At 43.3% G+C, this 576,716-nt stretch overlaps 2 protein-coding genes and 2 long non-coding RNA genes across 7 annotated transcripts; all 4 read left to right on the forward strand.

The window, feature by feature from the left end:
- Positions 1-9,944: 9,944 nt before the first annotated feature.
- COL5A1 (collagen type V alpha 1 chain) lies at positions 9,945-251,223 on the forward strand. 2 transcript variants are annotated; one of them, XM_038374435.2, is made up of 66 exons: positions 9,945-10,629; positions 68,428-68,595; positions 78,072-78,285; positions 78,980-79,142; positions 114,515-114,646; positions 117,317-117,463; positions 118,648-118,896; positions 124,796-124,960; positions 125,872-125,928; positions 132,442-132,483; positions 132,692-132,754; positions 144,281-144,355; positions 146,928-147,020; positions 151,066-151,122; positions 151,639-151,692; positions 153,128-153,181; positions 154,163-154,216; positions 156,577-156,630; positions 158,351-158,404; positions 160,110-160,154; positions 163,735-163,788; positions 166,149-166,193; positions 167,289-167,342; positions 168,818-168,862; positions 170,055-170,108; positions 173,313-173,357; positions 176,789-176,842; positions 181,967-182,011; positions 183,722-183,775; positions 185,930-186,037; positions 186,882-186,935; positions 189,426-189,479; positions 198,977-199,021; positions 200,061-200,114; positions 201,632-201,676; positions 202,864-202,917; positions 203,554-203,607; positions 208,147-208,200; positions 210,746-210,853; positions 211,706-211,795; positions 211,921-211,974; positions 213,531-213,638; positions 216,308-216,415; positions 217,061-217,114; positions 218,577-218,630; positions 218,794-218,901; positions 219,001-219,054; positions 219,157-219,264; positions 220,166-220,219; positions 221,003-221,110; positions 222,493-222,546; positions 222,661-222,714; positions 223,258-223,311; positions 224,235-224,288; positions 225,235-225,342; positions 226,226-226,279; positions 226,383-226,436; positions 229,032-229,139; positions 229,803-229,856; positions 230,397-230,432; positions 231,336-231,389; positions 231,933-232,191; positions 233,115-233,227; positions 235,632-235,700; positions 241,563-241,796; positions 248,416-251,223. In XM_038374435.2, exons 1-66 carry the CDS (start codon positions 10,536-10,538, stop codon positions 248,560-248,562), a joined length of 5,520 nt encoding a protein of 1,839 aa, XP_038230363.1. In that variant the 5' UTR covers positions 9,945-10,535; the 3' UTR covers positions 248,563-251,223. The 2 variants fall into 2 exon arrangements, with proteins under 2 accessions (XP_038230363.1, XP_038230361.1); XM_038374433.2 differs by lacking the exon at positions 235,632-235,700 and adding an exon at positions 235,508-235,576 and having other exon boundaries at positions 9,946-10,629.
- Positions 38,525-63,450, forward strand: LOC122456931. The gene is made up of 4 exons (XR_006276109.1): positions 38,525-38,659; positions 51,361-51,367; positions 53,494-53,498; positions 63,437-63,450. It is a non-coding gene; the product is annotated as an uncharacterized LOC122456931 (long non-coding RNA).
- A 62,771-nt stretch (positions 251,224-313,994) lies between the features above and the next one.
- Positions 313,995-322,565, forward strand: LOC122456932. Its single transcript, XR_006276110.1, has 3 exons — positions 313,995-314,006; positions 315,220-315,222; positions 322,350-322,565. It is a non-coding gene; the product is annotated as an uncharacterized LOC122456932 (long non-coding RNA).
- Positions 322,566-370,118: 47,553 nt separating this feature from the next.
- Positions 370,119-418,361, forward strand: OLFM1 (olfactomedin 1). Of its 3 annotated transcripts, none has more exons than XM_038374949.2 (6): positions 370,119-370,671; positions 390,778-390,927; positions 396,147-396,302; positions 399,118-399,337; positions 411,334-411,440; positions 417,658-418,361. In XM_038374949.2, the coding sequence occupies exons 1-6, from the start codon at positions 370,576-370,578 to the stop codon at positions 418,330-418,332; spliced, it is 1,404 nt and encodes a 467-aa protein (XP_038230877.1). In that variant the 5' UTR covers positions 370,119-370,575; the 3' UTR covers positions 418,333-418,361. The 3 variants fall into 3 exon arrangements, with proteins under 3 accessions (XP_038230877.1, XP_038230875.1, XP_043355000.1); XM_038374947.2 differs by lacking the exon at positions 370,119-370,671 and adding an exon at positions 386,996-387,522; XM_043499065.1 differs by lacking the exon at positions 370,119-370,671 and adding an exon at positions 389,535-389,674.
- The last annotated feature ends 158,355 nt before the right edge of the window (positions 418,362-576,716 follow it).

The raw sequence follows: 576,716 nt of genomic DNA on the forward strand, positions 1-576,716 counted from the left end.
ATTATCTTCCTGGAAGATGGACTTGAGTCTTCCAACATTAGAAACCTATTAATTCAGTTATATGTTTTCTACATCCTGAGTCTGCGTGCCATTTTGTACATCACCAGTTGGCTTAAAACTGGCCTGGATTCTCGCAACTTTTTAAACTATTCAGTTCAATACCATATTTTACTACAGTAATACAACTAGGCCACTCTAGGGGAACATGGGCCTGATTCACTGATGCCCTGCACCTTGTGTAGTTCTATAAATCAGTGCAAAATGGGTGTTAACTGCTACTGAATTAAACCAGTGGTGTTTTACACTCACTTTGCTCAGACATAAATGGACTGTACAAAGTACAGTGTGACCGAGAATTAAGCTCTGCTTTGAACAGCATCTAGCATGTTTTCAGTACTACTACAAGGGGCCCTATTCTACCACTCTTTACTCAAGTTGCATAGTATTTAAGTCCGTGAGTAGTCCTGTTGAAATCAATTGAGTAAGTTACTACACGGTGTTAGTTACTACATGGTGTAAGTTACTAATTGGTGTGAGTAAGTGTAGCAGGAGGAGGCCCAGTATTAATAATAACTACACCTCTTGCTTCACCTAAAGTTTGTGGAAATTCAGATTAAGATGGGAAGCTGGATAAAACAGCTATTATATTTATCAATGATAATGTCTAACTGATTAATAAAGAAAATTAAATCCACATGACAAATGGGATTTCATTCATTCCAAAGGTTCTCTGCAACACCATAGCATAGGGCCAAGTCATTCTAATTCATTTCTATCAGTTTTCAATGTGTTTTGATCTCCCTGATTTGTAATACCCTCTTGGCAGCTTAAACAACAATGGCTTTGCCAGCTGATTTTTTATCATTTTACATTTGGCAGATGTGGATTTTTCCCCCCATTGTTTTCAGGGGAACTGGAGTTAATGTTGTTTTTGTGTAACAACCACCTCAGCTGGATGCCAAGCAGACATCTTTCTTTGTACATCAGGAGCCCATGTGAGGCCAGTGCAGATGTGGCAATGCTGATTGATGGTAAAATGGCTCTGCACAGCCAGCAGGGGGACCACAAAGCACTATGATTTTTGTAAGCCCTAAAAAATAGGGATTTTTGTTTTTGTTTTCCAGAGATGGAGAGGTAACTTTTGAGAGGGAAAGTCGCTTCACATCTCTGTGTCTGGACTGACCATTCTGTAAAATGGGGCTAATACTTTCTTCATTGGGAAAGGGATTTTAATGCTTAATTAATCAATGTTTGTAAAATGCTTTGAATGAAAGGCAATTATAGAAGCAAACTTTCTTTCTAGCCTGGAATCTGCAGACCTCTTACTAATGAGATTAGAACACAAATTTGGGACCTGAAGTCTTGTACATCTCCCTTTCAATAGCATACTTGTCATCAAGGGAACTAATTTTATGTCAATTGGAATGCCTTGATACAAGTACAATGCCCAGGATCTGCATCTGAGCTCATCGGCAGTTTTGCACCATTGGCTTTTGTGGAGTTACTCCTCATTTACACTGCTGTGAGAGGAGAATCAGGTCTACATTCTGTGTGGTCATATGCATGCATGGGAAGAAAATATATTTTAAAAGAAACTATATTAATGTCACGCAGAACCAGAGGCAAAACAGCATAGGCAAAACTATCCAACATCATCAGGAAAGGTCTAGGAATGTTTTTTCCATCAATGTAATCTTTTTTAGACTCCTGGTTACATTATAATGGCAGTCGTGTTAGGTTTACGATTTTCCGGTTCAGTGTATCTCAGACTTTCCTAAAGTACTTTCAGTGTCATAGTATAGACAAGAAATCAGAGCTAGCAAAATTAAAAATCAAGTGATTAATGGATCAATTAAGATTAATTATAAAAAAAATGCACATATGCATGCGCATACCCCTCCCCCCGAAATTGGGTAAAGAATCCTTGTTCTGATCTGAATATTGCTTTTCTCCCCTTCTCTAGTTCATAGATTCATCAGATTTTTGGCACTAGAGGGGAACTGTTAATCCTTTACAAATTGTGTTTAAAGTCACAGATCCCTTTGCAGTGACAGCCGTGTGTTATTTATATAGTTATCACTATTGCTAATAATCCACAAGGTTTATACATAAACAGCCACATTTTCTCCATCATCTTCTCCAGCCTAATCCAGCAATCCAGTCCTATGTCTGAATTGTTGTTCACATCACATAAAACCATCGTCACAGCTGACACTACTTGGCAGCGTCGACAGAGGCCAAGGAATGAAGGGGGCCATGGACACTGAACTCCCCTCCAAACCGCAGAGGTGGTCCCTCCAGGAGATGGTTGAGATCTTCTGTGGTTATATGGAGGGCTTTAATTTCCAAGGCTCTTAATCTGAGGCCTTTCAACAGCACTAAATTCACATCATTTTTTTCTTTAAAGTCATAAAGCTGAATTTATGAAAGCAATCACTTCCGTGGCAACAAGGTATGAGGTCATAATTCAGGATGATGACTTCACTGCTGGACAATGCCTAAAGAAGAGCTTGGACTAGTTCACATATATTCAGGTGCTAGCAATGAAACCAAAAAAAAGGCATATAATTGCAAAGAAAGGGGGCAAAAACAGTGCTTGGCTATTTCGCTGTGATATTTATTACAATAATGCCTATCTGAATAATTCCTGAATGGATTTATTATTCCTAATAATTCACCAAATAGCTCAGAAGACAATTGTCAGCATATGGGATGTGCTTAAAGTATTCGCAGCAGCTGTTTGCAGCGTGCAGTTGGTTACCTAAGTCACATAGCATTGTTTCTGCTACCTGATTGGCTGAGTATAACTTTTCAACCTACAGAATAATACAACCGTGCAACATTTCATTACATGAGTGGGGTTTGCAAATGTTTTGGCCAATACCTAATGGTTTTTCCAAATGCTACTAAATAAAGTGACCCCCATGAATAACAGTGAACTGAACTCAGTGCTGTTATATGTGCAAATATTTGGCCGATAAAGATTTTTTTAAACAATGTCAATATTTGACCATCTCTAATCAATATTCTCTTTTGCTATTCTACGTTACCCAGTTTGACCCTGGGCCAGCTCCCGAGCTGCTGTAAATCAGCACAGATCCCCTGACTTCAATGAAGCTCCATCAGTTCGCACCAGCTGACAGTCCGGTTCATTCAATCTCAAAGGTTTGGCTCTTTAATCTTGGCACATTCACTTTGGAATTTTCCAGTGTGCCACTGCAAGCCTAAATTCTGTATCTCTCCATTCCTGTTTAGGAGGAGCAAACAGGTCTGCACAAGAACTTAAATCACCTGGAAAACTGTGCTCATCTGAAATCGGGCTGGTAACTACAGCTCCCACTGTTCAGCAAGATCTGTCAGGCCCAGATCCTCACATGGTGTAAATCAGCACGTCTTCACTGAACTCAAAGGAGCTACTCAGATTTACACCAGCTGAGGATGTAGCTTGGTTTGATCCCTTGGTTTCCTAATCCAACAGTCAAATTCCTTGGAATGCTGGGTAAGTTTCACTGTTGCACCATTCTAAGTGTGCCTCTTCTTTCATTCCCCTGTGATGTGTTCTTAAACATACTTAAGAAAATATTTTTTCTTCCCCTGGCTGTGTGCCATTGAAATTGCATGGATTTTCAACACAATTGTTAAAGAGACTATTAAAGCCCTAATGGGACTTTCATTTGCAGCTGGAGTAAAACAGAAAAGGTCTCGTTTCAAAACAATGAGCTGTTTGTATGATTAGAAATGCCAACCACATCTGGGACAAGAGAACTAATTAGATTCCGGCAATCAAGTAACTGAGAGACCAAAGTCAGACAGCACCTGTAGCATCATTCAAACTAGCAATGGTTTGAAGGGTTTGCTGGGGCCTCTACTAAACAACTATCCAGACATTGCTTCTACCATGGATCAAAAAGAAAAGGAGTACTTGTGGCACCTTAGAGACTGCCACAAGTACTCCTTTTCTTTTTGCGAATACAGACTAACACGGCTGCTACTCTGAAACCATGGATCACGTTATTGTTTTGTTTTATTATTATGGTAAAAGGGGTTACTGGAAAGGAGGATCCTGCTGTAGGAGGCTCTTTGCAACCACAGGGGTCGCTGACCCTTCTAAGTGTCCTACTTACATAGAGAATGCCCTTGTTTTCTTCTTCTCACTATCACTATGTGATGAGCTGGGGGGAAGTGAACCCTGCTCATACTGTTGTGGAGTGTTGCTGTGAGCGGTGAAATGGCTCCTGAGCTCTACCCCAGGGACAGCTGCAAATCAGCAGTGAGGAAAGGTAATTCCTGTATAGGATGTCTGTCATTTCTAAAGCACTTTCCCTCAGAAGGAAAGGAGCAATATAAACATAAAAATATAAACATACAAACATTATTGCTGCTGCAGCACAAGTATGCTGAATGCTCTGAAAGCCCCCAGGATTTTTAAGGATGTAGATGTAACACCTCTCCTGAAATACAAACAGCTCCAGGTGCCCATTAGGTACCTGAACAGTATTCTCTTAATTTGTCCAGTCAGCACCTACTCATTAACTAAGGGGTTTGCATCTGAATAATTTTGGAAGGAGTATCACTGGCATCTTATCAAACCTACACCTGGCTCCATCCACAGCATTTCTCACTCTTTTGAGCTAATGCATCAAGGGATTTCAGCTAATGCACGTTTCACCTAATCCTTCTTTCAAGTCAGAGGCTACTTTGTCCCCAGTGTCCAGTTTCTCAGGTAGCTTGTAAGCTGGCAACTCCAGTTTGATTGGGGCAAGGGGGGTTAGAATGTAGGGAAAACCTAGTCCAGCAGGTCATCAGCAACGAAGGACAGGGGCCAACCATCACCCTGATCATAGAATCATAGAATCATAGAATATCAGGGTTGGAAGGGACCCCAGAAGGTCATCTAGTCCAACCCCCTGCTCAAAGCAGGACCAAGTCCCAGTTAAATCATCCTAGCCAGGGCTTTGTCAAGCCTGACCTTAAAAACCTCTAAGGAAGGAGATTCTACCACCTCCCTAGGTAACGCATTCCAGTGTTTCACCACCCTCTTAGTGAAAAAGTTTTTCCTAATATCCAATCTAAACCTCCCCCATTGCAACTTGAGACCATTACTCCTCGTTCTGTCATCTGCTACCATTGAGAACAGTCTAGAGCCATCCTCTTTGAAACCCCCTTTCAGGTAGTTGAAAGCAGCTATCAAATCCCCCCTCATTCTTCTCTTCTGCAGACTAAACAATCCCATCTCCCTCAGCCTCTCCTCATAAGTCATGTGCTCTAGACCCCTAATCATTTTTGTTGCCCTTCGCTGTACTCTTTCCAATTTATCCACATCCTTCTTGTAGTGTGGGGCCCAAAACTGGACACAGTACTCCAGATGAGGCCTCACCAGTGTCGAATAGAGGGGAACGATCACGTCCCTCGATCTGCTCGCTATGCCCCTACTTATACATCCCAAAATGCCATTGGCCTTCTTGGCAACAAGGGCACACTGCTGACTCATATCCAGCTTCTCGTCCACTGTCACCCCTAGGTCCTTTTCCGCAGAACTGCTGCCGAGCCATTCGGTCCCTAGTCTGTAGCGGTGCATTGGATTCTTCCATCCTAAGTGCAGGACCCTGCACTTATCCTTATTGAACCTCATTAGATTTCTTTTGGCCCAATCTTCCAATTTGTCTAGGTCCTTCTGTATCCTATCCCTCCCCTCCAGCGTATCTACCACTCCTCCCAGTTTAGTATCATCCCCAAATTTGCTGAGAGTGCAATCCACACCATCCTCCAGATCATTTATGAAGATATTGAACAAAACGGGCCCCAGGACCGACCCCTGGGGCACTCCACTTGACACCGGCTGCCAACTAGACATGGAACCATTGATCACTACCCGTTGAGCCCGACAATCTAGCCAGCTTTCTACCCACCTTATAGTGCATTCATCCAGCCCATACTTCCTTAACTTGCTGACAAGAATGCTGTGGGAGACCGTGTCAAAAGCTTTGCTAAAGTCAAGAAACAATACATCCACTGCTTTCCCTTCATCCACAGAACCAGTAATCTCATCATAAAAGGCGATTAGATTAGTCAGGCATGACCTTCCCTTGGTGAATCCATGCTGACTGTTCCTGATCACTTTCCTCTCCTCTAAGTGCTTCAGGATTGATTCTTTGAGGACCTGCTCCATGATTTTTCCAGGGACTGAGGTGAGGCTGACCGGCCTGTAGTTCCCAGGATCCTCCTTCTTCCCTTTTTTAAAGATGGGCACTACATCAACCTGCTTCTATGGCTACATCTACACTATGCACGAGGGGTGTGAGTCCCCGGCTCGTGTACATACTTGTGCCAGCTCCCATCCAGCTAGTGCGAGTATAAATAACAGAGTGGCTGCTTGGTAGCATGGGGAGCAGCCGTGGAGGGATGGCTGAGCTGTGCCAAGAACAAACCAGCTTGAAACGGACACATACGTCCTTGGCACAGTTCAGCTGTGCCTCCACTGCTGTTGTACCATGAGAACTAGCAGGAGTACGTGTACATGAGGAATCACACCCCTAGCTTGTACTATAGATGTGGCTCTGTTGCATCCTTTTGTCCGGCTTGTTAGACTGTAAGCTGTTTGGGATACGTACAGCACCTATCACAATAGCACCCAGTGTTGATGGGCGCCTCTTGTCACGACTATAATAAGAATGACCCCACTGGGTCAGATCAATGGTTCACCTCGCCCAGTATCCTGTCTTCCGACAGCAGCCAGTGCCAGGTGCTTCAGAGGGAATGATCAGAACAGGGCAATTATTGCCCTGTCGTCCAGTCCCAGCTTCTGGCAACCAGAGGGACATGCCCAGCAAGTGGTTACTACTGCCAGTAATAGCTGCTGTAAATGACTTGTGTCCATTTTTATGTTAAAGGGGGCAGGAGGTACTCTGACCTACTGAATACTCTAGGGCATCAACACTAACTCCCAGTGTTTCAGAAAAAGCTCGGTGTCAAACTCATTCTCAGCCTTGATGCTTTCTTTCACAGGAAGCTAGGTCATAAGACAGGAAGGAACCTGCAGGGTCAGGCAGGCCAGTCCCGTGCTATCACAGGCAAGCCCATCAGATTGTCCCATTCATAAATGTATCATGCCCTTTTTTAAAATTAGGTTATTTGGCCCCACTCTTCCTACTGGGAGGCTGTCCCAGAACCTCACTGCTCTAGTGGCTAAAAATCTTTTGGGAGAGTAATAAGATCTTAAGTATCTCTCAAAGGAGGCAGTGTGGTCTAATCAACACTCTGATCATTAGGGCCAGAGGACTGCAGGCCAGAAGTATCCCACCCCCTAATCTGGAATGAGCCATTGACTCTCTTAGCGACCTCAGGCAAGTCACTTGACCTTCTTGTGCTTCGAGTCAAGCCAGCTGTAACACAGGCTAAAAACAGACATCAATTGACAAACAGCTGCTGTGGGTGTCTAAATTAAGCTTTAACCTGGCCAAATATATTATAACCCCCTCAACCACCACAAAAGAAAAACAACCCAGATGCTAGAACCTTTATGTAACTCCTGGTATGGGCTAGAGGTAATCATTCTGAAATAGAAAAATCTGGCATATTTTCTATCAGTGTAATAATGGTGGGCCATCTCACCTTCTACACAGGGTTTCTCCTAATTAGGGGACAAGAGAAAGTGCTGATTCCTTTAGGTGCATAGGATTATGCTCCCTAAACCATGAGATCCCACAAACTGCACATGATCTTAGGGGATGTGTGCACAAGTCCTGCCTCCCTTCACTGGTTCTAGTTCTCATAGGAACCCTATAGCCCCTGGACAGTATGTTGCCTGTGGGTCACACTGGCAGTTCCTCCTCTGAAGCTTCCTTAGGGAGGGGTCACTTGTAGAAAGGGAAAGCAGCCATATGAATGCTGACATGATCCATTTGTGTTTGGTAGTGAAAGAAAATACCTTAGAGAGTTGCTATCTTACCAACCTCACTACCTGCCAGCCCTTTCCCACTGATCCAGCCTGTGCAGAGGCACCTTCTCCAAGGTGTGTGTAGGGAGGAATCACTGCTTTCACATTCCTTACTCCTGTAGATTTGGTGGGTTTTCTACCTGTGACACTGAAGGGGACCATCTGGCCCAGGGGTGGCCAACCTGAGCCTGAGAAGGAGCCAGAATTTACCAATGAACATTGCCAAAGAGTCACAGTAATATGTCAGCAGCCCCCCCATCACCCACCCCCCTCCAGCCCCGAGCGCCTCCCGCCCACCGGCAGCCCCGCCAATCAGCACCTCCCCCTCCCTCCCCACGCCTCCTGCCTTGAGGGAAGAGGTGGAGTGGTGGCAGGACGTGGGGCAGAGCAGGGGGTTGAGCAGTGAGCAACCCACAGCACATTGGAAAGTTAGCATCTGTAGCTATCTGTCGCCTATGCAAGGAGCCACATATTAACCTCCAAAGAGCCGCATACAGCTCCGGAGCTACAGGTTGGCCACCCCGGTCTGGCCCATTAATAATACTTGGCACTGCCCAGCCCCTTTTATGCCAGAAAGAGCTTTTTACAAACAGTAAGTAGCTAAACCTCTCAATATGCCTTCATTATTCTAGGCTTTGTCCCATGGGTAAACTGAGGCATGGAGGTTAAGTGACATGTCCATGAACATATGAATCTGGAACAGATCCTACAAGCCCAGGCTCCCAGCACAGTGCTCTAAAATGCATAAACTACACTACCAACAGCAAAATTACCACAGAGTTGACCAGTTCTGACTATAAACTGCAGGTCAGCAAAACAGCATTGCATAATTACTGCAGAGTCAGGGATCATATCAATACCTAGACAGAGAAGCAAGATCTGAGTCTAATACAGAAGGGACCACTCCCCAAGCCAGCAAATCAATGGGAGGCTTGCCAGAGGACGATAGTGGTGAGTTCATGGAGACAAAGGGTGAGATCTCCAAACAGGTCAGTCCCAAGGTCTGTGGGTGAAATCCTGGCCCCACTAAAGTCAATGGGAGTTTGGCCATTTACTTCAGCGGAGCCAGTATTGTACCCAGGGGGCATAGACACAACCTAGGTGTACTGTAGAGCAGGGAGTCCCAGCAGCAGTGGGAGTGGAGAAGCCCTGTACCGGATACAGTGGCAACCTGGAATAAGTGCAGCCCTACGGGCATGTAAAAGCTTTAATGCCTTTAACGGTTTTTCAAAGTTTTCTTTCCTCCTCAGTCCATTTGCCAACGAGGGTCAGGCCACACTGAACTTGGTGGCTGAGGTTTCACATGCTCAGTTAGCTGTACGGCTCATAACTGCAATGGGTTGGCAAAAACCATTTCCCCATTTGTTGTTTGCAGGGTTGTTGATTCCCTGTTGGACCCAGGATATTACAGAGACAAGGTGGACCAGGTCACATCTTTTACTGGGCCAACTTCTGTTGGCAGCAGTCAAGCTTACCCAGCGCTCCGTGTGAACTCCAAAGCGTGTCTCTTCCACCAACAGAAATTGGTCCAATAAAAGATATTACCTCTGCCAACTTCTCCCTCTAATTCCTCCATTTAACATCCCCATTCACCTTCCACCCACTTCTCTGTTAACTTGTGGCAAACCAATCTTTTACAACTGATCTAAAAATATTGCTTTTTATTATGCCTTTGCAACTTTGTTTCTTTTTGCTCTGACACTGTTTATCTCTTGTCCCAAGAAGCACAAAGAATCAAGAAACACTGAACCCAGAATTAAAAAATCTTTAGGCTTCTTGTAAGTCCTTTGGACTCCTGGTGCCGGGGATGAAAAACAAACCAACCAACCCTGCAACATCTCCAATGCACTGACTGCGAACTCCTTGAATTCAAATGACTAACTTAGCAAAAGAGCCCAGGACAGCAGCAACTTTGTTTGCAACAGCTCGATTTCCTGTCTCTGGCTGCATTCAAACTTGCCGCTGGGACCTGCCTCCTTGCAGCTCTCGGATCTGGTTGGAGACAGACTGGGAAAGAAATCAAGGCTGCCAGAGGAAGGGAGGAAGAAAAATCTCCCTATGCCACACAGTCAATTTTTTTCTCTCTCCCTTTTAAAAACTTCTTTCCCTCTTCCCACCCCCCGTTTCTCCTGGACTCCAATTGAAGGGGGCAGAGCTCCGCAGCCTCCTAAACTCTGATTTGCTGCATGGGATCTCGATTGACAATCTCTCGCATCTGCTTTAAAAGAAGAAGGGAAGAAAAAAAAGTTTCCACTCCTCGATTAGTCAGGGGAAGGGGGACATCATTTGAGAGGGGAGCCCGAGAAGAATCAGACCAAGAGGAGGAGGAGAGACAGAAAGGAAGCGAAGAAGGACCTGCTTTACCAAGAAAGCAAGACAAGCCAAAACAAAAATACAGTAACAGAGAAAGTTCAGACCCTCATCCTAGTTAATACCAATCAAACACAAACATCCAGCTCATGGCTTTATAAAAGTTGCTTCTTCTGGGGGGCGGGGGGTCTGAGCCTTTTCCTTTGATTTTTCTACCCCAGACCTAAGGTTGTGTGAGCATTTGCTCAACCCCCCCCCCCGCAAGCTGATCCCCCTTTTATTGTGGACCATGGATACACACACAAGGTGGAAAAGAAGAAGTTGGATAAGGACCAAAACTATAGCAATATTTCTACTCTATGCAATTTCTCAAAGCAGAGCAGGTAAGGCACTTTTGTTTATATGGTTCTTTGTGTCCTTAATAAATAGTTTGCCTTCAGGCTACAGAAACAGCTCTCTCTCTCTCTCTCCCTTATTTAACTTAGCCTTGTTAAAACATGATTGCTGTTGACTAATGTTCATGTCATCTATGTCTGGAGCAAATATATGGGTGAGCTGATGGAAGGCTTTAGAAAACTTGTAACAAAAAAGAAAAGCTTGCTTTCTATTGTGCTTTGCAAAACATTTGTCTTTTCTTACCCAATGCATTCCAAAAAAAAAAAAAAGTTCTAGCTGCCTAAGTCCTGTGAATGCCATTTGTCAGGGGGCCCATACAAGGGAGAAAACTTAAAACACAATCTCCCCCCCCCCCCCCAAAAAAAAACCCAGATCTGCCAGTTACCTACCAGGCACATTTTTTTAAAAAAACCAAAATGTATTTTTAGTGACTTTTGTTGTTTCCCTATACAGATATTTTGAATTAATTGTAAACGTCTCTTCTTTGCATAGTTTCTGCTGGAAGAGAGCAAACTTTTGTCAAGAAATAATCGGTTCTCTTCTCTCTCGGATCAAAGCAAGAGATCTTGGTGCAAAAAGCTTTTGCAAACTTTGCTTTTAGAAACTTTTACGCCCTCTGTTGTACGCTGCCTGTACTTTTGTTAATTCAATTTTGCATCTCTCCCCCCCACCCCCCAAATCACTGTTGCTGGGTTTGGTAAAGGAGAAACTACAAAACGCAACTGGTGGGGCAAAAACAACAGCTCCAAGAGTCACCTTTTTGGCATTCTAGAAAGCGAGGACTGAGTGCTTGATTTTGTTACTTACTTTTTGAGAAGCTTTTTTTGTTAATTTTAATATTGACTTTCACAATTATTAACTCTGGAATGCATAGGCAGGATAGAGGAATACTGATGAATCTACCTTGAAAGTTCTTTGAATTTACAATAGTTTAACTCTACTGAGGCTCTAAAGGGCACCTGCAGATGTTTGTGGTCGGCAAATACTAAAGAGCAATATTTATTTCTGATTTCCTTTTACAGTACTGTAGGATGAAGAATACGAGGAGGTTGGGGGCAAAGCCACTTTGATGATTTTAAAAGGGGAGATAGCAAACATGATGGAATTTTGCAGGAGAGTTGGGGCCAACTGAATGGGTGGCAGCTAATGTCAAACTGAGATTCCAATGTTACTGACTAGTAAAAGCATTTAATACAGCCTGTCTGAGCTTCAGCCTTAATTCAGAAGTTTGCATAAGTTCTTTTGGAAGCCCAACCCCTATTTGGCAGATTGTGTGTTACCAAGACAAGTCGTGGGGGATTCAGACCATAACCGAATAATTATCAATTATTGTCATTTCAAGGTTCTTCATTCTAACCCAAGAGGACCTATTTATAAAAAGAAGGGAAGCGACTTGTCAAAAATTGCAAGAAAAAGTTCTTAGGTGAGATAGAAAATATTTTTTTTATTGAAAGATAAATATCTATAGATAGAACCTCAGTGGAGGAGCAATAATTATCACCTCAGAGCTACTCCCAGATGTTCTATTGCATTGAAAATCTATTGGATTATGACCTGGAGCAATTGTCTTTGGCTGGATAAGGACCGGATCTGATGTCCATCTTCATATTTAGATAGAGGAAAGAATATTTTCTGGGACCATCCTCTTTTAAAGCAGTCAGCTCCTCAGATCGTACTTCAGTGGCTATTGTACTACTTTCTTTTGCCATTTGTAGACTGCTAAATCCTTGTCAATTTCAGAAATTTAAATGGAAAGAATACAAAGTTTTTTGCAGTTTTGTTGCAGTACAATTAGCCAGGGATGTATTTCAGTAGTGTCATAGCAGCTTAGACATACTATCAGTCTCTATATTCTTTGCAGTGCTTTTAGGGAGACTACCCATTGGCTTCAGGGAGATTTGGATCAGGAGTGTGGAGGTATGTCCATCTAAAACTCATTATGGACCAGGAGATTCCATGCATCTATAACTGTCAGTGTATAGAAATCTTGCTGTTCTGAGTAGCATCTCTCTTTGAAGAGAAAGGTATTGAATTTTTCCAGTGAGCTTCCTAGTATGATATTGGATTACTCAAATGTGGGAGGAGCCAGATTTGTTCGTTTAAAGGCAATGTCTAATGTTCTTTTATCTGGTTAACTTCCCCTTAACCGCAGTTAAATTCTCTTTAGTCTTTTATTTAATCCCAGTTTCTTAAAAGGACTAAAATAAAACTGAAATAAAATGCAATGAAGTGAAAACTCAGTTCTCCTTTGTCCTGCTCAGGAGCAAATACACCTCTGCTATTCAAGGGGGAAAAGAAACCTAACGAAAAGAAAATTATTTGCAGACGTTGTCTTATTCTAGAGGCTATGCCATAAGTGACATGAGCTGGGCTGTCTCAGTGATTCCTTTCCAAGCCACAGTAACCCCTGTTCTTTTACAAGTGGTGTTACATTAAATTTAACTGACAAAGTTGGAGTCTCTCTTTATTTTTACAGATCCTCATAAATGTGAATCAGGTTTCTGGGTGAATATTTTTGGGAACAGCCATTTCCTTTAGTGGTGGAGAATAATAAGAATAAGTAATAAGAATGCACAGCATGACCTTTAAAAAGAAATAAAAATTCTGGAAATTATGAAGTATTTTGTTACCATCTGTTGCTTCTCCCCTTGGATGTTTACAGTAGTCTTGAATGAGCTAAGAATATAATATTCTTAGTCTCTGGCCAGTTAGGACAGTTTAATATTTTTACAGTTGAAAAGGATAGGAGTGGCTATTCCAGGAGAAATATGACCCTGTTAGACTGGAATGGATGTCAGGTGACAGTTCTGTTGTCCAATGGAAAACATGCATTGTGGTCTCATTGTTTGTGACATGTTGGTTGAGAACATGGAGAATTATACCACCTTGGAACAGAACTTTATGGATAATTTGTTTTTTTAATAAGCTACAGTAATAAATGACCCATTCAGAAGTTGACAGGGATGCATCTGTCAGTTGACTAGCATTCAGTGAAACCATGTATTTTCCAAAGGCAGGATGCAGACTCTTCTCAAACCACTCTCCCTTCCCTATAGTAGTCTCTTCCCCATTGTCACGTAGAATGGCAAGTGGCCTGAAATACAGTGTCAATGCCATAGCCAAAGGGCCAATTCTGCCAGCTACCAAGTGGCTTCAGCGTCCAACAAAGTCAATGGACATTGAGCACACTCTGTATTTGGCGTTATTAGGCGCCAGCATCGTTATTTTTGCCTTGGCCCTAAATGACCATGGATAAACCGTCGACATGGGATTGGAGAAAGCCCCTTTCATAACTGGTTTTCAATGCATTGCTCCTTCTCCAATAAATGTACTTAGGAATTGTCGGTTTTGTGCTGCAAGCAGGCCTGTTAATCAGGGCCTTTTAGTCACCAGTACTGGACTCTTTACGCTTTCGAGCTGATTTCTGCTCCTCGTGGTTTGAAGGCTGATGAGTCATTTGGGGTATAATTATCCTAGATCTGCAACACTGATTCCTACCAGATGAAAAGCCCTTTAATAATAAGGTTAATCCTATAAACAAAAGTATTTTGCCCTTACACCTAGGGCATGCAGAAATAATGGCTCTGTTAGGACCAACAGAAGGGAACTGCAAAGGGAATATGAATCTTTACTATGGAAAAAAGGCCCAAACCTTCTTGTTTAAAGGGACAAAAACTCTCCCTTAGCGGTTTTCTTTTTCACACACCAAGCAATCAAAGCTAATCATTAGATTGGCATGGTGCCTCCTGGTTACTCTGACAGGTCGCAGTATAGCGATAGTCTGTTTGCTGCAGACATCTGTCAGTTAAAAGTCTTGGCATGAATCGATAATGTGGTTCCCATTTTCTGACTTTTCATACCTTTGTGCTATGTGCCAGGGATCCAGATGTGAGAGATGAAAGGATAAGAGTGGGTGTGTGCACTAACAAAGGAAGCCATGGAGGTGAGCTTAGATTCCCAGTTTGTGGCATTGGTATGAAGATTAACAGCTTTGAGGATAAAGAGAGTTCTTTCAGCCACCACAAAAAAGTGCTTTTTGTAGAGGAATCATGTGGCTTGTTGGAAAGTCCTGAAGATGGCATAAAAAGTTTCTATCCTGGGGCTGGTCAGAATCAAATTTGCCTTATTAACCAGGTATAACCCACTGCTTGAAACTTCATAGGATGTGTTGTGGGTGGTATTTCTCTCTCTGTATGGTGCATATAAACATCTGTACTATACCTGGCATTCCATGTAAAACTCTGTAGTTACTGTGTCTGGATTTATCTTTTTTCCTGTGGATCTTGAAATATATGTTAAGAAAGGAAATTTTGGTATGTCTGGTGAAGTCTGAAGTCCTGTAAATAAACGAAAGTGGAGTTAGCCCTTTGTCATGTGATAATGACAAGGAATCACAGAACTAAATGATTTCCACCAAAACTCCATAAGGAGTTTTATTAAGATAAGGAAATCAGCATTATCCCTAAGCTATCCCTTTCTCCTCTTCCTTGTAGAGTGCCTGCCTCAAAACTTCCTCACCCTGCATGTCTTCCGGCTATAGATTTAAAGAAACAGTACATATGATCCTCACAGCCTCTTTGAATTTTTTTTTCAGAGGGAGGCACGGGCATAAATACAGATGTGAATAAGCAAAATACACATGTGGCATATTTACTCCAATACCTCTGCATTAGTGAAAGTACCCATTTATAGACACATGGTTTAAATAATCCAAGGTTTCTGTCTGGATTTGAGAAACAAATCTGTAAGAGCAGACTTTCCAGGAAACGGCTCTTGGGTCTGTTTTTAAAAATAGGAGATTTGGCAATTTATTTCCTACATCTGTCTCTCTCTCCCTCTCCCTGCCCTGTCACCTCACTTTCATCTTTGTCCAAAGTTTAAGTATACTTCCTGGAGCAGAAGTTTAATGTTAGTGATAGGAACATCCGTTCTCAGAGAGCCTGATGCAGCTTCCATTAAAGTCAGTGGATAGATTCTCTTTGATTTCAGTGTGTTCTGGTCCATAAAGCATAACATATATCAGTAAATATTTGTGAGTGTTGAGTTTGTTTTAAGATTTCAGGTAGTCTGAGTAATAACAGTGAATAAATAAATAAATAAATCACTTATGATACCCATTCCTTCTTGTTGGATGGGACACCTGCTGGCACTTCTAACAGATTTGTCTTTAGACAGCATGAACTTTTCTGTGCATAGATTGTTAGGCACAGATTTTTCCAAAGCCACTTAGGAAATATGACTGCACTGTACCTATTCATTTCAAGGGTGCACTGTGTGTCTAAATCTCCTAGGTGGCTATGAAAATCTCAGCCATAGATTTTTAAGACCAGCAGGGATAACTACTCTGACCTCCTGCATCACACAGGGCTTAGAATTTCACCCAGTGATTCCTGCAAGGGAGGGAATTGTTTTTCCCTGCTACATTATTGACTGCTCTGGAACGCTATAGTTGTTTAATTCATTGTACGTGTTTGCATGTATACTGTAGACAAGTATCAAATGCAGGAATAATTTAAGAACAGTGCCAACAAGTGCCCTGTGTTGCTGATGATTGGAGAGTGGGCAGAACAGTGTCCTGTAGAGAAGGAATGGTAGAGTGGGCATACAGAGGATCGGACTGGGAGTCAGGATTCCATTTCCGAGTCTGCCATTGATTTGCTATGTGGCCACGTCATCCCAACTGGGATTTCCAAAGTGTCCTAAGAGGTTTAGACACCTGTCTCCCATTGAATTTCAAAATCCCAGTCTCAGTTCCTGAGTGCTCCCTTTTATCCATTTGCAAAATGTCTGGGATGATGCTGTTTGTTTTTTAACTTCCTAGCAAGTCATGTTGGAAGGAATGTGGGAGCTGAGTAATCCAGAGATCCCCAGGCCAGAAGGGACCATTGTGATCATCTAGTCTGACCTCTGGTATAACACAGGCCAGAGACCTTCCCCCAAATAGTTCCTAAAGCAGATCTTTTTGGAAACACGTTGAATCTTGATTTAAAAATTGCCAGTGACAGAGAATCCACCATGCCCCTTGGTAAAATGGTGCCAGTTGATAATTACCCTCGCCATTAAAAACTTACACTTAATCAATGTTTGTGAAGTGCTTTGTGATCCACAAATGGAAGGAGAGTGATGCAGGTTCTATTATCATTCTTGTAACTGCTGCTAGTTAAAAGATCTAGCAACCATCTTTTGGGGTGAAAAAAAATCTCAATATTTTGTGGTCTAGGTTGGGGTCCATTGCCAGGGTGAGACCCATCAAGTGGCAGAGGCCAGTGACCTCTGACATCTTCGTTCTCTCCTCTCGTTATGCACCATAGTGTGACTCCACTGACTTCAGTGATTGACAATGATTTTAAGTGCGAGGGCAGTGAGGTCCTTTGATGGGCAGCTTTCCAACCACACAGCTGCTGAAACAAGCTCTGCTCTGGGTGTTGAGCCCCAAGGCAGAGGAAGGAAAAAAACCCACAAGTGTCCTAACCTAAGAGCCTTGCAGACAAGAGAAACATCCTTCCAGGGACATGAGATCCTTGTTCCATTTGGTGCAACTTGCAGACATGATGGCTTTGTACTTGAACAGCCTCATTTGCCCACAGGATGGTTGTTAGGAGTAATCATTAGTACAGCCCCATAAATTCCCAAGACACATTCCTTACCCTGAACAGTTTTTACAACCTAAAACAGGAAAATGGGGACAAAGGTAAGGGAGGGCATGGGGAGAGTTTTGAGAATCGCCTTGGAGGAATAAATTAGATCTCTTAACTAAAAATGAAATTAAGGCATTTAAGCTTAATATTAATTTGGGATGGTATGGGGCATGTTTAATTCCTCCAGATATTAATTATTATTTGTAGTGAGCCAACAATATTCTAGGTAGATGGATATGAAGACAAGGGACCTGATTCAGGTCTCGCTTGCAATGGTTTTCCATTGCCATAGACCATTGACATCAAGGGAGTTACTACCAGTTTGTTTCAGTGCAAGTGAAATCAGAATGGAGAAGATGATTTCCACTACAGTGCTTATAGTCTAGCTAAACATTGTGCAACTAGGTATATGGGGGTGAAAAACCCACTGAAGAGGAATGATGCAAGTGGGGTGAATGAATGCTGAAGTTAGGCAGCATCTCTTTAATTCCAGGATTTAGCTGTGTGTGTGTGTGTGTGTGTGTGTGTGTGTGTGTGTGCACACGCACCTGGAGAATGGGGGAGGCGAGGTGAGGGGTAGGAGGAAAGTTGGGGTAGGGATTGTCAGCCCTTCTGAATAAATCTGTTTGCAGGAAGCTCTTAAAGGAGGAAAGATTCCACAATGTATTTTCCTTCGCAAAATATCCAGAGTGGTCAGCTCTCTAGTTCTGTTTGTGGTGTATGTGGGTTGCAAGCACGCAGCATTAAAGGTTAGATTTGGTATCCTAACTGCTGAGTGAATACCATAGCCTCATGGCGCAGTTGTTTGTTGTCCCGGTTGTTGTGAACATCAAAGGAAGAATAAGGGATTGTCTACCTAGGGCATTATTCCAGACTCGGTACTCCAAGTGGATGAAGCTAAACCAGAAAAGGCACTCTTCTTCCGGAATATGAGTGTCCACAGATGGCGTTATCCCAGAATAGCTATTGTGATTTTAATTCACATGCTACCTTAATCCGAATTGCCTTTTGAAGTATAGACAAGCCCTAAAAAGGGGGAAACCCTGTTGTGTGTCTGATATGCATGCACTCAGACACAGCCACAAGTTTGTCCCTGCGTATACGTTTACAAACACACCGTTTTCTTCTAGCTTTTGGGATACCGGGTCTCCCCTGTTCTATCTTGCATTACCAGGAGCTCCTTTATTCAAACCACTGGGACTCAGTGCTGAACTGTGCAATCTGAGCGTTACCAATCATGGCTGCACTGCATCGGTAAACACAGGGCATGGATGAAAGGCCCAAAGCCCCGTCTTGGCCTGCACTTGGCGTAAAACGTGGGATGGAGTCTCTTGAGGTGAGGAGCAGTCTATCCTGTGGCTGTTCCAAACTCCAGGACAGAACTCTAGAGGGAATTCCCCCTATGGCATCGTATCCCACATGGTACATCCCATGGCTCTTTCATAAAAGGGAAATGATCATTCCTAGTCAAGGGCAGTGACTCATCCTATGAGTCATGCAGAAAGAATCCAGCTGTGTCTGGGGTCCTCTGAAGGAGGATTTCCTCATTGGCTCATTGTTGACCTGCTGTTGAGGGAGTCCCTAGGGATGCTCCCATATAATAAAGAGGGATCTCTTTTTCCCTTTATTTCATTCAGAGCTGTGTCACTGAGCATAAATGACAGTGCTTTCAAACTCTTTACTATTTCGCTAAGTCCCAGGGTAGAGCCGCTGTTGCCCTTTGAGCTGTTTGAATTACTACGGCTTTTTATTTTTAATTTTTTTAGATCGGAATTTCTCTCCAACGTAACCCATCTAGGCGGTAGCTGGAAAACTGGCAAGAATAGCAAATTGGAAGGCACTAAACCATCTTTTGTCCTGGTGGTGTGGGTGTGGGAGTGGTTTGGAAAGCTTTTGGCACATATGGGCCCTTTAAAAGGTCTTAATTCATGAGCTTGTCGGAAGATCTTCAACTCTTGGTTGGGAACTTTGCTAAACACTTGGAGTCAGTAGGGGTGACATTCAGTCCTGTGCAGAGAGCCTTAACAAGGCCTATCTGCCACTGAAACCCTCATTTGGGGAGACTGTATTGATACATAGGCCCCCTGCTGTCTCCCTGCATGGGGGTGAATTCCACCTGAAGTCCAGCAGAAGATCATGTGGCACAGATGGAGACGCTTTTAGCTGTTAAAAAATCCTGCTGAAGATCTGTGGCCGTAGGGGTCTGTATCCAGGCATGGGGGTATATGCTAAGTGGACATGTGCACTCTGGATTGTCTTCTGACCTAGAAAAGGCCTTTGGAAGATCTGGACTGTTTTATCTTTATCAGCTCTTCCTCCCAGCATGCTGCTGATAGCCTCCCTACATCACACCTGGTAGAAGGAGGCTATCGCTGGTAATTCAGCGCACTGGGGCAGAGCTGGAGAAAGAGGCTCATCACACTTCAAGAGTTTCCATAGTTTTTCAGTGGGCTTCAGGCGAGAGGAGTATTCTGAGGGCTGAGTATTCCTGCTGTAACATATGCGGGCCCCTCATTCTCTGTGCCACACGGGGGTCCGAGCATGAACATGAGGAACAGAGCTAGTGCCAACTAATAGCCCAACCCTGCAATCATCTACTCATGAAGCCCACACCAGCTTGGAGTGGTTCTCTGTTACCCTCTGGGATTGATGAGCCTGCTACAGCCTTGGGGCGGAGAGCTGGGTTTTGTAGCTCAGGCAGTAAAGTCTCTTGAATTCAGATCCAGAAGTCTCAAGTTCAGTGCCCCCTGCAGATGACCCACCCAGAGGTGTGGCATTATACTCTGGATTTCTTTGGGGGTAAACAAGGACTAAGAATCTGATCCAGCAGACACTGACATCAATGGCAATATAGCCACTGATGGCAGAGTAAGATAGATGAGGAACAGCTTGCAAGACGAGGCTTTTAAATAGGATTGCATTGAGGCTTGATGCAAAGCCCACTGGAGTCTAATGGAGAAATGCATGTTAACTGTAGAAGGATTTGGATCAGACCCTGGGTACTTTAAGGACCCAATCTTACAAGATTCTGAGCAACTTCTGGAGGTACCAAGTGTCCTCAGTTCCCATTGACTTGACTGGGAGCTGTGAGTGCCCAGTGTTCCCAGGCATTGCTTACACCTTGCAGGATTGATCCCTTAGCTGCTGTAGTGGCTTAGAAGTTTTGGTTAGGATTCAGCAAGGTGTTTTTAGGAGAGAGAGAAAAATGCCCAGAACCACAATGAATAAACGAAAGCATTTCTATTGCAGTTCTTCTCCTGCTCTCATCACTGTGGTATCTGAGCACCTTCCAGTTGGGCATTAAGCCATGGGACTAACATCTGCCACAAGTGGCTTGTTCTCTCTCACACACTTTCCGCAGGTGGAGAATTGTGTATGCAGTGGAGAGTTTTGATTGGGTAGGGTTTTGTTTTGGGTGGATTTGTTGTTTTTAGATATCCATGCTGCTCTGTGCTTTACATGAGAGAGGGCCGATCAGAGAAGCGTAGCTGGCACTGGGAGCAGAAGGTGGTGTGATTGTGATGGTCCTTAGGTCCTGTGGGAATTTGTTCCACAGTCTGGGATTGCTTGAGAAAGCTCCATCTCCTGCACAGATGAGCTTTTTCCTGATGGTCGGAAGCTCCATTGTGCCAGAGGAGCAGAGTTGTTGACCATAGTCCTCATCTCTGAGATTTAGGCCCTTTTAGAGATGCTGGGCCCAGGTCACCGAGCACCTTGAAGATAAGGATGAGCTCTCAGACTTGCCTGGGTATTCTGCATGGAACCACACAGAGAGCGGAGGATGGGTGTGATATGTGTGCCGTTGGCCATGCTGCTGAGGAGATGCACTGCAGGGTTGTGTGCTTGCTGGAGGTTCCTAAGAGCTGAAGAGTTCATGCTCAGGTCTTTCGTATTGCTGTTGTCCGGACAAGAGGTGACAAAAGTGTCCACCAGGAGGGGATGGAGTGTCCTAGGCAACCGGAGGTGCGGCTACGTGAGAGCTCCGCATCAGCGAGGAATGTAGGAGCCATCCTAAACTATGGACTATATTGAGTATGTGCCTTCAACCAAAGGAGACCGCTGCATCATAGCTGCAAATGCTTCAAAGTCCTTTCCTCTGCTCACTGGGTCCTGCTCAAGTTCAGCTTCAGTTATTTGGTAGTTGCATTTTTCCATGCAAAATGTTAACCCTCTCCCTCACCTTGCAACCTCCGCTTGCTGCAGAGAGTGTCTTGGAGACTGCATTCTCCAATTGCCTCACTCTACATAAAAGCTTTGATTCTTACTGGAGTCAAATTCACTTGGCTATGTGCTGAGTCTGCAAGCTGGCAGTTTTTTTTTTAAACTGTCAATGGAGACCTTTGAATGGAAAAAGAGACAAATGTGGGAAGAGCAAGTGAAAGCGGCAGGCAAGGACAAGGAAAAAAAAGAAAGGGATGGATGGAAAAAGTCGTTAAAATACAAAGACGATATATGGAAAAAATTGGGGTTGGCAGCATGCTGAAATCAGCCACTTCGTCGTTGTTCATCAGTTTCAGGTACTTGAAACAGAGCTGAGCATTGAACATGCAGTTAAAATGATGTTGTGGTTTCCCTGCGGACATGCCTGGAACCTCAACAGAACAAGCAATAAAAAAATAGAGGAACTGCACAATGGGCATTTTTTAGTTTAGTTTTTCTGAGTTGCTATTTCTTTTAGAAGCAAGAAGCTCCTAGCATTGCTTGGGAGTCTTCAGGCTTTTCAAAGATCACAGAATCAGAGAAGTGTAGGGCTGCAAGGGACCTGGAGAAGTCACCAAGCTGAGCCCCCTGCACTGAGGTGGAACCAAGTAAACCTAGACTATCTGTGACAGATGTTTGTCCAATCTGTTCTTAAAAACCTCCAATGATGGAGTGTCCAGAACCTCCCTTGGAAGCCTGTTACTGAGTTTTGCAGATGAAGACCATCACTTCTTGTCCTACCTTCTGTGGACACAGAGAACAATTGGTCACCGTCCTCTTTAGAACAGCCCTTAACATATTTGAAGATTGTTACCAGGTCCTCCCCTTAGTCATCTTTTCTCAAGACTAAACCTGCTCAGTTTTTTTAACCTTTCCTCTTAGGTCAGGTTTTCTAAAGATGTAGTTTTATGAAACACAAATCTATCATGGGTTTTATATATTTACGGGGCTGGAGTTTTCCTAGTAGTTTAGGCAGTAAACTGCATGGGGAAAGGATGGTCTGAGAGTTAAGGCACTGAAATGAGACTCAGGAGAGTTCATTTCTCAGCTGTGGGCAGACTTCCCATATGACGTAGACTAAGTCACTTAATTTCTCCGTGCTTCAGTTCCCCATCTTTAAAATGGGTATAATACTCCTTCTCTCTTGCTCTTTGTCTTATCTGTTTGGGCCAGAAACTCTTTGGGGACAGGGACCATCTTACTCTGGGACAGATCCTCGTCTGGTGTAAATTGTCAAAATCTCCATTGACCTTGGTGGAACTATGGCAAATTTACAGCCTGCTGAGGATCTGCCCTTTTTGGCTGTTCAGTGCCTAGAACAACAAAGGCCTGATTTCTGGGGCAGGCGCTGAGAGAATACAAATAATAATACTGAGCACTGAATTGGCCTGTTTATGGCCTATTGGTATGACTCATGTGGGCAGTGCTAGAAATTCAAATCCCAGGAGAATCCTGGCTGTGGGAGTGAAAATTATGGCAGCTACCCAGCAGGCCAGACTAGACAATCCCACGCCTTCTATTTTATGTCACCAATTCATAGATTATATCTTTTTTTTTAAAAAGTGAAACATAAAACTTTTTTTTTTCTTATCCCCAACCCCGCTGTGTTAAGTAGCTGGTTATATTTGAAGAGGTTGAAGGTTGTTCCTTTGTTGTAGGAACAAAAACATAGCGTGCTCTTCTGTTAACCTGTCTCTACAGGTTGTGTCCCCAAGGGGAACTTCTTTGATTTGTCCATGTCATTTTACAGCTTTTCTCTGTGCGTCTGGTGTAAACAATATATGAGAGCATGGTGCATCGTGCTGTTAAAGAAAAGGCACTATTCTTAGGGCAAATTGAACCACTATATGTGACCAAGTAATTGAAAACAGGTAAGGGATTTCCTGAACAGCATGGTAGATACCCTCAGCTTGCTGGGGAAAAAAAAACTCAGCAAGCTAGAGTATGTGCATGTGTTGCAAATGGAAATTGGGGTACTGGATACTGAAGCATCCTCGCATGCAAAGCCCAGTGGGGATATCCTAACACTGGACAGCTATAAGCCAGGAAAAGAAGGCAAGGAAAGATGATCCCAGTATGTCTTTTAGGCAGTTTTTAGTTAGTAACATCCAACTATTTTTACAAGTATAAGAAGGTTGGGAAAATGTCGCCAAGGCATTTTGCTTTGTTTCCATCTACTCTTTTTGGTAATGTGGATGGCCGTAGGAATGCATCCACGCACCTGGCGATAGCCCTGATTTGTCTGAAAGGGCTCAGCTCCCATGTTTTATGTTGCAGTAGGACCTAGAAGCCTTACTGTAGCAGGTATGGTACAACCGTTGAACAGAAAGACAGTCCCTGCCCCGCAAAAGTTTACAATCTAAGGGTGAACTCCTGGCCCCACTGAAGTGGATGGGAGTTTTGCCCTTGACTTCAATAGAATCGGGATTTCACCCTAAAACACCTAACTTGAAAATCGAATCATGTCAAAGTGCTCAGAGCAACTGTTGTTCTGAATGTCTGGGGGGCGGGGGAGGGATTCTCCATTGTCCTCAGTGGGAGCAGCAGGGTGCCGAACCTTCTTGACAGTCTGGCCACATGACTATATTTAGATCTCCGCCTTAGCTCAGGATGATCCTGAACTGTATGCCTGGGTTGGGCACTACATTTGCAGCCACAGGGACAGAGAGAGAGATGCTAATGTTCTCAGGATAACCAAAGCCATAAAGTTCCTTTCCTGGCTCAGTCTGGAAGTGAAACATTCTCTCTGCAAAAAGAAAAGGAGTACTTGTGGCACCTTAGAGACTAACAAATTTATTAGAGCATAAGCTTTCGTGAGCTACAGCTCACTTCATTGGATGCATTTGGTGGAAAATGCATCCGATGAAGTGAGCTGTAGCTCATGAAAGCTTATGCTCTAATAAATTTGTTAGTCTCTAAGGTGCCACAAGTACTCCTTTTCTTTTTGCGAATACAGACTAACACGGCTGCTACTCTGAAACCTGTCATTCTCTCTGCAGCGTTCTCTGACCTCTTCTTTCCTGCAAGGTGTGGTTAGTGCTCCCAGGGAGTAGCATGGTCGGTTCCTGCTATGCTGGAGAAAACTGGATTTGAGTTTCTGGGGAGAAAACGAGACATAGGGAGAGATGCGAGGTCAGCAAGGGCGCTGCTGGAGTGTTTGACTGAAGGGATTGTCCTACAGTTCAGTTGCCAGCGACTGATTTAGAGTTTCATTTACGTGTCAGCTGGAGCTGCTATTATTTGAATGTGTCCATACAGGAAACGTATCAGTCCTTTGGCCGAGCCGCATAGTGGAGCCTTGCAGAGCAGCTTACTGTTGTGTTTTGTTTTTAAAGACAATGCTACAGTAAGAATTCCAGGCAGCCAGAGTTTTGGTATCAGATCCCTGTAACCCCTAGGATGCATTGCAATGTGCATCTTATGCAGGGATTCTGGCAGTAGGGGATGCAAGACAGATCTATGCGGTTGCACCCTTCAGACTCTGAATGGGAAGCAGTGAGTTTGAGCATGCAGATGTGGGTCCTTGGGGACCCATCCCCAAGGTGTCCAGTGATGGAATAGTAACGTGTCTGCCACATGCTTCGTTTTAGAATTACAACCCTCCAGCTTCATAATACATCCATCATATGTATACCTCTTTTTGTAACCCGCACTGTTAAAAGGTGACTAGAAAAGCCCTGTGTGATGAGTCACTGTGAATACAAGTGGAGAGCTCTGCGGGAGGAATAGAAAAAGTGATTTATGAGGTGGGATCCTCAGCTGGTAGCAATCAACGATTGTTCAGCTGACTTCAGGGGAGCTGCACCAATTGACACGAGGTTAGCAAGGGTCCGAGAGGGAAGTCTGCTGATGTAGCCACCTTGATCTCCCTATCTTTAAACTAGGATAGTGCTAGATTGAGGGAAGCGCACAAGCGGTAAATAGAGGCCACCATTTCAAAGGAGTGCAAAACTTTAAAACATAACAGCAAAGCATTAGTAAGCCCTGTCTTGCCCCTTGTTCCCTCCACCAAACACCCCCACCCCCAAAGAAAGAGCTCTGTAGCATGAAAGCTTGTCTCTGTCTTCTCCACCAACAGAAGTTGGTACAATCAAAGCTGTTATCTCACCCACCTTGTTTCTCCCTCTCAGACTTCCCAACATGCTTGTTTGTAGATGGTTACATTGCCCTGATCTTTCAAGATTGTGGAGATAAAAGTCTAGCTCCCCCATTGTCCCCTGATTTTTTTTCCCATTGAAAAACAGTTTTGATTGGAAATTTTCAACCAGCCCTTGTAAAGGCCCATCTGTCTTCTCTGCCCAGTACAGGGTTGTTCCCGATAGCCCATCTCATGTCCTCTTCCCCGCACAGTGTTGATCAGAGGTGTTCCTAAGAGATGCATCTTCTTCCTGAGATACCAGGAAGACAGGTGGGCAGAGCGGGTCAGATCAGGAGGATCCCATGCTGGGCAGACATCATAGCCAATTAAATATTGGCAGGCCCACAAAAGATTAATCCGCAGGGGCTCCTGCCCTCAGAAGGGTCCTAGCATGCTCAGCCACCGTAAGGGCCTCCCTTGAACGCTGTAGGAAAGGCCTGAGCGTTGTGACATGCTAGGTCTTAACTGAGGGATGAAGACCTTTGGCAACACCGGTGAGCCAGCAAAATTCCAGGAAGCAGCAGCACTGATCCTTGTGTCCGCCGCCCACAGCTCACCCCCATCCCCTCCCTGGCTCTGTAAAGTTGTAAATTAAACTTTTACATTTCCTGCCCGAAAGCTTCGTTTTGCATGCCCTGGGCAAATGGTTTAACCACGTGGTAAGAGCCCTAAAAAGAGAAATGTCCCTAACTGCGTAGCGTCTGATTAAAGGGGATTAGCGAGTTGTGGATGGGTGAGTGCCAAGTGTCTGGGGGGATGGGATGGGGACCTGGCCAGGGTTTTTCTTTAATTGATGTTGCTGAGGTGACTTTAATAAAGCAGTTGAAGGGGCCCATGATGCCAGCTCATAGAATCCCAGTCTGGACTTTTTCACATTTTCTTCTTAAGGGACTAGTCTGGCTTTAAATCACAGACACCTCTTGTACCATAAGTGTTCCCTTTCATGTGGCTGAGGGATCTCCAGGGATCTCTGGCATCTAATTAATTGCTTTCACTATCAAGGAGGGAGGTACAGGGAGCTATATGGCTGTTCCTGCCTGTGGCTCAGTACAGTTGATCCAGCAGGGCAATGTGGATGAGAGACTCAGGACCACTGGCTTATCTAACTTATGTCATGTCCGCATGTTCAGATCCATTAGTGATGGACTCTGAAAAGGAGACTCCCATAAAATCATAGGAGCAGGAAAGGAGAAAGGCTAGAGGTGGTCAGGAAATTTTTTTTTTCATGTTTGTCAATGTTTTCTGCAGGGAGAAAAAAAATTCTCAGTTTTTCCATGGAAGACTTTGATTTATTGTTCTTGGTGGAGATCTGAATATTGAACAGTTGTAGCCAAAACCAGAAATATTTCATTTTTTCAACAACAAAAATCCAAATTTTCCCATGGAAAGCAGACAGCTTTGATATAAATTTCATTTAATTAAAAACCTGATTTTTCTTTTCCCCTATCGAAAAAGAGTTTGGATGGAAAATTTGCAACTAGTTCTCAAAAAGACCCATCTGTCTTGTCTGTCTAGTGCTGGATTGTTCCCAATAGCCCATTTCATGTCCAGCACAGTTTTGATCAGAGGTGGTCCTAAATTGGAACACCAGCTCCATCCGACTCCAGAAGACTCTGAACCTGGCCTCTGTCTTCAGTGAAGACAATGAAGTTACCAGCCAAGAGTGGAGTAGAGTCACAGAGTTGCCAGAAGGGACCACCAGCTATCTAGCCTGCCCTCCTGTAATACAGCAGTGAACCAAGTCCTAAGGATATAAGATTGATTTGGCTCACACATTAGAGGGAACAGGGCCCATTTTGCAGATATGCTCCTTACCCTGTATTGTGAGCTCTGTTGTGGCTTTCGCCACAGCTCATGGGATGTATGGGGTTTCAGACACACATCCTTCAAGATGTGCTTAGCAACAAGGGGATTCCCCTCCCTACTGCTTTCTGTTGGTGGAAAGAGAAGCGCATCAGGAATGAAGTTGAGGAGGAATTGCATAGAGCCTGCCCATACTGTACTATGCAGTGGGATGGCACATGTGGAGGAAGGGTATTGGGGTGCTGCTCTGTGGAGTTCAGCATAAGAGAACCTAGCTGGAACAGAAACATCACAGCAGTTGCCATGTAGGATTAGACCACTGGTCCAGCTCATGTGACACCCATTCTATGACTGTGGTTGGCGTAGTGTCTGCTTTTGTTGATCAGCTTGTTGCCTGGAGCATAAGGAACAATACCCATTATACCCATATCCTATGGAAGTGGAACCACAGATGCTGTTCTTAAGGATGTCCATGTTATCTTCTTAGAGGTTTTTGTTTGTTTTTGTAAAGGGCAGTCAGGTCACTTAGGATCTCTGTCTCTCTCAGTCACAAATGATATGGGGGTGGACAGAAATGGCATTTCTTCTTGTGTGTCAAAATGATAGCAATCTGATCAATTTCATATCAGAAAACTCCTTGAAATGTTCCCTCCCAAGGGTTGGTAGGCAGCAGGAGAAGCATATTATCATGTCCTTTGTTTTTCTGTCTCTCTCTCAAGAGTTTAAATGAAAACAATCTGTCTTCTTGCAACAGTTGGAACCCTTCCCTCTTGACCCCAAGAGCTGGGATTGAAAGGAGGAGCAAACAGCCCCTGGTGCTTAAATCTGGCTCTGTTTTTTGAATTCCAGTCCTGATTCTCAGCAGGATGCAAAACAAAAGATAATAAGAGTCATATTTGACAATATCAATGATTCCAGTGCTGCATAATAATAATAAAAAAAAAAGGCTATCAGGAAAAAGGGTGGTCTTCCAAGGCAAAGATTTCCATTCTGCACTCTGGTGGCTATTGTCCCATAAGGGATATGTATAAAAACAGCTCAGTGGGTGCACATAATGACATTCAGACGATCCATGAGTCCTCTCAAACTTTGCACATCAAACCTAACCAAACCACTTCAGTCTCCAAAACTGGGGTGGAACAAGCCTTCTCATGAGATTTCTGCAGTTCTGCAGAAAAGGAGTTACAGTGGATGAGAAGATGGTTATGAGTCAACAGTGTGCCCTTGTTGCCAAGAAGGCTAACAACATTTTGGGCTGTATAAGTAGGAGCATTGCTAGCAGACCGAGGGACATGATCATTCCCCTCTATTCGGCATTGGTGAGGCCTCATCTGGGGTACTGCCTCCAGTTTTGGGCCCCCCGCTACAGAAAGGATGTGGAAAAATTGCAGAGTCCAGTTGAGGGCAACAGAAATGGTTAGGGGGCTGGAGCACATGACTTATGAGGAGAGGCTGAGGGAACTGGGATTATTTAGTCTGCGGAAGAGAAGAATGAGGGGGGATTTGATAGCTGCTTTCAACTACCTGAAAGGGGGTTCCAAAGAAGATGGATCTAGGCTCTTCTCAGTGGTAGCAGATGACAGAACAAGTAGTAATGGTCTCAAGTTGCAGTGGGGGAGGTTTAGGTTGGATATTAGGAAAAACTTTTTCACTAGGAGGGTGGTGAAGGACTGGAATGGATTACCTAGGGAGGTGGTGGAATCTTCTTCCTTAGAGATTTTTAAGGTCAGGCTTGACAAAGCCCTGGCTGGGATGATTTAGTTGGGGATTGGTCCTGCTTTGAGCAGAGGGTTGGACTAGATGACCTCTTGAGGTCTCTTACAACCCTGGTATGCTATGATTCTATGATACTAACAGATTATAGATGGGGTGGAAATATTAAGAGAATAACCTTTCTTGGAGTATTTCAATAAACCTTTGCCCAATCCCTACCAGCCTCGGAAAATGCTGTGCTGGGTGAAAATGAAAAACAGGAAATGAAAGTTATCCATCGATATAAAGATAATTTTTATTATTTACTAGAGAGCGAGGTCCTCTATTGTCTATTTCTGCACAGAACAGGGGTGACCATGGGTCACTGTATTGGAAGCTTTTGAACACACTTTTGCCAATGTGCCTCAACCTTGGCTTGGAGGGGTCTCCTGTATGGTGGAAAAGAGAGACCACTCCATCCCTGACAGCAGGATTGTCTGGCTATGTAGACTCCCTCCTCAGGCCCTACGTTACCAGCACTCCCAGCTATCTTCGAGACACCACTGACTTCCTGAGGAAACTACAGTCCATTGGTGATCTTCCTAAAAACACCATCCTAGCCACTATGGATGTAGAAGCCTCTACACCAACATTCCACACAAAGATGGACTACAAACCGTCAGAAACAGTATCCCCGATAATGTCACGGCTAACCTGGTGGCTGAACTTTGTGACTTTGTCCTCACCCATAACTATTTCACATTTGGGGACAATGTATACCTTCAAATCAGCGGCACTGCGATGGGTACCCGCATGGCCCCACAGTATGCCAACATTTTTATGGCTGACTTAGAACAACGCTTCCTCAGCTCTTGTCTCCTAATGCCCCTACTCTACTTGCGCTACATTGATGATATCTTCATCATCTGGACCCATGGAAAAGAAGCTCTTGAGGAATTCCACCATGATTTCGACAATTTCCATCCCACCATCAACCTCAGCCTGGACCAGTCCACACAAGAGATCCACTTCCTGGACACTACGGTGCTAATAAGTGATGGTCACATAAACACCACCCTATATCGGAAACCTACTGACCGCTATTCCTACCTACATGCCTCTAGCTTTCATCCAGATCATACCACACGATCCATTGTCTACAGCCAAGCTCTACGATAAAACCGCATTTGCTCCAACCCCTCAGACAGAGACACACACCTACAAGATCTCTATCATGCATTCCTACAACTACAATACCCACCTGCTGAAGTGAAGAAACAGATTGACAGAGCCAGAAGAGTACCCAGAAGTCACCTACTACAGGACAGGCCCAACAAAGAAAATAACAGAATGCCACTAGCCATCACCTTCAGCCCCCAACTAAAACCTCTCCAACGCATCATCAAGGATCTACAACCTATCCCGAAGGACGACCCATCACTCTCACAGATCTTGGGAGATAGGCCAGTCCTTGCTTACAGACAGCCCCCAATCTGAAGCAAATACTCACCAGCAACCATACACCACACAACAGAACCACTAACCAAGGAACCTATCCTTGCAACAAAGCCCGTTGCCAACTCTGTCCACATATCTATTTAGGGGACACCATCATAGGGCCTAATCACATCAGCCACACTATCAGAGGCTCGTTCACCTGCGCATCTACCAATGTGACATATGCCATCATGTGCCAGCAATGCCCCTCTGCCATGTACATTGGTCAAACTGGACAGTCTCTACGTAAAAGAATTAATGGACACAAATCAGACGTCAAGATTCAAAAACATTCAAAAACCAGTTGGAGAACACTTCAATCTCTCTGGTCACTCCATTACAGACCTGAGAGTGGCTATCCTTCAACAAAAAAGCTTCAAAAACAGACTCCAATGAGAGACTGCTGAATTGGAATTAATTTGCAAACTGGATACAATTAACTTAGGCTTGAATAGAGACTGGGAATGGATGAGTCATTTCACAAAGTAAAACTATTTCCCCATGTTATTTCTCCCCCCCACCGCATCCCCCACTGTTCCTCAGATATTCTTGTTAACTGCTGGAAATAGCCTACCTGCTTGTCACCATGAAAGATTTTCCTCCTTCCCCCCCCACCCTGCTGCTGGTGATGGCTTATCTTAAGTGATCACTCTCCTTACAGTGTGTCTGATAAACCCATTGTTTCATGTTCTCTGTGTGTGTATATCAATCTCCCCTCTGTATTTTCCACCAAATGCATCCGATGAAGTGAGCTGTAGCTCACGAAAGCTTATGCTCTAATAAATGTGTTAGTCTCTAAGGTGCCACAAGTACTCCTTTTCTTTTTGCGAATACAGACTAACTTGGCTGCTACTCTGAAACACTCCATCCTGGACAGTCTGAGCAGAAGGTACCAAAGTTGGCAAGCAATGCTAGTTGTAATAATAAATTGTGCCCTGTGGACACTTCTTCACTGGGAAAAACTGAGACCCTCTTTCACTTCCCTGACTTACGATGGTTTTGAATCCAGAATTTCCTATGTTTTCACATTTCCAAATATACGTGTGGCTAGGTTTAGATGGAAGTTTGGGTCAGTTCTTATTTTATCCAAATGGGTCCACTAAACTGCAATAGCAGAAGAACATACATTTTCATCATCATGGTGCCTGGAAAGGGGAAGGCACCAGCATATGCCTGGAGAGATGTGGGGTCACTGTTTTAAACCCTGATTAAAAGGGGAGAATCGCAACTGGTGAATCTCCAACATCCTTGTGTGCTGCACTCACTCAAGTGTTAGCTGGAGAGGCTCTCACCTGAGTACCAACCTAGCCAATATATGCTTAGTGGACAAGGTCTGACGATATTGCAGCACAAAGCTGTATGGCTGCAGATAGTTAGTGGCTGTAGATGGAACTGCAGTCTTTTGGTCCACAGGACAGTTCTTCCACTTTATGTACAGTCTAAATAGCACAGTTCTTGCCATAGCATGATGTGGTTGATGGGACTCCATTATCTGAGTCTTGCTTTTTAGATCTTTCTTTAGAGAGATTGCAATGGCCCGCTTGTCTTCAGAAGCTTATTTCTCATTCTCAGCTGCTTTTCCTAGAGCCCAATCGATGTACAGGCTAGAGACAGCACTCACAAGCCAGTGTTGCCCTTGCCCAGACGAAAGTTGGCAACACAGGCTCACTCAAGACCATTCACAGCCTAGTCATGGTGCATGTCCTGGTCAGAGGGGGTTAGGAGGGGGACATTTATAATACATTTCATGGGCTGTTGACTGTACTTAGTTGGGGAAAGAGAGCTCATAAAACAAATCCTAACCAAATACCAGCTCGGTCCCCTTGGGAGAGATCAGATAACCGTCAGATGTTAAACGGTGGAGATCGGACTAGAGATAAATTTTATTCTGCATGAGACCCAAGACACCAGATTTTTAGTTTCTTTCAACCGTAGCCATTTCCCACAATTAGGGCCTGATCCTCTGAGGTGTTCAACTCCGACTTGCCGCAATGAGAGTTGAGAGCCCAGCACCTAGCAGGATCTGTCCCTGAACGGGTGACAACAGATAGGGTTGGAAATTTTCCATCAACGCTTTTTGTCCCCAACAGAAAAGAGTGGTTTTGAATACATGAGAACGTTCTGCAGAAAATGTTGTCTTCCCTTGAAAATTTTAGATTTTTTTTCTATTGGAAAACTGAACAACTGAAAATCATTTTGTTTTTACTCAACATTTTTTTAAAATCAAAAGTCAAAATTTTCCATGGAGAAAATAACCCCGTTTTCTGACCTGCTCCAATAATAAGCATCACTCAGGAGCCGGGACCATTCTAAATGCATCTGGACAGGGCTGGGAGGCACCATCCTGCATAGCAGCAATAGAGCTGTGCACAGAGCTGATTTTTGGTTCATTGGCTGGGGGTGGGAGGAGGGGGAAATGTGATTTGGTTCGAATGAAACATTTGGTTTTGGTTTTCAGTTTTTAAAACTCTTTTAAATAGAAATCAAGCTAAAAAGAGAAATGAAAAATCAAAATGTTTCATATTGAAAATGACTAACTACAATTTTTGATTTTCCCCCCTCTCCCCCGACTTAAACAATTTGGCTAGTTCAAGAATTCACAAAACATTTTGGTTGCCCAGAATCTGCTTTTTTTTTTTTTTAAACTGGAAAAAATGATTCATCTGAAAAATGTCACCCCGCTGTAAGTAGAAGTGGCTGGAATTGTCGGCTAACCTGTTGCAAAGAGAGTGAGATCCTGCTCCCTGTAAACAAAGGACTAGATCTCCATGTTCTCTCAGCTCCGACACAGCCCTGCCCACTGGCCAAGGCATTCTTGCAGCTTTGATCCTTGTATCCTCTGCCTTGCCCACCCCAGCCAAGTCCCTCCCTACCTTGGGGGCAATCATTCCAAATTCAGAACAGCTGCTGTGCTAAAATGAGCACGATTCACGAGGTCCCAGAAATAGCTTTGAGCAGGCTGCCTGAGCAGGGCTGTTTACTGGGGTGGTACATTTTATGGAGTTGAAGGCAAATCAACCTCAGATTTCACTGAGGCTGAAATCTGACCCACCCTGGTCCTCTTCTTGCAGACTAGCTACAGAGAATGGGTAGGATTTTGGCCTGATTTGTCTGCCCTTTTCACTGCAGCCGAGGAAACTGGATTAGTAATTTTTCTAATATTCATTAAGTGTGCCGTCATGGAACGTCTGTATTACTCCAGGGAAGGATCTCAGAGATGGGGTTTTATAAAGGTGCAGAACTGTTGATGTCATTGCCCTAAAAAAATAAATCCGATGCCACAAAGTTCTGGGTCTGTCTTGCAATATATATGCGACCCCTCATCCCATCCTAGAGGGGCCTTCACATCCTAAAAGATATCACTTTCATATTCTTCTGGCTTTGAACAGGGATCGCTGCAGCCACCTCTCTGCGGAACATGGCAGTGGTTTAACTGTGCAAAGTGTAACAGGTTAGGACATGAAGCGCTGAATGATACGGCATCCAGTTCATCTATTGTTAGGCATGGGCTGGGGCTGATCGACTTCCTCATCCCAGTGGCTGCGTAGATCACTCTTAGTTATGGCTGAGCGGTGGGTGGTAATGGGATGGGATTGAGGAGGAGGAGGAGAATGTTATGTGTCTTGTGCTGGTTCTCCTGAGAGCCCACCACTCATCCCCCATTGTTTGAGGGAAAGGATTCCATGCACCACACTTGGAAACCTTTCCTTTGTACAGGACATAGATTTAGGCTCAGATATCCAGCAGAGGAGTAGAGATCCCTCACTCCTATTGACTTTCCTTGGGATTTGAGTGCCTGACTCCCTCAGGCTTGCTGGAGAATCCCATCTTTCAAGGTTGGAGGGCTGGGTTCTCCGGGTTAGGCACAAACATCCCATTTTTGTTAGGGCGACAGATCTGGTCTGAGTCATTCTTTCCATTTTAGTGAGCTGCCAGTGATAGCACGGGGATTAATGCAGCCAGGTAACACATGTCTGGTTCGTGTCAGTCGACACATGATTAAATAAGGCACGTGGAACATTCTGCTATGAAGCAAAACATAATAAGGAAGAAGAGGCCTGGAACTCGGGAGGTAAAAGAACCCCTTCCAGGCAAACCGCAATCATCCTTGGTGCCAAAAGAATGCGGTTTACTAGTTTGAAGACATCTTGCATCTTTAAGATAGCAGTCCGACATAGTTGCTCTCAAAAATGACTTATAGCGTATAAAGAAAAGGAGGACTTATGGCACCTTAGAGACGAACAAATTTATTTGAGCATAAGCTTTCGTGAGCTACAGCTCCAGTGTGGGTGAGGTACGGTGACTGGAATGGATACACTGCTGTTAGCCAACATATGGGCTCATGGAGCCACGCCCCCTGGAACATAGGGGGAAGGAGGTTTTTGCCAATAGAAGGCCTAATGCAAAATGTTTTGGGGCTGCTATGCCTGACGAGTTAATGTCCCAGGAATGTTTTCCCTTCTGCTGAATGTTTTGATTTGTTTTTTGTATGTTGGTTGAAAAAGCAATGGAATAGTATTTTTAAAACAAAATAAAAAACCCGAGAGCAAAGAAGAGATGTAATTGAAAAGACATGTTATATGTAAGCAAAGGCTTGAAGGAGCAGCAGATGGTCGTCTTGTATATGTTTAATCAATGGTAATATTTATGTATAAATTATGCTCTTGATGTTTTTGCACCACTCCGGCAATGCAAAGCAGCCACAGCATTGAGTTAACTCTTACGCTTGTTTTGGGGCCACATTGCATTTTGTGTCACAAAAGTAGTCACAAAATTGGCCCATATACTCGGTTTTGTAATAAAGTTATTTTATCTGCGCTGTCATCTGGGTAGAGACTTAGAAGAATCCATGGAGCGGCTACCTGTTTATCATGTCTGGTTTGGACTGACATGGACAGCAAGAGATGAGGCGTGAATGTGTGTGTTTTGGAGAAGGAAGGGAATCTGCCAATCTTGGGCAGATTGTGATTCCTATAATGCTACCGTTGTGGACAGTTTTCTTGCTCAGAATTTATCTTTCTTAAATGAAAATGAATGTCTCCTTCTTAAAAGAAAGGAGATCTCAGGAGCTGCTTTTAAAAAGATGTCTGTTAAAGGGAAGAGAGGACATACTGTAAGTGACCCCTTTACACGTTTGTAGTAATAAAATGCATTTTCTTGCAGCTGTGACAAGCTGCTCTCCATCTGGTATATTAAATGACACTGGATTCAACATATACCTAACACCCGTAAGCTACTGTATATACTCCAGTGTAGGGTAATCCACAGATAGCTGATTTAAGGGACAGTGAAATTGGCAGACATGAGTGAACTTTGTATATAAATTGATCTCACTAAAACATGCTGAAAACTCCTCTCACTTTCTCTTGTCTCCAGTTTCCCAATGCTTGTGTGACCTCATATGGCTTTTCCCCAACTCCACTGCTCAACTCTACTTCTCTCACTTACATGATGGAGTGGTATCTGGAGTATCATAATTATTTGAATAGACTGAGCCATGCAAAAGCAACACCCGCCCACACCCCATGCATACACACATGTATGGTGTGAAATGTTGGTGTACATTTCTCAAGTTTACACAATTGTGTTTCTGCCTCCACGTCTTAAAAGACAAACTCAGTGAAATTAACTGCTGTTGGATTTTCATGGAATTAGTTGAGTGAGTCTCCTCTGTGTTACACTAGTCTAGAACTGGAGTAGCTCTGCTTGAGTACATGGAATTCCACTCAGTGGTGTAAAGCGGTGGAGTATCAGCTCTGAGAGCGTGAGCAAACAAGGACTATGTTTGCTGAGGGAACTCAACACAATCTACACTAAAGAGAAATGCTGCCCATTATTAAGCGGCAGTGATACTCACACCTTCCAGGTGAAATCCTGACCCCATTGAAGTCATAGGAGCTTGGCCATTGGCTTCAGGAGGCCAGGATTTTACCTGTTGTGTTTTGGCTGGAGAAGGGATGGTGGTCGTTTTATTCGACTCCTGCTGGAGTGTGGCAAATGGTCTCACTCAGATACTTAACTCAATCATTTAAGGAGCTGCATGGTCAGCAGAAGGCAGTTACGACTGGACACACCCAAACGTCTGGTTGATTTCAGTCAAGGTCGTCTTATTGATTTCAGTCAAGGTACTCTAGGAGAGAAAGCAATAACATAACAACTTGGGAGCTTAGTATACATGTAAATGTCTGGATCTTGGCTTTGTCGTGGTCAAGAAGATCTTGGCATGTCATAAGTTTGGAGAATAAAACTTTGTCTCTGTGCCAGGGCTGGGCAAACCCCGTCTCTTTCCCGCACTGTAACACTTAGGAGGAAACTATAAACAGGATTTTCTACTAAAGTGGCATTATATACACTGGTATTAAAAATGAGCAAGGGGTGGAGAGATAAAAAAGCAAATAAACTCTCCAGTGCTTGGCCTGGTCACCAACAGGCATTCATTAAACCATCCCAACTAACCTTATGAAAGCATTCAGGTCCATGAAAGCTCTCCAAGCATCAGGCTTAGCTGTAGCCCTGTGTTCTCCTGTAGTCTTTTTGGTATCCTGGATGGTGCAATCCCTACAAGCTCAAGTCAGCTACTGTACTGCTTCAGAACTTCGATCCGTTGAAAGGCGGGGGAAGCAAAAAGAAAGTTAAGTTGGGCAGGGAACATATTCCAGCTAAACGGTAGGAGAAGGGGACAAGGTTGCCCTCTGAATTCCCCCACTCTGGATAGTGCATTAGCATTCAGTGCTCCTACTGCCCCCTGTTATGTAAGCAAGGATTGAAAATGTAGGGGAAATTAAATGGAAGAAACCAACACTCCACAAAAACTACAACAGGAGCTGCTGGCAGGCTGGAAGTGCTGCAGCAAAATGGAATGCCTGGGCAGTAGTTCATTCGCCACCAGGACGTGTAACTTGAGTCCTGATCGTACATATACTATTGCTGCATCCAGTCTGGTTGCTGCAGAAGACATGGGGGCTTCCAACACTTCTTTGGGGGTATGATTCACATGCAAAGACATCCCACGCTGAGAAAGCTGGGCCTGATACTCAGATTGAGTTCCCTTTCTTACCTCCCTCCCAACAATCCCTATGCCATCCTGAGAAACTTCATTCCTCCTGTTAGTGGACATCCTTCAGATGCTTAGACTCCTAAACCATTAGGTTTTTGCCACTCACTTTTGGGAAATGGACTCTGTTATCGGAGGTTTTCCCATAATGGCCATGCAGGATTCACTCATTTCTAACCCCATGTCTTTTAAAGCATCTTGGGGCTGTGTTATCTGGGCCTGATACTCTGTCTCTCTTAACAGTGTTCAGTTTTTTCCACAAGCACTCTCAATGCTATATACACATTGACTCCCTAGCCTATCACAGCAGGAAAAATAAATAACCCCTCTCCCCTGGCTCCCCATTCCCTCCCTCCCTTCCTCGCTAAAGGCACAAGAGCTGCTGAGTTCATCTGCTCATTCCTTTTCCCCATTCTCCTTTTACGTTTTCTCTCTTACTTTCTGATTGCTGGGATTCCGTGAATACATACCAGGTTCCCTTCGTTCTTCATGCAGATATCCTCTCCATTTCTATAGTTGTTTATTTTTGCTCCTTTAATTGGATTCGCTCCTGCTTATTTTTGTTAGACCTCCTGATCCTTCTCTTTACCCCACCATGTATATTTTGAAAAGCCCTGCTGCTCCTTCGCTATGTGACTTTTTCTGTTGGTCTGTCTTCAACCAAGTTGGCCCATGCTACGCTTTTTCCTCTTTGGATTGAGGCAGGAGGATTTTTAATGGCAAGAGCCCAACTGTTCTCAAATATTTCCCACTTTGCTACAGTAAAATTCTTCTGTTGTGGTGGGATCACACACCGGGCACTTCGTATCACCATGCAGTCTGCTTTTCTAAAGCTGGTTGCTATTTGTGTGGCTCACAGAATCATAGAAGATGAGGGTTGGAAGAGACCTCAGGAGGTCATCTAGTCCAACCCCTTGCTCAAAGCAGGACCAATCCCCAACTAAATCATCCCAGCCAGGGCTTTGTCAAACCAGGCCTGAAAAACCTCTACGGATGTAGATTACACTACCTCTCTAGGTAACCCATTCCAGTGCTTCACCACCCTCTTAGTGAAATAGTTTTTCCTAATATCCAACCTAGACCTCCCCCACTGCAACTTGAGACCATTGCGCCTTGCTCTGTCATCTGCCACCACTGAGAACAGCTGAGCTCCATCCTCTTTGGAACCCCCTTTCAGGTAGTTGAAGGCTGCTATAAAATTCTCCCGCACTCCTCTCTTCTGCAGACTAAATAAGCCCAGTTCCCTCAGCCTCTCCTTGTAAGTCACGTGCCCCAGCCCCCTAATCATTTTCGTTGCCCTCCGCTGGACTCTCTCCAATTTGTCCACATCCCTTCTGTAGAGGGGGGCACAAAACTGGATGCAATACTCCAGGTGTGGCCTATAGGGGGGAATAATCACTTCCTCAATCTGCTGGCAATGCTCCTACTTATACAGCCCAGTATGCCATTAGCCTTCTTGGCACAAGGGCACGCTGTTGACTCATATCCAACCTCTTGTTCACTGTAATCCCCAGGTCCTTTTCTGCAGAACTGCTGCTTAGCCAGTTGGTCCCCAGCCTGTAGCAGTGCATGGGATTCTTCCATCCTAAGTGCAGGACTCTGCACTTGTCCTTGTTAAACCTCATCAGATTTCTTTTAGCCCAATCCTTCAATTTGTTTAGATCACTCTGGATCCTATCCCTACCCTCCAGCATATCTACCTTTTCCCCCAACTTAGTGTCATCCGTGAACTTGCTGAGAGTGCAATCCATCCCATCATCCAGATCATTAATGAAGATGTTGAACAAAACCGGCCCCAGGACTGACCCCTGGGGCACTCCACTTGATACCAGCTGCCAATTAGATCACTACCTGTTGAGCCCGATGATCTAGCCAACTTTCTATCCGCTTTATAGTCCATTCATCCAATCCATATTTCTTTAACTTGCTGGCAAGAATATTGTATAGACCATATCAAAAGCTTTGCTAAAGTCAAGGGATATCACATCCACTGCTTTTCCCATATCGACAGAGCCAGTTATCTCATCATAGAAGGCAATTGGGTTGGTCAGGCATGACTTGCCCTTGGTGAATCCATGTTGACTGTTCCTGATCATCTTCCTCTCCTACAAGTGCTTCAAAATGGTTTCCTTTAGGACCTGTTCCATGGTTTTTCCAGGGACTAGGTGAGGCTGACTGGTCTGTAGTTCCCCAGATTCTCCTTCTTCCCTTTTTTAACACTATATGGGCACTATATTTGCCTTTTTCCAATTGTCCGGGATCTCCCCCGATCAGAGAACATCAGCCAACTTCCTCAGCACCCTCGGATACATTGCATCTGGCCCCATGGGCTTGTGCATGCCCAGCTTTTCTAAATAGTCCTTAACCTGTTCTTTCACCATCGAGGGCTGCTCACCTCTTCCCCGTACTGTGCTGCCTAGTGCAGCAGTCTGGGAGCTGACCTCGTCTGTGAACACTGACGCAAAAAAAGCATCGAGTACTTCAGCTTTTTCCACATCATCTGTCACTAGGTTGCCTACCCCATTCAGTAAGGGTCCCACCCTTTCCCTGACTACTTCTTGTTGTTAACATACCTGTAGAAACCCTTCTTCTTAGCCTTCACATCGCTTGCTAGCCGCAACTCCAATTGTGCCTTGGCCTTTCTGATTACACCCCTGCATGCTTGAGCAATATCTTTATATTCCTCCCTAGTCATCTGTCCAAGTTTCCACTTCTTGTAAGCTTCCTTTTTGTGTTTAAACTCACTGAAGATTTCTGTATTAAGCCAAGCTGGTTACCTGCCATATGTGCTATTCTTTCTTCTCATCAGGATGGTTTGTTCCTGCGCCCTCAATAAGGCTTCTTTAAAATACAGCCAGCTCTCCTGGACTCCTTTCCCCCTCATATTAGCCTCCTAGGCGATCCTGCTCATCAGTTCACTGAGGGAGTCAAAGTCTGCTTTTCTGAAGTCCAGCTCCCTCTAATCCTTGCCCTCATGAGTGTTTTTATTCTTTTGGCACTGTCATCTTTGGATCCTAAAAACTCCCATTCAACTGTATCTTTGAAAAGTAGCCAAATGAGATCATGTCCAGACTTGAGGTTGTGAACTTTGGAAGAAAACAATCCTGTCTTCTCCCCAGGAATATGGAGATAGATGCCTACCTGGAGTCACTTGCAGTAGTTTAGTTGATTTTAGTTGAGCTATACTGATTGACACAAGCTGAGGATCTGGCCCATGGTGGTCTTCTATCAGCCAAGCTGCTTCCCATCTAGTCAATATCCCATTAGTCAAAAATCTCCCCCCTCCTAATGATCAAAGATCTGGCCTTCTTACAAAAACAGTCTTATTTGTGAAAACACTTCTGGGTCTGGTTATACCACCTACTATAGATGTCTAGAGTGCTGCAGCATCCCCAAATCACCTGACTGCCTTTATTGTCCTTAGCTCCTATTCATACCGTCTCTTGCCCTGTCAGCTAAAATATTTCTATCATATCTTTCATTTCATTTTCATCCCTTGCCAACATTGCCCTCTCCTCTTCCTTGCTGCTTACTTTAACTTCTTTGTAGACTCAGGGCTGCTGTTTTAAATTCATAGCTATGTTCATGGTGACAGCCGTGATATGTCGGGATCAGTTATTCTAATAATTGCACTGAAGTTATCCTGCAAGGAGAATTAGCTCTTCCTTACTGTTCTCTTGATGTATGTTCTCTTGATTTGTATACAGAACTGTTTTCTGTCTCAGTCTCCTCTGGATAGCTGTGATCAGCTCTTCTTTGCTTCTGGCTAGCTGTCCTTTTGCTTATTACTTTCTGAGTGTGAGGGTGGGGCAAAGAAGCTCTTTATTGTGTTCTCCCCAAGCTCTTTGGGTAAATTACATAACAATCTCCTTCCTGATGTAAAGTGAACTGCAATCTCTACAGGATAAGTAAGTGCCAGAAGAAAGGATATTCTGCCAGTGGCAGGCTCCCCGTGTTGTGAACGCATTATGTCAGGGATAGCTACAAAGTTCATGGGCTATGTAGGGCCCCCTAACGTGGCCCAGCTCACTGGGGTAGCAATTTTCCTGCAGAGAGGACGCTCCTAAGTCAGGTGAAGTGATAGCAATAGCAGCAGGATGCAGAAGATGGGTTAAAAATTGCAATGGTCAAAAACTGTCCCATGGCACATCCCTGTGAAAAGGGAGTGTGGATCTCCTGAGATACTGTGGCTGTAGAGACTGGAAACAAACAAAACATGCACATCCAGGTCTGCATGCATGTGGGAATTAATCTTGACTGTACAGTGCCGCACAGCTGGGGTGGTTGGGCCGCATGCATTGCTTTTGGTATCTAAGAGCTGCTCTTTATAGACAATGCATGCCAGCACATTCCTGCTCGATGACCTGATGTGTTTGAAGCAGCCAGGGATCTTGTTAAAAATGGTTAAAAGAGCAAAACAGTGTGTTCATCATACTCCTGATCAATAGATGCCTGACACATCAGTACCTCGGTGAGTTGTTTGCTGAATGACTGGTGAGTTAAGACAGATTAAATTTTAATTTTTTAGTATAGATTTGGGACTGTTTAGAAGTAGCTTGCAATGTGAATGCTTAATTAGGGTCTGATTGCTATCAATGTAACTGATTAATGGGGAGAAAGTCATTTTTATTTTAAAGCAATATGTTCTAATGGTAAGGCAGGGGACTGGGAGTTACGTTACTTGGTTCTGTGCCTAACTCTGCCACTGACCACTCCTGTGACCTTAGACAAGTCACTTTCTTTTCATGTCAGTGTACCTATCTTTAAAATGGGGTTAAGCATCCCTATCTGCCTCACTCATACCATATGAGTGGTATCTTACTAAGCAAGTTGCCCCCCAGAAATAATTTAAGCCACAGTGTCAAGCTAAATGTAATATACTGTGTGAACATCCCTACACATGTTTTTAATAATCTACTGTGGTATTAGTACTTGAATTACTTTCCACTATTTATGCTCCCTTTACTTTCTGCATTTCTCTCTTGTTGCAGAATGAACATATACTAGTCAGTTTCGTTTGTTGTTGTTTCTAGTCAGTTTCTTTACACTTTCCCATTCTCAAGCTATAGCACAAAGCTGCACTATTTTGGTTAGTCAGTGGTGGGGAATATTTATTTGTTTTTGTAAAATTGATATAATGTTTTTTAAATCAGAAAAATATTTCTGTTCATCTTAGATTGTGTTCGAAACAACTCTTTTTGCACAAGCAACATTTGGTGCTTTGGATTTCCTCTTTGTGAAGCGATTCCTGTAGGACAAGGGAAGTGGAAAGGTTAAAATGTTCACCTATAGACCTGCTCCAGTCCCCATGGCGGGGCGAAGGGGAAGAGACTTATTGGGTATGTCTACGCCGGAATCTGAAGGCGTGATTGCAGCACATGCAGGCACACCTGAGCTAGCTTTGATTGATTTAGCTCACTAAAAACAGCAGCTTAGTGGGGGCGGTGGCACATGATAGTTGCCCGAATACAATCCCACGGCCTGTGCTGCTGTTATTGAATCAAGGCGAGCTTGTGCATGCCTACATCTGATGCTCTGTTTGCCGTGCAGACATACTCATTGTGTCCTCTCTTCCCTCTTGCCCTCTGTGCCATGCTAAGCACCAGCACCCCTTGCATCAATCTTACATGAAGAATTGCACGAATTGCATTTTTGTTAACTAATCATTTTGGGCCTGCTTCTGCCACTCTTACCCCTAGGAATGGTATCTTACTAAGCAAGTTGCCCCCAGAAATAAATAGGATGACTTGCAAAGCAAGGTACTACTCAGTTAATCAGTGTGAGTAAGGGCTGACAGAATGGTGTAGGCATGTATGTTAGGATTCCTAATGGAACAGGCTAGCTCTGTTAAATCCGGCCTTGTAACGCTGGAATTGCCCATCACGACCCTGTGAGGACTTCAGTCCTAATTTGAGGCAATGTTATTCTGCAGCACAAACAAAAACTAATCTTCAGCGGTTAGCATGTTGAGGCCTCTGCTCCACTAGACTTAGTTTGCTCTCGTTGTAGCTGTTCAGTTAGATGTTTGTTTAATTGTCTGAGATTGGGTCCTTGTCGCCAGAGGTGAAAGTAAGCCGGTCTGGTCTGATACGGCAGACCCGGACCGGCTTCCCGGCTGAAGGGAAAAAATAGTTCTGGGAATATTCAGATGCAAAGTGAATTTTAATTCAGACACCTTGCGATGTGAACAGAACTCAGGAGTTTCAATATGCTGCTCCCTAATCTAACCATAGAACGGACTATTTCAGCCCTGTGGTGGGATGTGAAAGCTGATCTGCTGTAGCTGCAGTATCTGACTTTGTTAACAGTTAGTGATCAGCAGTTTAGATGGGATCTATCCAAAGAAACTTCATGTATATATTTATATTTATTTTCAGTGATAAGCAAATGCTGTTATTTTTTTGAGGACATCACTGACAGATCAGGTGTGGAGTTTCAAATATAGTGTAATACATGCAAAAGTGGCTGAGTCAAAAGGCTTTATTGGTGCCTTGGTTCATGGGTAGGTTACACAATGTTTATCATCCTTCACTTTACCAGGAAGGATCATTGAATGCTTTTTGCTTGAGTTGAATAAGCTCTCACTAAGTCTATTTCGCCGTGTGTATGTGGACACAGAGAGGGACCTTCTCCACCACTCATTCAAGAAGTGCCCAGTGCAAAGAGTGTGTCACTCTACAAACTCAAAAATAAGAAGGTAGAGGGTTCTTCTAGTGTCTTCTTGTCAAGATAAATATTTTCCAAATAAAACAGTTCCTGGCTAGCAAATCCAAGGGCTTTTCTGTCTTAACCTCTGACACAGAGGTGGAAAGATCAGTAGGGGTGGGAACAGAGGTCCCTTATTATATCTCCAACTTAGCTTTATGGCCAGATATAACTTCATTTCTGTTTTTCCTCCAGAGAGCTCTGCTGCACTACCGCACTAGCAGTCATCTGAATCCCAGCTCTGGAAGCTGTGAGAAAAGAAAGGGAAAAGATAGCCAAGAAATGATTAGGTTCTGAGACATCCATTGCCAGATATCAGCTAGCAGTCTGATGTGGCAGTGTGTGGTGTGTGTGTGTGGGGAAATCAAATATTCATTTGTGCTGCATGTATACTGTGATAGCATGTCAAAAGGCAGATTGTTCATTGTCCCCTCCCTATGCAGCTGCGGTGGGACCTTAACTAGGATATTGTGTTTTGTTCTCACCACCTTGATATTGCTTGAAAGATGTAGCCAAGTTGGAAGGAGCCGTCCAAAGGGCTGGGAGGCTGGATCTGCAAGGATTGATTCAAACAACTCAGTATGATTAGCTTAGTATAATGTGAGTAAAGGAGGGGCTGAAAAAAGGTCAATAAGTGCCTGAAGGGTGTGAACACGGGACAGAGGTAAGCCCAGATCCTCAAAGGTATTTAGGCTCCTAACAACTATCGAGATCAATGGGAGTTAGTTTATGTCTACACTGGAGAGTTCACAACAGCACAGCTGTACCAACACAGCTGTGCTGCTGTAAGATGTCTTGTATAGCTGCTCTATGATGACGGGAGAGAGCTCTCCCATCAGCGTAATTAAACTGCCCCCAACGAGCAGCTGTCGGCAGGAGAAGCTCTGTGCACGCTGCCACTTATGCTGGCGTACCTTATGTTGCTCAGGGGGGTGTTTTTTCACACCCCTGAGTGACTACGTTTTGCCGACATAAGTAGACATGGCCTTAGACACTCAAATGCCTTTGTGGATCTGGCTGGAGTGTTTAGCGTGAGGCAGCAGGATAGAATGCTATCGCTAAGGTGCCCGTGGACCTTTGGGTGGCGAGAGAGGGAATTGAGAGCTGTGGAGAAAAGATGTGCTGTCACTGGGATTTGTAGAGAAGTGGTGGAAGACCTGCCATTTGAGACATTTAAAACTAGTGGACAAAATACAAAAGACTAAACTGTTGGAAACAGCTTTGCACCAGCTGGGGAATAAACTGGATCACCTGACAGATTCCTTTCGTTTTAGGCTGCTTGGGATCTGCGGATGCTCAGGGTATGTCTACTCTGCACAGGAAGGGTACGTCTACACTGCAAAAAACCCCTCCTGCAGCAGTGAGTCTCGGAGCCCGGTTTGCTTGCAGAACTCCTGCTACAGTACTAAAAATAGCAGTGTAGATGTTCCCACTTGAATCGAGCTCTGGAACCTGATCATGTTGGGGGTGGGTCTCAGAGCACGAGATCCAGCCTGAGTGTGAATGTCTGTGCCGCTATTTTTAGCGCCATAACAGGAGCCAGAGTCTCTAGACCTGGGCTCTGGGGCGACCCGCCGTGGGCTTTTTTTTTTCTCTCATATAGATGTGCCCTGAGCCCAGGCTCTGTCGCAGCTTTGAGCCCAAGACCCCCTTTCGCCTACACACACATCAGTCTGACTCAGGCCTGGTTCCTAGGACCCGGCTAGGCATGTGGGTCAGAGCCCAACTCCTGCTGCGACTCGGGTCCAAGTCCTGTCATTTTGCAGTGTGGATGCTGCTCAAACGGCAGACCCGAGTGAGAAGGTCCCAGTGTGGTTGTGTTAGCACGGCTCTGAGACATGGATCCAGCAATTGTAAGCCTCGGTTTACAGCGCAGTGTGGATGCTGAAGCATGGGCTGGCAACAATGAGTCCGCAAGCCTGGGTCCCATAGAGCTGGGTTTACAATGCAGTGTAGACATACTCTTACTCCTCTGGCTCAAGTAACTTTTTTTTAATTCTAAGGGGGTCCATCGGGGTATGCGATGAGTTTGCAGGTGGGTGGGGGTTTCTGCCTGGTTCAGGTTCATCATTTCGTTTCCATCAGGGAAATGGTAGAAAAGGGGGCAGGGTTTACACCCTTCGAGTACTGAGAAAGTTCTGATGCCGCTAACTTTTGCGGTGAGGCTCCAATATGTTGTCTTCATCTGGAAAGCAGAGACAGAAGAAGTGGCTCAGAGTTGACTTTTCAGTTGTTTCCTACCCCTGTGCCAAACAGTGATCATTCTTATCTTGCACGTCATCATTTATACTTGAAACCTTGCCCTACACTTGGGTTGGGCATGTTCTCATTAAAAAGAGCTGTCGCTACATCAGCGCACACTTCTTTCCTCCACTTCCCATGCTAAGGGGGTGACTTCGAACCATCCTTATTCACTGTGGTATTACACTAATGCTTGGAGATCTCAGTCGGGGCTGGATACAGTGCAAAAACATAGAAGGAGACAGACAGGGCCCCAGAGAGTTAATAGATAAGACAGACCAGGGTGGGCAGGGGAACAGAGAGGTGAGATGACTTGCCCAACGTCACCTAGGAGGACAGTGTTAGAGCCTGGACTAGAACCTGGTCTCCTGAACACCATGCTAACGCTCCATCCACTAGACAACCTTGCCTCTCCAGCTCCTTCTCTCTCTGATGAGACTGGAGGATTGCAAAGCAGTTGTTACGTGCTGCAGGTTGTGAAAGACACCACTATGCCATTCCATCCTGACCCGTCCCTCAATTAATCTCTCTCTCTCCGCCTCTCAAGGGACTGGTAATAAGGGCTGTCCACCACCCATCAGTGATGTCCCAGTCTCCTTGGCAAGTGTAATGCCAGGGAGCATAGCCAATCAGTAGCCACCAGTGCTAAGTTAGGGCACTGACTTAGCAGAGCTTCTGGGGTTTATAGCAGGCATGGACACATTGACTTTTGTTTGTTTGTTTTTTACTGGGAAGAGCAGTTCTAGCGAACGCTATCCACCGATACCTGACTGGACACATCTCCAGTATTCTAGGAGCTGGCTTGTAGCCAGTCTTTAGAGGATACTGACAGCTCCATTGCTGCTGACGAGGAATGAAGCCCTCAGTTTTTCCCTGTAAATGTGTCTGGAGGATTTGTAGCAAAATTTAAAAAGCTGCCTTTGGCCCTTTTGAGGTGGTTGATGCCAAAATTATGACAATAAAAGGATCTTTATTTAAAACAAATCCGTGTGAGTAATCACACAGAGATTTGGCTGGGCCAGCCTTAGTTCAGTCCCTGGGAATGGGTATTTTGGCTTTTGGATGGGCGTCTGTTTATTAGCTGGTTTAGAAGCAGAATTCGACGTGGGGAACGAAGTTGTCATAGGGCTGAATTTCTCTACTTCTTCCATAACACAAGGCAGGCAGTGGCATTTCACGGATTAATTGCTGCAGCTAGAGCATTGGCAAGAGGAGCCTGGGTAAGAACTACATTACAACTAATTAATGGAAACTTTAGGATGAAAAACAATGGTCTTGTGGTAAAGGCACTGAACAGAGATTTGGGCTCGGTTCCTGGCTCTGCCAGACTCCCTGTGTGGCAATGGGCAAGTCACTCAATCTCTGTGCTGTGGTTCTTCCCTATTTATAACACAGGGATAATGGTAATCATGGGTATTGTGAGAATAAGTCCATAAGTAAATGGGAAGTGCTTTGAAACTCCCAGTGATGGGGAGCCACAGAAATGCTTACCTAGAGAGAGGGGCCAGTAGTACAGATCTTCATTTCAAGGACGCTAAAGAGTACATGGTTGTTCTTTGCTGGTAGTGTGATGGGGTCAGTGGCATGATGTGCATTAATTGTTATATATTGATGACCTTGTTTTCAGTTCACGGTTCGCATGGTTAATAGGGACATCAGCCTTAGCACTGTAAGGGGAGGAGTGGGTTAATAAGCTAGCTTTTCTCCTCTGGAGCCCAAGGGTCAGAGATCACAGAGGTCACTCGCAGTCAAACAAGAGTGTCTTGGTATTGCCCTAATCCCTAGCCGACATTCGCTTGGATAATTAAAAACCTGTCACACAATTCATTGCTATTGGCAGTGTCTGCTCAGGGCTGTGGGCCTGATCCAAAGCCCATTGATGGCAATGGAAGGAGGAATGTTACAGGTCCAGATTGGTGACTGGAAAAAAGAGAGAAGGTATTGTTAACATGAAAGCCCCTTTCTGCAAAACCTTGCCGTGTGTCGCTTAGTCATTTGGGTAGCAGGGCAATACGCTATGTATTCCTGATTTGTTTACAGGGAGATTTGAAATTGGAAAGGGACAGAAGATGGATTGTTGTATTTGGACGAGCGTGCCTTTTCCTGAATGTTTGGATGTCGGCAGATTATATATTATTGCAGCTGGTCCAGGAAAAACTGTGAAATGGCCTGAAATAAAATAATGTTCTTTCCTTACTGCTTGTAACAATGGAACCCATTTAAACCCTTTGTGAGGGATGAGATCTGCTAAATAAATATCAGAGTCAAGAAAATAATTTACGAATAATAATTGATTCACAGAACTTTTCCTCTCTTTCTGCTTGTGAGCTGCCCATGAGCGCATCCCAGTTCCCTCTAACTTATTCCACTCCCATTTATGTGACCAGTAGTTTCACTGCAATGTGTTCATTGTGATTGTTCCTGAGTCACTTGGGCAGTTTTGAAAAGTCCTACCTTTTACAGCTTGTTTTCTGGGAGTTCTAGCATGCAGGGTTTTGAAATCTGCTTTCTTCCAACCTTTGCGGCAGTAAAACACAGTCGCTCAGATGGAGGCGTAAAGTGAATGTGAAAGTCGTGTGGAAGCTCATTCATTTACACACATGACTGGAAATGTTTTGTCTGTAATTCACCTCCATTCCAACATATGCAGATACATGGCAATGCTAGAGATGCAAAGAAAGATTGCCTGGCAGATCTAAGGTAAAATGTTCAAAAGCGACTATATGACGTAAGGACCAGATCTTCAAATCTAGTGAGGGGCCTAACTTCCCATGGGGGTTAGGCCTTTAACACCTTTGTGGAGCTGGGCCCACTTTTGAAAATGGCACTTAGACTCCCAAATAATTTAGGTGCTTTTTACCTCTAATCTGTCTCTAATGCGGTATAGGATAGATCTGTACAGGAGTGGTTCTCAAAGCCGCTTGTGCGGGGAAAGCCCCTGGTGGGCCAGAACGGTTTGTTTACCTGCCACGTCTGCAGGTTCGGCCGATTGTGGCTCCCACTGGCCGCGGTTCACTGCTCCAGGCCAATGGGGGCTGCGGGAAGGGCAGCCAGCACGTCCCTTGGCCCGCGCTGCTTCCCGCGGCCCCCATTGGCATGGAGCGGTGAACCAAGGCCAGTGGGAGCTGCGATGGACTGAACCTGTGGACACGGCAGGTAAACAAACTGGCCCGGCCTGCCAGGGGCTTTCCCTGAACAAGCAATGAACTGGCTTTGAGAACCACTGATCTACAAGATATTCTCTAGGGATTCTTTTTATTCCAATTTTTAAGCGCCTACTAAAGTGTTAGGTTCCAATGATGTCTTTTTAGCTGACAAATGAACTTCAGTGCAATGCTAACCCTGGTGGAAATCATCATAATCCCGTGGGCACTGGCATTAATGCACTGAATTAACCTGATAGCTGCGTAATTTAACTGGCAGCTGCACAACAGAAGTAAAGGGGGTGGGGTTAGGTGAAGGCTTCCCAGAACCCGGGTTTATTTTCAAGTTGCGATGGAGAAAGCATGCGGTTCGGTGGTGACGATGGTGCGACAAACTCTCAACTCAATAACGCCCCCCCCCTTCAGTGTCTCTTCGTGTTCTCAGCACAGAGCCTTGTGAAGCACTGAATGTTTACAGGCAGCTGATAATGCAGTTTCTTTTTTCCCCCCGGGAGGCGATGAGAGGGAGCAGCTTATTGTCTCTCTAGTGATATGAACTTCACAGCAGCAAAATCTCATGTTAAGAACTGGAGTGATGGTGGTCTCATTTCACTCAGCACAGAATGTTCTGTGTACAAAGGATTCAGGGGCCTGATTGACTCACCCCATTAAGCCTTTCTCCATCTGTTTTTCTAACCTCGAAGACTCAAGGAAGGACATGGCTGTGGCCAAATATTGCACAGATGTGGGCCAGTTGTACACATTCCTGCTCTGCTAACTCCTCTGCCAGTCAAAAGCAGGAGGGGGAAAAAAGACCCCCAGAAAATTGCTTATTTTATTCTGTAGCACAATGACAGATTCTCAGAAATCACAGCTTTTAAACACATGTGGATTAGCTGATTGTTTCCATATGTCCTTTATGCATGGAGGACATGATGTAGTTATGGCTCAGAACTGAGAATCTGTCCTGGCTTTTGTTTCCAGCTCTGTCCCTGACTTTCTGTGTGACTTTGGGCAAGTCGCTTATGTATCTCAGAGAGCCGTTGTGAACCTTAAGTAACTACACTTGCTGATCCTTAGATGGAAGGTGCTGTGGAAGGACATGAATGTATGTCTGCATCTAGAAATGCCCATGTACAACGCCCTCCTCCTGCCACTAATGCAAATGATCACCATTCAGCAAGGTCTTAAAGCATGCGAGTTCTACTGATTTCAGTGGGACCATGCCAAAAGTTTTGCACGTGTGTCAGTACTTTGCTAAATAGGGACCCATGTGTGCAAAATTTCATTGCTTCAGGAAAAAAATTAAACAGTAGAAAGGATACAAACTTCCACCCTCCCCCCACCCTGTTTTGGGTAAGATTTTGAGGAGTGCTGATGGGATGAGGTCATGGAGAGTGGACATTGCTCTGATGACCTGAAAAAGCTCCTTCCCCTCGCTTGTCTTTATGTACTGCTCGCTTTTGTGTGGTGCTTCCATTATTTCTGTTCTCCTCATTTGATTTGGTGCCAAGCATTTTGAATACCAACTGGAATGCATGTGATATGCCTTGTGGTGCTGGGGGTTACTCTCCAAAGCATAGACGGAGCAGTTATCAAAGCCAGAGGGAGGTAGTGGTGGTCCAGGCAGTGTGAGCTAGCTATTTAGAAAAGGGGACTGAGAGTCAGGACTCCTGGGTTCTCTTTCTGACTGTAAGTCGCTGTCATGTCACCTGGTTTTGATTCTGGAAGCTGGAAAATGCCTAGTAACTTACATGGTGGGTTTCTGCTGTTGAAAAGGGAATGGAAAAGGCTTTGCTCAGATTGAATAATATAGGTTTACATACATGTGTAACTCCTGATATCATTTGCATGTACTCCCGAGGGAAGAATACAGCCATAAGCCTGAAAGGCACAGAAATGAGGGCCAAGGTTTTTCAAAAGTGACTAGCCATTTTGGATGTGTTTTTTGTGTGTGCACAACTTGGGAGCCCTTTAACGGGGCCTGTATTTCAGAAAATCAACCCCCCTTTAAGCTTCTCACTTGGGCACCCAAAAATGGAGGCACCCCAAATGACTAGTCACTGTTGAAAATCTTGGCTGATGAGTAAGTTTGCAGAGCTTAATAAAGAGAAGTGTTTAAGCCTCCCAATGTAGGTTTTATTTTGTTTCTAAAAAATTTACTTTACATAACAAATGTTCCCTGGACTGTTTCCTGAAATGTTTTAAAAGCAATTGCATTTATAACCTATTGTCTTGGGGGAACACTGAAATCCTGTAGTGTTTTTAAACCCAAATACAAGCAGTGCCTGAGAACCAGAAAATCAAACCAACCAGAAAACAGTCAAGTCTAGTTTCAGGGTCACAAAAACAAATTAAACAAACACCATAAATGGTGAAAAGCAAATCAGATGCATCTCATTCGGTATGGTGCTCTGTCCCCCTCTAATGGTGGCAGGGCCACAGATAGTTTATTGGGCTTGCTATATTCTTGGCTGACAAGATCGGTGAGGTAATATCTGTTATTGGACCAACTTCTGTTGGTGTGAGACAAGCTTTTGAGCTACGCAGTGTAGCTTGAAATCTTGATTCTTTCACCAACAGAAGTTGGTCCAACACCTATGGTTGAGGATGACCTACCTAGGGGTATGGTGTTAAACGGATTTTAACATCCTTTCAGTTTTAATAATCTCAGGTTCTATGAGTAACAGTTAAGGAAAAACAACCATATTTAAAATACTTGAATTTTATCCTCACTGTCTTTCTTTAAGGCAAGGAGGTGACTGTCATTTTAAATTTCCCTTTGTATCTACAAATCACACCCAAATCTACCTCCAAACACCAGTACTCCCTCAAAATTTTTTTGAAATCCTAAATGGGCTCAGGAGCCATCTGAGATGAGAACCCCAGCTCCGTCTAAACTGGGCCTTTAACCAAGTGAACTGAACCGTTTTAAAAGTTGGTTTAAACATGTTTGTTTCCCCCCCCCCAATTCATTTTAAACACCATTCAGCCAGCTTGAATGGTGTTTAAAAAGAGTTCAGAAACTGAATGCCAGAGTCTCAGCTGGTTGAAATCCCCCTAAGTCCTTTGAAGTCAAAGGAGAGATGCTAATTTACACCAGTCGAGAATCTGGCCCCATGTCCTGGCCTACAACATACCATAGCTGGTTACATACTGCTTGGTCAAATTGTATTTAAGCCAAGTTTTAGAGGTCCATTGTAGAGTAAGCCGGAGAGAGATCCACCACCTAAATACCTAAGCTAGCTGTACGGGGAAGCAGCATTGTCCCAGCAACTCTAAACTGCATTGAGACGTGCCAGTGTTGGAAGCCAGCTAGAGCCATAAATGTCATGCTGATCCAGGCGTGCACGATCCAAATGGCTGGGAAATAAAAAAAGACACCAGTGGGGAAAGAAAAACAAATTGGTCCCCCAATCTTGGCTTGTTGAATAGTACACCAGGCAGTAATTTTAGACAGCTTGGCTTTCCATTCAAAGCAGAGCTAGGCCAGGCCGTGGGCAGAATGGTATGCGAAGCGTCTCCTCCAGTGCTGTGGAGACGATCAGAAGAAGCAAAGACGGGGATTGCAAAGCTGTTGATTCACCTTGTTCTTTTGACCTTGCTGACAGAACATGGCCCCAGATGGAATCCCTTACCACTGACCAGTGTCCCTAGGGCATGTTCTGGGAGACAGTGAGCCAGAGACAGGGCGGGGGTATGTACAGCTGGGAAAGCTTGCTACAGTCCTGTCTTAAAAGGGCTTGTGTTTCCCTGTGCCTTCGCCAAACGGATGTGGTTTTGTCAGGAGTCTGGCTGAAAGCAAAAAGCCATGTTAGGGCCCCATCCTCTGAGCACCCAGGGAAGTCGGTGGCAAAAGTCTAGTTGATAGCAGTGGGAGCAGGCTCGAGTAGGTAATGAGCAATAGGGGAAGGATGTTGGTTGTGTGATTATTGTGACCTCGTATCTTCGTTGATGCTCACTTGTGTGATTCTCTGTCTCTGCAATGTTCCTGGGAAGGGATGTGCATGGCCCCTGAGGGAGGTATCTCAATGTGGAATGTGCTCCAGCCCTTGCTCAGGGCTCAGATGCTCTGCTTGTGTGTCCTTTGCCCCTTCCCATGGGATTGGGCCTGTGAGAGCAGGGACAGGAAGCATGTTTGGGATGATGCAGGCGATCCTTCAAGCTTGACTTGTTGTATACTGAATTGCTTTGTTCACAGGGGGTATATTTGGGATTTTTAAAAATCCCACAAGATGATATGACTCAGTGGAGAAACATTTGGTCCAGCTGACATAAATCAGCATAGCACTGTTGAAGTCAATGGAGCTGAGCTGATTTGCATGAGCTGAGGATCTGGCCCTTCAGAGCTTGGGGTTGTTATATGGCTTCCCAGGAGGGTAGAGTATTTAAGTGTCTTGATAACAGGGTGCAAAACTCCCCAGCTTTACTGAGTCCCCCTTTTATTTGGCTAAATGGATCACCGAGTTCATCCAGCTGGTGGAATGCAGAGTAATTCCAAATGGCTCCTGCAATAACTCATACCATGGTCCACCCGAGGGCAGTCTTACTGTCTTACAAAGATAAGGGTACAGTTGCAGTCTGTTGAGAAGCTTATTTATTTATTTTCTCTATTGTGATTTAGCAGCTTCTGTCACCTCATTTGGTTGACCTTGAAATTGGAATTTATTGAAGAAACATGGTTCAGAATCAGGCTGGGGTGCTGAGTTGTTTAACTAGTTGCTTGAGAACGAGTGGATATTGCAATCCCATGGGTATGAATGAGTCTACAGGCTCCAGATAGCCAAATTCAACCTTGGTGCAAGGAGAAGCATTTACATTCAATGGGAGTTGTATCCAAAACCACCAGGCTTGCATTTGTCTCTCTGTCTGCTTAGGTACTTAGGTGGATCTCAGAACTGTGATATCTGGCTAGTGATCATGGGATTTAAGTCATTTCCCCTCCAATCTAAGGCATCTGTTTAAACACATAGGCATTTAGCTAGAGAGTGCCAAATCCAAGCCTGGCATAGAAGAGTAATGAATTCAAATGCTCCTGCTTACTCCAGGTCTGGATTTGGTCCTATCCCTTTGAATCATGGTAATAATGGAGGCAGTGAACTACATCTGCGAATGTGAGGAAAGAATTTGGTGTTTATTAACTCAGTGCTAAACAGACAAGCTTTTAAAAGTAATCCCCCCTTAAAAATAAAATAAAAAAAAAATAAGGGAAAAAGAAAGAAAGGGAGAGGGGCAAGGGAGTCCATTCCTCTGACATTGCTCTGGCTGTTTGATTTCTTTAGCCGGTTTCCGTGCAGAGCTGTAAGGCATTCAGCATGTTGCCCTGACAGTAGCTTTGTCAGTGAACAGGAATTTTAGCTTGAATCTTCCCCTGCAGGGGAACAGGCATCCAGATCTCTCCTTTTCTTAAAAAAAAAACAACCACCTGGTGGATTGACCTCATCTGATCAGGCCAGTACTTCAAAGAGAATTCCATTATGGGGGAGATTCCAACTCTTCCCCCCTCCCTTGTGACTGACAGCCCATTGGGCTGTAGGTGTGGGAGATTCCCTTTCTGAGGGTACATGCCCCTGCTGATGTGTACCAGATTTGGAGGAGAATGCTGAGTGCCAGCTGGCTGGTCCTGTATCTTGACCCGCTGTATTGTCGCACTACAAGCAGTCTTGTCTGGACAATTTTTAAGCACTTTTTCCTTTTTAAAATAAATAAAAACACCTCTTTCATCTGTCCACATGAAGAAATTCTCCCTCTGCATTCAGACTGAACTGTGGCCCCCTTCCCGTCTGCTTGAAGAAACACTAAAGCAAAACTGAACTGTACAGTGCCTAATGTCTTTCATGCAGAATAAAAACTTTGCAGAATAAAAGTGAATAATAATACTTTGCACCTGTCATCGGAGGACCTCAAAGGGCCTCACAAATATTAATAAAGTAGCAGTCACAACACTCCTGGGGGGAGGGGGCGGTATCCTTTTAATTTTAAAGATGAATGAATTGAGAAATAGACACATTATAGCTGCTGAGGATGTGGCTCTTAACCGGGTATAGCTCCACTGAAGTAAGAGGAGCTGCATCCGTGTATATTAGCTGAATACCTGGCTCTAAGTGACTTGTATAAAGTCACGTAGTGAATCAGTAGCAAAGCCATGTCTTGGAGCCATATCTCTTATGGCTGAATTCTGAACTCAGTGCTGATGAAAATCTGGAGCAACATCATTGAAATCAAAGGACTTTGAATTTTTACTGATGAAACTGGGGTCATAATCTGGCCCTTCATTTCCTGTTTCCTCCCAAGTCCCTATTTTAAATGACACATGCAAAAAGTTAATTTCTCTGTCCCACAGCTTTTTGTTATGATTTAGGAGGCATCTGCAAAGGAGAAAAGACGTCTCTCCAAATAAGATCTACAATGAGATGGAGAGCTGCTGAGGCAGAGAGACAGAGGAAGGCTGTTCCAGATGATACAAATATGAGTATATGCTTCCAAGCATAGCAACATCCACTTAGCAAACCGTTGGAACAGTGGGCTGGGAGACCTAGATTATTTTCCTTACTCTGCCACTGACTCACTAAGTAACCTTGGGCAAGTCACTTAACCTCTCTGTACTTGTTCTCCCTATCTGTAAAATGGGAGTAATGATGCTTAGCCATCTTTCTAAAGATTGAAACACTTGGATTGAAGGAGCTGTATAAGTTCAAAGTAATTCTTCTTTCTTCTTCTTTACTATCATTTATTATTATTTATGATGATAAAGGTCAGTTCCAGAGACATTTTTTTGCATATCCTGCAGCTGTTGAAAAGTAAAGGATGCCTTGGTCTAGGCTGAGCATTGTTTCTCAATCTCTACAGTTTGGTGACCCGTTATTTGAAAACAACATTCTTCACGACCCCTCGACATTTACTGTAAAAAGTAAGAGTGAAAAATGTCTTGACGCTAAGCCTATGTAATTGTTTTGGGTGTGTTTTTTGAGGGGCTGACAGCATACTTGACCTTGAAAGGTAAAGATGTGCGGGGAATGATGGCGAGGTGATATGATCTTTTTTAGATTATAATAAAATTTTCAATGCCCCATGACTCCGGCGTCTCTCCGATTGCCTTTAATGACCCTCCCCCTTGGGATCATAACCCACTGGCTGAGAAATCAGTTGTCTGGAACTTTCAGGCAAGGATTCAGGTTGGAACAGACCAGAACTCCACCCTCTCATGCCTCTGTGGGTTTCTTTTTAACTGTTTGGAAAAACAAAGCTCTGTTTCATTCTTTGGTTGACATGAGTTTAAAATGCACAAGTTAGTCCTGGAAATAACCCACGCTAGATGCCATCAAACGGTGCAGAATGAGCGATCTGCATACATTAGAATCAGAATGGTATTAAACGAGAGATAAGAATTTTAGGAAGGCCAAGATTTCATGTATGTTCCCAATGGACTCCCTCTCTCTTCCAAAAAAAAAAACCCCAACCAAAACCCAACAACAAACTATAGTTGGCATTAATTGGCAACGTGGCTGGCAAACTCAGCTGAAAGACTGGGACAGGAAGACTGAACTGTCCCATGAACCAGACAGATAGTCCTTCCAGGCCAGCCCTGAAGGTAGGCAGCAGGGCACTGCAAACTTGTCCTGTTGCTCTCATTACTGCAGATGTTTTTAAACAGATGGCTTTGATCTCCCAGAATGTCAAGCCAGCACCTTTCACAATCAATGAAATGAACTCGACAGTTTATAAGTGCACACTGGGATAGGTTTTCCAGATGTGTCCTTTTAAAAAAAAAAAAAACAACAAAAAACCAAAAACAGAAAAATACACCCCGTGTACCCTGTTTGTAAGCAGCTAGCATATCAGTGTGGGTAAACTGCTAGTAGCTGTGAGTACTCAGGGAATTTCAATGAGAATCTCAGCTCTTCTCTGTTGCTAAATGGGCACTGTTTTATTTCAGAAATTAATCTAGCCTGAAATTATTTTAAGAGTTCCTTATAGAACTGAGACTGTTTAGATGCAGGTCATCATTGTGGTATTGCCAGCTCTTGTGATTGTATCCTGAGTCTCATGACATTTGGTGTTTTTTCTTAAAGCCCCTGATCCTGGAGTCATGTGCTCATCTCAGCTTTCATTAAAAAAGAAAAAGTAACTTTCTAGCCCTCGTGGATGGAGAAAAGTTTGAAAATGTGACCCTTAAAGGTTCAAGGAGGCAAATAAAACCCCCAAAATGTATTACTATGATCTTAAAAATCCTGGGATTTAAAAATAATCTCAGAATTGTTTGGGGGATTCATGATTTTTGAGCACCTGGGGTTGGCCTTACTGGTATTGTATGCTGCTGTAGCACAGTTTATACAGGAAAACTGATTCATAGGGGTGACTACATGGAGGGTTTGAGTGGAAAACAAGGAAAAGGAAAAAGCCAATGCCAGTAAATGGCACCATGTAAAGCAATGAAAAAGCAACTGGAAATTATGTCAATCAGTAGCATCTCAGAGCGACAATAATTTAAGTGTTAAATTCAGTCATGAGTCTCACATATAATTGCTTTCCTTGGGGGATAGGCATCTGGGAGCATTATGCATCTGAATTCAATGCCTAGAAAAATAAAGGGAGAGAGAATTGTATAGTGATTTGTTACTGGTAGATTTGTCATTTTTCAGACAGTGGACTCAGCTTCCTACAAGTAGTTTATAAGTGATTTATGTATTCTAGCACTTGGTAAAAAGGCCCATCAAAGTTCATAGCTTTAAGTAATAACATTGAATATTACAGGTAAAATATTGTTTGCTGGGAGTTTCAAAGGGCTCTAGGGCCCATCTCTCACTGAATTTCAAAAGAGTTTAACTCCCTTAGTATCCTGTGAAAGTTACATTTACCTCTGTTTCCAAACTGATTTTGATTTGCATAATCTCACTTCCTCCAGCTATTCGCTACAGGCACTGCAGTGTTGATAGTCAGAGACACAAAAAGAACTGGGAAATGTCCATGCAAATTTGGGCTTGATGGGATGACATTTCTTAGTGGATACACCAGTTTTAGAGAGCATACAAATGCCAAAAAATGCCACACAGTTTCCTCAAATGCAGTGAGAAGAGGGATTATTACAAGCGAAATGGGGCATAAGATAAGATGCTTCTGCAAATAAAGACATAAATTGGACAGTCCGGTTCTGATCTCAGTTACACTAACATAAATCAGGAGAGGCTCCACTGAAGTCAATCCTGTTTCACCGATGTATGGGAGATCAGGACCATGCCTAGAGAGAGCTGTGTCTAGCTGAGATGGATGGATGAAATTAGAGTCTGTGGGATCATTCAGCTTCCCCCCGAACTTGAACTGAACCTGTTTTGAGAACCAACATGCATTTCAATGACAATTTACCCCTATTATTTTTCAGGTACACAAATGGCCATTGTGCTTCTAGGCTGTGTCTGGGCCCAAAAAGTTTGGTGGAAGAGGGGAAACTATAAAGGTGTCCTAGGATTAGGAAGGTCTTTCCTCTCAAGATTTCCAGCATAGATTTGCAGAGACCCAAGAGAGCTGGGTAGATTGGATCAGCATCCAGACTCTATGGTCACTCGCCAAACCTAGACTGCAGATCACTAGCGTCTATGTCTCTCGCGATAAATGAGCAGCGTTGAAAGCCATTGGATCAAATCTTGAAGTCCTAACACAGCTTTTCCTCAGTTCTTACTTTGGCAAAGCTCCCACTGACTTCAAATCTAAATGTACTGATTTTTAGATTGTAAACTGCCTGGGGCAGGAACTGTCTTTTTGTTCTGTGTTTGTACAGCGTCTGGCACAAAGAAGATTGGGGCTCCTAAGTGTTACTGCAATAGAAATAAATAATAATAATTTCTTAGGTTCAGGCTCAGAGTAGAATCATCAGCATTTAATTTATTGTTAATATCTTACTCCTTGTCCCCTTGTTACATGCACAGGCCTGCATTTATCTGAGCACAGCTAGGTGTATGCAGCTAACTGAATGGCATTCACTGTCATAGCTAAACCAGGGTTCTGTTAGAGTTTTAGTCTATATTTTGTTCCTTGACTTCCAATGTGTAATGCCCAATGAAAAAATCCCTTGTTATTGCATACGTCCAGAAGGATCAGAATTACATTTTCCCTGTCTAAAATTATATTTACAGTACAGTCAAGGAGGGGGAAAGGTTGGTATTAACAATCCAAATGTGTTGGGTATGGTGTTTACATCCAGTCGTGTGAATTCATAATGTTCCAGTTTTCACCTTCAGACTTCTAATGATACTTTGGTTTCCTTTATAGTTCATTATAGGCTCTTTTGTGATCAGCCTTGAAGTACCGCTACCAAGTCGCATCTGGTGGTTTTGCAGTATTACAGGGGATTACTATCCACCAGGGGTGGGGCAGGTAATGCAAACCGCTTGCATTTTGGCTGGAGTCTGTGTTCCAGCCACCAGCCCAGAAGTCAAAGGACTCTTTTCCAATAATGTTTGGCATCAGCACTGCTTGATTTTCTTAAATAATCTTGTTAAAAAGGGCATTGTGTGCATTTGTGTGTCTGCAGCCCAAAGAATGGAGTTAACAAATTTAATAGTAGCTCCTTCTAACCCCAGTTTTAGCAGGTAATTAACCAATTAGGGGCCTAATTAACTCAGAAAGATTGGCCTTGTGGTTAAGGCCCTGACCTGGGACCCGGGAAACTTGTTTTATTCCTACCTCTGTCACAGTGTGAACTTGGGCAAGTCTCGCAGTCTCTCTTTGCCTGATTTCCCCACAGGTAAAAATAGGGAAATAATACTTCCTTTGTCTGCCCCCTCTAGAAGCTCTTTGGTGCAGGACTGTCTCTACAGCATCTTGTACAATGGGTCCCTTATCTCAGCTGGACCCTGAAAGACGCTACCATAATACAAAATAATAATCATAACAGTGATTCTTCTCTCATTCTCGCCTGTTTTTAAACCAAAGCCAGTGTAACTCCCTCAGCATTCAGTCGAGTTACTCCTGATTTACACTGATTTAAGAGAGCAAAGAAGCTGGATACATTTCTGCTCTTTGCATCCTCTTGCCTGATCTGGGTATGTTTACTGCCCTTTTAAAGTACTTATGAAAACGGGTAGATTTTAGGGCCAAAGCTTGGTTGTCAGTTTTGTTGGCCAGTCTTGCTGCATCTTGATGGAAAGGATGATCTTGTGTTTAATGTTTAATGTTGCATAGTAATGTTATTCATGAAAAAGCAAGCAAAAAAAAAAGAGACCGTTTAGAAGACAGTAGCTAATTCACTTCGAAAATCAAGGCCAATCTCAGTGCCACAAACATAAGAAATACACTATCAAGTCAGTTTTGATTCAGTCCAGTCACTATCCTTCTGCCTCTGGTTCCATTGCAGATTTTGCCACGCTTCTGGGTTTCTCAATTTTGTTTACAGTGGGCCCCAAAAGCCCAGTGAAATAAAATTATTGGTTCGCTGATGTTGAAGGATGCTGGGTCTGGGTGAAAATCACCCCTGTGCAGAGAGGTAGCATTAGGCTTATATATCACTTAAGCCTTATTTCAAGGGATTGAGAGACATGCAAGTGGTCCATAGGCCCTTGTGCTGCCCCTCAGCCTGGCATGAATTTCGTCCTCCGTTTGCTGCTTTCAGATATTAAAACCAAGAACAAAGAGAACTGCAACAGAATTGCATTGAGTGATATGGTTCCAGTCACCATACATCTCTGGACCCTGGTGTAACTATTGGAGTCAGTGGAATTACACCAAAGATGATTTTGTTCCATTATTTTTAGTCACACCATGTACTTTGAACCTGAAAATACAATTGGTAACTTTTTTTTCTCTTTTCACTGACTCCTTCCGCATGGTGCAAAACACATGCTGTAATATAGAGGAAGCCCTAACGCTGTTGTTTGTAATAAAAAGACAAGATATTAAAAAATAAAATAAATCAGTTTGTTTCTAAGAGCGGAGAAGTGCTATCCTAGGAATAGTTCTGACCTTTCATATTTAATATTGCTCAGTCTTGCCCCTTTAATATTTTTTTAACTCCTATGGAGAGACAGTATCTTCATTACAGGAACCTAGTTCCTGACATTCAGTGGAAATCCACATGGAAGGTCCCTGCTGGACAAGACAGATTTTAAAAGGGAAGGACAGTATATTGACTAACCTGTTCTTTCAGAGATTCAGGCTGGTCATCACACTGCTGACATCAGTAAGGATTTTCATTAACTGCTGTTACCAGTCACTGGACTCCAGTCCTTCCCTCCGTTCCTTTGGAACCCAATCCCCCAAAACGCCAAAGCATGTGTTGAATATCCCATGCTGGATTTGTGCATTGAACATGGAAACATCCTTTAATCTTTCAGTGGGGTCTCCGTGGGTTTGTTACAGGGTGGCATATTAAATCTCATTTGTAAAGCAGCACTGATTGCCGGCAGCATATAATACAAGGCTGTCATTCTATGCTGAAGAGCTTAAAATGGTGGTGCTCTTCAGAGCTCTTGGCTAGAATGCACTCCTGAGGATCAACAGTGAGGTGCCGCCATCCTTGAAAACAGCATCCTCCCACAGCTGCTTAGGCCTTTGTGAAGGACCAAGAGTTTTTTTCCCACTACCCAATGCGCTGGATAAGATCACAGATCTCTGGCCCATCAGCAGGGATCCCAGATCTGGCACCAAAATGATTTCCCCTGGTGCCCACATGAATTGTGAAGGATCCACCTCTCCCCTATGGCCAGTAATTCCACATAGTAACTCAGACCCCCAAACTAATAAGGTTTCACCAGAAATAGAAGATCATAGGTGCCCATTATGGGTTCTGCTGCCTCTCTTACATAGTAACCTAGGGAACAAAGATAGTGTACAGTGACATCCTTAGGAAGCTACCTAGGATGTTAGATGGTACTGTAGGCTTTATGGGTACAAGGAGAGGCATGTTTAAACCATACAGTAATTCTTGTAAGAGTCTTGGTCCGACTAAAAGATCATGGGCTTTATTTTACCTTTGGTGTTGGTGCAGGTACTCTCTGTCGCTCAATTTATATACAGCACCTAGCACAATGGAGGTCTTCATCTTGGTTGGAGTCTTACTTCTGTAACACACATAATAACAGAATAATGTAGAGCTCATAAACTATTGGGGGACTTTGATGTTCTCATCGAATGATGAACAGATGTCTGTGCATAGTTAATTCATCCCAAAATGGTGGTATTCAACGATCAGTCAAAGGGAATTTTCATGGTCCCTGTTTCAAAGGAAATCCATTTTTGATCAGCATGTTAAAGGCACATGTCGTGTTTAACTTCAGACGGTGCCCATTGCCTTGCTTTCTTGTTATATTTAATTTTATCTAGTAATGGTCCAGATATCCTTGAATGCCTTCCAGGTCATGAAAAATCATGTCGGTGCATGCACTCCTAGCAAATAGGCAGCAAGCATGAACTTTTGATGAAAGCAATCATGATGGCTGGTTATAGAACCTTTAGTTTACTCCAGACACCGCTTCTTGTTGGTAGCATCATTTTTAAAGGCAATTGAAAGGAAGGATGGTCTTATGGTTAAAGCTCTGGACTGGGAGATCTGAGTGCTAAAGACTCCTTGTACAACCTTGGCAAGTCACTTCATTTTCCACATCTGTCCTCCAACTGTGAAGTGGACTTAATCCTGCCTTTTTCTCACCCTTGGTCTGTCTTGTCTACTTTGACTGGAATCTTTTTGAGGAGGGTCTGCTTCTCCCTATGGGTCTGTACCGTGCCTGGCGCATTGCAGCCACTGGAAGCTCCTTTAACAACCCATAGCATTAGCAAGAATGATTGGTGCGATGTTCTCTGGCATAGCAAGTCTCTTTCACAATTTATATGAATAATGATTGGCACTTAGGACCTTGCAAACAAATGATTTGAGCCTCACAACAGCCTTTTGAGGCAGGTAAGTTTTAGCATCTACATTTTACAGATGAGGATAGAAAAGTAGATATTCATCTGAGCCAATTATCTTTTTGTGCACACTGGAGAACCTGATACGCTATATTCAAACCCTGGGATTGCCACATAGGAGTCTCTTTAAAAATGTACACAGCGGGGAAAAGGTGTTAATTGTCAGTTTGCACTTTCCATTTGTCGTAATATTCTAGTTACCAAACTGGCTGATATATCACGGAAATCTGTGTTACTTGAAACGTTGGCTGCTGTTTGATTAAGAAATGACTGCAGACAGAATTGTTCCTAGCAGGAAACCAATAAACTTAGGCCAGGGGATTAATTAAGAAATCACAGTGGAAACATCCTGTCTCCAGTTCGGCTCCTGGAGATGACTTGCTCTCACTGGAGGTAATGGCACCTTTTAAAGATACTTACACTTGCTCCAGATGGCCTTTTAGAGTATCCATTATTTTGCAGCCATTTCATATCTGTTGCTGATGATATATCAGCCCCTCTGCTGCTGACTTTTCTGGGCAGCGCAGCACACAAATTGTTTTTCCTAGTCAGTCTGGGAAGTTAGTAAAGAAGCAGAAAGAGCCACAGGGTATGTCTGGGTGCCCAGCAGCCTCAAAAAACAATCCACTTTGTATTCATTACAGCCAAGTGCTATCTCTTCTCTACTACAAAGAACATTACACAGGGTAGATGTGCTTTTCTGTGGTGGGTTTTTTTTTTAAGGCTCTTCTCTTTTACATCCTCAAAAATACCAGGAACTCATGGATAGTTCAAAATATTTCTGGGCTTAATGAAGATGGTCCCCTAATGGTAAATGTCTGTATTCTGAAACAGTGTAAGTACCTCCCGCCATTGCTCATCCCTTGGTCTAATTTAGGCATTTGTTGAGTACTCCTCAGAGTTTTATCTAGATGCTTTCATGGCATTCCAGGCTTGGATACAGCAGAAACTGGTGGAATAATAGTTTCAGGTGGTGAAACCCTGAAAAGGATTTTTTTCTAGTATACTGTACATTAAGGGTCTATTTGTCAATAGTTTTATACAGAATTAATAAATGATTACTAGATATTAACAAGCATACTACAGGCAGGAGTAGGATGTGTTATACAGATGGGTATAAAGAAAAGCAGTACTTGTGGCACCTTAGAGACTAAAAAATTTATTAGAGCATAAGCTTTCGTGAGCTACAGCTCACTTCATCGGATGCATTTGGTGGAAAAAAGATGGGTATAGGAGCATCAGTAGAGAAGGTATTATAGACTGGTAGATAAAGTTGGTGTTATAGGCTACCTATATGTTATAAGCAACTGGTTGGACACTATAAATAATCTATAACTGTTGATAAAATGATTTTTGCAAATGTAATCATGCATTAACCCTTTATAAATGACTTATAAATGTAAGCTTCAAATAATATATGATTTCCACCCAACCCCCTGTAATTTATTTATTTCTGAAAGGAGGAAGAGGGTGTGGGGGTTTTCTATTTATTTGTCATTTTCATCTTGTATACTACTCTGAAGCATGGACATAATTTATATGTATAACCTCTGATACCAGAAACATGGGGTCTAATTTCTGTCTGGGAATGAAAAAATTATGTAACAATTTATGTAGTCTGTAAGTATTAGCTTATTTTATTCATTCATAACTGGTATATGTTCCATTTAGAAGACTTATTTGTCAATCTCTTATCTTTTATCTGTGTATTTATTTTGTTCAAATTCTCAAAGTGGTAACCACAGATTATAAAATAGGCTTGATCTTGATATAAGGTGTGTTTCTCTCTCTCTCTCTCTCTCCCCCCCCCCCTTGAAAGGATTTCCCTTACTTTATTTCTCCGTGTCTCTAATGTTGGGAGATCTGTCCTCTTCCAGAAAAGGAGCTATCACACATCAGGCTACTGGTAGTAATTGTATTATCATTAGATCGTTCCCTGAGCTAATAACAAGTTGGCACTCTTAGCCACATATATCACACTGCAATACTATTTCAAAATGTCTGTGAATGCTGGGTGCCAGTTTGCTAGAGATCATTGCTTAGGATGTCAATATCAAGCGAGCTAGCTGATATTTGGTTGCATCTTTGAGGGTTGAATAAAATATTTCCTCTGGGAAAATAATTTGCTATGAGAATAAAATTGAAATATACTGTCTTGGCAAGGCTAAATAAGGCTGGCAAGCAGAGATTGCTCTGGGTATTGCCAAATCTTTGCTGAGTTGGGTGGTTCATCTTTTTGACAGCTCTTTGCTCAGAGTATTGGGTCAAAATTCACGATAATTTCTTGTAAATGTTTATGGTCTGTTTTGGTTAATCCAATTTGCTTTGGAAATGCCATCTCTGCTGCTGATATGAAAAATGCCGGATTAGCCAGTTCATGGTATGCACCAGGTATGCTATGTCACTGGTGTTTTAGAGATTTAACGTCTGGATGCAAATTAACCCCCAATTAGCGAGGACTGATAGCTCTGAGAGTAATATAGAATCCTTCCATTAGCGATTTTTTTCAAGATTTTTAGCTAAAGCAAACGCTAAGAAGGATGTGATCCTAATGAGATATGGTAAAAAGGCCCACCGGAGCATTACACCTTTTGCTTCATGTTAGTAGGAATGATTCCATTGCTTATTCTGATGCATTATTGCACACAAGACTATAGGCAGTGAATTCCACTGAAGATCATGCTCCAGACTGTTTTATATTGAAATGAGAAAGCCTTTCTCCCACTATCATTTATGCTTTTTGTGCGGTATGCGCACCTGCTGCAGTCTGCCTTCTCTGCCAGCACAGGTGCCTGAACTGCATAGTTTTCTCTGAATTCACAATTGAAGTGGCAGGCTCCATGCTGGGGGAGAGAAGCAAGAAATGAGCTTTTCCAGCATAGACAGTAATTGGACATTTCTTGTCTTGTAATGCTCAGATCCTTTCTATTAATTACAATAATTGTATAATAGTAGCCAGAGGGGATTGATGTGCAGAGGTCAGGGCATGTCGTTACTGTAGGGCCTGTGGTGAGACCTGATTAAGAGAGCGAATTTTATGATGTGCTTGACTTAAGTGTGTGGTCAGACACAAGGCTGAAATTCCATTGCCTTCAGACATTGAAAATGTACACTATTGCTACTACTACTCAAAACCCACTGTCTGAAGTTTCCTTTGGAGCTGTACAAAGCATGGGGCAGGATTTTCAAGAGAACTCAGCATTCGCCTAACTGCTCTCATTGAAAGCAATGAGAGTCATGCCATTGACTTCAGCTGGAGTGGAAGTAGGCCGGTGTTGTGCACATTTGAAATTTCCACTCATTGTGCTTTCAGTTTGCATTGCTTTCTGCAAGCCTTTTTTTACTTAGCAAGATTTACACCCCTGAGTTTCACTTTGAACCAAAGCTTGCAGTACATTTATACACATAGAGGATTTTTATTAGTTTATAACAAAGAATCAAGAACCTGAGATTTGCTGCTGACGATTCAGCATGTCTTTTTCCCCTATAAAATCCAGATACACCCAACTCCTGGGTAAGGATTCAGGGTAATGTAGTCCAACAAGCATTTCTTGTACTATACTTAAAAAGACCACTAAAAGGTTGTCAAAACTCTGTGTACACATATTTCAGTTTTACAAAAGTTAACCAAAAACTTCATCTGAAACCAAGTTTTGCCTGACCTAACTCAAAACCAAAAGCTTTGCAGGTCTGGACAAACCTGGCTTGAGTTTCAGGTTTCTTAACCTAATCTAAAACTCCATGAGTTTTGCCTGGTTTAAATTGTTACAGAAATGTGCACAGCTCCAGTGTTACAGTTCTTGCTAAATGAACATGATTGTGCTCAGTACGGTAGCACTTGTAGATGTTTTCAGGCTACATTTGCAAGACTATAACAGGGTTCAAAAATAACTAGATAACTTCATGGAGGATAGGCCAATCAATGGCTATTAGCCAGGATGGGCAGGGATGGTGTCCCTAGCCTCTGTTTGCCAGAAGCTGGGAATGAGCGACCAGGAAAGGATCACTTGATGATGACCTGTTCTGTTCATTCCTTCTGGGGCACCTGGCATTAGCTACTGTCGGAAGACATGATACTGGCTACGTGGATCTAGTATGGCCATTCTTATGCTGGTTTTGTTGGGTGCTAAGTCATAGCAGTGGGAAGACAAGTACATCATTCTAGGAGAGAGAATGATGGCTGGAACCTCTGGGGGTCCCTGTGCTCTGTCACTGGAGGGGAGGGTGGAAGTTTTGGCAAGGAGAGAGGTGAACCAGAGAGGAGTTAACCCTGGAGGGATGAGTCACTGAGTTGGACCAAGGCTGTGGAGACCACTCCAGCCATTTGGCATCCAGCTTCAAGCTGACATTGGGAGCGGTCTGTCTCCAGATTTGAAGATGCACAGAAAATGCATCCGAGTGATACCACAGATGTACAGTGCAGTCAGCTCTTTAGGTTCTATAGTACCTGACCGGAACTCTTTGCTACTGCGACCAATTAATACCCTGAAGCCTGATTATTGATAAGCCCATTATCCTAACTAGCGTGAATGTAGATGTTATTTTTACATATGCATAAGTGCCTAAATTATTCCTCTCTGCAGTGAATTAGCATCTCAAACCAGCAGCTTGTTGTTCTAATTTTGCAAATAGCATTAGCAATGTATTTGCTATACATTTATTAGAAAAAAATCTGTTGTGGTTTAAAACGATTATTGATGATTAGTATTATTATAATTGATCTTTGCAAACACTGATACTTTTGCCTGCTAATTCTGGTTTCTCCTCTTTTCTTGCAGCTGAACCTGCAGATCTCTTGAAGGTATTAGATTTTCATAATTTACCTGATGGTATCACTAAAACAACAGGTTTTTGCACAAGCAGAAGAGCTTCAAAAGGTGCAGATGTTGCTTTTCGAGTAACAAAAGATGCTCAACTCAGTGCACCAACAAAGCAGTTATATCCTGGTAAGTGTAACCTTTTGATTTGGGACTGCCTACGAAACTATCTGATCTTTCCCCCCATGTTCTGGAATTGCACTTGAAACACTGCATGTTTTTTCATTTTGTGTGTGTTTGGAAGGGAAATAGTCTACTATTTTGGGGAGATACAGACTGTCTAATCATCTAATAATGTTAAAATAACTACAGTCATTTTTTCCTCACTTCATCTGAACAGGGGTGGTACATTATCCAGCGAACATGCAAACACTGGCTAATTACATCTGTTCCCATCTCCGTTAAGAAGCTGGTGTTTCTCATTATCTCAGAGTGGTATCCAGTTGTGATGGAGACTTGGAAGGTGCAAACATTAAATCGGAACACCCCCCATGAGTCCCAGTTCTTATTGGAAGAAATGTTTAAATTTTAATCAGAATCTTCTTATAGAAAGAAAATAGCATTACCCCCTATAAATCCAGTGAGTAGCAGGGTGCTTATTAAAAACCAGCTACACTACGGACACATTTTAAATTTTGCATTAGGTGATGAAGTATTCATTACATTTAAAAAACAAAAATTTCTGTAATCTGAGAGCATGTGGTCTTTGATTTAAAGAAAAATGGGCTAATGAATTAGGACCAAAACTGTCTAGCTAAAGTACTTATATGGCCCAATTTACTGTAGTATCTGAGTGCCTCACAGCCGTGAGTGTATTTATCCCCACAACACCCACACAAGTGAGGGAAGTGCTAGTATCCACATTCTACACATGGGAAATGGAGGCACAGAGAGAGCAAGTGCCTAAAACTTCTTAAGTAAATATAGGAAGTCTGTGATGGATCAGGGAATTGAACTCATGTCTCCTGTGTCCGGGATGTGCATGGTACGCACACTGGTTGGAGCAGGAGTCATGCCTGATGGTCAGAGCAAAAGCTGGTAGCCAGGAGTTGGAGCCCAGGGTCAGAAGTGGAGTCAGAGGCCAGTTGTCAGAACCAAGGTGCCAAAGGGCCAAAGTCAGCGGTCAGAAATTGGAGCTCAGGGTCAGAACTGGGTTATGTGGAGTGACAAGGCAGGAGCAGGACTGGAACAAAGCTGGGAACAAGCAGGCACAGGAGTTATCACAGCCATGGGCAGATGCTTTGAGCAGCTGCTGAACTGGTGCTGGGCTTGAGAGTTGGTCTGCTGCCTTCTCCAACAAGTCAGGTGGGGTAGCCAATCGGGCAGCCTATTACAGGCCAGCTGTGCTCCTCAGATTGCCCAGAGACTGGCTCTGCTTTAGGTCCTGATTCCTGACATCCTGATCCCTAGGCTAGCAGCCTAACTGCTGAGTCAGTTGTCTTCTGTATAGTGAAGCCTTTTCTCCAGTTTTACTGAGTCCTTACTCTGACCAAATTCTCATTCATGTCAGAGGTTGAATCTGGAATTGCCAGGGATCAATTTAGCCCACTGTGTTTATCTTGGCTTGTACATAGGGTGTCATGTGGATGTCAGCGGCAGATGGGATAAATAGCAGCATGAACATTAACACAATCATCCACTGAGAAATACATCTTCCTTGCATAAGGCCTAACAACGAGTAGGAGGGAAAGTGTGTCTGTGTGGGAGCATGCACATATGCAATGGAATCCTTAATCCAAGGAGACTGATACAGACATCCTTCAAAAAGTTTGTAAAAGATTTGGGATGCCACTACCAGTCCTTTTAAATGAAGATGCTATTTCTATCATACCCAATATTTCACTGGTCTAAATGCAAGCCAGTCCTATTGGTGTGACTGTCACTCATGTCCTGTAGAGCTGGATTTGCTTGATAGCAAACTCTAAAATGATATTGTGAGTTCTGTTGTTATTCTCATATGACAGAATGCAGGGCTCACTGGTGAATAAGGGATTAACTGAAGTTTAACTTCCACCTTGTCTTGCACAAGAACTGGGGAGCAAAGAGTGGCTGGGTACCAGACAGAGAGTAGAGGATGCCTTTTAGGGGTTGGAGTCTACACCCAGGGTCAGCAATGGGGAGCTGTTCTGTTTACCTAAGGTCTGATCCAAAGCCCATTGTACTCAGTGGATCATATCCTTATTGCTTCTATTAACCTCTTGTTAAAAGACAAACGCTATCCATTGAGGAAAAGACCTTGCTGACTGCATCTGAGTTATTCCCCTTCGAACCTCACTGTAATCATTCCATCCGCTCATGCCTCTGTACTCCTGTCTCCATAACAATATTGTGGTGAATGGCTGAATGTGGGGATATTGGCCTTGCCCTCTTTAATTGCTGTGGAACATATCCAGAAGTCCTTCACTCAATTGCTACTTAGCTGTTACTCATGGAAAGTCCCACTGAAGTCAGTGGAATGTTTTCCTGAATAAGGAATGAATAAAAGCTAAAGAAGGGCTCTATGGATATTTTGGGCTTATCAGAATTTGATTTTTTTTTAAGAATAATTTTGGTGGATGTTTATTTTAAAGCATTTTTTCCAATTTGTATTGATTTAAATTTTCAGAGTTGTAGGGCCAATGGGGAGAGGGGACGGGGAGGTCAGACCATAAATTATTTAATGAGAGTAGACATTGAAATTAAAAAAGTTAAAGCTGTATAACCATTAAAACACAATGTCAAAATATACAAAGTAATGTCCTTAAATCAAACCCTCATAAGTTTTCAAGCAGTATTTTTGTTACTTTGCCTATCTGTAAATTTTGATTATTGATGGAAATACTTTTTCATCGGTTTGCATGTGTATGGTGGAATGGATGTTTATCAACATTTACTGATTAAAATCTAATTCTTTCAAGCCTAAATATTTTCAAGCCAAGAAATGCAATGTCATTGCCAGTCTGGAATAATGTAAAATGTTTTCCCTAGCTGTGGACATTGTATCCAAGAGCCACATTCAAAGGACACTTTTCTAGTGTGCATAATAGCCTGCTCTAACCCTTGCACAATGGGTTTTGGCTTTCATAGGTTTCCATGCTGTGCAATTCAAGTGGCACTTTCAGAGACTCTGGGGTTAAGCAGGTGGACGGGATCTTCTGGGCAGTGAATGCACATGGCCAATGCAGCAAAGGGATTGAATAATGCAGTTTCTGGCTTGGTAATACAATTTTCTCTTGTCCTAAGGAGAGATTTTGATATCCTGGTGGAGTCCTTTATATTTCCCCACCATACTATAATCCTTTTCACCTACCCTCCTCTCATTCTTGTTTTTCATCCGCCATCCTTCTTAGCTGATAAGACCTGGATGGTATTTCCTTGGCATCCACCAATGCAGCTCTTCAGTCACTTGAAGGGCTGGCTCCCACTCAAGGACATACTAACGTCCCCATCTCTCTCTCCAAAGGCTTCCTTTTGTCTGTTGCGGGGACGAGAGATTAAGAACTGGGTCTCCTGGATACTGTTCCAGAGCACCATGACTCCATGCCAGCATCTTCCCTCTGATCTAGGTGTTGTCTCAATACAGCCCCATAACTAGATGTGATTTTAGGTGCCCCCTGCAAATGAGTGAGAGGAAATATAAAGATAATGAAGTAACTGTAGAGCAATTTACCATGGGAAATGTGGTGTTTGTGATTTCATGTTACTAAATGGGTGGGTGTGGGTAAAAACCTTTAAAACATAGCTTTCCCCTTCCGCTATAAAGGGCTCTAGGCAAACATGTAATCTTTTGTGCTAATTAGAAGTTTGTGTTTTTTTTAAGCCGGTAATTTTATGGGCTTTCCATTCTGTATCTGTAGTTACAGCCAACAAAGCAGATTTATTTTTTAAAGTGCATTTGTGTTTTTAAACCCACGAGAGCGAGGAAATCTGCTGAGGTGATCTTTCCCCAGCTCCCTAAATAAATTCTTCAACTTCCTTGCAAAACCATTTTCTTCCAACCTCATGCAAGGGCAAGAAAGACAGAGGGAGACATATAATCTTTCAACAGCAGCAACAAAAATGCAGTAATTTGCATTCCTGTTCCAAACTTAATATTCTCTGCATTATTTATGCATGTATATTTAAGGATGAAACATCCTAGATGATAGCCAGGACATTTCCTCTAGTTGGAAAATGAACCACACCAGAAAAATCAGGGTCCCCTCAGACGCACTAATAGCAAAGGATTAAATTGGGCCTTTAAAGAACCATTCTACTCTGAAAGGTGACTATACAAATGGTATCTTCTTACGCAACAGATCTGGTTCTTGGGGGTATCCAGAGTTGGATCTGCTGATTTTGGCGACACAGAATAAGTTCGGACTGCTTTTTAATCTGATAAAGCCCACAAAACCAGCATGGCTAAGAGAAAGTGAGCATGTTTTCCTTCCTTCCTGGTTAATTAGCAGAGTTCTTTACTAGGCTCCAGTTAGTTACACCTGAGTAGGCGTCATAGAATTTCAGGGTTGGAAGGAACCTCAGGAGGTCATCTAGTCTAACCCCCTGCTCAAAGCAGGACCAATCCCCAATTTTTGCCCCAGATCCCTAAATGACCCCCTCAAGGATTGAACTCACAACCCTGGGTTTAGCAGGCCAATGCTCAAACCACTAAGCTATCCCTCCCCCTCTGCAAATTCCTTGGGGAACTTCCCAGGTATCACCGAGGCTATATTTAGAAGACTATGAGATTGAACAGGTGTCACTTAAAGGTCCACTTTGGCCTTAATTACTGACCATGACTTTTGAGAAGGAAAGAACCCAGTCCAACTCCACAGGCTTGAGTCTGGTGGTTGTAAAAAGATGTGTTTTTTCATTATCAGACTGCATTTGACACAGATATCATGAGGGAGAGGGAGGGGAAGAAAGGAAGGAATCTCCAGTGTTTAGTGTTTACAGCCACTCGGTCTCTTTTCAGTGCTCATGCACCAGTGTTAAGGGACAGCCATATGGGATCAGGGGACATGTATGTTAGATGGAGGCAAAGTACCCTAACAGGCATTCACAGACCTATTATGCCTTGTTCCAAAAGCCAAGCTGCCGTGGTGGAATGTGGATCTGTTCTGGTCCCGGAAAGTGAAATGCCAGAGCATGCCGAAGAGGCTGTCGCCGAGCTACTCGCTTGCAGCTAATTGTTCCATCCCGGAGATGGCTGAGTGCAGAGGAACAATCTGTGCCTCATTTGTGCCCATCCCCCACTCCTTCCCCCTTCAATGGCCTTTGAAAAGAGCTGCTGAAGATCAGGGATATTTCAATGGACATTGCCCCATCTGTAAAACAGTTCATTCTCATGCTGTTGCTTGCTACCACATGCTGTGTGCATCCCGAGCATGTTCTGTCCTGTGCCAAATCCGGCACGTTATGAGGGAAGGTGCCTATGAGGGATAGGTGTCTGTTGATGCGGTCCAGCCATTGGGTTTTAGGTCTTTTGGGGCTGAGGGACGTTCATTTTTCCATCCTGCTTTCATTGGGTCAATGATTCTCACAGGGCAGTTGATGGGCAGTTGAGTCAGGTGACCGTATCACCTAAGGGCGGTTGGACAATAATTTGAGAGAGTGGGACCTTTTTAGTTAGAAAACGGTTACCTTCGTTTGCCTTGGGTGGTATGAAATCTGTAAAATGGGGACATTAATACTTAGTTTTGGCTTGCTGCCAAAAGCAATTTATAATGGTTTGAGCTAGAGTGGCACTCAGCCTTGAGGGGATATTGATACAATGGGCAAAATTAATTACTGGTGTAATTCCCTTTATTGGAGAGATGGGTGCTCAACGCCTTTCAGCATGAGCATTGCTGAAAATGTAGAATGGTGTATAAAGGCGTGTCCCAAAGCCTATTGAAGTCAAGGGGCGTCTTTCCATTTATTGCAATAGAATTTGGATCATGTCCTATGTGTTATTTTATTATTAGTTTTATTGCATTCTGAACGTAACCCCCTCCACATATCATTGGGTAGCCTGGATCATTTCTAACCATGACAGTAGATGCATTGTTACTTTGCCAGGGTAACAGAGCAATAACAGAGTTATGTCAACCATAATTTATCAATGATGGTTATTTGAACTGAGGAACCCACATTGCCATGGAGACATTTAATAATAATAATACAAAATAAATTAAAAGCAGCTTTTTAATGAGTTGGCAAGTCATTGAGGTTGAAAAGTTCTGTATGGAGGGTTCATAATGAAATTCTCCATTTTTATGGATCATTTTGGATGTGACATATTTTACATAAAAGAGCCCAAATAGTTCTCCATAATTGTAAGCAGGAACATGTCTGCATTTGATTTGAAACAGCAGTGATAGGAGTATACAGGCGGAAGGAAAGGGACAGCATAAGTCATCCTAGGGAAGGGACAGTTATCACATACCTTCATTTCTGGGACCATGTCTTAGCTAACGTAAGTGTGGGAACAAGGATCAAGCACTGGGCTTGGTTCTCCACTCTGTAACAGTGGTTTTACACTAGTGTAATTTCACTAAAGTCAGTGGGGTTAGGCTGGCATAAAACAAGAGTAACAGTGCAGGGAAACAACTTCCTTACTACATCTAGGTACTTTTAGGGAAAACTGTCTCCTGGTCCATATCCACAGCTGGTGTAATTTGGGTGCAACACCTTTGATTTCTATGCCGCTGCACCCCTTTACATTAGGTGAGGATCTGGCCCCATATTCTTTGTTGAGTTACTTTTCAAAATTCTGATCAGTGGTATCCACTTGCAGACGGTATTACCAAAAGGATTGATGTTCCTGAGCTGAGCCAGATCCTCAGCTGAAATAAACTGCCCTTGTTCCAGTGAAGTCACCAGCTGGGTGGACTTGGTGACACTCCTGTGCTGAACAGGACCATTTAAGTGAAGGGGGCAGTCCTCTGCCTGGGGGCTGAATTTCATTTCACACTTTGCAGGACAGTAATTGTTTTCCTTTGTTACAGGCTGTTCTGTGTGGATTTGGTGGCTTTCTACTTTCTCTTTTTACTCTGATTATGGCTGAGCACCTAGAGTGGGGGTTAGGTGCTAAAGGAAATGAAAATGAATGAATGAAAGGAGTTTGATGCAAAGGAACTAGCAGATCCAAATTCCCCAGGACAGTGGAGAAAATTATCTGAGTGTCTCTTTCTCTTATGACAGGTTTCAAAGAGGTAGCCGTGTTAGTCTGTATCAGCAAAAAGAACGAGGAGTACTTGTGGCACCTTTAACACATTTATGCTCAAATAAATTTGTTAGTCTCCAAGGTGCCACAAGTACTCCTCGTTCTTTTCTCTTATGACTTCCTTGCCTCTGTGTTCAACAAACCCTGCTGTGGTCTGATACACTCCCCACACTTTGAATACGGCTGACTGTAGGCTAACTAGGTCAAATCCCTCATTCAGCCCTGGGGCATCCTTTAAGAAAAGCCTACAGTGGGGAGGGAAACTTGTGTGAAGCTGCTGGACACTTAGGATAACATTTTTTGTGATTTATATGGCTGTGAATTTACAGCTTAAAAAATTAGCCACAGGGCTATTACTTCCCCAGACACTGCCAGGCACCACACAGAGATATTCACATTGCACACAGGACACATCACAGCAACACCCTGTTCCATTCTGGCACTCCTTCGCTTAAGATTTCCTCAGTGGATAGGAGCAAGAGGACAATTACGTCCTTCTTTGAAGGCGTTAGCCCGAGGGACAGATGCCCTTGCAAGTGTTCGCAAAAAGAAAAGGAGTACTTGTGGCTTAGAGACTAACACATTTATTTGAGCATAAGCTCACGAAAACTTATGCTCAAATAAATTTGTTAGTCTCTAAAGTGCCGCAAGTACTCCTCTTCTTTTTGCGAATACAGACTAACACAGCTGCTACTCTGAAACCTTGCAAGTGTTGTTATATTGTTAGAATACAACATATTAAGATGACAGAAATATACACATTTCAGCAGCCCCTATCTCGATAATAATCGGAAGAGTGCCCCAACCCCTCCTTCAGTTAGCACCACTCCCTACATATTGGAGGAACTAATTTTCAGAGGTGGACGTGGGTTTTGCAATTTGGATTCATCTCTAGAATCTGCAGTGCTGCTGACGGAGGGAGAGGCAGGAAACCAAACCAACTGGGATTTCAGATGCCATGAGGCGTATACACCTCTGGCAGTTAGAAAACTCCCATGTGCTGCTTTGAAGCCTTGGGTTAAATTGATCTGCAGTCTCTGAGGATGGAATGCACCCCTGTCCAAATGACTGGATCTAGTCTATGTACCACTCCAATCCCACGGAAGTCCCATTTCCAGGGCTTAATTACAACATGGGATTTGCAAGAATAAAGATGGGATCCCACAATATCATTGTGCTCGCTTTCCTGCCTGTAATCACACTTTAATCCCCATGTGCAGGAGGACATGGGCCACGGTATCTCTGTGGACAATCGGCATGAAAAGCCGTCTTTGCCACTCGCTTTTCAAAGCTCAGTCAAACCAAAGTCTCCATTTTATTGTTGGATTTATTTTTGCTTTTAAATTTTTGCTGCCCATGCTAATGCAGTGAGCCAAAGCCACAGAATGCTCTGTTCTTGCCTAAATAGACAAAATAGACAAAAACTGTTTTAAAAAGCCCCAGCAAAACAACAAAGCATCTAATACATTGCATGTGTCTACTTAACAGGGGACATTTTATAAAAATAATCCCTGAGTTTCCAGCATCTCTAGACAACCTCTGGATCCTATGGCACAGCATATCTTCTCTCCTACGAAGTTCCAGGGCATACCATGGAACTAAGTGGCATAAAAGCTACAGATTTACACCCATCACTTGCAGCAGGAACACCTTAGTGTCCCACTGGAGGTCTCCCATCCAACAACGTTGAGGCCCTCCTCTGATTAGCATGGGAGTTGGAATGTGGCGTGGCTGTAGTGTGAATGATAGAGGCCAAAAAGGGCTCATTGATCATTAATGAATGATCCCTAGTAAGATAGACTGCTGAACTGAAAGACTGACTGAGCCCTTAGAATAGATGACGCTTTTCCATGGGAGCTGCTTTTCACCAAATTGTCTTTTCCCTGGACTTAATCTAAGGGGACCAGATGTCCCGATTTTATAGGGACAGTCCCGGTATTTGGGGCTTTGTCTTATATAGGCGCCTATTACTCCCGTCCCGATTTTTCACACTTGCTGTCTGGTCACCCTAGCTTAATCACATAAGGGCTCCTAATCACAACGAGCTGTGTGATTGGGTGGAGCAGTTGAGCCTTCAGACACATCCCCCCCTCCCCCCCGCGCAAGGAACTTTGTAGCTCCATGTTATCTGAAGCCATCGTACTCCTCCATTATCGAGTTAGAATCCTGGTGGTATCCATACACAACACTTTGCCATTTATTTAAGTGTCCTATTAGTGTAATGGAGGCTGCAGGTCACATTTCTATAGGATGCATTGTCCCCATCCACAGGTAGCACTGACATACCTCTCTGCCATGGGGATTGCTAATATGGACAAATCTGGAAGGAGGAGCAATCGCTGGTAGTTTCTCCTCTGTTCACCAGGTTGCAGGGTGTATGAATTGTGTGCACACCATCACATCCAAAAGAACAACTAACCCCTTTGCCTTTCCACTTCAGCTTCGGCCTTTCCTGAGGACTTCTCCATTCTGTCCACTGTAAAAGCCAAGAAAGGAGGTCAGTCCTTCTTGATCTCTATTTACAATGAGCAAGGGATCCAGCAGATCGGCATGGAGATGGGTAGATCTCCCGTATTCCTGTACGAAGACCATACCGGGAAGCCAGGCCCAGAAGACTATCCTCTCTTTCGAGGCATTAACCTATCAGATGGCAAGTAAGTGCAGTGTTGTGTATTGAGAATGTGGAGTGCACGATAAAAGCAATCATCGGTCCATATGAGTACGTATATGAACACCTAAGTGTGTATAAGATGTGTGTACTATATATATGTATATATATTTTACCAGTGCTCTGTCTCCGCTAACTGAGCTCTTCCGTTCTGCCATATAAATAACAGGTGTGCAAAAAAACCCTTGAACATTGGTGAAATATTAAGCACTTCAAGTCAGTGGGGACTTGTGGCTATAGGGATGACTTTCCCCCTGTGCAAAGGGCTTAAACAAACCTGTGTGACACTTAAGATCCATGTAAATCACCCAGTGTTGGGCTTAAGGAGGATAGAAGAGGGGGACGAGGGGAAAATTGGGGCTCCATCAGGGCCACTTCTCCCCCCAATGCGCTCCACAACTGTGCAAGGGAGATTCCCACTCTGATGGATTAGGAGCCATGTGGTCCTACCTGTTGCCCTAGCCATGTGAATTCCTGTCTTTTGGGGATTTAAGTGATGCATGGGCCTTTTACTGGCCCTCTGCCCATCAGTGAATTTCACCCTGATTGGGGACAATGATTGGCCCGTAGTTTTAAATCAACATCCTTTCATGATCAAACTAGTTGATATAAACCGTTGGCTCATTTAATGAAAGCTGAAGGCTCTGTATAATTAGCTCGCGGGCTGTGTTATTTTACAGGTGGCACAGAATAGCCATCAGTGTACAGAAGAAAAACGTCACTTTGATTTTGGACTGTAAAAAGAAGGTAACTAAGTTCTTGGACCGAAGCGACCACCCCATCATTGACGTCAACGGCATTATTGTGTTTGGAACCAGGATACTGGATGAGGAAGTCTTTGAGGTAAGACATGGATGTAAACAGTAGCCCGGGGGTGAGAGGGAGATGCTGTACAAAGCCTTTGAGCTGCTATTCTGGTTGATGAATGGTTTATAAAGCTCATTGATGGGACTAATCATGTTGGATGTTTTTTTTTGTTTGTTTTTTTGAAGCCTTATTGTTAAATAATGTCCTACTCTGGATTTATTGGATGTAATGTCTATTTTAAGAGTGATCAGAATTGTGGGCCAGATCCTCAGCTGGGTAAATTAGCTGATTCCAACAGAACGACACTGATAAATCTGGCCCGTAGAGGGTATTTTTTTTTTAATTAAGCTGCCTCTGAATCTGGCTTTCACATTCATATGATCCTGTGGAAGGTAAAATCAGGATTTAACTGGCACTGGAGGATCTTTCTCAAGCATTGCATGCATTTGAAACTCAGCAGCTAGGCTGAATGCAATATTTAAGCAGAGTTCAGTAATGTAAAGCCTACAAACTGGCTGTATGGGCCAGTTGATCGAGTGGGTTCTCTTAAAACCAGAATCCTCTGAAAGCCATAAGGCCTGGCGAGGGAGAGGTGCTACCTCTTCCATGTGCATGGCATTGATCCCTGATCTCGTGCCCTAAGACGCAACAAAGCTGTCTCATTGCCAGACTGAATGGGTGCCTCCCTTCCCATCCACAGCTGTTGCATAGGAAAAAGCTAAGTAAAGCTGGGTGAATAATTCATGAAGAATTTCAACAAAGTGCAACCTCTTTTTCCAGTCACAAACTGTCCACAATCAGAGAGCGGTTTCTCTTAGTAGTATTAGAAGTTTGAAATGATTGGCCCAGTAGTTTCTGTAAACAGTTCTTTGTCTGTGGAATATACCTCTGAGCATTTGCTATTCCGGGTTGTGACAGAGACAGACAGGTACAGGAGTTTAGTCAGATATGGGGGAGATGGAGATCTGTGGTTCTTTCCATAGTTCAGCAGCTGGATTGAGAAGTGAACGTCACAATAAACCTCAGTCAAGCTGCAATTTCAGAGATCCTGTCTACTCTTTTGCCTGTATGTGTCCAGGAACATTGGATTCTCATTTGTGCAAGAAACTAAATATATAAAATATAAATATAAATCAAGAATAACACTACTGAAGTCACTGGAGCAAAGCTGTTGTAGGTGGATGCAGAATTAGGCCCATTAAGTTTTGCAGCTCATCCTTCATTAGTTTATTGCATTTGTTTGGAGCTGGAGTTGAGTGCGCCTCATAGAACAAATTGAGCATTACATGCAAGGTTTCTGCAACAATATGAATAATTATGGTTCAGTGAAGTCAGTTCTAGTCAACACTGTGCTATCTGTGACTTGGAAAGAAAGTCCTAGGGCTGTTTAATGTTACTTACATTTGGAAGGTCTTCTGCTGTAAACATTACAAAAATGTATTGACCCAACATCACTAGAACTCAGCTACAAGAGGGTTATGACTGTATCTCTAACTGCATTAAATTAATAGACATTGCCTGGGAAGATTAACAATTAAAGAGGAAAGTAAAAGCTGGCTTTAATGGGCATTGAAGTTGTTGTTCCAAAGTGTTGGATGAGCTTCCAAAAAAGGTCAGTAACCAGACTGAATGCTGCATTTCAGCAGATTTGTTATGTAAAGCAGAGAACTTTGCTGGAGATCTGGCCCTGTGCACATAGTAGATCCTCTTAAAGAAATCAGAGTCTTAGCCAAGCTAGGTAAGAAGCTCGCATTTTTATTGATCTTTTTTTAGCCATTTGAAAAGGCATAGCCGCCATTGTTATAAAACAAAACCAAACCACTCCTAAAAACCAACAGAAAACCCACCTATGAAGTAGCCTGGCAAAAAGGGCTCCTGGATCGAATTGCATATTCTGCTCCTCTGCATTCTGCATTTCTCATTAAACTGTAATGGGATCCTCCGTGGTAGTCAATTTATGGGCTTTCTGCTGTTGATATGAAACTATGCAAACCAGAAGATGAATAGTACTGAAGTCCTGAGGTTTTCTTTACTGTCCCGAAAGCTTGACATATCTCCAAACAGGCTGGCTTTAATTGTCAGCTGGAAACGAGACTTCACAGCCACCCTACTAAACAACAAGAGCGTACATTTTTGCAGCTGGCAAAGCTTTGCCAATTCCACTATCAGCCTTTCACAGGTGATCAGGCATTAGTGCCATCACTTGTAATGAAGTGGCCTTGATTAGAGCAGATTCTTGGGACAAACAGACCCAGTGCTCCTCTTAGCCAACAGCTAAGGAGGCTGTTTCCATGGTGCCGACACTGATTGCAATATACATGTGCTAGATGATTGCAGACACAGAGAAGCCCAGAACAATTATTATAGCAGAAGAGGACAATTTATCAGAATACAAAAGCCTCCCCTTCAAAATATGCTTTTAGTTTATTTTTCCTTTTTTACCTTCTTTGCCTAGCAAGCAAGATATTTCAACATGCACACACAAAAACATCAAGATGCCAATAGCTATAAATTGAATGTAATTAAAAGGTTTCATGAAGGCAGCAGACTGTAACCTAATTTCCTTCATTTCTCAGTAACCTAATTTCCTTCAGTTTCCCCTTCCCCCCCGCAATCTGCAGCTCTAAGCTGAAAGTATGTATGAAGACAACCTTGGTTTGGGACTATGGGAAAGAGACTTGAATCATTAAAAAAAGCACATATTTCTAGAAAGTTTCTAATTTCTGGGCCCTGCATCCAGTTACAATGAGACTGAAGCTTCTGTAGCTCCTATAGGTAACAGTTTTGCAAACCTCAAGGAACTAATAGTACGTTTTAGGTGTTTTCTACTGCCGTGGAGTTTTGTGGCTGTTACAAGTTTGTAGTTTGTGCTGGGAACTTGGAATGACCCAGTTTACTGGGAATGGCAGTGTTTGGAGGGGTTAGGGCCTACGCTGTCTTTGTTTCAACATGGTTCAGTGGGAGCTGAAAGTTAAGGGAGTTCATATCGTGTGCTTGTCTGAAACTTCATCAGGACAAACCAAACTTGAATAGATTTTTGTTTTGGAAGCTGAAATTACTTAACTCAGAGGTGGACAGGAGTCACAAGCAAAGTGGAGCATGAGCGGCATCTTATGAAAAGGGTGGCTTCCCATCGCATACTGTGTCACAGGAATTGATTTAGGGGAGTTTTGAAATATTTCTCTAGCACAGCATTCTTCCAGGGGAAAAATGATTTCCTCTCATTAAAATTCAATTCGTTCCGAAGCTGTGTGTATCTCTCTGTAAAGCCCTCTGAATGCTGGGTAGGCTTGACAAAGGGCCAAGCCCACAGCCAGGTTACACAAGTTAAGTTTTGTGCTGCAATGTTGTTCAAAACAGATGTTTACAAATGCTCAGAAATGTCAGGACAGGCTGTCACGCTGGGGTTGGAAAGTGGCGGCTGGCCTCATGCTGTGAATGAGAGGACCATGTTATGAGACAGCAAAGAACCTTGCATATGAGAGAGAGAGAAAGAAATATCATATGCAGCAAGATAAATTCTTCTATTTTCCTTCCGGGACCATAGTAACCAATGTTCCTATAAGCAAAAAGAAAAGGAGTACTTGTGGCACCTTAGAGACTAACAAATTTATTAGAGCATTAGTCTCTAAGGTGCCACAAGCACTCCTTTTCTTTTTGCGAATACAGACTAACACGGCTGCTACTCTGAAAAATGTTCCTATAGAGTCAGTAATTCTGAAAGATAGAAGCCACGTTGCCTGTACCTCCCCGGTGTTTTGTTTGCTAGGGAGAATTTTTTTACATATGTTATAAATGCTATGCTCCTTTTTTATTAGATGCAAATCCCTCTGTGAGCCACAGGTTAAGAGCAGAGCTTATTGGAATTCACCCTTTCACCCCAGCCCATAGACATTTTTGACTTTTTTGTGAAAAATCAATTTTTTGGGCTGAAAACCAAACATTTTGATTCAGAAATGCTGCTGCACATCCTCACTATAGTTCAGATTCCTCATGTTCAGATTCCTGTCAATGGAATGGGCTTCCTGGCCAAACCACACTGCCCATGATGCAATATGATCCAAAGTAGGTTAACCGTCCCTGGAGGCCCACACTTGGGCTGGCCTTTTTCCAGAATTTCCTGAGGTTCAAGATGTCTCCTGAGAATCATCTGCCATGTGAAGCTTTCTAAAACGGTAAGTTTACTGGTTTCATGAAGTTAAACTTCATCCTTCAAGACTACTTCTGATCACCAAACGGATTCTAAGACTTGGGCAGCAAAATCCTGTATGTTTACTCCTGACATTTGCCTGGCAGAATTCTGCATTTGAACACTGGCTGTTGGCAAAAGATAACATCAGCAGGCAAATATAATCAACATTATATTTGATGGATAACATTAGCTGTAGAATCGTTATTCTTTCAGCCTACAGTTTCATTTGTAATCCACTTTGTCCTGTTAATAATGAGAGAGAGAGAGAGAGAGAGAGAGAGAGGGTTTAGTTTGTTCCATGGAAATTATGAGATGCAGGATTCTGATCTTCAGCCCAGATGGGATGATGTAATGTTGGAAACCTGTCCCTTTGCAATGACATCATGCCAAGGTTTACAGTGGAGTTTCTGATCTGTATGTCCCTGAGGAGGAGGAGAAGGCAAAAGGGGCTCCCTGGGTGGAAGAGGTACTGCAAAGTGATCTGATGTATTAAAATAACACTGAAGAAGAGTGCAGTTAGAGTATGTTTGGGGTTTTGGAGAGGTCGCTTTTCTCAGTTGAAACAAGGGGGAAAGCCAAAAGCTCTTGCTGTTGGAATGAGGTTTCCAGCTGAAACTTATTGGCAGCATCACAACATGATACTTAAAAGCTATTATTGAGAGTAACAACAGAGATACCATTACTTTAGCTGTAGGGTCAGTGTGTGTTTCCCATGTTTGCTAATTTGGGTACCTCGTGCTCTGCAGGAGGTCTTCATAAATTACTTTTATTTGCATTAAATAGAATTTCTGGAGCATAAGCCCATTCATTGGAGATACGCCCCCTTTTTCCTTACATCTGAAGAAGTGGATGGACCCCTTTAGTGTACTCAAATTGCTGTGCCTACTCTAAGCATCTGCTACAATCTCCCATGAGCTAATTGTGGGGGGGTTGGCAAGAGGAAAAAACAAAGATGAAACGGAGAGTTGGGAAATGAAGGATAATTTACGCAAGCTCAGTCCAGCTATGCAGCAGTGCTTAGGCTGACATTTCTATGGGGGTTTTAGTCCAGGGCTCAGATTTTGCAGTGTCGTGCTGAGGGCTTGGTCCTGCAGTATTTGTGCATACAAAACCCTTTGTTGATTTTAAGTGAAAGCCTCCCAGAAGGAGCCCTGGGGGTTCTCCCCATTTCAGGCAGTGGTGGATGGAACAGTAGCTCTGGCACTGAACATCAGGAAGGCTCATTGTGATGCCAAAATAGTACAGGCTGGTAACTTATCATTGTTGGGCCACATCCTGAGGTATTCCCTCAGCGCTAGGTTGTGGTGATGAGAGGACAGCATGGAGCTGCATTGCCCCAGAAGAAGTACTGAGGTTTTTTTGGTCTCAGTTCTTCTCCTTGCACACAATGGATGTGTAGTGTGGCCCATTAGACTGTCTCTTGTTCACCTGTCCCATGCCCCAGACTAGTGCACAAGGGACCCCTCCTTGCCATGTTCCACAGTAGAAAGAGGATTGTGGGGAGCATGAATCAGCCCCCCAGAGTGCAGAGCCTGCTGCTGTGGGAGAGGCCCTTTTGCATCCATGCATGTGGGGGTAGGGGTATCTTTTACATGGCCACGTACACGATGGCTTACTTTGTCTGCAAAGAAACTCCCATTGACTTTAAAAGAAGTTTGCCCTTTGTAAAGACTGAGTAAGCATTGTGGGCCCGATTCTCACCTGCCTTGCCCCAGCATTGAATTCATTTATACCAGTGAAAGTGGGTATAAGATGCACCCCTTCTGATCGGCCAGGATTTCATACCTGTGATGCACAGCTGTAAATGAATTCCCAAGGGACATAGCAGGGAAGAATCAGGGCCTGGATGAATACCTCAGAATTTAGACTACTGTTGGCTTAAATCCTACACTTATGTATTGAGCTCTGTTGGTTCGTTCTAGTGTAAGGCTTCTTGAAGGTATTAATTACCTTGTAACAGCATTCACTGTATGTGATGAGGAAGGGTGCACACAGTGAGTTAACCAGCAGTTTCTTATCAAAGACATTTGATCATAACAATACACATGGAGTGAAATCCTGTCTCCTTTCTCACTGGATCCTGAGTAATAACCTCCCACTGAAACAAGGACTGAGTAAAGACATCAAGATTTGACCCAACATAAATAAGCTGTGCTTTGTAAGAGCCTCTGTTAATTGACAGCGTTCTGCCCACTCCCCATGCATTTTGGTATGAACAGATGAAACACATGTTCATTCCACATGGTGGGTTGTTTTTTTTAAGCAGTCTGGGCTCCTTGCCAAAACGCAAAGGAAAATCATCAACCACTCCAGACATCCCTAGCTGGCAGATGTAGTACTTACTCCTAATGGAGACAGTCAGAATCGAATGTATATGTTTGCAACAAGCACACCACCCCAGGGATGGGAGCTGGAAGGGGATATTCCTAATGAGTTGTGCAGAATATTGGAAGGAGCTTGTTGGGGGTTTTGTTGTGTGCATGTGTTTTCTGAATCAGTCACCTCCAAGAACATGGAAAACATGGCTCTAGCTGAGCTTGTTGTTTTCAAAGTGTAGCCACATACTGGTCATGGATGAGGAGGTTCATGGCTGCTGCAGTGAAACATACATAGAGATGAGAGAATAACTGGTGGTGAATAATATATTTGCTGAATCTTGCCCTTTTCTCCACTTGGAATGTCTGCAAACAGCAATATTTTCCCTGGAGTTTATGCATTATTTGAGCAAATTTTTTTCTGCAGATGTTGATGACTCGTTATCCCTTGTTGTTCTGTATATTGAGAACGGAGCTGTGTTGCTTAGCTATGATTCACCACATAAGTTACGTGCCAATATTTATGTTGGATGTCACTTTTATAACCAGATTTGTGATGTAAATTTACCAAAGTAATTTTCTTGAGTTTTCAAGCCTTCAAACTAAAAATGCTCTTTTTGGAGGAGATTCACCATGTGTAGAAAAGTGTATGCATTGCTTAAGCCCTGTTCTCACTGGTATCTCAGTATCTAAACAGGATTAGATGTTTAGCCAGGGGGATATCTGTTGATATGTGCAGGGCTGAACATTGCCAAGTTTAAATGGGACTTAAGGAATGTTTGGGTCTTGATGCAAGCCCACTGTACAGGGATGAATTTCTCCCTCAGTGGATATTACTGCTACTGAAACTTGATTGAATGAATATTTGTGAACACCCCAAATGGAAATCATTTAAAAATCCAAATGAATATTTCTGGAACCTCCTTGTCCCCTCCCTTGTGTTAACTCAGCTGTAAATATAAACTCCTATCTCTGTCTGCTGGAAAGTGCTGGCCAAACTTGCACAAATAGTTGAAATCATAGCAGCATCTCCTCTGTTGGTGGCCATAGCAGATGATCTGTGATAAGCTCTCTGTAGTTAGGTGATAAACCCCTAGGTTCCCTGCCAATATGCTACAGAAGAAAATTCCTTCCTGACCAGAACTTTTGCAATACATTCAGCTCTGAGCATGTGAAGAGAGAGATCCCCATGGCTAAGCATCTAATCCTCTTTATATCCCGAGATAACTTTGGGAGCCAATTCCCCTCCCCCCACCTTTAATCCGTGAAACTGGATTCTGTCCTTTTCTCCTGGCGCAGAAAATTCAGAACGCTGATTAAAAGCCTCTGTGTAGATTTAGAGCTTGATCCCGTGCATGCATAAACTCAAGGTAACAAGTGATGATCAAGCCAGGAAGCTCAGGGGAAGCCCATCCAGCAGAGATGAGTGTGCTGCTGTATAGCTTCCGAATTACTCCTGTCATAGCAGGATTCAGGCCGCAAAGGGGAGCCAGTAGCTAAATGCCTCATTAGTGTGATGAAGACCTCACTCAAGCCCACATCGCCTGAGACAGGCCCTTTCCCTACCCCTTTATAACCTGGCGTTCATGAATGCAAGGGGCCAGGCTAGAGGCACACAAAGAACGTTGCCTAGTGCTTAACCATATCTGCCCCCTCGCATAGCTGGTGCTCATGCTTGCACTTGGGGTGCAACGACCTTGTTCTCTCGGCTATGTGCCATGCAAGGAGTTGAAGGACCAGTGCTCTAGTGTTTAAATGTATATGCATCAACAGGTAGCCTTTGCTGATGCTTGTGGTGCAGTGTAAAACCCTTGCACTCCCAACTGTGCACCACATAAACACTTGTACAACCTAAGCCCTTAATATCACTCCTCCCTATCCCAACCGCCCCCCCCCAAACACCCACCAGATAGTGATTTTAGGGTTGGGAGGGAAGGAATAAGTGAGCAAGGTCTAGCATGCTGCCAGCATTATGGATCCACCATTTGCAAAGTGGCTACAGGCCCAGACACTGGGGAGTTTGAGGCTTTCCAAAAGCAACCACTGGCTTCAGACCTGTCTGAGAACTTGGCTGGATTTTAATATTGCCCTGTGGGAAGTTTTAAAGTCTTTGAAAAAAATCAAACCATTCGGCTCCATCCGTAGCTTATAGCATGGGCGCTACTGACACATTCGCCGCGAAGTATTCTCTATTGCCCAAGAAGTGAGCTCTGACCACCACGGAAACATACCAAGATGTTTTCTAGCAGTCTTGGGTGGGTTTTTTCCCCCCCGCACACACAACCCACCTCAGCGTTTGTGTGACTCATTGTAGAAGACTGTCCAAACAAGTGGAGGGATTTTAATTTGATTTGTTTTGGCTAATGGGAACCTAGGAAACTGGGAATCAGATGCCATGGAGCAGTCACATTTGTGTTGAAATTCAGGCCTGAAACAACCTGTTGTGCTAGGGAGAAAAATTCTCCCATTGCCTGGTAGGTTGTTTTTTTTAACTGTGTGGTAAATGGATGACAGGGGACTGGAGGACTTGTATTGAGCAGTGTTAGTTGGGGGTTTTGGTGACTAAACTTAGCTGACTGCGAAATTAACATGCCTTAACTGGTTGTGATGGATGAGAACATACTAGGTGAAATCCATGTTTTTAAACTGTTTGTGACAGACGCTGTCTACTCTGTTTGAAAATGTTTTTTTGCAATAAACCATTGTCGCAGCATTCATCCCGGACAAGCATCGGTCAGGGTGGTTGTTTGCAACACCTGAGAGGAGGTCTTTAGCTCAGGTCCAGCTGAACAGTCATGGGAGCTGTAGTCTATGATCGTTTTCCCCTAGTATGGACACCATCTGCATCAGTGTTGCTGGTCCTCCTAGCTTCATTCCCCAATGCTGTGCCTTGTCTTTGGCATCAGCACTAGTACTATGCGTTATGGGACAGCTCCAGGAATCCCAGAATGCTGTGCTATACCCATAGTTACAAGGCAAGCTGTATGCGAATGCACCAAAATGGTTCTGTGAAAAAAAAAGAGGATTGCAGTGAGCAACACTGCCAGAAGAAGTGAGACAACAACCCATCTCAAGCAGTCAGTGTCCCTTTAGTATAGAGACACTGGTGGAGGGGTAGATTCCTTATTAAAGAACAGATAAAGAGGGAGCATGATGGGAGGTGGAGGTAGGAAGCTAGGGCCTGATTCTGATCTCTCACTGGTTTTACAGCTGTATGATTCTACAGGCTTCAGTGGGGTTACACCTAATTTACACCAGTCCAATCAGATCAAGCCCTGTCACTGGAACACAGTTTTGTAAAATGGACTAAATGCTACCCCCAGAAGCTGTGGCAGAACCATGATTAGATCTTGGGACTTTCTGACTCCCAAACTTGTGTTCATTCTTCCGGAGCACACCGCAAGCTTTGGTGTAAGGAGTGGTGTAACAAGGCAGTAATACCTGTGTGAAACTGGAGTAATGCAGCGCTGAATTATGCAATATTGTTGAGGTTCATATAGCTGGTGGTGAATAACTACTCTCTGGTCTCTCACTGGCCTCTCTTGTCTGGTTTTGAGGTGACAGGGATATTACACCTTTCCACTAGCTATGGCAGTGATGGGTCTGTGAGTCTTTTCCTCCTCCAAACATCCTTGCTTTTCCTTATTTTTTTCCTTTTGAGCTCTCACCCTAGCCCCTTCATTAGCCTTTCACCTTGATATTTCACATCTGCACAGTGAAGCACACCTCACGTGCAAATATGTTAGCTAGCATTAGGCCATATCCTGCGGTCCTTTCTCGGCCCTTATGCAAAGACTCTGAGCAGCTTTTGTTCTACGGATTCAATTCACACACCATAGAAAGTCCGAATTCCCTCCTTTCCTGGAGCTGGTCTTTGTGCACCAAGAAAACAATAAGATAACATATATATTAGTCTTCTCTTCAGGACCGACTGCTCCTATGGCTCTTCTCTCAAGATTGCTTAGCCCACACCCTAGTTCCTTTCTCCTTCTTAGCTATTCCCAATGTCTCTTATATCCAGGTGGGGTGGTGATCTGCTTCTTGAGTCAGCAGAATCCATTTAATCCTTTCCTAGCAGGTCAAAACTCCTCACAGGTTGGGGTATTTCAGGCAACCACTGCTACCCTGTTACCTAGGTCTGAGTTAAAACTGAGTGATGACCTCCGCTTTGGCCCCTGTAAAGCATCAGCAGATCTTCAAACCCATAACTTATCCCAACATCATCTTTTTTATTACATACTAGCCACTGTGTAAGAGTCCCACTTACAGCAACCTCCCATATTCAGCTTTGTGTGGATAGTGTCATTAGCAGAATATGATCTTCTCCCTATTTTTCTTAAACTAAAGGAAAATAAATCAGTGTAAAACTGAGGCCAGAAAATGCAAGCAGTCAGAATGGAGCTAGAGGATACATGTTGTTGACAGTACTGCCTGCGACAACATGTGTGGTAGTTTGTAACAAGCAAGATTTTGCTTCCCAAATTGTCCTTCCCTTATAATTTACATGCATGTAATGTTCATGCCATAATTGGGAAATAAAATCTATAGGTTACTAGACGCTTATTTGACTTGGATACTAAGTAATCAGCATTCAGCCCAAGACTCGCTGTAGACCAGTAACATAAAGTGATTAATGGAATGGTAAAGAAAATATAGAACTTGAGTATGTGGTCAGGCACTGCAGGACCACAAGAAGCAATTTAAAGCTGGGCAGCCTTTGGCAGCAGTGGTCTCTGTAATTTGGGCTCATTTGGAGTTTTCAGAGGCTGCCTGCTCCCTCAAGGTTGCATCTCCTCTCCAATGAAAACTTTGCAATTTCCTTAGTTCATAATAGAAAAGTAGTCTGGATAAAATCTCATTATCCAGAAAGACTGAACTGATTCCCTCAGCAAAACACCGCAGACAGCAGGGTGCCAACTACAACATCCAGCTCGTTGAGTCAGAGCGAGCTTTTTCCTGCTCCCATGAGCCCGACCAGTGGAAAGGGAGGTAGTATGCTTGGGGAGCACCAGAGATGGTGGAGTGCAATGAGTTACAGGTAACCCTTAGGTAAGGCTTTGGTGGACTGATCAAGGGCTTGCGCTCCCAGGCCCCAGGCAACGCCGACGTTTAAACTAATCCATTTTTGGAGGTTGGAAAATGTTTTGGACCATTTTGCTTCATTACTTTTCACTTAGTGACATTCCTCAGGGTTTGCTAGCTCCATTCAGGCCAGAGTCAGGAATGGAAGTGCCTTGAGAAGTGTCACTTATGTAGTATTTTCAGTCCAGTCAGACGCAGAAGCTAGGAAAAAGTTGGAGACTTTGTTCACATGGGATGCTCAGCCGAGTCTTTCAGACTCAAGGGTTCTGATAACTGGAATCTCTTTGGGGCTCTTTGTTTGGTATCTGGACAGCCCTGAGCACAAGGGGGTCCCGGTCCGCGACTAGGGTTCTCGGGTGCTACCGCACTACAAATAATATGAAATAATCACGCAGGCTTTTGGATGCTCATCCAAGTAAAGTTTGAATCAGAGTTGCAAATTTGTAGAAGTTCAGCTGTCACTAACTGGCATAAGTACAAGCTACAACATTCAGTTTGTGAGCAAGGGCCAAACTTCCCCAGTTTGGACAGGACCCTGAATCACAACATTCAGATGTTGATCTGGGTCTTCAGAAAGTTCCAGGAGCTTTGGACCAGGAATTCCAGTTTTCATTCTCTCTTTCTTTAGGTCCATGAGTGGCTCTCATCACTGCAGGAGCAGACAGGTGGACAACCCTCTTTATAAAGATGGATCTGAACAGCAAATTCAGAACCGGATCTGAACTTCCCCAAAGTTGGAGCTGTTCAAGTTCAAGCTCATCTTTGGTGTAGTGCCTTTCTCTCCTGGGCTGTTGCCCCATGGCTCAGAGAAACAAAACAGTAACACATTGAAGAGTTTGACAGTCAGGGGTTACTGATTGAGTTGGCTTTACATGCTAACCCATATAATCCATTTGAGGGCTAGATTGTGGGAAATGAGGAGATGACAGTGCAGCACCCAAGAATATTCCTCCACCTACAAAGCCCTAATACAATAGCAGTCCCTATGAGCAGAAATAGGCCCCAAAAGAGGTGGGCAATAATTTGCTAAAGGATGGCGCTAGATGCCACTACTCCCATATGCACCAAGAAGTCCCATGTGAGATTGTTTCCTGACAAACTGTGTTTCGCAGTCCTCCTCCCCAAGTGGCATCATGGATCTGCCTCTGCCACCACAAGGCTTTGTATAAATTACACAATCTAGCTCCTAGCTGGTCAGATGTCAGGGGTGAAGCTTTTCCATTACAGTGCCCAAGCTTCCACACTACATAGATTCATGCAGGATAGGTCCATCAATGGCTACTAGCCAGGATGGGCAGGAGTGGTGTCCCTAGCCTCTGTTTGCCAGAAGCTGGGATTGGGTGACAGGGCATGGATCACTTGATGATAATCTATCTGCGCATTCCCGTTGGGGCACCTGCCATTGTCCATTGTCAGAGGACAGGATACTGGGCTTGATGGACATTTGGTCTGACTCAGTATGGCTGTTTTTATGTTCTAAACAAATTCTCTGGTTTGAAAGGCTAAGAATGTCCCTGGATGACAGTGCAGCTGCAAATCTCTTTGTTTTCCTCATTGGTATATTTAGGGTACCATTATACAGGCCTGATTCTTGTTTACACTAAGGCTGTGTTGCATGGCTCTAGCAGTGCAAAGGGGCCTTACCAGGGGTGTAAATAGAACTGGAATGAATTCTGACTGATGGAATAAATTTGACTGATTGTACCTCCGCCCCGCCCTTCCCCCCATCCAGCTGCCACACCCTCTATTCAAAGGGAGGAAGAAAAAAAGAGGTAATGGGAGGACTTCCACGTTCTAGCAACTGATACCATGGGATTCCCAGACAGCTAGATTCATGTCTTTCTCTCTGCTTCCTGCAGTCCACCAGTCTCTTCCTCGTGGATAGTCCTGTATTTCTTGATGGGAATAAAAAGCCTACTGAGTCACCCTCTTAGAGACCCTGCTGAGCATTGGATATAAAACCCAGGTCATAGCCACTTGCATTGGTTAAAGATCTTGTGGCACAATCAATGAGCGTACAGAAAGCTGAGGAGAATATTATAGTTCAGAGCAACACTCCCCTCTCACAAACTAGGCATCAAATTTGCCTACCTAAAATGTATCCAGAAAGCCATGTGCCAGCCTTGGAATAAGGTCAGCCTTCACTTATAAATAGTGAGCCCCGAGAGGTCTAAGGGTTCTTTTTAACAGCATATAACCTTGAAAGATCAGGTGCTGGTAACATGCTGCTGTTCTCCATCTGTTGTTAGCTTGCATTTTTGCTAATGTATTTTAAAAGACACGTTCAGTCTGAGGCATAATGCCACAGACTCGCAAGACTTCAGAGTTGACTCAGCCCAGTTGTCCCTGGGCATCTGAGTTTAGTGGATCACAAAATATTGAAGAGGTGGATGGCACTGTGGTGACATAAGCTCACTGTAAGTGTCAGCGCAAAGGGCTCTTCTCAGATAGATTGTGACATTAGCATGAGGAAGGTGCAAGGTTAGTATTAGGAGTGGGTAAATGGATCTGGGAAGATGTGGGGCTGGATTTGCAAGGGCTCAGCACCCAAAATTTGGGCCAGATTTACAAAAGAGATTGGCCCTTATTTCGGTGCCTTATTTCGGAACTAGACTTTCTAGGGTTTAGCAGCCAGCAGCTCCCATTGTGACCCTTGTGACTGCATTTTTCCCCTTTTAGATACGGTCATTCATTAGGGCACTGGTTGGATCTATGCAGAAAGAACCATGAAGTGGGGAGGGTCGGGGATGAAGTAATGCAAGCCAGCACTGAGTTAAGGACAATTATTTCTTAATGAAGTTAAGTTAAGGGTGGAGTCCCTGTTGCCCAGAGTCTTTACCTAGAGATCAGATGTCTTTTTTTTTTTTTTAAAAAGGTATCTGTAATTCACCCACATGTTGTTGGTCTGGATGAAGGAGTTTCTAGGTGGAATCCTCTGGCCTGTGTTATGCAGCAGGTCTGATGAGACGATTCCACCAATCTCTTCTGGCCTTTAGATGGATACGTGAAATAATGTAAATGTTGACAATCCAGCGTTAGTGTGGGATAAAATTAACATAGGAAGGAGGTGTGTGTGTGTGTGTGTGTGTGTGTGTGTGTGTGTGTGTGGAGGGATACTTCTTCTACATCCGAAGAAACATTTACGAATGAAAACCAACTGATACAAACCTTTAATCAGTGAGCTGTAGATTGATATTATCTGTGCTAGACATGAAACAAGGATGTCATTTTAGCGTTGTCCATTGTTCCATCTTTTCCTCTTTCCCTCTCGTCCCCTTGGCTCTGTTAAACGCCTGCTAAAGTACGGACAGATCATAACAGACAATGACGCCCATTCATTTTGTGCCATTTATTTCTCAGAGGCCTTTTGTTTTTTTTTTGTTTTTTTCTTAGTTAGAAGTTGGACAGCAAAAGGTCAAACGGAGACTGTCCTCCTTTTATGTAAACGTCTGCCACCAATGTGCAGACTGTCAGTTAACTTCTCTTCAACCATCGTTAATGCACGTTTTTGTAGGTAAACCCGCCCATGCAGCCGTTGCCCTGACAACACTGACTTGCATCTAGTCCAGGGGGAGGTTGGGCTCATTGCAAGAACAAAGCAATTAGCAGCTGATCTGGGATGTCAGGGCTGGAGTTGCTGCGCTACAGAGCTCTTATCGCTGCTTCATGTGTGTGCTGCCTTGGGGTGCCTGTTTCCTGATGAGTGGCAGGCTCCCTCTTGTTTTCCATGCCCCTCCTGGAGAGGAAAATTAAAATCCCGCATTTCTGACGGCAGTAAGTAACCCTTTGCCCTTATGTAGTAACATTGTTTCTCATTGTGGTAATATTGTGGTAGTGAAAACGATCACAAAGGCACTGTCGCCCTAGAGAGCACACGCAGTCTAGGATTTGGACAGTACACAACAGGTGAATATATGGATAAAAGAGGAGGGTAGGGGGAAAAATAGTTTGGAGGAGAAGCTAATGCTAGTGATGAATGCATTTGCATAGTACTTTAGTAATCACAGTGGTCGCAGTAGTCACCATTGATCATGGGCCTAGCCAGTGGTTAATGTAACCATTTCTTATTTGAGAATAAGAATGGCCAGACTGGATCGGACCAAAGGTCTGTCTAGCCCAGTAACCTGTCTTCTCAGATGCTTCAGAGGGAATGAACAGACCAGGCAATCGTCAAGTGATCTTTCCTCTGTCAAAGAATCCCAGAGTACTTTGGCAAGATGAATAAAATGCATTAATCCCTTTTTTGTGGATTTGGAAACTGAGGCACAGGAGAGGTGATGGGGTGTACTTTTAAAAAAACCTGCCTCCTTTTCACAAGGACTGACATCCCATTAATTTTCAAGCTCCCATTGGGAGTGGGTACAGAAACGCCCAGATGCCATCAGAAAGGTTGGTTTCCTCATGGGATTTTTCACCTTGACCAGAAGCAGCGGGTACTAGAAAATCTCATCCGACAACTAGCCTGTGAGATTTCCTATCCAGTTTTGGAGACCCAGAGGCTCGGGGAGTTTTCAGAAATGTGAACCCTGAAAAGTACATGTGTGGGTTGTGGCAGTGGCTGGAGAAGAACACGCTCCACTTCGGATATGAAGGCATTGCCTTCTCTGCCCCCAAAAGGTGTGTCTTTACAGTAAGATGACTCAATCTAGCGATCTCACTATAAAATCGTAGAGGAGACCAGGCTGTGTAATTTTTACTGCAGAGTAGCTATGCGAGATCAATCTAGGAGGGTGAGGGGGAGTTGAGACCTCACTTAGTTACAGTGTGGTGAAAACTACCTGTGCCTTGTATCCACTGGGATATTACTATGCATTAATGTACATTACCTACGTCACTGTAAAAAACACCTTCTTTGGCAGGGAAGACTTGGCAGAGAAGAACGCAGAGGGGCAATGAAGCTTGCCAATGCCCTTGCTGGAGCAGCACTGATGTCTGGGTTGTTTTCGTTGCTCATTTTTTCTCTATCTTAAATCAGTCTGAGGGTCCCTTTGGTTCAATGTGGCAGAAGTTCTGTGCTTACGAAGCAAAGATTTATACTCTGGTTTATTACATATTTATGAGCTTCATGAAATCCTAAGAAATCGTCCGTGATTATGATTTTGAATGTTTTCCCTTGCTGCCTGTAATAGTATTAATGCCCTTCCTGTGTTCATTTTCTATGAATGTTCTCATAAACAAGCTGAAATGTTTGTGGAAACAGTGATCTTTTGGCAACTAGTGCAGAATATAGTTGGAGGGAAAACATTCAAATTCGTTACTTGCAAATATTTGTAACGGTAATCTGACTGGATAATCTGTCAGGGAACAGTAACTTACCATTTGAATATACATCCAATCAAAACAGCTCAGAATATCAAATATTTACAAAGAACTGCTTGCAAGCAAGCTACTACTGGACAATAATTATTCACATAGATTATTTTGCAATTAAATCATTTTGAATAGCTAATAACTTAAAAAAAGAAAACCGTGACCTAACGGTGCATAAACTGCCAAGAGAGATCTTGAATTCCTTAAATAAATGATTTGTTATAAATTGTTACTCATATCTAGTTCTATAAATACCTAGATGGATTGTGTTTGTTAAGCTTTCTGTGAACTCCAAAATGCAGTTTCAAAGCATCTTTAAAGATTCATTTAGAAGGTTCGCTCCAGATTTATATTGTTACAGAATAAACATTTACAACCTATCCAGAGAAATATATGTGGTGGTGTCAAAAGGTTATGTCGAGGCCAGAGCTTAAGACAACGACGGTGGAACATAGTGACTGTGAGGCCACTATTTATAGAGGCAAAAAGATGCATTATTGATGCACAAGCTGTAATTTGTCTATGTGGAATATGACATAATAGAAGCCTTTTGATTTGAAGTCACAAAATGAAAAGCTTGAGGGCAAAAATCACAGTGCTACAAACTGCTGTGCGGTCTTTTAGAAAAACTGACTTCAAAGATTTGATCCGAGCATGGTGGTTGGAAAGTCAAGGACGACTAGAAGTCTATTGTGATGGGTTAGATAATTCATTCTCTCTGATAAACAAAGGCTAGTTTGAGGTCACCTGGATGCTGCTGCTGGCCATGAAGATGGCTGATGCTGACGGGCTAGAAGAGATAGATTATGTACAGTTGTACAAAGAAGTGCATGTATGTTAGTGATATGGTTGCATGTCATGCCGTGTACTGCGAATTTCCTATGAGATTGTGTGACCTGTGAGGGACAAATCTCTGAGCATTTGGTTGATGATGCACATAGACGTCTGGATGTTTATCCAATCCTCTCAGGCCTGGAAAACTCTAGAGAACAGAGGGTTAAGGCTGAGCTGCCATGAGAACCACCCATCTCATGGTATTTCCTCTCTTCCTCTTCAGACTGTTGTGGGAATGAGAAGCTGCCAAGGCACTCGTGAAATGAAAAATACTTTTAAAAATGTATCTTTGTCCTGATAGGTTGCACTAGAGGATGCTTCTTCCTCTGTCACAGTGTTAAACACCTCCAGTAAAGAACCCCTCTTGTTTTTTTTCTGGTGTGCACAGACTGTGTAAAAACTTGGGTGCTGATAGTGTGATATTATATGTATCTGGCTGGGATTCTGAATTGCTTCTTTGGTGACGTTTCCCCTTGAACTTCCTTGCAATGCAAAAACCAGGTAGCTGTTCTAAAGGTGTGTGTGGTGACAGGGCACCTCACAGCAAAGAGATGCTGTGTCATACCAGTTTTGTTACTGCTACCCATACTGGCAAAAGGTCAAGGATTGATGATAGATGGATGATCCAAGGCATGAAAGGGTCAATTAATTAGTCAAGATTTGATGCAAAGAACATAAAAATATCAGGCCTATAAAGTACTTAGTCTGTTTATGACTCTTGCATCTTGCATATTCCAGATGACCTGGCATCAGGCATACCCATGTGCTTGCAGTTTTGCCCATCTGGCCCTGTCTGCAGGGTCTGATCACTTGTCATCCCAGCTCTTTTCAGAACCAGGCTTCCTGCTTTTCAGTCATAACAGAAAATAAAGCTTCTGAACAGCCAGGTTCTATGTCATGTTTGTGGGAGGTTTGGTACAGCCAGAGAAAACTCAGAATCACTTATGGAAGGGTTTCCTTCAGCCAGGTTTTTTTCCCCAGAAATAGAAAGAAGAGCTTTTCCAAGCCTGCTGCTTGAAAATCGACCAGGAAAGGAGCTGGTTCTTCCAGCCAGGTCTGCGTTCTGGGACAGTCTACATCAGGTTTCCCATCCCATACCAGAGCCCCATGGGGCTTCGGTAACTCATGCTAGATGAAGTGAGGCACAGTTCCCTCCTGGGCAGGTTTTCTGGCCATTTCTGCATTGAAGAGAGACAGTTAAGCCATTTTCTTTTCTCGGGGAAAGTGTTAATCACGGATGGAGATTTGCACGCTCCCTTATGAACAGGTGGGCATCACCTGGGGATGGATCCCAGCTGGTCAGAGGAGATGGGAATGGATCTGTGTGGATCTTGGAAAGGGACTGGATTCTCCCTGGAGTTTGGCTATTGCCTTTGATTGGGTGGATGTTGTCCCTTGCCCAGAGGCTCTCACTATAACCAAAATACAAGCGGATTTGGTTCAATGCATTGTGGGGATGGAGGGAGCTGCAATACCAGAAGCAGATTTTTTGATTTGGCATTGTGCCAGCAATAGTGAGCCAAATCTCACATGGAAAATTAAAACGTGGTTTGGGAGACGGGTGAAGGGACAGGTAAGCGTTTCTCCTCTAAGTAGGTTTACCTCTGGCCTTTTTCAGTATGGACTGAAAGTTATTACCCCCTGAAGCATGTTTGGCAGCCCGTGTGAAAGTAGCTTTGTAGTATCAGTCCAGTGCCCAGTCAGCAGGTGGACATCAAACCATCACAACCAGCCCTGACTGTTGTCACCGTTGCTGGCTATCCTAGCAGAGAGGGCAAGGAGTGAATGCAATGGGACGCCATCAGATAGTCGTGGGACATCTACATAGAACACATCACTGGACATTGGTAATACCAGGAGGGATGAGCTGGAGTGCTGATGAGAAGTGCAGTAAGGAAAGTAACTGAAAGATTTCCCTGATAGATTGTATTTCCTAAATGGACAACCTACCCTCATTCTCAATTACCAAGGGACAATCTCCACTCATTGATATATTTTGCTTTCCATAACCAAATCTCTGTACAGCTTCTCATGAGTGTTGTACCCGAAAACTTGGATGCTAATATCTAAACTGTATTCTTAAATGTATTCACCTAAATTTGGATTATTGGTGATTATGTATACTCTATGTATCATATGACTTTTTAAAAATAAACTCTGTAGTTGTGGATAATCTAACTATACCCAGATGTTCAGACACTCTCTTCTCAAGCTATGTATTACATACTTTTTGTTTAATATTAGCTTTAATAAAATTTTTAAATATGGAAATGGAATTATTCTCTCACTTTTGCAGGGGTTTCCTCCAGATCAGAGGTGAGGCAGCATGCTCTCCAGTTGTGTCTGTTGTGCATATTTCCCTTGTGGTTAGCTTGAGGAGTCCAATCCTCGGGGTATCAATCTGATGCACATGAGACAGCATCTGTGCCTGAGAGTTGCAAGACAGCAGGATGGTGCTTCATCCATTCCCTAGATACCACAGTGCCTGCAGCAAGCAATTCACAATGCATGTTAGGGAAGAGTCTGGCAAAGGATATTTGCAACCTCAGACATGGATCGGATGAAGTGGGGAATCCAACCTGCCAAGGCTGTGGAACTGAACTTGATGCTGGCAGCCCATCTTGCCAACATGAAACTGTTAGAGGGGTCCAGCATTCCAGGCAAAGGATCCGGGCAGGGTCGGAGCGCTGTCATCCTGTCCTGTGAAAGCACTTGCTGTAACTATACTCAAGCGAGATTAGGTTCAGTCTTCTTGGACATTAAGTACCCTTGACGTTCCAGTGGGAAACTTGTACCCTGCTCTAGGGAAAATGTGCTAATGCTCTGTAAACACACTGAGATAGCTACATTTGACAGGTGGTGGCCTCCACAGGAAGAGATAAGGCGTGAGATAAGGCTTAAGACCTTGGTTCAGGAAAGCATTTAAGCCTGTGGTGAACCATATGCACCCTTCTTGAATAGGGATGCTTTCCTGGGTTAGGAACCTAAATGATTAGGGACTAGGAATCTCTAAATTCTCCAGTTTGTGTTTTGCTTCCCATTTCCACCCCACATCCGGTTGCTTTTCTGAATGATGGTAACTCTCTAAGCTTTGTTTCCCTGCCCTGGTACCATGTCTATAACAGGAGTAGCTTCAGTTCTACTCAAGGAAAAGGTTGCCCTGGCAGCCAGTGAAGGTCCCTTGACTAGGATGTGAGGTTTGGAAATCAGTAGAGCCACATCATGCTTTCAAGGGGCCTGAGGGTTTGGAGTCAAATCCTTTCTTTAAAAATGGTCGTGCAAATGACAGAGTCCTCGTGGGAGTCTAGTCTAGAGTTTCCTTACCATATTTTGGAAATCTTTGCTGTTGCTCCTATGTCACATGTTGTGACACTGCCAGTGTTTTCCCTTTTGCAGTTCAAGTCCCTCTTAGGTCTGAGGTTGAACCAGAACCAGTGCTCTGTGATAGGATTATCTATCCATTTCCACTGGGCTGTCAAGTAAGTTCTGCACAACTCACACTATTGTTTTGTTTTTGGCTACATTTAAAGGGGAGTTTCTGAAAGTACTTTACCCAAAAACAACCCTCCCACCCTCGGTCTATAAGTTCTCAGCTGGTTATAACTGATATCTGCTTTCTTGCTGTAATCTCATCTGTAGTATGCACATTGTTTTGTGCTATGCAGTTCTCTTCTGCACACATTGACTTGTTGTAGGTTTGGTCCTGAGAACTCAAAGGTTCTGTGTTGCATATGCTAGTTTGTTTTTGTAGAGTTTCTTCTGTCTGATGGGCTGCTATGCACGGGTTTGTTTGTTGTGGTAGGGTTGCTGGCTGATGCACACTGGTTGCTTGTTGTACAGTTGTTCCTGGCTGACATTGATTTTCTTTTTTAATTGTGAGCTTAAAATAAAAAAAGCTGAAAACCACTGGTTTTGAGAAAAACCTCACAAATAATTTGTTAAAAATATAACTTAAAATGCAAGTGTGAGCTCTTCAGAGATGGTCTTGACTTTCTCTTTTTTTTGTGAGTTTCTGGGATTCTGGAGCACAGTGATCCATTTCCAAGAGAATCAAGAAAGATTTCCACAGGTAGTCACTCTTTTTAAAAACTTGCCAGTTGCTGTAGATAACTAAGTAATGTTCCTGCAAGACTTGCAGAATTCTAGTTAGAATCTACAAACTAGCCACTCTGAGTAAAGGGCAGCATGTAGCAGACCTGGGACCAGCTTGCCTCCTTGCTCTGTAATCTGTGCCAGCCCCAGATGCAACCGCAGGCTCACAGGTTGTAATGGGAATAGTTAAGGCTCTTCTCTCTCCCTGTCTGCCCAGCTGCATGGATATGGGGAGAAGTAGCTCTGCTAAAGTTGTAGTTGCCTTGCTGCTGTGATCCATGACATGGGTAACCTAAGCATAAGAGGGCACTGCATGGATGTGTAACACAGGGCACAGTTGTGCCCTAAGGCAAGTATAGAGAATGCTCTAAGTACTGAGGCAGTTGTATTGATTTTTTTGCAGCAAAACTGACAACAGTCTTAAGGGTGTCTCCGACTGATGGGAGTAAACGCCTGTATAATTCATTTCCACCTGTGACCTTGGTCTCTACTGTGAAAGATTTATGCACTGTTCCTCCGCTGCACAAGCACTCTTGGTTAGCTGTCGTTACTTGGATTGACTTTCTTGTCAGCTGCAGAGCACTATTACAGAACTGGCCACTGAGGGTTTTCTTGCACCTTCATCTAAAGCATTCTGGGGCTTCTGTCTGTTGCATGCAGAATACGGTACAAGATGGACCATTGGTCTGATCCACTCTGGCAGTTCTATGTTACTATTCTGTGTACATACCTTTGTATGTAACTATGGGCCTGAATCCTGCAATGCATATAACAGCTCTTGCAAAACTCCGGAGCATCCTCAGAATTCACTGGATTCATGTACCAGATCCTCAGCTGGTAAAACCCAGCATAATTCTGTATCTCTAGCTACGTATATTATGCACACGTGAAATATCTATGGTAAAAGGACATTAAGGTGGCACATTCAAGCACTAAAAAGTTAGGAAATGGCAGAATTAAGGTTGCCAGTGGAACTCTAATTTGGCCTGCTGGTGCAGTCTTTCATGACATGAACACATACAATTTTTTCCATATTCTGGCCACATGTAAGAACTGTGAGGGGATGAAGCACGCTCAGTCACAAGGTGGAGTCTCCAAAAAACCAATAACTTGAGGCAGACACTTGGCATGGAAAATTTCAGCCCAAATGGTTAAAGTTTGATAAAGTTATAAGCAACAGAAAACAGGTCCTTATAATGGGAAGTGTTGAGTAACCTTAATAATAAGTTCTACCTGCTGTACCTGTGACATTGCTAACCATATCCCACTAGAAATTTTCTTGTGTGTACTTGCATATCACGCTCTCACATCTCTCTGTCTCTCTCTCCGACACAGACACTCACAAATATCTCTTAACAGTCTCTTGAGGCTAACATAAAGTAACATTGTCAGTTGAAGAAAAAAATATTTACTTACATTTCATGAAATTTGAACTAAAAATCATGCCTCTTCATAAAAACCTGGGGTTTGGATTCTGTGTTCTTCCCATATGTTTCTAATCTCTTGGGGTTTTCAGATATGTGCCCAGAACACAGAACTCCTGACAAATGCTTTCAAAATGCTGAATTTGCAGATGTAAAGAGATTTTGCAATAGGAAAAATGAAATTTGAGAGTAAAATCCTTCCTTTAATGGGACAGAGGGCGGTGGAGTCTTAGATTTATTTTTTTTTTAAAGCAGAGCTATGAGCCATTAATTTTTTCCTCTAGGTGAAATAGCTATAGAGAAACCACTTGTATTTTTCTTTGCCTGTTTTACCACAGCCATTGGCCCAGTGATGGAGAACTAAGGGAATACAAAGCAGCTTTTTGTCAAGCTTAGTAATGCAGTCCTGGCCGCTGATGATCTTACCTTACACTGTAGAGCTGTGAGTTGAAGTCGTTGATGGAAACATACCTCTTAACCCATTGTTTACATAAAAGTCCAGAAAATGGATTATGGGTTGTTTAAAATAAATATATAAAAATTGCCATGGGAATGAGGTGTCTGAGCACATTGTGCAGTGCTGGTTGTTGATTTAAGGTGCTCTCTCTTTCTCTCTCTCTCTTTCGGGTATTTTAATAATCATTTTTGATTGCTTTACATCTTCATGTTGGGCTGGCTTTTCATTTTAGCAGCCCTTTCTACTTTGGCTGCTGTGTTCTGGGAACAAAGTCCTATTCCAGCAAGAGGGTTATAATGTTTATACTTGCACAAAAGCTCAAGAATGCAGGCAAGTCCATATTAAAGTGTTTGCACTTAAGAAGGCTTAGGTTTACATGCAAGCTAGGTTAGAAGTGGAGCATGGAGCTTGAAATAGAAGGGATCTTATGGAAAAAGAACTTCAAATTTTTCACTATTATTCCAAAGTGCTACAGCATACACTAGTGATATTGTAACGTTTCAGCTATTGCTGTAATTTTGTGTGTGTGTATGTGTAAATATATAAAATATGTGCATTTCCCCTTCTTTGTATCAATAAACCACATGCCCCTCAGACTGGGCATTATGTGAACAGCTGATGGAGTTAATTTAAAGCATGGCATTCATCCCATGTAGTATTATATTTGTTAGTTGCATGGAGGGCATGGAATTGCTTTTCCTAGACTGTCCTACTGGGGTCTTTTTACCCTTTTTAGACTCTGTTGACATTGCTGTTAAAATAATTCCCAGTTTAGTAAGCTGGGTCATTTGATAAGCAGACAGTGTTCTCTATCGATGCATAGAGAACACTGATTTAGTTGGGGATTGGTCCTACATTGAGCAGGGGTTGGACTAGATGACCTCCTGAGGTCCCTTCCAACCCTGATAGTCTATGATTCTATGATAGTACCATGCTTGTGGGAGCTGGGAGGAGAATGACTGCTCTAACATGGTCAGTGCTCCCAGTCATGTTGCTTTTGGAGGTGTTTGTGTTACTTGCTGGGGAGTATTTTGTGTCACCCTCTCTGATGATCCACAGAGAATATAAGCAAAAACAACAAGGAGTCCTTGTGGCACCTTAGAGACTAACAAATTTATTTGGGCATAAACTTTCATGGGCTAGAACCCACTTCACTGGATGCATGGAGAATATCAGCTGTTCCAGACACCAAATGCAGCTCCTTACCTCAACCTCTAGTAGATTATGCTTTTAATTCTGAAGATCTGCTGTGTTGGCTGAGCTGATGGGCATCATATCTACACTAAGCTGTATTGTAGCCAAACGTTTCCCATAGTTGTTACCCACATGTCAACCCCATTAGAAGTAGCAGTGATGGGGCCACTGCTGTAGGCAGGCCTCCAGATTTTATTCAGCATTTTAAACATCACGTTCACTCACTTGTTCAGATCAGGACTATGAGTAGACTTGGATGGATTAAATTTTCATTGGTAAATGTTGGTAAACATCGATTTCACCATACACACACAAACCCACGAAAAACTATTTCCATCAATAGTAATTGAAATTTACAGATAGGCAAAGTAAGAAAAATGTTACTTGGGAACTTATGAGTATGATTTAAGGACATTAACTTTGTCTGTTTTGACACATGATGTTGACAATTTGTGTTTTAATGTTTACAAAGCTTTCATTTTTTGAATCTCAACATCTGCTGTCATTAAATAATTGTCTGATTCCCCTCATTCTTTCCCAGAACAGTGAAAATTTAAATCAATACAAATAAAAAATGCTTAAAAATAAATATTGATACTATCCATCAAAGTTTTATTTTTAAAAAATTGAATTCTGCCATGCCTAACTATAAGACACAGCACCTAATACATCAGCGGATGCCAGTATTTTGTCTACATCAGCCCTTCCACCAGTGAAGCTGAACCATTGGGGAATCATAGGAAAATTGATTTAGCATAGATAAGGCCAGAGAGAAATGTTGACTGTCTGGCACAGCAGAGAAACGAGATGCCCCTTGTAGTCCTGCCAGAACGACCTGTCTTCTAAGCAGCATGTTTCTTAAGGACTTTTTTCTCCACTCTGCTCTCCTTTAAATTCCTGAATCTTAATCAAGCAGTAGCTTGTTAATCTGCATCACCTGGGTTCTTCCACTGGTTTGGTAAATTTCTGAACAAAAAATGTCCTCCCAGCCCTAGACACTGTTTGTTGACCTGGAAAGACAAGTTGCCCACTTGTAAGTAATGTTTATTAATGTATGATAATGACAGCCACTGATTAAACATAATACACATAACCTTGCATCTAAACACTGCATCCCTTCAACAGCCAGTGAAGTTCAGGGTCAAACAAGGTAAAGTACCATTGACTCAATACTTAAAACAACCCCAGAGCTTTTCAGGGTCTTTAAACTGGTGATTAGACGACTCTTCTTGAAATGATGAAAGTTTCAGTTAGGCAAAGTGCCTGGGGGATAAATCAGCTTTGGCATCAGAGGAAGCTTAAGTTTCTTGGATCCAAAAGGAGAACCAGAGCAAGGAAGATGGAGATCAATTATCATTTTTAAAATACCCTAAATAGTCTGAGGATTTGAAAAGATGTTTCACTGTTGACACAGGACTTGGGAAAACGAAAGCATTTTATTATGTGCCATATCTCACCCCTTCTACTTTGTTGCTTCCAAGGATGCTATTGGACTTCTTGTTGTCAAGAAAAGCAGATGCATGTAACAAGCCAGCCTCTTTGAGGCTGAGCTCAGTTAACTTGGAAAGAGCATAGCTTGGTGGCATTGTCATCCAGTGGATGGGGTACTGGATTGGGAACTGGGAGACTTGTTTAATTCTTGGCTCTGCCAATGACTTGCTGTTTGAACTCAATCAAGTCATTTCATCTTTCTAGGCCTCTGTAAAATGAGGATACTTCCTTTGTTTTCTAAAGTGATTTGAGCTCTATAGATGTAAAGCTCTGTAGATTAGCTGAGTATTGTCATGGGATGATGGTTAGGTGGTGGAAAACAGAGTGGAGGGATGATTGAAAAGTTTGGATAGGGGCATTGCCTGTGGTTAGAGGAGGATTTTGGCTCTGTGGAGCTAGGATTTTATTAGGAACTCAGGAAAGGAATTGGGAATGATGAATGGGTTTGACAAACTCAACTGTTTGGAAAGGCAACCAATTTTTCATCCAAACTTTTTTGGAGAGGTGGATGGGTCCTTTAAGAGTCTGCAGAGCACCATTGTATAAATAATCCATAATGTAGATGAATACTCTGGATACTATGCTTGGAATAGGTGCTTGGAATGAACTCTGCTGTGCTGTTTAAATCAAGCCCTCACCTTAAACTCTGACTTCAGATTAAAGCTTCTTCAAGTTCTGAGGCTGTCCAGAACTGAGGCTTTGGCTTGATCCAACTGTTGATTGTACATTATTCACGGTCGGTCAAAAATGTTGTTATGAAAGTTGAGATTGCAGAAAATTCTGCTTAGCTTGAAGAGGGAGGGATAGCTCCATGGTTTAAGCATTGGCCTGCTAAACCCAGGGTTGTGAGTTCAATCCTTGAGGGGGCTATTTAGGGATCTGGGGTAAAAATTGGGGATTGGTCCTGCTTTGAGCAGGGGGTGGACTAGATGACCTCCTGAGGTCCCTTCCAACCCTGATATTCTATGAAATTAGCCCCATGTCAATCTGCATGGTTGCTGTACTAATTATTTCCTTCTGTCCCTCATCTTGAGTCCGTATTCCACATTAGGCTCTTGGCAGGAAGAGAGGTTTCCTAAGAGGAGATTACCAGAGACAGAACAAGCCTCTTCCTCTCAGAAAAGAGTTGCTTGTCCTTTGATGCCAATAAACCAGTCCTTTGCTATTATGATTATAATTTGTGTTATAGTATCACAAAGAGGCCCCAACTGGAATCAAGGCCCTAACATGCTGAGCATTGCACAAACATGTAAGAAGACACAGACCCTGTCCTGAAGAGCTGTCTAGGGTGACAAATGGGTCATGACGGGTGGGAGGAGAGGGATACCATCCAATGCTTACAGCAGCTATCAATAGACCAAGTTCCAAGTATTGTCATCTGCCCCTCCAGTTTAACTGGCCTAAATTGGCTGTTTTCTTATAGGCCTCACAGAAGAGTTGGGTCTTGAGGAGTGATTTGAATGAGGGGAGGGTAGAGGCCTGGAGGATGAGGCAGGACATTCTACGCATAAGGAACAGCATGGAGGAGGGCATGAAGATATTGGTGTGAGATGCTGACCAATGAGCAGATGAGGCTGGCATGGTTGGTGGAGGAGAGTGGTGATGTGAGACAAGCAGACAGGTATGGAGGGGTGGAGTCATGAAGAATCCAAACATCTTGCACAAAAATAAGAGCAACTCCACCTCCAGGCTTGGGGAAACTTTGGCAGGAAGAGGAGGCTGCTTATGATGCAACTGGGGTTTTGTAGCTGGCAAGGTGGAGAAAAATCTATGAGATGGGGGGGACCATCTTCTATGGGAGGGGAAAAGATGGGTTTCCCCCTTCTGCTGCAGACTCAAGAACCGCAATCCAAAGTAGCAAGGAATTAATAGATCCCACTGCCATAGGCCAGTGGGCTGTTCTCTAGGATTACAAAATAGGAAGGAAGAAAAGAACCTGGGAGTCAAAGAATGTGTAGTTTACTTATCGTTTAGGGGATCTTTGTTTGACCAGGTCATAACAGTGCTAATGTAAGGCAAGGCTAGGGTCAAAGCTAATGGGGGAGGGGTTGGTTCAAAATAGGGATACAAAAATAGGTTGGAAATCTAATGAGGACTGGGTTTCACCTGGTTTTTCCCCTTCTATGTCCAGCTGCAGCTCGACGCTGTAGAGGCAATGGGAAGAAAGGATAGGTGTTTAAATTAGAGCTATCCCCACCATTTACAGACTTCAGAGAAAGGTTCCATTTGATGCCATTGTGGTTTTAGTCAAAGTAGCCCATGCATCCCCATTGGAAATGCCTTGATATGGTTCCTACAAGAGAAGAAGGGCGGAGAATAGTTCCTTATTTTAGTGCCAAAAGGTCAGAATGGAGGCCATTTTTGTGGTACACCCAGCCATCTGGAAAAGGGGGAATAAACGAGATCTCAAGATAAAGCCGTTTCATCCAGTTTGTTCAGATAAGCATGCAAGCATCTGGGTTCTATTTATCCAAACCTCTGAGCTTTTTGAAGTTCAGTCATGGCTGCTTCTGACTCATCAAGTTTTCAGGGCCGATTTTTCATACACTGGCTTCCGTGTCTGTACTCTCATTGATCTGTGGCTCAGTTTAGGTTATTTAGATGACATTGCAGCATAGGAATTTCCACAGAGTGGCAAATGGCTCATCTACCTGCCTCCAGCAATTGCCAGTAGCAGCTGATTTGAAGAAAGATGCAAGAAATCCTGAGGAAGGCAGTTACGGAATATCCTGCCCACAGGAATTGTTTCTTCCTAATCCCATTAATTAGAGTTTTGTTTATGGCCTGGAACTGGAAGATTGGCACCTTACTGCACCTACAAATCAGGTGTTTAGACATCAAAATTCCCACAGAATTTCAGCTTGATAAAAGGAGACTGGACTGAGATCATGCTGAGCAACTGGCTCCCGGTTTCCTTCCCCATTGACTTGTTGGATGTCAATTTAACTCTGATGGGAGTAACACTTGTAACCACTCACAGCCCTTGAATTATCACAGCTGTTAGTTCCCAGGCAGAGGCGATCTCTATCCATAAGCCTGTGCTAATGACACGTTTTATCAAGTGGAACATCGGAGGGCTGGCAGAGAATCCTTGAGACATGGATTAGGTCTTAAAGAGAATCTCCAGTGGCTGGGTTTTCAAAGCATTCACTTAATCATGGAAACACATTGATCCACAGCCAGTCAGTAGCCATCTGACTTGGGCTGCATTTATAGAACTAATATGTCTTCCTATAATGATGATAATTAATAAAAAATCAACAAAATCTAAAATCCTTCTAATTCCTTTTCAGATTATTTTAAAAAAAGTCATTATGCTTCTTAGCTCTGTGGTTATTCAGAGACACTTAACTTAAATGTGGGAACCTAAAAAACCACTTCAAGCAATATTTTTTATTGACCTTAGAGTCACTAAAACTGTTGTGGTAATGCACTAAAACAACAGTCCAGTTAATTACTAATAAATTGAGTGAGAGTCCCAAAGAGGAGCAATATTTATGACATGGGCAGTGATGCCAAATGAAGTCACTCCTGTTATTCTCTCCAGCTGTTTTTGTTGAACCAAGGTGCTGGTGTTGATGTCATTGGGAGTGATGTGACATTTCTGCACACATGTAGAAAACGATCCAAAAAAGCTGTTTTAACATTTTCCAGCACTGTCTGGGAGCTGCATGATGGGAACTAATCCATATATGAGTCACCCAAGCATACATGAGTATTATACAATAAATGTCAACCAGATCCATATTGGTCAGACCATCAGTGCAAGTAGCACGGGTGGGACTCTGGTAGGGTAAGTTTTTAAAATATATATATAATTTTCAAAGTGCTTTTTTAATTGAAATTCTGTTCTACTTTTTTGATGAACTTGAAATTTCTATGAAAATATCATCAACATTTTGATTTTCTTCCAACCAGTTCTTCAGCTGGTTGGAAAATGGGACTTGCAGTTGACTCTTTTTTCTTTAAATTCAAAATTTTGTCAAAATTGTGAAATGTAATGTCTTTGACCATGACTGCTATTGAGTCATCAGTTTGGTGGAGTCAATCCATTTTGTAGCAAAGAAGAAACCACACCAGAAAAGACACAGCTGCAGTTGGCACTAACTGGCATCCTTGTTGGGAATCTCATCAAAGACCAAAAGCTGAAGGAACCCTAGAGACCCATTTACCTTTATACCCCTAAAACTAGCCTTCCTTTCAGGACATCGAGGGGGTGGTATGAGCACTGCTGCTACCAATGCTGTCCCTGTTTGGTGCAGAAATAAAGAATGCCAGTGGTGCCAGGTGGCACTTTTCACTGCTATATTTAGCATTTACTTCACTGTTGTGATCAGATTGGATTTTTCACGTTACTGCTCTCGGATGCAACTTTCAAAATCACCTAAATCATTTAGGACCTATTCTTGTGACTTAGGGCCAGATTTTCAAAGGTTTTCAGGTGCCTAAAGATGCAGGTAGGTGCCTTATAGGATTTACAAAAGTACCCTTGGCTTTCAATGGGAATAAGGTGTCTAATCTGCTTAGAGGCTTTTGATAATCCTAGTAGCACCTATCTCCATCTTTAGGGGCCTGAATACTTTTGTAAATATAACCCAGAAGGGCCTAAGTCTCACTGACTTTCACTGAGATTTTGGCTGCTATGTGCCTAAGTCACTTTTGAAAATAGCACTTTGGCTCCTAAGTCACTTTTTATTTTTATTTTATTTTTTTTACCCATCATTACCCCATCAGCAGCATTCCAGCACAAATGTAAGTTACACATCCTACAAAAGAGGTAGAAAGCTTTAGGCTACAGCAGACAAAGTTAACCTGTGGCATCTTCTTTATCACTGCTCCTGTTGAAGAAAGCTGATACTGACATGAAAAGAGAAGAGGTTTGGCTATTCTGTGCAACTGTAACAGTCAAACAAATTGACTCTTCAGAGCAACAAGAGGAATGGGAGCAGAGCCGGCTTGCTGCTTAGCCCACAATAAGGCGGGGGAAGCAGCTGTTGGTCTGCTTGTATTTATTAGCGGCACCTCACTTGAGAGGACACAAAGGGCCTCTGAGCTTCCCAGCACAGCTTGCTCCAGTTAAAGTCAGCTTCTTAAATCAAAGAAACAGGGCTCCCAACAGCTGAGCTGTGTGCATCTTTTGTGAAACCCAGATCCTTCATTTTTATTATAGGCTAAATTAGCCCATTTTATTGTTTGGCACTGAGGGATGAGGTCAATTGACTGGGATTCCTGCTAACAAGGTTTTAGTTCTGTCTGCCTTTTATGAGTGTGAATGTGGGGGGCTCCATTAAAGCCTTGCAGTTGTCACTTGCAAAGCAGAGGGAAAGATGAGATACCTTGGAACTCTCTCCCCTTCCCCACAATTGAACTGTTCAGCCCATCCTGGTGCACCTGAAGTCTGGTTAGTTTCCCAGCACTCTGATGCCTCCCGGAATATTGTCACATGGAATTTCCCGCTGGCTTCACACAGTTGAACACTACTGCTATTGGACCGAAAAATAAGGTCACGGAGGAGAGGTCAGCAGAGCTGGGAGCAAGATCTGGTACCAACAACAAGGGGAAAGTGAGAAGATTAGGCAGAGATGATTGGGTTTGAGAAGGACGTTAGAAAGGAACGGACACAGTGAATTGTAGAGGAGTTTAGGTTGGCAAAGCTGACACCTCCTTCTGGCCCCTTCAGCGTGTTAATTACACCAGTCTAGACTCAGAGATTCCCTTAGACTCTGAACCTGAGTCTGACTTCAGAGGAGTCTGATCTGGTATGCATTATGTGCTGAGGGGACTCGAAGAAGGTGCAAGTTACATCAGCTTAGATTCATTTCTGACCTCGGCCCATTAATGCATCTACAGGAAAACTGTCAGCAGATCCCCTTGATTCGTCAGATTAAAGAAATGACTTTAAACCTCCCTTTGGCTGTGGAAAAACAGCTAAGGATATTAACCAGGGTTCCTCTCCATACTTCGCTCAGCATTCCTATGCCACTCAGACTAAAAGCAGAGTGAGCCTTAACAAACTCTGCTCTGATTAACCTACTGGTCTGTACTTAGCTGGCAAACCCTGCTGAGGTTACCTCCTTTGCGTTATCTGTCTCTAGCGGAAGGAGAATTTAGCCTGTATTCTATAAGTGGCTTGAACTGTCAGCCCCCCTTGAGGTGTAAATCCATGCTTATCAGAAAGGAATAGCTTTCAACTTTCCTTCTCTGCCTCTTGTAGAAGAACATCAAGTCTGGATTTTGTTGCTGTTTACTATTAATAACAATCAATAATTTAGTTATATAAACTTTCCTGGGCAATGCTAGAAGCCCAAACCCAAAGCCTTATGGCAGTGCATGGGAACCAGTGGTAACAGCCAAGCTGAATGAAGTGCAAAAGGGTTAAAAAAATAAATAAATGGTCATTTATGGGCCTGATTCAGCTGGGTGTGTGTGTGTGTGTGTGGAGGGGGCTTTCCCAGATTCTGCTGTCACTGAGAAGGGAGGCAGGGACGGAGGGTTTTGTGGTTAAGGCACTGGAGTGGGAAGCAGGAGATGTGGCTTCTGTTCTTGGCTCTGCTGCTGATTCCCTGTGTAACCTTAGACAACCGACTTTGCTCATTCAGTGCCTCATTTCCCCATCAGTAAAATGGGGGTAATAGTCCCTGCCTGACAGTAATGTTATGAGTAGAGCTGGTTGAAAACTGGTAACAATGTTTGCGTCTGAAAAAGGAGGGCAAAACAAACCCCAACATTCTGGCAAAATAACAGAACACTTAAAACATTTATTCACCAAAGTAGAAAGGGGGGGAGGAGGATAAGATGGGGGTGAGTGAGTGGGGGAAAAAAATTTAAAAAATTCACTTTGGAAAACCGTATGTATATTTTCTCATTGAAAATTCAGGAAATGTTGTTGATAAACAAAAATGTTCATTTTTTTAAAGAAAAGGTTTGATCAGAAAGAAAGTTACAAATGATGAAAAATTTAAACGAGCACTAGTTATGAGGATACGTGTGTGAGTGTTTCAGAGCGGCTCGCATACCCCTGTGAGGTGTGACACGGAAATGAATATGTTCCCCCTTTGCTGGAAGGCCTTAAACTGCCTGGGGCAATGTCAAATTAGGGCAGGGTGGAGCTTGACCAGCCAGCGGATGCATAGAATCAGCATATCTCCCAGAGAGCTCTCTGTTGGCTCATCTCCAATGGAACCCTGCCAGAAATTTAAGCTGTGTCCTTCTGGAGGAGCCCATGGTTGCTGCAGAGCGTGCGTGCGTGCGCTTGTCACCACCTGTGTTTCCTCTGCGGATTTGCATTCCTCCTCTGGCACAGCTGCTCCTGTGAATGAAGAGGGTTCAGGCTGCATTCACAAAGGCAGATCTGGCCCCCGGTGTTTAAAAGCATGTTCCAGTTTTCCTAGGGGTTTTCAGACATCCTGGCTAGACTCCATCCTTGGCTTCTGGTTCCCATTACAGGACCACATCATCCGCCCAGGTTGGGGTTTTTTTTGTTTTGTTTTTTTTGGTAAGGTTCTCTTTTTCTGCAGCTTTAACAATGTTTTCTGCTATTAAATAAACCCTCTTTCCCTAATTTTAAAAAAATCAGTTCTAATCATCTGAGTAGCAAAGCATCTGTCTATTGATTAAACTCTTGCTCTGTGTTTCAAAGTAAAATGGTGGTTCGCTATAAAAGTAAGTCATATGTTTTGAGCTCATTTTTAGGCTACGGATATTGTGTGCCTGGTTCACTATGGGCTAAATGGTCCTTAAAGCAGGCATGATTCCTAACAAACCTGCAAGGTGCCTGATTTCAAACAGGCCATATCTAACTTGTGAAGTTTTTTTGGATGTCAGTGTTTCTGTTCCTAGTGGAGTGGTGATAGTGTAGAAATAGACTGGAAATAAATGTCAGTCTGTTTAGAAATCCCTGGATGACTCACAAATCCAGCTGGATGAGCGATGTGATTAGATCCAGACTGAGTTGCGAAGGAGATCATTTACCTAGGACACTCCTCATCCAAAGCACAGGGAGCCCTTTGACAGGGAAGCTTGCATGCCCCTTGTCTGTATGGTACCTGTCTTGTGAATGTCATTGTCAAGGGCTGTCAGCAGCACCAAACTAGCAGGGAAAGGGATGAGGCTGTCCAGGAGATGCCGAGGTGGTGACCTCTCTCTAGATGCAATATCTTCTTGTGATAATGCACCTGGGAATGACAAGCAAAGCACAGTCACTTCACACCCTTGTAAGCAGCAAGGGCTAAAGCAGATACTCGATGTGCACCCAAGGATAAGGGTTTTGCTGGCTGGCCTGTCTCAGACCAAGTTCCTGAACAATCCTACCTTACTTGAGTTGTGGAGACTAGGTAGCCTAATAGGACTCTTCCTTCTCTAATTTCTTGGTCCATCATTGGATCTTTTGTCTGCATAAGGACTGAGTACAGACTTCAGTCTTTGGGCCTGTGGTACTATGACTACATGTGTCTTTGTTGTCTCATGCTTCGGGCTTCAGCTGGTCACCTTTAGGGGTCAAGAAGGGATTTTTTCCCCCTCTGTGTATTCTAAGGTTTTCTGTCTCCTTCATCGGAAACATCAGAGATGGCCACGACTGAAGATGGGGCACTGGATGGGAATTCTCTTCCTCGGGTGCCTGGCTGGTGGGCCTTGCTCACACGCTCAGGGTCTATCTGGTCACCTTATTCAGGGTTGAGAAGGAATTTTCCTCCTGCTCAGATTGGCTTGGCTGTATTGTTTTTTGACTTCCTCTGCCACATGGGGGCGGGTTACTTGCTAGGATTATTTGGGTATATCTCACGTAATTCCCTGCCACTGCAAGGGCCCTCCTGTTCTCTGCCCGTGGAACACAGTAGTTTAGCCTCCTTAGGGCTGTAATAGGTCAGTGTAATTTCGGTTGTTGGGTTACTGTGTGGGTGGTGGCGGTGGCCTGTATTATACAGGAGGTCAGACTAGTTGATCCAATAGCCCCTTCCAGTCTTAAACTCTGACTCTTTGACTTATGTAGGACTTCTTTCTTGTTTTTATTCCCCCAGGGGGACATCCAGCAGCTCCTGGTCGTGGCAGACCCCAGGGCAGCCTATGATTATTGTGAACACTACAGCCCTGACTGCGACACAGCCATTCCCGACACCCCCCAGTCTCAGGACCCTAACCAAGATGAATACGTAAGTAGAAAGGAAGAACCTCCACTTGTGCATGCATGAAACCTTTGGGGTAACTGCTTAATGCTATCACGAGGTATCCCGCCTAGAAGGGACATCCAGGATGGGTACCAATGCATCACGCTCTGTAGGGGGAGTTTGTTCAGGAGAGGAAGAAGGAACACAAGCCAATAGTGGTCAGGGCAGAAGCAGTCATGATCAAAGAGACGATAAGGAAACCAGGAAATGTAAGAATAATGAAAAGCAAGCAAGGGTTTCCAGGGACAACTGCAAGGGAAATAAATAATATTAATTGGGGAGCAGACTAGCCGTAAATAAGCAGATGCACTGTTGCTATGAACTGAGATAGCACGTGTGCACTGTTTCATATTTAACTTCCGTTTAGTTTTACTGTGAGTCTCTCAATAAGTCACTGGCCTGTCTTGGATTGCTTTCCCCACCCCCTCTGGTTGCAAAAATCTGTTGCCTAATAAAACAGTGGAAGGGATCCTGGAGCATGGAAGATGAAACCCTGCCAAGGTAGGTCAACATTTTGGTCTTGTAACCTTGAGAATTTTTTTCTTTAAGAGCTTGAATCCAGTTTACAAGACCGGGCACCCAATGCTACATGTGAGTGCTTGGAACAACCTCTGAAACTTCATGGTCAGCATGGCTTAGTGGATAGGGTACAGGGCTACATCTCAGGAATTATAGGTTCTAATCCCAGCTTTGTTGCTGATTTGCTTGTTGCTGTGTGACTTTTGGTGTATCGCTTCATTTTTCTGCTCCTTGTTTTCCCAGAGTGTGAAATGAGGGCTTGTCTACATGGTGATATAGTGCGTGGCAAGCCATGGTGTGAATCTACAATGCATTAGCTTGTCGCATTATGCTACCATGCACTAAAAGCTTGTATGCTGTAGATTTACACCCTGGCTTACTGCGCACTAAATTGTCATGTAGACAAACCCTGAGCATTTGAGTGCTCAGGTGCCCATAGGAAGCAAAATGGGTTACCCTATGTGTAGCAGCCCAAGTTTGAAAATTGGGCCCTCACTAACTATTGCAACCAAATATAATAATATACATATATCACTTTCTAAATGCCAACAGATGTTTCAGGTCAACAGTTTTTGAAATGTCAGCTATTAGGGGTGGTTAAAAACCATGGGGAAAAAAATCTCAATTTTGTTTTTTGTTTTTGGTTGAAATTTCATTTTGACCAAAATGTTCCAAGCAGACCTATAATTATCCCATGAGTTCTTGGATAAACACTCAGCTGTGCCTAGTTAGGAGAATCACTAGAAAGGGTTAGACCAGGAGTGGGCAAACTTTTTGGCCTGAGGGCCACATCTGAGTATGGAAATTGTATGGCGGGCCATGAACGCTTATAAAATTGGGGGTAGGGGTGCGGGAGGGAGTGAGGGCTCTGGCTAGGGCTCTGGGCTCTGGGGTGGGGCTGGGGATGAAGGTTTGGCGGTGCAGGAGAATGCTCCAGGCTGGGACTGAGGGGTTGGGGTGCAGGAGGGGGTTAGGGGTGCAAGCTCCAGGCGGCACTTATCTCAAGCAGCTCCCAGAAGCAGCAGCACGTTCCCCCCTCCAGTTCGTATGTGGAGGCGTGGCCAGACAGCTCTGTGCGCTGCCCTGTTCCCAGGTGCTGCCTTTGCAGCTCCCATTGTCCATGGTTCCTGGCCAATGGGAGCTGCGAGGGTGGCACTTGGGACAGGGGCAACATGTGGAGCCCCTTGGCTGCCCCATGTGTAGGAGCCGGAGGCGGGACATGCCACTGCTTCTGGGAGCTGCACTGAGCGGGGCAAGACTGTGACCCCACTCCACAGCTAGAGCTCTAGTGCCAGATTAAAACGTCTGGGGGGCCAGATGCGGCCCCTGGGCCGTTGTTTGCCCACCCTGGGTTAGACCAAGCTTTTCAATAGTGACTGGTGACTATGGATTCCTCTTATGTTCTTTTTTTTTGGCGGGGGGGCGGGGGTTGTCTTGAGACATCTTAAAGGGGCTGATTTCCAGATACTGCTGACACCTACCCTCTGAAAATTAGGCTCTTTGAAGGTGTCTCAAGTTTGGCACCCAGAATCATTTTTGAAAATCTCAGCCACACTGATGCTTACATGCATGTACAAAACCCTTGGTTTAGTCATATACCTATGTCTGATCCAACTCACATTAAAGCCAAAAGTCTTTCCATTGACTTCCCTGGACATTAGATCACCCTCAGTGCCCTACTTCTGTCTAGAGAAACATAAAGGCTCATTTCTTTTTTTACATTTAATGTGCTCTAAAGAAGTGGAAACAATAAATAAATACAAGCACATAGGCTGCACTGTGGTTAAAATCTGGTGGGGATGGTAGGGAAATAAACCTATTTTTGGACTCAGTTGCTCACCAATCAAAACTATTGAAGTGTGTTAGTGGCTTAAAAATCATTCCTTCCCCCCAGTTCTTTTGTGGAAATTTGGATGCAGTCTTTCATCAAATCTCAGATTTCCGTAAACTTCAGCCTTCTTTATTCATGACCCTTTTGTGTTCATTTTCCCTGTGCTTCACTGTTGCAGATGCCAGTGGAAAGAGTGTCACTCTACATTTGAATATAAAATTCACATGGCCTACCAACAGCTGGCAAGGAACTTACTTAAGGAGTTGTCTGCCTTCACCTTTTTTCTTGCTGTGGTTCCTTTGCAGTACACTGAGGGGGATGGAGAAGGTGACACCTATTATTATGAATATCCCTACTATGAGGACACCGATGACACAGGAAAGGCAGAAGCACCCACTGCCAAGCCTATTGATGCTGAAGAAGCTGCTAGAGAGGTGACTGAAATTAAAGAGGTAGGTGACTGGGGGGGAGGTGGCAAGCTCCTGTTTTGTTTCATCTTGTACTTTATTTAAAAGCTTGCCATTCTGAATTTTTATAGACCCATAAATGGCATGTGGGTGAAAGGCTGGAGACTTAAAATGGAAGAAACTACTGTAGATATCTCTGCATTTGTGCTTTGTGCATGCAGTGTGAGGTTTCCATAGTAATGTGATGCCTGTACTTTGAGCTGAATAAGGATGGGTAACAAGCTTGGTGGTTTATGACACCTTGTCTCTCCAGCAGAGCTAGAAGAACGCGGCTGTGATCTTGCAATCAGAGCATGATTAGCCATGGTCTGCACCTGAAAATATACTTAAAGCAAGGTCTTGCATATGTATCTAGAGGGAAGGTTAACTTTGTGCACTAAGAATGTGTCTACGCTGCAAGTGAACATGTGATTGTAGCACAGGTCGGCATATCTGTGCTAGCTTTAATCTAGCTAGCACAGCTAACAATACTAGTGTAAAAAGGAAATGAGTAGTTGTGGCACCTTAGAGACTAACAAATTTATTTGAGCATAAGCTTTCGTGAGCTACAGCTCGCTTCATCAGATACTAGTGTAGACATGGCAGCACAAGTTCAGCAGAATATATACCCAGGGTCCCTGGTGGGCTTGAACTCTGATTGCTGGCCTATAGTGCCACATCTACACTCGTATTTTAACCTATGCTAGCTGGAATAAAGCTAGAATGAATGTCACCCCATGCTACAGTCACACCTTCAGTTACAGTGTAGGCAAACCCTACATCACTTCCACCATGGTAGCTGCTTTTGCCTTCGGAGCCTTTTCTATTGTGCATTTTGAATCCCTGAATCTCAAGGCCTAAATTTTCAGAAGTGTCCATCAGCTTTGGGGCACCCACTCAGGCTGGATTTTCAGAGCTGCTGAGCACCCCCAGGCCCTGTTGCCATCAGTTGCTCTGAACACCTGGCCCGTAGGTCTCACACTAGGCACCCAAAATTAGTAATCACTGCTGATAGCATAGTTCTGAATCCTTACAGCTTTTCACTGAGCTATCAATTAGCTGCCTGCTTGGTTTTAAGAGCCTTCCTATTTTAGACAAGAAAGGAATTTTCAAACCCACATCTTAGCTGGTAAGAGAGCCAGAACATCCTCTACTTTCTCTAACCGGGCATTGTTTGTGTTTTGCAATAGGAGCTCACCCCTCTGCCCACACAAGCACCTACAGTGGTGGAAAACATGGAGGAGACGAAAGAGGATGAGAAGGTGGATGACCCCATCGTGGACGAATATAATTATGAAACCATTAACGAGGAGTACTACACTCCCCTCCCTTATGAGGATCTCAACTATGAGGATCTAGACACTCAGGATATCCTTACTGAAGAAGCTGTTGAAGCAGAAGTCCCCGCCAGCACAGTCATCACCCCCACCGCAACCAATGTAATTTCCTCCAAGGAGTCTATGATTTGTCCTTTTCTTTGTTACTTTTAAGTCTTGACAGCAAAGGATCTAACGTGATAGTCGTTATGGAAAAACTTGAAGTGTCCAAGGCACTTGTAGAGAAAAAGGGCTCCCTGAAAACTGTAATCCTCCTGCATTTTCCCTGTGTGAACACAGCACTGCTGCATAGAACTGGTTGAAATTTTTCTCATGAAAAAAGATTTCCTGTCAGAAAATCTGGGTTTAGTCAAAATCGATGTTTTGTTCAGGAAAATATTGGTTTTGACTATTTTTTTTATTTCCAGTCGGGACAATCAAAACATCCAATGAAGTGAGCTTTAGCTCACGAAAGCTTATGCTCTAATAAATTTGTTAGTCTCTAAGGTGCCACAAGTACTCCTTTTCTTTTTGCGAATATAGACTAACACGGCTGCTACTCTGAAAACAAAACAATTGTTTCAAGTCAGAATTGTCAGTTAAATTTTTAAAAAATTGTTGATTTGATCGAAAATGTCAATTTTTTTCATTTGGACATTTCCTGTTCAATTCTGAGAAATTTTTCAATATTTCAAATTTTTGATCCCATTTGGAACGGAAGCTCATTTTGAAATGTCAGAATTTTCATGGTTATGGACGTTACATTTTCCTAACAGCTCTACTAATAGTCAGGTGAGATTCAAGCTTCCACAGTGAACGTGATATGGAGTGATTACATTTTCTGGTGACCCTCTCTCTACACGTTTTGGATGAAATGTATTGCACTCCCTACAAGTTAGTTAATATTCAAGCAGGTCTATTCCCCTTCCCCTCCCAAATTCTACAGTTTCAGCCCATTTATTCTTTGTGAAAAATTGTCACCATTTTTTTGGCCAGTTTCTGTTAAATATACAGGTATGGGGAAATTCTTACAACATTCCCCAAAATAAATTAACTGAGATATGGAGGGAAACCTTCATCCCAGAAGTTCAACAAAACCCTGCTGCAGAGCAACCCAATGACAAATATCTAAAGCTGGTAGAAATTTGAAAAATTTGAAATTAAATTTTTTTTAAAAAATCCCTCTTCGTTCTGCAGCTAGCTGTGTCACTGTTTGAAATATCTGAATCTTAAAAATTTCTAATTTTAAAGGGTGGTAATATATTTTTTTCCAAAATTGTTTCCTTTTTGTCCTGACCTGCTCTAGCAATAACTAGCTGAGTTACTGGGCAGGTCTTGATAGACATGTAGGTAATGTAGACAATCAGTTTTGTGCTGTCTCATTTTGTGGCACCTGTTATCTCAGAGGGGTCTGTCTGTCACCTTTTGTCCAAGAAAGGTTGGCTGTAAGCTTGAACACAGCTGCTTTCTGGAGCTCTTTGGGTTGTTTCCTGATAGCACCTGTGAATATTCCATATTTAACATGTGTCCTGCCCTTACCATCTAATATTGATGTTGAGATGGGTCCCTATTGATGTTGTCATCAATTGAGTCTAGAAGTGTCATGTCTGTGCCTACCAAATTTCTCTCCCAACCAGGAAATAACCCTCTTCTGGACTTCTTCTCTGCTCAGAAGCCTTGACAACAAATATCAGTAGTGGGATAATATTTCCCAGGAGAACTGGTAGAGATTTTGGTTGCTTCTTGAATAGAGAGGGAGAATTTAGTTGTCATACTGACAAAAAAAAATACACCTATCTGGGAAGCAGCAAAAGGTGTCAAAGATGCAGCAAAGGCTGGCCAAGAGAATTAAAGTTTGGAATAGATGTTTAAAGTTTGAAAGGTGTCATGGAAGCTGGCCAAATGGAGATCCAAGCAGCTGTAGCAAGACAGGAGAGGAGCCAGCAACAGATGAAGGAAAATCTCAAGGCAGAGATCAAATCCAATCAATTGGGAATAAAAAATACAGTGGAGGAGGAGAGTGACGCTGTATGAAAAGATACAATGGCCTGGGAAAATGTGTTGAAGAACTGAGCACCAGTCTTGAACAAACAAATAGATGAGAAAGTTTCCCAGGAAATATAAAACAGCCAGAATTCTTTGGCCAAACTGGAACTCTCTAGGAGAGAAGCTAGAAATGGGATTTGATGACTTTGGATGAGGAAATGAGAGGCTTAAAGATCAATTGAGTTGTTAGGATATGGAATCAGAAAAGAAACAAGTTTCAGGTAAGGAAATGTTAAGACTTTGTGCCTAAGCTTTAACGCCAGGATGCTCTGCAGGGCACATGGAACAGTGGCCAGTCTGTGCTCATAATATGGAAGCATTCAGTGTTAGAAGGGAAAAAACAGGTTCTGGAGAGGTTTATTTTTCCCAATTTAACATCTTGATGCAAATGAATTGTTGACAAAATGAACAGGTAGTCAGCAGGCTTCGCAGTTAGCTTGAACTAATCAGACTGAATGATGCAGCTGGAATTAGCCCCAGAAAAGAGAATGAGTTACCTTGACCTGATGAATGCCCTTAATGTGAGGTTCAGGCTATCTCTCTATCTGAGTTGATCCAAGTTTGTTTAAAGCCAAGGAAGAAAGAACAAGGAAAATCCATCAGAGCAAGTAGAGGACTTTCGTAGGTTAATGTGTCTAGCATATCTTCAGACCAAGGTAGGCATGCCAAATAAATGGGCAACAGGCCAGTTTATTGGTGACCAAGAGGATCACTTGAAATTTAAAATCAGTGGGTGGAAGCCATAGGCCCTAAATGCCACTGTGGACTTGGAAGGATTTGAATTTCCATTGCAATGCAGCAGCACACCAAAGTGCTCATGGGAGAGGTGGAAATGGGGCCCTGCAATCTTGAAGCCTAAATCTGTGTCTAATTTTTGTGAGGAGAAATGGAATTCAGGTTGGAGACAAGGAACAGTTGGGAGGTTTGAAAACACATCATGCTCAGTTTGACACACAGAATGTCAGCAGCAGCACAAAGACTAGGGGAGACACTTTTCTCGCAAGCCCTGATCCTATGAACGAATTGTCAGACCTTCAGTCTAGCCTTGCCATCACTCGTGATGTAGAGATCACTCTTCATCCAGTTCAAGAAACAGAATGGCACTCCGTCCCAGGGGCAAACCATGGAGTTACTTGGAGTAGCTACACAGTTTTTGTTTACAGCCAGTGGTGGCTGGATTGGTCTTGTCAACAACAGAAAAGGGCAGTTTGCCAGCTGTTGAATACAGAAGTAAAAAGTTGAACTAATATGGGAATTGGGGAGAGTGGACAATAAATCCCACAACCTACTGGAAGTTTCTTTTCCTGAGGCAGATGGTACTGGCCCCTGTTGGAAACAGGATACTGGTCTGAATCCAGTGTGGCAATTCCTAAATTCCCATCACAGCCCTTTAATAAGATCAGGAAATTCCTGCGGGAAGGAATTTTCCTCCAGGGCAGATTGGAGAGGCCCTGGAGGTTTTTCGCCTTCCTCTGTAGCATGGGGCATGGTTGACTTGAGGGAGGCTTCTCTGCTCCTTGAAGTCTTTAAACCATGATTTAAGGACTTCAATAGCTCAGATATGGGTGAGGTTTTTCATAGGAGTGGGTGGGTGAGATTCTGTGGCCTGCGCTGTGCAGGAGGTCAGACTAGATGATCAGAATGGTCCCTTCTGACCTTAGTATCTATGAATCTATGTGTGCTGTGAACATTAGATCAGGCCTGTTAATAATGCTGGGGGATAGGTATTCTGAAATTGGACTCAGATGGAAACTGTGATTGGAGAACTAGCAGCAGTTCACAAATTGGGTAACTTGGGTTTATAAGAATGAAAGAATGAGTCTGAGCCTGGGCTTTTGGAAGCAGATTTAGTCAATGAACTCACATTGGGTTTAGATTTCATTGTGGCTAATAACTATGTGATAACTGCCAGTAAAGCAATTCTGAATATTCAGTATGGAGAAATACGCCTGTGAAAGATGGGAACTAGGTAAAAATATGCTTTGTTCGATGACTGCTCTGCAGGGAGCAAGCTGTTCTCCTCCTCCGGAGGCAGGTGTCACAGTTTCAAATTCGTATCTGCATAATTTTCCAGCAAAGGGATTGGTGGAAAATCTGGTTTGAATGAGGCTCTTTGAAAGTGACAAAAGAAATTGATTAACTTTTGGGTGATTTTTTCAGGCCAGCTTGTGACCCAGATTATTTGAGTGGGGTTTTCCTCAAAATTTCACCAAAATTTTCATTTTTCACACTGAACCCCCTCCTCTGTCAAAAAATTCAAAATAATGTTGCTTCTTTTTCAAGCAAATTGATTTTTTTAATGGAAAAAAATATGAAGACTTCAATGTTCGAGTTTATAGCATTTTACATTTCAGACAAGAAGGTCTTCCAGTTAGGATGTTACGTGTTTATGGCAAGTAACAGATTCTAATGTTTGAAGAATTACAGTTAAACTGAATCTAGTGAAATGTGAACTCTTGCTAAGAGAATGCTCCGGTCAGCTGATCAGTGAGAAAGAAATTTCCACTGGGTGAAGGAGGGGAAGAGGTGGTGTAGAAGTGGCTAAATTCCTTCTGGCTCACAGACACATAGAGTTTTCTAGGACTCTGTTTTCATTTCTGGGTTTGCCAACATAGCAGAATGTGCATATGTTAAGTGAGAAAAGAAAACCCGAGAGTGGAAGCTAAACTGTGATTTCATTGGCCAATACTTGGCCTTTGCAGAGTTAAAAAAGGCACTTCACTGTGTCAGTATTAGCTTACCCATGTTTAAAACCCCTTTCAGATTAGACACAGATGCTCATGCTTATGGAATATGAGCAGTTTAGGCCCAAGAACAAAGATTGGAACTGATGGTGGCACATTACAGCAGCTCCAAATTCTTCCTTTCTGGAGGTGAAATAACTTCTCTCTGAACTGTTGGAAGTAATTAAGCCATGGACCATAAAAAGAAAAGGAGTACTTGTGGCACCTTAGAGACTAACAAATTTATTAGAGCAACCATGTTCATTATTACCTGCATGGGAGAAAATCTGTGCTCAGAACAGACATAATTCTTTACAATGCTCTTTAGCTTCCAGAGTGCTATGGGACAGTTGGCCTGGAGGTTACAGAAATTACAGGACTATGATATCATTGTTGCACACAGGCTTGGCCAGAAGCAAGGAAATTCTGATGCTTTGTCTAGATGTCCTCGTTTGCTGAACCCTTGCATACATTTCCTCTTAAGAATTAGAAGAGGGTGTTATTTGGGTAGGGAGAAATGTGTGCAAATGAATGAATAGTACCCTCTCAGATGCCTAAGTGCAAATGTTCAAAGTTCTGTTTTTGGAACAAGCCTAACTGTAAGATTGGATCCCAGAACAGTTCGGGAGTGAACAAATGGAAGATCCTGGTATAAGAAAACTATGATTTTCCAAAAAATTTGGGAGGGTCTCTGTAAAATCTGGGATTCATTATGATAAATTTCAGTTTCAGTATGAATTTTAGTTATGGGCCAGATGTACATTTCTGTATGCTTGTTAACCTGGAGATTTGGCTATCTGGGGTTTGGAATGACCTGGGGTTTGAGTACTTAGTCTCATGCCTCTTACTGTGGAGTGTCTGAAACTTTTTGTCATGTGTTATTGCTCATACTCTGCGTGGTTTCTCACACATGGTATTTTACACATGTAATACATTTCATGAAGCATATAGGAAATCTGGAGGACAGCATATTGAGATCTATATGGGTGTAGCATTTTATATCTGTAATCCTGCTGGCAAGTCCCCTTGAAGGAGTCTATTGGTCGTCCCTTGAAGCCTTTAGATGCTTCTTTACTAAACATTCTTTTATTATTGCTTTGTATTTGTATTTACTTGTGCCATTATCGTAAAGCTTATTCAGCCCTGCTCCTCTTTATTTGGGAGATACACTAGACTCCTCCCCTTAGTTTTTAGAGCGTGTGTTCGGTTAGGGGCATCTTTTGTCTGACACAAGCTGCTGTTCTTGTTTTCAGGCCGAGGTGGAAACGGGTCAAGAGGGAGATGACCAAGATAAAGACTTTACTGAAGAGACAATAAAAGAGTATGATGGGAATTACTATGATACCTACTATGACCGAACTGTCTCTCCTGATATTGGGCCAGGAATGCCTGCTAACCAAGAAACAGAGTATGAAGGGGTAATGGAACACTTTCTGACTCCAGACCCTTTTTGAATGTCTTTCCATCTGCTTTCTTAGCCCAGTTTTTTAGCTTTTGGAAGGGTAGGAAACCTCGACTACTTCCTCGATCCCTTTCACTTCCCCCAGGTAATATGTAGGAGTTATAAAAGGAAAAGGCCTATTAGATTCCTAGTTCTTGTGTACATGGGAGCACTCAGAAAAATTAATCTGAATTAACTAAAGTTATGAATTTTAAATAAATTAAACTGCATTAACCCTCTGTATGGATGCTGTCATTCAGAATTAAAGTGCCTTACTTCTGTTTAGTTTAATTCACTTCCAGAATGAATTAAACAAAATCAAATTAAGGCCACTTAAATTCTGAAGAAGTGTGTCCACATAGAAATGTAACCCATTTTAAAAGATAATTTTTGGATTAATTTTCCTGAATGTTTCTGTGTAGACAAACTCGTCGATTCCAAGGCCAGAAGGGACCATTGTGATCATCTAATCTGACCTCCACTGTAACACCGGCCATAGAACTTCCCCCAAATAATTCCTGTTTGAACTAGAGCATTTTATTTAAAAAAAAAGATCAAAACTTGATTGAAAAGTTGCCATCAATTAGGTCGCCCTAATTTATCCTGCTGCATATGGAAGCAATAATTCCCTACAAATACCTGACCTCTGAAATTGCTGTGCACTAGAGAGATGGAACAGAACCTTAGATAGTAACAAAATGAGTCTTTGCTCCTTTTTTAATATGTGTCTTCTGCACCCATCTGCACCAAGATCAGTCCTTGGGTGGCGTGGGTTCTGCTGACTGCATCTTGATCATGTTAGTGGTTCCCAGTCTGAATCCAATTGAGACAGCAAGTTTATATCCTCTTTGTTTAACTCATTGCCTGTGTTTCTCTTGTGTGTTACAGATTGGTGGCCCACGAGGTGAGAAAGGACAGAAGGGAGAGCCTGCAATAATTGAACCGGTAAGGGTGTCCTTCATCTACAAAGATTTCTTCTTCAGGGGGTGGGCATGTGTATATGGAATTGTATGGTACTGAAGCAGAGTTCTGTGTAGCTTGAAAGCTTGTCTCTTTCACCAACAGAACTTGGTCCAATAAAAGTATTACTTCCCCCACCTTGTCTATGAAATTGAAAAGCAGTTGTAGGTCTGTATGTTTGGTAGTCACTTCTCATGCTTCCAGCTGCAGCTCATAGGGAAATGGTCAGTATTTTCCATGAAATAATTTCAAAAGAAATTGAAAATTTTTCATTTTATGAAAAAAAAAATCTGTTAGAAATTTTCTGGATTTTTTAAAATAAAAATTGAAAATGCTTAGGGGGCATTTATTTTAATAAACAGGGATAATTTGGAAATAAATTAACATTTTCCATTTGTTCCTTTTCTCCCCTCCCACACCCCAAAAAGCTATTTTTGTTTGAAACAATTTTTTGGCCAAATTTCTTTTTACCAGTGTTTTGTACAAGTGAAATGGCAAGAGCCTGTCTTAGGACTCCAATGGCTTTTACTTAGTCGTCGGTTTGAATTACAGCACTCTCATCTGACTCCCTGCAGTTCTGGGAGAGCATAGATCCAGGTCTGAACTTTACAGCTCAAGCCCATCCTTAATTTTATAACTGAGGAGCACACCTCTGTGGCAAGGAAAGGGTTCTCCCAGCGCACAGCTGTGGAAGCTGAGAATGATTTTTTCCTCTTCGATGTCCATTCTCTCCTTTAGGCCTCCATGTTGGTAAGGACCTTGAAACTGCTCTTGTATGATTGTTCAGGAACCAGAATCCTATATTCTCTACTTCTCTGTTTTGCCTGCACTGAGAGCAAGGGTTTCCTCAGCCCAGGTTTGAGGCACTTTTTGGTTTTAAAGTGCAGTTGTAAAATCAATTGAACTCACTTTATCAGTCAAAGGAATTTTCCAGCTACCCTACTGGGGTCTGAGAATCAAGCAGGGTTCTTTCTGTTTTTACAGCATCACCATTGATAAAGTCTCTTGGCCTTATTTTCCAAGCTTCTGAGAACCTGCAGCTTCACTTGGCTTTAAGGAGAGATGTCTGTGCTCAACGCCTTTTGAAAATCCAGTCCCTGTGTGATCAGAGTTTAGCTGACAATTTAACTGATGGCACATGAAATGGACTGGAATTCAGCTGTCCTGCCCACAGGGTGTCTTGCCTTGGTGGGATTAACTGGAGGAACAACTGGTTGTTGTGAGCTCTGATTGAAAGGTTCACAGGGAACGGAACTATTATTACATAGCCCCTTTTCCATCCATAAATACACTTTAAGATCTCAACTTGCCTCCATGTCTGCATCCCTCTCCTCACCGCCAGGAGAGACCCATATATATTTGGATCCTTTCAATTACCCCCATTCATCTTGCGCCTGAGTCTCCGAAAGTCCAAGCACATACTCATTGCAGACCAGTAACTCAATTAACCTCATTTTTCATTGGCAGAATGCCAACACAGTACCAGAAGGAAGGACAACACTTCCTATCTGTTGGAGTCTGTTTTTTTCTGCCCTTTCTCTGTTTCTCTCCTGCGTGACCCTTTTTCAGAGAGTCGGGGGGAGGTTTGACACCAGAACCAGTGCTTTTAAAAAGCATTCCCGACCTTCCAAGTCAATTCCTTCCTTTCTGGGCCCTTCATTCTGCGGACAAAGGGAACAAAATGGATAGTTTGTCTAACTGAGGTGTGGAAAGCGCTGTTAAAATACGGGGGAGAGGGGGAACCTGCTTAAACTCAGGCTGCCCCGTCCAATCTGAAATGTTAAAGAGTGAACAAAATAGTTAAGTGTAATCATCCAGAAAGAATTTGGCTGCCTTGGCTGTTTCAAAATACTGGAGCATATATAGCCATTGCCAGAAAATAAACAAGACCAAATGCTGGCTTTCCTCTCTTCCTTCGGTTCCCTTTTAGCTGAGAGAAATGCAGATTCGTTGTGCTCTTTATCTTTAGCAAAGGCACTTTCTTCAGATCGGAGCTGCTGGATTGTGGGGGTGCAGGATGTGGGGGAGGAGGAGGAAGGATTCCTCGGAACTTTCCTTCCTTTCTTTCAGTCCATCTGTCTTTCAATCCTTACTCGGTACTGACGCTTGCTGGAGGCAGCAGGATAGCACAGTCTTGAGTCTAATAGTTTCTGTGATGGGAAAGGCAGCATTAACGCTCAAGAGCTTCAGGAGGTGCGTGAGAGCAGGGATCTGGGAGTCAGGACTGCTGGATTCTGTTGTTCATTGTTGTACAGCTTTAGAGCAAAGGAAAACACGAGAGACTCACTCTGTCACCTTGGGCAAGTCTCTCTTCCTCTCTGAACTGTGACTACGGGCATGTCTACACTTAAAACATGAGCAGCACAGCTGCACGATTGTAGTGCTTCAGTGTAGACACTACCTCCACTTACGGGAGGGGTTCTCCCGTCTCCATAGGTATCCCTCTCTTAGCTGCTGTCTGCATGGGGACTTAAGTTGGTTTAACGAGGCCACGCCAAGGGTGTGAATTTTTCACACCCCAACCAACTTAGTTAAACACACCTAATTTTCTAGTGAAAACAAGGCCTAAGATGCCACATTATCGTAACTGATGGTAAATGTTGACACTTAGGATAACATCTGACCTTTCCCTCCCCCGGTCTATCAAACAGGCAGAGGTTAGAATACCTATATTAAAATGCTTGGGCTCTTCAGATGGAAGCAAGTAAATTTAAAACAGCATAGTTTTATTTTTATCCCTTCAGATTAACTTGAGGAGCTCCCCATGTCTGGGTCCTTTTACGAATGGCATTGCAAATGCCTTTGCTATGAGACTGCCCAGAAGGGATGGCTGCTGACACAGATGCAAAATTGGGAAGCTGCTAGTGATACCCTTCATCTTTTAAAAAAAGAAAAGTAGTACTTGTGGCACCTTAGAGACTAGCAAATTTATTAGAGCATAAGCTTTCGTGAGCTACAGCTCACTTCATCGGATGCATGAAGTGAGCTGTAGCTCACAAAAGCTTATGCTCTAATAAATTTGTTAGTCTCTAAGGTGCCACAAGTACTCCTTTTCTTTTTGCGAATACAGACTAACACGGCTGCTACTCTGAAACCTTCATCTTTTAGCCATGGAAGGGTGCAGCGAAAGAAGGGTGCCTTTGAGATGAGGAGGGAGTTGAGACAGAGACATGGAATGACTTCATACAAATGGTGAAAACAAATTAGGAACAACTTTCTCACAGCACTTTGCCATCTTATGAAGCCAAGCCATGGGGCAGAACCCTGTCCCCACTGAAGCCAACAGGAGCTTTGGCACTGAATTCAGTCAGAGCAGAATGGAGTTCCCAAATCTGTGGTTCTCGCTCCACAAGCCAGAGTTTTTATTCCATCCGATGCTCCCTCCTCTTCCCCTGCATGTCCCTCCCTGGCCCCTCCTGTCACACAGCCTGTCTCCTGCTCCCCTGCCTTGTCGCCTTGCACGGATAATGGAAACTGTTGGAATTTCTCGCTGAGGAGATTTTCCAGATGTCCCGACAGCCAGAGCCCAACATAAACAAACGGATAAATGTGGGAGGATGCCCAGGCTGTCTGTATCAGGAATAGGTTAATTAGGCCTTCCTCTCCCGTCCTCTCTGAGGGGCCTCCTTTGCTTTGGTGATTGGCTGTGGGAAGCAGAGCTCTCGGCACCGTAGCCATTGAGGAGACAGTTTCAAGTATTTCCCACATAACTCTGGCACCCGGCAGCTCTTGATGGTCGTGGGGCTCCTTATATGGGCAATGACTCTCTGCGGAGCTGAGGGGAGTTTATCAGCACTGAGCGGAGGTGGAGGTCTGGGGACGGTGCTAGTCTCTGGAGCTGCCACGCAGGCAGATGGGTGGTGCCTTAATTAGTCCAGTTTTTCAAAGGAAATGGACCCAGGTGGGGGGGAGAAGAGGGTGCAGTTAGGGGCTCCTATGAGCCCACCGCTTTGCAAGGTTTTTGGATTTATAACTTACAACCACCCTTCCCTTCTTTGCAAAACTAGCCAGCGCTTTCTGCCCATCGTTTCCCGAGAGCAGGAAATCTTAAACCTCCACCCTAACCGGTCCCTTGTCAGCAGTCTCAGCAGAGAACGGCCAATAGTAACATGGGCCATAAAGACTGAATTGTCCTCTCCCTCCTCAGGTCAGGACTGGGGAGCCTTGGTTAGAGCAATGTGAAGAGATTGGCTCAATGGGGGCCTGTATGCTGGGCATATTCCATCTTCCTCCTACTCACTTCACTTATTGCCCCGGGTTCATCTGAACTAAGGGAAAACAGAGTGTGTCCAGAGCTAGATCATGTTGGTGGCATCACTGCACGCTAGCCAGATATACCCTTTAGCCTGTAGACCATGGCCACTTGAAGCTCAGGTGCACTGAATGGAAGCCAGGTCACACTCGAAGGGTCTCTCCGGAGCTTCAGGTAAAGAGCTTGTACTCAGGCCTCTGCTCCTTGTCCAGAAAGGAAGAGATTTCCTAAGGCCTCTATTCTCCCAGCACATCTGGATTCAGCCCTTGTTAGCAGTAATGCTGCTTCCATATAAATTGTTCATCAGTCCAAATTCCACCACCAAAGCCCCTTGCTTCCATTTGTCACACCGAGGCAAAGTGTTTCAAACCTGCATTGCTTCACCCAGGACAGATCAGAGGCAAGGAAGAGCTCCCCCCTCCTTGCACACCAGGAAAGAGTGGGCAAGGAATGTATGGTCTTGGTAGGTTTGTACCCTGCTCACTCATCCTGGGTACTGGGGCTATTTTCTCCTTCCACCTCCCTCCATCCCTTGGCAGGTCATTCCATTGCCCAGGCTGCTCTTAGAGTCACTAGCCTTGTCCCAGTATTTAACCTCTGTTTTATTTTTCTGCACCTCACCCGTTGCCATGAAACACATGAGCACATCTCTTGAAAAGCCTGCGGCAGCATGTCCTCCAGATTCTGCAGCTGTGCTAATCAGTTTCATACAGCTCAGCTATTCCACACCGCCACACACTTATCCTTCCATCCAGGGGGAAAATCTCACTGTCCTAACCCAGGACAAATGAGTGCCATGCATGAGTCTCTTCTCACACTCATGTAAATCAGGAGTAACTCTACTGCAGTCAGTGGAAAGATAGTGTTAAACTGTTGTAGGATAAGGTCCATGAACCAAATTCTCCACTAATGTAAATCCGCATGACTGCATTGATTTCACTGGAGTTTTCCCTATTAAATCAACAGAGAATTGGCTCCCCGTATAACCAAACAATCCAGAAACCAGCCCTTAAATCAGCTAGGAATGGGTATCAGTAGTAGTAAAAAATCCTTGTGCTAGCCAAGGGATATGGCTGCAGAGGGTATGTGTACATGCCGATATCCCACTGGGGGTGCCATCATGGTATTTGGCAATATAGAGTGACCTGTTTTCTCTCCTGGGGGTGGGTGGGCTGAAGAAATGCAGATGTTGGGGCAGGACTCCCTGTTTGCTGCATGTACCCTGACTGCTTCAGATTCACTCCACTCAGCCCTTTCCACTGTGCAGGACGTAGGCAGCTGCGGTGACGTCAGCCCACACTTTCACCGGCTCTGCTCCACCAACTGGCCTTAGCTTCAACCCTGACCTGGGGAGACTACCCTCCTTCGAGGGGAAGGTGTAACTCGATCACTGGGCTGGCTCCTTCCCAGGCTTCTCCTGACTGAGTCAATTTGACATTTGCTGACTTTTATGGGCTGATTTTATCCTGTAGGAGAATGACTCTGCTGGCTACCTATTAGCCGGCGAGAGCTGAAATGGGCTGCTTGGAATATGGACACCTTGTTGGATGACTTTGAACTTGGTCAGCAGTCCAGTGATGGAAGTCCCCCCTCCCCCATTAATCGCCCCCCCCCACTCCACTGAGTACAACATACCCATGATTTAAAGGAATAGCAAAATATTTAATTTTTTAAACAATGAGATAACATTACCCTGACATGGTGCCCACACAATGATCTTATAGGTTCACTCAGTAAATCACTGCATAAAGTCTGCTAGGGAAAGATATTTAAAGACCACTGGAAATGCCTTAGAATTTGATTGGAACTAGAGACAGCATTCTGAGCATCGGCTGCAAGACTCACTCCAGCAGAGCTTGGTTTTCTGGCATACCAGACACACTGCAAGGCTTTTCATTTGCTTGACCTTGGACTAAGATGAGAGAGGATTCCGCTCTCACACAGTGTGATTCTGGGATGGTTGTTAGGGGCAAGACGTTTATTCATGCCGAGCCTGGGCTGAACTGGTCGACATTTTGCTTTTCAGTGTACAGGATGTAGTGTGCCAATCGCAATGGACCCAGACTCCCCTGAAACAATGTGGAAGCTGCTCAGCACCAGGGTGCACTAACATCTGTTGGGCTTGTGAGCAGCAAAAGACTGGATGAGCTGAGAACAGACATGACTGCTTGACTTTTGAGCTCCATTGCGGACGTTGCGTTGGGGATATGTAATGCTAATCACCAGTCTCTCTTACTGTTTTCTAGGGCATGCTCATCGAAGGGCCATCCGGTCCTGAAGGCCCAGCTGTAAGTCAATTTTTTTTAATACTTCTCTGGGCTCTATGGCTTCCATTGGCCATACCTGGATATCAGAGCAGTTCACAGTCAATTTTACTCTGCTAAAATAAACAGGCAGTTCCAGTTCTGTTTCTTTCCTTTGTGCATGCACGCTCAAACAAATAACAGTACATTTTCCTTTATGACCTAATGTTTTGTCCTGTCTTTTCCATACTAGGGTCTTCCAGGACCTCCGGGAACTACTGGGCCTGTCGGTCCAATGGGTGACCCTGGAGAGAGAGTAAGTATAATGGATTTGTATTATTTGGCTATGGCCGCAGTTCATTCTTGCTGTGTACTGTGAAGCTTTACTGTGACCTGGGGTGTGAAACATAACTGGTCTTAGTGGTGCTTGAAAACAACCACCTCTTGCACGTTAGCTCTTCTGCCTCAAAATGGGGAGAAGTTGTAAGCCTAGCAGAACTCGGCCTGGGGTAAAGGACAGATGTATGAACTTGGAACAAACATTCGGGAAGTGTCCACACTAGCCTTTACAAATGTGTCAAACACCTCAAGTTACTTGGCAACCAATTAACTCAAGATTTTTAAAAAGAAGCTTAGTGTAAAGAAACTCTTTGACATCTCTCCACATCCTTTATTCCTACATGACAGGTAATTACGCTGTGTCTCAGTAATAGTCGGAGGGCAAGTGTGGCATGTGTCTGAGAGTTATTCAGTGGGTAAGTGCAGTCTGTCTGAGATATTAGATGGCGGGCAATGTTTTCTGCATTATGGTAGGGTCTGCTGGCTCAGAAAGTTTTGCAGTGCTATAAATACAGAATTAAGGTTTCACTGCAGGATTCAGAAGATGCAGGAGCTGGACTGTTGGTGTGAAAAACTTTCATTCAAACACACACAAGTCTTCTAGCATAGGAAAAGTATAAATTAAGTTCAGACTTGGAGCCTTAATTAAGCAATCCACTGGGTAGGAGCAAAAAATATCCACCCCTCCTGCAATGGATGGTGTTTTTCTCACGGGAGCTCCATGGTTTCAGTGGATATCACTCTGTAGCCTATAACTTGCCCCACAGGAATGTGCTTTTCATCTTGTATAATGGTTTTGTTTTCTTTCAAATTACCTCCAATATGAAGATCCTTCTCCTACAACACTGTGTCTTTCCATTAGGAGAAGCTTTTGCCTTACCGACAGGCACGAGCAACTGACCTGCATTCTCTGTCAATGGGGTTGTTAGGTGGTTTCCTTTTTTTTTATTATTATTATTAATTATTATTATTATTATTTTATTTTATTTTGTTTAAATTCGTTGCTGGGCAAAATACCCTACCCGCCCCCGATACATTTTATTCGTGTTTTCAAGGCTCCTGGATTTTGGCGTCCAACTTGTGACACCTACAGCCTCATTTTCAGAAAGTGCTGAGCACCCACAATGCCAGCTGAGATCCAGGATGTCTGCAGGTGGTCAGCACCTCTGAAAATCAGGCCCCCGGTTTCTGATTAGGGCCGCCTGAAATTGAGGCTCCCAAACGGCCACCATGCAAATGTATTCTCTTCATTTCTGCTTTGTTTTCTTTGCTTCTGAATCACGCAACCCCAGTTAAATGCTAGTTTTCTCCCAGTAGGAAGAAATTAAACAGCAGAGAAGTAACATGTGCAGTTACTGTGCTGAAACAAACTCCTGCTTCAGCCTACAACATGCAACCGACCGTGTCTGTAGAGTTAATTTAGGCCTGACACCTAGTGGAGGATTTGGAGTACTGCTGTTTGCTTTGGTTTCGCTGAAGGCCTGAAATGGGGTCACTAGACCCTAACTACTGTAGCAGTCAGCCTAAAGTGGCTGGAATTAGAACAGCCTCTCGGCAGGAATCTGATTTCATAGGCCGGAGTAAATAAATCACTGCATTTCCAAGCTGAAAGCTTTTAGGAGGGAAAAAATGAATATCATTAGGAAATGTTTCTTTTGGGTTGTTTTTTTTTCCCATTGAAGAACTGGAAGCGATACTTTAATTTTAGACTGTTAGGCTTATAGAGGGACTTTTTCTGAATGGAGCAGAAGAGGAAAAGTAGTAATCTCCTAACACAGTGCATTAAAATCTAGACTGTTTCTCTTGGTTGGCCTGCACGTGCAGACAAAGGTGTAAAGCTGATGGACTCCCTCACCAGCCCAGGAAATACTCAGTGTGATGCCCAGAGTCTTTTCAAACCCTTCCTTTAGGGCACAGTTTATTCTTCAAACACAATAAAATAATTCAGCATAAGTTCCACATATAAGCCTTGTCTTTCCCTCTCACCCATGGTCTTCTGCAGGGCCCAGGGGCCTTTCATCCTGCCAAACTCTCTCCTTCCTCAATGGAGCTACGTTTTTTGGCTTTTATAATCAGTTGAGCAGTCTCAGCTGGGACATGGCTGATCAGCATGCTGGGTCCAACGCCCCTTAGCGTTACCCCGCCCTGCAACAGGCAGACAATGCATTCAGTAAGAATTAGGGAGAGAACCCTTGGCTCTGAACCTTAAAAACCCAGTCTCCTGACACATGAGCGATAGTAGGGTCTGCATGACCTGCACCGTAATTAAGACTTACAGCCCCAGTATGCTGCAGCCACGGGTGGGTGACAGATGTTGGCTGTGCATGCTTAAGCACGTTTGGCACCAGGGACAAGCGGGCAGGTTCCGCTTTGCTACCTTACTCGCGCCCTGTCGATTTCAGCAGCCTGCATGTGAGTGAGGCGAGCAGAACTTGGCCCTGTGCCAGCACTGGGCATGCCCGTACAACAGAGGTATTTTTAAATTAGTTGAGTGTACTTCTGCAATATTGCTGAGTGTGCTGCTATTTCACAAAGTCCCGGGGACCTCTGGGATAGGGATGGGGGTCGCAGACAGTTTAGGGACATCCGGGATAACCGAAGGGAGAGCTTCCCAACAGGAGGTCTGACTCATCCCCTCGCTAGCGAGGAAGAAGGCGGCTGGAGTGCTACTTGTGCTATGAGAGAGGGAGCCATAATTAAGTTAGGGGCTGAAGACGGGGAGGTAGCCAAGGAAGGACAGGGGGATTGTCTCTCTTTGAACCAATATGAACCTACAGACATTGGGCTTGGATGAAGTTTTGGCCCAATCTGAATCTCTTGGCCCATCTCCAGTCCAAACCTGGCTTCACTCACCACTGTTCTCATCTTAGTCAAGTATGGCCATTTCTCCACACTCACCTCCTCCTCCTACACAGCAGCTCACAGCTCTCCACACTAAGTAGAGACTTGAGGGTGAAACAGTGTGGAGAGCTGCGTCTCATTGACAAAACATTAGAGTTCAGGGAAGGCAGAGCTGGGCCCCATCTAGATGTCTTTCCTGAGGTGCATTGTCAGCATAGTGTGCAGGACCCTCTCCAGAGCTGCGCAGAGTGCATTCCAGGTCAGGAGAGGGGTAGATTGGCACAGCGCTCCTGGGGAAGATGGCCATTGGCTCAGCAGAGGGCTATTGTGGGCAAACTCGATGAGTGCCAAAAGTTCACCCAAAAATAAAAACAGCGCTAACAACAGGCTCTGCCTGTATCTCGTTGTTGTGGTCGAAGTCATGGCAAGGATCCTTTTCAACCTCAAAGAGCGACAAAAAAAAAATCTTGGAATCTGCCAAGAAACAAAAGGAGAAGAGTCTAGTTAATGCTCTGTTTTCCCCAAGTCTGTTCTGTAACTCTAAAGGAGAGATGAATGGCAGTGACAATACGCCATGGAAGAGCTCAAGAATATCTAATGCCTCTGTTCCCCCCAGCACTGTTATCCAGTGAATACCAAATACCGACATGAGGACAGGAACGCTTAGCAGAAGACGTTCCCTCAGTCTCCTCGTTAGGATCTTGAACGCATTTTTCTGGCGGGTCATTCGGTCTGATTTCTAAAGCGGGCACTGGTGCAGAACGACCTCAGCTGACTTAGCAGAGCTGTGTAATTGGGTCCCCTTTCCTGCAAGGACATATTGTGCAGTCACTTCCACCTGGGAAGGAGCGGGAGAGGGGGAAGACCCATCCCCATAGGTCCTGGCCCTCTGCTTTTGCAGTGTTCTATATGAGCACTTGCCTCTGGGCAAAAAAAGTTGGCATCTGGCTTCAGTATATATTCTTAATGGGTGGCTGTGGAGTTACACCCGTGGTGTAAATGGGATTAGAATCAGGCTTAATATCAGGGTGGTCTAAAGGGCCACAGACAAAACACTCAAGTGCAAAGTTGTATATCCATTGCACACTAAGGCTACAAAACAAATAGGGGTCAGCTAGCCATCATAGCCAAACCTGTTCCCCACCTCCCTGTGGTATTTGTGTCTCCACCAGCATCAGATGTTGGCCATATGTTTGCCTGCCAGCTTCCCCCGTCTCACGAACACAGCTGGCTGCTTCATTCCTTGAGACTGCTTCAGCACAGGTGCACGTATCTTGTTAGCTGTCTTCACGCCAAACTATGGGCTGTTCAATTCTAGCTGGACAAGCCAAGAAAGGTTGCAGACCGAGCTAAGACAAAAAGATCTGGCTAGATAAAACCAAGGGAAGGGGCATAGGTTTCCTTTAGTGTCTTTCCTTAGGCTTTGTGCTAGTTAATAGATTCCAACACTTAAGTTCCTTCTGAGCTTTTGGTTATTAGGGCTCTGGTTCTTGAAATTTGTTGTTTGTTTAATGCCTCAAAATTTGAAAAAACAGATTAAATTGGATATATGCGACGGGTGAAATTCACTTGTTTGCAGAGAGCCAGCACAAAGTCTGTGCACCACCTAAGTCTCACTTAAACCCTATTTTAAAGGCTTAAGTAGTACATGAGCTTTGTGCTGGCTCCTTTGCTCAGTAGTGAATTTCACCCTAGGAGCTCAGACCAGTGCAAAACATGGCCAACTGTTCTTTCATCCAAATCCTTTCCCTTTAATTACTACTTCTTGCCTGGCTCCAGGCACCAGAACGCCAACTGGAAATGACTACACACATGTTTACAAACGAGAACACAAGAAGAAATATATCAAGATATGAGGAACAGCCATCAGGAAGATATGGCTAAATTTTTTTCACTGGCATGACTCTTTTTGGATTTGATCTCATGCATGGATACAGAGGAAAGCCTGAGCCAGACAGTTCCTTTGTTTGCACGCTTTTATAGTGAACTCCCATGAGCCTTCTCTTAGGCCTATGTTGCAATTCTGTCCTCATGCACAGTGTTCAAAATCCCTCCTCGGATACGCTTGATCCTCCAGTTTCTTGCTGCAAGCTTTTGGGATCAATCAGAAGAAACAATCTCGTGTGTCCCCCTGTTGCACCCTGTGATGATGTGGCTCTTCTCCAAAGTTGGGTGACTTCCACATTCTCTCTTCAGCGAGTGCCATCCAAATGCTCTCTTCTCCTTGGCTTCTTCCTGTAGCATGTGATTGAGAGGAGTTTTTGAATGCAAGATGGTTGCCTGGCTGCCTTCCATTGAGACAGACTCTGAGCTTGAAGGCACCAGTATAACAGAGGTTGCATTCTCAGGTTTCCTGCCAACTGGGAAATGCAGTAACCATTAGGCTGCAGATCTTCAGTATCAACTTCACAGCCTTCCGATCTGCACATGCAAAATTCAGCCAGGGAGAGCTGAAAGGAAGGGTCTGTGCTGTGTTTTAAAATGGATTTAAATGGATTATTGGGTATCAGGGCATTCTAGTTGTGATGACACTAATTTGGACACTTTTTTGAAAATTAAGGCTCTTTATCACAGACTCTCAGGGGATCTGGCTGGTATTTCCTGGACACTGCACTCCCCTAACCTCCCCAGTTAAGGCTCCCCCTCACTTAAACTCCTGGTATATTATTTTTTTGATGGAACAATAATAGTGTTTCTCGTAGTTGTGACATGATTGAGAATGAAAGGGCTGGCTGTGCCAGATCGATCCATGTCTTGGAATGCGCAGAATGTCGATATACAGCCACTCATCTCAACCCTAATGCATGCACCCTGCCTCCGCCAGGAACTTGCCTGAGAGTTGTTAAGTTAACCCTTTAGATACGTTGGTCACAATTCATCCCTGAGCCAGTGTGCAGAGCCCAGCATGGTGACTGAGATTGTGGGAGGAGGCACAATCCTGGGGCTGACAGGGGCCTTTTGCTGGATAAGGTCAGAACAGCCCTCTTACGTCAAAGTGCCCATGTCCCCTGCAGCTTGCAGCAGTCAAGGAATAATCAGGGCATCAAACTGTTTTGCCAATCCCAGCTGGTCCCTATCCACCGCTGGCTTGCCCTGAAATTCCCTCGGCAGGGAAGGAATTCTGCCCCTGGGGCAATTCCCCAAGCAAGGGAGCTGTGCAGCTGCAGGGCAGCCATGAATTGTGCCTTGCTTATCATCTATAGCTACTTCTTTAATCACCTCTCCATGTACGGTGACCTCCTCTACTCCTAAGAATTCATTTGTATGGCAGGCTGGAAGGTGGGGCGGGTGGCCCTTATTTCTGCTGTTCTTCCGTATGATTGCCAGCATGCTCTCCATCCTGCCTTTGAATGGCCATGCCAAGCCAGCAGGCATGACATCCCTGACCCTTTTCACTGCACACCCAGGAGTGAAAGGCAGCATCTGCGTTCAGGAGCAGACCACACATTCCGCTTGTTTATAAATATTCTGTGCAGAACAAAATGTAACCAAACAGTATGTAACATATTGGGCATAGAAAAGTGATGAATTAATAGAGCCAGGCAACTTGAATCCTTTCCACAAGTTAGACCAGATCGTCTTTAATTCGTCTATTATTAGCATTATTATTGTTGTATACAACTCATGTGTGGAACTTTACGGATGTAGCATAAGACATGTGGAAACAAAAAAGATTTTAGAGACTGGCCAAGTACATCAAACGAATGCGCCAATGATACTCAGCTATATCAACATAAGTCAACCGTGCTGTTTAGTATATTGGTATTACTTTATTCATCAGTCTGGTTTGCTCATTCAGCACTACATTGCCTGCCTGTGACAAGGTCTATCAGGCTTTTTCTGCCCTCTGCTGGAGGCATCTGTGGCCTGATGCTCCCCGTCCGAGGAAAATCTGTGCAGACCAGGTGACAAACAAGACAGTCCTCCAGAGGCCTAGAAGGACCAGGAGAAAAAATGACCAATCATCAACCAGCAGGCCAGTTAAGAAGACTTGCCTGCTTTTAGTCAGAGAAAGAGCTTGGTGGGACTCGGACAGGGGAATAGTTCCCCGGGGCTCACCCAGAACTTGGGCCCTGGTCAGGGCTTTACCTTCAGTGCCGCAACAAAGTGTTTGCATTTGAAGGGTTTTTTTTCTCTTCGTTTAAGAGTTGCTGTTTTGTTACTTAAGTGTGTAGAGACTGGCACCAAGCTTACGGCACAGACTGCCCTGCTCCAAGCTGGAGGCCAAACCTTCTAGACTAAAGGGGGTGGCGGGGTGGGGAGTGAAATGGCTGCAATACATGGCCCTGAAGGAAGCGCTACAGAGCAGCTCTGCCAGTCGCATGGCCCCAAACCATGGGGAGTTCCAGCTGTGGGAGGGAGCCGTGGAGCAACCAGTGAGGAGATCCCCTTAAGGAAGGATTTAAGGAAAAGAGGCACTTGGGAGGTGGCTTCATGTATATCCCAATATTCCCAAGAAACTCTGAACTGGAATGAGCTGATGGAGAAAGGAAACTCCTTTGGACAATGTGACTTTAGCAAATGGAGCAAGGAAGGGCTCTTCCACATATCCAAGGTATAAATTCACCTGTCATCAGGAAGACCTGGTGTTCTTACCACCACTGGGACATTGCACCAGTCTGCCTTGGGCTCTGGACAAGGAATAACAGCCGTCTCTTGGCATCCACGTGTTAGACGTGTTCAGAAACTTTGTTCAGGCTGATAGACAGTCCTTCCCCTGGTTTTATGCCGGGCATTGATCATGCCTCTTTCTGCAGATTCCTTTGTTTCTCAGAACGTGTGTTTCCCGAGCGCTTGGCCCTAGGGTGCGAACAGTTTCTTTCTGTCATTGTGTCTTTACAAGTGGATGATTAAAGAACGACACGCCGCGTGAATGAATGTAGCCAAATGGCAGGGGGACGGCAGTGATTTATTGAGTGTCACAGGCCATCCAAACTGAATTCCAAAGCACTCACGAAGAGAATACAAGCACCAACTCCAGAAAACATCCTTCCCGCCATTCAGCAGAGAAACGTATCATGATCCCTGCCTCAGGAGAGCTCCATGGATTTCTCCAGATCGCTCTGCTCCTTGTGAGGCAAATACACAGCCATTTTCTTTTGTCTTTCTCCTTTGAGAACATGTTAATTAGTCGGATAACACCCTGGATGCTTCTGTCCTTTTACACACTGTGCCATGCAATGCAGAACAAAATAGAATAATAGGCCAGATCCATAGCTAGCATATTTCCCCAAGTGCCACTGAAGCAGATGGAGCTACACTGATTTACATCAGTTGAGGATCTGGCCCTGAGACTGTGCACCTATGCACCTCTTTTAGGGCAGCATTGAGGCCAATGCTAAAACTTCCATTGGCTTCGCAAGCACGGCATCTGGCTCTCAGACCTTTGCTATGGTTCTGACATGCTTGTCGGAAGGTCTTGGAGGCCCTTTTCCTTCTAGGTTTCAGGTGGAACCTGGTTCAGAGGTGCTGAAATTCCAGGAGAACGGCTTTTCTCACGGACATTTGGGCCAGCAATGGACGTGTCAGAAATCTAATCCTTTAAGAGATTTCTGGCCCAAATTTGGAGGCCCAAAAAATTGGGCTAGAAACCTGATCAGCGTCCATATTGCCTTAGCATTTGCAAGCCGTGTGAAGCTTGGCAGCACTCCTTAGCTATTGTGGAGCAGCAGAGCAGCATTGACTTCGTTGGAGCCTCCCCAATTTGCACTTGCATGCAACAGGTTTCTTTTAAAGTTACTCAAAGGCCTTTGGAAAACTGACCTGATTTAAATTTGAGGTATTTTGAAAATACCCGCGGACAAACATGCTTGTGTAAAAACATTTTATCAACACTCGTTTGACAGAATACTCAAAGATAGATAAACAAACCCAGAGCTGATCAATCATACATCAGGACCGTGGGGACGGGGTGGGGAGAAAGAGTTATTATATAAGATAAGTTTGGCCTAAATTATTTATTGTGCTTTTAATCCAACAGATGGGACTGCTCTGTATACCTATCAACTTCTCATCATCTGAGTCAGGGACTGTTCTGTCGAAATGGCTAATTAAACAAAGTGGAAGTAACATCATGAGCTAGTCTTGAAAAATGGACAGGTGGATTAGATATGCAGCCTGCCTCCAGCAGCAGAGGGGACTGCTTGTGTTTTCTGCTGATAAATCACTGGCTGGAGTGGCCGTTTACTGCAGGTTTTCAAGCTGTGTTATTATTCTGGGTCAGTTGGAGGGTGACGCAAACCCTGCATTCTTCATCTGTAATGTTATCCAGTGCCTCTAATTATGGGGTGCCGTGTATATAAATAGTCTAGCTGGTGTGTGTGTAGTTCAGGGTAGGGTTGGGCAATGTTGTTTTCCCTAATTGTGGACTCACTAATTATAGGCTTGAAAATTCAACTGGCATGGTATTGGGTGCCCTTTTAAGAAAGAGAAAGGGGGGGGGGAGAGAGCGAGAGAGCGCACAGGAGGTGAGAGGGGAAAAAAATCCAAGGAAACAGCGTGAACAGAGTTTAAAAAAAAAACAAAAACGCCACACACAAAGCAGAGAGAATGTGAAAAGGGAGGGAGGGAGGAGACGCGTATTCAAATATAAAAATAGATAAAAGTGCATAGACCATGAAAGGAGGCAGGGTAGCCTGGTGCTTAAAGCACAGAACTAAGATCAGGACACCTGGGTTCAGTTCCCAGTTCTGCCACAGACTCACTGAGTGACCCTAGGCAAATCACTTAGGATCTGTTTTTCAAAGCACCTAACTGACTTAGGAGCCTCAGGGTGTGTCTACCCTGCGATAAACAAAACCCAGGGCACTGAGACCGAGAGCTCGGGTCAGCTGACTTGGACACATGGAGCTCAGGAGGCGGGGCTATAAAATAGCAGTGTAGATGTTTGGGTGTGGGCTGGAGCCTGGGCTCTGAGACTCTTGCTCCTCAAATGTCTACACTGGTGTTTTATAACCCCACAGCCTGCATCTCACGAACCCAAGTCCGCTAACTTAGACCTGCCACGGTCATGCTGTGGGCCTTTCATTGCCGTGTAGATATACCCTAAGTCTTGTTTTCAAAAGTGACTTAGGTCAGGTAGGAGCCTAAGTCTGATTGAAAGTCAATGGGAGCTAGGTGCCTAAATACCTTTAAAAATCTGGCCCTGCGCCACTTTCAAAACTTGAAAATTTTACTCTTCGTTTCTCTGGGCCTCTCTCTCTCCCCCAGCCATTACCACCCTCCCTTTGCCTTGTCTGTTTACATCGTAAGCTCTTTGTAGCAGAGACCATCTCTTATGACGTGTATCCACAGCACCTGAATTCTAGGCACTTCACTAACAAGAAAGGCGACTCATTTGTGCCAGGGGGGTGGTGTCATAGTTTTGGTATGTGCCTGGGGTGAGGGTGACTGTGTTTACAGATTTGAAAATTAGAATGAGCAAGACTCCAGTCTGTGGTTCTTGTCTATCCATTCAGCAGCTCCTGAAGAGCCTAGGCAAACAATATCATCCATGACATGCAAATCAGGCAAATGCAAAAAAAAAAAAAAAAAGGCAACTCTTTGCACATACTCAGAGAGACAGTATTTTTAAGGGCTCAGAATGGCTGGTGCAGTGCACCTAGCCTGCTCCAGAGAACTTCCCAAGGAGGATTTATGCCACTTTCATTGAAGAAGAGGGGAAATGTAAAATGATTATGGGACCTTATTAAGTAACTGCAGGAAGATGGTGAATTACACCTGAGACTAGAAATGTTCCTCAGATAGTACCCTATCCTGCCATCATTGAAACGAATGGCAAGACTCCTATTGACTTCATAGGATGGGATCAAGTCTACAACGCCCACAGCTTTGCATGCTAATGTGAAAATTGGAATTATGCATGCACCTTGCGTAGTTAGATGTCGTCCTCATTTGCATGCTGTATTGCTCGATGTCTGTTCAAATTTGGACTTTTTTGCAGGCACAGAATTGTGAGTGCAAATAATCTGGAGGCTGTTTTAGGAAAGTTGAATCTATGTTGATCTTTAGAGTTTCATCTGTAGAACATTTAATGCGTAGGTTGTTCCTACAGAGTGAGATCAAGATACTCGACTGATGTATCAGAGGAGCTTTGCTGATTTACACCAGCTGATGGTTTGGCCCAAGGCAGATGGAAATATTTTTGTAGGAACAAAAAACCACCAAAAAACAATGAAAGGAAAGAAATGAACCAGGCAATTAAACATGTGGAAGAATAAATACATTTTAATGCATCTCTGCTTCACTGCTCTGAGTTATATTTTAAACAAGGTTTTATATACGGTTTTAATAGGGCTTAATATACTCAACTAAACATTGATACCATTGATCTGGAACATTGCAAAGGCTTTTATTGTTCATCTGAAAATTGCTCATGGCAGACTTGAAACTATGGAGGGAAGGGAGCAGGGGGATGGAATTACTAAGAAATACCATATGTGTTTAAGCAACACATACAGGCTGCTGTAAATATCTTTGTGCTGCCAGTCTTACCATTGATATGGATACCATGAAAATGTATAGTATATCTGATTATAGTTGGTTTTGCCAAGGCTAACGAGAAGCAAGGCCCTTCCAGCCACAGCAAACTATGGGTAAGATTGAATTAAATAATATATACACACATGCTCTAGTGATTTCTCTTTATTTCTTCCCTTTGTAGGGACCTCCTGGCCGGCCAGGTCTTCCAGGAGCAGATGGGTTACCCGGACCACCAGGGACAATGCTCATGCTGCCTGTAAGTACAATTGTAACAAAAGGGCATGGTTAATAGAGAAGACTGGGGGTCAGGAGTCCTGCACTTTGCTACTGACACACTATCTGTCCTTGGGACAGTTACTTCACCTCATTGTGACTCTCTTTCCCCTTTTGTGGAATAGAGACACAACACACAACCTCTGGAACTCATTGGCAGGGCATGTTGTGAAGGCCAAAACTATAACTGGGTTCAAAAAAGAATTTGCTAAGTTCATGGAAGGTAGGTCCATCAATGGATATTAGCCAAGATGGTCAGGGATGCAACCCCATACTCTGTGAGTCCCTAAACCTCTGACTGCCAGATGCTGGGTCTGGACAACAGGGGATGGATCACTTCATAGTTGCCTTGTTCTGTTCATTTCCTTAGAAACATCTGACCACTGTCGGAAGACAGGAGACTGGGCTAGATGGACCATTGGTCTGACCCAGTATGGCTGCTCTTATGTAAATTGTTACCCACTTTTTGTAAAATGCTGGGAGCTCCTCACATGGGAAAAGAAATGGGTACGTAGGCTAACATTTTCAAAATTGACCCATGATTTCAAACACCTCAATTCTGCTGGACCCAACTTGAGACACCTCAGATGGGCTCAATTTTCAGAAAGTGCTGAACACCTGTCTGAAATTGTGAAAGTGCTGAAATTCAGGGCCATTTAAGGGGTCTCAAATTGGACATCCAATATTGTAGGCGACTAAATGAATAGTCACTTCTGAAGATTGTGGCACTATTCTTTCTGGATGCCAGTCGAGCCAGCATTGAGTCAGCCCTCTTGGTCCTGGGACACCAAAGGAATGATGATGAGTGTATTTTGTCTCTGCTTTGATGTGACAGAACCCAAAGGAGCCTAGCGGCCGGAAAATAAGCAGTTGCGTACTAAGACAAGAGTCTTAAATAATAACCACTGTGCACTTGTAGAGGTGCCAAATAGCAGAGTAATGCATGTGTAGGTTACTGGCAGAGAGCCTAGCGCTGCTAAGGCCAACTGCACAACGTCGTTACAATGCTTAGCTGGCCATTACAATACCTCTTCTGGCCCATAAAGTAACCAGCCCTGGGCCCGTAAATTGTGGGCTTCGGTTCAGTTGGCCAAGTTCATGGTGGAACCTGGTTTCATTGCTTCTCACTATGCAACAGGACGCCGAGGTGAAACCCAGGTGAAGCAGTGTTACCAACTAGAACCTACAGTCTGCAGTTTCCCTCTTGGAATGCTCTAAAGACATTGATAATTAGGTCAGTAACAGGGTATTGCTATAGGAACGTAGGTTCAGAGATGTCAGAAGTGGGAAGAACCTCACTCCTCCTGAAGTTGAGGAAAATAATCTCCCAGCGGAGGACATGTCCAATATCAACAGCTTACATTTTCGAGTGCTTTCCATGCCAAAGGATCCCGAAACACTTTATAAACTGTGGGCTGAATTCTACTCCTTGAAGCATACCTCAGCACTGGATAAAATCTAGGACGCTGTCTTTCTCCCTGCTATAAAATAGATAAAAAAACCCATGCATCCTCCCCTCCCCCCACTGTAGCCAAGTTTTTAACTTGTGTTTGGAAAACGCTCTGAGATCCCTCAGAGGGAACGCACCACGCTAAGCTGCAGAGCACAGCGAATGTGTCCAGGAATGGGCTTTTCTGCCTGCATACTGCTGGCCTGGTGTTGTTGTTATCTCCCCATAGTCCGCTGCAGATTGGACTAATCCAAGCTCAAATGTTTACCTGTTTGGATTGTGTCCTATTTTCCAAGCAAACATCAGGTGTCCTGGCATGGGGAGCTAGTATCTCAGGAATAGCTTTTAAAACACACAAGCCCAAACCTATAGCCCTTGTGTTAGAAACGTAGGCTATGTACTCTAGTAAACTGGAGACTAAAGCCAAGTGATTCGTTCCCATTCTCATGCAATCACATCTGCAGGGTTTTCCTGGCCAAGAGCAGCTGGGAGGAGAGCATCAGACCTATGAATGTTCTGGCTTTAAAGGTTTGAGTTGATGATGAGTCCTTAAGGTTTTAAAGCATATATCGTGATCTCATGCATTTTATCCATAGATTGTTTTGAGCTTCAATGATTTAACTTGCAGGTGTTCACTTGGGAAGAAAGAAAAGGAGTACTTGTGGCACCTTAGAGACTAACAAATTTATTTGAGCATAAGCTTTCGTGAGCTTCCGATGCATCCGATGAAGTGAGCTGTAGCTCACGAAAGGTTATGCTCAAATAAATTTGTTAGTCTCTAAGGTTCCACAAGTTCTCCTTTTCTTTTTGCGAATACAGACTAACACGGCTGCTACTCTGAAACTTGGGAAGAAAGTGGCTTGTGCCATACATAAGTAAGATCATCTGTCTGGTTTTCCCATCAGAAACGAATGTCACAGGGCTCGGAGAGAAGGTGCTAAACGAGTGTGGCAGTTAGTAAGTTTGTTAGAGACCAGCAGGGGAGTGACTGAGCTGAGCTTGCCAATCCAGCGAGGCTGAATAGAAATGGTGTAGGAAGTCAGGCTGGGGGAGAGGGAATAGAGAGCTACACAGTCACACACATCTTGCATCTTCTTCCTTGCAGTTCCGCTTTAGTGGGGGAGGAGATGGTGGCTCAAAAGGGCCTCTCGTTTCAGCACAAGAATCCCAAGCTCAAGCCATACTGCAACAAGCCAGGGTAAGTGGGGACATCTCTTTTCTCTAGTGCCGTTGGAAGAAATTTACCCAGATGATGTTTCTCAACGTTGGCCGTGATTTAGTACCTGGCATGGTAATGTGACCCCTTAGCATACTTTGGCCTATCCATAACAGCTAGAGATGGGCCAATCCAAAACTATGGTTCAAAATTCCCCCACACCTTTTGGACCAAATCCTCCGCTGATGTAAATAGGCATAGGCTTATGGGCTTCAGTGGAGTTCTGCTATTTACAAGACTTGGTTCTTTGTGCTCAACAAAAGTTTTGTATGTTTTTGTTTTTTGGGTAAATCACTCTCAATAAATAAATGAATGTCACAGATGTAAGTTGTTTCTCAGTTCCATGAATCTTAGCCTGGAGATCACACTTTCTGTTAATGTGTTCATTGGAAAGTATGCCATGAGTATCCTTGCAAATATGTTTTTATATATATTTAATCCTGTGGAATGATTGGTAAAAACTTCCCCATCCGGGTTTGTTATTCGAGCTGTGTTGGTTATCTGTGATTAGTCACACATGTCCCGCAGTATTATATCTGCTCCCTGATTGGATGAACACGCAGGCCCTTAAGGCCCAAATGTTCACACGTTCAATGCCTACTTAGTGCCAGCGTTAGGGCTAGTTTAAAAACTTTTAGTTAAAACTTGTTTTGATGGGAAATTGGCTTGTTTGACTTAATTAATTTTTTTGTTGAAAATGTCTGCTTTTCTGTGAAACTTTTTTGATTATTTTTTTCTTTTTGACAGAAAACCAAAAACTGAAAAAGGACATTTTTTCCTCTCTCCCCAGGGAATATTTCAACTGTTCTTTGAAAAACCATAAACTCCCCAACTGATTTTTTTTCATTCAGTTTTTAGCCAAACTTTTTCAATTATCAGTTGGTGAAAATAGGGGAAAGGGGGGAACAAGCACACCGTTTTTGGGTTTATGGTTTTTAGATGGAAAGTTAAAAGTTTCCACAAGAGGGGAAAAAACCCAGCTGTACCCTGCGTACAGACCCTGTCATTTGAACTGGGATCATTAATAAGAAAATTGAGATCAAAGCCTCTGTGGTGAAGGCTGAAAGGATTTTCGGGAGGCTGAGAGAGGAAAGGGACTCCTGAGATGGGTAGATTTTTCTTCTCCTGTTTTGGGTTAATTACATTATTAAAGTGATATATTCCTCTGAAATTTGATTCTTGGTAAAGAGGCCAAATGTTATCCCAGCTGGCAGTATTTCAGAGCAGCTCCTTTTTAATGGGCAGTGGTACAAAAAATAAAAGTTATAAATAATCTAACATATTTATTTCATTACAAGTGCAGGCACAGGTAGATTTTGATTATCGGAGCACGGATATAATTAGCAGTCTTTTAAAGTATTGAATTACTGCAATGGAACAAATTGTCCAAGTGGTATTATAAAGTGTGGACAGTCCCATTACCTGCTGTGAAAATTATTGACTTGGTGCTGGCTATATGACTTTTTAATTACTGGGTTTAAAAACAATTGAAATTGAATTGCTGTTCTATTATGGGATTATTAAATAGCAAAAAATTTGTAAATTGAACTGTCAGGATAGGCCTATTACTCAATGAGGGGGGAAAATAATATCAGAAAATGTGGAAATGGCAGAGGTGCTTAATTACTTCTTTGTTTCGGTTTTCACCAAGAAGGTTGGTGGTGATTGGACATCTAACATAGTGAATGCCAATGAAAATGAGGTAGGATCAGAAGAGGCTAAAATAGGGAAAGAACAAGTTAAAAATTACTTGGACAAATTAGATGTCTTCAAGTCACCAGGTCCTGATGAAATGCATCCAAGAATACTCAAGGAGCTGTCTGAGGAGATATCTGAGCCATTAGCGATTATCTTTGAAAAGTCATGGAAGATTCCAGAAGACTGGAAAAACGCAAATATAGTGCCAATCTATAAATAGGGAAATAAGGACAACCTGGAGAATTACAGACCAATCAACTTAACTTCTATACCTGGAAAGATAATGGAGCAAATAATTAAGCAATCAGTTTGCAAACATCTAGAAGATAATAAGGTGATAAGTAACAGTCAGCATGGATTTTTCAAAAACAAATAGTGTCAAACCAGCCTGATGGCTTTCTTTGACAGGGTAACAAGCCTTGTGGGTGGGGGGAAATGGTAGACGTGGTATATCTTGACTTTAGCAAAGCTTTTAATACTGTCTCGCATGACCTTCTCATAAACAAACTAGGGAAATGCAACCTAAATTAAGATATTATGAGGTGGGTGCAAAACTGGTTGGAAAACTGTTTCCAGAGAGTAGTTATCAGTGGTTCACAGTCATGCTGGAAGGGCATAACAAGTGGGGTCCCGGAGGGATCAGTTCTGGGACTGGTTCTATTCAATATCTTCATCAATGATTTAGATAATGGCATATAGATTACACTTATAATGGTTGCGGATGATACCAAGCTGGGAGGGGTTGCAAGTGCTTTGGAGCATAGGATTAAAATTCAAAGTGATCTGGAGAAATGGTTTGAAGTAAATAGGATGAAATTCAAAGGACAAATGCAAAGTACTCCATTCAGGAAGGAACAATCAGTTGCACACATACAAAATGACTGCCTAGGAAGGAGTGCTGCGGAAAGGGATCTGGGGGTCATAGTGGATCGCAAGCTAAATATAAGTCAACAGTGTAACGCTGTTGCAAAAAAATGAACATCATTCTGGGATCTATTAGCAGGAGTGTTGTAAGCAAGATATGAGACGTAATTCTTCTGCTCTACTCCGCGCTGATTAGGCCTCAACTGGAGTATTGTGTCCAGTTCTGGGTGCCACATTTCAGGGAGGATGTGGATAAATTGGAGAGAGTCCGGAAAAGAGCAACAAAAATGATAAAATGTCTAGAAAACATGAGCTATAAGAGAAGATTGAAAAAATGGGGTTTGTTTAGTCTGGAAAAGAGAAGACGGAGAGGGGACGTGATAACAGTTTTCAAGTCCATAAAAGGTTGTTAACAAGGAGGAGGGAGAAAAATTGTTCTTCTTAACTTCTGCGAATAGGACATGAAGCAATAGGTTTAAATTGCAGCAAGGGAGGTTTAGGTTGGACATTGGGAAAAAATTCCTAACTGTCAGTGGTTAATCACTGGAATAAATTGCCTAGGGAGGTTGTGGAATCTCCATCATTGGAGATTTTTAAGAGCAAGTTGGACAAACACCTGTCAGGGATGGTCTAGATAATACTTAGTCCTGCCATGAGTGCAGGGGACTGGACTAGATGACCTCTCGAAGTCCCTTCCAGGCCTATGATCTGATTATATGAATAACGAAAGTATGGGAAGAATGCTCCTGTAGTCTAGGCATATATAGATTGACAGTGTGCCTTCAGCCCTCTGTAGAGAGAGCCTTATTAATCTTTCTCTTGGCTATACACCAGCGTAAGTGAGTGGAGGCTCAAACCTGTAGAGCCAGATCCTCAGACGGTGTAAATCAACACAGCTCCGCGGATGTCAAACCTCAGCTAAGAAACAGGCTGTTAGTGTTCCTGTGTGTATGTGCACATTTATCTATCAAGACAGGTTATAGTCTCTACATAAGAGACAGTCTTCCCTACATAAGGTACATTCACTGTACTATATATAACAAAGTAAACATACATTTTCTCCAAAAATAGTTATACACTTATGCTGGAAACAATGTACATTCTATTCAATAGGATCATATAGGGGAGAGTTAACACTCCATATCTGTACTAGGCTGTCTGGGGCACCTTCATTCCTGGTGTAACTGCATGGAAGTCAAGGAAGTTGTTTCAGCGATGTATTTGGGTCTCTTTGCGTGCTTTGGACACATGGTTTGTTTTATGCACACTGGGCCAAAGCCCATTGGCTTTAATGATGTTGTACCAGCATCTGCTACTAGTGTTTTTGGTCCACTGTGCAAGATTTCTGGTCCCAATAGTGTAGAGCTTTTGCTGGTGACAGCACAAGGTGTGGGTCGTGCTGGCTTTGGTTGAGTCTGGCAGTAGGATGTAGAAGAAACTGGATGATTTTCTCTTTCTGTTGCAGTTGGCGTTGAGAGGACCTGCTGGCCCTATGGGTCTTACTGGAAGACCAGGCCCTGTGGTAAGTAAGTAGCCAAACACTAAGGACAAGAAGGCAAAGCTGACACCAGGGCATTGCCTTGGAATTGGATCTCTGATATTATTGGTGCCCTGATTGTCAGAAAGCCTTCATTTTGCTGACACACTCATTTATGCATCTGCTCTCTGACCTCTGCTCACTGTCCCCTGCCCCTGTGTCGGGATTTGGATGTGCACACTGCTTTGGGGCAAACAATCTTGTCACAGCTTCCCTGTGCTCCCCCACATCAACCAACGTCCCTGTCATCGTCTATGAATGAAGCCTTGTGGCAAACAGAGGTATTACCCCCGAACATGGCCACACACTCCTGGAAAAGTGCTTGTTTCAGCACTCGGGCTCTAATTGCTGGAGCAGCTGTTATTCTAATCCTGTTGCATTTGGTGCTGTGGGTTCCCAGCCAACTCTCGTGGTCCCGGGGGTTAACGCGTCCTTCTTGACATCGTTCAAGTCTTGACCATGGCAAAGCCAGCCTAACCTAACTGTATTGTGCATTCATAGGGACCCCCAGGCAATGGAGGACCAAAAGGTGAACCAGGAGACCTGGGGCCTCAGGTGCGTATGAGAAAATCACGTAATTTTCAAAAGGGGGTGGAGGTGGGATCTTGTCTAAAGCTACTAAGCCTGTAACCATGGCTTTTATAGTGACCCATCTGGAGGAAGAACTCAGGCTTTCTAAAGGGTGAATAAGATTGGACAGACATGAAAATATGTTCTGCACCTATGTGAGCATTTGAGTATCCAATTACAGAGCTCAGAGATTCTGAGACAGTGGAATATTCCACATTGCCAGCCTTCTGAAGAGCAGGCCAGTACTGATGATCCAGGACATCAAATCCTGAAAGCCCTTACTTCCTTCTTAATCTTTTCCCAGGCAAACCTACAGTTCAGCACACAGAGAATTTTGCTCCCCGTTTAAGTCCTGTAAGATTCTGGGACGGGCTGACCAGGTTCAGTGGTGTGGATGGAGAATCATGCCCTCGGCGTGCCACGCTGCTCCACCTGGGAAAAGAGAGGAAAATAGTGCTTTTGTCTATTTTGGCTACCAGCACCTCTGAACCTGTATCAGCCTAAACCTCATGATTTTATCTTCATATTGAACAGTGCTTCCACTGGAAACAGTCTATCCACACAGCCTGGGCAAACACTGAATACAAGGTGCAACAGGATTCTTGGAGGTCCCACTTTCATAACGCAGGCAATAGTTCCAGTTTAGAAATCCTGAAGGCCCCTAATTAGTTTGTAGCTCACACTCAGGCAAAATTCCCATTCTCTACAGTGCGAAGCCTGAGTAAGGACTGAAGGATTTGCCTCCAGAACATGGAGTCACCGACAAGTGGGGAACGGTTCACATGATTAAGATATCCCTTTGGGGACACACCAATCAGTCCTCATGACACAGTGGGAGTTTCCCATCCTCATCCCCTGCACAATGGACCTATCCTGTATTTGATGTACAGAGGACTCTGTCCATTGAGATTAATGTCACATGTTCTGTGATCCCTGCAACCTTTGCTAGTAGCATTGCCTTAGCTGGTACATTACTCATCTCCTTCTCTGGTTTCCACCCTTGTTCTTTTATCTCCACTGAACCACCCGAGAAACGAATGGATCTGCCTTTGTACATTTGCTACTTTGGGCCAGGTTTACAAAGGGGTTTAGGCACCTAAACGTGCAGATAGTGGCTTACCTTAAGTAGGTAAGGTGACGAACTTCAATGGACTTTCAGTGGGGGCTAGACACCTAATTCACTTCAGCACTTTTGAAAATCCCACTGGGTACCTATATGCATCTCTAGGCACCTAAATATATTTGTAAATCTGCCCAGTTGAAAAGATATGACAAGATGGGACTTAACCCTTCTTTTAGCTGCACGGGACAGGCCTGGCTAGAGTGGGCCCGCGTCTTGGTCTTGTCCTCTCGAGAATGTGCATACGTTGTATCATCATCTGCTTTGTTTTTTCTCTCCACTCTCTTCGACCTATTGCAGGGTCCACGAGGCACTCAAGGCCCCCCAGGCCCATCAGGGAAACCAGGCCGTAGGGTAGGTGCCCTCAGAATCTCTTTGACGTATTTGAAATCGGCTTCCTGCTGCTGCCTAGCAACTGCTGAGGGAGAGGGGGCCATGAGAGTGTCATTGAGAAGGTGATACATTGCGGGTGACTAGCTGCCCCATGTCACAGTCCTACTCAGGGGCCAGACTATGTTGGCTTCTGCGCATGGCAGATGTTTGTAACAGGGAGGCCTCCCAGTACCTCTAAACTTATATACATATAATGGGGAGGCCTAATGGCCCTAAGGCATAAAGAGAGGGATGATGGGGTGAGGTGCATTTCCCATTCTATTCCACGCTTCCCATCTTCTCCTATACGGTTGCTCCTCAGTGGTCCAAAATATACCTGCATGCATACATTGGGCCTGATTCTCTCTCACTGCTTTTGCTGTAACTCCATTGGCTTCACTGGGTTACTCCGGATTCTCATTAGGGTGAGCGGAGGATCAGACCCACGGGATACATACAGGAGATCGTGTACATCGTACTCGCATCCTGTGCATGCATCTCCACAGGTGCACGTTAAGAGGTTGAGCTTAAATGCCATGTTGCTTCTGCATGCTAGAGCGTCGGCTCCACTTGCTGGCGGGAGAATTAAGAAACTATTTTGAATGACCCACTCCTGGGTTACTAATAAGTTTTTAACTCGTTACAATCTATGAACACCATAATTATCATATCTTGCAATGTGCCGATTGATATTTTATTCATGTCTTCTCTTTTAAATCAATGACCATGTCCAGGTATCCAGGGTCCCTACCATTTTATATTGTACCCTTGGTTAGAAAGCCAGGCAAAGATAGGGCTGCTGCTGTCACAAAAACAGACTGTCATTTTCTTCCCACAAGGGAACAGTCCCACTGCCAGTGGGTTCTGACTTATATAAAACTTCATTCAGCCACAAGCCAAAGAGCAGATGTCCCTGTGGTCTTGCTCAGCTTTTGATCTTGATTTGCCTTTCCTCTCTTTCAGGGACGTGCTGGCAGCGACGGTGCCCGGGGAATGCCAGGGCAGACAGGACCAAAGGTAGCTTTACGCATTTGTATGCTCTTTGCATTCACATCTGCTCTCACAAACACAAACCAAATGGACCCTAGACAGAAGGAATTCAGTCCACTAGGAAGGGAAAGATCCAGCAGTGTCTATATAATCATGGGCTCGAAACATTAGAGGTGGAAATGAGTCACCAGGGTCAGACAACAATAATGAGAGATTTTTGGTACAAGGTTTGTTAAACCAAAAAATTCCTTTGAGTAAGAAATATGCTCCCTCTGTGTGTGTGGTTGAAGAGCAAAGACTTTGGAATCCCAATTATGAAAAACACACAATGAGCAGTTGAAAACGTCATGAAATCAAACTACAGAAAAATACCAATTAACTGGGTAAGGAAACTTACAAAGTGTGTCATGGAATTTTAATATCATATATGAGATGAAATCCCATACTTCCCTGTGATCTTGTGCTATTAGGAAGTAAGAAAGGAGCTGTTTCACCAAACTGAATGCAGAGAAAATTTACCCAAGGAATCGTATATTAGAAGTGTTAAGTAGTTTATTATGTAGATACTTAAAACTGGAATAGATGGGAGTTTCTTGATACAGAAAAAGGAGTCTGCAAACCATTTATCCAGTAAAGTGTGCATTAACAAGTGTTGTCTGTTCGCAGAGGAGTGAATGCCAGGGAGACATGAAAACCAGAATAATGAATAGTAGCCGAGATGGTGACTAATTCTATTGTGGGCGGACTTCAAGGGGCACTCTAGAACTTGACAAAAAAAATAGCCATCTTGTTACCGCTCATGTATCTTGTGTAGGCAACTTCAATTGCTTGCCAGGTGGATTTATTCTTCAATTGCTCTGGCATTACAGACTATTCCTACTTATAAAGTATAGGGATGGAGAACAGGAGGAGAGGTGTGCAACTATAATTCCATTATAAGTTAAATTAGCATGAGAGCGTGTTTAGTGGCTGGCAGAGCAGAATGGGACACAGGATTTCTGGATTCCCAACTTTGTTAGTTTACTATGTGGCCAGGGACAAGTAACTTCAGCACTTACACAGGGATAGCAAAACCTACTTTATGGGTGAGGAGTGCCAAGTCCAGCATCCTAGATGGAAGCACCCAAAATCTGTACTCCCTTTTTGTTTTCCTCTCAAATTCTAATCCTGGTGTGATTTGCCCATGGATGCTCAAGCAATTTATTGTTGCTTTTTAAGCATAAGGCCCTCCTTCCTCCCTGCTTGTATTTGTCTAGCAGGTTGTGGGCAAGAGGGTGGATTGCAAGGAGTTAGCTGCTGAGTGCATGGTGCACTATAGAGTACATTACGGTGACAGATGACTAAGCCACAGAGTGTGATGCCCACTAATGATTTTCCTTGGTGAGGTGACTGGTTACTTATATGCTCTGCTTTGCAGACCCCAGGGGCTCATTCCAGCATAGCCAAGTCTCTGCTGAACTGATCCATGGGAATGTCTCTGTGGTCTCTCTTAGCTCAGTGGTGCAATTCCTAACTTTAGTCCTACACACAACTTCTTCCTATCAATTAAAATATCAATGGATAAGTGCTGCTGTGAGAGATCCTCCAACAGGCTCTGTTTGCACAGAATAAATCCTACCAGCTTTGCATGATGAACCTCTGCAGGGCAGAGGCTACCCAGGGTGCTGAATAATAGATGGATAGGAGTTTTATGATGTGCATTTTCTTTCCACTTGGTTCACAGGTAAGACCAGAAACCTCAGTCTCTTTATTGAAAGGAACTCCAAAGTGAAGTCATCAGATTTAACATCCATCTATTTTCCTTCTTAGGTCATAAACTTTCTTGTCTTTGATCTTAATTTTATTAACTCAGTTTCCTGTTTCGTTTCCTTTTTTCCCCTTGAGTCCCTAGCAGGATTACAGGGAAAGCTTTGGCCAGAAAGGTGGGATGCTTTCTGAGGGGGCTTAGAGATTGAATTTGAAGAGGTGCTGATGGACATGGGAAAGTTGGTATTTAGGTTGCTACCCAGGGGTTATGATTTGTAATGGCATGAAATTTAGACAGTGAAAATGTGGACTGAATACTTCAAAAACTTTCCAAAAGGGGGATGTGTTCAGCAGTAGAATACTGTCCCAGGAGAATTGGTGAAAGCCACATTGCTTGAGAAATAAAGATAGGCTGGAAAAATCATTACATGTACAATGGCAGTAATCAGTGAGATGGGTAAGATGGCATCATGGAACTTTTTCATCTCTAATTCTGAAGTCCTTGGGGCTGTGATAAGAAGCTGAAACACTGTCCAATGCCTGTGGATAAAATGGATCCCTCCTTGGCCCAGAGACTAATCGAAGTGGAAAGGGTTACAACAGTGAACAGAAATCTGGACTGACCTTGTGTTTTCTTGTAGGGTGACCGAGGTTTTGATGGGTTGGCTGGTTTGCCTGGTGAGAAGGGGCACAGGGTAAGTTCTCGTTTCCACGGCATCCTGGCAACAATCTTAAAAAGAGAAAAAAACAAACAAAATGACCGTGGAACATTATAAAGGGTTATTGAGCTCCCAAATGGACTAGTAGGGGAGTGATACGGTGTTCTGAGTCTGTTGGGAGTTGTGTGAAGTGTGGTTAGAACTAAGAGGGAGACATCATGGGCTGGCCGTTGTAAGAGGATGACAGATCTCTGTAGGAGTGGATAGGATATGTCATAAAAACACATCCAACTACAGTGCCCGCATGGCGGGAAGTCATTGAAAGCTTCTGAAGGCACATGGGAGGGGAAAAAAAAACCCAGCAGACTTTTTGTAGGAGGTAACAAACCCCAGAAAAGTAGAAAAGAAGCAAGAAACAAAACCTGCTTTTATGGTGCTGTTGTTGATGGAAAGGCAGCCCCCAAAAATGTGATTCTTCTGTGTGCTTTGCAATTAAGCAAGAAGCCAACTCTTTTGGCAGGCAACCCGCCACCCCCACCCAAGAATGTAACCATTACTTTATAAAGCAAGGGGGGAGTGTTTTTAGCAGTGGAGGAGATTACATGGTGATTACATGCTATGGTGGGGCGGAAAGGTAGCGCATAAGGGCAATGTTTAACCAGCTAGAAAATGCTGTGATATGTTTGGGTTGGAATGGGAACTAGGCAGCAAAGCCAAGGTCCCTGTTCTCCGAGCAGCTGCTATGCGTACCTTCGACACCCTGGCTGGTTTTCGTACCCATTATGAGATGTCATGGGGAAGGTATGTGATGGATTGTGCTAGTCCAGTGAAGCAGACCCTGTGAGTTCTGAGGCTGCTGTTATACTGTAGAAAGGACCCTGAGATTAAGCTCTAGCCCTGGATGATAGAAAATGTGTCAGTCACAAGGCATTTCCCATACATCCAACAGGATCCCCCCCTCCCAAAACCCCAAGTTAATTCAAGTTACAGGGATGTTCAGATAACACGATATCCCTGTTTGGTGGGGGAACAGGCAGCTGTTCTTTGGGCAGGGATGGTTTCCTTCTTGCCAGTTTCACATCAGGGAGGGGCAGCTCAGGAGGCATGGTCATTATTAGTGAAACTGATCATGGAGGACAGGGCTGGCCCTAGGTTTTGTGAAGTGTCACACGCAGACCACCATCTAGCACTCTTCTAGCTACGACCAGTGTCCCCACCTTTGCATACTCATAATACAACCCAGTTCCTGGTGGCCTCCAGAGGCTATGGTGACATTTCTCCCTCCCCGCACCCGCCACCTACATGTCATACACAATCTGCTCCTCCATTCCTGAAGCCCTGTGATCTCCCCTACATGGACTGGGAAGATAGGAGGTTGAGAAGAAGCACAACTATCTCAGCAAGAAGTGTGGGACTGGAGAGGCAAGTGTGGGACACAGTCTCTCACTGTTCCATGGCAAAAGGGGACCACGGATGTTGGTTGAGGATGTTCCTGTGCCTGATGGATCACATGTGTGCACATGATAAATAGTGTCCTATATGGCTACAGAGTAGTGGCCATAATTCTAACGGGGTTTTGAGTGTACTCGCACATGGGGAATAACTGAGCACCTGGTCCCACGAAGGTTGGGGAGCAAAGCGGTGGTGCCTGATGCTGCTCTCCCTCACACCTGCTTTACATCATGAGGGAGAAGAGAATCAGCTTGGCTTCTCTGGGGATTTCCTGAAGTGGCTGATTCTAATCTTACATTCCTAGGGTGATCCAGGCCCATCGGGTCCACCAGGAGCACCTGGAGATGACGGGGAGAGGGTAAGTTTATCTCTGAATGCAGCTTTCTTTTGAATTCAGAACTATGCCTTGTAAACAAGAAGCAGGTGTGATATCAGACATTTAATGAAAACAAAGAGCAAGCAAGCGCTGGCATGTTATTCAATGCAAAATGCTGATCATCTTAAATGAAGGGAGAGCATCTGTAGGTCTTGAGGTAGACTGGAATTCTGCATCCATGCAACATTAATACATATACTCATGATTCAGCCTGCATTACAATAGTTCTGATCGTGTTCTCTGTTTGGCACTTGTTTTAACTGGTTAATTCCAGCTGGCACTAGCAATGGCACTGAACGGGGCTCACGATGAAGTAGAACTGGTTGAAATTTTTCATATGAAACCTATTTTGGTGTCTCCCATCCCCCCACCCGAATGAAGATTTTTGTGGAAAATTTTTTGATTTTTCAGTGTTTCCCATTTCTTTTTACTAGTATTGAAAACCTGAACAATGTTGAGTTTTTTCCCCACCTTTCTCTTGCATTTTTCCTTTTATCTCCCTTTTTTGGTGGGAAAAGAAAAAGAGATTTATTATTGGGGAGGAAGGGCGAGAGAAGAGATAAAAATAAAAACTGAAAAATGTTTTCCAAAAGGTTTTCTTTTTTTGCCAGAAAAATTGACAGGTTTTAAGAAAAAAATCACAAAAAAATATTAGAATGATTTTTTTTCTTTGTGAAATACTTACCTACTTACCTTTCTTCAGTAAGCTCTAGTAAAATGCAAGAAGGGCTCAGGGACAGGAGTTCCAGACTGCACTGGGGACTAAATATTAAAATGGTTTCTAATCCCACCCCTGGAATGGTTCATGTTAGCTTTAGACAAGTGACTTGTTTGTTTCCTCTGTAAAACAGGCATAACACCTACCTTTCTCATTGATAGCTTGTGAGGATTAATTAGTTAAGCATAAAGTGTTTTGGAGTTGAAAAGACCTAAGTATTATTATTGTCCGTCAGCTGAACAATATGTAAGGAGATACAGTAACTCTCTCTGAGTATGTGATCAGTCTTAAATCCCAAGAGGGAAGAGGAATTGTTTGGGAAGGGAATAATGGGATGAATTTTATTAAAAGAGGAATTAAAATGAATATCAATATTGATTTCCTAAGAGTGATATCCATCAGATTGTGAAATAGTCTCCCAGGTGAACTGGAGGGAGCCCCATTGTTTGAATAATTTAAAAAAGAATCGGACAAAGCAATGAAGAATATTCTATAGGGAGCAATGATGCATTGGTAGTGATGGAGTAGATGAACTAAAAATCACCCCATCTTTAATTTCTCTAATCTAAGGAGCCAACAGGTTAATTCGGCTAAATTTAATTGCCAGGCTGGCTTTTCTGTATTGGCTCCTCCATTCAGTTAGTTACTAAATCTGCTGCTTATTGACCCACAAGCCTTGAAGTGTTCCTACAATATCTCATCTGTTAACAAAATCCATCTTTACAAACAGAGATGAATTATGAAACATCCTTATAGGATTTATAATCTTCAGTAAATTCTGCACACATGATATTAGTCTCCAGGCTTATGAGGTCTTTCTTATGCACGATTACCATTTTATTACTCCATGGAAGTTGGTTTTCTATGTGATTATTATTTAACAAGGGTGAATCACCTACAATGTGACTGAAATGTAGCTGATTTTCTCTCTCTCTCTCTCTCTCTCTTTTCCCCTCCACGGCCAAATAGGGTGATGATGGAGAAGTTGGACCCAGAGGTCTACCTGGAGAACCTGTAAGTACTTGCTAGTTCAAAATGTGGACATCTCATTCTGCAGTACCTCAGAAATTCTGTAGTCCAGGGCTCCTATGTCTAATGCTGTGCTTTGCAGGGATAGTGGCGTATAGTCACATAGTGCTACACAGTGTGTTAGATTAAATCTTCAAGGCAGTGAAGAGACATTGGACTCTAGCTGTCACTTGCAGATCTGTTCTGTCTCTCCTGTTTACAACCATTTAAAAAATCAAGACACATTTCCTCCAATTTATTTATTCTTCAACCATTTTCAGCTAAACTTCTCAGTAGTTTTGTTTCCTCAGTGGCCCCCTCATCAAAATTTAAAGTCCAGAATTTGAGCTGTGTTGCTTAGCAGTGGTTGGTCAAGTAGGATGAGTAGAACTCCTCTAGCCTGGCTGTGGAGCGAATGGTTCATGGAAAGTGTATGTAAGCTTTGGTTTCAATGAGTATTCAAGCACACACAGGCTAAGCATTTGTTTTTCCAGGGCATTCATGCCGGAAAAATTTTGATCACATGAGTATTTGGGGAAAATGAACACTTGGGCCTTGTCTGGGTTGTTGAGACTACAAATACAAATTGGCTGTTAGACATCACTGTATCATCTAACCCTGCTCAGAGTAGGGCCAAACCGCATGGTGCTTAAAATGCTAATGGCACTTCCCAACCCACCTCCACTAAAACCATGATACTGCAAAGGCTTGCACAGATACTTAACATGATGCCCTGTGAATTGGAGTCACGTGATGAAATCCTGGTCCCATTGTGAGTTTTGTCATTGACTTCAGCGGGATTCCACCCACAGGGCATAAAAGAAAGTACATCTGCAAATCTTTGCAGGATAAAGGCCTAAGGCTCCTGACGTTGCTAACTTGGAAGTTGCTGAACCGGGGTTAGCAATGGAAGAAATTCCCTATTGTAGACAAGGCCAAAAGGGGATGCTAATGTGACCAAAGCAAATGCAGAGTAGAAGTTCAAACCAATATTGCTAGAGAATGTTTTGCGATATTCACTCAGCTCTCCCAAGAATTAATTTCTGCCCATTTGAGAGGTCCAAAAGCACAGTTGCTCCTAGCACCAAATAATCCTGACTTCATTGGCAACAACAAAAACTTTTTCTGACAATATGGAGATGCCTCTGTGCAATGAAATTGTCCTTTCATTAAAATCAGCTTATTCTTGTGTCCAAAACATATTTTCTTTGTATTAAAAGGGATGTGAATTACCCATCGTATGCCATCAGTTTTGCTTTTATGATGTCTTGTTGTGTTGTTGTAAATACCAGATTAGTGATACCAGAGTAACTGACGACAAATGTTGGGAACGTAGGAAAGGAGAGGGTTGGCATTTACAGACTCATTGGGACTAAATTATATATGAGATGTCTGATTAACTTCTGGAAAGATTCATCAACCTAGCTATCTCCTTAATACATGTCTAAAGCACGCATGGAAACTATTTTTAAACGAGTAGTAGAAAAAACGTGGCTGAGGGCCCAGTCAGGAGTAAGTTAGAAATTATAATATAAGAAACTTCGGCTGATAAATATACTTCCCCAATCTGCATGAACATCTCATAATGCCATCAGCCAAATCCTGGTCCCATCAAAACCAGTGCCAATTTTGTTGGTAGGGTATGACCCTTTATGTTTTACTGGTGGCATCTTAGAATTTGTTCCTGTAGGCATCTAATTCCATTCTGCTGTCGTTTGTTAAAATCCCTGAAGCCAATTCAGTCAAGGGAGTTGTTTTTGGGAGGCCCAGGCATGCAAAGATTTAATCACATGGGTATTTTCCAGCTCTGCCAAGGTATGCAGATTATCAATGGTAACTTTAGTGACCAGTTGTGCTTAAGCGCAAGTCTTTCCAGACTCAGGCCCGTGTGTTCTGTTTTAATGTTAAAAACTATCGTGTTTTATCTTTTATTTAACTCTTCTGTTCTGTCCATCAATTAAACATAGTTTTCGTCCATGACAATGAACGAACACCGGTATTGAAGGCTACATCTAGACAGCAATAAAACCCCCATGGCAGTGAGTCCCAGAGCCTGGTCAGCTGACGGGCTCGAGCTGCGGATTTAAAAATACCAGTATAGATATTCAGGCTTATGGGCTCTGAGACCCTCCCCACTTGTGGGGTTTCAGAGCCTGAGCTCCAGCTTGAACAGAAACATCTGCACTGCTATTTTATAGCTCGCAGCCTGAGCCCTGGGAGCCCAAGTCACTTCCCCCCGAGAGTGGTGGCTTTTATTTCTGGGTAGTTGTACCTACGCCTAATGTAACAAAAGGCGTAGGTTTAAAAATGTGGCTTTCCACAGACCCACATGCCCAGTCTGTCTACCTAGGGATCTGTCTGAGAGCTGAGCTTAGGTGCCTCGCTTTGAAAACTAGCTTCCAAAGATGGGCTTTTCAACAATGCCCAAGTGCTTTAGGAGCACAAGTATCACCCCAGTGGTCCTTGTGGGCCTAAATCACTTAGGCCCCTTTGGAAATTCCACCCCTGGTAATTTACCTGTTAAATACAAGACTCAAACGCAATAACTCCCTGAAGTTCCCACTATCCCTCCCATCGTGAAAAGTCAGAAATGTGAGGTAAACACCACGAGTCATTTATTACCTCTGACTAGAATGGCTTGCCTTTTGGAAATACAAGTGAAACATAAAATTGAGGCTGAATCCTTTTTTTCCAGCCCTGCCAAGGCCGATAGAGTTTCAGTGGCACAAATTAAATCCAGTGAGATTTGAAACACCCACCCCAGTGATGCCTGAGCGGTGTGAGTTTATTTCACACAGTACTGTCCACCTAGCAGTATTTGCTCTGCAGTATTTTGTAGGTCATTGCTTCCACAGCAGGAGAGTGCAGGAACAGGAGTGATTTAATTTGAAAGTTGGGTAAAGTGGGTCCTGTTCGAATATGAAAAATAAATGTCTTCATCTCTGATGGCTATCCTTTTTTGAAAAAGCATCCCAGACACACAAACCCTTTCTCTCTCTCTTTCAGTGGTCCCCAAACCTTTTACCTCGTGCCCCCCCTTCCCCATCCATGCTGCCCCACAGAGTTGGGGCCGGGAGGGGGGATGCGGACAGGGGTAAAGGGGCTGAGGCTGTGGCCACAGCTGGGGCTGGGAGCAGGGTGGCGCTCCCTCCCCCCACCCCTGTGGGGGATGGCCTGGATCCCAGATGCGTGCCCCTGAATGTTCCTTGATGCCCCCTAAGAGGGGCACACCTCACAAATTGGGAACCTCTGCTCTATTTTATGGCAACATCGTTTATAAAATAAGATATGGAACATGTATTATTGTGGAATGTGCTTTAAAATGTGTGATCCAGCAAGGTGCTGAGTAACATCAACCTTCACTGATTTCAGTGGAAGCAGAGGGTGCTCAGAACCACTCAAGAACAGATCCTAAGGAAGGTGCTTTAAAGGGTTTGGCTGGGCAATATTTTTTTCCCCCGATTCTCTTAAAGGCCTGAGCCAAAGCCCATTGAAGTCAATGGGAGCCTTTCCATCGACCTCAGAAAGGCTTTGGGTTAGGTTCTTCATAATTGGCGCTTCTAAGCATATTTGTTTCCACCTGCAGGGACCCCGAGGTTTGCTGGGACCAAAAGGGCCACCAGGTCCCTCAGGACCACCGGTAAGTTGCACAGACTTGCTGTTTCTGCTGTTCTGCTCAATAAGTTCTGCTGAGTTCTCCAGTCAGAGCTAGCATGTCCCACTGAGGCAGTCAGGCAGATAATCCAAGTGGATGATTTTATGCATCTGTGTTGTGAAAGCAGGAGGTGTAAAGAGAGAATTAAAACTCTAGGGCCATATTCAGCCCTGCTTTGAGCCCAGCTTCAGTGGAGTCACACCCATGCATACCAAGGTGGAATTTGTCCCATAGAGTAAATTAAACATCTAGCCCAAAGTTAAAAGAAAGAACATAACTTATTACCACTGTGGCTTTTCTATTAACTCGTGCCTGAGTCTTTTGAAGCCTGGTTTACTACAGTTTTTTTCACGTTTTTCAAGCTAAATCCAAGGAAAGAGCATGCAGCTTTTCAGTCAGGCCTTTTAAGGAGACAGCGCTTAGTCACTTCGTCTGTCTTAGGCTCCTTGTTCCATGAAGTGCTGGTGTAAGGACCAGCTCTAGAGATAATCATGGGTGATTGATCCCCAAGACTTCGCAAAAAGAAAAGGAGTACTTGTGGCACCTTAGAGACTAACAAATTTATTAGAGCATAAGCTTTCGTGAGCTACAGCTCACTTCATCGGATGCATTTGGTGGAAAAAACAGAGGAGAGATTTATATACACACACACAGAGAACATGAAACAATGGGTTTATCATACACACTGTAAGGAGAGTGATCACTTAAGATAAGCCATCACCAACAGCAGGGGGGGGAAGGAGGAAAACCTTTCATGGTGACAAGCAGGTAGGCTAATTCCAGCAGTTAACAAGAATATCAGAGGAACAGTGGGGGGTGGGGTGGGAGGGAGAAATACCATCAGACGTCAAGAATTATAACATTCAAAAACCAGTTGGAGAACACTTCAATCTCTCTGGTCACTCGATCACAGATCTTAGAGTGGCTATACTTCAACAAAAAAGCTTCAAAAACAGACTCCAACGAGAGACTGCTGAATTGGAATTAATTTGCAAACTGGATACAATTAACTTAGGCTTGAATAGAGACTGGGAATGGATGAGTCATTACACAAAGTAAAACTATTTCCCCATGGTATTTCTCCCTCCCACCCCACCCCCCACTGTTCCTCTGATATTCTTGTTAACTGCTGGAATTAGCCTACCTGCTTGTCACCATGAAAGGTTTTCCTCCTCCCCCCCCCTGCTGTTGGTGATGGCTTATCTTAAGTGATCACTCTCCTTACAGTGTGTATGATAAACCCATTGTTTCATGTTCTCTGTGTGTGTGTATATAAATCTCTCCTCTGTTTTTTCCACCAAATGCATCCGATGAAGTGAGCTGTAGCTCACGAAAGCTTATGCTCTAATAAATTTGTTAGTCTCTAAGGTGCCACAAGTACTCCTTTTCTTTTTGCGAATACAGACTAACACGGCTGCTACTCTGAACCCCAAGACTTCAACACCCAATGCCTCCAGCTGTTACTTCCTTCACTGGCAACAGTCATCGATAATTATTCCCTTCATGGACCAGCCACTATAAGAGGACATGACACCTTAGTCAGTGAGTTCAGACGCCTTCAACTTCCATTGAAACTTGAAGGGAGTTGAGGATCTGGTCCTTAAAGTGGCTTATTTAGTAAGAGTGCACAATAAAAACTGATCGCTGGTCCTGTGCAAGAATCAACCTGTATAATGCTGGACCCCCAGCTGGTGCTTTCTGATTGGCTGTGAGCCGTGATGCCATAGACTTACCTATGATACTCTGTGAATGTATGAAACTGAATTTTTTTTCCTGGTTTCCATATATAAATTCCTTTCATTGTTGATGGAAAAGGCTGCATTTTCTAAAGGACTGCAGCATCTCAACTAGCCTTCAGCAATAACATCATCAAAACAGAGTGGGTCAAATCCTCATCTTGTGCAAATTAACATAGCTTCTGCCTACTTCATCCATTGTCTTCTAATGTGCTATCTTTTGGCCCACCATTTCTATAAATCTGTCCACTGTTCAGAAATAATCTTCTTACAGTCAATATACAGTATTTGCACAATGGTGCTGATTTTTCTCTGCAGGCAAGTAAAACTGATGGAAAAAATGTTGAAATGGCCTTTGGAAAAAAACCCCCAAAACCAAATAACCAAACAAAACAAAATAATCCAACAACCTGACATGAATTCTTGGTACTAGCTGCTTTGCCAGGCACCTTTAGAAAAACATTCTGTTTCCACTCAGCTGTTCCTTTTAGACTAGAGGGCCAAAGAGTCTTTGATTCATTTTTACTGCATCTTTCTGCTATTTTTGGCTCAAAATAGCCAGATGTTTTCTCAATTCAATGCTGTTTATTTTTTTTAATCCCTACTCAGGGTGTGACTGGTATGGATGGACAAACAGGCCCAAAGGGGAATGTGGTAAGTCTTCACTATTTCTATCTATCCCCATACACTCACTCTCTCTCTCTCTCTCTCTCTCTCTCTCTCGGTATAGTCAATCTTACATTAGATTTGTAATCACCGTTTAGTCTCTGTTGATTTCAAAACCAGTAGAGGCCACAGAAAATATCTTCCATGGTAAATGGATGTTAATTTATTATAGTTTGCAATGAAATTACATATTACATCCCTATGAAGATCAAACATTTTCATCATGATTTATGTTGTTCCACCAAACAGCAAAATATAGTCATTAAATCAAGAAAGAAACTATATATGTTGTAGACTTTGTAGTTACATGAGTCAAATTCACCTCTATGCAGAGGAGCCAGTACAAAGCCTAAGCATGGTTTAAATTGGACTTGATTATTGTATAGGCTGGTCCTCTACAATGGTCCTTCACCCATCAATAATGCCTCCCTGAGAAGACTACCATGGGAGGGGAAGAGAGGAAGTGTTGTCTAGTTGTGAGACCAGGACACTGGCAATCAGAACTCCTGGGTTCTTTTCCTGGCCTTGCCAAACACAGCCTGTGGGATCTTGTTCTCATCACTTTGCTGTGGCATCTAAAGTGAATACAGTGATCGTGATTCAAAACAGGGCTGTGAGGATTAATTATTTGATTTGTCAAATCCTTGATTGAAAGGTTACATACTTTTACACAAATACATACAGGTGTATGTGTGTAAGAGCAAAGTATGTTTTGATTATGGTTGTGATTTAAATACATTTACCTTCCATGTCAGCATGCACAGATAAAATCTAAGACAAAATGGTTTCTGTGGCTAAATAACTGAACTCAATAGCATTTGGTAGCTGGTGTATTCTGTTTCCAGCAGTGGCCACTAGCAGTGCTTTGGAGATAGGCAGTCACAGCCCTCCACAATTGAGAGTGAAGAATCCCTTCTGGACCCCTGCAATAATAGTCAGTTTACACCTAATCGCACGAGAATTCATTTCCCCTGCTTTAGCATGAATTGATGGGTATATAATTGTTGGCCATAACACTATGGATGGACATTATTACTGCTATGGTTTTGAGCTCCTTTCAGCTCTTGCTTTGCTTCCTGGCAGGGTCCTCAAGGTGAGCCAGGACCGCCAGGACAACAGGGTAATCCAGGTGCTCAGGTAAGGCAAGAAACAGCTCTTCTCCTTGATAGGAAAGAGTTGGGTTTACAGTTCTGTATGCGCTTTGCCTTGACCTGCAGAGTGGTTCAGATGGGACATCGCACAAAGTATTGTCTAGCAATAAATACATTTCCTAAAGGTGGACCCTGGGCTCTAAATCTAAGCAACCTCCAGGGCTTGAAGAGTGAATCTGAACTTCATTCTGGATCCACATTTTCCAGCTGACTTCTGCTGCTGTAATGGACCAAAGCCAGATCCAAGCATCTCCTTGACTGAGGGAGTCAGTGATCTGGTTCTCAATCCAAATTTGCTGCGCAGTGTCATCTCCGATTTTTAATGTGCTCATTATGGAAGCAGTGGGATCCAGTGGCTATTGGACTAGGAGTCAGGAGACCTGGGGACATATTCTTCAGTGCTGTTGTTGAACTTCGCCGTAACCTTGGGCAAGTCAGATCCCTTTCTGGTGCCTCAAGTTTCCCATCTTGAAAACAATTCTTATCATAGAATCATAGGACTGGAAGGAACCATGAAAGGTCATTTAGTCCAGTCCCCTGCACTCATGGCAGGATTAAATATTATCTAGACCATCCCTGTCAGGTGTTTGTCTAACCTGGTCTTAAAAATCTCCAATGATGGAGATTCCACAACCTCCCTAGGCAATTTATTCCAGTGATTATCCACCCTGATAGTTAGGAAGTTTTTCCCAATGTCCAACCTAAACCTCCCTTGCTGCAATTTAAGTCTATTGCATCTTGTCCTATTCTCAGAGGTTAAAAGAACAATTCCCCCCCCCCTTGTTAACAACCTTTTATGTACTTGAAAACTATTCTCAGGTCCCCTCTCCGTCTTCTCTTCTCCAGACTAAACAAACCCCATTTTTTCAATCTTCCCTCATAGCTCATGTTTTCTAGACATTTTATCATTTTGGTTGCTCTTCTCTGGACTTTCTCCAATTTATCCACATCCTTCCTGAAATGTTGTGCCCAGAACTGGACACAATACTTCAGTTGAGGCCTAATCAGCGCGGAGTAGAGCAGAAGAATTACGTCTCATATCTTGCTTACAACACTCCTGCTAATAGGGCCCAGAATGATGTTCACTTTTTTTGCAACAGTGTTACACTGTTGACTCATATTTAGCTTGTGATCCACTATGACCCCCAGATCTTTTTCTGCAATACTCCTTCCTAGGCAATCATTTCCCATTTTGTATGTGTGCAACTGACTGTTCCTTCCTAAGTGAAGTACTTTGCATTTGTTCTTATTCAATTTCATCCTAATTATCCTCATTAGTTCTATGGATGAAATAGGCTATCTAAAAATGAAGTATTAGCATCTTCTATGAGACATTTCGATAACTATTGGAAATACCAAGTCATTGAAAGTGTTAGAAGGCTGTTACACTGAGGTGTTGCAAAATAAATTTGGAATGATTAATTTGTTTCTTAACCCCCCTACCTTTTTTTCTTTTCACAGGGTCTTCCAGGTCCACAGGGTGCAATTGGTCCACCGGGCAATAAAGTATGTTAATACACTGCAGCTGTGACATAAGTCAGCTGTTGCCATTAATATGCATTTGTCTCCTCAGATACTCCTGTTTGCCTCATGCAACATCTGTTTACAGCTGTATGCCTGAAAGTTTAATATGTCTGCTCCAAACAGGGTAGAGAGGAGGAAACAGAGTTTGTCTCTAATTCAAAATATTTGTATTCACGTCCCATTTTAAGAGAAACATTTTGAAGACAGTCTGTGTAAAATGTTAGGAGTTGACTTTAAATTGTCTGTTTCTGAGGCTAAATATGCAGAGATGTATAAAGGGACAACATTTGTAAGGGCATGGGGATTCAGATAATTTAATGAGGACCTTCCCCCAGGGAGATGGGCCAAGTTACACCGAGTTTCCATTTTGGCTTAATGTACTGTTCTCACTGGGCAAATTCTACCCTCCCACCCATGCAGCACCATGGACTTTAAATCAGGCAAAATGTTGCCCACTGAAAAGACGAGACTAATTCATGCTCCCGAGTGCATTTGCATAATTCCCACTCCACTGACTTCCTTGGCGTGTATCATTTACCCGAACACGAGAATTCCCCTTATTGTATAGTAGTATGGGATCATTGACCAAAAGCTGTCCAGGAGAAAAATGAACAGAAGGGATTATCAATTTAAGGGATAAAGGCATTTCTTGTTTAATTGCAGAGTCACACACTCAAGTTGTGTCAGTACAGCCACTCCTTGACATGCTCAAGGGATCAGGATTCCTTTTATTAAAGTAGAGTAACATAACTGTATTTAAACAAGAAGGTGAGGCAGATAGGGCAGCCCACCCCCCATTCTTTCCATTTGTCATAATGATTTGTTTTTCTATTATATGATTTTATGCTCTGTGGGCCCAGTTTTCCAGCACCTTGTGTGGCCATTTACATCAGTGCAAAATGCTGCCCAGTCAGGATGGTAGTGCTTTGCACCAGCCTTGTGCTCAGTTTGCACTGGTGTGAAAGGCAGGGCAGGATCAGGCCCTGCGTGTTGAGACATTGCATCTTTTCTAAAGGATCTACCTGTACATACAACATTTGCGAGACCAGGTTCAGACAAAGCAAAAGATGTACCTGTAACATGGTGCCCTTTGTTCTCTGACTGTCAGTGTTTAATAACTTCATGGGGACACTTGTTGCTGCAGTGATTCTGATTGTTTCTGGGTATTTTTTAGGGACCTCTGGGTAAACCTGGTCTTCCTGGCATGCCCGGTGCAGACGGCCCTCCGGTAAGTAGTCTGTTCCTAAGGTACCCCACCCCACTTATCCACTAGGAACCTGATGCTGCATCACTATTGCACCCAGCCTCCTTGGGAGCTCAGTAGGAACTTGAGCGTTCAAGGTTTACAAGATCAGGCCTCAATCAGAATTTACACAGACGTATCTGCCATGTTGCAGTGTTTGGTTCCCCTCTAGCCCCACATTACCAGTCTGGTTCTTCTGTGTGTTGCGCACCTACTTCAATTCCCATCGATTCTAGCCGGAGTGGAGAGTGCTCAGGAGCTCTCAGGATTGCCCCAGTAATAATCATTTTCAGTAAACAATGTTGTTAGTAAGGAATGGGCATCATTTTAACATATACTATGGATCCTGCTAAATCCCAGTAGCTCAGCTGAAATGCATGCTTAAGTGTATTGGACGGAGCAATAGCACTATGAGTGCATCTCAAGCCAGTCTCTGTAAAGGGGGCGATGCATGTTGTGAATAAAAATGAACCCTTTTACCTGGACCATAGGGTTGAATTCAGTTGCTGTCTCAATCCCCACCTGTAGTGCTTAGAACACCAAGGATATGTCTACACTGCAATTAAAAACCCATGACTGGCCCATGCTAGCTGACTCAGGCTTGCATGGCTTGAGCTGTGAGCCTCTTTAAATGTGGGATAGACATTCGGGCTTGGGCCCTACACCACAATTAAACAACCCTTTAGCCTGAGTCTGAGTTAGCTGGTCTGGGCCAGCCACGGGCATCTGATTGCAGTGTAGACAAACCCTAAGTGCTTCTGCAATGCAGCTAGTAAGAGCCACCTGAATTTCACATGAGAGTTCTCTTCTAGCAGCCTCATGATAATCCTACTTTAAACATTATCCATTTTTGGAAGCTGGTGTTGAAAATCTCTGGCCTTTAAACTAGATCTAATTTTTTACAGTCTAAGGAAACATCCGATTTTAAAAGCAACAAACATTAAATGGCTACATTCCCTAACGTAAATGCAGAACATTTTTCTATCTGGGAATTATCCTTCCCACTCAGGGAATTTAACATCTCATAAAAATGTTAGCTGCGTCAACAGAACAGAATATCTTTAAGGCTGTTGCTCTCAGTGTGAAATTCTCAGAGCAGCCTCCGTTGGAGCTTCTCAGTTATAAAATCTGTCAGGTCCAGTTTTTATGTAGACTAAGGGTCATATCCTCTTCAGTGTGCACACACGGCTCCATTTGTTCTCACTGGGAACGATGTAACCTGAAGATAGTCTAGGGAAGGTTTTAAGTATGAGCATTAAGGAATAACAAGATGCCCAGATGCTCTATAGTAATTGGACTCCAAAGATATGTGGCATTTACTAAATTCCTTTTAAAAATCCCCAAAATCATATGGCATCTTGCTGCAAGACCCAACGAAGTCCCTTGTCAGTTATTGATCACAGGGCTGGTAATGAAGCTGCACTTTTTGAAACGGGAGATGATATTATATACAGTGCAGATTTAGACCTCAGCCTGGACTTCCATTGACACCCACCACTGCACTGATAGATCTAGAAATGAGCAAATCGGTGCAGGCACAATTTTGTGCCCGCAGATGTGTATGGGTGCTGTTGATGTCCTTTAGATATCTGGCTACATCAGGGCACCTTCAGATATCAAAGTACCAGCATTATATTTGTGAGTATATAAAGGGAGGGTTTTTTTTTGTTTTTGTTTTTAAAAATCAGATCCTTTTAGGGGAGGGATAGCTCAGTGGTTTGAGCATTGGCCTGCTAAACCCAGGGTTGTGAGTTCAATCCTTGAGAGGGGCCATTTAGGGATCTGGGGCAAAAATTGGGGATTGGTCCTGCTTTGAGCAGGGGATTGGTCTCGATGACCTCCTGAGGTCCCTTCCAACCCTGATATTCCGTGATTCTATGAAATCCTGCTGGTCTGACGTTCTCCTTTATGCAGGGTGATCTTGGGAAATGGTTTATGGTTCTGCTTGTTAAGTGATTGCAAGAAGGTCATGGGCATGTTCAGACAGGAGCTCGCTGATGAAAAACCTACTTACTGCAGAATGGCAGTAGCAGCCATGTTAGTCTGTATTCTCAAAAAGAAAAGCTGTGCTGTAGCTCACGAAAGCTTATGCTCAAATAAATTTGTTAGTCTCTAAGGTGCCACAAGTACTCCTTTTCTTTCTACTTACGGCAGAGGTACTTAGGGCTTTGAGAGCCTGTGGTGTGGTCTGGGTGCCCTTGTGTTCCTTTCAAAGGAAAAGATTATGAATGTGCATTAGGTGCCACAGCTAAAGGTTAATGTCTTTGTGCTGACACTGCAAACCCCAGAGGGATGTTTTGCCTTGGCAGTGTGTTTGGTCTGTTAGTAAGCAAATCCATTGCAAAGGCACTCGCTGGCTCTTCACAATGCTTCACTAGTGCACTGTGCTTGATTAGCAGCAATTTTTCAGGATGGAAAATGGTACTTTTGTTTTGTACCGATAGAAATCTCAACCAAAGGCTTCTAAAGACACTGAATAAGAATGTGTTGGAAGCTACAGGATGTTGGGTTATTCAGCTCCCAAGCCCAAGAGGAAAGCCGACCAGTGTCCAGACCGTCAGCATGCAGTGGGGATGCAGGTTAACTGAGTGCTTATCATCAGATCATGCAGCTGATTCCAGTAACTAGCAAATGATTGCAGTGTGGAGATCTGACCATCACAGCCTTCCCAACATACTCTCCAGTACTGTACAACTGGATTTTTTTCTGATCACCAACCTAATGACAGCAAATATCAGGAACAAAAGTGGCCTAGTGATTAAAACACGGGAGTGGAATCCAGAACTTCTGAGTTTTATTCCTGACTCTGCCATGGACTTGTTGCATGGCCTTCGGTGTGACATTTAGCCGCATTGTGCCACAGTTCCCTCTTCGCAAAATAGATACACTGCTAGTTGCCCAACTCGCAGAGGTGTTGCGAAATGTTATTGATATTTGCAAAATACCTTGTGCTGCGCAGATGCAAGGTGATGTAGCAGCATAAAGTAGAATTCCACTGCAGTCCCCTTATGTTGGTGAGCACTCATGCAAGTAAATCAGTTGACCTCAACAGGACCACTCGCATGAGTAAGTGCTCACTAATGTGTAAGGATTCCCTTAGAAATAGATCAAAACTGATGGTCAGTTTCCAAAGCAGTGATCTGATTATTAATCTCCTCTCTCTGTTTTGTCTATTTGTTTTATTAATAGGGTCATCCTGGCAAAGAAGGTCCTCCTGGTGAGAAGGGGAGTCAGGTATGTGTTAACCAGACCCTCATCATTCTTATTTAGTGTCACTGAACATGGAGGAAGAAACTAATCCCCATGCAATGTTAGACGTTGAGCAGATGACTTCATTGCTTTGGAGGCATTAAAGTGCTCTGGTCAGTTCTGAAGGAGAGAGGCCTTGTCTACACTGGGAAGGATTTGCTTAGACAGTTATACCTGCAAACCAGTACTGTACCAGCAGAGCTATACCGGCAAACCCTCCAAGTGGAGATGCAGCTCATAGCAGCAAGAGTTCTTTTGCCAACATAACTTATACCTGTTCCCCAAATGAAATAAGCTAGACTGGCAAAAGGACTTTTTTGCTGGTATAACTGCATCTATGTTAGGGCTTTTGCCCGCATAGTTATGTCAGATAAGGAGTGGGGGGGGGCTTGAGGGGTGTTTCACACTTCTAATGGACATAGCTGTGCTTGCAAAACTTTTGTTAAACATGTGCCGGGAAACGGTCACATGACTTGGCTGGACTGCTTTTTGAAACACCAGTGAGACCCACCAACCCTGCTCTTAAACCAAGTCCAATTCAACTGTCTGTGTGCTTCTTTGAATGTTCTTTCTACTTCTTCCACTTTCTGGCTTTGTCTAGAAACAAACGAACAGAAATATTAGCCCCACCTCCCACTCTCTGTTTGGAAATGCCCCAGGAATGGTGATCTTGTGAGATTTGCAGCTCATTTAGAAATCTAGATAAATTTGGACGTTTTTCCTTCCTTAACCTTCAGAATCTAAGATGCATTTTGGTTGTTTTTCTCACTTGTGACTTTGGCCACAGGGGATGAGGAGGAAGGAATCATGGGACAATTTCAGCTTGTCTATAAATGTGTAGTTGCACCAGAGATCTGTTAGCAGCATTGTCCACCCTAGCTTTTCTGGCAAGCCGCACTGAAAAGCTTCCCAAACATGCAAACAGAACCCTGTGAAGGGGAAAGCTGTTAATCAGACACAAATAAATATCCTCAGTGCTGCAGAAGGAATGCAGAAAATTACTTTTTTAAAAAATAATGTTCTTTTCTTTCTAGTTTGCCCCCATGTCAAAATCCCTCTTTAACAATATTTTAGAAAACATTGCTCAGAGTCCTTGAATGATATGATTGTTAGTTTGTCTGGGAGATTTACCATCTGTGTTCCTGCTGTGTCCCATTCAGCTGAAAAACGTTACATTATCAAAAGTCTTTTATTAGAGTACAGTCCAGTTTGATTGAAGCTCACCCTACCATTGCATGGGTACTCTGTAGAGCAGGAAAACGATGCCTGCCACCTTGACGGCGGCCATTCCTCAAGCTGGCATCACATGAGGCTAGGAATTCAAATGTTCATGTCTGTAGAATATTAAAACCCAATAAACCGCCCTGCGCTCACTTGCTGTGCTGGGAGACATTTAGCAAATATCCGGAAGTCAGTAGGTGTCAGGGTAAAAGTCCAGATCCAGACTATAACTTTCTCCATGAGTTATTACTTAAGCAATTACGATCTCAGAGCAGTGTTTGTGCTGCTAGATTTGTTCCAACTGACACTAGCATGAGCTCTGAGACTCCAACTGACCCCAAGAAGCATAGATCCTTCAGCTCAGTCTGGCTGTCAGGCAGGGAAAAATTATCCAGAACTCTCTTAAAGAAATGGAAGAGTATTTTTTCAGTTTTAGTTGAGCAAAAGAAAACAATTCAGTTGAAAATGTGATTGATGTACCGAGTCATAGTACAGCACTCTAGCTATGGTGCAAGGTACTTACAAAGTTACCATGAAGTCTGTCCATCCAGATTTGGCAATAACTACAATTCAGCCCTTGGAGTCAGTGATGACTAGATAGATTCATAGCTCTGAATGCTAGAAGGGACCATTATGATCATCTTAGTCTGCCCTCCGGCAAAATCCAGGCCAAAGAATCTCACCCGAAAATGTCTGTATCAAGCCCATAACTTCTGTTTGAGCTACGTCTTATCTTTTAAAAAGACATCCAATCTTGACTTAAAGATTCCAAGTGATGGAGAATGCATCACATGCCCAAGTAAGTTGTTAATGACCCTCCCTGTTCAAATTTGCATCTTATTTTTAGTCTACATTTGTCTAGCTTCAGCTTCCAACCAGTTTATTAGAGCATAAGCTTTTGTGAGCTAAAGATCACTTCATCGGATGTGAAGTGAGCTGTAGCTCATGAAAGCTTATGCTCTAATAAATTTGTTAGTCTCTAAGGTGCCACAAGTACTCCTTTTCTTTTTACGGATACAGAGTAACATGGCTGCTACTCTGAAAGCTTCCAATCAGTGGATCTTATAATGATGGCTCTATTCATAACAGTCCTAGAAATCAGAGACAAGCTAGACTTGTGATGGCATCCAATGCATCTCCTTGTACATGAAGGATTGGTCCCCGTTGCACATGTGCTAATGTTTCGTGCAATTTAGGTTCACATGTGCCACATGATGGGGTTTCCGCTGCTTCCCTTGGGAGTTTATTCCACATATTCTAGAAAAGATCTCATTGTCTGTAGTTTTCTGGATCTAGGGATCATAGGCTCATAAGTCCCATTTTCAAAAGTGATGCAGGAACTTACAAGTCTAAATCTCATCGAAACTCCAATCTCATTGGACTTAGGCCCCTAAGTTCCTTAGGCATTTTTGAACGTTTTTCCCATTCTACATTTTCACTTTTAATTTTATTCCATTGCTCCATAGGTGCTGGAACTAGAGGTGCTGCGGGTGCTGCAGCATGCCCTGGCTTGAAATGATTTCCGTTACATACAGGGCTACAGTTTGGGTCAATGGCTGTCAGCACCCCCACTATACAAATTGTTGCAGCACCCTGCATTGCTCCTATTTTATTACTCTTGAAGCTAGAACTAGTTGAGGGGGAAAAGGGAAATTAAAATTTTCTGCAAATATTTCCCCCCCTTTTTTTCCAAAACGTTGGCAGTCTAGGGTTTTCAAATTTGACAATGTTACACCTTGAATTTTGAAAAATGTGGACCGATTCTACAGTTGGTTAGAAAAAGGCAAGAAAATAATTGCGAACATTTCAACGATTTTTTTCTTTTTAAAAATTTCATCATGACTTTGAAATTCAACTTCAACCTGCTCTACCTGAAACTAAGCGGTGAAGTCACTTTTGCCATTGCAAATCATTAGTGGATCCTGAGTATAAAACCTTTTCTTTGTAGCTAATTATTACAGCCGTCACACAGCCGGTGTCTCCTCTCTCTGTCTTCTGTCTTGTGCTTAGATCACAGACCACATGATCTCAAAGTTAGGTTTCCATAGCCTCTTCTAACACAGCCGACCTCCCAAATGCATTCTGTTCAGCCAGCCATGCGTTTTCCTGTGCAGTTCAGGACAGACAGTTTATCAAAAAGTTCCACCATTGCTGTATCTTAATGTTGTTTTGTTATTGTTGTTTTTAAATCACAGGGTCCAACTGGACCTCAGGGCCCACTTGGATATCCAGGACCTCGTGGAGTCAAGGTAAGGAAGATGGGAAGACAGGAACACACACCTATGTCTTTATTTCTGAGCTGAATTTTCTGAGCTGTGTTTTGTGTTAGAGGTAGAGGAGGCCATCTTGGATCTCAATGAGTTTGACAGCAGCCCCTAAGAAGGAATTTCATCTACTTACTCTTAGCAAATCTTTCTCTGGCTTAAAAAGGGTTAGCAACTCTGGTTCTATGTAAATGGAACTAGGGAATGGTCATATGGAAGGGGTAGTGCTGCAACAGTAGTGGAAGAAATCTAGAAGAATAGGTGTTGAATCAGTTAGTTGGGCAGAAACCTATAGGTATTACAGATGAGTCTAAAGGATATTCATCAGATTTACCACTAAATATGGATGTGATACCTATGGTAGATGTGTTATCAGTGAGCCTAGAAGAAACTTCGATGTCTCACTGGGGAGTGTAGCAGAAACACTGAGGCACGAGTATTCAGTCATACTTACCATTTTATCAATTCCTTTGGCCTGACCTGTCAGCTCAGGCCTAGTAGAAATATAAACTCTGCTGCTTTCTAGAAGAGCTTCAGATGGATTTTTATTCCCACGGAACATGGCACAGTTCCATCACTAGTTGGAAAACAAAACAAATCTCAGCCTGTACATGAAGATTTTAACAGGCTGTGACTGTTAATGAAACAAAATAGTCCAATATTAAAACAAAACACAGTGTGTCTGTGCGCTCAGAGTACTCTGGAATTGTGTTATTTGAAGCTGAGATTTCTCTGTCATGATATTTAAACTCATATCCCATTCTCTTTCACTGAATTGAATTGCAGTTCTTCAGCTCGCTCCTGATATCTGCAATATGTGTACATTGATAAGAAGGTAGTGGGTATTTTCCCCCTGCCACTCTGATTCTTAATCCTGCATCAAAATCTGTTAACTCTGCCCCTGATCTATACAATGCTTCCCACACTCCTGTAAAACTGCTGGGGTCCATGCTCGTGGATATAGATACTGGAGCAGAGAATAAAGATGAAGTGAAAACCAATTCAAACCCTCCATACATTTTTCCAGCAGCACAAAGCCACTCACTCTTACATTTCCAAAAATTTAACTAGATTTATTTAACCAAAGCATGTTTTCATCTCATGTCTTGCAGCACAGCAGATTGAGACTTAGTGGTCCATTAAGGAATGGTTTTCCATTATGCTTACTGCTAAAGTGGAACTGTTCCTCATTACAGTGATATAGAGAAAGTGTGTTGTCTGCACAATCTTTAGTGTTTACCAAAAATGTTTCGGTTCCCTCAATCAGCGTGCTATTAATTGAATAAAGCTTCATTTCTCAGAATCAAAAAACAGTGTCTCTCCTTGGACTTGCCATCATAAATCATTACATCTTGTCCATCTGATCAGAATTCTCTCCTGCTGTATGAATTCACTGCACTTGAAATTCATTTGTATTTTTTGCAGGCAGGAGGGGTTGGGGGAGGACATTAAATACATCTTGGGTAAAATTCAATTTATTTTTAAAGAACTCTTTTTGTTGGTATAAGAGTTACATTGCATAGTATAGCTACGAGATGTGTGTTCCCTGTGGTGAAATTCTGGCCTGCTTTTCCTGAGGGAAAATCAGTATGGAGGAAGCTTCTTACTTTTTGCCCCAAGCAAGGCAAGACATGGGCCTAGCAATGCTTTGAATGACAGACAAAGGGACTCGGTCACGCCTTTGACACCCTCGGGTACTATCAGCTGCAAGCACTAGGGGATGCAGCAGTAAGGCACACTGCTGAGTCTCCCACCTTCCATTCCTTAAACCATTCTGCCTTGACCTGCCATTGAGTCCCTGATACCCTGCTTCTCGCTTTCCAAGTGAGCCTCATGTGCTTAAGAGCAGAATGTGGTTCACAAAGTCTTCAAAACTCAGAATAGAACTTGCAGCCCCCAAGCCGCAAGAAACCACAGCAGCCAATTGAGAATTAGATCACAAAATCCGTATTAATACTCTCCAGTCTCTTGACAGACACACACAACATGATCAATCCACTGCAGCTCAGTGATTATGCCAGACCAAAGGTGAAATCACAGTAATGATTTGCAGCTGCATATGGCCAGGCTTCCAGATTTCCTTATTGTCCAAGGGCATCTCCTCCTATGTCCTTCGGCCATCAGTGTATGAGCAGTTAGACTCTGGCAGCTCTAAGCAGCCAAAGATCAAATAGACAGAGGAGCGTGAAGCAGTTGCACCAGCTAGATCTAGGTGTAATGCAGGCAAGCACTGTGTAAACTTCCCATACACACTGCCATAGCATCTTAGGGTCTGTGCCCCATGTCACAACCACTAAAATAATCTGTTAAGTAGCTAAAATAATTTATTAAAAATTAAGGGCAAAATTCCACCTTCTGATGCATGTGCAGGACAGTGAGAGGAAGGGGAGCAGGGTGGGTGCATCCACAGCAGAACTCTTCAATAAGGTTGCAACGTGAACCAAAAAGTGCACAGGCTAAATTCTCAGTTCATGCTTGTCTCTGTTGTGCCACATACGTAGTGTGCAAGATCACATGCTTAACTCAGGCATCAGGGTAGGAGGGACAAGTAAAAGATGTACTTGAAACCCCCTCAATTAGATACTTAGATTGTAAGCTCCTTGGTGCAGAGACCATCTTTTTGGTTCTCTGTTTGTACAGCGCCTAGCACAGTGGGTCTTGGTCCATGACCAGGGCTTTTAAGTGCTATAATCAAACGATTAATAATAATACGTCATGTTCCTGACGTGTATACTTTGGACTCACTTTTCATTCTTTGCCTTTCCTTTCCATTCTGTTCAATGCCCTAGTGTTGATTGATTTAAATATCCATTCATAAATAAATCCAAAAAGTTTGGCAGGGTAAGAGATCCTGCTTCAAGGCATAAACCAACTTCTCTAAGTGATAGAGGTTAGGAAGAAATGTTCCTCAGGAGCAGGTTATTCCTTAACTGCCTATTTCAGGGTTTCCTTCACCAGCTTGTGAAGTAACTGGTACCGGCCGCTGTTGGACACGTGATACAGGCTAGATGGACTACAGCTCTGATCCAGTATGACAGCTTCCTATTGTCCAGTTTTCCTGTGCATGCTTCCTAGACAGTAGCCCCTCTCCCAGATGATCAGTCATCTCATTGCATAGTGCTGTTCAGCTTACCTCTGCTTACTCAGTAGAGGACCAGTGATTCAGAAAATGGGAGAGTTGCCTTGCATTCATATAATTTAGTGACTGTGGTACTGCATTAATAACGGACAGGTATTCCCAGGCTTCATGCTTTCACATGCTGATTTTAGCTTTATATTCACTGCACCTTTTTCCCCGATCTCTTCCCCCCCACTTTCCAGACTCTGTCGTGGATCTTGGTGTCAGCAGTGTTTCGATTAGATATAATGGCTGGGGGACTGAGTAGAGGATAATAGCAAACAATGAGACAAGTCATAGAATCATAGAATATCAGGGTTGGAAGGGACCTCAGGAGGTCATCTAGTCCAACTCCCTGCTCAAAGCAGGACCAATCCCAACTAAATCAATCAACAAGTCAACTCCAGGGGAAGGAGCATAGTACTAGATAATACTTGACTGTGTCTCTTGAATCCCGAGACTAGTACTATCGTCAAGAAAATTACATCTTCTTCACCCTGTCCATTTAGTGCTAAGGATCTCAGCTGTTGGAGGCCGCCTGAAGTAGCAGAGTGCTCAGGAGTGTCCATTTGGTATCATTTCACACAGAGGCAATCATAGGTTACACATTATGCTGCTTCAGATCCTAGTTGCGCTCAAGATTTATCCTGGTTTCAAAGCTGGCTGGGCTGTGGAGGGATGACTGCTATGCTGAGTTATTCTATCAGGAGGGGAGCATAATGTGTTTTTACCACAAGAGGGCACTTGGCAAGCTGAGTCTCAGTCGAGAGCCCGCCGGCTGTAGCCCCTTGTAATGTCTTTTTTCAGAATCGTGACTATCCATAAACAGTCTGAACGTTAAGCATGAGTTAGAATGCTTCTGATCTGCCCTTCCCAGACATATACAGATGAATAGGTGGTTTAATAATGGTCCTGAACATTTTCATTTGACTGCCGTGGGGTTATGTCCGTTCATACTTAGCTGAGGATCTGGCCCTCGGAAAATAATCGCCGCTGTTTAGTTTGAAGTCCCACCTCAAGCGGTGGATCAGAACGAAAGGGTGGAATTCTGGCCCCATTGAAATAAATTAGTATTTTTCCGTTGACTTTCAAGGGTATGTCTGCACTGCAGCTGAGAGCCTGCTTTCCAGTGCAGATAGACAGACGTGCTAGCTCTGCTCAATAATAATAACTGCTAATAGTAGCAGTGTAGCCAGGCATCGCATGAGTGGTGGCTTGGGCTAGCCACCCAAGTATGCTGGAAGGCGTTGTATTCAGACAGTTAGCCCAAGCTGCTGCCTGTACTACCCCTGGCTACACCGCTATTTTTAGTGCACTAGCTTGAGTGGAGCTAATGTGTGTCTGTCTACCCATGCTCGTAAGTGCGTTTCCAGCTGCCATGTAGATGTTTCTTTGGGTGAAATTCATTCACCCCTACAGCCAATGCACAACAGAGGCAAGCGTCGCACTGAAAAGGAGCCAGAAATCTGCAGACTCTTTGCGGGGTGAATGCTACAAAGTAATAAAGGAAGACGTTGGGAATGTGTGTTCACTATTTTTTCAAATGAATTCACTTCAGCAGTGTCTGTACCCCTTTTGCACTTAGCTAAGATTTTGGTGAAAGTTGCTTATTTTAAAGAGAATTTTTGGAAACCCTTTTCAGAAAGCAGACTTCCAATCATGAATGTTCTCTCTGGAAACTTGATTTTGACTCTTACATTCATCTTATTGAGAAATGGACGCATATCACATGTTCCTTCTATCCAATCAAATCAGCTAAAATTTTGAGTAGCAAATATTCACAAATAAGCAACAGACCAAAAACCCATTCAGCAAATAATTTTAATCCACCAGTACATTTAGGAAAATCACAACCTGCACAAGAACAATTTGGCAGCAAAGAGAGTGAGGCAAAATTCACTGTTGTTAATTATTCGCCCAGCTCTAGCTGTGTGTATGCTTTACCTTGTGCAGGTGTAACATTGTAATGTGCCTCTGTATTTTTTCCTAAGGGGGCAGATGGAGTTCGTGGCTTGAAGGGCACTAAGGGTGAAAAGGTGAGTTACCCCAGTCCGTTGGAGAAAGGTTGCGTGTGTGTGCAGTTTTGCAGACTTGCTTTGCCAATGTAGGATCCAGTCCCGTGAGACATACATATATGAATATTTCCGCTGGTGAATGGAGCTGGACTGAAAGTCCTAGAAACAGCTGCTCTCTATTTATTCACAGAGCAGGCTTAGCATAGACATCCTCCACAGTGCTCAGCCAGCGTGTCTCAGCTCTGAGGTGGGAGTAACAGAGTCTCCATGACCTACTCAATCTTTGGCCTAACTCCTCAGGCCAGCCATTATTATTATAATTTAAATACCTTAGAAGGGAGGGGAGTCAGGTTTCATGTTGGATTTCCCCCTTACACTGGTAACTGAAGCACAATGCTTCCTAACTAATAGGAAACAAAAATCATTTCAATGAACATTTTAGCAGAAGTTCTTTGCCCAGGAGAAGCCTTCTGGTTTTTATTGTTAGCCAGGGGAAAATCCACTGACATAAATGGAATTCTTTGTAATTTACATCTGGGTAAGAAAGATCTGAATCTGGCCCAGGGAATTCAGTGTATGGAATACTCTGCCAAGACCAGCCATTGGAGCAGCTTGTAAAATCTGTTTTACAAAGGAATTTGACAAAGTAGAATGTGCGTAGAAAAAATATAGATTATATTTCAGTGATACAGCTGTGGTCTCCCAAAGCAATATCAGGAGATGGAGATTTGCTCTGCTGTTCCAGTCCTCAGTATCCCCATGTTCCTTTTTCATATCTGATAGTCCATCAGCAGCAGAGCTGGCAATTAGAGGCAAGGAGTTAGCCACAGGGACCTTCCAGAATCCAAAGTTGTTTCTGGTTACAGTGTCTGTGTTTTAGTCTTTTCCTGGGTTTGCTCTAGGAGTTGATACAGTATCGATTTGAGGTCTGCAGTTAAACCGTCTTGGCTGAAAGAAATATTACTATTGTCCTTGAGGTTTCATGGAAGGATGATGTAAAATGATCTCCATAAAAATAAAACCCTGTTATTCTTCAAAATAATTTGTTGCCAGTACCAGTAAATTGCTGGTATTTATACCATCTGAGAGGATGCGCTCTACTGGGAGTCAAGGTGTGATTGGTTGGAGAATGCATCTTTGTAATTCCAGTGGGATTATAGTTGTCTGTTGATATGATACTCCCAAAGGTAAGCTCTTGAGCACTTACAGCTTGGCTGAGTTGCATGGATATGTTGTTCTCACCGTGAATCATTCTTACATTTTTATGAGTGCATTGAAGACCTCTAGAGCCCTCAGGAGGGCACAGGTGATGTGCAATGTGCGGGGAGGGGGGGAGTTAATGGGCCCATCTTGCCCTCCCCCAGGTACAGAGATGCCCTGATGCCACAGAAATACACAAACATTGTGCACCCCCAGTTCAGAGTTTCACAGAGGCTGCCTTCGTGCTGCAGTGGAGGGAGAGGAAGGCAGTGACATGGTGGCCAAGGGAAGGAGTGTTTCTGCCACTGCATGGATTCACTGGCCATTGCCCCTGCTGTGGAAGAGTGCATAAGCTGACAGTTCTGCTGCAGCTGCTGAACGGGGGGCTGAAATTGGTTCTTTCCCTCCCTCAGGACCCTGTTCAGCACTCAGTACTCTTCTCCAAAGGTGCAGAATGTCACAGCTTATATTTGACCTGTGTTCCAGTGTCCCCTTTGGACAATCAGCTGGTTTTCTCCTCCTGTTATTCAGGGTGAAGATGGCTTCCCTGGCTTCAAAGGTGACATGGGCATCAAGGGAGACCGGGTGAGTATTTGCTGATCTGGTGAGGTAGGCTGAATGCATCTTCCTCAGAGAGAGCAGATTTGGGAAAGGGTCCTTCACGTTGGCTCCGGCTGAAATCAGTCTCATGTAATAAAGATGGTTCTTCAGGCATGTTAGCATTCAGTGATGCCCTTCAATAAACAAGTGAGCATAATAATAAGGGGCAGGGCTTTGAAAGTTCCTCATAAGCACTAAATAACTGTGCTGTTGTGCGGTCATGAAATGCAGTTCTCTCTGGGTTGGAACACGATGGTTGTTCTATTGCAGCTTCAAGGGAGAGCGAGAAGGTTTTTCTTGTTGATGTTTTCCTGACAAGTGTCTGGTATATAAAGATTCTGTCCCAGGCTGGAATACGTCAGAATTCATTTCATACCAGTATTCTGGAAAGGAGTGTCCTGCAGGCAGCAAACTCTTGCATCATTTTTGTAATGCTTACTCCTGTGTTCATTCATGAGATCTGCTCAGTGGAGAGCAGAAAGTTAGACTGGGTCTTGATGAGACTCTGTTCCCATTCTGTACATTCAGCTGCTATATAGGAACCCTGGCATCTCAGACTTGCTGGAATCAAGGAGGTTCTAATCTCTCAATTCTTTATTCCCATATCAGAAGTAAAATTAAAGCTAGTAGTAACATAGAACCCAGTCTTGGAGCCCTGATGTCTGCACATCCTGCAGGATCATTTATTTATTTCCAGTATCTCTTCTCCCCCCCCCCCCCCCCCGCCCCACATAATGTTACATCCTCTTTATTTGCTAAGCCGGATGTTGTTCTGTAGCACCGGAACAAAGTCTAAAGTCACCAGGCATGCACTTCAGTCGAAGTGAGAACAGGGCTATGAAAACCACCAAGTGTGCATTTTCATACTAGACACATATCTTTAGCAGCAGGGCACATTGCCTGGCATCAAAAGCTTTTCAAATCATCGGCCCTAACGAACACGGAGATTCAGACAGCAGCTGCATAGCACACCTGTGCAGGGATCTGCCAGCTATGAAATGGTTTTGTCAACATGCCACCCTCGGCATTGTATGGATGGAGACATTCTTGCCATGCCTTTCTGAGCAATAAAGCACATCTTAGCTAGGTGTTTCATTAATAGATGTTAGGCACTGGGTGAGAAGACCCAAGGGAGTGATAGACAACCGTAATTTGTGACATATTTAAAAAAAAACCCTTTTTGTTTGATGACTTGTAAAAAATGCAAAGCAAATCCACCATTGCTCCTGGCATGTAAGAATACCTTGGAGCCATACCAAGGGCCCCATTCTGAACATCATCTCAAAGTCACTCTCCATTGATCACTTGAAAGCTTTTCCGGCCCCATTTCCTTCTTTTCGAAGATGAAATTAACCTGGCGGCAGACCACGCTAAAAGGTTTGTATCTCACGATGATTATGCATACCCTTGCCAACAGGTACCCGCCTGAGCCGTTCTCACCAAACATACAATCCTTGCTGCTTGCTAGCAAGGTCCTTTGTTTGTTTTTTATGATAAATACCAAGCTGCTTGAAGATAAGGGCTACCTGAGAATTTTGCAGGCAAATAGGATGCCATCACAGTTACTTGTGAGCAAAATATCAGGCTGCCTGTGTGTTTCCACTGTGAAAACTTCTATTGTAACCATGCACAATGCTAACTGCAAGCCAGTTCCTTCGCCTAATTTCCCAGTGATTTTCAGGCTGAGGCTTTCATACCAGTCTTTCTTCTGCAGTTTTTCAGATCGGCCCTAAATTATAATATCTCCCAGGAGTTGCATGCATATAAACCATGGTTTGGAGATCAGAAAGCGGAAACAAGGGTTCATAGGAGCCAGAGCTAACGAAAGCTATTTTAGTGGAGGGGAGCTGGTATTAGAGAGGATAATTGGAGTGTATGGAAAGACTGCTGTGCTGGGAAATAATAGCCAGGCTATGTGAGTGAAAGCAGCATGTCTGTTCTAATAACACTCTAATTTACTGCACAACAATCTCGTCTGAGCAGTGACTGGCTAAAGGTTTAACTTCTCCCCAAGTTGTTTTAGTGATGCCAGGGCGAGACGGAACATAGCTGTGTGTACGTTCCTGCCAGCCTCAGGTGATTTGCACTGGAACATGAGATTGCATGAGTGCCATCTTCATCATCCCTTTTGATTAACAGGGTGAAATTGGTCCTCCCGGCCCACGGGGTGAAGATGGGCCTGAAGGTCCTAAAGGTCGCGGAGGTCCTAATGGAGATCCAGGTCCTCTTGGTCCGTCGGGGGAAAAGGTAACAGTGCTAAAGCTGGAACTGTCCTTCAATGCCCAGTCAAAGCAGACAAGAATAGCCAGGGCCAGCCCAGTTTTACAGTGTGCTGCAACAACCTGTTACCCCAGGATATTCTCTGGTGGATGGCGGGAGGGTTGATGATGAGGTAGTCTGGAGGTTGAGATGAGACTTTTTTTTGGGAGGGGAAGTGAGGTGGATTTTTGGGGTGATCTATATTTTGTTTGAAGACATTGGGGTGTGGCGCTGTTTGATATCTCTGATACACACAGAAGCACTTGACCCAGAGGATACAGCCATGCTGCATTGGATAGACTCGGGCATGTTCAGATGTCACCAGCTCTAGAGTCACTGCTTTAATTCAACACCATCAGAGTGGAGCTGGTTACAAGCTTTTGTCCAAAACATGGGATTTTGTTGCAAACAAAACTGGTTTTAGAAGAAAACGTTGAGTTTTTGGTTGAAATCCCCCAGGTTTGAAAATTTTAAGGGTTATGGCAGGTATTCTGTGTAAAACCCTTTTTTTATTTTGTTGCAATTTTTTCACATGAAGAAAAAAAAAAGATTTCCTGACCTGCTCGTATGTGAGAGAGAGAACTCAAACAGAAGGCTTCTCCTAGAAGAGAAGGGGCTTTTGACAGTGCCACTGCTTCTTAAGTATCTTCGGCTTCATGGTATTCATGTGGTCTGATCTCATGTCTGAACTACTATGAAGCTTAGTGTGTTTCCTTTTGCATAATGCAAACCTTTATTGAATCTACATATACAATCCAGATTACCATTGAAGATGGTGTGGTGAAACAGTCACAAAATACACACTACATTCTGTTTTTTAATTATATTACAGGGAAAACTCGGAGTTCCAGGACTCCCAGGTTATCCAGGAAGGCAAGGTCCGAAGGTAATTTTTTATTTTATTGTTTTTAAACTCATCTCCAGGAAGCATGGCAGATATTGTCCATGAGAAGTTGCGGGAAATGGGCTGAACTCGGCTTTCTGTTTTATCACTATAAACCTACAAGGCCAAATTTTTAGCTGGTGTATCAGTATAGCACCATTGATTCAACCAGTGGAGGATGTCATCCATTCTCACCTGGTGTAGCTTACATTATTGATTCTGATGTTTCTTTAGTCTCGGTTAATGTAGGGGACAAAGCATTTGGGAGAGAGGATTGGAAAATGAAAAGATTGTGGGCCATCACCCTGTAGGGCTCTGCAGGAACCCTTTGATATATAGAAATCAACAAAGTGCATGTGCACTTTTAGGCTTGTAATAATAAAAAAACTTAGCCCCCCATGTTATGCTTAAACCTTCAAAGTTCTGAACTACTGTTAACTAATTAATTAAGGAGAATAACTAATGAGGTGAAGTCTCCTTGAAATTAAAATAAAAGTGCCATTTGCAGAATTGCAGGCATCCTCTGTATCTCATCTACACGCCCACCTTCATTTGGGCTGGTGTCAAATGGTCTTTTTAAAATTAAAACCAAGAGTTCTGTTACATAGAATAAAAGCTGCAGCCTGGTTTTATCATCCCCGGAGGATTTGGGAACTTACGTTTTTGTTAACATTAATTTTTCCCCAAGAATCATATTTTATTATTCATGTTAATTGCTTGAAAAACCAGGCTTGCTTGACACTGGAGACATAATTAACAACAAAAGATAGTTTCCTGTTTTTGTTTTTTAATTTGCAGTTTGTGTTTGTTTGTGGGGGTTTTTTTGTTTGTTTGTTTGATTTTTGCATGTTAGTTAATATATATTTGAAAACTAGCAACAACAGCTACTCTCTATACAGTTGCATTGGGAAAAAAAAAGATTAGAGGTAACATTTTTCAGTGAGCCTCAGACCTATTTTCAAAAGTGATGTAGGCAAGTAGAGACAAATTTTTGGTTGTATTGACAAAAAGAAAAGGAGTACTTGTGGCACCTTAGAGACTAACAAATTTATTTGAGCATAAGCTTTCATGAGCTACAGCTCATTTCATCGGATGCAACCGATGTAGCTCACGAAAGCTTATGCTCAAATAAATTTGTTAGTCTCTAAGGTACCACAAGTACTCCTTTTCTTTTGCGAATACAGACTAACACGGCTGCTACTCTGAAACCTGGTTGTATTGAGGCACTTAAAGATACAGATAGATGCCTTGTGAGATTTTCAAACCTGAGTCAGCAGGTTAGGTACCCATTGGAAGTTTGGCATCTAAGCACCTTAGGTGCTTTTGAAAATCCCACTAGGCATCTCTCTGTATATTGAGACACGTAAATACCTTTGAAAATTGGCCCTTCAGAACGCAAGTCCTGCTGGCTTTGAATCAGATGTAGGCTCCTAAATGCCTGAGTCACTTTTGAAAATGGGGTTTAGGCTCGCAAGTCACTGAAGTGCTTTAAAAATGGTTGACCTAGGTGATCGCTATTGTTGTACCCTGCAATGGTGTCATTCTGGGTAAGGAACATTGGACCAACTCATTAGAAAACATGCTCCACTTCTTAACCATATTAAGCCAATGTGCAGTATTGTCCCCTATCCATGCCCCTTCTTTATATACTGAGGGCCACATTCTGGCTGGCTTGTAAGCACAAGAACGTATCCGTAAACCCACAGGGGGCTGAGGGAGGAGTATGGATATGAGCTTTCCTACCAGAGGCATGGTCTCAAGTGGGTGGCCCAGCCATTTGTCACTCAAGCCCAGCTGAATCTGAGCCTGTGTAACTGCAGAAGCCCATGTCCATGTGGTTGTGGATCAGGAGCTCGTGGCTGAAGAACCGGTAACTCTTGGCCTGTCTGTGGAATGCCATGGCTGGCAAGGAGCAGAGCAGTCTTGCCGGCCCCACCGCTGCCTCTACTCAGCACCACAAATTTCTCTTGGCCCCAGGCAATTTTAGCGACAGTTAAGCCCCATGCAGGTGCCAGCCAGCCCCTTTGCCCTGGCTTAACCCATTCCTTCCTAGGTCTGTGGGGATCACCTCCTGCACTGCCCAGCCAGCCCCCAGGTACCACTTCCCACAGCTCCCATTGGCCGGGAACGGCAAATCACGGCCACTGGGAGCTGCGGGCGGCCATGCCTGCGGACGGTCAATGTAAACAAACTTTGTTAGTGGGGTTGCCCACCACTGGTCTAACCCCAATGTAAACACAGTTACTGATCATACAGGGCCCAATCTGAACCCCACTGAATAAGTGGAACTCCCATTAATATCAATGGACTTTGGATCAGGATGGAGTGCAAGCTACCGAGGGCCACATGCTTATCTGGCATAAATCTGCATAGTCCCATGGTAATCAATGGAGCTACACCAGATTACACCAGACAGTGATCTGGCCCTCATTCTAAAATAGTAGACCAGAACAGTGCCAATTTCAGCACATTCTCTCATTTATTTCCCCCCAGGGTTCAATCGGATTCCCAGGATTCCCAGGAGCCAATGGAGAGAAGGGTGGAAGGGTAAGAGCCAGTTTGTCTGGCTGCTTTGCTGATTTTCACACAAAACGCAATGAACTTAGAGATTAAACCCTTGAAGAGATTATTCCAATCAACAATGCTATAGAGCAAAGAGCATGAGAAAATACAGTATCCGTGAATGAGCTCACAGGATCAGAGGTGGAGGATGAGCAGAAAATGAAATCCGGATATCTGCTAAATAATGTAGCATCGAAAAGGTCTAAAGTCATTAATGAAAGCCAGATTAATCTTTGTCAGCTCAGACGGAGCCATTGCATTACCCAGTTTGGGAGTCTTCAATAAGAAAAGAAAAGAAAAGACTCCAGTCTCTCAGCCACCCAACGACCTCAGACATAATCCCCTTTCATTCCATTTCCATGCCACTAATAGGACTTGTCTGGCACCACAAACCAGCTGCCTAGGAAATTTACAGGGTCTAAATGTTAAGCAAGATCATTCCTTACATATTCACATGCATTAACCCAGTCCAGTGCAGTCAGAGCCTTCTCTGTCTCATGCCCCCTCAATCCTGGCAATGAAGTCCCCTTTGGTCACAATTGATCATAAATGTGATGTCATAGCAGGACAAATCCTGGGCTAAATTCAGTGCTGCTGTAATTCCATGGACTCCAGGGGAGTTGTGCCTGCTTTCACCAGGGCTGACTTTAGCCTATACTATGCTCCATCGTGAAAGGCTTGTACCATTCAGAATCTCCAGGCTCACCTGGTAGAAATGTCTGGCAAGTGAAAACTGGCCCTTCTGAATGGACTTTGTTGTTATTCACGTAGCTGAAGTTGAATAACTTAGATGGATTCCCCACCCCCACCCCCCCTACGTAGACCAGGGCCAAAAGACCTGCATGTACACAGGAAAATAGTATCACACTGAAAGCTGATCAATTTATGTGAAGAGGAGGTTACCCTCTCTGTAGTCACAAGAAGCTCACCTGTCCATGAAAACCCTCTTCTCTCTCACCTGTTCAGTCTAACGGATGGAAGCCCCTATGAAGACATCAAAATTGACTCTGGGAACATCAAGCTCTGAAAGTAGAGAAAGGATCTTGAGTTCAGCTATTGAGAGAGATGGATTCCAGTAACAGGGCAACTAACAGTGCAGACAGCAGCTTGTCAATTAAATGCTGGATATTTCTCCCTCAGGATAGTCCAAGACCTTTTTCTGAATCTTGATCCTTCCCACACCATGAAATGCTGCTTTGGGCATGAGGAACTTTTTAGTTAACAGTAATGATTAGAGATGGGTGAATCTGTTCCAATGTAGTATGGACCACCAAGAGCCTAACTTTAGGTTCAAAATTCAGAGCTGAAAGGTTTTGTTAAATATATTTTTAATTTTCCAGTGCCTCTGCACTTCCTGATTCCTGTGTAGGAGCTGGTGTTATTACTTATCATTTATATTTTCATAAAGCCCAAAGGCATTGATCCCGGCTAGAACCCCCTTGTGTTAGGTGCGGTACAAATGCTTACACTCTTATTTGTAAACAGAAATGCCACATGGCCCAAACAGAAATGGGAAGCACTGGAAAACTGATCAAGGAGCCCATTTCTCAATCTGATTATGCAGAGGAGGTGTTCAATGGTTCAGATAAGCTTCTGGAGCTAGATCAGTTAGATTGGCTTGAATCTGGAGCAACTCTAATAAAATCTTCCCTTTACTCAATGGACCTATCTCAGATTTACAACTCAGCAAATGAGCTCAAAATCAGATCCTTAAAATGTGGGTGTCTCACCTGCAAGCCTAGATTTCTAAGCCTGTAGATATTTGCCCATCACTTGTAATGAAGAACTATCAGGGCACTGGCCAGCTAACATAAAGGGACTGTTTCATGCAAAACAAACTTGGGTTAGATGATTCAGAGAACAAGTAGAAAGTCATTCTGTGCACCGGATCTGTCACAGTGAAGACGGGCAGGGTGGGGGAGAGGGGGCGTTTAGGAAAGTGAGTAGCATTACTTTCCTTTTTATTCTCATTTAAATACAAATTACTTTTAACAGGCATGTTGGATGGGAGTGCAGAGAATATAAATTACTTTGCACAGCATTAATATTGTGCTACCTAATTTTAGTTTATATCTTTGAGGATTTTTTTATTCTTTTCTTCCACTGAGTAATGTTCGTCTTCTCATTGCGAACTACAAATATGTCTCCTTTTCTCTCCCACCCCTCTTTGGTAGGGACTCAGTTGCTGAGCTACTCGGCTGCACTGGGATGGCGTGAATAAGGTAGCTCTCATGACAGGCGAGAAGTCGGCGTGGCCCTGTAATTACCAAGCCACCTATCTGAAATGCAAAAAGAAAATCCCAGGGCCAGAATCCTGTCCTGGTGTAAACTGACACACCAGCACTTTAGTTGCGGGAAGCCAAGCCTGTTTACACCAGCTGAGGATCTGAGCGTCCTTAGTTTCATTTGCTAATTTAATTCCATCAGGAGTTACAATGGGACTGCTGGGTTCACAAACCTTTTGATGTCACTTTTCATGCAATGTGGAGTTGGACCAAGCAGGCAGTGCAATCACCACCCAATTATCTCCAGCACTCTGATAATTCTTTCAGTTTAGACAGAGCTGAAGGGTTTTTTTTTCTCAGTGCTCCAGAAATGATCATAGAATCATAGAATATCAGGGTTGGAAAGGACTTCAGGAGGTCATCTAGTCCAACCCCCTGCTCAAAGCAGGACCAATCCCTAACTAAATCATCCCAGCCAGGGCTTTGTCAAGCCTAACCTTTAAAACTCCTAAGGAAGGAGATTCCACACCTCCATAGGTAACCCATTCCAGTGCTTCACCACCCTCCTAGTGAAAAAGTTTTTCCTAATATCCAACCTAAACCTCCCCCACTGCAACTTGAGACCATTACTCCTCATTCTATAATTTGCTACCACTGAGAACAGCCTAGCTCCATCCTCTTTGGAACCCCCTTTCAGGTAGTTGAAGGCTACTATCAAATCCCCCCTCATTCTTCTCTTCTGCAGACTAAATAATCCCAGTTCCTTCAGCCTCTCCTCATAAGTCATGTGCTCCAGCCCCATAATCATTTTTGTTGCCTTCCGCTGGACTCTTTCCAATTTTTCCACATCCTCCTTGTAGTGTGGGGCCCAAAACTGGACACAGTACTCCAGATGAGGCCTCACCAATGCCAAATAGAGGGGAATGATGATGTCCCTCAATCTGCTGGCAATGCTCCTATTTATTCAGTCCAAAATGCTGTTAGCCTTCTTGGCAACAAGGGCACACTATTGACTCATATCCAGCTTCTTGTCCACTGTAACCCCTAGGTCCTTTTCTGCAGAACTGCTGCCTAGCCACTCGGTCCCTAGTCTGTAGCTGTGCATGGAATTCTTCCATCCTAAATTCAGGACTCTGCATTTGTCCTTGAATCTCATCAGATTTCTTTTGGCCCAATCCTCTAATTTGTCTAGGTCCCTCTGTATCCTATCCCTACCCTCCAGCATATCTACCACTCCTCCCAGTTTAGTGTCATCTGCAAACTTGCTGAGGGTGCAATCCATGCCATCCTCCAGATCATTAATGAAGATATTGAACAAAACCGGCCCCAGGACCGACCCTTGGGGCACTCTGCTTGATACTGGCTGCCCTAGACATGGAGCCATTGATCACTACCCACTAAGGCCAACGATCTAGCCAGCTTTCTATCCTCCTTATCATCCATTCATCCAGCCCATACTTCTTTAACTTACTGGCAAGAATACTGTGGGAGACCGTATCGAAAGCTTTGGTAAAGTCAAGGAATAACACATCCACTCCTCTCCCCTCATCCACAGAGCTCCACGATGATATCCAGCTCCGCCATTTTTGCATTACTGTCAAATTGGATGAGCTCTTTCAAAAGGCAGAAGGACATATGATGGTTCAGGTTGAAATCTGACCATATAAACACTGAAAGGGCCAAGGAAGGAGTGCCCAGGAGGGGAGAGCTAAACTCTTCTGACTCATTGTCCATGAAAAAGAACAAATTAATGTGCAAAACTGAGACATGTTTAAAAAAAGGTGGTGGTTTCTGCTCTGAAAAGTGATTATTTCCCAATGATATTGTGCAACTCCTTGTTTATTGTCCCAGCAAGTCCAGATCTAATCTGTTCAATTTACATGTTAAAAAAATAGATGGCTTCTGTAGTTGAAACTCCACCTGGCATGGGAAAGTTAAGCTACAATCAACCCATAATAAGATTTTGCGCTTGAAACTTCGCTAGCAAATCTGATATTGATATCTTTCCCTGGCTAGTTGGCTCTATGGGGCAGACAGCAGTAAAAAGTGTAGCTAGGACTCTGAAGAGAGAAGGGGTGAATACTATATGTAGGAAAGCCAGCCCAAGGCCTATGCCCACATAAGCCTTCAAGAAGCATTTAAATGGAACTTAAATGGTTTGTAGGCTTCATACTGGGATGAATTCCACTTACTGGGATCAACAGTTAAATAAGAAGATGCTGTTTTTACATGCTCACTTTTTTGGCTATATGACCACTCCATCTATTTGCCCTGCATGCCGTTTGTCCTTTTAAACCATCGGTTTACAAAACCAACCGTTTACGTTTAAACCAACCGTTTACGGTTACAAACTGTTCAGCAGGTAAAGCTAGTTCTACCCCTTAGCGTGTGTATGTATTGGGAGGAGTGCAGCACTTGTTGACAAATTTGTTCTTAATTTGAAGCAGCCTAATGTACATCCAGAACGGCTGGGTTCCTCAAAATTACAGCTGGAAGCAATTGTGAAACACTGATGAAAATTTTCACGGGTTTTGGTGTTTTTCAATCAGTTTGACTAAAAATAATCCGCTCCCAAGGAAGATGTTGGTTTATGGATTAAAATAACAACAGAACATGGTGTACATGAAATCAAACCTGGGAACACTGCTCTAATAAAGCATCTTTGGTAAAATATATTCAGTCTTTTCTGGGCTCAATGATGATATTATAGCTTCCCTGAACCCTGTGTGGTTGAAGAAAGAGTCCCAGCACCAATGACAAGGGAATATCAGTGTAAATGACAGATTTCCTTTCCTATTAGGTCATTGTGTTTGGGTGTAGCTCACAAGTAAATTGGAATAAATCCAAATTGAATTTGTATTTGATTTTCATGATTTGCTATTTATTATTTGCATTTCCCTCTGGCAACTATCTATGGTATTTTCATCATCCCAGGGACTGAACTAGTCTTTCCAACACTCATTATTTAAGCTACCCAAAGGCTCCTTGAGTCATTTAAAAAAAAAAAAAAGCACGTGAAACATATAAGCACCAACGACAGAACCTGTATACCTCTCTGACCTCCATTGCGGACCGCTGAATTCTAATGCTGTTGAAAACATACAGATATGTGAATGCTTTCAACCCTTGAGAGACCTCTCCTAACTGTTTAAACTATACAACAGTACCATGGAACTTCAGAAAAAAGGACCTTTGGCGTCTTATGAATTTCTTTAGCTCTAGCATGTTGAATATATTGATAGTTTTGACAAGTGCATATAGCAGGCAGCACACTCATTAGACAGTAGCTTCATCTAAGTTCTGTTTTGTATGGCAGATACATTTCCTTTGAGCTTCAGTAAGAAGCAATGTTTCAGAGAGGTCTAGGTCAAACCCACTGAATAATGATGTGCAATTGCACTACTAATCAGTTTAGCAAACGGGGCCTAAATCCATCTCTTTTGGGAAAGACCTTGAGCTGATTTTAGTAAAGGGAGGCTGCCTCATTATTCAAGAAGAAAGACTGGCATTTCAAAGAGAGCAAGCACAGGGACTAAAACATACACAGTAGCATTTATTTGTATATCCGTCCTTCCCAATGGACCAAACAGATTTGGAACCAAGCGCACTCAGAACAAATGAAAAATCATCAATGCCTCTTAAGAAAAAAAGTCACTTTAGTCAACGGGTCCATGTGCTCCACCAGTCATTCAGCCTGGAAACCCCAGGTGTTCCTTTCTGGTACTCCCCTCTCTGCAGTTTCCTCTCTGCTGTTCCCTGACTCTGCTATTCCTCTGACAGCATCCCCCCACCCCGCCCCCACCACTCTCATTCAAATCACTGCTTCCTTGGTATCCAAAAGAAACGAGTTTAGAATAATCACAACGGACAATACCTGGATTTCTCAGGGTAGCCTGGTTTCTAGCCTTGAGTTAGAGACTATTTCAGCCAGTATTGAGAAAAAAACTGGCTTTTGTGGTTTGGGAGATCTGGGTTCGATACCTGTCTCTGCCACAGACTTCCTCTGTGACATTGGGCAAGTCATTTTTAAATTCTTCATGCCTCATTTTCCCCATCCATAAAATGAGAATAATAATGCTGCCTTTTCCCCCAGCCTTGTCTGTTTGGATTGTAATCTCACTGGGGCCGTGAATGTCTCTGACTCTGTGCATATACAGCATCTAGCACAATCTCGGCTGTAGATTTTAGGGGATACCACAAATCATAAATACTAATAACACACAGATTGGAAGTGCTTGGGGCTGGTGCAGTCTTTATTACTGTTCAGGTACAGCCAGGTCCTGTGTTCACTCCTGTACTAAACAAATTATAAATGGTACAAATAAATACATTTATTAATATCTTGATTGGTGTGGAGAGAAGCATATATGTTTCAACAAGGGCTTGTTTCTACAAATGTGCTCTAGTTTGGATTTCAGTTTTCTTGGTGGCTGCAAACTTCTATTCACATGATGCATCCTGACTCAGGATTAGACTCATTGTTCCAACTTGGCCACCAAAGGGTGGTATTTTTCATAAGCACTTAAAACAGTTGTCTCCTACTCCCATTGAAAGCCAGTAGAAGTTGATTCACTGACTTCCTTAGACAGTGTGAAAATCTCACCATAAATCCATATTTAGACACCAACTAAGTGGCTTGATTTATAGGGCTGGCTAGAAAACAACAATTCTGTTTGTGCAGAACATGTTGAGGTTTTTGGATTTGTTTTTGTTTTCATGTAGAATGAAATTAAGACAGTTTAAAGTATTTTGCAAGAAAGATGTGCTCCAGGATAGCTAATAGCTTAGTGGTTAGAGTAGTCACTTGCGAGGTAGGAGATCTGTGGTTCAAACTCCTATTTGCTTGATTTGGAGCAGGGACTTAATTCTGTGTCTTTCACCTGCCGACTGAGTTCCCTAACCACCAGGCTATTGTGGTCTCTCTCTTGGACCAGAAATTCCATCCTGGACCTGAGAAATCTTCTCAATGAAAGTTCACTTGAAACTGTTATGTTTCTGGGAAAAGTTTCGGTTTCAACAAAAAAAAGTTTAATCGAAAAATTTTCATCCACCTTTGCTGATTTTCATTCAGTGAGTTCCCACAACGCTCAGTAGGAGAACAAGAAGTCCTAGCAGATTATTCTCATCCAATGGGTGCTGTAGGTCCTCAGCACTTCTGAAACCCATGTCGAAAGGTGCCTAAATAATAATCTTGTCCTAGGTGGATTGCTTTGGTAACTATTAGTAATAGCAATAGCAATACACAGTGCTGTATAAATGATTAGCAATAGTGAAAAGCAGTGAAAAAATTGTTTATAACTTCAACAGTTTTAACAAAGGATCATATGGGATAGGCGGCAATGGGGATATATGTATCCACTTACACCATGTCTGAATTTAGCCCACTATATTTAAAGAGAAGCCAGACAGGAAATTTCTTCATTTTTGTTGTTGTTGTTGAAGTGTTACTGTGATGATCATTCCAGGAAAAGTGAATTCATGACAAGCAGAATACGACATGGCTCATTTTAGTAGACTTAAAAACAAACGGACTCCAAACATGCTCTAGCACCTGTTTTGATGGTTAATAAATCCAAATAAGTGAAGTCAAGACGGTGGAATTTGAGCTGAAAACCTCAAGTAGTAATTTAAGCACCTATAATGCCACCATGGGAAAAATGTCACTCATTCTCTTCCTTCTGAATCTTATGCCCAGATATAATATTGGACCACTGGTCCAAAATAAGAACATTCAGCCCACTGCTGTTTTGTTGATACCTTGACATTAGTCAGAACATTGATTTCAGAGAGAAAGAACAAGATCACCAGTTTTCTTCTAGGCACATGGTAATGGAGTTTAATATGATGTTAGATTTAGGACCCAGCCATCTCTGTCTTTTTCCTGTTAGATTTAATCATAGTTTCCTGTTGCAGGAAACTGAGTTCATCTGTCAGATCTCATAACCCTGCTGTTGTGTCACTGCTGCCAAAACAGTGTCTTAAATGACTTATTTAGCACCAAGTCTGCAAAGATGAAGAAAGGCGTGTAAACATGTGGGGTAGCTTAATTGGCTTGTGTTGCATAAAATAATTGCCTAGATCAGGGTTCCAGCACTACAGCTGTCATTTCTAAATATTTAACTATGCAAGTCTTATCAACATGCACTTAAATCAACCTGTAGTCTTCATGCATCTATACAATCCAGCCCACCATTTTTTAGTATTGCCTCGCGGAACTACAAGCTTTCTAGGGGCAATGCAGTAGATGCTAAGGGAAAAGAGGAGATCAGCAAAACAGTGAAATAGCTGTTGTAAGTCATTGTTTATTCTTTAACTTTGTTTATTTGCTATTTCATGAAAGGGACTGGCTGGTGCAAGAACCTGGTAATAGGATACTGTATTTTTCACTGCTAGGTCACCTATTCATATCTAGTCCAACAGTTATTTCCACCTGGTGACTATTCACTGGAGCAAGATGCATTGGTGGACAGAAGTCAGTCCTTCTTGGACAGTGACTGCAGCTGGTACTAACTGGCATTGTAGTTTTTTCATCAACAATGTTACCTAAGTGTGTTAGAAATGTTTTGATTGGTAGATTTAAAAAGTTTTATAACTATTTTGATAACATTTGCAATATTTAAAAACAAAAAGAAGCAAAAAATTGATGAAAAGCAAATTTTGAAAATTCCAATTGGAACCTTTGAAACAATCCTAAATCAACCCATTTCAAATGCTTTGAAATGAAAACAGCTTTCAGATGTCAACATGTTTTTGTAGAAATAGGTTTACATTTCTTTGACCAGCTCTAGAAATAGCTATTCCCCTGGATTTACCTGTTTGTTATGTCATTGTAAACATGTGAAGAGAGACTCTTGTGCAGGAGAAATTTTTTTTTAAAATCCTGTATCCTTCTGTGAAAAATAATAGCCCCCTGTGCAGAGAGGAGAAAAACAGATGTTCTACCCGCCAGTTCCAATTATCATGTCAAGTTTCATCAGAGCATTCACATTACAATCTAGCCTGTTCAAACATCACAAAAGGCAAATAAATGTAATTTGAGGTTTCAGTCTGTGTGACTCTTTTTTTTCTTTTATCCAAAAACAAAAATCAGAAGGAAAGTGTGTCTTAGAAGCTGCTGGGGCCCATCTTCTGCTTGTTTCCTGTTCAGTGAACCCCACAGGTGTGTTCACTCCATGCAAGCTCAGCCATTGAATGAATGCTGCGGCACAGCCATAAATGTTGTGTAGTTGGTTACAGACTTCTTCTCTTTGATTCCAGGGTACATCTGGCAAACCAGGTCCAAGGGGGCAACGAGGTCCAACGGTAATCATGCATTTTTCCTAAAAATACCTTTCCACGGCATGTTTCTAAGACTATAAATGTGGATGGAAGAATTAGGTAGGTGCCCTAATCCTAGTGAAAACCATTAGGAGTTAGGCATCTTTTGTGTCTAGAAATCTCCCCATAGTGGAAGACCCAAGCCAAAACCTGCAACTGGGGGTGTTAGAAATAGAGATCTAGATCTGAATTTTGCAAACTGCTTCCAGTCCATAGGAAAGGCCAACCAAAACCAAACCCTTAGATTTTAGGAAAGTTTGAAACGCAGGTATCCAAATGTGGCTCATCTCCACTTAAAAATATGAAACATACACTGTGACTAGATCCTGAACTGATGTTAATCAGCGGGTAAAATCTTGGCTCTATGGGAGTTTTGCCATTTACTTCAATGGAATCAGCCTTTCATCCATTGTCTTCAGTGGATGATTGTATAGGCTGAGGATATGAACGAGCCTAATTCCTGCCTTGATTTTTCTAGGATGTCTGTCAAATGGAGATGGACCAGAACTGCAATATTTTTAGCCTAATTCCTCTCTTTTTCCTTTCCCTCACCTCCCATGAACATTGATGGTTTGGGCAGAATGGAACCCAGATCCAAACCATTATAGCAATTGTATATAACTGAAATCTTCTGACCCAAACCCTGCATTTTTTACACATGTGAGTCATTTCATTGAAGTCTGTAGAACTATATCTGTGAATAAAGTGAGCAGGATTTGGCTCTTTAGTTGATTTTGATGGTTTGTGGGTAATGGAACCTAGAGCCTGACTTTTGCTTTGGTAAATTGACTACTGAGATTTTACCAAAGTCAAATCTGGTTTCCTTGGCCCATGCTAAGGTTTCTATCTAGCAAAGTATTTGAACTCATGAGTCATCCCATTGATTTCAGTGGGACTACTCATTGTCTTAAAGTTACTCATGTGCTTAAATTCTATGCTAGATCAAGGCCTGAGAATCAAAATAGCACTTGTGCAGCAGGAGTGCTGGAACGTTTGATGACTTGTTCATTTGTGTCTTTTTAAGGGTCCACGTGGTGAAAGGGGTCCGAGGGGCAGCACTGGAAAGCCTGGCCCTAAGGTAGGTTTTAGGAGCCTTTGAGTGTAATTGAAAATATAATTGTGTTTTAAGAAGTAGCTGTGTGTAAAATTTCTGGTCCCATACTATCCATATTCCTTTCCTCCTGTGAAAATGTTCCACTATGAAAGCCTAGAGTAACTAACAATCATTACCCAACCAAATGTCTCCTGGTTAGAGACTATGAGCCAGGAATCCTGGGTTCTATTCCCAGCACTGCCACTGACCCAAAAATGTGACCTTGGACAAGTCACGTAAATTGCCTTCATTTCTCCATCTGTAAATTGGATGATCATACTCACCTGCCTCACAAGGTTATAGGAAGACTTAATTAATTTGTGTTATTAACTCATGTTGAAATTATTTGAGAGAAGGCTAAATAGAAGTGCTATGTATTATTATTACTTAATGCTTCTTTTCGTAATAAGCAGAATTTGTCAGCTATTCACTTCGTTATTATCTGATAAACATTCTTTAAAAAACAACACACCAGCATTCTTATTTTGCAGTCTTGAGGTGGGCAATAACACTCCTTAACAACAAAATCAGGCTTCTGATTGTTAGTCCGGACCCCAGACTTCAGCTGGTCTTAAATGCTCGTCTGGAGGGATGTTGACACCTTACCCGACACACAACTGTAAAATGGGTGTAAGGTATCTTGATAGTTACACTCCTGAAAATGTTACTGGCTCACATTGTGGTGGGGGAAGAGTGTGTGCCCTTAGTGCATGAACTCAGTTCCTTCATGAGCTTTTATTCCCCCACGGTGAGATTCACCCCCATGCTGAAAACCAGCCCAAATCCTACTTAAGCCTTTCTGTGAGGACTTAAGTAGAACTTCAGGTGATGCATAGACCTTTTACTGGCCCCTCTAGAAAGGAGCAAATTTCACCTTAGGGTAACAGGAACCACTTCAGATGACCACAACAGTGCTGTTTATGAAGATTGATGGTCTCTGATTGTCTGGCATACGCAATACACATTGTTCTCTAAGCCAACCAGGAGTCAGAGAATCAATTACACCATGGGCAAGCCACTCTGCTGTGCCAGAATCCACTAGATAAACTGATTAAGTGAATATCAATCTCTTGGCATAATGGAAATAAAGCCTTTGTAATGAAACATTGTCACAGCAGCACTGGCTGCTTTAAAAATAAAAATGTCTTGGCTTCGTGTCAACATTAATTTTTGATAAGTACCTCGGCTTTGCCGCAGCATTTATCTCACAGAATGAGACTATTATCTGGTAGAAATCTCCTAAGCCCACTGGCATTATCTATTCTATATTTGTATTCAGAAATGCGAGGGTTCGGAGGGGGCCAGCCGGGGGGAGGTGAATCAGTCTGTTGCTCATTTGTTATAGGCCATTGTTTCCGATACAGTTTTATAATAAACGGGTGGGAGGGGGAGGATCATGGACAGAAGCTGAGTGATGGCCCCATTTACCTGGTGCCATTTAGGATCTTTGTGTGAAGTGGCTGAAATGATGGTTAATACCATGTTTTATTTATTCTTAAAAGGGCAACTCTGGTGGTGATGGGCCCCCTGGTCCTCCTGGCGAAAGGGTAAGATAATCCAGATGTGGATACAGCAGAAACAACTGAAATGGCTGTTCCTTTAGCAAAGAAGAAAAAGTATGCCTAGAACAGGCAGTCTTTAACCACAAAACTGATCTTGAGTCCTGCCAGTACCTACCTGAAACTGGGATCTGTGGACATCTCACCAAAAGTCATTCAAAAATGTGGAATTCTGGCTAAAAATAATTCAACCCTATGCAGGCAGCCAACACAAAGCCTAGGTACCACTTAAATCCCACTTGTTCCTTCAAGACAGGGCTAAAGTGAGACTTCAGTGGCGTATAGGCAGGGTGCCAGACTCTGTGAAGGGATGAAGGTCATCCATTGTGAAAAGGAAAAGGGAGGAAGACCTATCCACATTCGTCCATTAACCAAGTTGGGCTCTAGTTCTGTGGAGGCATAGCACCTTTAGAATTCCTGTGTCCCTTTTCCGGGTGATCACTACAAAGTATAGCTTGAGAACAGTCCAATCAATAGGGGAGTCTTGTTTTTTTTCCTTTGTTTCTATGTTCCTGCCTGTAAATTTTCTATTTGCCAAGGGCAAAAACAAAATTGCGATCATCTTCCTCACATAAAACAATGTCTATATTCTTTAGTTACATACCCCCAAATTTGATATTGTGTGTGAGTGAGTGGGGCAGGGAGAGAATTGTTGATGACAAGAAAAAAAGTCAAGAGCCAAACTGAAACCTGTAAACATGCTGAATTACTAGAGCTTAGAAGATATTCTATACTCCCCAGTTAAACTGTTGCAGAGAGAAATAGCCCTAAAGTCACAATACCAATTTGTCTTAGTAAGTCTTTTCATAACATGTTTGAGATACAGATTTTGGTGACTCCTATCTACCTTCCACATCAATCATGGTGGGAAAAGATCTCATTGCAGAAATGCGGGGAGGTAATCAATAGGCCTAAAGAGCCACTTATCATTTACAGCCCCTTTTCCAGTTAGACCTAAGGCTTTGGTACTTTTGCCCAGAGGTATTTATTCATTCATGCACTCCCTTTAAGGGACAAGTTTACTCAGTTACTGCATGCGTATTATTGATACTTCTTTGGTTGCAGGGCAAATGCTACATGTCTCTTGTCTATTTGCTTTTCAAACTCCTGAAATAGTTCACAATAAAATGTGTGTTACATCTAATGCACTTTTACTGGATTATTTTGCATCCCAGGGACCGCCAGGACCTCAAGGACCAACTGGATTTCCTGGACCAAAAGGCCCCCCTGTAAGTAACACTCCTTCCAGAATGAGCAAAGAAATGTGCTGGGTGTTTTCCATCCAGCTGCTATCGCCTTCACGAACTCAGTCTTAGCTTCTTCACTGACAAGTGGTTACATACCCAACAAAAGGCATTTGAGAGGCACCTGTGTTAATAGTGCAGCAGTTTCGGATTTTAACTAACCAAACAAGGTGCTGCTAGTAATATACAATCCACTCCCTAAGGACTCAATAGCATTTAAAAACCATCAGCCCTCTCTTTGCATCGCCTTTACTCCTACAACAGCGATGTGCCCAGAGAAGCTCTTTTGGGAGTTGATTTCCTTGCTTCTAGTGGAGTCAGGACTATTCTCCACCCTTTAATCTAAAGGAAGACTCTCCATTGGATTCGCCATCTTTGGAGGGTCTGTGAAAAAGGGCCAGTTCTTGCAAGGCTCTGAATGAGGCCACATCCCATTGAAACAAATGGGAGTTGAGGGTATTCAGCATTTTGGAGGACTGGGTCCAAACACATGAGCAGATCTGATTCCATCCAGTGGAGAGCGTTGGTACCGCTATACACACACCAACCAGCATGGTACAATTTAACAGGGTACTATTGGAAACCTGTTCAAATTCCTTGACGTTCTTTTTTCTTCTTTAGGGTCCACCAGGGAAGGATGGATTGCCCGGTCACCCCGGACAGAGAGGTGAAACTGTAAGTAGCTGGAAACCTTGGGTAGATCATTAGTCCTGAGTCTGTCTTGCTGGTTGGTTCATCTAAACCCTTCTGTGTAGCTGAGGAGATGTTGCCACATGTTTTATTCCAATGGTTTGTGTTTCTTCAACTACATGGGAAGATCTATGGGAATCAACACCTTTTTGAGCAGGACAGATCAGTCTAATGATGATTTGCATGAAGGCCACGCATTCTGCTTCTTTCTCTCTCTTTCTCCCTCCACTCCCCCTATCACCCTTTGTCATGCATAGAGAAGACACCAGCAAACAGATACACTTGCATAACTTGCACTTAAATCAATGGGAAATTTGCATGTGTAAGAGCTGCAAGATCAGGTAAGTGGGTATTGACTTCTGATTAGGACATTTCAACTTCCACTCTAGAGTGGTAAAAATTTATTGAGGTCATCCTTGTATCAACAGAATAACACAAGTAAGAAATTATCATATTGTTGGCACTTGCTTTTATAGTATAGGAAAATGGAGAAAAAGATGCAAAGTTGCACCAGTTGGTTTCCATGCAGTTCCAATGGTCATACTCCCTCTGTAATTCCAGTGATCTACAGTTCTGATCTTGCCTTTGCCACTTAAGAGGGGAAAGATAGTCTATTTCTATGGACAGCTCTTTGCTGGACTTTTATGAGAAATTGTCCATGTTCTCTCTCTCTCTCATTACTTCTCAAATTTTAAAAATGTCTGTGCTCTGATTACATTGTAAAGCTATTCCAGATCTGTGATATCAGATGTTTTAATTTGAATGGGATTCATCCTTTACGTCAGAGGAAAATATTTAACACTACAGTTGATTAGGTCAGTGGTCAGTTTTCTAAGCACTTTTATCTGTTCTCCCACCTAGAACGCTGAGAATAAATTCTACTTTTCCTTCTTAGTACATCACACTACCAGTATGAAGAACAATAAGGAATTCCAGCACAGTTTTGGTGTATGCATATCTGGAGGAAGGCTACTCGTGGCCAAAATTATTGGCTGTTTTGTTTGCTCATTTTAATCAGGAAGGTGAAATCCTGGCATCATTGAAGTCAATGGGAATTTGGGAACTCAATAAGAAGTTTGTTTTCTGTACATGCCCATGTATGCAGCACACTCATATCTACCAGCTTTAGCGGACTAGTAAGAATGGCATCCCCACTGATGCTTCCCTTTTATCTAAAGCAACTCAAGGGGACCAGGCAAAGTTTTGCCCAAGCCCTCAAGATAACCATATGCTAAATGTGGCTGTGACTCAAGCAGTGGCTCCTGGCTGTCTAGTTACCCTGTTGTGTATTCTCTCTCTTTATATGCATACTGCTTTATCAATTTTAAAGGATTTTATTGTGCAGATGTAAGCATTGTTTTTCACCAAAGGAGAATGATGAGGCATGAAGAAGGTATGAATATATGGCTCCGTTTTCTTTGTCCTTTGGGAAAGTTTGCATAAAGGATGTTCTGCAACAAAAATGTATATTCTTCCAATGTAAATTTTTGGATGCACTAATTCATATCTTTCTGTTTTGCCTCTTCTGGGTGCCTTTTTTCAGCTGGTGATGATCCAACTCATTTGCTACTGTTATAATTATGCTTTCATCAACATTGCATGCTGCATGCTAGCAGATAGACAGCTGTGTTTGGTATTTCATTTACGGGAGAAATAAAAGCTCTCTACTGAGCTTTGCATTTTTCTTCACTGCCCCTCTTGGCAGATAAGCTTTAAAAAGGCTTTGCATATTATGCATTTTCCCCCCGACTTATCACAGAAAAGTTTAATTAATTTGCCTGGCATTTGGATAAGAACAGCAATGCAAATACTGTTCCGTGCAACACTATACATTTATGTACAGTCCTTAAGAGTGGCTTTGTAGTGACACAAATGGTACTTTAGATCACTAAAGCTATATTCTCAGATTAATTTAAAGGTGAACTGAAAGGTTTTGAGGGATAGCTCAGTGGGGGGAGGGATAGCTCAGTGGTTTGAGCATTGGCCTGCTAAACCCAGGGTTGTGAGTTCAGTCTTTGAGGGGGCCATTTAGGGATCTGGGGCAAAACTTGGGGATTGGTCCTACTTTGAGGATTAGACGTCCTCCTGAGGTCCCTTCCAACCCTGATATTCTATGACTTTATGACCTGCTGAGGTCAGAAGGTGGCATTTAGTTTCCCTGACATCATCAGTAATTCCAGGAGGGACACCTGAATTCAAGTAAAAGCTGCAGTCTTTACTCTGCTTGCGTCTGATGTCATCAGCTGTTGTAGAAAAAAAACAGCAGAGCGTCACACTCCAAGCTTGGCATGTAAATGAAGGAAGAATTGGCTTTCAACTAACTTGTTCAAAAACTTATTTATCTGTAGTTTTCTTCATCTTATTCTGCTGATGATTTGCCTATACTAGGCAATTACTTTCAGAAAAAAAGTTTCAATTCACCTTTGACTGGAACAAGCCCTTCAGGTTTAATGTTCATTGTGTACTCTGCTAGGGGATCAACCATACACGTCATGCAAGGGCCAGTTTGCAGAAGGAACCTCCAATGTTGTGCCTGGAATTGTACAAGCCCAAAGACTTGCAGGCCCATTTTTATAACGCATGCACCAGCTCTTGCTGCCATTCAGTATATTCTGTACACTAACCTGGCAAGTACAGTGCTTGAATTCTCAGTATTACTGCACTTGACCAAATCCATATCATTAAACTAATTCAGGTAACTTTTTTTCATTGTTGATCTGTTTCCTTATGCCATGATGAGAAAGGGATGGGAAGTAGGAGGGGGCGAACAGAAAAGCAGATGAAATAATGGTTCCAAACTGGTAGCTGTGTTGGAGCAATCTATAGCTGCATGCAAGAGATCCCAGTTAGGGTCCGTATTCCACTTCCCTTTCAGTCCAGCATGCATTAGTGATGCTGAAGCATCTTTGGATACTTGGTCATGATGTCAGGTTTAAAATTTGAGGTGTATAAAATGGGGAGAATCATGGGGATCGTTGCTCAAGCTTCAGTCAAGGACCTGGAGAAAACCCTTCTTCCGCCTCAAAAAGAAAAAATGTATTGTAGAGATGGCTGAAATATTTTGCATTTTCCAAAATTTGCTGATTTTTATTTTTTGTGGGAAGTGCTCACCATTTTCCCATCAATTGCAACACACATTCTGTGGTCTGCAAGCATCTAGAGTTGTGCTCAGTAGCTTTCTAGCATGTCAGAGTAGTGATGGTTTAAAACATATTTATCCATCTCCTGTGGCAGAAGGAAGCTCCATCTAAGACCCTTAAAAATAATGTGGGTTAATCATAAATGCAGGCTACAGAATGAATATCAGTAGTGCATCCTCTGAAGAATTACCAAGGTACCTTGTTACCTAGGAAATCTCAGAAATGGTCTTGATGGCTAAAGTACATGGAATGTAGTTGCACCTTAAAGAACAACTTAAATCATTTGCTCCTAGTGTGAATAACTTGCGTTGAGGTCAGTGAAGTTATTTGTATCATATACTCCGTCCTGTGTCAATAGAAGTTACTTGCATACACATGCAACACATGGCAATGTGGATTAGGAGTTTTTTTAAGCATGCTTGAGAGCTGAGCTGTATTAATTTTGCTGAACAAGGGCCTTCAAAGTTTGTGAATTTGGTACTGCTCACCTGTGGAGCCCACAAGAGAGTAAGTGTCCAGGAATACCTCTGCATCAATGAAAGGAGAGAAGAATGTTTTTGCCATTTTTCAAGGGACTGCATTAAACAGCTTCAACTGGCAGCTGCCAAGATTTCCAAATATAATTTCAGAAAGACACAAAGAGAAATGTATTTATGGTTAGTTGGCAACAAATGTTGATTAAAAAAAAAGCAAATAGCATTTGGAAACTCAAACACAACATCCTTGTGCTACCCCGTTAGAACCAGGAAGTGAAACTGACTGTAAGCGGAAAGCGAAAGGCAGCAGTCCAGTCTCAAAGCTGGGATTGAGTGAAGCACAAAACAGAAACCAACAGCATAAGAAATAGGAATAAAGGGAATTAGAATTTTAAAATTCCTTCAATTTTAATAATCTCACATGTTATTACTAAGACCGATAAAGATTTCTTTTTTAATATCTCCTCCAGGTTCACAAATTCTGGGGAAAGTGTTTTACATATATAAAAGTGCTTACATATATATGTAAGGCCAGATCCTCAGATGGGGTAAATCAGCATAGTGCCATTGAAATAATAAAGCTCTGCTGATTTATGCCCACTCTGGGTCTGCCCTGTATATTATAAACAACTAGTTCCTTTAATGAATGTTTCCCCTAGGAATCACAGCCATAGTTGAAAGGCTTTGATAATTTCTTTTTCTTGTTTTGCCCCGTGAATAAATAGAAAGATATTTCCCATCTCCTGTTTGATTTCCTCCTTTTATTGTCTTTTGGGATTTCCATTCTTTTGTAGTCGATAGTAAGTTTTACCAGAGCATGCTGAGCTTGATACTCTCAAGTAGCATGCTGAGATTCTTGTATTACTATGTCTTGTGGCTAATCATGATTGATTTCTCTTTTAAAACAGGGTTTCCAAGGCAAGACAGGTCCTCCAGGCCCTCCAGGTGTTGTTGGCCCGCAGGTAAGAAATGAACCCAGCATTCACAGAGGTCCTGCCCTGCTCACACCTGTTGACAAACCACATCAGATTATAGACACTCTTGTTTATCTTAGCTAATAGGACAATGAATAGAGTATACAGACCCGAGGCTGGGATTTTCAAAGGGGGGCTATGGAACAGCGATAGGTATTTGGCATCCTTATGTTCCTGGTCAGACATGATTGTGAACACCCAAACCTCTCTTTTTTTTCCATTGTGTGTGAAATTTAACTCTGAAATTTTCACCCACCCAGCCCAATCTGTCAAGGCATTAGGTATCTCTCAGAATAGAGCTTTTAGGAAAAACTTCCCTCAAAGTCCTGGAAAGTCGTCATGCTCTCATTCTGCTCAGTGAAGTGATCAGATTTGCATCTGTATAACTGAGAGTAAAAGTCCCGGCTCTGATCTCTCTAACGCTGATGTAAATCAGGTAATGACAATGAAATTAGTAGAATTATACAGGTTTAAAAATTGGTGTAAGATCACAATCAGGCCCAAAATTGGCCCATTTGCCATCCTGCTTCTGGTTATAATAGACACTTGCATAGAACCGTATTGCAAGTAGCAAAGCTTTAAAAGCGATATTGAATGGCTACACAAAATATGGCCACGTTGGTACATTTCATGGTAATACAACATTTCTGTTAAATGTCATCATAAGGAAATGCATCACTATTTAATGTATTCTTAAAACACTGCCCGAGTCTGCAAAACCCTTTCAGCCCTAGTGAAGTCAGTATGGCTACCTACTTGAATAAGTGTGTGCCGGATCAGTCTCTATAATATCATTTGTATTGCTAAGGTTTTAGAATGACTGGGGACTGATTATATACAAATTCTCCTTGCTTTGATTATATGGGAAGGTGTTCACTGTTTAATTACATAGTAATTAACATGTCCTCTCAGATAAATAGCAAAGTTCAATATTAAAGGGCAAGTATATGATTATCTCCATCTTCTAAAACATAAATCAGATTGCGTGGCAATTGCACTTGGATCTACTAAGTAGAATTAGTGTAATATGCAGGACTGTGGCATCACTGTTTATCATTCAACCTATAGTAAGTGTCACCCTGCAATTTATCAAGACACACAGAATCCCCTTACAATTACCATTCAAAGTAAATACATGATTCTATGTGAATCATATGTTATCAAATACCATAATTAAAAGATTAATTACCACCAAGTAACATTTTTTTCATATCAGAATCTACCTTATGACAGAAATTGCAGGATAATTACTGTGTTGTGTTCTATTCTATATCAGTTGTTTATTCCATGCTCATTACCATTAGACCCCAGGTGTAGTACTTAGGTGATCAATAATTATCTCATGTAGTCATAAAGTTAATCAATTATTGATGCCCAGTATAAGAAAGACATGGCAGGTTATAGTGCACTTTGGAAACTTTCCAATAAAACCTTAAGCATAATAATAATGTTGCACATTTACACAGCTACTTTCATTCTAAAGGATCCTACCACACCTAACAAATGGATATACAAACTTCATAGAGATGCAGTTTTATCCAGCACTGGAATGAAGACCCTTCCGAAGTAAAACTGAGTGTCTTATTAACGGTGCACAGTGACACTGTTAGGACAAAGACGTGAAGAAAATGCTGTATCCAGCTGAAACTTCAAGGAGAATGTAGATAGAACGAAATTGCCTTATTTGGATAACAATGCAAAACATGTAATTGAAAATAAGACAAATGACAGCTGTCCATTGTGGTCAATAAAAATACTACAACTGAGCAAAACCAAGTAGGAGCTATATGAGCCTTCCTGGTGTTTCATTTCTAATATTGGTGCTTGAGTAATAAGATGTTGATCTGGTGTGGCCCCTCTGACCTAGTTTAGGTGATCTCTAAGAGGAATGCTCCATGCATTTGATATGATGGTTTTCAGTTTTTGGGTGGTAAAAGTGCCCTGAATGAATATGGTGACCTTTCAACGTGCTTGTTGTTTCAATGTTATAGGCCCAGGTAATGGAAATGCTGCCTTAGAGAATTAAAAGTGGCAGCTGTGGTGGGAGAACAAAAGACACACACAACGAACGACATGCTTCATCTGACTGTGTTTATTGAAGAACTCCAAAAATTAGCCTTTCATTCACATTGCCTTCCCAAAGACTGCACTAGCATCCCCCTAAAACATCACTGGTGGAAGAAAAGGAGAGTCTGAAATAGGGTCCACGTTTTTACAGAGATGAGCCGTGCTTGGGCACTGGCATCTGCAGCTTTTCAGTCATCAGTGAGGGTTGCCAGATTTAACTGGAGCCGTCCTAAGAGTCACTGGAGTTGCTGGAGACTGGCCTCACTCACAGTGCCAGTGAGCTTGACAGCATGTCAGTCCTAGCACCTCTGGGGGTGGGTATTAGCAGGTAGGCAGGAAAGGGCTATCCATTAAAGGGGGTGAATGGGTACAGCTGTGAATGGCATTCACTGATCGACAGACTTTTCTCGTTCTTTGTCTCTCGAGTATTGAACTCTTCCCTGTGTATCTTTCGGTCTTCTCTTAGGGTCCTACTGGAGAGACAGGTCCAATGGGTGAGCGTGGGCATCCAGGTCCACCGGGTCCACCAGGTGAGCAAGGTCTACCTGGCCTGGCTGGAAAGGAAGGAACCAAGGTACATTGTTGGTACATTTGATCTGACTCATATTTCATTTAGAGCTCAGGCATGCATTAGAGCATGATGTTAAGGCAACAGGGATGGAGGAGATGACCAGTCCTGGTTAGAATCAGGCTCATTCATTCTGTCTGAGTAATAAGTGACCCCTAGGGGTCTGACTGGATAACAGTGAGAGGTTAATTTTAGAAGTACTGGCTTCTTTTTTTCAGCTATCATTTGTATCTGCCATTGTGCTGGGTATGCAAGTCTAAACACATACTTCTCTAGCGACCTGGCTGCAGGTGCAGGCTAGGTCATGAGAGCTGAAAGGGCTGAGATTTGCATTACAGTGCTCTTTGGCATGAGCTGATCTGAGAACATCCCCTTTTGTGAGCAAACCGTATCGGGTTACATTTCTATTTGTATGAAGTTGGGATGGTCCTGGACATGAACCTGGATCAGAATTTCACTATGAACACCTCTCTTGAGAATGAGCTGAACCAGAATGAGGGACCTGAACATCCCCTGAACATTAGGAGCACAGACCTTCAAAATACACATTCCACATCCAAACCTGGATCTGAACTCTGCAGCCCCATCCCTGTCCGTGGCTTCTGTAGACAATTAGTAGGTGCTTCAGTTATTCATGTTTAACAAGAGGACAGTATGACATGCTGCTGATCAGTTGATCCTGGAGTCAGGAAGAATGTAGATAGATCCTAGGCTGGATGGATGAAGAGATCAGATTCAGAGCAGACACTTTAGTGTTCCAGATCCTAACAAGAGTTCGTATATCATTAAATCCTGGCCAAAGGAGCCAGGCTCTTACTGATTCCAAATATTCTAAACTATTAACCTTTCCCATTACAGGGTGACCCGGGACCTGCCGGCCTTCCAGGAAAAGATGGCCCTCCTGGCTTAAGAGGCTTCCCTGGTGAAAGAGGTCTCCCTGGCCCAGTTGTAAGTAAAAGCTCCTCTTGTCCTTCCCACTGGAGTGATGCAATAGATAGTGTTATGTGATGCAATATACAGTACATCATATTTTCCAATGAATGATGCTGTTTCTTCTCTCTTTTTGGTTGCAGGGAGCTCTTGGGCTGAAAGGCAGTGAAGGTCCCCCTGGTCCACCAGGCCCAGCCGTAAGTATTGACTCTTTGTCATTTATCGGCACTACCTAACACATTACAGGCCTAATAAGTAACTAATGAGGCCTAATCGCTGTTCACAAGCAGTTACCCATTTTCCCTTTTGGTATTAACTAATCAATATTTGGGTATCCCTTTATTTTATGAGACACATGTATGATAACTTAGTCACTGCCCTATAACTCTGTTGACCATACATGGTGTGCTGAGGGGATGAGATGGCTCAGGGCATTGGCAACATGGAGACTGAGCCTTTAGTTCTTCTTTGAGTGCTTGCTCACGTCCATTTCATATTAGGTGCATGTGCTCGCCACATGCACCGGTGCCGGAAGTTTTTCTGTCAGCAATATCCGTAGGGGAGCAGCTCTGGCACCCTCTGGAGTGGCGCCTACATGGCGCGGTAGAAGGGGCACCGCTTGCTCTTCCCACTCTCAGTTCCTTTTTGCCCCAGTGATGGTTCACAGAATGTTCGCTGCTCTTACTAGCGTTGCTTTGGCTTCGTTCGTACGAACTAGAGTTCTTGTAAAGTTAGTGTACATAGTTAGTAGTTGAGTTAGTTAGCCCTTAACAGTAGTTAGAGTTTAGTTAGTTCTGTCGGGGACTTAACCTGGGAATAGTGCATGCCCCAGTCCCCAGGCTTTAAGCCCTGCAATCGCTGCAAACAGCCCATGCCCATGAGCGATCCACATAGTAGCTATCTCAGGTGCCTGGGTGAATGGCACATAAGTGAATCTGCAAGTCCTTTAAACCTAGGACCAAGAAAGAGTGCGAGATCAGACTCAAAGCGCTCCTGATGGAGTCCGGCCCCGGAGCAGAGGTCCAACTCGGCACACAGCACCCCAGCATTGGTGCGTGGTGCCCCGCCGGCAACAAGCTGGCACCGATCCCAATCCACACCCCCAGCAAGAAGTCAAAGAAGGCCGGTAGGGGACAGTCCCCTACTCCCTGCAAGGGGAAGGACAGGGCTGGGGGCAAGCTAAGACCTGCACCGGTCGGCTCATCTCCCCCATCAGGAAGTCAGGCCTCAGCTCATGTCAAGCGATGCAGCCCAACCCCATTCCTTGCCTGGAAGCTTGGACACAGAGGCGGGCCTTCTCAGTGTTGCCAGTGTAGACTAGCCCTTAGTCACCAGCTTGAAGCCCACCCAGGTTTTTGCCCATTGAAAGCTGTCCCAGCTGAGATTCCCTGTTCAGAGCAGCCCTTCCAGAAGAGAATATTCATCATTAAACCCTTATTGCTCTGCTATATTAGCAGTAAAATGGCTTGTGCTCTTGTTCCAAGCTCTGATAATGTTTACCCATTAACTGAGCTCCAGTGCCATCCAGAGAAGAACCCAGCCATTCCAGTGATGTTAACTAAAATTAAAATACGTAGGATCCCTTGGATTTATAGTGCAGGATCATTGCATGGCAGTTGCACCATCACACTCGCTCTTTTACCCCCTGAGTTTTGCACTTAATACATTTTCTACATCCTAATTTTTCTCCCTCTGTTATTTTTAATACATGTGATGCCTAATGACTGTTTCTGTTCTCCTCCCCTGCCAACAGGGTTCTCCTGGTGAGAGAGGTCCGGCTGGGTCAGCTGGCCCAATTGGTTTACCAGGAAGACCCGGACCCCAAGGACCTCCAGGACCTGCTGGTGAAAAGGGTGCCCCAGTAAGTATGGTATCCAAGTTCGAATGGGTGAAATATGCCTCATTGTGTGTGTGTGTGTGTGTGTCTGTCTGTCTGTCTCTCTCTCTCTCTCTGTGCCCATGCGCCCCTGTGAAAACTCCATGGCAGGCACAGTTTGGACAAATTCTCTGATTCTCTGTTTTTCACGTCTTCTATGAGCCACTTATCCCCTCTACTAAAACCCCAGGCACATTTAGCTTTCCTGAAGGCAGCAAACATGTTTCAATCTGTAGCAGTTGTAGAGTCTGTAGCACTTATAGAAAAGAAAATCAAACCAACCTATTCAACTGCTTCCCAATTCTGTACCAAGGAGGGATTTCTCTAAGGTTGTATTCTAGGAGAGTTAGTAGGTGCTAACTGGTTCTTTTGCTATTTTCTCAAAACTAGTGCAAGCAGGAGGGTAGGCCTGTGTATAGTAAATCCTGGATGACTCAGTGCTAGGTGAAAGTCAAGTTGTTTTCTTCTGTCCACAGCCTTGCCAGCTTTTCAAATCAAAATCCTGCTGCGTGGGTGTTGGCAGATTTTGCCATTGTAAGCCCAGGCACTGGAACTGCCACTGTCTGTGCTGTGCGTAAAAATAAACAAGTGAGGCAAGCACAGGCAGAAGAGAAAGGCAGACGCATTCCCCTCAGAGCAAGTTGCTTTAGGGAACCATCTTTAATGATTGTTTTCATTCAACTGGAGATGTAGGGCTCTGTTGAATTTGATGGGAGTTTTGTCATTGACGTCTAGGAGAACAAAGCTATGCAAGCAGTGACTGCTTTTGAAAATCTCACCTGTACTGTAGTACTTGTGGCACCTTAGAGACTAACAAATTTATTTGAGCATAAGCTTTCATGAGCTACAGGTCGCCATCCTCAACTGCCTTATGGTGCCCTGAGAGCCAGAGCCTGCATACTGGTGTGCTGCCCAGAATGTATCTCCATATGGGGGCTGAGGGTTTGGACACCTGCAGCAGTGAGCTGATGGTGCTTGGTGCTAACACTTCACCAAGCTAAACCGTGCTTGAACAACTGTCTGCTACTTCCATATAGCATGTTCACCACAAAACTATGCTAAAGCTAGTCCAGAAGAACCAACTGGGATTATCATGTTCATCGTTGAAAGGACAATGCCTCCTTGCACCATAGGGGCTACTAAAATCCATTTCTGGAAGGAATAACTATCCTCTTCCAGATATCCCGGCAATAGTTCGTCCACTGTCCCCGCCTGAAAAGCTTAGTCCATATGTATGTGAAGTGGGATCCCAAATCCAGTTGGGGTCTTTGGGTGCTGCTACATTATAAATATATGAAATCATAGTAATGGTGGGTTGTTTAAAACAGTCCACTTTGATGTCAAATGTTGAGTTGTGAGTCAAAAATTGCACTTTTTCTATGGAGTGAGGAGGGAGGAATGCTCAGGAATAGCTATTTGCTTAGATCCTACACTACAGCACTGGGCCTCAGTATAAGAGTCTACCTGATAGATGGGTGGGAAAGTAAATACATAGATAGAGACCTGAAGTGGACTTGGGCTGTGCTCCTGCAATATGTTACTTTGTGCATCCACAGGCCTGAGAAAACCAGCAGCTCTTTCATTCTGTAGGAATATGTCGTATCATTCCATCTGAGAACTGGATAGTGTGTAGTTCATTATTTAAAAGCGCAGAAGAAGGCTATTTGCCTATTTCATGCCACGCCTAAGCTGCTGTGAGGATGTATATCACTGACTGTTTGCTTTTGAATCATGGTCATCACAGTCAGCCTCACATCCAGGGAAATGGCCAAATGCTAGCCTCAAAGATTTCAGACAGAAGTAGGACATTTGTGTTGATTTATTTGTGTTATTCAAGGTGATATTTTTCCCACTGATTCCTGCATTTGATGGTTTATTGAAAGCTTTAGCAGCTAGACCTGCTGCAAGAATTTCCTCTTGAAATAGCTTTCTGAACATCTATGCTGCAAAGTATATGTATAACGTGTTATTGGAGAGATGAATATGCAATTTATCTGGCATCTAATCATTTACAGCGGGATTCAGACACAATTAAATTTTGTGCTAGGGACGTGGAGAACATCAGCTCTTCAGCTCATATAAACAAAAGTGAATTCAATTGATGACTCCCTCTGAAGGATACAAAAAAGTAAATATTTAAGCAAGAAGCCAGCAGTGGTTGCCTTATTCACTTAAAGTATTTTTCAGTAGTTCATAAAACACAGGCGAGAATAGGTCAATGGCTCTGGTACTGAAGAAAGAAGGAACTCTGTCTATTCCATATGTAGAACTAGCATTTACTCTTCATTAATTAGAGTGGGAGTTGGTATCAATAAGATTTGGTTCTTGGAAATGACAAATGGTTGAAGAAGTTTTGTTCATCACTCAGAGAAAGAGACGGGATAGAAAAGATAAAATGTTAAGATACCATTAAAGTAGCAAAACCTTTGTATTCACAGTCAGATACGCTTTTTCCTTTCTTTATCTTTTGAGATGGAAATTATGGCTTGCTTATGACCATGCGCCTTATCAACCTATAAAATGTCTATTATATACATGCAAACACAAGGAAAGGTTGCTGGCTGATGAAAAGCAGTGAAGTGGATGGGATTTTATGCTTGAATCAGAGGATGGAAGAGAGCATTGTTTAACATGCCTGTTCACGGTACCTCCAGGGTGAGAAAGGCCCGCAAGGCCCAGCCGGTCGTGATGGTATTCAGGGCCCCGTTGGACTCCCAGGCCCAGCAGGCCCCGTTGGCCCCCCGGGAGAAGACGGGGATAAGGTAAGAAAAATCTCCTCTTAAGTACAGTTTGACCCCAAGAAGCACCCATGCAAAATAGCCCCTTCCCATTTGGCAGACCTGTTGCTTCCATGTATTCGGACTCAGATCTCTTCCATTTAGTGATATAATTACATTTTTACTGCTTTTTCCGTCGTGCTCACCCTGCAGAGTCAGTATAGCTGAGACAGCATTGGCTGGATTCTATTCCTCATCCACAAAACTATGTACTAAGTTCCAGTCAGTTACCTCCTGTCAGCCTGTTCTACTTGGCTTTGCTCCAGTTTGCTATCTTCTCCAAAATTAATTACATTTCCCCAACACCTACAATAAGCTCCTTTGGACAGCAGGATATTCAGAGATGGTTAGCACGGAAATATGCCTCTCGCTTTCTCTTTCTCCACCAACAAGTTTAGCATAATAAAATGTTTGTTATCTATCAGCAGGTGAGAAAAGATTTCAAAAGTTTCAAAAAACTGATTGCACCCTGGGGGCCTGATCCTGCCTCCCTCCCATAACTCCCCTGAGAAGTTCTCCAGGATCAGGCCGCAGTCATGCTAGAATGTAGGGGGAAATGTCATCTGACTATGTAGATACACAAGTAGTTACTGAGCTCTGGACAGATCTGTACACATTTGTGTCCAACAGGGTGAGATTGGAGAACCAGGCCAGAAAGGAAGCAAGGGTGACAAAGGAGAACAGGTAAGCTGGAACTTTGTTATAAAAAAAGATGAGCCTTTTTGTATTTCGCAGTCCTTTCTGTCCTTCACGTGTCCTAGACAATGTCTTTGGCAGCAGCTAGTCTGATGGGACCTCTGCAAGATGGGGATTTTCCATTATTTGATGGAAATATAAAACTAAGTATTTAATTATAATTTCCTCTGGTATTTACCATTTTTTTACACATATTATAATGTGAAAAGGAAAAAGTAAAGGTTAAAAGGTAGAGTGTATAAAACTGTAATTTTACCCAAATTAATGTATGGAACAGAGACTTGGCCAGCTACAAGAAAGGAAATCAGTGAGCTCTCCACCATGGAAATGAAGATGTTGAGGTGGTCAGATGATTGGACACTCCATGACAGGAAATGTAATGAGGTTGTAATGGGCCTAAAGTTGAGGGAGGCTAGGCTACGTTGCTATGGGCAATGTCCAGAAGAGATCTAAGAGCTTGCAATGATTGGGGATGAAAGATGACAACGAGGGAGATGAGGGCTCAGTACATGGACAGGATATCAGTGAACCCCAGAGAGACCTATCTGCATGACAGCCTGGCAAACGATCACGTGTTATGGAAGAAGGCTATAAAAGTCACCAACCCCAAATCAGGGAGTGGCAAGAAAGAAGAAGACTGGAATGTAAAAAGAAAAATACAATGGAGAGTCTTCCAGTGGAATACATTTAAATGGGCCTCATATAATGCCCCCTTATTTTAACATTGCAGAAACAGCCCCATCATTACTACAGCAGGAGTAGCCCCTATAGTTGAAGTTGAATATTCATTAGGACCCCTCTTTTCAGTTGCTCATAGCATTCCAAGACTTTCCCCTATCAGTTAAAATTTCCAGGAGTGGAAAAGATGCTGCACATGAGTAGTTAAGCTTGTAAAAAAAATTAGATGGCATTATTTTACATTATTGAAGAAATATCATATGATCATAGAGTTAAAACCATATTATAGCACATATATGCTGAGGGGCAGAGGTAAGACGCTGAGAGCAACCTTAGCTTTGGCATTTACTGTCCCTTGAGCATTTACCTCTGCTACCTTAATTTTCTATTCATACAGTTTTCTGAGGTAGTGTTATAACTATTGGCCACGTATTATATTACACAGTAATATATAACTTTGTTCCTCGCTTTCCAGAAAGATTTCTGTCCCCTAATTATTTTGCACTATATAGTAAAAGTTCTGTTAGGGTGTGATTCTGTTCACACTCATCCTAGATTGCAGTGGTGTGATTCCATAGATATCAAACTAATTGACACTGGTGCATGTGAGAGCCCAATTAGGTCCTTTCACTTTTATTTGTTTTCAACACTTCAGAATTTTGGTGAGTTGATTCTTAGATTGTGCACATTTGTGTGCTCCATACCTGACGATTACTGGAGTTTTTTAGTCTGTATTGCTAACTGTACCATTGAACATCTTTTTTCTAAACAGGGTCCACCGGGTCCTACTGGACCACAAGGTCCACTTGGTCAACCAGGTCCAGCTGTGAGTATTATTACTATTATTAATAACTACCGTAATTATTGACCCAGCTTGCTCCCATTGAGAAAAGTGGGAGCTTTGCCATTGAGTACAATGGAAGATGGGGATGAGGGCCCAGATATAATATGTATTTATAATTAAACAATGCTAATCTCTTTCCCTCTAGGGAGCTGATGGGGAGCCAGGTCCAAGAGGACAACAAGGCCTCTTTGGTCAGAAAGGTGATGAAGGTCCAAGAGGTTTCCCTGGTCCCCCAGGCCCAGTGGGCTTGCAGGTAATTTCCAATTACATGTGATATTTGGGGTTATAAGTCCCTATGTTGCTCTTGTGATGTAACCCACTAAAAATATCCCATATAATCATATTTCCATAGGGTTTGCCTGGACCACCTGGTGAGAAGGGAGAAACGGGTGATGTTGGACAAATGGTAAGTGAGATCCAATTCCTCAGCAGTTTCATAATTAATATGAGCATCTGCTACCAAAGTTTTATTGTGTCACCAATTACTTATGCATCTCCTTTCTTGTAGGGCCCACCAGGTCCCCCTGGGCCCAGGGGTCCATCCGGACCACCAGGAGCGGATGGTCCACAGGGTCCTCCGGGTGGAATAGGAAATCCTGGAGCTGTAGGAGAAAAGGTAAAGCATGCTGAGCCGGGCCTGATTCTACTTCCATTGAAATCAGTGGGAGCCTTGCCATGGACATCAATAGAAACATCCAATGAAGTGAGCTGTAGCTCACGAAAGCTTATGCTCAAATAAATTTGTTAGTCTCTAAGGGGCCACAAGTCCTCCTTTTCTTTTTGCGGATACAGACTAACACGGTTGCTACTCTGAAACAGGCCTGCAACTTGAGCTGTGGTACTCATGTTGCACATGGGCCTTGTTAACTAGGAAGTTCTCCATTAAGCTACCAGCAACTGTTTAAAATGGAGAGGGGATGTAGAAAGCTCTGTCCATTGGTAATGAATATAGACCAGGTGTTCCAAACTTCTTCTTCAAATCCAGCCCAGCTCGGTAGTGACTGAAAGTTTTACCATCTAAGGACTGTCCTGATTACAAAACAAATATTGATGGGGGTCTCTCTAGTTCCTATTGGACAGGTGTCCAAGAACTGCCATCACAATGGGACTTAATTAACACTTTTGCTGATGGTCTCATTAGAGAATCCAAGGATGTAATTGTCATGGAGATTGAAGTGTCCTTTCAGATAACACCATGCAGTTAGGGTTAAGAAATATTATGACAGGGCGAAAATGCAGTCAATGATGGGTCCATACAGGCCTGCTAGGAATATTAATTCTAAAGAACATTTTAACAAGAGCTGGTTGGAAATTTTTGAGCAATAACCCCACAAATGACTAGTTCCCCAGAATTTCCAGGAATTTACTTTCCCATTTACTGACCAGCTCTGTTTTTCTCACTGCTGGACATGGGTGCATGCTTTGAGTTGAAGAGGAACTTTCTACACACCCCATCATGGTGTGCTATCAGTAGCAATCTGTGACCTTGTGATTTTCCCCCTTGCCCCAATCTATAGGGTGAACCTGGTGAATCTGGTGAGCCTGGTCTTCCTGGAGAGGTTGGTCCCCCGGTAAGTGGTACATTTATATGTATAGCTTGATTTTAACTGAAATTGAATAGGATTAGTGCTTTAGAGAGCAGTTGCAAGGCAGGGTAAACAATATGACGATCCCTCTCATTATGGTGAGTTTGGCCTCACATGTGTGAATTGCCTTGAAAGCTCAGCAGATCTCCTTTGTTTACCAAAGCATGGCATTTTTGTTTTACAATGGACTTCTCAGGCAAGTGGTCAGACTTAGCAGAAATATTAAGAGAATCAGGATCGTGCATCTGAATGTAGAAGGTTTCCTGTCTCTCTGGAGCCTTTCTGAAACATGTATAAAGGCTAGTGGACAATGGAATTCATTCTCCCCCCAGTGCTCCCTGAAAGTCTAAGGTTTTTAAGGCCTGTCTTTCCCCAGGCTTTGCCTTGAGGGGTTGGAGATTCAGGTTTCTGTAGAGTGCTGTGTGGAATAATGGTCATTGATGGGTAAGGATGCAGAGACTGAACTCATCCTCCATTTTGGAAGGAAGGATTGCGAATGGCAGGGGGCAGAACAGACTGTGACTGGTTGCAGCTTACAGCAGGTTGGCCTTAACATGCTATGGTATGTTTAACCAAAAAGAACAGTTGTGAAATAAAAGTTCTCCAGGCCTTAATAAGAACAACACAGGGACCATCTAATTATTCAGAACAGGAGGTATTTATAATAAATAATGTCCAGGTGTTCTGGGAGTTGTAATTGAACATATAAAACAAATAAGTAAATACCAGCTTTTCTCTACCTAATGGAAAATCCTGTTTTCCCTACAGGGTCCAAAAGGAGAAAGAGGTGAAAAGGGAGAAGCAGGCCCCTCCGGTGCTGCTGGTCCTCCTGGCCCTAAAGGTCCACCAGGTGATGATGGACCTAAAGGTAGCCCTGTAAGTAGCCCATCGTATAGGAAGAGTGTTAAACGGAGAGTTCCTTTTTGAAAACTGTGTTCCAAAGATGCTCAGGAAAGTTGAGATGGCTTAACAGTCAAGTGAACCATACTTCTAGTGGTGCCCAATTTCAAACCAATTCCATTGGGATTTTAAGGATAAATAGTCCTAGTTTATAGTATATTCAGGTAACACCAGAATGATCAGTCCTTTTCTCACAGATGACCACCTCGAGCTCTATGTCCTGCTCACTTCTCATGTAAAATCCTATCGTAAGGTCTAAGTGGAGCATAGGCTTTCTGCACAAGAGCACACTTTGCAAAACAGTATACGTGCGATTTAAAAGGCGATGTAAGTTTTGTTTAGTAAATGACTGTATTTCCTCATTTGGGATTTGCACCTCTAGGGCCAGATCCTCAGCTGATGTAAATCATCCTAGCTCTATTGACATCAGTAGAGCGAACCAGTTTACACCAGCTGAGAATGGCATGGTGTTTTTCTTGCCTCTTGCTTTGATGCTCACTGGCTGAAGAACTATAGTATGTGATAAGCAAGGATGGCATGGAATACTAGAGGAGGTGGTGGAGTTATTAACATGTCTTAACGGATGGGTCTTAGGCTTTTACCAATAACGTGAGATTCCAATTGTCTGAACATCATTCCAGAAGTCATTTAACGTATTCTCTAGGCATTGTACTGGGAAGTATGGCAGCATGTTTGAGCCATTAAATGCTTTGTGATGCTCCCTGTGTGAAAGATGCTCTACAGAATGGGCCAGATCCTCAGCTGGCGTAAATACAGGTTGCACTATTGGCTTCAGTAGAACACTGTTGATTTACAGCAGCTGAGGAGCTGGTCCAATGGAATTAAATTCTAGTGATATTTATGTTTTTAAACAGCCTGGCAGTTCAGTTTTATCACTTTCTATCTTCACATTCTAAGCTGCTGCTAGAGGCCTGTCCCAAACTTCCAGGTATCACCCCACCCCCGCCTTTCCTGAGACTCCCCCAACTTCATTCATATCTGGATCCAAACTTCAATGATGACCCTTAATTAATCTAAACAAAACCTCCAGATCCAAACAGTCTCAAAGTTTGGAAAAGTTTTTATGACTTGCCCCATGTTTATAATGGGCTAACCCGAACATTGTTTATTAACACCCCTGAACTTTTCAAAAGTTTGGATCCCAATCTGAACTTCACAGCTCATCTCCATGTATGATGGCATGATCCAAAACTCAGGATCCTTTCAGCTTTGGGGATCTGGACATGTCAGAGCTGTGAGGCTCAAGACTTTGCTGTGTATAGTAGCTAGATGCTTTAGAGTTCTCCGGAAACTGTCCCGCAGCTGACCTTGGGATATCTTTCTCCTTCCTTTTGCAGGGTCCAGTTGGTTTTCCTGGTGATCCTGGTCCCCCTGGAGAACCTGGCCCAGCTGTAAGTGCCAATCATTCAGAAATGATCTCAGTGAGGCAGTCAGAATGAACTGCTTTCACACTAGACTAGAGAAGTTCTTAGTACTATATATAAAATTAATTTTTCTCCTCCTAGGGTCAAGATGGTCCCACCGGTGACAAAGGTGATGATGGTGAACCTGGTCAGACTGTAAGTACATTCTGGCATACAAGGTCTGTTAGGTATTAGGAGTATTGTATTCACATTCTGCTGCTCCTTGTTCCTAGGTCTAACTTTCGCCCAAATCACTAGAAATGTAGGAACGTAGGGAGAGATTTCCAAAGGGACAAATGGTAGTTACGCACCCAACTCCCATTGACTTCTACTGGGAGCTAAGTACCTGACTTCCATTTGTGCTGTGAAAATCCCGCCGTCTCTTCTAAGTCTAGCTGTCCAGTATTTTACTGGACCCCAGCAGTGGACTCTGTAGCTTGAGTATATTATGTGTTTCCTTTTATTCATTTTAAGATGCCTATTATATTTCAAGTCACCCTTTTGTTCTTGCATCATAAAATGGGGTAAAATGAGATACCAGCTTTCTGATTAGCAGTCAGACCTCATATTGTCTGCCTCTCCTTAATTCTTAATTGTAATGCAAGCTAGAATTGCTCAAGTCGCATGTAAGACAACTGGTCTGTTTCTTTTACTTGTCATGTTACAATTATGAGCTTTCTTCTTCTACTTTTAACCTAGGGATCTCCTGGCCCAACTGGAGAACCAGGCCCATCAGGTCCCCCAGGGAAGAGGGTAAGTTAATTTGTTAGAATGTTGTTTCATGTACATTTTAATGAGATTTCTGAAATTAGTATCATCATAATGCTTTAATTCTAACAGGCCTTATCCAATCAGTTCATTTAGTAGAGTTCTTAAAGTTCTGATCAAATGGTAAATATCTGCTTTGCATGGCAACACTTGTCATTTCAATATCAACCGTGCAATATTTTCATATTGATGCATAGAAATATGGGGCCAGAGCCTCCACTGGTGCAAATGCACAAAAGTCAATGGAGCTGTGCCTTTTAATACCAGCTGGAGTTCTGGCCCATGTGCAAAATGGTCAGTAAAAATAATATACACTGAAAACATTGATCTGCATTTGCCTGTCTGTTTATGGTCTGATCCTGCAAACACCAACAGGCAAAAAGTTCACTGCTCTTGGAGTCCACAAGACAGTGGAATTTGGCACCAGCTCTCCCAAAGATGTGTGCATGTGCATCCCGTGTGTATACACGTGTGAGCACCCCCCCAAAAACTGAATCAGTAACACAGAATAATTTATTTTCTGAAACTAAGAACAAAATGTGAGAAAATTCACATACTGAAATGCAATAGTTTGTTGGCAGTGTTTAAAGATGGTTAGAGGTCAGTCCAAAGCCGATGGAAGTTAATGGAAAGGTGCCGATTGAATTCTATGGGCTTTAGATCTGGTTATTGGTATCCAAAATAAAATGAGATAAAACATTTGGCTCTCCCATCCTATTTCAGGATTTCTCTGCCAAATGTTCATCTGAGGGTTAATTTATTAGGGTGTTAATTTTGAAGGCCATTGGCAGATAGCCAACTTGATGTTATTTTCCTCCTTGTTTACAGTATCTCTGTAAATACCACCACAGCCATTCCAGACGAGCTGTGGTCTAAGATGCTAATGCTCTGTTTCATGTTCTCACTAGGGTCCTCCTGGTCCAGCAGGTCCTGAAGGAAGACAAGGAGAGAAAGGAGCCAAGGTAAGGGATGAACATATATTGATAAAATCAGGATCTTCAGCTGTGCCCTCTGCAACCCTTTGTATGCAACACCTCATAAAATCTTGTGTGGGAATAACAGAATGTCATTTCACTTTGTATTTCAACAAACCATAAAACCTGGAATTTGGAGCTATCAACTTCAAAAGAAGACTTATCTTCTAAGTGTTTGTTTTGCCATTTAACAAATTCCACTGGATATTTATGGAACTGTAAAGGGAATATGTTTGGAATATGTTTTTGGTATCGAAAGTGGCATTTACTGTTTTGCAAAAAGAAAAGGAGTACTTGTGGCACCTTAGAGACTAACACATTTATTTGAGAATAAGCTTTCGTGAGCTACAGCTCACTTCATCGGATGCATCCACAAGTACTCCTTTTCTTTTTGCGAATACAGACTAACACGGCTGCTACTCTGATTTACTGATTTGTAAATAGTACTGTGTATACAGGACTATATAATGTCATAAAGCAAACATGATATTCGCAAACAGTGATTATCTCAATAACAATGTTGAGCCAAAATTAGAATAGTGTTGTAAATGATATTGTAAGTTACATTATTACTATTATTAGTTATGATGTACATTGTGATGGCACTCAGGAGCTCTAGTTGCACGCTATTGCGTTAGGTGCTGTACAAACACAGAACAAAAAGATGGTAGGCTTACAGTCTAAGCAATACTACTGCAAGTTGGTCAGTGAACAGGTGGAAATGGAAAAAAGTACTACAACTCCAGGATTTGGCTTTCAGTGGGTGCACTAAAGAGCAGGAAGCAGTGTGGCAGGAAGAGCAGATCATTGGAAGGTATAAAAGTAGGGAGGGAGTTGCATGCATCACACTAGGTCTGATCAACTGTAATTAGACTATTTAAAGAACAATTTGGTGCTCAATTGAAAACTGAATCACTTTGTCGCCTGCCACCAGGGTGAATCTGGCCTGGAAGGACCTCCTGGAAAGACAGGTCCTGTTGGTCCCCAGGGAGCTCCAGGGAAACCTGGTCCCGATGGCCTTCGAGGAATTCCTGGCCCAGTGGTGAGTATTTAAAAACTGACGATAGCCCCAGCAAGCTTTAGAACAGGAGTAATGACCAGGCCTTACAATAAAGCATCTCTCTTAGAGGCCACAGAAGCGAACAGTCTCCAGACTTGAATGCCTGATGTCTGGTGGGTAGGTGATTTTAGTAGTGGGGCCATGGCTCTAGAATTCACTCCCCCAGCCCCCAGTGGTGCAATAGAGGCCAAGTCTGCTGACTTTTAAAGCATGATGGTATATCTGTTCTATTCCATGGCTTTTGGCTGAGTTTTGGGGTGGGAAGGATGGGGCGGGTTGGTATTTATTTTACTTATGGTGTGGACAAGGAAGTCAAGGGAAACGGTGTTTGTTTGGTTTTCATTTTTTATTAAAGGTTGAAGAAGCTCTAGGGTAAAATTTTCCAAAGTGCCTACGTCCCATTTTCAAAAGAGACTTAGGCACTCGGGAGCCAAAGTCCTATTAACTTCAGTTTCTTTGGTGCACTCAGGCAAAACTCTCATTGCCACTTAGGAGTAAAGGAGGACTTCAAGATTGGGCCTTGTGTTTTGCTTTTTTGTTTATTTATTTTAATTTCAGAAGACTTGATCCAAAGCTCCTTAAAGTTGCTAGAAAGACTCCTAACTTCAGTGGCCTTTGCATCAGGCCCAGACCATGTGTGTGCTCCTGGAGCGTTTCTCATTGGGTGTTAAAATTAACATGAATTAAGATTAAAATATATAAATGTAATAATGGTTATAGAATGAATCATTTTTTCTAGAGATGGGCCCAACCCACAGAGTTCACATATGGAGGGGTAAAGTTTGGGGTGCCCAGATCTAGAATTTCACCACTGGACAACCTCTACTATAAATGCCTAATCTGAGTGGATTGCATTGTTTTACAGGGTGAACAAGGGCTCCCCGGTTCTCCAGGCCCCGATGGTCCTCCAGGCCCACTGGTATGTCTTTATAATCCCAGTTGTTTGGTTATTTATATACAGAATCTTGCATTCGGTGTGTATTATTTTTATCTGAGTTTCCTCTTCCTTTATTTTTTTTAAGGGTCCACCTGGTTTACCTGGTCTTAAGGGAGATTCAGGTCCTAAAGGTGAAAAGGTGAGACTGCTACATAAAACATGTTCAAATACTTTTATTTTCAAATTCATTGATTCCCCCGCCCCCACAACTCTAAGGACAGTACATAGCAGATGTCTATAGTGATGCTATGGTGATGACATATATATTATAACAGATTCTATAGCTTTCGGGGTGAAATCCACCCCCGTGAAGTAAGATGCACAAGGTCTCGGCAGTGCTTAAGTCAAGTATAAACACTATTTTATAGTGTTTTATAGTGGAGCAGGTACAGAGAAGGGTTACTAGGATGATCCGAGGAATGGAAAACTTGTCTTATGAAAGGAGACTTAAGGAGCTTGGCTTGTTTAGCCTAACTAAAAGAAGGTTGAGGGGAGATATGATTGCTCTCTATAAATATATCAGAGGGATAAATACAGGAGAGGGAGAGGAATTATTTCAGCTCAGCACCAATGTGGACACAAGAAAAAATGGGTATAAACTGGCCACCAGGAAGTTTAGACTTGAAATCAGACGAAGGTTTTTAACCATCAGAAGAGTGAAGTTTTGGAATAGCCTTCCAAGGGAAGCAGTGGGGGCAAAAGATCTATCTGGTTTTAAGATTCTACTTGATAAGTTTATGGAAGAGATGGTATGATGGGATAATGGGATTTTGGTAAGTAATTGATCTTTAAATATTCAGGGTAAATAGGACTAATCCCCTGAGGTGGGATATTAGATGGATGGGATCTGAGTTACCCAGGAAAGAATTTTCTGTAGTATGTGGCTGGTGAATCTTGCCCATATGCTCAGGGTTTAGCTGATTGCCATATTTGGGGTCGGGAAGGAATTTTCCTCCAGGGCAGATTGGAGAGGCCCTGGAGGTTTTTCGCCTTCCTCTGTAGCATGGGGCATGGTTGACTTGAGGGAGGCTTCTCTGCTCCTTGAAATCTTTAAACCATGATTTAAGGACTTCAATAGCTCAGACATGGGTGAGGTTTTTCATAGGAGTGGGTGGGTGAGATTCTGTGGCCTGCGCTGTGCAGGAGGTCGGACTAGATGATCAGAATGGTCCCTTCTGACCTTAGTATCTATGAATCTATTTTGAAGTCTTAAATGAGACTGAAGTGGTGCATAGGCCTTGTGCAGTCTCTCTGCATGGGAATGAATTTATCCCTCTATGCATAGTACACAGTAAGATTCCACATCGGTCCAGAATTCACTGTTTTCACCACAGGACGTGCTAAAACAGAAAGAGGGACTGTTGAGGATATCATAACATCAGGATATAATAGTGTCAGGCAGTTCTTTAGAGCAGGCCTCGAGCATACAAGACGTGTCTGTCATGACAACTACCTCAGTTATGAATCTTCGGGGTATATATGTTGAGTATCAGATGGGTTCATTGACTAGGAAGACCTGTAACTGAGTCAGGAATAAATTTCTCCCCATAGTTCAGTGTGTAGCATAAGGGTGGGCAAACCTTTTGGCCCGAGGGCCACATCAGGGTGCGAAACTGTATGGAGGGCTGGGTAGGGAAGGCTGTGCCCCCGCCCCCACCCCCTATTAGCCCCCTCCCACTTTCCGCCCCCTGACTGTCCCCCTCAGAACCGCCGACCCATCAACCTCCCCTGCTCCTTGTCCCCTGAATGTGCCCTCCTGGGACCCCCCTCCCCAAACTGCTCCACCCCCCTGGGATCCCACCTCCTATCCAACCCCCCCTGCTCCCTGTCCCCTGAGTGCCCCGACTTATCCACACCCTTGCCCCATGACAGGCCCCCTGAGACTCCCACGCCCTATGCAACCCCCCCTGTTCCCTGACCGCCCCAGAACCTCTGCCCTATCCAACCGCCCACTGCTCCCTGTCCCCTGACTGCCCCCCGGGATCCCCTACCCAACTCCCCATTTCCATGCCATCTCTTTTCCATGCTGCTCAGAGCAGCAGAAGCTCACACCCCATTGCGGGGAAGGGGCCAGCAGCGAGCCTCCTGGGCTAGGAGCTCAGGGGCCAGGCAGGACGGTCCCGCAGCCCAGATGAGGCCCGCGGGCGGTAGTTTGCCCACCTCTGGTGTAGCATTACACGTTGGAATCCATTGCTAATGTGTTATACCTTCCTGGGAGTTACCTGGCATTGATACATTACACAGGAAACTAAAGTGATCCATTCTGTTATGCTTTTGTCCCTATGCAATCTCTAGTTATCAATGCTGTGTAGCACACCCAGTTAGCAAGAGGCAAAGAGGCAGTAATTTGGTAGACATGCTTGCTTGAGGTAATGGTTCTGAACCTTATTTGTAGAAATTAACATAACATATGCCAATGTATGAAAAGAACAGACTCCAGAGTACATCAGTGCCACTTCAGTTATTATATTTACAGCATTTCTTTAGCAAAAAACTAGTTTTTTTCATTACACTCGGAGTTGTGGGCATTTTTGGCTGCTTTTCATGCTCAGCTACAAACACTTTCCTTGTGCCTGCCCATCCCCAGATTCCCAAAAGGTACAAACGCTTTCCTTCCACTTGTTTAGTTTCTTTCTTTTATAGATGGGTCTTCTGGAGGAGTTTCTGGTGCTCAACACCTTCCAGAGTATGACACAGCTGATCTTAATTAACCTCTGCTATTTATTTTCTCTAGGGTCATCCAGGTTTAATTGGCCTCATTGGGCCCCCTGGTGAGCAGGGAGAAAAGGGTGACAGAGGTCTCCCAGGACCCCAAGGTTCGTCCGGACCTAAAGGAGAGCAGGTAGGTGTTTTTAGGGGCACTTTGGAGACATTTGTGAGACTTTCATTAAATGTGCCTGGGAAGCGATGCTGAGCCTTCATATGGGCTTAAAGGATTAAAACCTTGTTAATTTCATCAGGTGGCTTTTTAATAGTGGAGTTGGCCTTCTCTGGTCAGAGGCATCATCTCAGCATGACACACGGTACTTTTGCTCACTTTTTAATGACATTTCCTATACAAATATACTATATGGTACCTATAGAAGCTACAGATGGACACCAGCTAGAAGTTATTCAGCTTAAAGGAATTCAATTTAAGGGAAGTTCTGCTCCAGATCCAAAACTGGTTTTGGTCTTAGTGATTTGGGCCTATCCTTCTAAAGAGACGCTGAATCCCTGTGTTCTGAAAGGTCAGGGAAGTGGGCAACTGGGGCCTATCTCTAATGGAAAAAAGTGAGACCTGGAAATGAAGTGGCTCTTTTAAAGAGTCAGGCCCTGGGACAGTACACTGATCTCTATGTGTAGACCCTCACACCTGCATGGATAAGTCTGCAGGATGGGGGCTTTATTCCATACTTAGTCATCAGTCACTAAGCACCCAAATTTGAAATCTGAGCTCATGGTACGTAGATGATGACCAACATGAATACATTGAAATAAACTTTGTTTTGCCTTTACTTTTTAGGGTATCACTGGTCCTTCTGGTCCAATTGGACCTCCAGGTCCACCAGGATTACCGGTATGTAGCTGAAATCAAAAAGCCATTTGGTCAAACAGCAAAAGCACAGAACTGCAAGTCAAACAATCTGGGGTCTACTTCTGGCTCTGTCACTGATGCAATGTGTGACCTTTGACAAGTCACGTAAACGCTTTGTACCTCAGCTTCCATGAAATATGGATAATCGTGTGATACACACCTCCCCGGGATATTGTGCAGCTAAGTTCATCAATATTTGTGTAGCACTTTGAAGTGCTTTGTTATTATTAATAATACATTTCTGATGTTCACTAATAGACACTTTGAAGTGCTTTGTTATTATTAATAATACATTTCTGATGTTCACTAATAGGCACTTTGAAGTGCTTTGTTATTATTAATAATACATTTCTGATGTTCACTAATAGGCAAGTAAAGTCAAACTCTTCAAATGTCCGCAGAAAATGAAAACAGGCACAAACGTGGCTGAAGTGAATTCATTGAAAAATTCAAATGACTATGAAATGATTTCACATTTTTTGCCCAGTGTTAATGATATATTTTTCTCTTTCCTCTGTTCAGGGTCCCCCTGGTCCAAAGGGTGCTAAAGGGTCATCAGTAAGTATAGACAATACAAAATTAAAAGGCTGAGGAATTTTTATTAGGTGCATAACCTACTGTCACCATTACAAATCAGTAGAGTCAAGGCAATTTGCTAAAGATTATATTCGCAAATAAGTCCTTTCAGGCTGTTTAAAATGAAAAATTATAATTGGAAATGTTTCTTTTAAGCACATTGTACTTTCTGCCACATCACTGTTGAGAAGATCAGAAATATGAAAAGAGTAGAAAGTAAGAAGAAAACCTATTGCTGTAAAGATGGAGACCTTAAAAATGGGCAGTGAGAGAGGGAGGGAAAAGTGGTAGGTATGACACAGCGTGAAGAAATGGGTGGAATACACCCAGTTAAGTTAGTTTAATGTCACCAGTTCCTCCTCTGTGAAGTTAGAACTATAGCTGGCTGAAAAATGTCAGTTACTTTTAATGGGGAAATTTAAAAAAAATGTGTTTCTCAGTATGTTCTATACACAAAATTCAGTTATTCATTACACAAACAAAAACCTAAAATTTCTGTTTCCGTTTCTGAAAACCTTTTTGGTTTAAAATGTTCATGTTTTGGGGGGTGGGAAAAAGCAAAAAAAAAAAAAAGCCATACATAAATCCTAACCAAAATCTGGACATTTTGCCAAAAACTTTTACTGAAAAAGTTTCTCAGCTTCTGTTTTTTCAGCAAAATATCATAAAATTTCTGCCAAAATATTCATCTTGGTTAAAATGCTATTTTTCATCCAAAAAAAAATATTTTGACAAGCCCTAGTTAGAACCATGTGTGGTTGGCATAGCTGGAGGCTGAGGAAGAGCCCCTCCTTCAGAAAGGAATTTAAAGAAAGAATGACATGCATGAACAGCTGGTATTTACTGAGTGAGCCACTCACACTTGCTTCTGTTTTTTGCACTCAGGGCCCAACGGGTCCAAAGGGTGAATCTGGCCATCCAGGCCCACCAGGACCTCCTGTAAGTATAACCCATTGTGGTGAAGTGTATGGTGAAGTGAGAGCTAGAATTAGTGTGCAACATACCCCTGGGAACCCCAGGAGTTCTTGATAAAGTGGCAGAATGCAGTGAGTCCATACCAAGGAGATAGGTGCCTTAGAAATACCAGAGAGGGAGGTGAGGCAAGAAGGCTGAACAAAAAAAAGGAGAGAGGTGTGCATGGAAAGGTTCAACCCGCAGGCTGAAGGTGAAGCATCTTTCTTGAAAGACTTTCCAACTAGGATGGATATTTTTAGCACCAAAAGACTTTCCCAGCCGTCTGCACACCTTGTCCAGACTCTCTCCTACTACACAGGTTGAATGCCTGAGCCCTGTAAAATTCACTGGTGACTGAGGACTTTCATTAGTTCCATATGGACCTTTGAGACCTCCTGTGTGTGCGTGTCCTGTGGCGGTGAATCTTCCTGTCACTAGTGCAGCATGTTCGTTCCTGTGGCTGTCTCTTCTGTTCCTTTCACGTTTCCCCCAAGAAGCTAATGTTGCAAGTTCTTTCCTCATACCAAGGGTCCTCCCGGGGAAGTAATCCAGCCCCTGCCTATCCAGTCCTCCAAGAGAACAAGGCGTAACATTGATGCAAGCCAACTGGTTGATGAGGGAAACACCGACAACTACATGGATTATGCGGATGGTATGGAGGAGATCTTCGGCTCCTTGAACTCTTTGAAACTGGAAATTGAGCAAATGAAGCATCCTTTGGGCACTCAGCATAACCCAGCTCGTACCTGCAAGGACTTGCAGCTGTGCCACCCTGACTTCCCAGATGGTAGGTTCTTGGGGCTGTGAATTGGGAGTGTGGTGGGGGGCAGAAAGATCTCCCAGTAGAGTTCATAAATCTGCAGAACCCTGTTAGTACAACTTAGTGCTGGTAGGAAAATAGGATTTTTATTTTCCTGCAAACATGAGGTGAGGGGTAGGGGCTTGTCACAAGAGCCCCTCACCCTGTTGCACCCTGGAAGGTGTAGTTAGGATGGAGAGCCTAGCTCATAGAGGAGAATGGGAACAAAAAACACTCAAACAGCAACTCCCACGAGGCAACACAGTTCCATTTTGAATCAAAATACTTAAGTTTTTGGCCGAAAGTCAAAAATGGGGGGGTGTTTTAGGCATTCCATTTTTTTCAATGAAACACTGAAAATTTCCACAGGAAGTAGACACACTTTTCGTGAAAAATTTAGTTTTGTCAAAACCCCAGTTTTTCCACTGAAATACAGTTTTGACGGAAAATATCCAACCGGTTCTACTATAAGACCAACATGTCAAGCATGAAGTACTGTATAGATATAGACTGGGGGCCAGATTGTGGGTCTGGCCACTGGAGCCTTGTCTATACTATGGCTACCACCTGTTCCAACAGCCACTAATAGGTGTTGGAATTAATGAAGCATTTATTTGGAAATTTTTCAGGTGCGTAAAAGGCTGCAGTAGGATCACCGTAGTAGTGTTCCAGTTTTGAATTTGTAATGATGACACTGTTTCACATACTGCACTTTGCATGTTGACTGTGGAGCCTTGTTATATCCAGGTCTCTATTACTATATAAGGAGAAACATGTGTTGGCTGTCCACATACATGTAATATAATCTTATCCCTGGGATGGAAATGGTTGGGTTTGATCCTGAGGAAGTTGTGGAAGTTCTGATACATTCTTAACTTCATATAGGCTAATCACTTTTCCTCAACTTCCAGGTGAATACTGGGTTGATCCTAATCAAGGATGTTCAAGGGACTCTTTCAAAGTTTACTGTAACTTCACAGCTGGTGGAGAGACCTGTATCTTCCCTGATAAGAAATCTGAAGGAGTAAGTTCCCACAAACAGTATAGATTTTTTCTGAAGCTGGTAATGGAGTGTTTTCTATTGTTCATATTCATAGCTAGTCACCTTGATCAGATAACCTCAACAATGGAAAGTAAAAATTAAAGATCCAATGCATTTTGTTAATGTCAAACTCAAGACTGGTTTTGGAATATGTTTACTGAGCGCATTTCACTGAATAAGTAAGCACTTTTTACACTGTTTTAGGGCAAGGTTTTGATGGTCTCTGAAGCATGATGAATGCTGATACCTTACTTTTTTTTGCATTGCTTTACAAAGACAAACTTCTCCATCATCGACTCTACAGTAGTTCACCATGAGATTTATTTAATCTACTCTTTTTATCCTCAGTTCAGCAGTTGCGCTACTCTGATGGTTTTGTCCCTCAGCACTGCTGGTTCCTCTTCTACTTTGACCGAATCTTCTGACATAGTGGAGAAATGTTGTTCTGCTGTAATTTCTCCTGTTATTCATGTTGGGTACTTGGGTGTTCCAGACTACCACACCTAGGATCAGGACAGTTCATGGCATTCAGCTGGTGCACAGATGGGGTGTGAATCAGTTTAGTTAATGGGCAATGATATGCTCTCCCATCCTCATAATTCCAGGGATCCCTCCGGTAGTAACTCAGCTAGTCATATCTAGTTGACCATGACAAGTTCTCTAAGTGTCTTTCAGTTGCAGTAAGGTACTCCTCCCTGCCCCATATCCATCTGCTTTATATTATGGGGCTGATCATCAGGTGTAAAGACCTACTCTTAAATTTAGTTTCTCCACTAGGTAAATGTGATCTCTTCCAAGGTGGCTGCCAAGGATCCACTCAGTACCATCAAGAAGGTCTTCACATGCTGGGTTAGGGTATAGACGAGAGAGATTCATCACTCCTGTGCACCCCAATATAAGCTGTTCACTTGCTGAGATAATTCAACCCCTAGAAATATACATCAGCATGGAACAAGCGATGTGCAGTGCAGAATTTCCCAGGGGTTCTTTTGGGGATTGTTTAAACAGAAGATGCATTTCTTCTTTTTGGTGTTAGACCACCGTTGTTCTTCTCCAGTCATTGATTAGTAAACTATCAAAATCTGAGTATGATTTTGTAGTTTTAAAAATTCTTACAGTGTTGACTTTGCAAGTAGATAATGTTATTGCAGTATTCCCAGTGGGACTGATTCTTCTAACACATACAATGGCATAAGTGAGAGAAGAATCCAGTCTATCTACCTCATTAACATTAATTACTTGCATAGGTATTTGTGGCTATTTTGTTATGGGCCGCTGCATGGCCTGAAAAATGTATCCTGTCTCAGTGCATCCACAGCATGGCAAAAATGCACTGTTTCATGTTATGGTTCTCCTCCTGTGAAGGAGAGAATAATCCCACAGCACCTACATCTAGTTCAGTCATTGTTCTTGGAGAAAGTGAAAGCAACAATGAGGAAGCTGGTGGAATAATGAGGGAATATTAACTAAACTCTATCCCTGCCTCCTCCCCCATTAACCACACCCCTTGTTCTGACTGAAAAGAGAATATTCAAATTCACAGCTGTAAAGGGTCCTCCAAGAAGGATGGTTTGGAAACTCATCTCCTTATCAAGGTCACAATCTGGATCATTACAGACTGTTCAGTTGGGACTCCACCATGTATTCTGGTTCATTACCTGCCAAGGACTACACATTCCATTTACAGTATGTTACTGGTGCTCAAACACACAAAGCAGATGCTGGTGTTTTATTAATTCGCCTAGCCTAGCCTAGCCTCTCCTGGCCCCAGCACATCTGGATTTGACATTGGTCTGACATCAGCCTTCTCCATTCTCAGTGTTGCTTTTCCATCCTTGCCCCCCACCAATCCCCATGTAGATAAATGGATCATATTCCACTAATACTTTTTTCTCTCTCTTTGTTTTTTTTTTGCCATTCGCCCGCAAAATGTGCTGCCAATTTTCCATCAGCAGATATCTAGAGGTTACAGATCATTAACCTCGTAGCAAAGAAAGGTGGTACCAAGGCAGTTTATACCTGTGTCGGTGGTGGAATGTCCTAACCCCAATGTCAAGCAATGAACGTTCTAATTTAGAAGCTGTCAGGGCCCTAGGGCTCAGCGGACTGTTTTTATTACCAGTGTATAAAGTTTAAGAAACTATGTGTTAAAGTTGGACAGTTTCAGTGCGACAGACAGACCCAGGATGTGCAACTGAATGTAACCTTTTCTTTCTTTCTTTGTTTCTCTCTCTCTCTTCCACTTTCCCGCCCACAATTTAGGCTAGAATTACTTCTTGGCCAAAGGAAACCCCGGGCTCCTGGTTCAGTGAATTCAAGCGCGGTAAACTGGTAAGAGGCACCCTACCACTTTCTGTTGGTCTTTAACCCGTCTCATATTTTACAGAGCAAAATGGCTCGTTGGCCCAAAGAGCAGCCTTCCACCTGGTATAGTCAGTACAAGCGGGGTTCCTTGGTAAGTGGCTAACCTTGGCCCTACAGTCTGAATCTGAGCACGTCAGCCACGTCCGCTTTGGTTATGGCCAAACTGTTTGCACTCTGCATGTTGGACTAATAACCATCATAGGACACCTTTAAAAAAAATTAAGGTGGAACGCTGACTAAAATAAATTGGAGGCACATTTATATGACCCTCTTTGGGGAAGGTGCTTAACACTAGGCATTCGCTTGAGTACCTTGCTGGATCAGGGTCTCTGACGGGAGTTGATAGCTTCTTTAGTACAATAGCCGAATCTAGCAGCTGGAACTGGCCACTGTTCTGAATCACAACCCAGTCATCACTGTGCTACCAAAGCCTACTAACTATAGCCTAGATCAACACTTACATACTGCAGTGATCGGATCTATATGAATACTAGATTTGGCCAGAAATTTTTTTTTTTTACAAGGAAGTTTTCCAGTGGAAAAATGGGAAGTTTTTCCCTCAAAAATGTCTGTGAATTATTTTCTGTATTTCAGCCAACTCTAAGGGCACATGTGGCATATAATAGAGTAATAAGCCAACCCACTGGAGTTATATCCTTCAGTTTCATGTCCCGATATTGTTGCTGTGTCCAGGGCATCATGAGTCTGTCTTCAGTACACTTTCCTAGCAGAAGTATCCCACTTCCCACACCACCTCCATTAGTCTTGGAGAAATGGAGTAAAGCCACTGAAGAAGAAGGATTTCAAACCATGCACATATTCTCTAAGCCTGTGTGAACTAGAACTTGGCCTAGAGACATTGTTAAAGTTTTAAAGGGAAGAAGAATCTCTGTCAGTTAAACAGTTCATGATATCTCCATTCTACAACAGAGAAACCAAGGAAGTGAGGAATTGAGGAAAGAAAGAAAGCACAGATAGTTTACAAACAAACATCTACAACAGGGGCTCTCGACCTTTTTCCTTCTAAGGCCCCCAACATGCTATAAAAATTCCTTGGCCTGCCTGTGCCGCAACTGTTTTTCTGCATATCCAGGAGCTTAAAAGCCAGGGCCGGCATTAGGGGGTAGCAAGCAGGGCGACTGCCTGGGAACCCACACCACAGGGGACCCCTCGAAGCTTTGTTGCTCAGTCTGCAGCTTCAGCCCCACATGGGGTGGGGAGGGCTCAGGCTTCGGCTTTCTGCCCTGGGCCCCAGCAAGTTCAGCACTGGTCTTGCTCTCTGGTTTATTTTGGCAGACCGCTTGAAACTTCCTTGCAGCCCCTCAGGGGCCCCGTGGTTGAGAACCACTGGTCTACAATATATGCCCCAGATATATGTTGGGGGCTGGGATGTAACTGCACTTCTTGGAAAGATGAACTCTACTATAGAATGACCGTGTTTTATGGAAATACAGAACAGTATCCAAGGGTCCATAAACTATGTTTTGTAGGTTTCATTGTGGAATGATTAGCATGAACAGGGCCCTTCCAAGAACAGAAAGCTCCTGAATAAATCTCAGGTCCGTTTGGACTTATGAACAAGCAAGTAATGAGCTCTGTGGAAATCAATGGGATTTGGGAAGAAAAGAATACACCACTGGGCCAGATCCTCAGCACCACCGGAGTAATTAGAGCAGTGGTTCTCAAACTTTTGTCCTGGTGCCCCCTTTCACACAGCAAGTCTCTGAGTGCGACCCTTCCCCCTTACAAATTAAAAATATTTAATGCTATTATAAATGCTGGAGGTGACGCAGGGTTTGGAGTGGAGGCTGACAGCTCACGACCCCCCAGTGTAATAACCTTGCGACCTTTTGAGGGGTCACAACCCCCAGTTCGAGAACCCCTGAATTAGCGCAACACCGTTTTGCACTAGCGGAGGAGCTGACCCACTGTATTTACCCAGCATCTCCTTCCTTCCTCACACACAGAGTCAGCTTGCTCAGGCTGTGTGGGCCTCCTGGAACTTCCTCTGCAGAGTTTTGCTGCAGTACACATCAAACTTCCACCTTAAAAACCAACCAATAAACAAAGACACTGCCTTATTTTCTCAAGCCATATTCTTTGTCACTAAGTGCTGAACACTCTGATTCTGTCCATGAGAGAGCAACGGCTTCCATAGCTGTTCCTGCAGCACACACCCCAAACAGCGGGGTTGTAATCTGAACGTGTCACAGAGGGGCTTAAAACCAGCACTTCAGCCTCTTAAGCATCTTGAAGGGGAGGGGCAATTTCTCATGATTTAACTTCAAAATACTTCACTAATTAATAGCTGTATCTGTTTTACTGGTTATTTTCTTTTCAGTCCATTGAGTATTAGCAACTCACTTTAAGGGCTGAATAGCCAGTTTAAAATTTTGGTTATGGGGTGTTTTTGTTTTGTTTTTTGCTAGGAACTTCAAAGCTATTTGGAGCCCTTTGTGTCATCTCTCTCTCTCTCTGTTGCCTTTTCCTTGCTCTGTACCTATGCTACCTTTTCATTTGAAAAGAGCCCCCAGCACCTAGAAGATATTTGTCAATGGAATACCCTAGGGTTAAACCTGTGACCCATAAAAACAATGCTTTGGTTTTAAGAACACAGCCAATGTCAGAAAAATGGATGGAACAGAATGCTGGTACTGGTAAGTGGAGGGAGGTAGTGCACTTTGACTGGAAATTGAAATCCTGACTTAGGTCAAAAATGTAAATGAGTTTGGTGGGTCTCTTATAAGGGTCCAGTCCTGCTTTTGTTAAAGTCTGTAGCTAGATCTCCATTGATTGAGTGCCTGTCTGCACATCGCAGACACACTGGACGCTGGGGGTTTGAGCCAAAGGCTGTTGAAAGGAATGGAAAGACTCTCCAGGGGCTGTGAATGGAAGCTGTGGGTTCTCAGTACCGCTGAAATCTCAGGACATTGATTTAGGTGGCTGAACAGGAATTGAAGTGCCCACTTTTTAAAATGTTGGCCTTTCTTTTGGGACAGTTTGTAGAACCCCACAGATCAAAAAGGACATTAAGGTAATAAACAGAAAAATCATCTTGTGTGATGTTTCCATGCCATTATCGCTTACCCACTGGTTAATATCAATGAAATACAGACAGATGACCGAGTTAATTCCTACCACTTCTCAGTGATGGGCATAGTTTAAAAAGTAAATAGATTGCAGATCTTTTCTTCTGGAGTGTGCACTCCAGCCCTGGCATGTGTGTATGACTCCCATTAGAGCTAATTATGCTTTATACCTATCCAAACCTATAATCATTTATTGCCATATGGTATCCATCATGAATTGTTACTGTAATGCATAAATAAGGAAGGGACTGATTCTGCAAAGCCACGCTTCCACGAGCAAGTCTTTTGCACATAACTTACCCCATTGGCTCCAGTTGAAAGGCTTCAGAACCGGACCCTAGTGCAGCATCTAAAGAAGCACATCTCTGCCCATTTCAAAGGGATATTGGATGCCAAGGTCAAACACAGCTTAAAAAAAGACCTGGTGGAATTGGGTGATGCCTATCAGCTCTGTGTGCCCTTGAACAGGTGCTGGGCAGTTAGCACGTGTGTTCATCTCCTTCTATATCCTGGTGGCTCTCTCATATTTTCTTATCTGGCATGCATGGCTTTCTCCTGTTCAGTCATGTTTAACACTCAGGAGGAGATGCACAATGGGATCCTGACACCAGAAACGGTTGGTATAAATATGTGTATATATTATTATTGTTGTTGTTGTTATTATTCTTTATTAGTATTACCTATTGCTGCTGATTTTATTGTCTGGCTGTGAATCTCTCCTACTGTTTGCAGTGTGTACTGTACTTTGAAGTTTGATGACACCGCAAGGAACACTGCACCGTTTGCGTGTCTGAATTTTTCTCCAGATTATTTCAAAAGGAAGCGACTGTCTATAGATCACATTTATAAGTGTCAGCTCTCCTGGCTTGGTCATGACAGCAGATGCTGTCTCTGTATAATTAGTTTAAAACCACACTGGAATGGGTATATTATGCATTCGCTCATCTAGTCTTTGATAGCCTACAGGATGAGGTTCCAGCTGCAGATGAAAAGCCTTCCAGAGCAGTATTGCTTTCAGGTCCATCAAAGGGTCCGAGTTGTAAGGAGCTGTAGAGGATTTCACATAGCTGTGTATTGCAAAAGATATATAATATACCATAAGGGGAGAGAAGGTGATTTTCATACCTTTACATGGAATAGGGAAGGAATGGGAAAGAGTAAATGCATTGCCATAGATTTCATGGCATGCAATAAAAGGTTTTAAAAATTGCAAACCGATAGGCTCCTTGACTGGGTGTGGTTCCCCCCCAGAGTTCAGTGGCTTTGCCTATCTCTTCTCTAGGCCTTCTGCATCTTGCTAGTGTCACTCTGTATCTCCCTCTCTCTCTCTCCCTCCTCCCCAATAACCTCTGTTTCTCCCTTCCCCCTCTTCCACCCACTCACCTTGTCCAATCTTACTACCCTCAGGGATCCTCTATCTGCTGTCATCTGCCCAATCCTCACTATTGTTCCTTACTAGTGCTACTGATTGTGCCTCTTTCAGATTCTGATCCTTTTCTTGCACAAATGCTGCTGGCAGTAATAGCAAATAATCTGGTTTCTTGGTGCATTCAACTTGGCAGCTGTTGGTGTTTCAGTGCCATTCTCTGGGAATCTCAGCACCACTGGAAATGTAAAGGTGTCTCAGCCATGAAAACGAGTAGTCTATTGAAAGGCTCAGTTTCTTGAAATGTATAGTGGATTTATCATTTACTCAAAAGCCAAACCACCCTCCCTAGTGTCCAGGCCTGGTGCTGCTAGTTTGATGGAAGAAGTTCCAGCATTAGACTAAACAAGAGGTGAAAGCTGAATATTTTTAAATCCTTCTACCCTCAAATTTAGCAGATGACAGGGCCTTGAGCGCTGTGTTGTCAGAGGCTTTGGAAGGATCCCCCGGCAGAACCTCTGCATACATACTGTAAACTAGCACATGCAGAGAAAGAGAACACATACCCAGCCATGAACAGGACCTTGGCTCCTTTCGCCGGGAATATTATGTCTATATGACACATTGCAAATCAGTTTCAAAGGTATTTGATGGTGGAACACCAGCTCCTGGTAGAAATGAATGGCAAAATATCTCAGCCTATACATCAAAAGATGTCCTCCAGGATCAGAAGATCTCACATGCCAAACTACAGACAACACTAAAGATGCCCCATTCATATTGACAATGTTACCTTTAGCAAACTCTTTCAGAATATGGAAGGTAGGGTTTTCTGAAGCCCTCAGTGCTGGCCTAACTCTGCTCTCATTGAAGTCAAGGATAATATGCCCCCTGACTTCCGTGGGACCAGAGCTTACTCAGCACTGGACCTTATCCATTATTTCCATGTTTTTCCAACAGGATGGAAGTCCTGGAGACTTATCTCCCCTTGACTTTATGCCCCACTTTTGCCTTAGTTTTTTTATTCACAGATGGCCCAGAATCAGCAGGAGAAAGAAAATTCCCTTCAGAGCAGCAGGGATGGCTGGCATCCAAGCAATGGCAGCAAAACCATGGTGACGGTCCTGTAATAGAAAGTCATAACGTAGTAGGGGCCTATAATTTGACCTTTTCATTGGTCAGTAACGGTCTTGTGCAAATGGTTGAGTGTGTGTGAAATGAAGTCCAAACCACCCAGACAAAGAGTCTGTCTCAGCTGTGACATGTATGCCAGCTGCAGGGGAGTGCAAGTGTCCATTGACAGGATGCTGATAAGAATGGGTAGAGATGACAGGGATGGTGACATGCTAATGACAGGTATCAGTTTTCCATTAAGAGATTAACTCTCCCACGGAGCATTTTTGAGTCCATAATTCTGTATCGGCTACTTGCATTTCCCAGAGGCATGTTTCACATCACTGCCTAGCATTTCCCCTTCTCTGTTTTCCATTTCTCTCAGCTTTCCTACGTGGATTCGGACGGCAATCCCATCGGAGTGGTGCAGATGACTTTCCTGAGGCTCTTGAGCGCCTCCGCAAACCAGAACATCACCTATAATTGCTACCAGTCTGTAGCATGGCAGGATGCCACCACAGGCAGCTACGACAAAGCCATCCGCTTCCTGGGCTCCAACGATGAGGAGATGTCCTACGACAACAGCCCTTACATAAGGGCTGTCCTAGACGGTTGTGCAGTAAGTATACACGCTGACACAGTTAGGCATAGGAGAAGCTTCTACACACAAAGCAGAGTCAGTCTGGCTTAGTAACTAGAGCTGGGGGGTGGCAGTCAAGACTCAGGGCTTTTTCTTCCCTAGCTCTGCCACTTACTCAGTGTATGATTTTGGGGGAAGTCATTTCAAAAATTTTCAAGTGTCCCCTGATTTTGGTTGCTTCTGTTTTTTGGTTCCTGACTTGGAAGACTTGGGACCTGATGTTTTAGAGGTGCTGAAAAGTTAGTTTCCACTGTCTTCAATTAGGACAGGGAGTTCTCAGTACCTATGCTGAGTTCTCAGTGTTTCTTGTTGGGCACCTAAAAGCAAGGTGCTTAAAATGGGCAGCCACTTCTGAACATTTTACCTTAACCTCTCAATAACTCAGTTTACTTATCTTTAAAGGGGACAATAATTACATGCCTACCACATAGGAGTCTTTCAAGTCTTCTTTAATTAAGTATTTTGGAAGCAGTTTATTTTATAGTTACACAATGGTATGATTCCACAGAGGAGTGAAGTCTGTAAATCTATCCTGAAAGGCAAAGTGTTAAAAGCTGGGGTTTGGGAGCATGCAGTGGAAAAACCAGAGCCAACTTCCCAGAGTGGGGAGTGGTATTGTGATGGATTTGTACATCTGAAGCATGTAAGCCTGATGATATTTGATCAGCCTCCTGATTTAAAAGGATTGTGTTACTCTGTACCTCTACATGACTTCATTCTTGAAATTGACAAAGGATCTAGGAAGCAAGGGTTCAGTTTGCTCAATGCTTGAAGCCTTTCCCCCGATTATAGGGCAATCCTACACAAGGCCTAATCCTGTAGGAAGGATGATTCCAGTGGTTGGGGCACTAGCCTGGGACATATGAGACTTAGGTTCAGTTCCCTGCTCTATCATGGCACCCTGTGTGACCAGTCACCCTGTGTGATCAGGAGCAAGTTTCTCTGGGTGTCAGTATTCCATCTGTAAAATGGGGATAATAGCAGTAATAAGTAAAAGATTGTGAAGTGTTCCAAAACTATTTTAATAGGGATCATTGAAGTACCTTAGAGAGACAGATTATGAATGCAAAATTTCCACTGGAGACAAGAATTGGAAATATAGGTGCCTAAATTTTGCCCACAAAAATAGCACGCACCTTGCCTGCATTTGTATATAAGCAGGTATTGGTGCAAGTAAATTGAGTTGCGATTCACCCAGATGTAGGTATGCAGTTTTGCCATTTGTGCATGTAATTGTGGGATTTGCGCTTGCACATATTTTGCAGGCTCCCCTTAGATTCTAAGGGCCTGATTTTCAAGAGTTCAGGCCAGATTTTTAAAAAAATGCTCCACTCTTTCTTCGGTAGCTAAAGCAAGGGACGTGTTGTTCCTTGACTTTAGCAAAGCTTTTGACACGGTCTCCCACAGTATTCTTGCCAGTAAGTTAAAGAAGTATGGGCTGTAAGAATGGACAATAAGGTGGATAGAAAGCTGGCTAGATTGTCGGGCTCAACGTGTAGTGATCAATGGCTCCATGTCTAGTTGGCAGCCGGTATCAAGTGGAGTGCCCCAAGTATCGGTCCTTGGGCCGGTTTTGTTCAATATCTTCATTAATGATTGGGAGGATGGTGTGGATTGCACCCTCAGCAAGTTTGCAGATGACACTAAACTGGGAGGAGAGGTAGATACGCTGGAGGGTAGGGATAGGATACAGAGGTCCCTAGACAAATTAGAGGATTGGGCCAAAAGAAATCTGATGAGGTTCAACAAGGACAAGTGCAGAGTCCTACACTTAGGATGGAAGAATCCCATGCACCGCTACAGACTGGAGACCGAATGGCTAGGCAGCAGTTCTGTAGAAAAGGACCTAGGGGTTACAGTGGACGAGAAGCTGGATATGAGTCAACAGTGTGCCGTTGTTGCCAAGAAGGCCAATGGCATTTTGGGCTGTATAAGTAGGGGCATTGCCACCAGATCGAGGGATGTGATCGTTCCCCTTTATTCGACGTTGATGAGGCCTCATCTGAAGTACTGTGTCCAGTTTTGGGCCCCACACTACAAGGAGGATGTGGAAAAATTGAAGAGAGTCCAGCGGAGGGCAACAAAAATGATTAGGGGACTAGAACACATGACTTATGAGGAGAGGCTGAGGGAACTGGGTCTGTTTAGTCTGCGGAAGAAAAGAATGAGGGGGGATTTGATAGTTCCTTTCAACTACCTGAAAGGGGGTTCCAAAGAGGATGGATCTAGACTGTTCTCAGTGGTAGCAGATGACAGAACGAGGAGTAATGGTCTCAAGTTGCAAGGGGAGATTTAGGTTGGATATTAGGAAAAACTTTTTCACTAGGAGGGTAGTGAAACACTGGAATGCATTACCTCGGGAGGTGGTGGAATCTCTTTCCTTAGAAGTTTTTAAGGTCAGGCTTGACAAAGCCCTGGCTGGGATGATTTAGTTGGGGATTGGTCCTGCTTTGAGCAGGGGGTTGGACTAGATGACCTCCTGAGGTCCCTTCCAATCGTGATATTCTATGAATCTAAATAAGGGCCAGATTTTCAAAGGTGCTAACCATCCTGTATTTTTGAACCTAACTGGGAGCTGAGCGCCTCTGAAAATCTGGAATCTAGTTTTGGGCACTGAGCCCTTCTGAAAATTGCAGCTACCAGTCTGAAAAATTGGTGTAATGCTTGCCAGTTCAGTTCATGTTGGGACCCAGTTTCCTAAGGCTCGGAAATATGCAAAACCTCTCCTTCTTCTGCAACTGGGATGATCAAAATCCACAGGACTAAAAGAAAAAAAGAAAATATTGAGATGTCTAAGGGAGTGAACTCTTAATAGAATTTAAGAGATTAAGTCGAACTCCATTTGGAAGCCGGAGTGATTTTGCTATAGAAGCATGGAGGGAAAATTCAATTAGAGTCACTCATTCTCTTAATGCGCTGCAGAGAGATGAAGAGTGCTCATCGCATAGCTGAAAACACTCAGAAGCCACATGGGGAAGTTTATTCTCAAGTATTTCATATCTCTTGACAATATGATGTGCCTTAGAAAAATCACGCCCCATCTCACCTTTCTGTACTAAGTCTCAGGGAAGCTGGAAGAGCATGAATCCCAGATTTAAAAGTCCATATGCTTGATGAAAAACATTATAGTTAGAAATTATTTTGCTCAGGTGGCCTACGTTTTCTACATTTATTTTCCCATGTTCTTTCTGTAGCTATGGATATTTTCAGGAAAACAGGCCCTCTTAAGAGTTCATTTGCCTCTGTTGTTGTTTGTTACCAGAAACTGTAACATAACCTGTTATTGGAGCAATCAGTTAGGATGTCACAAATGGAAGAATATGGGGCTGAATAAACAGCAAGAACACAAGGGATTGTGACTGGTGGCTATCGTTACCACTGCAGTAGCACCTAGAGACTCTGAATGAGATGGGGGATTTATTTTGCTAGCCGCTACACAAACAATAAGAGACACTCACCGGCCCAAAGAGCTTACAGTCTAAATAGACAAATTGTGGGAAGGGAAATGGACACAGAGACGTGAAGTGACTTGCCCAAGGTCATAAAGCAAGACAGTCACAGACTCAGGAATCGAACCTGAGTCTTCTGAGACCCAGTCATGCGGCGTATCCATTGGATCACACTGCCCCTGGAGAGATGGGTCTTCAAAGGTTACATCTCAGATTAAAATGTGCTATGCTACAGTACTTGAAAATAGTGCAAAGAAGAGAAACTATTCAAACAGAATGGGCCGGATCCTGAGTCGGTGTAAATTGCCAGGCTTGCCTGACTTCAGTGAGACTATGCCAGGTTTACTCCAACCTGGCCCCTGGCCCCATTCTTTTTTTTCAGTTTCCCAGGCTGCACCTACAGCAAAGATTATTATAACACGTTATTTATGACTTGTTCCGCGCCCAGAGGTGTGCTAGGCTCCTGGCCGATGGGGCGGACATGGCCCCTGCCCCAGAAAAATTGCACTCTAAATATACGTCTACACTTATGGAGGCCTGAAGGGGACGGACACTGCACACCCAACTAGCACAGGTATAGCTAGCAGCATAGACAGGGAGGCAGAGCTTAGGTAAGTCGAGTAGTGTGCCCTACACGCCTCGCTTCCCAGAGTACAGACCCTACACGGCTCTCTACACACCCAAGCAAGGCGTCCTACATCGACGCCACTGTTTTTAGTAGGGTAGCATCCCGCTGCCTCCTTCCTGCCAGAGCCTTCCCTCACCCACTGCCATGAAAGTCTCCAGCAGCAGGGAGCTCTCAGAGCTTTTCCCCACTGCCTTCCCCATGCCAGATCCTTTCACTGTGGCATGGAGCTGCATGAGCCCTGTGTGCTGCCATGTAGACGTAGCCTGTTGGTCTAGATTTGGTGAATTTGCTTAGTCTTCATGACTCAGGCTTAGGAATGTCACTCCTGCTCTGCAACATCCACCATTTCCAAATCCATCCATCTGAACCTAAGTGCCATGGCTGCTATTCAGCCACTCATGTCAGAGCCAGCCAGTCCCTGGGTATCTACGGGTGCAGGGAGCCAGGACACGGTCTATGCACCTGTGAGTCTTTAAATGGTGCATGAACTTGTGGTCATCTTCTGCACAGGGTGAATTTTAATCCTGCACAGCACTGGGCACACTCAACGCACATTGATATCAATAGGAGTTGAGGGCACTCCGTTCCTTGCAGAAACAGGCCACAGGTTTACTAAGGCAAAGCTCCCAAGTTCTTAAACACAATTTGTGCCAGAGTTAGGCCAGCAAGGATTGGGTCCTAGCAATAATGGCTATCTAACCAATGTTACCTTGCTGCAGAGTTCCGTGGAAGCTGATCAAATGCACACTCCTGCCATGATTCATTCTGTTACAGCGAACACCAAAGGAATTCCAGTGCTAATGTTTGGGCCATTATTTGAATGTGTTTTCACTGGTCTTATAGCCCTTTTTTGGTTGCTGTGATATAGCCTATCCTTCCGAGACACATGAATCAGAGGATATGGTAGAGCAAAAAAAGCTCCTCCATAAATTCACTTGTCTGTGCAGTTTTGAATGCCCGTGGGTGCACTTCTGCCCCTCAGATAATTATTTATATTTCGGAAATAACTGTATGGCCAGCAGGCATGATAAAAAGACAACATCACCTTGCAAATTCCATCAAACTTTAAATGTGGTCTTTTTTTGTTGCGCTTGGATAATAGTCAAACTAATACATTTCAATTAAATTGCACACATTTGCTCAACAACCCATGAGCATCCTCAGGGAGGTAAAACAACTATACTGCAGCCACAACAATTTTACTAGTCTTCTGGTCCCAGCCCTGGTACGTGCTGAAGACTGGGGTAATATCTCTGCATGCACTCAGTGGCTGCTTATGCTTCTCCAGAGTCCTTTTTCATGACAGTAACCGCTCCCCATTTTTGTTGAATGTGAATGAATCGCCCCATACAATTGTGTGTGTCAAGGACAGTGGAACATATATATTCAGGGTAGGGGTCATTATATTAATGAGTCTTGGAGCTGGTGAGTAGCCTGGCCCTTTTCCCTTTTAGAATGTGCTCGGTGTAACGTCTGTAGAAATAATCCACAGTGCAACTGCAAAGAAACCCCACAGTCTGGCCAAAGGTTTTTTGAAACTGGGTTGCCTTCCTTCTTGGATGACCGACAAGGATGTTCAAAACTGCAAATCGTGTCCTTTAAGGTTTCTTTAGTGGGGACCTCCCAAAAATGGAGGCACAGAATCATGAGTCACTTCTGAAAATCTTGGCCTCTGAGTCAGTGTTCACTACTTTGGTTTTCACCTCCCCCCTCCTTATGTGTCGTCCATATCCCAATTCCCCCCTATGTTAACCATTCCTTCTCACTTCCTATTTTAACCTCTACACTTGTCCAGTGCTGGATGAGGCAATCTTCATGGCTCCTTCTGGCCTGGAGTAGAGAGATCCTAACTAGAGCTGGTCAAAACTTGGACTGCCCAGTTTGTGTGAAATTTTGTCACTTTGAAATTTATTTTCATTCCATTTTGGAACAAATCCAAATAGTTTTAAAATTTCCCATAAACCAAAAGTGCTGGGGAAAAAAGTGTTTAAAAAAATTTTCGTTTTGAAATTTCAGATTTCAGAATTACACTTTGAGTTTTGTGGCTTTTTTCATTTTATATTTTTATTTGTACATTATTTCATGGCATGTCAGTATAATATGTGTGACAGTAATATGTACTATTATCCCTCTAATGTCATCGTATGGCACAATAGTTAAAATATTTTATTTGCTGATAGGTTGGTACAAATGCACACTTAGATATTTACTGACATGATATTTGTTTCCATTGGAGGCACAAATGTACTCAGTAGAGCAATTATATTAATGAATTGCATTCAGACATTGGGCCCAGTTCATTCCTGCTGCAAGCAGGTGTAGTGGCATTTACTTGGTGAAATTCCACCTGCTTATATCTGGGCTGAATTTGGTACAATCATCTCCATTTGCCTGGTAAGCCACTCAGTATGGCTTATCATTACCATGAGGCTCATTCATACACTTGGGTTTACTTTAGTATTAATGACACTATTAGCTCATCTGAGTTCCTTTTTTTTTATCCCCCTTTCCCTCTTATTAGACAAAGAAAGGCTATCAAAAGACTATCCTGGAGGTCAACACACCCAAAGTAGAGCAAGTACCTATCGTTGACATCATGTTCAATGACTTCGGTGAAGCATCACAGAAATTTGGATTCGAGGTGGGACCAGCTTGCTTCATGGGCTAAGAGCCACCTGAAAACTAGTCTCCAAATGAGCAACCTCGTAACCTCATTGCGCCATTTAAAAAAAAAAGTTGTCACATGCACGTTCTGAAACTGGACAGTGATGGGTTAATTTTTTTTTTGTTTTGTTTCTTGTTTTGCCTGAGTTCAACTGTGCCACTGCACCCACACCTACCGAATCAAAATCAAAGGGAGAGAGAACCATTCCCACGACAGGCTCAGAATCACATGACCTAAACACACCACATGTGGCAAAACAACCTTCCAAACATGTCAAGGGCTACAGTACATTTTTCTGCATGCCTCCTTTTCACGACCACCGATGGACTCAACTTCCTCCACTCGAATGTACAGAAATTAGAACAGATCAAAGACTTTCTTGCCATGAAACTACAGCAAGTGCTTGTTTATGGATTTTTTTTTTTAAGAAAAACTTGAAACTATATTTTCAACTTGACCTTGATATCATGTGAGAATTCTGGGCCTGATCCAGTCCCCATTGAAGTCACGGATAATCTTTCTGTTGATTTCAGTGGGCTTTGGATCAAGCCCATAAATTAGACTTAAATGGTCATTTCCAGAATGTTTTGTTTCTCCATTTAATTATTTTCACAAAAATTAACAACCCAGATCAGTGAATTTGACAGTGTAAAGTCACTCTGTACATCTCCTTAGCATGTATTAAAGGTGCTTATATTTTTGTATGTTTGTAAGTAAATATTTGTATTGTATATTATTTTAAATGTTAAATGTTTTTGGCTTCAAAACATGCATGTGACCCTGTCTGCAGTAAAAGAACAAACTTTCTCACCAGCACCCCACACAAACAATAAACCTAGAAAGGGGAGCACTTAAGGTTACTTCTATTGTTTGTGTCCAAGTCAAGGATTTTGCCAACACTTACAGCACATTCTTAAGTATGTCCGTAATCAACGGAACTACTTGTGCTTAAAGTTAAGCATATATATAAGTGTTAGCAGGATCAAGGCCCAAATTAGCATTGATCTGATCACACACACAAATGAATTTCAAGATAATTTTAAAAGTCACACAACTTGGATGGAGAAGTTTTGATGCAAAATTAAATATATATTTTGTGCCACTTTCTAAGAGCCCTGTTTGTAAAACCCTGATTTGGAAAATCAGAGTCCCATCTGGTTCTTTGCCTTTTTGTACACTCACCTTGATTTTTTTCTTTATTGTTTTAATTCCATTCCAAATGGCAGATTGCACATGGCAGGGAAATCCGCTTCCCCTCCACCCCTTAAAAATAAAATTTAAAAAAAAAGGTGCTTTTTATTTTTACATTTCTCTTTGTGGTGCTATCTATTTTACTAACTAATACAACACTGGTGATCCCCTGCCATTGACCAATCTCCTACATTCTTTGCTTTAGCCACTTTCAACACAGACTGCAAACGTTTGCTACAGTCTTTGATATAAATGCATGCTACCCTCATATTCGTTATGTAGAAGAGCTGCTTCTTTTCTTTAAGTGTATTATGGTAGCTTATATGGCCCATGTAGAAAGTATTAAATGTGCTTACTTGGTTTGTTGTTGTTTTTAAGAACATTCATACACTTTATATGGTGGTAATTATGCCAGATTGTACTCAGTCGCTGAATTTTTGAGGTGCTAATTTATGTATTTGTTCAATGTACTGAAGTGAAGATGAAACTGCCCAATTGTCTTTCTTGTTTGCTGCCTCAGCTGTAATTGCCTACAAAACAGCTCAGAGAGCAAAAGAGAGAGAGGAGAATGTGCAAATTTCCTTTGTCTTCCCACATGGCTGGCAGGAAGGCTTTTCAGGTAGCATTAGGCAATTCAGATTGCAACCTGCAGATATATTGGTTTTCCCCAACTGTTTTCTCGTTTGGGTCACTGCTGGAAAATAAATATTGCAGGCGATTATTTGGCCTGGGGTATTACAGTGTGCTTCAACCAAGTGGGGGGTGTATCATGGTAAAGGAAATTACATCACATTTACTGTGAATAGAAGCCTATATATGATATCCTTTCTCCCTCACCCCCCATTCTAAGCAAAGGAAAGAAAAATTTGATCAAAGGGAGGTAAGCAAAGCAGGCCGAGACCATCAATCATTCGCAGTGCTAGGGGAATAAACAAGAAGCTGTGACATTGCAACAGGTTGCGGTGCTTTTCATTCCTTGAGAGCCGGTGTAAACGTATCCTTGTTTTTTTCCAATTAGGAATAAAAGGTGCTATCCAAGGAAATCACATAGAAAAACAGCAAGGCAGTACAATCACATCTATGTATTATAGATCAGAATTCAGATTCCAATTGAACAAGTGGGAATCTCAAAACCGTTGCACATTCATCTCTTCAATAAAAAAGCCATATAGAGTTACACACACATATGATTCTGTCTAGGTCATGTGATTCTGTTATGAATTCTCATCAAGGGAGCTTTTTTTTTTTAATTTCATGTCTTTTTGCTTTTTCTTAAATTCCTCTGTTGAATACTACAAAGTGTTGTAATTGTACTGAAGTTCCAAACTCTTCCAATTCCCCCCGACCACTTAGCTATGGTATATTGCAATAAAATTACTTCTTGTATTTGCAGACTTTCTTTTTGTGTAATTTTATTTCCCCCACCCTTTAATATATATATGACTTGAACAAATGTTGATAAGAAAAATAAAACCTATGGAAAAAAAAGATTTTGGTGCATAAGGCCCTTTTTTAAAAGTATACTGTCAAATGACACATTGTACATTTCTTCAAAGTCCAATAAACATGTCATAAAATTTCAGTGTAATGCCCGTAAGAGGTATTTTTAAATATTTTAAACCTGTGTAATAAAGGAATAAATGTAATAGATTTTTTCAATAAATCAAGTTTACTGTTTCCACCTAACCCAACGTGATGTGAATGTCTTCTTGAAGTACAGCATGATTTCCCCACACACCCTTCTGCTCAGTGAAGTGTGAAGAGTTCAGCAGAGGAATGGAAGAGAGCTCACAATAATATATGCTGTAAAATAAAAAATCAAGCTCATCAGAGAGATCATTTGGAATTCCAGACGTCCAATCTTTTTTTGATGAGCGACTGAAATTGACCCAACGGTCTGAGAAGACAACAAGAGGCATTTCAGATGGTAGTACTTTGCTAATGTGACAGTATGGCCTATTGGCTATTATTCTATTAATTATAGTACCCCAGAAATGTACTAGGTGCTTTGCGAAGGATGAAGCGGGGCCTGGCTTACCTCAAGTGCTGCATTTGTGCTGAGCCAAAGGTATTTAGGCACCTAAAGATGCAGATAGGTGCCTGGTAGGATTTTCAAAACTGCCTGGTTTCCTAACTAACCATGGCTATAAGATTGGCTCATAGCCATTATCAGAGGTCTATATCCAACTCTTCAGGAGGATGGGCTCAGAGATCTGGTACGGTAGATCTTTTCTGTCTCTAACTCTTATATTGGTTGAAATAAAAACCTCCCAAATGCTAGAACTGCCAAGTTTCTCATGTTGGCTTTTCTAAATATGAAAGCCAGGTCTCAGAGGTTCCCCAGCACTGTCAAAGATACAGTGAGAGATTTTTAAAATGCTGCAGCAACTTAGAAGCACAATTCCTACCGGATGTCAATAGGTAATCTACCCTGGGTGGGGAGGAAGCCATGGCAGTGAGTCTGGGTCAACTGGATATAAACTGGCTAAATTTTAGACTTGAAATTAGACAAAGGTTGCTAACCATCAGAGGAGTAAAGTTCTGGAATGGTCTTCCAAGGGGAGCAGTGGGGGCAAAAGACATATCTGGCTTCAAAACTAAGCTTGATAAGTTTATGGAGGAGATGGTATGATGGGATAGCCTAATTTTGGCAATTAATTGATCTTTGACTGTTAGTGGTAAATGTGCCCAATGGTCTGTGATGGGATATTAGATGGGGTGGGATCCGAGTTACTACAGAGAATTCTTTCCTGGGTGTCTTGCTGATGAGTCTTTCCCACATGCTCAGGGTTCAGCTGATCGCCATATTTGGGATTGGGAAGGAATTTTACTCCAGGGCAGATTGGAAGAGGCCCTGGGGGTTTTTCACCTTTCTCTGCAGCGTGGGGCACGGGTCACTTGCTGGAGGATTCTCTGCACCTTGAAGTCTTTAAACCACGATTTGAGGACTTCAATAGCTCAGACGTAGGTTAGGGGTTTGTTACAGGAATGGGTGGGTGAGATTCTGTGGCCTGCGTTGTGCAGCAGATCAGACTAGATGATCATAATGGTCCCTTCTGACCTTAAAGTCTATGATTCTATGAACTGACTTGGGCTCTCGGGGTCAAACTTTGGGGCTAAAACTACCAGCGTAGCTGTTCCAGTTTGGGCTCTGAAACCTGGAGTGGTAGGTGGATCTCAGAGCCTGAGCAGGAACATCTACGCAGCTGAATTTAGCACCATAGTGTGACCCTGCAAGCCTGAGTCAGTGGACCTGGGCTCAGACTTGCTGCTGCAGCTTTTTATTTGTATTTCATTTTTTTGGCAATGTTGATGTACCCAATGGAGTTTGTGCTTCCAAATCACTCAGGTGCTTCTAAAAGCCTTGCCCAAAAGAGTCTGCACAGTGCTAATCAGGATTATCATCAGAAGAGTCATCTGTACAGCTAAGCCTTGATCCTGTGAGGTGCCCACTGCTCTCAACTCTCATTGAGCTCTGGGAGGTGAGCGCACACAGCACCTCGCAAGAGTGCACAACACTTTGCACAGTTTGTAACTAGAGAGACTTCAGATATCACTGGAAAGGGGGTCGGCTTCTACAGTGAAATACATGTACTGCAGCTGAAGCTTCCTTAGTGGCCCCAGCTGGCCCTTACACTCTCCCCCATAGTCATTACTGCTTCAGTAATAAGACAGGCAAGATGGTTTTGAGGACTGGATTCTGGAAATCAAGGTTGAATTCTCAGATCTTTTGTTTTTCCTGTGTGTCTTTTGGGCAAGTCCCTCTGTGTTTCGGTTACTCACCTGAAAAACATGCATAGTAATACCTCCTTTCTCTAACCCTTTGTGCTATAATCTGAGCCAAAAACTGCTCAAACTCAATGGGGCCCTGATCTGGGTTGGGATGCACAGACACTAGTGGAATTAATTAACAAAGGAACTAATCTGACTTAGATCATTCAGCAGCCAAACACATTATTTACCTCTGCTCATGCCTTTTTAATAGGTTATCACTTGTTCCACAGCCAGAAGTCACAGCAAAAATGGCATCCAAAGAGTATTAACCTTGCTTCCAAAGGCATTCTAGATCCTTTTTAATTAATGTTCTCATCAAGACATCAATTCAGAACACTCTACAGCAAAACTCAGTTAGTTCTCAGACTGCAGTTATTCCCTTTTAGCATCAAGAGGGTTGGGTTTTGTTTGTTTTGTTTTGCCTTTTCATATTTAGCTCCAAGGATGTGTAAAAAGATTACTCTATGTACAAAAACAGGTTTAATGGATTACACCTAGTCTCTGTCATGGAAACAACAGCTACTGCTGCTAAGGTTTAGATTGCTGGATTTCAAAAATACTTCTTGGCAAGACTATTTGGCTCGCGTTGCTGTCCCTCAGGTCAAGTGGAAAGATGCCATCTCCTTAGAAACTTGCCTTTGGTTGCAATGTACCCCTTTTTGAACCAAGGTGTTTTTTTTTAATATATATCTGTATGAACCATCTCACTGCTAAACCCTGCATCACACCTATCAGTCCCCTCAACTCGTATTCCCTTGAGCTAGAACCAGTTTTGGGTGGGCCTCAGATAAAAGGGAAGTTTGGTTAAAATATTCAGATGTTCTGATACTTATTCTAGGGGCATGTGTCCACAGTCAGTAAGTTCACAGCAAGCAGGGGTGTAAAACTACAGCACCACAACCTGCCACGTATAGGGTGACCAGATAGCAACTGTGAAAAAAAGGGACAGGGGGTGGCAGGTAATAGGCTCCTATATAAGAAAAAGTCCCCAAAAAACAGGACTGTCCCTTTAAAAACAGGACCTTTGGTCACTCTAGCCATGTACTAACTGGCCATGGACCATCCTATATCAACTTAAGGCTCTGACGCATGCTTTGGTTGACTCTCGTTTCAAAGCAAAGCCGAACAAAACACACTATGGAACTTTCAGGTCACAGCAGCTGGGACCACAGGCAGTTAGTGAGTGGCAGACTCGTGCACTGTAGCTTAACACACCAGCTTGCCACATGCTAACTGGTGATGCACACAAGCCCTATGTGCAAATGAACTTCTTGGGACAGGCACAGAAATCTTGAAAGCATGTATTCTTAAGAGATTATGGGCTGGCTCTCCTCTGGATGGAATGGGGAAGAGCAGAGTTACCAAGAGTAGGAAAAAAAGTTTGAAAAAATTTGGGTAACTGATTTTCAGCCTTAGAGCAAAAGCTTAACTCAGGTTTTAGGTGAAACTTCAAGATGGCTGTTTCTTTATCCAAATTGGTTTGCTGATCCCTACTTTACAAGCACTTTGCAACTTGCAGCGAACACTTTTGCAAATACCTCAAGGTCTAAGAGTTGGAATCTGTGGGCAGGGCCTTTGATCTACAGGTTAGGAAAAGTTTCAGAGTAGCAGCCGTGTTAGTCTGTATCTGCAGCACCTTAGAGACTAACAAATTTATCTGAGCATAAGCTTTCGTGGGCTAAAACCCACTTCATCCACTGCATGCATCTGATGGAGTGGGTTTTAGCCCACGAAAGCTTATGCTCAAATAAATTTGTTAGTCTTTAAGGTGCCACAAGGACTCCTCATTCTTTTAGGTTAGGAAAAAGTCTCCCAAGATTCTGTTGCTTAAGATCCAAAAGAGGATTTGAGTGTGTCAGGGAGCTGACAAGTGTGGAAAAGAGATGGAATAAGTCTCACAACTTTTCTTGTTACACAGCCTCCAGAATTTGGTGCTATCGTTATAAAAAATAGTTACCTTTAGCAGAGTAAAATTGTTGCCCTATTAAATGGAACACTCAGAATAACTGGTGGCAGGATCTGTAACAAGAAAGAATTTGCTGCTGCAATCAATCAATCTTGTGTGTCCAAATTTGAAGTGGGAAAGCGGCTTGGATAATCAGTGTTGGCAATTTCCTCTTCCTCCCCCAAGAGGAAGAGCAAAACAATATGAGCCACATCTCTGGCACTCAGTGTATGATCTGAGGAATTATTCTTCTCCCACAGCCCCAGTCCCTTCCCGATTTGCCTTGTGCACAGATTGCTGAATCTAGAAGCAGGACTTGGCTCTAATTTTAGCTGGGTCATTGTAACTTTCAGTGTGAATGGATCAGTGCTCAGTTGTGTGCAGCCAGATGTGCCCAGGGCACCAGCCTGAAGGAAGAGTAGCTGAAGAAAGCTCCCATCACTCTCCTCTCAAACTCATGTAACCTGCTCGGACTCCAAGGTGCCATGACACAAGGCTCACGGCACTGCACCTGGGCAGAGGTTTTCCATGAGCACAGGTACACGTCACTTCCCCTGCCAGCACCTCATTTGTTTGAGAGTCACAAAGAGGTGCTTTAAAAGGGACAACTTTAGCTGGGCATTCACCAGGGAGAATGAAATGGAGACCTAAAGGGAAGTTTAGTAGCTGTATTTCTACAAAAAGAAAATGCTCAAATAAATTTGTTACTCTCTAAGGTGCCACAAGTACTCCTTTTCTTTTTGCGAATACAGACTAACACGGCTGCTACTCTGAAACCTGTATTTCTACACTGGCACTTGGAGTACAAAGGCAGAGTAATGCGTGGGTATTCCAGGGAGGATCTGCACAGGGAGTGGCTGCTAAAAGCTTGCAGGCACTTACACAGTTTGGAAGGAAGTAAATGGCAGAATTTGCCCTGGGCGGGCGGGAGGGAGAGGAAGAGGGTAGACAGCAAAGCATTCCCTGTAGCTGTGAAAAATAAGGAGCGTGACATTCTGCCCCCTTGTTAACTTAGGGCTTGGCTACACTTGCGAGTGACAGCTCAATAAAGGAACCCCGGGCGCACTAGCTCACTACCCATCCACACTGGCAAGGCACGTAGAGCGCTCTGACTCCGCGGCTACAGCGCTGCTGGTACTCCACCTCGGCAAGTGGAATAATGTTTGCTGCGCCCCCGCTGGAGTGCTGCGGCGCCAGTGTGAATGAGGTGTTGCTCTAGTGCACTCTGATCAGCCTCCGGAAATGTCCCATAATCCCCTTAAGTCAAGCGGCCAGTCTTGTTGTTGTTTGGAATTGGCTGTAAGAATGTGGAAATGCCCTTTCAAAACGCCGTTTCTGACAGTCGGCAGCTTATCTGCTCGGGGACAAAGCAACTATTAGTGTGGTGTGGTGTGTGAGAGAGGCGGGGGATTAGGGGGGTCTGCTTCTGTCTGAGTTTACAAGACAGCATGCTGACAAGCTCTCAGCCCCCCCAAACCCACTCTCTCTCCCCCCCACATACACACAACACAATCCCTGTCACACTCCACCCCACCATTTGAAAAGCCGTTGTAGCCACTTGCATCCTGGATAGCTGCCCATAATACACCACTCCCAATGCCACTGCCATGGCCACAAATGTGCTTGAAGCTGTCAGTGTGGACAGACTGCAGCGCTTTCCCTACTGCACTCTCCGAAGGCTGGTTTAACTCAAAGCGCTCTATATCTGCAGGTGTCACCATGCCCTTAGTGTATTTCACCAGAGCTTAGAGAGCCTAGTTAAAATCAGGACCACATTGAGCTAGACTGTGTACAAACACATAGTGAGAGACAGCACTCCCCATCTAAACAGAGAAGACAAAAGAGAGGAGAGGAAACTGAGGCACAGGGCAGCAAAGTGACTTGCCCGAGGTCACACCACAAGACTGTGTGATAGAGTCAGGGACTAAAGCCCAGATTTCCTAGCCCCTGCTTTAACCACAAGGCTCATCTTCCTCCTTATGTGATGGCTTCCACACCCAGTAAAAGGGAGCCACTGGAGGTCAGGGATATTGCCCCCATCTTATCTGCACCAGCAGTGGTATCATGTGGTATACTGGTCTCTTGTGGTTCAGTGAAAGGAGTCCCATTACTATTATTATCCTCTTTCCACCAGCAGCGCCTCTAGGAAACGGCCTAACTGAACCAGACAAGGGGAGGTAAATTAAATCCCAGCAGGGGGTTTTCAGAGTCATGGCAGGGAAACATGCCCAGCTGGGAATTAATTAGGTACAGCTGAGCCTCATTAGACTCCAAATGCCCTTTAAAAGAGGCAGAGAGAAGGCAGGTGCTTTTATTTAGAAGGCAGGATAGCAACTGCTAGGGATAAAGAGCTTCTCTGGGTTAATTTTTTTTTATTCATAGATAACTCTGGGCTTTCTTGGGGGTCAGGATTTTAAGCTGTATGAAAGGGAGGTGGCCAGAGACTGTTATGGGCTTTTGTGTGTTTTGATTGTACGAGGGCCTTATAGAAATGAAGCAGAAATATTCTGGGAGGGTGACCTTAGTTTGCTAAGCAAAGGTCTCTGATGGAGCTTCTCTCTAGCTGCTTGGCCCCTGACTCTGCCTTGAGTGCTGATGGGGAATTCATAGATTCATAGATACTAAGGTCAGAAGGGACCATTCTGATCATCTAGTCCGACCTCCTGCACAGCGCAGGCCACAGAATCTCACCCACCCACTCCTATGAAAAACCTCACCTATATCTGAGCTATTGAAGTCCTTAAATCATGGTTTAAAGACTTCAAGGGGCAGAGAAGCCTCCCTCAAGTCACCCATGCTACAGAGGAAGGCAAAAAACCTCCAGGGCCTCTCCAATCTGCCCTGGAGGAAATTTCCTTCCCGACCCCAAATATGGCAATCAGCTAAACCCTGAGCATATGGGCAAGATTCATCAGCCAGATACCCAGGAAAGAATTTTCTATAGTAACTCAGATCCCATCCATCTAATATCCCATCTCAGGGGATTTGGCCTATTTACCCTGAATATTTAAAGATCAATTACTTACCAAAATCCCATTATCCCATCATACCATCTCCTCCATAAACTTATCGAGTAGAATCTTAAAACCAGATAGATCTTTTGCCCCCACTGCTTCCCTTGGAAGGTTATTCCAAAACTTCACTCCTCTGATGGTTAAAACCTAAGAATTACTCTAGCAGGGGCAGGGAAACCTAATGTGTCTTGTGGCAGCTACAGGGGAAATTTTCAACAGACAAGATGAAATGAACTCTGTTGGAATTTGTGTTGGGCATGAGGATTATCCCTTAGTTCTTCCATCCCAAACGTTCAAAATTAAAAATAAAAGGTGGGTGTGGTGTTGTTTTGTTTTTTTTAAATAGCAGGTTCTTTGTGGTTGTCTGCTGGTTTCTGAGCCTTTAGGGATCATATCTTCAAGGTATTTTTTGCAAGCACAAGGGCTCAAACTGTAATTCTTTTCCTGAGCCCTTCTGCTCCTATTCTCACTGGAAGCCACTTAGAAACCCATCTCTAAAACAGCTCTGCTGTAGCTGTGGAGACTCTGAACCTTTTATCAAACCAGGTGACATCACCCCTGAATGAGAGCTGGAGCCACTGGGGGAAGCCGCAGCAGCATTTCTGGTAGCAGGCCAGGGGCATAAATAATACAGATGTGCTCCATACCAGAGGGGGAAGCGAAGAGGGAATGGTGGCTTGCTGAATCTGAACAGAGGAAATAAAGGGGAGGGTGTGTGGAGATGGAGGGGTAAACCAAACCAAGCCAAATCTAAGCCTGCTTAGCCATGCAACATAATTAGCAGCACTGAAACAGAGCCGGGCCAGCAAGGTTAATGCAGCTGCTGTTGCAAATAAGCCACTTCCAGAGGAATAACCGCAACTTCTCTCAGAGTAGCAGCCGTGTTAGTCTGTATTCGCAAAAAGAAAAGGAGGACTTGTGGCACCTTAGAGACTAACAAATTTATTTGAGCATAAGCTTTCGTGAGCTACAGCTCACTTCATCGGATGCATTCACAACTTCTCTATCAGCCCATGCAGCCGCAGCTCTGCTATACCAAATGCACACTATCAGTGAGTGGGAGGGGCATGAAATCTAATCAGGGAACAGATCTAAACGAGGCACAGCGAAGACTATCCCCATCAAAGCTGTTGCTGCTGCTTTTTAGAAACAGGTTGGGCTAAACGCTCATCTCACTGAGGCTGGTGTAAATCAGGAGTGTTCCACTGAAGCCAGCGATGTGAGTGCTAAATCAAGCAGAGTAAGGCTGGTGACAGCAGGCAGGGCATTTGTTTTTATCTTTCTGATGCTCAATTGTTAGAGAGAGAGAAGGAAAAAGCTTTTTTTTTTATTTTAAAGAAAAAGCTCTTTCCGGCCTACAAATGAGCGTGATTTAGTTGTCTCTCTTCTTATCTTACCACAAACTATTTAATGCTAGTGTAGCCCAAACCAGATAGTCCCTATTCCACCTAAGCTAAGAAGCATTTGAAAGAGAGCTTGTACTTCAATTAACAAAGTTGTCATTTGTATTACAGTAGCACCCAGAAAACTCATTCAAACATCAGGGCCAGCTTGTGCTAGGTGCTGCATAGACACGAGGACTGTGTCTACCCCAGAAAGCTTGCCAGGGGGCCAAGGCAGTCAATGGGGTGGTGCTTTTGCAATAGACCATGTTGCTACTTGAGGATATTTGTTCCTAGGACGGGACAGGCAATTCTCAGATTTGTTTTCCTAAAGTCTGGATTAGTCTCTAGATATGTCCAATGTTCAGGTTTAGAACTATGCTTTGCTTTTCTCTATATATTATGCAGGGCTGGTGATGTGTCTCTGACAACCCTAATACAAGCAGTGGGGTTTCTAAAGTGCCCAAACTGATAGAACTTTCTCCAGGACAAATGGGTCAAAACTAAAGCTTAGGGCTCAGGGTCGAAAGAAATATTTTGGAGATCAGGGTCCTGGCACATGAGCACCTAACTGTGAAACTGACCCCAAAAGAGTGAAACTGTTCAGCCTATTTTCATTTTTCAAGCTGAATCATGAGCAAAAAGGGCTTAGATTGAAAGCTCTATGGTACAGGGATCAGGCCTTTTTTGTATTTGCTGTGTAGTCCAATGGTGCTGTCAAAAGAGAGGAAATCTATGGCAATATAATAACAATGCAAACGAAAAGAAACAGATGTTGAAAATTAAATTAGGTTTTTAAAATCCTTTGTTTTCATAAGCTAAGGGCCTTTTCTTTCTGTAACACAAGTAAGGAAAGCTATGGTTAAAACACAGGAGATCTGAGTTCGAAGTTTGTCTCGGACACTGATTCTCTGTGAGACCTTGGTAAAATCACTTAATTGCTCTGTGACTCGGTTTCCCATCTGTAACATGAGGATTATATTTCCCTTCCTCAGAAGGGTGATGGGGTCATAGAGGAACCCAGGTAGACAGCTTTTAAAAAAATGTATGGAGTGAAGTCTGGGCTCTCTAAAGCCAATGGCAAAACTCCCACTCATTTCAGTGGTGCCAGGATTCCGTCTGTGGCTTTTAACCTCCCAGGCAGTATCCCTTCAACTATGGGGTATTGCTCTGACTTTTGCAGTCATTCAAGGTACATCTACACTGCAAGTGTTAGTAGAACTCAAGTTAGCAGACCCTGCGTGTGTTAACTTCAGGCTTGAGTGTCTCCACTCATTTCTAATGCCAGATTAGAACCGTAGGTCCCAATCTGGTGCTCCAGCATCTACATTGCATTGTGTGGGCCAAGTCCAATCACTCATACCATAGACTGCCTAGTGCCCCCCAAATGTGGCCGGTTAGCCCTGTGTTCATGGGGCACTGTGGGGAAAACTAGACTGTCCACCAAACCTGACTGTCCAGTGGACACAGTAAGTCAGCCCATGGGATACTTTTGGCAGACTTGCAAAGCAGAAGTTCGTGGTACTGTGTCTATGCTGCAAAGCAATAGGGCTTGAACCTAAGTTCTGGCTTAACTCAGGCTCAGACCTCCACCCCTTGAGGTCCTGGGATCCTGGGTCCGAGCCCTGGTTAATTGTGATTTGTGTTTGGCTTGAGTTTGAATTCGAACTCTGCTCTTACACTGCAGTGTAGACACACCCTCATGGTCCTTTCTTCCTTTGATCTTGGCAAGGATTTCTGCATGGATGAAGCAGGCAATGAAAAGGTGCCAGGCCAGGATTCTCAGGAGTGGTGTGCAATAACAACCCAGCATATGTTTGTAAGACAGACACACACATTATACAAAAGATGATTGGATCAGGACTGTACAAAGAGAAGGGTTCCATCTGTCCCAATGCCTGCATTGCAGCTCCAGAGCAGTGGTACTCTGTGTTACAGAGCTGGCATTTGAGTTGCTTTGTCTTTTCCCAAATACAGCTCCTTATTTATATTGCTGCACTGGACAACTGCAGTACTTTACCTGCATGCAGGTAAGTCCTTGTAAGAACTGGTATGCAAGTGCTTAAAGTGTCAGCTGTGCCATGGCCTTATAGTGAAGAAAGAGGAGAAATGAAGTCACAGCTCCAGTACACACTGCTGACAGTCCAACATGTGCAATGCGTGGGAACTGTGATGATTGCATCCTGTTGTCTCTCTAAGCTGAGACAGCTTCAGCTGAAATGAGCCAAATGCTATTATTAACTCACTAACTCATGTTCTGCCTCCCAGCTCTTTAAATACCTGTAATTGTTTGAAACCGGCCTACGGATAAAAATAAAAATTGGTAAAAGGGAAGTTGTCGATGTTGGAAGGAATATCAGGACTCTTGAATTTTATTCCTGATTTGCTGAGTAGATTTATGCAAATAGACACTGAACCTGTATGTAAAATCGATGTCTATAATAATCACAGGAAGAGGCTGGGCTAAGAGCTGAGCTAATTTTTTCAGCTGGAAATTTTTTCTGGAGGAAAATGCAGATTAGGTACCATTGAAATGTTTTGTAAATTTGTGCTGATTTCACTGTTTTTTTTTTTAAAGGAACAAACCTGCTTTTTGTTTTGATGCTTTCTAATCTAAATGTTTTGATTTTTTTGACTTGAAACAACTTTTTTGGTTTCAAATTTTCATTTAATTTTCAAAAATTCAAAAACATTTTAAAGGGGTCAAAACAAAACATTTCAGTTTTCTCAAAATGAAACATTTTGTTCTCCCCCAAATGTGGTGGAGTGTTTTGTTTTTCCAGCTTTTCGACTTGCTGAACATTTTCATTTTGGGGCCAACCCCAAAGAACGCTTAAAACTTCTAAAGTGGTCAATGAATGGGAAAATTCCTTATTCCCCAAGTTCTAGCTGAGCTTCCTTAATGTTCTTAAAGCACTTTGAGATGCTCGGTTGAAAAGTGGTGTAAAAATGACAAGTAATATTGATAGGGTGGAACTAGAGGGGACAAGAAAAGTACTTTAATACCTACAGAATAAGTTTAGTATTTTGTAAACTGGGCTTTCATGAGTGTGTTTATTCCCCTAATCAGAAGGAGTGGAATGGGAAAAAAGGGAGAATAGTTAGTTTTTTCCAATATCAGCTGACCTGTATAGCATCTTTTCTTCCACAGTGGGGTCAATATTGCAATTCTATTTTTACTGACGTTCTAATCATATCAACTGATATTACCAAAACCCCTACAAGAGACTCTATGAATTGCAATGAGAGAGAAAATGGTGAAGTCTACTATTGGCAGACCACCACCATCTGTAAATGAAGCTGTAGGCCTATTAGTGATGGAAAATACAGCCCAACATGTCCCATGTTTTTCAACACCTGACAGAATGGCAGTGCCCTATAAAAATTCATAACTTTGCCCTTTCTGCTAAGGGGACACTCCTCTGCACATGCTCACCTAAAGTTCCCGGATTTAAAAAAACAAAACAAACAAACAAAATGGGATCTAAAACACTGAAGAAAAATTAAACTAGAGTTTTCATGTGTGTATATAAAGTTCTTTACCATTTACTTTCCTAGAAGAAGTGCCACAGTTAATGTGTGTACAACAAAACTAATTAAGGACAGTTTAACTATTGTTTACATTTCTGGTAGCACCTCTTATAATGAAAGATCTCAAAGCTCTTCTGTTACAGGAGTGCTCTACATCTGTCTGTGTGTAAATAGTTAAGATGCCAGTAAATAGCACACAAGAACATGTGGGTGGGTTTTGTAAGACCAGTAAGACTTGTGCATTGCAAATAGCTCCCTCTGGCTTCCCTTTACCGCTTCTCAAATGTAAGCGTGTATCAATGAAGTAATTAAAATTTAACCAGCTATAGATAGCAATCAGGTGGATAGCAATCAGGTGGATAGCAATCAAGTGGATGATGATAGGAAAGGGAGATTATGGTCAAAATTCTACTCCTACTTAGAGCTTGTCAGGAGCCTGATTCTCCATTTCACAGGAAATGTTGCCATTTCAAAATAAGAAAAGCAGTACTTGTGGCACCTTACTGCTTTTCTTTTTGCGAATACAGACTAACACAGCTGCTACTCTGAAACCTGTCATTTCAAAATGTTTTCCCTTCCTAAATGAAATGAAGGCACAAAAAGTTGATATTTTCCCCCAAAATTAAATTCTGAAAAAAGGCAAAAAAAAATTGTTTGGGGTCAATCAGAATATTTCATGTTGATCAAATCAAAACATTTTCTTCTGATTTTGACCTTTTACACTTTTTTTTAAAAAAAATTGTTATAAAAATAGTGCAGTTTTTTTAACCAAAAAAATATTGAAATGTTCCATTCCAAAAACATTGAAACAGAATGTTTCAACATTATCAAAACACTTCCTTTTCCTTTCAGAGCGCAATTTTGTCAAAATTGACGCTTTTAAAAATGTTTTGATATTGATGAAAATGAATTTTTTTGGTTGATGAACCATTTCAATGAAAATTTTCTGGCCCACTCTATTCCTACTCTTGTGTCGACACATGGCAGCCGGAACCCTGTTTTCTTTTTTAAGTGTTTATACAAAAGACCCACATATTATAAACTACTCTGCTTTAAGGATGACTGAGTGAGTCAGCTGTGTCTGAAGTTGAACCTGTCATTCCGGGGTATCTAGGTATTCCAGCGCTGGCTGAATGAGTTGCTTTGTGGCCCCATCACTTATAAGGTCTCTGTGCTTCAGCAGAGCTTCACATGGAACCTCATAATATTCCATGAGAGAATATGCTGGTGGCCTGGAGGTAGAGAGAGAGAGTTTGCTCTATGTGCCTGGCACACTAAGCAGTAGTACACAGCTTGTTATATTATAAGACTGGGTTTCTCTGAAGGTTCCTTACTGTTCTTTGGGGAATGAATAATTCCTTCTGTAACCATTCCTCCTGGACACTGGCAAACCTATTTTGGAGAATATATCCATTTTTACCAGGGGATAAAATAGACTTCCTGCAATTGATCAACAGCTCTCCCCAGGCAAAACTCATCTCTCAGGCAATAACAAAGAGCTCTCTTGCATCCCTCTAACACATGAATGAGTGGGACTGAAGAAGTATGTTAGCAGAAGAGACCTCTTTCGAAAGATAGGTTGCAGCAGTGAGACTCAACGTCAGGTTGATTCTTGCATCACTTTGTGTTACAAGCTGCTGTGATCTGCTGCTAAGAGCATTGGATTAAGACTAGAGCCATCATATGGGAAAGGCAAGCAAGATGTCTGTGGCAGGCACAGGTTCTATCCTTCTTAGTCTACCCCTTACAATTAAAACTCATGTTTTAGGCCTTCATCCTTTCCCATCATCATCTCTTCGAGCCTCCTAACACTCATTCCACCCCCTTCAAGACCAAACAAAATGCTGCCACGAAAATGATCTTCCTTGCCTATCATCGGAACCACATCACCTTCCGATTTCACCAGCTCCTTCACGGCATCTGACACACACTTCTTATCCCCTTCTTATCAGCTTGGTCTGACTCCACCCTTCCCCCACCTTATCTGCCCTTGTTTCCTTTCCAGAACTATTTCATGAGACAACTTTACTTTTTTACACACACACACACACACACACACACACACACACACACACACACACACACACACACACACACGGAGTTGCTCACAGGTAACCAAGAGCTGAAATGGCCATTTGACTCTACCCAGACTGGTGCATTTCCTGTTCTCATTGGTGCTCATGACTTTGGTGGGGATGCTCAGAGATCACTGAGAGCTGAATCTGGGCCACTGTATTGATGAATCCTGTTATAACTCTGCCCTGTGGACTGCTCCATTTATTTCCCTTTTTTCTCCCTTCTCTGCTACACGGCATACTTCTAAGGCAGCAAGTGGGAAGCAATGTGTTATCATATAATTATCCATAAATCAGAATGTCATCACATAAGGGCCTTTTCTTTTTTGAGACAAAAATGAGACAAAAACCCTCCAACTCGTAGCTTTTTAACCAATGCCACTTTCTTGCCATTAGGCAATAGTAATGAAATTTCAGAGCTTTTAGAAGGCACCTGATTTAATCTGAGGTTTTAATTCAGTTGGGAGATTCTGATGACATTACAGACTATGGAAGTGCAGCTTGAGTACTTGATGAATGGCAATAAAAACTACAGGCTTGAAGAATAGCCTTGGGGCCGAGTCCTTAATGCCCAGTATAAAGATTTGGAATAAGTTTCTACCTTTTCTACCTGTGCCTGCTTTGTCTGTCTGTCTATCTCTCTCAAAATAGCAAGATGGGATGTGGTAGCTAGAAGCCACCTTCAATAAAGTGGGGCTAGATGGGGCGTTTGAGGAGGTTCCCTGAGTGACAGCTCTGCAGAGACATTTCCAACACCTGCTTTGCCTACAAAATCATGGTTTTTGCACGCCGTTTTCTGAGATCCACACAGACGTTGGGTTTTTTTTTCCTGGTTTGACATAAAAGGCAGTTGCCTCGGGTCAAGTCCTGCCACTACCTGAAGCCAAAATTGGTAACTTCATAATCTCTGTCCAGTCTGGCAGCTTTTACACACAGTCATGAAGCTGCTGTATTTTCAGGTCTTGACACACCCCCTGCAGACTGAAGCTATCTGATATTTCACCTCATAGATTCAGCAAAGGCAGTGGCAACACAAGCTTCCTCCCCTTGTCCCACTAGCGCTGTTCTGGTGGGACCACCTCCAAAGGGAGCCATCGGAATGTAATCTTCTTGGACTTTTCTAACTTTACTTTCAATGCTGGGATTTCCAACCAAGGATGTCAAAAGTGGTGGTGGTTTCTTTGTGATGTGGACTGTCATCTGTGAGATTCTGGCCTGTGATTCACATGGTGTTTGGCTTCAACTTGGACTTTTATCTCTGCTTCTTGGCCATGAAATTTCCGCATGTCCCTAAATTGAAAGATGTTTTTGCTTTTGATTTCTATGTGAAAGAAAGTATGGTAGCAGGCTGTAATTTAATTTGTGGTGCCTTTAGCTTTCTTTGTTTCTTTCTTCACTCCCAACCCCTGGCTGCAGGTTTTTCAGTCCTTGGGCAATATGACAGCAAGGGTTTTTCTCCAGAGGAGCAATCTCTACAGTTCTGAGTGTGGTTGGTATGTTTCTGCTTCTCAGAAAACAAAACTTGATAACTTTTATGCTTGTTTTAAATGGGGTTTCTCAAAAAAACAAGAGCAAAAACACTCTGCAGAAAACAATGCAAATAAAATGCTAATGAAAGGGGTATTTCTCTCAATCAAATAAGAAACCAACACTCTGGTTTTTAAGAGATGCATAAATAAGGGAGCGCTGAAGCACTGAAATTACATCTTGTAAAACACAGGCTGTCACGCTCAAAGACACCCCGGAATGGTTGCTTTGACACAGCTGAATGTGGCAAGCAAACGTGCCAAAGTGGGGCCCTGTGCTGGAGTTTGTTTCACTCTGCCTAATTATTAATATGTTAATTTGAAAAAGAGACTTTCCTTTCTGCAGATAATGCTTTCTGCATCATGGCTGGTCTGTGACAGAGGCTCCTTTGCTTTCTCTTTGCCTTGTTTGACTTTTATTTTCCCTCAGTCTTTTCAATGCAAAGCTTGTTTGCAAAACAAAGAAGTGGGGGTGGGGGGTGTTGTTTCACAGAGCCATCCCTAAGCAAGAACTAGCATGTAGTTGCATTGGGCCAACAGTTAGGGCACTGCCCTAGGACTTGGCAGATTTGGTTCAAGACCCTGCTCAGACACTGTGATAAAAGGGATCATTTAGATAGATTTTGGTGTGAGTCAGCACACCTAGATCTATGCCTTTTCCTGCTCTCTTATCTACTATTGTATCTTTGCTATCCACATAACACTAAAAATATGGTGAAACTTTGACACAGATGACAGGGATATTATCCAATTCCTATACACTACACCTACCATGACCACCCGACTCACCAGGAGAGAACCCCTGCTCCTCAGAAGCTTCCAAACCCCTCTCTCCTCCATCCACTGGCAAGTGTCCTAACCCCTCCCCCCCAGCTAACAAAACTTTCCTGACACCCCAGCCGAACACACAGGCACTTTCAACTAAAGTTCCATATAAAGATGCGCCTGAAACAAAACACTTGTTTCAAACACACTCATCACTGGAGGGGTGTTCAGTACCAGAGCCCCGATGTAAGTCTGGGTTTTGCAGGTTGGGCTAAACCATCCCTAAAATGGGCTGAACCAAACCTAATCTTTAGGGATGTCTGAAGCTTGAATCAGACTTCAGAGTGGTAGCCGTGTTAGTCTATATCAGCAAAAAGAACAAGGAGGACATGTGGCACCTTAGAGACTAACAAATTTAATTGGGTATAATAAATTTAAGCTTACCTTAATTGATTAGTCTTGTTAGAGTTGGTATAGCAACACCCATTTTTTCATGTTCTCTGTGTATATATATCTTCCTACTTTATTTTCCACTGCATGCATCCGATGAAGTGGGTTTTAGCCCACAAAAGCTTATGCCCAAATAAATGCCTTAGTCTCTAAGGTGCTACAAGTCCTCCTCGTTCTTTTTGCTGAAGCTTGAATGCATTTCTAATTCTGGATGGGTAGCAGGATGCAGGTCCATCTTGGTGGAGAATAGAGGAACGTTGGAATTGCAAAGTCTCATTTTAAGAGTTGGCGGGTGGGGAGTTTCCTAATCCTGCTTTGGGGGCTCTGTAGGGGAGCATCAGTGTTTCTAGCTTCTCCATGAAATTTCAGCGCTTCCAATTCCCAGAGAACCAGGAGGTTCCGTTTAACCTTTAGGCAAATGTTTGGACTCTGCTTTACTAGAATTGCTTTCTACTGTCTCTAATCAGGTCTGCTGCCTGTTCTGCTCTGTGTGTGGTCCCTAGCTGCTGGTTGAATCCCCGCTGCCTGGCAGTACATCACTTGTCATCTTTAATCTCCATCAGAATTAACCCAGGTGGTGAACCCTTCCACATGCCTGTCCTCAGCTCTGGGGCTGGCAGAGAAACTCCCGCACAGGAAGGGCAGAGGAGAGTCTGCAGTCGAGACAGCATGCAAGTTCTCCCATCGAAGCAGAACCGGAGCATGACATTGCATTTCCCCACACCTAGACTGCTGGAAAGTGCCACCTCCAATTCATTTTCCAGAGGCAGTGTGAGACTCTGAATCTGGAGCCACGCACTGGGTCAATAGTCAGTCTGTGCTGACTCGTGTGTGTGGGTAGCACTGCCCTTTTCTAGACAGAATGAAAGCTGCTCAGCTGTGTGGGACCCATAGCGTGAATAGCTGATGGAGATTCTCTTTAACATCTAGCGAAGGAGTCTGGGCTTTTAAAGGATCCATGTTCTATTCCATCTATGGCTGTGAAATTCTGAGCTGGTGATGGCTGGCTCTGCTCCTGCTACAGATCCTGGAAGGGAAGATTCACCTTAACTTGCACCAGCAGAGTTCCCTAGAGCCCAGCTGAGCTACTGAGTCTGGGGTCCAGGGGGAGGATTTAGGTCTCTGAATAACAGGCAGGAAATGACAGGGTAGTATTCTTGGCAGGAGATGTGCAAGAGATGGCGGGGTGGGGGTGGTGGGAAATTAGTGAATGAAATCACCTGTTACACCCATTTGGCTGGATTAAAATATTTTAGGCTGAGGTATGAAGCATTCCTCACATTCAGTCCCTTTATAATTTTCCTAAAATAATAACGTCTGGCTACGTGGATGCGTCAGCCGGCAAAAGACGGACGCTTGCTGTTTGCAGAGTAATAGTTTGTATCACTGTAAATTGTAATTTATATCTGGCTAGACAATCCCTATTTTGCCTGCTTTATGCTTCTAGACCAGAATGCATTTACACAAGACACCTCTCTGCTCTACAGGGCAGCCTCCTTTCAACTTCTGTATTTGCCTTCCACTGAGAAAATGCAGAACACGGACTGCTGTATGAAAAAAAGAAAAGGAGGACTTGTGGCACCTTAGAGACTAACAAATTTATTTGAGCATAAGCTTTCATGAGCTACAGCTCACTTCATCGGGTGCTGCATGAAAAGGCACCTGTGCAGGTATTACAGAGAAAACAAATGTGATAAGCTTGTCGGGTTGCAATCAATGGCCCTTCATTGGAATTCCTCCTTATCAGAAGACCCCATGCTGCTGTCCAGGGGGCTGTGTAACTGGGCAGTCGCATGTAATTGGGACGAGTCATTGCCCTGGATGGATAGAGGCTGAGCTTGCTGGCTACCCAGGGCCATTGGCCAAGGGTATCTGTGAGAAGCTTAGCATATGTTATCGTGGAATGGCAAGTGAAGAGCCAAGATGGCACAGAAGTGGAATCAGTGTCTGTACTTTGACCCGTTAAACTTTTACCCCCAATCGGGGAGATTGCAGATTATGTATTCCTTATGCCACTCGTTCCTAAACCAAATTTTGCACCCCTGGAAATCTGTACCTTATTCCCTGATAACCAGAAACTTCTATGCTTAAACTCTGTACCGTTTTCTTTTTACTTCAACATCATCTTAATAAAATTATTAAATATGTTATCATGGAATGACAAGTGAAGAGCCAAGATGTCACAGAAGTGGATTAGGTCATATGCTTTCTGCGGATGGACTGCAAACTGCTTGCTAGAGGAGCAAATGGAGGTACAGCATCTAAGCACCGCCACGCCCTCCCCTCCCGAGAAGGCATCTCCATTAAGCAGAAGTTTTGTCCCCAGTGAGTACCAGTCATTGGTGTCATGTAAGGCTGGGCAGGTGCTGGATTTTCCATTTCATGGGAGAGTCTAATACTGCTGATTTTTTCCTGGTCTCAAATGGAATAAAAACCGAAAAAAAAATCTAAATTTCCTGCTAAATTAAATTATGAAAAAAATGGTTTGGGGTCAATTGAAATAGTTAGTTTATTTGATAAAATCAAAACATTTTGTTCCCATTTTGACCTTTTAAAGCTTTTTTCCTTTTTTTTTTAATATAGAAGCAGAGTTTTTTGTTTTGAAAAGTCATTTCAAAATGAAAAATCAAAACGTTCCATTCCAAAAAGGTCAGCCTTTTAAATTTGACTTCATTGAAATGCTTTGTTGAATTGACATCTGCCCAAACTTTAGGGCCTTCTCCCCAGACAGAATCCCCACCCTCCAGGCAGTTGCCATATGCCAGGCATGGTGGCCGAGTCAGTCACACAGGTCTGTCCATCCGTCATGTCAGAGACTGCCTGGGAAATGTGTTGATTCAGTGACTTGAAACGAGAATCTGCATCCCCTTCTACGTGCAAGGATCATGCATGAAATAGATTCTTGCACGTACCTTGGATCATCCATGTGTGATCCTTGCAGCTGGGTTGAATGCTGGCAGCATTTGTGGTCCATCAGCTGGGCCCCCGTTTGTAGCTCTCTGCTTTACTTCAACTCAGTCTGTTTGTCCAGATCCCTGAGATCCGTGACTCAATCCACCGCATTTGTGAGCCTTCAGATATGAGGAGAAATGTTGACACCAAACCACATGGGATAAGAAATGTTAAGGATGGAAAAACTGGATTAGAGCCAACAGAACTGTGCAAGATCCAGACCATGTTTTGCAAATATTTTCACTGACTTTTCCTTCAATTTCATTGTACATGATTTTGGTACTCACTGACATTTAGCTTTCCCCCTCCTCCTAAAATGGATTTTTTACATAACAGAAAGAAAATTAAAAAATTAGATGCCAAAAAAAATTATTTGTCTGAATGAAATTTAGCATTTTTGAAAGATCTCAAAATTTAGTCCTGAAAATATATTGCATATAAACGGGCCTATTTGCCATCAAGATGATACTATGTTTATGCACAAAATAGCAGGGTTTTCTGAGGATCTTTGCTTATTTTTTGTCTGTTTTTAGTTGATTCATTCTTGCAAAGTTTGCTGTAAATAAATAAAATAAAAATGGCAAAAGACTCAACTTTTGAGGATTTCCAGTTGTGCTGTGAATATTTTATGTGGTCTTAGTTGATGAGCCTCTGGTTAATATTAATAGGGCCTTTTATGGGAGCACAACATGGGCTGAATGGAAGAAAGACCAGGAAAAAAACTCTGTTGATAAAAAAAGAAGACGAAGGAGGGCCAAGAGGATGGGTGAAATAAGCTTATCAAAGAGGAATTGACTGTAAAATTAATAGGCTGTGTGCAGTGGCAGCCAAAAGCCATCAGGGAGCAGATGCCACAACAGACTAGCATAAAGGGGGACAGGATAATAGTAGATATGCGACATGAAATTCACTCCAGCAAATGCAACAAGGGCAGTTTTGTTTCTGTTCTACAGACCCGCTGCTGGCCGGTTCTGTCAAACAGAGGAAGCTTGCACCAGCCTCATTAGATCCCATTCTTGCTTGATCCTTGCAGCTGCCTCATACTGCTGAGCGAGCCTACAGATCTATTAGAAAGGGCTACTTTGAGGCTAACAGCTGCCATGTTATAGCATTCTCCCAGACAGAAAAGTGTGATGGGAGCTTTGAGCCAGTCAAATGAAAGATAACAGATGAACAAAGCTACGGGAGTGGACTGGCTGCTAGACATGGGAAAAGCTGGCTCTAGAAATCCCCTGGAGTATATATACATAGATGGAAAGCTTGGGTTTTACATAGCTTCACTGAGTTTTGTGAAATCGTAGCCGTATATAGTGTCCTTCCTTGTTTAAACAATCTCCTGCGCCAAAAGCTTCGGCAGTCTAGAAGGCAAATCCTCAGCTGCGGTACATGGCCTTCAGTGGAGCTATGACCATTTAATCCTGGCTGCCTGACCTTGATTACACTATCCCTGTTTCTGGGGGCCTCTGCTATGTATCATTTCTATTGCAGTAGCACTCAGAGGCCCCAACCAGGAAGAAGTGCCATTATACCACGTGCTGTACTGACGTAGAATGGGAGATGGTCCCAGCCCCAAAGAGCTTACAATTGCAATAAACAAAACAGACAAAGGAAGGATTATTTTTTCTACTTTCCACGTAGGGAGCTGAGGCATGGGAAGATTTGGTGAGGTCACACAGGGGCGTCCACTGCAGAGCCAGCAATAGATCTCTGCTTTTCCTTAGTCCAGGTCTGATGTCTCAACCATGAAGTCATTCATCTTCTTGATACTTACAACATCCTTTTAAAACCTAGCAATGAGGAAGCCACAAAAATGTTTGCTGCTGGAGCTTTGGCTTTTACAACCAAACCATCTCCAAACTACCCCTGTTCCCTGGGCCTGCACAATTGAATGGGGGAATCTTGTGAGGAGAGATTTTAGGTGTGGGTTTTGGTACATTCTACTTCCAAATGGGCTGGATGTATCAAAAATACAGCCCGTCCAATGGAACTTTGTTACTGCAGCTCCTGCTTGAAAGCAGGCCGGGCAAAGATGGACAAAAATAACAAATGGGGATATAGGAATTTAGGAATTGCAAGACTGGATCAGACCTGTGGTCCATCTAGTTCACTATCTGGTCTCCCACAGTGGCCTGTATCAGTTGTTTGAAAGAAAGTTGCAGGAAACCCTAGGGAAGGTGGCTCTGGGATAACTGCCCTCAGAGAAAGTTTCTTCCGGACCCTCATTAGTTAGAGGCTGGTTGATGCCCTGGAGCATGAGGGTTCTGATCCCTTTTAAAACTTATTCCATTTTTTAAATAATAATTTCAATTGTAATAATTTTAACAAAAAAAGTGAATGTTTTTGGTTTTTTTTAAATACGACCTAATTCACTCATCCCCTTTAGAAAAAAATTTAAAAACGTTGCTGATGTTAGATTACATAAATTGGTGGGGTTAAAAATCAAGTTGCTGTTGTTACTAGAAATGGGTCTGGGCTACCAACCCCAAGCCCCAGCTCTAAAGCTCCTTAGACAGTGGGGAAGAGAGGTCTGGACCTGAACTTGCAGCTGTCTCCTGTTTCTTTACATTAATTTCTAATTAAGATATTTCTCTTCCCCACCCAAAACAATTGTATCTGAGCACCTCATAAACTCTCTACGAGGTAGAACAGTGCTATTATCCCCATGGGGATCCAGGCGCAGGGAAGGCAACATGATTTGACCAAGGTCACACAGAAAGTCTGTAGCGGAGCAGGGATTTGAACCCATGTTTTCTGGGTGCTAATCAGTGAACCGTCCTTTCTTTGTCCTGTCCCTAAAGGCTGGGATCTAAAACCTCCTAATTTCTTGGAATGTTTAAGTGCAGGAATCAGAAAATCTGGACACATTTCCAGATTTTCTGTCAAACTGGCTGATCAGAGGCCTTCCCGAAATGGAAATCAAAAAGCTGCCAGACTTGAAACATTAATTAAACTACATGACAGCGGGAGAGAGAGAGGAGGGAACAGGGAAGCTTCTATTAATAAATTATCTGCTCTGAGAGGAAGGGCTTGTGAGTTCGATGTGCATATATCATTTTGGTCGTGAATGAAAGAAATTGAATCAAACTACACAGGAAGTTTGTACATCATCCTGGATTTAATTTTCAGACTTGTAATGGGCAAAGATTAACCTTGCTGAAGGGCATAGCTATACAGGCGCAATGTGTAAAATTAATCTGTGCTATGAGTTCCTGCAGGAAGACACACTGAGCAGAATTAAATTGTATGTGAGTATGTATGTTCTTCTTTCCCCGTCTGCATTTTGGTTGCTTCTTCTACAGACCTCTGTCTTCTCAATGAAGTGGAACCACTATAGCATGCTGTAGACCAGCTATAAGTGCCTTTTGTAGAATGCAGCTGCTAATCAGTCTATTATCACTTGAGAATATAAATGTTGTTCAGGGTAAAAGCCAATGTATTTGAACTTGGCATTCCTAATGCAGTAGCTGCCTGGAAGCTATTCAATTAGACTTCTCGGATGGCAAAGGCAATACGGCATAAATTGAATGCACAAAAGTGTGTGAAAACCTCTTTGTTTCTGCTGTAGATGTAGCTGTTTTCTTTGACAAACACCTCCTGTTTTAATACAGACTGTTATTTCATACATCATTGCTCCGTTACACCATTTTTATGCCTATGTAGCTGCAATGCTATCAGTGGTGTTACACCAGTGTGAAATGAATGTAACTAATAAGTGGAGAATCAGGCTTTTCTTTTGTAATGGGAGGAATGTCAATGCTTGTGAACGATAAGGGATTAAGCAGAGCTAAATACTACATGGACACACTTCTTTTCCCTGCCACTATACTCACAATGACTTGCAACCTCTCAGCTACTCCAGAGAGGGTTTCTTCCAAATAAAAATTGCCCACCTTGCCAAATGGTCTAGTCATTCACTAAAGATGAAGGGCACAATTCTGATCTCACTTACACAAGGGTAAGTCAGGAGTTATCACATGGAAGTCAATAGAGCTACACTGGTATGGAAGAAAAAAACCAATGGGAATCCAGTCCAAACTCATGCTAATTGTAACCCAGCCTGAAACATGACTGCAGGTCCCTAAAGGTAAAGGGTCAAAATGCAAGGTTGCACTGTATCCCAGCCTCATTTTTGGTACCGAGTGACCTTGGGCAGGTCCTTTAACCTCTATGCCTCAGTTTCTCTAACAGTAAAGCAGGGATAATAAATATACGTGCCTCCCTCAAGGGTGCACAAGCTCCTCAAGAGGAGAGATTAGCTCATTTGCTCGGTGTTATTGACTGAAGCCCTGTAATGCAGTCGAGTGCCTCTAGATATATATGTTTCATTGTTTGTTCTTTGTCTTTATGTCAGCAGTGTGGCTATTAAGTTAAACCAGCTGCAGTTCTTGAACCCTGGCTCTTTCCTTTACCCTCCTCTGCTACTGTCCATGGAGATAAAGTCCCAAGAAAGCCTAGAGGCGCAGTCTTTTCAGATGGCCGAGAAGTGAAGAAAACTCGGCTCTGAGTCCTGAATGCCTCTAACGGTTTTCAGAAAGAAAGAAAGCCATGCTGAAAGAAGACCCACAAAATGCAGTTCAGTGCCAAATGGCTTCTGTCATCTCTGACCCTCCTGGCTTCTATATTCCTAGTTCATTGGTTTTCTATCAGCATTTGTGCTGCTACATTGTTTTGTACCTTGCAGCCCATTCACCTCTGCACCTGAGGAAGTAGCTTACTCCACAGGAACCCCCCTGTAAAAGGGCCAGGCTGCATTACCAGCTGAGAAATGGCCACGATGAAGCACTCTCTGAACTACCATCCCATTACATTATGTGCACACACAAAAAGGCATGTGCAATTTATGGAATCTTTCAGACCAACTGTCTCCAGCCACTGGACTTGCACACATCATTTTTCCATTAGGGACAATGTTTTCTGATGCTTTTCTTCCTCTGTCTTCTGCCCACTTTGTGTTTACTGGTTAAAACCGCACAACAACTGCTCAGAGAGGCAGTCATGGTGTTTCTTGTGCTGCTGGTCAGGATGGGAAGGTAGGGCAGAAACAAAATCCTGCAATGTTGTTGGAAGAGAAATGAATGTAACAAGCGAATAGGTGGATCATGTCTGGTCCAGTCACAGAGCAGCAGTTTCCCTGGGATAATGTGATAATACCTTGACACTCCATTCTGGTATCGCTCACCTTTCTTTTATATTTCACTTTTTTTTCTTCCTTTCTGTTTTCCTTTAATCTTTTGAGCTGCAAAGGGAAAATGGAAATTGAAACAAGCACAGAGGAATTGCACTGAATTCTTCCACTCACCACTCTAGGGTGTGGGGCAGGCAGAATACAAATCCTTCCAAACTAACCTTTTTTTCTGCTTTTGTCTGGCTCTGTGACCATTCACTGATCAACTGAGTTTGCCAGCTCCAAACCCAGGGAAGCCAGCAGCAAGACTCCCATTGACCTCAGCCCTAAGTAGGTCCAGAATGCATCATTCCCCTACGTAGCTGATTCTTTCTCGGTGATGTGCCAGGATGACGCATGCTGGAGGAAACTGGCATGTTCAGAAGGGATTTCAATACAGCTGGAAAGATTTTCCAAACAGACAGCCTGACCCTCCAAATACTTACCAGATGAGCCACTGTACCCACATGAATAGTCTCGTTGATTTGAAAGGAAGTACGGTTGTGAGTAAAGTTACTTGCATACATTGGTGTTAGCAGGACTGGGTCTATATTTAGCCTCTGAACTCCACCCACAGCCAGGTGACCACAAGGCTGGGAGTCCGAAAGCTGTTGGTTCTAATCCCAGCTCTGTTACTGCTTTGTTGTATGGCCTTGCGAATGTCACCTTTTCTCTCTGCTTCTTCCTGATCTGCAAAATAGGGATAATACAACCTACCTACCACACAGGGGCATTGTGAGGATTAATTAGTGTCTGTGCAGTGCTTTGAACAGGCAGAGCACTGGACATGTTATCTATGAGAGGGGCATGCAAGCCCTATCTCCATGCTTCATACTCTATCCATTTTCCCAGCTGCAGTTCCCATTTAATGTATAATCGTTGGCAAAACCTCGGCAGATGAACACACCCCACCAGATGCTGTGTGGCCTAATTAAGCTAATGTTTGTAAAGTGTTTGACAGCCCTCAGATGAAAAGTGCAATGTATTTACGAACTCTCTTATTAGTATGGTGTTCGCTAAGACACTTGGTCTCAGATATTTATTATAAATTGGAAACTAATAAATAATTGTTCACTTTTGTAATAATAATAATTAATTCACTTTTCATCCATAGATCACAAAGTGCTTTAAAAAGACTACCTTGTACATCCCCCATCACCATAGCATCTCACAGTTTTTAATGCATTCACCCTTATAATACCTTCTGAGGTAGGGCAGAGCTATTATCCCCCTTACAGAGATGGGGAAATTGGGCCACAGAGAGGCTCAATGACTTGTCCAAGCTCATACAGGAATTCTCTGGCAGATCAAGACACTGAGCCCAGGTCTCCCAAGTCCCAGACTAATGTACTAACCATTGCAACATCCTGTTATCTCCATATCCCATATGGGGAAACTGATGCACAAGGAACAGAAGGGACTTGCCCAAGGTGTCAGAATAGGTCATTGGCAAAGCCCGGACTAGCATACCCAGGTCTCCCAATGCTGCTGCAGTGTCTGCTACCCCAAACCTTACTGATAAGAAAAAAGGCAATCCTTGTTACTAGGAATGGTTCCAAGAGGCATCAGGGATGTTTGGATTTGACCTGAGGTTTTTGGTCCGAGTTTTTTTGAAAGTAGGTAGCTTCAGTGCTTAGACGTGAGTCCTAGTGATCAGCTCTGGTTTATGCCTCATTCTATGTGGTATGTTCAGTTGTGTATCATTTCCTTTTTCTCCCAGGCAAGCAGAAACAAATGTGTCATAATTTGTTCACAGCCTGGATCCTTCTATTTGCTCTTCTGTAAAAATCAATACAACTTTATTAAAACGGGGGGGAGTCAAGTTGCTTTCGTCTATGAATAGTCTGTATTTACTCTCCTTGATTACATCCTGTAATTTGTTTGGCACCTTTGGAATTAAAACCCACTTGCCATCTCACAGCTAGTAGAAATGTGCAGAGGTTTGGTTTGTTTGTTTTTTCTTTTCCACAAATGCCTTTTCCTTGCCATCAGGACAAAATGCTATAAATACAGCACAGACTGTTTTGCACTCAAATAGTTGTGAAAGTTCTGGGCTGTAAATAACATTCTCACATGGCTAAGGCAGAATTTTTTTTTCTTTTCCTTTTTTCTCTCTCTCCAGCTCTTGGAATGGGTGATAAATTAATCATTTCTTCCCCCGTAGCAACCGCCAACGTACAATATGGGACTGATTACTTCGCACCTGTGATTGAGACTTAAAGGTGACCCTGCAAATGGCAAAAAAGAGGCTGCCATTTGGATTATGAGCCAACTAGCAATGAGCGAAATAAGCAGGCAAGGAGGTGCAACTCAGCACATTAATAACAACGTAAAAGCAGCTTGCTGTCCCCTGTATCTCTTCTTCGCTTTATGTCCCACCATGCCTGGATCCCACTCTAAGTCAGCACAGCCTATGCTATGCTGACAGTCTTACTCACCTCCTTCCAAAAGAGGCAGCTTTTGAGTGTGTTGGTGGGGGGTTTTCAGGGCAGAGCCACATTTGTTTCTGCTTTCTGTGGGATTTGATTAGTTGTCCATATTTTCTACTCTGTGCGGTGATGGGGAAATGGTGGTTTTGTTTTTAATTGTATCCAGAGGAACCTTTATTTTGCAGCCGCTATACTCAGGCCTTCTCCCTATAGTTCAAGCCTCCATGGCAGATGGGACCTGATAGGGCAGAACAGCACACCCCAGGGCATCATGTTAACTAGAGATGCAGGGCAGGGTCTAGACAGGGACAGCTAGATGTGGTAGGACCTGAGCTGAGGATTTTCTTAGCATTTGGCCCTGCAAGATGCTGCTTACTTCCCTCAGCTGCCACTGGCTTGTTGGAACTCAAATGGGAGTTGAGGGTAGCCACACTTCACTGTACAGGGTCCTTCTGAGGGAGTTTTAAATAGACTGGTTGAGAAATGGGGCTTGAAGGTCTGTGTGGGGAGGAGAATTTGCAGTTTATCCCCCTGTTTTTTTCTTGCTGAGATTTTAAATGTTGCTAATAAATTTAATCAAAATTTCAATTTTTGCAAAATGTCAGCCAGTTCTAGTTGTAAATAAGGGGCTGAAGAAGGCCCTTCTAACTCGATTAGAACCAAGCTGCCTGGCCCCCTGAGAGATGAGATTTATCCATGTCTTGCTTGTGTGGAGAGCCTGCCCATGCCTGGCTGCAGAAGAAAGAATCTGAATAAAGCAAGACAATAAAGAAAGCAGTCACCTGTTAAAATGCATCTTCTCGACACTCTGCAGCTCTTGCTACTGCCTCTGGCTATATCTTACTTTAGTTTCTGGTGCAAGAAACAATTAAGGCCAAACAATCCACCTGAAATATCTGTCCCATAGCATCATTACCCAATTAAACTGTCTGGCTGCAGCTAATCCACCCAGCTTGCCCGTCTTTCCACTGGGGCATTTATATCTATTTTTAAAGTTCAAAATGTTTTCTTTTGTTTTCATTCTCCAGAGACCTAGCAGGATTGGAGGAGAGAGAAAGCAGTTTGCAGCTGCTGGGTGTGTAATCCTGGTTTACCCAGAGCCTTATTAAGATCTAGATGTTTTATTACAGGCATTCATCCAGTTTTTTTTTTCCCTTTCTTGACATTTTTTTCCCCTACAGTTTTCTGCCTTTTGCTGGAGGAAAGAATCTCATTTAAGTGGTACACAGTGAGGGATGTACAATTTAAATGGAAATACCAGCAGTAACAAACAAGCAGTGTCTCCCTAGGCTCAGGATAGGGTTCAAAACCTATCACTGAAAGGGGCAAAAGCCAGAGCCCCAACCCATTTGCACAAAGAGAGACATAGTCCTTATGCAGAGGTCATTTCACATAATAAACTGGCACTGCTGTCCATTTGTTCTCAGCCAAAGAGTGTCAAATGTTGAATAAATTATTAGTTGTTGAATTATTCATTCAGTTCTAATTAGTACAGAAAATATACCTAATGCAGGCAAATGATTTCCTATTATAGTTGCTATTGTTATTTATTATTTCTATTACAGTAGTGCCTAAGGGTATGTCTACATGGCACCCTAAGCCCGGGATTTATTTTATTTTATTTTTTTTTACAAAATAGCAAATTTTTCACTTTTCAGGTTTTCGTCCAAAACTTGAAAACCTTTGGTGAGAACAGAATATTTTTTGGCAAAGATGTCCATTTCATGTTAAAGAAAGCATCATTTTCTGTTTGTTTTAAAATGTTTTGATGGAAATTTTTCAACCATCTGTGAAAAATAAATAATTGAATATTGCCATTCTTCACTGATTGGATTTATAGATGATATGTTAAATAGGCAGAATCAGACAAAAATGTTTCTCAACTGTACAAAACACCGAAGTCTTAGTCAGATCCTCAGCTGCTGTCAACTGACGATGCTCAATTGCCTTCAGTGGAGCTATGTCCCATTACACCAGATGATGATAGGGCCCTTTGTTTTTATTTCCATAAGAATAATGTGCTCTATGCTCACGCTAGAGTTTTATACATTCAGTCCCTCCCCTTCCTTACCTCTGTTACTGGCAAAGCATTGATCATTCATAACCCAACCTTTTAATTCAAGGAGATAGAGTAGGTGGGGTAGAGGGGAAGAACTTCTCCCATAACCTAAATCCAAGACACATTCTTGTTAGTTTGCTGGTAAATCTGCCCACATCAATGTGTAAGGCCTTAATGAGAGTCTCCTCAGAGTGAACTTCCAACGTTCATTGGACCAGAGCCCTAAAGTGTAGAACACAACAAAATCTGTAACGTCTTTACACATTGTTATGTGTTGGGGGTGGGTGATGCATGGGGCGGTACTGGGACTAGAATGGTCATAGTAATTGTTAACGTTGGGAAGCTAGTCATGTTTTCACTTCATCTGCTAATTTCCTTTCCATGACAGAGCTTTTATTGCTGTCCTCATTTTTCAAATCCAGGGTTCCAAAACCAGAAGGCCTAGAGGTGGAATTGCCTCACGGATCTATATTCAACAAGGTGAAGGTTTCCCAAGAAGTCCAGCTGTGACAGCTATGGTGGAGGTGCCTACAGAGGTATACAGATTTTTTTTCTTTTAACCAAGATGTTTTGCCCATGTGGTGCCCAGAACCCATTTTGCTCAAACAAGAGGCTGCCCCTTCTTGTATCTCGGACATGGCTGTAATTACTAATACTAATACCAGCTCTTGCATAGCGCTTTTCATCAGTAGTTCTCAACATGTCATTCTCCCCATTGTAATTAGCAAAGGATGGCGAAGCAGCCTGGGCATTTTGTCCTGTGCAAAAGAACCATTTCTGTTGAGTGTGATGGATCCTGCCTCAAATATACCTTCCTTAGCCCTTTGGACATGACCGACGTAATGGACCTGGTAACTAGTGGAGGGAAACAGTTGGTTCAGCACCCTCGGTAAGCGAGGTCTCTTCCAGGTCTTACTCCTGAAGGCTAGAGGCTGGTGTGAACAATGGGAGATGAAAATGGCTGAGCGTAAGCATAAAATGAATTGACAAGCAACCCAGCCTGGGGTCTCAGGCCGTGGTGTTCTTGGGCCTCCTTGCAGCGCCTCTCATTGTCAGGGGGCAGCTGCAGCAGGGTCAGTCTCCTAGCAACATGCTGGGCACAGCTGACCTCGGTGGGGGCTGCCTGGTGGACGGCACTTCCTCAATGGCAGGGAGCGGAGCTACTGCTTGACCCAGCAGCAACCAGAGCTTGCTCAACTCCACGCCGGAGCTGCCCTTGCTCCTGCCTCCTGGGCCTTGCTCCCATCTAGTCCAGGCCTGCTCTTACTCCTGCCTGGCTGGATCTTGCGCCCGTTTCAGTTCCTGCCCTACCTCATCCCTGACCCCCTCGCCTCCGACCCCCGAGCGGCTCCACTTCCCGACCAAGTCACTGGCTAGCCCATTGGCTCAGGTATTTGGCCTCTGATTCCTTGCTCTGACCCTTGGTTCCACTGTTGGCTACGCCTCTGTGGGTCCTGGGCCTTGATTCTTAACTCCAGCTCCGCTCTACCCCCCAGACCTAGCCACCCCCATGGCTCTGACCGTAAAGCCAGACCGCCCCGTTGTCATCCTGACTCTCTCTTCAGGTGAGGCAGCTATCTCTAGAGACATGACAAACTACCTATAGCCCTTTTGCCTCCTTGTGAGATTTCTCATCCAAAGACTGCAGGTCATGACCCGATTTCTGGGATGTTTGCTTTATCGATAAGTCCTTTGAAATCCATCTATCGTTAAACTACAATCAGCCAATTGCGCTCACAACCAGTTATCCAAGAAACGCAACCTTGCAAATTTCTACTCAACCTGAGTAAATAATTTCTGTTGACAGGCAAGTAAAATATCATTAGATTTTTCATTAGTACTAACAACTATGGGAAAGGGCTGGTGAGTAAGTAGTTTTTATGCCTGGGTTGGTAAATATTCATGATGACAATTTTTAAAGGCTGTACAAAGTGCTTCATGATTTTCTATTTCACCACTGTCTCAGTATACAGATGGGTTGCATTAACATGTTTGCGAACCCTAGCACCTTGATTTAGAATAACACATGCAGGAGTTCGTCCTGTCCCCCCTCCCCGTCTCATAAATCATAACGAAAGAAATGACATTATGGGAGTTTACTACACCCATCGGGTCAACATTGTTATTGAATTCATCACTGTCATGTCATGTCCATTGCTGAGGATTTGACTTGGTCTCACAGCTGATATTTTAAGCAGCAGGTATTTCAAAGCTTGCAATAATAATACTAACAAATAAAATGTATAGTGTCTGCCTATATCAACTGCATTTCAGGAAACACCAGAGAAGCTGCCTGTGTGAAATAAAAAGCTTTTAAGATTGGAGGAGTCAATTTTATCCAGAGATATTTCCTCAGAGAGTGAAAAAAGACCTTCGTTGGCTTAACGTGCATATCCGGTGATAGCTGGAATGCTTTTTGTGAAGCGTAGTATAAAAAAATGACTGCCTTGCTCAATAAATAGAGGTTAGGAGAGAAGGGAAAAAACCCACTTTCAGATGAATGAGACATCCAGTAAAAGCTTTGCAACACCTTCATTCTCTGTGCAGCATCTGCCAGTCATATTTCCTGCCGGGCCTTTCTGAGGTATCTACTATCTCCAGCTGAATTTTTGTCCAGTCACGTTTGCTTATGGGGAAACACAATTTACCCTACAGTAAATAAATAAATGCCCTTTTAAACAAATAGAGTAGCCCATCTCTCTTGTAAGGGGAGTTGTCACTTGAGCTCTGTGCTAACTAGAGGCTCTGACCAATATACTGCTCTGTTGTGTGGCTGGGTTGTTTATTTTATTTTATTTTATTTTCACCTTCAGCAAGCAGAAGCGTTTCTCAGCATAACCAATTTCTTATGCTATAACTTATGATGATATTGGCTGGAAGCATTGCATAGCCCCAGGGCAACATTTATTATTGACCAAAGGAGGAGATGTAATTTGTTGGTGGGGGCCGAGAGGAAGGTGGAAAGGTCAACGCTTTATTAAAATCTTCATTAACATGTTAATGAAAACTTACTAAGGGTCATCTCTGATGGGCAGTCTTCCCTTCCCCCCCCAACACACCACCACTGTGTTAAATGGACACTTAAAAGCATCCCCAAAGACTTCCAGGACTAGTTTGTTTTGTGTTTAGTTACATATCATGCGGCATATCCTCAGCTGCTGCTGAGCTAACGAGAGGGCTCAGAGATGCCCTCTATGTTGGCTTCTGTCTCGTCTGCTGGCACCAGTTTCAGCAAGCTAAAGGTTAGAATCTAGAACTGCTCCAACGAGCCTCCGCTGCCAATAACCCCAAGAAGCTATTCCAGCCAGTAAAGGAGCCTTGAGTGTAGGAGCCATAACAGGGGCTCTGCATCATTCAGAGATCCTCTTACCCCGGGGAGATCAGTTTTGGAGGCTTAGCCGGTTTGAGACACAAAGCAACTCATACTTACGTGCCGCCTTCTGTATCCCTCCATTTCCAGAGGAACTAAAACCTCCAGGTGGCTGGCTCAATATCTAGGAATAAAGGGAATGACCACCCTCCTGTTCTGCTAGAGAACCCTGCTCGGTGACCAACAAAGCAGCAGTGGCTTAGAACACAGGTGGGGGGGGGGCGAAGGGGTTATTGGGGAGGGGAGGTGCGACACCCCGACCTGAAGTAGAACATTCCCACATCCTTGCTGCTTTCTAAGGATCAAGAGCAGCTGAGGCAGCAGCCAGAGCACAAAGGGAGGCCTTAGGGGGAGGAGTTGCAGAGTGAGCCCGATGCCGCCATGCGTGTTGCTGCCCCGACCCACCCCTCACACCCTGCCCAGAATGTGCCCCGGGTGGGCTGGTGGCAGCAGATTGCAGAGCGGGGACCTGCTGTGTGGAATAAGCAGCTGGAACCAGCCCATGGAGTCAGCAGGCCCAGACTGGTAGGGGACTGCAGCTCAGCCACAGGGTGAGGAGGCTGGTTGGGGGCTGCAGGCTGGGAGAGCGAGACCAAGGTGTCAAGGGGGAGCCGAGCTGGGAGCTTGCAGGGGCGGGGCTGGCTGGGAAGGAAAAGGAGGGGAAGAAGGACGAGCTCGTGCATGGGACATGAATCTCTGAAGGGGAAGGGTGGGGGCAGCAACACAAGTTTGGGAACCTCTCCGTTAGAAGACAATGGATGGCATTCACCCCTGTGTGGAGGGCCAGCACATAGCCTAGGCATTACCTACATCCCACCTCAGGCTGAGTTTGGAAATATTATCAAAAACCATTGTGACAGCAGGGACTCCAAACACGCTCCCATCACCTTTTCAAGGCAAGTATAGACAGAGGAAACTTGGCACTCAAGTACAGTTCATTAACTAAAGATACATTTCTATTTAAACACATTTTCTTTTGAGTTCATCTGAACCAAACCAGGATAATCCCCTGATATTAATTACCGAGGTATTTATAACAAAGATAAATAAGGAGAACAAACACTAATAAATTATTAAAGGAAGCTGATTCCAAGCAAAAAGGTACATTAATCCCCTTTTCTTTCACTCAAATCCATTTGGGCAGGCGACAAAAATGCTCCTCCACATGGTAAAAGTGCAGATGAAAAATAGAAAGTACCTCCTGGAATATATATTTAGTTTGCCATTTACAAATAGAGTGTCAGTCTTGTGTATCCTATAGCAAACCATGGACCGGGCAAAGGTAAACAATTCAAAGCCCTGATCTTGAGATCACTTATACACGTGTTTAGCTTTATGGATGTGACTAGCTGCATTGACTTCACTGGGATAGCTGCTCACCTGCCAGAAGTTACTTATATGCCCGAGTGTTTGCCCGGTTAACATCCAGGGTAGGAAAGTGGTCCAATGGACAACCAGAAGTCTACTCTGTATCAGCCAAGTCAGCTTTTGGGGCTCTGCTATTTGCTTGAGGTAGCTGTGCATTTTATCAGATAAAACTGATTTTTTAGATGCAACTTAACATTGTTATCATTTTTATTTGTATTCCAACAGCATCTAGAGGCCTAAGCAAGATTGGGCTCCCATTGTGCTAGATGCGTGCCAACACAAAGTAAGACAATTACTACCCCACAAAAGCTTACACTTTAAGCAGACAAAATAGACTAACGGTGAGAGAAAGAAGCGCTATTTTCTCCATTTTACAGATGGGGAACTAAGACACAGGGAGGTGCCGTGATTTGTCTAGAGGAAGTCAGATCAGATCAGAACGATGACATTTCACCTGCACTTTGCACAAATGTAAACACTAGCAAAGGGTACAGGGGAAAGGTGCATCCAAGCACCTCTTCTTTTCCTAGTCTCCTTTCTGCTCCTTCATCATTCTCGGTAGCCTTTTTTCTTGATTGTGGCTTTTTGGGTAACTAGTAAATGCATCCGATGAAGTGAGCTGTAGCTCACAAAAGCTTATGCTCAAATAAATTTGTTAGTCTCTAAGGTGCCACAAGTCCTCCTTTTCTTTTTGCAGATACAGACTAACACGGCTGCTACTCTGAAACCTGTGACAAAGTCAGTGATTGAATTTGAGTCCCAATCCTGTGCTTTAAACACAACATCATCTCTTCCTCTTACTGGGATTCGATTTTTAGAACAGTTGACTCAGTCACGGTTTCTGCAGAATTTAGAACCCCAAAACGAAGAAGCCCATCTTAGTCTATCCTAGGCTACAAAGTTCTTTATTGACCTGTTCATTACTGGTGGGGAGATAAGAAGGTTGCCAAGTTATATAGTTGTTTTTCCTCACCTAGTATGATACTATCATAACTGCCTCCCCTGTGATTTATAGCCTCTAATTCATCTGTCTCCATCGGTTATTGTCCATGTTTATTAAACTCCAGAAGTTACTTTGCTTTTTAAAAAATCTGTCTTAAAAGAAAAACTCATCAGGTCTCGGGGTGATATTTTAAAATTTAACTACTGAATGCGGCTCAGTCTTTTGCTTGAAGGGGTAATCTCATTACAGAACTCAAATGCTGCTGACTCATTTATTCCATTGCTTTTAAAATAGCTATATATATTTCCACAATAAGGCATTCTGTACATTTCAAGAGGTTTCGTGCACTTCTTGAGGAGAGAGAGGATTAAAATAACTCTGCTTTCAGCTTCATGCCTGATCGTATATGGACACGCAAGGTTTTCCATAATGGCTTGGAAATAAGATGCTCTTCCATCAACACCTATTGGTTCTGGAGGTGTATTTGATCTCTCTGTTTCTCCAGTTTCAAAGATAATGTAAACTTCCAAAGGATTGGAAGGAAGCCTGACAGGTTGTTTAATTTGTGAGTGCTGCTTCATGGGATGTTCCCATAAAAGCTGGATCCATTGCCCCATATAGGGATTGACTGATCTTCATAAACCTCTCTATGGAGTTCCTTTGGCCTATCTCTTAGACTCATGTATTCCAAGGCCAGAAGGGGACGAATGGGTTCATCCAGTCAGACCTCCTATGTAATGCAGGCCATAGAACTTGCGGCAAATCATTCCTAGTTGCACTAGAGCATTTCCTTTTAGAGAAACAGCCAATTTTGATTTTAAAATTTCCAGTGTTGGAAAATCCCACACTTTGGCCTTGATTCTTCTGTGCCCTCACCTCCTCATTTGCATCAGTTCACAGCAGTGCAGTGTGGATGGGAAACCCCCCCCAAATCAGAATGATGACATTTCACCTGCACTTTGCACAAATGTAAACACTAGCAAAGGGTACAGGGGAAAGGCGCATCCAAGCACCTCTTCTTTCCCTAGTCTCCTTTCTGCTCCTTCATCATTCTCGGTAGCCTTTTTTCTTGATTGTGGCTTTTTGAGTAACTAGTAAATGCATCCGATGAAGTGAGCTGTAGCTCACGAAAGCTTATGCTCAAATAAATTTGTTAGTCTCTAAGATGCCACAAGTCCTCCTTTTCTTTTTGCGGATACAGACTAATATGGCTGCTACTCTGAAACTTAGCAAAATGTTCTAATTCCCCATTATCATTCCCATTGTTCTGTTTCAATTCTTTCTCTCAGCTGTCATCCCTGTGCATTTAGACAGCACAAAATCTGTGTACCCTTGTGGGTTCAAGTGGAGTCTAAGTGGCATGTAGACTTCTTAGGCTAACCTCCACAAGGGTGAAATTCACTCAGAATTCCCATCCTGGATGCAAAACTGAAAAGGCTTCAATGCTTATAGAATTGAATCTCTGGTTCTTGATCACCACCTGTTCAGAGAAGAGTAAAAAGGCAAGTGGAAGGATACAAACATGAATCAGATCTCTCACCCCGATACTGGAAAAGGTGTGCAACGAGGCTGCAATCCAGCAAAGCACTTAGGCCCTGATTTACTTTAAGCGCATGCCTACAGTTACGCTTAAATGGTACTGAAACCTAGTTAATCGTATGCTTAAGAGCTGTCCTGAATCGAGGCTTATGGGCTCAATCAGAAACTTATTGAAATCAATGGAAAGATGCCCCTTGACTTCAGTGGGCTTTGGATCCTGGCCCTATAGCACATGCTTAACTTTAAGCATTGAGAAGTCCCATCAAAAAGGATGTGGCGCACATACTTAAATGCTTTGCTGGAGTGGCACCCATATCTCCAGCTGCCTAATGACCATATCAAGTTTACATAATGGCCAAATTCTGCTCTGGATTAGATCTCGTTAATTCCCATTGAGTCCTTGGGTTGCACTGGTGCAATTTGACTGAGTACTAAGAAATATTCAGAAGAGAAATCCAGCTGTTTTGGTTAAACAAAGCTCACTGCAAAGCCAAATGACAGGTATCAGAGTAGCAGCCGTGTTAGTCTGTATTCACAAAAAGAAAAGGAGTACTTGTGGCACCTTAGAGACTAACAAATTTTATTAATCTTTCCCTGTTTGCTGTAGAGGATGTTGATCAGGTGGTTCTGCAGTTTCTTTGAGAGTGTGTGGCACAAGCTGTCAGCATAGTCTGTGTGGTATGTAGATTGTAAATTTGTTAGTCTCTAAGGTGCCACAAGTACTCCTTTTCTTTTTGCAAAGCCAAAGAGCCTCTTTTTCACAAGGTCTCCTTTCCAGATGAAAGGATATTGGAAGAACAGTCCAAATTGTTTTAGAAATGCATCTCAGAGACAACAGTCCAAATTGTTTTAGAAATGCATCTCAGAGGCAACATGGCTCTAAAATTAAACCAATATGAATCAACAGGAGCCGGCTTATTTCCCCCTACCCCCAACACACACACACACGAAGATGCACATAGGGATGGATAATGAAGGCCTGTGGAGCTGTAAAGATTAGTATTCCTAACTGTGACACCCACAGATTTAATTAGTCATTGGGTCTTTCTTCAGGGCCATGTTAAATAGACATGGGTATGCTAACCTTTTCATTGAGTTCATTACAGTTCCACTGATTGCCATAATGTGTTATAGTTTTGTCATTGCAGCTGCTTTTAAGGGAAGGTGAAAGTTATAACCATGGGTCACACCAAAGGCATGACAGGTACACAGCTTGTAGCTGAACTTCCTGGACCAAAAAGTCCAGGATTTTGTTTCTTTGCTTCCACAATTGGTTCTTTTTTCAGAGTAGCAGCCATGCTAGTCTGTATTCGCAAAAAGAAAAGGAGTACTTGTGGCACCTTAGAGACTAACAAATTTATTTGAGCATAAGCTTTCATGAGCTACAGCTCACTTCACTGGATCTGGTGAAGTGAGCTGTAGCTCATGAAAGCTTATGCTCAAATAAATTTGTTAGTCTCTAAGGTGCCACAAGTACTCCTTTTCTAGTTGGTTCTTTGCATCAGTAGTTTGGCTCAGGAGAGTGAGATACATTACAGATACAGGCTAGTATTTTCCAAAGACCCTAAGGGAGTTAGGCACCCAATTTCCATTTGGGAATTGTGGATAACACTTTCAAAAGCACCCAAGTGACTGAGGAGCCTACGTCTCATTGAAAGTCAATGGAATATAAGCCCCGATGTCACTTGGGTGCTTTTGAAAGTGTTAGCCTGTGCCTAATTCCCTTAGTCTCCTTTGAAAATACCATTAATAATGTATAAAGCTAGAGTGTCAGATTTCCTCCTGTCCCTCTGTTCTTGTATGCTAGCTGGTATTTCCCTGTCATCTACAGCTTCCAAAGCTATGCCTTTTAGGAGGTCTACCCCCACACAGCTTTATAGTTCTGGTACCTTCAACATCTCTTCTGTGGCTTCCAGCTGTGTCAGTACATTTCGTGAAAACCCATTGAAGTGTGATACCTATTGACTACTCAGCATATTTCTGAGTCTTCTCTAGAATGGCTATGTACTATGAGAACAACCCCTTTTACTTTCACATGGCTGACACTGTGTGGTTTTGGATTTTGTGTTTGTGTGTATTAGAAATAAGCTCAAGCTGCACCTTTCTGGATCCAGCTGCAGCTCCAGAATTCAGATTCCCCCAAGTTTGGTGGTGTTTGCATCCATGTGTTAGGTTTGACCCATTATAAAAGTCTGCAACATTTGTATCCGGATCCAAAGATCAGGAATGCTTGGATCCATGGATATGCATATTCTATCCATCTCCAACCTTTTATATACAGTATTTTTATATATACACACTGGTGAAAAACTATGTATTATATATACATAATGGCAATATTAGATATACAGATTTAGCCAGCTATAGAAAAAAATAAAAGTGAGTATGGGATTTGTCATTTCCTTCCTACTATCTGTATACTGAACCTTATTTTCTTTTGAAAGTAAATAATAAAGAGGTGCAGATGATGTAGGCTTTCCTAGAGCCGTGGTTCACAACCAGGGCAACCAGAAATCTTCCAGGGGGTACATCAGCTCATCTAGAGATTTGCCTAGTTTTACAGCAGGCTACTTAAAAAGCACTAACAAAGTCAGTATGAACTAAAATTTTATACAGACAATGACTTGCTTATACTGCTTTATATACTGCACACTGAAATGTAAGTACAATATTTATGTTCCAATTGATTTATTTTATAATTATATGGTAAAAATTAGAAAGTCAGCAATTTGTCAGTAACAGTGTGCTGTGACACTTTTTTGTATTTTTATGTCTGATTTTGTAAGCAAGTAGTTTTTAAGTGTGGTGAATCTTGGGGGCACGCAAGAAAGGGGTACAGTAGTCTGGAAAGGTTGAAAGCCACTGTACTAGAGGTTTATTTTTGAGGGTGATGTTCATGAGAGAGAAGTATACAAGACAATAAAGCTTTTTGTAGCCGATAAAACATGGAGGTTGAACTCTGATTGCAACCTCATGAACGTTATGTCTCTTTACAAGACTAAGTAAGATTCAGCCAAGCCCCATTTCAAATAAGAAAGGCCCCTGTTATTCTTGTGTGCTAGGGATTTGGCAGTTCTATAGGGCTGTCTTCTTGCATATTACTTTGGGAGTGGGGCTTAAAAGAAAAATATTCAAGGGCACATTCATAAAGCATAAAATTCTCCCTTGTGCACAAAGCTTATTACACCTCAAAAGTCCTACTTGAAGTCTAGTTTCAGGGCTTCAATGGAACATAAACAGTGCACAGAGTTGTGATTGTACCTGAGGGGTGAACTTCATAGCGTATATGGCTTTTACAGCTCAAGACTTGGGTAAAAATGTGGCTCGTCAGTGCAGAAGCTGGTGGTATCAACGTGGATGCTTTTCTAGGTTACAAAACCACCAAAACAACTGGCAATATCCAGCAGAGCCAGAAGTGGTCTCTGTGCAGGAAATGCCCACACCTGGAAGAATGAAGGATAGTAAATCAGGAATGAGACATAAAGCAAGTGGATGTCCATGAGCGGAAGAATATGGGGTTCTGCATGGGCAATTTTGCAAAGCACCTACTGTCACTATACTCAGCCCTGTTAAGTGCTATTATCCTGTCACTTTCAGTTTCACTTTCCTGGTTATGAAATCCATCCCAGCCTTAAAAAAAAAAAAACGATAAAGGAAGTACTTTTTTAATAATATGACCCACCTTTTCATCTATTAGCCATTTTATAAAGCTTGGATCAGTTTGTGTTTGAAGAGTTGCTATATATATAAACTGGCTATTTAGCACATCCTCATTCCTTCACGATATATCGTGTAGAAGGATTATACCCAGGTCTAACAGAATGAAAGGATCTGGCTTTATCCATTTGGTATCAAGGGGTTCAATTCTCATCCCATGCTGCTGTAAATCAAGAACAGCGATTTCACTGAAGTGGTTGCTGTGACGCTGGTGTAAATCCAGTGTAAGTGAGATCCAAATCAGGTCCAAAGCCTGATGGTAAATGGACTGCAGCCACAAAAGCAAGTTTAATAGAAATGTACAGCTCTTCTTTATTGCTCGGCTTCAGGAGGATGCCAACCATTTAATTGACTTCGATAGAAAAGGGCCTGCTTAGTACTGTAGTCTAAGGGAACACTGATCATGAAGCTAATCAAGGCACTTATTACCAAAACTGTACCTATTCCTCTTTTCTGGAACTCCTGTAATGCAAACTTTGTGTGTATGAATGGAACACTCTTCTGTAGTGCTGGTGAAAAGTTCTGTATTGAGGATCCTGAGGGATTTAGTAGCCTCGTTACCCAGATATCAGATACAGCATGGCCGGTGGCAGTGCAAACTTCCCCTTTGCGCCATTTTTTAAATGGAGTTTGACAACTTTTTCACTGGCCTTTTCAATTTCAACGTGTTTTCACCTACATTTCATCCTGGATTTCTACCAACTGCTACTTTTCACTGAGATGCCTGTTGCAGTCTCCCCATCAACATCCCCCCAAGAAGCTCTTCAGGATAAGTAACAACTCCAGGCCTTGGGTACAGTCTTGGAGCAGCAAGCTATACTGATAATCAAGATGCCTCCGTCCCAATCTAGACTGTCCATTTAACAGAGGTGGTTTCTATTCATATTCAAGTCCTTTCAACTGAGTTCACCACTTAGTTCCCAGTGTGATGGTGCCTTTACTGTTTGATGGGCTGGGAATTGGCCATTACCACAGAGGCCACCTATATAAGGCCCATCGCATGGCAACAAGGTAAACTGTTGACTAGATTTTTGAATTTCAATTTTTTGAGGAAAATATTTGTTAAAATGTTGAATATCAGTAAAAAGAATTGGGGAGAGGGGAAAGGGAAATCCCATTTTTACCAGTTCCAAAAGTAACTTTTGGCCATTGTGAAGCCTGGCCTACATTTCAACCAGCGACCTAGCAGCTCCATATTAGCAAAGTCCTCGGTCATGCAGAAGCCTATGGAATACTTTACATTTATATTCAAGGAGCTGATGTTTTGTTGAAATATCTGGAGCACTGGGCTGAACTGAAACCCATCTTTTTAATAAAGAATCTTTCTCTTGTCTCTAAGGTGACATGTCTGAGATGGTTTTCTTTTATATTTTCTTAAAAGAGCATCTGAGGGTTGAGGGATGGGGAGGAGTTGTGTGGGTGGCTACTGGCAGCTTTTTGAAGCAAACTGAGTACTTAAATCTGTATCTCAAATCCCCTTAGGTTCACTGCACTCAACCCTTTCACACTAAATTTGTCTTATGTTCTAGCTACATTTTTTTTATCTGCGAATCAACAGCTTGTGCAACTGCAGAAAATGTAATTCCATGTTTCTTGTGTTGTCATTCCAGGCTCTGATTTTCAAAGGCATTTAAGAAGGGTAGGCACCCAATTATCATTCAAAGCAACCAGAATTGACTAGAAGCCAATGGGAGTTGGGCTCCTAACTCATTTAAGTTCCTATAAAACTCCAGCCTTGTTCTTAAGGGAGGCACAACACTCAGGTGGGACCAGCAGGAGAAAGAATTGTTTTTCCTGCCACTTGTTTCCAGGCTGGGATTGAATGATTTAATCTACTTTAAGCATCCTAAATACTTTTAATTACACATTTCAATTGGATTTGTTAAGATCTTGGTATGGCGGATCTAACATGTGGGTGGATGCCATTAATATTTACCAACATTTACTATGCTACAGCTTTAGAAATAACACCAGTATTTTTATTCTGTGTGGAGAACAATACCATGGTATCACAGATATGAGGGTGTGGTAACTATTGCTGACATTTTAATGATAATCACTGTACTACATATTCTATTACTTAAAGCCAGTTTATAGTCATCTAACTCAAGCTGAATATTACTTTACTTCATAAATCATAATACCTAGGTCTTGTACAGCACTTTTCATCGGTACATTTCAAAGTCCTCTACCAAGGAGGTCAGTATCATTAATGGGGAACCTGAGGCACAGGGAAGTGAAGTGACTTGCCCAAGGTCATCTAGCAGACCAGTGTCGGAAATTGAACCCAGATCTCCTGAGTCCTAGTACAGTGCTCTATCCATTAGGCCACACTGCTCTGAAGAGAGAACAGAGTAATACCAGTGAAATAAATGGCACTGCTTGTGGAGCAAGGTGGTACTCAGCTTGAGTAAAGATATTAGTAAACTGATGCTTAGTAACTGAATATTAAATAATTACGCGCCTAAATCTCTACTCCCTTACACTTTGGCTTGTCATTGACATCTGTGCAAAATGCATCTCAAACACAACCAGATCACAATGGTAAGATTTTATACCCATTTTGCACTCTCTTGATAGAACTGTAAATGATCCTACACGGCTGCCGAGAATCAAGGACATTCACAGTAATTTTGAATCAATAACGGAACTTACTGAATCTAAAGTTATAATCTACATTTCTTCGAATTTTTTTTTTTGCACAATAGACAGTCTTCTACAGCACAGAGCGATCCTGAACTAATTAATCTGCAAAGCACGCCTAGGAGACAGGTAAGTAAACATTCCTCTTCTTTTGTGGATGACTTACATGACTTGCCCAAGGCCATGCAACACATTGCTGGCATGGCTGGATTTAACACCCAGTCCCAAATTCTCATTCCCTAGACTGCCATTCACAAGCTCAACCCACTAGACTTTGTGACCTCACTTTACAATGCCTTTCACTCTCCAAGCATCCCCAATTGCTCCAATAGCTATTCTAATGGCTGTGTAGGGAAATCCAACGGTGACTTTCCATTCAGCAATAGCTTGCACAAGCTGGGTCATAAAGAGTTGGATGTTCATAGATGCACAATTCCAGTCAAAGTCAGTGGGGTCTGTAGTTGTTCAGCTCTTTGACAATCCAGAACTAGAAATCTATTTTATTGAGAAATTTTGTTTGTGATCCCCTCCTTATTGCAAAAAAATTGCCCATGGAATTCTTTCTTTCTTTTATGCCATTGATTCCGTCACAGCAAAATGTGAATTTTTACCTTGAGCAGCTACCGAACAATGGGCAGAAGTGGCCTGAGATTTAAGGCCTTATTAACCAGACAGCCTGGCTGCAATAGATCCCAATTGCCTATTGACCACCCTAGTGATGAATCATATGCAGATGCAGGAGCTCAGGTATTGGCAGGGATGGTGTCCCTAGCCTCTGTTTGCCAGAAGCTGGGAATGGACCACTTGATGATTATGTGTTCTGTTCATTCCCTCTGGGGCACCTGGCATTGGCTACTGTCAGGAGACAGGATACTGGGCTAGAGGGACCATTGGTCTGACCCAGTATGGCTGTTCATATGTTCTTATGTTCTCGTTCAGCGGTCAGAGATGCCTTTTTATATCCTTTAACATTCCACAGTACACCTCAATTTCCCCAGTCAGGAACAGGTAAAAGAGATACCAAGGTTTAACAACTGGGCAAGACAGAAAACATTCCATTGTACAGTTTCTTAATATCTTAAAACTCAGTACAACTGCTTTTAATAATCTACTGACATTAAACCAACATATAGTAACTGTTTTATTAAATCCAAATTAAGTCCCTGATTTGAGACACTTAATTTGAAGAGGTTTCAGAGTAGCAGCCGTGTTAGTCTGTATTCGCAAAAAGAAAAGGAGTACTTGTGGCACCTTAGAGACTAACAAATTTATTAGAGCATAAGCTTTCGTGAGCTACAGCTCACTTCATCGGATGCATCCGATGTAGCTCACGAAAGCTTATGCTCTAATAAATTTGTTAGTCTCTAAGGTGCCACAAGTACTCCTTTTCTTAATTTGAAGAGGTTTCAGAGTAGTAGCCGTGTTAGTCTGTATTCGCAAAAAGAAAAGGAGGACTTGTGGCACCTTAGAGACTAACAAATTTATTTGAGCATAAGCTTTCATGAGCTACAGCTCACTCCATCGGATGCATTCAGTGGCTGAAGAGTGGCTGAATTTTTCTAGGTGACAGCTGTGCTAGTAAGAACTTCTATTGGTCAGGTTTCATAGCCTGGAGCCATACCACCCTAAGCTCCTTGTCAGATCTGATAAGCTACTTAGATTTTAAGCTCTTTGGGGCAGGGACCCTCTCTTTGTGCTGTGTTTGTATAGTGCCTAGCACAGTATGGGCCTGGGGCTCCTAGACAGTACCACAATACAAATAATAAATAGTAATGAATAATAGCGAATTGCAGAGAGTCCAGGGGAGAGCATGTTTAGTCTAGGGAAGAGTAGGGTGAAAAGGAGCATTACAACAGTCTTCAAATAGGTCAAAGGTTGTTTATAAAGATCAATTGTTCTCTGTGTCTCTCAGACTTTAAGGCCAGAAGGGCCCATTGTGATCATCCAGTTTGACCTTCTGCACATCGCAGGATACAGACTCTCGCCCACTTGTTGCAATAATAGACCCCTAACCTCTGGCTGAGTTACTGAAGTCCTCAAATCATGATTTAAAGACTTCAAGTTACAGACAATCTACCATTTACTCTAGTTTTAACCTGCAAGTGTCCCATGCCCCATGCTGCAGAGGAAGGTAAAACCCTTCCCACCCACCCACCCCCAGGATCTCAGCCAATCTAACCTGAGGACAGGACAAGAAGTAATTGGCTCCATTTGAAAAAAGGGAGATTTTAAGATGAATAGTAGGAAAAGCTTTCTAACTATAAGGCTAGTTAAGCACTAGAACAGGTTGCCTCTGGAGGTTTTTGGAATCCCCATCACAGAGGCTTGTAAGAACAGGTTAGAAGGTTAGATAAACACCTGTCAGGGATGGTCTGGCATACTTAATCCTGCTTTCATGTAGGGGGCTGAAACAGATGTCCTCTTGCAGGCCTTCACATCCTTACATTTCCATGATTCTATGATCACTATAGAGACAGGTCACTTGAAAGAGGGAAACCATTGCAAAACTCTGGTGCTGGGGAAAACAATGATTGTGTGTTAGTTTTTCAATCACACTTAATAGTAAAGTTTATAATGGGGAAATAAACCACTGATAGAGGTATTAATGAATGGTCAATCAATTATTATAGAGTTCAACAGAGCAACAGTCTGCTTATGGCAATGGCTTACAACTAGATTTGGCAGAATTAGATTTTTATTTTTTTTTTATAATTTCACCGGATAAGATCAATGTTTATTTTTTAAGCATTTTTTTAAAATTTCTATCAATTTAAATTTTCACAGTTGTGGCAAATTATGAGGGGAGGTCAAGACAATAGTTATTTCATGACAGTAGACTTTGTGATTGAAAAGGTTGCTTTATAACTGTTAAAACACAAAACGGTCAACATCGCATATCAAAATATACACAATCAATATTCTTAAATCAAACTCTAATAAGTTCTCAAGTGGCTTTTTTTTCTTACTTTGCATATCTGTATATTTCACTTATTATTGATGGAAATTGTTTTTCATTGGTTTGTATATGTACAGTGAAATCGACATTTACTGACAAAAATCTAACCCTATCAAGCCTGTTTATAACCATCGAAAGCACCTTCTAGTGTTTAACACCCATTCCTGGAAATACTCCCATTTGCATGAGTCCATTCTGCCTTGCTCAAATTCCTTCTGCAACTTTGCATGGGTACGTTACTTTTCTCACTCTCTTTAGCTGTTGTGTAGTGCTGCTGGGGTCAGTTAAACAGTTATTGTGCTTGACCACAGAAGTGGTTGCAGTTCAATAATGGGTGGGATCATCCTTTTGGAGTAGTGCTTTGGGATCCTTCTGTAATGAAAGTCGGTATATAAATGTAAGATAATTATCATTCACTTAATTCTGGGCCCGTACCCATAATGCTCTGCCTGACCTTATTCACAGGCACTTGATCTTCCGCTCTTTAATAGTCAGGTGACCTTTTGGGGTGGAAGGATGCTGCTGTTTCTCACCAGCAGTCCTAAGTCAACTCCTGTTTCAACTCAGAGCAGTAGGCGATACCTCGTTTATCATTCAATTTCAAGAGTCAGCACAGCCATTATTCAAATGACTGACTACACATGTAATCAATCTTTAATGAAACAATAATTGCACCTTCCAGTCAATGAGCTCTCTGGCTTTTCTAAAGGCATCTCGTATATAAATTATTAATGGCAATGATGTTATTGCAGTCTAAGTTATGTTTCATAAATTGGCATTTTTCAAGTCAGTTGCATTAGAAGATTTACAACTACTGTTTCAAGCAAGGCTGGGTAAACATCAGGATATTCCACTAGCCTTTCTCTAGCCTCGCTATTCCTCTGGCTTAAAACAGGATTTTGCATCTTGCCAGGGACTGCAAAGAAAGAGATTGTGGGCTGTGTGATATTGAAAGGGTTACGCTCGTAGGGATGGATTTTGTAGGTGGTGCAGCAAAGTGAATTTACTGTATGTCCCAGTGCAAAGGACCCAGTGTTCTGTAACTTTTTGTGATTGCAGCCAAGTAAATTAATGGCTCCACAAGTCATTTCTGAGACAGGGAAAGACTTCAGAGCTGAGCTATTTGTTTTTCGCCTGCTACTTTTGAAAATCATCCAGATATACTGTGCTTAATGGGATTTGAGAAGGTTAATCCAGAGACATGCACTAGGAACTCAAAAGGGTTTCCATTGTAATGGCCTCTTAATGTGCTTGTAAAAAGAAAAAGCTGATGGTGAGCATGACTCTGACAAGCATCAGTAAAAGACATTTACCTGTTGACCAAAGTATGTGACTTTGTGCACCAGAAAACTAAGCAGCCACAAACTTGGTTGTCTCTTGAATTCAGAAGGTCAAGAGGAATATCTATTATACACCTCTTATTTAACCATTTTGAGCCAGTTCATCTGCTCCAGTTCATGTTTGGGGGAGAGATGGGGGTAAATGGGGGTGAAGGCTTCTTTCATTGGCTCATAGATTTTAAGGCCAGAAGGGACTTCCTGCACATTGCAGGCCACAGAACCTCGCCCACCCCGTCCTATAATAGGCCCATAGCCTCTGGCTGAGTTACTGAACTCCTCAAATCATGGTTTAAAGACTTCAAGTTACAGAGAATCCACCACTGACACTAATTTAAACCTGCAAGTGTCCCATGCCCATTCTGTAGAGGAAGGCGAAACACCCCCAGGGTCTCTGCCAATCTGACCTGGGGGAAAATTCCTAACTGACCCCAAATATGGTGATCAATTAGACCCTGAGCATGTGGGCAAGACTCACCAGCAAGATACCTGGGAAAGAATTCTCTGTAGAAGCTCAAAGCTGTCCCCATCTAGTGTCCCATCACCAGCCATTGCACATTCACACGTGGACCTATTTGACCTGAAACTAGGGTTAGCCTCACAGCAATGCTCAGCAACACCTAAAGCTAATGCTCTGAGTTCTTGAGCTGACAGAGGCTGATTGAAACAACACAAGATTTTCTGAAGGTCCCTATAGCTGAGAGTATTTTTTTTCCCTTCCACAGATGATCAACAGGCTCATAAAAACCCCACCATATCAACAGCAACATAATGGCATGGAACCTTATTTCCTTTGACATCCCAAGGAAGGAAGCAAGCTGGGTAAAAGAGAGAGATAAACAGTTCTATTTGCGCAGCAAAAAGGATGATTGTTAATGCATGTATCTTGTTCCAAAAGGAACGGTAATTTTGCATCAGTTTTGAGGAAGAGGTTGCATCTGATTCATTAACCTTTCCTTGCTACTGCTAAGATTACCTATGGTTCTCCTGGACTTGCTCTTGGCTGCAGCCTCACCCCTCCCTTTATTTAACAAAAATGTTATGGGTGAACTTGTGCCCCTGGATAATGCTGGCAGGCAAAGTGTGCCATTAGCTTTCTCCTCCTACCCTCCCCTTCTGTCAATGCTGCTCAGCTCTGTAATGCTCCTTTCTGTTCTAGTCCTGGGTTTCTCTCTTGAGCAGAGACAGCTGGACGGACCAAGTTGTGTGGTGATCTCATGTCTGCTAGGCATTGAATGAGACTGACAGTGCAAACTGTGCAAAAGAATCTGTAGGCTTAGAAAACACTTATTGTAAAGGTATTGGTTGGCCTGTCTCTAAAGATACAAAGCTGGGCCTTCTTCAGCCATGTCCTACACAGAGTGAGTTTGTTTCACTCATCCATCTGCCACAGCCTTTCTCATCTTATCACCAACCCACTTCCTAGAGTGTTGTCAGTCTAGCACTAAATTCCTCTTCACCACACCGTTTTTACCTGCTCACATGGTGAATGAACCTGAGAGCTTGCAAGCTCTATCTGCAAATTCCTCTTTGGCCACAGTTCACATGTCCTGTGTGGGACTTTGCAACATTCTGGGCTTGGTTCCATGGGAATGTCTGTCATTGCAAGAAATCACATGCTAGGAACAGTCGTCAAACTCCAGGTCACCAGACGATGCTAAAACAAAGACCACTGAGCAGAAATAATGAACTAGCTTCTAATCTCCTCCTGTGTGTTGTGATAGGTTCTATTTGCCGGAGATTCTTTCCAACCAAATCATTCCAGTGAACAGGAGGAGTCAAATTCAGATATTATATTAAGTGGAAGGGTATTTCATGCAAAAGTAGAGATTCTCGTGTGAAAGCAAGTCTTGCCTCCTTTCAGGATGACTAGGGGAATCAAATGAACAAGCAACAGCTGCCCACCAATCTTGTTTTGCTCGAGCCATAACTGAACATGTTTTTAGTTCTGTTCCAAGGATAGGAGCCACAATTTTCAAGTGGATTCACAAGTTTCTCTCTTCACTTAACAGCGAGGTGAAAGACCTTATCTACCCTGATGATTTGCTCCAATTACAGCCCTGGATGTAGTTTCACCAATGCAACCTCCTAATGTAGACAGGAAAAGCCCTCACTTGTAGTGGTTCAGCTTACTCTGGGTTCAAGCAGGAATAGGTTCCAGTGGTGAAAATAACACCTTTGCCTGTCTACACTAGGGGTTTGCATAAGCATTGCTATTCTGGTTGCTGGCACCACTGGTGGCCTTATTCCCTAACATAAGGTCTAAGGTAGGGATTTTCAAAAGTAGTCTAAGTGAGTTAAGCACCCAGATCTCATGGGAGCTGGACATACAGCCTCAGTCACTGGGAATAATTTCAAAGCAAAGTATCTAGATTCATGAAATGGGGAGATTGGACCAAACCATTCCACGAGATTCTAGAGCATGTTAGTGTAAGGTGCAGTCCTGCCAAATGGAAAGGGTGGATCTTAGGGTGACAAAGGACTTGGTTTCCAAATAATTAATTGTTTTAATGCTGTTGTTTCAGGGCAAAAAAGAAAAGGTGAAATAAAAAGAAATCTGTCCCGCTTCCCTTATGACTTGAACTCCATTCACTGGGAAAGGATTTATAATTTTCATCTTAATTTAATTTTCCAACATACCACTTAATTAAATGGATTTATTGAAATCCCCCGGCACTGCCTTTTTATGATTAGTTTAGGATTCATCTCTTGAATGTCATGGAGAAAATTCAGCAGTTGATTTGTTTAATACTGAAAGTCTCATCTCCTCTTTGCTCTCACATGTTCTGACTTTCAGCTGAGAGCTGGGGAAAGAAATCTACAACGATAAGAAATCTGGATACAAGATTGTTTTGCTGGTTTTATCCTTTGTCCCATGCTCCCACTTCTCTGGGATTCATTTCATGGGCTATTGTTAGTAAGTCTATTTATATTAAAGATAGAGTATGGAGTTGTCTGTCTGTCTGTCGGAGATAACTAGAGGGATGATCGCTAACTCTCGATGAGCTAGTTGACAAGAATGTCTGAGGAACAGTGGGGGGTGGGGTGGGGGGGAGAAATAACATGGGGAAATAGTTTTACTTTGTGTAATGACCCATCCACTCCCAGTCTCTATTCAAGCCTAAGTTAATTGTATCCAGTTTGCAAATTAATTCCAATTCAGCAGTCTCTCGTTGGAGTCTGTTTTTGAAGCTTTTTTGTTGAAGTATAGCCACTCTTAGGTCTGTGATCGAGTGACCAGAGAGATTGAAGTGTTCTCCGACTGGTTTTTGAATGTTATAATTCTTGACGTCTGATTTGTGTCCATTTATTCTTTTACGTAGAGACTGTCCAGTTTGACCAATGTACATGGCAGAGGGGCATTGCTGGCACATGATGACATATATCACATTGGTAGATGCGCAGGTGAACGAGCCTCTGATAGAGTGGCTGATGTGATTATGCCCTATGATGGTGTCCCCTGAATAGATATGTGGACAGAGTTGGCAACAGGTTTTGTTGCAGGATAGGTTTGTGGGTTAGTGGTTCTGTTGTGTGGTGTGTGGTTGCTGGTGAGTATTTGCTTCAGGTTGGGGGGCTGTCTGTAAGCAAGGACTGGCCTGTCTCCCAAGATCTGTGAGAGTGATGGGTCGTCCTTCAGGATAGGTTGTAGATCCTTAATGATGCGTTGGAGAGGTTTTAGTTGGGGGCTGAAGGTGATGGTTAGTGGCGTTCTGTTATTTTCTTTGTTGGGCCTGTCCTGTAGTAGGTGACTTCTGGTACTCTTCTGGCTCTGTCAATCTGTTTCTTCACTTCAGCAGGTGGGTATTGTAGTTGTAAGAATGCATGATACAGATCTTGTAGGTGTTTGTCTCTGTCTGAGGGGTTGAAGCAAATGCGGTTGTATCGTAGAGCTTGGCTGTAGACAATGGATCATGTGGTGTGATCTGGGTGAAAGCTAGAGGCATGTAGGTAGGAATAGCGGTCAGTAGGTTTCCGGTATAGGGTGGTGTTTATGTGACCAATGCTTATTAGCACCGTAGTGTCCAGGAAGTGGATCTGTTGTGTGGACTGGTCCAGGCTGATGTTGATGGTGGGATGGAAATTGTTGAAATCATGGTGGAATTCCTCAAGGGCTTCTTTTCCATGGGTCCAGATGGTGAAGATGTCATCAATGTAGTGCAAGTAGAGTAGGGGCATTAGGGGATGAGAGCTGAGGAAGCATTGTTCTAAGTCAGCCATAAAAAGGTTGGCATACTGTGGGGCCATGCGGATACCCATCGCAGTGCCGCTGATTTGAAGGTATATATTGTCCCCAAATGTGAAATAGTTATGGGTGAGGACAAAGTCACAAAGTTCAGCCACCAGGTTAGCCGTGACAGTATCGGGGATACTGTTCCTGACGGCTTGTAGTCCATCTTTGTGTGGAATGTTGGTGTAGAGGCTTCTACATCCATAATGGCCAGGATGGTGTTTTCAGGAAGTTCACCGATGGATTGTAGTTTCCTCAGGAAGTCAGTGGTGTCTCGAAGATAGCTGGGAGTGCTGGTAGCGTAGGGCCTGAGGAGGGAGTCTACATAGCCAGACAATCCTGCTGTCAGGGTGCCAATGCCTGAGATGATGGGGCATCCAGGATTTCCAGGTTTATGGATCTTGGGTAGCAGATAGAATACCCCAGGTCGGGGTTCCAGGGGTCACCACAAAAGGTTTTCTCCCCCCCCCACCCCCGCTCTCCAGCTGGTAATAGCTCATCTTAAGTGATCACTCTCCTTACAGTGTGTATGGTAACACCCATTGTTTCATGTTCTCTGTGTATATAAATCTCCCCACTGTATTTTCCACTGAATGCATCCGATGGAGTGAGCTGTAGCTCACGAAAGCTTATGCTCAAATAAATTTGTTCGTCTCTAAGGTGCCACAAGTACTCCTTTTCTTTTTGCGAATACAGACTAACACAGCTGCTACTCTGAAACCTCTCGATGAGCTGTGCTCCTGACAGTGCTAATCTCCTAGTTCCTCCTGCAGCCACGTAAATGCCACTATTGAAAAGACCATACAATTCACCCTGCTATGCAAAGGCATTTAAAGAGGAAATACAGGATTGCTCCACAATGTGGCATATATGACATCCACCCTTTCTGTGTTTGAAACTATATCATGCTGGTCTGAGTTAGACACAAACCCTGCAAAGGTTTTATACACACGGCTATCATAGTCCCTTTAAAATTAATGGCACTGTGAAGTTAAGCAAAATGTGCCGGTCTCTGCAGGATTCAAGTCCAGTGCTTGTAAGCTTCTTGGCGCAGAATGATTTTTAAAAAGGTATCATTCACAAACTTTGAAAGTTTATTTGAGCCTATAGAGATGAATTCACTTCTGACATAGACTCCTCCAAGTTCAATTCAGCTGTGTCAGCTTACACCAATGGTCAACTTGGCTCCTTGTATCTAATAAATAGGCTCACAGACTCATAGATTTTTAAGGCCAAAAAGGACCATCATGCTCATCTAGTCTGATTTCTTGTACATTGCAGATTACAAAATTTGACTCACCCACCCACCCCTTTAATAGATCCATAACCTCCGACCATGTTAGTGAAGTCCTCAAATAATGATTTGAAGACTTCAAGTTACAGAGAATCCATCATTTACATTATATGCTTGACAACGGTGTTTCCAGCTCTAATGATTATATCATGAGTCTTGTGAATTTGGTATATTTCTTAAAGCCCCAGCTCCTGGAGTCATGTGAACAAATAAGATTCTCCTGAGGATTTCATTTAAAATAAAACGTCAGTTTCTAGGCCTTATAATTGTAGAGGAGAGATTTAGAATGTGGTCCAAGTACATGCTAGAAGCTCAAGAATCAGAAAGCAAATAAAAAATAAATGAGGAGAAAGTAAATAAGGAAGTATTCTTTACTCCTTCTCATAATACAAGAACTAGGGGTCACCAAATGAAATTAATAGGCAGCAGGTTTAAAACAAAAGGAAGTATTTCTTCTCACAATGCATAGTCAACCTGTGGAACTCTTTGCCAGAGGATGTTGTGAAGGCCAAGACTATAACAGGGTTCAAAAAAGAACTAGATAAATCCATGGAGGATAGGTCCATCAATGGCTATTAGCCAGGATGGGCAGGAATGGTGTCCCTAGCCTCTGTTTGCCAGAAGCTGGGTATGGGCAACGGGATGAATCACTTGATGATTACCTGTTGTGTTCATTCCTTCTGGGGCACCTGGCGTTGGCCACTGTCGGAAGACAGGATACTGGGCTAGATGGACCTTTGGTCTGCCCCAGTATAGTCATTCTTATGTTCTTAAAAAGAACCCCTAAAGTAATCTTTTAACAAAGATTTTTAAGCCAGTCTCAGAGTGCCTTGGATTGGAAACACTGTGACAGTCTCATGAGAACATGCAACAGAACTGGTGTTAACTATTTGTTAAAGTTTCCCCTTCTTCTGACACTGTCACAGACTTACAAGTAGCTGCCTGCCTGGATTGATAGAAGGAGCCCACACACTGCATATATCTCTGGGTGTTTACACTGCTGCTGCTATTTCTTTCCTTACAGAGTTACTTTGACTGTCACTTGTATCCATCCTTTTGCTTTAGAGAACAGTGGCCTGCAAAACCACCATTTCTGCTTATTTTTCCTTTTTTGGAAGTAGTTCTAGGAATAATGGAGGCATTGTAAATGGGGACCCTACCTAACCGGATGACTCCACAATCCAATCTAGCAGACTCTGGTGGTCATCGTCTGTCTCCTGTGAAGTTATCCTCTTCCAATTTCAACTTTGGACAAGATGTCTCAGCTCCAAGCATCTCTTCTCTGAACACAAAAATCCTTATATAACCCCAAAAGTGGGACTTATTAAAATGCTTGTGAATGAGTTCAAACTTCCTCTGAAGACATTGTGCCTGTAGCTGTTTTAAGTCTTCTACTGCAAAATCAGGAGCTTCAGCTTTGAGCTTGCGTTTGCTCTCCTTGCTAATGTCTTCCACTGAATATAAATGAATGCTTAAGGGCTACCTCTCCGGATTCTCATGTCAGCCTTAAATGCAGTAAATCTTTGGATGTAGCTCTTAGCCCTTTTTATTAGAGTTGGAAAAACTTGGGGAGGAGAAACCCCACTCGGGGAGCATATTTTCTTTCCTTTTACTGTTATGTACAGGGATATAGATATAAAATGAAATAAAGATTTGTGAGATACACCAAGTTTGCAAGCCTACTTTGCTGATATTTTAATAGGTCGCTTGCATATTTGCAGTGGCAGGTCTTCAACATAATAGCACCTGTGCACATGTGCACTCTCTCTCTCTGTCTCTGTGCCTTAACCCACTCAGCTGTAAAAAACTGGCTTTGTTTCTATTTTAGCCCCTGATGATTATACAGACAGTTTATTTATGGTGCGATTTAAAAAGCAGCTAAGTAATTTAGATGTGCAAGTGCCATGAAAAGTCAATGGGATTTAGGCTCCTAAGTGTTTTAAAAAAGAAAAGAAGTACTTGTGGCACCTTAGAGACGAACAAATTTATTTGAGCATAAGCTTTCGTGAGCTACAGCTCATTTCATCGGATGCATTTGGTGGAAAATACAGAGGGGAGATTTATATACACACACAGAGAACATGAAACAATGGGTTTTATCATACACACTGTAAGGAGAGTGATCACTTAAGATAAGCCATCACCAGCAGCAGGGGGGGAAAGGAGGAAAACCTTTCATGGTGACAAGCAAGGTAGGCTATTTCCAGCAGTTAACAAGAACATCTGAGGTTTCACAGTAGCAGCCGTGTTAGTCTGTGTTCGCAAAAAGAAAAGGAGTACTTGTGGCACCTTAGAGACTAACAAATTTATTAGAGCATAAGCTTTCGTGAGCTACAGCTCACTTCATCGGATGCAGTGAGCTGTAGCTCACGAAAGCTTATGCTCTAATAAATTTGTTAGTCTCTAAGGTGCCACAAGTACTCCTTTTCTTTTTAAGAACATCTGAGGAACAGTGGGGGGTGGGGCTGGGGGGAGAAATACCATGGGGAAATAGTTTTACTTTGTGTAATGACTCATACATTCCCAGTCTCTATTCAAGTCTAAGTTAATTGTATCCAGTTTGCAAATTAATTCCAATTCAGCAGTCTCTCCTTGGAGTCTGTTTTTGAATTTTTTTTTGTTGAAGGATAGCCACCCTCAGGTCTGTAATCGAGTGACTGGAGAAAAACTTGTGAATACAGACTAACACGGCTGCTACTCTGAAAAGTGTTTTAAAGTAACTAATGTGCTTTCCCCCATCCACTTTCCAGATACAGAATTCCACTCAGATGTTAGCTTGTGCATCCAGTGCATAATCCAAATGCCAACTGAAATCAATGGGAATCTTTATATTGACTTCAGTGGGCTTTAGATCAGGCCCTTAGTACACAGAAGTATTTATTTTTAAATGCAAACATCAGATTGAAAAGCCTGCTTTTCCTACTGCTTCTCTCCTCTTTCCCTCCATCTTTCCAGATTTTAGACCATGTTGTCTGGTTTTGCACAGCAGGTGAGTGCCATGCTTGAGAAGTGCCAGAACGCACGTACCAGAAGTGCCGTAAGATGAAGGAACGGCTCCCAAAAAGATTGCCAAAGTGGCATCTTGGAGTGTTCTGGCAGGACTCAAGCACAGGTTTTATACCATCATGCTCCTCATAATTCGGTGTGAGCATCTTCTCCCAAGTGCTTGAATTCCCCTCCTGCTCATATCACCTTCCTGCGCCAGAAAACTCTGTGCCAGAAGCCATCACACCACAGTCCATAAAGACTGAAGACGGGGCAAGGAGGAGGTAGCTCACATGTTGTGAAGCCTGGTTTACTAGTGTTTGAAGCTCAGGCAGATAGCTTGCTGTAGCACTTCTCTGCAAAGCAGATAATTTCATTTGTCCGCTTAGAGGCTTTGATCTGAAGCTTTCCACTCTCCATCTCTTTGTTGGGAGCTGAAGTTGAGAATGTAGCAGTTCATTTGCATTACAAATTGTGAGTTAGACATTGGCCTTGGGCTTATGAAGTACTGTCGGAGGACTGAATTAAAATAAAATGCCCTGACTCCCTCTCGGTTTCTATTTAATTATGGCCTTTCATTCATCATTTATTTTTGCATCCCATCATATTTAGTGGTTTGTTAAGAAGGAGAAAGGAGGTTTCCTTTCGACAAAGTGTTTTCTGAAGTCAGCAAACGGCTCTATACTATTATAGATAGATACTATCTATCTATCAATCATGATATGGATATTTTTTGCTATGGGCTCATAATATTGAAAACCTCACAAGAGGAGTTTTGTTTTATCTAGCAAAGCTGATTAACTGATTTATACTCTCAGGAAATTACACATCTAGATCTTCCTGACATTTGACATTACTGACATTTGTGCCCACAAATGCAAAATTAGATGCTGTTTTTAGAGATACCTCAATGCAAATCACTAAGATACCAATGTGGGTACATGTTGATTTTTTAACAGCAACCACTTTAGGATGCAGAAGCTTCCATCTCCGCTCACCAAATGCTCATGCTGAATCTTCATCTTTATGAATTTTGGATGAGAAAACAATGTTGTGCATGGACCTTGGCCTGAATATGGAGTATAAAAAGTAGTTCTCTGAAGGATAAAAATATCCCTATCCTATCCTCTTTGCTCCAGTTACTCAAACACATGGACTAGAATTGCAGTTAAAAATATGACCACATACACAGAGCAAAGCCTTTTTGGAGTCAGAGTGAGAGCATTTGAATTTATCTTTAAAATAGTCAAATGGTATCGCTTTAGGTAAACAATTTCTATTCCACTTTGATGTCTTTGATTCTTCCTTAAACAGAAATTATGGATGAATTTATTGCTCAGGAACATGCCTGGTGGCAAGGATAAATGCAGGCTTTTGTGAAAAGGATCAGTTTGTATTTGTGTTTTGTGTTCTCATTGTGCAGCTCTGCCAATGCCCACCAACCTTGAGCTGCCCCATAACATTCTGATCCTAATACCCACATAGCTCCACCATATGTGGATGGATGGCTTTGTGGTTAAGGCATTAGGAGATCTAGGGTCAATTCTTGGCCCTACCACAGACTTCCTGTGTGGCCCTTGACAAATCACTTAATGTTTCTGTATCTCAGTTTTCCTGACTCTGAAGTGGTGATGATTATACTTTCTTTAATTCATGGAGGTAAATTTGTTCATGTCTCTGATGCATTGAGAGATATTATGGTGATTGAGGGGAGGGGGCATATGAGTACCTGGATAGACAGATTTCAGAGTAGCAGCCGTGTTAGTCTGTATTCGCAAAAAGAAAAGGAGTACTTGTGGCACCTTAGAGACTAACAAATTTATTAGAGCATAAGCTTTCGTGAGCTACAGCTCAGAGTACTCCTCAGTCTTTAGCTGGTGTATCCTATGTGATTTCAGTCCTGGTTATCTCTTCACCTCTGCCAATACACCTCTTTCTGCATCTGCTGGTTTCCCCTTTTATTTCCCTGGCCAGAGCACTCCTGAAGTGCTACATTCCAGGGAGTGGTGACTCAAGGTTGTCTCCAGGACAGCAACATGAACAGCACTGTTGGGCTAGGAATGCATCTCTCCCCCTCTTCTTTTTTTTTCTGGTGATGCATTATTTAAAAAAGCTAAAGCCAAAGTGCAAGTGTGTGGCCCACCCAGTTTCCCAGGGAGTTTGTCGGCATAAAAGAAGCTTCTCTTGTAAAGGCCTGTTCGCTCAGCTGCCTTTATTCAAATCTTTTCTGGCAGTGCTTCTTAATTATTTGGGTCTGCCTTACTCGGGAAAGGCTCCATACGGTGACACCGGTTGTTGCTGGAGAACAGCACAGTAGCTGACAGTAGAATTCATGAATGCTACACTGGTTAGAGAGTGACATTTATTTCTACCAGTTCCTGCAACATTTCAGACAGCAGGCAGCGTATTTCTCCACTACATCTCTGTGTGTGTGTGTGAGAGAGAGAGAGAGAATTTCTCACTGAGTCCCATGGCCCACATATACAGTAGTTATCTTCCTTGACAATCATCATTGCATGTTCTTCATTGTTAATACCAGAAGGATGCAACGTAAAGCACCGGGATTCCTACAGGGGGACACACATTCTCTCCCATAGGCACTGGAACAGTAAGATGTTCTTCCCTGTCCATTTATAGCCAGTGTGGATCTACTACATGCCAGCTACCATTGTACATTAGAAGTGGAAAGAAAGAAAGGTAGGAATTTCAGAGAGAAAAAAAATTCAAATTTTCCCCCTTTTTTTTTTTTAAATTAGAAACATTTCAACCAGCTCCACAGTTGGTCAAAAGCACAAGGGGAAATTTTCCCGCTTGCTTTTCTTTTTTGAATGTGTGAAATTTTATCAAATTTTCAAAATCCAATAATGTTCAACTCGAGGGACAAGAAAGACTGGGAATGCCGTCTCCCACCTGTACGACACTGGTTCGGATACAGCACAAGTGGGTAGTGAGTAACCAAAAGCCATACATGTTTGAAGATTCTTCTATAGAGTGGGTGAAATGGATTTGCTGGTTCTCAGTCCAGTTCCTAGTGGCTAGCTTACCACATGGCAAAAGCCACGACCACAAATGGCACTAAATCTAATTTGCTACCTATGTGACTATCTCAACAAAGGACTGAAGACCAAATGGGCCATTATGATTTATTATAAACTGTCCCTTCCTCTAGATGTACTGTCCTTTCCTCCCGGGCAGGCTGAAATATATTGATGGGACAGAGCAGGAAGCTTTCAGAGTAGCAGCCGTGTTAGTCTGTATTCGCAAAAAGAAAAGGAGTACTTGTGGCACCTTAGAGACTAACAAATTTATTAGAGCATAAGCTTTCGTGAGCTACAGCTCACTTCATCGGATGCATTTGGTGGAAAAAACAGAGGAGAGATTTATATACACACACACACAGAGAACATGAAACAATGGGTTTATCATACACACTGTAAGGAGAGTGATCACTTAAGATAAGCCATCACCAGCAGCAGGGGGGGGAAGGAGGAAAACCTTTCATGGTGACAAGCAGGTAGGCTAATTCCAGCAGTTAACAAGAATATCAGAAGAACAGTGGGGGGTGGGGTGGGAGGGAGAAATACCATGGGGAAATAGTTTTACTTTGTGTAATGACTCATCCATTCCCAGTCTCTATTCAAGCCTAAGTTAATTGTATCCAGTTTGCAAATTAATTCCAATTCAGCAGTCTCTCGTTGGAGTCTGGTTTTGAAGCTTTTTTGTTGAAGTATAGCCACTCTAAGATCTGTGATCGAGTGACCAGAGAGATTGAAGTGTTCTCCAACTGGTTTTTGAATGTTATAATTCTTGACGTCTGATGGTATTTCTCCCTCCCACCCCACCCCCCACTGTTCCTCTGATATTCTTGTTAACTGCTGGAATTAGCCTACCTTGCTTGTCACCATGAAAGGTTTTCCTCCTTTCCCCCCCCTTCTGCTGGTGATGGCTTATCTTAAGTGATCACTCTCCTTACAGTGTGTATGATAAACCCATTGTTTCATGTTCTCTGTGTGTGTGTATATAAATCTCTCCTCTGTTTTTTCCACCAAATGCATCCGATGAAGTGAGCTGTAGCTCACGAAAGCTTATGCTCTAATAAATTTGTTAGTCTCTAAGGTGCCACCGGTACTCCTTTTCTTTTTGCGAATACAGACTAACACGGCTGCTACTCTGAAACCAAAAATTATTAAAGGTCTAGAAAACATGACCTATGAGGGACGATTGAAAAAAATTGAGTTTGTTTAGTCTGGAGAAGAGAAGACAGAGAGGGGACATGATAACAGTTTTCAAGTGTGTAAAAGGTTGTTACAAGGGGGAGGAAGAAGAATTGTTCTTATTTACCTCTGAGGGATAGGACAAGAAGCAATGGGCTTAAATTGCAGCAAGGGAGGTTTAGGTTGGACATTAGGAAAAACTTCCTAACTGTCAGGGTGGTTAAGCATTGGAATAAATTGCCTTGGAAGGTTGTGGAATCTCCATCATTGGAGATTTTTAAGAGCAGGTTGGACAAACACCTGTCAGAAATGGTCTAGAATAAATAATACTTAGTCCTGCCATGAGTGCAGGGGATTTGACTAAATGACCTCAAGGTCCCTTCCAGTCCTATGATTCTATAAATATGGGCTGTATGAAAAAGCACTAGCGTATTTAAAGGATTGGGTTCAGAGTCCAGTCCCAACGATGCTTTGTGCTAGCAATGATCATTCTGAATATCATCCTAGTTAATGATTACGGTATTAGTCTAAAGAGGTTGAAATCTGGTAGTGAGTCATGTTGTACCTGGGCTGTAGCTGTCCCACAAACCAAAGTGAAATGCTCAGAACAAGAGCAACTGAGTTTAATTGTGTAAAAATAGTGATTGGGTTTTTTTAGTTCATTTCTCAGCAAGTTCATAGATTCATAGATACTAAGGTCAGAAGGGACCATTCTGATCATCTAGTCCGACCTCCTGCACAGCGCAGGCCACAGAATCTCACCCACCCACTCCTACAAAAAACCTCACCTATGTCTGAGCTATTGAAGTCCTCAAATCGGGGTTTAAAGACTTCAAGGAGCAGAGAAGCCTCCCTCAAGTCAACCATGCCCCATGCTACAGAGGAAGGCGAAAAACCTCCAGGGCCTCTCCAACCTGCCCTGGAGGAAAATTCCTTCCTGACCCCAAATATGGCGATCAGCTAAACCCTGAGCATATGGGCAAGATTCACCAGCCAGATACTACAGAAAATTCTTTCCTGGGTAACTCAGATCCCATCCATCTAATATCCCATCTCAGGGGATTAGTCCTATTTACCCTGAATATTTAAAGATCAATTACTTACCACAATCAGAATCAGTTCTTATATTATGGGAACAAGTAAATAACTTTTCCTTATTCACTTTCTCCACACCACTCATGATTTTATAGACCTCTATCATATCCCCCCTTAGTCTTCTCTTTTCCAAGCTGAAAAGTCCTAGCCTCTTTAATCTCTCCTCATGTGGGACCTATTCCAAACCCCTAATCATTTTAGATGCCCTTTTCTGAATCTTTTCTAATGCCAGTATATCTTTTTTGAGATGATGGGACCACATCTGTGTGCAGCATTCAAAAGGTAGGCGTATCATGGATTTATATAAGGGCAATAAGATTTTCTCCATCTTATTCTCTATCCCTTTTTTAACGAGTCCTAACATCCCATTTGCTTTTTTGACTGCCGCTGCACACTGCGTGGACGTGTTCAGAGAACTATCCACGATGACTCCAAGATCTTTCTCCTGATTAGTTGTAGCTAAATTAGCCCCCATCATATCTTATGTATAGTTGGGGTTATTTTTTCCCCAGGTGCATTACTTTACATTTATCCACATTAAATTTCATTTGCCAATCACTTAGTTTTGTGAGATCTTTTTGAAGTTCTTCACAGTCTGCTTTGGTCTTAACTATCTTGAGCAGTTTAATACCATCTACAAATTTTGCCACCTCACTGTTTACCCCTTTCTCCAGATCATTTATGAATAAGTTGAATAGGATTGGTCCTAGGACTGACCCTTGGGGAACACCACTAGTTACCCCTCTCCATTCTGAAAATTTACCATTTATTCCTACCTTTGTTCCCCATCTTTTAACCAGTTCTCAATCCATGAAAGGATCTTCTCTCTTATTCCATGACAACTTAATTTATGTAAATTCCCTAAGTTCCATTAGTTTTAAAGAGTGTTGATCTTTATAATATTTGCAGGGGGGCTTACAGAGCTGATTAGCTATGTGTATGTTTTGATGAGTACTAATTCACAACACTATTCACTGACCATCTCTGTAATATTGCAGTTGTGTTCTTAGTAACATTCCAGGCCTTATCCACAATGGCATTTTTCATGAAACCTCCCACGAGTGGGAGCATTAGTGTAGATCAGCCTACAACATTTTTACCACAATTTGCATTAGTACTCCCACCATTGTTACAACCAATGGAGATGTACTGGTGATAGGAGGTTTCCCCCAAAACTGCCTGTGTAGATGCAACCTCAGGTACCAGCATCAGCTTGTTAAACAGCATTCTTACTACCATGTTCCAGTGTAGAGGCAACATAGTTCAGAGATGTTTATAAATCATCTCATTGATGCTGAAAATAGTTTTCCACTGAATGTTAATGCCTGGTATGACTACAGTTCAAACTGTCAGTCAAGAACCATGTTTAGACCATTCTTGCTGGCAAATATTAATGCAGTTTCCCTATAGCTTGTAGGGACCTTTGTATTAACAGCAAGATCCCCCCCCCCCCCTTTTTTAAATACACTAGCCAGCAAGACCATGTTAGAAATCTGAAGTAAATACCACACTTCAACTGCAGTCAGCTTTAATTTCCAGTATCTTATGTGAATTTGTCAGATATTCATCATGTAAAGGTTTTCCCCCCCAAGAAAAAGTAGCAAATTTTATTAGTCTTTAGTTTCAAATGCATAAATGACATTTTTAAACAATTCCACTTAATCATAATTTTCCTCTTTACTGCTATCCAGTAGACCCTCAAAAGGTATGAGCATCAGAGTTACGGACTTGCTGGTCAACTGGACAACCTGTGGAACTGGAAGTCAATCAGGCAGCAGCGCAGACTAAAAAAATCCAAACAAAAAGCAAATACTGCACTGCCTTGGGGCGCGGGGCTTGAGTCACAGGGGTTGGAACTGCAGCTGCAGGGTGGAGGGATGGTCAGGGCTCCAGGTGGGGGCTCAGGGCTTCAGCCCTGCAGCTCCACTTCCGGTTTTAGCCTCATGTGGGGTGCTGGGGCTCAGGGCTTCAGCCCTGCAGCTCCACTCGCAGCTTCAGCTACTCATGGGGTGCTGGGGCTTTAGCTATACGGGAGTGCCTGTTTCAGCCCCAGCGCTCCCCCTGTAGCTAAACCCCTGAGTCCCAATGATCCCCCAGGTCTAAAGCCCTGAGCCCCGGTGCTCCTGTGGGGCAGAAGCCCAGAGACCCCTGCCCAGAGCCCTGGCGCCCCGAGTGTCAGAAGCCTTCCATCACCAGAGTATCTACTACTGTATCTCTCTCTGATACCAAGGCCTTGTCCTTTTACTCAATTCACTTCACTTCTTACTATACCTTTACACAAATATAAAAAGAGACAACAAAAAAGCTAATCCCAGCAAACCAGCAGTCACAAACAGGCTCCCAAGCAGAACAATGCAACCTAACATGGGGGCTCAGAATGCATGAATGCATTACATAACAGAAACTTTCAAAAACTACAATATCAAGAACCACAAAAGCCCCATTAAAAACAAGCATCTAGAAAGTTCAACATTTGTCTCCTATATACCACTTCAACTTCTCATATAAGATAGAGAACTCTAAGAAAAAAGGTTGAAGCTGCTTTGTGAAGCAGTTCATTCCCTACAGTTTTGAGATGCAGATTAAAATCCCTGAAAGCTTCTCAGATCAAAGCAGTGAGAAGTGGAATTCAATGTTTTAGTAGCATATTTGCTCAAGAGGTCAGTACTAGAAAGCATAAGATTGTGGGGGTTTGTATATTAGACTTTTAGGAAGTTTCTCTTTCTCTGGAAAACTCATATGTTGAAACATAAAAATGCAAGTCCTTACACCCTCATGACTGGCACTACTGTTAATCCCAACCCACTGCCAAATTCCAGAGAATTATGTTTCCAAGGGCGAAGAGCATCTGACATCTAGCAACACAAAAGCCTTTCGCAAACCGTTTTTAGAAGAGAATTTCTTTGCAAGTGTGTTTATCAAGGGTTTTGATATGTATTGTGATGCCCAAAGTTTCAGAGGCATTTTGCTAACAAGTTTCCTATCTCCCCACTCCTCAAACTAAAAAGATGTTTGGCTCCTTTCAGCTGCATGCCACTATTTTACTTTTGTTAATTAATTTAGATTAAAGGTAGGTTCACTGTCTTTTTTTGACCAACACTACAGTTTTGAAAGCAAATTTCTTCTCACCACAACAGACACTATTCCATCCTGTGTCTGCAGAGGAAAGCCAAAGCTCAGCCATCACTACATTAGAACACAGTCAAAACCTTGAGAATCAGGCCAGAAATGCCATAATGAACATGGATCAATAATGAAATCCTACAAAAGCAGCCTCACTTTGTTCTGGCTCCTAACAAACAGGATTGCATCTCTGCCTGGATTGCCCAAACCTACTCACATCCAGCTTCTCTCTACAGATGTCCCTAAACCCTTGACCAAAACCAAATTAAGAACCATTTGCTCACACAGTATTGGACAGGACACTTCAAGGATACAAAAGGACTTAATATTTATGTTATTTTAATTAACACCATCTAATGCTGTCTGAGAGGTATTTTGCAAATGTCAGCACTCTGTTCCCCCCCACCCCCAGTCTTAATGTGGGAAAGTTACAAGAAGAGGCCAGTGCAAAACGATTTGAGTTGATTTAGCAGTGGGAAAGTGAATCACTAGCAAAGTGCTTTATGAAGCTAAAAAAGGATTTAAAGTCCTTTAAGGGTTCCTGAGGAAAATGTTTGTTACAGAAAATTGTGCTCTGCACTATTTTACCATGGTGAACAGCTACAAAAGGGTAAATAAATAACGTTAGGACTACATAATATCTTTAATTCAAGAATGTTGCTCCTATTGAAATCAATTCAAAGTTTGAATGCTGATTCAACCTTTGCCACTTGTGACCATTGCTACATAGAACTGAGTTTCCTATTCAGCTCTAAAGTCATATCGTGTTATCAGTTTTTATGCAGACATTTCTACTGAGACCAATAGGGCCTTCTGCTTAAAAACTCAGGGTATGATATAGCCCCTAATTAAGAGCAATAACAAATAGAAGCCAAGTCCAGCTCTCATTGTTTTCAGGGAATGCTGCATCAGACCTTGACTGCATGATCCTAGGCCCATTGAAGTTAATAGCAAAGCTACTAGTAAATTAAATGGTGCAGGAGCAAGACTTGAAGAGCAACTTTGGTCATTCTAATTTTTGTTTAAATTCTCATCTCAGTTTCACTGATGCAGCCTATTACCATTACCAGGAAGGAAAGTTTAGCTCAGTGTGAAACTGGTGGCAGAGTTTGCGAACTCTGAGAGAAAATTCCCAATCTGTAATTCTCGTTAACACATTGAAGCCCAATGCAAATATCCACAATCTTGGGAGAAAGAGGTTGAGAAATAATTGCATAGACTTGTCAAGAGGCTAAGAAGAGAGAGAGAGAAAGAGGAAGAGAGACAGTGTGTGCGTCTCTGCAACAGCTAAATTCAAGCCCTCTAATATAGCCCTTTAATCAGTAATGCCTCTGAAAATATTGCACCTTCCTTTTAATAGTTGTCCAAAGATTTTACTTACAAGAAGAAATTTATGGCAGCTCCATTTACAAGGCAAAAATATCAGAAACTGTACAATGTAATTGTAATTGTAATCACATTGTAATTTAAATTGGGGGAGGGAATGTGGGGAGTAAAGAACATATGAAGGTGTTGCTTATGAGAATTCCTTTTCTGAGGAAATATACTAAGTAATTTGCTATGTCCAAGCACACTCAGAGCCACCAGATTTGGTTTGATAAATAATAAAGTGCAGTTTACAAACTGCACATTGATAAACTATTATTTTCTCGTATAAGATTCCCCTACCCATTAAAGCTGTGCAACTGACTACACAGTGCTGCCAATGAGTTGACTCCAGTAGACCTCATGTACAGCCTCATGCGGCTAGCTATATTTCCTGTGTTTCTCTTATACATCCAAAATATTAGGCCTATAAATAAAGTACACTAGGTGATGTAGTCAGTATAGTTTCCTCGTATCGCACAACTGTGTGATGTTTAATAGTTTAAACCTATTCAGTGAACATGATTTAATGTGTAACTTCACTGACTTCAATTCTAACTTAATTAGAAATGACTATTATATACAACAAACAAGGATCTATAGTGTATGATGAATTATAAAGGCCTGAAATTTCTCCTGATCTGCATATTCTTGTTTGTTGTACATGTCTACTGGTATATCGGTTCTTTCTTTTCCTGTGGAGGGCATGAGGGCTGTATTAATTTATAAATACTATATGTAACTGGGTCATTGGAAATGTTTAGTGTACACTATCTTGGAAGGTTTACTGTATGCACGTGGAGGGAAAGTAACACAGTGCACAAAGTAACACAATGCACATAGCAGGAAATGCACAATGCACAAAGTAACACAGTGTATGTATCAGGAAAGTAACACAATATATGCCTTAGACTGGTATGTCTTAAACAGTATATCTTAGATCAGCCTCCACCTGGAGGGAGGAGAAGGCGTGCAGGACAAAGAATGACTTACCACGGACTGATTGAAAAGGATGCTGCTGTTATGGTGACAATTTATGACAGAGTCAAGCATCTTGCTCTGGACAGACAGCAAAGGGAACAATTGTTGCCTCAGGAGAGTCTAAGCCTCCACAATGGTTCCAAAAACACTTCCCTGGGAATAAGTCAGGAGATTAGGGAAAAATACCTGTGCTAATAGCAGTAAAAATGTTAATTCCAAGGTCTGGCCAAACTCAGACAGGCTGGGAACTAACAGATCAAAAAGACACAAAACAGTTAAAAGGTCTAGAGACAGGTGAGGGCAGTTGACAATGAGCTCTTCAAGGAAGTCCAAGGTCACACACAAAGGTTGTGGCAGAGCAGAAGTTTGCATCCAGTTCCAAGTCTTAGGCTAATGTCCTATCTACTGGATCATCTGTGCCTGCTTTCAAGCACCTCTCCTTTTGTATTAACAAGGTTAGGGCTCATCTGAACTGTTCCTGGTCACTTGAAGTAGCCTACCTCTGTCTCTCTGCTGTGGCACATCAAGTTCACCAATATCAAATAGACTAGAACCAAGGATATACCGAAGCCATGATCCTACCAGTCCTTGTGCGATGTGCAACCAGGAGTACGAGGTTACTGTACTACACTTCGGCCTGCTCACTGAAGTATATTAAATCTAAGTCATCCCATGGGCCTCACAGGAGAATGGGATGGAAAGGCTGTGAAGGGAGAGTGGGCCTCTCTGAGGAATCGTGGGTCTAGTTCATTACACACTCACCCTTCTTGGCATTGGGCACCCTTACATTCCCCATCCTGCCGCTCTCTTTTTATCATGCACTTGCACACACAGCTCTGTTCAGGATCAAGCCCGAAGAAGTTTGTAGTCCCAGAGACCTAGATTCTTCCAACGGCAACTGCTCCAAAGCTGCCCCTGTCTATTTGCTTCCATCTCCTTTCATGATGAGACAATAGTCTTTTAAAAGTCCTGGATCTACACCTGCCCCTCTCAAGCACACACTGATCTCATCTATGTCCCTGTCTCCCAGCTTCTCTCTGTTCTTGTCAGAACACTTTGGCAAGGTATTCTCTGGTGGGTTCTGTGATGTCTCTTATTTATTTGGCTGTACAGAATCAACACAGATAGAGTTGCTCCTTAGTTAAACAACAGGCTAGATAATTATATGCAAATTAAACAGCAGAGGACAAGTTATGGATTCTTGTTAACCAAAAGGTGTTCCAGAAATCAAACAGCTAAAAGCGCTCCAGAGACTTATGCCTGTGCAATCCCTTTGAAGGCAGAGCAGTTGCACAGGTGCCTGTGACAGGCCTAACATGGAAGGCAGGACTTTTATGAAGGGTGATGATGTGCAAGGTGGAAGGAACCCATCTTGACTGTGAGATCCCATGTTCAGCATCCAGGACCGGCAGAAAAACAACAGGAGCACCCTTTGAATTGCTAACTGAGCACATGCAGAGGACTGGACTAGATGACCTCTCAAAGTCCCTTCCAGCTCCATGATTTGGTAAGGAAATAATTGAGAAACAATAAACACAAAGACCCACACCGCCATTTTTGCCGCATTGTTTTCCTCACATGGAATTGCCCTTTAAATGTTTCTCTGCCAAACTCCCAAGGTTGTCCCCATGGTATTTCCATCTTACTCTTCCCCCAAGGCATTTTCTGTCCAGTTTTGCAGTCTTGAGGGATTTCTCATATTCTGGGAACATCTGGCTGTGCCTTGAAAAGGCATGTTCATTGGACAGACCATAACGGTGATCAGGTCCTTTACCCGGGAGGTAGTAGTTACTTGAGACCCCATCAATTTGTGTCTGAGGATTTTCAACTCTAATTTATGTATTATGAATCCTCTAAATTAATATGGACTCATGGGTAGAGCACTCAGAAGACCTGGGATCTGTTTCCAGAGACCTTGGGTAAGTCATATCACCTTTCTCCACCTCAGTTTCCCCATCTGTACAATGGGGATAATTATACTTCCTTAATTTCTAAAGCACTTTGAGATCCACTGATGAAAAGTGCTATAGAAAAGCTGGGTACTATTATTGTTATTTTTATTATTGAAGGTAGAGAAGTGATCATGTCAGAGGATTAGGCTAACACCCCTGTAATATTCCCCAAAATGACTATTCTTCTCATAATTTAGCTATTATTTTAAGGAAAGGGTAAATCCCTTTTTCCTGTCTCTATGCCATCCCTCACACTTTCAGCATTGCCATTAAGTGTTTGTTTTTCGAGTCAGCAGTCCCCTCTGAATACTCAGACTCAGGCAGCTGTCACGTACAACATATGCTTTTATCTCTAAGCTACGTATTCAGCGTCTTTAATGGGATAGCGATGTTGTACTGCAAGACATGTCAGCATACAGCCCACGCTGGAAATGTACTTGACCTAAATAGAGGAGTCTAAATTTTAATCTTCATTTGTTGCTGTACATTTGCATGTTTGTACCTGCAAAGCTCTTACCGTGGATAACCTGAAAGCCATCTCTTCCTAAATAGTTTTCCTAGTATCATGCGCTAAGAACTCGTGATTTATGTTTGTCATCTTTTTCCACTCGTGTTTTCCCATCCTTGTTAGAAAGATACTGTGAAGGTGCGATTATTTTAAGAAAGCACATAGAAGGGGCCCTGGGAAGATAAAAATCAAAGAGTATATTTTTTTAGAAAATCAATTCCTCTGTTATAATAAATGCCTTGGATATTAAATTCATCAATATGTTATTTTCTGCATTTTCTTTCATTGCATTTACTTCCACTTCGCCAATACACATAGATTCATCGATTACACATTTTAGTTTCTAGTCAGTTTCAAGTTCTGATTTTCCTCCACTAACACAAAGCTGCAGTGGGTGGGGTTGCAAATCCTGTAGAGAAATGGCAGGTTTCAGAGTAGCAGCCGTGTTAGTCTGTATTCGCAAAAAGAAAAGGAGTACTTGTGGCACCTTAGAGACTAACAAATTTATTAGAGCATAAGCTTTCGTGAGCTACAGCTCACTTCATGCATCCGATGAAGTGAGCTGTAGCTCACAAAAGCTTATGCTCTAATAAATTTGTTAGTCTCTAAGGTGCCACAAGTACTCCTTTTCTTTCTGTAGAGAAATGCTTACTTGTGGGGTTTTCATCAGGCCCCCATAAAGCTGTTTCCATTGCAATAAACTATATTGATTATGGGCATATTTCCATTGATTTTAGAGTCTGTGAAAACTTATTTTTACAATGGTTCAAGGGAATGATGCGCCAAGGCTAGTGAAATTGGGGCTGCTGATTACTGTGATGTAATTTCTCAAGTGCTTTAAGATCTCTGGATGAAAAGAACTAAGTATTATTATTATCTTTAAATACCCTGCTGGAAATGTTCCTAATGATAATTTTAAAAAAAAGGCAGAGAGAGAGTTGAAATTGATAAAAGAGCAAAAAATTCTGATAAACTTTATTTCTTTGTCAGCATTTTTAGAGTAGGTGGGTGAGACATGCAAAGTGAGATTGATCTGCCACATTCTGTAGTTCTTGGGGGGAATCCGATTCATAGTCATTTCTATGGCACTCACCACACTAGTAATGTACTGATGTGTACAATATATTCCTGTGCCATTAAATCCCAGGAAGGCTAGTTTTGTAGGTTACATTGTAACTTTCAATGCAGATGTCAGTGAAAAACACCCCCACTGCAAGAAACATGTGGTCTGGTTTGCAACTACCTAATTCAGATTCTGTTTATTGTGGGAGTTTCAGTCAGGGGAGAAAGGGGGGGGTGGGAGTGGGCTTGATATTCCTGCAGTGAGATCCGGATCTAAGTCTTCCTACTTCCTTCTTCAAGGCAACAGTCAACCACTAATTTCCTGAGGTAAGAAGAAAACTTCCCTGTGGACATATTATTCCATAATTGTGCAGGTTCTTTTTCCTTCCTCTGAAATGTCTGGTACTAGTCACTATCAGAGAGCTGATTGGGCTAGTTGGACCACTGCTCTGCTGTAGGATGGCTACGTGACCTAATTTGTCCATGTATTTCATAGTACATGGTAACTCTAACTCAGGAACCAATCCATGCAACTAACCTCGATGCCAGCTCTGCCCACATATCTACACCAGCGACACCATCACAGGACCTAACCAGATCAGCCACACCATCTCCGGTTCATTCACCTGCACGTCCACCAATGTGATATATGCCATCATGTGCCAGCAATGCCCCTCTGCCATGTACGTGGGCCAAACTGGACAGTCCCTACATAAAAGGATAAATGGACACAAATCAGATATTAGGAATGGCAATATACAAAAACCTGTAGGAGAACACTTCAGTCTCCCTGGACACACACTAGCAGATTTAAAAGTAGCTGTCCTGAAGCAAAAAATTTCAGGACCAGACTTCAAAGAGAAACTGCTGAGCTTCAGTTCATTTGCAAATTTGACACCATCAGGATTAAATAAAGACTGTGACTGGCTCGCCAACTACAAAGGCATTTTCTCCTCCCTTGGTGTTCACACCTCAACTGCTAGAAGAGGGGCTCATCCTCCCTAATTGAACTAACGTCATTATCTCTAGCCTGATTCTTGCTTGCATATTTATACCTGCCTCTGGAAATTTCTGCTACATGCATCTGACGAAGTGGGTATTCACCTACGAAAGCTTATGCTCCAATACATCTGTTAGTCTATAAGGTGCCACAGGACTCTTTGCCGCTTTTACAGATCCAGACTAGCACAGCTACCCCTCTGATACATGTATTTCATTTTTTTCAATGTCCCCACTGATTACAGCATACAGCCGGCTGGTTGAGACAAAGCAAAAGAATGAAGCCATAAAACACCGTACACCAAAAATATGCGCATCCATCAGGGACAGGCTCTGACATCCATGATTTGCCAGCAGGATGTTGATTATAAAGCAGGTCAAGACCTGGAAGTTATGTCCATGTATCTAACAACAGTGTAATGAAGAGACCAACTGAGCATGCAGCACACTTGGGAACAGAAGGCCCGTACTAGAGCTCAGAAAGGGATTAAGGAGGACAGCCCAAGAACCAGATTGTTGTTAATAGATGGGATAGGATAAGTGTTCCAGCAGGGAAAGGGTTAAAAGTCATCTCTCTCTCTCTCTCTCTCTCTCTCTCTCTCTCCCCCCACCCCCCAAAGCCAGTGGCCTCTGCACTCTGCTAATGGGAACGAATGGCTCTGCAGGTAGTTTGATAGGAATGGTAGGGAGCCTAATTGGCATCAGGCAGCTAATTATCACAGGGTGGCTATATAAGACTTGGCCAATGAGGAAGGAAAAGGAGTTGGGGCTGGGAGTAGGTTTTCTGTCTGCTTAGGCTGAGTAATGGCTGAAACAAGGCTTTAATTATTTTGCTTCAGGAACTATGGCAGCAGCAAGCCTTTTATACCTCTGTGTTTGGGACTCAGAGGCTAGGAAATGCTTTGGTATTGCTCCTCTTTTTGAATGCATCCCAGTGCTTAAACTTGAACTCAGCCTTGAGGTGCAGGGTCCCTTCCTGGTGTCCTTCTGGAGTGCGCCTGTATTAAGTAGCTCCCAGAAGGTCTGCAAGAATGGGCCCCCTGCAGGAGACCATATGCTCTAAAGGGAGTCAGGACATCTGAACCCAAATAAAAGGTTAGGGGGAGGGGAGGGAGACCAAGGATAAGGCCAGAGGAGCCTTTTACTGACTTGTGGTCTCCTCCTCCTCTCATTTATCATAAAACCAAGAAACAAAAACCTAAGGCAAAGTCCTGGCTGAGTACCTTGCATTCTTTTTCCTGCATAACTTGCATTTCCATGCACATGTTTAATCCAAGCAGGGTAGTTACTTAGTTGTAGGGATCAGAGCCTATGCAGGCTCAGGGGCTCTGTCTTTGAAGAGCTCATTATATGATTGAGGCCTAGCCATTTAAGTGAGCTGATGAGACGCCACTATGATTTTGGGAATACCTTGCCGGGGATTTTGGGGGGGGACATTTTTCCATAACACAAAGCCAGCCGTGGGAGGTACTGTAAAATGAACCCCTTGCTTGTTCCAGTTGTCTCTGCTCACACAGCTGGAAATGGTGGTGATTTATTCTATAGCGGCAGGGTTGTCTACTGCCCTTTACCTTGCAAAAATAAACCACTAAGCATTGTATGTCCTCTGCAATGTCAAAAGAAGCTAGCCTCAGTCATTAGGGAATTCTCTCACATTCGCATGCGTGGATAATCCTGCAGTGCTTTAGACTTAAATCAGTGGATTTGGTGTTTGTTTAGAACCATTTTATTACTTGGGTAATTACACGTTGCCTGCCTAAAATTCCCCCTGTATTTTAATTAGATTCATTCTTCATTTCCTCTCCTTAACGGGGAGAAGTTGCCTAACATTGCTGGTGCAGAATGGCTGCTGCCTTCTACCTCAGAGGGGGACTGTGATTCTCTGTAGCTATCAAGCACTTTGGGATCTTTCTGGCTGAAAGGTGCTAAACAACTACAGATGGTTATTATAGGGAGGAAGGATAGTTTTGTGTTTAAGGCACAGGGCTGCCATTTGTACTGTCTAATGGAAAGAAAACACAAGAGCGCACACACAGGGGCAGGCTTCATGCTGGTTGTTTTAGCAAAGCTCCAGCAGTCTGCTCCATAGGCTCACTAATTTTAAGCTCCCTGTTCACAACTTGCCACACTGACATTCTCCAGTGATAGCCATACAAAGGCACGGAATTGCACCTCGGACATGCGGTGTGACTTTAGACAAGTCCCTAGATCTTGATTTCTCAGAGGTGCTGAGCACAGTATTGCTTGCTCCAAGTGCTCAACACTCATGAGTCACTCAGTTGCCTTAAAAATCAGGAGATTAAATAAATAAATACATGGTGGGTTCTTGTTTCCCTTTGGGTGTCAGAACCTTTAGGTTACCCTCAGGTCACATTTTCCACTTTTTCTTTGCAACCATGAGGGCTACAAGTGTATTTGTTTGTTTAAATGACTGTTTAGGTTGTGATCATCTGACTCCAGGTGCTGAGGCTTTGACAAAAACACCAAATATCACAATAAAATAGCAAGAACTGGCAACACCAGCTGTACCCACTGTCCCCATTAATTGCATTCAGGGTCTTGAACACCCAGTGCTTCTGACAATCAGTTTCTGTACCTGCACCTGCAGTTAAATGTAGATGCTGGTTCTGCCAATTAGAGATTGAAGTATTTGATGTAGGTGTGCAATGGTATGGTATTTACACCCACAACTAATCTCACAGGTTCTGTATTCTGCGCACAATCAGTTCACCTTGATCACCTTGATCGATAGGTCCTTCAACCCATGTATAGATTGTGCTGATCACAACACGTCTTCCATTCTTCTCATAACCTGGCCTTCATTCTCCATGTGCAGCCGTGGCTTTTCACGATAAAATCTTCCCGTCTCTTTGAAGGTTGGCCGAGTGGTCATTTCAGGTCCTGTGCGTACCAGTCAGCGACAGCTGCAGTCCATCAGTTGTTGGACAGACAGTTAAGCAATCAGTTAAGCCCAGAAAATTGCACCTACAGCGCTCCAAGCCATTTCTCCCCACTGAGCACTTAATCTCTTTTGGCCTCAGTTTTCTTATGTGCATAATAGAAATAACTATATTTACCTTTCTCATGAGATGATGCAAGGCTAACTTCCTGGAATAAATGTTTGTGAAGCTCACTCAGATCCCTAGCTGGAAGGTGGAGAGTTTTATTCTGTTTTTGTTATATTTCATTTGCACTGATCTGTGGCTAGTGGTGTGTTTTGAATCTGAAAGGAAGGCTTGTGGTTAAGGCACTGGACTGGAACTCAGGAGATCTAGATCTTATGATTTGCCACAGGCTCCCTGTGCGACCTTAGACAAGTTACTTACCCTCAGTTTGCCTTGGTTCCCCATCCTTACAAGGATCCTTCCTTTCTCTCACATTTCATCTATTTCCATTGCATGGGGCTGGGACGTGGTACTGAGGTCTTGCAGCACAATGGAGGCCCTGTTGTGGGCAGGGCCTATGAGTGCTTTGGCAACACAGACCATTAAAGCTGATGAAAAGCCTGAACATTGTCTATGCATTTTTGGGGTGCAAAAATCAAACTTTCCACAAACATTTTCTTCAGCACTTTGAAATTTAGCAAACGTTGACTGGCTGGCCAAAAATAAATAAATGGGGATGATCATTGCACGATCGTGCCCTCCCCCATTTCTGAGGGGGCCCAACAGAAGAGATCTCACTGCTGACTAGAATGACAGCAGAATCTTTAAGTTGCCCTTCAAATGAATGCCTCATTCATTCAGTGCTCAGGGGGATTCAGAGATTTCAGCTTGATCAGCTCCCTGCCTCTCCGTACATCTGATGAGCAAAGGCAGTGGGAGTGAAATAAATTGAGCTAAAATCTGTACTAATGAAGCCTGAAGACTATGCTTTTCATGGCTGCTCTGCCCTTTTCAGATATTCCCCGGCACCATCATTCTTCACTTTCAAAGAGGGGCCTGTTTTAATTTAATACTAATAATGGCAAATATCTAAACCAGGGCTGGGGCCGACTTTAATTAAAATGACAAAGAAGGGGAGCCACGGGGATGAATTACGGAAGGAAAATGTTATATTTCCCTACAGCTCGTTTAATTAAAAAAGCAAACGCGTCAGGCATAGAGGGATTGCTTCCCCACCAATTCAGTGGGGTCGAGGCTGGCACAGATGTTCTGAGATTGAATCACAGTGTGAACATTTTGTGTGAGCCGCTTGCCCATGTTATTAAACCCAGTCCCAGAAGCAGCTTGAGTGGACCCTCTTGCTGTGGTAGATGCATCTTTCCCCTTGCGTTTGTTTCAACCAAGGCGCCCAAGGGTTCAGTCAGCAAAACACTCTCTGAGTTCAGCCGAAAGGGAAAAATCAGCACAGGTTATTTCCTCTTTCCAGGACACAGTTCTGGGAGGTGCTCAACTCCATCAGCCCTGCTGGTTGCAGAGAGGGCACCCTGCAAGATCCAGCCTTCTCTATGTGTGGCTTTGTGACTAGCTATTGATACATGCTGGCACCAGGGAAACTCTGTAGTGAAGGCTTATCTTGTTTATGTGGGGTCCCCCCCACCACCACTTTTTGGCATATTTTAGGATTTTTAAAGACACAGATGAAGTTTCCGGAAGGCAGTGTTCCTTCTGTTGTTCTCAGGTGGGCAGCCAGTGCCCGCTTGTCGGGTGGTGGAGCAACAGTGGAGTGCGTCCACAGAATCCAGTGTCTGCTTTTTGCTTGCCGCTGGATAAAAGTATTAATTGATGCACCTCTGGGGAGGTTCTTGACTCACTGTGGAGAAAAGTGGAGATAATGACCTAAATTCCATTTCTCTTTCGTCCTCTCATCCCTCCCAACTGCCACAGAATCAGAAGGAGTCTAGGGGCAACCGACTGGAGACTTAAACATTCAAATCTACCAGAAGATGCATGTAAAATCACAAATAAACTACATGAAGCTACTTAGTTACTAGCTTTACTCCAGGGGCACAGATGGAGCCCATTTTGGAGTGGGTGACAAAAAAAACAAGACCATTCCTTTCATACCCTTGCAGAGATATCCTAGTCAGTTGTGCTTTTACATTTTAAGAATGGCCATACTGGGTCAGACCAATGGTCCATCTAACCTAGTATCCTGTCTTCTGACAGTGGACATTGCCAGATGCCTCAAAAGGAATGAACACAACCATTAAGTGATCCACCCCCTGTTGTCCACTCCAAGCCTCTGGCGAGTCAGGGGCTAGGGACACCCAGAACATGGGGTTGCATCCCTGGCCACCTTGGCTAATAGCCATTGATGGACCTATCCTCCATGAACTTATCTAATTCTTTTTTGAACCCTGTACATTGTGAGAATTTCCCTCCACTCACCAGTGACTATGGGAGGAGAAGGCCAGTTATTAGACAGACATGTCAATATCATCAGTCTGATTTCCAAAAGTTTTCAGCACCTGCAGCGCTCACTGAAAATCATACAGCAAATACTCTGCATTGTCACATCACAGAGCTGGAAATGATTCCTGGGCCCATTCTCTCATGCTAAGTTGCTTGTAAGGGGGTGGAAGAAACATAAGTATCTTGAGTTCATCACTTGGGGAAATATCAGTAAATGCCGTTAGGACCCTTCTCATCTGCCTGTTACTGGCCTCTGCTGTTTTCTGCTGAAGGAGCAGTAACCCCATGTTGTAGCAACCAGGCAAGGTACTAACAAACTTCAACAGGACTTTATTTTTAAAGTTGAAACCTCTTTACCAAGCTGCTGCTGCACTTGGTAGCTCTCACTCTGCCTCCTCAATTCCCCCCTGGCTCCTTCCTGTTTCCTGTCCTTTCAGACTCCCAACAGCCAGTGCTCCCAGTTCTAATAATTACAAGCAGCATCTAAACACCACATTCCCTCCTGTCTTAAGAAACTCTCCCAATTAAAATAAATATTGTTATTCTAACCACAGGAACAAATATGAAACAAGACACTATACTGTTGGCAGAAATATTACACTGAAAACACTGTAGATACTACATAACATAGTCTCTAGTCCAGACAGGTGGTTGTCTGGGTCTAACAGGCAGTCTCTCAAGCCCCGGTTCGAGTGCAATGTCTGGTTGTGTTGATACTACGGTGAAGTCATCCAATGCAGACTGGGTGTTGGCATAATCTCTTCTTGGTGTATAGGCAGATGCAAGATAAGAAGCATTCCATACCCGCCCGTCAGAAAGTTGATAGGTGTAAGGTCCCTTCTTGTCTATGATTTTAAGAGGAGCTGAGAATTTATGAAAAGAAAAGGAGTACTTGTGGCACCTTAGAGACTAACAAATTTATTAGAGCATAAGCTTTCGTGAGCTACAGCTCACTTCATCGGATACCAAATGCATCCGATGAAGTGAGCTGTAGCTCACGAAAGCTTATGCTCTAATAAATTTGTTAGTCTCTAAGGTGCCACAAGTACTCCTTTTCTTTTTGCGAATACAGACTAACACGGCTGCTACTCTGAAACCTGTGAGAATTTATGGTCCCCTTTGCGTAAAATTCCAGGTTTTTGTATTCTAACGAAGGAACCACACTCAAACTTTGGTTCCTTAGCACCCCACCGCTTGTCTGTGAAAGCCTTAGACTTTGCTTGCAACTGTTTTTCTCACATCATCCTCAGTTGGGGCATCAGGTCGTGCCTTTAACAATCCAGCAATGTTCAGTTTAGTATTCATCTGTTTCCCATGCAGCAACTCTCCGGGTGATCTTTGTGTTCTGGCATGTCGTGTAGCCCAGTATGCTTGCAAGAAATCAGTAGTGAAGGTTATCCACAATCGCCCTTCCAGTTTAGCCATTTGCAAACTCTTTTTCAAACTTCTGTTAAACCGTTCGATTTCCCCATTGGCTTGAGAGTAATATAGGAATGACCTTCTGTGTAAAATGTTCCTCTCTGCAGAAAAGTTTCAAACTCCAGGGAAGTAAATTGACTACCATTATCTGAAACCAGTTCTTTGGGGTTATCTTCCCTGCTAAAAACTGAAGAGAGGAACTTAATTACTGTAGCAGAAGAGATTTGCGATGTAAATGCTACCTCAGGCCATTTACTGAAATAGTCTATTAAAGTGATGGCATAACAGCATTCAATTGGAGCAGTATCAAAAGGTCCTACAATGTCAATCGCCACTTTTTCCCATGAAGATTCAGGAAGAGGAACAGGCTGTAATGGAGGGGTACATGTCACTACCGTCTTATCATGAATTTGGCAAGTGACACTGGATTTTATGAGTACTTTCAGTTTGAGAGTCCATCCCTGGCCATCAATACAGATCCCGTAGTTGTTGTTTGGTTCTGACAATTCCTTGATGAGTATCATGTGCCAGGTGTATGAGTTTTGATTGTAATTCTTCAGGCACAAGTAGCCAGTGTGTACCTCGTAGCACACAGCAATCAAGCAAAGAAAGTTCATCCCAAACTCTAAAATAAGGCAGCAAAACCGGGTCAAGGTTTTTAGGGTTACTGGGCTATCTCTTTGTCAGAAATTCCTGTAGTTTTTATTGAATTGGACATGCTGAACAAGCAGCTTGAAATTGTTCTTTTGTAACTGCAGTAAGAGTGCTTGTAATAAGCACAACTACTACATCCTCATCATCCGGTGGACCATCTGGTGAAGGCAAAGGCAGGCGAGAAAGGCAATCAGCTACCACATTTTGGTTTCCAGGCTTATATTCCAGTTCATAATTGAAAGAGAGTAGTCTTGCAGACCATCTAGCAATACGATATCCTGCTCTTCCCAATCCTTTCATGGTGAGCAACGTCATCAAAGGGCTGTGGTCTGTGTGCAACTTGAACGTGCGGCCCCCACAGGTAAGTTCTCCATTTTTCAGTAGCCCAGACACAAGCAAGTGCTTCTTTTTCAACTGTAGACTATTTCCTCTCAGCATTGCTTAGTGTCCTTGAAGCAAATGCAATAGTCCTCTCTGTGTTGTCCTCATGAAGTTGTGTGAGGACAGCCCCAAGTCCTTAATCAGAAGCATCAGTAGTTACAATTGTGGGCAATGCAGGAGTGAATAGTGCATGTACTGGACTATGTACAATCAAGACTTTCACCATTTCGAAACTAGCTTGTGCATCCGTTGTCCACACTAAGGTTGAAGTTCTCCATAGTAATTCTCGTAATGGTTCAATGACAGAAGCATAATTGGAAATGATTTTTGCATACCAGGAGGTAAGACTCAAGAAGGAATGTAAGGTTTGCAAATCTGTTGGAGGAGGAGCATTTGAAATTGCCAGGATATAATCTGGATCCAGTTTTAGTCCAGCCTGTGAAATTGTATGCCCCAGAAAGGAAAGTTCAGTTTGTCTAAATTTGCATTTGGACCTATTGAGCTTGAGGCCTGCTTTGCTGATGCAGTTTAGTACATACTGCAGGTTATTGTCATGCTCCTCAGAAGTATTTCCAAACACGATAATATCATCCAGATAGCACTGAACCCCATGTTGATTCTTCAGAATCAATTACATCATTTTTTGGAAGGCACTTGGGGCAGATGCGAGACAGTATGGAACACGTTTAAAATGAAAGAGTCCCTCATGTGTAATAAATGCTGTGAGGTCTCTGCTATCTTCTGACAACCGGGTAGTATGCAGTCTGCAAATCAAGAGTAGAAAACATCTTTGCTCCACGGAGTTCTGCAAATACTTCTTCTATGTGAGGAAGAGGATGGCTGTCAATCACAATAGCTTTATTTGGCTCCCTTAAGTTCATACAAAGGAGAATGCCTCCACCCTTCTTCTGTGTCACTACTATAGGTGAAACCCATTCTGAAGAGTCAATCTCTTCAATAATGTCCTTTTGAACAAGTTTTCTAAGTTCCTCTGAAACAGCTTCCCTGACTGAAAATGGTAAGCGCCATAACTTCTGTTGTACAGGCATCACATTACTCCACATTTTAACTTTATGCAGAAACCCATAAGCACAGCCGAGTTTCTCCTCAACCTGGTGTTGGGTCCCAGCTGAAACTGGTGTGTCTACTGCAAAAGTGCTTTGCTGAAGAAGATCAATTCGTCCATTAACTAACCTGAGATTTAAAGCAGCCACTAAATCTCTGCCAAAGATAGGAGTGCCTTTGTGGACAATGTGGAACTCTGCAGTTACACAGCAATCACCAAAAGTAACTATTGCTGGCAGGCGGCCATGTCCTGGAATATAGTTTTTCAAATAGCACACCAAGTGAAGTTTGGGTTCAGTAAGAGGCACATCTTTAAAGTAATACAAATAGATGGAATCAGGTAGAATAGATACTGCTAATCCAGTGTCCAACATTTGCTGAATAGAGTGTGATTTGCCTGAGAGTATGGTGGAAATGTTTACAGTGCACTTTATTTGTTCTGGAATATGTGCAGTAGTGATTTTGTCCATGCTCAGCACAGTAACATCTGGTATTGTAACTGCATGCACCTGTTGATTGAACTGGCTGCTGCGACATATTTTAGCAAAATGCCCAATCTTTTTGCAATGATTGCATTGAGCTACTTTTGCCGGACATCCTGTGTAGTTTGCAAGGTGTTGTGGGGATCCACAGCAAAAGCATGCTTTTACTGTATTTTAAATTTGCTGATTCGGTGGTTTTCCGTTAGTTTTCCTCTTGTAATCATTTGTCTGCAGCGATAGTGAACTTTTCTGCAAAGGAGTCACAGCCTGGAATGTGCCTCCTGTATCCATGCTCATTATTTTGGCTTCAGCTGTAGCTGACTCAATCTGAATAGCAATGGTTATTGCTTTTTCTAGTGTAAGTTGTGGTTCTAGAAGTAAGTGTTCTCTTACACGAAGCATGATTGTTTTCTCAATGAGCTGGTCTCTAATCATCTTATCTGCCATATTCCCAAAGTCACATGTTACAATCAGACTCCTCAGGGAAGCAAAAAGAAAAGGAGTACTTGTGGCACCTTAGAGACTAACAAATTTATTAGAGCATAAGCTTTCGTGAGCTACGGCTCACTTCATCGGATGCATTTGGTGGAAAAAACTTTTTTCACGAAAGCTTATGCTCTAATAAATTTGTTAGTCTCTGAGGTGCCACAAGTACTCCTTTTCTTTTTGCGAATACAGACTAACACGGCTGCTACTCTGAAACTCAGGGAAGCAATATACTGTATTATAGTCTCCCTTGTTTTCTGCTCACACTGGCGAACTCTGTAGCAATTAGCTACTACATTCTCTTTTGGCACAAAAAAGTTCTTTAATGCAGTGAGTGCAGTCTCATATTTATCATCTCAAGGGGAAAAGTGTAAAATATACGCTGCCCTTCTGCTCCAAGGCAGTGGATTAGCAGAGCACGCTTTCTTACTTCAGAAATCTCTGTAGCAGTGATTGCAAGCAGATAAATCTCAAACATATGGATCCAGGCAGTAAAAGCAATTGGAGGCTCACCTGGGCTTTGCAGAAAGGGTGCAGGTGGGTTCAGAGACAGAAGATCCCATCCTCATCACCAAAATGTTGTAGCAACCAGGCAAGGTACTAACAAACTTCAACAGGACTTTATTTTTAAAGTGGAAACCTCTTTACCAAGCCGCTGCTGCACCCTCAGTAGCTCTCACTCCACCTCCTCAACTTCCCCCCCCTTTCCTTCCTGTTTCCTTTCCTTTCAGACTCCCAACAGCCAGTGCTCCCAGTTAATTACAAGCAGCATCTATACACCACACCCCAGGAACTAGTAACCCAAGGAGCAAGTTGACCAAATAGATTCATTCATCTGTTTCAAAACCTACAAGGCCTCTGGAACCAGTAGGAACTAGATGCAAATATTCAACTGGAATTTTATCTAGGACCAAATACCAGAGGCCTCAGATCAGAGCCTATCAGAGCTGCTGGTTAATTAGTCAGACTAATCATAGTTGTGTCATCTGAGGTGCTGCCTACCAAAAGCTGAGTACATTGTCTTTGCAGCACTCCTTATACCAGCTGGCCGGAAACATGATCTTGCAGGATGATGCCTCTACCACCTAGCCAGAAGTACAGCCACAGTAAATTACTTTAACTGAAGTCACTGAAGCGGCTAATCAACATTGACATCAGGCAGACTCACAGGACCTTTCCTTACCTGACATTTCCCTTTAGAAGTACCAATATGTGTCCAAACAGGCAGCAAAATTACTTAGCAGACTAGAAACTTACAAGTCTTTAGAAGCACTTTTCTTTATCCTTCCAGGTCTTCACTTGGTATCATCTACAAATCGGGGATGGGGGGGTGTTACTGTCTCACACTAATGAGATGCATTTTCCAACAACCCAAAAGGTTTCTCCAGCTCCTTTAGAGACCGTCACTGTTCCCTCCTTGCTCAGAGTGCTGCATACAGCATTTCCATGTTTATTTGTGGGTTCCCTTTGGGGACAGAAAAATAGGTCTGGGTAAATAATAACTGACCCGATGCTTTGGATAAAAATTCCACAATTTTCCTGGAGCTTCAGAAATGCTTTTCTTATAAAAAAGCCCCACCCAATCTTGTATTCATTTTCTCACACCTCTGAACTCCATATTTCCCTCTGGGCATGCATCAGCAAAAACCCCACCAGAGCAACATTTCTTGTGATAGGTTTCAGAGGAGTAGCCGTGTTAGTCTGTAGCCGTAAAAAGAAGAGGAGGACTTGTGGCACCTGAGAGATGAATACATTTATTTGAGCATCAGCTTTCGTGAGCTACAGCTCACTTCGTTGGATGCATTTTCCCAGGCTGACCCTGTGCGGGAAGCACACAAGAGCTTATTCTTCTGAGATTCCAAGGCCATGGCTTTTCTTTGTGCCGGGTCTCAGAATTCACTCATCCCCTGACTCGATACAGGCCTTTCTGTCCCAAGGGGAGGAATAGCTCAGTGGTTTGAGCACTGGCCTGTTAAACCCAGGGTTGTGAGTTCAATCCTTGAGGGGGCCATTTGGGATCTGGGGCAAAAATTGGGGATTGGTCCTGCTTTGAGCAGGGGGTTGGACTAGATGACCTCTTGAGGTCCCTTCCAACCCTGATATTCTATGATTCTATGACAGATAACCGTGCAACCATGGATCTTTGGGGCAGGGACTGTCATTTGCTGTTGGTCTGTACATTGCCTGGCACAGTGGGACTCAGACCTGGATGACAGCTCTAGGTACTTCTGCCGTATAAATGCTAAATAATAGTAATGATGATAGCCACACAGGCATCCACCTAGGCAGCAGAGAAGTAAGGAAGCATCCATGAGATTCAGGGCTCATGGTCTCAGGAGGACCCTATGACAAGATGCAATAGTACTCCTTCCATCCCAGCATGGAAGGGGTTACACCAAGTTCCCTGCCTTTCACATGGCTGTTCTGGGGCTATAAAAAGAAAAGGGAAGCTGTTGCTATCTTATAGAGGGGCATGATCTGTCCCCCCCCCCCCCCCCCCGGCTTGCAGAAAACCAGGAAGACTGGGTGCTTGTGACCAGATGATGTGTGTTGCTTTGCTCATGTTTTGGATAGTTTGTTTGGGTTAATAAGGTAGGCCTTGAATTTAATGTCAGTGATAACTACATTTCCTGTTCACTGGCTGGCTTATCTGCTCAGTGGCTCACGTACACTCTTGCATGGCAGTGAATGAGTTAGAACGATAAATGGCATCACACCAGCAGCCATATTCTGCTCATCCGTGGTGACATGCCTACTGCCACTTTTCAGTTTCTGCAGAATAAAATTTCCATTTAAAGACAAGACAAATTATGCAAGACAGGAGCTGTGCTTCTTTACCATGGTTTGTGGTGAAAAAATACCGCCAGATTGATAACTCAGGGTACATAATTGCCAGCTCCTCAACTGTGAATAGATTAGTCCCAATTAAATCATAGAATCATAGAAATGTAGGCCCGTTAAGAGAGCTTGGGCAGACTTCAAGTCCATCCCCCTGTACTGAGACAGGACCAAGTCAACCAAACCATCCCTGACTGGTGTTTGTGCAACCTCCAAGAGGTATTACAAACCGCCAGTGACAGGGATTCCACAACCTCCCTAGAAAGCCTGTTCCAGCGCTTAACTGCCCTTAAAAGTTTTTCCTACTATCTAACCTCCATCTCCCTTGCTGTAGATTAAGCCCATTTATTCTCTTCCTACCTTCAGTGAACATGGAGAACAATTGATCACTCTCCGCTTTCTGACAGGTTTCAGAGTAGCAGCCGTGTTAGTCTGTATTCACAAAAGAAAAGGAGTACTTGTGGCACCTTAGAGATGAACAAATTTATTAGAGCATAAGCTTTCGTGAGCTACAACTCACTTCATCGGATGCATTTGGTGGAAAAAACAGAGGGGAGATTGATATACACACACAGAGAACATGAAACAATGGGTTTATCATACACACTGTAAGGAGAGTGATCACTTAAGATAAGCCATCACCAGCAGCAGGGGGGGAAAGGAGGAAAACCTTTCATGGTGACAAGCAAGGTAGGCTATTTCCAGCAGTTAACAAGAATATCTGAGGAACAGTGGGGGGTGGGGTGGGGTGGGGGGAGAAATAACATGGGGAAATAGGTTTACTTTGTGTAATGACTCATCCATTCCCAGTCTCTATTCAAGCCTAAATTAATTGTATCCAGTTGGCAAATTAATTCCAATTCAGCAGTCTGAATTGGATACAGATTGACAGAGCCAGAAGAGTACCCAGAAGTCACCTACTACAGGACAGGCCCAACAAAGAAAACAACAGAACGCCACTAGCCATCACCTTCAGCCCCCAACTAAAACCTCTCCAACGCATCATTAAGGATCTACAACCTATCCTGAAGGACGACCCATCACTCTCACAGATCTTGGGAGACAGGCCAGTCCTTGCTTACAGACAGCCCCCCAATCTGAAGCAAATACTCACCAGCAACCACACACCACACAACAGAACCACTAACCCAGGAACCTATCCTTGCAACAAAGCCCGTTGCCAACTCTGTCCACATATCTATTCAGGGGACACCATCATAGGGCCTAATCACAACAGCCACACTATCAGAGGCTCGTTCACCTGCGCATCTACCAATGTGATATATGTCATCATGTGCCAGCAATGCCCCTCTGCCATGTACATTGGTCAAACTGGACAGTCTCTACGTAAAAGAATGAATGGACACAAATCGGACGTCAAGAATTATAACATTCAAAAACCAGTTGGAGAACACTTCAATCTCTCTGGTCACTCGATTACAGACCTAAGAGTGGCTATCCTTCAACAAAAAAGCTTCAAAAACAGACTCCAACGAGAGACTGCTGAATTGGAATTAATTTGCAAACTAATTAGTAACAAAACACAGTTCCTAGAGCTACTGTGGTTGGAAAACATGTCCCACCTGTTGATTTACCATTAAAGCAGCCAAGCTAAACCCAGGTCTATAGATAAAGAAGCCTGGGAACCAGCGAACTCAGACTCAGAAATGGACTTAAATAATTATTCTTAATTTCCTCAATTTCAGGATGATCTTATTAAAGGAAAGAGCGGGATTACTGGCTGTCTGGCATTTCCCCTGAGCCTGTCTCCAGATTGGATTCTGCTTTTATCTCCTAATCCCCAGAGCTTTTTAATGTAGAAAGTAATGGAATCCAAAGCCAAATTTAATTTTGACCAGTAATCTGACTTTCTTTCACTTTCTGGAGGCAGGTTTTAACCCTGTTTGCTGTCTGAAGTTACTTTGTATGGCTGTTTTGAACATCCTTAGCACTCTGAAATCTTTCCAAGGGGGAGGAAAATATGAGGAATCTTTGTCAGTCTAGAGTCAAGGAGCAGTTTTCTTGTCAAACACTTGGTGATATCTCCTGGTTTCGGCCGGTGTTTTATTAACCCTTTCACACATATTGATTTGGGTTCAGCTTTGGTTTTCAGGTTTTGGGGAACAATTGTGTGGCAAAAGCCTTCATCCTGGGAATAAAAATGTCGTGGAGAAGAAGAGGGGAAGGAATTAATATAGGGTCTGATCCTGCCTCCTCTGAAGTCAATGACCAATTTGCATGTGACTTAAAGAGTGCTGGATCAGACCTGTAATACTCCAGGAAGCCATTTCCAAATGGCTATGAGAAGCTATATACTAGTCCTCAGCCTTTCCAGTGCTGTGCCCCCCGTTACAACACAACTGAAGACTTCTGCCCTTCCACCTACCCATAAAGAACAGGAAGGCAATTAGGACCCCTGAAACATGTTCTCTGCCGCTGGGTTAACATTTTTCAGATGGAACATTTTTTTCTACTAGAAAATGCCATTTTCTCAAAAGCAAAACTTTTTGTGCAAATGACTCATATTTGACAACATTTGGTTTGGGGAGGGCAGGGGGTGGAACTTCAGATGGAGTGTTCTGATAACATTGAAACATCCTGCTTTGATATTTTTGGAATGGAATGTTTTGATATTTTTCAATTTTAAAAGACTTTTTGTTTAATAAATGTTAAACAAAAAAATCCAGATCAAAATGAAATGTTTCAGTTGTATCAAACTGAAACATTTTGATATAATGTCAAATTTTTTATATCACAGGAAATTTTGATATTTCCAGCAGAACTGAAAATTGGGTTCCTGACTAGCTCTACCATTCATGATGAACAAGTTGAAATTAGAATCTATCTACTTGAGCACTATATCATCTAGCACGCTTATGGCCCTTTATTTAATCTGCATTCCATAGCAGAGGAAAAAGATTTGTAAGGACTGAGGGTGTGGCATTCATTCAAATGAGAGCTAAAAAAAAAATTAAATAATTAAAACACATAATGGGGAGGGGAGGAAGAATAACAAACTCCAGCATCCTAGGGCGTGCATAACCGATGCATGCAGAGGATGTAAAATTTTACCTTTTGTTAGGCTTCTTCAAATCCAGATCCCAAATAACAACGTCTATTTCTGAATCAATTGACCTAAATACTGAATATTTTCTGAATATAAATATTTCTCCCTCTGCCGTTCTGCTTAGTTGACACCAGCTCCTGGTTGACCTGATCCCTTTAAATAAGATTAGCAAAGAGGGGCTTGCCCTCTGGAAAAGCTATACTTACTACCTGGGACTTTTTTCTCAAACAGCCATAAGATGCATTGTGTCCTTGCTACTTTGCACCAATTCAGCTGATGGCTCATTATTCTGGCACATAAATACCTTACTCTTGCAGAAGGGAATTACACAGTTTGAGGACTTTGCAGTTTCTACTTATTAAATAAAAAGGTACAACATCTGTCTCACTCTATCTTGGTTTAAAACAAATTGCACTGGCAAAATAAGGGATTAGATTAAAATACGTATATTTGCAAGTGACATGCTGGAAATAAAAAACTTGCAGCAGCAGCATCGGCCTCTAGGAGATGAAAATGAATGGGTTTTACTTTGCAAAATGTCACATGATCAGAGGTAAAGGCTTAGCTGCTGGTGCATTTGTGATGTAGCCAATTAGGATAATCTGAATCACATCCCAGTGCACTAACTTGCTTTATTATGCTGCAGAAACAGAGGCCACTGGCTCTCTGTAGAAAACACATGTACTAGCAGGGTAAGCTAGCCTGAGTGCTCAACATCACAGCTAAATTCATTTGCAGTTCCAGTGTTTTTTCCAAAGATTATGGTACCTAAGGGACAAGTTTATTTTACCAGGGGGTTGTTGTGATCCTTGGAAGTACTGCCCTCTGTAATTTTGGGATGTAGCAGTGTGTGACAGTTCTGTGATTGGGGCAGCAGGGGTCCTACACTTTTCAGAGAGAGGCAATCCAAGTACTTCCCCTCTCCCCCTAGCCCCCCCAATTCTGTGCATCACTCACAGCTGTGTGTGTAATAGGCTGAAGATCCAGAATGGTGCTGTGTGCTAGAGGCCCAGTCCAGTAGAGAATTTACATACCTCTTGACCCTGCGTCATCCTGGAGGGATGTGTCACAGGTGAAGTTCCAGAAGAGATGGCTTGAGCACTGGTGGCAAAAGTCAAGCTCAGAGCCTGAAAGGCTGAACAATAGAGAATCCTTACGTTCCCCTACCTTTGCTGTGACATGGGCTGAAAAGTTTGGTTTGAGATTCGAGTTAATGGTCAGGGAGGGCCTTATTTTATCCAAATCCCCACTGCTAATGAAGTATCAACTTCATAATTACCATGGGCCAAATTAAACTCAATTTGGATTGTGCAGTGTGGCAGGAGCTCTACAACTTATCCGAAAAGCCAGCCGGTGCATACTGTTCTAAATGTTTGAGTTCCTGATGCTTATGCTCATTGGATATATGTCTCTGCAGGAAACAGATCAGATCAACCCATGCACCATATAGCCTCCATGTCTTCTGCTTGGCTGGTAACTTGGGCATTAAATATTGTCACTCTTTACTCTGTGGATGACTGATTCCAGACACGTAACTCAGCCTGATGCTACCCAGTGTAAGTAAATACGGCTTCTACATAGCTAACACAAATGATCTAACAATTACAATAAGAAGACCCAATAAACAGTAGCTGATTTGTTTATTACACAGATATTTTCACAATATTTTATTAGATGTTAGCCCAAGCTACAACCATCAGATACAATTTCGCCAAAGTTCAGGCACATTTGGGTTCAGTCTGTATTAGACAGGTACTAGCTATAAAGTTTGGATCCAGATGCAAACTGCCCCAGATTGAGAAGGTGCTCAGATCTGGGTTTTTGGTTTGGGTCCATTTCTATTTATTGTATACTCTAATGCTTACATTAGAATATGGCCACGGTCCTGAACAAATCATGGACGTTGGATCATGCATTAAAGATACAACTGATGATATATAACAGCTCTTTCCAGTAATCTACATAATTGTAAGAAATCATTTCCCTTTTTTTGGTTGTTGACATTTTAAACCTGAAATATTAATGTTAACTTTAGATACACCCATTTGATTCTTTTGTAGCTGAAAATAAGTATGGATTTTTAAAAAATATTCTCTTACCTATTTTGTTTTGTTTTTTTTACATCTGATGCAAAAATAAAAATATAAATCCACTTGTGTGTGTGTATATATATATATTGGATATATGAATCACAATGTATAAATATATATAATGTAATATGTTATAGGTCATTGAGGCCTGGTATGAATGATGCATGGCCATCGGGACCATTCTGACCTTTGGACTCTAGTATAGTATGTTTGAGGTGTGAATGTGGAGTGAGTAAGGTTTGTTTTGTACTCAATAAAGAGCATTTAGAGTATTATATACTTACACTGTGTCCGGTATCTACTTGCTCCCCATCATATAGAGAGACCTTTATTGCGGGTCTAATACACTAAAATATCATTGCTGCTAATAATCCAACACAAATTGTCTGGAGGAAATCATTGTCAATTCAGTGATGACTATTTCATAAAATATTATTATATTTTATTATTATTAGCTTGTTTTATTCCATTACAACTTCCAGTCCTGAGAGAGCAAGCAATGGTAGACAAGCATTTAAGCCATCCCAAATTCAACACATCTACAGTAAATAATCATGTGCTGCTGACAAAGCAATAACAAGCAGAAACTGCAGTCCTAATGAAGGAGAAACACACAGAAAATCAGGCTACCTTGCAAAAAGGAATGGGAAAAAGAAAACCTTTACACGTGCCATGCAAGTCAACTCTGAACCCAGGGTGGGAAAACTGAGTTGCATAAAAACCCGGGGCTCTGGTCATTCTATAAAATTATGTATGTGTCATGTCTCTTTCTGGTGGCTGAAAATAAGAGACCTTCTATTAGTGCTAACAACCAGAGATTTCCTTTTCCTCAAACGGATGGAGGATTATGTTTCTGAAGAGGGATGACCTGGGTTCTTATCCCAGTTTCCCAATTTTGTGTGTGTGATTTATCTATAGCTCATAACTTTTTGTTTCATTCTGCTATAATCCAGCACTACAGAGATTGCTTAAATAAGAAAAAGCAAACTACCTTTCACTGAGTTTTTTTTTAAACTGCTTGAAAATCTTTGTATTCATATTTGGCTTTTGTAAAAATCCTTTTAACAAAACCCGACGTTTTAACTCTAAAAGAACTTTATAGAATCCCTGAGACAAGGAAGTCAGGCCTGGAAACCTGTGTCTCACAGCAGGCAGGCTACAAAACTAGCACAGATACTCTTTCTAGCAGTAAAATATTTTGCTGTCAGGGCAAACAGTCCCCTCTGCCTCACCCTGGAAACTAGTGACTGGCTATGGTTTAAATGGAGCATTAGTACAATGGAGATACAAACAAGCACATTTCAAAATACACTAGAGGGTTTGCATTTAACCTGGAACTTTGTCCTCATATATGCCTCAGGGTCAGAGCGCTGGAGAGACGGAGAGTTGAAGAGATTACATTAGACAAGAACATTACACAATGCAAATACAATTGGACTCAGCCATTTAATTTTAAAATGCTGTGAGGACCCCAGACAGAGATCCTGTGAGCCAATGGAAACAGCAGATTATTGCATAGGCTGGTCTCGGCGCACCCTCCCAAACCCCAGTGAATGCAACTGACAACCCCAGTGCCAACAGGAGCAGCTGTGTCAACGGAGGCCTTCTCCTGCTGGGGAGGGCAGATGGCAATTAGCTACAATTGCCCTCCCCAAGGGTTCTGCCCAGGGAAAGGCAGTTTTAAATTCCACCAAGGGAACCCTTGTGAGAAGGCTATACTGAACTGCCACTGCTCGGAGGTGCTCTGGTCCTGCCCCCTCTCCTCTCTGCTGCTGCCCACTCTCCTGGGCTATGCCAATGCACTGTGGACCTGTCTCTGGTACATCCTTGTCCCAGGAGCACTTTCAGTCTGCTTTCCACCACTGAATGATTTGGGCCCTGTGACCGTAAAGGTGATTTCCTCCCTGGGTTAGATATGAATTGCTTCAGTGTGGCTCTTGAGTTGTGGGGACAGGGACCCTAAATGGTGATTGTCCATTAGCAGAGACAGTGCCATTCATAGTACAGAGATACCTGTCAAACACTAAGAAAGGAAAGGTTTATTTGAATGGTTTATATAAACTTCCCCCATCCCTGCCAATGATCCCAATTTAACCTCTCCCATGGTATAGGATAGACAGCTTATTCCCTGCAAAGCTGTCGCTCATCGAGCTCTGCACACCATCTGCATCTTGCAGTTTGCAAAACAGAGCCCGACAGTACAGTCAGTTGTGACAGCCAGAAAATAAAGCTGAAAGCTCAGCCGCAAGGGAGGACATGATGGATCTCGCCAACCCTCCCTTGGGAATGGATGTGATTCTCCAGCGTATCCTACATCCCGAATCGAGTTCTTCAGCATTTGCAGATTCAGAAAGAAAAGAAACAGAGAATAATTCAGGTTAAGGAAGCCTTCAAAAAACAAAACAGGAACTAGGGATAAAATTGCTGAACACATGGACAGTAACAATGCAAATCAACTGTCCCTGATCTTTTGTGTGCTGAAGATTCCCACTACCACCCACGTGGATTTCCTCAATAAAATGTGCCCCTCTAATGTTAAACAAGGAAAAAGCTCCCAAAAAATAATAGAGACTGTGGGATAGATTCCTTTGCTGATGTAAAGGGTTACAGCTCCTTTGATGCCAGTGTTGTCTCCCCCATTGACACCAGGTGAGAAATCAGCCCCCAAACAACAGTCCAAATAACAAAGAAGCCAGCAAATGCTTTTGTCTGTTCTGCAGTCATTATCTCGCCTCTAATTAATTCTACTTGTACTATCTCTCTGAGGGCTAAAATGGCCCCCATAAGTGTCCTATCCAAGTTTCTCCCACACATTTAAAAACATAAATAACTATAACAATCTCTCTCTTCCTGGCATCCCAGCCCACAGGAGAAATAGCCTGATGAGCTTTTAGGGCTTTATCAGTTGGTTGGTCATGTGCATGAGTGAGTGGGGGTGTGTTGCAGGTCGGTGAGTTTGGGTGTGAAGATGTTATCGAGGGGAAGATATACAAAAGGAATAATTTTTGTATGTAGCTTTGTGGTCTTTCTTCCCTCCTGTTGCTCATCTGTTTCATTTGTCTCCGAGAACATAGCTATCTACGGAAGTCATGGGCCAGGAAGGAGACAGGTAGTGGGGATCAATCCTATTGTAGTGGGGCAGCTGCCCCACTCCATTAGGCAGGGGATAAAAGCAGCCCTGGAGAGGGCTGGGGCTGGGAAAAGGGAGTGAGAACAACTGGGGGAAGCTGACTGAGTAGCTGACCACAGATGTGGCCAGCTCAATCAGGGCCCAGCTGGCCCGATAAGAGGGCTGGGGGCCAGGAGCTGGGAGTCTCACTCTAGCCCTGGAGTGGGAAGGGCCTGGCTGCCTGGGAGCAAGGTACCTGAAGTGGAGCAGTGCTGGGGAAGGGCAAAGGGAGCTGGGGTGCTCCAGCCTAGTAAACCCCCTGGCTGCAGGCCTTGGTGAAGGCCCAAAGAGGTACTGGAGCTGCAGAGGAGCAGCCTGGGGATAGGCAAAGGCAGCAGGTCCTACCCCCTTGCCCGTGATGAGTGGCCAGTACAGACTGCAGTCTGCCCCAGGGAAAGGGGGCTAGTTGATGACTGGTAGTAGCCACTGAAGCGAGAAGGGTTTAGGGGGTTGAGGATTCCCCTGGGAGGGGAGACCCAGAGCGAGGGGGTACTGCTGGGGCAGAATCCCGAGGTAAAGGGGCACTGGGGTCCGGGAGGGACCCGGGGCCAGCGGCAGGTGAGACACCAGCCTGCAGAGGGTGCTCCGAAGGCTGGAAAGAGCTAATTCCCAGGACGACCGTCAGGAGGCGCCGCACCGGTGAGTCTCGCTTTGCTACATTATGGAGATCTTTGAATATCAGGACAGGAACCTGGAATGGGACTCTGTATTCGATGGGGAGCAAGTACAGAAAGTGCACTGCCTGGGTGATGAGTTCACAGTTCAATGACAGCAACCTAGGTTATCTGTGTCCTGTTGCTACCATTACTGCTTCACAGAGGTGTTGAATAATATCGGGGAGAAGATTGACCCGAGTGGGACTGGGAAACTGCCGTTCATAAGTGCTCTAGGTTCAGTCTAAAAGGAAGGATCTGAGATATTTCAGAGTATTCAGGTGCAGTTTCTTGAAAGCCAGGATAGGAGGATTTGATGCTGAATTGCCTCACATTTAAATCCCTGTGGTGTTACAAACTGCAACCTTGTATCTTTTGTCTCTTCCAGCTGACATCTAATGCACAGGGATATAATAGGCCGGGCTTTCTTGTGTATAACAGTAAGATCAACAACTCTGGGAATATCATAAAAATGATCTCCAACTCCCACAAATTCTTTGCAGCACACACCGGGTAGACAACGGTTACTAGCAGTACAATTAATATCTCCAGATAACCACGGATACATTTCCTCTCATGATTTTTACAAACTGTTGCAAGGTCTGATCGAAATTAACATGAAGCTAGTATCAGCTCATGCCTGGACAGAGAGCCAATCCCAGGAGAAAAACATGCATATTTGTCCCATTGATTGCTGCTGGCCCGCAATGTGGGGAAATTGTCCCAGAAAACAAAACAAAACAATCAGTTGCAAACATTTGCTTTGGAAGCTTTCCCAGTAGGATTTTCAATGTCATTTGAACAACACTCATCTGGCATTGTGCTGCAAATGCATTTGAAATACAACAGCCAGAACTGAATAATGAAAGCTCTCTGCCAGCTTCGTGAATCCCAGGAACTTTCAAATAGTGCTGTAACCTTGGTTCTTACTCAGGTTAGATCATTGCTGGTCTACAACAGTTGGACCAAGTGCAGTTGACCAGCAAACCTTCCTTAGGACCCCATTGGCCACAGAGGGTCTTCTGTCCTGTTATTAAACTCAGTTTCAAGATACATGTAGATGGGGACCTGAGAGAATCCAAATCCATTTCTACTTTCTTGTTCCAAAGCTGAAAGGACTTTAAAATGAACAATAGCATGACGCATTGGTCAGAGGAAGGAAGGTCTTGCACTCAGGAGTTCTCATTTGAATTCCTGGTTCTGCCACAGACTTGCTATGTGACCTTATCAGGGGATCTTGCAATGACTCATAGACTTTAAGGCCAGAAGGAACCATCATGATCATCTAGTCTGACCTTCTGCACGTTGCAGGCCACAAAACCTCCCCTATCCACTCCTGTGATAGACTCCTAACGTCTGGCATACATACCTATGTTCAGTATTTGGCCAAATACCAGATACTCACTGGAGTAGCTCTCACCTGAAACCAAATCCAAAGCTGTGGTTGACATATAGCAGTAATAACTGATACAGCTACAGAGATACTGTGTATGAGCATTTGTCAAACTAGGGTGTTCAAACTAAAACAATGAGCCTGACTGACCCCACTTCAACTGGTGCGAGTTCAGTGGACTAACCCCATGAAAGCCTGTAGGAGCCAATCCTTCCAGTCACGTACCTGAGCACAGCAGTTCATAACTGAGAGATTATCATAGTCACAAAGAGCATGGCAGTAGCTGGTTACTATCTCCCAAGTCAGAACATATGGGCCCTAATGGCTGTCCCTGGTATCTTGCAATTCTCATCCAAACTCTTTGTTTGGAATATTATTATTTATATTATGGCCCCATTGGGCTCGTCATTGTACAGACACATAGCAAAGCAATGGCTCCTCCCCCAGAAAGCTTGCAATCTAGAAAAGCAGATGCCAAAGTGAAAGCTGGACATGAGAATCTCAGCAGGCTTTTGGCATTGGAAGGGGAAACTCTCTACAATGATATTCAGTGTATCCTCTAATGGGCTTCATGTAGGCAGCATCCCACTGACATCGACGGGGTGTAGCTGGGAATGGAGGCTCCTCACACAGGGCTCATTAAAGCACCGGAGCCATTACCCTTGGTACAGAGCGGCACTCAGGTGATGATATCTGAACAATTCAGGGCACGTCAGAAGCAAAACATCCCATCATGATATACTGCAACCGGTGCCTTTCTCCGAGGACACAAGGCAGTGAGGGGCAGGCTTTGGAGTTGGTCTGTCCGCTCAGCACTCAGAGCTTTTATTCCTTTTTATATCATTTGCTTTGGCAGGCACAAGAGGACTTTTGGTTGGGGGGGGGGGAAGAAAGGAGAAGAGGGCATCCATAGCAATTATCCCAGAAGGACAAACTTTTAATTTTCATCTTCCCAGGTTGCTGTCACTTCAAGGGATTTTTGCAAAATGCCAACTTTTGTGTTGGTGCATGCTGAGCTTTGGGGCATGGGGGGTGTCACTGCTTTCATTGCATGGAAAAAAATTCCATTTTTCTTTCTTTTTTTAATATGCAACTTCATCAGACAGGTGTTTTAAAACTCCCGACTACAAGCAGTTCTGAAGGGCCTTTGAGATCTTGAAAGGCTCCTGCCTCTTTGTCTTAATTTGGATGCTGTGTATTCCCTTCGCTGTTCTTCAGCTCAGAATCCAGTGTGAGGTCTGACCTGTGACACCTGGCAGCTGATGTTCTCTCTGACTGGCCCTGGGTTGATCTGGCACTGATGCGTGACTGCCAGGATGAGAGGTTTCTTGACAACTGTAAGTGCAGAATACCGTTCCCTTCAGTTGTATATAAAGCATTCCCCAGTACATAGTTTGCTAGCTGCTCCTTTCATCATAGCTGTTCCTTTAAAGCCATTGTTAGTGTTGGTGAAGTTGTTGGATTGATGGCACAGGTGACACTGATGAAAGTTGTGCAGAAGATGCACACAAAATCCAGTAAATTAGCTAGAGCAACATGCGGTCCAGTGGTGTGAAAGCCAGTGACCTCTCATTAGAAAAAGCAGGGCATGCAATAATCTCTGTTCTGATGAACTATCCTTAACAAGTGCAGGAATTGATCTCAGTATCAGTTTCTGATTTCACTAGCAGAGCTGTTTGGAAAATGGCAGTTATTTCTCATGGGAAACTTTTTTAGAAAAATCCCCCCCAAAATTTTCCATGATTTTTATAAACACCTGAAATAAATTCAGTTTTCTTTAAAAATAAAATTAAAAAAAAAAGTTAATAATGCCAGGTTTTGGGGAAATGTTCAGTTTTCAAAAAACAAATGTTTGTACTGAAAACCCACAAATGTTACTGAAAACTAAGGGGTTTTTTTTGGTGGAAACCAAAAAAAATTACTGATTTTTTTTGTTTGTTTTTGGTTTATTTTCCTGAACAGACAGAATATGTCAAACAAGAATCAAAATTTTGACAAAAATGTCATCAAGAATATCAGATATTTGAATTTTTTTCCAGCTCTGATCAAAGATTTTAGCTATAGAGGGTTGTCTAAAGATACTCCAGTTAAAGTCAATAAGGCCCCAATTCGGCAAAGATTTACACCCAGACTTAACTCTACTACTGTGACTAATCCCAGGAGATAAGGGCTTAGTAGTAGCAGTCAGTAAAGTTGAACAAAACAAACTTTACAAAGACAACATCATTATTAGTGTTACTTTAAGAGTAGCAAATATGTATTTTCTCACAGCATGTGCCATCCAAAGATCTCAAAGCCCTTTCCCAAACTTTCATTACTGTTTAAAATACCACTGGGTAATAAGTATTGTTATCCCCATTTTACAGGGGGGTAAACTGAGGCACAAATAAGGATTAATGATGTGCCCAGGTTACACAGTGAGTCACAGTAGATCTAAAAGTCTTGGCTTCCAATGCATCCCTCCAATCACTCACCCCCAATATTTTGGTCTTGATTTGCAAACCTTTTGCTTTCGGTCCTAGAATATACATTAAGAAAAGACTGAGCCTTGGTAATTAATTGAAGTTTCCATTTATTGCACTCTGTTTACTGAAAGGAAGCTTTCAAAACTGCTAAATGTTTAGCAGGAGGTTTCAGTGCTCATTTCATCCCCAGCCTGACCTCCTCTATACCATTTTATAAGCCTATTTTATGTATGCCATACCCCAAATCCAAAGGTCAGGTGTTGGTGGCCACAAATATTCCACGCACACAAACTGGGCCTTTTAAACATCCTTTTAAATATTTATGACCATGCTTCTGTGGCCACTGGAGAATCTTGTAATGTTATTAAAAAAAAATCCTTCTGTATCTAAAAGATCAGCATGAGCCATTTTCATATATTATGCATCGCTAAGTGCTATTTATGGCCATCTTCAGCAGCGTTTATGTGGTAACAAGCTAGAGTTCATGAATTTTGAGCTTTGAGGGGACGTGGGTGTCTGCAGCATTATGTGTATGTTCATTTGGCATGGGAGAAAGGGCCAGGAAGTGTCCTACATGCCATGGCCCAGCACTCTTGTTTAGCAAATGGGGGATGGATCAAGTTTCAGGCCAGCCTGTTGGCAGTTGCTGCTGGAATGTGCCCAGAACTGGCTTCTCCAGCGAGCTCAGCATTGTCATCGTAGCAAGCCCTTTTGCTCCCCACTTGGGTCGGGATCTGCTGCAAGTGGGATGCTACAGAGCCTGTGCTTGGTGGTGTCAAGCAGCGCTGTCATCCATAAAGACACGGCTCCCATTCCCTCACCTTGGCAGATGGAGTGAAGGGCAGTCAACTAGAGGGAGGGCCTTTGCAAGTGCACTGTAGTACGTTGGTATAGTGTGCCCATAGTAGAGAGGAGACAGGGCTCAACTGAAATGAATATAAACGAGGGGGATTCTTGACTGAAACCACTGGGCGCAGACAGACCCAGTGGTTCTCCTGCTCTAAACACAAGATCCCCCTAAATCCTGGCCTGAATTACTCCCCTGCCTCACAGGCTGTCCTGAGGATAAATCCATTAAAGATTGTAAAGTGCTTTCAGACCTACTGATGGAAAGTGCTACATAAGAACTAACCACTAAACAGCCCTGGAAGGGACTACTAACTACTCTGCAGCTGGCATTCCCTCAGGATACCTGGGTTTCAGCTACTCTACAGCTGGAAGGCCCCCAGTGATGATGTGTGTTAACATTCATAAAAGGCTCGTGTCCATATAGTGACAGAAGGCATCTACCACCATGAGTAACAATGAACATCCGTGGCAATTGTCTTAAGCTCCTCTCACTAGTGTGTTGCTAATTTTTAGGCCATGTGCTGCATGCCACTCTGTGCATAGGCTCTAGATGCAGATGTGTATGTCATGCCATTGCACAGTGGGGGGCCATGGGGGGCTCTGGCACTTACTTCATTACAATTCCACGGTTGGGAAGAGCTAAGGATGTGAGGTCTTTAGGGCCAAATTCTGCACTCTCCTTCACCCATGCAATCCTTTTGACTCTCACCAGTTGTAAGCCAGCTCAGAATCTGAGCCAAGATACTGACTCTGGCTCTTTAGAAATGCTATCAGAACCCCAGTCCTCATGCTTCTTATTTCAAAGCTGCTTCTGGTCTGGAACCTGATGTAATTTATGGAATGTTTTCTTTAAATGTTGGCTGTTCCAAGAAAAATGACCCAAAATATTAGCCTGACTAAAGCCAAAGGCAAAACTCCCACTGTGTCCTGTAGCACCAGGTTTGAACCCAATGTAATGTATGGCTCGCTAGGGCCTGGCCCAAAGCTCATTGAGGTTAATGCAAAAACATACACTGATCCAAATGGGCTTTCAATCAGGCCTTTGAAGACCCAATCTAAAAGCACTGGAAATGGAAGCTCTCTGGGTCTCTGCGGGACAGATGAGATATTGTGTAAGAGTGGCAGACAATGCAACCCTCTCTACACCACCCCCACCAGTTTGCCTACATCTTGTTCTGGAGGGACCTAGGTGCACCTCCAATGGTGAAAGAACAATGTAGTCCTTGTACCTCTACAGTCCTATGGCTTATTGGTGAGGAGACCAATAAAGATGATGGTGACGTGCTATGGGCACCCCATTTATTATATATCAGTCTGAGGCCACCCACTCTTTCCCACAGGGTGCCGAACACCCATCAAAGATAATGTGAATCACTTCTAATGGTTGGAGCAGGGGAACAGAACTCAGCACTCCTGGATTCTATGCCTAATATCACACCTTTGCTGATCCAGGAAGTCACTAAACCTCTCCATTGAGTTATCTCTAAAGTGGGTACACAATATTTATTAACCTCACTCTGATTATATATTTATTTGCAGCATATTGTCCAGCCACTAGGTTTCTCTGTGTGCTGTACAGAATTCCAAGAGGGTCATGGTCCCTGGTAAACAAGAGCCACAAAGCTGGGACTCAATCTGTGTGAAATCTTGTTTGTTTGTGTCAATAGATGTATCTGTTTCTTTCCATAAACACCTCCTGTTTAAGTAGACTGTAATTCCATATGTCAGGGACCTCACTGCGGATTTGGAAGGCATAATTAGCCTGCTGGTAAAATGCTTTAAGACCTTCAGATAAAAGGTGATAGAGGTATGCAAAGTTTCAGAGTAGCAGCCGTGTTAGTCTGTATTCGCAAAAAGAAAAGGAGTACTTGTGGCACCTTAGAGACTAACAAATTTATTAGAGCATAAGTTTTCGTGAGCTACAGCTCACTTCATCGGATGCATTTCGATGAAGTGAGCTGTAGCTCACGAAAGCTTATGCTCTAATAGGTATGCAAAGTGTTATTCTGTAACTGTGTAAAAACACATTGTCTGCCCTTTAAAGTGTAATATACTTGTTACCTTATAGCATGCCACCTTTGAAAAAAACCCTCCAATAAAGGTGAAGTGTTCTTTCTAGAAAGAGGCTCTAGAAGTGCTACCAAAAGTAAGAGTGAGAAGAAACCTTTGGATACAGCCAGCAGGAGGGAGGCAGTGCTGCTGCCAGGGATCACCCCCTTTAACACAGCATCTCAGGCTTACACCAACTCAGACGGGAAATTGATTGGTGTCACTCAAAATACAGGGATGCTGAGAGAAGCTGGCAGAGAGGCCAACAAAGCTGAAATCACTTGTGTACTCGCAACGACTTCTAATTAATGCAGAGGTGGGCTTTTGTCTCCATGCAGCACTGTCTAGTGCAGGCTGACTGATCTCTTTTTCCAGATGCTACTTGGAGAATGGCTTTATTAGCCCTTTCTTTGCACTTGTTGTGTGCAAAATCACTCGTGGTTCTTTGGGAACACGCTAGGTGAGTTCTGCTTCTCAGTCCTTGTCATTTCTGCCTCCAACAGTTGTTCTTAACTCCAGATAAAACAAACGCACCCCTCTTCACAGACGCCCTTCCATCATATGCCATTGCTTTTGCCAGTCATAAAATCAAATGTGTGTGGATAACAAAGGGTCTGTCCACACTGCAATAAAGAACCCAGGGCAACAAGTCTCAAAGCCTGTGTCAATTGACTGCAGTGTAAATGTTCAGTCTCATTCTGGAGCCCGGGGTCTGAGACCCCGTAAAAGGGGATGATTTCAGAGCCTGGGCACCAGCCCAAGCTGGAAAGTCTACACTGCTATTTTTCACCCTGAGAGCCAGGGCCAGCTGTGGCTATGCTGCAGGTCTCTTACTGAAGTGTCGATTTCAGAGTAGCAGCCGTGTTAGTCTTTATTCTCAAAAAGAAAAGGAGGACTTGTGGCACCTTAGAGACTAACAAATTTATTTGAGCATAAGCTTTCGTGAGCTACAGCTCACTTCATCGGATGCACCCTAAAGCAGTGCAGTAAAAATTTCACCATGGATAAATGGCCACATAAGGAAGTAGGATATGGAAGTAGGAAAAAGAATGCATTGAAGTGCATTTTACACAAATTAAGGCTAATCAGAGTTTAAAAAAAGAAAAACATGTTGGTTACTTTAAAGCAAATGATACTGTAATGTACTTGGTATATTACATATTCAGTTGCAAAGTAGCAGCTGCTACATAAAATGAAATGAGTGAGTTACCTTATGTAGGCAGCATAATGCAGACCCAAATTAAATAAAAACATTTCAGGGTATATGGTCCAATATGCAATCTGGGCCTTGGAAAATGCTGAGGTTTGTGCTATAGTTGCTAGCAGTTGGCTAAAGTGTTGAACTTGCAACAACACAAACACATTCCATTTTTTAGCAACATAAACTGTCATCTGTGCATTCCATCTCCGTGTGGCATTAGCACTAGACATTCAGGCATGTATTTTTTTTAATTTATCGTCTTTTTTTTATTTCTTACCATTTTTTTGAACCAGGCTGATTGCAAATTTCCATTTGCTGCAAAAACGGAGCCCCAATTCAATGTATGCACCTGTTAAAAGAATACACTTTCTGTTTAACCAACTGCCATGACAGAAATACAATGGAAACTTTCCCAAAGAACACCTGATGAAGAAATAAACCTGTTAAGAAAATACATTGCTAATATACCGAGAGTTAAATTGAAATAGACAAAGACATCTGAAATATATCTGGCTGCCACCTTGCCCAAATTCCTGCCCTCTGAAACAAATACCTCTTAAAGGAAAAGGCTTATTAAGAGACCAACATTTTTGTACAGCCAGGTGTTATTCCTTTAAGAGATCAGTGTAAAGCTGCAAAAAAGAATCCTTCCTGCATGAGTCCAGTTCACTGAGTCCATAATATTAGCAGTTACTCTTCTTGACCTCCACTTGTTTGACTTTGGTGTGACGTAGAAAGATTTAAGAAGCTGCAGGAGCCTCTCCATTGCTGGAAACCAGAATCACTGATCCTTGTGTGAGTTCAAGGCCACTGAGAGCTTGTGAGACTTTTAAAAAGTGCTAATGTTATATATCATTTTCTTTTTAACAGGAATTATCAGGTTGTTAAAAGGAAGGGGAAAAAAGCCACATTGGAATAGCAATAAATAGTGGCGGTGTTTTGCATAATGCTTCATGTCTTGATGGCTCAGGTAATTATGCCCTCCCAAACCAGAATTGCATAGTCTGTGGTTTTTCTCAGCTTGCTCACATCCTAATCATTTGAATAATGAAGATGCTACCAATGGCACCATTCTGCTATTTAAAAGCAATGACATAGATTCACCAACTGTGCAGCATGGACTGGAGTATCTGATGAATAAAAATACAACCTCAGTAGAAAGTAAAGGGAAATGCAGTGTCTGCTCATGCAACTACCTGTGCATCCATCTGTAAACTTTGATACGCCTGTAAAACCCGTAGGAAGTTACTTAGTAAGAAAGGCTATTTACACTGAATTTGCAGGCCATTTGCACTAGGAAATGGAATTCACTGGAAGACTTATGGAGAATAGTATTGTAACAAAACGGTATGTGCTGAGGACATCACAGTTGACAGTATGCTGCACACCAGGTTCCTTTAGGAATTTATGTAGCTGGGGGGAAAGAACTTGGAACCTTCTAGAAATAAAAGGCTTCTACTATTTAGCATCTCCTTCAGTATTCACAAAAAGAAAAGGAGTACTTGTGGCACCTTAGAGACTAACAAATTTATTAGAGCATAAGCTTTCGTGAGCTACAGCTCACTTCATCGGATGCATTTGGTGGAAAAAACAGAGGAGAGATTTATATACACACACACAGAGAACATGAAACAATGGGTTTATCATACACACTTTAAGGAGAGTGATCACTTAAGATAAGCCATCACCAGCAGCAGGGGGGGGAAAGGAGGAAAACCTTTCATGGTGACAAGCAAGGTTGGCTATTTCCAGCAGTTAACAAGAATATCTGAGGAACAGTGGGGGGTGGGGTGGGAGGGAGAAATACCATGGGGAAATAGTTTTACTTTGTGTAATGACTCATCCATTCCCAGTCTCTATTCAAGCCTAAGTTAATTGTATCCAGTTTGCAAATTAATTCCAATTCAGCAGTCTCTCGTTGGAGTCTGTTTTTGAAGCTTTTTTGTTGAAGTATAGCCACTCTTAGGTCTGTGATCGAGTGACCAGAGAGATTGAAGTGTTCTCCAACTGGTTTTTGAATGTTATAATTCTTGACGTCTGATTTGTGTCCATTCATTCTTTTACGTAGAGACTGTCCAGTTTGACCAATGTACATGGCAGAGGGGCATTGCTGGCACATGATGGCATATATCACATTGGTAGATGCGCAGGTGAACGAGCCTCTGATAGTGTGGCTGATGTGATTAGGCCCTATGATGGTATCCCCTGAATAGATATGTGGACAGAGTTGGCAACGGGCTTTGTTGCAAGGATAGGTTCCTGGGTTAGTGGTTCTGTTGTGTGGTGTGTGGTTGCTGGTGAGTATTTGCTTCAGATTGGGGGGCTGTCTGTAAGCAAGGACTGGCCGGTCTCCCAAGAACTGTGAGAGTGATGGGTCGTCCTTCAGGATAGGTTGTAGATCCTTGATGATGCGTTGGAGAGGTTTTAGTTGGGGGCTGAAGGTGATGGCTAGTGGCGTTCTGTTGTTTTCTTTGTTGGGCCTGTCCTGTAGTAGGTGACTTCTGGGTACTCTTCTGGCTCTGTCAGGCATTGGCACCCTGACAGCAGGATTGTCTGGCTATGTAGACTCCCTCCTCAGGCCCTTCGTTACCAGCACTCCCAGCTATCTTCGAGACACCACTGACTTCCTGAGGAAACTACAGTCCATTGGTGATCTTCCTAAAAACACCATCCTAGCCACTATGGATGTAGAAGCCTCTACACCAACATTCCACACAAAGATGGACTACAAGCCGTCAGGAACAGTATCCCCGATACTGTCACGGCTAACCTGGTGGCTGAACTTTGTGACTTTGTCCTGACCCATAACTATTTCACATTTGGTGACAATGTATACCTTCAAGTCAGCGGCACTGCGATGGGTACCCGCATGGCCCCACAGTATGCCAACATTTTTATGGCTGACTTAGAACAACGCTTCCTCAGCTCTCGTCCCCTAATGCCCCTACTCTACTTGCGCTACATTGATGACATCTTCATCATCTGGACCCATGGAAAAGAAGCTCTTGAGGAATTCCACCATGATTTCAACAATTTCCATCCCACCATCAACGTCAGCCTGGACCAGTCCACACAAGAGATCCACTTCCTGGACACTACGGTGCTAATAAGCGATGGTCACATAAACACCACCCTATATCGGAAACCTACTGACCGCTATTCCTACCTACATGCCTCTAGCTTTCATCCAGATCATACCACTCGATCCATTGTCTACAGCCAAGCGCTACGATATAACCGCATTTGCTCCAACCCCTCAGACAGAGACAAACACCTACAAGATCTCTATCATGCATTCCTACAACTACAATACCCACCTGCTGAAGTGAAGAAACAGATTGACAGAGCCAGAAGAGTACCCAGAAGTCACCTACTACAGGACAGGCCCAACAAAGAAAACAACAGAACGCCACTAGCCATCACCTTCAGCCCCCAACTAAAACCTCTCCAACGCATCATCAAGGATCTACAACCTATCCTGAAGGACGACCCATCACTCTCACAGATCTTGGGAGACAGGCCAGTCCTTGCTTACAGACAGCCCCCCAATCTGAAGCAAATACTCACCAGCAACCACACACCACACAACAGAACCACTAACCCAGGAACCTATCCTTGCAACAAAGCCCGTTGCCAACTCTGTCCACATATCTATTCAGGGGATACCATCATAGGGCCTAATCACATCAGCCACATATCAGAGGCTCGTTCACTTGCGCATCTACCAATGTGATATATGCCATCATGTGCCAGCAATGCCCCTCTGCCATGTACATTGGTCAAACTGGACAGTCTCTACGTAAAAGAATGAATGGACACAAATCAGACGTCAAGAATTATAACATTCAAAAACCAATTGGAGAACACTTCAATCTCTCTGGTCACTCGATCACAGACCTAAGAGTGGCTATACTTCAACAAAAAAGCTTCAAAAACAGACTCCAACGAGAGACTGCTGAATTGGAATTAATTTGCAAACTGGATACAATTAACTTAGGCTTGAATAGAGACTGGGAATGGATGAGTCATTACACAAAGTAAAACTATTTCCCCATGGTATTTCTCCCTCCCACCCCACCCCCCACTGTTCCTCAGATATTCTTGTTAACTGCTGGAAATAGCCTACCTTGCTTGTCACCATGAAAGGTTTTCCTCCTTTCCCCCCCTGCTGCTGGTGATGGCTTATCTTAAGTGATCACTCTCCTTACAGTGTGTATGATAAACCCATTGTTTCATGTTCTCTGTGTGTGTGTATATAAATCTCTCCTCTGTTTTTTCCACCAAATGCATCCGATGAAGTGAGCTGTAGCTCACGAAAGCTTATGCTCTAATAAATTTGTTAGTCTCTAAGGTGCCACAAGTACTCCTTTTCTTTTTGCGAATACAGACTAACACGGCTGCTACTCTGAAACCTTCAGTATTCACAGGTTTCAGAGTAGCAGCCGTGTTAGTCTGTATTCGCAAAAAGAAAAGGAGTACTTGTGGCACCTTAGAGACTAACAAATTTATTAGAGCATAAGCTTTCGTGAGCTAATGCATCCGATGAAGTGAGCTGTAGCTCACGAAAGCTTATGCTCTAATAAATTTGTTAGTCTCTAAGGTGCCACAAGTACTCCTTTTCTTTCTTCAGTATTCAGCGGTTTCTGGTCTGAGACATATTGCAGTTCTGATTCCATCCATTAGTGGGCAGTAGGTTCTAAATATCCACCATCCAGTTTATTCCAACGTCATCAGTAGAAGAGGTGGTTGAATAATGCAAAAAAAAAAAACCCACCAAAAAACCCTGATACTTTTAAAAAATAAATTTGCTTCAACTGTTCTCAGCCCTTTCATGCCCACCGATGTTCTATCAAATATTAGTATTATTTGTATTAAAATTGTCTTTAAAGGCCCCGACTGAGATCAAGGCACCGTTGTACCAAGTGCTGTACATAACAATAATAATAATAAGAGACATTTACTGCCCTGAACGCTTGCAGTCTAAGTAGACAACATGTTGGGTAGGAGAAGGAGAGTATTATTAATCCCATTTTACAGATGGGGAACTAAGGCACACAGAGATCGGTGGCAAGCCCAAAGTCCCATGGGAAGTCTATGGCAGGGCTAAGAATTGAAGTCAGATCTCCTCAGTCCCCATCACAGGGCCATTTCTCCTTTCAAGTGAATTTACTGGCAGGAATGTCGGTCAGATCAGTAAGTTATTGTTGAACACTGCAGAGTATTCATGGAAAGAGTATTTCTCATCAACATGTTGCTTCCTTGTAGCAGTTCAGGGTTCCAAGGGATGGAGGTCTCTTGTCAAAGTACGGGCCAAGTTCAGCTTTGCATAGCTTACGAAGTCTGGCAAAGTGGCATGACTGCAAATCTTCTCCCTAGCTCAGGATGAGAAAAATCTCCCACTGTCTCTGGTGGAATCTCATCTAGTCAGCCACAGGGTTAACACTGGTTTCAGAGTAGCAGCCGTGTTAGTCTGTATTCGCAAAAAGAAAAGGAGTACTTGTGGCACCTTAGAGACTAACAAATTTATTAGAGCATAAGCTTTCGTGAGCTACAGCTCACTTCATCGGATGCATTTGGTCCAAATGCATCCGATGAAGTGAGCTGTAGCTCACGAAAGCTTATGCTCTAATAAATTTGTTAGTCTCTAAGGTGCCACAAGTACTCCTTTTCTTTTTAGGGTTAACACTGAAACTCAGTGGCTCAGTCACCAGCCACATCCAGTTTCGTTAATGCCAGTAATCGCAGTCAGATGGGAATCCTCTCTATGCCATTAGATCTGCCTTTTCCAGGTACCTTTTGTTATTGGTCTATCCACTTCCTCATTCCTTCAGGTGCCTGAATATTTGTTCTTTCTGAGACAAGAGTATTAGTCTTGTCAGTCCTCTGAGTCCTTCCAGGGCTCTGATCTGCTCTTTCTTGGTCTCCCTAAAGCATTAGTGAATGAACTGAAGTCTTGCAGCATCCCCACCCCCTGTCCAAAAAGAAAGGTGACGCGCTGCAGAGAAAAAAAGACATGTTTTCAAAAATATAAGCAAGACATTTTTTCACAAGTGAGCACACATGGTTCCTTTCTCCTGTCTCTTTCATCCGTGGCTGCATTCCACACACGTAGTAGGCAAAGCTCAGCAGCAGGCAAGAACACATGGAAAATATCCCTGTTCAACCTAGTAGCTATTGCACCAAAGGGCCAGACCCTCAGCTGATGTGAATCAGTGCAGGTTCGCTGAAGTCAAGGCCCTGTGCCAATTAGCGGTAATTCAGGTTTTGGCCCTAAATGTTGTAACAATGGGATATGAATCTTCCCAAATGTCCCAGAATGTGTTAATCTCTACAGCATCCTCCTTACTGATATAATGATCTTCATCCTTGGGACCACCTTCAGTGTCTGAGGGAGCCTGGGATTTGGTTGGAGAGGTGGCTTTGCTCAGCATCTGGACCTGGCTGCTCAGAGTGGGGAGAGGCCCCGCCATGAGGCTAGGGCCCTGCCCAGAGACTGGGACACATGGCACCATTGCCCTGCCCACTCCCCGGGAACCCTGTGCCTTTGAGCCTCTGTAGCGGGCTGTGACTCTGACACGGGGCCCAGGTTCTGGAGCCACATGCAGTTTCATGTGCAAAGGAGCAAACGCAGCTCCCTCCCACACCCTCCTCAGGGTGTTTTTGCACCCTTGATGTCATGATTTCTGGGGTGCAGTTGAACCCACAAATCCCCATTAAAGCCAGTCCCGATCGGCTTCCTTTATTGTTCTGTATCCTGAAAGTCACTATCACAGACAGCTGCTCTGTGACATGAGTTAATGAGTTTGATGCCAAGCCCATCAAAGTCAACGCAAGGGAGGCAGGGCGTTGTCAGGGATACGGCACTGGACTGAGATTCAGGAGACTTGGATTTGATTCCCAGCACTGCCACTCTGCCTCAGTTTCCCCTGTCACTTTTGTGTGTCTCGTCCACTTAGACTGTGAGCTCTTTGGGGCAGGGATTGTCTTATGTGTTTGTACAGCACCAGGCACAATATGGCCCCAAACGTTGTTGGAAAACCACAAGGAGGCCAGTGGCACCTTTGTTGGGGCATCTAGCTATTATTATAATAAATAAAGACTGCAACGGAAAGACTTCTACTGACTTTGGATCAAATCCCAAACTCCCCACAGGGGATGACTGAGACTGGAAAAGCAGGGAGGGGAAAACCTGTACAAAAGTCACTATAAATAAACAGAGGATCTTTCACCAGCACAAAATTCATGCAAAACTGAACACAAATGACAAATCCTGCCCTCACTGGGCATCCATTGACTTGGCTGGAGTAGCCACTGGTATAATTAGGCAGAGTATGTAGCTCTAGGAATTTGTGCTACCTCTTTCTCTGGAGGCCCAGCACAGAATCTGCTGATATGTTTTTTTTTAATGAACTAATAAAAAGGCCCCATTGTTCCTTAGCTTTAATTGTTCCCCTTATTGTTTGTAAGTGCTGGCCTTGTTTTCCATGTTCCAGATTCGAAAGATGGGAACAACAGGAAAACAAAAGTTGCTTTTGCAGAATATTCAGCAGGAACTATTTGTACCTTGAGTCCAACTATGAACGGTGCTGAAACATGTCAAAGTGCATTAGCTGACAAGCTGTTCATCTTCTCTTTCACCTGAGGCAGCCAAAGACCAAAGCAAAGACAGAAGGGTCAGGTGTCCGGAATTTCTGAAGATCAGAATTAAGGCATTTCTCATGTAAAGCAGCCGGCTCAAAGAATTAGTCCAGTTTCTCTGGTATGTCTATCATGTAGATACAAAATATTTTGTATCTAAATGATACGTGCACACACACACAATTGTTTTTAAAGGAAAAAGAGCCCATAAATTATTGCAACCCTGGAGCAGCACTAACATATACACTGGCAACGTTTGTGGGTTTTATTGCTGTATGCCAATTTACTTTACTACTCATAAAAAAAAACAAAGTTGGTGCTGTTACCTTAGCAACTGCTGCATCCCATTGTGGTGATATTCTGCCCGAGGTACAGGAAATCTTTTCTTAAAAGACCATGCACCTATTTATTGATTTCTTGTTTCTTTTTCCTTGACAATGTGCTAAAAGTTGATTATGCCTCATCAGTGGCAAATGTACACGTTCTGGTAATGAAGCAGTGGGAAATGTGATTATTAATGATTCATGTTTATTATTTATATTGCCATAGCTCCAGGACCTCTAATCAAGAATCTGGACCCTGTGGTGCTAGGCACTGTACAAAGACAGTATGACAAGATGGTCCTTACCCCAATGTAAGTGTAAGATAAATGATAACCGGTGGAAACAGAGAGCTAGGGGAGTGCAAGGGAACAATATTTGTTGGCGTGATAGGTGGTGGGCTCACTGCTAAGCTGCTAGCCCATGAATACTCCTGGAATCACTATTTTTTGCTTGCTTTCAGATCATTATCATACCAATACACAAACAAAAAGAACAAACCCCGTGATGTTCTGTGGATTACAATGACGATCATAAACCATTTTATTTCACTCCAGACTTGGCCCAGTGTCATATCCGGTCTGTAGGCCTGGTGGAGAAGATGCCCTGAGTTTTGGGTTTATCATGGAATCTGGAAGTTTATTCACTCTGCTTTATTGCCCCCGGGCTTATCACCCTTACAGAAAAGTACTACATTAATGTTCCAAAACCACTCCTGCTTACAATAGCTTTAGGGCAGTGCCCTTGGCTGTTGCTGAAAGATACTATAGTTGTTTCTATATGAGAGACCTTGACATGAGAAAGGGTTCTATAGCTTTGCAACTGACGGAGCAGCATACTGAGTTACTGTTGCAGGAGGAAGACTGTAGTGTGGAAACCCTAAATACCTCCACATGTAATGATGGAACGTAGGGAGACTAGGAATCTAAATAGCCCAGAATGAACTCCCTCTGAACTAAAGAAGGAACACAAAAGTCCCCATTGGGAAGGATCTTTTTGACCTCAAAAACTTCTCCACTCCTTCAGTGACTTGTGGCCTCCTGTCTTGTCCCCCTTGCATTGAACAAATGCTTATGGAATACTGGACCAAACCACAGCTCTCTTTCACCCCACCCCCAAAGTAGAATGGGTCCTTGCCACTGCTACCTCCAGTGGGGACCGGTCATCGGGAGTTTCCAAGGTCAGGATCTTCGAGCGGGTTAGAGCCTTCATCTTAAAGCGATGGCTGGATTAGCAGCAGGGATTGTCATGTTGAATTTAGACTGAATGCTCTTCAGAGCAGGATTCCTTTCTCTACTTGCTGTGGAATGCCTTGCCCATTTGGGGGGTATCATGGCCAGTTTTACGCCTTCACCTGTAATTTTAGTTTTTCCCAAGTGAGAAGGTTTTTCTAAAGAATAGCTTTGATTTGGTATTAATGCTAGTTCTAGTTGTAAGTGACTTGCCAATAGCCACACAATGAACCAGTGGCAGAGTCAGGAAGAGAGCCTAGGAGATCATGCCACACACTCCAACAAAATAAGAGTCCTGAACAATCCTGGCTGCTTTCACTGGGAAGGTGGAGCTTTACACCTACAGCTATGTCGGACACGATGCTACTACACAGCATCTCAGCTGAAACTGCATATCCGAATAGCCAAGAAATTTGGATCAGGAACTAACTCCAAACTTGACAGCTGTCTGCTATCTCTGTCAATGTCCCATATTCAAACACCACCTTTCCCCATCCTTTGGAGAAGTTCAGATCCAAAATTTGTGACTTGGGTCTTGAGATCATCTGTAACCCAAAAGAAAAAGAGTGTCTCACTGCACAGGAAATGCAATTAGCATCTACATCCCAACGGGAAAAGAATATGCTTTCTCTGTCCTGCCTGTACATAATGGGATACTCAGAGATATCCTATATGAGTCTACTCCAGGTTAGATCCTCTGCAGTTCTATGAATGTCACCACATACAGAGTGGTATCAAGCACTACGTTTCCCTGGGAGTGCTCAATTATCCTGTCACGGGGCATGAAGAATCCATGACAGCTTTGCTCTTGCCAGGCACCTTTCTCCTGTCTCTTGACACTTTTCAGATAGGAGATCAATAATATGGGTCAGCTTGGAAAGTCAATCGCTCTCTGGACAACCCTTAGCAGACAGCCTAAGAAATGTCAGCATAAATAATAAACCTCCAGAGGGGCTTCTACATATCTGGGGTTGCTTAATATACGAGGGTTGTGAGCCGGGGATGAGATGAGTTGGGTTTATAAACAACTATTCCGAGGTGGGTCCATTAGTCAGTCTCCTTGGCTTTTTGTTCATCAGTGCCCCTATGGTGCAACCAGCAATACCTTACAGTGTAGTTCAAATGTATTCCTATACCAGTCAGAAATATTTTTCAGAGTACAAGATGGTTCTTGCTGCTTTGTGAATAGTACACAACTTCTCTGGGGGGCTGGACGGCTTAGGGAAGTAACAAGTGACTATATAGAACCTTTCATCTCTAGGTTGCTTGTTTGAATCCACCCCAAGCCCGGAGAGAATGAAAGTTGGTGTCATCTCATGCATCTTTTGCAAATGGCTTTGTTAGCCTCTGTTTCATCCAACTCACAAGTCAAAGAGTTGTGATTGGTCAGAGGGTATTTTTCTTGTTTCCCTGATCTTACAATTGGGTGGGTTTTGGTGCAAATCCTTGTGGGAGGTGAATTTAAAATTTGCTCTGTGCAAGTGTTCCAATGTGCAAGCTTAAAATTTGGCCTCCCTGGACAATCATGAGGGTAAAACTTGACCTCATGATCTTTGGGGAAAAGTGAACACAAAAGGGGCATGAACACAGCAGAAGTGAATTTGCATAAAAACAAATACAAATGGCCACGGAAAGGTTTTTGCATTTTTGTTCAGCTCTGTAGGTAGCAAAGCCTTGGAGAGGTTGTTTTCACCATGCCTGGAATATTCTTACTCTCAATGGGAGAAGAGAACCAAAATATGCAGGTAACAGGCAGCTAAAGGAGACAGCAGGACCAGCTTTGAGGAAGCAGTCAGTCTGTTCCTTGAGAGAAAAATGGAGGGTTTTATTTGTTTTCTCTAACATACTAGTAGCAAAGGGGAAAGAAAACTAAGCCACATGAATTAACAGCAGCCCTGTGGCCAACTGGAGAAATACCGACACCAGTAGATGTGCCTACTCTAAGTCCTTTAAGAGGAGCAAGATTGTTTCACATATGCTAAATCTTACATTCAATATGCAGGAGTACTGAATGGGACAGGCACTGATAATGCGATAGAGAGCTTTTTACCTATTAGATGCTATTTTGAATCCAGCCCAGCATGGGCCCTCACTTGAAAGATATAAAATTAGAGGAGCCCTGGGGCTGCTCTTACTTGTGGCAGAAAACTGCCAGGTCAGGACTGAAAGATTTTTCCCTCTTGCAGCTGTTTGGTGGCTGATTGTGAAGTGAATTGGATGCTCTATTTCCCAGTGAAAGGGGGTAGCACTATCATAATTGGTACTAATTGACAGTCTGATCAGAGATACTAAGGAATTATTGAAACCTGAGCTACACCCTTGTCCATCAAGACACTCAAGTAAAGAGTGAGGAAGCTGCCACCGCTGACAGCTTTGTAGGGGAATAAAAGATATTTGTGTCTAGGGTAGGGCAGTTGATCCAGCACCTTTCATGAGCACTAATCCAACAAAGCAAAGTCATCAATGGCCAGTAGGCCTAGCCTGCCAATGCTGTGAATTCCTGAATAATAAAGTGCCACATGCCCGGAGCCAATGGGCCACTTCATTTCCAAAGGATGCTTAAAAATGGCTCATGGCCAACCCTTTAAAAAATGGAATAGGTAAAGTGTAAAAAAATATGTGAACATTGATGTATTCCCTGAAATGTCTTCTGATTCCAGCAAGACCATTTGCATGCTGGCCTACAGTCCCCACCACTGGCACCTCTGTTAAGTCTCTGCAGATTGCCAAGGTATATAGACACTATAAGGCCTGGTCTACACTGTGCGTGTGTGTGGGGGGGAGGGGGATCAATCTAAGTTACGCAACTTCAGCTACGTGAATAACGTAGCTGAAGTCGACGTACTTAGACCTACTCACTGCGGTGTCTTCACTGCGGTGAGTCGACTGCTGCTGCTCCCCCGTCGACTCCGCCCGTGCCTCTCGCGGTGGTGGAGTACAGGAGAGCACTCAGGGGTCGATTTATCGCGTCTAGACTAGATACGATAAATCAACCCCACTGGATTGATCGCTGCCCGCCAATCTGGTGGGTAGTATGGATATACCCTAACCATCCCACTCCTTCAGGTGGTTCCTCCTAAATACAATTCATTCCTCTGGGAAGGGTTTGGCAAGGTGATGCTATGGGAAGGCAGCAATGTCTCTGTCACAGTTATACTTTTTCAATAAAGCCATCAGTCCCCAGACCTGTCCATCTGGCACCCTTCGCCAACAATAAAATTGCTTTAAAGAGGCAGTGTGGTCTACTCTAGTGGATAGGGCATCAGATTGATTCATAGATTTGGAAACTGGCAGCGACCAGTATGATGATCTAGTCTGACCTCCTGCATAGCACAGGCCTGAGAATTTAACCAATGGCATCAAACGCAGCATTTCTGGGTGAACTAGAGCATAGCTTTCAAAAAGACATCCAGTTGTGATTGAATAACTTCAAATGGTGGTGAATCCACCACCTCCCTAGCTAAATTATTCCAACCCTCCCTGTTAAAAAGGGCACTTTATTTCTAGTCTGAATTTGTCTAATTTCAGCTCCCAGCTACTGGATGCCTTGATGCCTTTGCTTGCTAGACTAAACAGCCCTTCGCTATCAGACATCGTCTCTCCATGTCAGTACTTACATCTGTGATCAAGCAACTTCTTAACTTTCCCTTTGTTAAACTAAATAGATGGAGCTTCTTTAGTCTCACACCCTAAGGCAGGTTTTCCAGACCTTCCGTTGTTCTTGCAGCTCTTTTCTGAATCCTTTCCAATGTGTCAACATTCTTTTTAAAGTGTGGACAGCACAGCGTAGGAGTTGGTAGACCAAAGTGCTATTCCCAGCTGTGTCATGGACCTACTGTGTGACACTGGGCAAGTCACTTCCCCTCTCTGCACCACTTTTCCTTTCCCCACTTCACCTGTTTTGTATATTTAGCTTGTGAGCTCTTGCAGGGCAGGGACTGTTTCTTACTTTGTGGGTGTGTATTGGACCTGGCACAATGGAACCTGGAGCTCAGTAAGGGCTTCCAGGTGCTATTGTTTTACAAATAATAATAATAAAAGTAAAAAACAAAACAGATTATGGACCAGATTCTCCTCTCGCTTAGCCCAGTGTAAATCAGGAGTAATTCCACTGAGGTCAGTGGAGTTACACAGGTACAAAATGTTAGAAAAGAATCAGCTCCGTACGTGCCCCGTCACTAACTTTTAAAATGTGTCTTTGCTTTGTGCATGACCCAAAGCCTCCTTTGTTGTTTGAGCAAATACAAACGTACCCCAGCATAAAACATTGAGCTCATCTGCTGTTCTGAGATGCCAAAATTGGGGCCACACGGCATGGCTCCCCGCAATGTAAAGGGCAAGGTGACACTCCTGTCCTCACGTGGTGCTGCCTGCATGTGGCAGGCTCACTTATTGCTTCACTGATATTTTCTTCAGGGTTGTGTGTTTTCCAGCTGTGAAGTGACAATTTGACTTGCTACCCAAAACTCTTAAATAGCAGCAGCTGTGCTCCAGCTCTTTCCAGAAGGGACAATAGAATATGAGACAGTTTCTGAAAGAGCTTTAGATGGTGCAGTTCCAGTGACAATACTGCAGCTACATGACTAGCTGCTGAGGATCAGGCTCTGTGTATTGAGGGTGGATGGTCTAGCCATTAGGGCCCTAGATTCGGCATTAGGAGACCTCCGTTCAAATCCCTGCTAGGCCACAAACTTCCCGTGTGACTTTGGGCATGTCACTTGGCCTGTCTAGCTTGAATCCCCCTGTTGTGAGGATTGTTATGCAATGCTTGGATACTATGGGGTAGGGAGTCATACAAAGACCCGAGAGAGAGAGAGAGAGCTTTTATTGTTCATTCTAATATGAAGTGTCTCAGCCTATCATCACTGCCCTTGGGGTACTACCCTGCTGCTCAGTGGTATGGGCTACCAAATTCACAGCCATGAAAAACATGTCACAGACTGTGAAATCTGGTCTTTTGTGTACTTTTATCCTATACTATACAGATTTCATGTGGGGAGACCAGTGTTTCTCAAATTGGGGGTCCTGACCCAAGAGAGAGTTGCAGGGGTTGTCACAAGGTTATTTTTGGGGAGTCACGGTATTGCCACCCTTACTTCTGCACTGCCTTCAGAGCTGGGCAGCTGGAGAGCAGCGGCTGTTGGCCAGGCACCCAGCTCTGAAGGCAGCACCCTGCCAGCAGCAGGGCAGAAGTAAGGTGGCAAAACCATACCATGGCATCCTTACTTCTGCACTGCTGCCTTCAGAGCTGGGCAGCCAGACAGTGGCAGCTGCTGACTGAGGGCCCAGCTCTGCAGGCAGCAGTACAGAAAGAAGAGTGGCAATACCATACCATGCCAGCCTTACTTCTGCACTGCTGCTGGTGGCAGTTCTGACTTCAGAGCTGAGTTCCCGACCAGCAGACACTGCTCTCCAGCTGCCCAGCTCTAAAGGCAGCGCTGCCACCATCAGCAGCACAGAAGTAAGGGTAGCAGTACCACAACCACACACCCCCCCACTCCTTTTTGGGTCAGGACCCCTACAATTACAACACTGTGAAATTTCAGATTTAAATAGCTGACATCATGAAATGTATGATTTTTAAAATCCTATGACTGTGAAATTGAACAAAATGGACAGTGAATTTGGTAGGGCCCTAGCTATCAGGCTATTACTCCCTGCACTCATACTAAATCATCTCTCTTCTGCCTTTGTGTTTTCCGCCATCAACCATCAGTCCCCACTATGCATGCACATGCTGTTCAGCCAACATATCCATCTTTCCTCCAGTCAATCCAAGCATGTCCATGGATCTTCTTTGAATTCTAATTCATCTCCACCTTTCCTGGAAAGCCTTGCCCAGAACCAAACACAATACTCTTATTGAAATGCCAGCTCAGGGGGACTGTGACCTCTTTTTTTTGGGATGTGAAGCCTACGTACAAAAAAGCCCAAAATTTCATGGGTCATTATTCCTGCCACAATGCATTGACAACTTTTGTCCCATTTGCTTACTGCTGTCACTGCAAAATCTTTCCAAATGTTCTCCCTTCCACTGATTTGCTTGTGCTTTGTACTACTTTAGGAACAGGAATTGTCATATATCAGATCAGTGGTCTATAGACTCTGGTATCCTGTCTCTGACAATAATCAATATCAGAACCTTCTGAGGAAAGTAGAAAGCTCATGTAATGAACATCACAGGCTAAAATGCCCAGGAGGGAATTTTCTTAGTAAACCCAGGGAGCTGCTGGGTGCTATATGTCAAAACATGTTCAGCATTAACTTTTCCACCTGTAAAATGGTAATAACAACATTGAATTAATTCACTAGGGTATTAACATTTAGGCCCAGATTTTTAATGTTATCTCGGCATTGCTCCCCTCAGCGTTGCAAGACCTAAGTGGTTTAGATGGCTAAATCCCATTGATAAAAGTGACTTAAGTACTTAGGCCCTACATACCGTTCACTTTCAGAGACTTAGGCGGTTTAAGTCAATTTTGAAAATGAGACTTAGGGCAAGTCTGCACTTAAAATGCTGCACCGATACAGCTGCCCGGCTGTAGCACTTTAATGAAGACGCCCTAAGCCACCGGGAGAGAGCTCTCCTGTCAGTGTAGTTAATCCAGCTCTCCTGGAGACAGTAGCTAGGTTGTTGAAACATTTCTTCTATCAAATTAGTGCTGTCCACACCGAGGCTGAGGTTGGCTGAACTATATTGCTCAGGGGTGTGGATTTTTCACAGCCCCCAAGTGATAGCTGTGACCTCACTTTTTAGTGTGTACCCGGCCTTGGGCTATCTCTACACTACAGATGTCACAGGGACAAAACTATGGCACTACTGCTCCAGTGAAGGGGAGGATTTTTCCACTGCTGTAGTTAACCCACATCTACAAGAGGCAGTAGCGAAGTCAAGCGAAGAATGTTTCCATTGACCTTGTGGTGTTTACACTGGGATTTAGGTCTGCTAACAATGTCTTTTAGGGGGGTGAACTTTTCATGTCCCCAGAGCAAGACAACTTTCAGCCATTTGCTCAGACAAACAAGTTTGTTTACATTTGCAGGAGATAAATGCTGCCCGCTTATTATTTACCTGAAAGTAAGAACAGGCATTCGCATGGCACTTTTGTAGCCGGCATTGCAAGGTATTTACGTGCCAGATATGCCCATTCATGCTTCGGCCACCATTTCAGAGGACATGCTTCCATGTTGATGATGCTTGTTAAAAAAAAATATATTAATTAAATTTTTGACTGAACTCCCTGGGGGAGAAATGCATGTCTCCTGCTCTGTTTTACCAGTATTCTTCCATACATTTCATGTCTCAGATGATGACCCAGCACATGTTGTTCATTTTAAGAACACTTTCACTGCAGATTTGACAAAACCCAAAGAAGGTACCAATGTGAGATTTATAAGGATAGTTACAGCGCTCAACCCAAGGTTTAAGAATCTGAAGTGCCTTCCAAAATCTGAGAGGGACGAGGTGTGGAACATGCTTTCAGACGAGTTAAAAGAGCAACACTCCGATGTGGAAGCTACAGAACCCAAACCACTAAAAAAAAAATTAAAAAAAATCAACTTTCTGCAAGTGGCATCTGACTCAGATAATGAAAATGAACATGCACCGGTCCACACCGCTTTGGATCATTATCAAGAAGAACCCATCATCGGCATGGACGCATGTCCTCTGGACTGGTGGTTGAAGCGTGAAGGGACATGAATCTTTAGTGCATCTGGCACATAATTACCTTGCGACGCCGGCTACAACAGTGCCATGCCAACTCCTGTTCTTACTTTCAGGTGACATTGTAAACAAGAAGCGGGCAGAATTAGCTCCTGCAAATGTAAACAAACTTGTTTTAGTGATTGGCTGAACAAGAAGTGGGACTGAGTGGACTTGCAGGCTCTAAAGTTTTACATTGTTTTATTTTTGAATGCAGTATTTTTGTACATAATTCTACATTTGTAAGTTCAAAATGCATGATAAAGCAATTGCACTCCAATACTTAAGTGAATTGAAAAATACTATGTCTTTATTTTTTACAATGCAAATATTTGTCATAAAATAATAATATACAGTGAGCACTGTACACTTTGTATTTTGTGTTGTAATTGAAATCAATAATTTGAAAATGTAGAAAATATCCAAAACGATTTAAATAAATGGTATTCTATTATTATTTAACAGTGTGATTAACCATGCGATTATTTTTTAATCATGATTAATTGCAATTAATTTTTTTAACTGCTTGACTGCCCTAATTGTTTCCCTTGTGGATGGAGGTTTTGGTGTGCCATGACCTAGATCAGAGACATTTCTCCACCCTCACCCTCCCCAAAATCAGTCAATTTTTTAAAAAAATCTCTGACCCTAATGGAAGATGCATGGCATATGGCTGAATGCCAAGAAGGTTGAAGTTTAAATGAATTCAGGTCCCCCATATGCCTGCAATACTGAGTCTCCTGAACAGGGAAAGAATGAGGGGTGTGTGTAGAGGGGTGCTGTTAAATCACACCCCCAAGAAAAATCCTCTTTGCCTTGAAAATACAGCAGCTGGCTCCTATTTGCATCTCTTCCTTTAGCTCCCCTCTTGCTTCTGTGCATTGGAGTTTCTCACTTTGGAGCCCGCTGCAACTGGGCCAGGGCTTGCCTTAAATTCTCTGCAGAGGGACCCTTCCACATTCATCCTCAGTCCCTTTTGTCTGCTTTCCTCAGACCCCCAGTACCAAATGTGACCCCTCCTCCTTTTGTGTCTGGCTGCATTTTTGATGCTGCTGCTTTACCTTCCCCCCACCCACTCCCTTCTCTGTGTCTAGTTAAATTTCCCCCGCCTTTGTTGATGTCACATCCTGTTTCAAACATCCATCCCTGCTAGTAGCCCCTGCTTTCCAATTCCTTTCCCTTTTTTTTTTAATCCCTGTCCTCCCTCCATCAGCCCCCCTTTTCAAGGCAAACTTTTGGCAATTGCAGAGATAATCATTTCGTGCTCCGTTGAATTTCTCCTCGCCAATGTCTTTCGATCAGGGGAGCCATTAAATAATAATCATCATAATAATTTTTTTTAAAAAAAGCCAGAGAGAGGCAGATCAGAGAGAAGAGGAGACACGGGGAGCTCACTAAATATGCAAAGGGAAGGCTGTGTTAAGCAGATTTCTTGCATTGCCTTCTCGGGGTATTGAGAGAATCATAATTAAAAAAAAAAATTGAAGGACCCAAAAGCAAGCCAGGGGAGTCGGTGATCAACGCAGCAACAGAAAATAACCCAGGAGGAGAGGGGGAAATCTGCATGCCAGGTACCTGGAACTGTGCGCAAGAGATGCAACCTACAAGCAAGCTTCTGAGTCTCTTCTTTCTTCTGCTGATGGGCACAGAACTAACTCAAGTAGGTTTCTTTTCTCTCTCTCCCAACGCCATTTTCTGCTAAAGCTGTAGGACACAAAAGAAACTAGAGTAGTAAATTGCATCTTTCTGTTAATTTCACTCCCCCCCCCATCCCTCCCCCTTCCTTCTTTTTGGAGCATGCAGTAGAGGTCATTCATCAAATTCCTTTCCTGCGATGTAGGCGAGCAGCGAGGGGGAGCTCAGGGCATAGGGCGAACCAGGGTGGAGGGATAAAGGTGTTTGTGTGTCTGGCGAAGAGATCGTACTTAAAGGGGATTTTTTTTTTTTTTTAAAGCTGCCTTTGTGCCTTCAGATCTGCTGTCAGATTTTTATGGCAGCCAGATTTGGAATGGGGTCGGGTGGTTGAATTCAACTTTTAATTGGGGAGGGGGGGAGGGAAGGAGAGTTGAATTTCAGGTAAGGTGAAACTGGTGACTCTGTAACGTGACTGCCTTTTGTTTCACTAGGGGAGGAAGGGAATTCATCGTCATCTACCACAACATTTCATCATTGGGGGTCTTGAGTGTTCTCCTGCTTTTTTTTTTTTAATTTTTTTTATTCCTCCTCCTTCTTTGAGAAGTCCACAATTAAAGATGAGGTTGCTACAGTCTCAATGCAATTTTCAGCTGGTAAATGGACAGGATTTGGGGGTGTATGTGATATCTTTAAAAATGCAATATTGTAAGTAGCTTGAAATGCATATTCTGTTATTGGTAAGCTAGGGGTTGGTCAGTCAGTCTGTCTACTTGTGTGTGTTCTATTTTCCCTTGTAAAATATGTAATTTGCACCTGCAATCACTTCTGTTTCATTCCCACTCACCCCCTCCCCTTTATATAGATAAACGACTGGTGTGGTGGTAGCTTTTCTGATTTAGGATGACATTTAAATGTCTCTCAGTGTTTCCATTTGTGGTATGCTTGGGGGCTCTTTCTTTCTTTCTTTGATTGCCTTCCTGTACTTTCCAAGCCCACCTATTGTTGAGCTGGGGGGAGGGTTTTTTTGAGGCAGTGGAAATAAAAGTCCATTCCACTTCTTTAAGAAACAAGAGTGGTTTTGCTTTTTCTTAATCACACAAGAAAAGAGCAAAAGTGATCACAAGGGGATACTCTATGTGGTGGGGTGTGTGTGTTGCTGGAAGCAATAAATAAATAGGAATGGACCCTCCCCTAGAGGCTGTCAGATATGGAACCAATTAGCAGCTGGACTCTCATTCCAGATATTTTATGTTTTTTTAATTATATTACACACACACACACAATAGCCTCTTAAGTCACTGTCCTGGGAACTGAAATGTAGTGGCTAAAGCATGTTTTACCTACAGAATATTTCTGAGCTGCTGCTGAAAGAAAGAAATCTCCAAAGCAAAGTCTTAAAACGTTGGGACCAAAGGGGGGAGGGGAAGGAAGGTTTATTAAAAACAATTCCAAGTTGCCTGTAAAGTGGAAGAGCTGGGAAGGAATTATAGCTAAAGTGACTGACCAATAAAAATCTGTTGTGTGCATTGAGAGAGAATATACACCGGGGTATATACTGGCTCACATACACCTGCATGTGCCAAACTGGGCAAAGCAGGGTGAAACGTACAAGAATTGCCCTGAAACAAACAAATAGTGCTCCCTGGTGAAGACCCTGGCATCCTCCTTTGGCATGATAAACACCAGAGATCTTGGGCTGCCTTCTCGGCAAGCTTGTATCTTCCTCCTCTCTCCCTTCTTGGTCACCCCCAGGCGAGCATGAGAGTATCTGGTTCATGGGAATTTGAATTTCTTGGCTGCATCAGACTCTTTCCCCCAACTGCTTAATGGCTTCTTTCTCTCTTTCAGCACCCACCTTCTCTGCCTTGGCATTTTCCTGCAAGGACACCTTAGCTATTGCATCTCCTTGTGCTGAGGCAGCTGCTGGTGTTGGTAGAGTATCAGATTCTGTTTTGCAGGTTTGGAAGAACTTTTGTCCCAACTTTAGTCTGGGCAAACTAAATCTGCCCACTCCAGCTACAAGCTTTAGGCCAAAATAATCCCTGGCTGACTTCAGTGGAGCTATCCCAGAGCAGTGTTTAGCCCACTGGTTTTAAATAAAAACAAATAAACCTTGGCTAGATTTTAGCAAAAATAGGAGCTGAGTAGGTACCCTCCTTGCTTTCTTTCACTGTCTACCTTGAGCACCTGGAGCTGGCAACACTGATTTAGGCTCCTTTCTCCGAACTGCCCTCCTGTTCTATGGGAATGGAGAGCTCTCCAGCCTAGATGTGGAATTGTTTGGCTTTGCAGATCCGTTTCACAGTTTTTGCATCTCATTTCCATGCCACAGCTGCCAGATGCAATCCCCAAACAGGCCTTTCATCCCTGATGCCGCCCAGTTCCCTGCCTCCCACGTTTAATTTGATGTTAAATTAACATCTCTATCACATGCACTGGAGTCACGCTCTCATCTGCATTCCCCTGCCCCCTCCAGAGAGCCCAATGGGGAGTCATGGTTAAGGGAAGATTCATTTCTAATTAGGCAGCTTTCAGTGACAATGCAAAGGCTGTTGTCATCCCCTGCTCCCTCCCTTTAATAACACGAAGCATGCACATCAGCCCCCTAAATACTCCCCATAAGGGGTGCTAGAGCAGACTTTGCAATGGTAAGGTGGTGAGTACATTGCTTTCCTTTAACAACTAACTGCTGCTGTCTGTGTACAGAAGGGTAACCATCTCCTGGTGGGAAGGGAGAGTGTTGTTTCCAAAACAACCCACTAATCATATCTGAGCACCTAAACGAGAGCTGAATTCTCAAGTAATCCCAGTCACAGCTGGCTTCTGAAAAGTAGGGTTAGCTGTGCTCTACCCCTGAATTCTCTCCTAGAGCATGCGGGACATTGCAAACAGACACTGTGGATTAAATCCTGAAAAAGTAGCACATGCTTGGAATCAAGTCTTGACTAAAAGTTAATGGGAACCCAAGTCAAAATAACAGGAGTTGGCCAAACTTCTGTGTCACAGAGTCTTGTCATTGATTGATATTGTCATTGATATAACTTCAGCTTGCTCTTTGATTCCCCACTTGTAGTTTTATCCCTTTAGACTTGCATGTTATTGTCTTTTTAATTTCAGAATTATTTTCATATGGAAATATTCAAAATATTAGAGTCCAAGACTTATGCTAGCCCAAGTCCTTAAATTGTATTTCACATTTTTACAGGTCAGTAATCCAAATCATGAAATGATGAATATTACAGTTGAATTTGAATGGACTGGATTTTACTGGTACCTGTTGCCATTGGCAGGCAAAATCCCAATTCTTCCATATACATGCATGCAAGTTTAGCCAAAGTTCTTCTGAGTTCAGAATGAGAGTTTTCTTTGTTTGGCAGCTGGAACCCCAGAGAGGTAAAGGGTTACATCCTCAGATGACTCAATGGAGCTATGGGAATTTATACTACCCGAGGATCTGCTTTACAAGGTTTATTATATATGGCTATAGATGCAGATTTCAGTATAGGCTCTGATTCTTACACTGATGTAAATCAGGAGTAACTCCATCTAAACCAGTGGAGTTAGATGAATGGAAAACAGGTTTAAGATCATAATCAGGATTACAGACTGCACCTCTTCCCCTCCCTCCCCAATCTTGGTTTGTCATGCACTCAGTCTCTCTTGAAATAGGGCTGTTAACTACACATTGAGGTACTTAGGAAATTGCCATAGCTTTTCCCAGAAGTTTTGAGGGTACATAGGTAAGAAACATCTTGATATTTATTTAACCAATAATAATTCAATCCACAGAAGAAATATACATTCCCTGGGGCAGGCAAGTTATTAAATATTTAGGGCTCCCATTTAAGGGTCTAAGGGAACTTTACCACTGATTTTCAAAATAGCATATCTGGTTCATTGGTATATGGTTTTCATCCCTGGGTGCCCTGGCAAAAAAGTGTGCATTTCCAATGGATCTATAAAACCCCATAATTGTGAGTGCAAATGCTATCAGTTTGCACCCCTTCCACAATTTTCCAAGTGTCCAAAGCTGGGGGGTTTCTGGTTCATTGACACTGGAGTCAAACAGGAATAACTTCATTACAGTCAATGGAGTTACACTGCTGGTGTAAAAGTGAGAGGAGAACCAGGCATGCATTTTTGCAATCTCACACGTTGCTTTGCAGTTGAAAATGTGGCTCTTAGATTTTGGAGCCAGAGAGCAGGGAAGGTGGATGGTACTTCTCTGACTCCCCCTGCACATTGATCCCCCTGCAGCTCGGTTCTAACTCACTTTAACGCCAAGCCTTAGCGGTAACTATGGAGGTGATTTTCAAACCTTCATGCTAATTGCTAGGCTCCTTCATCCCCTATTGTGGAGCCACATTGTAGAATTAAGCTGCAAATCTGCAGCCTGTAACATGAGGCAGATGCCTCATTTCATAAACCAATTAGTGTCTCGCTTTGCTAACTTCAGCTTTCACCAATAAAAAAGACAGGCAATTGTCAGCCTTGGGTTATATTTATTACTCAAGTTATCAGGCCTTGTAATCAGTATTAGCATCACTGTGTAAAGTAATACAAAACTAATTACTATCTAACTGAATTAGGTAGATGAGGACTGTAAAACTGCATTGACAATGAAAGAAGCCAATTCTCAGTTATGAGTGATAAACTACGGCTTTTGCTTGCTATTATGAAATCATGAACCACAGGGCCATAGTAATGCTTGAGACAAACACTAACATGGCTTTAGAGATGCAGAGGTGGGGAAGGAAAGGAAAAGGTTTCTTTTCAGATTTGTTATTTAATAATTATTTTAAGCTAAACTCTTCACGAGGCAAGGGGTGTGCATGAACCATTGTGAAAGGTAAGAAGTTTGCACTTTGTTTTTGCACACACCTTTTCATCTGAGGATCTCGGAGAGATCTGCAAATATCAATGATATTAAGTATCATTACTCTTGAAGGAAGTGGGTATTTTTACGCACGGGTAAACTGAGCCACAGAGAGGCCATGATGAGTCCCAGGTACCACAGCAAGATAGTGACAAAGCTGGAGATAGTGGTTTCTAATCTCTTACATGCTTTAACTATTATACCCCCCTTCCCTCTCAGAACAGAGTCCAGGAGCACTGACTACCAGTCTCCTGCATCTTCTCATTACTAAATTTCACTCCCCTTTCAGAACTGGAAGTAGAACCCAGGAGTCCTGACTCTCAATCCCCCCTGCTCTAATTAGTAGATGATACTCCAAATCTAGTGAGCTTACAAGAGACCTTGTGGGAAGGACAAGAGCAGGGAGAAGAGGATTAAAGCAGGTGCTTTGCCAGACTTCAGTACTAATTGTGATAGTATAAAGCAATTAACACACACAACAATGGGATATACTTATTTATTAATTTAAAAAGACTTTCTGGACAGTAGTTCCAAACCGACCTATGGAAATATTTCCCCATCCATACCCCAATATTGACCTTAAGGAAACCCGCTCGTAAAAGATATGCTGTTAATTGCTCCTAATACAAACCTCATCTATTGAAATCGTTGCAAAACTCCCATTAACTGTAATGCTGCTAGACTGGTCTCACAGACTTCTGACATATATTGGCATTTGCTATGAGATTGTGGGTTTAGTGTCAAGAGCAGCTTTAGCTAAACACAGATTTAGTACAAAGCAAAGATCTGTAAAGGGGGATTATTCTGTTCAAACGTAATACTGAGAGCATGATCTTTCTGCTGCAAAATTCAGGGTCTTCTGCACTGTGTGTAGAAAGTAAAACTCACACGGCACTTACCATGTGCAAGGAATTGTCTCATGTTCATAGCTAGAATTTAACATCTTCATAACTACTGTGCAGCATGCTGTGCCTCGCCCCAGAACTGGCTGCATTTCAGTGCTGCTCTATGTGTCTAAAGCCAATTATGCATAGCTTATGCAAAAATGGGAGTTTAGTGGGGGTAAGGTCTGCTGAATAAGATCCATGGTTTGTGCAGCACGTTGGGATCTTTCAGGATAGGGAGGTGCACGGTAAATATAAAACAGGAGTCTCTCTTACAGGTGAAAGGAAGCTAATAACATTTCTTTTGCTTCAGTGTAGTCCTGCTCTATTGAGGCATTTCTAGTGCTATGAAAGCTCTTAGGTCCAGCTCCTCAAAGGGAATTAGGGCCTAAATTCCCTTTCAATGGGAATTTGACTCCTAAATACTGTCTGAGGATCTGAGCTCTGCTGACTTCAGCTGGTGGGACACAAAGACAGCAGCGTGAGGCTCTGAACTTTGTATTGCTTTTGGTGCTCAATGGAAGGACTAAGGGGGAAATAATGCTCCTTGCTCACTGTCAATCCCACCCCCCGGTTCCTGGAGTCTCTTCTCAGTTCATCTCAGTCTCTTCTCAGTTCATGCATGGAAGGGGGGGAGCTCCCTTCTGCTGTTAGCCACTAGGTGGGGAGTTGTGGTCCCCTTCCTGTGACTCCCAACCCTGGTTATACACAAAGATTGAGGGGAGAAGCACAGAATGACCCCTTCTGTCCCACTGTGCTTCTTAAGGCCCATGGCAGTAGGGTTGGGGTGAAATGTGATTATTACTTATGTGTATTGCCATAGCAACTATGAATCCCGGTCATGGACGGGGACCCCATTGTGCTAGGTTCTGTATAAACACGGGTGGAGAAGCCAGTCCCTGCCTCAAGGGGCTCACAACCCAGAGGGAATCTGAGAGAACTGAGAGGAAACTTTGCAAAAATATTCTTTCTAATAGGAACTCTGCTGCCCCCCACCCCCACATTCATGTGCATCTCTGTCTGTCCACACACCGATGAACGTTGATGTCCAATATACTGTGCTACCTTGTACTTGTCACATTAGAGAGGCGCCCATGGTAGAATCCTTGACCTGAACATCTCACCCACGGAGGGGTTTGAATCCAGACCAGGATCCAGGGCCAGAGCTGTACTTTGCAAGTGGTCCCTATCTGTGCCATAGACTGAACCAAAGCCCCACAGGCAAAGAGCCCCTGAAGCCTGATCTGCATTAGAATGTTGTCCTTTGCATCCGTCTAGACCATCTGCAGTACACTATTATGCACCTATGTGCCCAGTGCAGTCCAGTCTGTTTAATGGGAACATCGGCTTCCCACCACATTTTCCCCCACTCGCTGGGATTTCCCAAAGCAGGGGCCAGTCCACCTCACTTCCAGTTCTCAAAGCCTCCTTCCAGTCCAACCTTGTGAACTTTCTGCACCTCCAGCTAGGCTGATAGTATCTAGTCAGTGTCACTTTAAAAGCAAATAACAACTCCTGTGATAAATGACACTAAGGGGCAGATCCTTTTCTCCATTCCCCAGGCCCAGAGGCACTGGACACAGTGGAAGTAGTGTGTGGGTGTGTTGCCCAAAGATTGGGGGAGAGGCAAGTGTTCTGGAAACACCCACAGGGTATGTGGTCCCTATCGTGCCACAGAACACAGTCCCTAAAGGAGTATGGGATTCCCCAGCTTGCAGAAAGTTGATGGGGGAGGGGAAACACATGGGTGTAATGCTGATGGATCTATTGTTACATGAACCCATCAGACATTGCCCCTCAGAAGGGGCATTACTGCAGCCCTGAGGTACCAGAGAATAACTTGGCTGCTGCTCAGTGGTCTAGGACTATAAGATTCATTCTCCCAGCCTCAGTAGGCTACCCGGACACCCAGCTGATTATTCTGGGCTGTGCTCGTCGGACAGGATTTGCCTTATGGGGCAAGTTCTCCCCAGTGCACGAGGCCTATATGCACCTTGTGAGCCTCATTCTGAGGAACTGAGTGAGACTTAAGTGGTGCGTAAGTCTCATGCAGGCCCTTTGCACAGTGGTGAATTCCACCTAAGGATTGTGTGGAGCAGGCAGGAGGAATCATTCTCAGGTTTCTCCCTTTCAAAGGAGCATTATGTGGGATGTCACAGAGCTTTTCCAGAGCACAGTTAATAAATAACTACTCTACCACCTACTGCCTTCCTGGTTTTGGTGCTCATCCAAGAATGCTACAAAACAAACCTCAAAGAGATGTTTTGTTAAAACCAGGGAGTCCTGTGGCCTGTGTTATACAGGAGGTGAGACTAGATGATCACAATGGTCCTTATAATCTATAAATCTATAGGGCATTATCACTACTGACCTCAACCCTGCTTCCATATCTACCCCTGCATTTGTGTGCACGCACTCGTTTGTGAACGCAAGGAAGCATGAAAATAGTATGTGAAAATAACAGTTGTGCTTGCCAGTCAAGCAGTTGCTGAATTTGCACATTATTGCCATTGACATAAATACATGTTAGGCTCTGCATGTGTAACTGACACAGCCTGGGACAGCAGCGGAGTTTGAACCCAGAATCTTCCCTGCTAAAAGGATAAGCCTGTATCTCTTGAGCTGAAGAACAGAGCTAAAAATCCCTCTGATTCAATAGGAGTCTTTCTACTGCGCTCAACAGGATTCGGTTAGGACCCCAAACCTCCACCTGGTAGCTGTGGCAACATCCTAACCTCGTATGTGGGTGGACTAGCCACTAGAGGGAGACAAAGATCTATCCTGTATTAGTGTGTCATGCATAAGTACAGGCACAAATTTATTGACCATATTTGAGAATGCTGGTCTCTTAGGTCAATTGCAGTCAGCTGCGTTCATTTTACATTATGCATGGACAACAACTTTTCCATTAGTGAAATTTTCCATTTAGTAGTTTTCCATTAAGTGGGATCCATTCTATACCATATATTTTTATATCTTTCTTTCCTCATCCTTTATTACTAAGGATATATGCATGCAAATGAGATCTTTTGTTCCCTAACAGTTCATCTTTCCCTGCTGCCTATTATCTCATTACAGCAGTAATTCACTCATTGAGACATCAGAATTGGCTGCTCTGGAAATGATTGATGCCATGGAGACATCAGGTGTAGAATACACAATAGGAACAGATAAACTCAGAGACATAAGGAGCCTCTTTTCAAGCCACATAACCCATGTGATAAACAATGAAGCAGTCAGAAGAGAGGCAATCTGAGTTATCGAGGAAAACCTAAGAGAGGGTTTTGTCAAAAATTCGAAGAGGTGTCAGTTTCTCTTTAAGGGCCAGATCTTGCTTTGCACTGGAAAGCTTCCCTAAGAGGATGCTGTCAGGTTGAAAACAATGGGCCTTATTCTTCTTGCACTTACACCACTGTATCCCCATTGACTTCAGTGGCATTACTCCTGATTTACGTTAGTGTAAGTGAATGTAGGTTCAGCCCCAATGTATTTAAATATATGTCCTTGATGTCCTTGTGGCTTTTTTTTACTATCACCTTTTAGACCACAACAGTTGAAAGAACCTGCCTCTAATGTACACTTGAGCAGTAACAATGAAGGTTTCATTTTTGCATTTCACTTAGCTTGGGCAAGGTCAATACACCGGTCATTTTCACTTCCTGGAGCTCAGGCCTTAGCATAAAGCTGCAGTGTTGGGATTTCTAACCCTGCGTGATAATATTTAAATCTGAACAAAAAAAACTAATAAAAAAACTCTTCTGACTTAATAATTGCCATTTAAAAAATAGAATAGAGACATTACAATTGATCACAGATTTTGCAAAGCCTCCATTTGGGGTTGGAATTGATGTATCTGTGTGTGGTCCTTTCCTCTACATCCAGGTGGGACTGACTCTTTAGAGAAAGTACTGTGACAATTTGTTGCCATGTGAGGTTGAGCTATAAATAATGAAATTAGGGTCTGATAAGGAAGGCTCCAATCCAGGCATCTGGAAAGACAGTAAATGCAACAAGTCATTGATTTTTTTCAGAGAGCCATTGTTCTCTGGATGGCCGTGCATAACTCCCCTTACGTTAACAGGCTCTTGAAAGAAGAGAATAGATGCTCTGAAGCATATGGAAGCAAAGGAGCCTAAAAATTCAAATGGGTTTATTCTTTCCTTGATTAGCCTAAGCATGGCCACTTCCTCCGCTGTTGTAAATTAATGTAGCTCCATTGAAGTCAGTACAGCTATGCTGATTTACACGAGCTGAGGATCTGGCCCATAATTTTCAAAAAGGGAAGGTGGTTACAATAGGGATATAGGAGAGGGAATAGATTGGGAGCCCAGACTATGGAGTCTGTGTCTTTGTGTGATCACAGGCAAGCTCATCAGCTCCCCGTCCGTCATTTGCTCTATCTGTGAAATAAGTCTAATAAATTCCTACCTCACAGAGGCCCTGATCCTGCGCCATTAAAGTAGAGCTTTGCCCTTCCACAAGAGTAGGGTCAAGCCCAAAGGTGTTACAAAGCTTAACATTTGGAAAGCATTTTTCAATCCTTTGGATGAATGGTTCTGTATAGTACTATTACCACTACTGAATACCGGTAACAGTACCTATGTGTACTGAGGGGGAATGAATCTTTATACATTCCTGGTGGAATAAAAGGTACAGAATGCATTTTTGTTAGCATTTTTAACATACTTTATTATTTAAAAACTATATGTGGGTAGAAGGTGAAGGTCTAAAAAAGATGTTGATTTCTTTATGCTTCTGAACTAATTCTTCTTCTATGTATTTATTGAAGACTAGCATGAGAGGTGAGTTTTAGGTCATACCCTGCTTTCCAAATGAGCACTGAAATGATATAAATACTGCACTGGTAACAGAGTAGCAGCCGTGTTAGTCTGTATTTGCAAAAAGAAAAGGAGTACTTGTGGCACCTTAGAGACTAACAAATTTATTAGAGCATAAGCTTTCATGAGCTACAGCTCACTTCATCGGATGCATCCGATGAAGTGAGCTGTAGCTCACGAAAGCTTATGCTCTAATAAATTTGTTAGTCTCTAAGGTGCCACAAGTACTCCTTTTCTTTTTGCACTGGTAAGTGTCGTACAGATCAGGCGCTCAGATACTGTGGTGATGAGCACAGTATAAGAACCTGAACAGACTAGATAGAACAGAAGGATGTGATTTCCTTTAAGAGCTCTCTGCAGATGGTGTTTTACCTTAGACATAAGCATTCATTGCTACCATCTTAGTAAGAATGCTGGGACAGATTTTGATCGCAGTGACACCAATGTAAATCTGAGTTGTTCCAATGAAGCCACACATTTACATCTAATTCTTTGTTGGATATTTGCACCGAAGGAAAAATATTCCACCATCCACCAGTATTTATTGCAGCCTTCCATGGGAATTAATGAAACATGGGAATTCAGTATAGGAAATGTCAGTAGGAGTGGACACTAGAGTTTGGGATAATTCCCCCTCCCTCCCTTAGTGAAGGTCTTCTAATGGTAGCGGCCCGACAATATGAGCAACCCTGTCATAATAAGCTATGGCATGCACACATGGGGCCATAGCCTCATTTTAATTCAGTTCATACTTGGGCAAAGTGTCATTAAAGTCAATTAGAGAAACAAGGTGGGTGAGGTACTATCTTGTATTGGACCAACTTCTGTTGATGAGAGACAAACTTTTGAGCTTACACAGAGCTCTTCTTTGGAAGAAGAATGTATTTTACCTTGTCCAACTTGTCTCTCCAAAATCTTGGCAGTAACATGGCTACAACAACACTGCGCACATCACAGTCGATTACAGTTTTGCCTCCATTGAGGACTGAGTGACAAATGAGCAATGAGCTCGGGATTTGGTGAGGTGAAAGAGGTCAAGAGTGACAGAGAAACTTTAGTTAGTTTCAGGCTTTCCAGGATTATTGGATCTGACCCAAACATAGTGGGAATGTGGCCTTTGGATAAGGCCCATCATAAACAACAATGACACACTTCTACCCTGAGAGAGTCCTGCTAGCTGTGGGAAGAGAATCATGTTTAAACTCTTTCAATCTGCAGCCATTGGTTGTTTCCAGAAATTGAACCCAATCATGTTCCAGTCCCACTGAAAGCTTCCACTGCCATCAAGGGAGAGGCGGCAGGCCTGGAGTCAGCATGTGCACACAGCCTCACCTCTCTCCTCTTAGGGGGTCTTGTGAAGTGTCTGCTTGGCTTTGCTCTATTTCTTAAACCTCCCCTGATGTCGCTTATGGGCAAGTCCTGCTTTCCTCTCCCCTCCCCACAGCAAGAGTGGTGGGGATCCCATAAGAGTCCAAAATTAGGGCTTCTTCAAACATGGCTCAGGGCAAGATAGAGGGACCCCACTGTCTGTACCCATTTTGAGACTTTGATCCAGCATTGGTGAAGTCGATGGGAGTTTTGCCAGTCATCTAATAGGAGCAGGTTGCAGGCAGGGTAGAGATTACTACCGTGAAACAGATTCTTTTAGCAGCCTGGAGAAGGAATCTAAATGCCCACTCAAAGGGGTTCTTCTGGGCAAAGCCCCTGTACTCAGCCCTGACTGATCCCCATCACTGGAGGTTTTTAAGAACAGGTTGGACAAACACCTGTTAGGAATAGTCTAGTCTTACTTGGTCCTGCTTCAGTGCAGCAGGCTGGATTAGATGACTTCTCGTGGTCATCCCATTATGGGAAGGATGGAAATATGGTCCGGTGATTAGGACGCTAGTCTGCAACTCAGAAGAACTGCCTCGGTTCTCTGCTCTGTGTGACGTTAGCCTGTGTGCCTCAGTTCCCCATCTTTAAAACCGAGATAACGGCACTGCTGTAGGGCACAGGATATATCCATTAAAGATTGTGAGATGCTCAGACACGATGGTAACGGGTGTGAGGGGGGCAATAAGAATGGTAGATAGTGAATTTGTGAATGATTATTTAGCTAAGAAGTTATGTAGCAGCAAGTTATCCCGACTTGCAGAAATAGATCCTTGTTTTCACCAATGTAAATCTGACCTGTGAGATACCAAAAATGTGGATGACATCACCAAACTTTCTATATTCCACTGCCAAAAACTGCTCTTCAGCTTTTACGCTGCCAAAGCCAGACTGGGAGCTGTCTCTTAACCAATCCATTTCAGAGCTATTTAGAAATTCCCTGGGGGGGGGGGTGATGAGTTATCAAAGAGGACTGGGAGTAGGATGAGTCATTGTGCCAGTGTATTTATTATCACTGATGATCCACTGTATTATAAAGCATCTTTTTGAAGGGGGGCATGCAATACCAATCTACGCTAGAAGGTGGCACTCGAATCCAACAATTGCAGAGGCTCTCTGATGGCAGAGTTGCATAATATGCATGTCAGTCACTGGTTTGCAATTGCACTTCAGCAAGAAATTAGATCTTTTTGCAAATACAAAGTGAAACACCTTTAAATCCCCTCCATACACAAACAAAGGTGAAAAAATAGTGTTGCAGTGCTAAAACGTATGCATTTCAGAGTCTTGAAAGAAGTTACAGACAATTGCATATAACTCTCCATCTTACCTTAACAGTTTTGGTGTTTCAAATCTTGAGAGGAGGAAACAGTTTGTATTATTCTTTTTTTTAATTACTGTGATTACTTCTTGTTCCTCTTGAAATCTCAGGAAGCAGTGGGATAAGCCTCTGATTCCCACGAGACCGCCTTTATTACTGTGGAGCAAAAGATGTGATTTTTATTCTTTTGGGAATCCTGCACATGACCAGAGGATTAATTTTGTAATCTCTCTTCTGCATGTGATATTTAAATGTTAACCTAGAAAAAAATAAGATGGAATTGTGAATTTCGATCAGAGGAACACTTCCTTTCTGAAGTCATTGGGAAAGTTATACAAGCCCCTTGAGGAAATATTTTTTAATCTTGAATGAGAACTGTTTCCTTATGGAGAAGCCACTTTTCAGTGAAAATGTTTTGACAAAGCCATCAGCACAGTCTGCAATGAAATGGTCATGGGGCTTCCTACTTATAGTTTGGTTCACTGCACTGCAAGCAATTGCAATATGAGATTTTTCTGAAAAAGAAACTAAGCAGCCAGATCCTCTGCTGGTGTAAACCAGTGTAGCTCCACTGACTTCAGTGATTTGCACCAGATGAGGATCTGGCCGATGTGTATAATCTGATTTAGCCTGCCAACTTTTGGGTTGATCAGGGGTTTTGAAAGCTGAGGAGGAAGGCTGAGGTGCTTGTGTGCTTACCTTTTGTTCCCCCATCAGTCTGTTGTATCCAGTGGTCTGTCTCATCTTATATTTAGACTGTCATCTCTTTGGGGCAGTGACAGTCTTTTTGTGGCGTATTTGTGCAGTGACTAACACAATTCTTGATGGGGGAGCTACTGTAATACGACTAATAATGATGATTAACACTGAGGTACCTTAATCACTACCCATGGGAGACATCAGATTTGCTGGGACTGAGGTGGGGAGGGAAGCTCATTTCCTCAGTGCTGGAGAACATCTCTCCCAAAGTTAAGACAATGAAACAGACATGTTCAGAATGCAGCAAGCTCCCCACTCAGACGTGGACGGTTGCCTCTCTCCAGTTGATGCCCCTAATTCACCACTCCATGAATCACAGGTCTTCCTTGGAAGATGCTTGTTCTCCATCACATCTTTCACCTTCTGCCATCCTGCTCTCTTGACCATTCTATCGAGAATCAGGGAGGGCTCTTTGAAATCTGCCACAGCTGGATTTTTCTCCATTAGGGAGGGGTTTGGCTTCCTTTGGAACTGGAGCAACTAAAGGTTAAGGAAGGAGAATTCTACCCAGTGTGAATAAGATTTTGATTCTGCTGCCTGGTTGCGGGCAGGGCTATAAATGAGGAAAGGAAATATGAGGGACTTTTCTATTTAATTTGTTTTCATTTGCAAGGCTGGGCAGGTGGAGGAAGAGCCACCAATTTAGGCTTGGATTGACTCTGATCCTCAGCACTCCCATCCTATGTCTACACAGCGATAAAAATCCTGGGGCAGCAAGTGTCAGGCTCCAGCCCAAGCCCAAATGTCCACAAGGCTATTTTACAGCGTCGCAGCCCAAGACCAGTGAGGCGGGCCAGCTGCGGCTGTGCCGTGGGTCTTTTATCGCAGTGTAAATAGACCATAAGTAACAGTGGCTCAGAACATCATGCAACAGCTGGGTCAGAGGACAGAGAAGTTGACAAGAATAACAAAGCCACAGATCCCCCACTATGACTGTACGGGCATCACAAGTAAGGCTGGGTCAATGGAAAACACACCGTCTTGCAGAAAAATAGATAGGTACGAGCGGCACTAGCTTCTCTTAAGGGGGGGGGGAGATGGGGAAGAGCTCCAGTTAAAATGAGAGCAGATGGAGGGCCCTGCCAACAGGACAGTTAATACCTGGGGAAGGTAAGCAGAGTGTCTGAAGAGCTCTGTGAAGCTGGAACGCTTGTCCTTTTCACCAGCAGAAGTTGGTCCAATAAAGCCATGGTTTTCAAACTTTTTAGGCTGCGTACCCCTTTCCAAATAACGTCATCTACGCCATACTCCCATCGGAAACAGGGTCAGAATATACTGATTAAAACGGGAAAAGATGGTCTGTAAGGGTAACACAATGTGTTGTCTGCCTGGACAGGATTATTCCTGCGTGCCCCTAGCGTACGGGTACCCCAGTTCGATATTGCCTCACCCACCTCGTCCCTCTCCAATCCTGGGCCAATATGCTACAACAATCATGCAAACAATTATCGTTTGGCTTCAGAACTGTACAAGGAAAAATATGGCACAGACAGGCAGAGAGCATTGCTAGGGGAAGGGTGTGCTGGTCTGATAATAATCCAGTTCCTCATCCTCCTTATTTTCTTTTCAACTAACTGGGTTCTTCCTAATATTTGTTAATGCAGCGCTGGGGGTAGCCCTGCTTCTCTCGCGGGCCAACAGAGGCTAGTAAAAGAGAGCAGGGGAGATTTGTGCCACACTTGAGCCCCCTGGCCGCTCCCCTGACTAACCAGCCCTTCCTGGTGTTCACAGACCCCGGGCTGAGTGTGGTGCTGATGCAAACTGATGCTAAAGGAGGAGAAAAGGAGGACTTGTGGCACCTTAGAGACTAACACATTTATTTGAGCATAAGCTTTCGTGAGCTACATTCATCGGATGAAGTGAGCTGTAGCTCACGAAAGCTTACGCTCTAATAAATGTGTTAGTCTCTAAGGTGCCACAAGTCCTCCTTTTCTTTTTGCGGATACAGACTAACCCGGCTGCTACTCTGAAACCTGTCATTATAAAGGGGGAGAGACACCCCGTTGTGTACTTACCCAGCTGGTCCAAAAATCCAAAAAGGTTTTTCCTGTCTGGGCGAACCAGCCCCCGACGGCGGCCAGGGGGCGCCGGAGAGAAGCAAAGAGAGAGAAACTAAAAGAAACACCCCCCCCCCCCCCAGCTTGACATCAGAGTGCGTTTGATTTTCACACCAGCCGCTGGTCTCCGCCCCCCCCCCGCCCCCCCATCCATCCATTTCATCCCGCCCCATCGTCCGTCTCAGGCATGTGCCTTGCACGTCCCAGGGAGACGCGGGGTTTTGGAGACCGGGCTCCTTCCACCTTACCAAAAAGCACCCCAGCACCCCTCCCCAACTCCCCACCCAAACACCCCTTGCCATCCTCCCGGAGCACACCCTCCGGCTGGCTGGGCGCTCCGCTCCGCGCCCCCCGCCCCGGACTGGGGTGCAAAGCGCCCCCCCCGGACTGGGGTGCAAAGCGCCCCCCCCCAGCAGCGGCCGTGGCTGTGGGGGTGGCGGGGCCAGCCCGGGGACGTGCGGGCGGCCGGGAGCCCGGCAGAGGAGAGACCCCGGCGGGAGCCAGCGGGGATGTCTAAGGAGCCCTCGGCCGGCGGGGCGGGGCCGCGGGGACCGGAGAGCGGCGGGCAGCCCCGGGCCGGTTCGGAATGAAGGTGGCTGCCGCCGATCCCCGCCGCGATGTCGGTGCCTTTGCTCAAGATTGGAGTCGTCCTGAGCACCATGGCCATGATCACCAACTGGATGTCGCAGACGCTGCCGTCCCTGGTGGGGCTGAACAGCACCAAGTTAACCGCAGCCTCGGGGGGCACCTTGGACAGGAGCACGGGAGTAAGTGGCGGGGGCGAGGGCGGGGCCGGGGGGGGCTGGTGGGCAGGGCACGTCTGTGCACTTCGTGTGTGTGTATGGGGGGGGCTGGTGTGCAGGGCACGTCTGTGCACTTCGTGTGGGGGGGCTGGTGTGCAGGGCACGTCTGTGCACTTCGTGTGTGTGTATGGGGGGGGCTGGTGTGCAGGGCACGTCTGTGCACTTCGTGTGTGTGTATGGGGGGGCTGGTGTGCAGGGCACGTCTGCACTTTGTGCGTGTATCGGGGCTGGTGTGCAGGGCACATCTGTGCACTTCATGTGGGGGAGGCTGATGCGCAGGGCACGTCTGTGCACTTTGTGTGTGTGTATGGGGGGCTGGTGTGCAGGGCACATCCGCACTTTGTGCGTGTATCCGGGCTGGTGTGCAGGGCACATCTGTGCACTTTGTGTGTGTATCGGGGGCTGGTGTGCAGGGCACGTCTGCACTTTGTGCATGTATCGGGGCTGGTGTGCAGGGCACATCTGTGCACTTCATGTGGGGGGGCTGATGCGCAGGGCACGTCTGTGCACTTTGTGTGTGTATATGGGGGGGCTGGTGTGCAGTGCATGTCTGTGCACTTTGTGTGTGTATCGGGGGCTGGTGTACAGGGCACGTCTGCACTTTGTGTGTATGTCGGGGAGCTGATGCGCAGGGCATGTCTCAGCACTTCATGTGTGTGTCGGGGCTGGTGTGCAGGGCATGTCTGTGCACTTTGTGTGAGTGTCGGGGGGCTGGTGTGCAGGGTACATCTGTGCACTTTGTGTGTGTGTCGGGGTGAAGGGGGGGGGAGGCCTGGAAGCACAGATCCTTAATTTGCAGGAGGGGCGCAAAGTTTGCCCTGGATCAGGGCTAGATGCTGCTGGCCCTTGTCTCCTGCGCCGGGCGCGTGTTCTGTTAGCCAGCGGGAGGGTAGCATGGCTGATCAGTTTCAGGGTTGGTTCGGTTGGCTTGGCTTGGCTTTGTTTTGTAAAGTCGAAAGGTCTGGCCTGATCATCGGAGTCCAGGGAAGCTAAGTGAGGGGCAGAGGCCAGTCATTGGGGTGGGGAGGGAAGGGAGTAGCACTGCTCTCAGCTTTGGTGGTGGTGTCCTGCACCTATGCTGGGAAACTGACCGGCAGAGGGTGTGTGTGTGTTTAAATACTGTTCTCAGAGGTTTCCCAAGGGCAGTTCTCTCATCTTGCAGAGCCTCAGGAATGGGCCTGCTGGAAAATCCCAGGGGTTTCTTTTGGGGGTGGGGGCTGGCTGTGTGTGTGTGTGTTGGCGGGGGAGATGAAGATGTTTTGAAGTTGTGATGGCAGAGGATTTGCTCTTAGAAAATCGAATTGTGCCATGCTTACTTGTCCCATTCCCTTCCTCCACCCCCTCCTCCTCTCTCTCATTTGAATGGGGGTTAATCCAGGAATCTTTTGGTTTCTCATTAAATAGGTTGTCAGGATGGAGCTATTAGGAGGTGAGCTACAGCCTTCATTTGCATAGCAGTAGGGGCGAGGTTGCCATAGTTAGGAGACAGGCAGGGTAAAGGCCACATTCCCAGCATGATGGATTACTTGGAAGGAAAGGCAGAGCTGGTGGGTCCTGCCACTCCTCTCCTTGCAAAGCTGCCTTTGTGCTTTGGCTAAGGTGCCCCTCTTCGACGGCTGACTTGTTACATAACAACCTGTTAGCTAGGAGTCTGGAGAGCGTCCTGCGGGTGGCAAGTGGGCGTCTTGGGGAGAGGCTGGGAGTGGGGGTGGCTTCCCCTTTGCATTTCCCTGGCTGAAAAAAAAATATCAAAAGTTCCCTTGTCATGACATTTCGACATTTCCCTATAGCTTGCTGTCAGGTGTAAGACCCACAAGAATGGATGCACTCAGATGCCTGGAATCAATAATCACTGGGATGGAAAATGCATCAGGGAAGTTGCAAATGCATTTCAGTCATGCCTTATGGACCCCCTTGCCTTCTTTGAAAGGATGCTGTAGACTGGATTCTTATCTATTGGAAATAGCTGAGTATAACAATCCTTCTTTCTTCCCTTAGCAGGAAAGAATTGACACCTCTCATCTCCAGGCTGCATGCTTCTGTCTTAAAAAAATTAGCATTTTGCAGCCTCACTGTTTCAAGATGAAGAGTATTTGATATAGTATCTCTGTTAATTGTGAGTGGATTTGGCAGTTTGTTTCCTGTTACAAGAATGTGATGTGACCCAAGATCATTTTAGCTGGAGTCTGTCCATCTACCTAATCAGTCTGGCTGTTTGCAAGGTTATTTATTACATATTTAAGCACTAAACCAGCATCTTTCCTTCTAGCTGAGGAAATACTGGTCTCTTCTAAATGATCAGAGACTATGATTGAATAATGTATTTTGCAAAATGTTGTGTGATTAAAGGGAAATGAAGGTCGGAGATTCTGCAGGGCTGGGGAATGTGTTTAGCTTCATTGCTGGGCTCCCTTTCCATGTATGCATTCTGAAAGCCCAGATCATAGTGCTGATTACATCTTCAAGGTTGTATTCCTCATTAGCTGGCACACTGTCTCATGGTTATTCTGGGCTCTCTCTCCTCCTTGGGTTAACAGAACAGTTTAAGAAATATTGCAGTGCTCCTGAAAATCTCCTGGGACACTTTGAATAGCGGAGGGGGAACCCAGTAAAAATGCTAGTTGCCTTTTCCTCCTCAGAGCTAATTCCTGTTTCAGGATCTTGGAGAGCTCTGCAGATTCCCATTGATTGCTACTCAGTTCATAGAGACAGGAGAAAACTGACTAGTACATCAGGATGCACTTCATTCTCTGTGTGTCAAGGAGAAATCGAGTGTGTGTCTTAATAATAGATTGGCGTTAAGTTTCACACAGGCTGAGTGTGCATCAGAATGCACTTTAACTAATGATGCCAACTATTGCCCCTTGATTTTCCATGCCACATACCCCCAATCTTCCCCATTGTGTCCATACTATCTGCTTCAACTCTTACTCTCCTTTTCATGCCATCAAACTCTTTGTTTATCTGTCTCCAATCCATATTTTTGCATTAAAAATGCATCCTATCCTGCATATTTACTGGGTCCTCAGAGGAACCTTTCCTTTATTTATTCCATGGTTCCATTATGTTTCTGTGGTGTTGCTTTATTGCTGCTTTTAAAAAAAAATTGTTTTGGTTTCACCAAATACTTCCTGTGCATCCATTTCCCTACACTCTCGCTATCCGTCTAAGTGTTCCCCTGTCTTACTTAACCCACCCTCTTTTCCATGTTTCAATTAGGTGTTGCCTACCAATCCAGAGGAAAGCTGGCAGGTCTACAGCTCTGCCCAAGACAGCGAGGGACGGTGTATATGCACAGTGGTGGCTCCTCAACAGACGATGTGCTCACGTGATGCCAGGACAAAGCAGCTGAGGCAGCTCTTAGAAAAGGTAATGGGATGAACCATCCTGTGGGAAGGAGGGAGGATGGTCTGGTAGTTAAGGCAGGTGAGATTCAAGAGATCTGGCTGCAGTTTGTGGTTCTGCTATGGACTCCTTGAGCAATTCCTTCTGTGCCTCATTTCCCCATCCGTAAAATGGGGATAATGATAATACCTTCCTACCTCACAGGTGTGAGGATCAATTTGTTCATGTTTGTAAGGTGCTTTGATGTTATGGCTATGAAGGGTGTATAAGTATCTAAATAGAGGGAGGTTTGTGAAAACCTTTGTGAAATGTAATAAGATCAAAGATGCATGATATTGCCCTATGTAATTCAGTAGGGGGGGAAATTCTGTAGTTGACTCTAATCACACTGGTTTTCATTGAATTAACACTTAAATATTTTCAAAAGGTGAGTCTCAAAAACACAAGAGAGAAGCCCAATTAAAAATGAAGCTCAGGTTCTTTTAGCTGTATTGATATTAAAAAGGTTGGATAACACAGCATGAGCCATCGGCATCAAATAACACAGTCATGAGGGCTTGTGGCTTTCTTCTTAACATTGACATTCATATGGTTCATTTTTAATAGTCTGCTGTCTGGAGAGATCAGAAGACACATCCCTGATATCAGGAAATTCTCTGGATAATGGATCCCATTGAAGAAACACCATTTCTTGTGAAATGGTGTCATTCTTTTCTAAATCTAAATCTAAGTAGACTCTTGTGTTGGGGCATGTAAATACTAATCATGTCTAAATACTGTACTATGCCAGCATCTGAAGTATGTGACACAATCATTTTTATCCTGATACCTGGAGAAAATTGACATGTTAGAGCATAGTAAAACACATTAAGTGCAGGTTTATGAATGTTTTGAGTGACTAAGTACTATAAACTGAGACATGAGATATTTCTCCTTTGTTTGTAGCATAAGCTTCTGGCTTTTGTTTCCTCACATAATAAAGAGAACGTGCCCAACACAACGAAATCTGAAGTAGGAACAGGAATTGTCGTATGGTGCGGCATGAGTATCAAAGACCCATTGGCTTCGTATAACTACTCACATGAATAAGACAAGCAAGTTTTGACCCAAAGTCCTATTCAAATGGGAACAGTGGGTGTGGGGCGAAAGACCTAAAATGTGATAGTTTCCAATGCAGAGGGTGCTGAAATATAAATGTTCATTGTTTTTCTTAGACAGCAAGCTGCTCTTGGGATGCCAGGGTATAAAGTAAGGGAAGAATGATGTGCAAAGTCAGATACTCATGTGTGTGTTAACCTATCTATCTCTACACATACACCATCTTGTAAGAGAACCCAGAAATGAAGGGGAGAGTCTCAGTGGCCGCCATGAAGTTCCAGGCCTCTGATCTGGATCTCCATTGAAACAAAATCCTTGTAGTGAAATGTAACTGCAGACACTTTTGGAAAACCTCCATGCTCACAATAAAGATCTGTTGTGGTTGCAGGCATTCCTGCCCCTTTCAAGAATCTAACATCTTAACTCCCCTGGTTTTGTGATGAGAACTAGCCTTGCATTTTTTTCACCACAAATAGCAGAAGAAACATAACATGTCAATGTTGTAATTGTGTTTGCATTTTCCAAGGAGGAAAGCAACCCATAACCTATTCTTCACCTCATAATAAAACGTTCCCATAACTGGTCTGAGCAAAGCTGCATTTTTTGAATGAGTAATCCTTTTTTTTTTAAAGTAGAAGAAATTTCTTCCTTAGCAATTGATGCTAAAGGCTTTGCACAGAGGTTTGGGGAGTTAAACAAAAGATCAGGTTCAAAGTTGTAAAAAGCCAATCTGTGCTAAAACACATTGACACCAGCGTATGAAAATTAAGGTAGGGCCTTCATTAAGTTAGGGGGGGCCAATGAGGACCCCCGTCTCATTCTGCTTCAAAGGACATTGACATCATTTGGCTCCTCGTGGTTTTTAACCCCTTGTAAAGGCCAAGTTACAATAAAACTTGAAAAAAATCTGGGTGTGCCCCATCTTACCACAGTGTAGCTCTCTATCTCTCTCTAGTGGCTAGACCATGGATGGAGGATTATGAATCCTACTGCTTTCAAATGAATGAACTGGTCCTTTGCCTCAAGTAGTGGAGGCACGTGCATTTAGCTCCAGATGGCCCAGGCAGGGGTATTGCTCATAGACACTACCCCAAAGGATAGCACCCACAGACTGGGATGATCAGGATCTAGGAGATATTACCTCGCTGTGGTAGCTTGCTAGAGTCACCAGGCCAAATTCTGCTCCCAGTTACACAGGTATAAATCCAGAGTAACTCCATCAGTGTCAAAGAAGCTGGCATAACTGGAAGCAGAAATTAAATTCCATCTTATTAATTTTTTGCTTCCCTAAGGTAAAATCAACATTTTTTCCCCTGGGCAACTGTTAGCTTGTCTATGCCATTAGATCGTTGCAAAATGAGGTTTTGTGAGCACTCGGAATATGTGTGTTTCATAGGTGAAAAAATACTCTTAACTAAGAGTAAGTGATTGGAAGAAACTGAGGGAAATTTAAGACAGAGAATGTATTTCAGCCTCAGGTCCAGTAAAGCATTTACGCACATGCTTGACCTTAAGTGCATGAGCCGTCTCATTTAAGTTTAATCATGTGGGTAAGTGCTTTGCTGGATCAAGGCCTTAAAAAGGTAATAAAAATAAAAGATGTAGATCTTTAAATGATGAATTTTATGTTATTGTCAAAGATCAGGAATAATAGTAATTGATATTTAAAAATGTCCACCATAAGTTGCTACTTAATTTTTAAAAAAACCTTATTATCAATGAATGGAATGTATTTGAACTTTACACCAAGCACATCGCTGCAAATAACTTCATAGAATCCTAGAATATCAGGGTTGGAAGGGACCTCAGGAGGTCATCTAGTCCAATCCCAGGACCAATCCCCAATTTTTGCCCCAGATCCCTAAATAGCCCCCTCAAGGATTGAACTGACAACCCTGGGTTTAGCAGGCCAATGCTCAAACCACTGAGCTTCCCCCCTGTTTAACTGTATGTCTTCACTTAAGCACCCTGCCTTATTTGCCATAAGTTAATTCGTGCACAGTTGGGCTTTTTATCGGGAGTGAGCGCTGGCAGAATTAGTTGACCCAGTTTTGGGCAACTTCAAACGTAATCCCCATTCCCATTGGCAGATGTACAAAGCGATCCCACTAGGCGGATGCAGGTTTTCTCAGGGAAGGACTGACTGGGTCAACAGGATAAAAATGTTGTACAAGTCCAGGCTGTAACAGACACTCCACCCAAGGCAGGCAAAGCTCCTCAAATTCATCCCCCTCCATTGCAGGCAAATTACTGCCTTACTGTTCACCAGCACAGAAAAATACACACCTCTTTTTCTCCTCCTCCCCATTCAGTGCAATCTACCTAAAGGCCTTGGCAATGGCCTACATGAGGCTGGGAAGGTGTTGCTGGGTGTGGATGAGTGGTACTGCTGGAATTAGGTACTGAACATTCTTTATTCTGATCATAGCCCCCAGACCAGAGCAGAGAGAAATTACTAGCCATGAAACCATTTGCACTGGTTGGACAATGAGCTTCTCCACCTTAGCATGTCACAAGCCATCAGACCTTCATTGCACAAAACTTAGAGAAAAGCTGGCATTTGTCCCTGGGCTGGCTCCAGCAAAGTCCAAGCAGCCCATGCGTCTGGTAACACACACATTTCCCACAGCCATCTTCAAGAGGAGTTACACTGGCTCAGCAAAGCTCCCTAGAGGAAATATTGAATGCCAGTCACCTGTTCCCCATCCCCCAAGTCCAATATTATTACACTTAGCTTCACTGAGCATTGAATGTGGAAACAGGAGCTAGCTGTGGTGGCATGGAATTCAGCGAGCTTATGGAATTTGCTTGCAGAGGAAGTTATGGGCAAGGTACAAAGAGTAATATTTCCTTAAGATTTAGGTTCTGATAAGAATTCCGTTAATTTCACTGGAAGGTAAACCAGGCTGTCATTGACCTAACTAAGTCCCTGGTTGAACAAAGCATTTAAGCACAGCTTAGCTTTAAGAACTGGAGTTTTCCAAGCTGAAATCAATGGGGTTCTAATAATAGTTATTATTATTGCATTGCATAGCATTGTATTTATTTGTATTGTGGTAATATCTCAGCAGTCTCAGGGCTCCATTGTGTTAGGAACTGCACAAATACAGAACAAAAAGATTGTCTCTGCCCCAAAGAGCTAACAGTCTATTTGCAGGATTAATTGCTTTCCTGAATTGGGGTCATAGTTAACATCCCGTAATGGCACAAATGTTGGGAGGGGGGGAAATGGAATTTAGCGTATCAATTTAAGGCCGTTCTTCAAAATCAGGTCACTTTGATTATCGCCTTGCTTCCTTCCTCATCCCTATTTCAGTCACAGCAGCCAGTGTTCACACAACACTTCTCAAGATGGAGATAAATGTTTTAAAACATTTGAAAACTGAGTCCTCTGCTGGTATCTAGCACTGATTCCAACCTTAAAAGTTATTGAGATGGCGACCACGAAAATCAGAGGTCTCAAGTTGGTCAGCCAAAAATGACAACCACCATAATCAGAGGCTACATTTGGAAATATTAGCCTTTAATCATGAATGTGTGTATTATTTGCCAGTGTATATGGCATTGCCTGCCTCTAAATGTATTCTTTGTGACTGATGACATACAACTAGTAATCAAGAAAAGACCACATTGTTTGAATAGTGAGGTTTTGCTAGCTGGGTCTAAAGCTTGCACTTAGGCAATCAATGAATGTCTCCTTATGTACATGAAGCAGTGATAATTCATACCTGAACAGAAGCATTATTCTTAGTCAAATATGCTTCTGTTTAACTAATAGTCTTTCCACCTGCAAAGGCAGGCATCATACGCTGGCTCAGCCAATCAAAGAGACCATTAAGACTCATGCATTTTATACTTGACTACAATCCTTATTTGCATTCATGATTGTTGGATTATTTTCTGGAGCATGGCAGAATAAATGTTTATGAAACCAATTTGCTCTGTTTTGGAGCACATGGTCATAATACCATCAGATGCTGCTGATTAACTAGTAAATAATGCATCTGCTGATTCCTCTGTAGCTTTGTTGACTGAGTGGGAAAAGGTCAACGCTTTGTATTATGAGGCAAATGATGCTGCATAGCTCCTATGAAAGCTTCCTCCTTTGACAGTGTTGCCTCTCTATTTTTTATTTCTCTGGACAGGTGCAGAACATGTCTCAGTCAATAGAGGTATTGGACAGGCGGACTCAAAGAGACTTACAATATGTAGAGAAGATGGAGAACCAGATGAAGGGGTTGGAATCGAAATTCAAGCAAGTGGAAGAGAGTCACAAACAACACCTGGCAAGACAGTTTAAGGTATGTCCATCCTCCAGCCTGCTAATGAGGCTGCAGTGTCTCTTCCTCTGCTCCAATATACTGTGGGCCACATGATCAGAGAAGACAAAAACAATTCTCCAAACTTCTGTGTAGATGAACCTACCGTGTCCCCCCCCCCCCCAGGGTTCTATTCCCTCTGCATTCTGGGCCTTGCTCAGCAAAAATTGACATCCAAAAAAGTTTTGCCTGAATAGAATCGTATCTTGAATGCATTGAATTTCCAGGGAAGGAATTTTCAAGCATGCATTGAGAATAGGTCTCCTAATGTACATGCTTACTTTGTAAATTTAAGACCAAATGACCGGAGTGATATGGCAATAATGAGGAGGGAAAAAAGGCTGGTAAAGTATATACGTTGCTTATTTTCCAATACTTAGCCCAAAGTCCTCATGTTAAGTAACCTCAGTAAACAGGTAGGCAATTCCTATATTTGAGGATTAGTGTCTTCACTCAGTGAAACAGATCATTCATGGACCAAGGAGTGGGCAAGGATCTGGGGTGAAATCCTGGTGCCACTGAAGTCAATAGGAATTTTCCTGCTGATTTCAATTGGGTCAGGATTCCACTACTGTATTTCACGGGGTTTGGGGAAAGAACCCATCCCGACTGACATTGCGCACCCATTTATTCTCTTCTGAAGCAGTCCATGAATTGGAGCATTGCTATCATTTAAGTAGCAAATGGAATACAATACTACAGTGGCACGAGAGAATTTCCCCTTCACATTCTTTGAGAAATATTTTGACTAAATTTTCTTGAAACATTTTCCCACATTTAACAACTAGAGAGCTGGTTGAACTTTTTAATTTCAAGATTTAAGTGATGTTTTCAATTTTTAAATACCAAAATTTTGAATTAAAATAAAGAGAGTGACAATTTTCAGAAATATTCTATTTCACCCACATTCTTCAACCAGCTCTGATCCTCAAGTTCAGTTCTTCAGCTTAGATCTAAATTTAGAACCTGCGAGACTGAGAAAATCTTCAGCTCTAACAATGTGATCTTATTCTCCCCTCAACACACACACACACACACACACACACACACACACACACACACCCATGGTGATACATTCACTAGAGAGTGCAAATAAAAACCTATAAAATATCGGAGGGGAATTCATCACTTGAACAGAGGAGCATGGAAAACAAATATTGTTTCACTACATGGGCTAGTTTCCAATCTCATTCATGCCAGTATAAATCCAGAGTAATTCCACAAGACAATCAGATATCATGGTCCTAGGCATTGTGTAAGAATCTGAAATGGAATTGTCACTGGTGCTATTCTGGATTTACATTGGTTTAACTGAGATCAGAATCTGGCCTATTATTAGGCTTGGCAGAATACGATTTTTATTTATTTTTAATAATTTTGACAGATAATATACATGTTTATTTTTAATCTCCTTTCCCCACCCCCATTTTTTATCAATTTAACTTTTCACAGTTGCTCAATTATATGCAAAATTATAAGCATTTTTTCTGATTTTTATCAATTTAAATTTTCACAGTTGAGGGAAAGTCTGAGGGGTCAGACAATGTGGGGCACAAAGACAATCATTATTTAATGACAGTAGACACTGAGAATCAGAAAGTTAAAGCTCTATAACCGTTAAAATTGCCAACATCATTTTTTGAAACATACAAAATGAATACCTTTAGCCCAAAGTTCTCAAGTTGCATTTTTCTTACTTTCCCTATCTGTAAATTTCAATTATTACTGGTGGAAATATTTTTCCTCGGTTTGTGTGTGTATGGTGAAATCAACGTTTATCAACATTTATCGATAAAAATCTAATCCTTCCAAGCCTACCTATTTTGAATACTATCCAATGCTTCATTAAATGGTAAGTGCATGCATATTTACATGTGCATTATTGTCTAAGGGATCTCAGCATCTTCAACAAAATGTTGTGTACAATGGCTTTAAAGACAGCCTTTCTTTTCATTAAAAAAAAAGTTTGGAGAAATAATGGTTGTGTTTCTGGAGAACAAAATTAAAAATAATATTTTAGCATGATTAAATAGTATTAAAGAATTTTCCGTATAAATTGCTGCCCAGGCATGATTTTAAATAACAGTCACAGCATTTTGTTTCTACCAACTCCAGCATTAAAATGTGAGTGGTTTGGAGTTGTGTTTGGGGTTTTTCTTATCATAAGAGTATTTGTTTATGAATGGATGTCTGTGTAAGGCAGGTTAGTGAGCTAGCTCCTCAACAGTATTTCATTTTCTTGCTTACAGGGCTAACTTAAAAGAAAGTTTTTTCAATGCTGCAGTGACTGAAGAAGCAGTTCACTCCCATGTAACCATGAAAAGAGGGTCACAGAGCATTTTGCACCATGCATTTATTTATTTATTTTTATTTTCCAAATTAGTACCATATCTCACTAAGGAACCTTGAACCACAACTGAGATCTTCCTTTGCATGCAATTGTAGTTGCATTTCATGAATAGTTTGAAACCCTTGTCAATGCATATATATATATATATATAATTTTTTTTAAAAGAAAAAAAAAACAGAACTCTTTGTGTATGTGATCTGAAGCATGTAACCGTAAGCTGTTGCATTCTAAAAATGACAAATAAAGGCCTTTCCCAAATATTTTGGTGTTCTGCAGACTGTTTAATATACTCTTTCTAATACATCATTTGGACCAAAAAAATAATAGTGATAAGAATAATTGTGGGGATAAGAACATTGCACTCACGTAGGAAGCAGCCAGATCAAGGCAGAGTGTTGCAGATTTTTGCACGCATAGCACTGAACCAAGCTTATTTTAACCTTGCAGGCAATAAAAGCGAAAATGGAGGAACTTAGGCCTTTGATACCAGTGTTGGAAGAGTACAAAGCCGATGCAAAATTGGTATTGCAGTTTAAAGAGGAGGTCCAGAATCTGACGTCAGTTCTAAACGAACTCCAGGAGGAGATTGGCGCCTATGACTACGAAGAGCTTCAGAACAGAGTGTCAAATCTTGAAGAAAGGCTCCGTGCATGCATGCAAAAATTAGGTAGGCTCAGAACAATATGGTGGCACTGGCAAAACACCAGCAATGTAAAGTACATATAACATCTGGAGGTAGCGGTGCTGACCTGGACATCTCCTTATGCCTTCACTGCACTGGCTATAAGAAATGAGCTCACAAAGGAGGGTCCAATCCTGTAAACACATATGCACATGAGTAACATTACTACCATGAGTAGCTACTCACCTGAGTAAAGTTACTCATGGCGTAAATGCATGCAGGATCATATCCTTAGTTGGACATGAGACTGCAAAGTTAGCATAAATGGACCGTGAAATATGGTAAACAGGCTATTTTAAATATTGCTTATGTGATGCAAACCCTGGGTCTCTATTTAAATTATGTATCAATGTCCAATCTTTCTGCTAGCTAAAATTGGGACATACCATTTTAAATAATATGTATGTGGGGCATGACTTTTTACCAAAAAAGAGCACACCCTCACCAGTATTTGCTCATGTGTGTGTGTGTGGGCTGCAGCTGATATAAAGAATATAACCCCTCCTCCCCCACCCCTTCACTTCCTTTCAGTGAAGAAGTAGAACCCTATCAATCAGGCCAAGTAAAGAGAAGCTGTAAAGCACAGGTGGCCAGATTCTGATCTCATTGCAGCTGGTATCAATTGGCCATAACCCCATTGAAGTCAGTAGATTTCTTCTGGAGAATATGTCACTGTAACTCAAATCAGAATCTGGCCCCAAGTAGAGGGTGAAAATGTTGGCCCTTTGAGAAAAAGAGGGGATTCTGCATTCTGTGTACTTGTTGCAAGACATTTCACCAACATTTGTTGACCTAGCTCCCTTCCGATTTAATTTCCATTTACATTATTAACTTGCTTGTTAAGCAATTTAAGGCACCAGAACACATTAACCGATCCACCTGTCTATTTCGGTAGACATTTGAAATTATACTCTCAGGTGACTTCAGTAAAGATCAGCTCCCTTCTCATTGATGTATATTTTTGGCAAGGTACCATTTTATTGTTCTACTGTCTATGCTATTGGGATTGTTTCTGTTTGTTTTTAGATCTTTCCACCTTTGTTAGGAAGCTTCCTCCCTTTAGAAATAGATTGCTGTTATTATTTTAGGGTGTTATCTGTTACCTTGTAACCCACCTGTCAGCTAAAAACTCACAGAGGAAAATGAATTAATTTAGAATATTATATATGCACAGACAGATTTCTGTGGGAGCTGTGGGTAAAATTTGCAAAAGTGTTTAAGTGACTCAAGTCATTAACACACAGTCTCTAGAGTATAAGTCTAATTAAAAATCAAAGGGACTTAGGCTCCTCCATGCCTAGCTCATTTTGAAAATGAAGCTTGGGCTCGTAAGTTTCCTACGCACTTTTGAAAATGCCACCCTCTCTGTTGGGGAAGGGAAAAGCCCATGTCCAAAGGAAACTTAATGAGATTGGCCAGGTCCTCAGCAATCAGCTTAGTCTAAAGGAATGGAGCTAGGCTGATTTACACCAGCTGAGCCCTCTTGATTTAAAAATAAAAGCACTTGGAAAAGCTTCTTTCTCCCCCTCCACCTGCTGAGGAGATGCATGCAAGGCATGCCACTGCTTCTCCTTGTTGTTTACCATTACAATATTGCAATGGTTTTTGGATTGTAAAGAAAAATTCTCCACCTCTGTGCTATAAAGGTGAAATTCACAGCACAAAGGTCTATACCCCATTTAAGACCTCAAAGTATGGATTAAGTGGCAAATAACTGGTGCATAGACCTCATACTGGGCCCTCTGAGTTTCACTCTAAATGTTTGAAAGAAAGATGAAACCTGGTTATTAATTATTATTATGGTAGCACCTACAGGCTTCAGATGGGATTGGGCCCAGTCCCTGCCCTTAAGAATTTACAATCTGGACAGGCAAGAGACGGGTAGAGCATAAGGAAGGAAGTATCATTATCCCCATTTTATAGATGGGGAACTGAGAGACAGAAAGAGTAAGTGATTTGCTCAAGGTCACATAGTAAGTCTGTGGCAGAGCCTGGAATTAAACCCACGTCTCCAGAGGCCCAGTCAAGTGCCTTAGTCACAAGACACTTCTGTTGTGAGGAAGCAACTGTCTTTACTTCTTCTCTTTTGAGGGAAGAGATGGGGTTTCACATGAGGTAACAAATGGAGAGCAGTGATCTATTTTCTGTCCCACAGTAGAGAGAGTCTCTTCAAATCTACCACTTTTGGTTGTCTCTTATGTTCCCATCCTGTCTCTTGAGAAATAAGAGACTCTTTCTGTTTTCCACTGCCAGCCCTCTGCTGACCTTTAGTCACTTTAACTGTAGGAACCAAAGAGAGGGCATAGTAGGAAAAAATAACATTCTAAAGCAGAAAGAAATCACAGCTGTACCTGAAAGTGGAGCAGTATTATTTGGTCAATATTTTAACCAAGAGCTTCTGTAAAGATGCTCTCAGAACATGTGATAAATACCCCATGGACCAAAGGTGTGTGTGATTTCAAGGAGAAGAATGGAGGGACTCTAATTTGATCTAAGCAAATAATTTGCAGTGAATAATTATTTAAACAACATAGCCCTCTTTGGCTGTTGGCAAAAATTCTTTAGAACTAGTTGTTACCCTAATGTGTGTGTTTGTTCAAGTTTCATTAGCTAAATAACTGACCTAATTTTTGTTTCTTTTGTAGCTTGACCACAAATATTCAACTGAGGGATTCAGTTGCTTAGTTGAGATTGGTCAGAGAAGTCACATCGTATTGTTCCTCTTCTCTGACAGCATGACCATGTGTAATCCCATATGCAAGCACTTCTTAGCAGGAATGCTTGCGTGCATGAATGTAAAATTCAGTTTGCATGAAAACTCACCTGTGCAGCTTTGAAATTAATTGTTTTATTAGGACCAACATTTGTATACCTTGATGCTCAATGTTAGTCTCCTAAATCCCTGTTTGGGAACCTAAATGCAAATAGACTGAGCATATACAAATCCCATTGGAGTCGATGGTACTTATAGGAACTCAGCATCTTTGATTGTCAGGCTGCTTTTATTTAGGTGCCTGATAGCGTTTTAGAAACCTAATTTTAAATACTCAAGCCTGGCTTCCTCAACTTGTGTGAATCAGCACAATGTCACTGACTTCTGTGGAGCTATGCTGTTATACACCAGCTGAGGATTTGGGCCCCAAGTTTGCAAATGTTAGCCTGCCTTTTTAGCCAGTTGCTTGATTCTATGATTCTATGAAAGAGGACACGGGGAGGAAGCGAAAGGGGGCATTGAACATGGCTGAGGTGAGCCAGTTTAAAAATACAAGTGCATATTTGCAGGCTGCTGTTTTCACAGCTCTCCTCCAGGAGGACGTCTGCGGCACTTGGCAGACAAATGTGAAGTGCATTTGTGGGAAGCATTTGCACCTTTTTCCTGAGAACCGCCCTGGGCGCACGGAGATGTGTTTCTACTGCTCCTTTGAAGGAGGAGGTGGGAGAGAGCCATTGCTGACAATGCTTGCTCCAGGGAGAAGTTGTCCCATGCAGGGATATGATGCAACAGGACCCAGAGAGAAGGGGCCAGCTCATTTCAGTGGAGCTATGGTGACTTACACCAGCTGAGGATGTGGCCCAAGGTGACTCCATCAGATGCAGGGAGCCCATGTTAACCTTCCCTTGAGTTTGGTGGCAGAATTTTAACAAGTGGCTCCAGATCCATCCCAGTATATCACTGACCTTGGGTTCCCTGAGGGGGAGAAACTGGGTCTTTTGAAAATAAGCCTCTTTGCATCCTGCTCATTCTGCTTCCGATCTCACCTTTACCACCGGTTTAGGACCAGACTGTGAGACACTCACTCAAATTGAGTAGCAACTGACTCTGTATGTAACCCCACCCTACTGATACCACTGGAACTATTTACCGAGTAAGGTACTACTCAGCATGAGTAAGAGTATGGCAGTCTGGCCCTCAGTGGAGTTTATTAGTACTCAGCTCCTGGGGTAACAAAGAATTCCTTTGTGCCCAGCCCCAACCTCTGTCAGTGTTGGGGTCCCATTCTCCGCTAGGTTTCATCAGTTTTACGCCACTGTGACTCCATCGATTTCAATTGTGATAGACTGCTGCAAAACTGGAGCAGCTCAGCAGTGGAATGGGCCCTTTGATTTCAAGCCCTGAACTTGCAGGACTTCTAGTACATTTCAGAGCTGGGTTCAATCAAACCCATTGTGTTCCCCCTGGAACACTGCTGAGGAGGAATGCGTTTTGAAAGCTAAAAGAATGGTTGTCAAAGATGCTGGCAGCTGTAGTTCACATTCATTTCAGCACCTCTGAAAATCAGGCGATTGCAACACCTGCAGGTATTTTGCTGCTGGGGAACTGGTGGTGTAAAATGAGCACTAAGGTGGGTGTGAAGAATGGCAGGTCCTTCCCACAATCTACACCAATTATCCCCCCACTGGCTCAGCTCCACGTTGGGTAATTGCATTCTCCCTACATGTGCTCAGATCCTCTGCTGCTGAAAATTAGTGTAGACCCATAGCTAAGGCTCTGGCCCGGTGCTCTTCGCTGTTGTTGAGTGGTGGTGTGTGTTGTTTAACATGTTCCATCTCAGAGGTGGTTGCATTTCAGCGATGGATGAAGTGATTCTTCTACATTGGTTATAAATGTTTTGGGGATCTGCAACAGGGTAAAACATTCGAGAAAGGGCTAAGGGCTCCCTGCCGGTCACATGACTCAGCAGGGGATTTAAGGGAGAGTGTGGGCCCTTTTAGGGGGAGATGAGTGAGGCAAGGGGAAAAGATTCTCTCTTGGTCTGGGGAATTGATTTATTTTGATGTCATCTCCCGAGTTTTGTGCTTGAATGATAAATGGGCTCAGATGCAAGCACCTGAAACTGACTTAGGCGTGGCCCTGATTCCTTCCTGCGCTGATGAGACAGCCCCGTAATTTACAGAAAACTTTGGGATAAAAAATCCCATGTAGACCAGCACAGCTGGGCAAGTCAAGCAGGCAACCTTCTGCAACTAGGTATTGGTATATTTTAAGTAGGTTTGCGTTGGCCATGCTTACCCGCTTCGGTTTTTGCTTTCTGTCACCATTCATGCATCTGAGTGTTCCTGACTCAGATATTTTCAGGGAGTGAATTCTGCACACGTTTGTGGGAATAGATTTTGCAATTTGTGCTTGGAAGTATTTGCCCTGGAAGTGTTTCTGTGCTTGCCCTGTCATGTAGTTTATGGGGTAAACTGCAGCTAACCAACATGGATTAAATTCCTAAGGTTCCTTGCTACTTCAGAGTATATAAAATGTGAACATAGAATTAATTGATTACATTCATAGAAAAAAATTCAAGGAAATTTTGATCTGCTCACCGATATTCCATCGGCATAAAATGAACCCAAATTTTCTGACTAAGTTAGTTATTTGCTCAGCTCTATAACTGGAAAAAAAATATTTGTACTGGAGACGTGCAAAGGAACCTCAGTGAAGGATCATGGCTCTGTTGTGGTAGGCACTGTACAGACAATAACAAAGAAAACTGTCTCTGTCTAAGCCATGCTCGCAGTCTAGAGGGTATTTACAGAGGGTATTATTAATTTAAAATGCTACCAAATACCTGGCGCACATTGGTCTGGCCAGCTTGAAGGTGCTAGACTCGTGACAGAGATGTCTCACAGTGTCTGAGCGCCCCCTCCCTTTTCCTTGGTATTTTTCCTCCTGTAGCCCCCATTGCTTTGAGCTCCACACTGCTGCAGAACCATTTGCTTTAAACAAAGTCTCCCCCGCCCCATGCTTTTTTATTTCTCCAAAGCTTTACTAAAGAATCAATACTGAGAACATTGCCTGACCCTGGTGTGTGTGTGTGTGTGTGTGTGTATGAGTGTGTTTATCTGTCCAAAGGCAGGTTGAGTTTGTTGTTCTGTTCACATTTTAAAAAGCTCACTATTTATATGGTGATGTGAAGGTTTCCATTCATGCGCCGAAGAGAACTCATGCAGAAGGAGCAAGAATATCACTCAGACTTGCTCCGTGAACTAGAGGGCAGGTTTAAGATAGCAGCTGCTCTCTGCAGGTTTGGAATTCTCTCCCTTTCCAAGCTTGCCCTTGATTCTTAAAGTGCTCCCTTTACAGGAATTAAGAAGCATGCACGAACCCTAATATGAAATGGGGCTTGGCACAGAATAGGGAGCTGATCCCTAAAACAGAACAACAGCAACAAAACTCTGCCCCACAATTGTACAATCTAGGGACCGGAGGAGTGTGCTCTCCCCTCCCCTCATTACACACACATTCATCCATCCTAGCAGCATTTCGATTAGCAGTCAGATTAGAGGTCTCCCCACCAGAAGACAAAGGCAAGATCAGTGCTGAGTTTTCTAGTTGCTAAAGAAAAGTCAATTTCCACCTTCAGAACTGTCCTTGCAAAGGAAGAGAGTCGATCCCGATGCCCATAATGTTACAATAGGGGTGTGTAAAATCACACTGGACTAGATGCATCTCCGGTGAGTGAAAATGGAAGTGAACAAATTCAGGGCAAAAGTCTGACAGCCTTGGGATGGATTGGGTAGTGGGTATGAAGACAAATGGGGCTTCCACACAGGCGCTGCAGCCTGCAAATCCACTCCCTGGCGCAAAGGGACATAACCCTTTCCCCGCGGCCACCTCCGTGCCCTGAGCTGCCTGCTAGCATCTGGGTGAGTTCCTGTTATTCCTTTAAAAGCAGATGTAAAGAGCTCGCAGTTCAGAGCGCTTGTAACCCACAGATCTCCTGGGTGTGGTGCTCTGTCCCATCTAATGGCACCAAGACCACTTAGAAATGAATGAGTCTGCTACTGCCTTAGCTAAAGGCATGTGGCTTTTAGCTTGTGCAGTAGAGGCTCATACACTAAGCTCCAGAGGTCAACAGGTTCAATCCCGCCAGCCGACGACCAGGGTGTTTTGGCGTTACACGCTCACTCATGCCACAGCATCAGAGTGCCTGCGGTGATCACTCCACACCCCGCAGTAGAGCCCTGCCACTGTCCTGCAGGATACAAATAATTTCCTTTGACTTCCATGGGATTCCCTTTGTCCAGGCCGGGGGGAGAGAATCTATCCCCAGCAGAGAAGCAAGACCCCAATTTGGCCTGTCATGCTGGCGATTCACAGTAACCATTGATTCCAAAATCAAACAAGCCCTTTGCCGTGAATCTAAAGATCCGATGGCTTTAAAATGGCTGCTTGGCCACCACACCTCACACACTGGCTGTATAAAAAGAGGTGTTTTAACCCCTATTACAAGCCTAGTGAAGACATGACAGTTGTAGCTGGAACCTATGTTAGATGGATGAGGTATGTCCTCGCCTCCCTCGAGGGTGATTTAGTGAAGGCAAGGCCAAAAGAAGGGACTGTTTTACACATGAGACTGAGAGCTTATCATATGGAATACCAGTGAACGAAGCCTTGAAAATCTCAGCCTTAAATCATATTTGCTGAGCCAGCCGGGTTTTTTAGTGTCATAAGACTGACTCCCGTTCTCTAGCCCTGTGCAGTCGGGCTCTACAGGACCCCAAATAAATCTGACAAACAGTATTTTGGAAAGGATCTCGAAAGGTCATCTAGTCCATCCCCCGAGGCTGAGGCTGGACTAAGTGTGCTTAGACCATGCCTGATAGATTTTTGTCTCACCTGTCCTTAAAAACCTCCAGTGACTGGAATTCCATAGCAGTTGTTCACTGGTGTTTGTTTTTTCAAACCTCCCCCCTCCCTCCTTTTTTCCCCTGCATCCGGGAATAATTTGTGGAGACAACATAAAGCAAACCCAAGTCATCTTATGCTAGTCTCACCACCCAGTGACTTGAAATACCCTCCAGCTTGCATAACTTAAGCACCATAAATGGTTCCCTGAAGCATTAAAAGAGCAAGAGGAAAAACAAGCAGAAACCCTGAGCTATTTGGTGGTTATTCGGGTTTATCCAAATATTGGGCTATTCAGGATGAAAAACATGAGTGTGAGTATAAAGAAGCACAAATATGACTGAGCCCTGCACATATTATTATTAATTATTTCTATTGTGGTAGCACCCAGGAGCCCCAGGTAGGACTCCATTGCGCTAGGTGCTGTACAAATACAGAACAAAGAGGCGGCCCACATATCCCTGCTGCTCTTATTTTCTGAGCCAAAAAGGGCTGAGTTTGCTACGTAGGCAAATACTCAACACCTAAGAGTTTGAATGGGTTGCTCTTTGTTGCTCAAGAGTGAGCCCTAGGGTGCGATTAAGAAGCCTAATTTAGGAGTTCCAAAAGAGTTCCAAAGTTCCAAAAAGAAGGTCCATTCAATGAGGAGCTAAACATTAAAAGGATCTATGACAGGCAGTATAGTTTAATGGTTGAATCAGGGGCCACAGAGTCAGGAATTTTGGATTTTAGTCCCAGCACCGCTACTGACTCATTGCATGTCTCTCCTTGAATAAATCAAATAATTTCTTTGTGCCTCAACTTCCCAAGATGTAAAACGGGACGACAAGAGAGAACCTGAAATCACCAGAGCCTTTTGAGGTATAGCTCATTAATGTATGCAAAGCAGTTTGAGAGCCGAGGCTGTATATGCGCAAATTATTTATAACAGACGGGCTATACAAGGATCGTGTATTGTGAGATGCTGAGCTGGATTCACATTGAGGGATTTCCATGCCTAGCAGAAAGAATTCAGCACCTCACAGAGTTTTTCCCAACACACAGTTCCTCACAGTTTATATCGAGCAATCACTAAGCACATGGTATGAAAAAGACTGTGGTATAATGTCTGTAGTTGCTTCTTGGCTGGAATGAGCAAATGACACTAAAAATTCCCAGTACAATGCAAAGATTGGAGTTGCCCATCCAGAACAATAACACCTAATGACTGATGTTGACTTACCTTAAATGGAACTCAGGTAGCTAAATCGATCATGCATCTGATTTTTAATCTGAGGGTCCAGGGCACAAGCCTTGTTCAAGTGGTAGGTTCTTAATCCACATGATAAATTTATGAATAGGATTGTATGATGGGGTTATCTGTGATAGCAGGGACTGGACTCAGAGACCCGGGAGATTCCTTGCAGTCCTATGTTTCTAATCCCTGACAGCATACCTCAATTTTTTTAGATTTTGCCCACTGGCACTTGAGGCTCGTGACAGATTTAAACAATGAGAGAGACATCTAGCCTGGAATACGATCAGCCCCAGTGCCCTGCTGGGAAACTGTTATAAATGTAAAAAGAAAAGGAGTACTTGTGGCACCTTAGAGACTAACAAATTTATTAGAGCATAAGCTTTCGTGAGCTACAGCTCACTTCATCGGATGCATTGTAATGCATCCGATGAAGTGAGCTGTAGCTCACGAAAGCTTATGCTCTAATAAATTTGTTAGTCTCTAAGGTGCCACAAGTACTCCTTTTCTTTTTGCGAATACAGACTAACACGGCTGCTACTCTGAAACCTGTTATAAATGTGTCTCCAGCTAAATGCTTAGAGAGCCATAGCCAACTACTTCAAACAACACCAGTTTACCGGTATCAGCTTTAAAAAAAAAATCAATGGGCTTTATACCAGTATTCTTTCCAGGAAAATAGAGGGAAAGTGATTAAATTGACAGCAGTGTAGAGGTATGAGAATTGCAGGGCACAGTAGACAGAGGCTGGTCCTGTGCAGGAAAATTTGCAAGAAATTACCCACATATTCTTTTAACTCTTTGTATTCTTCCACCAAAATACCTCATCCTTATCTGCGGCTGAGATGGATTTAGGCTGAGTTCAGTCCGTGTCAAGAAGTGTTCATCGTTCAACCTACATTGTGGGCTGCATGGCTGCATCGGCTTTTTGGCTGGTGTAACTTAGACAGCCCTAGAGGCCTAAGTTACAGCAGCCTCGCTGGGCTGGCCGATGGGCTACAGGGCGGCCCAGAATTTCCACAGAGCTGCATGATGTGTCTGTGTCCCTGTCCCTGAGGTATTCCTCCCACCTCCAGCCACACCCACAGCATGTCCCTCATGCTAGAGCTTGGGAGGGGGGCCTCGGAAGGCCGCTTTACGGCTATCTTTCACAGCATCTCTCAGCCACATACAGGGCTTTTAGAGAAAATTTAGGGTCCTTGTTCACTGCTCAGTCTAAAGGGCCTGGAGCAGAGGTAACAATCTCAGCCACTACTGAATAGCTAAGAAGCCCTCCAGATGGCTAATTAGAACTGACCAAGTGGGAACTCAAAGAATAGATATCCCAGAAATCTGAGGTGTGTACTTAATAACAGCTTAAAATCAAAGGCCTGATCTGAACTGCTGTAAACCAGCACAGCTTCATTTACTTCAGTGGCGCTACAGCCAACTTACACCTGAGGGATCTGGCCCCTGATTTCCAGTTTTGGCTAAAGAAACCATGTTTGCTGCAGTTCAGTTCAAGCATCAAAATCCATTGACAATAGCCTATGCTCCACTTTGCTACTGAGACCTCCTTGACTGAAGTGTCACAGGTGTAAAAACCTAAAGATAAGAGCCAGCAAACACCTTCCTGAGTTTAGTTTGCATTGTTATCCATGTTCTTCTACCCTTATGTCATCTTATTAAGGACATGGTTCTACAAGGGCTGCTTTGCAAAACTGGTGCAAGGGTTTTAAATGATGGCTCTTGCAGCAACAGTATGTTCAGTCTCAGTCTGCAGATTCTTCTGCTGCATCTTACTTTGACTTTCCCCTTGTTCTTTCGTGCGTATATGGGAGTGTTTCAACAGCCTGAGGTGGCAGCGTTAGTGAAACTTGTGGGCATTGTTGTAAATGTGAAATCACCATATGGCTATATTTTAGACATTAAGATTGAAGCGCGGAAGACATTTATTCATCTGAATCCTGAGAAAGATACAAGATTATATTTTACTATGTGGAACCATGGAAGAGATAGATTGATACAGGAAATTGAAGCAGCAAGGAGAATGGATGAGTGGTTAAGACATCAGAGCCAGATTTTTAAAGGTATTTAGTCACAGATAGGTGCCTTTTCAAAAGGGTGTAGGCATGGAACTCCCCTTAAATTCAATGGATTTGAAGTCAATGGGAGTTAGGAGCCTAGGTGCTTTGGAAAATCCTGCTAGGTGCCTATCCACATCCTGAGGCATCTAAATACCTTTTAAAAATCTGGCTCTTAGACTTTAGTTCCAATATGCATGTGTCCATGTAGGTTCAAATCCCAGTTCTGGTAAGCTCACTATCTTGGGCAGTGGTTATATCACTAGACTAGTGATCGGGAGATCTGGCCACAATTCCTGGCTCTGCCACAGACTCACTGCGTGACCACGGGCAGATCACTAAGGCCAGATTTTTGGAGATGCCGACCACCTAAAACTCCAGGTAAAGCCAATGGCAGTGGCAGGGGTGCAGTGCCTCTAAAACTCATGTCCATAATCTTGCTGTGTTTCAATTCCCCAGCTGTACAAATGAGGTAGCAAGAATTCCCTACCTCACAGCGGGTTGTGTGTGAGGAAAAGACATTATTGTTTGTGAAGTGCTTAGATACTATGGTGCTGGACACCAGAGAAGATGACAGATAGGTACAGTTAGATAGTTTTGCTGGGAAGATAAGTATATTTATATAAAATGCCCCACTTTTTTAACCTGTCAGAGGAATGTTTGAGACTCAGAATGAGCAGCACCAGGTCTATTACAGCAAAACTGAGCAGTCACTATTCAGGCTAATTTCTCAGCCTGATGCTAGCTAACTCTTCTCCTCATTTGCTAGTCTGCAACATTTGCAGCACGTCTGTTTTCAGGAAAGTTCATTTTCTTAGGGACACTGCGATAAGGACAATTGTTATTAAGCGGAATGAAACAAACAAAAGCATCCAACAGCTGTTTGCAATCTAATTGCCCTTAATTAAACTAGCTCCCTGGCAACTGGAGAGAGGCAATGTTACAGCAACACGGGCGAGTCTTAATGCCTGTGTCACTCCTCAGAGCTGCTAAGTTCTGAATGTCTCAGGTCTGACACACACACTGAAGCCTAATCGTTGCTCACCGACTTTCCGCTCTTTTACAGCTTGTGGGAAGCTGACTGGAATCAGTGACCCAGTCACAATAAAAACCTCTGGATCGAGGTTTGGATCATGGATGACAGACCCTTTAGCTCCAGAAGGTGAAAACAAGGTAAGAATAGAGTATTCCCCTCCCCCCGTCCCACACACAGCATGTCCCGTGTTACTCCGAGCTCTTTGCATCAAAGCACTGAGACTCTGAATAGAGGTCCACCATCACATGTCCAGTCCAGTGCCCACTGAAGACAGTGGAAAGACTAGATGCATCTGAGCTTTATTGACCCTGTCTGCACTGCATGCATATCCACACAGCACTTATTAAACTCATAAGGTCCTGAGGGTTGCGTGTCAAACCTGGAATGGACTCTCTAAAGGTTGCAAAAAGAAAAGGAGTACTTGTGGCACCTTAGAGACTAACAAATTTATTAGAGCATAAGCTTTCGTGAGCTACAGCTCACTTCATCAGATGCATTACTTTTTGCGAATACAGACTAACACGGCTGCTACTCTGAAACCTGTCATTATTCTAAAGGTTGCCTCTTCTTCGATTGGGCCAAAGGCAGGGGAGTTGGAGGGATTGACCACAAGTCACTACAGCCCTCACAAATTGTAACTTCTTGAAGCCTTGCCTCGTGGTTGGTTTTTTGAGTTTTTGTTGTTGTTGTTGAGAGGGGGAGATTTACTTATTTATTTTATTTCTTACATTATTTTTATGTTAATTTTATTGCTCACGGAAAAGTTCCAGACTCACAGCCACTGGAGTTCTCTCTCTATCCATTGGTAACAATGGGTCAATTTTCCCCCCATTCACCACAGTCTGCCTCAACTCTGGCATGCAGGCGCTGCCCCCTTGGAGGAGAGAATAGTACCATTTCCATGGGACAGTCCATCCTCAATCTGTTGACTGAGAATGCCAACCAAGTTTGCCTTTAGGGCCGATTACCATTGTGTTCTTAATGGAGAGGACATGAGTGCACTAGGAACTGGACTGAGACCCATCAAACTCATACTAGGCAGGGCCGGCTCCAGGCACCAGCGTTCCAAGCAGGTGCTTAGAGCAGCAGTCAGAAAGGGCCGGCAGAGTTTCTGCGGTGGCGGCAATTCGGCTGCAGCTTCTCCGTTCCACTGGCCATGGCGGCAATTTGGCAGCAGCTTCTCTCCCTCCTGCCGTCCGCGGCGGCAATTCGGCGGAGACAGGTTTTTTCACTGCTTGGGGCGGCAAAAACGGTAGAGCCAGCCGTGATTCTAGGCAGGCTACTCAACATCTGTAATTATTTTTATTAACTTAGAAAGCACGTTCCTAGGGGGCTCAGTAAAACAGTGGCCTTATTTCCGGCTGGCTACCTGGATGCAAATTCCAAGTATGTTACAAGTGCAAAATGTGCTCTAGGAGCTTCTCATTATCAGCTTTGAGTTAAAATCCATTTGCTGTTTATTGGTCTGATGAGTACACATTTCTGTTTAGCCAGCTCATGGCAACAGCCCGCTGTCTATAAAATTAATGTTCCCTTAGATTTTTTTTTAAAGGCCTCCCTGTCTGAAGCTTCCATATTTTCTAAAGCATAGTGAACAGATATGTGTCCTCTACAAAGCAGATGAGAGGGAGACTCCAATAATTGGCTCGTGGTTCAAGTCTAGATTTATTTGTCATGCTTTGACAAAATTCACACAAGTGTAGATGATGGCTCAAGTTGCAGGTCCATATAGAATCAGGCCCATAGTTATTAGCCAACAGGAAGGGACCATCAAAGTCCCATTAAATTCTATAACACTGCTGCTCATCTCTCAGATAAAGTCATCTGACCAAGCCAAATCTCCCCTCCTCCTTCTTCCTCCACCTTCATTGCTGTGTAGAATTAATTTGCTGCATCAGGGGAGGTTTTTGTTTTGCTCTGTTTTGGTCTTTTCAATTCAGACTGTGCAGCTCTGCTCACAAGGAGGTACGAAGCGAATAACTAGCTGAAAACCAATCTAGGTTTCCAATGAGTGATGGAATGGAAAATATCTGAAGGCATTTGCTGAGGACATTGTAAGATGCAAAACAAACAAACAAAAAAGCTTGGCTAAATGGAAATTCACTATTGGTTAATGCAGCCTTAGTCAAAGGGGGGCGGGGCAGCAGCACAGTTAAGGCAGGGTGGGAGGGCAAATTAATTTAATAGCTCACTCTTTGTTTGGGTTCTCTGGCTGAGACTGGGAAGAAGCCTACTAGAAAGAAGATACCTACTGATGATTCCAAAGTCAATTTCAGTTCAGAGAAGCTTCTTAGCTCTGAACATGTGCATTAAACCAAGGGCACTATGCAGAGGGAGAAACAGTCTGTCCCTTCCTTTCTCCAACTTAATCTGTTTAGTTTATTAAAAAGAAGAAGGGGCGACTTGATTATAGTGTATAAATATCTTCACAGAGAGACAATATTGGGTACTAAAGGGCTCTTTACTGTAGCAGAGAGAGACATAACAAGAACCATTGGCTGAAAGCTGAAGCCAGACAAATTCAGATTGGAAATAAGGCAGAGGTTTTTTAACAGTGAGGGTGATTAACTAAGGGGAATGGTGGATTCTGCATCTCTTGACGTTTTCAGATCAAGATGGGATGCCTTTCTGGAAGAGATGCTTTAATGAACAAATAAGTTATTGAGTTCAATACAGGGGTAACTGGGAGAAATGTACTGGCCGGTGATATATAGGAAGTCAGACTAGATGACCTAATGGTCCCTTCTGGCCTTAAACTCTATTCATCTATGAAATTCCAGTTCCTTGCCTGCCCCTTAATTGTCTTGCCCAAGAGACTCTGAGTCAACTGCAAGATCCAAAATCCCGATGAAAGGGGTTTTATTTTAATCCCAGGCATCCCTGTTACAGGCATCAGTGGTACAAACCTTAAGAAATGATGAGAGATTATGGCAAAAGGAACAAGCTCTGTTGCCATATAATGATAAATGTCAAACTGAAGCTAAAATGTTTATTTTCAAGGCTGGGATATCATGATCTGGTGACAAACTTTCATTACAAGTTTATTGCTGTTGTACCTTCTAACTGATGCAGATTTAATCACTTTATCTGATGGAGGTCGGTGTAACAGAATGACAGTATCTCATTGCTCATTATTCTTCTGCTGTGAGCTGTTTGGTTCTCAGAGCAGATCTGTTGTATTCTGCCATCAGTCTGGGCCTTACTTATCCATAAGCTTACAGGGATTTTTAAAGTACATAATCAATGAAGTTGTCTGGCTGGCTTGCTAATTTAAGGTCTTATGGTCAGCTGTTTAGCAAGAGGATTGGCTGCACAGGATCCGTCTGATATGACTTCTGACAATAACTAAACCAAATTTTAAGCTCATCATCATTAAAAATGTAATTATGGAGCAGAACCAGAACCCTGTACCCTTATCACTTCTCATTTCACTCTCGATAAGACAGGATTATTCTGCTTGGGCTACATTTTGGAGTATTTACACAGTCCACTGATGTTAGTGCAGCTACTCCAGATTTACACTGGTGCATGAGGAGAATCTGACCCATCACATCTTCAAAACAAACTCTAATTGGCTGATTGTATTATAAGGGCCTTCCGTGGTTCCTAGCATTTTCAGAAAGCTATTTGTCTATCATTATTATTAATTATTTGCATTATCTTAGCACCTAGGAGGCCTCTCTTTAATAGCTGTCACACATAGTTTCTTTTCTCCAGTAGACAATATTTTTTAGTGTAGGTAGGAAGGGAGCAACAAGGTTTTCTAAGGACTGCAGCCCAAGTTTAGAAGTACGTATATTATTTACAATAGATTTTATTTAAAACATACACATCTATGAATTTCATGGGTTAAGTGGCAGAGTTTGAAGTCGATGGTGGGTGATGACCAAAGTGTTGGTCACCACCGAGTTACATCACAATGTTCAATACGTTTGGTGGGTGTTCTTCTGTTCAGGTCCCTAAATGAGTCATTTGTTCACATCATAATATCCCTGAACACAACTGGGCAGGATTGTGAGTCTCTCCGGAGAAGTCCGGCAATGAAATGGCAGGCGGCTGTTGAAGGCTGGGATTGATGTGTGCTGGCAGAGCTGTGTGTGGAAGAAGCTAACTCAAAGCCAGATTGCACTACGCCTGGCTCGAGACAATGCTATCAATCTCTTGTTTTCTGAAGCAAGGAATCTCAGCAGATTCAGCCACCCTAAAATGTTAGCATTATAGCAAGGTTTTCTGCTTTTATGATTTTAAAAATATCCACAGAGTTTAGCATGTTTACTTTTTAATGCCAAATAATGAAACAGGAGCTGCAGAGCAATAAGATGGCTCAGTTTTCATTTTTTTTATAGCATTGCCATTTCCTGGAAAAATTCAGTTTAAGGTAAGATGTTCTTTAACCCCAAAATTGGAACCCCTAATTTAATAAACTCCACCTTTGAAGGGGGAAATTCCATATCCCTTCTCCCAAGATGTCCTGTCTCTACCATCCTGCTGACAGGCTCAGTGTCTTGTTCCATCTGGGACCTTCTGACACCCATCTCAGGCCCATCAAAGGAGGGGCATGGAACACTGCAGTTGTGCATACATCCCTCATCCATGTTTGCAGAATGTTTCAAACCTGGGCTGTGTTTGAAATTCAGTGCAGATGTTTTGCAGAGCTCTCAAGTTAATTTGCCATTCTAAGATAAACAACCAAACACAATGTGTGGATATTTATATCCATATGAGAGCAGATGACAGAAGCTGGGAATGGGCGACAGGAGATGGATCACTTGGTGATGACCTGTTCTGTTCATTCCCTCTGGGGCACCTGGCATTGGCCACTATTCATAAATTTATCAGGACCCTAGCAGGGGGCATGGTGGGGTTCTGATCAGTGGATGTTTTATGCATTTACAGTTACATCCACTTCCAACAGTGGCCAATGCTACATGTACATTGGCCACTGTTGGAAGATAGGATACTGGGCTAGATGGACCTATGGTCTGACCGAGGATGGCAGTTCTTATGCATATCTGCAGTTAACAGGAATTTTGCCATTGATACCTAAGTGCTCAATCTTCCTGCACAGAACTCGATGGAGGTTTTGCAAGGACCATACAGACAAAAGTTGTATTTGTTTAAGACATGTACAAATACATCTCCTAAAAGTCATCTCTACTTCTATTTCATATATTATCTCTCCTCCAGCTTAGACAATTTCTGATCTAGAAAACAGCTGTCTTACTGTCAGGCAGCTGCATACAAAATGTCGTCAGTAGGACAGATTTTTTTTTCTCCACGCTAACTGTATTGCTTGATAATTTGCTTCAGTCTTGGTTGCAAATGACTAACGCATTTTGTAAGGAGTCTAGACTATGTCCCTAGTGAACTGGCATTTAAATAATAATCTAAAATATCTCCACCATCAACTAATGATCTAACAATAGTGAGATTTTGATGTCTTTATCTACTGTGTTGTAACAGCCTCGCTTTGAGCTTTTGATGCAGGAGAGCATGATTTTTTAAACGGATAAGGACTTTCCAATGAATTTCTGTAACACTGAGCGATTGCATTCATATTCTTGTGTATGCCAAATTAATGGAGTTCCACACAGCAGATGATATAATTTAATAAATGCTGCCCTGATGAGGCCTGCAGGAAGCAAAAAAAAGAGGCATCAACATAATATATTGTTTTTGTCCCAGCAGACTGAGATGTTAATTGCCCTTTCAAAGGACAAAGACAACTACCTGGTACTTCGAGGCAACAGCTTAAACTACAGAGCTGCTGGAAAGATGTTAGCTTCCCCGTCTTGGAAAGCTTTTGTGTGCTAGTTAATTCAATCAGTTGTTTTTTTAGATTGTGGACCTATTTTTTTTATCTTTGGTAGCATCCTCCAAATACATCATTTTCAAGCAGGTTGTCAATTACAGCCTCTCTTCCTAGCAATTTTCTCTGGATTTCTTGTGACCCTTAGTGTCTGTCCATGAGAAAACCTACTGTTAATAACTGCAGGCCTCCATGTCATTCTCTGAATAAGCAGTGTCTTGGAATGTGTGTTCTGGTGATGAGCTGGAGGGCAACACTTCTAGAACCAGTGAGGCCAGAAAGAGTCTGTCCATTCCTCGCGGGTATAATGAGACACAGTGGGAAAAGAGTGACAGGCTTTTCTCCTCAAAGTGAGGCTTCCTTAGTTTAGTCTTCAGAATGTTCCCTTTTAACATCTCGTTTAATTTCTAAGGTAACTTATGATGCTGTCGCCCTACATATCTTCTAGAAGAGGGGGTGGAAAATCTCTCTCTGTATTGCTCATTTGTTATGGTGGGTCTGTGTCTGCTGCCTTCTAACATGAAATGTTTCCATTGTTTGCCTAGGTCTGGTACATGGATAGCTACCACAACAACCGCTTTGTCCGCGAGTACAAAAGCATGTCGGATTTCATGAATACAGACAATTTCACCTCTCACCGTCTCCCTCACCCCTGGTCTGGCACTGGCCAAGTGGTCTACAATGGCTCGATCTATTTTAACAAATACCAAAGCCACATAATCATCAGGTTTGATTTGAAAACAGAGAGCATCCTCAAGACTCGCAGCCTGGATTATGCTGGTTACAACAACATGTACCACTATGCCTGGGGTGGCCATTCTGACATTGACCTCATGGTGGATGAAAATGGCTTGTGGGCTGTTTATGCTACCAATCAAAATGCGGGGAACATTGTTATTAGCAAGCTGGACCCCAACACCCTGCAGAGCCTGCAGACGTGGAACACCAGCTATCCGAAACGCAGCGCTGGCGAAGCCTTTATCATCTGCGGCACGCTCTACGTCACCAACGGGTACTCAGGAGGAACCAAGGTGCACTATGCTTACCAGACAAATGCCTCCACTTACGAGTACATTGACATCCCATTCCAAAACAAATATTCACACATTTCCATGTTAGACTACAACCCTAAGGACCGAGCCCTCTACGCTTGGAACAACGGGCATCAGATACTTTACAACGTCACCCTCTTCCATGTCATCAGGTCTGATGAATTGTAGTCCACTTTTGTCTAGAAACTAATTTAAAAGAAATTACTAATATCAAGGAAACCCACTTATTAAAAAACAGCTGCCAAAATAAAGAACAACTTCACAGAGGATTATACAGCATACACCTGACATCAGCATTACCTCTACATTTCTAGAAGTCCAAGCCTGTGTTATATAGACTTAAGAATAATCATATACTTGCAGCTGGAACTGCACTTAAAGAAACACTGAAGTTTTTGTTTTGTTTTTGGTTCCAATAGCAAATCTCCAGTACATGCTAAAGAAGTAAGGCAATGACTTGGAAATTATCACTGGGGAGTCTCTCTCTGTCATGTGAATTGCATGGACATTTTCCTACATCAAGGTCAGCTATGATGGATGTGTGATTTGTATTTCTAAGTGGAAAAGCTGACCCCCTCCAGGGGGTGTTTGGTTAAGACTAACACTGGTTAGTTTTACTTGCATTCCATTGCAGCTACTGTCTCTCAACTGTGTTTTTGTCTCTTAGATTAACTGTGCTGAGACTCAAAGTAGCTCATGGATCTGTGTCTTAGTAACTATTAATCACGATGGTTTAAGTATGTATTATGAACAAGTTGTTGTATTCATATTGTTTGAACTTATGTATTCAGCAAATATACTGTATCATGTATGTCTGTTATTTACCAGAGGTGGCAAAACTTTGTATGTCTAGTTTATGCAATGAATGTTGTAAATGCAATGATGTAGTTTGGGTTAATAAATGATGGTTTCGTTTCTAAAAAAATGACAAGGAATCAGTGTTCACCCCTGATACACAGGTAACCAATTTCATGTTGCTAATTTTAAAAATATTCTCTTACTATTATAATATCTACACAGCATTATGATTGATAGAAATAGCTTCTGTGGATATTCTGTGGCATCAGATTCCCATATGAAGTCTTAGGAAGATGGACTCGTGAAGGAAATTAATTTTTTAAAGAGGAAAACTTTGTACTATCCACAGTTATCTAAGGAACAATAAAACTATTAGGAGACTTCCCTGTTTTGTTTATTGTGTACAGGTTCTGTCTATGTAGGGGATGGAACAGTAGTAAATTAGAGAGACAAATTCTGTTCTCAGTTATTCAGAGGATTGTCTGCTTTCCAGTATGCATCATTCAGAGAATCAGGCAGATGCTGTCTCAGTTGCAGGACTTATGCATATGTTTAGATTATGGTGTATGCATCACTGCCTGGGAGCTCTGCCTGGTGTGTACCTGCCTTTCACTCAGCCCTTGGGATTTGGGCAATGAAAAGCAGGCTGAGTATCTTCTGCTTTAAGGAGTTAAATTCCTCACTTCATTCAGATAAACAGTCTCTACTACAAACGGAAGCAAAGCATTGATGCTGTATTGATTCACTGCCAGCGAAAATACGGCCTCTTTTGCTCCTAGCAGTGCCGAGCCCTTCCTGTTCTACATCTTGACTAAACCCTTTGGATTTCAGAACAGCATTTGACACGTGGCCTCTCTACACCATATTCGTCAGAGGTGAAGACTCTGAGCCTTGGACTTGAAGACTGAAATGAGGGTGTTTTTCATAGCCTGGTAATATTTTGTGAAAATTTTAAGATGATGAAACTGTCCTTCTGCTTGAAAGACATGGAACCACAATGTTTGTTAACGGCTCACCATTGCCTCTGATCATCCTCAACCCGGTGTCAGAGACACTAGGTTTAATTCAGTGTAAGACTGTCTTGTCTTGCCTTTGCCCATTGTGAAGAGGTCATGGGGCTGAGGAATGTCATGGCATACCAACTCTTGCCTTCAAATAATCCCAGGGTGTCCGACAGATGAATCTGCTAGTGCTCTGTGTGCCCTAACACTAATATGCACCTGTAAAACCATGATCCTTGGACACCCTGCCTCCATGACCTACTCCTCCCTGACTACCAAGGACACTTTCCCTGTTGATGACCCATCACCATTACCAGATTCACTATCCTGCCGTCTGCTGACTGATCACTGCTCAGCAGATCCAACACACTAGGTGAAACACAGGTGCCCCATCGCCATTTTCTCCCCAAGGCCACGTCCCAGTTGCCTCTGATCGTCAGCAATAATATTAAGGCTTATTGCAATGTACTGGAGATTAGTGCAGGAGAGGGACAAATCGCATATGATCCAACACTGGAGTCAGATATCCCTTTATTGAATCTATATAGGGCAGGCTGGGAGAGTGTTCATGTAACAATTAAAGAATCAGTCTTGCATTTCGTATACATGTGAGGAGCCCCATTGAATTCAATCCCCAGCCTGCCCTTACACAGACTATAAGAATGCTTCCTTTCATTATCATAAACTAAGCTTATATTCTTTCAAAAAGAGATAGAAGCAGATAAATATGTCTTGTAGCACCAGCAATCAGGCTTCTCAGCTAAGTCTGATGAGTGCAGATATGTTGCTTTCACCTAAATAAGGCTTCTAGCAGAGAATTCCATAAAGGGATTTCCATGTCAGTCAATATTGACCACTTCAGAAGTAGCAAGGGCTCATCAGTCATAGGAAATTGAACATAATGAGATGCAATCACAGCAAATTGAACATATGGGATTCGTCCTCTTGACCCTAATGCATAATCCCTGCTCAATGTTTCAGCAGAAGATGAAGGGGCGAAAATAAAGCATGACTACAACACTGTTTCCTCACAAATGGATGGCATCATGGCCAAAGAATGGTTCTTCACAACTAGATTTCTGAGCCAGTTGTGTAAATCTTGGAATCCCACGTGGGTGATGACTTACTGAAATGAAAGCTCATATCGGGAACAGGGACTGCTTTCTGGGGATTTGATTATATATCACACAGTACATTTCTAATGCGCTGAATTCCTACATTATGGGTCTCATAGATTTATAGCAATGGGTTTTCCTTTGTAGAAGCTAAAAAAGGGAAGAAAGAACCATGATATAATTGGCAACAGTACTGATTTTCAATGTGCAGTAAAAAAATCTGTTAAGCAGGGAGCCTTGTATCCACTTAACAAGTGCATTCCATGAGCAGGGACTCATTTAGGAAGAGCTCTGCTGTTCTTTGAAAGATTTAGGGCCGGATCCAAAACCCATTGAAATCAATGGAAAGACTCCTATCAACTTCAGCAGATTTTGGAGCCGGCCCTCACTGCATAAAGAACACATGAATTGCCCAACTATTTATGTGCATCAGGACATATCTTTCTTTGTCTCTCTCATTCCCTTTATAGATTTGAATTATAGTTGTTACTATAGGTATATTATAGAATATTTCTCCAGCATTACTCAAGCACCACACAATATACCCTGGATTGCCTCTGCATAGACACTTTATTTAAATTCCTTTTTCTAGTCCAATTCATTTAATACAAAACTGAACCAACCTAGTGTCCTTGAACATTACAAAGACTGAACAGCTTTCCCCATAACATGTGCCAAAGTTAATGAGGTGAGAAAAGTGGTCAAACTGACTGCACCTTTGTCAGATTAGCCTGTTGTGCTTATTCTATAAATGGACACCATATGGTAATATATTTTTGGTGTGCATTATTTTTCAAGTGGATGAGCCATTCTGAGGCAAATGTGTCCCAGAAGGATAAATTTCTATCACAATTGACTTATTTGGTGCATGAAGTACACTGGGCCAAACACACTGCTGGCATTTCCCCAAAGAAGTCAATGAATTGCAGCAATGAAAAATTTGACCCTGTGTGCTTGTGAAGTTAATATTTTAGAAGGTGTTGCTTTCAAAGGACTTTGCTAAATATTTGTGTCGGCTTCAGAGACTGCATTGTGCTAAGTGGACTCCAGAGCCTAGATTCTGCATTCACTTACGACAGCAATATTTAGTCCCAGGTGACAGTTTATAGCTGAGCAATAAATTCAACTGCCTTAAATTTGGCTATATTTCAAGACAGCACTTAGCCTACCATTATCATTTGATTCATTTGACCAACTGATCTCCATCCAGCTGATTCATCTGTAGTTCTGGATGAGCTGGGTGCCAGTTAATGGAAAGATGAGCGAGCCATTCACGTGATCATCAGATGATTCTACAGAGGAAAGAGAAATAATTTCGGCAAGACTCTGATCTCTTTCATTCTTGGGCTTCACCAAGCCACAGTGCTTTCCTGCCTTTGCTAGAGTCATTGGCTTCCACTGCACTGTACCAAGTTACCTCACTCTCTTCTGTGGGGTCAGAATGATCACATATACAAGGGACCAGGAGTATCTATCACTCCTCCTCCCACTCAGGGAAAGCTCTCACTGGCAGCCCTCTTTCAATAGGCTTTGAGTGCACCGTGCCCTTGTCTACTTCAAAGCTGAGTTGAAGGAGAGAGAAGAACATGCCTAATAAATTTTTTTTAAAAAAAGACTGGTCCAAAGCTCATAAACCAAGCAGGGAAGATCAGCTCTGACTATTTCTCCATGCAATACCCTTTTCATCTCTACTCTTATCCTCTTCTCCCTTACATCTCATCTCCTCCTACTGCTTTCTGTGCTGCACCTTCCTTCGGCCCAAATCTCCCTCACCAATTCTGTATCTCTTTTCTCTATTTCTACTCTTTCTCCTACCCCTTTTATTTTTCCCTCTCTCCCTTGATTTCTTTTTCCCCATTCCTTTACTACATTTCCCCCTTTGAGTATTCCGCCCTGCCTTTCACTCACTCCCTTCCCTTTTTTCACTTTGTTCACCCTCCGAGCTCTTATCTTCCTCTCCCTCTCTCCAGTTTAATTCTCTTTGCCTCACATATAATCCGTGCTTAGAAGGCGTGATCCAGCCAGACTCACACATCCCATCATCCCCAGAGAGGATGTAGGCACAAAGCAAGAGATTGGCTTGAACTAAACACCAAAATTGGAGGTATTTGTTAAATGTACACCTGGGCCTTGGTTCAGATTTCAAGTAGCCTCTGTCTTTATAGTGGGCTGAACCAAAATCCTGTATTGGAGCACCCCTGCACTTTGAAATCCAGATGTGAACTTTTGTGATTAAGGCTCATCTGATTCTAAACTCCTTATCTATGTGCACAATTGGCTGGTTTTGTATGCATAGGGGAGCATGGCCACTTTTGAGGACTCAGTCATAGGCTGGCATATGTTTTTGGAAACCAAGGCTGATAACATGACACACAAGGTGCAAAGTCCATGTTCAATGCATGATGGCTAGTGAAATGCATGCGTCTTCTCAGGAATGTGCTCCACACTAAGATATGGAGAATGATTCCATACTCTTAGCTTGAGCAGCAGTTACTCAATTTCAACAAAGTTCATGCAGGCATCTGTCCCTCTCCTAGAGGTCTGTTTCTTGGTAACACAAAGATTAATGCCTAGCATCATCATTACATTAAAAGCTAAAAAAAGAATAAAAATCATTTTTCTTTCCCACTATTTGTATGACCTACAAGCAGTGAACTCGGAGCCCGTATGGAGACAGATATCATTTAAAAAAAAAAAAGAATCTTGGCCCCTTAATTAGCTCCTCGTTATCTGAATGCTCCATACTGAAGTATAAAGATGTTGCAAAGCAATTTGTGGAGTTTCCAATTATAATTTTTAGAACTGTTGAGCCTTTTAATACTTTATGTTTACAATTTACCTTGGAACTAGACCAATGCACACATTTCCTTCACTGGGGAAATATGGCTGTGGATCCTAGAATTATTAATATAAATCCCCACTTTTAATAAAGTCATAAAGTATGTCAATGTAGCTGCTCTTTTTATAGCTGATACAATAGAGATGAGTTTCTTTTGAGTGAGTGCCGTAGAGTAGGAATTATTAAGAGGGTAATTATAGGCTGATTTCATAATAAATCTACTTTTACAACATATTAAAAACAAATATACACATCCCTTTTTACATTATGTCACTTTGGGACTGATCCTGCATGATGGTGTTAGGTGCTGAGTGTTTTCAGTTTCTCACTAAAGACCATGGGAATTAAGAGCGTTCAACATTTCCCAGGAGATGAATAGCTCATTGCAGATTCAGGCCTTTTATGAATAAATTATGGTCAGCTGGGCATGGATTATATTCACTGTATTGCACAAACTGAAGGCTGGGGGAGTGGAGCAAATAGATACTAAAAAGGAAAATGGATTCCCTCTATGAAGCAATGAAACTCGCATACATCTCACTAATACTTCTCTGAAATTTCTGCTGTCAGTTTTAACACCTGGCTGATAGCAAAGGGGAGAAAAAATCATCTGGGGATAATGTTCTCTTATTAAAAGTGCTTCAAGCAAAGCGGCATGCTAGAGCTGTGTGAAAGTTGAGGTAACAAAATTCTGAGAGACTGTCATGGGGTGGCTGGCCCCTGAAAGGAGAGTCAGGGCCCACTCTATCTGTGCTCTGGCTTTGTACAAGAAAACAAGCCCATCTTGCCATACCAATTAAGTGATTAACTGCCTAGGTGGCTGCTTGGCAGCTGAATTGATTAATGAGCACCTGGCTCTATTAAAAGGCTACCAGAGGTCACCTGGGGAGGTGCTTCTAGACACGCTAGGAGAAAGACAAACTCATAGGCTCCAGAAGGAGAAGGAGAAGGAGAAGGAGAAGGAGAAGGAGGTGGCCATGGTTTCCAGATCCAAGGAGAGAATGACTGTCAATAGCCCAGCCCCAGGAAAAGTGCTGTGATTCTCATGAAAACAAGAAGGGTAAGCCTGCTGGAATCACTACCCATGCCCAGGGGGAAGCTCTGAGATTCCTGAACTTAGTGGGGGAGGCCTGCTGGCAGTGACACCCCCTGGGCTTTCAGAAGAAGAGGAGGCTAAAGAGTGTGTACCTTGAATAAGAGTTAATGAATAAGCCCCATGCGGGGGAATCTTGATTTAAGGAGTCTGGTCTGGGAGTAAATCACTGCAAGTTTAAATCCGCTCACGCTCTCTTTCAGCTATTTTCACACACTCAGCTGAGTCCAAATTGCAGAAACGTACACTGAGGAGCCAGTGGAGCTTTAAAGTTAAAGTAACCTTCCCCCTCTCCCATCCCCCTACCCCCATTTAACTTATATCTTCTTCAGGCTCCTTGGTGTTTATGTTGCACCAACTTTGACTCTTGTAGACATCACAGCGGAGTGGGTACAGAGCTGCCTGGGAGTTTAACTTGCCTATCACTTCTGCTGTATCAACCTGGACTCTGATTGCCAGCATGCATCTCCAATGCTTCAAAGCAACTCACTAGCCCTTTACCCTGCTCCCATCCAGGTCTTTGGTGGAAATTCAACTCTCCACCAAGCTAGCCTGGTCTCCCACAAGTTTTCTTGCTGTCTATAATAGGTGTCAGGTCTCAAACAGCCAACAGGTTCCATCATACTTGCTGGGGCTTCCCCCATCAAAGAAAGGAAAGGAGGTTATTGGCAGAATTTCTCATATAATTAGTACAGCATTGCTCTCAGCACAGTCAGTGCAATCTGGTTCTCCCAGGGACTCTAAATAAAGGCACTTTCAAGGACACACATACATTAGGAAAACATGCTGGTGCCAGATCAGAAATCAGCTTGGCTCCTCTTCCAGGCAGCTGGAAAATTCTGGTCCCTGGTGAAAGCAACAGCCACAAACAGAGCTTCAGTGTGTTACCAGAACTCAGTGGATGGCTCCTGCTCACTTTCTTTTGGCTGAGGGACTGATAACAGCAGACGTCCTTTCAACACAGGAGACAAAGAAATGGGTAGGTTCTGTAATAGGACAGGCTTTCGCTCTTGGAGTGCTGCTGGTGGGGTTCCGTCTTGTCGTTATTCTGGAAATAGTAATTTTCCCTCCAGTAGGACTTTCCATTGAAGGATCTCAAACTGCTTTCCAAAAATCATAATTCATACGTGAATGTTGCTACCGTGTCTTTACATATGGGTGAACTGGTAGTGGAATTAAGTCACATACCTAAAGCCTCTCAGGGATTGATCCCATTTGGAGTCAATGGGAATCTTGGCCTCGGGTCAGGTCTCCAGTCAGTCAGTGGCACAGCAGAAGTTGGAATAGAGGAATAACAATCCCCGGCACTATGCGCTGAACTGTTTCCTCCCCCTGAAAAGTGGTCCCAGAGCCAGACTTAATAAGTGCCTTGTTATTAGAGGCCATTGCAGAATCCCAGGAATGAGGGTATCGCTTAGGGGAGTAGAATGACGGAAGCAGCTTTGGTATGTAGCAGGGATGGAGAGTGATCTGTGGAATACATGAAAAACAGTAGCTCTTGGATGCTACGTGCATTAGGCTTCTATTCTCAGGCTGTGCTGAGGACTTTTGATAATGTGATACTTATGTTCTCTTGGATGTTGTAAAACCACGTGCTGATCTGTATTGAACATATTTATATTCCCACACTGTTTTTAAGTGAATCTGTCAAACAAAAGTTAAATGTAACCAACAGAAGAGAGAGAAGCAAAGGAGAGACTATGAATGATTCACTGCACTATCATCCACAGCTGATTAGGGCAAAGGCAGCTTGATGCTTTCACTATCCTCATAGGGAGGGGAACTCAGTACTTCCACCAAGTAGATAGGGTCCAGAGTTACAAAGGTAGCAGTCAGATACATAGGATGGGAGTATTTTAGAGCCAGTTGTTTTGGATCAGAGTCATCTCTATCCCCTTTGACACCCGATTTCTCCATCGGCTTTGATGGATATGTGTCTGTCTCCTCACCTTGGCAGTACATGCTGTGCAATCAGTATCCTCTCCACTTTCAAACTGCTTCTCCCTGTTTGAATTATCATCCCTGGTTAGCTCTTGGCTGAAACTACCATGTCAATAATGGGTCAATTCTGAAAGTAGTGCCATCCCTTTGAGATCTTCCTTTTTTTTTCTCTTAAAGGCACTGTAACCTACATACTGAATAACTTATCCCTTACATGCGTACATTCCTATTTCTGAGCATCCCAATGCTGGGTTTCCAGATGAGGGTGCCCACCTTTGAAATCTGCTCCCTACAAATTCAACCGTGTCTGCACCCAAACTATAGGTCTCTTTCCAAATAGGTACATCTAGACCTCGAAGATGAACAAGTGACCTTGGGGAAAGAGAACATAAATCTGCCATCTCTGGCAATTTAGCATTCACCAGTTGCATTACACTACGGCACTCGTCACCTTTGATGAATGTTAAAGTCTTCCTATCAATAGATCATGCAGTTCATTTCACTTAGGGCAGTCTCCTTTTTCTGTCAAATTGGCTATGGCATGCTATAATAAAAAAGAGAAACTATGGCTGTAAAGGGTCATTCAGAGAAGCTGACATTAACTCAAGGAGGTCCCTTCTTGAAGGAGACATTCAATTAAAGTTTTATTGCATTTTGGCAACACAAAGCCATGATTGTGAATCTCAGTAGCTGGGTTGGGATTTTCGATTACAAGCTGAGTAGTAATTTTCTGGAGATCCTGACCTCTAGCAAAGGGTGTGCAGTTGTGCTCAGTCTGGGAAAATCCTATTCTGGCAAAATGCGGGGTTTTTTTTAAAATGGGAATCACAACTTTGAAGTATGAGTTTGCCATTAAGGCTGGGTCATAAGGCCAGGATGGTCAGGGAAGGCAATGTGGTATATGGCCCAGTTCCCCAAAGGTATTTTATTGAAATCAGCAAGTGTTAGATAACTAAATAGGCCCAGCTCCTCAAAGGTAAGTCCTTAGAGCACTGAACTGGGAAACAAGATTTCTGGATTCATTTATTTGCTATGTGACCTTTGGCAACTTGTACTATCTCTGGGCTTCACCATACCATACCCACACCATTGGGTGTGATAAATTACTTCCCGGCTGTTCAGAGGGCATTGTGCGGCTTAGGTAATTAGTGACTTTGAAACCCTAGGATGGAAAATGCCAAATCCTCCTATACAGTGAGAAGTCTTTGTCTGTCCATAAGCACATAGTACTGTTGTTACTTCAAAGCAAGCCCTGCTGCAAACCAATGAGATAATGCTGTTGTGTCTTAGATTACTGACAATATCTGATTACTAATTAGTAGACCATGACCCATTGTTAATAGTCTACATATACAATGGTTCCAAAAACAGAGAGCTGAAACTGGGGGTTCCACAATCAGACACGGTTGCTGTAATGTATTAATTAGCATTAATTATAATGTAATATTTGCATTACAGTAGAGGAAAGAGGCCCCACTCAGCACCAGGGACCCTCCTGAGTTAGGTGCTGTACAAACATAAAGAGAGACCTTTTCCCTGTCCCAAAGAGTTTACAATCTAAGAAGAGCAGCTGTGTGCCCTTTTTTCCTCCTCTAATATATCTTCTAATCCAGTGATATACTCTAATTGAGGCAATGTAACAGCAGTGAATTTCTGTTTTAGGCAGCAAACTTTAGTTACTGGTCATTTCACTGGGTCAAATCTTGTGTCCTTGACCCAGTTTTCAGCCAGGCACATAGGAGAAGCTACATCCTTCTACTAGTCTGAAGGGCCAGGAGTGTAAAATTCCAAAACAAGACAAAGCCAGTGTATTAGATGAGTGTTTTGGCGGAGTGCAAACACTAGGACTTGAGTCAGTGTCTGTACTTTATTTAAGACATGTCGATCCTTCTGCCTCTTGTGTTCTTCCGGCAGATTCTCTTTGCAGGGGTTAAGAGGTGGCTGGATGCCACGGTGAAACTTCATCTTCCCAGCTCGCATTGATTTGTGGTTACTGATGAAGTAGCATCTACCTTTCTTTGCTGCTGCAGCATCTAGAGGTCAGTATTCAGGTGGCAGAAGTGACAGGCTCTGTGGATGTTCCCAGTAACCTGCAGAAATCGGACAAATCTCATGCCAAGGCTAGACCATTAATACATTTAACTGAGAGCTGTGCTGACATTTTGAGTTAATATTCCAGCTTACTTGGACCTGTTTCCAGAGCTGGGCCTGGATCAGAACTCTGGATCCAGAGCCAAATTGTGAGGGTCAGAACCTCTGATCTGGTTTATTTAGTAGCAAGTAAAACATGTACCTTTATGCAGGGGATACTTCATGCAGATGTCCACCAGGAACTAATGCTTATATGATAAGAATAGCCTATCTTTTTATAGTGGTTTTCACATTAAAAGATCCCAAAGCACTTCACGAATTATAGACCAACAGCACCACTTGAAATGGAGCTGCACGCAGCATTTCCCTTGAGAGAAGAGAAGAGACAGGATTAGCTTGTAATAAAGGACTCTTTCCTGAGGCCACCGAGGTGGCTGAGTATCACAGATCCTGTCAAGTGGCCCTCTGGGCCACTCACCAGATTACTGTGAGGGGATCCTGCCACAGGCTCCTGTGTGTTTTTAAGTCTCTGGGGTCTGAACAGTGCCCTGGTACTGTCCTTGTCTTCGAGAATCCCCTCCCCCCCACGCCAGAGGCTTCATCTAGCACCCCCTTCTGAGAGCTGTGACCACACCGCCCAGCCCCTGCAACCAGTGATGTTCCCCTCAGACTCCCTCCTCCCCATAGTTTTAAACATACCCTCTCCCAAAACTCCAGCTGTAGGGGTGTGCTGGGACCACAGTTTACCTCTTCAAGTGGCCTGTGGTACATGTAACATGCAAAACACAGGTTTCAGAGTAGCAGCCGTGTTAGTCTGTATTCACAAAAAGAAAAGCAGTACTTGTGGCACCTTAGAGACTAACAAATTTATTAGAGCATAAGCTTTCGTGAGCTACAGCTCACTTCATCGGATGCATTCGATGAAGTGAGCTGTAGCTCACGAAAGCTTATGCTCTAATAAATTTGTTAGTCTCTAAGGTGCCACAAGTACTCCTTTTCTTTATGCAAAACACAGACACTTTGCACAGGATTTTGACACCATTGCTCGTTACATGATCGCTCAAGAAATACACAGATCTGTACAAAAATAATAAACCCTGCTTGCACTCCCCTGCCTCAGTTTCCTCAGCACTCCAGGGCTGGGGTCAGCGTCCTCTGAGGCCTTCCATTGTCCTTCTGTTGCATGCATGGCTTTCTTCTCCCACATGGAGCGTTCTCTCTTCAACTTGCCTTCTTTGACCTTAGCTGGTCCGTCGCCTTCCTTTCTACTGCCCAAAACTTTCTGGGGGGCTCTTAGTCATTCCCCTGGGAGTCCTTTTTAACCCCTTGCTTTGTCACCTTTCTCTTGTTCAGGAATTTTATACTCTCCCCTCACCCCCTGCAGACAATAAGAGGATGTAGCTTCTCCTAGGCTCCTGCTAACCCATTGTCCCAAGTTTCTTCACCCTGATTGGGCAATTGTTGAATTCTAACAACCTCCCGCTGACCCGCAGAGGGAGATTCCAAAGGCCTAGCTAGCAATGGTGGCTATACATACAGCAATTTCATAATAGCAATTGCAGAATAGGAGCTGGAATTTCTAAGCTGCATGGACAGATTTCCGAAATGTTGCACCTGGGTTTCAGTTCTGTAGGTCCAGACTTCAGCCCATAATATTTGATTGATTGTAAATAGCTGAGCTTAAAAACTCAAGAATTGGGGCTTTCCACTGGAAAAGCTGACAGATTTTTAATTAATAGCCATGGTTAGTGAATTATAATAATGAGGGTGAATGGAAGCTCCTTCCAGCCTGCCAGATGTTCCTGTTTTATGAAACATTCACACTCGTTGCATCAGTGATGTGTCAGCAAATATACATCTTTCTGTTTAGGAGCTCAGAAACAGGACATGCTAAATTCAGCCCGGTGGAAGTGGACAGGATAAAAGCTGTGACACACCAGTCTTCATGATAAAAATAGCCTCTGCAGATAAACCAGCAGTGATAAAAATTGCATAAGGTCATCAATCCTCATGTAGCAGGGCAGAAGAGGATTGTTAGCTCTGAGTCAGGAAGAAATTTCCCTATGGGGCAGTTACTACCTAGTTGAGTATATTATGGAAGTTTATCACTGTATACGGAAGCATTAGCTGCTGTTGAAGGAAGAACACCAGACTTAATGGTCCACAGTTCTGTTTCAGTGTCTCTTATGCACATGGATCTTTGGGGATTCTGAGGGACAAAGGGCTATCCCTGGAGAGGCCCCAGGCTTTGGCCTGAGCTCTGGCACCCTGATGGCATGTCTCCATTGGAACTGCATTACCAGGAACTTTCCATGGGTATGTCACCCAGCACCACAGGACCCAGAGGGCTCCTACATGGTATTATCATTTCCAAAGACTCTCCATGGGGACAGTGGAGCTCACTCATTCTCCACCATTTTCCCCAGTGTGGACCCCAGAATCACACAGACATCTGTAGAATCTGGGGGTCAGGGGTCAGATATGGCTCCATTGAGGTGGATAATTCTGCACAGGCACAAGGAGGGACAAGCATTTAGAACTCCCTCCCCATGTACAGATCTGGGGCATGATCCTGCCCATCGATGGCCATAAACCGGATCCTTAGCTGGTGTAAAGCAGCATTGCTTAGAGTCAATGAAGGTAGCTTATTGACTCTAAGGTGGCTAATTCCCATCCGCTGAGGATCTGCCCCAATGCAATTACACCAGCCTAAAGCTGGTACGAGGGGAGAATTAGGCCCCGAGGAAGGCATTCGAGATCTGACCCACGGAAAGGAAGCACGTGTTCCATGTTTGTCGGCATTTGTGTATCTGAAACATGGAACAAGCAAACCTGAGGGGAGATGGGATACGGAAGACACAATGACAGATGTAAGATTGTAAGGCTTTTGGGACAGGGCGTGTTTCTCTCTAAGTGTTTGTACAGTGCCTCGCAGCATGGAGCCCCAATCTGTACTGGGGCCTCTTGGTGCTACTGTATGAATAATGTGTAAGTAAAGAGGAGAAGAGGAACAAAAACCTGGGAAATTGGACAGCGTTATCCCATAGCAACAAGAGTGCTCAGAATCCAGGCAGGAATGTACTCACAGGCGGAACCCTAAAGAAGAACCTGTTAAGAGAAACACTTTGGCATATCTAACACCTCCCTCTTCACCAAATGTGTGCTGTAAGCAGCTGTGGATGCATTTCAGAAGGGAAGAGAAGGAAAATACTGTGGGGGGGGGGCAGTAAGAGGTACTCTAATTACGTGTTGAAATTAATCCTCCACTTTCTTTCACTATCAATGTGTTTAGTCATGATGGCCTCTCTGTTGTTCGTTGATAATCCAGTCGTCTCTTTTGGAGCATCTGGCTTGTATTGTTCACTTGCTTAATGATAGCAAAAGAAAATCGGGCTTTTTTTTTTTTTTTAATGAAGTGTTTGTCCTACATACAGAATGCCACCTTGTATACAGGTAATGAAGGGCCCAGCAACTAATAGATTGCCGCTCACTGGGTTTCTGGGCTCAATACGTCTTGTGTGGCAGGCTTGTCGAGGCAGACGTTGTAATATATCAGCCCAAACTTGCAAATTCTTCACCACAGCAGTAATTGCTTATTCATGTGACTAGCTCCACGAAAGACTGTGGTTATAAGCGCAAGCAGCGTCAGGACGAGCTCTAACCTGACATCTGGTGGCGAGTCATGGTGGGCTGTGGAAAAGAACTTCAGGGGCTGAGCTCACTTGCATAGGCACATCCACTCCCTAGATGGTCACTTTGGCTGCTGTAGGAGCCCCAGTTTCTCTGTTGTTGGGGCAGGAACAAACTGTTACTATCCTGATTACGTGAATGAAGGACAGTGGAACTGTACTTGGCCTTTTGTTATGATGGAGGGACTCGCCATCCACTAAGCAGCACTTGCTAGGCAAGGGCCATGGGTTCCAAAATGTAGTGAATAGAGAGAGGCTGGGAGCAGGTATTGATACCTGGGGGGGTATGTGTCCTGTAGTGAGGGCCTTACATGCTAATTGTACTTTCTCCACTGTAGAATATGAGAGCTAATTTTGATTCTATTAGGAGTCTAGTTACAGGCTGATGAGCTGAATTTATGTTGGGCCAATAGTACATCAGTATTGAGGCTCCCTTACTACAAGCTGAAATCACAAAAGAGCTAAACTTACTAAAAACTGAAATCATTGAGTAGTGGGGGAGCCTGAAGATATAGCGTGGAGCAGTTTGCGAGATGGCTGGCAGAGCAGAGTGGCTGATGGAGTGGAGCAGTTTGTAGGATGGGTGGAGCAGCTCATGGGACGGCTGGTAGAGTGGAGTGATTTGTGGGATGGCTGGCGGAGGGGAGAGGTGGTGCGATTGGCTTTGGACCATGTAAGGTGCCCCTTAAACCCCCCCCCCCATCTCCACCCAGGTTGGGAGGTAAAACTCTGCAGATAAACTTTCAAACTCTGGGGCTGCACTGACCAGGGGCAGAGACTTTTGGGACTTTGGGTGACTTTGGGTTGCTGGACTCAAGAACCAAAGGGAAAGGATATGCCCCAAATTGCTTGGGGTGGGTTTTTGCTCATGGGTTGTGTTATGAATCCTGTTGGTGGTGGTTCCCCAACATAATGCCACATTGTTTCTCTCTGTTATTAAAAGGCTTTTGCTACACTCAGACTCTATGCTTGAGAGGGGAAGTATTGCCTCTTGGAGATGCCCAGCGGGGGTGGTGTATATTTGTCCCAGGTCACTGGGTGGGGCTTGAGCTGGTTTTGCATTGTGTTATTGGAATGGAACCCCTAGATACTGAACCCGGCCCTTGTTGCTGCCAGTTCTGATGGGCAGAAGGGTTACATAAGCAAGGACTGTTTGCATGTGTAAGAATCTGCCAAATCAGGCCTGGTGGAGTAGAGCATTCTTAAATGAAGAGCATACAGACCGGATATTGTCCTTTGTAGTCTGACATGACCTGAAATCCCGCTAAGGTTGAGAGGCAGTCTGCAGGCAATCAGAGTACTCGCAGTTAGTTCACTAGGGTGTGATGTGGGAATTCATTTCTGGAAGAGTTGAAAGGAATGCATGAGCTCTCTCTTTGTTTGGAGGAATGATGGCTGATTCAGAGGCCCCTGCATGCTGTCTGTCCGCTTGCTATACCGGGAAGAGGATTCCATCTTCCTTTCAATAACCAGGATGAAATGAGTACAGCCTTCAGACTGTGATGTTCCTTTTCATTTTTTCTTGAGGACATTATGATGATGTCATATGTATAGGCTGTAAGCTCTTTTGGGCAGACACTGTGGCCTGGATACACGAAGGGATTTAGGCCCTTCGAGGATCATGCTGGGGCTTAGGCATCCAGACACCTGCCTGAGGTAGCAGTGTGCATGTCCAGAGGCAGAAACTTAGATGCCTCAGGAACTTTTCAGCAGAAAGTTAGGCAATGGTGAGTTTGGATGCCTGTGGGGTGAGGTGGTAGCTGAGTGGTGGTTTTGTGGATCGCAGTAGCATCTGAATCAGGGATTTAGGCCCCTAAATAAATCCCCTTGTGAACCTAGGCTTGCAAGTACAGCACCTAACACAATGAGTGTCAATCTCTGACTGAGACAACCTAACTCAGTGGTTCTCAAACTTTTGTACTGGTGACCCCTTTCATATAGGAAGCCTCTGAGTGTGACCCCCTCCCTCCTTATAAATTAAAAACACTTTTTAATATATTTAACACCATTATAAATGCTGGTGGCAAAGTGGGGTTTGTGGTGGAGGCTGACAGCTCGCGACCCGCCCCCCATGTAATAACCACGATACCCGCTGAGGAGTCCCGACCCCGTTTGAGAACCTCTGTCCTAGCTGGTTCTCCAATCCAAACAAACGGTAACCATAAAAATGATAGGCAACCAAAGTCAGGAGGTGATCCAGGGACACACACCTCTCTGTGCACCTCAAGGTACTAAGTTGTGTTTAATATTAAATATTACAGGCCAGATCCTCCATTGATATAAATCAGCACAACTATTGGTTTCAATGCAGCTATGCTGATTAACACTGGCTGAAGATCAAGTCTTATACCTATTGGTGATTAGTTATAAAATTTGGAGCTTTTTAATCACCAGTTCACATCTCCAGTTCAAAGCATTCCTGCTTCAAACACAGTGCACGTACTGACCTGCAGTATGCCATACTTGCTCCTTGGTAAATCCCTGGACCTACAAACACACCTGTGTAACTTTATACACAGCAGTCTCATTGACTTCAAGGATGCTTCATGGGTGCAAAATTACATACTTGATTGTTTACAGTATTGGGGTCTTCATATGGGATCATACATGTTTAAGTTGCCTGTTGTACTATTGGTCGTCTCTGGGAATCAGTGAATAAAATGAGGCATAGTATGAGGGCTTCAGGAGAACTTTGTCTCATTAGCCGGTTCCCTGAAGAAAACAACAGTAATTTTATTTTAAAGTTGGACTTGCACACAGATTTTTTTAATGGATTTCCCCCCCTTTTCTTCCTATTTTATTTTATTTTATTTTATTTTTTGCATAATACTAGGCTGAAATATAGAAATGTCACCACTACTGAGAAGAAGCTACAATAATGGAAAATGTGACATGATTAGAGATCAGGACAATAATGAGAGAGTTCATCTTCCCTACACATATAGTACTGGCTAAACCTGTGGGAAATAAAAAAAAAAGCATCAATAAATCATATTGTCTCCGCCATGAAAGTAATAACACAGGCAACTACAGGTACAATAAAAGTTTGTTCCGACACTGGTCCTCAGACATCCGCATTAGGTACAGTAGATGAGACAGTGAGCAATATACCACATTATATTTTCATGACTCTGGGTTCTTGGAGTACCCCCTCTCTCATGAATTAGGCAGTTAGGGTCAGCCTTAGATGAAAGCCAATAGCCGTGTATTTGGTATGTGTGAGACATTCAGAGCCACGCAGGGAATTTAGAAGCCTTGTTCTCATTAAGTTTACAGGGAGACTTTGACTCTCCCAGCCTGTATCTATAGATAGTGTACCACTTTCTTATTCTGAGGAGATTCTATTCAGGTGAGTAGCTAGTTGTTTGTGTGAGCCAGTGCAATTCACCTCTGGACAGAGGGCCAGCATAACCCATAGGCCTTAGAGCTGGTTGGGTTGGTTTTTTTCCTAAAGAACAATTTGTCAATGAAAATTTTAATATCAGAATATTTTGGCTGACCACCAAACTATTTTGATGTTGATATGCTGCTGTGGTGCCCCACGGGAGTTGTAGTTTGGATATGTGATAATACTCTCCTCTATATGGGACAGGATGCTCCCTTTGGCCTCCCCGGTTGGACTATATCTCCCATGGTGCACCCCACAGATTTCTTTTTTGGAGAATAAAAGCTGTCCATTATGGGAGTCCTTCACTGGGGTGCATCATAAGAGATCTCCAGCTGGAGAGAATGGCCCAGAGAAGAGAGTGAGAGACTGAGACAACTAAACTACAGCCCCCAGGAACACTGCAGCAGCAAAGCCAAACAGAAATATTTTGGATTTTATATATTCTGTTTTTCAACACTTGATTTAGTCAAAACCACAATTTTTTTTCTATCAGAAAATGGTTTAAATGGAAATGTTTTGACCATTCTTAATAGGAACCCATTAACGGTTAAGCCTTCAAAATATGGTATACATTGGACTTAAATATTATATAAGCCTTGGGCTAGGCCATTGCACAGGAGAGAATTCCAATGTGAAAAAAAGTTTGCACAAAACTCCAGCTGAAAGTCATTGTATATTAATGATTAGTGATTGGCAATATTATTATTATTATTATACACACACTTTTGGTGCCCACTAATTTTGTACCTGGATGCCACTAAATAATTAAACATGGACATTAATACTATCCATAAGTCAGCATTGCAAAATTGTTCTGTAAACTTAACAGCTCTGGCTCAAAATCTTCTCTTTGTGATGACAAAAAAGCAACGAATAGAGATTTAATTATCAGGTCCAATCTTTTCCAAATAGCAACTTGCCCTGCTTGAGTAGAATATTGTGAGGCTACCATAAATAGGTAGTAAACAAATAATACTGCAACCCACTGCCATCTGCTAACAGACAAATCCTATCCAGCTGAAAACTGAAGTCAAGAAAAAGCTATAGGAATAGATGCAGCCAGTCTAGCAAAGGGCTAAGTGCCCTCAGCACCTATTTGATAGGAGTTGAGTGAGTTCAGCAAATCAATGTGTGGTCGATAATATGCTTTGTATAGGCTTCGCTGGATAACATGGATGTGCCATAGCACATGTGAGACTATTTGCTTAAAGAGTGTTTTAAAAGGAAACCCTTCCAGTATAATATTTACAATGTTATAATTAGGCCTAGATGAAAAACACTGCAAATGCGTGAGAATTTTCAAAACTTCAAAAAACTTGGAAATGGTAATGTTTTTGAAAGAGACCTGATTTTGAAAATGTTCAATTTTTTTTTAACCTAAAATGTTAGTTTTGGTGGGGGTTTCCCTCCTACTTTCTTGCCTCATTTTCAAAAAAACAAAACAATAAGGAAAAAGGGAGGGAGAGTAAAAATGGAGACCAATGAAGAGGGGAAAAATTGGTTTCATTGGGGGGGGGAAATCCAGAAAAATTTAAATATTTGATGTATTTGTGTGCAATTTTTAATTTGGGGGGAAAAGCCACTTTTTTAATGAATTATTTTTCCAAACAATTTTGACCAGCTCCAGTTTTATAATATGTATTGCAGTCCTTGATCAAACATTAAAAGTCAGACCATCAGTTAATGTAAATCGGCACATCTCCTTTTAAATCAATGCCAATTCACACCAGTTTAACATGTGGGCCTTAATTTTTTTTCCCCCAAGGATTACAATGCCCATGTTACAATGGAACTGCACTGATTTACAGATTACAGCTGCAAGGAACTAGTCCAGAGAGGCCTGAAGCATCTGCCATTGCTGCTGAAGTTGGTGGGGCTTTATATGTTCAGTATCTTTCCAGGTCTGTCCCTGAATGATGATTCACAGCAGTGACAGGATGCCTTGCATTATTCAGTCTTCCAGTGAGCACAACAGGAGTGAAATTAGTTTTGTAATAGATCAATATTTTCCCCCAAATTTGAGCTACAGTTCAAAGTCAGACCTAAACTTCAACCAAAGCTGCTCCACTGGCATTCATTGTAATGATTTTCCTTGGAGCACTTTGAAGAACCCATGAGAGAGGCAAGATTATGACAGAGAACAGGAGAGAGGAGGTGAGCAGAAAGCTTGTGTGCTATACTGAACAGAGTCACATATGTGCTGTTGTGCACTGGTTTGCTGAACAGACCGCCATGCTGCTAGGCTGCTACTGTAGCCTGATTTTCAAAGACTCTGAGCAACTGCAGCTCCCACTGAGTTCCATGGGATTTGTGGGTGCTGAGTGCCTCTGAAAATTAGGCTGCTGGCCTTTATTTCTTGGCTCCATACCTTTTGTAACCCTGATCCCCGTGAAGGTAAGACACCCCCCCCCCCATTTTATAGCAGCACTCACACTGATGCCAATGGCTGCTGTTACGTACATGTGTGTATCTGATATCTTCTGGTATCATTACACAGAGGAATAGCTGAGAGGTAAGAACTCTCTGCACTAGCCTTTTTCCTTAGTGGACCACTTATCAGAACTAAGAGGGGAAAATAAATCCATCTTGTGCAAGTAGGATTGAGAATCCAGGGCCATATGTTCATGTAGCTGCATGCAGAATAGGAAGGAAATTGCTCTGTTTTACAATAATCAGGAAAGGAGGGGAGGGTGAAGAGAGAAGGTTAATCACAAGAATCTGTTTAATCTGCTTTCTCTAGCTCTTCTGATTGACAAATTGTAACAACACAAGCTTCAATTGATCTATTGTAAATCCCACAGATGAGAGCAGAGGAAAGGGATGAATTGCTAGCTCTGCTCCCCTACTATCTCTGCACAAACTGATCTTTCTCAGGGACACAAATGGCCTTGGATTCCTTTGGCCATAGACATAATCAATAATGTGATTATGACCTTGGTTTTTAACTGTGAACAGTAGGGATGTAAAGAAGACACTCTGGCTGCCGCTGAAAATAAGGTGAGAGAACACTAGGCCGAGTGTGTGTGTTGAATGACGGAAATGTTGTGAGGGGGCTTACTGACGTGGAGATGAAGGTGAAAGGCGTGACCCACATATCCTTCTGTTACCAGAATTAAGGTAGCTGGGAAGCACTTTTCATTTCTAGGCCCTTATCTAGTTTTCAGAAAAATTTGACTGCACGACTCTTGGGAGTTAGTGCTGATCTGAGACCTTGCCAAAAAAAAAGAAAAATAATAAAGCTGATTCATCTTGCTGCCACTTGAGACAAAAGAACATCTAATTAAGTCAGTGGCATAAAAATAAATATACAAGGTGCAACCTCAGTAGCAAAGCACAACACTGGAAATTTGCAGCCACTGTCCAATATGCTTTACCTTGCGCTCAGACAGGACTGAATGCACACCAGGGACTAATCCTCTGTGGAGAAAATGGCAGCTAAGTTTTTGTTTATATACTAAGCAACTTTCTTTTTATCGCAGTGTGGTATATTACAGGGTGAGCCAGGCTTTTAAGAGAGTTTCATAACTTAGCTCTGACTTGTGCCTGGTTTCCATACTGATTAAGGGATTTCTGGGGTCTGTCGTCTATTTGGGTGACACAGGCCTGAGTTCAAGGCCTGCTGGGAAAGGAAGTATGATAAAAGCAAGCCACTGGCAGTGCTCTCTAGTTGCTGGGGTCTGATCAATGTCTGTGGTCGGTTTCTTAGGTGAGGAAGGACCTCCTGGCAGGTTGTGGTGAAGAAGCCTATGCAAAAATTGGGTGAAGGCTTGGAGGCAAGCAAGCACAGGAAAGAATCCTGAGGAAGGAGAGAAGTGAACATCTGAGGCAAGAGTGGGAAGAGTCTCAGTCTAGTGTCTTGGGGTTGGAATCTGTGGTAGAAGAAGGACATGGGCTTCCCCCATATAGTGAGCAGGGATGAATCCCTGATAAAAGGGGAGAAGGTTGAGGTCCCACAGATGGCGGTGAGAGGGCTATGGCCTAGGTATGGGGAGGGACTAGGCCACAGTCCATGGGTGGAAGGTCTGGATTTGTGGTGGTTTCTGGAGTAAAGAGAAGTCCAGGAGAAAGAGAGGCCTCTAATTTGGCTGGAGGACTTAAGTACCCTACTAGCCAAAAGAAACTGAGGCAGCAGCCATCCCTCTTGTCAGAAAGGTAAGGAACCGCCCTGGCAGTTAAAATAACTCATAACTATTCAGTAAGGTGAACTATATCCAAACCCTTATCTGGGCTTGGCTCCTAAACACCATAAGCTGTGATGAGATGCTGAGCTTATCAGGGACAGGGTAGGCTCTTGGGGGTGGGATTGGTCTGTGCAAACATCATTGGCCCTGTTTCCCTAAACACTTATGTAACCCATATGCCTCCTGGATGTGGTATTCTGTACCATCTAGTTGCACTGAAACCACAGAGAGCGAGATAATGAGTCTGCTCTACAGCCTTAGTTAAGAGGCATATGGCTTTTAGCTCATGCAATAGAGACTCATGCACTAAGCTCCAGAGGCCCCAGGTTCAATCCCACCCTCCAATGACCAGGGTCTGTCAGCATTACACTTACACTTGAGAAAATCAGTCTTGGGTCATAAGAAAACCCCTACAGATTTCCGAGGGTTCTGTGTGAATGTTATTGACTGCTGTAAACCTGCAGTATAAATAACAAACCTGGAGAGGTCCCTGATGCAGGATGTTCCTGAGATGCATAACTTAGAAGTATTCATAAAAGGAACAGTTGGAAGGGGAGAGATAGGAAGCAGTGCTGGCAATATGAACAGACAATCTCCTAGAATAAAACCTTACCTTCAAGCATTTAAGAAGGTCTAAGAAACTGCCAACACAACAAAAATGAAATAATTAATTAACCGCGTTGCTTCAATTGCCAACCGTCCAAGTTAGTTATTAATGGCAAGGCCAACAGACCAGTAACTGCTGCATGAGGCTTTGAGTCTCCACATCCTAATTAGTTCTCATTAAATGGACTTTGCCTTCTGCTTGGAAGGATGTCAGGCTGCAGCCTCTCCTTTCACAGCACCTCCATGGAACAAATAGCAAAGGAACAATGATCCAAAGTTTTGGAAAATGCCCAGCCCCTTCAGCTTTTCCACCTTGTGCTCATGCCTGAAAGCATGGAAGTGCCCAATAACAAAAATGTTACTGGGCATTATAAAAACAAACCATATGTATTTGCAGTTTTGAATGACTGCCCCCTGCATGATAGCTGAATTCTACTAGTGGAGTAACAGCTCCATTCCCTGGCCACCCACTCATTGGGCAGGGGAAAAAAAGTAAATGAAAGTGCAGCAACCTGTTCTGAGACCCCAAATCTGGATAGTCTACCCTAAGCAGTAAGGGGAGATTTTTATTCCCCTGCCTGAGTGTACAGTTCAGAATCCAGCCCACACACTGTAATCCCTCCATGGCAGGGCCTACATCTCTGGTTTGTCTCTATGGTGCCTTAGTCTATCCTGGAATTGAATTCCTTTGGCGCAATTCCACATTACTTCCTGCACCAAATCTCTTCTGAATCTAATTATCCCTCGCTGTGAGCTTCTTCATTCAAAGAGTTCAATGCCTGACCACCTGGTCTTCACACGGGGCCAACTTCTTCAGAGCTTAGTGCATGCAATACCCTCAGCTTAAACCCCAGCCAGCAATGAGCAGAAAAACACAGATAGACCCATCTGTCTGTCAGTCACGGTATCCACATGAGACCCCTAACTACAGAGCTGGAACATACCATAGTCTATGGCAGAACAGCACTTATTTGCATGGAAGAACCACATGATAGTTGAACTCCTCTGTTCTCAGAGCAATGAACCATCAATCTGCAAAGTGTTCGACATATACAATATGCTAAAATACTGAAGAACATTCCTAATTCCCCTGCCCTACACCCCCCCCACCCCTTTCAAGCCAATGTTTCTAAAGCCTGGATGCAATTTTTGTCATTCTCCATGTGGAATCTGAAAGATAGACAGAGACCCTGAGAAAACTGACCCATTTTCCCCCAACTTGACGGATGCAGGCAGGGTGAACAGACGCTGGTCTGAATCTCCATGGCAACTAGACGTGCATGCACTGTACATCCTCCCTCTTGGAAGTTTCTGTTTATCATAAATTTATAGTTCAATGTTTTTATTCCCCCTCAGCTTAGAGCAGTTGCTGTTAAAAATACAAAAAGGAGGCCTCTGTTTGTTTTTTCATGGATGCTGCAGTGTGCTCAGAAGCATTCAGCCAATTTATTTTTACAGCACAACAACATTTATACTCTACCACCTAGGGGACGACCTCTGGGGATTTGTCTGAGAATAAGGCTCTTGGCTTTCCCCCTGTGTGCTCCCCGGCTGACTCTGGGCCCCGGGGGGTGATGTCTTTTCCCTAATAGAAATACAAGCTGATTTAAAATAACCGAAGTGGGAGGAGTCAATCTCGTTGAAGCCAACTGAATAGACCCTCTAGACTAGAGCAGAGGCGGGCAAACTACGGGCCACGTCCAGCCCATGGGACTGTTCTGCTCAGCCCTTGAGCGCCCGGCCGGGGAGGCTAGTCCTCTGCCCCTCCCCCGCAGTTCCCCTTCCCCCCACAGCCTCAGTGCGCAGCGTGGGAGGGGCTGCACTGCGGGAACAGGGCTCACTTGCAGCCTCCGGGGAGCAGGCGGGAGGTGCGGGTGGCAAGAGCGCGGCGAAACCACCGCTTCTCTCTGGCTGCGTGGCTGCTCCTGCTCCTCCCGAGTCCTCTGCCCGTGTTTGCAGGGCCGCATTCTGAAAGGGGCTTTGGGGGGGTTGGATGGGGGGTGGGGTCCCGGGGGGCCTGTCATGGGGCGGGGGTGTGGATAGGGAGCAGGGGGGGTTGGATAGGGGGTGGGGACCTGGGGGGGCAGGGGACCCCAGGAGGGGGTGATCAGGGGACAAGGAGTAGGGGGGTTGGATGAGTCGGGGGTTCTGAGGGGGACCATTGGGGGGGGGGTTAGGGTTAGGGTTTGGGGAGGCACAGCCTTCCCTACCAGGCCCTCCATACCATTTCGCAATGTGGCCCTCAGGCCAAAAAGTTTGCCCACCCCTGCTCTAGAGGAAACTATCCACCAGCCTTTGCATCAGGGGGAATTGACCGGTCCTCTTAGCTTGGAACCTGAGGAACTGGGCTTCCAACAATTCAGATGAATGAGTAATGGTGCCTCAGCAAAGCATGGCAGAAGAGCAAATTCTGAGGTCAGGCTTTTAGTGGGATAAGGCATATGAGCTGATGCAACAGTCTCCAAAGGGCCTGGCACTTCCAGGTGCATGACAACTACTCAGCTGGCTTGTCCGTTCAGGGTTTGTGAGCGGCGGTGCAGTGAGGTTTTATTTTTATTTTTTTTTGGAGTGCGCATTGCAGGGTTTCTCCATGATGTGCAGAAATATGGGAAAATGCTTATCAAACAGCGTTTGCCTGAAGGACTCATTTTCCTAAGTGGATGTGTCAGAGTAGTCAGTGACAGAATTTCAGTAAGTGACTTCTATAATCTCTCTCCTCCCCCCCACACACACTTTATTAATTTGGAACAATCCTATTCTATTGAAACCTTTCTTGGCACATTTTTGAGACAGCAAAGCACAAAACATCATCTCTAGTGGTTCAGGTGATTTTTTTTTTTAATTAAATGTATTGCTGTGAATGTGGGTAATCATCTATGCCTTTTTCAGCTTTACTGGATGGGCGATCTAAGCAGAGACAAGCCATGCCTGCTGACAGAAGAGGTCAGAGTGAGGGCAGCCAGCTTCAGCAGTGTTACTGAGCATGCTTATGTGAATTGAGCATGCTCAGTACAAGCCAAGCAGTAGATGTGGTGGGGGGGATGTGACCCCCACATGCCATGACCTCCCCACGTGTCACTTCTGGAAGTGACTGTAATTAACTGCATAGCGTGTGTGTATGTGTACCACTGCCTCCCGTGGTTTCCAAACTGTTTGCCTATTTCATAGGCCCTGATATTGTCCAGATTACAGAAGTTTATATGTCACCCCAAATTATAATGGTCCTTGCTTTTGTGCAGTAGAATTCAGGTTTTGTTGCTCTGATTTTCCAGATAGTGACTTCATCCATGTGATGTGCATGAAGCGCTCCAAGGCCCTCCAAAGTCAGGGCTACAGAAGAGCAAAGTATTAGGCATTTGAAGAGAAACCATTCGTGGAGCTGAATATGCTGGGAAATGCAGACGACCTAGCGATTTGCATTCAGAGATGGACTAGCTCCAACTGGAGACCAAACGTCTCTGTGTTGATCCAAACTGATATGCATCTGCCTAATTCTTCTGGAAATCTCATGGGAGCAGGCTTTCGCCCGTTTCCTGCATCAGATTGAAATTCCTTGAACAGCAGCTTTTTGTGTATTTTGGCATTTTTGATATTGTACAGAACCAGGAAGGGCAGAGCAGCTCTTGATACTGGTGTTTTTTAAAAACCGGCTCTAGTTGGTTAAAGAATGTAAGTGTAGAAATGAAAAAAATGACCCTTTTTGTTGTTGTTGCAAAACTTGGAGGGTGGGGAGAGGGAAGGAAAGGAAACACTGTTTTTTGTTTTTTAACTTTTTTTTTTTCCCACTGAAAAGAGGAATGGGGAATAAGAAAAGTGAAATGAAGTGGGGTGTTTTCCCAACCCAAAACCCATTTTTTTTTCAAAATTTTTAGTTTTGATGTTGAAAAGGCATTTTTTTTCATTGGAAAAAAGTATGGAATGAAAATTTTCAGCCAGCTCAGCCAATTTTGTGGGGTGGCTTTTTTTTTTTTTAAAAGCCCCCAAACAGTTTTGGGTGAAGATATCAGTTGAGTCCTGCTGATGCTTCTGGTCTCAAGGGACATCTAGTGGGTGTGAGAGCATGTTTAGCCTTAGGATTTATGGCTTTAGGCCTGAACTTTTGAGATGGTACTGAATGCCTGCGATTCCCTTTGATGTCAGTTGCAGAGGCTCAGCACATCGCAGGATCAGGCCTTCATTGTAGATCTGAGTGAATCAGGATCCTGCTCCATCCAAGGCAAAACTGTGGGCCTGATTCACCTCTCACATGCCCTGGTGCTAATTACTGGATTAACTCTGCAGAAGTCAATGGAGTCTCACCAGAGTGAGAGGAGATGTGAGCCCAGGGAAGCCTTATCTACTAATTGAGGAATAGGAGAGGGGGAAGGGTTGATGTGTTGTTTTTTTTTTAATTTCTTGTGAACCAAGTGAACATGAATAGCTACAGAGAGTTGAACGTGTGACCCAGTTTCATCTGGGTGATGGATACAGGCATTGGTAAGAGCGCCATAGCAACTGGATGTGCACAGTTTAATTATTAAATCCCCACGATGCTTTCTTTCAAAGATAAATGGGTACAGGATATTCTCACCTTTCATAGCCATTTGGAAGAAAAAGCATCTATATTTAGAAGATGCTGTTCCAATTCACTGTGTGTCACGTGGTAGCATGGCCTAAGGAAGGGCAACTGTTAGATCAAATGCAGCTGTGGAATGAGTGCCTTTTAGGGAGACTTGAAAGCTCCAGGAGTTTTTCTCTATGGCCCTGCAAGTAGGTGCAAAATGCTATGACTTCAATGTGGTAGAACATTATACTCACTTTGCCCTGTGTACATGGCTACACATGGTGCAGGGCTATAGAGAACCAAGCCCCCAGCTTTTATCACAAAGGGGAGTCTAATCCAGTAGAGTGACTGCCGATTCATGACGAGTATTGGATCTTTGATGCACGTGAGAAATATCCTGCGAGTACAGAATGCGAGTTATTTTCTTATGTTCGTAGTGCTGATGAAAGGTGCTGAACTAACAGCCCTAGAAACTAAAGCCTTCTGTTTATCTACAGAACAGGTACAACATAGTTCAAAGCTGACCAGAACAGATCATCCTCATAGGTAGTTCGGTCTTCACAGTCCATTCAAGTTTTTGATTTTCTGCCAAGTCAGCTGACAAGAAGCTAGCGATTGCCAGTCCTTTGGTGGCTTTTTTTGTGAAGTGAATTGCACAGTGTATAGGTGCATCCGATGAAGTGAGCTGTAGCTCACGAAAGCTTATGCTCTAATAAATTTGTTAGTCTCTAAGGTGCCACAAGTACTCCTTTTCTTTTTGCAAATACAGACTAACACGGCTGCTACTCTGAAACAGTGTATAGGATTAACCTTCAGACCAAAGCATAGGACTCTTTTTGTCCTATGACTCAAATGATTCTCCACAATGAACTGGAAATCTTATAGGCCTCTATCTACACTGTAGAAAAAGTTGGGCCCAGTTATATCTAAAACAGCACAAGGCTGTTCTCTTTTTGGCTTTCAGTTTGTATTTTGTGCTGAATATAGTGCCAGAATAAATCTCACTTTCTTCTTTAGGAAGAAAGTTGATCTTGTGATCAAGGCACTGGACTGGGATTTTGAAGGGCTGGGTTCAATTCTTGGCTCTTCCACAGACTCCTTGTGCAACGTTGGGTAAGTCACTTAATTTCTCTAAGTTCTCCATCATGACAGAGAATTATTTGTTGTCTTTGGGACAGGGACTGTCTTACTCTGAGTTTGCTCAGCACTTTTCACAATGGCACCCTGATCTCAGTTGAGGCCTCTTAGTGCTACTAGAATATTAGAATAACTGAGGTCAGAAGCTTCATTGTGAGGTGCAATCTAACTTGAATGCTCATAAGAACCTGGAAATACTCTGAAAACAGACTTACTCATTATTTTGGATTTTTCTCTTCCTGTTCCAGTCAAAAACCCAAAGTATGAGGCAAGCAGCACTGAAAAATAGTGAGGATCTGTAGTATTCCGGCTTTTATAATCCTCAGAAAAAAGTTCTGTTCCAGTTTTGAGTTCTGAATAAAGTGCCAAGTTAGTTCTTCTTTTGTCTCAAGTGCCCCACCCATCACAAGGTGCATACAATAGTTTTCCACACAAGGAAAGGACTTCTAGATGGAATAATAAATGAGAGATGATGTTGTTAAAGCATTATCCCATTCTACTGTCATGGTATTTCTCTCCCCATCTGACTTATTGGTAATGTCTGGCATCAGCCCAGCTTGACTTGCTTTGGACATTTGATTTATGGGCTGGGGACACAGAGTAGAGACAAGTAGAAATTACTAATTAGATGGTTGAGAGCCATATGGCCAGGGAATAAAAGTGGAGATGACAGGAGTTCAAAGATAGGCTCCTCCTTCATCAAAGGGAAAGAATTTTAAGGGGGAGGCTGTGGGTATGTCTCCTCCTACACTGATTTCTGACCAGCTTTGACAGAATTACAAGGATGTAACAAGCTACAGCACACAAGTTATTGTCTCCATGAGAATCTTGTCTTACTGTGGCACCCAGGATTGGGACCTCGGACATGTAACTAACGAAATCTGAAACACTGTCCACATGCAGTGCTGCTATTATACAGGGAGACACCCTAGAAAATGAGCATCCAGCCTACTCATGAATGACTCTAGTATAGTACAGTGCCTTTTATTAAAAGCAAGGGTGTCATTTACACAGTGTAAATCCAACAAAAGGAAAACATACACTAAGGCCAGATCCTCAGCTGGTATAAATTTCTATAGCTCCTTCAGCTGCAAGAGGCCCATTCTCTTCTGCATATGTAGACAGAGAACATTAACGGGAGTTATGACTATACTTGGGAGGGACCCCAAAGTGCTGAGTGTATTCAAAAGCTGGCCTTGCTGATAGAGGATATAATCTCCGCAGGATTCTACTTTAATTATTGCTTTTATGGCTCATGATAATTAAAAGCTGGCCCACTCGCTCCTGCATCACCAAGCCCTGGGCTCTTTCTGCCCTTCTTCCTCCTCCCCCCCCCCCCCCGCCACTATAAATCCCTAGAGGAATTTCAAATGTCAGTAAAAAATGCCCTCTGATTTAAAGTTACTGGTATTCCTTCTCCCATCGCCATTAATAAAGGGCCATTTTATTACTTCTTCCAGCAGAATGGGATTAAAATTTCTCATTAAGGAAAACAAAGAGATATGTTACTTTGGGAATGATTTGTAACTCCAGATTATTTTCTTTCCAAGGGCCAAGCAGAGTAGTATTCATTGGGGATAAGGCTGGTGGAATCATGTCTCAGCTTAATAGTCACAGTGAACACTATTTGTAGAACAGCAGCTCCTAGAAGCCCCAGAGTGCTTCTATAATAAAGAGTTTCTTCCTCTAAGACAGTGGTTCCCAAACTTGTTCCGCTGCTTGTGCGGGGAAAGCCCCTGGCGGGCCGCACCAGTTTGTTTACCCGCCGCATCTGCAGGTTCGGCCGATCGTGGCTCCCAGTGGCCGCGGTTCGCTGCTCCAGGCCAATGGGAGCTGCTGGAAGCAGCAGCCAGTACATGCCTTGGCTTGCACTGCTTCCAGTAGTTCCCATTGGCCTGGAGCAGCGAACCGTGGCCACTGGGAGCCACGATCGGCCGAACCTGCAGACGTGGCGGGTAAACAAACTGGTGCGGCCCGCCAGGGGCTTTCCCCGCACAAGCAGCGGAACAAGTTTGGGAACCACTGGTCTAAGAGCTTACTATCTAATAAACAAGACAGACAAAGAATGGGAGAAAAGTTATTCCCTAGGCCATGTCCACACTACAAACTTTGGTTAATGCACGTTTCCCCAGTGTTCGGCCTCTGAAGTTTGTATATTTCTTGGGTGCACTTATTCTTGGCTGCTTGAGTCAACACTGAATCCTCACGAAGAGTGCTTGTGTCAATATAAAATGTGGTGCACTATGGGTAGGTTTCCCAGGATGCACTGCACCACGGTTGGGCGCACTGCCTTTTGGGAAATCTGTTTGGGATAGTAGTGATTGGGCCAGGGATCTCTGCAACCTAGGGATCAGATTTCAGCATGCCAATTGCTCCATCCCATAATGCCACCCACATCCCATAATTGAGCCTTTTTTTTTAAAAAAAAAAAAATCCCACAAACCCATGAAGCACTTTTTGGTATCTGCCATCTCTGGAAGAAACATGGAGGCTGTGAACTACCAATTAAGGGCTAGATCCTCAGTTGTCATAGATAGGAATAGTTCTATGAACAATAAAACTTTAGCATTTCACGACATAGCTGTAGGCCACACAGGGAGTTTGTGGTGGAATCAGAAAATGAACCCTCATCTCATGAATCCCAGCCCAGGCCTTCGCAACAAAGCCTCCTATATAATTGCAATAAGAAATTTGGCTCATAAAAATAATTTTAAAACAGAAATTAGCAACTCTTTTCTTGAGGAAGGAAGATTGTGAGTGATCCAAGATGGATTGTAGCATATGAACACCTTTGTGAGGACCCACTGAACACATTCATTTAGAAATGCCGGCATAGCGTTTTTTTTCTACTATAGTTTTATGTAAAGATTTCACAGATGCTGAGCTGTTCAGGGCCACTTCGTGTAATGATCACTGTGGACTTCAGTTCCAATCGATTATATCCTGGAGAAACTAGCTAAAATCTCAGTCAGGTTAAGGTAACTATCCCTTTTAGTTTTTTTTTGTTTTTGTTTTTGTTTTTTTAAGGCAGATGTAATTTAGGCATGCTCACATACATGAATTTTCCTTGCACAATTGCACCTGTAGTCTGATCCTGAAAATCAGCCCCTGCAAATATGTCAGTTTGCATAGGACTGTGGGATCCTTCACAATGAGTGACTGGTATCCGTTTCATTTGTTCTGTTAGAACATTAAAAATGGATTTAAACCACAACATTTTTACCTGCATTTCAAATGCCCCAAAAGTCAAAGGAGTTTTCAAAACAAATCTGTAAATCTTGGATCTAGAATTCGGTTTGGATTTTCAATATCCACCCAAAACTCAGACTGAAGTTAAGATTAAGGGATTTGGTTTGATTTGGAATACAAATTAAAATAATAAACACCATCTCCATTTTCTTGCATTAAATGGTATAGAAATTCTAAAGAACATTTTGAAGCAGATGCCATTCCTTAATCTTCTATTTTTGCCAGTTACAGACACACACATGTACTAGTCCCAGTTGGATTACATTTTTGCATCCAGGATTAGAGTTCCAATCCAACAATGCCTTTAAAGCTTGGAGCCAGCAGGCAAGCCAATGTTAATAAATTTCCACACTGCGAGAATACAGCCAAAAGGTCAGAGATTATAAACTATTATTGAGGATAATAATGTAGGCTGAAGAAATCACCTGCACGGGTTAGTTTCCTGCTGTTTGGTTATCTTGGGCTATCTCATTGCTGTAATGCACATGCTCTGGAGTCTGAAGAACTATTTCATTTCTCTTTAGAATTGATGATTCCATTGCAGGAGCTACCAAAACTCAAGGTATGGGAGCAGTGATCCACCTGCCATTTCTCCTAAAGATGTTAACTAACAAATGCTAATCCAGAGAACAATGGTCAAGATTTTCAGAAGTGACTAGTGATTTTGGGTGCCCAATTTGAGACACCTTTTAAATGGATGTTGAAAAGAGTTCAGAGAAGAGCTGACTTGAGATCTTGAAGAAATCTGCCGTATATTGAGAGATTTAAGAGGCTTAATCTATTTAGTTTCTCCAACAAAAGGTTAAGAGGTGACTTGATCAGTTTTTTATAAGTAGCTACCTGTGGAGATTTCTGATAATGGAGGTCTCGCTAATCTAGCAGCCAAAATTATAACAAGATCCAGGGGCTTTGAAGCCAGACAAATTCAGGTTGGAAATGAAGTGCAGTTTATTTTTTTTTAATGGTGAGGGTAGTTAAGCTTTGGAACAATGTGATGTGGGATGTGATGCATTCTCCATTACTTGAAGTCTTTAAATCAAGACTGGATGCCCTTCTAAAGAAAGACTCTAGTTCACTGAGAAGCATCTGATGAAGTGAACTGTAGCTCATGAAAGCTTATGCTCAAATAAATTTGTTAGTCTCTAAAGTGCCACAAGTACTCCTTTTCTTTTTGGGCTTGATACAAGAATTTCTGGGAATAATTGCATGGCTTACATTTTGCAGGAGGTCAGACTACATTATCATAATGATTCCTTCTAGCCCTAAAATCTGTTAATCTAAAGGGACCTGATTTTCTGCCCTCTGAAAATCAGGGGCCTTTAAGGTTAAGGTGTCAAATTAGACACCCCAAATCACCAGCCACTGCTGAAATTCTTGACCTGTGCCTATTGCTATCTGCTAACATCTGGTGCAGAGACAAAGGTCTTGTCTACATGGGAAAGTTGTTTCATGGTGACCTAAGGTGTGAATGTAAACTGATGGTGAGTTATACTGGTATAACTCACCACATGGAGAAACGTATCATAGAAGGGTGGCTTTTTTGTGTTTTGGGACACTCAACTGAATGAAGCCCACTCTAAAAATGGAATAATAGTGTCTACCTGGGGGATTATGGTTGTATAACTGGTGCAGCTTTTCCATGTAGACAGCCCAAAATAAACCAAAGAGAAATATAATCTTTAGCTCCCAGTAACTTCAGTGGATGTTGAAGGAATTCAGAACCTTCAAGATCAAATCCTATTTTCAGCAGTAGGAACTTGTACAGCGCCTGCTAAACAGATGGATGAACCAGTAGGAACTCAGTTCTTTCCTACATGCTGGAGAGGCAACCCTGGAGCACACCCTTTGCAATCAAAATACTAGTAAAGCATCCAGGAACTGCCATCCTAGATATGGACCAATGTACCAATCAAGCTGCACTCCATGACTTTATTGTAAGGAATGGAATTGTCCTAGCTGTGGTCTAATGCCATCCTTCGCTTTGTTTCAGTGATGTGTTAATTCTCTGTTTGTTTGCAAGGATTGCTTCTCCACTCCTTCCCACTGGGGAGACTACATGCTAATTGGGCAAGCTGGATGGTCCAGGGATTAGCAAGGGGAACAGGTGAGAATATAGTTGGTGAGAAATGAAAGCTAATTATCATTGACTAGCAATAGGCCACCAGGTTTTCTGAGACTGGGAACACCGCTCGGAAGTGTGGGAGCTTGTCTTTGACCAGAGACTGGAGTTGGCAGCTGTAATCTGCCTGTACTTTAACCTAGGAGAACATTTTCTGTATTGATGTTTGCTAAAACCGGAGCCTGTAGATCTAAGTGGGTAGGAGGCAGCATTGTCTTGAGGTTAGCAAAAGAAATGGGGAGCCCTGACTGTCTGACGTTGGCCATGCTCTCCATTGCAATGCCTAACTTTTAGTCACCTAGAAAATCACTGGTTTCAGAGTAGCAGCCGTGTTAGTCTGTATTTGCAAAAAGAAAAGGAGTACTTGTGGCACCTTAGAGACTAACAAATTTATTAGAGCATAAGCTTTTGCCGATGAAGTGAGCTGTAGCTCACGAAAGCTTATGCTCTAATAAATTTGTTAGTCTCTAAGGTGCCACAAGTACTCCTTTTCTTTTTAGAAAATCACTGGAACACCAATAGGATCCACAACACCCGAGTTAGGCACCTAGCTCCCTATACAATTCATGGGGAAAGACCAGCACCTAAGAATCTGGGCTAAGTCTCTGTATCCCTTCACATCACTTTCTCAGTTTATCCACCTGCTGGAAAGGATAATGATCATCCCTACCTGCTTCTTGGGGATTTTGTGACTAAAGCAGGGCTCTTCTTAAAATCACTTCTGTCCTCTGTATCTCATGGTGTTGGCTGCTAGTGCTGATGTGATCTCCTGGCAAAGGAAAATGTTACCTCTTGAGTTAATGAGCAGACAGATTTTGCCCCAACGTTGGTGAGTCTTAATCATCAAGGTGATTAAAACACAAACCCACCAGATGTTAATAAGCAGCAATGATGCAAACTGTAATAAAGGGTCCTCCATCGCTGCTGTGTCACGCTCCAAGTCTGCAAGTGATAGGCTGCATTAAATAGAACTCTGCTTCCCTGGGTACTGGTAAACTAGAGACTGTTGTTGGTAAACTGTCTCATTTATAAGTAACTATGTATTGTAGTTTTAACTCTTACTGTGACATAATAATAAAACTAGATTCGTATTAAACAACATCTGCAGCGTGGCTGGTTTTGTCAGCATCTTGGTTAAAACATTTCATCCTTCTCTAGTGGTTCTGCAGGAAACTTGGAAGTAGATGTCATACAGTGTGTCTGGAATAGCCAGGCTCTTCTGGTGGAGAGCATGAGAATCATGCTCTAATCATTCACGTGGTAAACACTGATCCATTGCCCCCATCTTTGGCTATTGGAAATTGGCTTAGATCCATTGGCTTCAATGGGTCAATTGAGAATTTAGCCCTTTGATTTCAGCTGCTTTTGTAAGTTCAAACAGTCTAAGATGGCTATTCCATTGCAAAATAAATAGAGTTTGTCAAGACTTTGTCTTGTCATCTTGGCCGAAAAGCACTCTGGGAAAACTTTCTATTTCAGTAGATTTTACAAAACAGCATTTAAACTGCTTGGGATTTTCTCTGGTGGCAGAGGATGTTGAAGATAAATACTATCTGTAACTTAAGGAATGATGGGAGTGCTAAAATATTGAAGGGGCAATTTACCTGTAACATTGAAAATGGCAGGGATTGCTGTTCTATTTCAGGTGAATGGCCACCTGTTGGACACAGGATAATTAAATTCAAAGGGAAGGCACACCTATAACAAACTGATGGAGATTAATAAAATACTTAATAGGGCAGATATCTTTGTGTTAATCTTTTAGCTTGTCCATTTTGGGGTGACCATTTAATATTGTGCAGGTGAAAAGCAGGCAATGGAAATCCCTGCAGTAGTTGCATAACACCTGGAGCAAAACTGCATTCTTTTCCTTGACATAATTTTGACTTAAGTAGGTTGCCTTAATAAACACTTAAACTAAAAAAGAAACTTAAGGGGACTGTTTCCCTATTGTTTACATGGTGGTACAGAACTAAAGAAAATATTGTTCCAAAACCACGGTCATAGTTGTTATGATGCTATTCCTCATGGTCACTAGGAACTTCTATGTTGGCAATGGGGATTAAACTCTGTTCCTCCTGCTCCAGAAGCACAAGCCCCCACCACTTTTCCTAGAGGAGAATCTCCATTAGCTATTAGCAGTATAAGGCTCATGACAGAGATGAGCTGTTCTGATTTCATCCAGTAGAGGGCACAGGTACACTCACAAATCAGATGATGCTATTGTGAGATACCGTATACCTCCTAATTGAAGGGAACTATTGAGCTATTGAATCATCTGCGACAACTCAAAGCAGTGGCAAAATGTCTCCTCCCATTCCTTCCATCATTATTTTGTTAAAAGGCCTGATTTCTGGAGGATGCTCAGCATCCTCAACTCCCCCTGATAACAAGGGGAGTTAATGATGCCCAGCTCCTTGTGGGAATTAGGTTCATTGTCCCTGAATTGCTGCCTATATTCTAAGTTAAAAGAGCAATACAATCGGAGCATTTGTAACACTGGAAGGATACCTTTTAGTTTATCTACTTGCCTGCTGTGGCCCATAGCAAAGGATTCCTGATGCAGCTGAAGTATGTGATCAAATCCTCTGAGAGAATATACCTATAAATAGAAAACTTTGATGTATAAAGACATTAAATGGATGACAAAAGGGGGAAAACAACAAATACAGCACTGAAACAGTTGAAGTAGCTTAAGGCTTAAAGCTCCTAAATGCACAGCGGAGTAGCAAGAATGAACGTTAAGCATAGCTGCATGCCATAAAAGAGAGCAACAGCTGAAACAAGCCTGTAAAGGGATTCTAATAGCCAAGGATGAGAAAAATAAAACCTCACAAGACCCTGTACTACTTTTTCTCTTTCTGGCTCTGCCTGAAATGGGTTTCGAGGAGGTGGGGAAGCATTGCAAAGATAATCGTCGGCCAGATCCCCAACTGTGTAAACGGGTGACACTCGATTGGCTTCAAACCCAGGCTGATTTACACCAGTTAAGGTTCTGCCCTGTGCATTTTTTTCAAGTGTCTATGCCTATGTTGTTAATCTCCTCCCAGACCATTAACACTGGAAGAAATGTTCTGTTATGAATCTAATTCATTTTTCACTGCTGATGCTCATTGTATATATCTCCACTTCCCTTGGATAATAAGCTGAGATTTTAAAAAGCGACTAGCGATTTTTAGGTGCCTCAGTTTTAGGGTGCCTAACTTGTGGCATCTTAAAGAGCCTGGATATTCAGAGGCCAAGTGCTCGGCACATTCTAGTCTGTATAGAATATTTTTATACCACACTCGCCACCGCAGAATTTGATCCCCTTCCAGTCATGCAATATTACTAACTCTGCCATGGGTGATTTATTCTTTCATCCTCTCCGCAGGCGGAGAACAGTATGTGCAGTGGAGTGTTTTGTTTTGGTAGGGTTCGTTTTTGTTTTTTTAAGTACACATTGCTCTCTGTTTACATTATAGATTCCAAGGCCAGAAGCGACCATTCTGACCCCCTGTATAACTCAAGCCATAGGACTTCCCCAAAATAATTCCTAGAGCAGATCTGTTAGCAAATCTTGATTTAAAAATTGTCTGTGATGGAGAATCCACCACAACCCTTGGAAAATTGTTCCAATGGTTTATTACACTCACTGTTAAAAATTTACACCATGTTTCCCATCTGAATTTGTCTAGATTCAACTTCCAGCCACTGGATCATGTTATATCTTTTTCTCTGCTAGACTGAAGAACCGTTGTCAAATATTTGTTCCTCATTTAGATACTTATAGTCTGTAATAAAGTCAACCCTTGACCTTCTCTTTGTTAAATAGACTCCAGGAGATCAATCACTATAAGGCATGTTTTCTAATCCTTTAATCATTCTCGGAGCTCTTCTCTGAAACTTCTCCAGTTTATCAACATGCTTCTTGAATTGTGGATACCAGAATGGGACACTGTTCCAGCAGCGGTCATACCTGTGCCAAATGCAGAGGTAAAATTAAACCCCTACTCGATATTCCCCTCCTGATAAATCTCAGGATTGCATTAGCTCTTTTGGCCACAGCATTGCATGGGGAGCTCATGTTCAGCTGATTATCCACCACAACCCCCAAATCTCTTTGAGTCAGTGCTTCCAGGATAGAGGCCCCATCCTGTAAGTATGGCCTATGTTCTTTAGAGAGAAGGCAAGTCTAAGAAGTGTGCTTTGCATTTGGAGTAGAAGGTGCTGTGTACCATTTAAGGGTAGAAACTTTGAACTGGTTCTTCTGACCCTCTTGGGAGAATTAGCCTTGGCTTACTTGGCTATAAAGTATTTTTATAGAGCAAGACTCTGCAGCCCTTACCCAGACTGGGCACATCTTACTCAAGTGATTTATTTCCAGTTTAAGTAAGTGCTGCTCCAGTAGACCTGATCCCAAGCCCACTGAAGTTTAATGGAAATATTTCCATTTTCCTCACTTTCTTTGCGTTATGATGGAGAGTTCAGGAAATACCCTTACACATCTTAATCACTGGATTAGTGTGGATGGTTTGGCCATATTAAACGGGTCGCTGGAAAACCAGGTACAATAGGAGATTGAGACTGAATTTCTAGGTTGCCTATAACTAATGCATTGGTTAGGCAATCGACTTGGCAAATGAACTAGCCTTAAACTCATAATTCATCTTCCTGGTCTGTCCATCTGGGTGTCACTTAATTGAAAAATTAATTAATTGGCCCTAGTGATTACAGACTTTCTTTCATTGTTGATTAATAGCATTTGCATTAGAACACTAGTCTTACCACACATTTGCCATGAATCTGAGCTTTACAAGATGACTATAATATGTTTAATCACAAAAATGGTCTTGTTTTCTATAGGATGACACCAAGAATAAGACGGGCAAAAAACCCAGGTATAGAATTAGCCATGGTGTGGCTCGTACCAAAGGATATTTCCATAGACTATGTGTGCACATGATCTCACTAGAAGCCACAAGCTAAGAGGGGTTGAGCTGGTTGGTATTTAGATGGGCCAGTCAGGAAGAACAAAGCTTAACATTCGGAGTTGAATTGAGTCTGGCAGTTAAACCAAACATTTACTTGTAAACTGAGCAAATCTGATGGAACAGGGTGCCCCATAGATTCACTGGGCAGAGTAGAACCACACTTCAAAGGAGGAAAAAATGGGTGTGATATTCCCATGAACTGGGCCAAACTGATTCCAGGTGGCACGGCATTGACCTGCAGGGTGATAGAACAGGGCAGGATTTAGCCCTCTCCCTCTCCTTTCCTTGCTGTACATTAGGATTGTGGCTGTCTGATTGCCATCTTTGGCAGGATGTAGAATGAAACAACTAATGTGTTATGACAAGAAAAAGACTGCCATGGGTTAGTTAACATCCTGGCATGGTGGCGATGAATCCTTTGTGTGGGTGGGGGTTCCCTATTACAATATATGGTTTCTGTGACAGGGATGTTTCTGGCATTTCACTGTGCAGCTCATTATTATAATTATTTAAAATTAGAGGGTGAGTTTAAATGCACCTGACAGTGAAGGATTATTAGTGCTCATTAAAGCCAATGACAGTACAGGCAGGTATGATTTAAAATGTTCCCCATACGTTTTTATCAATGCACCTTACTCCTGACTTGCAGCCATCACAGCTGTTCTAGTCCTGCCAAACCTCCGCCACAACTTTGCCGAATATGGCCCTCACACCTCTCGCTCTTCCAGCCTTGGGAAAATTCCTGAGAGAAGATCCAATGTACTGATCTGATTGGTGAATGGATGTTACATGTCATGCTGTATGCTGATTCACAGAGTACATGGGTCCGGTAGAGCCTTAGCTAGGGAGGGCCATCTTTTTAGCTCAAGCTGTAGCAGCTCGTGCTTTTAGTTCTGAAGGTCTCCACTTTAGTCCTTGATATGTTGGCCAAGATGGCAGCCATCACGCTTGCACTGTGGTCAAAAATTCAACTGGAATGAGGGTGAGGCCACCAAACTCATTTCAGTTGTGATCTGAACCATATTTGAATTGGAGCTCGGTAAAGCTACTAATTTTTCTCTAGCAAATATTCCCTTGAAGTAAAGTCTGATATTTTCAGGAACACATCTGCTTGTGCAGTTGCCTGATTTGAAAGTGCAATTGAAGAATTACAAATTTTGCGCATACAATTGCAACCCTAATTTGCTGGAGTTCTTTTATATCTGGCCCTTAGAATTATTCAAATGAGCTTAAGAACCAGTAGTGTATAAAGAAGAGGCATTGATTATAGAATGATCTGGTCTAGTAACCACCTCTCCTCCTTCTCCTCTCCCCCAGTTATGTCATCAGGGCAGGGGAAAAATGACTGTCATGAAAAGAGAAGCTATAGACCTGTAAAAGAAGGTAACAAAACTGTAGATGTGTATTCAGAGAGAAATATATAATACAGTCATTTTGTAACTGGGCTTTTAAATGAAGGTCGGGGCTAGTCAATTACCTCAATTTTGAAATGTATAATAAAGCCAGACACACATGTAAAAATGGCATACACTGGATCTGGGGGATGACAATATGCCCTAGAACAAAATGACAAGTGCATATGGAGAGGATTTAGATGAAAGATACAAATAGTAAAGCATGATTATAGGCAACTATTATAGGCTTCAGGAGCAGAAAGAATGAGGATGCAGATGTGGGATTGCTTCAGAAAGAGCTACTTCGTTCATCATGAGGGATTTCTTTTACCCAGCTAATGGAAGGAATATCAAATATGCAGTGATCTGGGTGGATAGGTTGGGGAGGGGGCGTGCTGTGGCAGTGAAGGTTGGAAGAGGTCACTATTCAGAAAAAATGAAGGAAGGTTGTAGAGTATTCCTATTCTATTGCAATTGAAATGGAAAAGGATGAACAAACTCAAGTGCTTAAAAGACAGTTTTCAGAATACTGCACAGAGAAAATCTGTGGGGAAATAACGGTATGTGTGTGTCTGAGAGAGAGAGAGATGGTGGGGCCTCAGTGTTGCTTTGGAAAAGGTGCCTATTATAAGGCCAAGGCAGAACAATGAGACGAGTTGAGTGGAGGTTCAGATGTAAACACAAGAATTACCCTCTCCATGTAGAATCTATTGTCAGGGTGTTGGATTAATCCAAATTGGCACCAATTTGGTGAGTCTCTTTCAGTTGCACTTCCTCCCCCGCACATGTACAAGCAGTAAACTCCCAGCGCAAGTCACTAAGTATGGGTTCATTTTTCTCCCCCAGAGATCCCTGCACTGCCTTCTGGTGAACACAGTCCCTGTTTCCCCACCCCTCTGAGACAAAGGCATTCTTTTTCTAAGGTGCAAAGCCTAAATAAACTCAGCTGCACTTGATTCACTTCCAGCAGCTTAGTAGTGCCTTTCTGAATGCCGGCAAGGAATTAACCACCCAAGATCCCAGATTTTGGATAGCTCAGAAAGGTCTCCTCCAAGGGACACCATTGGGGCAGGGAGTATTAAGGTTTTGGGACCATCTCTAGGGCCTTGTCTTCACTAAGGAAAAAGTGTTCTTAACTTGAGTTAACAGACACCAAGTAAATTCCTAATGAAGACAAGGTTGTAGTTTTCATGTGATTTAGCAGAGCAGAGTAAACCCTAGGCTCCCCCACAGTCTTTAACCTGACCTGCTAATTTGTGTGAAAACGACAAAATGCCTTGTTTTCATTAGGATTTTACCCGGTGTTAGATAATTCACCTGAAGAGCACACATTTTTCCTTAGAGAAGAAAAGGCCTAACAGGTACTGCAAAAACCTGTCCCCGGTGCCCCCCAGGACTGAGCAGTCTGAGATGTATTGGAAGTCATGTTGAGGAAACACACTTAACGTGAGTTCAATATGTACCTAGCTGCAGAGAGAGAGAGTCTATAAACTGCAATTTCATAAAACAAGCAGCATCTGAACTAAGTAGTCAATCCCTGCAATCCTTTCTCTGGTCCCTGTTAAATTTGGGGGAGCTGCACTGGCTACAGTCCAGCTGATCCAGATTCACACTGGTACAGCTGAGAGTAGATATTTGCCCTCATGACTTTAATGGGGATTTTGCCTAACTAAGGACTTAGCTGGCCATTTCTTCCGGTGGTGTCAGATTGAAGTCATGGTGGGACTATCGGATAAAGACTTGATCTCACCCCCAGTGATGTCGATGGAAAGACTCCCAGTGACTGCATGGAGCTCAGGATTAAACCTGGGATGTTGCTTATGTTCAGTATGAGCTGCCTCTCCAGACTTCCCAGGCTTATCTCCTAGAGATAAGTTATATGTGTGATCTCATATAAAAGTCAAGGGATGGGCTGGGAACCCTAGCCATCAAAGCCTTTAACAGTGACTGAGTGAGATTCCTGGAGTATTACAGCCACACAAGGCTGTATCTTTTGAAGTGTAAGTGTGTGTGTGTGTGTGTGTGTGTGTGTGTGTGTGTCTCTTTCTCTTTCTGTTTTGTGTTCTTGTGTGTCATCATCCTGAATTCTTTAAGCAATACAGTAGTGTTACATTACAGCCTTCCAGCCAGTGTTATTTATGATTTTAACTTGTGTGTGTGTGTGTTCTGTGAAAATAACAAAGGGAGCAGCTGTGATCTGGTAGAGCAGAGCGGGAGAGCCTGGGAAAAGTTCAGGTGGTGATGGGTGAACCGCAAGTGCATCAGATAAGCATCCCAAGTTTTCAGTAGAGAGGCCACAGAATGAATAGGAGACAGAGCTGTCCTCTTGTTATAGAGGGTGAAGTGGAATAGGAGGGGAGGATGGGTTAATCTTCCTGTTTGGCAGCAAGGCTAGAGGGGAAGGTGCAGAGGTCTGGATTCCTACTTCAGCAGTGGAACCCAGAGTCTTATTTAGAGGTGTTGAGTACCCAGAACTCCAGCTGAAGTCCATGGAAACTGCAGGGGTGCAGCCCTCTTGAAAATCAGGCCCCAAATATTCATTGTGGATTCTTGCTTGGGGTCTTACATATCTTCATTCTTGCCTTGTTCAAACATCGAGCTTTGGGCCTATTGGCAGAGCTGAGCATGGTGCAGCTGTCCTAATGCCTGCCTGAGTTACACATAGCTCTGTTCATCCCTGTTAGCCCGTCAACTCCCAGAAGCACCAAAATGTTGCTCTAGTTAACAAACAGGAACTCTAGATAAGTGAAGAACCCATGCCATCTGCCCCTGAAAAGCAACAGACCTTTGCCCGAAGGTAGAGATGGGCCTAAACCAAACCACTGGATCTGAACCTGCCCAGAAATTTGGAGAAGGTCAGATTTAAATTGCATGGCTGACCCTTCCCTCTAGGCCTGATTCCAAACACTGGAGTGATTTGGATGTTGGCTCATCTCTTCCCTCCACTAAAAGTGAGTCAGTCTGCTTTTTTTTTTTTTTAAAGATATGTTTATTTAACTCCCCTCATCTCATTATTTTCCCTGCCTTGCACTTCATTGTTCTGGCTGGTCCCAGAAGGGTTGAATAACCTCCATACAGACTCTGGTGTGAGGATTCATATGAAAAGGGGTAGAATTCCCATAGTGGTTTCTCATATTTCTTTGTAAAAGCCACATGGTAGCAAAATGTTCTTGTCATCTGTTAGCTTCCAGAGCACCAGACTCCAATCTCCCTATCTCTTCCCTGAATAGCACCTGTTAAAAACCGAAGATATTGACAGTACTCAAATGCCCCCAACCCATTTTCCTTTGAGAATGGTTATTCCCTTATTCCCCTCTCACTCTGATCGTGGCATGTGCCGGGGGTCAGCTATCTTCCTCACACCCCAATCCAGGACTTGGAATCAGATGAAATAAAGATGGTTTGGATAAGGGCCTGCCTAGCCCAGTAGATGGAAGCAGGGGAACAAAATCCACCCAACAGTGATGCTTCTGCCTCTGAACTATCAATAAGAAAAGGAGTACTTGTGGCACCTTAGAGACTAACAAATTTATTAGAGCATAAGCTTTCGTGAGCTACAGCTCACTTCATCGGATGCATTTGGTGGAAAAAAAAATTTGGTGGTTTTTTTTCCACCAAATGCATCCGATGAAGTGAGCTGTAGCTCACGAAAGCTTATGCTCTAATAAATTTGTTAGTCTCTAAGGTGCCACAAGTACTCCTTTTCTTTTTGCGAATACAGACTAACACGGCTGCTACTCTGAAACCTGAACTATCAATGTAACTCTTTAGCGTCCGTCCATATCATGATGTATGGGGAGGAGAGGAAAACTTGAACTGCAAATTCTAGGCTTCCCAAATTCAAAAAGCTTTTGAATTTGGAAGCTACAGTCCTATATCAGCGTAGCCTGACTTGTAGGAAATGCAATGTAGTTCTCCTCTTGTTTGTTTTTATTTCCCCCACCCCCTTTGTTACCAGCTGTTGGTGCACAGTCAAAGGGGGCTAGAAAGCCATCCATCATCATCATCATCATCACAGAGAAACCTCAGGTTTGAACACCTGAGGTCACTTGCTGGGTCAGGAAGGGAGCTGTGCATTGGGGAGTTTTTCTGGACCTATAGCATAAGTGATGAAGTGCTTGTTATTGCCTGGAGATAGAGGACATAAATCTCTTGCGATGGAGGGTCATTCATTCCTTGCAACAAGGAAAGGGTTCATTGCAGGCCAGAGACTCGGGAGGCTGCAGACTAGCTTAATGGGAAACTGAAGCTCAGAGTGGAACTGTTAGGCGATATCCTTCAACTTCAGTTTTCCGTTTCTCATGTCAGTCTCTCATTCCTTAGTGTTAGAAACCTTCCCTTTGGACCAGGAAGTAAAATAGGTTTCCATTAAAGATGATGGGCATGATTGTGAGCTCATCTACACCGATGGAGCTACTCCTGGTTTATATCGGCATGAGACCAGAATTAAGTCCTGTATGGTTATCTGTGCAGTTCTCAGCTATCTCACTTAGAACCACATGATGCAAAGTCAATGCTGCTCCTTCCTGGGTTGGCGATTAAGGCACTAGCCTAAGCCTTGGCAGATCTGGGTTTGAGCACTGCTCCACCACAGACTTCCTGTGTGACCTTGGGCAAGTCACTTAGCTTCTCCATGTCTCATTTTCCTATATGCATGATGGGGATAACAACCCTGTCCTACCCTCACCAGGGTATTGTGGGGATTAAATACATTAAGGATTGTACAGCTTTCAAATACTATGATCTAGACTAAATAGACTATATTCCAGATAACTCTCCCAGAGACCACATCATTGGCTGCCCCTCAACCTGGCCATGTTTCTTCAGTTGGAATGTCAGCCTTGAAACCATGTCTTTCAGAGGTGTCACTTCCACGAAGGATGGCAAATTACAATTTGAACTTAAACTAAACTGTCTATCTACAGCTGGGATTATGAGTGTGTGTGTGTGTGTGTGTGTGTGTGTGTGTGTGTGTGTCCACACATACAGAGAAGAGACTCAGAAACACAGGCAGCAAACCAATGTGGTGCATTGGTCATTTGCTTCCCTTCTGACGAAGTTATAAGCAACATGTCCTAAAAGGTGGATGAAAATGTTACACAAACTCACCCTGGACATGTGCTGTGATCCTGGATGACACATACAGGAGTTGACGAGTTCTTAAGGAGCTCCAGCAATGCTACTTTGTATAAACTTAATTAGTTGGTACCAAACAAACAAAAAATCCCCCTGGAGTCAGGGTCTGAGTCTTCACATTGAACCAGTAAGTCTGTCTGAGTTCAACAGGTAAGGAAAAAAATTCGCTCTTGATTTCTTTGAGATTTGCATGAAGTCTGATTTGGTAGTAAATCAGGGGATACCTGGGTACGGCTTCTACCATGCCACTGTCTTTCTGCGTGCCTTTGGGCAAGTTCTTTAACTCTCAGTGTCTGAGAATGCCCATATGTAAACTGTGGAGCTTGCTGCAAGGTTTAATTAACTAATACTTGCAAAAGGCACTGAGACCCTGAGAAGAGAGCCGGTGCATAAACGAAGTATTGTTGTTACTAAGCATGTTTGTGGCGCTGAGCAGCTTTGCTTTGCGGAGGCCTACGCAAACGTTTTCCTTGACTTCACTCCAAGTGGGCTCAATCATCCTGAGCTTTCATTAGACTTTTGGGTCGGAAGGAAGCCACCAATCCAAAATTAATCTTCAGTTTTCAGGTCAAGTTTTCCGCCCCCTCCCCCCCCCCGCCATCCTTTTTCCATTCCTTTTGTCTTTCCTTTTAGCTAAACCCCTCCCAACGAGAGCTGGGTGGGAAATGATTTGCCAATCTCATTTTTTTTCTTCAGATTTCCAAGAGCTTTCCAGTTCTGCCGCAGGACAAAACAGAGCTTTTTCAAAAATGCTCACAAAAAATGAGAGGATCTTACTCCCACTCCAGAAAAGCCCAGTTGTTAGGGGACCCAGAATGTGGCAGATCCAGGTTCGAGACCTTGCTGTAGATCAGGGACTTGAATCTAAGTCTCTCACATCCCAGGTGCAGGAAATATTAGGCTATTGTCTCTCCAGTTTTTACCAGAAATTCCACCCAGGGCCTAAGAAATCTCACCAGAAAAAGTTTTTCATAGAAACTGCTATATTTCCATGAAAAGTTTCAGTTTTGACAAATCAGCATTTCTGACCAAAAAAATTTCATCAAAAAATTCCCGACCATCTCTACTCCCAACAAAACCCCACTCAAAGAATTGAATATCGCTAACATGAATTAATGGCGCTAACATGATGTTTACAAACTATTCTATCCTTTTCCCCCATCCTTTGTCTTTCTTGTCTCTTTAGATTGTAAACTCTCTGGGGCAGGGACTGTCTATTGCTTTATGTATGTACAGCACTCAGCACAATAGGTTGGCTCTCGGTTGGCCTGTAGGCACCATTGAAATACAAACAACTTCAGGGCAAATGTCAATATAGGTTTTGGTATAAAACTTTTAATTTGTTCCAGGTTCATTTGAAACCAAGGCCAGGCATAAATAGAACAGTTCATTAACTTTGCATCAAACTTGCTCTGAGCTTCCAGTTTGTTACAAACCTCCCCATCCCCCCCAAGCCAGGTGATGCTCATGTGGTTTCTTGCTTAAGTTGCAAACACTGTGGACAGCTCATTGTGCCAAGTGCAGCAAAGGAAACTCTGGCCAAGTGTACACTCAAAGGTTAAGTCAACCCAGCTTTGTCGCCAGGTAAAGGGGAGTCCCAGATTGCAGGCTTGTCTCTTGCGTCCTGTGGGATTCCATCTGACAATGTAAGGGAAACAAATTGCCAATGCACAAGCAAGGAAAGAGACACCAGGAACCTTTTCAAGCGCATACGGCAGAATCATTCTTCTTCTTGTTTTTATTGCCTTCGAAGTGGAGAAAAATGAGTGCATTAGGGACTGAAACAGTGGCAGGGCTAAAGATTTGGTGTCAGAATCCTTCATGTTTTAACTCGCGAAGGTGGCGTTAGGAGCATGGAAGGGATGGGGTGAGATGAATCATGTCACAACACTAACTTTAGAAACTGGGTGCTAAGTGGCTCTGCGAGCACACAGGAACTCCATCTGCTGAGCAAGAGGTCACTCACAGAGGTCAGCATGACCCTGTAGAGTGCAGAGTGAAAGTCAGTAGAAATAACTCACAGGCCAAAGATTTAAAGGGAAGACTCAGGAAAGCACTGATGGTGTTATCTTCATGGCAGCTTTAAAGGGTCAGATTTGCACAGATGACTCACCTACCTTCTAAATGTGGAAGGCGGAGTGGTCTAGAGCAGCAGTTCTCAAACTGTGGGTCAGGATCACAAAGTGGGTCACAACCCCATTTTAATGGGGTCACCAAGGCTGGAGGTAGATGTACTGGGGCCCAGGGCCAAAGCCCGAGCCCCACCGCCCAGGGCCGAAGTCAAAACCTGAGGGCTTCAGCCCTGGGTGGTGGGGCTTAGGTTACAGGCCCCCGGCCTGGAGCTAAAGCCCTTGGGCTTCGGCTTTGGTCCCCCCACCTGGGGCAGCAGGGCTTGGGCAAGCTTAGGTTTCGTTAGGCCCCTCCTGGGGTCATGTAGTAATTTTTGTTGTCAGAAGAGGGTCGCAGCGCAATGAAGTTTGAGAACCCCTGGTCTAGAGGATAGGGCACCCAGCTAGGAGACCTGGGTTCTATTGCCAACTCTGTCACTGACCTATCATGTGAGCTTGGGCAAGTTGCATCATTTCCCTGTGCCAATTTCCCCTCCCACTCTTCTTGTCTTGTCTGTTTAGATTGTCAGCTCTCTGGGGCTAATAACTGTCTCTCTTACTATGTATGTGTGCAGAACCCAGTACAATGGAGTCCTGATGTCAGTTTGGACCTCTAGGTGTTATTACAATACAAATAATTAATAAGATGATGTGTGCAAGTTACCCAAACCACTTGGTTTTATACCTGCAAATCAGGCAGTTGAGTGTCTATGCTATTCAAATGCACAGATAAAATTTGCACAATGCAGATCCAAATATTTGAGCGTGCATACATCTGAGCACCCAAGAAAGTTGAAACTCATCATTTGTGGGGACTACTAGCTTAGAGACTGATATTTGAAAATTTGACCTGCAAAGACTCCCTTGCAATATGGCAGCTGTCCATTGCTGACTGGCCCCTTAGATGTGTAAAGGGTGCTATAGAGAGAAAACAAAATCACAACAACTACAGCTACTTACTTGAGCTGGTTGGAAATTCATCAACAAAACATCCATCAAAAATACAGACTCAGCAAAACAAACTTTTTGCAGGAAAGAATCTGTTTCAACAAACTTCCAATTTTCAAAAAATAATGTTGAAATATCTTTTTGACATTTTTAAATGAAGTTCTGTTTTCCAGTTCAAAATTACTTTTTGTTTTACAATTTGTTAATTTATAGTATTAAAAAAACCCAAATAAATAAATAAAGCATGATATGCTTCAAAATATTGAAACAAAATGTTTCAATTGACCTGAACCAAATGTTTTTCAGGTTGTTGTCATCATTTTCAAGATTTCAACTTTTTGTCCCAATTCAGGATGGGCACATTTTTTTGAAATCTCACAAATTTTCTCAGGATGGTAAAACATTTCCATCTGAGTTCTACTTCTTATTCTTTTCCCATCCTTTGCAGTGAGATACCACCTATAAATGAATGACATGCATATGTGAATGGATTCCTATGTGTGCACAAAAGTCTGAACTGAGATTCTGAAGTCACAGCTTATTTCCCTTCAGCCCAACCATTACATAATGAATTGTTAAAAGATGGCTTACAACTCCCCCCTCCCTCTGTATATTCTTTAGTGATGGCCTGAAAATTGCATATTACGTTCAGAAATTAAACCCCTTTTTGGAGTCTTTCATCATTAGCTGTTCATCACTTTCAAGTGTCTTCTAGGTCGAGAGCATTTCATCAGAACCATTCATCAACTAGGCGTTTGATGTACTGTGTGGGATTGTCTCTCAGGGAAGCAAAGATCATGCTGCAATACACCAGTGAGGTGCCCCGCTCATTATTTTGGAAAGACTTTGTCAATGAACAGCCCTAAGTGGGCCTTTAATTTAGATTTAATAAGGCACCTAATGTTTATTAAAAAGGACACTACACCTTGAAGATATTTGTCATAATAAGGATTTTTTCCTCTTTATTAATGAACCCTTTAGAAGATGGAAATTGAAATCAGTTTCCTTAACTATGTTTCTCTCCCTCCACTTACCTACAATAGTTTTTTCATGAAAATGGACTGGCCTCCTTTTTTCCCAAAGCACCAAAAAACCCCAAACTCCTCCCGCACACACACACATCTAACGCCATTCTACAGTGGGAGGTCTGGAATCAGAAACAAACTTTTTGGGCCAAATCAAATCTACTGATCCTGATGCCCCTTGAATTTATGGATTCATGGATTTTTTTTTTTAGAACCAGAAGGGATCATTAGGTCCTCTAGCCTGACTCCTGTACAGCACAGGCTATATACTTTCATCCATTTACCCTGTGTTGAGCTCAATAACTTGTTGTAGCTTCAGATCCAGGTCCAAGCATTACCCTGTGGCTCATCTATAGTTTGTTTTGGTAGGGTTGCTTGTGATTTCTGGAGCTGTGTATGGTGATTGATTGTTATAGGATTATTTAGATATGCTGTGCTAACGAGTGTTGTAGAGGAGATTATCAGCATGTAGGTTTGTTAGTGTTGGGTTGCTCATACCTACTAACTTTTTAAAAAAGAATACCAAAGGTATTTATTTGGAGTAGGGAGAAGACTTACACTCATAAAGAATTGCACGGACCAGGACAATGGGAAGAGCTGCATCAAACATGGTCCTTTAGCAATCAAGTGAAACCTGTACAATGTAAGGTTTCAGAGTAGTTTAACAATGTAAGTGATCACCACACTTTTGCCCTAAGGCATCACCCCAATGTGTCCCTACCATACTGAATACGGTTATCTTCCACCTTGATTAGAAGACCAGCTCTGTTACACAACCACGTTTCACTGGCATCTGGAGTGTTCCCTTATGATAATTTCATTGTATTGTTAACACTCTTCAGAACATAAAATCTTCCTCTTTCCTCAAACCCATCACCCATTTCCGTAGGGCCTGAATGTATCAGTCTCTGAGACATGTCTATGGCTCTGCCCACTGAGGGTATAACAAACCCCTACAGCTGTTTGCACATGAAGATCTCCCATGGCATCCTCTGTCCTGCTTCTCTGCCACCGAGTCAGCGAAATAATCTGTTTTTTGTTTTCCTTACATTTGAATGGCAGCCTAACAGCATGAGATACCACAGCATGTGACACCACAGAAAGCAAATAATATTTGCGGATTATATGCAACAGATTCTCAAAGACTTGGGATCTTTTAATTCCTCTCCGACCATGGAAAACTGTGACGTGGACACATGGGGGGAAAAAATGCTTTCATGTACCTACTGATCTAGCATCCTTGACAGATTTGTATATAGAAGGAAGACAGCAGCATCATGAACGGGTTAAAAATAGCTTATACTCATTAGGTGGAAACATAGGCCAAGTGTGCAAACTGGAGTGAAAGCATAGCCTGGCTTGAATAGGAGTCAAGAATCACTCTGTCCCTGATTTGTTCTGCAACCTTGGGCCAATTACTTGACCTCTCTGAGTCTCATTTCTCCATCTTCAAAATAGGGGAAGTTAAGATTGCCCATCTTCGAAAAGTGCTTTGAGATGCATGAATAGAGGGTACTAGCTAGTGTTCTATCTAACTATGATTTGCATTACAATAGCTTCTAGCAGTCTCAGACACCTCAGAGCCCCATTATACTGTGCACTATTGAAATAGACAGTAAGATATCCTTTCCCCACAAAGCTTACAGTATCAGGCCATGGGCTTGCAAGTTGTCCCCACAGTTAGAAGCTGCTGTCACCCAGAGCAACTCGTGGATCAGAGTCTTGGATATAGCTACACTATAGCAGCCCCAGCAGCTCAGCTATGGAGCTTCCACTGTGCCACTTGTGAAAATGCTTCCTACGCTGACAGAAGGGATTTTTCCATCACTGTAGTTAATAGGCGTAGATAAAGCAGTGGAAGAATCCTTCTGTTGACCTAACCGTGTCTACACCCAGGGTTCTGTTGACCTTACTACGGTGTGGAATTTTTCACAGCTATGCGCAATGTAGCTAAGTGGATCTAATTTTTAAATGTAGACCAGGCCTTAGGCTAAGATAAGACACAGCAAGAGGGTGAAATAAACAGAAGTGGAGTGGTAGAGACAGAGGATTCAATAAGAACATAGTTTAATTTTGTTCATAGACTAGGCCCTGGTCTACACTAGGTGTTGAGGTCGAATTTAGCAGCGTTAAATCGATGTAACCCTGCATCCGTCCACATGACAAAGCCCTTTTTTCGACTTAAAGGGCTCTTAAAATCGATTTCCTTACTCCACCCCCGACAAGGGGATTAGCGCTGAAATTGGTTTTGCTGGGTCGAATTTGGGGTACTGTGGACGCAATTAGATGGTATTGGCCTCCGGGAGCTATTCCAGAGTGCTCCATTGTGACTGCTCTGGACAGCACTCTCAACTCAGATGCACTGACCAGGTAGACAGGAAAAGGCCCGCGAACTTTTGAATTTCAATTTCCTATTTGGCCAGTGTGGCAAGCTGCAGGTGACCATGCAGAGCTCATCAGCAGAGGTGACCATGATGGAATCCCAAAATTGCAAAAGAGCTCCAGCATGGACCGAACGGGAGGTACGGGATCTGATCGCTGTATGGGGAGAAGAATCCGTGCTATCAGAACTACGTTCCAGTTTTCGAAATGCCAAAACGTTTGTGAAAATCTCCCAGGGCATGAAGGACAGAGGCCATAACAGGGACCCGAAGCAGTGCCGCGTGAAACTTAAGGAGCTGAGGCAAGCCTACCAGAAAACCAGAGAGGCAAACAGCCGCTCCGGGTCAGAGCCCCAAACATGCCGCTTCTATGATGAACTGCATGCCATTTTAGGGGGTTCAGCCACCACTACCCCAGCCGTGGTGTTTGACTCCTTCAATGGAGATGGAGGCAACACGGAAGCAGGTTTTGGGGACGAAGAAGACGATAGCTCACAGCAAACAAGCGGAGAAACCGGTTTTCACAACAGCCAGGAACTGTTTCTCACCCTGGACCTCGAGCCAGTACCCCCGAACGCACCCAAGGCTGCCTCCCGGACCCACCAGGTGGAGAAGGGACCTCTGGTGAGTGTACCTTTTAAAATACTATAAAAGGTTTAAATGCCAGCATGTTTAATGATTAATTTGCCCTGGCATTCGTGGCTCTCCTGGATATACTCCCAAAGCCTTTGCAAAAGGTTTCTGGGGAGGGCAGTCTTATTCCATCCACCATGGTAGGACACTTTACCACTCCAGGCCAGTAGCACGTACTCGGGAATCATTGTAGAACAAGCATTGCAGTGTATGTTTGCTGGCGTTCAAACAACATCCGTTCTTTATCTCTCTGTGTTATCCTCAGGAGAGTGATATCATTCATGGTCACCTGGTTGAAATAGGGTGCCTTTCTTAAGGGGACATTCAGAGGTTCCCGTTCCTGCTGGGCTGTTTGCCTATGGCTGAACAGAAATGTTCCCCACTGTTAGCCGCGTGGTCGGGGGAGGCAAAATGCGACCTTGTAACGAAAGCACATGTGCTATGTATGTAATGTTAACAGCAAGGTTTACCGTGAAAGAGTGTACCCATTGTTCTATAAAATGTGTCTTTTCAAATACCACTGTCCCTCTTTTTTTTCTCCACCAGCTGCATGTGTTTCAAGGATCACAGGATCTTCTCCTTCCCAGAGGCTAGTGAAGATTAGAAGGTGAAAAAAACCGCACTCGTGATGAAATGTTCTCTGAGCTCATGCTGTCCTCCCACACTGACAGAGCACAGACGAATGAATGGAGGCAGACAATGTCAGAGTGCAGGAAAGCACAAAATGACCGGGAGGAGAGGTGGCGGGCTGAAAAGAGTAAGTGGCGGGCTGAAGCTGAAAGGTGGCGGCAGTGTGATGAGAGGAGGCAGGATTCAATGCTGAGGCTGCTGGAGGATCAAACTAATATGCCCCAGCGTATGGTTGAGCTGCAGGAAAGGCAGCAGGAGCACAGACTGCCGCTACAGCCCCCGTGTAACCAACCACCCTCCTCCCCAAGTTCCATAGCCTCCTCACCCAGACGCCCAAGAACGCATTGGGGGGGGGCCTCCGGCCACCCAGCCACTCCACCCCAGAGGATTGCCCAAGTAACAGAAGGCTGGCATTCAATAAGTTTTAAACTTTTAAAGTGCTGTGTGGCCTTGTCCTTCCCTCCTCCACCACCCCTCCTGGCCTACCTTGGTAATTATCCCCCTATTTGTGTGATTGAATTAATAAAGAATGCATGAATGTGAAGCAACAATGACTTTATTGCCTCTGCAAGTGGTGATCGAAGGGAGGTGGGGAGGGTGGTTAGCTTACAGGGAAGTAGAGTGAACCAAGGGGCGGGGGATTTCATCAAGGAGAAACAAACAGAACTTTCACACCATAGTCTGGCCAGTCATGAAAATGGTTTTCAAAGCTTCTCTGATGCGCACCGCACCCTCCTGTGCTCTTCTAACTGCCCTGGTGTCTGGCTGTGCGTAACCAGCAGCCAAGCGATTTGCCTCAAACTCCCACCCTGCCATAAACGTCTCCCCCTTACTCTCACAGATATTGTGGAGCGCACAGCAAGCAGTAATAACAGTGGGAATATTGGTTTTGCTGAGGTCTAACCGAGTCAGTAAACTGCGCCAGCACGCTTTTAAACGTCCAAATTCACATTCTACCACCATTCTGCACTTGCTCAGCCTGTAGTTGAACAGCTCCTGACTACTTTCTAGGCTGCCTATGTATGGCTTCATGAGCCATGGCATTAAGGGGTAGGCTGGGTCCCCAAGGATAACTATAGGCATTTCAACATCCCCAATGGTTATTTTCTGGTCTGGGAAGAAAGTCCCTTCCTGCAGCTTTTGAAACAGACCAGAGTTCCTGAAGATGCGAGCGTCATGTACCTTTCCCTGCCATCCCACGTTGATGTTGGTGAAACGTCCCTTGTGATCCACCAGTGCTTGCAGCACTATTGAAAAGTACCCCTTGCGGTTTATGTACTCGCTGGCTTGGTGCTCCGGTGCCAAGATAGGGATATGGGTTCCGTCTATGGCCCCACCACAGTTAGGGAATCCCATTGCAGCAAAGCCATCTACTATGACCTGCACATTTCCCAGGGTCACTACCCTTGATATCAGCAGATCTTTGATTGCATTGGCTACTTGCATCACAGCAGCCCCTGTTTTCAATCGCCAAAACAGTAGATTTGCCCACTCCAAATTGATTCCCGACTGACCGGTAGCTGTCTGGCATTGCAAGCTTCCACAGGGTTATTGCCACTCACTTCTCAACTGTGAGAGCTGCTCTCATTTTGGTATTCTTGCGCCTCAGGGCAGGGGAAAGCAAGTTACAAAGTTCCATGAAAGTGCCCTTACGCATGCGAAAGTTTCGCAGCCACTGGGAATCATCCCAGACCCGCAACACTATGCGGTCCCACCAGTCTGTGCTTGTTTCCTGAGCCCAGAATCGGCGTTCCACCGCATGAACCTGCCCCATTAGCACCATGATGCCCACATTGGCAGGGCCCATGCTTTGAGAGAAGTCTCTGTCCATGTCTTCATCACTCTCGTCACCGTGCTGATGTCACCTACTCGCCTGGGTTTCGCTTTGCCAGGTTCTGGTGCTGCATATACTGCTGGATAATGCGTGTGGTGTTTAATGTGCTCCTAATTGCCAAAGTGATCTGAGCGGGCTCTATGCTTGCCGTGGTATGGCGTCTGCACAAAGGCGCGGAACGATTGTCTGCTGTTGCCCTGACGGAGGGAGGGGTGAATGACAACATGGCTTACAGGGAATTAAAATCAACAAAATGGGTGGCTTTGTGAGAAACTGAATGGCCGCCTCAAGGATAGAACTCAAAACTGGGTTTAGCAGGCCGTCGATTTCATAGAGGGAGGGAGGAGAAAATGAATACAAAACAAATCTAGTCTATTTCTTGTTTTGAACCACTTCATCTATCTTTATACATCATGCTGGCAGCAGACTGTGCAGTACGACTGCTAGCCATCATCACCTCCTGGGTGCTCGGCAGAAGACGGTGCAGTATGATTACTGGCCATCGTCTTCTGCTGGCTGCAAATTAAAAGACAGTGCACTGCCGGTAGGATTCAATCGCCATGAGACGAAACAAGGGAAATGACCTGGCTGAGTCACTCCCATGTTTGCCCAGGTGCCCGGTTAAAAGAGCACCCAGGACTACGTCGACGACGGCTACCAGTCATACTGCACTGTCTGCTGCCAAAAGGCAATAAACTGCTGCTGTGTAGCAATGCAGTACCATGTCCGCCAGCACCCAGGAGACATACGGTGACAGTTAGCTGAGCGGGCTCCATGCTTGTCGTAGTATGGCGTCTGCACAGGTAACTCAAGAAAAAAGGTGCAAAACGATTGTTTGCCCTTGCTTTTACGGAGGGAGGGAGGGCATGGGGGCTTGACGATATATACCCAGAACCACCCGCGACAATGTTTTAGCCCCATCAGGCACTGGGATTTCTATCCAGAATTCAAATGGGCGGTGGAGACTGCGGGAACTGTGGGATAGTTACCCACAGTGCAAAGCTCCGGAAGTCGACTGTTGCCTCGGTACTGTGGAGACAGTCCGCCGACTACATGCACTTAGAGAATTTGTGTGGGGACACACACACTCGACTGTATAAAAACGCTTTCTACAAAACAAAACCGACTTCTATAAATTCGACCTAATTTCATAGTGTAGACATACCCTAGGGGTAGATCCTCAGCTGCTGTAAATTGTCCTAGCTGTCAATGGCTCCAGTAGAGTTATGGCAATTTACATCAGATAAGCAGGTACCTCTGGGTCCTCTATTTGTCAATATAAAGAGGGTTTTTGTTTGTCAATTGGAGATAAATAATGAAAATGCCAGGAATCCATCTTTCCCATAATATTTCACTTTGTTTTAATGTGCAAACCCCCAATGTTAAATGAAGAAGCCATTCTGTCTTATGAGTATTTTTTTAAAAAGTCAGCTGATGTTTAATTCTAAAACTACATTGCAAAACAGGAGAAATTCATTTTAAAGTCCATTAAGAAGAGGCTTAAAATGAAATGGGCTAATTTCACGTTGAGACTCTTTGTTCTGTTGTTTGGGAAAAGCTGACAATGAGATAGATGTCAGCGTTAAGCTATTAGAGAGAGCAATTTATTTTTAATCCGATTACTTTGACACACATCAGTTGTTAAATCAAGGGATATAACTTTCCAGGTGATCCTGCTTTTATTAGGTACTGTCTATTGCTTAAAAAAAAGTACAATTAATTCTAAATAGGAGCCATAACATGAGATTGATTTCTTTATTAGCACCTTTTATAGTAGTTCTCTTCATCGAAAAGCTTTGTTGTATCTCCTGCTGAAATAAAAAGACAGCCATGATGTCTTAAAATGAAGCTAATAAATGTATAAATTTGTGAACATAGGATATTTAACAGCAAATCATTATATATTGCCCACCAAACTGGGGAAACAGATTGAATTAAGCCTCTTGAGAGCTGACATCTTATTTGCAAGATAAAAGGCACCAGTAGAAGCCTGACCCAGGACTGATGAATAATTCTGATGTTTTATGCTACCCTTCCTGGCTTTATAATGACTCCTTCTGTGGAGTTCTGCATTGTTTCAAATTGATGTGTCACTCCAGAGTTTCATGTTCCATCTCCAGCTCAATAAATGGGTTTCATTTTAACCTTTTTCCTCCCCCACCACCAAAGAAGCACAGTACATTCCCCTTGAAAATAAGCTTGTACCCATCAAACATCCCAAAGGTGAAGAAGCAGCTGAAATTTATGATCAAGTCCTCTATCTTTCTTATGAGACACATGAAAATATTACTAACCCATCTCCTCCTCCACATCTTTAACACAGGGTTAACAACAAACATCTGCTAACTGGAGCTGAGCAAAATTTGGAATTTCTATCCCCTGGGAAATTCCAACATTTGTTTCTGGCCCAAATCAGGATGGAAAGTTGAAATTTTCTGCAAAACGGAAATTCAAAAAATAAATGTCACTTGGAAATGTTAAAATCTTTCTTTTCAACATTTTTGACCACAATAAAGCATTTTGACATTCCAAAATCAAAATATTTCATTTCCGTTTATTGAATTGTCCTGAAATGCTTCACCCTGAGTCAGTTCAATATCAAACAGTATTTTCCCATATTGGTACACTGCCTCTGGGAGTTGTAGTCCAGGAAACTGGTGCTTTGGTTCTCCCCTATGAGCCAGACTCCATCTCCCATAATGCACCCAGCGTTATGTGACATCCATGATGCACCACTCAGGTTGTTTCTGCAGTGCTTAGTGGGAGATGTAGTTCTTTGGGGAGCCTGGCCTATAGTAGAGAAAAGGGTCTCAAATTACAGCTCCAATAAGGCACACAAGGGAAATTCAAAGCAAAATGTTTTGGGTCAGTTCAAACAATTAAATAATCTGATTCAGGTTGAACCAGCCCCAAATGAAATTGTCTCTGTCTTTTTCATATCATGGGACCAACACAGCTACAACATTGCTAACAAAATGTCAGTTTCATTTTGATTTTCCTGACAGAAAATCATAATCTGGCAGCAAAATCAAAATTTCCCCCCTTGAAAACTTTGATTTTTGTAGCGACTGCATTTTCTGCTGGAAAATCATTCTAATGGGAAATTCCTCACCAGCTACACTGCTAACTGAGACCCTTTTCCTACAACATAGGCAAAATTCACATGGAGATCCACTGACTTCCGCTGCCATCTGTGTGGCTACAATAGTTTGCCCCCAGGCTCTTAATTTCAGAGGGACTAAATTAAAGCATGAACTTGGATACAGATATGTTACATAGCTTTGTATTGCAGTAATGTGTAAAAGCCCCAATGTCTAATGACTCCACAGGGCAAGGCACTGTAGACACATCAGAGATAGTCCTTGTCTTGAAGATCTTACAGACAAACAGTAGGAGGGGAAACAGAGGCACAGGGAGATGCAATAGTTTCCCCAAGGACACACATAGCATGTCAGTGGCAAAGCCAGCTGCTGAATCCAGGTGTTCTGGCTCCTAGTCCTGTGTCCTACCCACTAGACCATGCTGTCTTTCTACACCGCTGCTAGTTTTTCATTTCTGAGCCTCTCCCAGTTGATCTGATACATTTTCCAAGTCCAAACAAACTCCCTTGATTCATGAAAGAGGCATAATGGAACATTTGATCTGACCAAACATCAAGGACTAGTTCAGAATTGCAACAAGGTCTCACTGCGCAGAGACATAGATCTTCATTAGCAGAATTCTCCACAGAAACTCATACTGCAAGCCAGTGATTAAATTCTTATCCTGGAATTCATTCTGCAGTGAAAGGGTGGTTACACTTCTGTCGGCAGGCCATGTGCTGAAAAGGATTGGCTCTTTGGGGCAGGGACAGCTTTACTGTTCTGTGTTTGTACAGCTAGCACAATAGGATCCTGGTCCCTGGCTGGGGCTCCTAGGTACTACCAAATACAAATGATATAACAAGGTCTGAGTTTTCTGGGGAAAGCCTTGTGAATTTCTGGCTTTAAAAGCAAACAATGGGCTATAAACTCTAGAGCTGAGCAGAAATTTTCAACCAACATTTTTTTCAATGAAAAAAAAAATGCAGATTCGGTGACATGGAAATATTCCCCAAACATGAGTCAGTTTTGCCAAATTGTTTTGGTTGGGAGAAAAATTGTGGCCAAAAAGTTGAAAAAAGAGAAACATTTTCAAAATGAAACCTTTCTAAATATTTAATTTTATTTTTAAAAATCTAAAAGAACATTAAATGCTCAAAATCAGAAACGAAACATCTTCTTTGACCCAAAACAATTTAATTTTCTGGAACTGCCAGTCAAACAAACCTTTATTTGCACAGCTCTAGTATCAACCTTACCAGCTCTTGCTTTGCCATCAGCACAACCACACCTTGTTCTTTTGCTCCATGTCCTGTAGCACAGACCGTTGCTACTGTCTTGTGTCATTTACATCATTGCATACAAATTGCAGTGTCAGTAGCATCAGCATCCTATAGTGCGGTGTCATGAAACAGCTTTGTGCACTCTTCAGTTAGTTTGGTATGTCTTGTTGCCATTTAAAATCAGCTACCCTAAGGTCCCCCCCAACACACACACCCCCAACTTTCTGATTTGTGTCCTTCTCCTGGTAATGTACTGAGGTGCAGACAATCTTTCTGGCATAGGAAAGTATAATTTATATCTTCCTGTATGCACTAGTGAATCTGGCCCATAATGTCTAGCAAGACTATGATAGCATGCACAGGTCTTTCACTGATCCCTGGAAAGGTATGTCATGACACACCCTTAGGGAGAGGCTGCAGCAAGTTTTCAGAGTTAAACCACAGCTGGGGATTTCAGAGGCTCTGCCAGCTGGGAAGCAATCAGATACAGCTGAGCCTGGCTGGGCTCAGAACCTTCAAAAGAGGCTTAGCTACCCCCCCCCCTCAGCAGGGGGAGTGGGAAGGTGTGTGATTGTGTAGAAAGCCAAGCCAAGCCAAGCCAAGCCAGGGTAGGGTAGAGCAACAGCAACAGCAACAGCATTAGCTCTTCGAGGTGGAGTGGAGGAAAGAGGTTATTGATAGTTGCTCTTTTTGCATGCTTTAAAGATGTAACATTCATAAAGAGAATATGGCCTATTCTGTCCTCTGATTGGATTTGTGTATGTATGTGCGTGTGAGAGTGAGAAAAAGAAAATTCATTTGATTACCCCAAGGGGAGAAAAAACTGGAAAAATAAGCCTGTACTCCTAGAACAGTTCCACCGCCCCCAAGTCTTTGGCATAGTTTCTCTCTAGAAGCACAGACTTTGGCCCTGCCACTCCATAGTGAATTTGGCCAGATAAACTCTTCTTTCCCAGTACTAAAACTGAACTTCCCCCTCCCTACTTTTGTATTTATTCTGCAAGTTCAGAAAAGTGTTTTATCAACTTTTTCTATTGCTTTTTTTAATGTCCTGATTTGTCTGGGCATCTCTGTATCCCCCAGAATGAATGGTCACATTCAGCATGCCTTGAACTGCATATATGTATTCTCTGTCTGCCATGGGTGAAGCACATTCATAGTGAAGTCAGTGAGGCAATGCAAAAGTGAGGCTGCTAGTACCCAACTGCATGTGTAGTGGGGAATTCCCATCGTGGTATAATAAAGTGATTGGCCTTGGGAGCTGCTTTTCCAGAAAGGAAGTATTATTGTTGTTAAATCAGGCAGAAACAGCAATTAACTTTTCCCCATTCTGTTTTGATGAAAAGGGCTGGATGTTAGCTAAAAGTGGCACAGAATAGGGTGGACCCAAAAAGAGGATTTCTAAGAGGCATAAAAGCTTCACAAAATCCAGAGCCCTCATGGAAAAGCAACATTGCTAACTTTCTGGATTTTATTGCAATTTACTTCTCCCAGCAAAGTTAATGGAAGTATTTCAGTATCTGTCACTGGGGGATGGAACAGGCCCCAAGCTTGCTGCTTAAGTACCAGAACTTGTGTTACTGAAATTAATGGAATTTTTGCTGTTGGAGTCCATAGGAGTTGGGTAAGGGCCAAAAGCTATCATTTTCTCTGCTGCTCTCCCTGTGGGGCAATGCCTTTCCATCTTCCCTCCACCCCCTATAGAACTCCCCTTTCTGCTCCCCTGCCCTGCAGCACAGCAGAGATGCATGACATTTACACTGCATAGACTTATTCAGGGGTACTTGCCCTCTTGAAAAGCTGAATTCTGCTTCTCACACATGCAGCCCCGTGGGGTGATCAGTAAGAGGAGCAGGAGTTAGCTCCTGTTAAACTAATCACAAATGACACATTTTTGATGGGAGAACCTGAGTCATTGAGAAGCCCCCACTCTCTTTGGTCTATACTTGTATTTGTTAATACAGTAACTCTATGGGTGGAAAAAAATAGAATAAACTGTCTGGACTTGGTGCTTCAGCACTGGCCATGAGGCATGTCAGCAAGGAACAAATGCAATCTGGGAGCTCTGGCTTCCTGCAAGACTCAGAAGGAAGACAGCTGAAGAGGGACAGGTTTCAGAGTAGCAGCCGTATGTTAGTCTGTATACACAAAAAGAAAAAGGAGTACTTGTGGCACCTTAGAGACTAACAAATTTATTTGAGCATAAGCTTTCGTGAGCTACAGCTCACTTCATCGGATCTGGTGAAGTGAGCTGTAGCTCATGAAAGCTTATGCTCAAATAAATTTTAGTCTCTAAGGTGCCACAAGTCCTCCTTTTTCTTTTTGAAGAGGGACAGTTCTCCACTTGCCAGGCTGCAGGATCTAGTGAAACACAATAGTTTGTAATCTGTGTATTTGTCATGTAAATTAGTGCCCTTATAGGACTCCAACGTGTGTCTGAGGTTTTTATTCTGTAACTAACAGCAACATAGCCGGAAAGGACATTCATCATTTTGAATAATGGATTTTCTATGACTAATATACTTGCCACTGCATTCTTCAAGGGCAAAGTCTTGATTCTCTCCTCCCTGCCCCTGAGGAGTTGAATACTGTGGATATCCAGAATTATCAGGAGCAACATGGTTTACATGGAGATGAGATTACAGTTGTTTTTCATCCCAGTAAATAGGGGTGCAGCAGCAGCAATAAAGCTGTGAAAAGCACTAGGGTTTCCTTAATATTCTGAGCAAAGTGAAGCCCCTGGGGAATAAGGGATGACACACTGGGTGATTGCACCAGCCGCTCTCATACCACCTGGTTGTCTCCTGTCTCTGGGCCTGATTCTGCAAAGATGCAACATCCCTTTATCCTATCAGCATCAATAGCAGGTGATTCATCACCTTGCAGGATTGGGCTCATAAATTGATTCTATCCTTCTTTAATGAACAAGTATCAGGGGAATAAAATTGGTCCTGAAATGATTACTCCAGTAACATGTGTCTCCCTCCATCAAAACAGATTCATTCTCAGGAAAATGCACTGGAGAGAAAAGTATTGTATGTTCTCATGGTGTTTTGTATTAAGCATTGTGTTCTCATGGCATTTGGGGGGATTTAACTGGGGAGATGAGTTCCAACACCCACATCCCATTCCTCCATCCCCATCCCAACAGGAGTTAAACTGCAGTACAATCATTATACTCTGAATTTGGAGTCAGTTTCAGGAAGGCAAAAAAGTTTGGAAGGAGCATAGCCATTGACAACAGTGTAAGCAGGAGTAGCCCATTAATTGGTGGTTAGGCCAGAGAGCTAGAAGTCAGGACTCCGGGGTTATGTTCCTGGATCCACTGCTGCCTTGGAAAAGTCACTTAATTTCTCTCAGCCTCAGTGTCCCTGTGCTTAAAAAATGGGAATGCTAATAGTTACTTGCCAGTTAATTAATATTTGTAAAGTGCTGCAGGTGCCTTGGATTAAAGATGCTAGTGTAAATGCAAAGCAGCACTATTATTATTAAGTGGCAAATTAAATAAAAGCCTTTGCTAAATTAACGGTGTTGCAAGACATTGCACTTCCACCATTCTTTGTAAAAATGAATCCACTTTTTAATGTTTCTTGCTTTAATCCTAGTTCTTAAAGAAGATTTACAGTCGCACGAAGACAGGAAAGTCAACGCTGAATTATTGTAATTTATGCCACATTATGTTACATCAATACATGTCACATATGGTATGTTATGTTAATTTAGGTAATTTATGCTAATTTAACGCTGAATTTATGTTGCAGTTCCCAGATAGTATGGAGATTGATGCTGTAGAAATTCATGTAATAATTAAAATAGTGATAAAACAGGGGCTCTGTTTGCTGTGTTGGAATCCCTGAATGCTTGGATTGGGTTTATTGTCATTCTGTGTTAGGATACAGTAGCTACATGGAGAGAAAAGAAAGGTCTCTTTTCTTCATAGATTCACAGTTGGCCACATAAAGCATCAGCCCCATTCTAGATTCCCCCCATCCAATCAACAATAGTGTCAGAGGCTCAGGGCCTCTGAGCACAATAATCTTTTGCATCTGTAAACTCTACAACATCTGGTCTTTAAATCTCTGGATTAATCCAACAGGTTTCCCTGACTCGCCTCTACCAGTAAATAAAGGTTCCCTTCCTAAAGAAGGTGCTTAATATTTAATGTAAGCGCATGAAAGGAATTTTTTTTCCACACGTCCACTGGGAACTCTGTACTGTGTAACTCAACAGAGTTGAGGTCTGGTGCCTACTAAATGAGGGAAAGCCAACAATTACAACAGATCAATAAACTTTCCCTAGCTGGAGTAACTTTTTAATTTTATTTATTTATTTTACACCTCAGCAACTCACTGTTCTGAAGACTGTCTCCAGGCTTGGGTGACTCAATTTGCCCCAACATTGTGGTGTGACTTGAAAATGAAATATGAGCCTCCATTGCTTTTCTCACACTGCTATAATGCTAGAGGAGAATATACTACACAGCACAGATTGCAATTGCTACATGCATTGAGGGGAAAGCTATGTCTCAGCCACTCATAGTATAACATCCTCTCTTTCAGGCAGAAAATAACTCCTACTTGCTTGTACATTCCAAATGGTTTTTTCCAGCACATTGTTCACTACAATCCAAGCATTGTCATTTTTCTCTTCTGTTTGAAAACTCCTGTTCTTTATAGCAAATGGCTCTCACTGTAAACAAGTGTCATGACATGCATGTTGTATCAGGGTCTCATCTTGGGAGGTGGAATACCCTCAGCTCAAAATTCAATGGGAAACAATGTGGACTGGTGGTTCACGGAAGATATTGGGAATCAAGGGGTCTATGTTTAATTCCTGGCTCTGCCACTGACTCACTCTGTGACTTAGGGCAAGTCCCTTCACCTCTCCCCATCTGTGAAACCTGGATAATGAGATTCACTGTTCTTTACAAAGTACTTTGAGAGCTATGGCTGCAGAGTGTTATATTAGAGCTCAGAATTGTTAATGGGAGTTGAGGGCACTCACAATATTGCAAATCACTAATGTTCAAAAAATCACGACATTTGGCTTGAAAATCATCCAATTTTTTTTAAAAGGTGATCAATTTCGGGTTTTTTGTTTTTCTGGTTTTTGAGCCTTTAGCGTTCACATTTCCAAGCCTTTCTTTGCAACCATGAGGGCTAGATATGCTTTCTTTCTTTCTTGGAAAGCTGAGATCCTCACTTACAAGGCTCCATTTTAAAGCTGAGGCTTATAAAACCTTCAAATATCATGAGACTCATGCTAAAATCTAGTGTTAACGACTTTGTAGGGGGATTTTGGCAATTTGTAAGGATGGGCCCTCTGCCAGGAACCATTTGGGGTTGCATTTTCTGGGTGAAATTCCATTTTCCAAGTTCTTCATATTAAATCCAGGCTGCCTTTCAGGAATTTGTAATGTGTACATTAATAAGAAATGATTTAATTAGAGGAGTAGACTATAAAAGCAGATTAGCATCCCCCCTGAATTCAGCTTTTACACAAAATTATGTATGCACCAGCTTAAAAAAATAGTAATAGTCAGGACAATAATAAAATAAACCCTCCTCCCTCCTGTAGTTAAAGCCCTAACCCTCCCCCCGCACTCCCCATTTAATCTCATGGCTCATTTTTAGGTCTTCACTGCAAATCAAAAGAATTTCATCAGTTATTCTAAAGGTCTATCTTTTGTTATTATTTAAGAATATGTAATCCCAAGGCAAGCAAATAAATATGAGATCAGTGCTATGTCATTTTGTCCTAGGTCTATGGCTGAAATGTCATTATTACAGTTATTGTGATATGTAATGAAATGGAAATATTGTTTAAGAAATGAAAATTCTAGCAAGTCTACCATTGTTATAGGAGAGCGGCACTGGGTTCAGTTGTGATCGTTCTTACATTCACTTGTGCACGGGAATAAGGGAGGTAAAGAAACATCCTTCATAGGCTACCACCAACACAACTAGAAGCATCAGTCCTTACGCTGCTGTTCCCCCATCCCATGTAGGTGAGAGGGCAGGGTGGAGACTCTAGGCTCCTTCTCCCCAATGCATCAGCCCAGGCCCAGAACTAGTGCAGAGAGGAAAGCACCAGACGGTGACTCATAAACCAGCTGTTGATCTGCTGCTGGGGCAGCGCAACTGTGTCTTCTTCAGGCTAGACTGTCCAGTTACAATCCAGTCCATTGTGATCAATGAGGATATTTAGAAGCCAAGGGCCTGAAACTCCACTTACTTGTACACCAGGGGTTGCTCCATTAACTTCAGTGGAGCAACTCCTCATTTACATGGGTGTAAGGGAGGAGAAAGTCCAAGTTTTCGGGGTGGGTAGAGAAGAGAAAGATTAAGGTGATTTTCCCTACAAAAAAACAATCAAGCTTCCTCACTCTACCTTGAAAGTGACCAGAAATCTAGCCAATTGGGAATGTCATCCCTTGACACAAACATAACCACGGTCTTGCTGCAGATCTGCTCCTTCAGAGACACTTTTTTTTAAAAAAAAAAGAGGATAAATGATTTCTCACTGTTTTGGTAAGCAGGTTATACCCATTATCTGACTGGCGATGACTCACATAATCCCTGCATCACTGACTTGCTGTATTTTATTTGCAAGGGTTGCAGCTTGCTGGATGGCAATTATTATTGTGCTGTTTTACAGCTGCTGGGTGGTCTGTGTTAAATGAGTTTGGGAGTCACCATTCAGGTCCTGTTGGGGAGATAAAAACAAAAAGGACACACCAAAAAAACAACCCTCCCACTACAACTGGCACTAATTGGCCATCAAAGACCATGTGGCCCATGGAGAATGAAGAACCCCCTACGCAGAAGTCCCTACAGATCATGGTAGAGAAATACTGGTGGAGTTTACTTCTGATGCCATGTTAAGAGCCAATGTAAAGGGCAGGCAGAGAAAGCCATTTGCAGCACACAATCTTTTGCTCTCCCAAAATCCAAGGACTATGTTACATATTCTTCACTGCCATCTATTCACACTTATCTATCCACTATTTACATATATACAGCTAGAGCTCCCCAGTAACCTTATCTTTCACCAGCATGAAGTTCAAATAAAATAATAAGTAAAAAGAACTTAAGCTAGGGAGGAGCAAGGGGTGGAACATACCATGTTCTGATACTATACCTCTGAGCAAAATTGTTGCAGGATGATCATTCGAAGAGCATAGTTTCCCAGGAATAGCTAAAAAAGATGGCAAGACTCTCTTCTTGCTAGGATTGTGCTCTCACTGCATACATAAAATCACTCTTACTTTTAGAGACATCCCACCAGCCCCAGGCCTCAATGAAGTCACGGAGCTGGTTGATATTTTGTTAGACTCAAAATAACCAAAAAGAAGCTGGCTGATATTTTGACCCCCAAAAGTCAATTTATTTGCAACATTTTTCTTGCCAATTGTCTACTACTTGAGCCTTAAAGCTTCCCTTAGAGCTACCCCCAAAGCTCTAAGACAGTGTCCACCCTCCGCTGAATCCATCTGCCTCAACTGTAGTTTCATGGCTGACTCCAGCGCCCATGGATCAGACCTTCAATGCCAAAAGAAAAATCTACAAAGCCACTAACCTCTCCTCCCAATCTTAATGTTAGATCTGCTGAGCCATATAGTCTGTACTTCCTTCCTGGGGGGAAAGAAAATGCATTTACTTTTGAATACTATATTTGCAAAACATTGGATATCTGCTTCCCCAAATCCCATTCTTAAGTGAATAATAGATTTTGGAAATTCAGTGCAGGCAGCACAACCATGACTGATGATGAAGCAATACAACTTGGCATGAGGTCCATTTTTCAGGAGCACGGGCAATACTTTGCTCAGTGACAATGATGGAGATTTTATAATCGAACCTACTTACTATTGGCAGGCACAACTAGATGTCCCTTAGATAAGAAAATTAGGCTCCCTTTAAATGCAGCCCTTTCCATATTCCCTGACAATAATATTGCTTTTAATATGTGCATAGGTTTGCAACATCTTCTCAGAGTTGTGCCCTGCCTTCTAACCTCCTTCGTTTTAGGATCCAGGGATATCATCCACCAAATTTCTCCCTTTATTTCTCTTTCACGTGTGCACTACGTTTTCTTTAAAGAATAAAACTTTAAAAGGCATCATTATGGCAGACTGAGTGATTTGGTGTGACTATGTGTTTTGAGGAACCCCAGGCTGCTTTCAGTTCTTGAGTTCTGCTTTGAGTTTCCAATGGGAGACCCCACCTACCCAAAAAAGTCAGTCCCTGAGTTTAACCCGGGTTTATAAATTCATAGATTTGAAAGCCAGAAGAGACTATTATGATAAATTAGTTTGACCTCCTGCATAGCATAGGGTATGTAATTTCATACAGTGGTTCCTGCACTGATCCCAATAACTTTTGGTAGTATCTTTTAGAAAGATATCCAATCTGATTTAAAGAATCTAAGATATGGATCATTTATCATATCCTTTTGTTATTTACCCTGATTGTTACAAATATGCATCTTATTTCCAGTTTGAAATTTATCCAGCTTCAACTTCCAACCATGGACTTACAAATTTGCTGGGTTTGATGGAAAAACCATACATTGACAAGAACTAGAATCAGTTTGCTGAAAACCTTGTCAATCATTCAACACACCTGGGATGAGGTCCATGTTTCTAATGAAAACAGTAACTGAGTGTCAATAAAAGGAACCCCAGAATTTCTGATTTCAGGGCTATGGTGTGACAAATTCCTATCTATCCAGATTTCAGTGGGACTAGTCATGTGCTTAAACTTAAGCATGTGCTTAACTGCTGTGCTGGATTGGGGCCTACATCAGACACTTTAGTCATGCTGACTCTTGGTTTGGTTTATTAGTTCCATGAGTTCATCAAAGGGGATCTCCTGAAAATGCTAGAGTCATCTTGGTTCAGCCTTCCCTTTTAGATTTATCAAAGCCTTTTACAGATGAGGTGAGGAGTTTGTGGTCAAGCAAGAATATTTCTGAAGGCAACGCTGTCATATTTGTGGTCACAAGGAGTATCTCTACAGTGATGAAAATAGGAATGGTACAATGGGGGGGCAGCTCAATACAACAATCTGTTTCCCACCTCCCAGTGTAAAAGAACAGACCCGTGTAACACACACTTCATTGCAACAAGTAAAAGTCCTGGCTCCTAACAATGTACCCCTCAGATAGCTCCACTGAGATCAGGGGTGTAACAAGAGGAGAAATGTGTCCTTAAGCATTCTGTGTGAAGAGCTCAACACTCTTCTATTCTGCATCACTGGGTAAAATCATCCTCTGTGATTGGATGTGGAAAGATGTGGAAAGTTTATTAATTTATTTCTCCTTCCAATGGGGGTGGGGCAGAGAAGACGTAGCCCGTCCAGCTCAGCCTTCACGGCAGAGCATGTCAGTCTCTCTACTGATGTCTGATCACCTTCTGCCAATTTCTGAGTTTTGCCTTTCACCCTAGGTTAGGCATGTGAATGCTACATCAAGGACTCCCACTTAATGCCTTTGGATGACATATGTGGGCCCCTCTCTCCTGGGTCTGTACCATGTTGCTGGTGCTAAATAGGTTTTTGCTCTTTAGAAACTAACTTGGTGTTCCATAAATTCACTGCATTTTGCTTCCTGGCAAGTCCTCTTCTTGATTGGATTTCAGCAGCTCCTGTGCAGGTGGAGATTTGAACCAAGGGCCTCAGATGGAAACTGCCAGGGCTGAATTTTTAATACCATCGTCCATTTTATTTTTCTCCAAGATGCGTTGCAAGATCAATATAATATAAAAGCAATGGTCTCCTCCGCATGCAATGCTTGGAATTTGTAAGTGGAAGACAGGCTGCCCTCTTGGTTCTTTCTATACTAATTACCATCATTATCAGCTGTCTCATATACATATATGGTATGATTCATCTCAAAGAATCTGGAGGGATTAGTTCACCCACCACTGAAATGCAGCCATCTCTAGGGTGGAAAGTGCCAGCTCTAAAGCGGTTGAAGCTGTGAGCTGCAGAGCTCTGTTTTCTGGTGCAGAGTGCCCTCAATTCCCATTCGAATCAGGGTCCTCATCGCTTCTCAGTATTGGGCCCTAGCAGTACTAACTACAGGATGCAACCGGTTAGCAAAGGAACTGAAGAGAAATGCTTCATCTAATTGGAATTGCTTAGCAATTTAGTGGCTTGTGCAGCCAAATGATAGAGGCACCCCAGGGGAGTTTTGTGAATAGGTTAGTACCTGCTATGTTTGTAAACTGTCATGCAAAATCACTTCACCAAATATTGTCTGCTGGAGAGCACTACACGTAATGTCTCATTTGATACCTTAAAAGGGGATTTTCATCCTGAGTTGTACTTGGGGTAAAAGGACATTTATGCAAAACAACAATCCGGTGTTTACTAGTAACTTTTCTGTATTCCCCTATAGTAGGAGATATTTGTGCTTGAATAAAGGCTCCTTCTACTCTTTGATCCTGCCATGAAGTCACACTCCTATGTTTATGACATCAATCCGTTGGTATGAATGCATTTTCAAATAATCATTGTGTCTTTTTATTATTATTATTTAAAGGGAATTATTTAGTGCTCAAGAAAATGCCAGATCAAAATCACTGGAATCTAAGGCTATACTTTTGATCTCCAGAGGAATCCAAATAAAGTCAAAAATAGCAATATTTGGGTAAACCTGAATACTGATGAATATCTCTATTCCTGGTGATATTTACAATATTCTCTGTCTTTTTAATGCTGCGGGGAGCTAGTTAGGATTCCAAAATAACATGAGTTCCCATCTTCTCATGAAATTTCCACTTCAGAGGCACTAAAATACCATGAGGAGACTAAATATTGTTCCTCAAGGGGCCCTGCTTCAGCAATCCATCCCAATTCTACAAAGCACATGCTTAACTTTAGGTACAAGCTTAAGTGTCACAGACCTCAGCCAAAGTCACATGTTTCTGTTTGCTCTTTCTGATTGAATGAATGAAACTTTTTAAAGCTAGAGAATGACAAATGGTGAATAAGAAATAGTGACACACTGGTGCACATTTTCTGACAGTTAATATTAAACGTCATGAAACTTTCAGGATTCATGAATATTTTCAGAAACATTGGGCAGTTGTCTGAATAGTCACAAATGAGGTATCCTATCACCCAGCGAACAACGGGGAGCCACACTTGGCATTTAATATTAATTTAAAAATAATTAACCCCAGATCTAATTACTATCAAGCTGAGTCATATGTGAAGCCTTGGCCTAGTGGGGAAGAAGCTCAGTGTCCTACTCCTGCTGTTCCTCGGATCGATCATTTTAACTACAATGTAGGATCATTTGGTTGGTTCTTATAATCATCCTGCAGATTTACAGACTAAGAGACAGATTTTGAAAGGCACAACTGGCAGTCAGGGGGATCTAACTTCCATGGTTCCTAGGTCTATAATAATCATAATTCATAATAATAATATTGACTTTCAGTGGGAGTTAGATACATTAAAAAAAAAGTATCCCTTTGAAAATCGCTCCCTAGACCCCGATGCTGCAAAGACTTACACATATGTTTAACTTTACACACGTGAGTAGTTCCATTGGCCTCCATGGGGCTACTTACATGCATGAAGTGAAGCTTGTGTGTCAGTTTTTGTAGGATCTAGGCCTAAGCCAAGAATGAGAGAGGGCAATACATCCCTCAGATTGTGAGAAGTACTGCTCCTTCTGGAGACATTATAGCTAATGGGTAAAGACCATCTACGGATCAGAATGAAATGCTGTTGGCATCAGCCTATTTCTCTCACTGCTGACATCCCGCTTGGGACAGGGTTCCAGTTTCTGAGTGTTTGATACAGCATGAAGGCCATGCCACAGCTAACCATCTCCCACGAATGGACTGTTCCCTTTGAGTTCGTTTCTCTGTCCTCTCACCAGGTTCCCTTGCATCGCCTCTACAAGAAATCTCAGCTGATGTTTTGAATCAACGTGACTAAGCCAGATCGATGCCAGTGGAATGGATATATCACAGCTCTCTCAAGCTCCTGACCCATTGATGTCATCTGGCTTTTATAGCAATACCAAAGAGATCTCTGAACAGCTGTGATAGCTCACCGCGGCAATATGTCTCATCTTTGCATACCAAAGTGGGCTCTGGCGATTTTAGTAATCATCAAACCATTTTGCATAAATGAAAGGGTAATTTCTCAGCAGAATAAACCTTGCCTGCTAGGAAAATCCTGTTTAATACTGTATGTAAAAAAACCCAAGTCCAAATGCTGGAATTACAACCTGTCATAAAACATTGGAAGCCATGTGTCGGCTGCATACGAGAATATTGCAATTTTTTATTGAATATATTATTTACTTGAAAAATAAAGAAAAAAATAAATAAGGCGCTCGGTAAGATACTGCATGTCAGGTAACTTTCCTGCATGCAATCACACACCCCACCTACACTCTCTGCAATAAATTGTAACCCTAGGCACTTTACTCCTTTCTCATGTCAATATGTTCTTTTTTTGCTTGGCAATTTTGACTTCCTCCCACTTTTGTTGGCTGGTGGGAGGGGGCAAAAACCAAGCGTTCCTATATTTTCTGAGTGACAAATGACAGTTGATTTTATTTCTCTCCGGAATGTCCAACGATAAAGAAATGTGTTTGTGTTCCTGTTTAAGTTGTCCCTGAAAGGCCGGAGGTAGCCAGTGACTGCATATTTCATATTCCTGGGTACTCTAATCAATCTGTACGATGAAGCACGAGGAATGGAATGGAAGGCTGTCGAGAAGGGATGGGGCTGTGTACATGGAACTGTTTTATAGGACTGTTGGGAGAAGCGGACAATGAGCTGCCGTTGAATATTGATGAGGGTTTCTTTTTTTAATCTTCCTTTCCGTTCACTTAATCGTGTCATGTAAATTAAAGTGATTTTCTGCCTGAGGAACCGCTATGGGCTTGTCGACATGTACAGCGCTGCAGCTGAGCTGCTGTATCGCTTTGGCGAAAATGCTACTACCCGCCAGGAAAGCTTCTCCTGTCGGCGTAGTTAATCCACCTCATCAAGGGGCATCAGCTGTGTCAGTGGGAGATGCTATCCTGTCAACATAGCGCTGTCTGCACTGGCTGTTAGGTCAGTATGGCTGTGTTGCTCAGGGGTGTGGATTTTTCACATCCCTTGGGCAATGCAGTGATACCAATACAAGCATGGGCGGGGGCAGGTATAATAGGCTAGGGAAGGCTGAGCCTTTCCTGGTGCAACTGCCAACAACCCGCTGCCGGACACCCGGGCCGTGATGGCTCTGCCCCTACCCCTTCTCCGAGACCCCCACTGTCTGCTACTACCTGCCTGTGTGGGGCTGCGTCCCTCCTCCTTGGGGGTGGGGGATTGCGGTGGGAACGTGGAGAGCCAGCGGTGGGCAGGAGGCTCTGGCGGGGGAGTCAGGTGGCTCTGTGCTCTGGGGCTGACAAGGGGTGGGCTGGCGCTTGGGGTGGCCTGTGGCTCGGCTCAGCGGGGCTGGGGGCCGGTGGCTCAGGGGGGCTGACGTTGCCGGAGCCGGCCCAGCAGCTCAGCCCAGCTGGCACTTCGGGTGGTGGTGGCTCGGCCCGGTGTGCCTGGGGCCAGCCCAGGGCTCAGGATGGCCAGCAGCTTGGCCTGGCACTCGGCGGGGCAGGGGGGCTGGTGGCATGGCCCAGCTGACAGCTCGGGGGGTCGGCATGGCTGGGGCCAGCCCAGCGGCTCTGGGTGGTGGTGCCTCAGCCCGGTGTGGCTGGGACCAGACTGTCACCTGGGCGGGGGCCGGCCTGGCTTGGCTGGGGTCGGCAGGCTGTGACTTCTCCAGGCGTGGGGCCCTCAAGGATCCTCTTGTTGCAGGTCGGTTCGGGGCTCCTGTGTGTGGGTGGGCAGGGCCTCGGGAGGAAGGGGCATGGCCACTGGGCTAGTCTCCCCAACTGCCCATGGATATAAGTTTGTAGCGTAGTGCTGGCCTAAGAGAAGGCATCATTATCTGCTGAATTAGGTGCCATTCTCACTCATGGGAATAGTCCCATTGACAACAAAGCAATTCATGTTACTACAGCCTGCAGCACTGTGCCTTTGAGCGAGAGCAAATAGAAAGTCTTTGCCATCACGTACTGCCACCAACTATACATTCATCGGGCCTGATGTTTAAAGCGACCTTAAACCAGCCTCCCTTTTGTTCCTGTAAATGACTGTTGGCACAGTCCAGGAGTTAGCTATTTACAAGCTCTCACGCCAGTACAGATGTTCCAGCACCAGGGCAATCTATCACTTATGTCTCATACACGCCGTCCTCTGCATAGGGGTGAATTTTACCATGTTGGCATGAAAAGGAGGCTGAGTTTTCAGATTTGGGCCCTCAAAGTGAATATAATGCTAGAACCTGCATGTCATAAGCAGCAGGCACATTTCCCAACTCCAACTCATTAACGTGCCTTTCCCTGGAAGGCTCCCCACCACCTCTCGGGTAAAGAGGCTAATAAAATCTCCAGGCCAATTCAGTCTTGGGCTTCTCTGCTTTTGAATGTAATTCTAATGAAGAGCCTTGTTATTATTATTGATTTATATTATCATTGCGCTTAGGAGCCCTCGTCATGGTCGAGGACTGCACTCTACTAGGCACTGTGCCAACAGAGAACAAAAAAAGATGGTCCCTGAGAGCTTATAATCTAAGCATAAGACAAAAAAGAACAGATGGATACAGACCGACCAACAGGAGAATACAAGGAAAAAGCTTTCTTATATCCAGACACTTGGGGCCAGATCCTCAGCTGGTGCAAATCAGCATATCGCCATTGATTCCATCAGCTGAGGAGCTGACTCTTGAAATGTGTTGTCTTCTGCTTTGCAAATATATTTATTTTTAAAGTCACTAAATGCAAAATTCTGGGGTCACAAAATGGCGAGGCGATGAAACTGGTTGTCAGATGCCTCCCAGAATTGACAAGTGGTTGTTGGGATATAAAGGGATTCAAGCCACTTGTGCCATGGGTACAAACTCTGAAAATCTACCCAAGTTAAAGAAAAGTTCCTTTAAATAAATAGAACATCAAGAGATCTTAAGAAGTTTAAATTGAAATACTATATATAACTGTGCTAATCCTCCCCCACTGACAGATTTTCATTACCCAAAGTTATTAAGGAAGCTTTACTTGTAGTCTTTAAATACTTTTTCATGTGTCTTAAAGGTGCCAAGAAAGGTGCTTAGATTAATCCACCGAAGGTGTGAAATGAAAACCTATTTCCTCCCCCATTCTTTTCTCTATTCATTGCACATGTACTTGTTTTCATATAGCTGCTTCTTGAATGAGTATTGAGCTGCTGGCATTGATTTTTTTAATGGGGGGAACAAGAACATTGCAGCATTTATTTTGAAAGGGGAAAAATGCCACCTTTGGGAAAAAAATTACAAGGACATTCTAACAGACTAAAGAAAAAGTGTTTGTATTTTGGGCAATTTGACCTTTGCAATGTTCATATCACTGGAATTGCTCCAAATTTACAAGAAAGAAACTGAGAGCAGAACTGATCATTAATTATTTGTAATACAACCAAGAACAGGTTGTGCCAGGTTTGGTATATACACGTAGTAAGAGACAATCCTTGCTCTGGGAAGCTTACAGTCTAAATAGTGAAGACAGACAAAAGCAGAATTTTTACAGGTTCCCCATTTTACAGGTGGGGAACTGAGACACAAACAGATTAAGTGACTTGAACAAGATAGCATAGCGAGTCAGTAGCAGAGCCAATAATTGAACCCTGATCTCCCAAATGCCAGTCCTGTGCCTTAATCACAAGACATCCTTTCTCTTGATTAGTTGGGCCACTATCCTGGCTCTGTGTATGTCTGTTTTGCTGTTGACTTCAGAGGTAACAGGATCATACCTGTAAGTGCAAGTTAGTTGTGGAGGAAAAAAAGGTTTCTTAAATATTTTAGCATTGGTACTGAAGCTAAAAGCAAATGCCAAAAATATATTAGTGCTAAACTAACTTAGCTATCAGCCTTTGCCAAGGGATTTCATGCCAGTTAGATCTATTTTATCATCAATATATTTCAACCCTATCTCTAAAGCATATTGCAGCCATCTGCACCTGTAGATGGGTTTGGACTGGAAATAACGACCATCTGCCCAAACTTGTCATCTCTACATAATGCCCTATTATCTACAGGTAAACGGAACAGCATTTGGGTCATTACTCCTTCAGCCATGCAGCCTTATGTTATGATCCTGACTGCTCTTGAAAAGTAAGCTGGGTTAGACCAGTTCCACACTTGGATCGGATTGGAGACTTCTTAGGCAACCAACAGTCAGTGTGATGGAGGACGTGGTGCTGATGTTTCGGGGATGGGACAACACTCTGAGGAAGCATTCTGAACCAATCCCCAGCAAGTGCATTCAGAGGCAATGAGAGGCTAGAGATATTTCTGTGCACAGTTAAACAGCTGCTGCATTTCAGTGTTGGGGGAAGGGATTCTTGTATAAAACTGGTGTGTCAGTTTCAATTTGTTAAAAGGTATGGGATACTTAGGATTCAAAAAGGGATGCTAAGCGCCACTGTATTATTAGTCCTCTCTCACTCTTTCTGGAAACAGTGCTCGAAAGGTGGTAGTGTCTAGTCAGTACAAAAGGGTTTGCAATTAGTCATGGCTGCTAAGAGAGCACTATAGTCTCTACCACATACATCTCTGCCCTCTGAAGTTACTTCGTTAAGCTACACCCAGAGTGCCTGGCATCCTGCATCTTCTTCTGCAGCAAGGCGTTAAAAGATTCCCATTGAGTTCAGCAGGCACTGGATTATGCCATGGGTGCTGAAACGTGCGGTGTGGGGGGGAGGCTGCCACACCACCTGGCTTGACGTTTGTACCAGGTTTACAGTTTGGTTCAATGACTCTCAGGATCCCCACTATAAAAATTGCTCCAGTTTCCCTGAATTAGGCCCAAAAGATAGAGGAAGACACCAAAGTGCTTCCTTACAATCAAAGACCTCTCCTCTCAAGCAATCTACACAACACCATCTACAGTTCTGAGCGGGAGCCTTTCTGGATTTCATCAGTGTAACTGATGCTATTTAATGACCAGAGCAGAAATAGCTGAGAAATATTTCCTAAATATAGAGGATAATGCTCTTGCAATAGAGTTTGGGGCAACACTAAGAGGTGCAATCTTCTTTTTGTTTATTTTGGGTCGGTGTGAGATGGCTTTTGCATTTGATAAGGGACTGACAAGGCCACTGGGGTTAACTTCTTTGGCGCCCTGAGGTCATGGGATCTAGCCTGGTGAGTGACACTGATAGATGGCTCTCATGGTGCAAACAAAATATTGTGTAAGATGTGTCTGAAACTGCAGACTGGGAATTTAATTTGAAGGACCAGCAACCCAAAACCAGAATTTTACTATTTCAAGTCTCAAGTGGTTCTTCTTATTTACCATAAAGATTTTCTAAGCCAGGTCCAAAATCACTCAGAGTTTTGCACCTCTCTCAGTAATATAACCCTCCTTCAGCTTAGAGTCTGCCTTGGCCTGTCATCCCAGCATCTGTCAAATCCTGCTCCCCACCTATGGGCATCTCTAAATGTGCTGGATGCTAAAGGAACTGCAGCATTTCCACCTTTCAGGAAGTGAAGGAGAGGGTGGTAACTCACGGGGTAGAGACTCATCCAGCCCCAGTGCTCACCACAGCATGGCCCTGACCCTGCCAAAGGGTATGCCAGCATGGTCTTTTACCCGGACCAGATGTCCGTTAGAGTCATTGATTGAATGGCTCCACTCTGGTGGATCCCTTTGCAGAGTAGAAGCCCATAGCACCAATCTAATCAGAGGTGCTAGGGATCAAATTTGACCTCTCTGTCACAAGAAGCTATGCCAGGGATGTGTGTGTGGGGTGGGGGGCTTATAATTGCTTTTTCTTATTAATTATTGGTTTATTGCACCAAATGCTGATTCTTCCCCCCTACCCCTCCACCTCCCCAATCCTACAAAACTCTACTACCAGTTGTAGTTCCAGGAACAATGACTATTGAAGTCAATGGAAAGCTTCTTATGGACTTCAGTGGGCTTTGGATCCAGACCATAAGTGCTTACTTCAGACTACCTTCACTTTGGGGCACTACTCACAGTAGAAATTAGGTCTGCTAGTTGCAATGCTGGGCCTTAAGTTTTCACTCTCTAATTTACTCAGTCCCTACTCAGGCAAAGCTCTCATTAACTGAGTAAGGACTTCAGGATTTGGTTTACGGGTTATTATTTTATGTTGTTTCATTAAGACAACTAAGTCCCCTTTTCCCAAACAGACACACCCATATATAACAGATCATTCTTAAACTAAACCCCTGCATCCCATTCTTCAAGGACTGTTAACTTTCCCTCTTAATTGATTAATTAAGCTGTCATGATCCAGGTAATAATTGCAGACTTTCTGTCTGGAAAAGGTTGGCAGAGTTAAGCAAGAAGTGATTAAACCTTTACGCTCCTAAGAGAGCTATCTGTCCTTTTTTGTTGTACCCCTTTGCTGTGGAAAGTGTCTTGGTAGTCATCCAGGTACTTTCCCTCTGACAAGCATTATTTCTCACAGATATAAAGGTGAAGAGAAACCATCAACCCACAAGTCAATCAATGCCAGGGAAGTGCACAAAACAAATCCAGTCATCACAATTTTCTCTGCCCCTGGAAAACAGATAGCGATGGAGGACGAGCAAGAAATACAGTCAGCCCTAGACCTGACTTCATCTCCAAGGGTAGGAGACACTTTGACAGCAATAAAAATAGATTTAATAGCTTGACAGCAAAATTACAATTTTGTTTTAAACAAGGCAATAAATATTCATTTGATGATCCTTGGGAGTGTGTTGGGGTCAAGTTTTAAGCATAGATCAAACCCCCGTACAGAAGCTTTCCACCTTTCTAGAGGAAAACATTGATTCTGTATTATAGTGGAACAAAGGGGGTTGCCATCAACTTTGCGTAAACTCAGCACGCACACACATACATGTTGTAAGACTGGAATTATGGTTTACTATTTCTTTTCCATCTTTAATTTCTTTGATTCAGTACAGCTTTAGGGCTCTGTCCATTGAAGATTTGTGGATAGCACCTGCCACTGTAGTATGTAAGCAAAGCATAACATTAAAGCGTTCAAAATTAGAGCCAGTGGGAGTTTTAGATGAGCAAGTATCACAGGATCACATCTTTCTTTTTTGAAATAGAGATCCCAAAATGCCTCAGAGGTAAACAATGTAAGCTGGCAGACAATCTAAAATAGCACTGTTTTAGTAAAAAGCCATTGGGCTAAATTGTGCTTTAATTTAAAGCAGTGGAACTCCATTAACTGCACCATGGTATGTTGTAGTTCATGCAAAATAAAAGCTTTGGACAGGAAAATAACTCACCTATCAATGGCTTAAACCAATCTCTAACTACTAGGGATTTGGATGAAACTTTAATAGGAGGCAGGATATACCACATCTGCCTACAATGAGTTCTCTTTGCAGCATCTGTTATTGGCTGCTGTTGGAGACAGAATACTGGCCTAAGCACACTATGAGCCTGATCCACTGTAGCAATTCCTATTAACTAGGAATAGATTAAAGCATCTGATCACAAGGCTAAGATAGTGTTAGGCATGGACAAACACCACATTTCAAGATGGAGATTTGAAAAGACAGAGAGCATTTTTCAACGACGTATTTAAGTGTAAAATTCTCTCTAATTTAAATTAAATAAAGTCAAATCCATCCCTAAAATGCGTGGGGATGTTTCCAGCTTCACTGGAAGACTTTTTGAACTTCCAAGGAGAAAATCTGACTCTAAGGACTCTGATGTTGAAAGATTTAAAAAAAAAAGGCCTCAAAATGAAATAAAATTAACAGGACAGAAGGGTGAATGATTTGACATTTAAACAAAAAGTGCTCCAGAAACCCAGGACAAACTTTTAGATGTCAAATCATCTAAAAGCCATCCAAAGGACAAGGCTGGTAGGTTCAATTTGTAGTAAGCATCCACAATGTTGACTTCCCTGAAATTCTTTAGTCTCACCATTAGGCTGGAAATCTCACAGTGACGGGTGGACGAGCCACATTAAAAGATTTAGGATGAAATTTCCAAAGGGGGTCATCATTTTGGCTATTGCAATTTTGGAGGCTCAGTTTTCAGAAAGTGCTGAACACCATGCCTCTGAAAATCAGGCCTCCTTTAAAGTGCTTCAAGTGGAGTGCCCCAGAATTGGGCATCCCAAGTCAATAGATATTTTTGAAAATCGTGACTGTAATTTACAAGGAGAAATGTGAATTTAATACCCTAGGGATTACCCCTCAAAATTCCTGAGCAGAAATTTGGAACAAATAAAGAAAAGACCAACCTGACCACTAGATAATCCATCCCAGGTTTTCAGAGCCCAGAGTATGCTGGGTTGGGATGTTAACCGTTGAGTCAGTGCTGTGTGAATGCTGCTACAGTGCAGACATGATCAATAAAGCTCATAGCTATTGATTTTTACACTGTCTTTACTTACACTACTTCCAATAACCCAGGATATGAGAGCAAAAGGGGACTAAAACAAGCAGCCACTTGGCAAATTTTGCTGTCAATTACAAACATAAACTCAAATTAACTCAGCTGAAAAACCTCCAGGGATCAATCTGGTCTCAGAAGAGTATTCTGCCAGTTCAATTCTAGCCAGCAAAGACTTATTTGCTGGAGTTGGTTGAAAAAAAATACAAATTTTCACCATTGTTTTAAAAATTACCTTTTTTAATTTCAATTTGTTTTGAAATTTAATTAAAAATTTCAAAAATAAAATAAATTACCCATAACTCCTTGCAATTGTTTTTTATAACAGCCCAGCGTCCCACGGTCAGGTTTTAAAACGTGAGCTCTGTTCTGTTCTATTCAATCACACCCATTACTCTGTTAAAAGAATGCTGCCTTCTGCAAAGATCTTGAATCAGAAAGAAAAAAACAATGAAAGTTTGTTGAATCTGCCCCTCTGACTTTGGCAGACTGTGTAGGAATCTGACCTTGAGCTTCTTGTGTTATCCAGCAACACTTCTCTTGATCATCCCTGGCCTGTGACCTGCAGTGAACAGGTGAGATGGGCAGTGCATTGCAAATGGTTCTTCTGTATTTTTTATGATCACATTTAACCATTAGTGTCATGAGTTACATTTGTTTCTACAAAAAGGGAGTTTAATTTTTCTGCCATTTCCAGATTTTTGTCAGGAAACAACTGGCTGAGGTTTATAATGTAATGTTCTGACTTTCATGGCGCCTTCTGAATAAATTTCCTTTTATTAGACACAAAGGCTCCCATTACTGACTCTTTCTTCTCATTATTCCTGAATAAGCTTCTGCATAATAGGCCTCAAGTTCCGTTTTTGTTTTCAAAGTCTCAAGTCTCTTAAGGCTCCTAGTCATGCATATGTAAAGAAAAGGAACAAAAGGCATTTGGAAGGTTCTGCACCAACCATCTAAGCTGTGTATACCGCTGGCTCTGTCCCTGCAAAACCATAGGGTACCATAAATTACAACTGGACAATAAATTCTCTTCCTGTGCTTTAAATGAAGATGGGGTAAAATGTTCTTCCAGATGCATAAGACAGGGAAAGAACACATTTCCCAGCTGTGTGAAATCAAGAAAACATTTTTAATGGTCACCTAGTGTTTTTCACTGATTCTAAGGCCAGAAGGGACTATTGTGATAGTGTGTTGCAAGCCAGAGAACTGACCTCTTGTATAACACAAGCCAGGGAACTTCCCTAGATGAATTTCTTTTAAAAACAGATTTAATAATTTTATTAAGATAATGTTGAAGTAAAAAGAAAACGTTACAGAGTTTAGGCATAGAAGTTTCTGGTTATCAGGGAATAAGGTATAGATTATCAAGGGGTGTGAAATTCTGTTTAGGAGCAGGTGGCGTAAGGAATACATAATCTGCAATCTCCCCGATTGGGGGTAAAAGTTTAATGGGTCAAAGTACAGACATTGATATATGGGGCTATGTTGTCCATATAATGGCTATGTTCAGGTGTGGAGTATAATGAGCGGATGCCATGCTGAAGATGGATCTACCCCCATTTGGTGGGATTTAATGTTCAGTGAGTTTATGGTTCCGGTTCATATGGTCCAATGAAAAAAGTCTCTCAGTCCCTTTCCCATGGTTGATGCACGATGTTGTACCGACTCATACCTCCTGGTACTGTCGGTGGCCAGTGATGTGTTCGATGTAGACGTCCCTGGACCATCGGCTTGTATCCGAGACCATGAGGCACCGCATGAGCTGTGCGTACCGTCGACCGATCCTGCAGGTCCGCAGCACATGCTCGTTGCAGGGGTCCCAAGCGCCCAGGGCTCTGACAATCAGGGCATCCATCTGCACCTCGTAGCCCTTCGCTCTCAGGGTGTCGGCCAGGGGGGCGTATTTTTCCAGCTTACAAGCTCGGGATTCGCAGAAGGCCGGGGTCCTGTTCTCGAAAGGAGACTGTGATGTCAATAAAAAGAAAAGGAGTACTTGTGGCACCTTAGAGACTAACAAATTTGTCGATGAGGATGATCTTTTTCTGGTCCTCATCGGTGACTACCACGTCAGGTCGCAACTGGCTGTCCGTCCCGGGGATGGCGGAGTTCATGGCGACCTCCCCCAGGCACGGTGCAATGGCTTTCACCAGGCGGTTCTGGATGGCGTTGTGGCACAGCTGCCAGGCTCTGGAGTGGGGCTTGCAGTTGCACAGAACATGGGGCAGGGTCTCGTTGGAGTAGCCACACTTCCTGCCACACTTGTCTCGGTTCCCGTGGCGGACGGCTCCGTTGAGCGGGACGCAGTTGAGCCGGGAGCGGTGATGAACTGCCAGTCGGCGAAATGGGTGAAGCTACCCCTGGCGAGGAGGTGGTTGCTGGCGTCCCACTTGCCGGTGAGTTCGAAGACTTTACCCTGCTCTGGTTTACACTTCAGGGTTTCCATGTACAACGAGTGGATGGCCGCCTTCAGGGTCCTCTCCAGCATGCCCCTGGCACTCGGGGTGACGATGGTGTTGTCGTCGGACCTGATCTGTGGCACCAGGACTCCCAGCTCCTGGCGCTCCTCGCACCAGTCCCAGCGGCAGGCAATGCACTTCCCCAGGCGACGCGTGGCATTGTGAGCGTGGGACCACAGTGAAGCGATGTCGCCACCGTCCCGTCCAAATTCAACATCCAGAGAACCGCTCAGGAATCTGGCGATGTCTTGGTTGGAGGGGGCTCTGCCGATCCGCTTCTTTGTTGCATCATGGAGGGCGTTTGCTGCGATGTTCCTTACCATGGCGTCGGGACACGTCAGCAGGCGGAAGGCGTGGGTGATCACCGCAATGGCACACAGGTCACTCATGCGGGGGACATTGGCACTGCCATGCCTGTGGGCGATATAGACCAGCTCGTTGCTGGCTCTCTGGGGAAGGAACAGCCACTCTTCACCAGCTGCCGGACGATCTTGTCTGCCTTGTTGAGGGGTACCTTTGCCACTGCGGATCCCCTTAGGACGAAAGAGATGCAGGGGATCAGGAAGGTGTTCAGGGCGTTTATCTTCTGCCACGGTGCTAGCAGGGAGGCATCGATCTTGGCAGCATCCTGCAAGATCTCCTGGATGGTGTCCTCGGGTGTCTGCCGGACACGGAAACCCATCGGCGTGCCGAGGTGCCGGTACGCCTGCCCCTCTGCCAGGGGGATGATGGGCTCGCCCTGGATCTGGAAGCCAGTCGCCTGCACCAAGTCCCTTTTACTGCCATCGATGTGGAGAGATCCGCACTTTGCATTGAAGCGGAGCCCCATCCAATCGGCAGCTCGACTGGTGGCATCTAGCATATGTTGGAGGTTGTCTGGGTCATCTGCGGTCAGGACCAGGTCATCCGCATAAGCCAGGATGCTCACCTCTTGCTGTGGAGGTTGAAGCTATCTGTGTCATTGGAGATCACTCGCAGCAACAGCACCATGGCGAGGTTAAAGATGATGGGGCTGAGGGACAGCCCTGCTTAACTCCGCTCCGGATCGGGATCTCGGCAGTCTCCCCTTCGACCGAGCGAATGGTTGTGCTGCATCCCTCGTACACCTCTCGGATCACACAGAGGAAGTTCTCTGGCATCCCAAACTCCTGGAGCATGGCAAAGATGTGGTGGTGGGGCATGGACTCAAAGGCATTAGCCAGGTCGACCCATGCTACCGTGCATTGCCTCCGCACCTTTCTGACCGTTTAGATGGTGGTTTGGAGGACAAAGTTGTGTTCATAGCAGCCCTCACAGGACATGAAGCCTTTCTGGGTGGAGCTGATGGCTCCCCCGCTCACTGACCACTCTGTGATCCTCGACGCCAGGCAGCTGGCATAGAGCTTGTACATCGTGGAGCAGAGGGAGATGGGTCTCCAGTTGCTGGGGTCATCCCGCTCACCCTTCTTGTACACCGGTACTGTCATGGCTTTCTTCCAGGAGCTGGGAGTCTGGCAGAATCACTTGCACTGGTTGAAGAGCATGGCAAGGACCAGGCAGCCGGGATCTCGCTTTTTCAGGAGGCTGTAGGGGATGCCGTCTTTTCCCGGAGCTGTGTTTTTTGTTTTTGAGAGTCTGGCCATCACTTCCTTGGGCGTAAAATCAGTTTCCAGGACACCTGCTTCGTTGACACGAGGCAGGGGGCGGAGGCACTCTGGGCGCTGCGCATCATTCTGGGCTATGCGGTTGAATACATCCTTGAAGTAGCTGTAGAGATGCTCAGATGGGATCGTGCAGTAGGGCGAGGGCCCGTCTAGGATCTCCCTCATGGCTTTGGAGCGGTTTGCCTGGTAAAGCTTTTGGATCCTTGAAGTCGCTGCTGGATCGTAGCAGCAGCTGTCGTCTCTACTTCTGGCTCCCCTGGTGGTGGTGTTGAGGTTTGGAGCAGGCGTTCTGTGGGCAGGCGGGGCATTCTCCTGGTTCGAACTTCTCCTGGGAGCGGTTTCAGCAGTTCTTGGGTGAGCCTGTCTACGAGGAGGTCGAAGTCATCAAAGAAAGCTGTCACTTGCAGCTCCTTGGTTCAGGCAGTCTGCCACGGAGTGGCAGCCCTCACCACCGGCTGCTGGCCCTCATGGTCCTCGACCTCATCTGGTGCAGGCTCAAAGCCTGCATGGTCGGCCTGCTGTCTATCTCATGGCTCAGGATTCCCATTGGTTGGGTGCTGGGGAGGGATCTCTGGTGGGATGCTGGCGTTGCTAGCGGTCGGAGAGACGCGGTCTGGCTCGGGGGTTGCTGGGACACCGCTGGTCCTTCTAGGAGTGGCTGCTGTCTGGGTGGTTGCTGCTGGAGCGTGAGGTCTCCCGTAGACAGTGTCCTGCAGAATGGACTCGGGGGCCGTGCTGGGCCGTCTGGTGATGAAGGCCCGGTGCTTTGCTGGTCTGGAGTCTGTTGGGCGATCTGGGGCATGGTGCTGGCTCCTCTGGTGGCTGGAGCTCGCAGGGTGGTCTGAGGCTTGGCACTGGCTCCTCGAGCTCGTAGGGCGGTCTGAGGTGTGGCTCTGGCTCCTCCGGCGGTTGGAGTTGGCGGGGCATTCTGAGGGGCGGCGCTGGCTCTTCCGGTGACAGGATCTCGAGCAGCTATGCACGGTGGGGTGTTGATCCTTCTGGGGATGGGGACGTGCTGGGCAGGTGGCAAGGTAGTACTGAGTCATCTGAGTATGGAGATTTGCTTGGCAACATGAGAGGGTGAGATGGGCCTCCTGCTGGCGAATGATGTTCCCCGAGGCAGCAGGTACCTTCTCGGTTGCAGCACCCCATTGCGCTGGCTTGGTGATGGGGACAGGCTTCTTGACGGCAGCTTGCACAATTGCTTTTCTTTGTTGAGGCTCAGGAGCAGCAGGCCGGCGCGCAGCAGGAGGGCTGGAAGCCGGGTCATGAGACTGTGTTGTTCCCTTGAGGCGTTTCCTGCAGGCGACTTGGTGCATCTTGCATTGCTTCTGCGTCTCGAAGGGCAGGCTGCAGAGGGCACAGCTGTGGCATCTCTTCAGGTGCCTGGTGATGCCACTGAGGAGGTGGAAGCTTCAGAGCGGAGAGCAGATGGGGCAGATGAGCATGTCCGCAGTGAGGGAGTACTGCAGGTAGATGGTGTCCTCATTACCTTGCAGTGGGAGGGTTCCAGCAGCATCAGCAGTATCGTTGGCTGGTTCATCCTGATGTGGGCAGTTGGGATCGAGAGGTCCGGCTGGGCAGGCATCCGGCAGGGACCTGGGGTCACTCAGGGTGGTTTCTGAGGCTGGGCAGCCATCCGGCGAGGCGCTGGTGACCCTCTGGGTGGTCTCTGGAGAGATGCTGGTCCCATCTATGGAGATTCTTCTCTTGATGGTGTGTAGAGCCGCGAGAGCACCACCAGTGTCGGGGACCTGGGCAGCTGCGGGGGTGGGAGGTGGTCGCCTGAAAGCATCTTGCAGCTGCAGAGTGGGGGGGCTCTCCATTGGCGGCTGGTGTTGCTGGAGAGCGGGGGTGGGCTCTCGGTCGGCAACTACTGTAAGGCAGGGGGGTCAACCCTCAGAAGCTGGTGCTGCTGGGGAGCGGGGGAGATGTTCCTTCTGCTTGTGATGTCCTGACAGGCCATCCTCAGGATGCAGGATACTACCAGAACAGCATCTCGGAGGGGGTCCTTCGAGCAGCCACCGATCTTCCCCTTCGTGCTGCTGGCCTGCAATATCTTGGAGGCACCTAGGACCTTCTTTGTAGTTGTTGTCTGACTTGATCTTAGCCAAAAGGTCTTTTAAAATTAGACCATCTCTTTTAGAGCAATATCCAATCTTGTCTTAAAAATGGCCATTGATGGAGAATCCACTGCAAATCTTGGTTAGTTTTTTTGATGAATAATTAGCCTAGGTTTTCATTGAAATTATCCCATTTTCACCTGGGAAAACTGTGCTTGCTGGTAGAAATAGTTGAAATTTTGTCCTGGCTCATAGGTGAGAAGAAATCCCGCCCCTCTGCCCCCCCCCCATCAGTTTTTACGTATGAAATAATCACAAAAGCAAAAGTTGGATTAGTGAATCTCAGAATAGAAGTGCCCAAGTTGCAATATTATGACAAGGGCGCTATGTAGGGTTTGACAAGAGATACAATCCCAATTAAATGCATGCTAATACACCACACACTTTTCTGAGAGACACAATGAGAGAACTGATGCTAAACATAGGAGTGAGATCCTTAGCTGGTATAAACTGTGGTTGCTCCACTGAAGTCAAAGACTGTTCCTGCTACCTAGGAACACCTGGCAAGTAAAATAACCATTGCTGAGAGTGAAGATTAAATGAGCCTTGAGAGGGCCTCTTAGTTAGTAGGGAGCGGGGATTTCCTTTGAAATAGCCCAACAATGCCTTCAAAATGCTAAACTTCACTTTAGAATATCTAGCTCTTATTATTGCTTTAACTTCATGGTGGTACTTTGGTTTCCAGCAGACGGGTTAGGGCTAGGAAGGATGAGATAGTTACTATCTGTGGTGCTCATTGATCTTACTGGGTGTTGTATTAAATGTAGAGAAACCAGTTGGCCACTGGTAGCCGAGTATGGGGAAGGAGTCAGAAGTGGGGGTCAAGAAAGTGCACCTGAAAAACATCAGCTGCCTGAGCATATCACCTCCACCCTGTACTAAAATCCTGGAGGTTGGACACCACCCCCAAGGAAACCATTTAAATTCTGCCAATTGAGAAATTTGTCTATCTGCAGAGGCATCTTAGAAAGCAGAATAGATACAGTCATCAGAATGTATTGTCTTTTTTTAAGGCATCCTTTGATTCTTTCCTTGCCACCCCATCAAAATCAAGAGCCCTTCTGAAGTTCCTAATCCCATGAGACTCTCTGCCTGTCCCCATCCTACAAGGAGAAAAGGGGATATGAGAACTGAGTAGTTGAAAGGATTAAACAAAGGAGAAGGCAAATTGCTTAGAATGATTCAGGAGCTATCATTAGACATAATGGGAAAGCAAAGGAAAATTTAAGCTAAATATCTAGACAAGTTTCCCAACACTGAGGTCTATTAGACTATAGAATTGTTTCTTGAGGGAACTGATGAGTGGTCCAGCACCTGAGTCATTTAAAAGTGGATTGGGCAGAACACTGGAATATAAACCATGGGGGACAATGATACAATAGCAGGGCACTAACAGATCGGTTCCATCTCTATTATTTTGTTCCAAGGAAGGTAATGTTTTTCAGTGCAGAAGGTTTAGCATAAAAATAGCCAGCACTGGTTAATTTGGTTATCTTGCTGTGCATTCCATGTCTTGTTATTGCAGTAACATCTGATGATCAGGCAAAGCTAATCACCGTAACAGAGAAAGTCAAGTGCAAAAAAAAAATCACTGCATTTTTTAAAATAACTGAGTTTCAAAATTGTTGAAATTAGATTGACATGGGAAATGGGAATGGGGGGAGTTATTTCCTTTTTGGCAAGGCCTTTCTTTGCAGGCGGAGAGAAGTTGGCTGAAATGCATGCAGAAGCATGAAAGAGCTTGAAGAAAAAATATTAGATTCAGATCCTGGATGAGAAGAGGTTGAAGTGGGAAAAATACAAACAAACTCTGTCCCTTCTGCTCAGTTCAGCAATCTAACACGCCACAAGGTGAAAAACGCTTTGCACCAGGAATGGATTGTGCAATGTATTTTAAAGGGTTAGAGCCAACCAGCCCGTGTCTCAATCTGGGTTAAAAACTCTGGAGGATGGCTGTGGAAAACCTGCTGCATTTCTTCCCACTGTGAGATGGACCGAGCAGAAGGCATGGCCCAAGAAACACAGACAGCCTAACCATTGATATGAAAGTCCCAGCCAGAGTGAGTGGATCTTAGGACCTCTGTACACATCTCTAGTGCTCTCCATCCACACTCTAGCAAAGTAGCTATCTCCCACGCAGTACTGTTACTAGCTGGAGGGGGAATAAATTATACACCTGCCAACTTTAACTTCTCGTACTGTCCACTAACTTACAGTGTGGGTCCCAGGGGTTTGTGCCCTATTGATAACAATATTTTTCATTTTTATGTTCCCGTCATCAGAGGATCTCAAAGCACTAAAGAATTAAGTCCATAACACTCCTGTTTGATAGGTGTCCCCCTGTTTTACAGATAGGGAAACAGAGGTAGAAAGCAGTTTAGTTTCACAAATTCACATGGAGCATCTTTTGATTCCAGGAGTCCTCCAGATTCCCAGTCCCCTGCCCTATCCATTAGACATTGGCAGGGTGGCATGGAGGAAGCTTGTACTGCCATCACCTGTTCTGTGTGGGTAGATTTCACCCCTGAGCAGGGGAGCCAGAACAAGGCTTATGTGCCTCTCTAGCCCTTCCACTTAAGTTCCCAAAATAGGATGTAAGTGGTGAAGAGCCTTTGTGCTGACTCTCTTCCCAGGATGAATTTCATTCTCAATAAACAAAGGACTGTGATCTCCAGGCAGGACCATCTGATTGATAAAGGGATAAGATCACATGTTCAACCACCCAAAGAGAGGGCAATGTCTTCCCTTTTCATTTCCTATGCAGTCTGGGTGGCAAGCAGCCTTCTTTTCATTTTGATACATTTCCATAATCACATTTTCCTGACATTTCCTGTTTTCTGGCCGTTTCAAACATGATTCTCGCCCCAGCACTCAACCCAAAATGTCACATCAGCGAGTTCTTGATGTTTTGACCAAACGAGGGTTTTGTTTGGTTAATAAAACATCTCGGAAAGCCCTACACGCCTGGCCTGCAACCATAAAGGAGCAAGCCTGTCAGCTCTCATGAACAAAGCAGCATTGGGCCTGGTCAGGACCTGGACTGGGAACCCCTCCAAGTTACACTTAGGGCATGTCTACCCTACAGCGGCACAACCATGGTGCAGTAGCTATGCCATGGAAGATGCTTCCTACGTCAATGTGGATAATCCACCTCTCCGAGAGGCAGGCTCCAGGTTGACAAAAGAATTCATGCATTCACCTAGTTGCCTCTACAGGGGGGTCAAGTCAACCTAATTACATCACACCAAAAAAGTTTGGCCTACATGTTAAGTGCAGACCAGGCATTAGAACGATGCGGAGGATGGTGTTGGTGGTTCATCTTCCCCTCAGCTCAGCACTCCAGTGTACCAGCATGTCGTTAGCGCACACACTGCTGCTTGACACGCCATCTTTTCAGATGAGAGGCAGAGCCAAGATCCTGACTGTTAATAGCCACATAGGACTCTCACACATGGCGATAACCATCCATGGCCACTTCAATGGTGACAGACCTGACATTCTGGCCAAATTCCAGCTTGGGTAGTTCAATTCCACTGACTTAGACCTTCCCTGTCATTTCAATTGGATGCAATATTCCTCTTCACTTCCAGTCCTAAAATGTTACTAAACAGCTTCTAGGTTCCATACCAGAGCTGGCTGCATTTTGGGAGTGGGTGAAATGATTCACTGGTATCTTTCTGCCTGAAAGGGATGGGGCCCCATCGCAACCCTGACTCATACACGTGAGCTCACTGAAGTCCTGCTTACTTGTGCAAGGTTTGCGGGATGATGTGCACACCTATTCTTTTGCAGTTTCAGCCTCTACTAATGTATTCCATTGGTCAGTTCTTGTGCACTGCAGCATATGGCCATAAAATCTCAGCGAGTCAGTGGAACTATGCTGATTTAGATCTGCTGAGAATCAGACCTTGAATGTTTAACTACAAGCCTGGTATAAATGTGTTTAAGCAATCCCGAACCACTGCAGCCTTTTCCAGTCTTCCAGGTATGAATCTGATCTGTATTCTATTCAAGAAGCTCGTAGAATGACTTCTGACAGCGGGAGAAGCTGCAAGCCCCTTGGCCTTGTAGGCCTCAAGAATACAAGGGCTAACCCATCCGGAGATGGTCATTTTATTAGCCCTGTTAGGGTGGTGGAAACCGACAAATCCTGCAGTTCTACAAAGATAAAATTTACTCTAAATGCTCTGCTGACATCTGAAGTGTGGTTTGCTCCTCTGGGGAGCTCTTAAGATTCAGACAAAAGGATGGTGGAGTTAGTTGTCGACTCAAGCAAAAAGCTAATGTTTAACCTTAGTGAAGATCTCAGGGGCTATTTTAAGACAAATCAGACCTGGGGTGACACTGGATGTCTGAAGAACTTATGGGCTCCCAAATAATTAAGTCTAGAAGCTAAATCCAGTGCGGTGAAGGAAAGCAGACTGCTTTCTACATGCAGCAAGACTGTGCCCAGAGGGAAGAAAGAGAGACTCAGACATAGTGCTGAACTGTAAGATTGCAGGGGACCATAATATCTTGTGAGCGTTTAGGCTGTGGCATAATCCAACTATTTAGGACAAGTTTTGAAGGCTCCCTCCAGAAGTCTGACAGACCTTTGAACTTAATTGAAAGATTAAAGCATGTTTCCCTAACATCTTGGCCTCCTTATTATGAGAACTACCTAAGAATACTTTGAGAACTCAGGCAGGAGACAGGAGAGAGAGAAATTTCCCTGTGGCTAAGTGCAGGACCCAGCACAAAGGTGACAACGGTGATTGTACTGCATGACCTCACTTGTATTCCCCCAGTCCCCAGGATTGCTAGAATTTGTTCAATCTATGGTATAAATTATAAGAACATAAGAATGGCCATACTGGGTCAGACCAAAGGTCCATCCAGCCTAGTGTCCTATCTGCCAACAGTGGCCAATGCCAGGTGCCCCAGAGGGAGTGAACCTAACAGGTAATGATCAAGTGATCTCTCTCCTGCCATCCATCTCCACTCTGACAGACAGATTATGCCAGTTGAGGATTGCTGGCCATGCCCCGCTACTCTAAGCATATACCCACAATGTCCCTTATACTATAAGGGACAGGAAGGGGTAGTGTACAGCTGACTACCTTTGGTCTATGTAGGCCTGGGTTTCCCTAGGCCCAATTATGGCAGCCTGGTCCCTTTGCATCTCTGTGCCTGGAAGAGTGAGCCAGGTAAAAAGGCTGCAGAATGGGCCAGGATCTGCCCCTGTGGATGTAGAATGCTACCAGTCACCTGGTAGAGTTCTTACAATCACTGGGCACAGGGCGCAAAGTAGGAAGAGAAATCATTGTATACACAGGGAAAGAGCAGCAATGACTCCCCCACATAAGAAAAGGTTTGGAGAGACATTTTAAATCTCTGTTGCTGGCTGAACTAACCTGTCCTCCTTGCAGCTCTGAAAGGCAGGCTATCTAGGTAAGGGTGAGTGAGTACGCCCCATGACAAAAGCTCCCATTCTGAAAGCGAGTCCTCTAACAGATGAGCTGAGTAAAGAAGCAACAGCCAAAGTGGAGCGATGAGGATTTACTCCTTCTTTAACTTGTCTGATCTTTTAAAACCATCCTTAATAAAGAAGGCAGAGGAGCAAACATACACATCAAAGGAACTTTCCATGGAACTGAAAGGGGCGGTGGGCAGCTTTAATACCCATCCCAAGCACAGGGATCTTCTTGGAAAGAAAATGTATAGGAGATGCGCTCTGATTCTTCATGCTGGCAAAAGAAAAAGATTAATGGGCCGGTGGTTGGTTGCAAGGAAGGAGCAGACGGAGCGGGGGTGGAATCATCTCTGAATAACTGGCTGTTGTAACACTGTCTGACTCCATTCCAGCTCCAGTGGGTATGGAACAGCGTCTGCTGGGAGGCTGCGTCTCCATATTTGCACCCCTTGGAATACCATTAATAGAAAAAGTGATGGGGCCTTGTATCCTTCTGGGTGCTGAGTGAGGACTGCTTCCACAAGGTTCAAGTCACCCTTGTGCAGAGAGCCAGTCCAGCCCGGTACCCCACCCCAGCCCTATTTGAAGTGGGACTCTTTCTCTGCATACACTTCTGCAGGAGAGCAGAGCTCACCATTTGTGACAAGGAAGGCGCTTCCCTTAGAAGATGCATGCAAAACCCTGATAGATTCAGCTGTGGCCTGACTGGACCAGGGAACTCTGCAAAGATCTCCACACCCTGCCCTTTGCAATGCCAGCCATGTTGCCTGTAACTGGCTGTCCCTCTGACTGACCTTGTTGCTGACTGTTTGCCCTGTCCAGTTCCTGCTGCACCCTTGCAGACCTCCCCTGGTAGCCCTGTTTGGGTTCTAGAGAAATAGGCACATGATGCTGTTGAGCTCCACAGATGGGAAATAATTAGGCAGCCTACACCTCTCTGAACTCATCACGGGATTTTATGGTCACTGCTAGAACTGATCAAAACCCCTGATTCCTTGTGAATAAATCATCCGGTGACTCTACCCCCTTAGCTTTGCTCACGAAGGGCTGGCACGCTAATCTGCATTCATTATTTGCTGAATCATTTATACGAATGGATTTCAGCTTCTGTGTTATTCTCTCTGTCTATGTACTGTTCCCATGGGATGAAACCCACCCTGGCACAAGGCCTAGGCACTATTTAAGTCCTATACTGAGGATTTACACGGGACATAAGCTCTGTGCTGGCCCTCTGCATGAGGGAGAATTTCACCCTAAGTCATTGGTCCCTCTGCCCAGGTTCAGGGTGATCCCTGCTCCCTGGAAATCCAGAGGGTCATTCCAGTTTAGCTTCCCCTTCCCCAAGTGCTCAGGGGAAGCACTATAGGACCAGCAGCTTGGGAGGCAGAGCACTTTTCAGTGATAATTTATGAAGAATACCTGATGCTGTGGAACAAATGCTCTATTGGCACTGCCACATCACTTACAAGTGTGCCCAACTCCATGGGAGATGAATGATCAATGGCAGTGCGCTAGAGTCTAACTAAATGGCCACATGTCAAGTACCATCACCATGGTCTTGGAGTGACTCCCAACCATTAATGCATTTATCCTCACAACACCTCAATGAGTCAGAAGTGCCTTTATTCCCGTTTTACAACTGGAGAACTGAGACACACAGAGAGAAAGTGACCTGCCCCAGGAAATCGGCAGCAGATCTCTGATATTCTTTGCCCTAGATCAGTGCCTCAATTGCAAACCCATCCCTTTGGGGAACATAGTCTAGAAAACCCAGAAGCACCAATGATTGGGACCCACTGCCCCACAAATTGTACCACCTGCAGTAACACAATGGTGGCTGTGAAACAGAAAACTGCATGTTAAAATGTAGTTGCAGTAATATTTACATTACCAAATAGCCCTCTAGGACCAATCAGATCAGCACCCCATAGGACTGGGCACTATCCAAACATATTGGAAGAGCAATCAGACAAACTCAGTTTGGGGGGGAGGAAGGGATTCCAGACTTCTAAGGCCATTTCCTAATTAGTTCATTCATCTGTGAACGAAGAAGAAAATGACTTTTGTCTCCTGTCGTAGCTATTATCCAGTCAGGTGAGAATTGAGTTTCAAAATCAAACCTTGGGCAATAAAATGCAAATGGGGACATGCGACGGCCAGGGGCCAGTGCAATGCAGAGGAGTGAACTGCTGCCTTTGATTGTTTCTGCTTGGGTCTCATAAATCATCTCTGCCTAAATCCCACATCCTGCTCTCTGATTCCTAACATCGCTGCTACATTTATCCTCTCGTGTACTTGGTTTGAATTCAAAATGTTGGTTTAATGTAGTGTTGATGAGATGGCATACATTTATGAAGAAGTACAGTAGCAAACTGGTGTGTAGACACTAAGACTTTTACATGGGAGAAAAAAAGGAATCCATACTATAAAAATCTTTGGCTGAAACTTCAAAGGAAATTGGAACAGGTTTGCAAAAAAATTGTGCTCTCTCTAGTCATTTACTTATTTTTATTCTTTTGATTTCAGCTTCCCTTCAATATTAAACCAAAAAGCCCTAGTGCGTAGTAGAAAGCCTGCATTTTGGGGACATGGTCCTTGGCCCATTTTACATGCTGAGATTATATGTTGAACATGAAACTGAAATCTGGTTTAAGTGGTTCCCTTGTGTATCTGAGTTTAATTTTTTTTAAAATGCATATGGTCACATGATGTGATCCATACCAAGGTCTTGTGAAACACACAAGGCCAGATTTGTTCCTGGTATCAATGGAGATATATACCACGGTTGAGTAGTATCCATAATCCCGTTATAAGAATTAAGGGGCATGAAGAATAGAAAAATACCAGACAGGGGAAATGCTATCTGAACCATATTTGCAAAGGAAGGAATTCAGTTGAAGCTTGTAATCAGGGATTTGAGTTGGTTCTTGTTTTATTCTGCTCATCCCTAATATATACAGTGCATTTAGATCTGCAGCTATATAGTGCTGGCTGGTGAATGAACTACTCTCTCTGCTTCTAAGAATGATGGACAAAGACATTTTAATTGTCTCCTGCCTAGTCACTGATCTTTCCTATTGCCTCTGAGATGCACATATATGCATTGGGTACTAGCAACCCAGTACGTCATTATGGACAGTTGGCAGGTTTGAGTACTGTGCGAGATGGGAGGGACAGATCCAAAATATAAGACAAGTTCATTCACATGATAGGTGTGTAAATACAGTGCTAGTGAAAGCGGCTAGATTGATGGCCTCTTGCCTGAAGGATTCTTCCCCACTGGATAGGGACAGCATGGGCAGCAGCAGTGCAAGCTTCCATTACAAGGCCCTCTCACTGAGTCTCAGCTCTGAGCTCAGGGTAGGGGAAGGCAGCTCAGTCTTCATATCCCCAATCCCACTCTGATTTAGGCTCCTCTGCTGGGATTGCCAACTAGATTGCCAGTTAGCACCAATTATGGTGGTGGATTTTGTGATCCATCATCCACAGGAACTGGCATGAGACCATCAAACTCATTTCATTGGATGGGTAACAAGTGTCAGTCACTACAGACTAGTGACCTAAAGGCTCTGTATCCATTTTAATGATCCATCCATTTTAATCTTTAAACAGGGGAAAGATTTTTGTGGGCTTTTATCCATCTTAAATTCTGATATGGCCCCCCATTACTGCAGTGTCTGAGCACCTCATAATCTTAATGTATTTATCCCCATAACACCCCTGTGGGGTAGACCAGTACTATTATCTCCATTGTACACATGGGGCATGGAGAGACTAAGTGACTTGCCCAAGATCACACAGAAGGTCTGGGGGCCAGGACAGACTTGAACTAGGATCCCAAAGTCCTAGGCCAGGCCCCCAACCATGAACCATTCTCTTCTCTAGCCTCCCAGTGTTCAGTTTGCTGGTATTGCTACAGTTCAACAGGAAGAGGATAGCTTGATATCTCTGTGTATTGGACTGAAGTTTGATTGAAAAAATGTAGCAGCTGGGACCAGACCCCTTTTGATGTCAACAGGGCAGCTGAAAACATACCTATTCCAGTGAGAAAGCCCCCTTCCCACTAAAGAAATCAGACCTTAAGCATAGTTAATCAATTGCTGTCAGCAAGTTCCCCCTTGGTGTCTCCCAAATTAACTAAAGGCTTTTGATCAGAAATGTCAAGAATTCACATCATGCAGAAGTGCCAGAGTTAATCTTCTAATGTATTGATCACATGTCCAGCCAGCATGGCTAATTCCACTTGGAAAGGGGTGGCACAGGGGATTATTTACTGAACACAAAGGTTGTATGATTTGATTGAATGTTTATATGTACTTTTTTTAACACGTAGGCGAGGCTCCCTAGGTTGTGCTGTGTTGAATTGTCCCTTCCTTCTGCTAATGTTTGAAGAGCTTATCCTCATATGCCCTGCCTGCTCTAGGGAAACCTTCTAAACATTTCCCCCTTTGCTCATAACAGCTCAGCCACTAAGAGAGTGGTACCAATACGGAAGGGAGGAGGTTGGTTGCATGGGAGGATTTGTCGTGCGCTACAGAATCTTCCACCCATCTAGCTCATTAGCCCGTGTCACTGGGCACCAAAAGCTGTGGCTGTTTTATGGATCTTTGGTGACCAATGGTCTTGACATTGACTTGTTGCAACAATGGGATTCAGCAATGGGTGCCCTAGCAGGGACTACAGCTTAGATGAAAAACGTGGCTAAACTCTGTTTGGTAACATATCCCACGCTGCTGTCCCGATTTGCTCCTAGGTCAGCCACTGTTTCTAAAATGATGGTGAACAAGGAATGGACCTGTCTACACTTGCAGCTAAACTGTGTTCTCCACCAGTTCTCCACCCATTGTAAGTAATGCATAAATCTCATGTGGGCACACCGCCAATGGGAAATATATCTGTGGCTTCAGTATAATTCTTAGTGGAAAGGAACTACACCAGAGTGGGCAGCTAGTTGGCATCCTGGCTGAAAATCCCAGAGGAGACCAGCAACAGAAGAGGCCCTCTCATATATCTACAGGTCAAGGTTGTCTTTTTTCCCTTGACTGACAGCTAGAAATGTGTCCTTTGGTGTGTCATGAACACCTGAAAGTAGGCTTTCACTGATTAGAAGGAGGAGAAAGAGAACGTAGGAGGACATGTTCACCAACATAATGAACGCCTCCGGAACAGCTGACACAGAGCTGACAGCGTGGATGATTTCACTGTCTGAGAAGTTAGACATGGACGTGGAGAGCAGAAAAACTTTCCATAAGCATGAGTGTGCAGTGCAGGATGAGATGCTTTGGATTATGAGGCACCAATCAGACATGATGAGGCATCTGGTTGAACTGCAGGAACAGAAGCAAAAGGGTAGAGTCCCTCTGCAGACTCTGGTGGGCAGCCAGCCAGCATCACCTGGTGCAGAATCACCCTCCCCCAAGAGTTACATGAGGTGTGGGCGAAAAGTCCATTATCCCTTTCACTTAACTCAGGGGGAGGGTACAAGGAACGGGAGGCACCCATTCACAGATCTTTGATGGTCTAGAATGTGGTGTTATGTTACACAGTTGAAAATGTTTCTCCCGTTTCAACTTTACAACCCCTTTTCCCCAAGGCTAACTTTTTTTCTGTTTTCCCTCTTTATTTATGTTTGTTAAATAAAGTAAATGGATTCAAGAAATAAATGTTCTTTATTAAGTAGAAGCCGTGGGCTTAGGTGGGGGGTTGGCTTTACAGGGACAGTGACACAAGCCAGGTGAAGCTTTGGGAAAGCACAATGCAGACAAGCTGCTCAAATTATTGTGACTCATTATTGAAATGGCTTTTCAAAGCCTTGCAGATACGCAGTGCCCCTTGCTATGCTCTTCTTATTGCACTGGTGTCTGGCTGCTCAAAAATGGCCTCCATGTGATCTGCCTCAACTGCCCACCCCTGCGGAGAATTTTCCCCCTTTTTTCACAGATATTATGGAGTACACAGCAGGCAGCTATAAGCATGGGAATGGTCTCTTCATTAAGGTCCAAGCTTGTTAGTAAACTTCTCCAGCGCCCTTTTAAATGACCAAAGGCATATTCTGAACTTGCTGAGCTTATAGTTGAACTGTTCCTTACTGCTGTCCAGACAGCCAGTGTATACTGACTTTCAAAAATTAAGGAAATTAGTTAGGGAAGTGGATTGGACTGAAGAACTTATGGATCTAAAGGTAGAGGAGGCCTGGGATTACTTTAAATCAAAGCTGCAGAAGCTATCGGAAGCCTGTATCCCAAGAAAGGGAAAAAAATTCATAGGAAGGAGTTGTAGACCAAGCTGGATGAGCAAACATCTTAGAGAGGTGATTAAGAAGAAGCAGAAAGCATACAGGGAATGGAAGATGGGAGGGATCAGCAAGGAAAGCTACCTTATTGAGGTCAGAACATGTAGGGATAAAGTGAGACAGGCTAAAAGTCAAGTAGAGTTGGACCTTGCAAAGGGAATTAAAACCAATAGTAAAAGGTTCTGTAGCCATATAAATAAGAAGAAAACTAAGAAAGAAGATGTGGGGCCGCTAAACACTGAGGATGGAGTGGAGGTTAAAGATAATCTAGGCATGGCCCAATATCTAAACAAATACTTTGCCTCAGTCTTTAATAAGGCTAAAGAGGATCTTAGGGATAATGGTAACATGACAAATGGGAATGAGGATATGGAGGCAGATATTACCATATCTGAGGTAGAAGCGAAACTCAAACAGCTTAATAGGACTAAATCGGGGGGCCCAGATAATCTTCATCCAAGAATATTAAAGGAATTGGCATCTGAAATTGCAAGCCCATTAGCAAGAATTTTTAATGAATCTGTAAACTCAGGAATAGTACCAAATGATTGGAGAATTGCTAATATAGTTCCTATTTTTAAGAAAGGAAAAAAAAGTGATCCGGGTAACTACAGGCCAGTTAGTTTGACATCTGTAGTATGCAAGGTCCTGGAAAAAATTTTGAAGGAGAAATTAGTTAAGGACATTGAAGTCAATGGTAAATGGGACAAAATACAACATGGTTTTACAAAAGGTAGATCGTGCCAAACCAACCTGATCTCCTTTTTTGAAAAAGTAACAGATTTTTTAGATAAAGGAAATGCAGTGGATCTAATTTACCTAGATTTCAGTAAGGCATTTGATACCGTGCCACATGGGGAATTATTAGTTAAATTGGAGAAGATGGGGATCAATATGAACATCAAAAGGTGGATAAGGAATTGGTTAAAGGGGAGACTGCAACGGGTCCTACTGAAAGGCGAACTGTCAGGTTGGAGGGAGGTTACCAGTGGAGTTCCTCAGGGATCGGTTTTGGGACCAATCTTATTTAATCTTTTTATTACTGACCTTGGCACAAAAAGTGGGAGTGTGCTAATAAAGTTTGCAGATGATACAAAGCTGGGAGGTATTGCCAATTCAGAGAAGGATCGGGATATTATACAGGAGGATCTGGATGACCTTGTAAACTGGAGTAATAGCAATAGGATGAAATTTAATAGTGAGAAGTGTAAGGTTATGCATTTAGGGATTAATAACAAGAATTTTAGTTATAAGTTGGGGACACATCAATTAGAAGTAACGGAAGAGGAGAAGGACCTTGGAGTATTGGTTGATCATAGGATGACTATGAGCTGCCAATGTGATATGGCTGTGAAAAAAGCTAATGCGGTTTTGGGATGCATCAGGAGAGGCATTTCCAGCAGGATAAGGAGGTTTTAATACCATTATACAAGGCACTGGTGAGACCTCACCTAGAATACTGTGTGCAGTTCTGGTCTCCCATGTTTAAAAAGGATGAATTCAAACTGGAGCAGGTACAGAGAAGGGCTACTAGGATGATCCAAGGAATGGAAAACTTGTCTTATGAAAGGAGACTTAAGGAGCTTGGCTTGTTTAGCCTAACTAAAAGAAGGTTGAAGGGAGATATGATTGCTCTCTATAAATATATCAGAGGGATAAATACAGGAGAGGGAGAGGAATTATTTAAGCTCAGCAGACACAAGAACAAATGGGTATAATCTGGCCACCAGGAAGTTTAGACTTGAAATTAGACAAAGGTTTCTAACCATCAGAGGAGTGAAGTTTTGGAATAGCCTTCCAAGGGAAGCAGTGGGGGCAAAAGATCTATCTGGTTTTAAGATTCTACTCGATAAGTTTATGGAGGAGATGGTATGATGGGATAATGGGATTTTGGTAAGTAATTGATCTTTAAATATTCAGGGTAAATAGGACTAATCCCCTGAGACTGGATATTAGATGGATGGGATCTGAATTACCCAGGAAAGAATTTTCTGTAGTATCTGGCTGGTGAATCTTGCCCATTTGCTCAGGGTTTAGCTGATCGCCATATTTGGGGTCGGGAAGGAATTTTCCTCCAGGGCAGATTGGAGAGGCCCTGGAGGTTTTTCGCCTTCCTCTGTAGCATGGGGCACAGGTCACTTGAGGGAGGCTTCTCTGCTCCTTGAAGTCTTTAAACCCCGATTTGAGGACTTCAATAGCTCAGACATAGGTGAGGTTTTTCGTAGGAGTGGGTGGGTGAGATTCTGTGGCCTGCGCTGTGCAGGAGGTCGGACTAGATGATCAGAATGGTCCCTTCTGACCTTAGTATCTATGAATCTATGAATACCTTCATGAGCCATGGGAGCAAGGAGTAGGCTGGGTCCCCCAGGATAACTAGAGGCATCTCAATGTCGTCAATGTTCACTGCTGGAAATGGCCTACCTTACTTGTCACCATGAAAGGTTTTCCTCCTTTCCCCCCCCCCCGCTGCTGGTGATGGCTCATCTTAAGTGATCACTCTCCTTACAGTGTGTATGATAAAACCCATTGTTTCATGTACTCTGTGTGTGTATATAAATCTCCCCACTGTATTTTCCACCAAATGCATCCGATGAAGTGAGCTGTAGCTCACGAAAGCTTATGCTCAAATAAATTTGTTAGTCTCTAAGGTGCTACAAGTACTCCTTTTCTTTTTGCGAATGTTCACTGTGTGATCTGGAAAGAAAGTCCTGGATTGCAGCTTTTTGAACAGACCCAAGTTCCTAAAGATGCGCGCGTCATGAACCTTTTCCAACCATCCTGCGTTGATGTCGGTGAAATGCCCCCTGTGATCCACCAGAGCTTGCAACACCATTGAAAAACATCCGTTTCAGTCTGTGTACTCTTTGGCAAGGTGGTCTGCTGCCAAGATGGAGATAAACATGCCATCTATCGCTCCACCACAGTTCGGGAACCCCACTGCAGCAAAACCATCCACTATGTCCAGCACATTTCCCAGACTCACTACCATTCACAGCAGAAGTCAATTAATGGTCCTGCACACTTGGAGCACAGCGGCTCCCACGGGTGATTTACCTACTCCAAATTGATTCCCCACTGACCGTAACTGTCTGGCATTGCAAGCTTCCAAATAGCAATCACCACTCGCTTCTCCACTGTCAGAGCAGCTCTCATTTTTGTGTTTCTGAATTGCAGGGCAAGGGAAAGCTCTGCACAAAGTTCCTGGAAGGTGGCCTTCCACATTCAAAAGTTTTGCAGCCACTGCTCGTCATCCCATACCTGCAGAACGAGGCAGTCCCACCAGTCAGTGCTTGTTTCATGGGCCCAGAAACTGTGCTCAACAGAGTGCAGCTGTTCTGTGACTGCCAACAGCAACTGTGAATTGGTTTTTTTTCAGTGGCTTGCAGCAGGGCTGCTTGCAGGACATTGCTATGTTCTGTGCGGCGGACCCTACTTCAGCTCTGGAAATACTGCAGGAGAAGGTGCGAGGTGTTTGAGATGCTCACAGTAAGAGTGCACAACTGAGCAGGCTCCATGCTTCTGGGGTTATGATGTGTGCGCGGTGGTTTTAAGGTGCAAAAACCAGTGGGTTGTTAGTCATTGATATGATGGAGGGAGAACAGTGCATCATGGGATGCAGATGCAATGTTCCCATTCTTCCCTGCGACAATGTTTTGGTCCCATGAGGCATTGAACAAACTTCCCAAAACACACTGCAGTAAGTTGCACTTTGGGAGAGCTACCCACGATGCTTTGCTAGTGAGGATACGCTCCATCGAGACAATGAGCATGGTGGCTCAATTCGGAGGCTCGAGGTCGAATTAGATAAAGTCGACTTAATTTTGTAGTGTAGACAAGCCCTGAGTGTCCAGGTTTACAATGGCTGGACCTGTGTCTCACAGCTATACTAACACGTCCATACTGCCCTACGCAAACCTTCTGTCTCAGGTATGTGACTTGATCTGCGTACACACTGCAAAATGACAGGGCTTGGACCTGACTTACAGTGGGATTGGACTCTGATCTACCCCCATAGCAGGGTCCTAGGATCTGGATCCTGAGTGTTTGTTGACCCGAGTCAGATTGATGTGTGTGTGGACAGAAGGGAGGCTTGAGCTCAAACCTGAGTCAGAACCTGGGTTTAGCATGCAGTGTAGACGTACCCTAGCTCATGAAACTTTTGACCTGAGTACATAGAGTATACAGTCTAACGGTGTGAGTGGGATTTGAGAAACAGGTGTTTTGCCTGACTTTAATGATGGGAACTTACCTGCCAGCTATTTGACTAATAAAACATTATAAGACAGGGACCAACATCCACAGGGTTCTGCCAATAATTTGAAATTAAAAAAAGAAAACTATGATTTATTTATTTATTTATTTATTTATTTTTGGCCTGCTATTTTCCAGCACAGATATAATCCTGATACTGGCACTGATTGACAGCATTGTCTAGAAGGCTGATGGATGAGAGATGTCCATTGGGAAATTGCATGTTATTGGCATGTTAATCGCATGTTGCTTTCTGGGCAACACTGAAAGTCCCAAGTCTTTCAAACCCAGAACTCGGAGAGCAACCACATGCCCTGTTCTGTGATAGAAGATTCTGCCTGCAAATATCATAGTCACTGAATGTTCATTCTTATATGGAAATGTACACAATGCAGTTATATAGCTACATATCTGATCAAGTATATTGCATCTGTGTGTCAGATATCTCAGATTAGATATTCATATCCGCAGTGAAGATGGTATTCCCTAGCATATGCTGCAGAAACAGACAGACATAAAATAACATTTCATTCCCATCATTAAACCCTGCTGTCATGTGGAACAATTTGAAAAAAAGGTCGGCTAGTAAGCAGAGCTGATGGCTGAAACGTTCTGGGTAACACTGGGCCAAGTCACTTAGGCAAAAAAAAAATTCCAAGGTGTGTTGGAACTGCTTCTGATTTTGGGTGTCTCTGTTTTTTGGTTGCCCATTGTAAGACACCTAGGGCCAGATCCTCAGCTACTGTATATCTGTCTAGCTCTGTTGGCTTCAAAGAAGATGAGGAGCTGCTCTGGCCCCTCCTAATGACTCTCCAAAGGTCTCAAGACCTATTTCAATTTAAGGCAGTGGGAGCTAGAGGTGCTCAGAACCTCTGAAAAATCCAGTCTTGGGTCTCTAAACCTGAAAATGGAGGCATTACAAATTAGAGGCCACTCTGAAAATTCAGGTCATATTCTCCTTGCGCCTTAGTTACCCTGCCTTAAATACACTTACATATGAACCTTACAGTGATGATGTGATGTGATGTGATGTGATGCTGAATGTTTGCAAAGCACCTTGAGATCATGGCATGCAAGGTGCTATATTAGTGTCAGGAATGATTAATCACTATTTGTCTGTTTGTTTTCTATCAGCCTCCCTGCTCTGCTCCTCTTCTGCAGCCAAATCCTGGAGCCAAGCGGTGATATTTTAGGAAATGCGGGTTATATAATATTTACATCTGTCCCACTTGTTTATTCCTCTCTGTGAGTTAATTTTATTCCTGCATCCCTCTCCCTAAAGCCGTGATTTGCAAAGTTGAAACCATGTCATTGTTTTTAAGGAAGTATCAGTTTTAATCACTGAAAAGCTGCTCCATTCCATATGCCCAGACAATACTGAGGGATGGCAAAGGTGTTAGCTTCTTGCATGTTGTGATGTGCCAACCAAGTGCCAAGATCTATTCTCTTGTTAAGGTCACTGGGTCAAAATGGCCTCTTATCTGATGCAAGACATACATTTCCATCTAAGCGGCAGTGGACTTGCAGTTGAAGCAAGAGCAATGCTTACCCCATCTCTCAGCTTGACATGCTGCGGGACACGGATTCTGTACTCTCACCCAAAATGCGCGGCACATTCAAATATGCCATTGTGGTTAAAGAACAAGAACATGGGCGTCAATAAATCTTGGTTCTGTTCCTAGCTTTGCCACAGACTTGCTGTGTCCTTGGGAAACTTCTTAACCTTCCTATGCCTCAGCTGAGCCATCTGTGCGATAGTGATAATAAACCACGTGTTGGGAAGCATGATGTGGCAGTAAGGAGGCTGATTTCACTAGTGTTTGGGAAGGGCGTGGAGATTAGAGCTGGTTGAAAAACGGTCTATATTTTCTGCACACACAAAAATACTCAAACAAAATGAAAAAAATTTAGTTCATTTGAAATTTGTTAATCAATTTTTGTCTCTTGATTAAACAAAAACTAATGTTTTGTAGGGACTATTTTGTTTGGTTATTGTTTTCTTTTCTCTTTCTCACCCTTTTCTCCATTGGAAAAGGGAAAGGAAAAAATAGAATGAAGGGGGAAATTTAAAAAAAGAAAGAAAGAAAGAAAACTGGAAACCTTTCAGGGTTGTTGTTTTTAAGTTGAAAAAATGAAAATTTAAACTGAAATCAAAATTTTGGGCAAAACACTGTTTTGTTTGGAAAATTGTTTAACAGTACCTCCTGTGGGTGATCTCAAATAGAGCAGGTCATCATTTTTCTCTTTTAAAGTACAAAGTATGGCTCTCCTATTGTTTTTTTGTGTCTGTCCTATATGGAAACATAAGGGAAAACCTTAAGAAAGAGCTGAAAAAAACACATGTATGTATTGATGACAGATTACTTTCCATCAGCTTGGTTCAGAGTCAAATCATTGGTTTATATAACCCATCATTAGTCATTTGATCCACTCCACTTGTGACTTAAGTCAAATTGGATGTTGGGTTCAGAGCAGTGAAAAGAAGCTGTCCACTGAAACCTCTTATCCCATAACACAGAGATGTTATAAACAGAGAACGGGAACATTTAGGAAGTGCCCAGCTTAGTAATGGGGAAGAAGTAGGAATGAAATATACCTACATCCTCAAAATAGGGTTTCCATGAGTCTTAAGTGGTACATAAACCTTGGGCTGGACCTCTGTACAGGGTTAACATTTTGACTCCTAGAACAGTTCTTGGTTAATTGCAGACAGTACTATTTGAAACTCTTCTGGTTTTGTCACTTTGTAGATGAAGATAGAAACCATCTGGAGAGGAGGATGTTGCAAAGGAGTTTGCTGACTGCAAAACCAGAGCAACAGTTGCCAGGTCTCTGTTAGAGTGGCTGGGTCACAGAGATAAGAGGTTTCAGAGTAGCAGCCGTGTTAGTCTGTATTCGCAAAAAGAAAAGGAGGACTTGTGGCACCTTAGAGACTAACAAATTTATTTGAGCCTAAGCTTTCGTGAGCTACAGCTCACTTCATCGGATGCATTCACTGAATGCATCCGATGAAGTGAACTGTAGCTCACGAAAGCTTAGGCTCAAATAAATTTGTTAGTCTCTAAGGTGCCACAAGTCCTCCTTTTCTCTTTAGAGATAAGAGGGTGACACAAATGGCAAATAAGCAGGGGCTCTGGCAGAATGTGCTCCAAGGGACAAACTGCAGACAACTGCTGTGGTGTTGCTCGTGTGCACTAGTTATGACATAACACCACATTATGGCGCATCTTCTCTCATGTGTCTGGGGCACTTTTGCCTCTGGAAGAGCAAGCCTGCTAAACGAACAGTTGCAAATGGAGAATAGATCTGGGATAAAGGGCCAATATTGTTCTCACTTTTTTGAGTGGGGCAGCACTCAGGAATTAAGTGAGTAATGTGGTATCATGTCAGTTTGTGCATATCTGGGTAGCATAAAAAGCATCACAAGTTCAAACAAGCCCTTGGTGGTTAACATGTGTCGGTCAGGTCCAAACCAAAGCTGATTTTGTGCGCTTCAGTAGACCACGTTGCATAGCTCTAGCTGTGACCATAAAACACTACAGAAAGAAGCAGAAAGCTAGACTCTCAGCTCTTTGAACCGTGCACACTAGATCATGGAAAATGCAAATACAAATCAATCAATTTGTCTTCTTTCAACCTTGCCTCTCCAGACTCAAGTTGGACTCTTGCTTGCTTATTAAACCAGGTCTTTTCTGTTTTAAAAGCTTCAGGCATTAACCTCCTGGACTTAAGACAACACAGCTGCTTAACACAGGCCTGGTAGATAAGACATCTCTCCCTCCACCCTGCCTGTACTCAGAAGCTGTGTTTGATAGCTGTCCTACAGGATTCACTCTCTGATAACAAAAGATATATCTGTAGCACATGGGAATTTATAAGACAAATAAGAGCAAAAGGTTAACAGCATTTAGTAATAAAAAATGGTATTATTATCACATCTAGGCAAGGAGCCTGACTAGCATAATCCAAAGAACATGTGAAACATACAAATCAACATATACAGAAAGGACAGTGGATCATATGGTAAAAACGATTTATCTCTGGTTTAAGTGCTTTGCCAGAGGAGCAGATGTGTTGGCTGTAAGAAAGGGGAAAGGGAGATTTGTTTATTAAGAAAAATAATCCCTTTACTTTGGCTTTATATCAGAAAAATATATACTCAGAAGGGTTCTGTCTGCATTATGTCCTCTTCTAGCTGAGGAAGTAGCAAAACCAGGCCAAATCCTGCTTACACCAAAATCAATACAGGTTTAGTACTGATAATTACCAGATAGTGCAGCTTGCTGTGGGATTTAGCCGCAGACGCATATCCTGATATGACAAGGCTCTGCCAACACTGAGAGCCAAGAGAGGGGCCTTTAGTGGCTCTGGCACTATTAGCTGGGATTATTATTTTCTTATGGTATCAGTGCTGGGCAGGTAGCGTGGGGAATGTCCCCAGCTCTCAGGAGTTCTAGAAACCCTGGGATCCGCAAAGGAGGGAGTTTGCCTTTGAAAACCTTAAAAAGCTACATGGGGGAAGCCACAGCTGAAAGGGAAAAGGCAGTGTGGTCTAATGCATGAAGCAAGGGAGCCAGGGATGCAGGAGGTCTAATTCTCCTTCCAATACAGCTTTCCTCTGTGGCCTTGGATGAGTAGCATAAAGCTAGAGTCTTCCCAGTCCTTGAGCTGGTGTGCAGTGTGGGGAATGGGAAGAAAAGAGCCGCCTGCTCTTATAAAGAAGAGCAGATAGAAGTGCATTTCCTTTGCAAAGGGGAGAGCAGAGGCTCCACCATAATTAGTATAAAGTATAAAGTATAAAGCACCATAAAGTAGCACATGATGCCTGAAAGGGGGCAGGGAGGGGCCGAGAGTAGGTATAGCCTTGGTCAAGAGTGGGAAGGAGAATGTCGCTTGGGTACCTAGGAGCAAAAGGCAGAGGTTTTCCCTCTAAAGCAGTTGAGCTCCTGCCCAGCCCCAGCACAGAGCTATGCTGAAATGTTGTAGTCTAGTCCTTTGTCTCTCTGGCCCAAATTCATCCCCGCTATGACTCTGTTGACTTGGATGCCTTTGGCTCAATATCCTTCAAGGTTCTTTGGGATCCTTCTGGATGCAAAGCTCTGCAAGGGCCGTACAAGGTAAAGTTGTTATGGTTGAATTGCCAGAGGAGTGTGTGATGGGTTCCCCACCCCACGATGCCACTTGGAACTGAGGTACCACTGAGCCCACCCTGACTCACCAGCATGGGCTCCCTTTACACTGTACTGCTGTGACCAGCCTGCCAAGCCCTCTTCCAGACCCCAGCACACATTCAGGTAGGGACACGCCCAGCTGCAGTACATACAGATGCTGTGATCAGCTCTGCATGGGAGGCTACAGCAAAGGAACTGCCCAGCTACTCAAGTGCACCCCCCACCACCCTGGAGTGTAAACCCAAAATTATACTTGCAAATTTATACTTATAAAATGCACAGAGATCTCTACAGCATAAGCTCATGAAATTTGCCCCCTCCTTCAATGTGGAGAAGGATAGGCAACAGTTTTCTGCCCCCAAGTTATGACTCCCACACATTGGTTTTAGACAAAGCAAAAATAAGTTTATTAACTACAAAAGATAGATTTTAAGTGATTATAAGGGACAGCAAACCAATCAAAGCAGATTACCTAGCAAACAAACAAAACATGCAAACTAAGCTTAATATACCAAAGAGATTGGATATGAGTAGCAAATTCTCACCTTAAATAATGGTTCAAACAGGCTGCAGAGATTCTTAATGGGCCAGTTTACAGCTTAAAACCCCAGGTGTTCCTTTCACAGGCTAAAAATCCCTTTAGCCTGGGTCCAGTACTTTCCCCCAGTTCAGTCCTTGTTCCTCAGGTGTTTCCAACAGTCTCTTTGGGCAGGGAGTCAGTGAAGAACCCTCTCTAGGAGGGTGGTGAAGCACTGGAATGGGTTACTCTAGGGAGGTGGTGGAAGCTCCATCCTTAGAGGTTTTTGAGGCCTAGCTTTACAAAGCCCTGGCAGGGATGATTAAGTTGGGGTTGGTCTTGCTTTGAGCAGGGGGTTGGACTAGATGACCTCCTGGGAGGTCTCTCCTGGGTCTCTTCCAACCCTCTGATTCTATGATGATGTCACTCCCCTGCCTTAATATAGTTTGTGCATATGGCAGGAACCCTTTCTTTCAAAGCTTGGTTCCACGGCAGTCAGTGGAAAAACACTGGTATACCAAGATGGAATCCAGCACCAAGTGACCTGTAGTGTCATAGCAGCCATAAGTCAGAGGCTGTTTGTAGCATCCTCAGGAAGCCCCCACCCTGGTGGGAGATAAACTTCTTCTAAGGCCTATTGTTTTCTCTAATGGCCCTTCCCAGCCAGCCATCTAGACTAAGTGCTTTCTGCCTAGTGGGCATTGCCCATATGTAAACACATTTGTACCCCAGGTACATAGTCAATATTCCTAACTTCAGATACAAAAATGATACATGCATACAAATAGGATAATCATATTCCGTAACTCATAACCTTTCCAATGATATCTCACATGACCTATCTTGCATAAAATACATCGGAATTATGCCATCTCATAATAATATCACTGTGGAGAATATGAGGTGCAGTGTCACAAAGTGTGTGCCGAGGCCCAGGTAGGCCCTCCTAACCCTGGAGCTGTATTGCCATCCATGTCTGAGGCTTCATACAGAGAGGACATAAAAAAGATCGAGCATGATGTATTGCTCCCGTCAGATTTGAATCATTTCCATCCTAGGGCCCTAGAAAGTGCTGGCTTGCAAGGAAGAAGGAGGTGCTGCTAAGTATATTAAAAAATGTTTTCTGAGACAGCGAGGTGATAATTACATGCAATGCTAAGTGCAGAAGCAGTTCCAAGGCTCCATTGAGACCAGTGGCAAAAGGGCAGGTTGTTTTAATTGAAAAATGTACTAAAATGTAAACAGATATGTTGTGTTCCCTGGGAAGAGCGGATGCTCTGGCAGTCAATACTTTATTGTTACAAATGAAGCAGACTGTGTTGTCTGTTCCATGTCACACAGGTAATTCAGCCAGATGCAAATTGTTCTGCATTGCAATGTATCCTACACAAAGGGAAGTAGAGCAGAACGGAATTTGGGTTAGTATAGCACTTTTTGTGTGCCAGGAATCTTAGGGCGCTTTTGAAAGACTTGACTTCGCCAAAGCTCGGTGAAATGCTTGAATTGTTACCCCTCACTTTCGGTTTACAAATTGTCTGTGGAGAGACTTTTACCTCTCTTTTCCAAGGAACATGCCATGATAACAAATTTCAGCCTCTGAGCAGCTTGTGAAAAAAATCCCATTTTACCAATGAAGAGCTGAGACGTAGCAAGATCCAGAGTCTGGTCCACAGTCCCATAAGAGTCTATCGCAGAGCCACGAGTTGCATCCACATTCCACCCACGATCTTACTCATAAGCCCATCCTTCCTCTCCCCTTTAAAACACCCTTTTCCTCCTACAAGTCAACGATGATGATGAAGTTGTTGTTTGTTTATTTTTAAGGACCATCACAGTCTGCATTGGCTCCAGGTTCTTCCAGTCCTTTTCCTGCAGCTTTAAACACACTTCATTCCTGGGAGCTGACTTGAAATGTAGTTCTCTGGCTTTATTAAGGTAAAATTTTCTGTATATTGTTTGACATTTGACTGATCAAATGAAGTGCGTCTTATGATACACTCGCTTGTCATTTTATATGAGCACACTGATCAAAATTACTAGTTCTATTGCAGCACAACACTCAGAATAAGGTAGATATTTCACGTTAGAGCAGATGATTTAAAAAGCAACAACCCCATGACTTCAGATCGCCCTCTTCATATATATTACATGAAAAATAAACTAGTCTCTTCAACAAGAAATAACTGTAGTTGACACAACACTTTAGAGACCGCTGACTACATTTCTCAATATCTTCTAAAAATCTAGAGAGCGTGGTGGCAGCAGGCGCGTACCCAAAATCTATGCACACATAGGGAGCAGGGGTGTATTTCCTGCTACAGTACTCCCAGCTCACCCTCCCAGTTCTAGAATTTTTTTTTTTTAAAAAGCCTGTGGGTGGAAGCTACCACTGCAATTGGCACAGGTAGGTGTGAAAATATGCCATACGTGAGGGGGTGATGTCTTAGTCAGGCAAATGGTGCATTTACTTATCCCTCACATTTGGCCTCCTTACCTGCTTCCTACCTACTAAGCCAGTTGTGTGAGATCCAGACTAACATTCCAAACAAGGCAGCTGCCGTGTTTCAGGGATTAGCTATATAACTCACCAGCCACTAAAGCCTCTATCCTGCACAATCATGTGTTCCCCAGATCTGTGTGGAGGCAGTGTGTTGTCTAGTAGATTCAATGCCTACACCAGGAAAGCTGGGTTCTATTCCTGGCTCAGTTGCTGGGTCGCCTTGGGCAAGTCACATCATTAATCTGTGACTCGGTTTCCCTATCTGTTAAAGTAGGGATGATAATAGTGCAAAGCACTTGAAACCTACAGCTGAAAAGTATTATATAAGAGCTGGTATTTTCATTATTATTCTAATGTATTGCTCCAAGTGTGCAGTCTCGGCTCTCTGCCTGTGGATTTGTCCTGAATACACAATCCCTTGGCTTCCACTCCAATGGATGGAGATTTGGTATTGGAAATAGGCAATAGTCCCTAGATAATAGGCAACTCTGAAGAAGTTATAATATAGCACAGCCAAAGACTTCTTGAACAGGCAGAAGGAACCTATCTCTGTTCCCCGTGACCTTTTCATAAATTTGTTAAATGTTTGATCAAGTGTATTGCAAATATTTTTAAAACATTAATGTCCATTTAAAAATACTCTCCCTCCCTCTCTAATATTTAAAACTGACCTAAAGCTATAAGTAAGTTAAAACTAGATCTGAAAAGTTGGTGTATTAACACTTAGGGTTTTGTGCTGACCAGTTACAGGGTTAAAATTGAGCCAGGAAATTTGGATCTGAATCTGGATTCAAAATTCCCCAGAATTCTTGGGTGTTTGGGTCCAGGAATTTGGTCTGTTCCCATTATACTTTATGGATTTTGCAAGCCTTAAAAATTGTACTAGAGAGAAAACAACCAAAACCAAAACCATTCAAGAAATATTATGGCACCTGTTGTATTTAAAACATATTTGCATATTAACCCATAATTGGAGTTTCCCGCCTGAAGAAGGGGCACACAAATAAACTACATTTTAGAAATGAATGAGTTATATTAGTTGACTTTGTCCTTGCAAATTGATGCAGCTCCAGCAAATCAACAACAAATCTTAAATTTGTTTGCAGATAATCTGTGCAATTATATCCCATGGCAACAGGGTCATGGCTTAGTTCAGATCTAAGGTCTTATTTCTCATCTAGGGAAAACTACATTTTGAATGACATACAGCATGACTTACCTTAACTTTACTGAACACAGTATCCCTCTAGCTCTCTTTCTAAGGCACTCATCACCTTGGTATCTGGTCCGATTTGCATAATCTCATGTAGTAAATGAGATTTCAGAATCTAATAAAACCTACCTCTTATATAGCACTTTTCTTCAGTAGATCTCAAAGTGCTTTACAAAGGAGTGTCAGTATCATTTTACCCATTCTACAAATGGGGAAACTGAGGCACAGGAAGAGGCAGTGACTTGCACAAGGTCACCCTGCCGACCAGTGGCAGAGCCAGCAATAGAAGCCAGCTGTCTTGAGCCCCAACCCAGTGCTCTGTCCATTAGGCAATAAGCTACCAATGCACTCAACTCTTGTCTGGTTGAAAGTGAATGTTAAGCTTTGAAAAAGGAAATGGGGGCCAACTTCTCAGCAGATGTCAGTGAGCATTAATTCTGATTTACACCAGCTGAGAGTCAGGCCCTACCAGAGGTGCATTTTCAAGAACATAATGGCCAGTTCACCAGCCATTCCCGACAACTCATGAAAGGGACGTTCCACTTAAGGCATAGTGCAGTTCCAAGGCCAATTAATAGGGCCTGACCTTTAGCAGGGCAATTAACTGAAGACAGTTAGAGGACATTTGCCTGAGTCAGGTAATGGTTTTGCCTAACCTTGAATCACTGACAGATAATAAATTTATAGTTGGTTTGCTTATCCAAAAGTCCTAGTCCCTTAGGAATTTTACATTTGGGAAGTTTTCAAGTCAATGTGTGTCCTCCATGAACTGCTGCTCTGTGTGTGTGTTGTGTGTGTGTGGGGGGGGGGGGGTTCATTAGCTCTCTGCATAGCGGAGTTTATAAGCTAGCATCTCTATGTAGCTGTATCATCAGCCTCTCAGTTGGACTAGCTGCTGACTGTAATAGCCATCAGGGTCTTACTGCATTAAGGGGTGGGAGGGGACAAAAACAAAAACAAAAAAACCCAGCAGCCTCTGGGGATGCAAATAAGGAGAAAATCCAGTCTCATTCTGAAATAACATGGGGCTCCTTTTCTAAAACACATGGTCCTAGCAGAGCTGGGAGAAGCAGTCTCACTGACGTGTGAATGACTATATCAAAATGGACGTCTAAACAGGGCTAGAATATAACATCCTCTTGAAGAGATTTTCTTGTGATGAACCATTACATGAGGGTCCATATTTGTTCATCAGAGCGCATTAGAGGGGCCTGTCCCTATCACAAGTATAGTGCTGGATTAGCACAGTTCTTGGCCCAGTTAGGGGCGCTGAACTCTAACAAGGATGTTTGTTGCTAGTGTGGACATGTAGTTCTATGCTTCTGTTAGGGCACCATGTTATAGCCTTAGTCAAGACCTAGGGGCAGCTCCTCTGCTATTAATTGTCCCATCTCCATAGCACTTTCCCACACTCACTCATGCAGAGTAGTGCCTTGCCCACAAGTTCTTCTCATTTGTCAACCTCAAACTATTATATAAAGGAAGTTGTGTCTCGTTAGCCATAGCTTAATGATGAAACTGAGGCATTGAGCGGCAAAGTGACTGGCCCATGGTCACACAGCAAATCATTGGCAGAGCCAGGAATGCAACTCATGGCTTATGGCTCCTAGTTGGGTGCCATATCCACTGGGTGGTGCAGTCTCAGTAGACCTGCTTGTGGAGTAAGGACGCTCCCTGTAAATAGCGGAGGCAGAATCCGGTCCTAAAGATGCCTTGTGTAGTCAGTGAAGATGATCCTGAAGCACAAGGAACAGGGGGGGCATCCTTTGAAATGTCACTGTGGTTAATGCGCTGGAGCCCATGAGAATACTGGCTAATGCAACTCCGCAGGAGATAATGAAACTACTGCAGCTGAGATAGGAAAGGCATCATGCAAAATGTCAGCCCTAGCAAACCAGCATGCAGAGAGGACGGAAGGAGAAAGGGTGCTGTAGGATGGGGGGAGGAGTTGCTATTCTGCCTCCTTTCTGTATAGTTAAGGGTGTCATGAATTAGATAGCAACTTGAATGTTTGGCTTATGTCCAGATGTTGCCCGGGCATGGAAAGGGTCCTAGTGGGCAGCCATTATGCCATCAGTTATAGCCCATTGATGATTATAGCCCATTGTCACTTTTGTCAACTCACGTCAACGTTTACTTTTCCTTTGCCGCCCCAAAGCTCCACGTCAATACATGCGAGGCATAAAGTGAAGAAAGAACCCGAGATCCCATTGATCGATGTGGTGAAAGAGAGAGAGAGATCATTAAGTATTTAAATGGAGACAAATGAGTCTCCTTGGCGTTGACATCCAATAACCTTACAGCCAGCAGCCCTAATTCTGCATAAGTATAAAACAAAAATCATTAGTTCGATCAAAGTCATTAATGAAGCCATAAATCATTAGGATAATAATTCCTCCTGAATTGAATTACTCCTTTCAATTATTTTGCTTTTCTTCCCTTTTTTCTTTCATTTCTTTATCCCTCAAGGAGCCAGGCACTGTCAAAGCATTGGAATTAAGCTCAGCCGGGTTGATGCTGTTAAGTATCTTTCTTTCTTTCTTGATAAAAAAGACTGGAAACCATGATTTCAAAGCTAAGGATTCTCTCTTGTGAATTGCTCGATAGCTATATTTATTCACTTATTTTTATATTATGTGCCCTGTGGAAAAGAGAGAGAGAGAGAGAGAATGTCTTTGATTTTATCTTAATGAACATTACTGATCCAGCAAGCGCTATCTTGCCAGCTTTCAAATCTTATCATTCAACTAAGCCATATACAGCGATGATGTGAAGCCACAGTGAGACAAGATTTAATCTGTACAACGTTTCCACACTAGTGCATCATCCCTAATGTAATCTAGAAACTGTTCCTTGCAGACAGTCCAGTACAAACAAGGAATGTACAAGTAGGCAGGTACAGAATAAAAATCCTTCCCAGTTCCTAAAGGGTTATATTGCTTCAAATCATGGGAAACAAGATAAAAAATCTGCCTCTCCCCTCCTTTATTTATTTATTAATTTATTTATTTGCGTAGAAAATTCCTGGACTAATTTTAAGAAAGAAGATTATTATTATTATTATTGTTTGTTTATATTGAAATAACACCTCGGGAGGCCTAGGCATGGATCAGGACCCCGTCGTGCTAGGCACTGTACAAACATAGAACAAAAAGATAGTCTCCACCCCAAGGAGCTTACAACCGCAGTGGTAGCAAAATGCCTATTCCTGTGCCAATGGGATAGTACCTATTGACTTCAATAGTGCAGCATCAAGCCCTGATCTGCTGCTTGATAAACAAGATAAATGAATGGCTTTGTTAATAGCTCTCAGGGTTCCATTTCCAACTATGCCACTGACTCACTCTATGACTGGGTCACGTCTCTGCCTCAGTTTCCCCTCCTGTAAAAGGGGCATAATCACAGAGAGGTGCTTTGTAGCTTAATTAATTTATGTTTGTAAAGCACTGTGAGAACCTCTGGTGAAAGGCGACAGGTATGCAAATTATTAGTACTATGCAAACCTTAGTACACCTTTCAATGAGCCTGGTTGGTTTAGAACAAAACTCAGGGGCAGGTGACTACTCTTTAATTTACATAAGACATGTCAGAAGAAAAAGGATAATCTAATGAGGTATGTCCTTTGCTCCTAGGGACCTCTTCTATTCTTGTGGGCTTCTTTCACATGAACTGATTTTTGTTCAGTTCTTTGTTTGCTCCCTTTTTTCTAGTATGTGGATTATAAATCATAGACTCAGAGAAATGTAGGGCTGGTAGGGACCTCGAGAAGTCATCAAGTCCAGCTGCCTGCCCTGAGACAGGGCCAACTAAACCTAGACCATCCCTGACAGGGGTTTGTCCTACGTGTTCTTAAAAATCTCCAATGATGGGGATTCCACAATCTCCCTTGGAAACCTGTTCCAGAGCTTAACTGCCCTTGTAGGTAGAAAGTTTTTCCTAATATCTAACCTAAATGCCCCTTGCTGCAGAATAAGCCCATTGCTTCTTGTCCTGCCTTCAGTGGACATGGAGAACAATTGATCACCACCCTTGTTATAACAGCCCTTAAAATATCTGAAGATTGTTTTCAGGTAACCCCCCTTCAGTTTTCTTTCCTCAAGACTAAACAGGTCCAGTTTTTTAAACCTTTCCTCATAGATCAGGTGTTTCTAAATCTTTTACCATTTTTGTTGCTCTCCTCTGGACCGTTTCCAATGCTCACTTTGCACTGCGTGTTGTAGGGTTTCTGTCATACGCAACTGAACTGAAAGGTGCTGTATTGTCTGTATTCGCCAGACTGTTCCAACGCTGATGTGGAAGGACTAAAACTAAGCGTTAAAGGGAAGGTGAGCCTCCTAGGCGTATGCATGTCAAGGCGTCTCCTATATCTGCCAGCATGATTGCCAAATGGTGCTGATTTCTGTGATGTGGACACTTGTCCCCTGGGAACTGGACAGAGACCAACCACACTCGTATCACACTTTGTTGTTATTGATTTTACATGGAAGGTGCCCAGAAACTATGGTGACGGGCGTTGGTATAAAACCCTAGGATAGGCCACTGAACAACCAGCAAGTAGGAACAACTTTTGCTCATTGCCACCTGAGACTGGACTTGAACTGGTGATCTAGTGGTGGAAAGTTCCATGTATCATTATGGATACATAGATTGCCAGGCTCGAAGGGATCATTAGAGCAGCTAGTCTGACCTCTTGTATATCACAAGTGTGACAAAGTCAGACCTGACCATTCTAAAAGGATTCTAAAATGGCAGGTATATCAGTCGTCGAATGGTTAAAGCCCTTTCTCCTATGAACTGAAAGAGGTTACCTCAGGTTAACATGGACACCTGAGTCCCATAAAGGGCAGCCTGCGACCTTTAAAAACCTCTTCCAGGAGCTAGAGGAGGAGCAGACTGCCAAAGGATTGGGTTCAGCAAGGGGGGAAGGCTTCTTCTAGATCAGTGGTTCTCAACTGTGGTCCACCATTTGTTCAGGGAAAGCTGCTGGTGCACCGGGCCGGTTTGTTTACCTGCTGCGTCCGCAGGTTCGGCTGATCGCAGCTCCCACTGGCTGCGGTTCACCGCTCCAGGACAATGGGGGCTGTAGGAAGGGTGGCCAGCACGTTCCTTGGCCCGCACCACTTCCTGCACCCCCCATTGGCCTAGAGCGGCGAACCACGGCCAGTGGGAACCGCGATCGGCCGAACCTGCGGATACGGCAGGTAAACAAATTGGCCCGGCGCACCAGGGGCTTTCCCTGAACAAACGGTGGACCACAGTTGAGAACCACTGTCCTAGATAAAGAGCTGCTTGTTGCTAGCAAGAAAATCTTGGGTTTATTTCTGTCTGAGGAGAAGGCCTTAGTTCCCAGCATAGCTGGGACCAGAGTGGGTGGCTGGTGGTTGGTAGCCAGCACAGGAAGATGCAATCCTCCAGCAGAAGTTAGGAAAAGTATTATTTTGTTTGTTTGTTTGTTCTTGGTCCCCAGGGCCTACACTTAAATATGGTAAATAAACCAACATTAAGAATCATAGAAGATTAGAGTTGGAAGAGACCTCAGGAGGTCATCTAGCCCAATCCCCTGCTCAAAGCAGGACCAAGAATGAAACCTCCAGAGCAGGACTGATTTCCTTCAGCCCCCCACGGCGCCAGAGGGAGAAATGCTGTCTTGATGTGACAAAAGGGGTGCATTGCCACACAAGCCATTACATTTCATCCAGTGACCCTTGTATTGAGCTAAAGCATACCTTCCAGGCAGGTCTTCATTTGAAGACATCAAGAGATGGAGAATTCACCCCTTCCCCTGGAGTTTGTTCCAGTCACCCTTACTGTTAAAAATGTGTTTTGTTTGAAATTTTGAATTTTCCCATTGTGTGAAAGAGAGATAATTTTGGAGAGAATGTGTGTGATTTCCCCAGCCCTGGTTTTTTTTTAATAATCAGCTTTATTTAGCACATAGATATCTCCTCCCCAATGTGATGTTCTGTGTGGGTGTGTATGCTCATGTGTCTACACACAAACATGCTAGTTTGGCTTGTGATAGTGCTGTTTAGAGAGTCGCAAAACTGCAGTGCTCTCCCCAGCCTGTAATACACACATCAAACAAATACAAAGTACAGTTCTACCCAAAATAGTAGAATGGAAGAGTTATTCCAGTCTTCTGAGTAAGTAATACCCATCTTAATAAAGTACATAAATACATATTTATTTGCTAGACTGGAACCAAAGAGGCTGTTCTTGTCTGTTGGAAGAAAGAAATACACATTCTAAGACTGTGTAGGTACATAATTACCTTAGACGGAGAGTGAAATAAATCATAGGTGTCTCATTACTTTCCATGTAAGATTTCATTTCTATCCATCTCTTTTAAATCCCTCTCCTCTCACTGACACATCCCTACACATTCTGTGCAAACCGTCCCAGTATTTAATGAGAAATAATGTTGGAGAAGAAAATGATTAAAACCCAGTAAATGCAACTGTAAGGCTGATGCGTTTTCATACTCTGGAAACACGTCTGGAAATGGTTTGGCCTTATGCACCCTGGGGCATAGTTACTGCTTGATATACACTTAGCTCCCATTAATCTTGATGGAATGCAACATCTGCAGTAAGAAAAGAGGAAGCGGGGGGATGAACTCGTCTGATTAAAAACACAACTGGCCCAAACTAACTCACGAAATGCAGATTGTGCCTCAGCTGAAGAAAAGGAAGAATGGAGGCCTGGGTTAGAGGCCGTGGGCTGAGACTCCATAGACATGGTTCTATTTCTGGGTTCTGCCACAGACTTCCTGTGTGGCCTTGGACAATTTACTTTATCCTTTGGGGGGCTCAGTTTTCCATCTGTAAAATGGGGGAAATAATCCATCCCTACTACAAAAAGGGGATTGTCAGAAGAGTTATTTCAGGGTTTGGTCATGCTTTATATTAAGATTCCATTGATAAACAGGCTATAAAGGGTTAATTAATAGATGTTTTAATAAATGGTTCATCAATTAGTATAGATAATTTTAGAGGCCAATAAGTTGCTTATAACCATCAACTGTAACTTCTAAGGATGAGCTTAAAACCATCTGCAACACAAACTGCTCATGCTGATGACCTCTATTAATAACTTATTAGCCCTTTATAAATCATGCTACTCAATCACCCCCTTCATTTTTAAAAACCACGGACCAGGTCCTGTGCTGGTGGACATCAGCATAGGTCCATGGACTGCAGTGGAGTTCCACTGTTCCCACATGCTGAGGATCTGGCTTCATGTTTGAATTACTCAAGGAAAAGAACCAGAACGATGAAAATGTGAACAGATCCTGATGCTGTAGCACGTCAAAGATTACAGAATAACAGCAAAAAAGAAAAGGAGTACTTGTGGCACCTTAGAGACTAACAAATTTATTTGAGCATAAGCTTTCGTGAGCTACAGCTCACTTCATCGGATGCATCACACAAGCTTATGCTCAAATAAATTTGTTAGTCTCTAAGGTACCACAAGTACTCCTTTTCTTTTTTGCGAATACAGACTAACATGGCTGCTACTCTGAAACCTGTTAGAATAACATCAGTGTCCTGCTATTCAACTCCAGACCCCTGAAGGGAAGGGCAGGGAAGACAGATACACAGGAGAGGAATAAAAGGAACAGAATTGCTACCCAAGGAGTCCTCTTCACCCAATGAAATAGGAACTAGATGGGGCAAAGGACTCTGTACACTGAGAACTCTCTAAACTCCTCTGAATGTGTAGCGTTCACAACCAGGTTACACTTCAGATCTTAGTGGGGAGTTATTTTCCTACTCAACTCTGGTCTGAGCTACAACCTCTGAAAAGAAAATGAATTATATATTGAGAACTGAGCCAGGAGATCACTGGTGATAAATAATTATAAGTTACAATTCCATTAGTTAGCTGCACAGTTCACTCACAGACCTACCCTGCTGGCTTAAAAAAAAATAACTTTTTTTCATGCCAAATGAAAGAAGAGGCGCCCAGAGAGCAGAGTGATATGGAAATAAATAGGCTTTGCAATTGTCCATGAAGCTGACAGAGCAACTTTGGTGACACTGTTTTCAGGGGTTCTTGCAAATAGTTCTTTGATTTTGCTGCAGTTTAGCATCTCTTGAAATTTGAGCTTTGGATCAGAATGAAGCCCCAGAAACTCATAGTGAATGTCATCAAGAGTGCTGAGTTTCACTGAGGGCCATGTGAGGTAGGTCAGTGCTATTATTTCCATTTTACAGATGGGGAACTGAAGTACAGAGGGACTAAGTAACTTGCCCAAGGTCACATGCAGCATCTGGGAGGCTAATATGAGGGGGAAAGGAGTCCAGGAGAACTGGCTGTATTTTAAAGAAGCCTTATCGAGGGCACATTAAAAAACCATCCCGATGTGCAATAAGAATATCAAATATAGCAGGCGACCAGCTTGACTTAATAGAAAAATCTTTGGTGAGCTTAAACATAAAAAGGAAGCTTACAAAAAGTGGAAACTTGGACAGATGACTAGGGAGGACTTTAAAGATATTGCTCGAGCATGCAAAGGTGTAATCAGGAAGGCCAAAACACAACTGGAGTTGCAGCTAGCAAGGGATGTGAAGGGTAACAACAAGGGTTTCTACAGATATGTTAGCAACAAGAAGAAGGTCAGGGAAAGTGTGGGATCCTTACTGAACGGGGGAGGCAACCTAGTGACAGATGATGTGGAAAAAGCTGAAGTACTCAATGCTTTTTTTGTCTCTATCTTCACAGACAATGTCAGCTCCCAGACCGCTGCACTGGGCATGAGGAGGAGTATGGGGAGGAGATGAGCAGCCCTCCGTGGTGAAAGAACAGGTTAAGGACTATTTAGAAAAGCTGGACATGCACAAGTTCCTGGGGCCAGATCTAATGCATCCGAGGGTGCTAAGGGAGTTGGCTGATGTGATTGCAGAGCCATTGGCCGTTATCTTTGAAAACTTGTGGTGACTCGGGGAGGTCCCAGGCAATTGTAAAAAGGCAAATATAGTGCCCATAGTTAAAAAAAGGGAAGAAGGAGAATCCAGGGAACTACAGACTGGTCAGCCTCACTTTAGTCCCTGGAAAAATCATGGAGCAGGTCCTCAAGGAAACCATTTTGAAGCACTTGGAGGAAAGGAAGGTGATCAGGAACAGTCAGCATGGGTTTACCAAGGGAAGTCATACCTGACCTACCTGATTGCCTTCTATGATGAGATAACTGGCTCTGGATATGGGGATAGCGGTGGACATGATGTATCTTGACTTTAGTGAAGGTTTTGATACAGTCTCCCACAGTATTCTTGCCAGCAAGTTAAAAAAGTATGGATTGGATGAATGGACTATAAGGTGGATAGAAAGCTGGCTAGATCATCGAGCTCAATGGATAGTGATCAACGGCTCGATGTCTAGTTGGCAGCCAGTATCAAGTGCAGTGACCCAGGGATCTGTCCTGGGGCCAGTTTTGTTCAACATCTTCTTTAATGATCTGGATGATGGAATGGATTGCACCCTCAGCAAGTTCGCGGATGGCACTAAAACGGGTAGGGGGAGAGGTAGATAAGCTGGAGATTAGGGATAAGGTCCAGAGTGACCTAGACAAATTGGAGGATTGGGCCAAAGAAATCTGATGAGGCTCAACAAGGATAAGTGCAGAGTCCTGCATTAGGACAGAAGAATCCCATGCACTGCTACAGGCTGGGGACTGACTAGCTAAGCGGCACTTCTGCAGAAAAGAACCTGGGGATTATAGTGGACAAGAAGCTGGATATGACTCAATAGTGTACCCTTGTTGCCAAGAAGGTTAACGGCATATTGGGCTGCATTAGTAGGGAAGCAGATCGAGGGAAGTAATTATTCCCCTCTATTCAGCACTGGTGAGGCCACATCTGGAGTACTGTGTCCAGTTTTGGGCCCCACACTACAGAAAGGATGTGGGCAAATTGGAGAGAGTACAGCAGAGGGCAACGGAAATGATTAGGGGGCTGGGGCACATGACTTATGAGGAGAAGCTGAGGGAACTGGGCTTATTTAGTCTGCAGAAGAGAAGATTGAGGGGGGATTTGATAGCAGCCTTCAACTACCTGAAGGGGGGTTCCAAAGAGGATGGAGCTAGGGTGTTCTCCGTGGTGGCAGATGACAGAACAAGAAGGTCTCAAGTTGCAAGAACAATGGTCTCAAGTTGCAGTAGGGGAGGTCTAGGTTGGATATTAGGAAAAACTATTTCACTAGGAGGGTGGTGAAGCACTGGAATGGGTTAGCTATAGAGATGGTGGAATCTCCATCCTTAGAGGTTTTTAAGGCCCAGCTTGACAAAGCCCTGGCTGGGATGATTTAGTTGGGGACTGGTCCTCCTTTGAGCAGGAGGTTGGACTAGATGACCTCCTGAGGTCTCTTTGAATCCTAATCTTCTATGATTCTATTATTTGTGGCAGAGCTAGGACTTGAACCCCATTCTCCTAAGTCCCAAGCTAGTGCATTATGCACATACCTGTGCACAGATATTAACCTGAAAGACAGGTAACATGCTCATGATGTCTCCATACTGGTGCCAAGTGCCTTCCTCTAGGGCTGAAAATTCGTATCTTCCCATTGAAACCAATGGGAATTGAGGGTTCCCAGCACCTCGCAGGTTCAAGCCCTGAGGGAGCAGACTCTTAGAGCTGGTTAGGAATTTTTTAATTAAATGTTTTGTATCAGAAAATGTAGATTCATCAAAATGCAAACTTGTTGTGGGACACGTTCGGTTTTGACAATTTTCCCGTTTCAAAACAAAATTTGGAAAAGAAAAACCAGTTTTGAAATTGTTGAACCATCCCGTTTTGACAAAAAGTTCTGCTTCTTGGCTGGAATGACTTCCCACTTTGAAATTTAAGTTAATTTATAATAAAAGATCAAAACAGAAACAAAGCATTTCGACTGGCCTGACCTGAAAAAAAGGCAAGATTTTTGATTTGTGGAAAACTTTTGATATTGTCACTTTCTGTCCCAATTTGGGTCATGGCTCCTTTTTGGAATCTTGAGAATTGTCACAGGTCAGAAAAACTGTTTCTTGCCCAGCTCTAGAGAATATGTCCCCCTTAGGGAAAGGCATGATGAAACACTAGCATGTACTGAAAACTAATGTCATTTTGCCCTGGCATCTAAAATATGTTCCTTAAGCCACAATGAGCAAGCCAAAAGCATACTTGTGTGCTGCCTGATCCAGCCACGAAGAGCTAGGATGTGCATTATCCCTAAATGTGTATTAACAAGCTAACACCATCAGCCAAGAACAATTTTTCCAACACGAGGAGAGTTCCTAATGCAGATCCTCCTGGCAGCCAAGCCTGATCTCACTGCACTCCAGTGGATTACCGGCTCTCAACATTTACCCAGCATGCAGTGGGGAAGAGGTTGCATTGTTCTCCTGGGTCATTATTATTTCAAGATAAAAGCTTCTGTTGCTGCCCCACAAGGCTCGGCCAAATACATGTACAAACCATGCCATTGTCAGTTACCACAGGATTGCTTATTCGCTAAAGTGAAGCTGCATCCACTTGTATTCTCCATCCTTCTTCCAATTAAGAGTTAATTCTGGCAACAGGCTATTGCAGATTTATGATTATGTCAACATCCTCCGCACTCTCCCACCCGCACTAAATGTACTCTAGCTCTTGCCTACTCCCAGCCCAATAACTCAATGGGAAGTATCAAGGGAAAGCTGACTAAGCCATAAATAAGCCTTTATAGAGTGAAGGGCATGTTAGTTTGTTTGTTTTTCTCTTCCCCTAAGTGAAATACATGGTGAGGCCCTCTAAGCCTCTGTTCTGTATTCTAATGGTTTAAAAGCCTCCACTTTCTCTCCAGGTCAATTTTCTTCAAACCAAAATCAGAATTAAGTTTTGAACGCTTGCCATGGTTTAGCATTTAATGAGGCTGAAGTATAACATCTGTCCATTTGCGGACTGGAAGAGGCAGATCTCACAGTGAGGGCCCCCTGCAGAAGGGGTGGAAGGGAAAGACAGAGGAGCGTAGTGGTCATTGCAATAACCAGCCATCCCCCCGGGATTTCACCTCCCCCTGCCTTTTCTGGTTATTGTACATTTCCTGGATACAATCATCTGTGGACTTGGAATGTCACTCTAATGGGACTTCATCTGACAGGGAGGGGATGAAAGTGCCATCAGTGTTAAACCACCAGCAAGGACAAGGAGAGGAACTGGAAATAAGGGCCACAGAATGCCATTTAAAGTGTGTGTGTGTATGTGTGTGCGCGCGTTGTGGGGGAGACATAGTTTGCCCTCCTGCAACCCTCCTCTTCTGGTCTCTTTTCAGAGTAGCAGCCGTGTTAGTCTGTATTCGCAAAAAGAAAAGGAGTACTTGTGGCACCTTAGAGACTAACAAATTTATTAGAGCATAAGCTTTCATGAGCTACAGCTCACTTCATCGGATGCATTTCATGCATCCGAATGAAGTGAGCTGTAGCTCACGAAAGCTTATGCTCTAATAAATTTGTTAGTCTCTAAGGTGCCACAAGTACTCCTTTTCTTCTGGTCTCTGATGCCCTGACTCCACCAGCCTGACCCCTCGGCCCATGAGTCCTTACACTCACCGCCTCCAAGTTTGGGTGAGTGGAATTGTGAGCTGGTGCACAGAATCGTGAGCACCACTCAGGTTTCGCTCTGCCAAAAAGTGATGGGCCAGGGCCCAGGTGTCCCGCCCCCCTTGCCCCAGCTCCGCAGTCCATTCCTTGGAAGATGATGTTCTGGGTTTGTACAGCCCAGTGCTTTTTATGAAACAATTATATGTAAATATAGCATTTTTCTGGTCTGGGATTTATTATACTTTTCATAATTTTGACAACGGATGATTGACACTAAGAGTGATGGAACTATTCACCATTATCTCACTGGATCACTGCCAAACAGAAGAATCTAGAGAAATACAAAGGCAAAAGAAAGAATGGAGCGAAACTTAAAGTGTGTGTAACTTATCTGACAAGGATATCACTTAGAAAGAGCCCTCCCCATATAGCTCTGGGATCATGCATCTCTTCTACCTACCAGTTTCAAAACAAGCCTGGTCTGGCAGAAGAAATTTTAAAATAATAGGCCATATCTCCTCCTGAACAAACTGTGTGCTGCCAATTTGAGCTCTAACAATTATTTTCTAGGCAGAGACGAACTGATCTGAATTAGAAATTTTCCGGGATGTGCGCTGCACATTTGCTACATGATGTTCAAAAACAAGAGCTAAGAGATGTACTAATAAGCAACTCACAGCTGATCCAATGAACTCTAAGTGTCCGCTTGAATGCCTCTGTCCCTTCTATGGACATATGCAAGTATGATGAGTGTTTTCTACTCCCTACTTCACTGCTAATAGATGTGAATAGTTATTTGCCCAGTAGTTATCATGGTGGGTTGTTGTATAATAATTAGGAACATAATGGTCATGCCAAATGAGGACTATATAAAGGGTAGACTGCCAACAGCCACCATATTACACTGGTCAAACGGGGAGTATCTGTTTACCACAGTTATCTATCTATCTATCTATCTACATATATATGTGTATATATATATATATATATATATATATATATATATATATATATGCATCTTAATGTCAAGCATAATATAACAATACAGCTTGTATATGCACATATGCCATAATCATTAATCAGCTCTACAAACAGATTATCAACCGAATTTGAAATTGAATCCTTCAGCTGACTGGCGAGGCTTCCTCACTTGAATATCCAAGGAAGCTGTTTGACTAGCTCAATTACTAGAGCGAACAGTTATATATCCAAGCAGGTCATTACATTCCAGCAGAGGTCACCCATTCTACATAGACACAAGATAATTCATCACTACATGCTGTAAGAAATGTACAGCTATTGCTCATCTGGGTCATCCGTCTCCATATGTGTACAAGAGGGGAAATGGTTGTTAGCCCTCACTTGAAGTTCACGCACAGACAAAGGATATCTGGAACGACTGTAGGAGCCAGGTGCCACAGCATGACCCGCCTCACCACCCCTACAGTGAAGACTGTTATGTTGTGAGATACTAGATTTGCCCGTTTTGCTTTGTTAATTCAATAGAAGTATTGTGTGTCTGCTCACTTTTTGAGTGATTAGTAACAAAGCTGAGGTTATTTTGAAATGGACTCCCTCTCTCTAGCTGCTACCACTCATTTATCTGACCTGAGACTCCCCGAAGTTCATAAAAGTCAAAACAAGACTGTGCAAGTGGATGGCAAAACCATATAGGATGGCATCTATTTGTGCAAGAATGAGGTGTCTGTAATGCCATCATCTAGCTGGTGGGTATTTTTGTTTCTCCCTCTCTATAATAATGCCTGCCACTGCTATAATGCCATTTGTCTGTGGCTACCATTGCACCTTACAAACATGGTGGAGTCTGTTTTAATGTTTTACAAATCTAAATAAATGCATAAGCATTACAAGGCAGTTAAGATTTTACCCAGGGTAAGCTGAGACACAGCCCTTAATGACCTGATTTTTTTTTCAGAGATCCTGAGCACCTTGTTGTTCTCATTGATGTCATCTGGGGTTCGGAGAGAGCAGCATCTAGGAAAAATTGACCACAAGTATGACATGTCCAAAGAAACACAGCAAATTAGTGACAGAGCTGGGAACAGAACCCAAGAGTCCTGATCCCCACTCCCATGGTATATTCACAAGATAAAATTCACCCTTTATGTAAAGCAAATACACCAAAACAGAAATGAAACTTTGCAATGAATTGCAAACTTTCTGAGTAGCACACGCGTGTGGGTGGTCATTTATCTCAACTTCAGATTCCTGTTCTACTCCATCTGTTGAATTTCATTTGTCTTTGGAAGTCTGTATGTCTTGTGTCTTTTACCCCTGGCTTGGCAAGAGAAACTGAATCCAAGATGCTACATCACTGAGCATGTCTTATGCCCGCTTGCATAATCACCCTTTTCACGGTCAGGTTGTAATTTGGAACCATTGCCTGAGACACAAAAACTGTATACAGTCATACTTGCAGCCCATAGAGGGGTCCTTGCTCAGGTGTCACAGTCCCAGGGGGAGGGGGAAACGCCACCTCAGAGGCATCATCTTCCCTCAATGGGATCTCAAAGGAGCTCCTCTCCTCAACGTTTGTGGGTTGTGGGATATGTAGGATTTTGGGGGTCAGGCAGAGCAAAAGGCTAAGTGTTTGTCTATTACTGTCCCTGCATGACTCTTACAGACATGCAGTATGACCACTGGGTCTCCTCACTGGTTTCCGCTGAATGGCAGAATGGGATTCAGCCAATATTAGCACATTCAGGAGTGGTGCTTCTGGAAAAGGATGGGTGCCATACAGTACAAAGGGTCAGCGCTCTTCATAAATGATTTCAAATACTGATCTAGAACTTCCCTGTAAATATTCATGACTCATTATATCAGGAAGCCACAACCCCTGCCTACTCCCTCCTACCTGAGAAAACAATTATTCTTGAATTTCTCTGATCTCTCTGTCCCACTGTGAGATGTGTTTGAGGAATGGGTGATGGTCTAACTATAAGTCTTAAAGGGGTACAATCGAACAGGAGCAAATTTGGAAAGGGAGAAGTTTTACTCAGCTCATGTGGTATAGAGAGGAATTTTCTGACATCCAAGATAACATTTTCATAACTGTAAAAATTCTTGGTGTCACTAAAACATGTTTTGATCTTCTCGAGTTGAATCAAATTTAAATTGTTTCTAAGAAAGGGTCCAGTAACTTCTGGATCTCACAAAGAGGATTGGCTCAGTTTCGAATAACCTGGGTAAACTGAATTAAGCTCTAAGGAGTACTATGTAGTGAACTTCTAATGAAGTAAAACATGGAGCAGAGCAGATCTTTTCTTGAAGCCGTTCTAATGGTTAGTGCAGGGAATCAAGCTTCCAAGATTTTACAAATGCAAATGATTATAAATGATATTAATATCAAATCTATTACTAACAGATACTTGTTCAGACTGGAGACAGTGGTTTCCTGCAGATTTCCACATTGAAGAGTTCAGAATTGACTCCGTTTCAGTTAATTAAATTGAATTTAAATCCATCAGATTAAACATCCTGCTATGTCTAGAGCAGGTCTGTTAAATTTAAAAACAACTATGGAACAGTTATCACTTTCCATTAAATTCAATAGGATTTTTCTTAAGGGATTGCTGAACAGCTAGTGCTGCTGTAGTTAAATTCTAACTTCCAGTGTAAACCTCCTATTTCATTTTGACATAACTTTGTTAAACAAATTGGGCTGAAATTATCTATCTGTCTTTCTGTTTACACACAAACACAAATGAAGAGCAAAAGGGTGATCCGTGTATGGCACAAGAGAACAGGAATGGAATTAAAGCCACTGCACGTGTGTGACCTAACTGGGCAGCAGACTCATGTAACTTAGTGGCCCAAAGAGCACAGAAGAGGCTTAGTGTGATGTTTTTATTAATGTATTCATTTATGTCTATATTAACATGTCTGTTTCAAAGTACACTTACCTTGTGGTTTCAGCATGCTTCACTTCTTATCCTAAATGGTTGGGAGTTGCTGCTATGTGTGCATGGGAGAACATCCTCCAGAAATAATTGGTCCAATGATGGACAAGAAGAACCTGCTACTTCTAAATAGCATATGGAGTTAATCCTTTAGCTCTAGTGACAGAGGTCTGGCCTTTTCCTGCTGAAGCTCTGGGGTTCTAACTCAGCTGACACTCTCTGATGGGGTTGAGAGATTTGAAGCAGCTGCCACAATCCATTCTTGGAGGCAAGCACCGAGTGTTTTTTTTTCCTTTGTACATTTGGTAAAATGCTTTGGAATCTCTAGGATGAAAAACTCTATACAAATGCAAGATGAGGCCTTAAGATACATTGGCTGCTCTTACTACAGTGTCGGCCATTTCCAAAGGGTGAAAAGGCAGGTTCTTCCTGCAAACAGAAGCACATGGGATTTAAATTATGCCAGCCACTGCTGCTGTGCTCTCTCGATATAACAGCTTATACCAGCAACCTCTGCTCAGGAGATTTCCGTGAGGATTAAACTGCAAACCCCTTTTCCAGCATCTGCTGCTTGAAGAGAGAGTGTTGCTATGGAAACTGCATCCGGCCTAGTCACTTGAGTTTTATAAGGAAAGAAACAAATACAAAATAAAAACGACACACACATACACACACAAAAGAGAGGTTGTCTTTGCCTACATTCAGCAAAGGGAAGATAGCAATAATCATAAATAATACAGGCTAGTTATTTATTTATGTGTGCCTGTTTAAGACCCATCATTCCTGGTTCTTTTCCAGAATTTTGGTGCTGGGGAAAGAGTCAAACATTTGGCAGTGTAAGCAACAGGGGATGATCAGAAGGGAAGATATGTATGTCTGGGTGTGCATCTGTGTGCTTGGTACATAGGAACTTGCTGTGTGAGTGAAATAAATTACACTGTGTAAAGATCAAGACAAACTGAGAATGACAATGCCTCATAAAGAAAGCATCAGTCAAATTGACTCTCTGAAGAGTGCTGACATTTATTAACGAGCATCTCGACTAAACCCCCTGCTTATTTTACTTCTGTGTGCTTTCAGGGCCTGCCTCGCCTACTCCTTTCACCAATGCAATTCAGAAGCCACTGTATTTATTGCTGCTGCTAAGAGGGATTATTTAATATTTGTACTGCTGTAGCACCCAGAGGCCCCCATCAGGATTAAGTCCCCATTTTTCTGGGTGCTGTACAAACACACAGGAAAACATGGTCTCTGTCCAAGAAATTTACCATATAAGGCTCCATAGAAATTCCATGGAAGTCACAGTGCCTGAAGGTAAGCAGCCACTTACATCTTGGCAGGACTGGGGCCTAAATGGCCAGATTCTACCAGCCTTGCTCAAGGTGAGTAATACTTTGAGTTCCATTGATATCAGTGGGATGATTCCTGGCATAAGGTGCTACTCAATGGGCCAGAGTCTCAGCTGGTGTAAACTAGTGTAGCCCCCTTGATGTCAACGCAGCTAAGAGATTCACACCAGCTGAGGATCTGGCCCAGTGTGGCAAATCTGGCACCGTCTGGTTCTTAGAAGTCAGTTGAGCTAAACTGATGGAAGCTGGTGTACATGAGATTGGAATCAGGCCCTTAGTGGTCATGTAGCTCTGATAAACCACATTCATTAAGATTTCATGGTATCAAGAAACACGACCACACTCTGCTGAAATAGCCTGGAATTGCCCAGACCTTTGCACTATCACTATTGTAGGATATAGTGAATTAAAGCCATCACGGTGGGACAACATAGTACTTTTTATTGTAGGAGAAGTAAAAGGGAGGGTGTTGTCTGAGGGCAAAACCAGGACACTCAAAACCAGGACTTCTTGGCTGTTTTCCTGGTTCTACAACTGATTCACCCTCTGATCTTCAGCAAGTCACAACCTCACTGCAGCTAAATCTTCTCATCTTTAAACTGTGTCAGTTATTGGGTTTACTGACCCACATGGGGATGTTATTCAAGTCAACAGGAGTTTGGAGGAACTCAACAGCACTTTGGAGGATCAATCCTCTTCTTCCTCAGAGCTCCTCAGGAGAAACGTTCCACCACTGTTCAGTGTGAAGTGTTTACTGTACTTACAGCTACCTCTTTACTAAATTAGTAACATGAACTTTAATTGAACAGTTATAGAGCCACTGTAATTTCTTCTGCTTGCTAATAAAAGAAACATCAGGAACTCTTAAAACAATGTCATATTTTGAGCACAGCTGAATGTCATTTCCTTGCTACAGCCCAGTGTGGCACAGGTTTACTCCATTGCTTCTCTTTTACATGGAGAAGACTGAATATCCCCCCATCCCCCCATCTTCCTATGGATTTTAGAGTGGGAGGAAGAGGAATAACAGAAGCAGTAATACTGGGCAGACTTCCAGCAAATTAAGCAAATTCTTTCCTCACTTCCCTTGCTGGAACAATTGAGAAAAGAGAAGGAAAGGCTGAATGTTAAATGACAACTGCCAGATGTTCCATTTCTCTTCTGCAGGTGTCCCTCGGAAAAGGATGAGACTTTAAACTACTGATGTCATTGGAGAGATTTTTGATCAACAGCCTCTGGAATTGTTTTCTTTATATGCTATATTTGTATTTTGGGAGTTTCTTATTTTGGGCTTTATTGCTAAGTACTAGAGATGGCCTCAAGCCACCACATTGGGATCAAGAGCTAGGGAGATTCCATTGAAGTCAAGGATGCTACTCCCATTTACAATGACAGAGAATTTGGCCCCTGGAGTTTTAACATCCCAACATTCCCTTATGTTCAGAGCCAAGGTTTTGGATGAACTCATTCAAAAGACAGGGTACAGTTGCACAGTTAGATTCAGATACAGTTTCCAGCCACCGCCAACTTTTTGATATGTTTGGGCCCAACACTGAAGAAAATGTCAAAAACACAGAAGGCCTGGTTCTGATTTACACTAAGACCCCCTTATGAATTCTCATCCTTCCTGCTTTCAGGCCAGGATTGCAGATCAATAAACTCTTAGCTAAACACTTCAGAATTGTATTCCAGTGCCTTGACTTAAAGAACTCCAAGCAACAATGATCACAGTTGGCCCAATTCTCCTATCATTTACGCTGGCTATCACCAGAGTAACTCAACTGATGTCTGGAGCTCCTTCTAAGATACACTAATGTCACTGAGGCCAGAATCAAGCCCCCAAGGTCTTTGCACCACTGTTTTATGGAATTTATCCAATATCTTTTGTCTGACTTACCTCTGTAGCACATTTTGAGACTGAAACAGATATTCAGCTGGTGAAAATAAGTTTCATTGCCTTCAGGTTACCCCAGATTAGGTTCTGGCCCTATGTGCCAGATTCCGATTTCAGTCACACTGGTGTAAATCCCGAGTAACTCCCTGAAGCCCGTTGCCTGGTGTAAGTAAGATCAGAATTTGGCCCACAGTTTGCAGGAGAGATGCAATGCAAAATTAAGTCTCTCCAGCAGCCTAAAATGAACAGGTGACAGCAGCTCAGGTAGTCTTCAAATGGGCCGCTGAATTATAACGGAAAAATATATCACAACAGATATGTCTGACCCCCTTATGCTGCAAGATGGTAAAAGAAGAGCCCAGGTGAATGACAGACTGGTGTTTGGTGAAATCCGGAAGCAGACATGCTGGAATCCTTATCAGCAGATGCAGACTGAGAGTATTGGAGTCAGGACTGTGTGAAATTCAGTGCTGAAGAACAGCGCTGAGGCAATCTGCTGAGGGGCAACTTCCGAATCTATCAGCAAGCTGGCTGCCTGCTTCCTTCAGTGTTTGCAGCCAGGCTCCTTCTCCAAGGAAGGAATGAAGTGACCATTCTGAAAATGCTGCCTGAAGATTTGTTGCAGGTACTGCTCTGCACGGGCACAAATCTGCAATAGCTGGCAACAAGAAAGGGGCTGCAGGAGAAGTAGTCTGCAGTCACTCCCAGGGGGAAGGGAGGCATGTTTGAGGCTATAGTGCCCGGTAGCCTGCAGTTACGTCTTAGGAGCAGAGAGTTTGGGCTGGTAAATCTAGGGAGGGGGGTAGCTAGAAGGTAGCGCCGAGAAGTAGGAAGATGTAGGAAGTAGTCCAGGGGGAAAGCAACATGGTCTGGGAGTGAATAAACCACCACTGCTAGAGACAGGATCCCTGGACTAGAACTCAGAATAGAGGGTGGGCCCAGGCTCCCCTACCAGCCATTGGAGTGGCACAGTCAGGGTGTTGAAGGAAAGACTGCCATTTTGTATAGAGGGACTTTGATAAGGGAAGACTCTAATGACCTGCTGGAGGACTGAGTCATGAAGGAGCACCCCGAGTCCCAGAGGAAGAGAGATGGGAGGGGAACTGACAGACATGGGTGCTGGACCTGTGAAGAGCTAATCCCCAGAGCCACCAGGAGGAAGCACCCTACAGCTGCATAGACCCCATGACACCTACTCCCACTGAGGTGGAATATTTTAGCAATAAAGACATAAAATATTAATCATAATTTGTTCCTGTAATTAACTGGCTTAGGACATAAGGTTCTTTCTCACATCCTCCCTTAAACTGTTGTGCACTGTTGCAGTGTATTGTGAAAAAGTAGAGGCATTCCAGCCCTGAGGTAGTTGCACTTCGGGAGTGAAGCATTTTGGGAGCATTGAGAGATTTAGCTCAATGTTTGCAAAGCACTTTGAGATCTTCAGATGAATGGTAGTGGATAAGTGTTGTAATTATTGTTATTTAAATGTAGTTCATGTCACGTGTCACCATTGAGACACATAATTTTATTTGTATTGTGGTATCAGCTAGAGGGTCCATGCAGGCACCAGTGCCCCTATTGACAGGTACTACACCGAGGAACTTATATTCTTAACATATGACAAAAGCCAACAAGTGGCTGCAACAGGCAAATGGGGAGAGGAGATGAAGGCAGCATACATCAAGTGGCATACATGGGGATCTGACCCCAGCTGCCTAGCAATAGCAAATGTCAGCTGTTTTATACTCAGTCTCCTAAAGTTTTATGCCTACCACCAATTCTTCCAAAAATGTTATAGCAATACAATAATCACAAGTCAGTGCATTCTGCTATGTACATTTCAGTGCATTTCTGATCAATCACGTGACATTTATTGTTGCCCATCAATTTCCATTGAATCCAATAAATCCTCCTGTTTTCAAATAGGATTTTCCTCCCAAGTATAGATATCCCTTTGTAGTCAATGTTTTCCAATTAAAGAAATTGGGGACAATGTACTTCCCTGCGCTCCATTAAATTAAACCAGTTTACTTAATCCAATAGGCCAATTTCAATTCAACTCAATGACAAGCCATTCAATTACATGCCACATAAACCACTAAGCTTTGTTCAGAGCAGCGTAGGCATTATGGAGCTCAGTGGGATTTAGTCCGAGTCCATGAGACTCAAATAAAGTCAATCAAATTAATATAAATCAGCAGGTTCCATTAGAAGTGAAGGACTGGCCTGCAGCTAATCAGCTGCTGATTCTTCACAATCCCACCCAGAAAGCTTCCCACCCCCTTCCCCAAGATCTGAAAATCAAGGAAATGGAGCTCTATGAAGCTCGAAAGCCTGTACCTTCCACCAGCCAAAGTTGGTCCAATAGAAGATATTATGTCACCTACCTCATCTCATATCTAAAAAGGTCAGGCCAACACATTTTATGACATTAATGCTCCCCTCCCCATTTTGATCTGATTAACTAAGCCTGTAAATTAACTAACGGGACCTTCTCTTTTGATAGTTCTTCCCGCCTGGCTCTCTGCTAATACATTTAAAGCATGAGATCTTTTTGGAATTCTGAGACTGTTTTCAGATTAAATTTGAGAGTGAAACATACTCTGGTCCCCTGGGGCTAGAGCACTGTGGAAGAACGAGTGGAATGGGGACTGCAAACTCAACCCAATTCTCTTCACTGCTTTTCCCAGAAATATATCCTGCAGGGGGGTGGAGCTTGAGCTTTTGGGTTCCAGGAAGCGGGCAAAACTGTGGGCCCTTAAACCTGAGTTTTCAGAAGAAAGAGAGTACGCCAGATTCAGATTGGCTGGAACCACCATGAAGAGATAACTGCACCTCCAGGCCTGACAACATGACTTGTACAAGAGACATGATGGGAGTAGCTGAGCCAGCACCTCCATCCTCCTCAAGCGGCTCAGCAGCAGCCTCACAGGACTATGCATCAGTAACTCCTGCTAGAAAATCCACCAGATCTGCTGGATGACTAGGGAAAGACCCAGAGATGGCCAGCTTCTCCTTTGCATCTGCCCGTCCTGTATCAATCCCCCTGAGCCCTGGCCTTCTGCCACATGCAAGTGGGGGAGCATGCGAACTGTGCCACAGAGACAGCATCCTCTCCCCTGTCTTCTGTATAGGTGCAGGGAGTGGCACCTGCACAGAGTCCTGTCTGCTGGCTCTCCCTCTCGCCTTCAATTTCAAAGTCACAGGAAACAATGTGTTTGATGGGTTGTCATTAGATATCATATCACCAGATGAGAAACGTCTGTAGAACTGCACAGGGGTGAAATCGACAATCAGAAATCATCTGTAGAAATGGCTCTTACAAAGCCTATGCAACAGCATAGAGAATGATGCCCCAGCTATCCAGTTTTAAGCCATTTTACAGAATTATATCCTGCTATTAAATTGTACAGGATGGTTTAAAAATTCTCTCTCTCTCTCTCGCTTTCTGTCTAGGCTTTTTTCTATCTCACTCATTACAGTCTATTAAATCTGTTAGGGCTTTTCCATAAGGGAACCACTATGGATTGGTCCAGTCAAGCGAAATGCTTTGGAGTTAGACACTACCAAAGTCTTTGCCCATAGATTGATTTACACAAATGGCTTGTGAGTGCATGCTTGTATATTAGGGCCAGCTCAGGCTGCACTGAATGATAATATTTCTGGTAGCTCATGAAAGCTTATGCTCAAATAAATTTGTTAGTCTCTAAGGTGCCAAAAGTACTCCTTTTTTTTTTTTGCGAATACAGACTAACACGGCTGCTACTCTGAAACCTGTCAATATTTCTGGTGTATTCCTGAGCTCTGGCCCGTTTTGGAGCTAATAAATTCCACGGGCAGCCTGCTTGACTCTGCCTGTTCATCCCCAAGTCAAAAAAAAAAGAGGTAAAGAAATATCATCACCATAGCAACAAGCTCTTTCCTGGAGCTGCAAAACCTTAAAGTGCCAGCTCCCCATTTATCAGTTGTGTTTGATCAGGCAATGATGACAGGAAGGATCATTAAATGTTAAGAGTGTTAGTTGTACGGGGAAGGGAGTCACATATCAAAGAGAGCTGCATGCTTTAAAAATCCTACTTCTCTTTTTCACTTCGGAGAGCCCTCTTGCCTCAAACAGGTGGCCTGGGCTCCGTTTGCTGTGAAATTTCATTGTCTTGAAATCTTCCTCATTAATCTGCAGAACCCCAATATAGCACCAGACTGGAGAGAATTGCAGGTTAGGCAGCTCTGACGCTTCTGGGCTGACAGCACATTGCTTTTAACTAACTCCTTTTAACACCCCACCCTCCAACCCCCCAATAATAGCAAGCCTGGAGAGAACACAAAGGAAGGAAAGAAGCACAGTTCAGAGCGGGGACTAGAGTTGAGGGTGGTGACCTAGATAGTGGCGTATTATCGCCTAGGCCAGCAAGACAGGGGCGACAAATTTATAATAGCAGCCAGAGGCGCCAACTTCCCCCGGCACTGGTGGGTGCTCGTGCCCCCCAGCCCCGCCCCAACTCCACCCCTTCCCCCCCCATTCCAAAGTCCCCAAAGTCCCTGCCCCAACTCCGCCCCCTCCCTGCCCCTATTGGTCCTCTTCCCCAAATCCCCACCCCGGCCCCACCTCCTCGCCTGAGCGCATGGCGTTCCCCACCATCCCCCTGCCCCACTCCCAGCTGCGTGAAGCTGTTTCGCGCACAAGCGCTGGCAGGGGAGAAGCAGGACCCGGCAGCATGCTCAGGGGAGGAGGCGGAGTTGGAGGCGGAGCGGAGATGAGCTGGGGTGGGGGGGTGGGGAGCTGCTTGTGGGTGCTCTGCACCCACCAATTTTTTTTCATGGGTGCTCCAGCCCCGGAGCACCCACGGCGTCGGCGTCTATGGATGCCACGATTCTACCAATCATAGCGTGTATTGAAACCACAAATGATGGTGCGAATTTGTAAAAAAACTAAAAACAAGTTCATATGGGGGCAGTAATTATTTCAGGGCCTAGGGGCGGCAAAATCATTAGTCCGCCACTGGACCTAGAGGGTAGAAATTGAGCTGCTTGCTATGAGCTCAGAACCCTAGGAGCAACCAAGATTTAGATGGGACACTATGTTGTTGTTGTTTATTGTTGGCTGATAAAGTCAACCCCAATGATAGATAGCAGACTTATGACCCTGCCGAGGGTCACAACCAGATCTGTTGCAAATCTTGCACTATTATTCTGCTGGGCTGTGTGTTTAAGTGATACATATTCTGTGCCTTGTAGGTATTTCTAGAAAGATAATGGGCCACAGCTTCTGCTGGTGTAATTCCACTGGCTCTCAACATGCTGTGCCGGGTTCTGCATTGTCTTACATCCTGTGCTATTCCCGTGAAGCCAATGGAACTGCACCGAGGATAGCTCAGTGAAGAATTTGCCCCATTGTTTATAAAGGGATCCTGGAGTTCCTTCATGCTGGGCTTATATAAAAGGACTGAAAAAGTCTATTATCGACCTATGGAGTGCTGGCAGGGGTGGCTGCAGCAGTGGATGCTTTAAAGGGCATGCCAGGCTTTGTTATATCTTGTTTGTAGCTTATTAGTGGCCCAATTTGTGTAAGAAATCAGGCAAAGTAATCAGGTAAGTAACTGCTATTTCTCTGGGACAGAGAGTTCTGTTGAAGTGATGCTAACTGGGAGGGTAGCCAGGGTCTTTTTATTTTTTCTAGCAACCCAACATGGTTAACATAAAGGTGGCTACTTTCCTACAAGAAAGCCCCATGCATAGGAGCTGTGAAAACTGGCCATCTGAGAAAGTCTCAGGGGACACCAAGAATTACAAGGGACACAAAGGCATTTTAACTAACAGCGAGTAGGCGGGTATAAATAGGTGCAATTCCATTCACTTTATCTCCAGCTAATATAAATCAGTATAGCTCCACTGATGTGAAGTCAGCAAAGCTATGTAACTATGTTGATTTACAACAGTTGAGTTGGTAAATTTGGGAGTTACCTGTCTATATGGGATCTGAAATCTGTTTGCATCCTAGCAAGAGTGGACCCAAAAAGTATGGCCAATGTGCCAACAATGAGAAATAATTGTCTTGCTTCCCAGATATGTAATCTTTTTTATGCTTGCAAATCTATTTCTTTTTGCAAACATTAAGAAAAGCAAATGCCTTCGCACTATCTGCCAGATGGACATTAATTCTGAAAGCAAACATGCGGGCACATTCATAGATCGCAAACTTTAATGGTTTGATGCTAAATCTGACTTCCTGTATTACACAGACCATAGAGCTTCCCCAAAATAATTTCTAGAGCAGATCTTTTCAAAAAAACCCATCCCATTGTGATTTTAAAATTGCCAGTGATAGAGAATCCACCACATCCCTTGGTAAATTGTTCCAGTGGTTAATTACATAGGCACCTAGGCCCAGAGTCTCAGATGTATTTAGGCTCCCAACTTTCATTGGTTTCAAGCCCCTGGTGTTTTTGAAAATCCCGCTATCATCTATCTGCATCTTCAAGAGCCTAACCACCTTTGAAAATCTGGCCCTCTGGGGCTCAGCTGGAAATAGAATGTAGTCTCCTGATTCGCAAGCCTGCAATCTTACCTTCCCTCTCCCTTTAAAGATGCTCTTTCATACCAAAAGCTGCATAGATGTAACACACCATTGGTATAACTAAGCACATATGAATCCCTTCACCTGCTGCTCAATTCAGGGAAGTCCTATGGCCTGTGTTACACAGAAGGTCAGATTAGATTATCACAATGGTCACTTCTGGCCTTGGAATCCATGAATCTAGGCTGGAATGCAGCCAGCTCTGTGGAGGCGAGGTACAGCCAAGATGACAAAGGGTACACAATGTGCTGCACGCCAGTGGGGGCCAGAGAAATATTTTCACCAGGGACAATAGGGCAAGCCACTTCCCTTATAAAGATTCAATGGGATCTTCAGTACTGATACAGAACAAACAGGACCTTGGACATGGGGCAGCCTAGAGGCACCAACCACGACTAGGCCCTTGTAATGAGGAGTATGGGCCTTTCAAGCCTATGGGAAGCAAGAAGACCCTGTTGCAGGGTTGGGAACTGGATGAAAAGAAAGTCAGGAGGTGGTCCCGGGGAGTTTGCAGTGGGATGGGAAGATCGCAGGACACTTACTTTAAGGGCCTGGGATCAGGAGCTCTGTCATGCAGGGTAGGGCAGGGCTCTTCTCTCCCAGCCAATCAAGAGGAGTACTCAGAAGGAGAGCAATATATATGCTGTCTTCCCTCTCAGAACAGGGCTCCTGATGATAGAGGAAGGCAAGGCCAGCCCAGCCCAGCCCAGCAGCAGCAGCAGCAGCAGCAGCAGCAGCAGCATTTGAGATGGGTCTGAACTATGGAGTTGCTATGATGGACCTTGTGTCTGGGACACTGAGGACTATTTTGAATTACTTCTGGGTTACTGACCCAGTTTCAAGGGGGGGGGCTGATAATTTCCCTGAGTGAGACTGTATGGCATTTCTAAGGGGCTCTGAAGAGAGGGGACAGATGGAGGGCCCCTGTGGAAACACCTCTGGCCTCAGGAGAGAGTCAGGCAAATGGTTTCCCTACTACAGCCCCCATGGCACTTGGTAGATTTTCAGCTTTATGGGGCAGGGATGATGTTTTTGTTACATGTGTGGACAGCACTGAGCCCAGTGGTACCCTAACTGGGGCTTTCCGGTGCTGCCCACACCACAAATAATAATTAAGGAGGCATTGTGCTGATAGTGCTTACCCTGATACGCTTACAAGCAAAATAGCCAAGACAGGCATAGATTTTATCATGAAAACCTGAGGGGCAAAAAGATTAAGGGATTTACTCAAGGTCATGTAGGCAGTTTGGCCCAAAGCTGAGAATTGAATCCCCTTCTCTTGAGTTCTAGTTCAATGCCTTTTTAAGAGCAATGTTTCTAAGCTCTCATCCACCGAGGGCCCACCCAGGTGCCAGTGTGTGGAACTTGAGCTGAGCTAGGAAATCAATTTTAATTGCTGTGGCAACTCTTCCCCCTCCCTCTTGTGTATTTGTGCCAGATCTAGTTATTCTGAAACAATGAAACTCTCACTGGCAGCTTAAAGAAGTGTTGAGCGGGGGGGGGGGCAGAAATTACACAACGAATTACAGCACTTCTTTAGTCTTTGCACACTTTGGCATTTTAATTCTCTCTCTTTTTTTCCATAGGCAATGTTAGAAACTTGCAGTTCTCTTGAAACAGCAACTGGAGAAATTAACAAATTAGCTCAGTGCACTTCTCACTAATGAGCCCATTGTACGGCAGTCCTCCATGAGAGCAGAACATTTTCTGCCTTTTATTTATTTCATGCTGAGCGTTTTTCTTGGTTGTGTGGTCTAAAGTGGCTTTCAGTACAAGGCTGCTGTTTAGCCATCATGGTAGGGATTTCTGTGGCGCCTCTGTTATCTGCAGGCTGATTGCTCATTCTGAATTGGACAGGGAGTACCTGAAAGTAGCCCTGATGTAGTCCCCAAGCTGGAGTAAAAATAGCTGGATGCTTAATTAACGAGAATTCTGATGCAGTTTGTGAAAAGGAGGAACGGGTCACTATTCTGCTTCGCAAATTTCTCATGCCTAATTCTTCAAACTCATCTCCGCCTACCCCTGAAACCCTTTACTTAAGTGACTCCTGCGTGTCTCCTACAGGCACAACCAGTGATTCCAGAGTAGTTTAATTAGTGCACAGCAAGGTCCACTAGAAACTAGGGTGAGCCCACCAAACTGGGTTACCAAGCACTCTGCGATGTTCAGCCAAATCATGTGCTGATGCCTTAAAGAGCAAGGCCATGATCCTGCAAAGACTCACATGATTAACTGTACAAACTGTGAAGTGACTCTTATGTATGGTTTATCCTGGAGTAACTGGAGGGTCCTAAGTGAGGACAATTGAGAGATAGGGGGATAGAGAAAAGGAGGAGAAGAGACTGGATGAACATATAGGGAGTGTGGAGTGAGCAATAAAATATCCTGGAATTATTTCTGGTCTAAGATGAAAAAGGTGGGGGTGATGGAGACCAAAATGTGTAACCACTTTTTTTTAATATCTTTGCCTTTTTGAAATATTTAAAAATTCAAAATATATCAATTAGCTCTATTAAAGAAAGGGGGGGGAATTCTTTTCACACAGCAAATGAAATAGTTCCTGGATTTCAAAATTTCATATTTAGAAACTTCCACTTTCAAACTTTTATCAAAATTTGCAACTTTGAAAAAATGTTGACCAGCTCTTCCCAGAACAAGCAGCCCAAGTAAAAATTATTAAATATTCCCCAATGTTGGCACTTCCAGTCTTGAATAAGACTTTACCCTTCTAGTAGCAGCTGTGTCTCAAAGCCCTTCACAAACACTTATCCAAACCTCAACACTACTCTGAGATAAATATTAATATTCCCATTTTACAGATGGGGAAACTGAGGCATCAGAGGGGTGAAATGACTTGCCCAAGGCCATATGGTGAGGCATTGGCAGGGTTAGGGACCATGACTCCTTAGTGACCTGCTCTATGACAAGATCACCCAACCTCCTGTGAGCTATTCTTTAGGATACTTTCCTTTCTCTATTAAAGTCAATGGAACAGGCAGAAGACCTTAGGGATGTCTACATTTCAAGCTGGGGGTGTGTGTGTGAGACTCATGTGCTAACTGAGTTAGCATGCTAAAAACTGGGCCTACCCATGGCACCTAGGGTCTCGGACAGGTATATTCGTGGGGCAGCTAGCCCCGCTACCAATCACACTGTTGTGACTACTCTCTTTCTCTAGTACACTAGCTCGATCAGAGCTAGCATGAGTGTGTCTCCTAGCTGGGAATCACACCCCTAGCTCAATGTGTAACCATACCCTTAGTCTTGATCCTGAGAATGTCTAAGGTCCAGATAATTCATAGGAGTTAGGTACCTAAGCCCCTTTGATTTCAGTCCTTCAGATCCTACTCAGAAGCAGGAGCTACTCAGCAGTTTAGCGAATCGGGCCTTTTTCTCTTAACTCTTAAGGGCCTGATTTTCCGCTCAGATAAACTTTACCCTGCTGCAACTACTGCTGATTTACTGTGCACTGGTGTCTGTGAGAGAAGAACAAGACCTTAATCTTTAACGCCTTTTAAGTCCCAAACATTCCTTTTAGAGAGACAAACCAGCAGGCAATTATGTCCCTCGATCTGTCCAATCCCATCATAATCTTCCTGCCTTCCCCACCCTTGAACCTGCAGCTCCAGAAGTTTTTCTCTTCCTCAGAATTCTCTGCCCATTAATGATCAGCTCAGCATGGCTCTTTCCACCATTCATCTCCCGGGATTAGTTAATGAAGATTAAAGGAGCACTGCCACAAATATGTCACTTATAAAATAACCTAAAATAATACAAGCAATCAAATGCTCCAGCTACCAGCCCAAGTGAAAGTAGCAATTCGCAAATGTATCAATCACTGATGACATCTTAAACATCTTTTATACTCTGAGCACTGCAAAAATGATTTGCAATTATAGGGATGCTTTGGCATCTTTGCAGGAAACAGACCTTCCAGAGTGAGCAGCGTCTCTGAGTGCTTGTTTCTGTCATGCTTTTGCCTCTTCCTTCAAGGTTGTGGGCTCAAGTGTAGAGGCCAAAGTTCAGACCTAGTGTGATCCACAGAAACTCCACTGACTTCATTGGAGTTGCTTCCACTCACACTAGGACTCAGTTTGCCTTGAGGCTTCTGCTGTGGGGTGTAGAACCAGTGGAGAGGATGTTAGTTTGAAATAAAACCATCCTCTTTTCAAGAAGAGGTGAAATGGGGTAGAGTTCCTGGAGAAGATTCCATCAGGCATGAATGGAATGAAGTATGAAGTTACCCGAGAGCCAAAGTGGAGGAGAACAGAAGTTAGCAACGAGCCAGCAGTAGATGGAGAAAACACTGGCTACTAAAGGAAAAGCCAGAGCAAAAAGCAGTGGCTGGTAGCTGACAACCAGACAAATTCAATAAAGAAATTAAGTACACATGTTTAGCAGTGAGGGTGATTAAGCATTGGCACAAACTAACATAAGGTACCATGGATTGTCTCTCTCTTATTGTCTTCATATCAAGACTGGATGCCTTTCTGGAAGAGATGCTTTGGCCAAATACATGTTATTGGGTTAAGTACAGGATTAACTGGATGAGATTCTATGGGCTATGTTACGCAGACTAAATAATCTAATCATCCCATCTAGCCTTAAAATTGATGAAGTTATTTGTTTCTCATTGAAAAGAGCGGCCAATGTGTTCACTAGGATTAGCCTCCCCCTTTCCCCACCCTGACAAACTATCTATGAATCAGTCCCTGATTTTTATTAATTTCTTCTATATTCATAATTGCCCCATAAATTTATGAGTGAGGGCCCACAGCATGTGCTCCTTGGGAGCTGTGGCTGTTCAGAATTTGGTCGGTCTGATTGGTCACCTAAGCCACATGGGGTGGTGTCTGTTCCTTGACTGGATGATCAATGTTTTTAAATAGCAGCAGCACCTGATGAAATTGTTGGAGCACTGGCTCATTCAAGAAAAGTGGGAAGGAGTTTTAGAAAGAGACAGAGACCGAGCAGACAGACACATGTGAACACACAACTAGGACATTCTTGGACATGAAAAACATTTCCCTTTCATTCAAAAAAATCCCATAGCATTATATTTGTCTATATACATGGACCTCAGATTTTAAAATAGATTTTGCATTTGGTTTGCTCTCCTCATATTTCCACCAAATAATTGTATGAATATAGAAATAGAAATAGAGATAGAAATGGAGGGCTGGAAGGGGCCTCGAGAAGTCCATATATAGCAGAGCTGGGCAAAGACACTTGAGTATGCTCATTGACTTGCAGATGTTGTTGAAATATGTATCAGAGTAGCAGCCGTGTTAGTCTGTATTCGCAAAAAGAAAAGGAGTACTTGTGGCACCTTAGAGACTAACAAATTTATTAGAGCATAAGCTTTCGTGAGCTACAGCTCACTTCATCGGATGCATTCCGATGAAGTGAGCTGTAGCTCACGAAAGCTTATGCTCTAATAAATTTGTTAGTCTCTAAGGTGCCACAAGTACTCCTTTTCTTTTTGAAATATGTAGTAGCCCTAACTGAAATCAGGGCCCCCATTGTGCTTAGCAATGAACAGTCATATAGCAGGAGACAGTCACTGGCCCAAGGACTTTACAGTCTTAAAAACAGAGAAAGGGTGGGAGCAAGGATTTGGTTCCAATGGGGAACCAAGGCACCCAGAGATTTACTAGCCCACCCAAGCTTACATAGGGAATATGTGGCAGTACTGGGAACTGAACCTGGATCTCCTGAATTCTAGACAAGTGACTTAACCATAAAACTATCTTCCCTCTCTGAATACACTTGTCTACTTCCGATAACAGTAATTAATATTCCAATAACCACAATCAGATAAATAAAAGCTCATTCCGAAATGCCTGTGTGACTAAAATCGTACATATGTTCATGGAAACACAAACGGGGAGTAAGGGTGAAATCAAATTACTAGTTAGCATCAATCAATGGCTTCACAAAACCAGATTTCCATTCTGTGCCCAGCTCTCGTCAGGAGCCTCTATGAAGGCTGTGCTTCATACCCACTCAGAAAAACTGACTTTGTTTTAGCTCAGACGGGGACATTTGTTCCTGTTGGAAGGAGACTCTACTTGGTTTTAAACCTGCCTGCCTTTAAAGCTTGTGAGAAAGTTCTCTCTCTGCAAGGCTGTGCTGTTGGACTATACTAGGCAGTTCTGCCAGTTGACAGCCACAGAACTGATGATAGAGAAGAGCTAGGTGACATTGTGCTGTTTAGAGTGAAGATCACTCCCAAGCATGGGGACGGGACAAGAAAAAGGCACCACGTAAGTAGGGTGACCAGCTGTCCCAATATTAGGCGTTTTGTCTTATATATGCAACTATACCCCCCACACACACACACACACTGTTCCCTGAAAAAAAAAGTCCTGCTTTTTCACACTTGCTATCTGGTCGTCCTACACGTAAGACAAGCCATCAACATAGATCTTAAGTGGGACTTAAGTACTGCCCGGCAGAGGCTTGCAACCTGATCCGGAGCCAACCACAAGTAACCGGTTTTAGTCAGGGTAATGTACCTAGCACGCATTCAGGCTTGGATTGTGTCAGGTAGTCTCTTATCACTCAAGGTTTGCCTACACAAACATTTAGATTGTAACAAGCTGGGATATGAATCTTCTCTGCACTAGCCTGGTGTGGACTAACTGTCCTTGTGCATGTGCACCCTACTGATGTCAGTGATGTGCGCTTTGATCTAGTCCCACTGGAAACAGGACAACTAGAGGAAAGCCCATTAAGGAACAGTTCATGCGCATGTTACTGGCACCAGCAGGGTGCACAATTAGTCCAGGGCAGGCGAGTGCAGTAGATTCACACTCCAGCTTGCTGCAAACTAAATGCTCACGTAGATAAATCCTGACTGTGCTGAGGCTGAGGCTGACTATGGTTCTATTGTTTGTAACTGTAAGCCAGCAAGTCCTTCCATACATTTTCATGTTTTTTCTCCTGTGTGCACAGCCACATGGTTCCTAAAGACCTCGTCCTTTTGTGCCTGTCTGTTACTCATCCCATGTGAGTGAATTTTGCCCTTAAAAACGCAGTTAGTGAGATATGTTTGCTGCAATTTGGATTGTAGGTTAGTTTACTGAAAAATCTACATATCTAGGACACAGAGATTCTCTGTATGAAATGTATGAAGGCTGATGCTGTTAAAAGGAAATTGTCAATAGGAGAATGTGTAGCAGTGGATATTTCAATTGCTGGAAAGGGTAAGTCTAAGTCCATTTGTTTGGAAAATTGATGACGTTGTATTCAGTGATAATAAAAGTCCATGTGGCTCTGTGCAATGCAAAACATTATTTAAATATGACAGCAAAAAGATGGGAAATTCATCACTGCAATAGCACACTGAAAAAGGATGCATTTGCTCTGTAGTAGTTTGTAGTACTGTAGTCTGTAGTAGTACAATTTCTATTGTACAGACTGAAAAAAACATACCTGTAGATAAAACAATCAAATGACAGACAAATGTGTGAGTCTCTGTTGCAAAGATGTTTGTCCTTTTAAGATTGTCTCTGGAAAGGGCTTCATAAAACTTTTTCACAAGAGCTGATTAATGCGGGTGTTACCTATGATCGAGTACCAGCCAGTAGTGTGTTACCACACCCAAGTACAGTTTCAAGGAGATGGTGTGATCTAGTTGAACAGAAAATAAAAGAACTAATTCCTCAGCTTGATGATGTACTGAAAGATGAGCTTGTGGGGGTTATGACAACTGATATGTGGACAGACAACTACCATAAAATGCACCATATGACAATGACTTGCTATTACGTCACACCAGGCTTTTAAACGTAGAGCCAGAATCTTAGCTACCACTGTGTTTCCTTTGGAAGAAGCAAAAACCGGCAAAAAATATCAGGCATGAGCTTTTAAAGGTGCTGGTGAATACACTTGGGTTTTTTTGCAACTAATTTAAATAAAGTAGTGTGGATGACAGATCGGGAGTTAATATAGTCTTTGCTGTAAGGCTCTATAGATGTCTAAATTGTCAGACCATGTATATAATACTGTTCTTCCACATGGACTTGATACAAAAGAATTAGCTCGCAAAACTCCCAATGTTGTAGAGACTATACATAATAAGTCGTTCATGTATTTCACCAAACAATCTGGCCTTGCATCACAGTTGTCAAAACCTGTGGTGCAAATGGCAGAAACTAGGTTCAGCCCTGTGTATCTGGCACTGAATTCAGTTCAGGAGACTTATACGAGCCACACAAAAAAACCAGAAGGGTGCGGGGAGAGCTACAGGTTGGAAAACATCACCCTGATATGCAACTGTGTTTGGTGTAATTCCTCCAGCCATTTTTATGAAGCTCAAAGGGAACTGGAGGGAGACAAGTATCCTCCACTGAACTTACTAATACTATGGTTGGAGAAACTTAACTGACATTGTCAGCTTCTTTCTTCAGATACTCCAGTGCAGGCAGTTGTCAAGCAACGACACAACGAATGGCTTGTAAAAAAGTGGAAATGCCTGACTTACATGGGATAGCACTATTTCTCTGACCTCAATTTAATCAGCACTGAATGCTGTCCAAGCATGAAGGTGAAGGAAGTTTGCTCTGAAGTATTCAGGCTAATGAAAAACTTCAAAGGAGGCAGAGCAGACCCCATAAAGCAAAGCAACATCATTGACCATCTACCAACAGCTGCCAAAAAAAGCACTGCCTGGCTTTGATGAATGGGGCACTCTACGTGATGATGGAGGATTAGATGGTGACCTGCAACAGTATACAGCACAGAAGTCCAGAGCAGAAAATGAACAGGGATGCGTTGAACTGATGGAAGGAACACATTGCTGGGTAGCCTAAATTGACCATGTTGGCTAGACGTGACCTATGTATTCCTGCCCACAGCAGTGAGAGGAACTTCTGTGTGGCTAGAAGGACAGTTGACCAGAGGAGGACTGTCCTCAAGCCATCAACTGTGACCACTGTTGTTTTCTTATATTACATTTTATAAAATAGCTTTTTAAATTAATTATTGCAGTTTTCTGTTAAGAGGGATGTAATAACTTTTCCTGTCCAGTCCAACTTGCCCACAGGACAAAAATAATATTTGTCATGGATCAATAAAGACTTTTTGGATTACTTAATTATTGCAAGAAGATGAACACCGCATGATCCCCCAGTTTACCTTAAGAAATGATATTATTAAAAGCCACAGTCATGGTTTAATATTTCAGTTGAATGTTAATTTTGCTGTTCAATATTAAATGAATCTCAATTTTTCATGAATTCCGAGACTCTTCAACGTCTTCATTTTTTTTAACCTGGGTAATTATAATGTTGAACAAGAAAAAACATGCTGAGATGATTATGATCAGGACATATTGTGTTTTCTTTTCTTTTATTCCACATTGCTGTTCCCAAAGGGTAAGAATTTTGCTCATTATAGCTATGATGGGCTTGGGAGAGAGGCTTTCTTCTTGGAGTTGGAAGCTAAGAAGACAATAGCATCACATTGTGAATAACCCCTTAAAGATGGCACAGCTAACAAGGGTGCCTCTTCCACCCCCATCATTATAAGCTCATTGTAGCTATCATAAGTGTGTTACATTTCTCAATGTGCATGGCAAAGCAGAAAGATTCTTCAGAACATTAGTTCATGGCCAGCAGGGGGGTGAATCTCCCCCATCCCTGCAATAGCCTGCTGTGGACTCAGGACTTGTCTACACTTAAAACACTGCAACGGCACAGCCGCACCTCTGTAGCACTTCAGTGAAGACGACACCTACATGGAGAGGCAATAGCTTTGTCAATGGAAGAGTTCTCCCATCAGCCTAGCACTGTCTACATTGGGGGTTAGGTCAATTGAACTAATTGGTGTGGATTTTTCACACCTCTGAGCAGTGTAGTTATCTCGACCTAATTTCCTAGTGTAGACCAGGCCTTTCTGTCTGTGTGGAGTCTACTGATGCACGCATTAACTGTTCATTAATGCACTTTGATCTAGTCCTCTTTGAAACTGGACTAAGTCAAGCACATGAACGAACTGTCAATGCACAAGTCAAAGAAGGATGCGCATGGATAGTTATCTATGGCAGTTCACTGTGGAGTCGATTCATATGCCAGCTTGCCATGAACTAACTGTTTGTGTAGCTAAGCCCTTAGTTTGAAGCATGTATGTTTGGGGAGGAGGTTGGGTCGTGCATAGAAACAACTTCACACGCTGGAGCTTGGGTCAGGGTCAGGATTAGCTGCGATCCACTCAGGTTTAGGCCTGAGCAGACCTCAGCTGCATAGGTCTTGTACTGGCCCCCTGCATAGGGAGGAATTTCACTCTTACAGAGCAGCCGTCATTAGGAGGGAGCTATTCCAGAGAGGACCCACCTGCTTGAGCTGTGTATAATGCTTTTGTACCCCTGGCCAATGTCCCTTCCGTCCGTACAACAGGTGCTAATGTCCATGGCCACCCATAAGCCATTGCCGAATGCACAATGACTGCTCTTTGCTCCCACCTGCTGAGTCTGCCAGGCTGGTAGATTGTGCTACCCCATCTAATTAAAATATCACACATGATCCCTATTATGGGATACCTCCCAAGAGGTTGTTTGGGGTTGGTAAGACCGTGATCAGCAGAGGCAGTGCTTCTATCTGTTATTTTGCATTATAGTAACGGCCCAAAGACCCAGTATATACAGGGCCTGGACAAAGACCTCTGAGTATTCTCATTCACATATGCATATTTTATTACAGTAGTGTCTAGGGGCTCCAACTGAGATCAGGGTCCCATTTTGCTAGGTGCTATGTTACCTCATACTGAGAGAGTGTTCCTACCCTGCAGAGCTTACAATAGAAGTAGTAATGCTTCTCGGTGTCTTTCTTTTCCTCCTACAAAAAATTTTTACAGCAATGGTTTGGGGTTTTTCATTTTTGTTGAAGATTTTTCTTTGAATTGTTCGGGGGTTGTCAAGAAACTCAAAACCTGAATGTTTCAGTTTCCAGTGACCAGTGAGCAAAAAATATTCAGTTCGAAAACTCGGGAGGCGGGGAGAGGAATCAGTCTTCAGTTGCCAAAATCCAAAAATGTTTGATTTTTAATGAAAAATCCAAAAATGTTTGGTCCAATTTTTCTCCAAAAAAGTTCCATTTTGTCAAAAAAACTATTTTATGTTAAAAAAACCCCACACATTTTGATGGAAAATATTCAGCCAACTGTGTAATCAATAGATAAGACAGACAAAGGAGAAACAAAGGCACAGAGAGATGTGATGACTTCTCAAACTCACAGAACAGGTCAGGGGCTTAGCTGGGAATAGAATCCAGGGAATAGATGGGAATAGAATTCTTTAGTTCCAGTCTGGTGCCTAATCCCACTCAGGTGTGTCAGTTTTTGAAGAAGCAAGCAGGTGCTCCATCCCTTACCAGTCTTAACTCACAGACCTCATTGCTTATGGAGTAGAAAGAGTGCAGCTTTGCATTGCAGCCAGAGCAGTTGCATAGTAAAATGTCTGTGCACCTGCACTGAAGATGTATGAGCTGCACAGTATAAGGCAGTGAACAACCAGCTCTTGTGCATATGCACACACATTAATTAGCATTATCCTGAGAACACCGAGCATCATCCAGAGTTCATTATAATTGGGTTTGTTTCATCCGGCCTGACTGAAGTTAATGATTAGAGCTGCAGGGAATCATTCAGCGTCCCCACTTCGAGCTGTTCTGGTGAGGGAGTGCTACAAAGTGTGGCCGGACTCCCACCACTTGCTCTGCCTGGAGCTGTGTGAGAGTTAACGGCTCCAGTTTGCAGGGTGTCTATGTGAACTTCCATTTGGTTTCTGTTCACATGGGGTTCGCATCCCATGGTGTTTCGTTCTGAGTTTCAGGTTCTAATGAACTCAAAATCACAAAGGGGAAGCCAGGGAATTTTATCACCTTTCCTCCCAAATCAATCAATCCCTTCCCAGCACTGGTAATTTGGCCCCTGTTAGGCTCTGAAGCTGGATTTTTCTTGGCTCTGAACTCATGAAGCAGTGGGGCTCATGCCAATCTCAGACCTCCCTTTATCTACACCCCTGAACTCTGGGGGCAGCCATAGGATATCTCTCAACCAAGAGGCAGATATACTGAAATCTACAAGATGTGAAGCGGTCAAATTGAAATGTACACACATGTGAAGCCAGCAGAGCAGGATCCTTGTCTAGTTCATGGGACTGGGAGCAAGGCAGCCAGTGCAGGATAATAGTGCCATGACAGCATTCACATTATGCCTGGTTGCACGAAATGGAACTGCAGCAGATTAGGAGCTTCCATTCAAAACAGCATCCCCCTGAAAATCTTGAGTCTGGAAAACTAGGCAGAAAACAGCTTCTCAGGGAATTCTGGTCCTCTGTGCTGCCATTTTCAGCTGGGACCTGGAAATGCAGAAAAACAACAGGGTTTGAGAAGTGAATGGAACTTTTTAAAACTGATAAGTTTCTGCTTGAACTTTGGGTGAAGTTTAAGGGATGGTTCTTATTTTATCTGAAATATTTTCCATTTCAAAATCAAACAAAGCGGGTCGGTTCTTTCTTAGACTCAATGTTATCCCTTTATTAAAGGCAGCAGAGACTTTCCCCACCCCAATAATTAATTAAAGCTCATGAACCTGAAGAATTTTTTACCTTTGAAAGACAGATTTCTACTCGAGCAGATTTTCCTCCAGCTCTCCCAGCACTTAATGACTGTACTTGAAAAGATCTGTCTGAAATCTTCATTGAGCCTGAACAAATACATAATGGGCTGAATTCTGCCCTTTGGGTTGCTCCACTGACTCCAGTGTGTTAGCCAAGGCTGTAGCAGGTTCATCAACCTCTGCCTGCAGCCCAGCCACCACTAGAGACAGGACAGAGCACTCCAGTGAGTGAATTACATGCTATATTACAACAGGGCTAAATTCGGTTCAACATTTCTATTTGTGATGTAATGGTGGAGGGGACAAAAGATGGTTAAGCATGGGATTGGGAGCTGTTCTGTTCCTAACTTTGTTTCAGATTTCCTGGGTGACCTTGGGCAAGTCACTTAATCTCTCTGGGCCTTAGTTCCTGACCTGTACATTTGAGATAATACTATTTTTTTCTGTGTTGTTTGCATAGACCATACGATCACAAAGGCAAAGATCATCTCTTACTATACATCTGCCCTAGTACAATGGGGCAAGATTCTTGGTTTAGGTGCTCCCATAATACAAATCATAATAATAATTAATAATAATCTATACCTCCATTTTTCCATCTGCAAAAGGAAGATAACACACATGCTGCACAGGGGGGAGCTGGGGTTTAATTCCCGAATGTCTGTTAAGAGCTTTGAGATCCTTGGAAGGCCCTCGAGAAATTGCAACGTATTATTATTATTAGTCTACTTTTCTTTTACAGCGTGATTGAATCAAAACAGCTTCTAGCTATTTGCACATCAAGGAGGTTTCAAGCACCTGGTTCCGCTCATTACAGGCAGGACAATACTCCTTGTGGATATCTTAATCACCGTTCACACAAGTCCTCTTGATGCCGGAGATAAAACTCATCATTTCCCTAAGTGATTTTTGCAAAGCAATAACAGGCTGGTTCTGAAGGATTTGGCTTCCTTTGCTGCTGACTTTTTTCCATCACACCTCCTCACACTCATCAAAGGAGTGCTGGGGAACAGCATGCATTGGACCTGACTCTCCTCAGCTTACTTCATAGACTTCTGTGCAGTTACACAGGTGTACAGCCAACACAGCCAATGGGGATCTTTGTCTCATTTTGCTCGACGGGGCTTATTCCCTTCCATGCAATGCAGTACACAAAGTGCCAGGGTGGAGAGTAATTCAGCCTAATAAGGCTTAAACTATTCAATACTCTAATGGCGGAGCTGTTAATGGCTTAGTTTGTTGCCCTCAAAACCTCATAAAATTCCAATCAGCCAAATTTTACAACCTTTCAATGGACTCTGAGTTCCACAAGCTGAGTAGCACCATGAAGAATAACATTTTAATCAGGAAGAGCCTGCCTCGCCTGTAGCCTGCACTCGTTGGGGTGTGACGGTTGCATTTTTGGTGGTGGTGGTCGTGGTGGTGGTGGTTTGGTTTTTTAGGACCCTGTTTGGCTCCAGCTCACAGAGCTGTTGCTTTCTTTGATAAGGATCTTTCAGATCTTACAGCACTGCAGCCAATGACAGCAGATCACATCCGGATGGAAGGAGGATCTGCTCGATTGGAATCACTAGTTGCTATACAACTCCCTCTGTAAAACAGCCAGTCCCAAAATTACAGTCAGGGCTAGGTGACAATGAAGTAATGCGCATTTTGCTTCCAGGGGCCTGGCTTCAACTTTGCCTGTAGAGTCCTTCCTAAATGAGAGTGAATTAATTCACTGTGTCTCATACCAGTCCCTGGCGGATCTTTGCCCCCATCACAAAGGCATGGTGCACCTTGCCAGAAATGTCAGTCTCTGCACACAACTCGGGAGAGGGCCGGGTTTGATGCAGATCAAGGATGGGGTGTATTGAAAGAATCGTGTGGTGAGGGAAGCCTGTTTCCATTATGCACCTGTGTGCTCAGAGCTATCAGACTCTCACTTTCAAGGCACTACAGTTCACCGATAAAGATATTTTAGCAAAGAGATAAAAAGGGATGATCAGAAATATTCTGGATTATGGGCGACCTGTATTTGTATCTATCGGAAGAATGCATGGTACCATTTACCGTGCATATCACTCCAACTGAATATAATAATGGCCTTCACCCTTTCTTCAACCTTAGGTAGTTCCTATACATGTACTCCATGAAATTAACTCCCATCTGGCACTTTCTTATTGTGCCCTTCATGCACTCAGCGCTCAGCTTCCGATTCCCTCCCTACAATGCTAGATTCGAGCCATGTCACCTCGCTGTTGGTCACGGAAGAGAATCCTAACTAGAACTGGTTAGAAAATGGGTTCCTGCCCCTCCCCCATGGAAAACTTCCATTTTTCATCAAAAAGCCCAAACCCAAAAACCGCTCCCCTCTCCCCCCATTTTGGTTTTGTTGTTGTTGTTGTTTTCTCAAGAAAAAAATGACATTTTTGGAGGCAGGGAGACACTTTCATTTAATCAAAATCCCAATTTGCTATGGAAGAGTCAACCCAGAATATTTTCAACCAGCCCTAATCCGAACCTTCTACATTTTAGCAAATGAAACACAGATGGTTATTGTGACCATCTATAAACTACTGAGGGCCCTGTGAAACAAAGAGGTGTCCAGTCACTGAGGATAATGGGTATTTTGTTTGCTTTTGTTTTTCAAGGGATTCAAATAAATCTGAAGACTCATACTGAGACTTAGGCAAAACTAGGTGCTAGGTGACTCAGGCTTGGGCTAAGGGGGGTGTTTAATTGCCATGGTTTGGGCTCCAACTAGAGCCCCAGCTCTGGGACCCTCCAAGTTCACAGAGTCCTAGAGCCTGGACTCCAGCCTGAGCCCGACTGTCTACACCACAGTTAAACAGCCCCATGAGCCCGAGTCAGCTGGCACAGGCTGGCCGTGGGTTTTTAATTGTGATGTAGACATATCCTGTGAATCAAACCAGTTTCACTAGAGGCTTGGGGTAAAAACTGGGCCCATAGAAATCAAATGCAAAATTTCCATTGACCTCAGTGCAGCCAGGCTTTCACCTTTCGACTAGGTTCTCTTGAAACTCAGCCTAAGATTGCCCAAAAGTTCGTGAACTTTTTGATAAATCTGGCCCAAGTTTTTAGTCTCACTACAACAGGCTCTGAGCAGCAGTGATGACAAAAACAGAGTCAGCAGAATTATTTAAGAGAGGGGATAACAAGAAATAATGTGCCTGCCACTAAAAAATGTGGAGCACTAGATTAGACAGCAGCAAAAACCACTTCTAAATCAGAGTAAGATGGCAATGGATTAATTTGCCAGGCAGTTCCTTGAGGCTTCATCACTAATGTGAATCAAGCCTGATGTAGGGTTGCGGCTTTGGATAGCTAGTATGTAGGGAAATGGACTACGCTACCAAAGCAATTATTGCCACAGCACCGCTCTGACTTTGACCTCCTGTCAGACATAGCATAGTCATCTCTGCTGTACACCCTGCTGACTTCAGGAAGTACTCCTACCCTTCTCACAAACAGTGCTGACTGCACCATTAATAGATTGTTGGTAACTTCCATGCCTATTGAAGGCTTGTAATAATGGGAATAGGGTGACCAGATGTCCCAATTTTATAGGGACAGTCCCAATATTTGTGGCTTTTCTTTGTATGGCCTCCTATGACCCTTCACCCCGTCTCGATTTTTCACACTTGCTATCTGGTCACCCTAAATGGGAATCTGTAACACCGAGTGCTATGTGAGCCAGCCTGCTCATATATGGAGGTGTGCTACGGGCCTGATTCTGCTCCTACACTGCTGTTGCCCATTAATGTTGATGAAGTCACTCTTGCTTTACCCCCGTATCTATGAGAAGAATCAGGATTAAACAAATTAAACAAATAAATTTTAAACAAATCAGGATTAAACAAGAATCAGGATCTTCCAAATTCTCTCATGGTGTAAACAGACACCGCTGCATTGACATTGATGCAGTTGTACTCCATTTACACCAGCACAGAACTGACCCTGTATATGTCCACGGTGGGGAGCAGGCTTCACTCCTCACACACCTGCTGCTACCTGTAGTGGTTAACCCGATTTTCACTCCCTCACAGGTTCAGCTAATAGTTGGGATTCATCTTTCCTAGGATCCAAATCCACCATCCCTCACCCTCATGAAACAAAACCCAAACCGGAGAGAAGCTGAAGCTCCTGTATCAAGCCCACCAATGTGTGTCATTCAGAAGTAGCTGAGCCTTCAGTGCTTCTGCAGTCCCATTAGGGCCCTGGACTCAGCACACTAAATTAGATTTAATAAATACCTAATGAGAGGGTGACAGCCCCTTGGGTTAGTTACAAGCTCAGGAAAGTGCAACTTGGTTTAAATAATTGATAATCCATAATGCAGAACTCAGGGGGGGAAACCCCATGAATGACTGATGGGCAACAGGGTATGTCAGCCAAGAGGGGAGGGACACAGTGACTGAGATAGGACTGCGGGCTTGTCTACATGGCAAGTTACTGTGCAGAAAGCCAGGGTGTGTATGTACAGCCCACCAGCTTGCTGTGCAGTAACTCACCAGGGACCCTGCTTCAGCGCACTAAAAGTCCCAAAGTGCGGCTTAGTGTTCTTCACTCTGAGGGCATCGTGCACTAAGCTGTATGCTGGCTCCTTCACTGTGCAGTAGCAGCATCCCTATGGTGAACGACTTCGTAGCAAGCTGGTGCGCTGCATATTCACACCCTGGCTTGCAGTGCACGACTCCCTGTGTAGACAAGTCCCCAGAGACTGCACATGAATGAGTGACTAAGGTTTTCAGCAACACTATGAGCCATTTCCATGGTGAAGCATGAAAGAATCCTCCCAACAGACTTCCAAAGTCGGTCTGTGTTATTATCCCCACTTTACAAGGGGAGAAACTGAGGCACAGAGAGTAAATTTCTCATCCAAGGTCACTGACGGAGGGAGTGCCAGATTTCCCGTTGGAGCGGGGGCATTCCCAAAGAGTTTAAACCACTGGCCATTGAGCCTTTGAACTCATGCCTTTGAGTACATGGGTGAGGCATTAGAGAATTCACAGCCAGTTTCTTAAAGGCCATAAATGAAAAATATAAATGCCACCTACCCTGAATTCTTCACCCTGGCTGCAGATTGACTTTATGCTGGTCCTTAGTGGTGAGTGACCTGGTGATATTTGAGGCCTCTTATTGACAGGTTTCTGTGCTCTGTTATCACCACTCTGTTAGGGCTTGCACTAGGCACATCTCGGGGTCTCCAACCTGCACCCTTTGCTTGGGCAACTTTCTCACAAATATTGCTTTAAATTATTCCAGCTGAATCTGCCATGGGTGGAGGTTGCACAAGCTGTAGACCTCATCTTTTTCAACGTGTCCAAACGTAGAGGTAAATTTTCTCCTACAGAGACTTGAGCCCAGATGCTCAGAGGTATTTAGGCATTGAAATCCATGGGAGTTAGGTGCCTATATACCTTACGGGATCTGGGCTTTTATGTCCAAGTGTTTGATTATGCCAAGGCTTCAAAATCCACCTCTGCTTCCCTGCATACTCAAGAGGTAGTGCTGTCCAGTGGCCAAGGCCCGGCCCTGGGAGTGATGAGATGGGAGTTCTATTCCCAGCTCCCGCCACTGACTTTGGACCAACCAGGTCACTTCTCTGAGTGTCAGTTGCTACATCTGTAACATGAGGATAATAAGACTTCTGTGCTTTCTAAAGCAGTTTGGCACCTATGGATGGGAGGACAAAGTTAGATGAGCTAATGTCTCACAGCTATTATTCTGATTGTCCTGGCTTCAGTCTTGGACTTGCTTATTTTGTATCAAGCAGCTAACCTGTCTCCCTGTATTAAATTAAAAACTGCGGCTAGCGAGAAGGTTGGTATTGTGATCTATAGCAGAATGTCATCTGCACATGGAGCTGTCCTCCCTAACCTCTGTATAGTTATGCCGGGTAGCGATGAGTTAATCTTTTTTCTTATTTTAATATAACTTTTATCTTGACACTGCCTCTTTAAAACCATACGTGATGCAAGTGATTAAAGAGATTTAGAATGTAGTTCAAACCTGGCCATTCTTTTTTATTTGAAATGTGCTGAATAGGGCAGTGGGGTAAAGGAGAGTTGAGCAGACTTACTCTCGATTTGACGGGGAGAGGAGACAACAAATGGTGCAAGCCTTTTCATTCTCATTCTTAGCACCTCTTTTGTATTCCAAAGCACATCCCTTAATCCTCAAAACAGCCTTTCGATGCAGATAAATATTCTTAGCCTCACTTTACAAGTCAGGAAACCGAGGCAGAAAAGTTGGCGAAGTGACTTGCCCAAGACCAACAGAGAGTCAGTAGCAGAGCTGGGAATAGCCAGAGCCCCAGGGCTGCAATAAGAACTGGTGGGACAAATTTAGCTGGTCTTTCACGAACCAGAAGATGTGGAACCAGGACTTTCCCACTACCAAATCCAGACAGGCGGCTTGGGAGGAGAAACTACTTTCTAAACTTCATACCCTTTTACAGAGAAGTTCTCTTTGGAAGAACATCACATTGTAAGGAAGCACGTTGCTTCTCTCCCATCCTCCGCTCTATCAGATTTGCTTGCCAATGTCATGTAATAACAGAGTGGATTCCTTTCCAGAACGGAGTTATTTTTAGAGATAGGCCTGAGCAGCCAAGTTTAGATGCAGATCTAGATCTGAACTTCCCCAAAGATCAGGGCTGTTTGGATCAGGGTTTAGCTTTGGTCCATTATAGACAAATGGGGCCAGCCCTGATGTTCAGATCCAAATCTGCCTCTCAACCTACCCAGGATTCAGGGCGGGGTGGTTCAGATCTGGGCTTGTGGATTCAGTCCCATCTCTAGTTATCACCACCGATAACAGGGTGTCTAGTCCCAAGCCAGTGGCCAGTAAGGAAGAGGTTAAGGTGAGGTGGAAAATTACCATCTCTGAACAAGCACAGCACAGCGAGTGAAAGGAATGAGAATGCTGCACTCAGCTGGAGTGAATTGCTCCATTAGGAAGGATGGGAATGAGCTCAGCTGGGGTTAATGGTATCATTAGAGGACTCAGACATTATAAAGGAAGGAATACTGAGGACAGCTGCTTTCTCTGAGTTTGGGGAAGCATTGGGGACAGATTTACCCTTGTTATTCTCATTCCTGTAGTCTTTAAATCTGTTAATCTTTAAAGTGCTACTGGACTCCTTGTTGTTTTTGTAGGTGCAAACTAACACGGCTACCCCCTGATACTTCATTCCTGTAGTGAAATTCTTGAGGGAGAGCAGCCTCTGTGTTTTTACTGGCTCTGGCTACTATAATCCCTTTGATTTTGTCATTTGCATCAACTCTCTGAGCCTAGAGTTTCCCCCTCTCCCCCTTTCTCTGCTTATCTGGCCTTCCTCACCATGAATTTAGCTAGTTATAGTATCAGGGTGTACTACATCTCTACAGCGTTACTTCCCACTCCCAGTGGAAACAATGTCAAATACACCCTTTGAGAGGACTGAAGGAAGGGATAGAGCAGCCTGGCTGTGGGGAAGGAGGACTTGCAAGCCATGTATGCCACCTAGAACCTAGCCTTGCTGTAAATTTTAACTCATGGGCCTTTCAGTGGCTTCTGAAGCCCGGAGGGGAAGCATCCTAGCAGTCGGTAAAGGATAGACTTGGGGATCAGATGATCTGGGTTTCTGGTTCTGCTACAACCTAGACCTGCCCCAGGGCATGCTGCAATTTTTAGTGTTTGTGTTACCATGGTGACTACAAACTCTATGGGCCCTGCTCCAGAGAACTTAGCGGTCTGACCATAGGACAAGGGACAACAAATGGATAGAGCCAGATGGCCGATTCAAGGAAACAATGAGGCCATATTGGTCAGCATGATGTCCAGTGGTCTCTGCACACCTCAGCAGCCCAAGTGCAGTCAGTTGTTTTCTGTTGGGATCCCAGAAAAGTGCTTTGAGGAGGATAATGAGGTTGCTTTGCGGGTGTTTACAGGGAGCTCCTCTTTGATTCTTGTGTGGAAGGTGTCACAGGAAGGCAGAGTGTTAGCATTGCCCTGCGGTGGGGAGTCACCCTTGAACACTGTTGCAGCTCGTGCTCTTCATGCAAATATAATGCAAAGGAATCATAAGGGGTGCAGTTGGGTCCGAATAACCATATTTACTAACTTCACACAATAGGCAAAGCCTAGGTCCTTGCTTACACTGCTGCTCTGGCAGGCTTCTGGTGGCTTCTGGAGCACAGAAAACTGTGAGAGCCACTAAAGCACTCACAAACTGTTTTAGAGAGGAACTACCAAAATTCCTATACGCTACAAATACCATGTGCAGCACCCACAGTTGGACGCTTTGCTCTTTCGCTCCCTGCTGCTGCTAGAAGGCA

This window comes from Dermochelys coriacea, chromosome 16 (genome assembly GCF_009764565.3).
Source record: "Dermochelys coriacea isolate rDerCor1 chromosome 16, rDerCor1.pri.v4, whole genome shotgun sequence".
NCBI lineage: Eukaryota > Metazoa > Chordata > Testudines > Dermochelyidae > Dermochelys > Dermochelys coriacea.

What these genes read in the sequence shown, in the direction of transcription:
- COL5A1 (XM_038374435.2), top strand. Translation starts at nt 10,536, where the DNA reads ATGGATACACACACAAGGTGGAAAAGAAGAAGTTGGATAAGGACCAAA. An exon ending in CCATACTGCAACAAGCCAGG is followed by an intron (nt 147,021 to 151,065) that starts GTAAGTGGGGAC and finishes TTTCTGTTGCAG; the next exon opens with TTGGCGTTGAGAGGACCTGC. An exon ending in CAGGGAAACCAGGCCGTAGG is followed by an intron (nt 153,182 to 154,162) that starts GTAGGTGCCCTC and finishes CCTCTCTTTCAG; the next exon opens with GGACGTGCTGGCAGCGACGG.
- OLFM1 (XM_038374947.2), top strand. Translation starts at nt 387,373, where the DNA reads ATGTCGGTGCCTTTGCTCAAGATTGGAGTCGTCCTGAGCACCATGGCC. An exon ending in ACCTGGCAAGACAGTTTAAG is followed by an intron (nt 396,303 to 399,117) that starts GTATGTCCATCC and finishes TTAACCTTGCAG; the next exon opens with GCAATAAAAGCGAAAATGGA. An exon ending in TGCATGCATGCAAAAATTAG is followed by an intron (nt 399,338 to 411,333) that starts GTAGGCTCAGAA and finishes GCTCTTTTACAG; the next exon opens with CTTGTGGGAAGCTGACTGGA.